This window comes from Neovison vison, chromosome 11 (assembly GCF_020171115.1).
Source record: "Neovison vison isolate M4711 chromosome 11, ASM_NN_V1, whole genome shotgun sequence".
In the NCBI taxonomy this organism is placed as follows: Eukaryota; Metazoa; Chordata; class Mammalia; order Carnivora; family Mustelidae; genus Neogale; species Neogale vison.
In genome coordinates this window covers 34,052,544-34,629,259 of record NC_058101.1, presented here as the reverse complement: position 1 = coordinate 34,629,259, position 576,716 = coordinate 34,052,544, and the positions used below count along the sequence as shown (strand labels likewise).

The window sequence follows — 576,716 nt, the reverse complement described above, 5'->3', positions numbered from 1 at the left end:
CCCTGCCAATATCTTTAAGGCTGGGCAGAGCAGGAGTAGTTATTTCTGTGGGCAGCTGGGAAACTGAAGCCCCTCGAGGTTTAAGTTACTTGCCTCAGGCGCTGGCACACACCAAGTCACAGAGTGGGATTCAAACCCAGACCTCCAGAGTCCTAATCCACACTCTTTATTTACTTTGTTCTTAAATTAAAAAAAAAAAAAAAAATAGTATTGGAGCTTTTGACCAGACTAAAAATTTCATATGACTGGTTCCTCCTTTAAAATCTCAAGACATAAAATGAAATAAAATAAAACAAAATCTTAAAACAGTAAATAGCTCACCTAGTGAATTTGACATAGATGACACCGCTATGTTACAACCAATGTAGGGACACTCATCCAGGGTACTGGCAGTCTATGCACTGAATGACTGGGATGGAGTATTTGGGGGACAGTTTTATGGTCAGGCACCAGCTGCCCTGTGCGCGTCCACTTGCCGCCCTGCAGTGGGGCGGCAGCCACCAAATGTGCCCCTCCCCCCAGTCGACCTCCTGCCTCCCTGCCATCTGGTCTGCTCCCTCATCCTCCAGCAGGGCACAAGAGCAGGGGACAAGGTAATCAGCACTGGAAAGAGTTGGTCCTAGGTGAAAGGTTTCCACAGCTCCTTGTAGTGGGGAAAGAGATAGAAGACAGGAGAGGGTGACCACCATCCTTGGAACTTTCCTCAAGGGAGGGTGACAGGAAGTTTTTGCACAAAGAGGCAGGACATGAAGCACTGGTCCTGGTTCCCCAGACTATAGTCAGTGAGCTAGGGAAGTAGTTACAGAGGCCATCAAGTCCACCCTTCATTCATTCATTCATTCATTCATTCAATTCATTCCACAAGTAATCATTGACCATCTGCAATGCTGAGGGCATAGAAGGGAAGACATCAAAGTCCCTGCCCTCATGGAGCTTACATTTTTGTGGGGAGTGAAACAGTAAACAAATAAATAGTACATCCACTGCTGATATGGGCTGTGAACAACAGGAAAACAGGGTAAGAGGAAAATGGACCCTTGGGCGGGGCGGGAGGGCGGGTTGGGGCAGGAGGTACTAACTTATGTATGTTGGTTAGGGATTGATAAGGACATTTGAACAGAAACCTGGTGAAAATGAGGGAAGAAGCCAGGGGGATATCTGATGGAAAGAAAATTCCAGGCAGAGGGGACAGCAAGTGCCAAGGCTCTGCTGCAGAGAATGATCGGCAAGTTTAAGGAACAGCTAGGACGCTAGTGGGTAGAGTGGTATGAGGGGGAAAATTGTAGGAGATGTGGTCAGAGAGATTGTGGGGCACAGACCACATGGGGTCTTGGAGGCCAGTGTTAAGCTTGAGTGAGACAGGGACCCTTGCGCAGGAAAATGATAGGATCTAACTTTTTAGAGTATCCTGGAGACTGTGTTGGAACCCATCTTGGCGCTAAGCCATGGTACATGATGAGAATCTATTCCATTCTTAAAAACCATGTACAGGGGCACCTGGGTGGCTCAGGTGTTTAAGTGTCTGCCTTCGGCTCAGGTTATGATCCCAGGGTCCTGGGATCGAGCCCCGCATCAGGCTCCTTGCTCAGCGGGAAGCTGGCTTCTCCCTCTCCCCCTTCCCCTGCTTGTGTTCCCTCTCTCACTGTCTCTCTCTGTCAAATAAATAAATAAAATCTTTATTTTAAAAAAAGAAGAAGAAGAAGGCCCTGTACATGACTCAATCGCTTTCATATTTTCCAGCTTGTTTTCTATGCTTCTCTTTAGCCAGGTTTTCATCATTTGTTTTCCTTTCAATCATCGGGTTCCTTAAAATCGTCTGATCTTGCCATCATCCCCTTCCAGCCCCCGGCTTAAAACTCTGCAAATGAAAAAAACAAAAACCTCTGCAAATGGTTTATGGGAAAGTTCAAACTCCATCCTCTGGGTGTCAAAGGTCCTGTAAGATTGAGTCCTTGCCCACGACTCTCCTCTGTCTTCCTCTTTCTCTGTAGCCACAGTAGTTCTCTTTCGGTTCCTTCTAGTTCAAGGCCTTCTCCCAGATCAGTTCTTCCTTTGAGTAATGTCTCCCCTACAGCCACGTGGTTCATTCTTGCCTGTCCTGGGCTCCGGCAATTAGTTGGATTAATTTATCAATCAAATGTGGTATCAAATAAAATGAAAGCACTTCTGAGTTCACTGTTTGCAGTTACTTCCATTTTGGAAGGAAGCTCAGGATTCACTATCACTGAAATTCCATTCAGTATTTTATAAAGTTTTTTTTTTTTTAAGATTTTAATTAATTTATTTACTTCATAGACAGAGATCACAAATAGACAGAGAGCTGAGCAGAGAGGCCCGATGTGGGGTTCCATCCCAGGATCCTGAGACCATGACCTGAGCTGAAGGCAGAGGCTTTAACCCACTGAGCCACCCAGGCGCCCCTATAAAGTTTTATTTATTCGAGTAATCTCTACACACTACACGGGGCTTGAACTCATAATCCCAAGGTCACGAGTTGCATGCTCCAGCGAGACACCCCGTTCAGTATTATTTCAGATTACGTGAATATATTTTGTGATACATGCGATATGAACAAATTATGTGCTCACATTCTGGAATAACTTCCCTAGACATCATCATTCTAATTCACCTTCCCACATCATTATAGCATGGTAAATTATATGAAATACCTTGTTAAATGAAATCTTGCTTGTTATAAATTGTAGTTTGGCTTTTGATTTGTTATGGACTTCCCCATTAGGGTATCTTATCAGTGATCTGAGAGGCTCATTCTCCCTTATCAGAACTGTAATATTTTGTGTAATTCTATGTTGATGTCTTTATTTTTTTTTAATTTTCCAAGAGATTTTATTTATTTATTTAAGAGAGAGAGCACGAGCAGGAGAGGAGAAGCAGATGGAGAGGGAGAAGAAGGTTCCCCACTGAGCAGAGAGCCTGTTGTGGGACTTGATCCCAGGACCCTGAAACATGGCCCGAGCCTAAGATGCCTAACTGACTGAGCCACCCAGGTGCCCTTGGTGATGTTTTTTAAAATTCTGGAGTTGTGCTGTTTATGATGTTACCCCACTCATACATGTGGTTTTAAATTTAAAACCTTTAAGTTAATTAAAATAAAAATGCTTTCCTCAGCTCCCATGTGGTTGGTGTCTACCACACTGAACAGTCCAGATACAGAACATTTCTATCATTGAAGAAAGTTCTGTTGGAAGCATTGTTCTAGAGCCTCCCTCTCACACCTCCCTAGTGTTTGATTTATCTTCTCTTTCTAAGGAGATATCTGTAACAGTAACTCTATCTTCTCTTTCTTTTTTTTTTTTAAGATCTTATTTATTTATGTATTTGACAGAGAGATCACAAGTAGGCAGAGAGGCAGGCAGAGAGAGAGGGAGAAGCAGGCTCCCCAACGAGCAGAGAGCCCGATGTGGGGTTCCATCCCACGACCTTGGGATCATGACCTGAGCTGAAGGCAGAGGCTTTTACCCACTGAGCCACCCAGACACCTTTCTATCTTGTCTTTCTTTCAGTGTCTACTTTGTGCCAAGTAGACACATTTTTTTTAATAAAGATTTCATTTAGGGGCGCCTGGGTGGCTCAGTGGGTTAAAGCCTCTGCCTTCGGCTCAGGTCATGATCCCAGGGTCTTGGGATCGAGCCCCGCATCGGGCTCTCTGCTCAGCAGGGAGTCTGCTTCCCTCTCTCTCTCTGCCTATTTGTGATCTCTCTCTACCAAATAAATAAATAAAATCTATAAAAAATTAAAAAAAAAAGATTTCATTTATTTGACAGAGAGAGAGAGAGAGAGGGAACACAAGCACAGGGGAGCTAGAGAGGGAGAAGCAGGCTCCCCACTGAGCTGAGAGCCCGATATGGGACTTGATCCCAGGATGCTGGGATCATGACCTGAGCCAAAGGCAGACACTTAACAACTGAGCCACCCAGGTGCCCAAGAGAGTACTTTATATATATATTTACATATAAAAAAGTATATATGTAAAAGTATATATAATAGTATATTACATTATTTATATGAGTACATCATATAGATAGATAGATAATCTTATTTACTCCGCGTAGGATTAAACCATGAGCCAGCTAAGGGGGGCCATTTTATAATATCACTGTAATAAACCAGAAATTTGATGCCGTCGACTCAGGTTTCCATACTCAACTCTTTCATCAACAGGCAAAATGTAAATTGGTCCTGATCCCATCAGATCATGGAGACCACTAGTACAAATAAAAGACAATTCATGCCTGTGTGTGGATCTATGTCTTTTCAGAATCTACAGGGCTTACAAGTTCAAGTACCACGGGGCATGAGCCCGAGAACTAGACAGTCAGGGGACATTCAAAACTGGAACCAAACAATACACGGGCATAGCGTTCTTTACTGAGAAAGATCAATTCATCCTTTAACATCTAAATCATAAAGCTTAGAATATGTCGCCCAGAAATAGTCAGCTTTTGAGAATTATATACACTATTGTGAGCACGCAGAAACGCAGACAGAAGGAAGAACAAGCTGGGAGATGTTTTGCAAGTAACGAAGACCTTTAAAATGTATTTTGAGTGACACTTGATAAATACATCCATGTAAATTAGCTGAATGCTTGGTAGCTGAGAGTAACCAACAGGATTTTAAGTGCTGAAAAAACTGCAAAGTGAAAGCCAATTCCAAATAGCTCGCTGTAAGAAATCCCTTGTTTTGAACATTGAAAAATGGTGAACGTTTCATTTTTTCAAGAGCAAATCAGTTTCTCTTCACTCCTGCTAACAGTTAGTAAACAAACATGTAACAAACATTGACTTGAAGCAAAGTCACCAAATTGATGCCTGCGGCGCCCTCATGTCTCAGCTTAGCGCTGGAGTTAAATATGCTTACTGCCATTTTACAGATGGGAAAAGTGAGGCCCAAAGAAGTTAAGTACTGCATTTCCTGGGTACTAAGTGGTGGAGCCATAGTTGAAACCTGAGTCTCCTCAACTCAGGAATTCACTCCCTCCCAGGTAGAATCGACTCAAACCCATCTTTTTCTTTGATTTTTGTGGTTAAATTCTGAATAAAACTGGAATAATAGAACATTATTTTTAAAAAACAAAAATAATACTGGGGACCCCGGGTGGCTCAGTCGATTGGGTGTCCGGCATCAGCTCAGGTCATGATCCCAAGGTCCTGGGATCGAGCTCCGTGTTGGGCTCCCTGCTCAGTGCGGATTCTGCTTCTCCCTCTCCCTCTGCCTACCGTTCCCCTGCTTGTGCTCTCTGTCAAATAAATAAATAAAAACTTTTAAAAACGACAACAACAATAACACTTTAAGGAAGCATCCAGGGACATTTTCGACCCAAGTTTGGCTTAGCTTTTGATTCAGATTATTCTTTGATCTTACCAAATTTATTTTGAAGATGATGCTTCAACCCAGGGGAAATATCTGGAATTGTTTTTCTTTATTAAAAGTCTATGTATATTTTAACTTTCCATACTTTAATTAAGTTCTTCATCCATTCAAAAACCTAAAGCAGGGGTCAAAACTTTTTCTGTGAAAGGCTAGTTAGTAAATATTTTAGGCTTTGAGACCCACATGGTCTCTGTCACAACTCAAGTCTTCCATGGCAGCGCAAAAGCAGTTCTAGAACGTACACAAATGACCCTGCCTATGTTCTAGTAAAACTTGGTTGGTGCACTCTGAAATGTAAATTTTGCTATATAATTTCTTATGCCATGAAATATTCTTCTTTTGATTTTCTTGAACTACTTGTGAATATACAAACTACTCTTAGCTCATGGGCTATGTAAAAATACACAGCAGGCTGGATTTGGCTTCTGGTTCATGATTTGCCAACCCCTCATCCAGATTGTGGGATCAAAGCCTGGAGAAAGGAAGAAATTTGTTCTAGAATAGAGAAGAACCGAGGACTGTGCTATATTTTTTCTGTTTACTCAGCTTAACGGGTTGTATCTTATCATAAAGAAATAAAAATGATGAAGGTCCCTAGAAGATAATTTAATTCTATGGGAGGAGGGGCCATATTAAGGCCATTAACTGCTCTGCAACACTTTTAATATAAGCAAAGTCAGAATGTTTGCCATTATTACTCCATATGCCTTATTTACAATGGCAAAAACACACTACCCTCTATTAGTAATGTTTCCTTCCTTCTGCCAAAAAACTGTATACTCTACTAAATGTAAACTGCAAATATTATGCTAAAAGGCAACAGGAGGAGAGAAATAGGTGAAATTTTTAAACTACAGTATTTGTTCTCCCAATTTGGAATTAGTGGGTTGAAAGGAAACATCTGCTTTAGTCTTCTCTAGTAATGGATAATTTATGTAAAATCCCTTATAATTAACATATCATTACTTTGTAGATTTTCTTACTGGGCTCTTCTCCTACATCACTCAATATTATTGAGGGTTTACTATGTACCAGACACTATTCAAAGATCTGAGTATATATATATGATGTGATCTGTGATCCTAAGGTTTTTTACATCGACAAATTTTAGTGATAGTCTGCTACTATAATGTTCTTTATATGACAGTCAACAAAATGAATAAAAACCATAGTAAGTTACCTGATTAGTTCATTTTTTATTACAATGTGCTTTGAAACCGAAGAGACCACTTTTTTTGTTCATCCATAAGACCAACTCCTCACTGGTTAGTTTATCATGAGATTGTAGTAATTTAATTACATCTTCAGGCTGCACTTCTAATTCTAGTTCTCTTCCTGTTTCCACCAAATCGGCAGTCACATCCTCCACAGAAGTCTTGAACTCCTCAAAGTCATCCATGAAGGCTGGAGTGAACTTCTTCCGAATTCCTATTAATGCTGATATTTACACTCCTTCCAAGAATCACAAGTGTTCTCACTGGCATCTAGATTGGTGAATCCTTTCCAGAAGGTTTTCAAATATACTTTGTGCAGATCTATCAGAGGACTCACCATCTAAGGCTGCTATAGACTTACAAAATGTATTTTTAAGTAGTAAGTCTTGAAAGTCCAAGATTCCTTGATCCACGGGCTGAAGAAGGGATATTGTGTTAGCAGGCATGAACACAACATTCATCTCGGCCATCTCCATCAGAGCTCTTGGCGGACCAGGTACACTGTCAGTGAGCAGTCATATTTTGAAAGGAATTTTTTTCCTGAGCATTCAGCCTCAAGAGTGGGCTTAAAATAGTCGGTAAACCATGCTCGAAACAGATGTGCTGTCATCTGGACTTTGTCGTTCCATTTATAGAGCACAGGCAGAATAGACATAGCTACCTCTTTTTTTTTTTTTTTAAGATTTTATTTATTTGACAGAGACAGATCACAAGTGGGCAGAGAGGCAGGCAGAGAGAGAGGAGGAAGCAGGCTCCCTGCTGAGCAGAGAGCCCGATGCGGGACTCGATCCCAGGACCCTGAGATCATGACCTGAGCCGAAGGCAGCGGCCTAACCCACTGAGCCACCCAGGCGCCCCTAGACACAGCTACCTCTTAAGGACCCCAGGATTCTCAGAATGGTAAAGGAACATTGGCTTCAACTTTAAGAGCTGGATTAGCTCTTTACATGAGAGTCAGCCTGCCCTTCAAAGCTTTGAAGCCAAGCATTGACTTCTCTCTAGTTATGAAAGTCCTAGATGGCATCTTCTTCCAATAGCAGGCTGTTTAGTCTAGACTGAAAATCTGTTGTTTAGTGCAGCCATCTTCATTCATTATCTTGGCTGGGTCTCCTAGATAACTTGCTGCGGCTTCTACATCAGAACTTGCTGCCTCACCTTACCCTTTCATGTTATAGCTCTGTCCTTAAATCTCATGAGCCAACCTCTGCTAGCTTCAGATTTTCTTTCTTTTTTTTTTTTTTAAAGAGTTTATTTATTTACTTGACACAGAGAGATCACAAGTAGGCAGAGAGGCATACAGAGGGAGAGAGGGAAGCAGGCTCCCTGCTGAGCAGAGAACCTGATGTGGGGCTCGATCCCAGGACCCTGAGATCATGACCTGAGCCGAAGGCAGCAGCTTAACCCACTGAGCCACTCAAGCACCCCTGCTAGCTTCAGATTTTCTTCAGCAACTTCCTCACCTCTCTCGACCTTCATAGAATCAAAGAGAGTTAGGGCCTTGCTCTGGGTCAGGAGAATGTTGTGGCTGGTTTGGTCTTCTACCCAGACCACTAAATTTTCTCCATATTAGCAATAAGGCTGTTTCACTTTCTTATCATTCGTGTGTTCGCTGGGGCAGCACTATTTTCCCTCAAGAACTTTTCATTTGTGTTCACAACGTGACGGACTAAGTGTGGACACAAGAGGTCTACCTTTCAGCCTATTGTGGCTTTCAACTTGCCTTCCTCACTAAACTGAATCATTTCTGGCTTTTGACTTAAAGTGAGAGACATGTGACTCATCCTTTCACTTGAACACTTAAAGGCCATTGTAGGGTTAGTAGCTGGCCCAATTTCCAATACGATTGTGTCTCCGGAAACCGGGAAGCCTGAGGAGAGGGAGAGAGACAAGGGAATGGTCAGACTGTGGAGCAGTCAAAACACACACATTTATCGATTAAGTTTGCCATTTTCTATGGGTACGGTTCATGGTGCCCCAAAACAATTCCAACAGTAACATCAAAGATCACAGATCACGGTTCACCATAATAAATACAGTAACAATGAAAAAGTTTGAAATGTGACACAGAGACCCAACGTCTCTCTGTGGGAAGATGGCACCCATAGACTTGCTTGATGCAAGGTTACCACAAAACTTCAGTTTGGAAAAAAAACAGTATCTGTGGAGCACAGTAAAGCAAAGCGCAATAAAATGAGATGTGCCTGTAGTAGAAATTTAAAAAACATTTTGCAACAGCCTATCTGGTCGCTCAGCTTTTTAATCCACTCAAAGAACTCCGCACCGACTTTCTCTCTCTCCCACCTCTGTCATTTCTTCCCACAATTTCTGTGTCAAACAGGTTGAGGAAATCTGAGCTCGGCAAAACACAGGGTCTTGTACACGTTGAAATAACCAGTTAAAACTGAGGAAGTATCAAGGTTAAAAGCCAGGGCTTCTATTTTTAAGAATCCTCCTTTACACATTAAAAATTTAAATAAACCATTAATCAGAAAGGTAGCCCCAGCTGTACGGCAAACCTGGTTAGTCACACACAGTATTTGCTTAAAGTGAGTGAAAACAAGGGAACTTTTTCTCCCCTTTTCATTCTCACAATACAAACATAAAAAACTAGAAATACCAGCTGGGCCTGGAGGTAATTAATGCACAGCAAGCTGAACTTTTTACCTGCAATCTCACTTCATATGTGCAAGAAACAGCTACAATTGAAATGTGATATAACCAGGATGATATAACCAGGCCACCGGGTTAGATGGTTGACGGCTTCTTGAATAAATGATCATTTCATCCTTCCATTTTGTCGGTTTCCCTTCTCCTGGTCCAACCACCGACGTGAACTTGTTTGTAAAACTCAGGTCTTTATCAGTGCGTTTTTTCTACTTCTGACTTATGGTTTGGGGTGGCCACTACTTGGATACATTTTCCAAAGCATTTCGTGGCAAATGAAGGGATAAACACGGGGGTGGCAATGGTGGTGGTTGGGGCAGGGGGACATTCAGCATGCCCGGGCTCAGCCAGCAACACCAGGACTTACCTCAGAGTGAAAATCTGAAATCAAGATGATCCGGGGCTGGCCGAGGGCCACCCTTTGAGTTCAAATCTGGCTTTGGCAGATGCCAAGAATCTGTTTTCATGTCAGTTTTCAGGTTGGTTACAGGTTGGCACAAGGAATTCTCTCATCAAGATCAGCTTCTGGACTGGGAGTAACCAGGACCTGACATGCTACTGGATATCGAAGCTGGTGTAGTTCCATTCAAACTCAGAGAGTAAAGAGATGGGGTGTGTTCAGTGACCACATGTGGGCAGCCCCCTCTTCTGAACACATTTCAAGTCCCACTGAACCTAAGCCCACGCTTGCCGGCTTCTTCATTTTTTTTTGTACCATTAATCTCTTTACTTGTCCGAAAGTAATACCTTTAGATAAATAAAATAAAATATACATGACTTATTTTTTTTTAAAGATTTTATTTATTTGACAGACAGAGATCACAAGTAGGCAGAGAGGCAGGCAGAGCGAGAGGAGGAAGCAGGCTCCCTGACAAGCAGAGAGCCTGAGGCAGGACTCCATCCCAGGACCCTGAGATCATGACCTGAGCCAAAGGCAGAGGCTTAACCCACTGAGCCACCCAGGCGCCCAATATATATGATTTAAAAGTAAACTACATTGAAGTACTGCTATCAAAAAAGAAAAAAAAATTTTTTTTTAAAGAAAGTAATGTATGGGGGCGCCTGGGTGGCTCGGATGGATAAGCATCTAACTTTGGCTCAGATCATGATCCCAGGGTCCTGGGTTCAAGCCCCACATCAGGTTCCCTGCTCCGTGGGAAGCCTGCCTTCCCTTTCCCACTCCCCCTGCTTGTGTTCCTGCTCTCCCGTTCTCTCTCTGTCTGTCTAAATAAATAAACAAAGTAATGTATGTGCTTCCCTGTTAACACATTAAATAACAAGATCTGGGTTCCAATAGCTACATAAATTTGAGGTAGCTTAAACCATATTTCCATGATATCTACAGCAACCATAATGGGATGAACATCTCTGTGATTTCTCTTACAAAAAAGGTCACAGGTATTGCTAATACTTGTGTAATGTACTGCCTACTTTCCTTATCAAAGGAAATGTTAACTTTAATTTAGAGGTCAGTGAAAACAAAAATTTAATTTTTTCATTCAAGATCACCCTGAATTCTTTTGGTCAACCTCAGACTAACAATCCCTGAAAGGTTTGAAAACAAATAAACACCCAGTTAACAGAGTTAAAGACCCAGCTGCTGCCTCATAAAAAATTTTCAAGTTGGGGATGCTCCTTCTTTTCCAACCATTTTATCTGCAAATCCCAGTCCTAGTTTCCAGTGAATGATTCTTGCTGCTGGTTTTGTCTTCCAGCACATTGCTGTGGGCTCTGGGCATTCCTGGTGTTTCTGAGCACTGAAGGCACTGTCACAGGAGACCCCTTTCTAAAGAGACATGCCACACTAAGACAATTATTCAGATGATTTACTGCCAAATCTCCCTGAAAATTTAGGAAAAATAGGACACTTATCTTACAGATTAACCTCGTAAATGATTCTGTTTTCAGCTCCTTTAATTGTGGGAAAATACCTCGGTTAAAAGCTCTTTGTACCACAGTCAAATGATCTTTTGATGAACCTATAATTAGAGGTCAACAGATGATGTTCTAGAAAAGCCTAGCTTGGAGGTGATTAAGATTAGACAAAAGGAAAAGTCCTGAGGATTACAATCTGGAGTTATCTTCAATATCACTTTTCTTTTTAAATTTATCTTATTAGCAGAAATGAAACAAAGTGCGGTCAAGACAACTGGTTGGTTTTTTTTTTTTTTTTTTAGAAGGCAGACTCTCAGCTGAGCAGGGAGCCTGATGTGGTGTGGGGCTGGGGCTCCATCCCAGGACCCCAGGATCATGACTTGAGCCAAAGGCAGATGCTTTGGCTGACTGAACCACCCAGACAACTGTTATTATTATTCCCAGAAATAATAGCAGCATCAAATAGTCCCAGAAATAATTATTCCCAGAAACTGTTATTATTCCCAGAAATAATAGCAGCATCAAAAACAATAACAATATCAACTAAGTCACCATCTCATACAATAAGAATATTATCTCAAAGATTAGTAAGAGGGACTTTTTAGTCCTAAACTTAAGCAGTGATTTTGGGCGGGGGGTGGGGGTGGGGGTGGCCATCAAGTAAGTTCAAAAACTTCAATTAGTGATCAGGAAACATAGTTTCATTCATATTCCTGATTTAAAAAGAGACACTAAAATATACTAGTCAAAAGAAGTAATTATGTAAAAGTATAATGTGTAAATACTTTTATAAACGATCAGTGCAGTTAGTGTTGCTAGAAGAATGACCTTTACATATGACTGAATAATGCCGCAAAGAATGTGTAAATGATTGTAATAGTTTTCAAGGACACACTGCTTAGGTAAACAAAGAGAGTACTGTGATTTATTCTAAAGCAAAGCACAAATCCAGAAAGTTAGTTCATATTAAAAAAAAAAAAAAGCTTTCACAATAATTATCACCCATGTAAATAAAGCTTTATTTTTTTTTTAAGGTACTGATGTAAACTGGGGCCTTGTTTTTTGAAAATAATATCTTGCTTAATTTGACAAGTTAAAGAAACTATGAAAAGTTGTGCTTGATATAAACCTTGACATTTAGACTGGGGTGATCTGAATTCTAGCTATAGCTGTCCAGAATCGTAAGCAAACAAGTTATCAGATATCTACAAGGTTCCTGACAAACCGAACCATTGAGAAACTGCTTATTTCATAAGTAATTTGTTAGTTAAGTGCAAAACTGTTCATTTCATTTAAAATTGTGACCAAGCTTTACAAATTGTATTTTGCATTTTAGTATTGTTCTGCACACTTGTTTGCTTTCAATTATTTGAAAAGCCAGTGAATTTCCCTGAAAACAGTAGCAGAAATTAAATTTGGTGTGAAAGACACAACTCATAAATAAAATGTGAAATTAATTCAACAGATTTAACACAAATCCTTATAAAAACCCCTTTGGGTTTCTTTCTTGAAATTAGTAAGTTTATCCTAAAACTCCTATGTAAATTCAGAGTACCTAGAATAGCTAAAACAATCTTGAGAAAAGATCAACAAAATTGGATTTCTCAATTTCAAAACTTACTACAAAGCAACAGTACTCAAGATTGTGTGGTACTCGCATAAGATACACATGTAGATCAATGAAATAGAACTAAAAGTCCAGAAATAAACTTGCATGTCTATTGTCAGTTGGTTTTTGACAAGGTCATCGAGACCAGAAAGGACAGTGTTTTTAAACAAATAGAGATGGACAACTAGGTATCGACATTCAAAAGAATGAAATTGGACTCCTACCTCAAAACATACATAATAACTAGCACAAATAGATCAAACCCTAAATGTAAGAGCTAAAACTATAAAACTCTTAGAAGAAACTAAAGAAGTAAATATGTGTGAACTTGGATTAGGTAAATGTCTTAGATATGACACCAAAAGCACAAGTAACAGAAGAAAAAAAGAGATAGATTTGACTTCATCTAATATTTACATATACATCATCAAAAACAAAACATTTAGTGATGCAAAGGACACTATCATGGGAGTGAAAAGACAACCCACAGAATGGGAGAAAATATTTTCAAATCATGTATCTAATAAGGGACTTGTATCTGGAATACATAAATAACTAATAGTAAGAAAGGAAAAAAATTAAAATGGGCAAAGGATCTGGACTTTCTCCAAATGGGTCTTTTTCCAAAGAAGACATATAGATGGCCAATAAGCCCATGAAAAGACGCTCAACATCATTAATCATGATGCAAATTAAAGTTATGATGAGATACCACTTCACACCCACTAGCATGTCTGGACTAAAAGTAAACAAAAATAAAACAAAAACTGAAAACAACAATTGTGGATGAGGTGTAGAGAAATGGGACCCATACACTGCTCGTGGGAATGCAGGATGGCACAGCCACTGTGGAAAAACAGTCTGGCAGCTCCTGGAAAAGCTAACCCTTACAGTTACCATTTGACCCATCTGTTCACTCACTTTTAGGTATATGCCCCAAACATATGTCCACACAAAACATATATGTGAGTGTTCATGGCAGCGTTATTCAACATAGCCAAAAAATAGAAACAACCCCACTCTCCCCTGACTAATGGATGGATAGACTAAATGTGACTTATCAATACAATGCAGTATTATTTGTCCAGAAAAAGGAATAAAGTTCTGATGACATATGCTACAGTATGGATAAACCTTGAAAACATGATGGTAGGTGAAAGAAGAAAATCACCAAAGATCACATAGAATAGGGTTCCATTCATGTGAAATGTGCATAAGGCAAATCTACAGACAGAAAGAAGGTTTGTGGTTGGTGTAGGGCTGCAGGAGAGGATGAGTCTGTAGGGGTAATAGGTGAAAAATAGAAGTTTTTGGAGGAAGGTGATGAAAATATTCCACAATTGATTATGGCAAAGATTGTACAATTTGGCGAATGAACTAAAAACCCTGAATTGTGTACTTTAAATGGGTGAATTAGACGGTAGGTGAATTACATATCAATAGAAGAGAAGCAAAAAACCATGACTCAAGTGACCCATTATCTTGATATCAGATTATTAGGTTCCTATGAAAAAGATCCAAGGTGCATTCATCTATTTCTTCGCAGTCGTAGAATAAGAAACAGGAGGAGGAGCAGGCCTGTGGTCAAAATCAGTTTGGGACACGTTGGGTTTGAAAAGCCAGCAGGCTACAATCCAGGAAGAGAAGCCCAGCAGGCGATCAGAGATATAAATCACAATGTCAAGGGGGGAATTTATATTGAAGTTATAGATCTGGGGCTCATGAACATATGTGCAAAATAGTTGAAATGACAAGTATGTAGAAAATACGTAAGGCAGGAATTTTTTTGGTGGCTGTAAAATACATGTAACATAAAATCTGCCATCTTAAAAAAATGGACCATTTAGTGGTGTTAATTATATTCACACTGTTGTGCAACCAATCTCCAGAATTTTGTCATCTTGCAACACTGAATCTCTAGATCCATTAAACAACTGCCCCCCATTTCCCCTTCTCCCCAGTTCTTGGAAACCACCATTCTACTTTCTGTTTCTGTGAGTTTGACTAATTGTAGTTATCTCATATGAACATTGTCCTTTTATGACTGACTTATTTCACTTGGCATAATGTCTTCAGGGTTTATTCACACTGTAGCATGTGTCAGAAGTTCCTGCCTTTTTAAGGCTATATAATATTGCACTAGATAGATAGATAGATAGATAGATATCACATTTTGTTTATCCATTCATCTGTTGAGGGACTCTTGGGTTGTTTCCACCACTTGGCTATAGTGAATAATACTATTATGAACATAGATGTACAAATATCTGTTTGCAATCCTCTTGGTATGTACCCTGAAGTGAAATTTCTGGATCATACGGTAAATCCATTTTCAATTTTTTTAAGAAACTGGCATACTGCTTTCCGTAGCAACTACACCATTCTGAATTCCCACCAATGGCACCCAAGAGTTCCAATTTTGCCATATCCTTGCTCACACTTATTATTTTCTGCTTGTGCATGTTTTGTTTTGTTTTTCTGTAGTAACCATCCTAACGGAGTTGAGGTGATATTTCACTGTAGTTTGAATTTGAATTTTCTTGATAATTAGTGATACTGAGCATTTTGTTTTATATGCCATTGGCCATATTTATATTTCCTTTGGAGAAATGTCTATCCAAGTTGTTTGTCCATTTGTAATGGAATTATTTGTTGTTGTCATTGAGGAATTCTTAATTTAGGGTGCATGGGCCACACTTGGTGTGAATGGATGGGCTTTAAATAGTCATGAAGACCCCCATACTAAAATTCTATGTGGGGATGCCTGGGTGGCTCAGTTGGTTGGACGACTGCCTTCGGCTCAGGTCATGATCCCGGAATTCCGGAATCGAGTCCCGCATCAGGCTTCCAGCTCCGTTGGGAGTCTGCTTCTCCCTCTGACCTTCTCCTTGCTCATGCTCTCTCTCACTCTCTCTCAAATAAATAAATAAAATCTTTAAAAAAAAAAAAATTCTATGTGTACATGGGTTGGTTTTCCTCAGAGATTCTCCAGCTTCTGATCAGATTTGTTTTCCACAGAGAAAGTAGCCATTTCTCTCCCAGAGTGTGTAAATAATGCATCTAGGAAAACCCCCAAAGAATAAGTGTGTGATTTCAGGTCTTCTGTTTGTTTATTGGTTTATTCGTATTTTCTGTCATACAGAGATTAGCATTGTTATATAGTCGAATATACCTATCTTTCCTTTGAGAGTTTTGGAGTTTTTCAGCCATGGTTAGAAAAGATGATATCCCCTCAGCCTTTAGACTGAACTGGGGCCAGCTCAGTCGTTGGAGTGTGTGACTCTTGATCTTGGGGTTGAGCCCCACATTGGATATAGAGATTACTTAAAAATAAAAAAAATATTTATATAGAGAGAGACTGAACACACATTAACCTAGATCTCTTTGTGTGATATCTTTATTGAGTTACATTTTAATCTTCCTGGAATTTATTTTATATTAGTGTAAACTGGGGGGTCTTTTAAATTTTTTGCTTAGATAGATGACAGCTATTTTAATTTGTCTGCCAAAACTTATAAGGCAATGTAAAGAATATGGGTGTTGGTAGCTATCCTATTTTTCATTAAAATGGTTTTTGTGATTTGCCATTGCATATTTGCTTACTGGGCTTTGTTAGTCTTAAAGACATTTAAATAGTTTCCTTCTAGTCTTATTTTTTTAAGGCATTTTATCAGGAATGGCTGATGAAATCTAACAAATAAATTTTTAGCGTTTATTGAAACACTTACATTTTTCTCCTTTATTGATGGAATAGATTACATAATAGATCATACAGCAATGAACCGTTCTTTAATTTCTGAAACAAATCCTGTTTGGTCATAATGTATTATTCTTTTGCTATGTGGATTTTGTTTGCTAATATTTTATTTTGAGTTTCTGAATATATATTCATAAGTAATTCATATTCTGTACTTTTCTTTATGTTGTTATACTCCATTTTCCAGTTTTCAGTAGTAGAGCTTGCTGTTTTATACAATGAATTAGGAGTCTTTCATCTGGAATGGTAAATAACCTTGTAATCGTCTCTTTTTTTAAAGTCAGATAAACTTAGCTGGGAAGCCATCCATATGGTTTTGGTGACTTTTTTTATAGTTTTTTTTAATCACCTTTTCAGTTTCTTCTCTAATGATTGATTTGTTCACATTTTCTACTTCTTTGGGGGGTCAATTCTACTTACAGGTTTTTTTTTTGTTTTTTTTTTTTTTACTTAGGAAATCATTCATTTCCTCTAAATTTTTCAAATTGCTGACACAGAATTGCAAGAAGTAATCTCTAACTATTCCTTTACTCTGTCCTGTATGTGGGCATATGACTTGTTTCTCCTTCCTCATTTTGCTTCTTCTGCTCCTTGCAGTGTATGTGAAGAAGGTGAGGTATCTATTTCACTGATTTTTTTTCTTTTAGGATTTTATTTATTTATTTGAGAGAGAGTGAAGAGAGGTGAGAAGATCAGAGGGAGAAGCAGACTCCCCACGGAGTTGGAAGCCCGATGCGAGACTCTATCCAGAGACTCTATCCAGAGACTCTGGGATCATGACCTGAGCAGAATGCAGTCACTTAACCAATTGAGCCATTGATCTTGTCAACTAGATTTTAGATTTAAGATACTTATCTCCTTTAATTAAATTTCTTTCTCTAATGATGGCTAAGTCTGTGTTAAACTTTTGTTATTTTCATTCCTATAAATAAATTTTAAATTTTGTAAATTTATTGACATAATTTTATGCCCTTGCTTGGTGTTCTTCATCTTGTTTGGTGCTTTCGCCTTAATTTCACTTGTCTGATACTAATACCGCCAACTCTATAATTTCTTTATCTTTGCATACCCTTTCTTTGCTACTTTGTGTAGGCATGTTCTTTGTGACTATCATACAGCTGAATTTTGCTTTTTATTTACTTATTTGTCGGAGAGAGAGAGCAGGCAGAGTGGTAGGCAGAGCCAGAGAGAGAAGCAGGCTCCCCACTGAGCAAGGAGCCCGATATGGGACTTGATCCTAGGACTCTGGGATCATGACCTGAGCTGAAGGCAGCAGCTTAACCAACTGAGTGACCCAGGCATTCCTGAATTTTTTTTTTTAACCAAATCTGGCAGTTTCTGTTTGTTAATGATACTTTCAGTTCATCACATCTAATGTTCTTATTTTATTCTCTATTGATCAAATTTAAAAAGATAGATGTATTTATTTATTTGAAAGAGAGAGAGAGAGCCTCTGCCTGCCTCTCTGCCTACTTGTGATCTCTCTCTGTCAATAAATAAAATCTCTGTGGGGGGGGGAAGACTTGTATAAAATAAAAAAGAAAGAAAGAGAGAGAGAGCAAACGAGAGCAGGGGGTGGGGCAGAGGGAGAAGCAGGCTCCCCACTGAGCAGGAAGTCCCAAACACAACAATGCCGGGCTCAGTCCCAGGACTCTGGCATCATGACCTTAGCTGAAGGACAGAGTCCCCCAGGTGCCCCTCTATTAATCAGTTTAATTTAGATTTTGGTTTCCTCTTTTTTTTCTCAATTTTTGCTCATTACAACTTAATATATGTTCCATTTTCCCCTTTGTTGATTTGGAGTGCCTTCTGTATTTTTTTCCTGTTCCATTAATGGTTGCTTCCCTTTCCCTGCCCTCTGTATCAGGATATATGTCTTTAGTATCTAAGTAAGTCACCGCTGGGATGCAGCGTATGCCCCACCCATGATGTTCTAATCCAATCTAAGGAAACGAAGATGTTTAGGACCTTCCTAGTCCCTTTTTCCCCACACTGTTCTGTACTTCCCTCTGATCATCTAGGACCACCCCCCACCCCACCCCCCCACCGCCGACTCCTCCACAGGCTTCATTTAAAAGTTGTATTGCCTCTTGGCTTCATTTAAAAAATCTTCCCTATAAAGCAACTCAGAAGTTCAACCTTATCTATTTCATGGAAGGTTGGAGGCTAAAATGAGCACATTGTGGAAGCACTGTGTGGACTGTGAAATGGTGTATGAACACCAGGGGGCGACTATTTATAGGGCGTACTTGGCCTGCGCTGATCTCTACGGACTGTTGTGGACAAGGTGGGATCATCCTCTCCCTGTTTCTGTGGCTACTGCGGCATGAAGGAAAAGTGCTGCAGCTTGGTTATTAGGCACAAAAGGGTCACTACTTGAGATGAACTTCTCTCAGCTAAGATATTTTATTACAGGATACATGCATTTAATGGAGGCATCTTAAAGGATGATACCCTAAGCTATCAGAATCTAGCAACATCTTAGAAAGTAGACTGCTTTGCAGGGAAGGGACTCTGCATGGAGGGTTCGTTTTGAAGTCAGGCAAACAGCCCATGAAGAGCTCCAAGGAAGGTGTCTGAAAGGAGGAATTCCAGACAGGGATCAGGCAGGATCTAAAAGAAAAGAAGGTGGAGGAAGAAGGAGAAGAAGAAGGAGCAGCCAGCATATTCTGGCTTTTTGACAGTGTGGTCTCCTATCTGCATGGGCTAAGACGTTTATGCCGTTCCCTAGACTCGAGCCCAGACGCTGTATCAGCACTGTTATACAGGAGTAGGAGAGCCACATGAATAATATTAAAAGTTCCTAGTAGCCACATTTTTAAAAGCTAAAAAGAAATATGAAATAAATCTTTAAAATATATTCTATTTAACCAAATATGTTTATATTATTGTTTCAACATGCCATCAGTATGAAATGTTTAATGAGAGAGATCTTTTACATCTCGTTTTCCTACGAAGTCTTCAAAATTCAATGTGTATTTGATATACTTTATACGGACTGGTCACAGTTCAAGTGCTCAGTAGCCACGTGTGGCCCATGACTATCCAAGGGGGGAGCAGTGCTCTTTGGTGATGTTGGTACATTCAGCACAGTCCTGGGTTCTCCCACACCTTCCCCTTGGTGAAAATCGACAGTCAGCAATGGTATTCTTTTTTAATGAGTACTGGTGTGGTCTCCCAATTCTTGTTACCAGAGCCTGGCAGATGGACCCTCTATGAGGGCTGGCATCCTGACAGAAGGAAAACCCCAGGAGAAGGTCAGTTTTGTGAGGACAGGGCTCTGGTCTGTTTTATTCACAGCTCTATCCCCACACCTGGAGCGGTGCCTCAAACATAAACAGATTGGACATCCACTCATTCAATCAACTACATCAGTTTGCCGTCCTAGCTAAAGAGCTAGTAAACACAGCTTATTTCTAGTACTTATTATTATCTGAGAATAATTTTAAATTAGGCCTAAACAGTATAAGGAGAATGTTTTAAAACTTGTGAATTAAAAGAAAATCCTAATTCAGTTTTAAAATTATGGGGCACCTGGGTGGCCCAGATGGTTAAACACCTGCCTTTGGGTCATGATCTCTGAGTCCTGGGATGGATCTTGGGCTCCCGACTCTAGGGAGATGGGGGGGGGGGACATCTGCTTCTCCCTCTCCCTCCACCCCTTCCCCCACTTGTACACTCTCTCTCTCTCCGTTTCTCTCTCTCAAATGAGTAAATAAAAGCTTTAAAAAAATTAAAAGAGCCAATCACTCTCTTGTTTCACACTCCTAGTGCTACTACTGAGTGAACTTTAACCTTTAAAGATTTTTCTAATAAGCATTACACGATGACAACAACAGAAAAATCAATCCATGACTGTATTTATCACCATGTCTGTAACCACATTTTTTGTTAAATATGTTACTGTAATATTATATAATAAATCTAAATATTTTGCAAAGCTCTTGTAATTTCAGCCTGTTTCATAATCCCCCGAAGGACAGGATCAGATGAGTAAGATACATTCATAACAATTGGTCACAACATTTCAGAGTGAAGTCATTGCCTTTTGGATTTTTTAAAAAAGCCCTAATAGAACTTTAATAATTAAGATCATTATCATGATTACCATAATAACTATTCTTTGTTGAATGCTTATTATATTCTGAGAATGAGGCTAAGGGTTCTGTGTACATTATTTCATTAAAGTCTTAAAGTATTGTTAATAGTCACTTGCTTAATGTCAACCAGCCACGACATGAGAGAGCCAGGATAAAACTCTGGTCTCTTGAGTCTGGAATTTGGTCCATTCAGTTAGTCCACACCCCCGCCCCCGCCCCCCAGTTCTGAAGTGAGAATACTTAAACCCCCACAAAATTAATGTGATTTATCCAAGGTCGTACGGCTCACAAGCGGCAGACTCAGATCTAAAATCCATGTCTCCTGTTCTTAGGGCCAGACTCTCTACTTTATGCTGCACAGGCTGTCCGGAAGCAAAGCATGGAGCACGTAATTTATTCAAAACATATCTCTTAAATCCCTGAAATTAAAACTTGATCTTCATGTGAAGAAAACCAGTGGTCACTGATTTTTTAGTCTATTTTGCCATTAACAGCAACATAATATGTTTAGCAGATAGGGTGGGAACTGGGACAGCAGGATCAAGATGCTAAGTAGGGTGGTATATAACCATCGATTCTAGTCCCAAACTAAGTGAATGAAGTGAATCAGTAACTGTGAAAGTGGTCAGTGATTGAATGTAGGAGAGGAACTCCACAGAGGACCATAGAAAACCTTGGTTGGAGTAAAGAATCACGAAATATGATTGAAAGGGGATGGAAGCAGTCCCTCCAGATTCCTCCTGAGGGCTCTTTCACACCTTCTGCCTATGTCTTTGAGTCTCCACCACCTGGATGGCTAGTGGCCAGAAGCTGGGGGAACGTTCTAGCCCTGGGTATTTGCAGGGCTGACCTGAGAACAGTCAGCTCTGGAAAGCAGCAGACGCTTTGTCAATCTCCGTAAGCCCAGGGAGAAGGCAGAACAATGGCCTTCTCAGTCTGGCGGTCCTGGCTGCTCTCCTCAAGGCCACCTCCCTTCCATTTAAGCCCCTTTTTATTGAAGCCAGTTGAAGGCTGTCTTATCCGCATTAAGGGGGCTTGGGCTGTTCCAGGGTACAATTAGATTTTTATGCCACCGGGACATAGAAGCTCACTTCATTTCCAATGTGCCACCATTCCAGTGGAGTTTTTACTTTGAAGTTCACAATTACAGTTGGGTCAGCAAACTACTAGATGAAAGGGAGACGGCGACACTGGTACGTAACAGTAAAATACTAGTTGGTTTACACAGATAGGCCAGTGCAGGAGACTTGGTGACAGACAGATCGTCCCCTGGGGGAGGTGTGCCCACAAGTGTCTCAGCTCAAACAACTGAAATTGTTCCTATAACTCCCCTTACTGCACAAAATGAAGTGACACAAGTGTGTGCGTGCACACAAACACAAACACACACACACAAACACACACCTGCATACTTCCGGCTTTCTCTGATTCCTCTCCCTCTTATTGCATATCCAAATACGTCAAGGCTAGAAAAAAAAATAGTAAGAAAAAAATCCAGTGTGAAGGAGCAAAAATCAATAGCTTTATTTGCTATGTTTTTGATGGATCAGCTATTCAAGTGGGAAATGCAACGAGGTCATTACTTCAATAGGTCCAGAACACCTTCTCCTCCTCCATCCTCTGTTTCAAATCAAGAGAGGTCTCTCTCGTTCTTCTACCTAAAGTGAAAGACTCCCTCCTGTCTTCTAGAAGACATATATTAAAATCCATCAAAAAAAATCCATCTCTCTTACATCTTCAACCTCCTCCTCTTTATTGGCTAATTTTTTGTCTTTTCGTCATTTAATTACCTAACTGTCTCCCACCCTTTTGGTTTCTTTTAAGAAAACTCCATTTGATTCCACATTTCTGTGCAGCTATGTCACAGACTCATTTCTTCAAAGAATTGTTCCCACCGTCTTATCTTCAGATCACTCATCTACTTACTGGAACCTGGGTTTCCTCTGAAATCTCAAAGTTCCTTGTCAGTGTATTCAACAGAGAATTCTCAGTCCTTATTCTATTGATTTGTCTTCAGCATTTGACACATCTGACCACTTCTTCCTCTCCTTGGCTTCTGGGACACAATGGTTCTCTGATTCTTCTCCTTCCTCTTGGCTTTGGTCTCCTATGCAGGCTCCTCCCTTCTGTCCTTTTCTTACTTGTGGGTGCTCCTCATGAGCTCCTCATGAGATCCTTCCCTTCTCATTCTGCTTTCCCAGGACCTCATCCTGCCGAGGCTTCAATTCCCATCTCAAGGTTGACAGTGACTCACAGGTGCATGACTCTAGGCTAGTCCTTCTCCTGACATTTAGATACGTACCACCCACTAGGCATGTTCATTCGGAGATCTTCAGAGACACGTCCAACTTAAAATCTCCCAATCTCCTCCCCTTCTGTGCTTTCGGCTCAGTAAAGAGTTGAAGTTGTCCATGCCAGAAACCTTGGAATAATCCTTGAATCCCTCTAATATCTCATTCCCACTAATCACAAAGTCCTGCTGATTCAACTTCCAAACTATCTCTTTCAACTCTCTACCTCTCATTGTCCACAGAGTTACCAGCCTAGTTCAGTCCCATTATCTCTCTACCAAGATTATCCCTCCTAACGAGTCTCCTGCCTCCAGGCTTGCCTCATCCTAATCGATTATTCCCCATTCGGCAGTGATCTCTCAAAAATGAATCAGATCCTGTCACTTGCCTCCTTAAAAACTTTTGATGGTTCTCCATCATTTCTGGGACAGAGACCAAACTCTAATGTGATCTGTGAGCCCCTGGGTGGTCTGACCCCCATTTCCGAGCCTCTCTTTTCTTCCCACTTTGTTCCCATTGATCTAAATTCTTTTCAGGTCCTATATATATGCCATGTGCTGTTTCATTTCTTTGAATATACTTTTTACTTTGTCAGGAATACCATAATTTACCTCCTACTGCTTCCTGTCTTTCTTCCTCTGACTCTTAATCATTCTTACAAGTTACTTCCTGCATAAGTGCCACGGACCCAGTTCCCTTCACTTCTGCAACCATTGCATTCACCACTGCACTTAACACAATGATTGTTTGGGGGCTCATCTCCTTCATAGATACAAATCTCCATGAGGACAGGAAGCATGTCTATGGTCTTCACCACCATATCCCCACTGATTTTAATCAAGAAACCCCATACTCATTAGTACCCACAGTCCCTGGCAATTGCTAATCTACTTTTTGTCTCTATGGAATTCACCCCTCAGCAAGCTGATGGCGAGGAATATTCAGCCCGGATCTACTACTGACTTCTACAGTATGAACATTAAGTTAGTGATTCATGGCAAATTATTAAACCCTCTTGTGCCTTGTTTTCCTTAGCTTTGAAAGGATGTCTACTCACTGAAGAGCAAAGACCACAAGATGACCTACAGTGTTTAATAAACTGCCTATACATCCCTTGACTTCCTATCAAATTGTCCCTCAGTTTCTTATCTCTTGTTTTGGCCAATTCACAGAATTTTCAATTTCATGAGTGTTGGTTTCTGTTACTAGAAGCAAAGCTTCTCATTATGCTTTTTTTTTTCATTATTATATATTTTTAAATTAAATTAATTTATTTATTTTCAGATAAACAGTATTCATTATTTTTTCACCACACCCAGTGCTCCATGCAATCCGTGCCCTCTATAATACCCACCACCTGGTAACCCGACCTCCCACCCCCACCCCTTCAAACCCCTCAGATTGTTTTTCAGAGTCCATAGTCTCTCATGATTCACCTCCCCTTCCAATTTACCCCAACTTCCTTCTCCTCTCCATCTCCCCTTGTCCTCCCCAGTCCCCTGACATTCATTATCAATAGGCCCTTTGCAAACAGGCAAAAACCATCCATATAAATCAGCCATTCAAAGACTCCTGCACTCAATGTAGCATAATAAAAATTAAATTAGTTGAGGGAAATTGGAAGGGGAGGCAAACCACGAGAGACTATGGACTCTTAAAAACAATCTGATTATGCTTTGAAGAAACTCCCATTCTGCCCTGGCAGGTTCCTCAGACCCCTGCCTTCTGCTTAGTGTCCCCTCTGCTCTCAGAACAGGAGTTTCTTCCACTCTGATCTCAAGGAATTTGGGTCCCGGCAAGTTAAAACTTTCAGACTTGTCTTACATACAATGTTGTATTGCTCTCATTCAAATCCTATCTTTCAATTAACACCTTTTTAGATCTTTAATTTTTGTTTTCCGAAATAGTTAATGAAAAATAACAGTGAAAAAATTAGAGACATGAAAAATAATGATAGGTATCATTTTAAGGGAAAAATATATCTACCATCTCCAAGAACCCCTTGGCTGCTTGTGAATTGTAACTGGAGAGAAAGGCTGATTCATTCACCTGTTCCCCAAGGATCATACTTAACATTAATCGAAGACTCTGATGTACCAGGGACAAAGCTAAAATTTATTTACATTACTTTATTTAAACTCAGGGCAACCCAACAAAATAGGAAATATTGCTACCGCTCTTTTACAGGTAAGGAAACTAAAACTGAGAGATTAAATGACTCATCCAAGGTCAGACAGCCAGTAATTGAAGATGAGGACCTTAGTCAGTCTCTGACCAGAATCCATTATGTTCCTTCTGGGGAAAAAATTAATTGTAAAGTTAAATGGTAATTTAATCTCAGCTGTCTGTCCTGAAAAATAGCATAAAGTTCTGATTTAAATGCTTACAGCATCCAATTTCAATATCTCTTTGATAATAGAAAAATATAATTTTTTTAAAAGATTCCATTTATTTATTTGTTTATTTATTTGACAGAGAGAGACACAGCGAGAGAGGGAACACAAGCAGGGGGAGCGAGAGAGGGAGAAGCAGGCTTTCTGCTGAGCAGGGAGCCCGATATGGAACTTGATCCCAGGACCCTGAGACCATCAGCTGAGTTGAAGGCAGCCGCTTAATGACTGAGCCACCCGGGCGCCCCTGTATGTATGTTTCAACATGGGCCCCTTGAGAAACACCGGTGCTTCCTAACCACCAATTTCATTACTTCTCCATTCAGAGTGTTCATATGATATCATAGGATAGGACTGAAATGAGGAGGTTCAATAGTGAAAAGACCAGCTATTAATCTTACTCCTCTTATTTCCTTCGCATACATAATGATAGAGGAACATAGCCAAACTGTGTCTTACTTTCATTTTTGTAATGATTTCCATTTTGATATCAAATATCCACTGATATTTAGATGCCTGGCACATAGTAAGCCCTCACTAAATATCCAGTGAATGAATTGATGTGTTTTCTCCCTTTTGGAACTCTAGGGTACTTACTTCCTAAAGTCCGAACCTACAAAAAGAGAAGTTTAAAATAAATGAGTCCTAAGGAACATTCAGCGTTGTTATTCCAGGAGTCTGTATGCTCCGTTCAGTCCTAAAATATTTGACACACTTGCTCCTTTACTGTTTCAGCTATGTTAGTCTTGTTTCCTTAAACAGATTTCGAGCAAGGACTGTCATTCAATTCTCATATAAGCCCCATGGAGCCTAGCACAGTGTTGCCGTATAGTAGATAATCTATCAAAATGCACATCACATTCTCTTACAAATGGCAAAGGCTCAAAAATATTTGTTAGTATGTTATGAAAATTATTTTCAAGTTGATGAATTTTGTTGGAACCACCAACAGCCTCTTTCTTTCTAATTTTCATAAATTGCAACTTCATTTTTCTCCCAGGTTAATGTGAGTGTAGTAAACGAATTACTATTTTATACTTAGATTTTTAAGCTAGGAAAAAAAATTTTAAGCCAGGTAAATATACACATAACAGCATTATAAAGAATTACTGTGCTGGGGTGCCTGGGTGGCTCAGCGGGTTAAGTGTCCGACTTGTGATTTCAGCTTAGGTCACTATCTCATGGGTCCTGGAATGGAGCCTCACTTCCAGCTTCGAGTCCATGCTTAGCAGAGAATCTGCTTGAGATTCTCCCCCACTGTCCCTCCCCCAACCCACATTTGGGTGAGCATGCTCTCTCAAATAAACAAATAAATCTTAAAAAAAAATAATAATTACTTGGCTGTCATTGTGATGTCTATAAACCAGACCAAGTTAATTTGATTGCATGGTCTATATGGGTTTGATCTCAATCGTATTCTACCAGTTTTTTTCAGACAGCTTTTTGATGGAGATATAATTGGAATGCTTAAATTTAACTGATTAGAAGTATACTACTCAATGGTTTTTAGTGTGTGCCCAAAGCTGTCCATATATTACCACTACCTTATTCCAGAACATTTTCATTACCCCAAAAAGAAATCCCATGTGCATTAGCGGTCATTCCTCCAGACTCTCCCCCTGCTCCGGCAACCAGTAATCTACTTTTTGTCTCTATGGATTTGCCTATTTTGGACATTTTGTATAAATAGAATTATACAATGGGTCACCTTTTAAGTTTGATTTCTTTCACTTGGTGTGATGTTTTCAAAGTCCATTATGTTGTATTACGTATCAGTTCTTTATTCTGATCAGCTGCGATCAGATAGGCCATCGTACAGATAAACCACATTTTGTTCATTTAACCATCAGCTGATGGATATTTGGGTTATTTCTACCTTTGGGCTATTGTGAATAGTACTACTATGGACATTCATGTACAAGTTTTCATGTGAACACCTTTTTTTCAGTTCTCTCGGGTAGGAAAGGAATTGCTGAGTAAAATGGTAATTTTATGTTTACATTTTTGAGGAACTACTAATCTGTTTTCCGAAGCAACTACACTGTCTTGCATTCACACCAGCAGTGTCAAAGGATTCCAGTTCCTCTGTGTCCTCACTAACACATTATTTTCTGTTTGTTTTTTTTTAATTCTGATCACCCTAGTAGTGTGAAATGATTTTTCATTATGATTTTGACTTGCATTTCCCTAAAGACTACTGACGCTGAGCATCTTTTTATGTGTTCATTGGCCATTTGTATATTTTCTTGGGAGAAAAGTCTTCAGCTCCTTTGCCTATTTTTTTAATTGGGTTATTTGTCATTCTTTAATTTTGAGTTATAAGAGTTCTTTATAACTGGATACAAGTCCCTTATCAGATATATAATTGTAAATATTTTTAGCCTGTTCTGTGGGTTATCTTTTCATTGTCTTGATAATTGGTGTCCTTTACATGACTAATGTTTGTATTGACTTTTTTTAAATTTTTACTCTAGATGTTGTATATTTAAACTTTTTTTTTTTTTAAAGATTTTATTTATTTATTTGAGAGAGAGAGACAGTGAGAGAGAGCATGAGCGAGGAGAAGGTCAGAGAGCAGAGCAGACTCCCCATGGAGCTGGGAGCCTGATGTGGGACTCGATCCCAGGACTCCAGGATCACGCCCTGAGCCGAAGGCAGTCGTCCAACCAACTGAGCCACCCAGGCGTCCCGTTTTTTTTTTTTTAAGATTTTTATTTATTTATTTATTTATTTGACAGAGAGAGATCACAAGTAGGCAGAGAGGCAAGCAGAGAGAGAGAGAGGAGGAAGCAGGCTCCCTGCTGAGCAGAGAGCCCCATGTGGGACTCGATCCCAGGACCCTGAGATCATGACCTGAGCCGAAGGCAGCGGCTTAACCCACTGAGCCACCCAGGCGCCCTGTATATTTAAACTTTTGATGGAATCCAATTTATCTATTTCTTCTTCTGCTGCTTGTGCTTTGGGTGTCATACCTATGAAATCATTAACTAAGACAAAGCCACCAATACTTAGTCATGTGTTTTCTTCTAAGTGTTTCATTGCTTTAGCTCTTGCATTTACGTTTTGGGGTTAATTTTTGCATATAACGCATGCCATAACATTTTAAATTTCCGTGTGTAATCATATGCGCTATAGAAGTTTATAGAGAAGTTGCACAAGGGTGCCTGGGTGGCTCAGTGGGTTAAGTCTCTGCCCAGGTCATGATCTCGGGGTCCTGGGATCAAGTCCTGTATCAGGCTCTCTGCTGGGCAAGAAGCCTGCTTCCTCCTCTCTCTCTGCCTGCCTTTCTGCCTACTTGTGATCTCTCTGTCAAATAAATAAATAAATTCTTAAAAAAAAAAAAAAGAAGTCGCACAAAAGATTATAGATTTCAGTAGTGGGAAATGACAGTTTTCAAGTAATCAGGCTTATTAAATAAGAATTCACAGCAAACACACTTAATTGTAACAAAAAAATTAATCAGAAATATTCCTGTCTTGAAAGTAAGAAGTACAAATATAATAACAGAACTCCTTTGTATATTACATTAAATTCAGTAACTTTTTCATAGCATTTGTTTAATCTTTATCAGCAGAAATTCCATCTCCAGCAGGTAAGAGAACTTTCAATAACCTTACACAGTATCTTGTGTTTTCAGAAAAATAGCTAAATTTAAGATGTTCTGTTCAAATGAAGTAGAAAGAAATAATGAGCAAGCTTAGAACCATTTCCTTACTCAGCAGTTGATTTTGGAATGTCAAGGTATCTATTCATCCTACCTCCTGAATACCTTTCCTGAACAGACATTTCAATTTGAAAGAATTTTACCAACAGTGTAAACTGCATGCCCAGAGAAATGGAACAGACGGCAGCAGGATTCAAGAACAGAACAAAGAGGCAAAGATCAAGCACGTTTGGCAAACAGTAGGTCCCTGTGTCTGAAACAACGTGAGGGCTTTGCAGCCATTCCATCTGAGAACTTTTCTGTCAGCCAGAGTTTGAAGTCCAAAGCACAAAACTCACTTTAGAGATGAAGTCACTGTTAAATTACTGGGGTTAAATGTATCACAGTTACAGATTCTCTATAATTAGCCTGGCTCATTTTCCAGAATCATACTTTATATTAATTCTCTACTAATGCAAGCTGTTGGAAAAAAATTGACAATGATTTTTAAAAAAAAAAAAAAGTACATTCTCCTAAAGGAGAGGGTTTTTTCTTCTTTTTTTTAATTAATTAAAAACTAGAGTTGGGGAGATTTTGCACAGAGATTGAAATATAAGTTATTTTTAGTTTTTAATAAAATGTGGAAGATCAGCTATGGGGCACTGGTAGGTCCTGAAATATCATTTATTTCATGTTATCAGTGCCCTTTCGGTAAGTGTACCTTCATGCTCCAAAGAAAGCCTCTTTCAGCAACTGCAGGTGAGAACATTTTGACCTGGGACATATACAAAATCACATGTGACCTTGAGATTGTTCTTTGGGGGCAGTGGTGCCCAATTTTTTTTCTCACTCTCATTCTGGTTGAAATTTAACATGTTTTGTTGGGGTGCCTGGGTGGCTCAGTGGGTTAGGCCTCTGCTTTCAGCTCAGGTCATGATCCCAGGGTCCTGGGATGGAGCCCTGTATTGGGCTCTCTGCTCGGCGGGGAGCCTGCTTTGTCCTCTCTCTCTCTGCCTGCCTCTCTGCCTACTTGTGATCTCTGTCTGTCAAATAAATAAATAAAGTATTTTTTAAAAATAAATAAATAAAATGTTTTGTTATCAGAAGGTTTTTGCACTTAAGATTGAGAGCAGGTTGACAAGGGTTGTGGAAGCAAGCCCGCCTTGCTAGGGAATGATCATTCCATGTTTTCTGTTTTCTGGAATCATGAAAGTTGGTGAGCATGTCTTTCCTTGGATTTTCTGAAACACTTTTTGGTACGGTCATTTGTTTTTTACTTGAAAACATACTATGGGTGTGCTTTTTAAGATTGGGGTACCAATGAAAGCTTTGTGGCAGAGATTATCTTTTTTTTTTTTTTAAGATTTTTATTTATTTATTTGACAGAGAGAGACAGAGTGAGAGAGGGGACACAAGCAGGAGGACTGGCAGAGGGAGAAGCAGGCTTCCCGCTGAGCAGGGAGCCTGATGCGGGGCTCGATCTCAGGACCCAGAGATCATGACCTAAGCCTAAGACAGATGCTTAATGCCTGAGCCACCCAGATGCCCCTGGCAGAGATTATCTTGTCAGCACTATAGCCCCAGTGTCTAGAATACTGTCTGGTATGGTGTTCGATTAATAATTACCAAATAAAAGAGAAGAGGAAGAAGGAGGAAGAAGGGAAAGAGGAGGGGGACAAAGAAGAAGGAAAGGAAGAGAAGGGAAAAGAATAAAAGGGAAGGTAAGGAGGAAAAAAAAAAGAAGCAGAAGTAGAAGAACTAGTAGGGGAAAGGGAATGAATGATACCACATTACAAGGAATATGTAAATGGTGGAGGGTTGTAAAGCTGAAGGACAAACATAGGGATATTTGGGGAGAATCAATTGTGCCGAAGGAAGTGAGATGGGGAGGAGAATAGTATGTTCAAGTAAATACAGATATGTAATGGAGGAAGATGCAAATTCTGCATTAGACAATAAACTTGCTCCCTGCCTTCACAGACTTATAGAATTACAAGTTGAAAAGGGATCAAAGAAGCCATTTTGTCAGCCATATCTGATGCTTTAATCCAAGGTTGGCAAATTTTTTCTGAGAAAGATAAGAAATTTTAGGCTTTGAAGGGCATGGCCTTCATGAAGGCTATGAAGGGCATAGTCTTATGCCATTTTATCAGGAAAGGATGATACACATACACAATAGGTATTAAAAAATGGGTATGGCTGTGTGCCAATAAAACTTTATTTAAAAAAACAGGAGGTGGGATTTGGCCTGTAGGCTGTAGCTGTTGACCATACCTGCATATTTTCTACACTATTCAGACAATGCTTATCACCTCTTGTCTATAACACTTCATGTCAGGGAACATACTTCTTTTCAGGGCAAAGCTATTCCATTTTTGTATAACTGGCTATAGAAAGGCATTCTTTATATGGAGTAATAAAATCTGCTTTTGGTATTATTATGGACTGAATGTTTGTCTCTCCCCAAAAATTATATGTTGAGGTCTAATCCCTAAAGTGTGATGGTATTTGGGGGAGAGACCTTCAGGAGAGGACTGGGTCATGAGGGAGGAGTCCTCATGAATGGAATCAGGGCTTGTGTGAGAAGAAGATGGAGAGCTAGCTCACTGTTACACAAGAAATTAGCAAGCAGTCTGCAACCCAGATGAGGGCTTTCAGAGGAGCCTGACCATGCTGGGCACCCTGATCTGGGACTTCCAACCTCCAGACTGTGAGAAAGAAATTTCAAAGCCACCCAGTCCATGATAATTTGTTACAGCAGCCGGAACCAAGACAAGTACTGTCCTAGTGTTTATTTGTTTGTTTGTTTTTGTTGAAGGCACTCTAACCTAATTCTAACCTAATGATTTAATATATGATGCTTTTTTTTTTTTTTTTAAAGACAGCTTCTGCTTCTAGTCAATATGGAATAGCAAGGATCTGATTTATCTCCCACCTGAAACAATTAAAAAAAACCGCACAAAATGTAGGAAACAGGAGCATTCAAGATACTGATCCTAGGCAACCAAGGACACTGATCTCTGAGATGGAAAGCAAGTGAGATAAAACTCGAGCTGCCTTCTGCTTACTGGCTATACTACATTTCCGGAACTCCAGGAACTGGGAGCACAAGCGGAGCCCCGCCATCTCTCTGGGTTGAGGAGACGGAATTGCACGACCAAGGGAGCCAAGGTCAACAGCATGTATACAGTAGAGCAGAGGATCAGAGGGACAAATCTGGAGATGTGCAGATGGGCCCCTTTAATATTCAGCTGAGTGCTCTCAGTGAATTCGTGTGAGGAAGTTACACAAGGCCAGGGAAAGAACCACCTGAAGAGATTATAGAAAGAAGTAAACACTTCTTGGAGCTCACCGAAGGCCAGAGATAGTCCCTGCTCCTAACAGCCAGGGTGGAAAACTTGAGAATTCACACATACTCTGTAGATTATTAAGGGGGTGCCTGAGTGGCTCAGTGGGTTAGCCTCTGCGTTCAAATCAGGTCATGGTCTCAGGGTCCTGGGATAGAGCCCGGCATCGGCATCGGGCTCTCTGTTCAGCAGGCCTGCTTCCCCCTCTCTCTCTGCCTGCCTCTCTGCCTCCCTGTGCTTTCTCTCTCTGTCAAATTAAAAAAAAAAAAAAATCTTTAGAAAACTAAGATTTGCCTCTGTAATGGGGGGAAATTACCTCTAGGTCAGATTCTCTTTTGGTCCCGGATAAATGAACTTTAAAGTTAGATCTGAGGGGCAGCTGGGTGGCTCAGATGGTTAAGTGACTGCCTTCAGCTCAGGTCATGATCTGAGGGTCCTGGAATTGGCATCAGACTACCTGCTCAGCCGGGAACCTGCTTCTCCCTCTCCCTCTTCCACTCCCCCTGCTTGCGCTCCCTCTCTGAAATGAATAATTAAATTCTTAAAAAAAAAAAAAAGTTAGATCTAAAGGGCTCTGTTTTCAATATGTTTTTCCCTATACAAACATAACCTATGATAAAGTTTAATTTATAAATTAGGCACAGTAAAAGATGAACAACAGCAATAATAAAAACAGAACAATTTTTTAAATGTACTGTAATAAGTTATTTGAATGTGGTCTCTCTTTCAAAATATCTTATTGAACTGCACTCACCTATCTTGTGATGCCGTGAGATGATAAAATGCCTGCATGATGAGAAGAAGCAAGGTGAATGGCATAGGCACCATGGATGTAGCGGTAGGCCACTCTTAACCTTCTGACAATGTGTCAGGAGCATCAGTTGCTTCTGAACCTTGGCTGACCAAAGGTAATGAAACTGCAGAAAGAGAAAATATGGAAAATAGGAAACCACTGTACAGAGATGGTGAGATACCCAACCATGGATGGTCCTTGCATTCTGACAGTGCTCAGTCCAGAGTGAACACTGCTTCCTTGGGCCTACCGCAAATCACCCAACCACAGCCACAATCTTATAATAGGTCCTTCCTAACACCCTCCTAATAACAGGCCCTTCTCCCCGTGGTGTGGTGTACGTTCTCCCTCACTGGTATGAGTGAAAATTCCAACTCTTTCAAATGTTGATGTGCTCTTGGTGGCTTTCGCTGGAGGGCTTTGCCAATTTGAATATGTTATTTAATGTAATCTTCACAACAAGACAACAAGGCTGAATTTATAGATGATCTTAAGGCTTCTAGAGGTTAATTTAATTCAGAATTACAGAGAGAAAGAGACAAATCAGGGATTTGAACACAGGCTCTTTGAATGTTCCTCACTACTTTGAATGACAGAAGACAGGGAGCAAGATAAAGAAGAAAATAAAGGTGTTTAAAAAGAGGCAAAAGGGGGCACCTCGGTGGCTCAGTGGGTTAAGGCCTTTGCCTTTGGCTCAGGTCATGATCCCAGCATCCTGGAATCGAGCCCTGCATTGGGCTCTCTGCTTGGCAGGGAGGCTGCTTCCCTTCCTCTCTCTCTGCCTGCCTCTCTGCCTACTTGTGATCTCTGCCTGTCAAATAAATAAATAAATAAAATAAAAAAAAAAAGAGAGAGAGACAAAAGATTTTTTTTTCCCTCATGCTCTTTAACTGTCACTTTCATGGAGCAACATCTCCATCTTGTGATATTTTATAATGCAGGTTTTTCATAATTGGATTTTACAACTACAGTCAATGATTCAGATGTAACCAAGATTTAAGAGAATACATTTTGCTATTATTTGCCCCATAGGTGAAATAAAATGAAGCCATTCAATTAAAACCCACAACTAATGAGGAAAGAAATGGTTTTCATTATCATCTGTGGTACTTTTTTTTCCTTGAGAGATGACCCCATTGTATGCTTTCACTTGAGAATAATGTCCTTAGGATGCCTGAAGATCACATAGAGTAGATTGGTTGCCTGTACATGAAGAAACTTTCAGGTTATTGGAGGATTAGTGTTGGAAAACTTTCACTGAATATTCTTCTGCAATTTGTATCAAATGTAAAACCATGTAAGTAAATCACCAGTTCAAAACATAAGTTAAAAATTTTAAGGGTCAAAAATAAAATATACAGATAGACCTCTTTAATTTTTCTAAAGATAAGTAGTATCTGCAACAAAGGTATCCCCCCAAAATAAAATGAATTATCTGGCTTTTCATTCATTAGTTGTAACTCAGATTACTTAAATATGAGAACGTACCATCAGGAAAGAAGAAGAACTCAGTTAAAAATGAGAAGGAGAGACACCCAGGTGGCTCAGGCAATTAAGCATCTGACTCTTGGTCTCAGCTCAGTTCTTGATCTCAGCGTTTTGAGTTCAAGCCTCATGTTGGGGTCCACTCTGGAAAAAATGATAAGGACACAGACGGAGAAGGGGAAGAGAGGGACGCCCGAGTGGCTCAGTTGGTTAAGCATCTGCCTTTGGCTCAGGTCCTGCATCGGGCTTCTTGCTCAGTGGGGAGCCTGCTTCTCCCTCTGCCTCTGCCTGCCACTCTGCCTGCTTGTGCTCTCTCTCTCTCTGACAAATAAATAAATAAATTCTTGAAAAGAAAAAAGAAGAGGGAAGAGAAACAGTTCATGCTGGAACCTGTGACTATAACAATGAGTATATTGCAAAATAATTATTCTATCTGAATTTCAAGAAAATATTTTCTAAGTCACTTGGAAGAGTATAATTGAAATTTTAAGACAAAATAGCATTGGCATATGGAGCAAGTATTGTACTGACATACTTACGCTAAAAATTATTTGTTGGGGGGACACCTGGGTGGCTCAGTTGGTTAAGCATCTGACTCTTGATTTCAGATCAAATCATGATCTCAGGGTCTGAGATCAAGCCCCATGGCAGGCTCTGTGCTCAGTGGGGAGTGTGCTGGAGAGTCTTTCTCTCCCTTTCCCTCTGCCCTTCCCCCAGCTAACACCATCACTTTCTCTCTCTAAAACAAACAAATAAATCTTTTTAAAAAAATTTGTTTAACTAGACATTTAACTAAACATCCTGTATATTATCCAGCAACCCTAACTGTACATCCATTAAACAAAAAACAAAAACAGAGACAACTCATTAATTTACCAGCAGATGGCTCCCTGAATCTAGTTGAGAATACGTATACTCAAACCTAGTGAGGAGTCCTTATTGTCTCAGAGTTTTTATTGTTTTGAGTGTCTGATTGGTCTGGAGTGATTAGGTTAGTTTTGTGGGGGAGTGGGAAGTTTTTGTTTAGTTATATCAAAGCATAAAATAACCTTTTTCACCATTTCATATGACTCTTCATGATCCTTAACTTTAGAACATGAAAAGGAAATAATAATTTAGTTTTTAATGTGTTTCTCTTATGTTTGCTCAAGCATTTCTTTTATTTGCTTAAGCATTTAAATTCTAAAGCAATATGTATAATTTCAGTGTAAGGTTACTCTGACATTTCACAAAGGAAATCCATGCCTCTTAGATTATGTATTCTGAGCAATAGGTCAGGGATCTCCATAAAAAACGTAGCTTTACCTCTTTGATGCAATCTGATTTGCTATGATATTCTAACATTGAGGCATGTTTTTTGTTTTGATCCAAAACACACATCCAGAACTCTCAATGAAATCATTCATTCAACAGAATTTTTAGACCTGCCACAATTTTACTACCCCTTTGCCAATGCTAAAATATCTTGATGTGTTCAAATCTAAGACTTATTTTCCAAGATGTTCAAAGACTTCTAGAACAATCGTTGTCTTGAAGTCTATTTTGTCTGATAACAGTATAGCCACTCAAGCTGTCTTTTGGTTCTAGTTTATTGCATGGCTATAGTTTCCCATCCTTTCACTTTCAACCTATTTGTATCTTTGAATCTAAAGTATGTCTCTTGCAGCCAGCATGTAGTTGGATTTTTAAATCCATTCTACTATAGTTGGATTTTTAAATCCATTCTCCCATCCAAGTACTAACCAGGCCCGACCCTGCTTAGCTTCAGAGATCAGACGAGATCGAGATCGGGTTTAAATCCATTCTAACCTCTGCTTTTTAATTGAATATTTAATCCATTTACATTTAATGCAATTGCAGATGAGGCAGGATTTATATTTATCATTTTTCTATTTTTTTCCCTATATGTCTTATGTCTTGGTCCTTTTATTCTTCCATTTATGCCTTCTATTGCTAAAATAAACTTTTGAATAGGAATTTTAAGTAGACATTGGTAAATAAATATTTAAATAGATATTTAAATATATTTCCCCTATTGACTGCCAATCTTTCTCAGTCTTTTCTCCACTTACTTTTTTCTTAGTAAATAAATCACAGACTTCAACATATCAAGAAACAAATATAAAAAACAAAGAGACTTGCCTGGGGTTATGCAAATCATTCATGACATTAGGACTATCTAGTTTCAAAGTTCCCACTACTACTGTGCCATGTACGTGGACTGAGTTCATCTGTGACACAAGATCCTTCTACACTTGGTCTTAGCCAAAAGGCTGAAAAGCAATGACACAAGATCCTTCTAATGTCTTTTTTGCCAGTTTTGAATTTCTTATATTTTCTCCCTCTTGTTTCAGAGGAAGCTTTTTTTCTCTAACTTTTGAATTCAAATCTCTTAACAGTGTTTTCCTAAATGCAGAGCCAGTACCATCAAAGGTATGAGAGATGATTTGATGTGATATACTGAATTAGTATTGAGTAACAAATACATACAGAGAAACCTGCTTTATCCAAGGCCCTTTTGATCCTTCTGACAAAGAGAAAGTCTAATTCTTGTACTGGTGTTTAACATCTCTCTAACATTCCTCATCTTCCTTTTTAACTGAGAGCAGTCAACATTAAGCCTGGAGCCCTGGTACACTGTCTCTAGTTAGAATTTAATAGTACTATTTTGCTTTTGTTGTGGTTATTTTCATATATGGCAAATGATGCTGACTTTCCTTACAGTTTTTTATGTATGTAAAACTGTGATCCTGATTTAAAATAAAATATTGAGTAAATAGTATAAGTGGTGGTATATGGATATGGAAAAATAATCCACAAAGGTGGTGCTTGAATGACCAACCCTGGGAAACTACTGTGTTGGTTCAATCTGTTACAATGGTTGTCTATTGTAACTTCTTTTCTCCTGGGCCACAAAAGACAGTCAAGGCTGGAATATTAAACCTCTTGAGGGGCGCCTGGGTGGCTCAGTATGTTGAGGCCTCCATGATCCCAGGGTCCTGGGATTGAGCCCCACATTGGGCTCTCTGCTCAGCAGGGAGCCTGCTTCCCCATCCCACTGCCCCCTGCCTGCCTTTCTGCCTACTTGTGATCTCTGTCAAATAAATAAATAAAATCTTTTAAAAAACAAAAAACGTCTTGAACCTCTTTCCCTGTTGCATCTCAAGTTACTCAAACCCCTCCTTAGTTGCTCTTGTCATATTTGGCTTCTAAATTTCAGAATGTTGTTTCTAAAGATGTTGTTTATGAACTGCAATGGTCTGGACTTTTGTTCCTCTCCACTTGGCTTCACCCTTGAGGACTTTGCTCCAGCCCAGTTGTCTGCTGTTTCCAAATTAAGACTTCTTGTTTCCCTCCTCTGCAAGTGGTTATGGCTCTTTTAGTTAATCTTTGACGGGCTTGTGTTAAGGAACCCACAGTTGTATTTTGATCTTCCCAAAAGGATCTTTGCATTATCATCTTACCATTTCCTTTTGGGACATCTTACATTTCCTTGTGGGTTTGGGACAAGGTTCCACAGAGCCTGGGAAAGAGGACACTTGAAAAATGCTACCCTCTTTGATATGCAAAGTACTCCTTTGCACCAACTCTCACCCAGCATCAGAGGATGATGTTAACCCACCTTAGAGTGAGTTCCCTGCCTCCTTGGGCATCTACCACCCTCTTCTCCTCTGGGATAGAATATTTCAGCACCTGACGATCAGTCTCAAGATGTAGCTTACCCATGAGTCCCTAACGATCTTCAGATAAAGAGGGTTTCTGATACCTGCCCTCGTGCCCCAAAGTTCCTAGTTAGAAATAGCTTAGGTCCACAATGGAACACTGGGTAACTTTATAAAATATAGAAGAATAAGGAAAAGAATTGTTGCAAAGAAAATAGACTATCATTTCTAAATGGCAATAATTATAAACGGAGCATTGGTGTTTAAAAACACAGTTAAAATTCTTTGTGTTTCGGGGCGCCTGGTGGCTCAGTGGGTTAAGGCCTCTGCCTTCGGCTCGAGTCATGGTCTCAGGGTCTCTGGAATCGAGCCCCGCATCGGGCTCTCTGCTCAGCAGGGAGCCTGCTTCCCTTCCTCTCTCTCTGGCTGCCTCTCTGCCTACCTGTGATCTCTGTCTGTCAAATAAATAAATAAAATCTTAAAAAAAATTCTTTGTAATTTACCATGCTAATGGACATCAGAAAAAAAGCAGGAGTGGCAATCCTTATATCAGATCAATTAGATTTTAAGCCAAAGACTATAACAAGAGATGAGGAAGGACACTATATCATACTCAAAGGGTCTGTCCAACAAGAAGATCTAACAATTTTAAATATCTATGCCCCCAACGTGGGCACAGCAAACTATATAAACCAATTAATAACAAAATCAAAGAAACACATCAACAATAATACAATAATAGTAGGGGACTTTAACACTCCCCTCACTGAAATGGACAGATCATCCAAGCAAAAGATCAACAAGGAAATAAAGGCCTTAAATGATACACTGGATGAGATGGACATCACAGATATATTCAGAACATTTCATCCCAAAGCAACAGAATACACATTCTTCTCTAGAGCACATGGAACATTCTTCAGAATAGATCACATCCTCGGTCCTAAATCAGGACTCAATCGGTATCAAAAGATTGGGATCATTCCCTGCATATTTTCAGACCACAATGCTCTGAAGCTAGAACTCAACCACAAGAGGAAGTTTGGAAAGAACCCAAATACATGGAGACTAAACAGCATCCTTCTAAAGAATGAATGGGTCAACCGGGAAATTAAAGAAGAATTGAAAAAAATCATGGAAACAAATGATAATGAAAATACAACGGTTCACAATCTGTGGGACACAACAAAGGCAGTCCTGAGAGGAAAATATATAGCGGTACAAGCTTTTCTCAAGAAACAAGAAAGGTCTCAGGTACACAACCTAACCCTACACCTAAAGGAGCTGGAGAAAGAACAAGAAAGAAACCCCTAAACCCAGCAAGAGAAGAGAAATCATAAAGATCAGAGCAGAAATCAATGAAATAGAAACCAAAAAAACAATAGAACAAATCAACGAAACTAGGAGCTGGTTCTTTGAAAGAATTAATAAAATTGATAAACCCCTGGCCAGACTTATAAAAAAGAAAAGAGAAAGGACCCAAATAAATAAAATCATGAATGAAAGAGGAGAGATCACAACTAACACCAAAGAAATACAAACTATTATAAGAACATACTATGAGCAACTCTACGCCAACAAATTTGACAATCTGGAAGAAATGGATGCATTCCTAGAAACATATAAACTACCAAAATTGAACCAGGAAGAAATAGAAGGCCTGAAAAGACCCATAACCAGTAAGGAGATTGAAACACTCATTAAAAATCTCCAAACAGGAGGAGGAGTCAAGATGGCGGAGAAGTAGCAGGCTGAGACTACTTCAGCTAGCAGGAGATCAGCTAGAGAGCTTATCTAAAGATTGCAAACACCTGCAAATCCATCGGCAGATCGAAGAGAAGAAGAACAGCAATTCTAGAAACAGAAAAACAACCACTTTCTGAAAGGTAGGACTGGCGGAGAAATGAATCCAAAGCGACAGTAAGATAGACCCCGGGGGGAGGGGCCGGCTCCCGACAAGCCACGGAGCAACGGAGCACAAAGTCAGGACTTTTAAAAGTCTGTTCCGCTGAGGGACATCGCTCTGGAGGCTAAACCGGGGCGAAGCCCACGCGGGGTTGGCGTGACCTCAGGTCCTGCGGGGTCACAGAAGGATCGGGGGTGTCTGAGTGTCGCAGAGCTTGCGGATATTGGAACGGGAAAGCCGGCTGCAGAGACAGAGCCAACAGTAAGCTCGCAGCTCGGAGTTGCCTTGAACAGGTCGCAGGCTCGGTGAGCTCGGAGCGCGGCCGGAGGTTAGGCAGACGCGAGTTACTAGGAGCTGTTCGCTGAGGGCGCACGGGGGAGCAGGGCCTTGGGCTCTCTGCTCCTCCGGGCCGGAGACCAGGAGGCCGCCATTTGTATTCCCGTCCTCTGGAACTCTACGGAAAGCGCTCAGGGAACAAAAGCTCCTGAAAGCAAAGCCGAGCAGATCACTCAGCCCGGCCCCTGGTAAGGGCGGTGTAATTCCGCCTGGGGCAAAGACACTTGAGAATCACTACACCAGGCCCCTCCCCCAGAAGATCAACAAGAAATCCAGGCAAGACCAAGTTCACCTACCAAGGAGTGCAGTTTCAATACCAAGGAGAGAGCAGCAGAATTCCAGAGGAGGAGAAAACAAACCACGGAACTCATGGCTTTCTGCCTGTGATTTTTTAGTCTTGCAGTTAATTTAATTTTTTTCTTTTTCATTTTTTTTCTCTTCTTCTGCTAAAATTTTTTATAACTTTTACCCTTTTCTTTTTTAACGTTTTTTAACTAGATTATCTAATATATATATATTTTTCTTTTTTATACTTTTCTTTATTCATTTTCTTTTTTTTAAATTCTTTTTTTCTTTTTTTCTTTCTTTTTTTTTGAACCTCTTTTTATCCCCAAATCAGAAGAGATCCTAATCTCTTCAATCTTTTTTTTTTCTTAATTCTTTTTTAAATTCTTGATTGAATTTTTAATTCAATCTCTTTTTTTAATTCTTTTTTTCTTTTTTTTCTTTCTTTCTTTTTGAACCTCTTTTTAGCCCCAAATCAGAAGAGATCCCAATCAGAAGAGATTGGGAGATCCCAATCAAAGGAGATCCCAATCAGAGGAGATCCCTCACCCAATCGAAAGGGGGGAAAAATCCCCCGTCACAATTTGGGATCTCTTCTGATTTGGTTAAAGCATATTTTCCTGGGATTATTGCCACCCTTTTAGTATTTTACTTGCTCCTTCATATACTCTTAGCTGGACAAAATGACAAGGCGGAAAAATTCACAACAAAAAAAAGAACAAGAGGCAGTACCGAAGGCTAGGGACCTAATCAATACAGACATTGGTAATATGTCAGATCTAGAGTTCAAAATGACAATTCTCAAGGTTATAGCCGGGCTTGAAAAAGGCATGGAAGATATTAGAGAAACCCTCTCGGGAGATATAAAAGCCCTTTCTGGAGAAATAAAAGAACTAAAATCTAACCAAGTTGAAATCAAAAAAGCTATTAATGAAGTTCAATCAAAAATGGAGGCTCTCACTGCTCGGATAAATGAGGCAGAAGAAAGAATTAGCGATATAGAAGACCAAATGACAGAGAATAAAGAAGTTGAGCAAAAGAGGGACAAACAGCTACTGGACCATGAGGGGAGAATTCGAGAGATAAGTGACACCATAAGACGAAACAACATTAGAATAATTGGGATTCCAGAAGAAGAAGAAAGAGAGAGGGGAGCAGAAGGTATACTGGAGAGAATTATTGGGGAGAATTTCCCCAATATGGCAAAGGGAACGAGCATCAAAATTCAGGAGGTTCAGAGAACGCCCCTCAAAATCAATAAGAATAGGCCCACACCCCGTCACCTAATAGTAAAATTTACAAGCCTTAGTGACAAAGAGAAAATCCTGAAAGCAGCCCGGGAAAAGAAGTCTGTAACATACAATGGTAAAAGTACTAGATTGGCAGCTGACTTATCCACAGAGACCTGGCAGGCCAGAAAGAGCTGGCATGACATTTTCAGAGCACTAAACGAGAAAAACATGCAGCCAAAAATACTATATCCAGCTAGGCTATCATTGAAAATAGAAGGAGAGATTAAAAGCTTCCAGGACAAACAAAAACTGAAAGAATTTGCAAACACCAAACCAGCTCTACAGGAAATACTGAAAGGGGTCCTCTAAGCAAAGAGAGAGCCTACAAGTGGTAGATCAGAAAGGAACAGAGACAATATACAGTAACAGTCACCTTACAGGCAATACAATGGCACTAAAATCATATCTCTCAATAGTTACCCTGAATGTTAATGGGCTAAATGCCCCAATCAAAAGACACAGGATATCAAAATGGATAAAAAAACAAAACCCATCTATATGTTGCCTCCAAGAAACTCATTTTAAACCCGAAGACACCTCCAGATTTAAAGTGAGGGGGTGGAAAAGAATTTACCATGCTAATGGACATCAGAAAAAAGCAGGAGTGGCAATCCTTATATCAGATCAATTAGATTTTAAGCCAAAGACTATAATAAGAGATGAGGAAGGACACTATATCATACTCAAAGGGTCTGTCCAACAAGAAGATCTAACAATTTTAAATATCTATGCCCCCAACGTGGGCACAGCAAACTATATAAACCAATTAATAACAAAATCAAAGAAACACATCAATAATAATACAATAATAGTAGGGGACTTTAACACTCCCCTCACTGAAATGGACAGATCATCCAAGCAAAAGATCAACAGGGAAATAAAGGCCTTAAATGATACACTGGATGAGATGGACATCACAGATATATTCAGAACATTTCATCCCAAAGCAACAGAATACACATTCTTCTCTAGTGCACATGGAACATTCTCCAGAATAGATCACATCCTCGATCCTAAATCAGGACTCAACCGGTATCAAAAGATTGGGATCATTCCCTGCATATTTTCAGACCACAATGCTCTGAAGCTAGAACTCAACCACAAGAGGAAGTTTGGAAAGAACCCAAATACATGGAGACTAAACAGCATCCTTCTAAAGAATGAATGGGTCAACCGGGAAATTAAAGAAGAATTGAAAAAAATCATGGAAACAAATGATAATGAAAATACAACGGTTCAAAATCTGTGGGACACAACAAAGGCAGTCCTGAGAGGAAAATATATAGCAGTACAAGCTTTTCTCAAGAAACAAGAAAGGTCTCAGGTACACAACCTAACCCTACACCTAAAGGAGCTGGAGAAAGAACAAGAAAGAAACCCTAAGCCCAGCAGGAGAAGAGAAATCATAAAGATCAGAGCAGAAATCAATGAAATAGAAACCAAAAAAACAATAGAACAAATCAACGAAACTAGGAGCTGGTTCTTTGAAAGAATTAATAAAATTGATAAACCCCTGGCCAGACTTATAAAAAAGAAAAGAGAAAGGACCCAAATAAATAAAATCATGAATGAAAGAGGAGAGATCACAACTAACACCAAAGAAATACAAACTATTATAAGAACATACTATGAGCAACTCTACGCCAACAAATTTGACAATCTGGAAGAAATGGATGCATTCCTAGAAACATATAAACTACCACAACTGAACCAGGAAGAAATAGAAAGCCTGGACAGACCCATAACCTGTAAGGAGATTGAAACAGTCATTAAAAATCTCCAAACAAACAAAAGCCCAGGGCCAGACGGCTTCCCAGGGGAATTGTACCAAACATTTAAAGAAGAATTAATTCCTATTCTCCTGAAACTGTTCCAAAAAATAGAAATGGAAGGAAAACTCCCAAACTCATCTTATGAGGCCAGCATCACCTTGATCCCCAAACCAGACAAGGATCCCATCAAAAAAGAGAGCTATAGACCAATATCCTTGATGAACACAGATGCGAAAATTCTCACCAAAATACTAGCCAATAGGATTCAACAGTACATTAAAAGGATTATTCACCACGACCAAGTGGGATTTACCCCAGGGCTGCAAGGTTGGTTCAACATCCGCAAATCAATCAATTGATACAACACATCAATAAAAGAAAGAACAAGAACCATATGATACTCTCAATAGATGCTGAAAAGGCATTTGACAAAGTACAGCATCCCTTCCTGATCAAAACTCTTCAAAGTGTAGGGATAGAGGGCCCATACCTCAATATCATCAAAGCCATCTATGAAAAACCCACCGCAAATATCATTCTCAATGGAGAAAAACTGAAAGCTTTTCTGCTAAGGTCAGGAACACGGCAAGGATGTCCATTATCACCACTGCTATTCAACATAGTACTAGAAGTCCTAGCCTCAGCAATCAGACAACAAAAGGAAATTAAAGGCATCCAAATCGGCAAAGAAGAAGTCAAATTATCACTCTTCGCAGATGATATGATACTCTATGTGGAAAACCCAAAAGACTCCACTCCAAAACTGCTAGAACTTGTACAGGAATTCAGTAAAGTGTCAGGATATAAGATCAATGCACAGAAATCAGTTGCATTTCTCTACACCAACAACAAGACAGAAGAAAGAGAAATTAAGGAGTCAATCCCATTTACAATTGCACCCCAAACCATAAAATACCTAGGAATAAACCTAACCAAAGAGGCACAGAATCTATACTCAGAAAACTATAAAGTACTCATGAAAGAAATTGAGGAAGACACAAAGAAATGGACAAATGTTCCATGCTCCTGGATTGGAAGAATAAATATTGTGAAAATGTCTATGCTACCTAAAGCAATCTACACATTTAATGCAATTCCTATCAAAGTACCATCCATCTTTTTCAAAGAAATGGAACAAATAATTTTAAAATTTATATGGAACCAGAAAAGACCTCGAATAGCCAAAGGAATATTGACAAAGAAAGCCAAAGTTGGTGGCATCACAATTCCGGACTTCAAGCTTTACTACAAAGCTGTCATCATCAAGACAGCATGGTACTGGCACAAAAACAGACACATAGACCAATGGAACAGAATAGAGAGCCCAGAAATAGACCCTCAACTCTATGGTCAACTAATCTTTGACAAAGCAGGAAAGAATGTCCAATGGAAAAAAGACAGCCTCTTTAATAAATGGTGTTGGGAAAATTGGACAGCCACATGCAGAAAAATGAAATTGGACCATTTCCTTACACCACACAAGAAAATAGACTCAAAATGGATGAAGGACCTCAATGTGAGAAAGGAATCCATCAAAATCCTTGAGGAGAACACAGGCAGCAACCTCTTTGACCTCAGCCGCAGCAACATCTTCCTAGGAACATCGCCAAAGGCAAGGGAAGCAAAGGCAAAAATGAACTATTGGGATTTCATCAAGATCAAAAGCTTTTGCACAGCAAAGGAAACAGTTAACAAAATCAAAAGACAACTGACAGAATGGGAGAAGATATTTGCAAATGACATATCAGATAAAGGACTAGTGTCCAAAATCTATAAAGAACTTAACAAACTCAAAACCCAAAGAACAAATCATCCAATCAAGAAATGGGCAGAGGACATGAACAGACGTTTCTGCAAAGAAGACATCCAGATGGCCAACAGACACATGAAAAACTTCTCCATATCACTCGGCATCAGGGAAATACAAATCAAAACCACAATGAGATATCACCTCACACCAGTCAGAATGGCTAAAATCAACAAGTCAGGAAATGACAGATGCTGGCGAGGATGCGGAGAAAGGGAAACCCTCCTACACTGTTGGTGGGAATGCAAGCTGGTGCAACCACTCTGGAAAACAGCATGGAGGTTCCTCAAAATGTTGAAAATAGAACTGCCCTATGACCCAGCAATTGCACTACTGGGTATTTACCCTAAAGATACAAACATAGTGATCCGAAGGGGCACGTGTACCCGAATGTTTATAGCAGCAATGTCCACAATAGCCAAACTATGGAAAGAACCTAGATGTCCATCAACAGATGAATGGATAAAGAAGATGTGGTATATATACACAATGGAATATTATGCAGCCATCAAAAGAAACGAAATCTTGCCATTTGCGACAACATGGATGGAACTAGAGCGTATCATGCTTAGCAAAATACGTCAAGCAGAGAAAGACAACTATCATATGCTCTCCCTGATATGAGGAAGTAGTGATGCAACATGGGGGCTTAAGTGGGTAGGAGAAGAATCCATGAAACAAGATGGGATAGGGAAGGAGACAAACCACAAGTGACTCTTAATCTCACGAAACAAACTGTGGGTTGCTGGGGGGAGGGGGGTTGGGAGAAGGGGGATAGGGTTATGGACATTGGGGAGGGTATGTGCTTTTGGGTAAATTGGAAGGGGTGGTGAACCATGAGAGACTATGGACTCTGAAAAACAATCTGAGGGGTTTGAAGTGGCGGAGGGGTGGGAGGTTGGGGTACCAGGTGGTGGTATTATAGAGGGCACGGCTTGCATGGAGCACTGGGTGTGGTGAAAAAATAATGAATACTGTTTTTCTGAAAATAAATAAATTGGAAAAAAATTCTTTGTGTTTCATATGCTTTTTACATTTCTATAACAAGTTCAGTGGAACTGAGCACTCAGTTTATACGTCCAGATTTTTGAAGCAATGAGAATATGTATCTTGAATACCTATTTTGCTAATATACAGTGGCTACTCTGAGTCAAATGCAAAGAATGTTAATTTACAAATATTTCAAATACTCTACCCCCCCAACCCCCCCCCGGGGAAAGAAAATCATTCCTTTGGGTTCTTTTAAGCTCCAGGTAACTAACTTTTAATTTTCTACCCTATCTCTGATTTAATATTCTGGTCATATTACAGAGAGTGACTTTAACAAATACCACATTTTTTTAGTGCCTTGCTTTCACAACAGTTGAATCCACACACCTATCTCTATGGCGACTTTTGTACTGTCTTCCCTGAGATTTAAGTCCACAATGAGACCATTAACCAGAAATGAGATGTAAGGAGGATTAGACACATGATTAGAGTAAATAGTAACCATGAATTCACTTGCCCACAACTGTTTGCTTAAGCTTTACTTTGGGGACCGAGGCTCCCATTAAATCTCATTTTCAATACAGTGAATTGTCACTTACATTGACCTATCACGGAAAAATAAAAAGCTCCTCAAATTATATTTCGAAAGACAATAGTATTTTAAAGTTTATAGCTAGCTATTGCCCCACATTTTCAGCAGATTGTGCTGTGTACTGTGCGATGCATAATAAAATGTATCATGATCCCTAAGGGATCCTCATATTTGTAATCTCCTGTGCATGTGTGTGTGTGGAAGATAGTAATATTTTACTAATATCTGGGGATAAAATGATATTACATATAATAAAAATAAAAAGAGATAATAAAACTTTTAAAGAGTGGTGTGTTTTATGGGCTACATGATAGCAAGATGGCAGAAAAAGGGGGAATACAGTATGTTCACAAATATTTATGTTAAAAATTGAACGGTGCCAAAGTACACATGTATCTACGCATTAATTTCTTGAGGGTAAGGTGCCTGATCATTTCCTTACATTCATGTTTACTTCTAGGGCTGAGCCTGGTGCCAGATACATGGTAATAATTTAATATTTCTTTATTAAACTTATGGATGGAACACATTCGTGCATGTAGAAAATGTTATGGGAGCATAGAAGAGGCAACACATGACATTCCAGGGAAAATGGAAGTGAGTGGATTAGTGGATAAAGCGGTGGGAGACAGAGGTTTGTAGCTGAGACTGGTAATTGTTCCCCAATATCCATTCTCTCCCCTTCTTCCGTAGCAATAGTTCCCTTGATTGCGAGTGGGACACATATGCCAACCCTCTTTGCTTTTAGGTATGCCACTAACTTCTGGCCAAGTGATGTGGGTACATTTCAGTTTACGCCCTTGAAAGGAGTGTCCCTTTCCTCAATTCCCCAAACCCCTGGCTGGCAATGGACCTGCTGGTAAGCCCCCCTGGACTAAATTGACAAGGTCAAAGTCCTTATATGCAGCATAAAATAGGAGTGTGGGTCCCTGATGACTTTGTGGAGGCGACCCCCTGTGCCAACAGGACTTTATGTGAGAAATAAACTTGCTCTGTTGAAGCCAATGGTCATTTTGCGTCTCTGTCACAGTGGCTACATTTATATCCTAATACAAGCATCAGGAAGGATTTATAGAGGCAATGTTTGCACTGAGTTTCAGAGATTGAGTAGGAGTAGTTCACCAGGTGGACTCAAAAATTTAGGTAGCCATAGTAAAACCCTTTGGGGAGGTTTATATTTGTCCGCAGCTGCACGCTATAATTGGGGGATGGAGGGAGGGGAATTGGATCGATTGTGGGTCCATTTCAGCCAAGTCTTTCTTTGCAGGCAATTCCTGGAAAGGAGGGACTTGGTCTTAAGTTGGCAAAGACCTTTACCCAACTTGCCCTGGAAGTCCGTCTAAAGTGACATCCACACTTCTAAAGAGTGAGGAAATAAAGTAGGCTCTTTTCCCTTCCCCCCCCCCCCTCCCCCCCTCCCAGTAGCTCTCTACATCCATCCGCTGTAACATTTCCTGCGCCCCGCTACAGGCGCCAAGGAGGGTGCTATCTGCGACACAAAATTCTCGCTTTCCAGGGGACCGTCCGGGGCGAGTGGGGAGAGAGGCTGCCCCTAGCGGTTCCGGGGAGGTCGACGACCGTGGGGACCGAGCGGTCCAACGGTGCAAGGGGGTCTTCGGTTTCAAGGAGAGTCTGGAACAGGAGTCACGGAACTCGGAAGGAAGAGCGCCCCGCCGGGGGAGAGGCGGCGGGCGCCAAATCCCGCGGGAACAGCCTTCCGGCGGCGTCCGGCCAGCTCGCGGTTGCCATGGAGACCCGGGTCCCGGCCGGCCCGCCGAGTCCCGCGGGTCCACCGGCGCCGCGCTCCACCCCGCTCCGCCGCCGCGTCCGCGGAGGGCCACCGTGCGTGACCCGGAGAGGCCGGGAGGCGCGCCCTGCTTTCGGGAACCAGAGCGAAGCGAGCGCCGGAGGTCGCGACCGCCCTGTCGCAAACCCGGCCGGTGGGAGAGGCTGCCTTGGAACCAGACTGCCGCTGCCGCCGCCCCGCCGTCCCCGGGCTCCCGAGGGCACTGTTCAGACGCCAGCCTCCGGGGCCCCGAGGACAGCGGCTGCCGCGTCGCCGTCCCCGAAGCCCCGGGAAACATCCGCCCTCTAGGGTAAGGGGCGCCCGTGGGGCCACAACAGCGGCTCGTGGGGAGCGCTACCCCCAAACGGGCCTCGGGAAAGGTCGCTTGGGAGACGAGTCCCCCCTCGCCCCTCCAGCCCCCGCCCCCGCCCCCGCCCCCCCAGCTTTCGGAAACTGGGGAAGTTTGGCCGGGTCCTCCGGCCCCTAGTGTGCGACGCTCGCATCCGCCGGCAGAGGCCGCCTCTTCGTCTTCAACGGGTGGGTCACCAGGGGGTCCGGCATCAAGAGAGATTTACCGAGGTAACCTGTTCTTTTCACAGAGACGATGCTGGACGTACGAGGAAAACCACTTCCTGGAAGCTCTGAGCTGTAGTTCAGCCTGGAGTTACCGGCCACGGTCCAGGCGCAAACATGCTCCAGGCCACCAGCGAGCCGGAGTTCTCGAGCGACAGAACTTCGGAGGGGATCTCCCACCTCGCTTCCCTGGCGCTGTTGGCGGACTCCTCGCCCAGCGACAAAAGCTCTCCTGGCTTACCCGAAAAAACGGGCTACCCCGACTCCGTTTACGTTATGGCCGCAAACATTTTCCAGGGAATTCGATTCGAAAAGTCCCCGGAACAAATCTTAATAAAGTACGGGAATGAACCCTTGCGGTCCTTGCCCGAGTCAGAGGATGAAGCCTTTCAGCGGTCGTCCTATGAGCTGGCTTTCAGTGCCCTGAAGTGTGAGTAGTAACAGCTTTAAAGATAAGCGCTGAAAGAAAACAATGAGACAATTTGTGGAGTGCAAACCTCCCCCACCCCCACTGCCCGCACCTGCCCCCGCCCGCTCCCCCTTCCACGCACCAGGTTTGGTTGTTATCCATTAGCCTATCTTGGGTCAGTTGCAGATGTGAAGGAATGAGGAGAGTTCCAGTAAAATAAGCTCTTTGAGGCCAGAACTGTTTCTTCACTGCAGATCTGCCGCGGCCTAGCACCGTGCCTGGGATTCGATAGGTGGGACGCACAGTCATGAAACTGATCAAGGGAACAGTTCCACTAAGGCGAAGAGTTAAGAATCCACCGAAGTATCCAAATACAGGTTCCCTCTCCTTGGGTTATCTCTCTGCATTTTCTGTGTTGACATCTTGTATATTATTAGTGTATGAACTTTCACAAATATAAAAACCAGTAAGAGGGTGGGGGAGAGGAACAGAGATGGTGTAAGAAGAAAGGGTGTGATATATTCAAAATGAGTATCAAAATTAAATCAGCCCCAATTAAGGTGATCCCATTCATAACCAGTAGCCTTAATTTTGGGAGCTGGCATATTTTTTCCTCCAAAGGTCTGTAGAATGCCCCTTTCTAATCTGCCTCCAGGGTTTGAGATGCAATGTTTCAGACTCCCTCGGTCATGGTTAACTTTTATTTTTCTTAAAGATTTTATTTACTTTTTTGACAGACAGAGATCACAAATAGGCAGAGAGGCAGGCAGAGAGGAAGGGGAAGCAGGCTCCCCACTGAGCAGAGAGCCCCACTGGGGGTAGGGGGTGGTATGGGGGGGTGTTGGCTGGAGGCTGGATCCCAGGACTCTGAGATCATGATCTGAGCCAAAGGCAGAAGCTTAACCCACTGAGACCCCCGGGTGTCCCCTGGTTGTGGTTAACTTCATCAGCTTCTGACTATGCAGCTGACTCTAAGACAGAACCAGATATTGTTACTGTGAGAGCAAGCAAAGGGTCTGGAGGTGTTCGTTTTTGTACTAGCTATGAACTTTATAGTTTATATTACAGTATATTGTACTATATGATATTAACATTTATATTAGTTTGTAAACTGACTGAATGTAGTTCCAAAAAAGAAGTTCCAGAAATATTTAAGTGTATTATATTAACAGCCTGGCTGAAATGATAAGCACGTGCCCTTCCTAAAGTGACAACTTGAAAGGGCAACATGAATTTTCATGTATTTCCTTAGTATTAGTACTTCCTGGGCCTTCTACCTCCTTGCACATAGGCAGTTAACAATTGTTGAGTCAAACTAAAATGTCCTATTAATTACTTAGATGTTGGGGGGGGGAATCTATCTATCTATCTATCTATCTATAGTTTGCAGACAGGATGCAGCTCAACTCTGAAGCCAGGAATTTGTCAAAATAGAGAGAAATTTGATGTTAAGAGGCAATTTCTCTTTAGTTTTCATTTGTATTCTCCTGCTTGAGGTTTTGGGGTATTTGTGGGTTTTTTTTTTTTTTTTCCTTTATAAATCTGTCTTAACCATTTTTTCTTTTCTAGTGTAATCTTTCAGGCTGTTCCAGCCATTGTTTCCATGCTTTAAAAAAAAATGTAGTTTTAAAGACCAAGCTGTTGCACTTTAAATAATGAGCCCAATGAAGGTTTTTACATTTTCTCTTTGCAACAGTGAAAGGCAGACTGGGCATCTATGTTAATTAGTTGGTATTTAATGTTAATGCCAAAATTCTACTATAGACAGTTTGTTTTCCTAATAGAATATTAAATCCTACCTTTAGAAATCAGTACTAAAACCCTGAAATTATTCTATGTAAAATCAACACATTAACTAGATGGTCATGCTATAGTGATATATGTACTACATTATCTTTTTCTTTTTCTTGGTCTTTATTTCTGTTTTGTGAAAGGGCCTTGTGACTATTTGATATTTTTTAGTGACCCAGAGAATCCCATTCAGATATTGTCATAGGCCTTTACAAACCTGCTTTTGCTTGAAATGTTTATTTTTAAAGTTCTAATTCTAATGTAGGTTCAAATACTAAAAGTCTTTGTTTACTTGGTACAAATATTATATTCTTATAATAATACTATCTTGCTAAAATTATTATCTCAATAATTTCTGAATATTCAAATAGAATAGAAACAGAATTTCTAAATGCATTAGATTTCCAAGATAATTAAGAGCCTGGCAGTTTGCTTTAAAATATGGGATGATCTGTGCATTTCACTTTTATCTTCTGTATTATCAGTGTTCTACCAATATTTTCACGTGATAGTTTATAAACTCATTTTTGGCTTGCACAGTGTAGGTTCAGGGACTCATAGTTCAGAAAAGAAAATTCTCAATTTTCTTCTCTCTGGTTTTATAGGAGCAATAATGCTAAAAAGGTTAATGTACAAATTAAAGAGAGCTTGGGTAATGGTCCATTTAATTGGTGAATTTGGTGAATAGGTAATTAGATCATATTACCTTTTTTTTTTTTTCATGTGGCAGTACAAGGAGAAGGAAATAAATGACAGAGAAAAGTCCTTAATTACATAAGTGTTAAGTATATTCCTTTGGTTGTGTTGTTTTTCAGTTTTATTGTTTGCTCCTTTGTTGATGTCCTTTGTGTATAAGCTCTTTCAAACCAGAGAGTGTATTTACCTGATTAGCTTTTAAAGATTTTATTTATTTATTTGTCAGAGAGAGGGAGAGAGAGCAAGCACAGGCAGACAGAATGGCAGGCAGAGGCAGAGGGAGAAGCAGGCTCCTCGACGAGCAAGGAGCCCGATGTGGGACTCGATCCCAGGACGCTGGGATCATGACCTGAGCCGAAGGCAGCTGCTTAACCAACTGAGCCACCCAGGCGTCCCTACCTGATTAGCTTTTAAAGGTTGAAAGAGTTCAGTATGCTTTTTATTTTTATTTTTTTATTATTTTTTTAAAGATGTTATTTATTTATTTGACAGAGAGAGATCACAAGGCAGAGAGAGAGAGAGGAGGAAGCAGGCTCCCTGCTGAGCAGACAGCCCGATGTGGGACTCGATCCCAGGATCCTGAGATCATGACCTGAGCCGAAGGCAGCGGCTTAACCCACTGAGCCACCCAGGCGCCCTCAGTATGCTTTTTAAAGATGAAGACCAACTTTACTCCTGCTTTACTAAATAGTCCCAAAGTCAATTTTCTGCTAAAGAAGGGAATAAAGAATAGCCTATTCCTTTTAAGTTTTATTTCTATCAAAGAATAGAATACTAGCAGCTAATTTGCTTTTTTAAAGAATCTCTGAATGTTTCAAGGAATTCTAAATACTAAAAAAAAAGAAAATCTGGAAAACAATTTCTTAAGAAATAAACTAATGAACGACAATTAAAGAAAAAAGAACGCTCGAAGAAAAGGATTTCCCTGAAATTGTTGACCTTATCGCTGGCTTAATTCTTTCTCCAGTCTCTCTGGGTATATACAGCAGTTGGTGAACTTTCAGTCCCAGGAACTGACTATGGCATTGACCAGCTCATTTCACAATCTTCTACATCTGTCAGTGAAAAATCTAAGAAATGCTCAATGTATGATTTGGTTATGGCTTTGGGAATAAGTAACCATAGACGGGGAGCCCAAGACCACCCTCGGGGTCAGTGATTCACTGGAAAGACTCACAGAACTCAGCAAAGCTCTACGTGTGGTTGTAGTTTATTACGGTGAAAGGTTATTTAAAATCAATACCAGAAAAAGGTGCGTAGGACGGGATCAGGAGAGACCTGGCACAAGATTCCTATTGTCCTTTTCCAGTGGAGTCCACGGGCAATGCTTAATTCTCTTAACAACAATGTATGTCAGCACGAATGAAGCACTGTAGCATGTAGAAGGCAGTATACAGGAAAGCTCACCCAAGCCTCGCTGTCCAGGGTATTTACTGGGTCAGTCGTGTAGACAGGAGTGCTCTTGTGGCTGACCTTACTCAGTCTTGAGCTCTTCCAGAGGCCACACTGATATCGTGTTGCCAATGCCCATGTAAACTAGGACACTTTGATCAGGCAAGCTATTCCAAAGGATTACAGAGGTTATCTCCCAGGAGCTTGCAGGGCCAGTTCTTTCCTTGAAATGTTCAGAGTTTGGCCACCCAGGCCTGCTGAATCAATTCTTTTTATTTTATATTTTTTTAAGATTTTACTTTATTCATTTGAGAGAGAGATAGCAAGCCTGTGTGCACATGTGCAAGTGGGGGAGGAGCAGAGGGGGAGAAGTACATTCCCTAGCGAGTGCGGAGCCTGATGCAGGGCTAAGGCTTGATCCCACAACCCTGAGATGAGGACCTGAAGTGAAATCAAGAGTCAGAGGCTTGGGACGCCTGAGTGGATCAGTTGGTTAAGCATCTGCCTTTGACTAGGTCATGATCCCAGAGTACTGGGATGGGGTCACACATCAGTCTTCCTACACGGGGAGCCTGCTTCTCCCTTTGCCTGCTACTCCCCCTGCTTGTGCACATTCTCTGACAAATAAATAAATAAAATCTTAAAAAAAAAATGAGTCAGAGGCTTGAGGACTGAGCCACCCAGGCTCCCCCAGACACCTGCTGGGTTATATCTTGACTGCATAGTGATTCATTAGGAAAATTGTCTAGATCAATAACCCCATAAGCTCTGGTTTCATGTAAGTTTTCTTGAATGACAATAATAATATATTTGCATGGGTCTTTGTAATTCAAAAAAGTTTATGTCATTTGATATACCAGTCCTTTGGGATGCAAGACTCTCATTTTGCAGATGAAAAATTGAGGGAAGCTCAAGAAGAGATTAAATGATCTGGTAAGGAACTTGCAGGAAGATGGTTAAAAAGAGGAAATATTTCTTCTGGTTGGAAGGGGTGGTAGAATAGCAACCCCATCCCTAATCCTAGTTTTTTATGGTCCCATGTTATTTTATTTTAATTGTATAATGATTTTATATTTGGTGATGCCAGCTTCCTTTCCCTGTTTTGCCAAAAAAGACTTAAACAATTTTGTTTACCTCCTTCCACATACACACAGACTGCATCTATCTGTATTGTAGAATTACATTTGATATTCTTGAAGTGAAGATTCTAGAGATCCCTCACATGAAGGAAACTCTATGAAAACATAATAAAAATAAAGAGGGAGAACCTAGAGGAGAGTCAAAAGAAGGAGTTTCTTCCACCTTTCTTCCAGAATGGGAGGGATGAAGGGTGGTCAGTGTGAATTTTAGGGGTCCAATAAATAGCCCTCCTCCTTTATACTTGATTTGGGAACCGACTGAGAGAGGGGAAAAAAATGTGTCTGGGGACATGGCTTTAGACCCCCAGTCAGGTGGCTTGCAGAAACTTTACTACTGACTTAGAGACTTCTCATCTAATCCATGACTCAGCTGAAGTGTAGACCTCTCTCCTGCATGTCCTGGAGACACACAAGCAGACGGAAGAGACCTCCATGTTGGAAACCTGAGCAATGGGGATGAAAAGTTCTCCTCAACAGACTAAAGAGAATAGCCATTAATTAGTGGGGAACAGGGAATAATAATTCAAGTTATCGTTCCCAACTAGATAGGATAGGCAAGGTTTACAATCTCCAAGTAAATCCTGATAACTCAAATTAGTTACTGGCAAAGTGTTTAATTTGGCCACTCCGGTTTGTTATTAAGAGGAAGACGAAGAAAGGCAGCATAATATTGTTGCGGTAAATAATGCGCACTTTGGTTCCAGACTGTCTGGGTTTGAATCCCTGATTTGCCACTTGCTGTGTGACTACAGACATGTAACTTAACCATTCTTTTCCTCATTTCCTAATCTATAAAATGGGGATCATAATGATATCTAGTTCACAGAGTTGTTATAAGAGTTCAAAGAATATATGGACCGCACTTAGAACAAGGTGTAGCACATAGAAAGCACTATCTAAAGTATACGGTTACTATTAATGTTGATATCACTTTGTGTGCATGTTATGTAAATTGTAGATACACAAAGGTAATGTGTTCCACACAGTATCAAAGGCAGCCCAGAGATGCTATCAGTTTTGACAAGAGCCCCCAAAGGAAAAACACAGTGTTGGCAAAATCATCATTCTCTCATTCTGCCTCTCCTCTATTTCTTAGGAGTTAAGCATCTCCATTGTTCAAAATTCTGTGACCTGGGTGGGTCTGCTTCCTTAGGATGCCTTCATTCCTATGATGACTATATTTTCTGTGATTAAAAATTGGGACCCATGCCGAAAACCTATGAAGTAGCTAGGAATTGCTTTGCAAGTATTTAGTTTATAAAACTAAAGCTTATTTTCCTAGTAAGTGAAATGAGGACATTGCCTTGGATAACGCAGCCATAATTGGTGGCTCAAATACGGATCATGATTTCCAAAAAGATTTGTTCTGGAAACTGGAGTCTGTGCTCCCATTAGTCACTTCTGTTTAGTTTTCCCACCTCCCAAATAAAAACAAATGCAGGGTGTGCTGTGCATACAGTAGGTTGAATGAATTGAAGCTAGCTAGCCTAGGTTTCTGCTCAACTGATTAAAGCATTTGTCACATGATGTGTGTATAGTTTAAGGAGTTGTAACTGCATTGTGTGGAGTTTTTTCAATGTATCCACTTGTTTCTACCTAGTACCTTTGCAATTCTCTCTCTGCCTGCAATGCTCTCTCCTCTCAGATCTTGCCATGGCTAACTCCTTGTCATTTGGGACTTAGATGAAATGTTATTAATGTCTTCACTGGTGAGTCCTACCAAATATTTCAGTAAGAAGTAATACTGATCTAACACGAACTCTTCAAAAGACTATAGGAAGACTTTACAAGGCCAGCATAACCCTGATCCCAACATTGACAGGGGTATTACGAAAAAAGAATATGACAGACCAATATGCCTCATGATCATAAACATAGGACAAAACTCCTAAATAAGATATTAGCAAATCTAATCCAGTGATACATTAAAAATGATAAGACATTTAAATTGTATCCTCTTTAATGTTTTTCAAAGGACATAAATTAATGGCTGGAATTCCTTTATTATTACTTTAGCTATTCTGATAATGTTCCTTTAACTAGGATTTCATGTGGAGCCTGGGTCCTAAGGGTCCAGAACTCATAAAGATGCCGAGTATTCATCATGTAATTGTAATTTTAGTCTTTGTCAAGAGTTGAGGTGAATTTTAGACAGGAAGGTAAAGGGGTTGTATTGTCTAAAGTGTATTTTGATTCTAAAGTTTTCATTTTCAGTTTTTATTTTCAGTAACAGACATTTTCCTTGTCTTACAGTTCAAGATATTTTGGAAACTATGTTAATAGACAGCTATATCTTCCCAAGTACCACAATAGTAAGTAGACAAGCTTTATATAATTAGCTGTCTCATGATTGTTATTTAGAAAGTACTAAAAAGCCTTTAGATTTAAATCAAAACTAGTTTGCTTCAAAACACATCCTGAACTCTTTCCTACCTCTAATTCTGATCCTAGTCCTTTCTTTGTGATGAACATAGCAAAAATTGTCTTTTAAAAAGGTTTATTTTTTTTATTGAATTTTTTTTTTCCATTTGGAAGTCCTTCTCTATTTCCCAGTACAACCAGACTATGTAAAAATTTATGTCATATTTCTGCTCTCTTATGAAAAAATAGTGGAATGGAAAATTGTATACGTTCCTTTATGTGTCTTTCCCCTTGGTAGCCAGATCATTTGAGCAGTCTTATTATTGTGATGCTGTATGATTTCCAAGATAGAAAATTTCAAGCTCGTCTTTTTTCTGATAATGAAGAGCCCATAGCAGAAGTTCAAGAAGTAGAGAACCTTCTTAACAGGTAATTGTTATAAAGTGCAAAGGATATTTTATATGAAATAATTAGTATTTTCACTGGTAAAATTGTATACCATATAATGTATAGATAAGTGTCAAACATTTATAGAGGAAAAAAATAAAAGTTCATGTTTCTCAAGTTCTTTTACAAACAGTCTTGAACAGGTTAAATATTGTTTAAAATCAAGTTATTTTGAAAGCTTGAATTGTAAGATCCAGCTTGTAAGTATTTAAAAATTCATGAAAAATTCCTAATAATGTTTTAGCATATACATAAGTTATACATCATTTGAAAGAGCTCTTATTTATTGACCTAGCTCTGTTTATAGCACTCCAACAGAAGAACCCACTACTTTGCCAAATTAAAAAAAAACCACACACACAAAAACACAACTTCTATGTAGTTAAGAACAAACTATTAAGTTTTAAGTTTGTTTTCTTTTTAGCTTAAATCTTGGCAGAAAGAAATCACCTACTATGGAGAAAATAATAGTACCTACCTAAAAAGGTGGTTGGGAAAATTAATTAAACTAATGGATATGAAATGCTTAGCTTAGAACTACGCACATAATAAATTGTCAATAAATGTTAAGTGTTACTTTTAGGGCTTTTGTTATCCTGTTGTTGAACCTTAATGGAAAGCAGAATATAGCAACAAAAACAAAAATCAATCTTGTAGGAAGAGTTTTCCCTAGTGTATAATCTGAAACAGTTACTAGTATGGTATTTGTTTTTATGTTGTTATGGGAAATTCAAGCAATTTCATTTAGATTATGAGGCCAGAGGACTAAAGTAATGGAGTGATAAAAATAACTGACAGTTACTGAACACTTAATATGCATCAATCACTTGTCAGGAGCCCTTTAATAAAACCCTCTGAGGAGAATACTGTTAGCAAGCTGTATTTTAATACGTGGAAAAACTGAGGCACACACAGGTCATGGGAACCTACCAAAGGCCATAGATCCAAGAAGGGAGTGGCCAGAATTAAAAGTCAGGAAGGCTGACACCGGAGTCCCAGTGTTAACCATTTCTAAGCTATTGCTCCTTCCACTTAGGACAGTGAGGTCTTGCTGAAGTCCTCTGGAAGACTGAAGTTAAGACATAGTCACATCTCCTGTTAGCTGTAGCCATAAGAAATTATAAGATGGAGAAGAGCAAAAACAATCAGAGGTGTCTCCCCTCTGTGTTAGATGGGTAAGATTCACCCTGTTTCCTGTGTGCGTTTCCAGGAAACCACCTGACTGCCCATTCCACTCCTGGGCAACCTGCCTCCCGGGACAGGCATCCAGATACATCAGAGAGAATTGGTGGGGCAATATGCTGTGGGACAGGCTTGGAGTTACAGCTTTGCTGAGCTTCCCTCAGTTTCTATTTGACTTAGTCAGGACTCAAGAGACACTGGTCGAAGTCCCAGCTAGTCTCCGTGAGCCTAAGGAGAATGGAGGTTAGCTTGAGTCAGCCAGGAAAGCCACGGGGCTCTAACCAAATAAGAAAGACCAGACTATGCTTTCATCATCAGCAGATTTTTAGCTGAACGCTAGCAAGGCAGTGAATAGGACAAGCAAGACCATGGCTCAGGAGGCCAAAGGAGCCAGAAGATACTACTGTCCGAGGATTCCTGATTCCCAGCTCCTGAGCTTACATGTTACAGTTGTGTTTAAGTTTCTTCATATAGACTAACTTGTTTTAATCATCTCCATACCCTAATTCCAAATTCTAGGTTTCCCAGGAATTTGGCTCCATAGGGTCTGGGTGCATTCCTTTGGGCCAATCCCTCATGGCCAATAGAGTAGGAATCTCTCAGTCAACCTCTGTAGATCTCCGGGGGCTTGGGGCTGGGTGCTGTTGTCTCCAAGGAAGCAGAGTCATTGCACACTTGAAGTATACCTTAGTATGTTTCTACTGAGAGGATAAAAACCAGTTTTAAGAGGTGATAGAAGTAATTATTTAGCAAGAAACCCAGTAAGAATGATTTCCTTCTTATGAAAATTCTGTTTGATCTTTGTTGTTGTTATTGTCTTTCCCAGAGATCCTTGTGTTTTATACGCTATCTACCAACTTGTGTCTTTTCCTTTTATTTGTTCATGGCTTTAGTGATCCAATCTAGGATGATACCTATTACCATTTTGAACATATGCAGGGTCCTTAAGAACTCATTCCTTGTATAAATCAATTATGTTTTTAATACTATGTGCATGGGCTCAATAAAAAGATACCATAGCCTTGTCCTCTTTCACTCCCCATGCCCTCACACTAGTCCAAACATCAGTTTGTACCAAATAATGTGTTGGAATTTTGTGACGCAGAATTGGAGATGAGCAGCGAAAGACTAGAGAGGGAGCAGGACGGGAAAGGGTTAGTAGTCCCTCCATCCACACCACCCAAAACTATTCCTCCTGAAGCCTTCCACATTAAATTATGGCACCAACGTCAACCTGGACATCAACTTTGATACTTCTTGTCTCCCCTTTCCTGTGCCCATACTATAGCTCGTGTGGTAACTCCACCTAGAAAACATGCTTCATCTGTCTACTTCCCATTTCCACCATTACCTTCCAGAGCCAAGCCGCCATCTTGCTACACCAGCTTCCTAGTTGATTTCCCTGCCTATAACTCATACTTTCCCACAATCTCTTCTACATGACAGGTAGAGCAGTATTTTAAAAATGTAATTATTTGGTCATAAGAGAGTGTCTTGAACTTATGTCTTGCTGTATCATCTAGAAAACTGGACAAAATATATGAGGCAAAGATTTGGGCATTAGACAAGACATAGCACAGAAACTTGATCCCTGAGAGAATGAAAACAAATGGGATGAGCGTTAGAATAATCCTGGCTTTATGTCTAGAGGTACTTTCCAACTGCAGTACAGGAAGCGGGGCAGCCCAAGAGGAAAATGGTAGTCTTACTAAGAAAACAGAGATCAGAATTTTGGAAGGCTGAATGATAATTTCTTTTCTTTTTTATTCTATTAAAGTGATAAGGTCATTTATATTGAATAATGTTTTAAAATGTTAAAACCAAGCAGGTACTTTACTGAAACAGGGATTCATTACATTTGTTCAGATATGTCTCTTTTCTCGTCTTCCCCAATTCTCTCATTCCCTATAATGTTCCAGTTTCTCATTTGCCAGAATGGTCCCTAAATACTTAGTCATGGGTTTTTATATCTCATATTCTTTCCACTTCTTCTTTGGAAGCTCTTAGACTATTTTGCTTAATTAGCGAATGTTCTGAAACATTCTGAAACAGTCTGATGTCTGATTTTATGTTTGTATGAGAAATTCAAGTAATTGACTGAAGATTTTCCTTTGGCATTGAGAAAATATTCTAGTTAGGGGTGCCTGGGGATCTCAGTTGGTTGAGTGTCTGACTCATGGGTTCTGCTGGGGTTGTGATCTTGGCACAGTGGGATGGAGCCCCCTGTTGGGCTCTGTGCTCAGCATGGAGTCTGTTTGGGATTCTCTCCCTCTCCCTCTGCCCCTCCCTTGACTCACATGTGTGCCATCCTTCTCTCTCTCTCTCAAATAAATAAATAAAATCTTAGAAAAAGAAAATATTCAATTTATGCTTAAAGAGAACCACATATATACAAGATACAAAAATAAATTTGAAATGGATTAAAGACTTGAATGTTAAGACTGGAAACCATAAATCTCCTAGAAAAAAACCTAGGCTGTAAGTCCTAGGCATCAGCATTATTCGTTTGCACCAGTCTCCTTAGGCAAGGGCAACAAAAGCTAAAATAAATTAACAAAAGCTAAAATAAATAAAACAATAAATAAAATAGCTTTTGCACAGAGAAAGAAATCCAATGAAACAAAGTGGCAACCTACTGAATGGGAGAAGATATTTGCATATCATCCATCCAATAAAGGGTTAATGTCCAAACTATATAAAAAACTTACACAACTTAATATTAAAAAACATAACCAATTTAAAAAAGGGGGAAAGGGGGGCACCTGGGTGGCTCAGTGGGTTAAGCCGCTGCCTTCGGCTCAGGTCATGATCTCAGGATCCTGGGATCGAGTCCCACATCGGGCTCTCTGCTCAGCAGGGAGCCTGCTTCCTCCTCTCTCTCTCTCTCTGCCCGCTTCTCTGCCTACTTGTGATCTCTCTCTGTCAAATAAATAAAAAAATAAAAATCTAAAAAAAAAAAAAAAAAGGGGGAAAGGACTTGAATAGACATTTTTCCAAAGAAGGCATATAGATGGCCAGCAGCACATGAAAAGATGCTCAACATCAATACTTATCAGGGAAATGTAATTCTCAATCATCATGAAATACCTGACACCTGTCAGATTGGCTATTATCAAAAAGATGAAAAATAACAAGTGTTGACAAGATGTGGAGAAGTAGAGAAAAGCAAATCCTTGTACGCTGTTGGTGGGAATATAAATTAGTGCAGCCACTGTGGAAGACAGTATGGAGGGTCCTCAGAGAGTAAAAGTAGAATTACTATAGGATCCAGCAATGTCACTGCTGGATATTTATCCAATGAAAATGAAAACACCAATTTGAAGAGATATATGCACCCCTATGCCCATGGCAGCATTATTTACAATAGCCAAGATACGGAAGCAATAGATAAATGAATGAAGATGGGATGTATACATAAAACTCAACTATAAAAAAGGAATGAAATCTTGCCATTCCAACTACATGAATGGACCTAGAGTGTGTTATGCTAAGTGAAATAAGTCAGAGAGACAAACAGCATATGATTTCACTTGTATGTGGGATCTAAAAAACAAATGAACAAATGAAACAGAAACAGTTTCATAGATCCAAGAAACAAACTGTGGGTTACCAGAGCACTGAGGGCTGAGGTGAGCAAAATGGGTGAAGGGGGTTAAGATGTACAGACTTCCAGTTATAAAATAAATAAGTCATGGGTATGCAATATATAATAGAGGGAATATAGTCAGTAATATTCTGATAACTTCAGTGACAGATGAACTAGAATTAACTTGGGGATCATTTCATAATGTCTAAAAATATTGACTCACTATGATATATACCTGAAACTAATAGGATATTGTATGTCAATTATACATCAATCAAAAAATAAGAAAATAAACTGAAGGAAAATGGTGTATTAGGGTTCTATTCTGGCAACTGACCATACCCCAACTAAACAAGAGTAGGCAAAAGAAAGAATTTATTTAAGATATTTCATGGAAGATTGAACATCAAGACGGCAGGAAGGGCAGTGATGTGGCTATGCTTCTACTAAGTCCTATGACTTAAATATCCTCAAGATTCTCTGACTCTAGTCTCTGCTTCTCTGTGTGCTTTGGTTTCTTTCTTTTCCTCCTTTGTTCCCAGAATGGGAAACTTGGCTGCTGACAACTAAGGAGCTTTACCTCTTACAGCACCAACACTAGAAAGACTGGCTTGATTCTCTCTTCCTACATCCAAAAATTGTCTGACCCTGCCTTGAGTCAAGTGCCCATTCACTACCAATCAGCAGTAGCCAAGGAGACCAAGAAAGTCATATGAATGGAGCGAGGAGAGGAACGTTTCTCAGGAGAGAGGGATTTCTATTCCTAGAAGGGAAGCCGTGCTTAGAATGCAAACCCGAGGTTTCTACTGTAGATGGAACATTGGTATGCTAAATATGTTGACCAAGAGCAAGAACTTCCCATTAACTAGGTACATGTTAACTGCCATGATCCGCTGCTAGTTAGAATAACATTCCCCAACTTAAGGAGAGCAACACAAAAATTTTAGGAAATAACGCCTTTTTTCACATGAGTGGTTGTGACGGAGCCATGATATTCTTTCTTTTTCTTTTTTTCAAAGATTTTATTTATTTATTTACTTGAGAGAGAGAGAGCATGAGCAGAGGGGAGGGGCAGAGGCAGAAACAGACTCCCCACTGAGCAGGGGGTCGGATGCAGGGCTTGATACCAGGACCCCAGGATCATGACCTAAAATGAAGGTAGACACTTAACTGACTGAGCCACCCAGGCACCCCAGAGCCATGATATTCTTAAAATATAGGTTTATATTTGTTATTTTATTCTTAGCAAATTGCATTTCTCCACTACATCATCAACCATCACTGACTTATCCAAAATAACCTTCATGGTTCCTTATGGAAAAAAGAGAATAAAACCTATCATAAGCAAGTGATTTGTATATTTTCTTTTGTATTTATGTATTATCCAATTACATTAAAACATATTTCTGTTTACCTTCTAACCACTTTTTCTCTCAATTACGTTTTTCCAATGCTCTGTAGGAATAAATATGAAGATTTTATTCCTTTTGTTCTGTAAAAGAACTGGAACTCCTTTATTGTATTTAGAAATCTAGTAAACTTCTAATTACATAAAATAACTAATGGAAACATTGGGAATAATTCTTTTTGCCATTATTTATAGATATAAAGTTTCTTGGGACATACTATATATTAGGTACAATTTTATATTATATATTAGTTTCTTTCATTTGAGGCCCAGGATATCATTATTGTCCTTTAGAGGCGGCATTTTCTTTGCTATTGGAAGCCCTCAGCTAGACCTGGGCACTAACACACCAGAGAGACTTAGTCTAATCTGGGGTTGAAATAATTGGAAGCTGTGCTTTAGTCCTCATGAAGGCCAGTTAGTCTTTTTTTTTTTTTTTTTTTTAGATTTTTATTTATTTATTTGTCAAAGAGAGAACAAGCAGGGGGGAGTAGCAGAGGGAGTGAGAGAAACAGGCTCCCCACTGAACAGGGAGCCCAATGTGGGGCTTGATCCCAGGACCCTGAGATCATGACCTGAGCCAAAGGCAGATGCTTAATCCACTGAGTCACCCAGGAATCCTGCCAGCTATTTCTTTTTACTTCATTCCTAGCATTGTCTTTTGGTGACCCCATTCAAAGCCTGGGGACTTTATCAAAACTCCCTTCCCATAAAGCTGTCATGCCCCAAATTTCCATTTTTGTTCCCCACGGCCCATGAAATCATCATAAACTCTGCATGGCTCTTATCATCTCAGGCACCTATTTTAGAATTGGCAGATAATTTCATATATGATGCTGCTTCTACTTGGAACACTGGATAGCTCTCTCACACCCCTCCCTGACTCCTGGCTCACTCCTACTTCTACCCTTATGACTTAGCCTAAATGTTACTCCTGAGAAACTTTCGACTCCCATAGCAGTATCCCTCCCTTGTGCCACCATAGTATCCTGCCTTCCGTTGTCACAAATACCTAAGTCATTTAAAAATAATTGCTTTGAAATGAGATTAATGACCACACAAAAAACCAAAATTGCTTTGTCTCCTTTTATTAGACTCTACAGTTTGTGATATCAGAAACAGTATCTTCCTTGTGTATCCCTTTGTTCCTATCACCTAAAACAGTGCTTGGAACACAATAAGAATGCAAATATTTGTTCATGAATAGATTGGTATTTCTCTATGCTAGGTGGCCTTCCATTTCCTGCAGAAAAATTTCCCACTTCCTATGCATGGTATATAAAATTTTTTTGTGACGTGAGACCTGGATCTCTCACCACCCCAAACTCTAAATATGCTTTGCTGTTTAACATCTCCGTATCTTCAGTGTCCTCTGTCCTCTGTCTGTGTGTCTTTTTTCCTGTGGGTCTGGAAAACTCATGCTGTCTGTGTCTTCTCTTGTGGTCTGGAAAATTCTTGCTTCTCTTTTAATAGTTTAAGTTTCTCCTCCTATTCGAAGTCCCTTTGGGCTGATTCTTGTTCTTTTTCTAATACATTTACTTTCTTCTTTGTGTATCTTACAGCATTCATCATGGGCTAAGATTGTTTATATACCTAATACACCACCAAATTATACATTACTTACAGGTGGAAGTTCTCTTTTAATCTCTATAGCCGAGATCTGATCACAGTTTGTAGTTAACAATATTTGAAAAAAAAAATAGGTATAATAGTTCTTATCACTCTTTTAAAAAATTTATTATCACTTCTCAAATAGCCTGCAAAAATATGTTTGCAACAGTTCTGTGAGTTAGATATTAGTTCCTAATTCCCGGAGTTTAGAAAAGCTCAATAACCGGTCTAATGTCATATAGCTAGTAACTGGTGGAAGCAGAATTTGAACCCATATAATCTGATTGCAGAGTCCAAGCCATATGGCTGGAGAGGCAGGGGGAGAGGAGGCAGAAGGAGGGGGCAATAAGGCATGATATCAGGAGGGGCAAAAATGGTTCCGTGTGTGGCAGGCATAGATTCATGGATGGGAGTGGTGGAAATTGAGAACCGAGGAGCTGGTTCAGGTTCAATTATTAATACCTAAGTGTATCATGATAAGGAGTTTCGATTATTTCCTGTAGCTAATGGGTTCATTTTAGATTTAAGCTTAGGAATTCCAGAACTACAATTTAGCATATACAGATCGCCAGGGCGACCTGTACATGTTAAATGTACAGTGTATCTGTATAGATACACTGGCTGTGTATACAGCAGGTGCTGGCAAACAGGGCATTGAGCAGCTCTCTGGTAGTGTTCAAATTATAGTGGGCGGTGGACTTCTGGATCAATGATCCTGAGGAAAGGCCATTTTTGCTTCCATTTTCATCATCGCGGTCCATCTTACAGCTATGGAAGAAGTTACTAGTATAGCCACGGGGTAATCCATTTACAGAAGAAATGTGTGCCTGGTTATCCTAATAACATTTGGATTTGGTCTTTATCCTCAATCTGATATTGCATATTTATACAAAAATCTTTATGACTGTATATATACTTTAAATTACTTTTGTGTGATTGAAAAATATTATAATTCACAGTATGAGATGTTCGCTATCTGGAAATTTGGAAAATTATTTCTCTGTTTACTTCTTCCCCCCACATATACAACACATACATTTTTCTAGGCTTCATAGTTCTAATTTTTATGTGTAATGATTGAATAATTCAGTTGATAGTCCTTATGGTAAATACCGTATAGGTATTTGGAATGACTATTTAATCAAAAGTGGTATGCACTCAGAAACATCTCACATGTATGATATAGAACAGTAACTCACCTCTTTCTATTAATTTATTTTTGATGCACATTAATGTATTATGTAGTTGTTTTTAATGTCCCTTGCTGTAGTTCTCTGACATTAGGAGATAGCACTACACAAATCTAATTTTATTATAGCCCTAGAAGTCCTAATGTTTGATAACCCTTCCTTCTTCTCCCCCAAATGCCCCATCTATGTTCTCCCTCTCTGTTTCCCTCTCTCTACCCGCCCCCCCAATCCCTTCCTTCCTCTAGCTCTCTCTTCCTCATGCAGGCTACATATTCATACACAAACACATTGTTGGTGAAAAGTTCTCATTCTACTGAGTAAATAATCTTTTTTTTTTTTTTTGAGAGAGAGAGAGAGCGAGAACAAGCAAGTGTGCGCACATGCGAGTGGGGAGCGGAGGGGCAAAGGGTGAGTTAGAGAGAGAATCTCAAGCAGGACTCCGCTCTCAGTATGGAGTCAGATGTGGGGCTCAAACTCTTGACCCTGAGATCATGACCTGAATCAAAATGAAGAATTGGATGCTTAACTGACTGAGCCACCCAGAAGCCCCTGAGCAAATAAGAATTTTGATCTTACAAGCTTTCTGTAGCAACGTACACCACTCTGGCTGCACTTGACTCTTCCTCTCCTATCTTTTCCCCATTTCTCATTCAAGGTTATCCTTGAGTTTTATTATTCACTTAGATTCCTACTGTGAAAATTTTGATTATAGGTCCTATATCCTCATTTATTAGCCATTTTCTATGAGATCTAGAGAAATCACTGGATCCTCATGGTAATGCTAATAACCTTTTCTTGTTTTTCTTTTCTGCTATGGGATAATCAGAACTGGTAAGGACTTGATATTGATTCATGAAAGTTCCTTAATCTTACCAAAACTAGACTATTGGCAACTATGATAATAACTAGCCTATAGTGAGTGTCTGCCATGTGCCAGGAATTGTGCTAAGTATTTTGCACACATGGTTGGTAATCACCGCATTAATAGCAAGTTAAGTCGACCACATTCTATAGATGAGAAAACTGGCTGAGAAAAGAGATTCATTAATATACTCGAGGTCACACAGCTAGTAAGTGACAGAAACTGAATTTAACTTCAAGTTTGTCTAACTAAATGCCACACCTCTTTCACTACATAAAATTTCTTTCAATCAGCAACTGATATAAATATCTGGAGAGACATGTATCTACACAGGGGCAGCAAAAACTGAAAAGAAGAAGCCACATTATTGGATTTCTATTTTCAAATAATTTATACTATGGAAATGTGAAGCAGAGTTATAGAAGTTTGTTAGAATTCTAAATCTAATTTGTGAATTTTTCTAGTAGAAAATTGGTAGTCTTGTCTTCAATGCAGTAGTCACCAAGAATGGATTTTCTGTCTCTAGTTTTAAGACGAAATTGGCTGCAGCTTTGGCAAGATGCCGAATCAAACATGATGCCCTTTCAATATACCATATTCTTCCAGAAACTGTTAGGAACCAGGAACTAAGGGCCTCTACTTTGCCACTTTATGCTTGGATAAATACTTGTAAAATCAGGTAAGAGTATTAATCAAATTGTTTATTCACCTTTCACTTTGCTAGCCTTTGAAAATAATGTGATAAGAAATATTATCTTTTTAATGGGTGGGTAGGGCACATCTAGGGGAGTGATCGGGGAACTGTAGTTAGTTCACAATCTTATCACCAAATTACCAAATGTAATTACATAAAAATGTTAACTTTTCTGTATTTAATTATCTTTTAACTTATTGTTGGCTGAAATTGTAAGTTCCATTAAATGCAATATATGCGTGATATTTATATTTATTTTATGAAAAAGTGCTAGTGTCAAATGCATTTTTAATATATTTTTAATTACAACTTACTATTGCATATTTACAGTCCTGAAGACGTTTATTATAGTTTGAAGAAAAAAGGCTATAACAAAGTCAACTCTGTATTGCATACTGATGAGAAAGTCTTTGCTGTGGACCAACATTGCTATGATGTCTTAATTTTTCCATCTCATCTCAAAAATGATCTTCTAAATATGGATCTTTTCAAAGATTATAAACTTATATTTCAGGTAAATGTTTACTTTCATTGTGGTTCTCAATAATCCTACTTACTCAAAGAATCCACTTAAAAATAAAACCTAACATTGGGAGAAGGAGAGAAGTGAGTTGGGGGAAATCAGAGGGGGGACAAACCATGAGAGATTGTGAACACTGAGAAACAAACTGAGGGTTTTGGGGGGTGTGGAGGGTCAGGTGAGCCTGGTGGTGGGTATTATGGAGGGCACATATTGCATGGAGCACTAGGTGTGGTGCATAAACAATGAATCTTGGAACACTGAAAAAATAAAATTAAAAAAAAAACTCAACAAACATTATATTTTTATAGATTATCAAGAAGATTTATAAACCTAATTCTTGGCTATTTTATTGAATAAAATTAATACCCTTACAAGCAGTGTTCCTATGTACTTCAGCATCTTTGTCCCATGTGCAGTTATAAAGAACATGTTCTCCTTCGTAGACTCTATAGATGGGGATACTTGTACTGCTGGAAGCTGAAAGGCTGTATTTTTCTCTTCCAATGGAGCATTGAAAAAAAAAAAAGTGCAATGGTACCTTTTCTACCTTCCGTTTCTGGGAAAGATGCTAGTACCATCCTGAATTTGAAAATGCAACATTTAATACTTTCCCATTACCTCCTTAATATGGTCTTACAGCATTGATTTTTAAGAGGTGTATAATGACTAACAATACAGGAAGAGAATGTGAGGTATAATGGGGTTTCAATAGAATGAAAAATAAATGGTCCAAAAAATTAGGTTTTATTAGTTTTTATGTCCTTAGATTCCAATTCTTGCCTCAGATTTACCTTGGTCCTCTAAGGTTTATTCCTTCACAGCTCTCATATTCTTGGGTAGAATCTCTTGGCCTTAACTTATAGTCATACCGTATTGAGCCCTGAGATCAACTGCAGAAACCCATTTGTCTAGACCCCTTTTATAAGCTTGCCAACCATCTAACTTTTATTATCTATGAGTTAGCAGTGATTTAAATGACCGTATAATGGGAAGAAATAATGGCAGTAACTGATGATTGAGTTTTTCATGAAGGGGTAAGAATGGATGCTATAGTAGGACATCACTAATGTATTAATCACATTTTGGGGATTTTTGACAGTGTCTTAACACTATATGAAAGTGAAATGATAACATTCATAATTTAGGTTAAGCAAAGTTAAGGTCTTTGTTTCCATCAGTTATTTTTGTTAATTTTGTCTTCTAACATATATTAAGATGTTTTAAACCCAAATGGATTAGGTATACTCAGGAGTTCTACCCAGTACCTTTTTTTTTTTTTTTTTTTTTACTTAAGCAAAAAAAAGTCAGTTCATGCTTCTAGTCAAACCATTTGAAATTCTAATCATGTTATTATCTTGTAGGACAAATCTCGAAGTCTCGCTGTCCATTCTGTAAGGGCTTTATTAAATATGGATGATGATATCTTAATGGTTAATACAGGTTCATGGTACACAGTTGCCCATATGTCAGTCTTAACAAATAATAACACCTCAAAAATATTTGTGTGTGGAGTAAAATCACAAGATAAGGATCCTGACCTGAAGAACCTTTTTACAAAAATGGGATGTAAAAGTATGTATAAATATTTATTTGTTTGGTGATTAAGGTTCTGCAAAATTTTGAAATGTCAAAAATGTTTGAATTTGTTATTTTTTGTATTACAAAAACTCTGTATATACTATGCTTTTCAAATATTCCCTACTTCATATTACACCAGGCACTTCTCTTTATTTAACATCGGTTATACAACTGTAGTTTAAATTAATGAATATATTGGCACTTGGTATATTGCTTGGCATTAGCTACCATATAATTTGAAATTCAAACAATAATTAAAGAAGGTAGTAGAAATTATCATACTTTAATAAATAAGAACACATCTAAAAGAGTGCTTGACAGTGTTAATATCTAGGACTAGAGGCTACGTCCCTTAGGCTTCTTATTTTCAAAATCTTCTTCATTGACTCATGTTGTGACTAAAGATAACATTTTATTAGAGATTCGTTGAGGCTGAAAAACTAAGCAAAACTTTCGACAGGTTCATAGGGAGACAAAAAGTAGAATTCAGAACTTGACCTGGAGAGGTAGCCAGGTAAATACCTAGGGTTTCACTTGGAGAGAGAAGTAGGCTGGATAGTGATCAGTTGTCTAACAGACTGAAGCCAAATTTCAGTCATCTCATTCCCAATTGGATTAAGGTGATCTGGGATTATTAGTGCCCAGATTTAGCTGCCTATCAGAAGCAAAAGTAAATTCTCTGGAAGAAAATAACATCATCCTAAATTTCATATTATCTCCTAAATTTTTTCAAATACAATGTCTGGCACTCAATTTAAAAACAACAACAACAACAATAACAAAAGGCGAACAAGAAGGAAAAATAAGACTGATATAAAGAGAAAAATGCTACAATAGGAGCAAACCCACGGATGATCCAGATACTGGAGATATCAGATGTGGACTTTAAAATAACTATGATTAGTATGCTGAAGAGACTAAATGTCAAGTTGTAGAATTTTTGTAGAGAACTGGAAACTATAATTCTTTTAAGTCAAAAGAAAATTCTATAACTAAAAAATACAACATGTAAAATTAAGAAGTAAAAAATTTAACAGTAGATTAGACAGAGCTAAAGAAAGAATAAGTGAACTGATAAGCCACAAGAAAATATCCAGACTGAAGCAAAGGGAGACAAAAGGATTAGTAATATGGAAAAGATCATAAAACACACATGAGACTCAGTGATCCAGTGCTCTTCCACATGCTGTGATTAAAAGCACAGAAAGAGAAGAGAAAAATAATTGAGAAGAAACAATATTTAAAATGAAGGCTGGGAATTTTTCAAAATTAGGTGAAATAAATTAAGCACCATAGATTCAAGAAGCTCTATAAACTCCAGTAAGAATAAATATATAGAAAAATATTAGGTACATTACGGCATAACTGCTGAAAACCAAAGACAAAGCAGCCTGGGTGGTAATATAGATTACCTTTAATGGAACAGCAACAAAACTAAAAACTAACTTTTCAACAGAAATAACTGAAACCAAAAAACTATTAATATCTGCATAGTGTAGAAAGAAACTACCAAGGAGATTTCTAAACTCAGCAGAAATTTCCTTTGAAAAAAGATATTCTTAGAGAAATGTAATCCGAGCTTGTCAACAGCAGACACAATGGAGGATATACTAAGGAATATTTTTTGAGTAGAAGGAATATTTTCTCATACAGAAAGTTGTAGATGCTGGAATAAATGAAAATCAATGGAAAAGGTAAGTAAACTAAATAATTATAATCTAATGTTTTGTGGGATTATAAACTAAGGTGGGGTTAAAATATATTACAAATAATTAAATTATAACCATGGTACATAACTTAGAGAGAAGGAAATGGAATTAATGCTTTTTATCATCTTTGTTTTGTCCAAGAAATGGTAAATGTAGTAAACTATTAAGTAGTGTCATGTGTTATAACTGGGGCAGTGAATAAACAAATAATAAAAGAATGTTTAACTAATATCTAGGAGGGGGTGGAAAATAGAATATAGCGTTGGAATACCATATTACCATAGAAAAGGTAAGACAAATAGAAAGCAAGTAGGTAGATTAAACTTTAAAAAATATGTATATAAATACATTACATATGCATGACTAATACTTGAAATAAAAGACAATGCCAATATTAGATTTTAAAGATTAACTATATGCTGTTTATAAGAGAGACCCTTACATAAAAGGATATTAAAAAAACTTGGAAGCACAGAAAAAGATATACATTATATATGCTAACAAAAGAGCTATTGACAAAGTAGATTTAAGTCAAGAAACATTACTAGAAATATGTTCATCAGGAAAATGAAAGAGTGTGAAAGAAGTATGTACTTAATAATATAATCTCAAATATAACTAAACTATAGATTTCACAGATGATTGTTGCAAGGTTGCTAGATACAAGGTGATATACAAACCAGTTTCTGCATACCAATATCAAAAGTTTGAAAATGAGTTTGAAAATTTACAATAGTATCCAAAACCATACTCATTTAGGAGTACTTCTCATAAAAGGCATGTAAGACCTCCTCATAGAGCTATGGACCATTACTGAAAGACAGAAGACCTAAGTAAAAAAAAAAAAGATCATGTTTATGAACTGAAAGATTCCATGTCATTGAGATGAACTTTCTAAGTTGATCTGTATGGGTTCGGTTCAATCCACATAGCACTGCAGAGTACTGAGATTTTTTTTTCAGTAAATGGTGCTAGAAAAAGTGAAACCCATACATACTTTACACACCATCAATACAAATCTAGAATCTCCTAGAATTTATTATAGGAAAAACACTTAATGACTGTGATTGGTAGAGATTTCTTAAACAGGATACACAAAGCACTAACCACAAAGGAAAAGATTGATAAGCCGGGCTATAGTAAACTTTTATTTTATTTTAATTTATTTTTTTAAAGATTTTATTTGACAGACAGAGATCACAGGTAGGCAGAGAGGCAGGCAGAGAGAGAGGAGGAAGCAGGCTTCCCGCGGAGCAGAGAGCCCGATGAGGGACTCGATCCCAGTCCTGGGATCATGACCTGAGCCAAAGGCAGCAGCTTTAACCCACTGAGCCACCCAGGCGCCCCTAAACTTTTAAAAAATTTAAAACTTGTGTACATGAAGAGAGTGCAAATGCGAACTGTAGAGAGGGAATATATAAACTGGTGAAGTTTCATCCACAGGGTATAAAGAGTATAACAATAAAAAGACAGCCCAATTGGAAAATGTGCAAGAGACGTGACCAGTCATTTCACAAAACAGGATGTCCAGATGCTAAAAAAACTTAGGTAAAAGTAGTCAATCCCATTACTAATGAGGGAAATGTAATTAAAATCACCACATGTCTACAGAATGATTAAAATTTAAAAGATTGGGAGGGTGCTTGGATGGCTCAGTTGGTTAAGCATCTGACTCTTGATCTCAGCTCAGGTCTTGACCTCAGGGTAGTGAGTTAAAGCCCTGTGTTGGGCTCTACACTGGGCATGGAGCCTACTTTAAAAAAAAAAAAGACTGTCGGTACCAGGTACTGGCGAGGTAAAGAGCATTGGTAATACTCAAATACAGCTGGTGGGATTGTAAACTTGTACAAACACTCTAGAAAACTAGCATTAATCACTAAAACTTGAATAGGTACATACCATGACCCAGCATTTTACTTCCAATCGCCCACCTGAATTTTTACCTAGTTAACAAGAGAGAATAGGAACCATTAGGTAACCACGCAGTAGAGGAAAGGAAGTTTCTCCTTTTAGAAGTCTTCCAACTAATAAGTGAAAAAAGGATGACAGACCTGAAATGTGACTATTTTGCAACCCCTTTGCTAGTGCTGAAAAGACAACTTAATGGATGAATATGATGTGACCTGTGAAGTAGTTTTGTCCCCTTTCTATCCTCCCCCCCGAAAAAGGGAAGAAAGAAAGAAAAAGAAAAAATGGAATCTAATTAAGCTTCTAGAGATCCAGCTACTAAGTCATAGGAAGCACAGAAGACAGGACCATGTTAAAAGTACACTCTAGGGAAGCAATTAGCGAAATCCAGACTATGGAAAACTCTTCGTAGTACAAATAACCATGTTTCATTAGGAAATAAATTGTAAGAAAAAACGGAAAGGGAACCTATCAAAATGAAATTTAAAATAAGGCTTAGCAGCTAATTGCAATGTATGTATCTTATTAAAATCCAGATTCAAACAAACTGTAAAACATTTTTGACATGTGTGAGACTATTGGGAAATTTAACACATAATTAGATGTTTTTATTATTCAATGATAATAAGGAATTATTATTTTTTAATTTGTGTGGTTGTATTTTTAAAGGAGTTCTTATCTTTTAGATATATATGGTGAAATATTTATAGATTCAAATCATGTGGGTGGGTGGAAGCGGGTACAGATCTAGATGAGACAGAAGTGGGCAGGAATGGTTCACTGTTGCATCTCCATGGTGCGTACTTGAGACTTTATTATAGTTTGTTGTCTGTTTTTGTATATGTTTTAATTTTTCTGACAGAAACTTAAAAACGGGAGAAAAGGAAAAGGTCCACTGATTAGAAAAACAACAACAATTTCAAAACAGACAGAATAGGAGGACAAACACGGTGATCAGACAAGAGAAAGGGGTTGGGTGAGCAGTTTCGGGGGTGACTCCCCAGCACGTGATGGGAGGGAGAGCCATTGCAGAAGTGGAGGGGTGGCCTAAAGATAGGGACACAGACCACTATACTCTGAGGGAGGGCAGACTTTCTTAAACCAAATTACCAAGTCCTTAAGGGACTTTAGACTCCCTCATAAATGCTACTGACACTCATTTTTCACTGGGGAGGATAACATATAAATGGAGATTACAAATGGCAAAGGGAAATAACCAATACTGAGCATTTACTATGTACCAGGCCCATACTAAACTGCTTTATCTCAGTCTTTACCACACTTAGATGAAGCAGGCATTATTATCCCGTTTTATGAATATAAGGAAATGGAGATTCAGAGAGATTAAGTCACACAGCTAGTAAACAGGGGAGTTGGGAGTCACACTTGGGTATTTCTGCCCCCAAAGCCCATTTCCCTCCACTACATCACACTATTTTGAAAGAGCCTGAAGTCCATAATGAAAAATGAAATGACATTTTATGTAGAAGGTATTTCAATCTCAAAATTGTTCCCTCAAGTGAAGGAGAAAGAGAATTCATGTTTTAACTTTAGGAAGTTATCAGAGAACAATAGCTCTCTTTTCTATGTTAAGATGATTTTTTTGTGATGTTGAGGATTTAAAAATGAACAATAATAAATCAATCTAGTTACATACTGTATTAAGATTTTTAATTAATGTTTTTACATTAATTTTTGGTTTTTTCCTCCAAGATATTGAAATACTTCATGAGACATTTCTTAACATTGAATCAAAGGATCATAGATTACAGAAAGTTAAAGTGATTCTGCTGCTACCTCGTTGTTCAGGACTGGGTGTTAGTAATCCAGTGGAATTTATACTAAATGAACATGAAGGTACTTGAAAATTTTTTAATTTATAAATTATTGAAACTTGTTGATAATTTCAAAAATAAAGTTATTTAAAATCATTAAAAGGGCACATTAAATATATCTGATTAATGAATAGCTATCATGTATAGAGCACTTACAATGTATAAAGTACTTGACAGGCCACCTAAGTAGATCAGTCGGTTAAGTGGCTGATTTTTTATTTTGGCTCAGGTCATGATCTCAGGGTCCTGGGATGGAGCCCAGCGTTGGGCTCTGCACTAGGGACGTAGTCTGCTTCTTTCCCTTTCTTTTTCCCTCTACTCCTCCCCCTGCTTGCACTCTCTCTCTCTCAAATAAATAAATAAATTAAATATTTTTAAAAATACAATACTTTACATTAATTGTCTCAGTTAATCCTTATAGTAATCCTTTGTGATATGCACAAGGGGAATATTAAAAATATCTAATAATTGGAATGATGTAGGCCATCAGAACAGATGTTGGCCACTATGCTATTCTGATATATACCAGAACTCAAGATAAAGGCATTAAAATTTATCAGCATTTTAGATTAAAAAACTGAGACTCACAAAGCTTAATTCATTTGTATAAGGTCACAGGTTCTAGTTAGTAACAGAGCTAGAATTCAAATGTAGATCAGCCAGACCCTACAGACTGTTCTAAAATGGTCCTAATTAAATCATTATCACATTATTTCAAACTCAAAAGACTTCTTTAACCCCCAGTATGTATGTTTTATGATATGAATACCTCAGATTAAATATTAATTCTAGGAATATTTTATTTGCTTATTTAATAAATCATAAAATATTATTTAACACTGCCATTTATTGAACACTTGTATATAAGACAGTGAACCAAGCATTTTGTTTTGACTATTTTATCAAGTCCTCACAAGAACTCTGTGAATCAGTTACAGTAGTCCCCCATTATCTATGAAAATTCATTCCAAGACCCCCAGTAGATGCCTAAAACCATATGCAGTACGGAACCCTATATGTACTGTGTTTTTCCCCATACCTTTGCACCAATGATAAAGTTCAATTTATAAATCGGGCACAGTAAGAGATGAATAATTATAAAATGGAGCAAGTATAACAATATTCTGAAATAAAAGTCATAGAAATATGGTTTCTCTTTCAAAATATCTTCTTGTACTGTACTCACCTTTCTTGGGGTGATGAGAGATGCCAAAATGTCCATGTGACGAGACGAAGCGAGCTGAGTGATGTAAGCACCGTGATGTAGCGTTAGGTTACCACTGACCTTCCGCAGATTCAGAGAAAAAGGATCTTCTGCTTCCGGGACCGAGGCTGGCCTTCAGTAACTGAAACTGCAGAAAGGAAAACCACAGATCCTGAACTCTGGTTTTCTACATTTTACGAGTCCGGACTCTGAGGCTCACAGGTTGAAGCTCCCCGGAGCCGTTCAACTAGTGTCAGAACCCAGATCCGAACACACCGGCTCTGACTCCGAGGCTGACACTGGGAGCCACTTTCTTAATCCGAGTATATTTGCTGTGCATTAACTGAAATGGATCCTTACTCTAATCCGTTCACACTGAAAGCTCTGGTTAGATAAGATTGCCTGGAATGTTAGATAACGAAGATGTTTCACCAACAATCAGCGTAGAGTGAGCACCTATTTTCTTTTTCTCTAAGGACAGAATAAAAAATGAGAAAACTGCAGGGACAGAAACTAATATTTATTGCACACAACTATGTGTCGGTCAATATTCTAGGTGGTACGCATGCGCTATCACTTAATATCTACAATCACTTTTGGAGGATAGTGTTCTTTGATTATCTCTATTTTGTAGGGGGAGGGGACAAGACTCAGAGAAATCTCACAAGCCGCCTAAGGTCATGTAGCTAGTCAACAGAGAAGCTGGGGTTAAATTCAGATGAGTTAGCGCATTCCTCGATACTGCACCACGTGTAACTGGGCTTACACTGTTGTGCATGGAATTTTGACATGTTATGGAAACTTTCTTCCCAGCGACAGTAAAACAGAAGAATAACCAACTCAGATGGGAGAATGGTGACCTGAGACTCTCCCTACATTAACTGGGAAATAAATAAGAATTAGTGGACACTGGAGAAGGAGGGGAAGAAACAGTTGTACCTATAATAAACCTCGCAGTCAAGAGATCTAGAGCTTCCAACTGAGAGACTGTGGCCTTACACTGGGCGGTCTTGAAGTGGGAATGCGGGGGGGGGGGGGGGGGGGGGGGGGGGTGGCAGGTGGCGGGTGGTAAACTAACCAAAGGTAAAAAGAAACTAAAGGCTGGTTGGAGCTGGGAGAGTGGGCTGGGTAGGCCCAAAAGGACCACCAGTGATGGAAAAGCAGAAAGTAAAAAGTTTCCTAAGTTTTAGCAACGTTCTAAAAACTTTGATCAAGAGACAACAGGATCAGCCAAGAAGCTGCCTTCCACAAACCTGGGAAAAAAGGAGGTTTCCTCTGAGGAGGTAATAAAGAGCTGCTGACCTAGTGCCCAAGGTAGAAATATTAGTAATAAACCTAGTGAGGATGAACCCAAAAGACTTAGATATGAGGTACAAGGGAGAAATTGTGGATTAGTTTGAAAGACATTTCAACATTGAAAAATATTTGAACCATTGAGGAGTATATGAAATTGTTCTTTGCTAACAACTTGGAATTACATTAAAATGGGGTGAAAGAGGTAAATTGATATGGTTTTATAGTACAATAATGTGTAAATGGTCCTCTAAGAAGTGGTGAATAGAGATAGAAAAATGTGAAGTGTAAAGCTAAATTGGGAAGAAATGGAGTTTAATTAACCTTTAGTGATAGTGCTGGAAAGGAGAACAGCCAATTATGGCATAAATAATTGATTCTCACTCCAGGAAGTTACTGAGAGGCAGAATAAACAGAAGTTAGAGGTTTGGACTCCCTGGTCAGATTTCTGAGAATCATGGTTCTACAGAACCGTAGTTCTGTAGAATGACTACATTCTGTAGGATGGATTCTGAACTACAGAATACATGGTTCTACAGTAGAATCATGGTTCTACACCTAGTGGTTATGTGACCTTAGATAAGTAGTTTAATAGATGTTTGAACAGTTTTCTTCATGTTTAAAGGGGTAATAAAGGGGGTGGTAGGGGCACCTGGGTGACTCAGTCCATGAAGGGAATCTGCTTCGCCCTCTCCCTCTGGCCCTCTCTCCCCACCACCCTAGCTCATGCTCATGCCCTCTCGCTCCCAGTCTCTTTCAAATAAATAAGTAAAAAGTATTTTTAAAAATGGGGGTTGATAAATAAAATAATGTATATAAAACAGTATTCAATATATCTTAGTTAATATCAAGGAACTCAGTTTAAAAAATTTCCTAAAGTTTTCTTTAAGAGTTTCTTGACTTCTTTCTTATTCTATGAAGACATATACTCACTTCTCTTAATTTTTTTCTTCCAAAATTTCTTTGCTAAGTTAATGTTGTTAACTGTATCCTTTTGTGTTTTTTCCTACTCAAATCTACTCAAATCTCATCACCTTTCTGCCTTGGAAATAAATCTCTTTTCTTTTCCTCTATTAGTTTCCAGAATTACAGCATTCTCTCTTCTGTACCTAAATGACTTAGTTGGCTAGTAGGATGACTGTCTCATAAGAACTTGGAGAAGAAAAACAATATTAAAACTAAGCAAAATTACCTTTATTTAGCTTTTTAATTTTAACTCAGCTTGTTTATAATACTATTTATGTAGTTTTAATAAATATTTTCCATGAAAACTCTAATAGGAAAAATGAGTTAAAAATTAAACTATGTGATTATAGCAATATATGAACAACACCCAATAGTGATGTATTTTTAAAAATTTATTTGCTTTTAGATACAGGTTTACTTAAAGATTTCTCTCAAGGAGGCACATCAGAAGATAAACTTCACATTCTTGCTCAACAGCAATACGAACAGCTCACACATGCAATGAAATGTAAGTTCATTATCAGTGCAATCTTAAAATATGTTATAAATCTTAGAAACATTAATACTTCATTTATCTATTACAGGCGGACAATGAGTTGTGAATCATATGTGAATTTTCCAAAAATTAGTGCCTTCTAATACCAGAATATTTATTTTTACCCAATTCAGTCTGTCTTTTATTTATTTTTTTAAAGAATTTATTTATTTGACAGAGATCACAAGTAGGCAGAGAGGCAGGCAGAGAGAGAGGAGGAAGTAGGCTCCCTGCCAGGCAGAGGGCCCGATGTGGGGCTTGATCCCAGGGCCCTGGGATCATGACCTGAGCTGAAGGCAGAGGCTTTAACCCACTGAGCCACCCAGGCACCCCTCAGTCTGCCTTTTAAAAGTAGGTTCTGTGCTATCATTTGTAGCATAGGTTAGCAAGCATAATAAACAGTTTCTTCATGCTGCAGTAAAATAATTACATACATCCATTATGGAACCATTTTGTTTTCTTTGGCTTCTTACTTGATGTGATTTTTCTGTTGTCATTGTGCCTGCCCATAATAACTATTCTACCATCCAAATTTTAATCAAACTCTTACATCTCTTAGTACTAAACAGAGAATAGAGAAATGCAATTACAAACAAAGCCTAGATTTTGAGGAGCATTGCCCTCAAATGGATATGGATATGGGAAATTGAGAGGCCTCTGAGAAATGACATAAACTATTATTAATTCAGGGCATGTTTATCAAGTGTGAACTCTGGGTTAGGCTGGATAATAGGGATATGAGTGGGAATAAATCCGATCTCCAAAGGCTCAAAGATAAATATACAGGTATAGATAATTCAGTACATGAAGGTAGAATGTAGATGAGGTAGAAATAAGACACATGGAAAGCCCAGAGCAGGTCTGCCCTTTTAGTTGATGCTACTAATAAACATTAATTTGAACATGAATATGAATATCTATGAAATAAGTTGGTTGGAAGATTAGAAGGTTGGTAAATAATTTTTTGATGCTTTCTCTAATTACTTTATTTAAATTACAGTATCATCTCCTGAAACTATCCTCCATCCCTACTTTTTCTCTACAGCACTTATCACCTCCTAAAGATACTATCTGATTTAACTATTTGTGTCTTATCATGTCAATAAAGCATGGAAAAGCAGCTCCCCAGGGGCAGCGATTTTTGTCTGTGTATCTTGGATGCCTAGAATAGTGCTTAACATGGAGTAGGTGCTTGATAATGTGTGAATAAATGAGTGAGTGTCAGTAGTAGTCTTATCTCATTTTACAGAAGAAGAATCTGAGAGTTTAACTAAATTTGCCAGATTCATACAGCAGTTAAGTAAAGAATTGGAATCCATACCGAGTATGGATATAGAGTCCTTTAAACTAGTTCTGTGATATGGCTTGTGGGAAAAAGCCAAGAGGATCAAGCTTATGGTGCTATGCAATGTTGCTTGTCTGTAACTGGCTTGGTCACATTGCTTGAGCTTCCAGTTTCCAGATAGATCGATGAAACCAGCAGCCTGTTCTTTGAAAACAATAAAATTGATAAACCCCTACTCAGACTTATCAAAAAGAAGGAAGAAAGGACCCAAATAAATAAAATCACAAATGAGAGAGGAGAAATAAAAACCAACACCACAGAAATACAGTTGTAAGAGAATATTATGAAAAACGTTATACCAACATATTGGACAACCTAGAAGAAATGGATAAATTCCTAGAAACATATAAACTACCAAAACTGAAACAGGAAGAAATAGAAAACTTGAACAGACTGATAACCAGCAAAGAAATGGAATCAGTAATCAAAAACCTCCCAACAGGGGTGCCTAGATGGCTCAGTTGGTTAAGCATCTGACTCTTGATTTTGACTTAGGTCATGATCTCAGTGTCCTGGGACTGAGCCAGGACTCAGCCAATCAGTGGAAAGTCTGCTTAAAAATTCTCTCCTTCTCCCTTTGCCTCCTTACACACACACACACACACACACTCTCTCTCTCTCTCTCTCTCTCTCAAATAAATAAAAAAAAAGTCTTTAAAAAACAAAACAAAACAAAAAACTCTCCCAGCAAACAAAATCCCAGAGCCAGATGGCCTCCCAAGAAATCTACCAAACATTAAAGATTAATACCTATTCTCCAACTATTACAAAAAATAGAAATGGAAAGAAGACTTTCAAACTCTTTCTACAAGGCTGTATTACCTTAATTCCAAAACCAGACAAAGGCCCCACAGGCCAATATTCCTAATGAACATGGATGCAAAAATTCTCAATAAAATATTAGCAAGCCAAACCCAACAATACATTAGAAGTATTATTCACGATCAAGTGAGATTTATTACTGGGTTGCAAGTGTGGTTCAACATCAGTAAATCAATCAACATGATATACCACATTAATAAAAGAAACAATAAGAACCACATGATCCTCTCAATAGATGCAAAAAAAAAGGATTTGACAAATACAACATGCATTCATGATTAAAAAGCCTCAACAGAGTAGGGATACAGGGAACATAACCTCAACATAATAAAAGCAATATAGATCGCCTGCCAGTGTGCCTGCCACACTGTTTGCTTGTGCTCGCTCTCTCTCTCCCTCTCTCTGACAAATAAATAAATAAAATCTTAAAAAAAAAAAGGCCATATATGAAAAACCCACAGCTAATATCCTTAGTGGGGAAAAAAATGAGAACTTTTCCTCTATAGTCAGTAACAAGACAGGGATGCCCACTCTCACTGCTGTTTCTTTTTTTTTCTTTTTTTTTTTTTTTCACTGCTGTTTCTTAACATGATACTGGAAGTCCTAGCCTAGCAATCGGATAACCAAAAAAATAAAAGGCACCCAAATTGGCAAGAAAAATGTCAAACTTTCACTATTTGCAGGGCACATGATACTCTATTTGGATAACACAAAAGACTCCACTAAAAAATTACTAGAACCAGTAACACAAATTCAGTAAAGTCACAGGATACAAAATCAACGGACAGAAATGTGTTGCATTTCTGTACACCAATAATGAAGCAGCAAAAAGAGAAATCAAGGAATTTATATCATATACAACTGTACCAAAAACCATAAGACACATAGGAATAAACCAACCAAAGAGGTGAAAGACCTGTTCTCTGAAAACTGTAAAACACTGGAGAATGAAATTGAAAATGATACAAAGAAGTGGGAAAACATTCCATGTTCATAGATCAGGAGAACAAATATTGTTTAAATGTTGCACTATGCAAAGCAATCTACACATTTAATGCAATTCCTGTCAAGATACCACCATCATTTTTCATAGAATTAGAACAAATAGTCCTAAAACTATACAGAACCACAAAAGACCCCAAATAACCAAAGCAATCTTAAAAAAGCAAAGCAAAGCTGGAGGCATCACAATTGGCACAGAAACAGACACATAGATCCATGGAACAGCATGAAAAACCCCAAAATGGACCCAGAACTAATCTTCAACAAAGCGGGAAAGAATATCCAATGGGAAAAAGACAGTCTCTCTTCAACAAATGGTATTGGGAAAACTGGACAGCAACATGCAAAAGAATGAAACTGGACCACTTTCTCATGCCATACACAAAAATAAATTCAAAATGGGTGAAAGACCTAAATATGAGATAAGAAACGATCAAAATCCTAGATGAGAACACAGGCAGTAACCTCTTTTACATTAGACATAGCAACTTCTTACTAGATAGGGCCCTTGAGTCAAGGGAAATAAAAGCAAAAATAAACTTTTGGGACTTCATCAAGATAAAAATCTTCTGTCCAGTGAAGTAAACAATCAAAAAAACTGAAAGGCAACCTCTGGAATGGGAGAAGATATTTACAAATATCCAAAAAGGGTTAGTATCCAAAATCTGTAAAGAACTTGTCAGATTCAACACCCCAAACCAAATAATCCAGTTAAGAAATGGCAGAAGACATGAATAACATTTTTCCAAAGAAGACATCCATATGGCCAACAGACACATGAAAAGATTCTCAACATTACTCATCAGCAGGGAAATGCAAATCAAAAGTACAATGAGGTATCACCTCACACCTGTCAGAATGGCTAAAATTAACAACACAAAAACAACAGATATTGGCAAGGATGCTGAGAAAGGGGAACCCTCTTAACTCTTGGTGGGAATGCAAACTGGTGCAGCCATTCTGGAAGACAGTACAAAGGCTCCTCGAGAAGTCAAAAACAGAACTACCCTATGATCCAGCAATTGTACTACTAGGTATTTACCCAAAGGATAGAAAAATACTGATATGAAGAGACACATGCACGCCAGTGTTCATAGTGTTCATTGCAGCATCATCAACAATAGCCAAATTATGGAAAGAGCCCTAATGTGAATTGACAGATGAATGGATAAAGACGATGGGGTGTGTATACACAATGGAATATTGCTCAGCCACAAAAAGGAATGAAATCTTGCCATTTGCAACAATGTGGATGGAGCTAGAGAGTATTATGCTAAGTGAAGTCATTCAAAAAAAGACAAATTCCATATGATTTCACTTATACATAGGATTTAAGTAAGACACAGAACAGATGAACATAGGAGAGAAAAAAAGAGGCAAACCAGAAAGTGGACTACAGAGAACAAACTGAGGGTTTCTAGAGGGGAGGTAAATGGCGGGGTGGATTAAATGGGTGATGGGGATTAAGGAGGGCACTTATTGTGATGAGTACTGGGTACTGGATGTAAGTGACGAATCACTAATTTCTACACAGGAAACTAATATCACACTGTATGTTAACTAACTAGAATTTAAATTAAAATTTGAAAAAAAGAAAAACGAAAAAAAAGAATTTTCAGTTTCTGTACAATCCAATTAGACTTCCTTTACTTCTCGGCCACAGTCTTACATTACTAATCTGTGCTTTAAAGGGGAGTCATGCAAGTGTTTATGGAAATCATTCCCATTACAGCCATGTGGTATTAGTATCAAGTAGATGTTTGGAAACATAAATCTGTTTAGAATTGTTAATGGAGTCATTATTATTATTAATTACACCTCCTTTATAGTTACTAAGGCTCAAGCAGTCGTTTATTGCACATGTTCAGTCTACCCAGAAGAAAATGAAGCTGTCGTGAAGAAAGCACTAGAATTTCAAGACCTTGGGATTAAAGTACAGCCTTACAGGTAAGAAAAGAAAGGATCACTTGGAACTCAATCAGATATTGCTGAGAGTAAATGGTTGTGATTTTCTAAGTTATATAAAGACATTCCACATTATACTTTAATATGACCAAATAACCCAACTTCTTACGACTATAATGCAGATTCTGTGGAACCTTTGCCAATGGCTGGGCATGAGTATTCCCTTGTAGTACTAACAGTTCTTTCTGTTGTTGTTATCGTTAGTCAAGCTAAAGGCATTTTGGCTTTGAGGTGGTTGGTTTTTGGATAAATTAGATTTAAATTTTATATCTTGAGTTTTATATACATTTATGCCTCAGTAAAGTATAAGAAAAATAAGTGTATAAAATAACCTTAGGAAGGAGAGAGAAAGTTATTTAATTGCACGTTTATTATCTGAAAACACATTTCTTAGCCTCTTGTAGCCTTTGTCCCTCAAAAGGATTGAGGTAAAAATAGCCTAAATAATTCAAGTAACTTCTGGGTACAATGCTTCAGTAAAATATGGATAGAGGGCAGAGCGAGAATATTCCATCTGAACCGTGGACGTCAAAATAAGGAGAGGATCTAAAAATACATGGCCCCAATTAGTTCTTTAAGACTGTACAGTAGGTATTTTAAAACATCTCTTCTATTTTTTACTTACTTCTCATGTTCTGAATTTTCCCATAATTCTTACAGAAGTTCCTTAATATGCATTTGCTCCCTCCTTTTGACTTGATGTTTTTTCCTTTGCCATTCACAAGTGGATATGTTAATTACACTTGTATTTCCCTTCTTCTTACTTGACTTCCTAATTAAGTAGCTCCTGTTGGTGGCCAATGGCCAATCTCCTGTTCTAAGAGCTTCTCAGCACAGCATTAGCTAAATCACCATCTAGTGGCAAAGAGAATTATTGCGGGTATATAACCAAATTCATCAACATGAATGATTTGACTTGTCTTCTCAGGGATGTTTCCTAAGATTGTAATGTGGCAAAAACGGAGAAACATTTTATTTCATTAGATTTTATTTCAGGTAAGCCATGGTAAATGATTAATCCATAATATGGTATAAAAGACACAAGTAATATTAAAAGACATGAAGACAGAATAATGTGGGATTTGGTCTAAAATTGGAGAGTATATTTTTTCAAGAGGTTTAACTACTTGCTAAGGATGCTGTTGAAAGAACTTATGAATTGATTAGGGAAGCCCAGTGTCTGGCTTCTAAGAATCATTTCTTAAGTCCCCAAATAGTAGAATTTACATTTGGAAGCAATATTAGATGCCATCCAATCTATTCACCTATCTGGTGTTTAAATTTCCTTCTGATATTCCAAACACAGCTCAGTTTTGGACTTTAGCCATCATGGTACTTACCTTAGGTTTACGCTGCTTTTTCTTCCTTGTTCTATACTGTAAAAACTTCAAACATTACAGAAATACTAACTTTTAAAAAAATGAATTTTTCCATGTTCCCATATTCCCTACCTCAGTGGGTCTTGGTGGGGACTGAATGTATTAACATATGAACATCACGTGACACCCAACTATTCAATGAATGTTCAATGAATGTTCATTGTAATGGTTATTGCTATTGATCTGTAAGCTGTCTGCCTGTGTTCTTTACCACTTTTTGAACTGCATTATTCATCTTTTTCTTTTTCTATGTCTCATTGTTTATTAGGGATATTAGCTGTTTTCATAAGAATTACAAATATTTTCTAGATTGTTCATGTTTTAAATATTTAAAAACTTTAAATTCCAGTATCATAAACATACGGTGCTATATTAGTTTCGGGTGTGCAATAGAGTGATTCAACGACTCTACCCATTCTCAGTGCTCCTCATGATAAGGGTACTCTTAAACCCCTTCACCTTTCCCCCCACACCCCACCACCTCCCCTCTAATAACCACCAGTTTGTTCTCTATAGTTAAGAGTCTGTTTCTTGGCTTGCCTCTCTCTCTTTTTCCCTTTGCTTGTTTGTTTCTTAAACTCTACATATAAGATTCATACGGTATTTGTCTTTCACTGACTTACTTCATTTGGCATTATACTTGCTAGCTCTATCCATTCATTGCAAATGGCGAGATTTCAGTCTTTTTAAGGCCAAGTAATATTCGTGTGTGTGTGTGTTTGTGTGTGTGTACCACAGCTTCTTTATTCCTCAAGCAAGGGACAATTGGGTTGTTTCCATACCTTGGCTATTATAAATAGTGCTGCTATAAAAAGACGGGTATATGTACCTCTTAGAATTAGTGTTTTTGTATTATTTGGGTAGTGCAATTGCTGGATCCTAGGAAAGTTCTATTTGTAGCTTTTTTTTAAATTTAATTTTTTTAAATTTTTTATTTTTTATAAACATATATTTTTATCCCCAGGGGTACAGGTCTGTGAATCACCAGGTTTACACACTTCACAGCACTCACCAAAGCACATACCCTCCCCAATGTCCATAACCCTATCCCCCTTCTCCCAACCCCCCTCCCCCCAGCAACCCTCAGTTTGTTTTGTGAGATTAAGAGTCACTTATGGTTTGTCTCCCTCCCAATCCCATCTTGTTTCATTTATTCTTCTCCTACCCCCTTAAGCCCCCATGTTACATCACCACTTCCTCATATCAGGGAGATCATATGATAGTTGTCTTTCTCCGCTTGACTTATTTCGCTAAGCATGATACGCTCTAGTTCCATCCACATTGTCGCAAATGGCAAATTTCATTTCTTTTCATGGCTGCATAGTATTCCATTGTGTATATATACCACATCTTCTTTATCCATTCATCTGTTGATGGACATCTAGGTTCTTTCCATAGTTTGGCTATTGTGGACATTGCTGCTATAAACATTCGTGTGCATGTGCCCCTTCGGATCACTACGTTTGTATCTTTAGGGTAAATACCCAGTAGTGCAATTGCTGGGTCATAGGGCAGTTCTATTTTCAACATTTTGAGGAACCTCCATGTTGTTTTCCAGAGAAGTTGCACCAGCTTGCATTCCCACCAACAGTGTAGGAGGGTTCCCCTTTCTCCGCATCCTCGCCAGCATCTGTCATTTCCTGACTTGTTAATTTTAGCCATTCTGACTGGTGTGAGGTGATATCTCATTGTGGTTTTGATTTGTATTTCCCTGATGCCGAGTGATATGGAGCACTTTTTCATGTGTCTGTTGGCCATCTGGATGTCTTCTTTGCAGAAAAGTCTGTTCATGTCCTCTGCCCATTTCTTGATTGGATTATTTGTTCTTTGGGTGTTGAGTTTGCTAAGTTCTTTATAGATTTTGGACACTAGCCCTTTATCTGATATGTCGTTTGCAAATATCTTCTCCCATTCTGTCAGTTGTCTTTTGGTTTTGTTAACTGTTTCCTTTGCTGTGCAAAAGCTTTTGATCTTGATAAAATCCCAATAGTTCATTTTTGCCCTTGCTTCCCTTGCCTTTGGTGATGTTCCTAGGAAGATGTTGCTGCGGTTGAGGTCAAAGAGGTTGCTGCCTGTGTTCTCCTCAAGGATTTTGATGGATTGCTTTCTCACATTGAGGTCCTTCATCCATTTTGAGTCTATTTTCTTGTGTGGTGTAAGGAAATGGTCCAATTTCATTTTTCTGCATGTGGCTTTCCAATTTTCCCAACACCATTTATTGAAGAAGCTGTCTCTTTTCCATTGGACATTCTTTCCTGCTTTGTTGAAGATTAGTTGACCATAGAGTTGAGGGTCTATTTCTGGGCTCTCTATTCTGTTCCATTGATCTATGTGTCTGTTTTTGTGCCAGTACCATGCTGTCTTGATGATGACAGCTTTGTAATAGAGCTTAAAGTCCAGAATTGTGATGCCACGAACTTTGGCTTTCTTTTTCAATATTCCTTTGGCTATTCGAGGTCTTTTCTGGTTCCATATAAATTTTAGGATTATTTGTTCCATTTCTTTGAAAAAGATGGATGGTACTTTGATAGGAATTGCATTAAATATGCAGATTGCTTTAGGTAGCATAGACATTTTCACAATATTTATTCTTCCAATTCAGGAGCATGGAACATTTTTCCATTTCTTTATGTCTTCCTCAATTTCTTTCATGAGTACTTTATAGTTTTCTGAGTATAGATTCTGTGCCTCTTTGGTTAGGTTTATTCCTAGGTATCTTATGGTTTGGGGTGCAATTGTAAATGGGATTGACTCCTTAATTTCTCTTTCTTCTGTCTTGTTGTTGGTGTAGAGAAATGCACTGATTTCTGTGCATTGATTTTGTATCCTGACACTTTACTGAATTCCTGTACAAGTTCTAGCAGTTTTGGAGTGGAGTCTTTTGGGTTTTCCACATGTAGTCTCATATCATCTGCGAAGAGTGATAGTTTGACTTCTTCTTTGCCGATTTGGGTGCCTTTAATTTCCTTTTGTTGTCTGATTGCTGAGGCTAGGACTTCTAGTACTATGTTGAATAGCAGTGGTGATAATGGACATCCCTGCCGTGTTCCTGACCTTAGCGGAAAAGCTTTCAGCTTTTCTCCATTGAGAATGATATTTGCGGTGGGTTTTTCATAAATGGCTTTGATAATATTGAGGTATGGGCCCTCTATCCCTACACTTTGAAGAGTTTTGATCAGGAAGGGATGCTGTACTTTGTCAAATGCTTTTTCAGCATCTATTGAGCGTATCATATGGTTCTCGTTCTTTCTTTTATTGATGTGTTGTATCACATTGATTTGCGGATGTTGAACCACCCTTGCAGCCCTGGAATAAATCCCACTTGGTCGTGGTGAATAATCCTTTTAATGTACTGTTGAATCCTGTTGGCTAGTATTTTGCTGAGAATTTTCGCATCTGTGTTCATCAAGGATATTGGTCTATAGCTCGCTTTTTTGATGGGATCCTTGTCTGGTTTTGGGATCAAGGTGATGCTGGCCTCATAAAATGAGTTTGGAAGTTATCCTTCCATTTCTATTTTTTGGAACAGTTTCAGGAGAATAGGAATTAGTTCTTCTTTAAATGTTTGGTACAATTCCCCTGGGAAGCCGTCTGGCCCTGGGCTTTTGTTTGTTTGGAGATTTTTAATGACTGTTTCAATCTCCTTACAGGTTATGGGTCTGTTCAGGCTTTCTATTTCTTCCTGGTTCAGTTGTGGTAGTTTATATGTTTCTAGGAATGCATCCATTTCTTCCAGATTGTCAAATTTGTTGGCGTAGAGTTGCTCATAGTATGTTCTTATAATAGTTTGTATTTCTTTGGTGTTAGTTGTGATCTCTCCTCTTTCATTCATGATTTTATTTATTTGGGTCCTTTCTCTTTTCTTCTTGATAAGTCTGGCCAGGGGTTTATCAATTTTATTAATTCTTTCAAAGAACCAGCTCCTAGTTTGGTTGATTTGTTCTATTGTTTTTTTGGTTTCTATTTCATTGATTTCTGCTCTGATCTTTATGATTTCTCTTCTCCTGCTGGGTTTAGGGGTTTCTTTCTTGTTCTTTCTCCAGCTCCTTTAGATGTAGGGTTAGGTTGTGTACCTGAGACCTTTCTTGTTTTTTGAGAAAGGCTTGTACCGCTATATATTTTCCTCTCAGGACTGCCTTTGTTGTGTCCACAGATTTTGAACCGTTGTGTTTTCATTATCATTTGTTTCCATGATTTTTTTCAATTCTTCTTTAATTTCCTGGTTGACCCATTCATTCTTTAGAAGGATGCTGTTTAGTCTCCATGTATTTGGGTTCTTTCCAAACTTCCTCTTGTAGTTGAGTTCTAGCTTCAGAGCATTGTGGTCTGAAAATATGCAGGGAATTTTTTGATACCAGTTTTTTGATACCAGTTGAGTCCTGATTTAGGATCGAGGATGTGATCTATTCTGGAGAATGTTCCATGTGCACTAGAGAAGAATGTGTATTCTGTTGCTTTGGGATGAAATGTTCTGAATATATCTGTGATGTCCATCTGGTCCAGTGTGTCGTTTAAGGCCTTTATTTCCTTGTTGATCTTTTGCTTGGATGATCTGTCCATTTCAGTGAGGGGAGTGTTAAAGTCCCCTACTATTATTGTATTATTGTTGATGTGTTTCTTTGATTTTGTTATTAATTGGTTTATATAGTTGGCTGCTCCCACGTTGGGGGCATAGACATTTAAAATTGTTAGATCTTCTTGTTGGACAGACCCTTTGAGTATGATATAGTGTCCTTCCTCATCTCTTGTTATAGTCTTTGGCTTAAAATCTAATTGATCTGATATAAGGATTGCCTGTCCTGCTTTCTTCTGATGTCCATTAGCATGGTAAATTGTTTTCCACCCCCTCACTTTAAATCTGGAGGTGTCTTTGGGCTTAAAATGTGTTTCTTGTAGGCAACATATAGATGGTTTTTGTTTTTTTATCCATTCTGATACCCTGTGTCTTTTGATTGGGGCATTTAGCCCATTAACATTCAGGATAACTATTGAGAGATATGAATTTAGTGCCATTGTATTGCCTGTAAGGTGGCTGTTACTGTATATTGTCTCTGTTCCTTTCTGATCTACCACTTGTAGGCTCTCTCTTTGCTTAGAGGACCCCTTTCAATATTTCCTGTAGAGCTGGTTTGGTGTTTGCAAATTCTTTCAGTTTTTGTTTGTCCTGGAAGATTTTAATCTCTCCTTCTATTTTCAATGATAGCCTAGCTGGATATAGTATTCTTGGCTGCATGTTTTTCTCATTTAGTGCTCTGAATATATCATGCCAGCTCTTTCTGGCCTGCCAGGTCTCTGTGGATAAGTCTGCTGCCAATCTAATATTTTTACCACAGACTTCTTTTCCCGGGCTGCTTTCAGGATTTTCTCTTTGTCACTAAGGCTTGTAAATTTTACTGTTAGGTGATGGGGTGTGGGCCTATTCTTATTGATTTTGAGGGGCGTTCTCTGAACCTCCTGAATTTTGATGCTTGTTCCCTTTGCCATATTGGGGAAATTCTCTCCAGTATACCTTCTGCTCCCCTGTTTCTTTTTTCTTCTTCTGGAATCTCAATTATTCTAATGTTGTCTCGTCTTATGGTGTCACTTATCTCTCGAATTCTCCCCTCGTGGTCCAGTAGCTGTTTGTCCCTCTTTTGCTCAGCTTCTTTATTCTCTGTCATTTGGTCTTCTATATTGCTAATTCTTTCTTCTGCCTCATTTATCCTAGCAGTGACAGCCTCCATTTTTTATTGCACCTCATTGATAGCTTTTTTGATTTCAACTTGGTTAGATTTTAGTTCTTTTATTTCTCCAGAAAGGGCTTTTATATCTCCCGAGAGGGTTTCTCTAATATCTTCCATGCCTTTTTTGAGCCCGGCTAGAACCTTGAGAATTGTCATTCTGAACTCTAGATCTGACATATTACCAATGTCTGTATTGATTAGATCCCTAGCCTTTGGTACTGCCTCTTGTTTTTGTTTTTGTTTTTGTTTTTCAGTGAATTTTTCTGCCTTGTCATTTTGTCCAGATAAGAGTATATGAAGGAGCAAGTAAAATACTAAAAGGGTGACAACAACCCCATGAAAGTATGCTTTAACCAAATCAGAAGAGATCCCAAATCATGAGGGGGGAGAAAGGGGAAAAAACGAGTTTTAGAAAGAAAGAAAAAAAAAAAAGGAAAGAAAGAAAAGAATTAAAAAAAGAAAACGAATAAAGAAAAGTATAAAAAAAGAAAAAATATATATTAGATAAACTAGTTAAAAAAACGTTAAAAAAGAAAAGGGTAAAGGTTAAAAAATTTTAGCAGAAGAAGAGAAAAAAATGAAAAAGAAAAAATAAATTAACTGGAAGACTAAAGACTCATAGGGAGAAAGCCATGAGTTCCGTGTTTTGCTTTCTCCTGGAATTCTGGAATTCTGGAATTCTGCTGCTCTCCTTGGTATTGAAACGGCATTCCTTGGTAGGTGAACCTGGTCTTGGCTAGATTTCTTGTTGATCTTCTGGGGGAGGGGCCTGTTGTAGTGATTCTCAAGTGTCTTTGCCCCAGGCAAAATTGCACAGCCCTTACCAGGGGGGCCTGGCTGAGTAATCCGCTTGGGTTTGCTTTCAGGAGCTTTTGTTCCCTGAGCGCTTTCCGTAGAGTTCTGGAGGACGGGAATACAAATGGCGGCCTCCTGGTCTCCGGCCCGGAGGAGCTGAGAGCCCGGGGCCCCGCTCCTCAGTGCGCCCTCAGAGAACAGCGCCCAGTTACTCCCGTCTGCCTGACCTCCGGCCGCGCTCCGAGCTCACCGAGTCTGCGACCGGTTCAAGGTACCCCCGAACTGCGAGCTTACTGTCTCTGTCTCTCTTACTGCAGAGACAGTAAGCTTCCCCCTTCTAATACCTGTAAGCTCTGCGACACCCCCGATCCTTCAGTGACCCTGCGGGACCTGAGGCCACGCTGACCCCGAGTGGGCTTCACCCCGGTTTAGCCTCCGGAGCGATGTCCCTCAGCGGAACAGACTTTTAAAAGTCCTGATTTTGTTCTCCGTTGCTCCGCCGCTTGCCGGGAGCCGGCCCCTCCCCCCTGGGTCTATCTTCCCATCACTTTGGATTCACTTCTCCGCCAGTCCTACCTTTCAGAAAGTGGTTGTTTTTCTGTTTCTAGAATTGCTGTTCTTCTTCTCTTCGATCTGCCGATGGATTTGCAGGTGTTTGCAATCTTTAGATAAGCTCTCTAGCTGATCTCCTGCAAGCTGAAGTAGTCTCAGCCTGCTACTTCTCCGCCATCTTGGCTCCTCCCACCTATTTGTAGCTTTTTGAGGACCTTCCATTCTGTTGTCCACTGGCTGCACCCATTTGCATTGCCACCGACAGTGCACAAGGGTTCTTTTTTCTCCACAGCCTCACCAATCCTTGTTTCCCGGGTTGTTGATTTTTAGCCATTCTGACCTCTGTGAGGTGATATCTCATTGTAGTTTCAATTTGCATCCCCCTGATGATGAGTGATGGTGAGCATTTTTTCATGTGTCTGGCCATCTGAATGCTTTCTTTGGAGAAGTGTCTGTTCATGTCTTCTGCTCATTTTTAAATTGGATTATTTGGATTCAGGGTGTTGAGTTTCATAAGTTCTTTGTGTAATCTTGGATGCTAACCCTTTACTGAATATGTCATTGGCATATATCTTCCCCCGTTCCTCAGGCTGCCCTTTAGTTTTGTTGATTGTCTCCTTTGCTGTGCAGAAGCTTTTATTTTGATGTAGTCCCAATAGTTTGTTTTTGCTTTTGTTTCCCTTGACTTAGGAGATCTATCTAGAAAAAACTTGCTACACCTGATGTCAGAGAAATTAATGCCTGTACTCTTTTCTAGAATTTTTATGGTTTCAAGGTCTCACAGTTAGGTCTTTAATCCATTTTGAATTTATTTTTGTGTCTGGCATAAGAAAGTGGTCGGTTTCATTCTTTTGCATGTTGCTGTCCAGTTTTCCCAACACCGTTTGTTGAAGAGACTGTCTTTTTCCCATTGGCTATTCTTTCCTGCTTTGTCAAAGAGAAATTGTCCATATAATTATGGGTTTATTTCTGGATTTACTATTCTGTTCTATTGATCTATGTGTCTGTTTTTATGCCAGTACCATACTGTTTTGATAACTACAGCTTTGTAATAGAGCTTGAAGTCTGGAATTGTGATGCCTCCAGCTTAGCTTTTTTTTTTTTTCTTTTCTTTTTCCTTTTCAAGATTTCTGTACCTGTTTGGGGTATTTTGTGGGTCCCTACAAATTTTGGGATTGTTTGTTCTAGTTCTCTGAAAAATGCTTTTGGTATTTTGATAGGAACTGCATTAAATGTGTAGATTGCTTTGGGTAGTACAGACATTTTAACAATATTTGTTCTCCCAACCCATGAGCACAGTATATCTTTCTGTTTCTTTGTATCATCTTCAATTTCTTTTATCAGTCAGTGTTCTGTAGTTTTCAGAGTACAGTTCTTTCACCTCTTTGGTTGGGTTTATTCTGAGGCATCATTATTTTTGGTGCAATTGTGAATGGGATCAATTCCTTGGTTTCTCTTTTTGCTGCTTCATTACTGGTGTATAGAAATGTAACAGGTTTCTGTATACTGATTTTGTATCCTGTGACTTGACTGAATTCATGTATCAGTTCTAGAAGTTTTTTGGTAGTCTTGTCAGTTTTCTATACATAATAGTATGTCATCTGTAAATAGTGAAGGTTTTACTTCTTCCTTGCTGATTTGGATGCTTTTTATGTTGTCATATTGCTGTGGCTAGGACTTCTAGTGCTATGTTGAATAGAAGTGGTAAGAGTGCACGTCCTTGTCTTGTTTCTGACTTTATGGGAAAAGATTCTCAGTTTTTATGGCCTTTATTATGTTGAGGTGTGTTCCTTCTAAACCTGCCATGTTGAGGGTTTTCATCATGAATGGATGTTGTATTTGGCAAATGCTTTTTCTTTTCTTTTCTTTTTCAGTGTGAGGCTTGAACTTATAACCCCGAGATCAAGACCTGAACTGAGACCAACAGTTTGATGCTTAACCAGCTGAACGACCCAGGGACCCCTCAAATGCTTTTTCTGCATCTATTGAAATGATCATATGGTTCTTATCTTTTCTTATCTTGATGTGACGTATCACATTGGTTGATCTGGGAACACTGAACCACTCTTACAACCCAGGCATAAATTCCACTTGATCATCATCAGTAATTTTTAAGATATATTATTGGATTTGATTTCCTGGTATTTTGTTGAGAATTTTTGCATCTATGCTCCTCAGCGATACTGGCCCCTAGGTCTCTCTTTCTGTGACATCTTTATCAGGGTAACACTGGCCTCATAGAATGAGTTTGGAAGTTTTCCTTCCTCTTGTATTTTTTGAAATAGATTAAGAAGAATAGGTATTAACTCTTCTTAGATGTTGGGTAGAATTCCTGTGGGAAGCTACTTGGTCCTGGACTTTGGTTTGATGGGAGCTTTTTGATTACTGATTCAATTTCTTTGCTGCCAATTGGTCTGTTCAAATTTTCTATTTCTTCCTGTTTCCATTTTGGTAGGTTATATGTTTCTAGGAATTTATCCATTTCTCCCACGTTGTCCAATTTGTTGGCATAAAATTTTCCATAATATTCTCTTGTAAGCATTTGTATTTCAGTGGTGTTGGTTACTATTTCTCCTCTCTCATTTGTGATTTTATTTATCTGGATCCTTTCTCTTTTTTTCTTGGTAAGTCTGGTTAGAGGTTTATTGATTTATTTGACTTTTTTTCCCAAAGAACCAGATCCTGGTTTCAATGATCTGTTCTATTGTATTTTTAAGTTTCTGTAGCATTTATTTCTGCTCTAATCCTTATTATTTCCTTCCTTCTGTTAGTTTTAGGTTTTGTTTGTTATTCTTTTTCTAGCTCCTTTGGGTGTAAGGTTGGTTGTTTATTTAATATTTTTCTTATTTTTTTGTTTTTTTAAGATTTTATTTGACAGAGAGAGAGAGAGCGAGCAAGCACAAGTAGGCAGAGGGGCAGGCGGCGGTGGGGGGTGGGGGAGCAGTCTTCCTGCTGAGCAAAGAGCCCGATGCAGGGCTCCATCTCAGGCCCTGAGATCATGACCTGAGCCAAAGGCAGAGGCTTAACTACTGAGCCACCCAGGCACCCCCAAGATTCTTCTGATTCTTGAGGCAGGCCTGTATTACTATTAACTTCCCTCTTAGAACTGCTTTTGCTGGGTCCTGAAGATTTTGAACAATTATGTTTTCATTTTTATTTCTTTTCATTTTTTAAAAAATTTTTTCTTTTATTTCTTAGATGAACCATCTATTATTTAATAGCATGTTATTTAACCTCCATGTATTTGTGGTTTTTCCAGATTTTTTCTTCTGGTTTACTTCTAAAAAGTTTCATAGCACTGTGTGTTGAGAAAAGATGCACAGTATTACTTCATTCTTTTTGAATTTGTTGAGGCCTGTTCTGTGGCCTAACAAGTGATCTCCGTTCTGGAGAACATTCCATGTGCACTTGAAAGGAATGTGTATTCTGCTGTTTTAGAGTGGACTGTTCCAAGTATTTCTGTTAGTCCATTTGGTCCATTGTGTCATTCAAAGCCATTGTTTCCTTGTTGACTTTCTGTTTAGATGATCTCTCCATTGATGTGAGTGGGGTGTTAAAGTTGCTACTATTATTGCATTATTATGAATTGGTTTCTTTAAGTTTGTTATTAACTGTTTTATGCATTTGGGTGCTCCCACGTTGGGTACATAAACATTTATAAATGTTACCTCTTACTGGATTGTCCCCTTTATAATTATATAGTGTCCTCCTTTGTTGTTACAGTCTTTTTTTAAAGTCTATATTGTTTGAGCTAAGTATTGCTACTCTACCTTTCTTTGACATCATTTACATGACAAATGTTTCTCTATCCCCTCACTCTCAGTCTTGCAGATGTGTTTAGGTCTGAAATGACTCTCTGATAGGCAGCATCCAGATGGGTTTTGTTTTTTTATCCATTCTGTCACCCTACTTCTTCTGATTGGTGCATTTAGTACATTTACATTCAAAGTAATTATTGATAGATATGTATTTATTGCCATTGTATTGCTTGTTTTGTGGTTGTTTCTGAAGATTTTCTCTGATCATTTTTTGTTGTTCTCTCTTTCATGGATTGCTGGTTTTCTTTAGTGATATATTTGGATTTCTTCCTCTTTATTCTTTGCCCATTTATTTGTGGTTACCATCAGGTTTGTACATAACATCTACATATGGCAGTCTCTATTAAGTTGATGGTTATCTAAGTTTGAACTCATTCTTTACTTTTCTCTTCGCCATGTTCTAGCTATATGGTGTCATACTTTACATCCTTCTATTTTCTGAGTTCCTTGACTGATTTTTTTTTTTTTTTTACAGAAGTATTCATTTTGGCTGCTCTTGTGTTTCCTACCTTCATACTGTCATTTTGGTCTTTCCTTTCCACTCAAAGAGTCCTCTTTATTTCTTGCAGGGCTGGCATAGTGGTCATGAACCCCTTTAGTTTTTGTTTGGGAAATTCATTATCTCTCCTATTTCAAATGATAGCCTTGCTGGATAGAGTATTCTTGCCTGCAGGTTTTTTCCACTTAGCACTTTGAATATATCATGCCACTTTTTTTCTGGCTTGGAAAGTTTCTAATGAAAAAAATCCACTGATAGTCTTATGGGGTTTCCATTGTATGTAACTGTCTTCTTTTGTCTTGTTGCTTTTAATATTTTTTCCTTATCACTATATTTTGCCATTTTAATTATAATATGTCTTGGTGGGGTACCTGGCTGGCTCAGGCATGAGACTCTTGATTTTAGGGTTGTGAGCTTGAGCCCAGTGTTGGGTATGGTGCCTACTTAAAATTAAAAAATCAAGTCTTGGTGTGGATCTGCTTTTGTTGATTTTGTTGGGGGTTCTCTGTGCCTCCTGGATCTGGATATCTTTTACCTTCCCCAGATGAGTGAAGTTTTTAGCTATTGCCTCTTCAATTTTCTGCCCCCTTATCTCTGTCTTCCTCTTCTGGGACCCCTATAATAAGAATGCTGTCACAGGGGGGTGCCTGGGTGGCTCAGTCATTAAGTGTCTGCCTTCAGCTCAGGTCATGATCCCAGGGTCCTGGGATGGAGCACTGCATCAGACTCCCTGCTCGGAAGGAAGCCTGCTTCTCCCACTCACACTCCCCTTGCTTGGTGTTCCCTTTCTTGCTGTGTCTCTCTCTGTTAAGTAAATAAATAAAATCTTAAAAAAAGGGGGGGGATGCTATTACATTTGATGGAGTCACTGAGTTCCCTAAGTCTATTCTTGTTTTGCATAATTCTTTTTTTCTCTCTTTTGTTCAGCTTGATTTCCTAGGTCATTAATTTATTCCTGTGCTTCTTCCAGCCTGCTGTCCGTTCCATCAAGCATGTATCTCGTTTCATTTATTAAGACCTTTATCTCTGCTATGTTATTATCTCTGTGTTAATAGTCTCACTGATGTCTTCCCCTCTTTTCACAAGTCTAGTATCTTTGTGATCATTGCGTTATTTTATTATTATTGTTTTATTTGGGGGGTTCCATTTGTTTATGGATCTCCTGATTATTCTGTAGAGGAGTTAAGATGGGAGGGAGCTTCAGCATCACTACCTTCCCAGACAGCAAGAGCTTCGAAGCGTGTGCAAGATAGTGCAGTCACTGCTTCCTGGGAAGGTGTGAACTGTGGGCTCTGAATCCTGGCCTTGGGCAGTCAGGATAATGGAGCAACAACCACTTTCCTAAGCCTGAGTGAGGCAAGATGTACCAGCACAGATTGTGAAACAGGGTTTGGGATTTCTCCTCTCATAACTGAGAGACCAGAGGTCTGTACCCTTAGCCCACTCCTCCAGTGGGTCAACGATCATCACCATTCTGGCTGCTTGGAAGGGTTTAACCAGAGTGACTCATGTAACGATTTATGCTGGAGCAGCTGGTGAGAGCTGTCTCCCTTTGCATTCTGTCTCCCAGCATAGCCTGGGGAAGATGGACCAAGCTTTGTGAGGGTGAGAGCCTGTCTCAGAACCCGTTCCCATGGGGTGACTTCATATGGGCAAGGAGGGAACAGTGGGCTGAGGAGAAGAGAAGGTGGGGATGCAACATCATTCCAAGACATTCTAGGCTTAACGGCCCACCTTAGTGAGACTCCCATATGAGCAAGAGGCTGAGGTAAGCCCACAGTTGGGCCCTCCACGTCCATCCTGGCAGCAGGGTGTGGGCCTTTGTAGCGAACCAGTGTTTTTCCCAAGAAGAACCTTGTAGAGCCACAAATTCCTGATTCTTCAATTAGCTCTCTCCCGTCTGAATGTCTGGGCCTCCAGTTCCACAGTGAGATGGTTGGAGTGTGGCCACAGGACAGAGTCCAGCCGGAACAGGTATGCACTGCTGCCTATGGCTCCTGAGAGGCAGAAGCTCGTTTGCATTTCCAGTTGAACTTCAGCATGTGGCTAAATATTCAGAAACAGGGCTTCCCTGACTTGGCGCCATCATTCAGGAACTTCTGTCCCAGCCCAAGGCTACACCTACCACAGGACACTTTTAGGGCTTTAGGTGTATTGTGCTCCTGACACTCAGCCACACGATCTTGTGCATGGTCTCAGTGAGAGTGGCCACACGTTCATACTTTCAGCAGCTAAAGAAAAGCTCACAGTCATACTTGGTGCTCACATAGACAAGTGGCTCGAAGTGGTTCTGGAAAACCTCGCCAACCAAAGAAGTTGCAGAATGACATGGAGCCAGCAGGACCACAGGGTGACCACTGACTCAGAGAGATCGAAGGCCTGTGGCTGACGAATGCCTGGCCTGTGCTGGGGGCCCCCAGCCCTCCTCTCAAGCATGATTAGTGCTTTAAATTCTCAGTCAGAAGTGTTACTTACATCTGTTTCACTTAGATGTCCAACTGTGACCTTGTCCTGTTCTTTCATTTGGAACAAATTCCTCTGTCTTCTCATTTTGTCTGTCTCTGTGTTAGGAAGGTCAGCTCTGTCTCCTGTTCTTGAGGGTAATGGCTTTATGAAGAAGAGGTCCTGTAGTGCCCTGCAGTGTAGTGTTCCCTGTTCTCCAGGGCCTGGCACTTCTTGGAGTGTCTCTAGTGTGTGCTCCGCTGTCATGGCCTGGCCACTTTGTCCTTCAGCCCAGTCATCTGCAGAGGCTCTCTTTTTCTGTTGTGGGCAGTGTTTGGACTCTGGACTGAATGTGGTACATTTTAACTAAGTGTGCTCTGACCTGCTTGTGAAATGAGACAGGTCTCCATTGTTACCAGAACCGAGGCCTCACTAAAACTCCTGAGTCAGGAGATATGGTGTTGGCAGGGATATGGGCCAGTTTTCTGGGAAAGCCCACACTGAGCCTGAGGCAAGGGTGACTGGAAAGGACGGTTCTTCCAGTGGGGGAGGAAGCAGGGTTTAGTCTAATCAAGTTAGGTTGTGAGTGTCACTCCTGTGCTTATGCTGAGGGGCAGGGGAGGGAAATGATGGCAGTCAATTCCTTTGAGCAAAGAACCTCCCCACTCTTGTGTTCCAGGCACTCTGCAGATTGCTGTTTCCACACTGTATGTCTGCAGGCTGTTTGCCTACCTTTCCTCCAAAAGCAGTCCCAATGTCCTCCAAGCTCTCCCAGATCCAAGCATGCTGACCTTTAAAACTCCAGGGTTTATGCCCTGCTGGTTAGAAGAACTCACAAAACTCCCCTCTCACTTTTTAAGTGCATTGCTATGGGGATTCATCTTTCCTATGTGTTCTATGTGGTAGTGTATCTCTTGCTGGGGACCATGGATCTCACCCCACTACAATTGCACAACCCATTTCTCTTCCAAGCTGAGTCTCCACACTTCCTACATTCTTCAGTGTGGCCTCTTCTCTACCTTGAGTTGTGGAGTTTTTCTGCCAGTCTTCAGATCAAGTTCTGGGGTATTTAGGATGATTTGATAGTTATTAAGTTGTATGCATGGGACATGGTGAGCCTAGGATCCTCCTACTCTGCCGCCATCTTCCAAAAACTTGCGTAGGTCTGGGTTTAAAGGGTTCATGTGATTAGGTCAGGTCCACCCTGAATATAGGCATAGCTTAAGGTTAACTAATTTGAGACCTTAATTACATCTGCAAAATTCCCTTTCCCAGGTGTCTTATTTTCCTGGGCTGCACGATAAATTATCCCAAACCTGGCAACTTGTAACAGGAGAAATTTATTTTCTCACAGTTTTGGAGACCAAAAGCCCAAATGTCAAGGTGTTGGCAGGTTGGTTGGCTTCTGGAGCCTCTGAGGGAGAATCTTCTTTATGCCTCTCTCCCAGCTTCTGATGTTGTTAGCCATCTTTGGTGTCCTTGGCTTATAGCTGTGTCACTCTTTGTCTCCATCTTCATATGGCCCTCTTCCCCTGTGTATCTCTGTATCTGCCCTACTTATAGGAACACCAATATTGAATTTAGGGTCTACTCCACTCCAGTATTACCTTATCTTAACTAATGATATCTGCAACGACCCCATTTCCCAAATAAGGTCACATTCTGGGTTTTGGGTCGACATAAAATTTTGGAGGAACACTATTTAACCCCTAACAGTCCACTGTGGCTCCCTAAAATTGATGTCTGTCTTATGCATGGAATACATCCAACTCCCCCCAATACCTTCAAGTCCTCAGCCATTCCAGGATCAACTCTAAATCCCAAATCTCATTTAAATATCAACTCCACAGATTCCAATTGTGATCATCTAAGTCAAGTATGTGTGAGACTAATATTATTTATTAATTTATTATTTGAAGAAATGGCCTATAAGCTAGGGTTTAGAAATAATTTTGTTATGTGGGGACAATTTCTATAAGGTAACTTGACCAATCTTAATTAGGATTATTATTACCATTAGGAAAGACAGCATATATAGCTAAGATATATCACGTGTATCAAATACTTACTGGATATTTATTATATACCAGTCACTCTTATAGGTGCTAGAAATATATTATAAATTAAAACTGACAAAATCCCAACCTTCATATTTATATTCTGGAACTAAATATGTTCTAAATTGGTAAGTAATCATTATTTTCAGAGAGCATTCTTTATCTTATGTGAATAAATTTTGTTTGATGATTTCTATTTGTGGAGAGCACATATATGAATAGGCCTCAGAAATGCAACTCGTAGGTTATAAGGTCAGTGAGAGGAATGACTGGCTCTCTTGCCTTTAGAACCTACATGGCTATTATATTTCAGTTTAGTTCAACATAAAAATTTATTAAGAACCACCATTTGCGTCACTCTTTGGCATGTCATTTGAGGTTATGTGTGTCTGCCTGTATCCTAAGTGACCCCTACATCCCCTTATTCAGCTTATGTCCCAGCCACCTAGAAATACTTGCTGTACCCTGAACACATTTTTTAAAATTATTTTTTAAATTTAATTTAAAATGTCATTTAAAATAGGTTTAAATTAAATTACATTAAATTACATACAGTGCAATACTGGTTTCTGGAGTAAAATTCAGCAATTCATCACTTACATACAAAACCCAGGGCCAATCTTAATAAGTGTCCTCCTTAATACCCATGGGCTAGATGAACACATCTAGCCCATCCCCCACCACCTCCCTCCATCAACCCTCAGTTTGTTCTCTATTGTTGAGTCACTTATTTTTTCTCTCCTTTTTTCCCCCTTCCTTCCCATATGTTCATCTATTTTCTTTCTTAAATCTCACATACGATTGAAATCATACAGTATTTGTCTTTCTCTGACTTATTTCACTTAGTATAATACCCTCTAGCTCTATCCATGTCCTTGCAAATGGCAAGACTTCATTCTTTTTGATGGCTGAGTAATATTCCATCATGTACATCAACCATTTTCTTTTCCCATTCATGTCAATGGACGTTCGGGCTCTCTCCATAGTCTGGCTGTTGCTGATAACGCTGTTATAAACATCAGGGTGCATGTATCCCTTTGAATTTGTACTTTTGTATCCTTTGGGTAAATATCTAGTAGTGCAATTGCTGGATTGGAGGGTGTGAACACACCTTTTTATGACACATTTGTGCTTTTGTTCATGTTCTTCTTTCTGCCTAGAAATACTTTATGTTGTTGGAAACTTCCTCATTTTTCAAGACACAGCACCAATGTTACTTCTGCACAGTCTTCATATCTGCTATCCCATGGCCAGAGTTAATTGTACCTTATTCTATATTCCTACATAATTTGGCTCAGCATTCTTATTGGGTGTTCTTTATGTTATCATAAACTGATTAGTTTCTCCAACTAAACTGTGAACTAGTTAAGAGAATTAATATTTTATGTACACATATTTGTACATAGTAGGCAAATAGTGAATAAATAAATATACATTTAAAATGGTTTTAAATCACTAAATTCTATACCCAAAACTAATATTACACTGTTAACTAACTGGAATTTAAATAAAGACTTGAAAAAAATGGTGCTAAATTTCAAAATACACAAAAATTATTAGCAAGACTTCCTGATACCTTAATTTATAAGGAAAAATGTTCATTGCTTTTATTAGTTATATTTTAATTACAAAAGCATGGGAATATAAGAATTATTTATTATTTATGAGTGAACCATTTACTATTGAATGAAATTAAATAGTAAGTAGTAAATATAAAAATACAAAACCAAAATGTTATTTTACACATAATAGTGATTAGAAATTATGTTTCTGGCACAAAATCTTTTCTTCATTATCCATTTTCTTGAGTACTGTGTAACAAATCCATTATACTCAAAAAGTGGTTGGGAAGAATAATATAGTTAAAACAGTAGGCCATTTTTATATTGTAATTGTGCCAAAAGTAATCAAAAGAAGAAAGTCATATTACTTGTATTTTGACAACATGTGAAAGTAAAGGATTTTTTTCTATTATACCTTTGTAATTACTATCCATGTTTACCTGTTTTGATAATGGAAGTCTTTTTGTTACCATATTAGCAACCTGGAAAGAAGTTTTTGATTTGCGGCAAGGTTGATATTCTTGGCAGCGCTGTTCAAAGACTGAAGCCTTGGGAAACAAAATAATGAGCTAACATGAAATATTAGAGCTTTTAATTTATAATATTGTTCTGCTTTGGCATTTTATTCTTATTTGGAATTTTTGTTTAAATGATTAGATTAGATTATGATTAGAAAACATAATATAAGAGAAGCTGTTGCAATTTATGGTCTCTCAATTGGCAGACAAGCCATTCTAACCATTTCCTGTTTGTTCACATCTATTGCAGGCTTAGTCCTCCTGTCCTTCCACTGTGCTCCTTAAAGGAAATACAACTGTCTACTGATAAATTTTTCAGAATGGAACCATCTGGAATTACCAACGGTTGTTTTCTTTCTGTTCTAACAAGGGAGGTAAGGGGGAAGAACTCCAGACCATGTCATATGTTGGAATTAAGAAACAATAAACCTTTATAAGGTTTGTTAAGAAACAACAAGCCTTATAAAGAGGAACCTAGGTACTTTGTGAACACTTTGTAATGGTGAGGCTTATGAATACCCACCATTTGCACCAATAGGGATGGGACTGTGAGGAGATTGTACTGAGTGAAATACGTCAAGCAGAGAAAGACATTTATCATATGGCTTCAGTCTAATGTGGAACATGAGGAATAGCACAGAGGACCACAGGGGGAGGGAGGGAAAACTGAATGGGAAGAAATCAGAGAGGGAGACAAACCATGAGAGACTCTGGACTCCGGGAAACAAACGAGGGTTACAGAGGGGATGGTGGGGGGGGGGATGGGGTAACCAGGTGATGGGCATTAAGGAGGGCAAGTGTTGTGATGAGCACTGGGTGTTATACGCACCTAATAAATCCTTGAACACGACATCAAAAACTAATGATGTACTATATGCTGGCTAACGAAAATAATAAAAAAATTAAATAGCTAAAAGACAGGAGAAAGAGTTACTACTATGTGGCACAAATCCCTATTTTTTAAAAAGTGTATTTATTTATTTATTTAGTAAACTCCACACCCAACATGGAGCTCGAACCCATGACCCTGAGAGCAAGAGTTGCCTACTCTTCTGACTGAGCTAGCCAGGCACCCCCAAATCCCTATTTTTATCTGTCTATTACTCCTGAGCTTTCCTCCCTTGCCTGCTCTCCACCCCCACTTTCTAGGCACTTTGCAACATCTAGTTCCTCTTAGCTCACATGGAAGAAATAAGTTCTAGAATTTCCTTTTTTCTATCAGATTTACAAATGGGGAATTTTACCAAAAAAAAGTCATTTGCTGAGGTTAATGGTATGTATTCAGGACTAAGGCCGGAAAACCATTTTTTTTAATAGTAATAAAGGTACTCGTTTATTTTTCCTGAAACTGAGAACATTTGTGGGGTACACAGCAACAGTTAACTCCGACATTGAGTAACTGCTTCTTTTAATTGCAGCGGGACCCATCTGAGACAGTGTCTGTGAAAGACGTTTTGGCCCGCGCTGCAGCAAAGGGTCTGCTGGATGGAATTGAGTTGGGTAAATCTTCAAAACGGGAGAAGAAGAAGAAAAAATCAAAACTATCACTGCCGAAAGCTCCCACTAATGACAATAACAGCCTCCAAATGAAAATCACTGAGTTCCTGAATCGAGAAACTAATGTTAATGCTAATCGGTCAGAGATATTAACAACAAAAACATCTCTTCCACAGAAAAACGCAACTACAGCTGCCTCCTCCCTGCGGGTCAGAAAGCCCAGCAAGCCTGCCACCAACCCCTTAGTGCCTACGTTTATGAGGAACCCAGCTCACCCCAGACCCCACGAACGGCATACAAACTTCCTAAGACCTCGAGGAGAAGACAGAGTGATTGCACTGAAACCCATAGAGATTGTTTTGCCTCCAGTAATGTTGCCATTTTCAAGTGCCCAGGGGATCAAATCTCAGATACCAACTCAACATTTTTACTATCATTGGGTTGCACCCAAGACTGGTTACTTTCCCTCACCAGCAATAACTAGAAGAGGGGAAAAGCCTAAAGAAAACTCACCTTCCTCCCTACTCAGGCATCCTCGACCATGGCTTTGACTGTCTGGATTTTTTTTCAGGGGTCAAGAGCAGTTGATTTTTTTTTTTTTTTTTTTTTGGAAGTCTGATATTTCTCTGAAGGTTAGATAACCCTACACAAGATACTCACCCTTTGGGTCACTTAGTGTCTTCTACATGTGATATTACCTTCAAGAGAATGAAGACAAGTGAGAAACAATAATGTAGGCGATTCAACAAAAAGTCAAAGTCCTGTATTTCAACAGCTCAGTGCTGATCTGTTCTAGAACGTCTGGCTGCAGACCCAGGACCAGCTGTTAGAACTTGTCTCCCTCTTGCTAACTTTCAGCTGGGACTCGGGACACCGTTTTAAGAGGAAGTGGCAACAATTTTTCCTGAAGGGAAACACGGCCTTATAACAGACTCAAGGTGGCTTGTGAAGAAAGCGCAGAGAGGGAAAAGACGCTGGCCCCTCGCACTGACTTTAGCTTGCTTTTCCGTATCTGTTCAGTGGTGGTTTGACATTTTCAATTACTATGGAGGTCGATTTTTTTCCTTAAGTATCAAAATATTCTTAAACACGGGATGGCACGAGTTTTTGTGATGTGGCTGAGACTGAGTGGGAGTGGGACGAGTGGGAGGTTCCGAAGTTCCTGGCGTGGGTAGTTCAGCTCCTTGCTTGTTATTACCAGAGCGAGAAGTTTCTTGTCGGGGGAGCTTCCAGGATCCCGAGCAGATGGAACATCGCCTGCTCTCCCTGCTGACCGCGCCAGATACGGTTGTAAAAAAGGGACCCTACACAGACTGCCATCTAAGTAGTAATAATTCTGAGGAAGAGGCAAATCTGCTGAATACAAGTGACACCGGTTACTGAAGAAATCCATAAAATGTCTGATTCTGTTCCAAGATCAGGTGAAATGGTAAAATCTACAAGTCATTCCGAATGGTACATGGTAATCAAATTTGGTAAATCATTTCTGATGCGCAATTAAAATACACTGTAGTTCTACGTTAACTATATTAAAAGTCAACTCATCTTGAATGTAGTATCAATTGCCTACCAAGAATTGGTATGATTATCATTTCTGGGTCTATTGATTCTTTTTTCATCATGGAAACAGAAATTGTCTGACATTGAATCAAATAAGTTACAAGTATGAAAACTATTGTTTAAAAATGTTCATAAACACATTAAGTTTGAATATAAAGTTCTATTTTCAGAATCCAGTTGTGTTGAACAGTGTTATGTAAATTCCTAAATGTTCAATTCAGGTGGCATGATTTCACGAGAACATTATCCTCTTCAAGATAGACTTTTAGGCCTATTTTCAATCTAATATTCGAGTCTTTCTCACTTGAAGTGAGGATAAACAAAATGGTGAATTTCATTTTGGTAGGAATAAAACTTTATTTTTGCTGGAAATTTACATTTATCAGAATGTGTCAGTGAAGAAAGGAAAGAAGCTTTTTTATCCTTGAACTTCTATTTTAAATCCCCCAAAGAATTCTCTAGCTAATTATGACTTTCAAAAAGTGCAGAAATGTTTTAAATACCCAGCTTAATTTACTGATTTTGAAAATTAAAAATGATAGAGCTCTTTGTTTCAAAAATAAGGTCTTTTGGCATACTCCCTGCTGTCTGGTTCTGAGCACTCCAGGCCTTGAGAGACTCGACAGACTAGCGCAGCTGAATTGAACTTCGTTGGGTCAACGGCTGGTATTTTATTCCTGGAATCGCTTATCCCTCCTGCCCTCTTCCTCTGCCCCAGGCTGAAAAGCATCCCATTGTCCAAAAGTAGCAGGTCTGAGATATTATCAAAACTCTCACTGTGGAGGAATAGTTCAGCATATTTTTCTGATAAGCTTGTGATTCATGTCATTATCACAACTTAAGCCCCTTATTTTCGGTATCTCATAGTACGCATCTTGTCACCGTACTTCTCGTTAGAAATATATGGAGATTTTGAAAGATTCATTAAGCCTGCAGTGTTCTTCTTCGAGGGTCTTCTAAGAAGGACGTGATCAATTAAGTACTTTTGTAGAATAAAAAAAGGAAAAAGACTTTGGACAAACGTGGAAGAAGGAGAATATTGATTACACTCACATTTCCCATTCTTGAACTTCTTAAGGTGCTGCAAAAATCTAAAATAATGAACTTACTGGTAGATTTCCAATAGCATATTTGATCTGAAATTACTTACCACTAATATAATACCCAAAACCAAAATGAAATTTTGTTCCTTCAAAAACTGCCTTTGATGAAATAATAAAAAACTGGGATGAAGCGGGGGGGGGCAGTGATGCAAGATGAATCCCCAAAATGGGTACACATTCTAAATTCCACTTATCTTCGTACGTCTGACAGTTAAACTAGCCCAGATCTAACTGGCTTTTCTGGTCACCTTGATTTTGGATTTAGTGCCTGTACAACTTTATTCTTTGTCCTCTTTAAAAAAAAAGATTTTATTAGAGCGAGCAAGTGTGTGCACAACCGGGGGGACGGGAGAGGGAGAAAGGGAGCCCAGTGCGGGGCTGAATCCCAGAACCCCAGAATCATGAGCTGAGCCAAAGGCAGTCACTTAACGACTGAGCCACCCAGATGCCCCTGTTTTTCATTCTTTGACATCAGGTTCTTAAAAGGAATGAAAGCCAGACTACCTTCTTAAGACTGCTTATACAAGTCTTGAGTTGGTGACTAAGGATGCCAGCTGTCCTTCCTGATCATCAGATAAGGGCAGTGTGATAAATTATCCAAAATTTAAAGCTGCTTTCTAGTTCATACCAGGTGACAAGGTGCAGTAACAATCTTCAGAGCAGAATCATTACCAAAATGATCTGTAATTTGAGGTAAGAATCATCTGAAAAGAAAATGACTAGCGTGGAGACACTACGCTTGCATTTCCACTCCTGGGGCTACAGGATTGAGAGGTCCGAGAAACGAGCCAGACATTTTGTGCAGCTAAGTTTATTCTCACAACATAGTACATTAAAATGTGTAAAAGTGGTCGACAGCAAACGGGGCAGAAAGCAAAAGCAAACGTTCTTTCGGGATAAACAAGCCGCTTTGGATGGCAGGGAGTGCTCTCACGGATAAACCGCGAGCGCAGTCTTCTCTCTGAAGCTGAAGTAAATTAAACTGCATTTTCCTGGCTGTGTAACACACATGTCAGCTGTGTATTAGGTTAAGGAAGCCTGGCAAACTAGAGAGCTAATGGTTTTACGAGTCAGATTGTGCTAGAATCGGTTGGGGATATGTTTTTCATGTTGTTTGTGAAATCTTGAATTTGTATTGCGATGCTTAAGGAAACGAGAGTGTCCTACAAGAAAAGGAGGAAAGATTTAGGGCTTTCTAGTAAGTGACCTTGTGTAGACTTGTCTTGCCAATCTCCGTCATAAAATCAGAGTGGATTTTAAAAAAAGTAGCTGTGCCAACAGTTTATCACGAAGAACTTACTTGAATGGAAATGGGTCTAATGTCCCTTCATGCAATCAGACAGACACAAACAGAAAACAAGGGTCCTAAGTAGCTAGGGGTGATCTTCTATCCAAGTGGAAACAAAGGGCTTGTGGACATGTGTCTTTCAGGCGAGATCACATGTGCTGTGAAGGATATAAAAACAAAGCACCAAGAAGTGCTTTTCGATTTGCAAAGTAAAGTTTTTGCCACAGGCGTGTAGGCTGTTCCCCTTGATGCCGCCAAGGAGCACAGAGATGAGATGGCAAGTCTGCGTCTATCTAGCTGCTTTTAAAAAATAAAAGGACCTTTAAGCATTTTTGCCATTTCTTCTACATATTCCAATAAAAATGTGACTACAAATCATTACAAAACCACCTTTGAGGCGATGTAGAGTTCACTGAGATTACTTAGGCCTGGATACGCTGGGAGAGAGTATCCAGTAAAGAGAATACATTAACACAATAATGCAGTATATTTCAGTAAAAATAGAATAAATAAAATAAAAATATTTCAAGCCGTATTTAACAGGTTAGTTTAAAACAATGGTAAGACGGACGGGGCCTAGTGGACACGGCCGCCGGTTTACCGTGTCGCAGGTCGACAGAAGATGCATAGATAACTCCCGTGTCACCACAGCGTCGGGGGTGGGGGTGGGGACACCGCGCCCTCTCACGGAGAAATACACGCACACCGTCACACTTACTTTTTGGCCATGGCAGAAAGTGTCTGAACGCTCTGGTTAACGTAATGAATTTCACAAAATTAACTGCATTTAGGACGCAAAGCTATTTTCAGAACCGAGTATCTGCAGGAAAGTTTTCAGTTATGTAAAGGCTATCGTTCCTCTTGACGCACCCTATGATTGCATATATCAAGCAGATTGCTACTTAAAGCTAGCTCAGTATTCTTGACCCTGAAGACAAACAAAGGTATGCCTTAAAAAATGAACAGAGGGCTCTGGTAGAGGTTTCCAATATAAAAGTGGGTGACTTATTCAGAATTTTTATCGCACTAAAACCTTTCCCTGTGGAGGTCGAGATGAAAGATCATCGTGATTCAATTTTGAACAGCTTTTCAAAGGGCACAGTAAGGACTTTCTTATGGCAATAATTTCTTATGATGGCACTGGTTACTTCAGATAGGATAGCATTAGGCTGGTGAGAAGTAGGATTATTTCGAGGGTGGCATCTTTTTTGTCATAACACTACAGCGCTAGCGAGCAGTTCCAGAATTCTGAGGGAACAGAGGCAGGAGGCCTCCGACGCCATCCAGTTCTCTGGTGGCGAAGTACCAACGGTTAGGACTATCTCTACCACAAGTAACACCACCTCAGGAAAATCTCGGAAGTTGAACAGGCTGTACGGCATTTAGGATCCTGTTCTCTACACATGATTGAGGCACACTGAAGGGAGAGAGGCCCAGACTGAGAGGATGATGGTTTTATGATTTAGATCGCTGTGTGAGGAACTTGGATGTACTCCCTTCCTTCTACAGGGAATTCTAAGGTTTCCTGACCGGGACTGGATAAGCCCAGAGTAGCTGTGGAGAGAACTCTCCTCACTGATGCAGAAGCAGCATGACTTAAACAGAGCGGGGAAGCACGGGTTCTCGTCCCGGCTCTCGCACAAACTTCTGAGGGATCTTAGGCTACATGACTGAGCCTCTTCGTACTTTATATATACATTTTTATTTCTCAAATGTGTTTAGTACCTTTCTCTACCTCCTAAGGCTCAAATGGGTTAAGACTGTGGAAACCGTTTTAACAAGTACATCATGGTGGATAAACAAAGTGTTACTTTTTATAACTGGATGTTTTAAAATGTTAATTTTGAAATTAAAAAGTAAATAAGACTAATATTTAGATTGGTCTCCTTAGCAACTTCCTTTTAAGACAACAATGTCAACAAGAGTCTAAATCTGTGCATCTTTATAGGTGAGAAAAAAGAAGCCAGAAAAAGCTATTTTGGGGAAACTCGTTAAGCAGTCCATTGTTGCTATGTATTTTTTGCTCGGATATGAAATTTCTAACTCTTGAAAAAAATATAAATTTAAAAATAGATCTAGTAAAGTTCAACAAATTCTAATATTAAATACAGAAATTCAGAAAGGTTCAATTTAATGTACTTTGTTGCCATGGACAATACATGATGGACAGACGGCTTTCTGGGCAAAAAGCATGAGGGTAAGACTGAGCAGGATACAGAGTCCTAGCAGACCATCTCGCTAGGACGACCAAACATAATAACGTGGTGGTGGAGATCCCAAATGTAAATGACATTTCCTCAACTCCAGATTGCATATTGGCTAATTATCAAACTAAGGGTGAAAGGCGTATGAGGAATATTTCGTTTTACTGTTGTTTATGTAGAGAATGGCTGTAGTGAACTATAATTCTCTAGCTGCATTGTACAATATAAGGCAGAAGTTTGAAATATGTCCCACCCGAAATGCATTATGATTTTCTTTCACCTTTCTTTTTTTTTTTTTTTTTTAATAATCGGTCTAAAAACCATCTAGAAAGAAAGGCTACTTTTTGTTCGATTTTAATTTCCCCAATTTGGTTTGTTTTTCAAGTGAAGTTTCACTTTTCCCCCAACATCCCGCAAACAGCTGTAGACATGAAATGGTGTCCGTGTGTCAAAGAGCTCGTCAAGGAAAGCTGCCAGTTGGTTTCTGTACTGATGCCAACAGCCGATGTTGTCAACCAAAAGGTTCGATTTCGTGAAAGACCAGAACAAAAACTCATCATCCTATTTTTACAGCAATTCAATGGTATCTGGTACGCAGCGGCTACTCCAATGTCGGAAACAGGGCAAAGTGCTGTAGGACTTAAACACTGCTCGTGACAGATCCAGTCAAGAAGACCGTGAAACTAACTCGGGTGTCGTTTGCTCCAAGGACCCAGCATTAGCTCACCAGGGGGGTGTGTGGCCACATTCTTCTCTGTGTCTGTGAAGTTAAGTAATGTTCACGGTATTTACAGTAAGAAAAAGACCTTCCACTGCTCGCGATGTATCTGACTGATAGCAAAAAAAATTAGTCATGCTTCTTTTCATATCACATGATGGTGGCAAGACGAAAGAACATGCTTGTCTAACACTGTTTGGTTAAGGGTAAATTCTCTGAAGACAAAGCATCGGCAACTGACTGGAAGGCCAGGTTTCGGTTCATCTTCTTGAGTGTAGCTATTCAACCTTCAGGTACGTATTCCAGAATCCTTTAACATATGCAGCTATGGTGTCTCTGTGACAGGGCGTTTCTGTTTCAAAGTGTCAATGAGGGATAAGACCCCCCGTTTTACATTGGTTGTGACTCTTCTGGTCACAGAGTCTGCTGGCGGAGGAGGTGGTCGAACTTTCTGGGAAGGCGGCCTGGCTACCAAGCACTTCTGATACCGTAGCTGAAATAAAACAAAAGTTCGTTTTATGGTTGTTAATGATGTGCCATCCCTTCTCTTTTAATTCACTAATACACTTGCTTCCAAAATGTAATGACCTAGCCCCTAAACATAAACCCAAGAGTTCATTTCTTACTGTGGGTATTTGAAATGTTCTTAAAAGATCATTAGGCCTGGGGCACGGGGGTGGCTCAGTCAGTCAAGCACCCGACTCTCGACCTCAGCTCAGGTCTCTATCTCAGGGCTGTGAGATCGAGCCCCACATCGGGCTCCATGCTGGGCTTGGAGCCTACTTGAAAAAACAGATCATTCGGCTCAACAAACGTGCTGTGGCTTTTGCCATCCACCTCCACCCTCGACTTGTTCTCTTTCTGGACTGGCTGTAGTTTATGTAACAGTCAAAGAGCTAATGAGAAGGAAAATGATGGGGAGAGAGAATGCTGGAGTTTTGTCGGAGACAGGTACAACTCTGTACGGTGACATAAGTGCTCACGGCTGACTGGGTGCCAGCACGGTAGGAAGGGACAGTCTGAATCTAGGCTCTGTCACTCCTGTCACCTGTATGACCCCAGCAAGGTATTCCGTCTCTCAGTCTTAGCTCCTTCCATGTGAGATGGCATAAAACTGGGACCTTTACAGAGGGTGTTACGATTAAGGAATCCTTGCAGAATGCTGAAAACAGGCCTAGCTGCACTGAAGGTCTTCATAAATGTTTGTTCCCCTTCCTGTTTTCTGCTTTAATAAAAATGATGTGTAAAGATTTCAGGAGACATTTTATCTGCGAGTCTAAATCCTAATGGGTTTTAAAATTTTAAGTAATCTCTATACCAAATGCAGGGCTCAAACTCACGACCCCAAGTTCAAGAGTTGCACGCTCCACCAACCGAGCCAGCCATAAGCTCCTAAATCCTAATGGATTTTAATGGATTTTAGCACTACTGGCACCACAGACAGTTTCTCTCCTTCAGAAATATAACACAACCCACCCGCTTTTATATTAATAGGTAAGTAATTCTTCAAAATTAGGTAAGAAGATTAAAATTTACCAAATACAGTTTTTCCTAATCCTAGCCCTTTAAAATAATTAATTCTATGGCTGATTTTTTAAAAAAGACTCTACTTACATATCAATAGGTTCTTTAGTGTAGTGTGAAACAGGCTGAGGCTTCCCCAGGGGAAGCAGACACAGACTATCTTCTGGAAGGACTCGGCCCCTTTCGACCCAGTCATCCAAGAAAGGATCGCTCAAGCCTTCTCCGTGTGAGCTGGCTTGCTAGTCTGCATCACAACCCAAACCACACACCTGCCAAGCACAGATCTGCACACGGGCAGGGGGGCCGTCACAAGGATGACAGCGTAGGTCATCATGGACTAGGAATCTCTACTGGGAGTTGTGTCCAGCGTGAGCCGACACCGCACGCGATGAATTTCATGAAGGCTCCCGCGCTCCTCCTGGATTTCACCAAAGTATCTTCAGCGGGGCCTATGCCACACAGCTGCAAAAGATGCCTAATGATTAAGGACAGCCCAGAACGCGTGTCAGCACCAAAGGCATTTCAGAGGGTGTGAGTTACTCATGCTCCACAGTTTGCAGAGATTCCTATGGATCTGACTCCGGAGGACAGCCACTGAGTCACAAATGCTGGGATCTGGGTGTAGGGGAGGGTGTGATGTTCTCAGTGCACCTTAAACTGGACCGGCTGGGCCGCTTCAGCTGGTCTCCCTATTATAACTAAAATCGTAAGCAAATGCGTAAAAATGGTTTCTCAGAAAGAAAATGAGTCTGGGAATCTGAAAACAAACTGTAACCAGTGATAAAGCTAATTATTTAATTGTCACCACATTTAAAATGTACAATTAAGACTGAAAGCCATTCATTTTACGACCAAAACCATCTGTTACGATCCTTGTTCAGTTTCAGGAAACACCTAAACAGCCACCCGCCATCTTTGCTTGACTGGATGCTTCCCTTTCCTACTGTCTTCCTTCCGTCTCCGTCTCCCATGCTGGCTCCGGGGGTTCCTCTGGACCCCTCTGCCTGCTCTGCCCCTGCCACCCCCACCATCCACACCCTGCCGTCACTGCAGGCAGGTCTGAGTTCTTGGCCTCCCAGCTCCAGAGCCCTTGACAGAGGTCTGCGGTCAGAGGACTCCGGCTCCTGAGCCCAGGGCACCAGCTCCTCCCCCTCTTCCTCCCTCCTCCCCTCTCCACTCACAGGTGTCCCTTGAGGGGAAAGTCAGTGGGCTCCCTTTCCCTGGGCCTCACCTTGGCCCTCTAGAGCCCACCTCATCCTCTGCTTTCATTCTTCACCCAGCAACTGTGTGTTCACGACACACACATGACAGAGAACTCCCGCAACCTCCCTCAACGCCACCCATTCCTCTTGGACTCTTAGCATCTGGCTAGTCTCGAGTCACCGTGACCCAATGAGGAGGCCAAACCCTAGCCCTAGGCTCTTAATCTACCACAAGACTTTGCCCCAACTATATATATGACCCCCATTTCTTTTTTTTTTTAAAGGATTTTATTTATTTGGGAGAGGGAGCAGACCCCCTGCTGAGCAGGGGAAACCCCCCCGACCGCGACGCAGGACCCTGGGATCATGACACAAACTGAAGAGTGACGCTTAACCGACTGAGCCCTTATGACCACCATTCCAATCCAGCTTGGCTAGCTCATTTCCCTCAGTCTAAGAAAATGTGTGAATCCGCCGCCCCAACCCATAAAACGAGAAACAAACCCCCTTACTGTTGTGCTTCAAGCTACTGCTTCCCTGTCAGACCATGGTCAGCTTTCAGGGTCTCGACCTCTTTTTCCTCCCAGCCACTCCTCGGTCCGGTGTGGTCTTACACTTCTACTCACAGCACCTCTGACACGACAACAGAAGTCTGGATTTGGGTTTATGGGTCTCCCCCTTGCATCTTAGTCCTATTCAATCTTCCCACAGTCCAGCCCCTAAACGGTGGGTTGAATTAAACAAACAGAATGGGTGCTTTAAATTCAGTATTGCTCATCCCTGACCGGACGATTCTCTACGACGTCCCAACTCATCTGCTCCTGCTGCCTCTGCTGCCACGATCTTGGTTTAGAACCTCGGAAACTCTCATGTGGACCAGTTCGATGGCTTCCTGCCCGAGCTCCCCACACCAGCCCTGCCCTTTCAAACCCATCCCCTCCTTTGGTTTCCTTTTTGGGGGGGAGTATGCTTCTAAAACCCAGCATCAACTCATCGGTCCTACTTACTAATGTCTGCTGGAGAAACGCCTTGGCCTCACTCCCCAGGCCCTTCACGATGGGGACCTCCCCTCCTGTACTCGGGTCCAGCTCCCCAGCCCGCTGCTGCTAGGGATGACCACCACCCCAGGTCTTGATGCCTACATTCATACTGTTTCCTCAATTTTTCTAGAACTTCTTTAGTGCCTGGCATCACAGGTGATCAAAGGATATTTTCAGAATGAAGGATGAGGTATTTTTGTTTGTTTGAAATCCTACATGTGGTACCAAGAGTACGACTGGGTCACCTGAAACAGTGGGGGTTGAATGCCGGCCTCGTTGCTGACCACCTCCATGTCCTGAGGCCCGTTCTTTCCTCTGAGCCTCTGTCTTATACATAAAATGGAACTAATAACTCCCTTACAAACAGTCATTGTAAGGACTGAGATCACGGGTACAAATTAAGTATTTAAGACCAATGTGCTGAAACCAACGATCTGAAATAAAAATTATTCAACTCACCGGATTTTTTAAGTACTAAGTTGGTTCTCAACAGCACCAACTCCTACATGCCCCACATTTCCTGGCCATACCCTGAAATTAATCAGGGATTGAGAATTAAGATGCTCAATCTGGGGCACCTGGGGGGCTCGGTCGGTTAATCATCTGCCATCACTCAGGTCATGATCCCTGTGTCCTGGGCTTGAGCCCCACATTGGGCTCCCTGCTCCAGCTGGGAGTCTGCTTCTCACTCTCCCTCTGCCCTTGGCTTGTATGCTCTCTCTCTCTCTCACTCACTCACTCTTTCTCAGATAAATAAATAAATAAATAAAATCTTAAAAAAAAAAAAAAAAAGAATCCTCAATCTGTAGATTTGAAGAGCCCCACTCTCAGGGGTTCCGGAGTCCCTACAGAACGTGGCTCCGTGGAGCGTGTCTTGCTGTGGGCGCCCTTGGCTGCTGAGACGGCAAACAGTGAGGATGGACAGCATCTGCAGGGCTGACAGCAGAATCCAGCAGAGTATCCCTTGAGAAAGGAGCCAGACCTTCCTGTAGGTGAGGAGCTCTGCCCTAGAGGCAGGGGTGTGGAGGCGCGGCAGCCCCCCGCGGGGACCACTCACCATGCAGGCAGCCTGCACCGCCTCTGACACGTTTCCCGCGTTTGGCTCGCACCAGAACACGTGGCACTCGAAGCGCTGGTTCCCGGTGTCCATGATGAAGGCAAACGTATGCACGTCCTTTCCGACGCCCATGAAGGACAGGAATCGCACGCGGCACTCCACCAGGACGTCCTCTTCACTCTGTAAGACACGCCACTCAGCAGCCCGCTCTCCTGGAGGCCGGTGGAGGCAGGAACCAGTTCGAGGCTTGAGCCACAGACTCAAGCCCAGAGTGGCCGCAGGGAGACGCTGGTGTTAGGAACAGAGAGCTCGCCTGGATTTAGAAAGGATGTACTTTCCTAGAAAGGCCAGCTTCTCAACGTGTCTGGAGAGGCCATCCCTGCTAGCTGGGGGGGTCTTACTGCCATCTAGGCCCACTCTGAACTTCACCCAGGTATGTGTGTTCTCTTGTCTGGCTACCATGCCCCAAGCCCGTGCATTCACGGTGGGCAGGAGTGGGGTCACGTAAACTTCTTAGGCTTTGCTCACACAGGGCACCTGGAGGCTCAAAGCCCATTTGGCCAGAGCCTGCTGGAAACCTCAGAGCACCAAGAGAAAAGGAGCCACAGGATCTCTTTATTCGGTTCTCCTTGCCGTGCTAACTAGTACAGTGAATCATATTTCTATCTGAAACCATGTAGAAAAGCTGCCAGATTACTTTTTTCTCTCCACAAACTGGTGTCCATATGGTGTCCATATGATGCAGGGTAAAGAAATGCTCGGAATTCATTCTTGGGAACACCACACCCTCTGTAGCGACCATATGCAATTTCTGAATTAGTAAACACATCCAGAATGTTGACTTTTGGATCATTAACATCTTGACTTACTAACTACTCACTCAGGTGTTAAGGAATCCTTTCCCAGGCCACTGAAAGGAGCCTGAGGCACCATGAAGTTTTCTAGGGAGAAAGGATATTTAGGCTGAGATCTGGTACCGGCCGGCTGGGCGAAGGGGCAGGGCAGAGAGGGGCCGCGCCTGCAGATGCTGAGGGAGCCAAGCAGGGTCAGTGAGCACCTGACTCCTGACTCTTTGGAGTCAGGACTGGGCTCGAAGGTGAGCTCCCAGCAGACAGAATCAAGAGCAGGCTGATGCCTCGGGGTCTCTCCGTGACAGGTGCCTCATGGAGGCAGAACTGAAAAGCGGCCGACAGTCTGCAGCCGACCGCTGGACCGAATCCTGAGCTTGCCGCTTCTAGCTGTTGTGGCCACAGGCGTTTACTCGCTCTCCTGTGCCTCAGTTTCCTAAGCCATACAACTGGGATAATTTGGTCTGAGGCGAATGCTGACCTCTCTCGATGACCATCGGTCCCTGCTCCTACAGACAGAACCCACCCCAGCACCTTTCCCGACCGAAGCACCTGTGGCCCAACTCTGGATAAACAGCCCAGACCACACCGAAGCCTGGAGAGCAGTCAGAAAACCAAACCCGTAAGGAGTGACTGCCGGCCTCATACAATGAACTCTAGCAAATGAGTTCATTCTCTGGGACACAGGAGGAAGAAAGAATTGGGAGCACCAGAACAGAAGCTCCTTAGTTCAAAGAAAAGCAAAGTGATACAGAGATCCAGGCACGAAGGACAGAAAAAAAAAAGGTTTTGTTTTTTTGTTTTAAATGCAGGCAACTTTAATCACAACTCACCATAACCGCCCCCCTCCCCCAAACCACACCCCCTAGAGGTGAAGCCTTGGCTGCATGTCCACCTTTCAAGGAAGGTCACCATATCAAAGTTTCACCATAACGCACACAGACCAACCTCATGTCTGGTCCTGCTCACCTTTTCACTGATGACGGTCACGGTAGCATCGGCCACATTCATGTTCACCGACGGCCAATCCTCCTTGCTGGATGAGGTCATAAGATTTTCTATGGCATTGTTCAGGGTATCCATTCCTGTGGATGGCACAGATCACTGAACAAGGTCCTAAAGCCACTTATCACCATCCAGTGTGGGCCCAAACCACCCAGCCAAACTGATCAGTTGCTGTTTGATTTATTTATTTTATTTTGTAGCCCCAAAAGACATTTCGTGGGAGCATTTCATCGCTTGAAAGAAAAAAACAAAATGCCAGCTTCTTCAACAAAAGAACGGTCATGAGAACCCCTGGAGAGATGGAGTGGGTGATGTCCTGTCTCACCGGACCACAGTACGACTTCCTTTCCAGAGAGTCCCTAGCCCCAAGTATGCAGAGAGTATGTGAGCAAACACTGCCTTTTCCTAAGCAAGGGGCCCTGGGGAAGGAACAGAAGCCAGCACTTGCCAGAAGACCCCACTCTCACCCCACCTTACTTTGCCACTTAAACGAGGCACTTAGACAAGGCATTGCAAGGGGGTTCCGGGACCGTGTGCCGGCCCAGACGGTTTCTGTGGCAGTGGGTGGGGGGAACCGTGACCCGGCTGAGGTGCAGTCACAATTTACCCATCTCAAGTGAACCATGCAAAAGTTTGTAGTGTAGGCACAGAGTGGGGCAACCACCACCGCAACCAATTTTAGAACATTGTCGTCACCCCAGAGAGAAGCCCTGTACACTCTGGGGGTCTCCATCTGGCTCTTCCCAGCCCCCGGCCCTAAGCAATGACTGATTTTATTTCTCTCTCCAGAGGGTTGTCTCTTCTGGATGTATTGTACACAGTGAGTCCCACAGTACGTGGCTCCCATCCTCCGGGCCGGTCCACGCTGCCACCCATGTCAGTCTGTGATGCCTCTTTACCACCAAATACAAGTACGTGGTCTGGCGGCATCAGTTTTATTTTTTATTTTTTTGATAGTATCACATTTTACTAATCAATTCGTTGGTTGACGGATTTTTGTTTCCACTTTCTGACTATGGTGAATAATGAGGCTGTGAATGTTTGTGGGGACAGAGGTTTCCATTTCGCCTGGGTACACGCCCGGGGGCAGAAATGCTGGGTCCGGAGGTGACTCTGTGTTTGACCTTCGGAGGAGCTGCCAGACTTTTTCCCAAAGCGGCTGCCCTATTTTCCCAAGCAGGGCACGAGGGTTCTGACCTCTCCTCAGCCTTTTCTACCCAGAGAAAGGCTCTGTCTCCCAGCCTGCTGTCAGCTTGGTGTGGCCGAGAGGCTAAGTTCTGCCCTGGGGATGGGAGCTGACTGCGGGGGGTGCTGCTTTGGGGTTACACCTGGAAAGGGGACAGAGGAGAGCTCCCTCAGCCCTTTCTCCCTGCGGTCAACAAAGGACTAGAGCAGGTTCCCCGGCTCTGGAGACAGACGCTCCCTCTGAGAAGGGCAGAACCCTCTGGAACCCTGGATCACATGTCTCCGAGCCACTGCGTGAATGACAGCGATGGGTCTGCCTTGTTCCCATCCCTCTATTCTGGGGACCATGTGACCAAGCATGTCCCCTGGGGCTCTTCTGATCAGGACCGTTTGTGCGCTATGGCTGGTGACAGGGCACGGGTCTCCTCCCACAGGCTCCCAAACACTCGCGCAGGGAAAGGATGCAGTCCCGCACGTACCGACCGGCTTGTCTACGGGTAACATGCCCAAGTACTGCACGTGGAACTTCTGCACCAGCTCAGTCTTTGGTGTTGGGAAATCTACTACAGGGAACAAAAGCAAGAGATCTTTCAGTGGTTCCAGGACACACACACAGACGCAGCCACCGCTCTATGTCTGGTCTGCGATGCCTGGAGCAGCACCCGTGCTGCTGCGTCGCGTTTCCAGAGGAAGGTGCAGCTCCCATTCTGGGAGGAGAGCCCCTATCCCAGCAGACACCAGGCCTCCGCCAACCAAAATCCCACTCCACTCTCATTTCTGGGCACGGAAGCAGTGAAAGCTGCCTCACATATGCTAAGGAACAGCTTCCGATGGCCTGTCTGTGAGGCACCTGCTGCCAGGAGAAGACTGAATCACACAGGACATGGAGACAGCAAAAGTAACTAAACAGAATCTCCCCAAATAGCTACATTTCTATTTTACTGAGCTGTAACTGACATGGAGCATTATGTCAGTTTTAGGTGTATAAGTGGTGACTTAGTCTTTGTTTCTACTGCAAAAATAATCACCACAATAAGTCTCTCTGCCTGCCTCTCTGCCTACTTGTGATTTCTGTCAAATAAATAAATAAAATCTTTAAAAAAAAATTCATCTTTATACTTAAGAAAAACTTTTTTTTCCACATCGAACAACCTATTTTTAAACTAGCTGGCTTTACCCTGGCTGTATCTGAGTTAGAAACCACGAAAGATAATACTCTTTCATCTTGTCCAATAACAGAACTCAACCTGGCCTTTTGCACCTCATCCCGACCGACACAAAATTAACTCCACGCCCAGGAGGACCCCTGGCGCTTGCTCGGCCAGCATCTGTGGGCTGAAACGTGGTTTCTCAGGAGCCAGGCAAGGGCCTCGGCTCTGGCTGGGACGGATAGTGCCAGCCTGAGGGGAGCGGCCACCGCTGACCTACCTTGCAAGGGCACGTCGAGGTTCACATTGGCTCTTTCCTGTAAGGAACTGCAGGCCAGGGCTTTGGCATTCTTCCGTTCGGCCATAATCTAAAGAAGAGAAAACACGCCCGTGGTCTGTGGCTATAGACCCCGTGTCTTCAGCTGTTCCTGCCAGTCAAGGGTCTGAGCTGACTTGACCTCCAAGTCAAACCCGCTTTGGTCCACGGCCTGACTTCCCACCCCTTATCGCTGAGCTGCTCTGAGAAGGTGCTCATTCTCCCCAGGGGTAACGAGTGAAGGACTACCCCTCCAAGCGGCAGTCTCCTGATTGCTCGGAAATACTCCTCCATTGACCGGGCTCCTGCCTCTAGTGAAACCACCCAGACAGCCTCTGCTGGACCACAGTGGCCAATGGGACCCACAGTAACAGACTTCTCCCATTGTTTCTGAAGGCTGACCTTTGAGCATTCTTTTCAGTGTTTTGGGGAAAGTGTTTGTGAGTTCAAATCCCACCTTCACTACTTACTAGCTGTATGACCTTGGGCAAGTCACCTGACCTCTTGTGCCTCGTTTCCTCTTTGAACACGGGAATCCTAGTATTTACAACCCCAGTGATGTTACGGCCGTTCTGAGGATTCAGTGTCAGCACTTGGAAATACGCGCTGCTATGGGGACTGGTCTTCTAAATCTGTCAGCGGCCTACTGAATTGGTGGTCTGCTGCGAGGGGCACAAGTGTCACTTCTCGCTCCGGTTCACAGAGCGCTGTTGGTTTGGGGACTGACAGAACCCCACCCTTCAGGGACCCCAGGAGTCACTCACATCTTCATTCCCAGGGCCCGCTTTGCGTTCCAGATGGGACGGAAGTCGCTTTCCCCCTCCCGCTTCCCAGTGCTCCCCGCCAGCCCTCTCCTGCGTGCCTGGGACGGTGGGCCAGGCGTCTACTGCCAGTAACAGCAGGACATTTCACGGAGCGCTTCCTCTGTGCTAGGCCATGTTCTGGGGGTTCACATGGGAACACAAGCTCCACAAAGACAAAGATTTTGTTTCTTTCTGTTTTAGTCCCTGCTGTGTTCTTAGAACTTAAAGGTGTTCCACGTGACTGAATGAAGGCAAGGACAAGGAGGAAGCGCTGCAAAGCCGCAGGCCGTGCCCAGACAGGCCGATGCGGGGCTGGGGCAGAGGGTGATGGCTGGGCCCAGAGCAGGGGACGCGTCTCCGTCCCTGCTCCTGCCCCTCCCTGAGGACACATGGCTGGCACCTGCTTTGCCTCTGCTGCTCAGACTCCAGGCCACAGCCCAGGCACGGCTAGCCGAGGCAGCATGGCAGTGAGGCCGGGCTTGACAGCTGCCTCCAACCAGAAAGGTGATGGCCAAGTCCCGTGTTTAGATTCCGTCTGCGGGGTGGGAAGGCCTGGCTACAGGACACTGGGGACAGCGCCCTGGGGAGCTGGCCAACCGCGATCTGAACACAAATTGGCAGGTGATATGGTAGCTAAAAACATCTGTCACCCCCGTACTATACTCCCTGGAGGTCAAGGGACAGAGTGGCCCGTGCTCTCTTCTCCACTGGCTCGCCCTTGGACCGCTGTGTTCCTTTAGGGGGAACCAGCTAGAGTATGCAGAAGAAGAGGGGGTAGGGGCCTGGTAACCTTGGGACCCAAAAGAGATGGGGGTGGGGATTCTGGAGGAAGGAGGAAGACAGGAGCAGGAAGACCGGACACCTGTCTAGCACCCCCAAACGTACAGATGTGGTCGCCAGCTTCACACGTCTTCAGACAGTAAAGGGCTGCCCAGCCGGAGAGACAGAATGGAGGAATCCCTCTCTGTCGCTCTAGATCACATATCTCAAGTAACCACATGGGGTTTCCAGAGAGGCTGATTTCAGGTCCACATAATCAAGAACCTCTAACAGCCAGAGCTGCTCTATAATAGAACAGTTTCCTGAGAGGAACAAGACCCTGTTGATGGGGGTCAACAGAGGTCCCAGGCAGAGGGTGAGGATGTTTCTATCAGGACTGCTCTACTGGAGGGAAGCAGGGGTAGAAGGGCTGGTCCAGCAAGGCCTAGCAGCCTGTCCTCACTCTGAGGCTCTGGCTAAAGCAGCGGACGTCACCAGCGGGAAACCCTGACCACACCCCTGTCCCTGCTCAGGCGGTGAGAAAAGACAGAGAGATGTACCACCGCGTCTGGACCGACCTTACCTTGGAACAGATTTCGTGGAGACTCGTGGCGATGGCTTTGGCTGGTGTGTCACATCGAAATACATGACATTTCAAAATTCTTGTGTCTTTGTCTCTTGCTACGTAAGCAAAATCTCTGTGCAAACAACATTTATCAGCACGTTAGAAAAGGTACCTCTGAGAGCGTGCGGTCTGGTTATGAGCGTTAGCTGAGCGAGTAGCCAGCAGGTCAGTGGGGAGCAGAGGATGTAGCAATGGGTAAAAACAAAACTCAAACTTCCACAGTTACCTAAAACAGAGCAATTCCATGGACTTAAGAATTCATTGCTAAGTAAAAGAACTACGGTGTTTCCCAAATTCAGGGTCCTGAGCTCCTGTAATCTCCTATGGCCCTGCATGAAAGCTGAATTTCTTACGAGCCTTCTATCTACAGTGACAACAAATACTATGGTTACAGAAGAGCATAACGACGGACGAGAGGCTCTGTCCCTGGCTGCTTTGGGAAGGCACAGGGATCTCCGCTGGAGGTCAGCCTGCCCTGTGTCACGCGCGGTGGGGCTCTCCGAGCCCGGCTGCAGGTCAGGGCACTGAGCCTCGGCCTGTCCACCCCTGCTTCAATACACGCTCCCCCAGCCTTCTCCCTCCTCGTCTTCTATCACAGTCGGTGTCCTCTAGGCTAGAACCCGGAGGCCTTCCTGTCTCCCCCAACTCCCCATGTGTGGCCTGTTCGACATCCTGAAAATGTCCCGAACCTGTCCTCCCTTGCCGGGACTACCTCCTCTCAGGTGTTCTCCCCACTGCGTGTTCACGCTCTCTGTGCCGCTGTCACCGTGCAGGACTCAGGGCCGGGCAGGCAGCCTCCCCAGCGCTGCCATGGCAACCCAGACACACGGCCCTTACGACCGGACATGGCCACGTGTGTTCATGGGTTTGCATTCCCCACAGTGCCCTGAAGCTCTGTGCAGATGAGCCCTGCCTGAGTTACCCCCCATACCCAGTCCAGGCCTGGCCATATAGGTACTAACCAAGTGCTCCTTCCTCCTTTAGGAATAGAGGCTGCATCCCAATTTCCCGCGGGTAAGCTGGCCCTCAGTCAGAGGTGTGAACAGCTTCAGGACCAGGGACTGAGGGGGTTGCGTCTGGGCGAGGAGCTGGCCCAGACTCAGGAGTGAGCACGGTCTTGCTCTACAGTATGTCCCTGAGGCCTTCCCAGTCTAGTCTCAACCACCATCAAGAAAACATGTTATCTAAAAAAGCAGTAGGAGAAGCCCTCCCTTGTAGAGACTACGCTCAGGGGGAGCCCTGTTTCTGGCCCCCAACTCTCTGGGCTCCTCTTTTTTGTGGATGGATCTTACAAGAACATATGCAGTGTCTCACCACACAGAACTGTCTTCCTTCAACATTCGCTGCTCCACTGCCATTTCTCTGAGGCCGAATCTCTTTGGGTCCATGAGCACACACACGAAGCCCAAAACCTGTCCGGATTTCTGGAGTTCCAGAACCTGTCCCACCTACTCTTCCAGGACCCTTCGTCCAACCTCACAGCTCTCCCCTCTGTTCCGGAAAAGGCGGGTCTCCACTCACGGAATCTTCTCTCGCTTGGTGACCCTGGCCTCCCTGTACTGTCTAGGGGACACTGCTCCATCCGCTCTGGTCGGTCCATCCAGCTCACAAGCCTGATTGGCCCTCTGGGCCCTAGGACCTTGCTTGTGTCTAAACACTTACAGCCTTTAAATTCTGTAGCAAAAGGATAGGTAAGAGCTTGTCGCATCCTCCTTTCGTACTTAGTGCACGGATCTCAACGCGTCTCTTCTCTCTGAGAGAGTGTCAGGAACAGCCAGAGAGCAATGATTTGGGATTGGGGCAACCCCAGTTCTAGTCTCATTCCTGAGTCCACTGAGCTACACAACCTGGGGCAATGGAGTCTAACCTCATCTTCAAGTGAGAGAGGTGAGAAACAGGATTTCCAAGGCTCCTGTCCGGCTCTGACATTTGGGGAGGGAGGCTTCCGAGACCCAGCCTGCTCCTCGGGACCGCCGGTCGGCCCACAAGCGCAGGACTGCAAGGTTATCCTCGAGGGAGATGGAACCAGCCCTGATCTAGAAGCCACGGGTCATTCTAGCAAACTGCGGCTCTGTGCCCTCTGTTCTTCCAGATGCCGCCCCCGAGGAGTAATTTTTTAAAAAAATTATTATTATTATTAATCTTCATTTTCTTTTGGCTCCAGAGAAAGCGATGAATGCCTGAGGCAACCATCTGGAACCCATATCTTCCCAAAGGAGCAGCTCAGGGGCCGCAGGCTTTGTCGGGAGGATTCTGACAGTTCTTTTTTACAGCTTTGTCTTTTCCCGTCCCCGCGTGGGCACCAGGCTCATAGATCAGGGAGGGAGGAATCTGTCAGCTCCTGACAGCGTGAGTCCCGCGACTAGCCCTCTGGGGCTTTCATGGGCTTCCCAGGAAAAAGCAGGGGTTCTCGCCTCCCTGTGGAGGTGAAGAGATTGGCCCGGCTCTCCTACGGAGCCACGCTCCGCACCCGCAGGCCCCACACCCACGGATCTGAAGAGGCAGTGAGTCCTTTCTCAGACCTGGGGCAGAGGCAAGTTGAACAACTTCCTTTGTGTGCAGTGAAATGCATGGCTGATCTGATTTCATCCTTATTCAGAATGAAACCCAAATGTCGCTTAACTGGGGGTTTCAAAACCTCGGCCCCTCATTTCTGAAAAAAGCTGCTCTAGCCGACAGAATAAGGACCTTTCTAAGATGTTCACAGCCCAATTCCCATAATCTCTGATTGGGTTACCTCGCATGGCAAAGGGGGTTACAGGAAAGGACTTGAGATGGGGGCTGTTCCCCTGAATTCTCCGGTTGGGCCCAGCACACGTGCAAGGGAAGAAGGACTTGACATCTCAGGGACAAAACGGGAGCTGGGGCCACCAGCCAAGGAAAGCAGGTGGCCTCTAAAAGCGGAAAAAGGCCAGGAAATGGATTTTCTCAGGGAGCCGTTAGCCCCACTGATGCTGTGATTACATCTGGAATGCTCATGTTAGATTTCTGATCTCCAGAACTGTGGGGGAATAAATCTGTGCTTGCTTTGAGCCACGTCTGTCATAATTTGTTAACGGACTAAGAGAGTTGCCAGTAGGCTTTACATTCTCACTAAATTAGAATATGATTTAAAACTTATGTTTTAAAAAAATACTCCCTTCCTTTCCCTTCCCTTCCACAAATGCCTTCTGAGCCACTATGATGTGCCTGGCAAACACAGACAAGGCTCAGCCTGGAAGTCCGCTGTCTACGGATACAGGTGTCCAGTGGGATTTGAGGAGCATCTGAAGTATCATAAGGACCTGACCAGGGTGAGAAGGGCATGGATGATTCCAGGGAGCATGAGTAAAGGCACGGAGGTCAGTCAGTCCACGGAGTGGCTGGAAGAAATACTGGTCCCTTGCAGACTCCTAGGCGCTGTGGTGTGTGTGGGGGGCAAGGCAGGACCATGGGGAGGGTGCACCTGCGTCCTGCCAGCAGCCTGGCCCTCGAGCCTTGTCATATGGCATGGGACCCCATAAAATATGTGTTTTAAAAGGTTTCTTTGGGTGGGATGACGGGGTTCAAGTGATACGCCCACCGGGGGCTGCTGTTCCATGCCCAGGTGAGAGAATGAGCACGAAGCAGGCTAAGTCAGCATCTGTGAGAACAGGGTAGAGGGGCGAGAGGGAAAGGAGGCCCTGGAAGGAAGGCTATAGCAGATGAGGCGGAGAACCCAGAATAATTCTTGGGTCCCTGCTGAGCCAACTAAGTGCTCTTGCAGTGGGGCCGGGCGGGGGGAGGATTTGGTGAGGAAGCTCACGAGCAGCAGGTAGGACAGTAAGTTGGAGGTACCTGAGGGCTACCAGGTGGCGGGGCCCACCAAGCAGGTGGATACTCAGTCCAGGGGCTCAGGCCTGAGGTCTGGGCTGGAGACATGGGCCTGAAGGGCAGCTGAAGTCAGGGCAGCAGATGAGAGCAGAGAATGAGAAAAGACAAAATGAGGCCTAGACTGGAAAAGAAAGGCATCTAAAGGCTTTGCTGGGGCAGAGGGCCCAATGAAAGGGTAGAGAAAGAGCACTGGGGACAGGCTGGTGCCAAAGGCATCAGAAAAAGAGGGTTTCAGGAGAAGTCCCCAGGGGTATGGAGGCCGGCCTTTGGTCTGAGCCACAGGAAGGGAGAGAGGTCTGTGGTGACCTGGCCTCCTGGGCCTCTTCCCTGGTCCGAGCTTTAGGAGATGAGAAGGGCAGGAGTTAAAAGAACACAGTTCATCTGCCATTCTTCCCCCCTTAAACTTCTCATTCTGGCACCTTTCAAACACACACAGAAGTAGAGAGGACAGTCCCCATGTCCCATCATCCAATTTCAACAACGATCAAGACGTTGCCCAACACGGCCTTTCAGAGAGACTTTTTCCAGTCAGTGTCAGGATTGGGAAAGACCTCAGGCTCACGTGTAAGTGCAATTTTTTCTGACCTTTTCTAGAGATCTTCGTGTATTCTGAGGGGGACAAGAAACCTCCACAGCTATGGTGTTCCCGACACACTGCAAACCTAAAAGGCTGCGACCAGCTTAGGGCCACACATGTGAATTTGGGAGGAAAACACCAGACGCCATGGGGTGTCCTCAGGCGGGGCCCACGGTGGCTCTGAAACTGTATGAGGGAGAAGGTCAGCCTTCTGCTGGGCATTTTAGGAACCTTCGCCTACAGAGCCCATCCTGGCTCTCTGGTCACCTGCCTCTCACAGCTCAGCAGGGATGGGCTTATGTGGGCTTCTATTTACCCCCCTCTGGCTGACCAGGCATCCCAATGGACAGCAACCTCCTGGGCTTCAGTATGCTCCTTCAAATCCACAAAGTGGGACCCAGTAATCTCTGAGGTCCAGTCAGAACACAGCTCCTATTTTTTCCAACAAATTCTTCTAGATGTCTGTCTGAGACATTCTGTCTAGCACTCAGCGGCAAGAACCACGTTTGTCCTTTGCTCTGGCTTGCTCCCTTTACAACGCTGGATGAGGAACCACGTGCTCAAAGAGGCTCTGGTCCAGTCCTCTCTGGACCCCCTACACGGAGCTGTGCCCCACTATTTCTCGCAGTCACCATGTTTCCTTTAAAAACCAGGATGCAACAGGTTTCTAGCTGTACCAATCTGTGCCCCTTCCTTAAACTCTCACAGAAACATGCACCAGGAATCAACTACCTTTCGCTATTCATTTACCCTTTCACTATTCATTTTACCCATGAGCCCTTGGGTTTCCCACTCTGTCTGTTCCTATCCTTTTGCTGTTCTCCCTGGTAATTACTCCCCCAGAGGACCAGCCTCCAGTTCTGTCAGGGAAAAATGTCAGTGCTAAGACATCTTACATGACAGCCTCAAATTTCTTAATGGCAAGGAGAAAGGACAAAAGAATGCTTTCATTGTTCTCGGCTGAACAGCATTTTAACCACCCTGCAGGGGCTTAATTCATTTTGAGGAAATGAATGAAGAAACGATTCTCTATTCAAATGGATTCTATTAAAAAAGAGCCAAGACAGAACTATTCACCCTTTCCCTAGTTCTCTTCCCTGTAACCCCCTTACATAAATGGAATCTGCTTTTGTTTCTCTCTCCCGGTAAGGAGCTTATGTGGCACCTACAGGCCTCCTAGTGGGGTAAGCCAGGCAAACTTTTCAAAGCCCTGTCTACAGGAGCCCCGAGAGGTGGTAGAATATTTCAGTGACATGAAATCTTATTTACTTAAAGAATCAGCCTGTTCCACTGCAGAAATGCTCCTGGTGAGCCAATATATATATATATATATTCTTTCTGAAGGAGGACCTGAAGCTCGCCTCCCTGCAACTTTGGCTCCTGGTATCGAGCTCCGCCTTCTGAAGCAGCCCAGAAGGAGCGGACGCTGTCAGCTGCAGGACAGCACAGGCCTGTCTGGGAGGAGCTCCGTCCCCTCTTTTCTAGGGGATTCCCTTCCATCCAGACTCTCACCACATCTCCTCTGCTAGCGCTCCTTACCCAGGCGCCACAAAAAGACAACATCTTCCACGTCATCCGTGTTTGCTCACGTCAAATCCATGCTGTTTGATGCTGAGAATCTGTGAAGGCTGCCACGTGACAGGCATTCGATTAATGGCAGTTGTCATTATAAATGAGGAGGAGGTCAAAGAAAAAGCCCCCTTTGAAATTCTGTCTCCTTATCCATGAGAGATGTTTTAGTAAATATTTGCCCTCATATGAATTATATTAAGACTCGCTGAAATGTACCTAAAGACCCTTTCCTCCTGGCTTCTCTTTCCTCCAGAAGCTGTCAGCCCCTGGAGTTGTCTTACTACAGAGGACAGGACCCACAAGCAAGTAAGGACAAACAGCCACAGACAGATCTGATGCAAACATTGTGCTTCCAGCCCTTTCTGACAAAGGGCTATATCTCCACCGTTTCACCCACACAGGGTCTGAAGGGAGAAGGAATCTTATTTTCAAGACTGTTTGCTCTTCTTTGCCTAACTGCTTGGACCTTCTGATTATACTCTGAAGATCTCATTTTTGGGGTGGGAGGAGGGAAAAGAAAGAAAGGAGATGAGAAAGTCATCTTCCTATATGGTCAATGCAGAACATGACACACACACGCCATTTTTTGTTCTGTTTTGCTTTTGTTTTCTCCATTTTACCCAGTGGCACATCAGCAGGCACTAATTTCACAAAGCTCATGCTCTCGAGCTTTGTCAACTCAACTCACTTTCTCCTCTGCAAGCTGAAGCAGATGCTAAGTGCCCCTTCAGAGGATGTCCCAGGAACTCATCACCTGGGTAAACACATATTCTCCACAGGGAATCCTGCGCCAGGCACTTCCGTGAGATACCTAAGCTGTGTAAACAGATTTAAATTCTGCAAATAATCCAGGTGGCCTTGGCAGACCAGAATCCGCAGCCCTCTCAAGAACACAGTCTTGCTGTTAATTTAATATTCAGAGCGACTTCTCCCCAGGGAGGAGATCGGAATAAATACAGAAAGGGAGGAATTGGCAAACATCTGAAAATATTCTCACCGTTGGCTCAGACAGGACCTCTCGTTATTTAGATGAGGGAGCTCACATTCCTCATCTTCTGGATGCTTCCAACACCTCCAGAGGCTAAAGCCTCCTGGAAGGTAATGAAAGAGCCAGTCAAGTTGGCAAATTCTCCTAACCATACCCTCCAGAAGACTGATCCTGGAAGTGTTACCCACCCAGTCGACACCGTCTCCCTTCCCCCTCCTCAGCTGTACAGAAACTGAGCAGGGAGATCAGCTCATCCTGAGGAGGGAAAATGGCCACCACCAGCAGAGACGGCTTGACCCCAGTGGAGCAGTTCACCCGAAATGGACCCCAACACAAACAGGAGACTGCCTCTCTCTCTTCACTTTGCCAAGCAGTAACCATTACCATTCTTTCAAAAAGAGGAGCTTCAAAATTTTCCTCTTCCATCAAAAATGGAGCTTAAGTTATAAAGCTGTGGAACAGTGGAGCCTAAACCCCCATCAACCAAATGGACAGGCTGACGGTCAGAGCACTGGAAACACACACTTCTGAGGTACAACTGCCTTCCTTTCGCTTCAGAGTCATAGCCCTTCCACAGCTATGTTCATCTAGTCAGAAAGGAGAATTCTTCATCTTTTAGCTAATAATTGAGACTGAAACGGAGACAGTCCTTCTGGCTGTTAGCCTACACAGAGAATACATAACTTAACCAGTCCTAATATGAACTCTTGAAGAAGTGGGAAAAGCCTTATACAACATGGGATGCAACGTTAGTATTTCTAGTCACGTTTCCTCCCCAGCATCTGGACTCAATGCTCCCAGCCATGAGTGAGTGGCCATGGTCCCACTACATCTGATCACTCTGCCCATCACCATCCCCAAACAGAGTCAAAAGCAATGCGGGGGCAGGGACCCAGATGCAATTCCACACTCTGTTTTAAGTGAGGACACATAAGAATGGTGATGATAAAAGGTTAAACAGAACCAAGTTCTGCCTCTCAAAGACAATGACGGCTGTGGCGGTGGTAATACGGCATGAAGAAAGCAAGTGAGTTTTGCCAGACATTTAAGACACCAACGAGGACGGAGAAGTAAAAATCGGTTGGTTACCTCTCTCTGAATCCGGGCAGGCATGAGGGAACAGAGCAGAAACAACACGTTAGCATTCACTCGGCATCCAGGAAATCAAACAGTCCCGTTAACGGCAACTCTGAGCACTGACATCCCATCTCATTCCCCAACTTTGCTGCGATGAGTAGCCTTTCAGTGCTTATTTTAGCTGAGCTCTGCCACACAGAAGTGTGTATTTTGAGCCACGTTACGATGAAGCCAAGAGATGCCAGCTGAGTTTAGAGGCAACATATCAACTGGGGGAGGTAATCAAGCTTAAAATATCACAGGCAAATACAGGAAACTGTTTGCAGTAAACACTGGCAAGGCCCGTGTCTGCGTTTTCCAGCTCCACCTGCTCCCAATAAAAACTGTACAGAAACAATGACTGGAAACAGTCTTACCTGTTTTTACTAATTTCTGACATTCTATTAATTGGGCTCCAACATTCACATCTCCTGCTTTCCCTCAAATGCATCATAAGAAGGCAACAGAGCAGGGGGGAGCAGAGGCAGAAGGTCAAGGGCAGGGGTGAGATGTGCGAAGGCCGGTAGGGTGAGGGTCAGATGTGCCAGGGAAGAGAGGAGCAGAGGTGGAGAGGGGTGCAGAGCCATATGGGGTTTGAGGGCCAAAGGCTTCGAGTTTCTCTCCCAGTGCTGCCCTGAGATGCCAGGGTGACCCTGATGAAGTCACTCAACCTCTGGACCCGGAGGGCTCCCCATCCCCTCTGGTCCCATCACAGCCCATGTGAAAGGGCTTGAGGACCACTGAGGGCCCGGGCTGGTCACACGCATGCAAGTGAACGGACAGCAAGTGGCCTGCAGAGGCGGGGAGCACAGGATAGCGAGAAGGGAACGAAGAAACCCAACCTTCACAGAAACCTGCTCCTGTTGGCGCCCTGCGGCCGGGGTCCTGGAGCACCAGCCGGGCCCCAAGGGGAGGGGAGCTAATCATGGGTTGAGACAGCAAGCGGGTCCCCTAAGAAACCCGAGTCCTGCAGCAGGAAGGCAGAGCTGGATGGCCTGATCCAGAATGATGACCACAGCCTGTTATTAAGGGGAGGGGGGCCGAACGAGCAAACAACCCAAACTGCAGATACAGCGACTCACCACAAACAAAACTTCAGGTATTTTGGTATCAGCAAAGCAAAAACTCTGGAACAATAGAACATCCAAACTGGCAGCCGTTATTGGGAGGGGGGCTTCCGGAGGATTTTATTTAGTACATTTGTTTGAATACTATACAATAAGCACGTGTGCTTTCTGTACTACAGATACGTAAACACGGACCTCGCCATTTCAGGGGCGCACTGTGATAAGCGCACCCCACCACAGGGGGCAGCACGCAACCATAACGACTACCACAGTGACACTCCCGACAGCCACCCTTTCCTGAGCTCTGGCTCCGTGTGGCCCAAAGAGCAAGCCTACGAGGTTCGGTTTTACTGTCCTCACTGATAAAGGAGAACCCAAGTTCAGGGAGGTTGAAGACCATGAAGGTCACACAGCTGTACACGGTGAGGTCAGGGTTTGACTGCAGGTCTGCACGACTCTCTACTCCTAGTCTTCTTACAACGTAGCCACGGCGGGTACCCCATACTCTTCACAGTCTGGCAGACTCACCTTGCGGTCTGTCTCCCAAATGACCCAGTCAGTTACGGTCAGTTACAATGCATGGGTGTTCAAGATGGGGGCAAAGGATTTGGCCAAGGACCTGGGGCTTCAGATGTAGAGGGGAACCCTCCATCCCTCTCCTTGGACTGTGGACTATCAGAGGGGGAGAAGGCAGATGACAATTTCCAAAAGAGGTCCTTCAGGCTGAGGATGTAGACAGAGCTATGTCCCAAGCCGTTGGCAGCCATGCTCCCTTGGGTGCGTTCCTCACTCTCTTGTTGTCCCGGGCCCCTCTATGTGCCAGGCACACTGTGTTATGTGGTGTGACCCTTCAAACCAGCTTCCTCATCAGCGAAAAAGGGATAAAAACACCTGGCTCAGGGTAAACATGAGAATTAAGTTAAATGAGATGGTGTGTGTAAAAGAGTACCAGCATGTAACACGGTGTGATAAACTGCCTTGTTCTAGTGATTGTCACTAAGTCAGCGGACAGCTTCAGGGCTCAGCTGTGTCATGCTGGGGGCACTGCAGGAGAAATGTCTCCGTGAAATGGGATGTCACCGGGGGAGATGCTGTGGCCCTCTCCTCAGATGTGCTGGCTGCTGTTGACCACAGGATGAGAGGAAGTCACCTCCTGCTCATGTCCTTCTGTCAGTCAGTCTATGAACGCAATTTTAAGTCATCACCAAGGGATCCAAAGACGTGGATCCTACTCCCACACTGAATGACCGTGAGGTAAGTCTCCTGACCTCTCAAGTCTTGGTTGCTCATTTCAGATTAGATGGTTTAGGAATCGCCTAGTGCTCAGATTTTTAACAGAAGGGGATTTGTTGAAACGCTTGGACTCTTACAATTAAAAAAAAAAAAAAAAAGAGCAGGTAGCATTTCGTTAGCTAGCTTTCCACATATACCAGATGTTTTTAATTTTTTATTCTTTTTTTTTAAAGATTTAATTTATTTATTTGACAGAGAGAAATCACAAGTAGGCAGAGAGGCAGGCAGAGAGAGAGAGAGAGAGGAGGAAGCAGGCTCCCTGCTGAGCAGAGAGCCCGATGCGGGACTTGATCCCAGGACCCTGAGATCATGACCTGAGCCGAAGGCAGCAGCTTAACCCACTGAGCCACCCAGGTGCCCCTTAATTTTTTATTCTTAACAAAAAGCCTCTACCTATGGTAAAAACTTTGCCTGATAATTTATCTTCAATCTAGAGACCGGAGAGTACAGTCTGCTTCTTTTGAGTATAATTATTATTGAAGCCTTAGAGACTGTAAATCAGATCCGTTACTAGCGATCCACTTAAAGAAAGAGCCTCGATATGGAGACACAGTGTTTTCCCTGACGGCAGAACAACTTTGAACATGGTTTGTTCTTTTGGGGTTACAGACGCTGCTTGACTTCCGTGTGGAAGTGAGAGCCAGCCGTAAATAGGGACTTAGAGCAATCAGAAAATGCAGAAGAGTCCAAGAGGCAGGTGCTTCGCTGATTTGACACCTTGTAAATTTGCCGGGAAGAAAACCTCTGGAGCCGGGCTTCTATGCCCTTCCAAGAGCGAGCGAGGCTAAGCGCAGCACCAGGAGCAAGCTTGCTGCCCTCTCACCGTACACGCAGGGGGAGGAACGAAACTGCAGGATTAATTCCACACGAGCCACACGTCCAAGACGGTCTCATCAGTATGCTCTCGGCGGCTATTTCTTGGGAAAATGAACGTGGGAGTAATTGGCAATGTTTTCATTAAAATAAGCCTGAAATAACAGAGCTACTTGCATGTGTAACTGGGTATCCAAATGAATAGGAAATTCCTCAAAATAAACTGCATGCCAGAACGACGACGTCTGTTGCAGCTCTCTGGAGGAGGACGCGTCCCTCTTCCCCGGCACGGCCACCTACTTCGTATGCGGCGCACGACCTTCTACTTTTCACAAACGGAGCACGTAGAGCCAGGACTTGCCAGTGGGCTTCTTGTTCCGTTTCTGCAGGGCTCTGTTTCACGCTCCTCTTTGATGCCTGTCTTTCATCACTGAGGGGTCTGCTGTGCCTCTGGAGCACCAGCACAGACCTGTGTTCTCCACACGACCATGAAGCAAAAACTATAAAACTTTATGTCACGAAGACTCTCATACCCATTCCTGAACCTCGCGGTCTGCTTTCCCCCTCGCTTCAAGGTTTTTTGCCTCTTACCCCTGACATGTCTTAGTTGTTTGCCCTTGGTCAAGGCCCTTAGCCTCTCTGCTCTTCAGTTTACTCATCTGTAAAGTGGGAATGATAGCGGCACTGACCCGCTAAGAGGGCCGCGGGGATTACACCCATTGATCTATAAGGTTCACGGTGTGATGGTGCGTAGTGTGGGCTCCACGTGTGTGCTCAGTGGGGCGCCAGCAAACGGTCAACAGCAAGGAGGTCTGCCGCGAGGAAGTTCCCTAACCTGTTTCAGATCATGGAACCTTTTGGAATCTGATGAAAATACCCCAGAAAGAAATGTGCATGAACTCACAATTTTAGGTACAACCTTAGCAGGATGGGGAGAAGGTTCAGTAAAGCCTGGAACTCATTCACAGAACCCCTTCGAATCCATACCCTGCAGGTAAAAGATCTCTGAACTGAACTGAATTCTGGATTTATGCAAATTTACCATCTGGTGAATGGAGTTTCAGAGAATTCAGCTCAGGAGAAGATTCTGTCCTTCCCAGGATCAAAGGGTGACAGAAGCACCTGTCTTTGATAGTGCGGCTTATTCTGCAAGCTAATTCTCTTCCTACCTCCTTGCTCCTACCCCCCCCCCTTACTACGCAAGCCTGTTAACTTGCCGACTCAGGGAGTCAGAGTTCCAATACGAGTGAGAGTGAGGATCTAAAGTGGTGTGAGGTTATTGAAATTCAAGGCACATTCTTCTAAACAAAGGACTTTCTCATGCCGCTGGAGGGAAGACACAATAGTTACCAGTCAGCTTACTAATGAGGGAAAAAGGGATATCTGAGAGCAACCAGGAAATGAGTTGTTTTCTTTTAAAGTCCATGTTTGAAGAGAGTAAGAATTAACAAGTGTCTGCTTTCATCTGGGTTGTATTACAGTAAAACAACAACAACAACAACAACAACAACAAAACAACCGAGCCTCTTTGAGTATCTGTGAAAAGAGAATACAGATACAAGTTATATTTAGGTCTTAAGTGAGACAAAACTCATGCCATGTTACATTTTCAAGTTATAAAATTTAGGGCATAATCAAAAGACAAAATTATGTAAATTATACCTGAATTGTGAAACCATGGGTTAGCTTCCTTCCTGAAAGCAGGCGTGGAAAAACAAAAAAACTACTTGAGACCCCGAAGGCTCCTCTCTGACTATGACACAGAAGAGGGAAGAAGGGTCTCCACTGGAAAAGTGGCTTTCATGCAGGAAGTACTACTGGGACACACAGCACCAGCAAGACATAGACAAGACTCCCACTGAAAACCATGGTGAGCCTGTGGGTGAAATCTCTTCCATTCCACGTCCCAGCCATGTGGAGGGCCTCTCTCAGGGAAGGCACATTCTTTAATCTGTTTCTAAATATTCTAGAGGACTTAGGGCAATCATCATACAGCCACTCTCCACTTCTTTGTGCAGACAGGAGGGCCAGTACATCTAGCACTAAGAGCCAAGACACTCGATCACCTGATTTTGGAAACTTCCATCTGGATACAAGTATTCCTGATACTCTGTAAACTCAGTAACACCTCCACAAAGACAAACATCAACACCAGCACGGCTGACTAAGAAGAAAATCAGCACGACGGCGCCCATTTCCTTGAATCTGCTCTCCACCCAGGCTCCGTTCTTGGCACACATTATGGTCAAGAAACCCAATAACCCGGCGGGGAGCATCACGACTCATTTTAAAAACAAGGAATCCAAGATGACAAGGAATTTAATTTGCTCAACACCCCCACCAAGAGAAAGTGGTCGATCTCCAGACGGACCCAGCGGGTCCGCTTGCCCGGTCTCTTCTCCTTGTACGGCTCTAGGGCACCCGGCACCAGACTGAGCCTGCCTCTCCTAGGATGCATCCCTCCGTGAAGAGAGGCGGGCTCAGCTCTCCGCTCCTGGCCTATTGGATTTCTGGTTCCACCACTGTGGGAGCTGGTAACAAAAAGTGCTCTGTTCAGTGGAAACAACTTTCCCAGGCAAAGGCTGAGGGTTTCATCCTTTACACAGTGGCCAATTACCCTGTTGCCGCCCCGCTCATGATGCCCTCCCAAACTCCCCGTGTGTCTCTCTCGGACCTCACTTTCTGCCGCACCCACAGCCTGCGGGGCTCCAGCCACACCCTCATCCTTCTATTCTCGAAACATGCCTGTTTCTACCTTGGAACCCTGGTGCTCCCTCTTCCCACTGCCTGGATCCCATCTGCCCTCAGGTCTCCAAGGGAAGATTTCTCCTTACTGTCATCACCTCCAGAAAACCCCTCTCGGCCACCCAGGCATTGCCAACCCCTGCAGCCACGTAAAGCTACTCTGGTTTTTAAATTGTTCTTCCTTCTACCCCACAAAAAAAGGGGAAATCTGTGGGAGCTGGAACTTTCCCTGCTGTGTTGGTTCACTACCTTAAGTATTTGCTTACCACCGCCTGGTGCATAGGGCCACGTAGTCCATACATATTTTTGAATGAATGAAAGAATAACTAAATAGAGTAAACAAAGGACTCCCCCCTCCCCACCCCACTCCTGGTCACGTCGGTGAGACTCTAAGGCAATGAACCTGGGAGTAATGCGGAGTTGGCTGGATTTCATTTTCTCCTACTGCTGTTTGCCCCAGACAGCACTTTAAAAATGACTTTAGCTCACATTCTGTTTTCATGTCATCTGAAACTATGTTAATAAAAGATATTTCATGTGAATGGGCAGGAGGAGAGTTCTGAAAAGATTATCAATCTCTTGTGACTCTATCTGAAGTGAAGCAAATCTATACTTTGATCATCTCCAGCAGAAACAATAATGTTTCCAGAGCCCGTAACTAGATTCCTTCTTCAGAACATTTGTCTAAATGAAAAACAGCTCCTTTGCTCCTGGAATCAATATATAAATTTCCATTGCACACTGATGTCTATCAGGACTTGTCAACTGCCCCAGTAATTTTCTTTATATTTGTACTCGAGAAGAAATAAACCTTTGCTTATCATTTAGGGAAAAGACCCCGGACCACACATTTCCATATACAGCGAGGCAGCGAAGTACGGATAGCTGAACCAAGCGTCATGGAGCACGCCGGAGGGCTGGGCTGTCTCAGCAGAATTCACTGCATGATACCACTTGAAAGAATACCCATCTTTGCTGTTCAGGAAGATAACTTTCTCTTTGTTCCAGCCTCTTTTTTCTTTTCCAACAAATATAGGAAATCTTGAAGAAACAAGAAACACAGTCCCAGGACGATAGCATTGTGTTTTCACACTGTCTGAATCTGCTTTCCTCTTATTGTCCATATGTGTTCAATATTTGACAAATGAAATAAAGATGCCACCTTGAAGAAGCTTAAGAGTGGGCTTGGGTTGTCTGAATAATGGCTTGTCATGGAAGTACCCCAAACAGCCTGATTGCCTCCAGGAATCCAGTTTGGAGATTGGTTTTCAGAATACTGCACAGCTGGCCAAAAGTGACTGAACCTTCTTCCTTTCAAAGGACAAGGTCCCTCTTTCAGTTGTCACTGTGGGTCCCACTTGGGTCCTTTAAACCAGGGTGAAAAACCATGGCCCTGGGATCAAAGACCATCCATCCCCATCTGTTTTGTTTGTTTTTTAAGATTTTATTTATTTATTTGACAGGGATAGCGATCACAAGTAGGCAAGGAGGCAGGCAGAGAGAGAGGGGTAAGCAGGCTCCCTACTGAGCAGACAGCCCGATGCAGGGCTTGATCCCAGGACCCTGAGGCTTAACCCATGAGACACCCAGGCACCCCCGTCTGTTTTTATAAAGTGTCACTGGGGGCACCTGAGTGGCTCAGTCATTAAGTGTCTGCCTTCAGCTCAGGTCATGATCCCAGGGTCCTGGAATCTAGTGCCACATCAGGCTCCTTGCTCAGTGGGGAGGCTGCTTCTCTCTCCCCCACTCCCCCTACTTGTGTTCCCTGTCTATGTCTTTCTCTGTCAAATAAACAAAATCTGAAAAAAAGAAAAAAAAAAAAAAAGGAAAGTGTCACTGGAACACAGCCATACCCACTGGGTTCCTATCATCTATAGTCGCTCTTGTGCTTGAAGAACAGGACTTGGAGAACAGTAGCTGCAACAAAGATGATATTTAATATCAGGCCTTTTGCAGAAAAAGTCCCAAAACCCTGTTTAGACGACACCCTGATTCAGGGGTGCAGCACAGAATGCAGACAGAGACTCGTCGCAGCTAAATAACAGGTGATGCCCAGTGCAAGATGAAAACGGGGGGCTCCGTATGAAGGAATGACGACCTACAAGACGGTAAGAGCGGAGCATCCAACCGAGCCTAAACGGCAGTCTGAGCTGCTGGAATAATCCCTGTGACGGGTGACAGACTCCGGAGCCAGCCTGAAACGGCTCCATCCAGATGCGGGAATAAGAGTGCTTCTCATTTGTAGCTTCTTCAGAACCAAAAACACCTTTTGCTCAACTGCAATCTTTCATGCGTGGCTGACATAAGAGTCGGAATCAATACGGAACTCTGCCTCACCGTTTTATTTCCAGAAGGTCGCATGTAGGCTAGGAATGTTATTCTTGGGGGTAGGGGGAGGGTGGTTGGGGGCCGAGGTCACGCTAGATTTCTAGCAAACAGCATTTTCATGTAACCTGGCAAACAGAGGCATGACACGACATGACAGAATCAGGCCAAATCAGGCCCGATTGTCAACTGGGCTCTCTGCAGCGGCTTTTCCTGGGTCATAATTATTTCAACTGTCATAATTTATTCATCCCCAGACAAGCTTCCATATTCCGGGGTAATTAGTCCAGGGACCCAGGTCACAAGGGCTGGGAGGCCCATCACTTCCGTCCCTCCTTGAGCCTAAAATTCTGACTAGGAAAGGAATATCTTCTGCAACAGTATTTTTTTGGGCAAAACCAAAACAAAGTTCGTTTCAAAACCAAAGTTAACTGGTGAAGACACTGTCGGTTTTCAAGTTCATAAATCTGAAGGTGGGAGGGTACAAAAATATCCCATCAGAAACCAGACTTCATTTCTACACTGTACAAGGCAATGGCCTTTTTAGCTCACAGAGTGCTCAGAGATGTTCCCGCAAGGTTACCAAGGAATTTTACTCTTTCTGCTTTCAGATAAATACAGAACAAATTGTGTTTGTGACAATATATCAGTTGTGGAGACTCTGAAGACTGTTGTATGTGAAATAAACAATGTCCCATGCAATTATCAATGGTTTCTTCAAAGCAGGAGCAAAGGTAGAGTAATTCTATATGGATTAAAGCTTAAACCTGTCTTCTTTCTTATGTTGATCCTTTATTTTTATGACAGAGCAGAGAAAATGCTCAAAGGTCTGTTACCAGCTTAGAAGGCTAGTCAGGGGGCACCTGGGTGGCTCAGTGGGTTAAGCCTCTGCCTTCGGCTCGGGTCATGATCCCGGGGTCCTGGGATTGAGCCCCACATCAGGCTCCCTCTCTGCTCAGCGGGGAGCCTGCTTCCTCCTCTTTCTCTGTCTGCCTCTCTGCCTGCTTGTGATCTCTGTCTGTCAAATAAATTAAAAAAAAAAAAAAAAAGAAAGAAGGCTAGTCAGGGCAATGAAGGGTGAAAATGGCCTGGAAAGACGGCCATATGCACAGCACTTCACAGGACAGCTCTGCCCATCCTCAGTGGAGAATCAAATGAAATTAAGTCGAGGTCTTGCTACAACATAATTTGAAACTGAGTTACTCTATTGTTTAAAACTTTGTCCTTAAACAGGCATTATTTCTTTTTATCTGTATTTCAAACAGAAATAAACAATGAATCTAAACATTCAGGGCAGTCTGAGAACACAACTCCACTTCCTACAACTACCACAGTCAGTCTTGCTCATTCAATCTCCACAGTCCACTTCCTTCACCCCCTCTGCCACAGCTTTGATCTTTCCTGGCCTGGGACTTGCTAGCGGGTCCCTCAGCTTCTACTTCTGCTCCTGACATCCATTCCCCTCACAACATTCCCTGAGATCTTTTTTTTATGAAATAAACTAGATCACGGCATTCTCCTGGTTACCACCCTTCAAAGGCTTCTCATTGCATTAAAAAGAAAACTCAAGCCTTCCACCACAGCCGAAAAGCCCACAGAATCTTGTCCCCACCTGGCTCTCCCACCCCAGTACACACCACTGGCTCTCTTGCTCCTGGCTCCAAGCTCCTGTACGTGCCAAGTGCCCTCTGGTCAGAGCTTCCTACTTGCTCCCCACGTGCCTGACTTCTCGGCCTTCTGGTTCGGCTCAGATGTGACCACCTCTTGGTGGCCCCTTTCCCCACGGAACTACTCCACTATATTCTCCACGCCACTGACCATTTTCGTGACACTTATACTCTATATCATTGTGCTCCCTAAATTGTTCTTCTGGCTTCTGTCCTGCCTCTCTGCACCTAGTCTGTCTCATTCCAGCACGTCCCTCACAAGACACCTGACATGCAGATGTTCCATCTGTGCTGAACAGCAAGATAATCTATAGATGATAAATATTGAGAACAGAAAATAAAGCATTTTCATCTATATTAATTCAGCTGCCCAGTCAACAAATTCAATCATTTATGGAGAGCATCCTATGCCAGATACTCTATTAGGGCCAGAAGAACCCAAAGGTCTTAGAATTTCTCAAAAATGTTATCGTCTGTGTTTAAAATAGGCATTTAGAAAAGAATAAGTTACACCACTGTTTAGTATGTTTTCATGTAACCCTAGAGATTTGTGGAAAAGTCTGGAAACCCAGATGAATAAGAAGTTATATATTATCAATACACTCTTTAAAAAAAAAAAAAAAGAAGCAAAAACCAAACCCACCCCCCTGCCACAAAAACCCACCACACCACGAGAAGTACAGGAAGAGTAAATTGGGGTTTTTTCAACTATGTTCCAGGTCTTTAAATCTAGGCGTCACCTCTTCATACTTGGGGGCTGTGGACAGATGGAAAGCTTTGCTTAGTCAATGGTCCAGAATGGAATCCATTTCCCTGGGGGGTCGTTCAAGAGGAAAGCTGTTGAGCTGAGACCAAGAGACGGCATGACGGATAGTTTTTGAAACAGACTGGAGTGACCACATCCAAATAAACAGTGCCCCTGTTCAAACACTTTTAGAACTCAGCTTTTGGCCCTCCTTGCAGGCCCTGACCCCTCTGAGAGGTATCCATGACCCAGGAAAGCAGGTGCAAAAAGCCTGACCCAACGGTCTGATGGCTACCTCCACCCTTAGAGAGGAGGTGACCTTGGCCCAACCTGTGTGCACCTACAGTCTTGGGCTCAGGGGACCTCCAAGGCAGCGGGAGCAGCAACACCCTCTTGCCTCACCTCACTGCTATCCATACTATTTCTCAGGTGTGCTCAAGTTCAAAGGATCTCAAATGGATCCTCGGACAGCATTATGTGAGCACCAAGAAAGCAAGTGGGTACTTGTTGCATTTTCCATTTTAATCACCAGTGCCAATGCCCTGCACATAGCAGGTGTTCAATAAACACTTATTAAATAAATTATCCCCATTGCTCAAAAGCTAGGATTTGCTGCAATGATAGAGGAGCTCATTCATGCACCAAGTGTCAGAAAGGTGAGGTTCATGACCCACCTAGCATAGAGCCCGTGCCCTCACTCTGAGCCTCACTCCCTGCTGAGCCGAGAACCACTGGCACCTTCTTCGACGATAACGGCTGAGGCTTTGTGGAAAGTCTTTCCCCCATTCAGCTTTTTACTCACATTTCATTCTGGACAACACAGCCACCATAACTTTTACAAAATGATGGACAAAATAGGGATTTAAGGCTATTTTCCTCACAATACATTATTCTAAGTTCCTGGGAAAGGCTTCAGGGCACCAAATGATTCGTTCACAAAAGCAGCACCAACTGAAAGGCAGTGGCAAAGATCTGAACTTTAGGGAGAAAACTTGCAAACTGCTTTTGTGGCAGAGTAAGGCCCGAGGAGAGACTCCCCCATCCGTGGTCTTAGGAAACCAAAACGAGAACGCGAGGAAAGCAGGCACAACCCACCATTCAGGATTCAAGTCAAAGCCAGGCAGCGGCTGCAGTTATAAAAAGAAAGAAAAAGACTAATGGGATTGCCTGCTCCTCCGTGTTCTCCTACCCAGGGCAGTAGGCAGTAATGAAGATTCACAGCCACACATTAATTAGGGAATCAATAGTCGTGTCTGGTTACGATACTGGTACAGGGAAACAGATAATGGAGAGAGAAGGCACACATTCCCTGAGAATCCAATCGAATATTGTATACAGTATTTCCATCACGTTTCTCTTCTTCATAAAACTCCTTTTGCCAAGAGCAAGGAGGTGAGGGGTTGGCTGACTTTCTACATTTTGGGGAACCTGAAACATTTTCTCACATGTAAGTCACACAGATATTCTAAATCCTATGGCTACGATTATTTGTAAATGCGCTCTCTACACCAAAGAACACTGCTTTTAATCCAAAAATCGGATTACCAAGATCCTGCGATTGTTTTTCACTCCTAATAGACAAGAAGGCAAATGTGGATTCACCAGAGGGCATGGGAGATGAATGCACTCATTTACTCAATCATAACCCTGGCCGCAAGAGAAATGCTCAGCGCACAGCCCGCGAACAGCCCACCCCGGAACAGCTTCCTGCCGCGCTGGTCAACTCGGATCCAAAGACTCCCGCATCCCACCCCACCCCTCCAATCCCTCCCATCTCCACCCTTCTCTCCCGCGAGGCAGAAAGACTCCTCCTCAGCCTTAGCAGCCGCCCACGACCCCGCACTTCGCTAAGCGCCGACTCGGGGAAAGGCAGGGCGCAGCCTTTGTCCCGCGGGTCTCCCGGGCCCGCCTCGCCGTCCCCGCGAGCCAGCTCGGGCTCGGACCCCGCTCGTCCCCTCCGCACGCACCTGCAGACAAAGGCCCGCCGCCCCTCCCCACGTCTCTCACCTTGGCCTCCGCCCCGGCGCTGGGACGAAGACAGCGGTGACCACGCCAGCCGGCCCTCCGCGGCGCTCTACCGCACCAGCAGCCACGCGGCCCTTCCGTCTCAAGTTGAAGCGAGAGGCGTCCGCGCCTCCCAGCGTCCGAGCCGGCCCGCGGGCGCTCTTCGCCCGCCCCCGCCGCCGCCGCCGCCGCCGCCCATTGGCTGCTGGGGAGGAGCCGCCCGCCCGCCCCGCCCCCCGCCAGGTGTGCCCCTCAGGTGCACCCGCCAGGTGCTCCCGGCGGCCAGAGACCCGGCCCGGTGACGAGCGAGAGCCGGATAGAATCCCTTCATACCACCCCCCCAACCCCCAATTCTAGGGCGAAGAGCTCCCATTTGGGACTCTCCGCGCTTGGAAAGTTCATTCTAATCCCGCTGAACCGCTTTAGAAAACTGACGCCCTGGGCTTGGGATTCTGGTTCCTCACAGACCCAGCTTGCCGGGGAGGGTGCGGGGGAGGGGGCAAGAGCAGGTGGCAGGGGTGGGAGGGGAGGGGCACTGCAAACCATAGCCAGAAAGCCTGTGCAGTGTCAAGACAAAGCAGGAGCCAACTGCAGTCTGATAAATCAGGCAGCAAGTTTTGAACAGAGCTGAAAGCTCTATTTCTCGGATTTCCTGCCAATTTACAAGAAACACTTAACAGCAAGTAGTTCACCCCTACACACCTTTCCAATCCTGGCCTCTCTTAAGGCACCTTTTGTTTAATGCTGACTTGGAGCCAAATGACACCAGCGTTCCAACACTGTCATCTATAGTTGAGAAACCCCCATACATAGAAGCAGGAAAGTGTCCAGTTGGCTAAGTGACAGCATTTTAAATAAGTGCTGGCCAGCCATTGACTAAAACAGGATTTTTTTTTTTTTAAGATTTTATTTATTTATTTGACAGAGAGAAATCACAAGTAGATGGAGAGGCAGGCAGAGAGAGAGAGGGCAGCAGGCTCCCTGCTGAGCAGAGAGCCCGACGCGGGACTCGATCCCAGGACCCTGAGATCATGACCTGAGCCGAAGGCAGCGGCTTAACCACTGAGCCACCCAGGCGCCCTAAAACAGGATTTGAAAGGAAAATCCAAGGTCTCCTACTGTCTTTGTTCTGTGTGTAAGGAAAGTACTTCCTCTACTAATTGTTTCTGAGCAAGATGTTTGATTGGACAATTCAACAAGTGAAACAGACAGGGGACATCGGCCGTGTTTTCTGCTATCTTCAAAGTACCATGCACAGAACTGACAAAATGTACAGAGAAAATCAAGGGAATATGCAACTAGGTGGTCTTGTTTCAGTTTATTATTATTATTTTTAAAAGATTGTATATTTTTATTTGAGAAAGGGAGACAGCATGAAAAAGAGAGAGAGAGTTCGAGCATTGAGGGGGAAGAGCAGAGGGAGAAGTGGACTCCCCACTGAGCAGAGAGCCCAATGTGGGGCTTGATCCCAGGACCCCGGGATCATGACCTGAGCCGAAGGCAGACCCTTAACTGACTGAGCCACCCAGGCGTCCCCTTGTCTGAGTTTAGTAAAACACACCACAGGTGTACAGGAAACTCTTAATGTTCATGTCTTAAAAGCAGATTAACCATCTACTTGTTTGTTCAACATTTACTCAGCTCTTCCTAAAGGCCGGGCTCTGTGCTGACAACTCTGTATGGGGCTTTTCAGGCCATCAGTTGTTTTTCAAGGGGGGATATGTTTTCACTTACAGTATAACTGAATCTAAGACCAGTAATACCTCAGCCGTTTAGAAAAGTTGCTTATAGTTAACTGCTTAGCAACCACCACCTTTTGGCACACAGCCTGAGCTGGGGATGGGGGTGAGTTTGGGGTTTGGGGTCCAGCAGTCAGAAGACGCATCACGTGAACTGATTTCACAGAATCCCACCCGTCAGCCCTTCAGAGGCTGCTGTTCCTTCCTTACACATAATTCTAGTGAGTTCGGTTCCTTGCCTACAGCACGGTGGAAATGACAAATCAGAGCTGCCTGATGCTGGAAGGTGACAACACCGTGGGACAGCTGAGCCTGACGTCAGGCTCCTGGCACAAGTCCTGCCAAGCCTTACCTGCCGCTGTTCTCTCCAACTCAGCACCCCCTCACCACTCCCCTGCCTCCACCCTAGGTCCCGCCGCCACCTTCTCTCAGTCTCCCAACAGCCTCCCTGGCCCCACTCTCATTCCCGACTGGCTGTTCTCATGTCGGTCACACATGCGTCCCAAATCACCAACCTGAGCATCCACGCTCAGCCTTTAAAATCCTACAGTGACTTCCTGTTGCCTGGAGATACAGTCCATAACCATTTCCAGGGTCTCTGAGGCCACCTGGGATCTGGTCCTTATTCTCTCTCTAACCAACATGGCAGTCCAATTCCTTCTTCCTTCCAGCCTTACCTTCTGGAACATGCCCAGCGACTTCCCGCTTCAGCCTTAGCACCATCTGTTTCCTTCTTCTGAAATGCTCTACACTGCCCTGCTCACCTGGCTAATCCCCTTCATCCTTTGTATCTCAGTCCACTTCCTCGAGAAGAATCTTCCTGCCTGGCAGTTCTACACCCTCACCCCCTCCATTCCCCGCTATCCTGCATTGTTTCTTTATCGTCCTCTTCTCTTTCATTTTATATTGAATTTTATATACTTGGTTTTGTGCCTGTATAGTAAAGAATTCAAACTTGGCCAAAGAGAGGTCTGGCCTTTTCCCCTTGGCTCCTGGAGGTGATCTTGAAGACGATGGAAGGTCATGCCTAACACCTGTGTTTTTGTTTGCCAGCAGGTCTTGAGTCACGCTAGATAGTCTGATGATGTGATTAGGGTAAGGACTTTGGGGTATCTGGCATCAATTCTACCCCTGGAGGGGCTGGAGACTGAGGTCAACCACGCGACTCACCAACCATGCCTATGTGATGGAGCCCCAGTAAAAATTCTGGACACCCAGGCTCAGAGGAACCTCTCTGGCTGGCAGTACTGTGTGTGTATCCTTGCACATCGATCCTGGAAAAGTTACTCTGTCCATGACTCCACAAGGAGAGGATAACGGAAGCTCCAGGTCTGGAAATTTCCTGGAAATCTGCCCCGGGTGTCTCTTCTCTTGGCTGACTTTCACCTGTATCTTTTCGCTGTGATAAACCGTAACTGTGCGTGCAATAGCTTGGAGTGGGTTCTGTCTTTCCAGTGAATTAGTGGATGGAAAACTGCTCCTGTGGACCGCTCTCCATTGTATTTTCAGCATCACCCACATTTCCTGATACACAATTAGTGCTTGATATGTCAAATAAAGATCAAATGTAATAAATTTTAAAATTTATAATAAATAACATAAATAAATAATAAATAATATTTTTTCTATATGTAATATTTTTTTCTATATTTTTTCAAATGTAATAAATGAGCATTTTTTTCTATTTTTTTAAATGAGCACATAATAAATATGCAAAGCTTTTACAACTTAAAGAATATATTTTCATTTTATCAACTCCTACTTCTGAGCCAAGGCCCAGATCAAAAGTCACCTCTTCCAGGAAGCCTTTTCCTGCTCGCCAGGTATCGTCATTGTGTTCTCTGGCCTATCGCTCTGCTTTCCCAGGTAGTCAGTGGCATCAAAATGTTTTTGTGAACGACCCATATCAGAAAAACTCTGAAATCCCTAGTGTGGGGGGTGGTCCTTACACAGAGCAAGTACAAAAAAGGCATTTACAGAATGATGGCAATTTAAAAAAAAAGGCTTTGTTTATAGAAAGACAGGTTCAAGGGTGTTGGGGTGGCTCAGTTGGTTGAGCATCTGCCTTCAGCTCAGGTCGGGACCCCAGGTCCTGGGATGGAGCCCCGTGTCCCTGCATCCCTGAGTCAGGCCTTCTGCTCTGCAGGGGAATCTGCTTTTCCCTCTCCCTCAGCTCCCCGGCCCCCACTCACATTTTCACTTTCTCTCAAAATAAATAAATAAAAATCTTAAAAAAAAAAGTAGACAGCTTCAGCCACCTATGAAAATCTGATTCCCTGAAAAATAAGGTAGCTGTTTCTGTAGTAACTATTATAATGGTGTACAACTTGATTATTTTCTTTTTAAAAATAAAAATGTTCCTCAAAATTATTATCCACTTTAAAAACCTGACACACTTTAAATAAAAGTGTGGAAGCAGATCGCCAAACTTTTAAAAGTCATCTGACTCCCTAATTAGGATGAAATATTACAGTTTATTTACATAATACATTAAGAAAATAAAATAAAAAACACAACCACTAATCTTTCTCTCCTCCATACAAACCTAATTGAAAATTCAACCAGCACACTAATAACCTATGATGTCCCCAAGTAGCATAGAAAAATCAATTTTATTTCCTTTAGACCTGCATTTAAACTGGATAATAACTGCTATGATGTGCAACAGCCGTAATCCAATTTCAATTTGTTTGATTAGATGAGTATGAACATTAAACAAGAAAGTCACAGGATTGTCATAACAATGTTCATGCTGTTAACTCATTACAGAACAAAGCATTTTCATTTGCTCCTAGAAAACATGTCACCAGAAAATATATAAATATGAATTCAACAATCCTTGAATGCCATCCACAAAGATCTTCACTTTGTCTCACCCAGAGATAAAAGCAGCTTTATACTTCGAGGCCACAAGAAACTCTGATTGAATTTAGAATGAGAAAAACTCCAAATGTTTCTTTCTTTCTTTCTTTTTTTAAGATTTTATTTATTTATTTGACAGACAGAGATCACAAGTAGGCAGAGAGCAGGCAGAGAGAGAGAAGGAAGCAGGGAGCCTGATGCGGGGCTCGATCCCAGGACCCTGGGATCATGACCTGAGCTGAAGGCAGAGGCTTTAACCCACTGAGCCACCCAGGCACCCCTCCAAATGTGTCTTTAAATATAGGAAGTTGTACTTAAACATTCTGTTGTACCACCTTGTATAATCACTAAGGCTATCCAGGCAGCACCCAGGTCAGGGGTTCTCAAATTATAATGTGCATAAAATAATCATTAAAATGAAGATCTCAGGGCTCACTCCAGGAGTATGATTTGGTGGGTCTGGGGTGACCTCTGACCCACCCTACCCCACTCTTTTCATATATGCACTGGAAGGATTCGGAGAAAGATGGCCAGTGGACTATACATCGAGAAATGTTTCCAGGGAAGGGACTGGACCTGGATGGATGAGGGCAGTCAAACGACACAGATAGAGACAACGGACAATGCAATGTTGTGCCTTCTTCTGTGTGCCCGGGGACTCAAGCATGCCTTATTTGGTTTTGGTATCTTCGGTGCCCTGCTCGGTAGGGAGCACCGACCAAATTAATCTCACTGTAGTTAGGTGGCACGCCCCCACACTCCCATTGACCTGCACCTCAGAATTCACCCAAGATGCACTTCTGGGTGTCACACATGATCCTGACAAGGTTATCAATAGAGCAGGCGGGATGTTTGGGTAGGCCCTTGACCTAGATCAGGGCCTTTCCAACTTCAGTGCGCAAATGCCAGCTCTGAATCAGTAGCTTTGGGGTGGGACCTGCGTTTCTAAAACGCTCCCAGGTAATGTGCAAACTCTAGCCCAAGACTCCACTTTGACAGCCAAGAACCCGGATGTCAGTTAGCCCAACAACGGCCACAAGGACCAATAAATAGTGAAAAATGCAAACTCAGACCTACAACAAACTTGAACGACAAAAGCTATGGAGTTGAGCACCGAAAGTAATATTTTCTCTTATTTTAAGGACTGGGTACCCTGGATGGCTACTCTTAAGAGCAAGACCTAACATGATTTTTTTTTTTTTAAAAAGATTTATTTATTTATTTATTTATTTGACAGACAGAGATCACAAGTAGGCAGAGAGGCAGGCAGAGGGGGAGAGGAAGGAGGCTCCCTAACGAGCAGAGAGCCCGATGCAGGGCTCCATACTAGGACCCTGGGATGATGACCCCAGCCGAAGGCAGAGGCTTTAACCCACCAAGCCACCTAGGCGACACTAACATGACTTTTTAAAAGAACCTCTACCGCCCCCACAAAACACCAGATACAGCAGAAACTTTGCTTGCACTCACATAAGGATGGAACCTTTATTCTAAATCCCCTCCAGGTTTTGGTTCCTGCACAGCTCAGGTCATGATCTCAGGGTCCTGGGATTGAGGCAGGAAGTCTGCTTCTCCCTCTCACTCTCCCTCTGTGCTTTCTCTCTCTCTCTCTCTCTCAAATAAATAAATAAAATCTTTAAATAAATAAATAAATAAACCCACCAGGTTTAACTACAGTATGCTGTAATGAAACTTTTGAAAAGAAAAAAAAAATTCTCCTGTCTGATGGTCTGAAGACTTCATGTTCTGCCCCATGAAATGCAAGGGCTTTTTATAATAAATATGTACAACAAACATTTTTTGTAAGTGGAAGACATTTCCAAGTCCTAGTCAAGAAGCTGAGTTCATTTCCTGCATGCAATATTCAGCAGATACCACCTCCCACTAGACCAGGACAGCGGGCACTTCCCTAGCATTCACTGTACTATGAAGAAATTGAGTTGCCCCTCTTCCCCCTCACCTCACCCACTAGTTTTCCTGTTCCTAACTGCTGGGTGGTGGAGCACACATCGCTACCCTCTATGATTCAGAATCCCAGTTCAGCCCTCAGCTCTTAAAATGCGTCTGCTCAACCATCTCCCTGTATAACTCGCAGGTAGGCAGAATTGAGAATGGATGAAGAGAGCCAGGCTACCTCCATGTCCATGGGGGAATGAAAACGGAGGGCCACGCAACATGCGTCCTGTCTGGCGATTTTCACGATTAAAATTAGCGAAAAATCATGTTTGTGTTTCGGCATTAGAAACTCAAGCTTACACCAATATTAAACCCATGGCTGGGAGAGTGGGGGCAGAGGTCAGAGGGCAGGGACCGGCAGGGTGAAGCAAAAAAAAGTTCCTGGAATCAACTGTATTTTCCCTGGTGTCTGTGCCTATCGTTTTGCCTCTCTGCAAATGTCCTACATAGAATCACACCATTTTTACCTTTGGGATCTTGCTTCTCTCACTTAGCACAAACGTTCTGTGTATCAGGGGTTCCATTCTTTTCATTGCTGAGAATTTCGTGGCAGGGATGTACCTCAGTGTGTTTACCCATTGACTAGTGATGGATATGTGTGTTGTTGCCAGCTTGGGGCAATTATGGATAAATACAATAATAAGAAAAAAAAAACCCAATTTTTTAAACAGGCAAAAATTTCAAAAGATAGGTCACCAAAGAAGATAGATGGTTTTCATAAGCACATAAAAGATGCTCAATATCATTATTCACTAGGGAGATGCAGATTCCAAGTGCAACGAGTTACCATGGCACACATTTTAGAATGCTAAAATAACAGCAACAAAACCCCACAAAAACTTGGCCGCACCAAGTGCCAAGTGTGCTGGGAAAGCAAAATGGTAGTTTCTTCAAAGAGTGCTTGGGCAGGGGCTTATGAAGTGAAACATACCACTCCCAAACAACTCAGCAATTCCACTCCTAGGTATTTGCCCAAAAGAAGTGGAAACTTATGTTCACACAAAAACCTACATGTGAATGCTTATAGAAATTGTATTCATGGCTCATGATTACCTTCGCTTTTAAGAATTTATTTATTTATTTATTTATTTTAGAGAGAGAGAGAGAGAGCACAAGCAGGAGGAGTGGCAGAGGGACAAGCAGACTGCCCATTGAGTAGGGAGTCCAATGCGGGGCTCGATCCCAGGACCCTGGGATCACAACCTGAGCTGAAGGCAGATGCTTAACCAACTGAGCCAGTCAGAAGCCTCTTAGCTTCCCTTTTAAGATAAACAGGAACTGTCTTTGGATGGGTTTCCTAAAACTCCGAAGATTTACTTCAGATCTCCAATGTTCAGACCCCAGCACACCAGTGATCTTTACAAAAATAACTAAGAGATCATAAAAGAGAACCACTTAATTTCTTGGTGGTCACAAAACTCTGCTCCTAGGGGCTTGCTGTTGAGGCAAAATCCCAGGGGAGAGTTTAAACAGGGGTCTATCCTGTTATCACCCCTTCCAATGCTAGGAAGCATGTCCTGACCCTTAATTATACTTAACCTTGAATCCCTCCTTGTCTGCACTTTGCCTTCCCTTTTCCACTTACATGCCCTCGTCCCCCAAAGAGAGGTCAGCGATGTCAGGGAACTATGGAAAGCAGAGCAGATGAGATTTGCCAGCATTCTGATCTTTTGGTGTTAAGTTTAAATAAAAACATCATTCATAACTGCTAGTGTTATGTTTTATCTTCATGCTCAGCAGGAGTTCCTAGTAGTGAAGGAAAATGGCATTTTGGAGGCATTTTGTTTCATTATCTAGCTTAGCCTTGCTTGTTTTCATAAATAAAACCTTTTTGGAACATGACCACAGCCAATCATTTAGATCTTGCCTAGGGGCTGCTTTGGCCTAACAGTGGCACAGATGAGTAGTAAAGACACAGACAGAATGACCCGCAAAACCTGAAATATTTACAGTCTGGCCTTTTACAAGAAAATTTTGCCAGATCCTTGATCTAGCAGAATGGCCCTTTGGTCAAGCAATTAATATGAACTGTTCGTGTCATGTTTGTGCAGACTGATATAATTACTAATTACTATCATTTCTGCATTACTTTATATCTTCGTGTATGAACAGTTCCATATTCAGATGGGAACAAATGTCTGTTCATAGCCATCATTTCATTATCCTCTGAGCTGTCTTAAGTTGGCGAATTACTACCGTTTCCTTTTCAACAGACAAAACAGAACAGGCTCAGAGAGAATGAGTGAATTTATTTGTAAGAAGTGAACCCAGAACTTGAGTCCAATTCATTCTCCAAAATCTTCTGCTCTTGTCACAAAGGAATAAAATAAAACCAATAAATAGAAAACAAAGCACAGAGCATGTACAACAAGCTAATCATCTAGTGAGCCAGCTAAGATCAGCTTGGATTTTCATCTGTCTAAATGCCCCGCTGAGCTCATTCAATTAAATTCAGGGCCAGACAGTGTTGACACGTGAGGCTCATGTCCTCTGAGATGGCGTCCTCTTTTATCCCCATTTCTGGCACTTAGAGATCGCTTAACCTGCAAAAACTTCTCTTTCTTACAAATTATAGTCTTTTCATATATATGAGTTAATTATATTAATTGTCAGAGAGCTGATTCAGGCTCTATGGAAGGTAAAACTCAGATAATTTCTAGGGTTCCGTTTAAGAAATAAAAAATACAGAAATACTTTCCTTTTGCATATTTTACAAAAACCATGTGAACTCATTGCTAAATTTCCTCCCAGGGCTTTGAAAAGGGCCTCAAAAGTTAAACTTCATGATCCTAAGAGTAAACCCTCCTCTGTGCATTATCCTTCCCCCTTGCTGAAAGGGAACTCATGTATTCTAACTAGAGCTCCTAGTAAGAAGTGTTGCCCTCTGACTAGACAGACTGATTATTTAAATCTGCCTTCCTCATCGCTTCCTCTTAAAGGCGCAAGACGGAAATCATTCACACCTAATCTCAGCCTAGAGCGATGGTTTTCAAAGTGTGGGCTGTAGATAAAATGAGCCTCACTTGGAAATTCGTTAGAAATGCAGTTCTCAGGCCCTACCCCAGCCATTCTGGATCAGAAACGCCGAGGACTGGGTCTCAGCGGTGGTGCTTTCTGAAGACCTACCACTGTGCCATGGCTCAAGTTTGAGCACCACTGGTCCTCTAGATCATGAATTCCACTCTCTCCACTCATGCAGAAAAAAATACTGAGTGAAGAGGGGGAAACTACATCATTTAAGCAAGTTCTTTCATTTCTTGTTAGGAACACAAGAATCCAATGGCTAATGTGAACAGTCAACAATCCCATTTTTAAGAACGTTAGGAAAATACGACATGGGAGAAATTCACTTTGCCTCCCAAGACTCAGTTTCCTGCTGAGTTTCCTCTTAAGTATATGAGACAGTGACAGGAGCCCCAACAACCACAACCATAGTCACCAGGAGTCACCAGAAGGAGACAAGTCGATATTCACGGCTCAAAGTCTACTTTGATGATTCCTGAGTGCCCTGATGACAAATTAAAAGAATTCATGACTTATTAATGGAGTGGAAAGTGTGTATTTCAATACTCATGATATAGTCAGACTGAATCAGTAATTCCAAACTTGAATCATCTCACAGGTTGAAGGAACTTCTCACAAAGAACCTAAATTATCACTCCAAGTAAAATTCCTTATTTTCAAAGGTTGGGGGCTGGACCAATTCAGTCCTTTTAACCTTCAAAGGGCCATTTTACTATTTTTAGCCACCAGGGACCTCTTATTTTAAAATGCATTTCTCACAGAAAAATTAAACTACTTTAATTTGTACCCACACTGCTTTTCCTGTCAATCAGAGGCGTACGTAGCCACTAATCACAACTTCTGATCAGCATTAGCTAAGTTGATCTATTTTAATTCCCACCAGAAGCAAAGACCCTTAGCGTTTTGGTTGGCCTGTGCAGCTTTGTATTTTACAAATGCATAACTTCCCCTTTGGCCTCTCCTCATCTCTAAAGGGAATATAAAACCCGCCTCTAAACTGTTGTAAGGATTAAAGTAAAACAAGCAAAACCAGATATAATGCATTTAGCACCTTATTTGGCAAATGGTAGGCACCCAAACATGGACATCGCTATGCCCCTGACGATTAAGCTGTCTGAAATCCTACAATGAGCTCTATGGGGGGCACTTGTTAGCTGATGCCTCCTGGCCCCCCTTTCTGGTAAATACCACAGCAGGCAAATCCAGGCCAATGGCAGGTTTCTGGCTGACATCTTGCATGAAATGAACCTGGTTGGTTAATTTAGACTAGGGTAGGCTCTTGGTCTGAGGGAGCATCTCTTCCCTCAGGAATTTGGAATTGAGAGTCTACACTCTCAGATTGGCTAGAAAAGAAATGATTTTGTTTTTGTTTTTGTTTTTGTTTTTGTTTTTGTTACCATATGAAGCAGAGAAAAGAATGAAGCCAAGAAGAGAGTGAAAAACAGAAGCACATCCCGACATTACACAGACTCTGGGTCCCAAAAGACAACTAAATCGTCCTTTGCTTAAGATCACTCAGCTGTCTCTATTCGTTAATTCACTTTGCCTCTCGAATCACAGTTTCCTGCCCAGTTTCCTCTTAAGTATATGAGACAGCGACAGGAGCCGCAACAACCACAATAATAGTAATGACGGTGAAGGCGTACCTAGTCCTCAGTCAGGGCACAACCAGGAAAACAAAAACTCCTCCAAATACTTGAAAACGGGGAATTTAATAGAATTGGTGACATGACTAATGGAAGAGCTGGAAAGCAATGGGAGACAGGCACTCTGAGAGGAGCAACCACAGGAAGCAACGCCCTCGCTCAAGCTGAAGGGCCCAGGGGTCAAGGCTACCCAGAAGAGCCACTACATGGTGGGTGCAGAGGTGGCCAGAGCCATGAGGAGACCCAGAGAGGGCTGAGGAAACTGGGCTGGCTCTTCCTTCCTTCAGCGCCCCCCAGTGGCCAACTCAGGCACAGCCCGCACTGGGCCTAGGGCACTCATTCTGTACGTGCCAGATACTGTGCTCAACTCAGCAAGAGTGACCCATTCACTCCCAGAAGGTAGCAATGAGGAGCCTGCGTTACAGGGAGGGTGATGTAGCTTGTCCAAAAACACAGACATAGTCAGTGGCAGGGCTGGGATTCAAATCTTGAAAATCCCTCTGATTTCTTCCACAGGAGTGGCAAACAAAAACAAAAGGCCACATTGTTGCAAGAGCTATGTGTCTGTTGTTAGACAGTCAGTGCTTTCCACACTTAATATTCCAACACTGCAGCGGTGCTGTTTGTCCACAAACAAATGTACGGGGTGTTCTTGGTGGTTCTGAACACTGTAGACCGCTCTGTGCCGGGAGCCGTGGAGACTCAGTGCCCTTTGATTCACAATCACATCCTAAAAACAATTCTCCTTCAATACGTATTTATCAATAAACTACTAAATTTCAGATATGATGGTAAGTATTGAGAGTATCCAATATCTGACACCCCCTCCCCGCATTTTTACTTTGCCTGTATAAAAGTTACTGGTTGATTTTTCTCTTTCGTTTTTTTCTTTCTTTTTTTTTGAGAGAGAGAAGTGGGTGGAGAGAGAGAGACAAGGAAAGACGCGGGGGGGGGGGGCGGGGAGCGGGGAGAGAGAAAGTTTAGCAGATTCCATGCTCAAGGCAGAGTCTGACCCAGGACCTGGGGCTCGATCTCATGACCCTGAGATCGTGACCTGAGCCCAAATCAACAGTCCGTCTGCTTAACCTACTGAACCACCCAGGTGACCCTCTAATTTTTTAAAAATTTGAGCACATTTGACACACAATGTAACATTAGTTTCAGGTGTACACCATAGTGATTCAACAAGTTCAAGCTAATACATTATGCACTCTGCTCACCACAAGTGTAGCTGCCGTCTGTCCCCCACACAGCACCATTATAATACCATTGACTGTACTGTATTGCATTGTGTTGTATTGAAAGCCTGCATCTCCTACTCTCCTTCAACACCCCCCCTTCCTCTAGCAACCATCAGTTTGTTTTCTGTACTTATAGCTCTGATTCTGCCTAAAAGTTACTGTTATTGTTCACAGGGAGGCTCACTCGGTTAAACGTCTGCCTCTGGTTCAGGTCATGATCCCAGGGTCCTGGGATCGAGCTCCTCATCGGGCTCCCTGCTCAGTGGGGAGTCTGCTTCTTCCTCTGCCCCTCCACCTGTTCATGTGCTCTCACTCTCTCAAATAAATAAATAAATAAATAAATAAATAAAATCTTAAAAAAAAAAAGTTATTGTTATAGGAGGACTCGGGATGATCTGACTTGGTAAGGCCTAGATGAAATACATTCCAAAAATTAGTTACTGATCCCACAGTTACGTGGTGTCATGTCTCCGCCCTCCTGTTCCAAGTCCTTGGCAGGTGTGACCAACAGATGGCAGCCTCCTCAGCCAGCTGGTATTGGTCTCCTGGCTCTTCTCACTCGAGGAGTTCAGGTCCCTAACATCATTAGGTCAAAGGTGGCAAGTAAGCCCTACTTATTATCCTGCCATTAGGACAAACGTTTCCTAAAAATAAGGCAAGTGTCTGAAGGCACTACTTTCTCAAAAAAGCAGGCCAGACTTTTAGATTCTGAAGGCAAATGACGAACTTATATGAAACCATAAAGGCTTCTGAGAAACAAAAATGGCTTTGACATTTTTTGGTTTATATCATGGTATTAGTTTTCTTGCCAATGATATAAGCTTCATGCTGTAAAGGTTTATCATCTGTGGAAGTTTTACTGAAACAGTAAATACTAAAACTTACTGGGATTTATACGCATTGGCCTATCAGGTTCTACAGACTACTCTAGAAATGGAAAAACAGGTGGTCACTCCACAATGCACACGCATCTCTCAAAATGAACGAAGTACAAATGAATACGTACTACACTACCTTCAAGTTTAAATGGCAGAGAGAAAAAACATTCTAATGTCTCAAAACATAGCCACCAAATCATGTTATACATCATTCTGGAGGAAGACATAGCTGTCTGGCAATAAACTACTCATCCATGAAATGAAATAACCCTTCTAGGAAGGGATGATTAATTATTTAATAAACACGGTGGGTTTTTTGACTTCACTGTGAAAAATAAATGGGGGGAGGTGCTCTAGGAATCTCAGTGGGACGCACTGTCTGCCCCCAGCCTCCCAAGGCCCACACTGCAGGTGCAGAGGAGGTGGAGTTGGGGTGAGGGGAGGCATGGAGCAGGGGAAGGGCGGCATGGAGCAGGGGAGGGGCTTCTCTGCCCGGGCCCAGGGCAGGCCCTCTCATGATGCTGCATGGAGGGCCCTAAGCCCCCATCTCTACACAGGAGGACACCAAGGCTTCACGTGAGTTACTTACCCAGAGACATACAACCAAGAGGCAGATTCAGGAATCTGCTGGGGTGTGTTGAACTCCAAAGGTCCTTCCAAGATTATCAGATAGATAGGGCATCATATAATCTGGACCACCCGGAGGAGGGAAGAGCTGAAGGAGGGGGATGTAGGAGCACAGGAGGGGAGAAAACAGCTGGGCCCACAGAGGGGAGCGGGTTCCCACCATCCTGACTGTGGTAGGTTGAAAAATGGTCCCCAAAGTATCAGGTCCTCATCCCTGAAACCTGTAGCTATTACCTTACAAGGAAGAAGAATATTTGCAGAGATGAAGATTTGGAGGTGGGGGCATTATCCTGGATTGCCTGCGTGGGTTCTAAATCCAGCCACAAATGTCCCCACAAGGGCAGGGCAGAGAGATCGCACACACAGAAGAGAAGGCTATGCGAAGAGGACGCAGGGACTGGACGGATGGCCATAGGCAAAGAATGCCAGAGCAAGCAGATGCTGGGAGAGGCAAGGGACGGAGTCTTCCCAGGGCCTCAAGAGTGAGTGGGGTCTTGCCAACACCTGCATTGAGATGAATGTTGAACATCTGGCCTCCAGACACCGAGAAGATTCATTTCTGTAAGTTGGCAAGCTTTTGGCAATAGACTATGACAGTCGCAGGGAACGGACACAGTGACCTGCTGAAGTCAAGCTGAGTTGTTGCTGCGTGCTCCTCAGCCTGGCTGGTGTCCGAAAGTCGGGACATATACCCCTACTCATTCTCCGCAGCTCCCTCCTCCCTTCCCCGTGTGATCTGCCGCACAAGAAGACTGGGGTGTTCCAGTTAACAGCTAAAAGGAGTAGCAAAGAGCACTGGTCCAGGATTTAGAGTTCATGGTTTCAGACACAGCTCTGTCACTTTTTTGGGGGGTGCAACACTGAGCAACTCATGTGAGAGTTCTAGATCTCCCTTTCCTCATCTGTAAAAAAGCATCATGGTATGTTCTTTAGTCTCTGGAAAGATCGGAGGAGGGCACGTGTTCAGACCCATGGTAAACTATAAAGCATTATATTAAAACATGGGACGAGTTCTGATTATTCCCCCTTCATTCTCTTCTTTGTACATGCAAAAGCATCCTTAAGCACCTAGTATAAGGGCAGCATTGCATTGAGTCACCTACAGGGAAGGGGAAGACACAATGCTTGCTGTCAAGGACTTCTTGTAATCGTCCCACATCTATACTGTGAAGTAACAATCCAAGGTTGAAGAGATTAGGTGCCAATAACATCTACATGTCTCCGGAAAGAAAACAGATCACAGAGTGCTACAGGCGTGAATATCTGGTCCCCTTCAGAGGGCGGGAGAGTACTTCGCGAGGGCCCGTGAAGTCACGTGACTTGCTTTGGCCAATGAAATGCAAGCAAAAGTGTTAAGCGCTGTTTCCAGGCAGAAGTTTCAAGAGTCGGTGCATCTTCTCTTTTCACAACCAGGGCTGGCAAGCTCTAGTCTAATAGTGACTGTATCATCAGGCTGGGACGCAGCCTGAGGCGTGGACTATCAGAAGCAGTGCCTCCAGACAATGTCCCTCGGACTCAGTATCCCTCCGACACTGAGCAGAATAAGAGTTGTTGGAAGCCACTGAGCCCTTTGGTAGTTAGTGCAGCATAACCTAGCCAGTGCGGACTGGTGAGGAAAGGTAACAGAGAGGCTAACAGAAGAGGTGGGACCCAGCATAGGCTAAGAGGGCAGGTGTACTACAAAGGGATTCATGGAACTCAAGGATTCACGTAATGACTTACGGTTCTACTTAACACACCTGATGAGGATAGCGACCGTGAAGTTCTTGTTCATGGCTATATCCCTGGTGCCAAACACAATGACTGACACACAGTGGGGATAATAAATGAGCATCTAATAAATCCCCAGAGAGGTAGATGGGACCGTGCAAAACGGGAAGGAAGAAGAAAAGAAATTACATAAGCTTGACACCTCAAGGTAGGAATAAGGATGCTGTAGCCTTGGGCATGAAGAAAACCAACACAGACCACTTAAAAATATGCAGGCACTATTATGGTTAAATTATAATTGTACATATAAAAAAAAAAAGATGGTGCTCCTTCTGGATGAGGACAGCCATTTCTATTCTCCTCCTGTCCTGATTAACATACTTCTTTGGTATAAGCTGTTCTAATAGCCTTGTTCCAAGGTCTAAGAGGATGATTAACAACATTACGATTAAAAGTGACCCAAGATTTAAAGACTTAAGATATATACCATCTTACTTTCTTTTAAATAAAAGAATCACTCTACTTTCTACAGCATAGACATACTAAAACCTTGTATTTCAAAAAAATTTTTCCCTCCTTTTTATTTGCAATCCTTGACTTAGTGAATTTAATGAATACAATTAGGTTTTATCTTCCTTAATAAATATCCTCTACAGTTTCTCTTATGTCAATAAAAAAGAAAAAACAAGTCTTTAGCTAGAAGCCACATAGAGATAAACCAAGACATTTCCTTTTGGCAAGAAAAGGGGCACCATTACTCTAGGCTACCAAATTAGCAGGGAAAATATATTAAGAAATTCCACACCATCCATTAGATGTAACTCTTTTAGTAATCATCGCTTATCTTTGTAATGAGATCCTTGGTGGTAGGAAAACGAAGTCTGGCAAGCGAGTACCTTTAGGGCTGAGGTGGTTTCTGTGACACCATTCTTCTCTAATGCATGTCGAAAGCCACAAATGTCATTTGGATTGGCCAATAAATTTTAAGTAACTGTAGAGATATATATTTTAACTTTGCTGTTTGTTTAGCTGCTCTCAGATTTTACATAGGGGGGAAAAAACCCTCAAAATTCTCCTTTGCAGAATGCACAGCATTTGCCAATTACTGAAAAATGGGGAAGCCAAGGGGGGAAAAATCTGTATTTTAAACACCCTGTTGGTTAAAGGAGCACTTCAATTGGACTCTGTAATTATTAAAATTTATATCCCATGTGCTTCAGGAAAAAATTAAGCGGTTTATAATAAAAGGCAAGCATTTTATCAGGCTCTTAATTAGAAAAGTGAAATTTAAAACCAAATAAAAGGAAGAAGGAATTCTGTAAATCAATTAGGTTAAATATTAACTTGAACCACATTCAACCATTTCTGATCCACAAAAAAAACAGCAGTCATACGGTTCCGTCTAATATTATTACTGCAGGTAAGGATTTAATTTAACTTGCAACTCTGGCAAAAGAGCAGATACGACAAACTATGCAATTTCCCCCATTAACCAAATTCTTTAAGACAAACAACATTGACTGACTGCGATGAAACCTACGCTCATAAGAATATAACACTTTTCAGGGATGTCCTGGGGGGTGGCGTGCTAAGCAAAGTGTTAGAATACAGCTTTTTTATAATTGATAGACAGTTATCACTCAGAATCCCTAGATCAGGGTACTTCTAATGTCGCAGGCCCCAGAAATGCTGATCCTCTTCAAGTTCATGGGTATGAAGCCAATAATGCATTTTATGCTCACAAAGGGTTAAGTTCCAGAGAGCCCAAAGCCTTCAATAGCTAAGCAGTGTATCTGGGCCTCTCTGTGAGAGTAGGACATTGCAAATACTATCTCCCAAAATGATTTGTCCATAGAATATTTTTTAAAAAAATATTTTATTTATTTGTTTGACAGAGATCACAGGTAGGCAGAGAGTCAGGCAGAGAGAGAGGAAGGGAAGCAGGCTCCCTGCTGAGCAGAGAGCCCGATGCAGGGCTCGATCCCAGGACCCTGGGATCATGACCTGAGCTGAAGGCAGAGGCTTTAACCCACTGAGCCACCCAGGCGCCCCTGTCCATGGAATTTTTAAAAAATTAAATGATAGGGACGCCTGGGTGGCTCAGTTGGTTGGACGACTGCCTTCGGCTCAGGGCGTGATCCTGGAGTCCCGGGATCGAGTCCCGCATCGGGCTCCCAGCTCCATGGGGAGTCCGCTTCGCTCTCTGACCTTCTCCTCGCTCGTGCTCTCTCTCACTGTCTCTCTCTCGAATAAATAAATAAAATCTTTAAAAAAAAAAAAATTAAATGACAGGGGCGCCTGGGTGGCTCAGCAGATTAAAGCCTCTGCCTTCGGCTCAGTTCATGATCCCAGGGTCCTGAGATGGAGCCCCACATCAGGCTCTCTGCTCAGCAGGGAGCCTGCTTTCTCCTCTCTCTCTCTGCCTTCTACTCTGTCTACTTGTGATCTCTGTCTGTCAAATAAATAAATAAATAAAATCTTAAAAAAAAAAATTAAATGACAGTTACTAGACTGGTAGAGTGTTGTTCAGATACTTTTTGGAAAAGTTAACCAAGATCAGTGTTATTCAAACTGGGATTAGTTTAGGCAACAGATAACATTTGAAAAGTTAAATAAATAGGGGTGGTCGGGAGGGGGTTAGCCAGGCGGAGGCCAGGGGAGGGGTTACCCTCTCTCACCTCCTCCTCCTCCAGGAGAAGGAGCAGCTCTGTGCCCCAGAATCTTGGAGTCTGTCTGGGCTGGGGTAGAGGGTTCTGGAGAAATGGAAGAAGCAAAGGTGGGGAGGGGGGAGAGAGTGAGAGCTGGAGACAGAGGTTCTGGGAACCTGAGACTTGAAAGGGACAGATGGGAGGGTGAGCCAAGAGGGATGTAAGGCTGAGGCAGGGAGGGAGAGGCTGAGACAGAAGACAGAGGAGCGCCCCCCGCCCCCCCACGTTAAATAAGTAGAGTAGCAAAGAAAAAAAAAAATCAAAGAACCAAACACACAGTGAAGATAAGTATTATGTGAAATTTCTGTTAGTTAAATGTGAATGAATAAAGGAGACAGGGGGAATGAGGTCATGCCATAAGCTACATTTCTTATGGGTTACAACAAATACTTTGAAAGCCAGTGATCGAGAAAAACCGATGCCTGTAAAAAATGTGAGGGTTCACGCAATCATTTTTAAAAATTTAATAACTGTACTTGCAAAATTTATTTTCCTGTGGGTAAATTAAATAAAGCTTTCTTCAGAGTGCTGGGCGTAAGGCTCCAATGGTTCTGTTGGGTCCCAGAGGAGGGAATGGCTTGGTTCAACAGAAGGGAGCATAAAGGTTTCATGAAGAGGCTTTAGAAAGTAAACAAGCAGGCCCGGACAGCCCAGGGCAGGGGAGCCCCAAGGCTGAGGATGGGTATGTGCTCTCGCTCCCCATGCTGGAGGAGAGGCTGGGGGAGCCTGGAGCAAAGCTGGAGCAGCAGGTGGGGGTGAGACCACAGGTGCCCCCACGGAGTCCGGATTCCATTGTGTAAGCGGTAGGGAACAACATGTCTCCACCTGCGGAAAGATGACTCGGGGTGCAGCCGGCAGGATCTTTGGAGGGGAGTACCAGGCCACACGGAGAGAAAGATGCGGGTCAGGGAGAGGGGTAGAGTGACAGGTGCAAAAAGTGGTAAGAAAAATTAGCCCAAACTTAGAAATAAAGGAAAAGGAAGGCTGTGTGCCTTTTCAGCATCACAGTGGGGCAACATTTCATGGGTTCGCCTCGGGGTTTCTCCTTTCTCTAGGGCTATGCTGTCCACGAGGGCTGTAAGGTGGGCCACGCATGTAATTTTAGCTGAAGCCACATTTTTTAAGAAAAGGAAAAAGAAGTGAAATTAATTTTAATAATATATTTTAGTTGATTTCATATGTCCAAAGAATTATCCTGCAACATGTAATCAACATAAAATGTTGTTGCGAAATATTGTCCATTCTTTTTTGCAAAATCCTGGTGTGTGTTTTCCACTTGACAGCGCATGTCCATTCAGACTAGTGGTGTTTCAAGGGTTCAAGAACCACCTGTGACTAGTAGCTACCATCTTGGGCAGCCCAGCTCCAGGGAAATGTTATCTTTGTCCTACTTCCTTTTTGCTAGTGACTAGGGTTCAGATTCTCTATAAGGTTAGCTGTTAATTTATAGATTAATAAACTGCAATTAATTTCTGTAACTTTGTGCCAAAAAAAAATCCAGATGATCCCAAAGGTGATGATTTTATTGCCAATAGGACATGAATCAATTTTGTATCTAACTTGGCCATCTATTTTAACCTTATCTCATGTCTTCTGGCCACTGTTTGACTAAGACGTGCCTAGGGAGAATGAAGTGAGCGAGTGTGTGTATTTAATTCACCCTGCTTGAGGTTCTTTGTGACTCTTAAAAGCATCTCTGCTTCCTGGTGGCTTAATGAGCAGTTTTGAAGATTCTCAGCATTTCCCACATTCCTTTGAGCCAGCTTTGGTGTCCTACTGGTTCGCTCAATCCTGAGTTAAATAAATCTTTGACAGGCTACTCACTGTATATTTTTATAATTATATTTAAAATAGACTTATTGAGGTATAAGTACCATACAATAAACTGCACGTATTTAAAATATGTAATTTAATAGGTTCTGACATAAAGATACACTAGTAAACATCACTATGATCAAGATAGGGAACAGATCGATGAATCCCAAAGATTCCTCTTGTCTCTTCATAATCCCTTGCCTTCTGTCCCTCTCTGGGTGACTATCTACCTGCTATCTCTCACTGTGGGTAAGCTAACCTTACATTTTTTAAGAATTTTATATAAAGGAAATCATATGGTATATACTCTTTTTAGGGTCTAGCTTCTTTTGGACTCCCCACAATTCTCCTGAGATTCAGCCATATAGTTATGCATATTAATAGTTCCTTTGTGTGTGTGTGTGTGTGTGCGCACGCGTGCACCAATGAAATGATTTACGGACTTCGTGGGCCTACAAAAATAATCTCAAATGGCTGGTATCTCACTGTGGCTTTGGTTTGTATTTCCCTGATGCCAAGTGACATTGAACATTTTTTTCACATGTCTCTGTTGGCTGTCTGTCTCCTTTGGAGAAATGTCTGTTCATATCTTCTGCCCATTTCTTAAGTGCATTTTTTTGTTTTGTTTTGTTTTTCTGGGTGTTCAGTTTGAGAAGTTCTTTATAGACAGATTTTGCACATTAGCCCTGTATCTGATAAGACTTTGCAAATATCTTCTCCCATTCTGTCAGCTATCTTTTAGTTAGTTCACTTGACTGTTTCCTTTGCTGGGCAAAAGCTTTCTACTTTGATGAGGTCACAATAGTTCGCTTTTGCTTTTTGCATTCCCTTCCTGGAGTTGATTCTTTCCTATTGCTGAGGGGATATCTGTTGTATGTATATACGATAATCTGTTACCTATTCACCTCCTGCTGGGTATCTGAATTGTTCCAGCTTCAATTACTACCTACCGCACAGGCAAGAGCCTGATTTGAACTTCCTACAAATTAGACTTGGATCTCCGTACTAAGGAGATAGAATCATTAGGCCTCTTCCTGCAGGTGGGGAAGGTAAGAGGACCTCAAGTCGTTGACTCACGCAGCCGATGGCAGCATCAATGACCAGAGTGGACTCAGCAAGAGCTGAGTGAACCAAGGCACGCATGCATACACACGGAAACAAGGGAATGAGTGCGTGAACCCAGAAAACAGAGGAGTCTGAATAACTTTGAAAATGGGGCTCGGTGTGTGGATGACACTCTCAGTTCTGGCCACGTTGAGTTTAACAGATCTGGTTAAATTTGTTTTTAAGAGATCCACGGCAGCTGCTCGGAACTAAGTAAGAACAAGGGTGACCCAGTCCTAGGTTAGCTAAGTCGGGGCCAAGCACACTACCTAGGACCTTGTGGTATGTACACAGTTAGGAGAGAAGCTTCTTTCAAAGGGAGTTGAAATGGACTGCTCAACTTTTGAGTTCGGACAACTGTTTATAGATTTAGGAATGACTTGAGCCTTCCTATTCTTCCCCTGATCCCCATTTCAGTTACATCCAAAGCAAGACAGTGGCAGAGGAGGGAAGGCTGAGGGGCCAGAGCCAGAGGGGAGGGGATACTTTTGATGTGAACTAAATATCTATTTGAGAGATCTGGTAATCAAAGAGGGGGTAACTCTTTTTACAAAATGGTATCCATACCTGGTATCCATACCTCTGCTGGGGCTCTAGGTAAAATTCCTATACAACTTCCCCCTCACAGTCATTCCCTAGTTACTTCACATCCTGGGACAGACCTGGTCTCAGCAGCCACAAAGAAATGTTGGGGTCTACTGAGTTTAAGATGGAGACTTAGATTTTTCTGGCTTTGTTTCCCACAAATCCGTACTTGGGAGTTCTCCCTTAGGGGGGTGGCAAGAAAGGATTAAGGGATCAGGAAGCAAGAGCCCTGAATGATTTTCCAATAAACAGAGGGACTCTCAACTGTATCACGACCCACTCCAGCCTGGGCAGTGCAGCTCAGCGTACCGAGCAAGGGCCCGTGAGCTCTGCTGAAGAATGAGCTCCAACAGGCCAGGGTGCTCTGTGCAGAAACAATGAGCCTTTGCCAATGCAGCTGGGGCCATTCACCTAAAGGGACGGGCGGGGCGACACGGTGTAGTGACAAGGCCTAGAGAAGCAATCTCCTGTGGGGAGAGAGGCAGCCCGTGCCCAGCTGGCAGCCATCCGCCCCAGCCCTCCACCAGTCTGTTCTCCATGCCTTCAAGCCCCCTACTCGGCTCTCCCCCCAACCCCAGTTTCCTTAGAACCTATAATTATGGGTGCATCCCCACCCGAACCTCCCCACCCCAGGACTTTCAAATACCTCTTCCCCTCTGACATCTTTTTGGTGTAAAACATCGGACCGAATGACAACGTTTTCTAGGCTTTATTTTTCCTATTCCCTCTCCGCCGCCAGTTCCTCCAGATACACGAGCGGCCCTCTACCCAGTCTGTCACCCACGCCGCGTTCTTTTATTTATAGTCAAAACGACTGTTCCCACGTTCAGAGAGATTGAGCCTTTCTGTTCTGAACAAACTATCTGGCTCACTTATTTATACGTGGCCTGAAGTCTGATCTAGTACTTCCGCTCTCTGGCCGCCGTGTCCATGCCAGCCCGAGTCTCTTTCCAGGACATTCTACCCCCGGAAGCTGGGTCCTTGCTCAAGGGCCCTGAGTTTAATCTCCCCCACCCTTTTAAAAGATTTTATTTATTTATTTGACAGAAAGCGGGAGAGAAAGCACAAGCAAGGGGAGCAGCAAAGGGAGAGGGAGCTGAGCAGGGAGCCCGATGCAGGGCTTGATCCCAGGACCCGGGGATCATGTCCTGAACCAAAGGCAGACATTTAACCCACAGCTACCCAGGCGTCCCTCCTGAGTTTAAATGTTAATTCCTGGTTTGGATTCCCTTTCTTGTGTTCTCTTTTTTAAAGAGCAGCTCCCTGGGATACTCTTTGGGGAACAGCTTAGAGGGAAAGAATTTCCAGCTGAAGTTATGTGACAGCAGCAGGAAGTCTCCAAACCCATGATTTCCTACAGGGCAATTTTCATCCATTCTTACTTTTCTCCATTAAGAAATCACTCCACTAAACATAATTCATTCCCAGGATTTACTTCAAAGCTATGGTATTTCAACACCAACTCTGGCTTAACAAGAGAGCCAGAAGACCAGAAAGCCATGGGTGGGGGCTGCCTAAACATCAATGTTAGCCTTTCAGGGGGCTTCAGCTCATCAGTCCAGACTCCTAGGAAACCAACATGGGACAAATTTTAGATATTTAAAGACAAAATGATGCTAACATCCCATGTACTTAAATTTCTCCTAATTTTTAAAGAAAAGATTTATTTGATGGAAGGGAGGGGCAAAGGGAGAGGGAGAAGAGAATCTCAAGCAGGCTCTGCACTGAGCTTGGTGCCTGATGTGGAGCTCGATCTCAGGATCCTGAGATCACGATGTGAGCCAAAAGCAACAGCTGGACGCTCAACCGACTGAGCCACCCAAGTGCCCCTCTCTTAATTTTTTATAATCGGTTAAAGTTGGCCCAGGTGATATTTTAAGGAAATATTACTATCTCAATAAAAACAGTACCACTAGGAACAATGCAAGATGCTTCCTTGAGAACACCTCTATACCCCTGCCTCCTGACAATGACCTCTACTCCAGGTGGAGAATTGGGGACACTAAGACTCCCCCAACACCAGTGCAAGGGAAGACCCATGGTTAAATTGCAAATGGCAGGATTCCCACCCCAGTACTCTTCCTCTTGACTGACTCTAGTTCACAAAACCTTGACATTACTGTAGGAGGTGAGAATGCTTGAGCCCCACCTAACGTTTCCTAAATCTTCTCGGTCACTCACTGTGCTACTGTGATATTGTAACAGATGAAGGAAGAGATATTTTGTCTTCGTCCTGGTTCCTGGCACAAAACTCCTAAGACCCATGTAATTTCCCGAATGATAGGAGCATCTTTTGCTATGATACCTGGCCTCAGTCCTTGGTTCCCAACACAAGAACTCTGAAAACCTTCCTAACCTCCAGAGTGCACAGTTTTGTACACTCATGTTATGCCTACCTTCCCCCGCCCCCCAAGGTAGCTTGGTGTCAGAGCTGAATTCAACCGTAGGACACCCAGAACTGGTATCTGTGGAGAACTGGAGAATGGCTGGGTGTGAAAAACCACATGTCTGGCATCAGAAGTGTTCCGTGAGTAGTAACAGATCATGGGCACTACAGTACATTCTCAGTCACTGGATTGACCCCAGAGCCAAAAGTCTCTGATGGGTACATTTGCGTCAAAGGGTTCCGTTCAGTGTGATGACTGGTGTATGAGAAGCAGTGCCTGCCTGTTCATCTGCAGTAGTGCTAGTCTTTTCCACATTTACCAACCACCTCATCATGCTGGAGCATATACAACATACTAGAAACCAAGCTAGGCTCTGGGTCATGATAGTTACAACAACTCTGCTCTACAAGACACGAATTCATCTTTATGTGGGTTGATAGGCTGTTTCTGCACTAAAACGACTCTTCCTTCTGTTCTTGGAATGCTCCAAGTAGTCCAAGAAGATCACGGAGCTTGGAGGACCGACACAGAGAATCGGTGGGGCCAAGCATGGTTGATCACCCTCATGCCGCATCCAGAAAGGCTCCTTCCTCATCCGGCTTGGGACTTGGGGAAAACGTGAGATGAAAGTTGTTCAGGGATCATCACCAGAATTTTCCACGCTCTTTTCACATGACAACCTCAAGCCCCCACCTCACTGGCTAGTGTCGAAATATGCATATGAGGAATGCTGGGTTAGACACCAAACCAGTCAGCAAAATGGATGACGCGTTCCTGAGGAGAAACCGTTGTCTTCATAGTCACCAACAGGGGCAAGGCCGCCATGACAGATCTGCTTGAAAATGCCCTCACACATTCCCTGTGGGACTCTTTTCTTGGATAGTCACTTACAATGTCTCTTCTTAAAGGTTATTCTAAGCTGAAAGTATTAGCAAGCATCCCTGAGTGATGAATAGAAGCAAAGGAAGCCACTTCTAAAGAAATAAAATATAGCTTCAGTGTAAGTCAGCAGAATGGTCAAGTAAATCCCGATGTCTCTGCTTGTCACAGGGCTGTATTAAAAAGAAATTAACTCTAGAGGTCAAGATAATACTATGGCATCGGGAGAGAATTATTGCTCTCCCTGAACACTTTTCTCCCCGAGGCAAGATAGCACATACCCTAGATTACACTTCCATCAGCAGATCTTGGAATTCCATCATCTTTCATTACACTCTGGCTCAGAGAACCCTCTGATCGGATGTCATTGGGAAGTTCTCCATCCTCCCTATGGACATCCTCCAATGACTCCCAGGGAGAGAAAGAACGGCAAAGGGAAAAGAGAGAGAATGTTCCGATTAGCTCAAAAAACCAAGAGCTCCACTCTTTCTAAATCCCTGTCACCTAGAACTGAATGACCCTTTATCACTGACAACTACTACCAATCGAGGAAGGAAGCTTCCTCGGCCCCAGTGCTGCTGTCGCCCACAGGGTGAGGGAGCCGAACAGAGGCAACAGCTCCCACACTCACCCGTGGGCTCACAGAGACTCTCTAGAACCTTCTCCCTGGGGCAGACGTGTGAGGAAGGGGCTGCCTCCTGTAGCAGGCACTAATTCAGTTTAAGGGTTGACAAGGGAGGGTGTAGACAGAAAGCACCCAGAGAGCCGAACAAGGAGAACATCGTATCGAGAATTGGAAGCAGGTAACTAACAAGGCAGTAAGGAGAGACAGAAACAGGGAAGCGGTGATGATGCAGCCAACACTGCAATGGCCGGGGGCGGCGGGGGTGGTGGTGGTGGTGGCTGTAGGGTTGGCAGAACAAAGCCCTGAGGCTGAAGCTATGGCAGCCTGGAACCTGGAGGGGCCCCTCGGAGCAGGATGTCTGGGCCCAGGCCAGTGGCACCGCCGGGCTAGGCAGGCGTCTCCAGGCTTGAAGGAGGGACCCGGACCTTAAACGAGGGTCTCCAGCCAGTTACGCCAGTGGCTCTGAAAAGGGGGCACGATGAAGCACGATCTGCATGTCCGTGAACATTAGAAACACTGCCAGGTGGAGCCAGTGCTGATGCGATACAAGGGAGCAGCTTTCCTAGGGCGCTGCTCGCAGAAATGGGGCGCAAGGTAAGGAGCACGTCTCTTCTTCCTCCTCCAGTGGCAGCCTCCTCCTAGTCAGAGCTGAACAGGCAGCGAGCTAGACAAGCACAGATGTGTGCTGCAGAGTCCGGGCCTCCCTGGGTGGCATGGGTGCAGAAGGACAGCACAGCTGGCCCGGGAAGCAGCAGGTGGTGGGCTCGGAAGGCCGAGGTGATTCCTTATCAGACCCGACCCCAATGCTGCTGCTGTCACCTCTTCCGTTTCAGGAGTCGTCAGTTTTCACTTGGCCAACACTGGCCCAGCTCCATTTCCCAGAGTCCCTTGCAGCAGTGTGTGGCCAATGGGATGTGAATGGAACATGAACCCAGGTGAGGTGTGCAAGTTCCAGGTCGCCTTTCAACTTAGAAACAAGTCCTCTGGCCTGGTCCGAGAAGGATGACCCTGGAGGGGTGGTGCAGCAACAACCTAGAAGGAGCCTGAGGCGGCATGGCACAGGGCTACACCGGGAGATGGGACCACTCGTTGCAGACTGCTACAGGAGACTGCGTCTCTAGCGTAAACTTCATTGTAATAAAATGAGAGAAAAACTTACGCCTTTTTATTCATAACCCAGCTGTGGACCACTGCCTGAAAGGTTTGTACAGATGCATGCCACAGTAGATGTCCACATAATAAAATTCATAGTTACCAATGCAAAAAAAAAAAAAAAAATTCGGACATGAGAACCCCTGGTGCAGTAATCCGGCCATAGCCTATCTGGTACACAGAGGTTTAGCTCTAGGAACAGTATCAGGCCTGGGCAATGCGGGTACCCCGAGGAATGCTGGCAGAACAGGGGGACAGGAAGGGAGGGAGAGCCAGTCAGCAAGGACTTCTTACAAGGACCTCCTATGGGAGCCACGAAGATCCCAATTCTGCTCTGCGTGTATTACCACTCCACTACTCTTTCTCTAGAGAGGAGGATGGCCTCCTGGGTCCCTTAAAGCTGGGTGTCTATTCTTTTTCTATAAAACACATCCTTAGCTCCAAGCCGTACCAAAAGGGGTCTCAGGCCCATAGTTTGTTTTTGGTTCACAATTGTGGTCATATCTCCTCAATTAAAGAGCCAGAACTCTAAGGCCAGGGACCAGGCCATAGAGTTCAAGGGAGACCCTTGAACTCTAGAGTTCAAGGTGCCCTTAAGCAGTGTTTTGGAAAGAAATCAAAAGGTAACAACGCAGGAGAACAAGAGCAAGAACTATGGGTAACAGTAGTTCTCTGAAACAACTTAAACCAGGGTGTTGGTGATCAAGTCCTGGTGGAACTATCCTAAGAGACGAGACTAGGGGGAAAAATCAGCATACTTGAGATTCACTAGAGTTCAAGGGTCTCCCTGCTGAACCCCCGGTTATTTGAGACCATCTGTCGTCTCTGGTCAGGATTAACAGAGGAGCCTCCTATTTGGACAGATGAGAGTCTGAGGAGACTGGCCTTTGCCCTGTCAGGACCAGAAGGCTGTTCTAAGGTAAGTCCCACCCTCTGTCCTTAGTTTCCTCTAAATAAAGAGGTTGCAAGATATTGGTATTAAACTGCTTTTTCTTTTCTTTTTTTAAGATTTTATTTATTTGTGAGAGAGAGCACACAAGGTGGGGAGGGGGGACAGAGACTCCCCACTGAGCAGGGAGCCTGACACGGGACTCTATTACAGGACCCTGGGATCATGATCTGAGCCGAAGGCAGGTGCTTAACCAACTGAGCCACCCAGGTGCCCCTAAGCAGTGTTTTGGAAAGAAATCAAAAGGTAACAACAGCAGGAGAACAAGAGCAAGAACTATGCGTTAACAGTAGTTCTCTAAAACAACTTAAACCAGGGTCTTGGTGACCAAGTCCAGGTGGGGATATCCTAAGAGACGAGACTAGGGGAAAAAAATTCAGCATACTTGAGACTCACTATATTCTTCAGATAAAGGTCCCCCAAAATCTTGACCAGATAAAACAATTATGTCAAAGATAAACTGATTTGTAAATTTATGAATAACCTATCATACCATTTTTATTAGAAATTTTCATCAAAAGTAGAAAAGAGATGTATAGAACATTCTCTACAAAGAGTGGTTTTGTGATAACTATAATACAGTAATAACATTTAGCCTGAGAAAGTACTTTTTATTTTATTTTTTATCATTTTTTAAGAGATTTAATTTACTTATTTGATAGAGATCAAGAGAGAGGGCACAAGCAGGAGCCCCCAACGCAGGGCTCAATCCCAAGACCCTGAGATTATGACCTAAGCCGAAGGCAGTCACTTAACCAACTGAGCCATCCGGGCACTCGAGAAAGTACTATTTATTTGTTTGTTTGTTTATTTAAGATTTTATTTATTTGACAGAGAGAGAGAGCGAGAGAGGGAATACAAGTAGGGGGAGTGGGAGAAGAAGAAGCAGGCTTCCCGCTGAGCAGGGAGCCTGATGTGGGGCTCGATCCCAGGACCCTGGGATCATGATCTGAGCCAAAGGCAGATGCTTAATGACTGAGCCAGCTAGGCGCCCCAGAAAGTACTTTTTAAAAAGCACTTGTGCCCGACGGTGGTAGCTGCTATTAATTATGAAGGGATTTTATCCTCATTCTAGCAGGCTCCATAGGTCTCCATTTGTTAATAGTTACTTACTAAAAGTAATTCCAATTTTTCTTAAAGACAAAGACAGTAATCTAGCGTTACCACTCACTTCAATGAAGGTGTTTACTGACCAGAGCCGTGGTTTCCAGAATGTGCTCCTGTGACTGTATCTGCATGAAGCATAGGGCCCCAGGGAACATCGGCACATGAAAACCTCTCTGAGGATCCAGAGGAAAGAGCCTGTTGCACTCTGTTTAACCCGGTTTTCCAACTGACCCCAGAATTTTTTCTTTCCTCTTGAGGAAAGCATATGAACATCTTACTTCATCAGTGCCCCATGGAACACTGCTATGGAAGCCACTTGGGAAAATGCCACGTATGGGGTCTGAAACCCTCTGAGTATACCACCCGCCTGCTTTGCTTCCTCACAGGAAACAGATGGAATGGGCAGATACTACTGCATGTTGGCAACACACACGTCCCTGTGTGCCCAGATCCCTCCCAGCAGACGGCCCCATACCCACCACAAGAGGAGAGGGGAGTCCCTGTTAAAAGTACCCTATGTTCACAAATTACATTTGCTCGCTCTGGATACCTCTAGAAAAGAGTAGGGAGAAAGCGGTTTCCCCGGGTCTGAATGAGTTAGAAGAGAGCTGTGGCCAGCAGTCAGCATGGACTCCCAAAACGGGCTCAGGAAATCCTTCCAGCCGTCCGTGGGATGACCTCCTGGCAGGCTCACAGAGACCAGAGGGTGGCGCTTCGGTTGTCTGCCCCAGTCACTGGGGGCAAAATGGCAGCTCGAAGGCCCAGAGCCGTCGGGACCTGTGAGGATGCCCTCAGCAGAGGTCAATTTCGGTGCTCCCCAGGGCTGCCTTAGGTTGGAAACATGAGGCTTATGGAACTCCTTTCACCAGTCACCGTGTCTGGGAACCTTGACCATTCTCTCAGTGATCCAAAGGAACCCAGATACAGAAGAGCCGAGAGAGACAAGGTAGCTGTTCTCTCTTCTGGGCAACAAGGCCAAGGCGTTCTAAGAAACCATAATTGTAAGGGCCTGCCCCTCCCAGAGGAACTTGCTTGTGGACCCCGGATTTAGGGGTGGGGCAGGCCAGGTGGAGATGTCCAATCGGTGCGGCATGTGTGTATCCACTAGGGTGAATTGAGATCCGATTGGCCACCTGTATAGGGGTGGGGCTCAACCAACCGCATAAAGGTTGCTGTGAGAGGCTAGCAGGAGAGAAGAGAGCTGTGTAACAGAAGGAAGCAGAAGGAAGAAGAAGGAAGAGTCCGCGGAGTGGAGGAGCTGTAACAGCTCTTGTAAGAGCTATAACCGCCTCTGGCGGTCCCGCCTCCAGCCACCCCGAGCCGCTGCCTGTAGCTTCCAGTCTCCGGGGCCCCGAGCCACCGCCTGCAGCCTCCAGCCTCCGGCGGTCCCGCCTCCGGCGACCTCGAGCCCCCGCCTGCAGCTTCCAGCCTCCCGCGGCCCCAATCCGCCGCCTGCACCCGGCAGCTACCCGCGGCCCTGCCTTCAGCAGCCCCGAGCTGCCGAGACACCAGCGGTCCAGCAGTCAGCGGTCCTGACGCCTGCAGCCCCTAGACTCCAGCGGTCAGCGGTCAGCAGTCCCGACGCCTGCAGCCCCTAGACGCCAGCGGTCCAGCGGTGAGCGGTCCCGCGCACCAGCAGCCCTGAGATGCCAACGGCCCCTAGACGCCAGCAGCCTCGCCGCAAAATGCCTTGCCACCCCGAGCCACGAGCGGCCTTGTCCGCAGCAGTGGCTTCCTCTGGGTGACAGCCTTGTCAGAGGGGCATCGTGGGGAGCAGAGTCTGTGTCATCCGGGTTGTCCTCCTTGTCATCGCCGCTGTCATTGTTGCCTCTTCGTCGTTGGGAGCGGCCTCGTCCGGGAAGTGGTCTTGTCCAGAATGGCCTCTTCTTGGGAGCGGCCTTGTCCGGGGAGCAACCTCATCGAGCAGTGGCCTTGTCTTGGGAGTGGCCTCTTCTTGGGAGCGGCTCCAATCATGGAGCGGCCTCATCTGCGGAGCAGCGTCATCTAGAGCGGCCTCGTCCGGAGCGGCCTTCTTGGAAGTGACCTTGTCGGGATCATCGTCACCGCCTTTTCATAAGAGGTAGCTCTGACCGGTCAGTTTGATTCTTAACCGACCGAGCCACTCAGGCGCCCCCCGTCAGTTTGATTCTTGATACTTGGCGTGAAATAAAGTTTTGCTTTACCTTCGCTTTGTATCAGTCTCGTTCCTTTGATCACGGACCCTAACAATAATAAAGGCAAGTACAACCCTCAAGAACCAGGCAGAACTTCAGCCCAGTCCGGCAACAGCCAACACCCCACAGAGGACCAGTATCTCATGTGACTGTAACCCCTTACGCCATCCATAAGAGGCTTCTTGAAACCCATCTTGGAGATCCATGCGAAGCATTACAGCCAGACCCCCTCCTCACCCAAAGTAAACTCTCCCAAAGTAAATTCTCCCCATAATTTATTTACTAATTTATTCACAGCACATCGAAACCACTCGAATGTCTTCAGATCGTGTTAACCCCAAAATAACTATAAATTCTGAAATTACTTCGAGCCTCCAGTATACATAATTTCCTCCTTTGTGCGAACCACATCAAGACATCCCCTAAGAGCCCCGGCAAACTAATACACTGCCCTGGTTTGATTTTCTTTGTGCACCTGACACCATTAACTGACAAGCGGATTATTACAGGGTTAGAGAAGAAAGAAAATGGAATCTCAGGTGCATCTGCTTGCAAAGCACCCAGCAAAAGGTGGGGTACGTGGTAATGAAAGGGACTGTTACTAGCATTATCGTGAATGTTGTTCTCTCCATATTCACCAGAGGAGAACACACAGCCTGAGTTCCAAGAACTGGGCCTCCTGAGTTATAAATCAACTTTGCTGGGCACCCACAATAAGTCTTGGGCTGGGCATGTCACACTGTCTTCTCAGATTTCATTAAACATATCTTTTTAGAATTCGGGGGGGGGCGCGGAGAAAAAAAGAAACCTCCTAACAGATTAAGGAAAGTTACAAAGGAATGCAAAATGGGCTCATTTTTGCAAGCAAAATGAAACACTTATATGTTTTATTCATGCAAAGTGAAAAGCCCTTTCCTTTGCAGCATTACAAATTGAATTTGCTCTTGTAAATTGCTGTTAAAAAAGAAAACCAAAAGCAAAAGAAAGTTAAAAAAAAAAAAAAAAAGCAGGCACACAAAGGCCCCTTCTTTAAGGGAAGGAAAACTCAGGGGACCAATGGGGAAAAATAGTACCTTTCACTGGCAAACACACTTTTTAAAAAAATTTGTGGCAGGGGGCGGGGGTGCTCTTCTTGCCTTGTAGGATAACTGAACTCAAGACGAACAGCCCCTCATCTCCTGTATCAGATGGTGAACAGTCCCTGAAACCTCGCCAAGATCTGACCACTCCTGTATTCACCATGTGTTTGAAAGGAAGTCGCGTAATCAGTGGTACCTGCTGGTGTCTGTTCCCTTCACGAATCAGGAGCGAACGTTCCTTTGGCGGTTGGCACGTCTCCATCACTGTGCCAGTTACAATATGTACACAAAGGCGCATATACACACATGCTTTGTGGTCCCTCTTATGATCCCCATGTCACAGATGAGAGAAACTGAGGCTCAGACCTTGAATAATTTGTCAGCTGGAGTTTGACTCTTCTTCTCTGAACTTGCGGCATTTGGCCTTACGTTAAAAAACTGGGTAGGCTGAAAACGTCAGCATGAAATCTGCTCCCAGCCTAACCTTAAGAAAACACAACTGCACTTGGTTTGCACATGTGCATTCTGATCCTTGCCATGGCTCCTGTCTTAAAAATAACCCTGGGGGATACGCACCAGGGAAGGATTGAGCATCCTACACCCTTCCATTAACACTAAATGTTTTTAATGAGCAAACATCATCATTGGGTATTTTCCTTGCAAAATTCATCAATTCATGTCAACTCATCACCTGCAGTGTTACAGTTTTGCCAGTCGTGTGAATGACAGGTGTATACGCATAAATTATCCACTCATACCCGCCCCCCCACCCCCGTGCACCTGGCCCAGCTGTCACAGTTCACTCTGTGAACAAAAGCTCAAAGACACAATCGTGCTTCTAGGAAGGTTTATGCAATCAGTGACTTCTCTTTCGCAGACTGTTCTGTGAGTCTGGTTATAGCAAAAATGCTTGTTCTGAGACTGAGGAGTGCGTAACCATTTTTCTTTCTGGCATAGGACTTGGAACTGCGTCCAAAGACTACCAAACCCACAAATGCCCAGCCCCCTGTAGCCAAAGGCTGGGTGGGATAAGCCAAGGCAGAGCCCCTAAAAGAGGACAGAAGGCCCAATCAACCAGAATGTGCAGGAATGGAACCCCAAGTCCAACAGGGTCATCTTTCTGTCATCTGGGATTTTCACCTGCTTCTGTCCATTTTCAACAAACCAATAACTAACCAACCTATACCTGAATCCCTAAGTGCCAGGAGATCCTCAGGTCCTTTGAGCATTGCCAAAAATGAACTATAATTTAAGAGCTAAAAGCATTCGGTGTAGCCCAATTATTCAATGACAGTATCACACACAGATGAGTGTGACATCTGCAATAACCGCCACTTTGTTATTTAGAATATATGCATATCTGAACTTCCTTATTTCCAGTCATCCCAGAGAACAGACAATTCACCACACATCTAAGAAGCACTCGCTGTAAACAACAGATAGTCGGTAGAATTTTAGAAAAACACACACTGAACGGAATTTTGACATGACCGGGCATTTCAGATGGTAACCAAGTTCAGCCAACCCCACCCCCTAGAAAGTTCCTGCTCACCGTGACTTAAGGATCTAAAGCTTGCGGCACAACCTCTCCCTTTGAGCAAGCCCTCTGGCAAGGAAGCACCACCAGGAGGGCCTCTGAAATGGCCAAGATGAACCCAGACTGCAGGGAAGAGGCAAAAAGAGGGGTAGGGCTCCACAGAGCCTGTGTGAGTTGGCAACTAACTTAGAAGAGGAGCAGGAACAGGAGGAGAAATAACGCAGAACTCGAAGACAGGATCCAGAGTGGACGACGGGTCTGAGTTTCAGAAAACCAGAAAAGGAGGTCTTAGGAGGCAAGGAGAGAGATGTGCTGTCATTTTTTACATTCCCAAGGACAGTCTACTGTCCCCTTTGATGTTCAGTGACGGGCAACAGCAGTGAGACCAAGCCTCGGTGCTGAGGTGATGGGTGATGGGTGACATCAGGTTCCCTGGTACTCACCGGCCGTTGTCCCGGCCCACGCCCCACACGCGGATGCTGGCGATGGGCTGAGAGTGGAGCACGGAGCGGTCCATGGGGTCCACCAGGCTGAGCGTGTCGTTCTCCAGGATCAGGTACATGTCTTTCCCCTGGGATTCAAGGAGAAAACATGGTCTCTTCCTCAGGAAGCTATGCTTGGTGACACAGCTATCTAGGGATGTCATTGCAATGATCCAAGGAAGCCGCTGTCTGGGTCCGTGATTTGTTTTCCTAAGAGAGCGACATCCCCTCCTGACTAAAATAGCATCGATCTTTCGTATGCCTCGCACATACCCAACTGCTCTCTCCCTCCTCACGTCCTCTGAAACGTGTTCCTAGCCCGCCTTCTAGCTGGCTCTTGTTTTTAATTATTTACAATTCTGAATCTTGACTCTGAGAAAAAAGGCTAATGGGAGTTCCCTGGAGAACCCAGTCTTCCGCTAATGCCTGGCCTGTCACTCTCCTAACCTGTCTCTTCATCCCTTGCTCTCCGGTCAGAGCCTACCAGCCATGTCCTTGATAGCCTTCCCACAGCCATGACCATCCTGCTCCTCCTCGGCGTTTACAGCACTTCGCTTCTATGGGATTTGGCTGGCCAATCACAGGTGCATTTGTGACTCACTTGGGACTACAATAGCTAACATTTCTAGAACTTCCCAGATATTATGCCATGGGCTTGGGGCACACTGGTTCGTGATCTTTCCAACTTGCCCTGAGAGCCTGGTGCATTATGATCTCCGATTAGCAGAGAGGGAAGCTGAATCTTCAAGGTCAGGCTACTTGCTCCAGGTCTGATCCGGAAGCTGGGAGGCCTTTCGTGGCACAGGCACTACTGTAATACCCATGCGGGGGAGGCCGAGGCTTCTCATTGCTTGCATTGTTCCTGTCCCCAACATAGGCTGGCTCTTTGGGGGCAAGGATGCTAGACTATTCAACTTTATTCTCCTTGTAATTCCTCAGGCATAGTTTGAGAAATTATTAAACATCTGCTGTTCACTAAAGGACACTGTGTCCTCTCCTTCAGCCTTAGTTGAGGCCAACCATGTGACAGTCTTTAGGAGATGCCTGATCACGGAGCCCTGGAGAGCTGGGAATGGGGGAGGGGGAAGGTCCCACCGGTGCCAAGCAGGTGACACGCTTTGGGGTAACTGATGGCTGCTTGGGAGAAGTGATAGATGTCTGGTGCCTTCTCCCCCTCTACGCTTCCCCCAGGAAAGAGGCACTGACTGCAGCCTAAGGGATCTTCCTCCAGCCCTGCTAGTGAGTGGCCAACCTTCAGGACGAGTCCCTCCTGGTCACCGCCACCCCATCTCCATGCAGCTGCTCTATGGCAAACACCTTGCAGACACTAACAGACCCCGAAAGCCTCTGTTTTCATGCCTTATGGGATGCCCCCCACAGGGAGGCCTATTCCCATGACTGAGTGGGGTGATGTGTTTCCTTGGGGCTAACTCTGCTTAGAAACTCTGATCTGTCCCCCCAAAGGTCACAGAGACTGTCTTCATGGGTTAACTTGACTGACCCTGCCTGCATTGTTGGGGAGAACCAATGACGACACCCAGTGGGTAGTCTAACGTGGGCTGGTTGAGTATGGAGCGTCCCTGAATGAAAATATGGGGTGTCATACAGCACACACGTGTCTTTCCAGGTATATCCTGTCGCTTTTCTCATCAACAGAGAGCAGTTTCTGGCTGACCACTGCAAAGTCTTGCTAACTGGTTTTTGTAACCAAAATAGCAACATTTACGCAGCTTTCGTCTGCAGAGGAGACCCTCATCTGATAGTTGTGACTTCATTTCTGTCAGCCACTCAACAGATGTTTGAGGAGTTGTGCTATATGTGGTGAGGCATGGCAAAAAGGCAGAGCTCGTCACCCTCAGTGATGAGCTCTATTTTATACATGATGAACCTGAAGAATTCACTGTTCAGAAGGAGGATGAACTGAGGAAAAAAAGGAATGGCTTAGCGGGGCTAACCAGATGGGAAGACAAAGTGGATTTTCGGGCATGGCTGCCCCTTTGCCCCATACCCCACAGAAAGTTCTCTCTCCTATAGGTATCCTGCCAACTGGAGATTCCTTTAGAATCTTACTAAGCTCTTCTAAGCACCTGGTGGCAAGTACTTGGTGGTATTTATCAGCCATTCACATGTTAGTATGAATTAGGCCAAATTTTCTTCTAAATCCTAGTTGAGATTTGTTCTTTCAGTGGAAGAGCATTTTGACTGAAGGAGAGAGAAGGCAGCTAGATAATCTGGTGGGAAAGACTTATCTGGGTATTTGGGTGGGAGGTGGGAAGTAATGCAGTGAAATCATAGTAAAGGCAAATACCAAACAAACTCTTCCTTCTTTCTCCCCGTGCTTGAGATCTAAAAGTCTGAATGGTAATGCAGCTCTGGCCCATTCTAAGGTACCTAGACTCTTCCATGGGAAGCCTTGGGAATCTCTCTCCCCTTAGAACAGTGCTGCTCGGGGCTCCAAAGAGCTGTCAAGGAGCCCCTATGACTGGGCAAGGTTTGAGAGCAGGTGGCGTACAGAGCATGCACTATATATCGAGATGCTCTCAATATACCTGTTCTATAGGTCCCAGGGCATGGCAGGCTTTTCCTCTTTGCCGTGATTTTTATACGAACTTGGCATTTTTACTTATTACTTTCCTTTCTGCAATGATGTCAAACTAACATTTCAAAGCAGAATTACTTTGTTCAAAGTGAGAAAGAACATACAGTTAGCAACTCTAAAAATTCAGGTATCATATTGATTGTCCGATTATACATAAAGCTGAATGTGTTATAGAAGGAAAACAGGTCAACTTTTAGAGTGTGAATAATGGTCACATTTCTGTGTGTACGGACAACGGCCACATTCCCCTTTGAGAACATACTTCCAGCAAACAGCTCCCTTCCTTCTTATATAATGGTGTATCCAGTTTTGTGTGCAAGCTTTGGGGTTTCTGGGCCCGAGTACCCATCCATACATCCCTCGGACTTGGGGATACCTGGTCAGCCCCTGGCATGTGGAACGGGTAAACGTTCTCCCCCAGGGCACAGTCCTTACTGGGATCTGGCAGAGCAAACTAATAAACGGAAGGGTTGGTACACCACGCCCACCCTACCTGTCTTCCTGGCAAAACACGCCTGGTAAGTATCCCTCAGTATCACACCACGCAGAGCTCCGGGGGTTCACAAAGCACGGTGGAGTGTGAGCAAGCCCGCCGTTAATTCCTTCCACGTGTCACTCACCTCTCCCCAGATGCCGACTGTGTCCCGGATGTCGTTTTTGCAGTAAGAAAGCTGCCTGATGCAGTTGTTGACGGCGACGCTACTTTTGCCAGGGGCGAGGTCCTCCTCTGCCATTTCCACCCATCCCAGGGAGCGTACCGCGAAACACTGCAAGACAGAGCATGGGGGCGTGAAGGTAGGCACTGACCACAGCTGGTTGCCGCCAGCTGCAGGGTTTGCCCAGTGCGGCTCCCATCACTACATAACGTCCGGTCATTGAATTCAGTAAACGAGTCCTCTATTGCTAGAAAATTAAATTGGGGCTACCTTTTGCTGTTAAAACAAAAAAAAATGTAGTGACGGGGCACCTGGGTGGCTCAGTTACGTATCTACCTTTGGCTCAGGTCCTGTGATCGAGCCCCACATTGGGCACCCTGCTCAGCACAGAGCCTGCTTCTCCCTCTCCCTCAGCCGCTCCCCCTGCCTGTGCTCTCTCTCTCTGTTGAACAAATAACATCTTAAAAAAATGTAGTGATAAATATCTTCTTGCCTACTTTTCTGTATACGTGTGTGTGTTCAGATTATTTTCTTGGAGGGGATTACTAGAATTAGAATTATAGGGCTAATGAGAATGAGGATTTTTAAGCTCCTTTATATATGAAAAGTCAGGGTTTTTTGTTTTGTTTTGTATTTTTGAACAGTAAGAAATGCAACACCCACGAGATCTACTACTTGTTAAACAACCCAGAAAAAAGACAGTGGGAGAGAGGAAGAATTAAATACATGTTTGGCACTTGTTTCTAGTACTGATGAAGCAAAATGTATTGTTTAGTACCCAGAAATGAGGGAAGATGGGGGGAAAATGTGCCTTCATGATAATTGGTCTCAGGTCCCATAGCATCTGTAATTAAGCACCAAATCCTGAAAGGCCACACAATGCACCAGCTCACGAGAAACCCTACAGCGCAAGTTCCTTTTATTCTTTTATCCTTTCAAGATATTTTGAGATTATGCTCCTTATCTTCCTTTCTAAAGTTCACTTGGTTGTTTCAAAACATAAAAAAGTATTATGTGCACGTTGCAATGAGAAAATTCAAAGATGTATAAGAAAAAGGAAACTCATGGGACATGCGAGGGCTCATTCGGTGACAGACCTGTTTGCTGTCCGTTGCCAGGGATGCCGGGTGGCCGGAATGGGGCTCCCTCCCCAAGTGCACCCCAGCTGAAGAGGCTGCATACCTCCCCAGCATAGGGGGACTGGGGAGGGGCCACATGTCTGCGGGAGACAGCAAGCTGGCTCTCAGGGTACTTTATGAGGTTTCCAGCGTGAATGTCATCAGCAGATGGACAGAGGAGGCAGCTGGCCAGAAAGGAGCACTGAACAGGACTGCCCGACTGTCGAAAAAGGCAGAAATGGGGGACGCCTGGGTGGCTCAGTGGGATAAGCCTCTGCCTTCGGCTCAGGTCATGATCTCAGGGTCCAGGGATCGAGCCCCGCATCAGGCTCTCTGCTCAGTGGGGAGCCTGCTTCCTCCTCTCTCTCTCTCTGCCTGCCTCTCTGTCTACTTGTGATCTCTGTCTCTCAAATAAATAAATAAAATCTTAAAAAAAAAAAAAGGCAGAAATGGCCAACCACCCCCGAATGCAGACAGTGGGACAAAACCCCAGGAACGGGCATCATTCTTTCCTGTAGCTGATGTCCTCCGGTAACCTCTAGCTTCATTATACTACATTTACATTGAAGTGCTGACCCACCCCCCACCCCCCATGCAGGGCAGGGCTGCCGAGGCAGTTCCAACAAGGACCAGACACAACTGAAACCTCCCCTTCCCCACGGGTGGGAGGAGTTCCTTAGCTGACAGGAGGCCATCTCGGTCCAAGACAGTCGTCGCTCTGACCACGCAACTCAGGGAAGTCTATAAACCAAGACGACCCTGCCGCCGACGCTGTAGCCACTTCTGGGCCAGCCTGCTCTCCCACCCAGAATGCACTTCCCCTTTGAACACTATCAAACGCTTGCTTGCGCGCGTTTAGCTCGGAATGCTTTCTTGGCTGGACTCAAGAACCAAGGCTGGGAAACAGGGCTCGCTCGAACAAAAGGAAGAAATGCTACACACTGTCCCCAAGTGACCACATTCAGTTCCGTTCTACTTTCCTTGTTTGACAGCCATGCCCTAACTGGCCCCCTCCTGCCTGAGTGGCTAACCACACTTTTGAGGGAAAAAAGCCCCACTAAAACACCAAAGACAATCTGTTTAAGGAAACAGCACACAGATCCTCCTGTGCTAGAGAGGGAACACAGGCCACCCGGAACAGAACAGCAGCCCCGAGCGGACAGAGGATGCGATGCCTTCTACACAGACACCAAAAATGGTGGGTATGCATCCTTTCTGATGGCTGAGTAATATTCCATTGTATATATGGACCACATCTTCTTTATCCATATGTCTGTTGAAGGGCATCTCAGCTCTTTCCACAGTTTGGCTATATGCTGCTAGGAACATTCGGGTGCATATGCCCCTTCTTTTAACCAAATCTCTAACTGTTGGGTAAATACCCAGCAGTGAGATCGCTGGGTCCCGGGGTAGTTCTATTTTTAACATCTTGAGGAGCCTCCGCTGTTTTCCAGAGTGGCTGCATCAGCTTGCGTTCCCACCAACAGTGGAGGAGGGCTCCCCTTTCTCTGCATCCTCGCCAACATTTGTTGTTTGCTGTTTTGTTAATTTTTGCCATTCTAACTGGTGTGAGGTGGAAGCTCACTGTGGTTTTTGCTAAGCGAAGTAAGTCAAGCAGCAAAAGACAATTATATGGTTTTGCTCATATGCGGAACACAGGCAATAGCATGGGGACCACAGGGGAAGGAAGGGAAATCTGAAGGGGGAAAATCAGAGAGGGAGGAGAACCATGAGAGAATATGGCTTTCCAACCTTTGCCAAAAAAGTATGTGGAAGTTTGTCCACACACCAACAGGCAGTCCTCCGACTGGAGTCCTACAGTTCAACTCAATTCTGACACTACCCGCTGATAGCATCAGATCCCACAGGCTAAGGGGCCAGTTCTACAAGACTGTACCCACCTCCAACCCTCCCTTGCCCTCCACCCAAACTTTGATGCCAGTCACAAGGCTAGGTTATAAACTGGAGGTTCCAACAACTTGCTCCCCGGGTTCCATTAATTTGCTAGAGCAGTTCACCCAACTCAGAAACATTTTCCTTACTAGCTTCCACACCCTCTCCGGGCAACCCTACTCTCCCCCATCTGCATGTGTTCACTATCTTCTGGGGTTTGGATGGAGGCTTCATTACAAGGGCATGACTGATCAAATCACTGGTCATTGGTGATGAAACTCCATCTCCAACCTTCCCGTGCATCCTCAGGGGTCTGGCGCTGGAACTGGAAGTTCAAAGGTCTAACACCTGGTGGCCTCCATGCTTGGCCAGCCTCCAGCCTTGGCTGCTCTCCAAACATCCCATCATTCACATAACAAAAGACCCTTACTCACTCTTAGCACTTGGGAAATTCCAAGGGTTTTGGGAGCTGTGAGCCAGGAACCCAAGAGCAAACACATGAGAAACAGATCTCAACAACCAAATACATATTCTTTTTTTTTCCCCCAAATACATATTCTTATAAGTCACAATATCACACACCTCTAGTGCTCTCCTCCAGCATCAAGAAAAAAATGGAAACTCTCCCAGTTTGGAGAACATGTATATCATCCCAGTCTACTTTAAACTTTAACAGCAGAAAATAAGCACACAACGAAGAAGACATTGTTCAAATGTCAAAGGTATTAATTCACTTACTCCTTACTTCAACACTTTGAGGCCAATACTAAGTTAACTGTACTCATTTTACAGGTGAGGAAAGAGAAAGAAGCACAAGGCTAGTAAGTGGAGAACCCAGGGTTCTGGGTTTTTAACCACACTCTATATGCTTGAGAGCTTACTGGAAGGGCTGTGTCCACAGAAAGGCCCAAGATTGGTCAGAAACATCAGTACAATTTTGAGTGTATATAGCCCAGAGCAGGGACAGCTTGAATTAAAATCTTATCTCTGATTTACAGGTTCTGTGATCTTGCCAAGTGATTTATAAAACCCCGAACTTTTTTTCATTTATAAAAATGGAAAGAACATTCGGCGAACATTCGTTGAATGGGAAAAGCAAATGAACAGAGTGCTACAGTGAACCTTAGCTCGAGTCATCACAGGGAGAAAATGAAAGGATATGACGTGTAGTCCTTGTGACCACACGTTCCAGTGGTCCCCAGGACATTCTGGTTTGTGTTTGTTGATCTAGCAAAGTTACTGAGTGGCTCCTTTTACTCTCGAAAGGGTCTCAGTTTGGATAATAAATTACGGTGGTCACTCTGGTCAAATTCCAGTGAATCCAGCCTCTGGTATGGAAAATGGAGGTTCAGATGGGCCACTGTGCTGTGCCCAAGTAGAAACAGGGTTCGAGATCAACCGAAGTTATCAGTTGAACATCTGGTGATCCCGGCAGAGGTGAACAATAAAATACTGTGTGGTCACACTGTGTGGTCATCATGACCTTAAAACTAGAAGCCAGGAACACATTTTCCCACTCTCTTAAACTGCCTGCTACAAAATCCTACAGCCTGTAAATAGTCCAAAGAAATTATTAACAACAAGGAAGGTAAAAGAGAATACTGGCTGCTTTGTGTCCCTTGAGTTCAAGAATACATGGACTTCAATTTCAACAAGCTCACTAAAATTCTAGGGTATTTTCCTTGGCTAAGAAATGCAAATGGTCCATGAAATATATTGTTTGTCAGGCTGATAAATAGAAAACAAGAGCCCTAACTATATTATTACAAGGAATTTCAGTAATTTTCCTTGTGCAGTTTTGCCGCTGTTGTAATTTGGTTTCTGATCTATAAAGCCTGGCCACTGGTCCCTGAGGCTTTAGTAAGAGGAAACAGGTGTAATGGGGGAATAACCTAGCTCCGCCAGGGAGCGACTTCGCCCTCCCAAAGAACCAAGCCCCAGAGAGCGACCTGCGCTGTTTGGTGCTGCCCCCGTGTGGCGAGGAAGGTTTACAACCACCACCACTTTCCCTTAAACTTGGAGATTGATGATGCCCCAGCGCAGTCAGCCCTGGGAATAAACATCTGTTTCAGAGTAAAGGAAGAGCCCAGAATATTCAATCAAAAAAATCAGAATTGGGTTCTCTGCTCAACGGGGAGTGAGCTTCCCTCTCTCTGCCTGCCTCTCTGCCTACTTGTGATCTCTGTCAAATAAATAAATAAAATCTTAAAAAAAAAATCAGGTACTTAATCAACCTCACTTTTAAGATACTCTTTTTCAAAAATTTTAAAAAAGCCTCCCAACATTTACACTTCGATTGATGTTCATTTTTCTTTTCAAGATTTTGTTCTTAATCTCTACATTCAATGTGGGGCTCAAACTCACAACCCCAAGATCACAAGTCACATGCTCTACCGACCAAGCCAGTCAGGCAGGCGCCCCAGTGTTCATTTTTCAATAGCTCTTTACCGAAAGCGCAACAAATGAGTATTGATTCAGGGAACGAACAATGTCATTAAATGAACAAGTCAAGACTTTGGGGAGGTCACTTCCAGTCTCTAAGACCCCCTTCCTCACTCAAAGTCATGCTATCTCTAAGACTGGTCCTAAAAGCAAAATGTGGGTGGAAATCCCAAGACTGCCACTTAGTACTGAGATCTTGAGCACGTAGGTTAAAATCTCTGTGCCTCAGTTTCCTCATCTGATACTAAAAATCCCCGTCTCCCAATCACCTGTCACATGTTGTGAGGGTTAACTGGGAGAGCTCGCTGCTGCTCCCATTAACCATCACTGGCATTAGGGGAACGAGCATGGTGGCTGAATTAGAAGGGACGCAGCTCTTGGCCCGAGGCGTCCTTCTCTCCCATCTGTTCTTATTCTCTGCACTGGAATCAAGTTGTCATATCCTGGTTGGAAACACACGTTGTGTTTCCACTTCATTCTCTCAAGTCCTATATTAAGAGACATACCCCTGGGGAGAACCTCTTGCAAACACACGTGTGGAAGACAGAACGCAGCACAAAGCCTTGATTTCTACAGACCAAACAGTCCTGGGTTTGAATTCCTACAGCCCCACCAGTGCTTCTAAGTGTTCTCAGGTGCAGAATGGTGGCAAGAGAGGCTCCCAGAGTTTTCAGGAGATCCGAAGTGCAAGTGGCTGGCACACGGGAGGCCCGCAGCAAATGATTGCTTGCTTCTCCCTCTGGATCAGGAGACCCTCTCATTTCATTCTTTGTACTCCCAGAGGTGGTCTGCATTTCCTTCCCTGGAGCTTTAATGAGGACAAGCAAGAGGAGAACATTCGGGCAAGGGATGGGGAGGGAAAGACAAAGGAACTGGAGGGGCCAGCCTTGCTCCCTCCAGGCGAGCCAGCCTCAGTGCCCAGCCCCAGGGAACATGGTGTTTCCATGAGCCCATGTCCACACGGCGGCACCTTCAATGTCTGGGTCAAGGTCACTGTTCTGTGACAACCAAGGAGCAAAGACAAAGAGGGAACTGATATTTGAATCCACAGCAACACTAAATCATAGATATTAAAAAACTAAAAAAGTTCATAGAGGAAAGCTACAATTGCATTTAGCATTACACACGTAATCCTAATTAACACTCATTTATGGGATTAACTTAACCATTGAAGCCTAATTACCCTGCAGCACAATAACAACTGTGTATTCAAGTCAATAAACATTTATTGAGTGCCTATTAGTTCCTGGAGATGAGAGAAATGAGTCAGACACAGTTCCACTCTTGAAAGCCTATAAAGGAGCAGACACCAAGTGCAAATCCATAACGCGGTGACGAGAAATCAGGGGACACAGAGACACACACGTGTGCTGTTGCTCATGGAAGGGCAGTTTTTTTTCTAATTCAGAGAGAGGGCATTTTGGATAGCTGTTTAAAAAAAAGAAACATTTTATTGATTTGAGAGAGAGCATGTGCACACATGAGTCAGGGGAGGGGCAGAGGAATTGGGAGAAGGAGAGAGGGAGAAGCAGACTCCTCACAGGGCCTGACATGGGACTCGATCCCAGGACCTTGAGATCATGACCTGAGCTGAAGGCAGATGATTAACCAATGCAGCCACCCAGGCACCCCAGACAGCTACTTGAGGGATGTGGTATTGAGTGGAGCTTTGTAGAATGGATGGCTCATTCAATTAACACTTACTGACATCTCCAATAAGCCAGGCACTAGAGACACATCAAGGAACCTACGAGACCAAAGGCTCTGCTCTGCGTAGTAGTTTAAAAACCAGAAGGGGGCCCCTGGGTGGTTCGGGTGGGGGAAGTGTCCAACTCTTGATTTTGGCTCAGGTCACGGTCTCGGGGTTGTGGGATCAAGCCCCACATCAGGCTCTGTGCTCAGCAGGGGATCTGTGGGTGACTCTTTCTCCCCACTCTCACTCAAAAACATGAATAAAGGGGCGCCTGGGTGGCTCAGTTGGTTAAAGCCTCTGCCTTCGGCTCGGTCATGATCCCAGGGTCCTGGGATCAAGTCCAGCATCAGACTCTCTGCTCTGCGGAGAGCCTGCTTCCTCCTCTCTCTCTGCCTGCCTCTCTGCCTACTTGTGATCTCTGTCAAATAAATAAAATCTTAAAAAAAAAAAAAAAAGAATGAGCATATTTAAGAAAAAACATGAATAAATCTTAAAAAAAATTTAAAAACTGTGGGGCTCCTGGGTGGCTCAGTGGGTTAGAGCCTCTGCCTTTGGCTCAGGTCATGATCCCAGAGTCCTGGGATCGAGCCCCGCATTGGGCTCTCTGCTCAGTCCGGAGGCTGCTTCCTCCTCCCTCTCTCTCTGCCTGCCTCTCTGCCTACTTGTGATCTCTATCTCTCAAATAAAGTAAATAAAATCTTTAAAAAAAAAATTTAAAAACTGGAGGGATGAATTCATTTGGCTATGACACCAAAGATCATACAGCTCAAGGATATGTCCCTGGTGGTCTAGTGGTGAGGATTCGGCGCTCTCAGCTCAAGAATATGAACAAGAGATGAGTTAGGTGCAGGGTACGGAGGGGAAGGGCATGAGCATAGCGGTTTTCAGGTTTTCAGGCCCCAGGTTTTCAAGGGATGAATCCCAAGTTGGATGATCTGAGCCAAGTTATGTAATCTCTTTGGTGAGCCTCAGTTTCCACGTCTGCTGCAGTAAGGACAATGGTACGGTCCTCCTGGGGGTAACTGCGTGATGAAACGGGATGGCCTGTGCTAAGTACCTTTAAGATCTGGTCTGAGAAAAGGTGAGCACTACTTCCTCAAGGTCTTCGGTCCTTGTCAAATGGGTTGGGATTGAGGAATGCCACCAAGAGCCAGCCAGTCAATCCTGTTTTGTTTTCCAACTCATGATACAAGCAGGACTAAGGACGCACCTCAGTGGCTGGGGGTGGGGAGAGACAGCAGGGCCCAGGGAGGGGCGGGGGAGGCTCCATCCTCTTCAGGAGGACACACTCCATCTCCTCAGCTGACCTCAGTGGGGTTGACCAGGAGTCCACGGCTCTGGGTGGAGGGGATGGGCGTCTAAATCTCCTGAAAATATGCCCCCAATTATTTGTGTTTCCATATTATGGAAAAGAGTCCAAAGCTTTCACTAACTTTCCAAAGGCTCTGAGAAAATGAAATACTTGACAAGAATTCCAAGGGAGTTAGAAACCAGAGCATCAAGACACCCACGAAGACACACGCATGGGGGCAGGAAGAGCTTACCGGGTGGCAGCAGAGCTCTTTTTTGAGAAGTGGAGGAGGCGGAGAATGGTTCAACGGCTCTACAGAAGAAACGAGCAGGCATTTAGGGGAGAGCAGAAGAAATGGGCATGAAGGGAAGTGGGGGTAGGGAGAAAGGGCTGTCCCTCTAGGGAAGGAAGCAGTCTCTGGGTGGGCGGCCTGTGGAGAGGAAGCCCGATGCCCTGTGTTTGATGCGCTGGGAGCCCCTTGATTATCCTCAGGGTTCCAGCAAAAGCCTGCTACAAAGCGTGGACGGACGTGCAGGGGGGATTAAAAGAGAAGGGTGTCCCCTCCCCGGGGGAGATGCTTGGCAGAGGAAGAATGATAAGCAGAGGCCTCAGAGTGGAGACCGGGAAGTCAAGCCAAGCCCCGGGGAGTGGGCGGCCTCTGGGAAGGGCACCTAGACTTCCTGAGGGTGTGTGACTGGCACTCTCCCCGGGAGCCCACACGGGGCGACCCGGGCCGCTGCCTGCGTACCGCAGAGCTGTTCTGCGGGGCCCCCTCCCTCCGAGCGGCGGGAGCTGGTGGAAGGGACTCGTGTTCTTACTACACGTGACTATGAAGAACCATTTTTAAAAAAAATTTTTAAGATTTTATTTATTGATTCGAGAGACAGCGAGCATAAGCAGGGGGAGAGGGAGATGCAGGCTCCCCCCTGGGCAGGGAGCCCGATGTGGGACTCGATCCTGGAACTCCAAGATCAGGACCTGAGTTGAAGGCAGACACTTAACTGACTGGGCCACCCGGGTGCCCCAAGAAGAACTTTTTAAATAATCATATAGCTCACCTATGAACAGTGAGAGTATTCTCTTTTCCCGTCCTGGTGGCCAGGATAACATGGCCATTCAGGGCACACTACGTCTGATGTCCTGTGTTCCGGGATGTTTCTCTAAGAGTTGAGAACAGCCCTCCACCCTTTCATTTCCCAGGCACCGCAAGCCATGGAGACAGCGCGAGCCTGATTCTGCCCTGGGGCCAGGCTTCTGAACATCCAGGTCTCGCTGAAAAATAAAGCAGCAAGGAAGCAAAGGGCTGTGACTTCAGATGACTGTCACAGAGTCTGATCTGAGAAAGCGCAGGCCTGGGGCGCCTGGGGGGCTCGGTCCGTTGAGCATCCAACTCCTGATTTCGACGTGGGTCATGATCTCAGGGTAGTGAGACTGAGCCCCGTGTCGGGCTCTGTGCTCAGTGCAGAGTCTCCTTGAGCTTCTCCCCCGGCCACCCCTCCCCCTGCTTGCACACGCATACATGCTCTCTCGCTCTAAAATAAGTAAAGTCTTAAAAAAAAGAAGAGGGGTGCCTGGATGGCTCCGTGGGTTAAGCCTCTGCCTTCAACTCAGGTCATGATCCTAGGGTCTTAGGATCAAGCCCTGCATTGGGCTCTCTGCTCAGCAGGGAGCCTGCTTCCCCCCCAGCCCCCCCACCCCCGCCTACTTGTGATCTCTCTGTCAGATAAATGAATAAAATCTTAAAAAAAGAAGAGGAAAAAAAAAAGCACAGGCTTTTCAAGATTCAACACACCTTCCTTGGACACTGCCTCCATAATAGGGAAGTCCTGACGGAGTTGGTGTTTGTGGTCATTATATGGAGGAATGTAAATCATCATCATCCTGGACACTGTTTTCAATATAATGAGGCTTTATGCGCTCTTGCTTCTCTCTGCAACGCTGAAATGCTTTCCAAGTCCAGCATCCGGGGGCGTTTTGCTTGAGAGGTGCCCGGGTACTCCAGAGTGGAGGCTGACCCACTTCTCCGTCGGGCGGAAGCGAGGAATCAGCCTGATTCATTATTCAGCGTGACCCCGGCGGCCAAGGAGGGGCAGAGAGCATTTCTACACTGACCCCAGTGAGCACTGCGGCTGTGTCTGCTGCTTCCCCCAGCTGTGGACAGCGTGATGAACAAGGGGGCACAAAACAAGATGCCTGGCCCTTGGGGACCCCCTAAGCCCACTAGGGCCATTTACTTAATTTTTCCCCTTCCCACCTTTCACAACAAGACAACCCTACTGGAAAAGCACATCCTTTGTTAACATCTGACAGGGCCATCTACAAAGAGGACAGTCCTAGTACTAGATGCCACCCATAATAATAGATGGCATGCATGCAGTGCTTACGATGTACCAGGCATCCATCCTCCGATGGGGCTGTAATTGAACTATTGTCTATGATATCCATCTCCATGCCCATTTGCGGGCTCGCTCCTGGCTAGTGGGGTCACCTCTGCCACCGGCAAATAAGAGGCTCTGTCCCTACTAAATGTTCTGGAAACACGCAAGGTCAGGGTGTGGGAATAGCATGCGCAGTCTCTGTATTTGGGAAAGGCCTCAGAGTGCGCACCATGATAGGGTACCAAAGCCAAGTTATTTAACGTAATTAGAGGAAAGGTGTGTTACGAAGTAAGGGGCAGAGTTTCCAACTCGCCCTCAATGCACGACGTGGAGCCGCGCGGGTTCCCAAGATTTCGGGCTTTGGTGATTTGACAATCCTGCAATGAATACAAAAGGATGCTTCCCCAGCAGGTGTGTCTGTCTTTCTCCTGCTCTGTGCCGTTCCCAAGGCGGGGGACTCTTCCTCAGCTGTTCTGTAGGAAGCACTTGCTGACTTGCCACCAGACAACGATGAGAAACACCATCATTTGGAGATTTACAGAAACCAGGGTTTGGACCACTGATGTACTGGAAAGAAGGCGCAAGGGCAGTCACGCGGGAGTGGACAGAGAAGTGATTCCGCATGTCCTTTAAATATTTAACTGTCGCTGGGGAGTCCTTGCTGCCGCGAGGTCACTCAGAGGAAATAAGCACTCCCCACTCCTCACTGAGTGATCTCTTTGGTAAGGATGAGATAATCCAGCTGCGCAGAACGGGAGCCTGGGCTCCTTCCTATCCCCTCATGTGGCCGGGCGGCGGGGGACATGGTCTGAGGCCGTGCTGGAGAGCGGGACAGGCCACTGCCCTGGATTTTGACACACGCTGGTGCAGCACTGAAATCATGACCCCAATGTGTCTTGCTTTTCATATAAGACACAAGATACATATTTCTGTGTGGCAAGGAAATCCTAACGTCAGTATGTCATAAACATATTTCTAAGCAATATTCTCACTCATACTTAGGTGAGGGGATTCCAGAAGTCTAATGAAGAGGGAGGGAGTTTCCATTTACTGAGCTCCTATGGTAGAGGTGTGTTTATTAGTTTTCCCGATTAATTCGGTAGAATTCTCAGGACAGATTCTCCCCACCGACCCCCATGTTTGGAAGCAGAAAACAGACTCCGTAAAGGAAATCTGGCCAGTTCAGGACTTCAGAAAACATTCTGAAAGGTGTGACCTGGGGTACCACAGTAGCCATACTTAACCCTGCCACTCGTGCCTGTGGTGTGAGGAGGAGGCGGGAGGTGGGGGAAGGCTGAGATGGAGACAGGAGACAGCAGTATCACTCACACGTGTTCATCGGGAGTGTGTGTGTCTGGACACAACATGCGGAGTAGAAAAGCTCATTTCTCCTGTGTTTCTCCTTCAGGAGAAATTTCTGGTCACCCAATATGTGGGTTTTTTTTTTTTTTTTTTTTCCTCACACCAAGCAATTCTCTGTAATACCACTGGGTGTCCCACAATTTAACTCAGTTCTGACCCTGTGTAGCTGGTGACAGCATCAGATCCCACAGGTGAAGGGCTCAGTCCCACGAGACTGCCCCTTCCCCCACCTCAGATGCCAACGGCAAACCTGGGGTTGTCCCCAGAGCTTCGGATTCCCTGGCTGTAAACTGGGCCTTCCCACAACCTCCTCTATGGGTTTAACTTGCTAGAGCAGCTCACGGAACTCAGGAAACCAGTTTCCTCACCAGAAAACCAGTTCATCGTAAAAGGATGTAGCTTGGAAACAGTGAGATGGGACAGGTGCAGAGCACGAAGCATGGGGATGGCACCGAGCGACCATGCCACTCCCCAGCCCTGCATGTATTCACCACCTCCGAAGCTGCATGACCCCCATATTTGGGGGATTTTTAGGGAGACTTCATCACATAGGCACAATCTACCATTCATTCCATGTCTAGCCCTCTTCCCTCTCTGGAGAATGAGGGGCGGCGTAGGGCTGAAAATACTAAGCTTTTCATCATGGCTTAGTCTTTCTGAGACCAGTTTCCCACCCAGGAGCCCAACAAGAGTTGCCTCATCAGAACAAAAGACACCTGCTGTCACCCAAGAAAGTCCAATGGGTTTCAGGAACCAGGATCAAAGACTAAACTTTAGAATGAAAGATGCTTCTAGTGCTCTAACCACGTAGGAAATCCTGAGGGTTTTAGGATCTCTGTGCAGCAGGGGCAGATGCCAGATACCGTCCTTACATACGTAAGCAACTTCATCTGTATGACAACACATGAGAAAGCTGTTATTATTACGCCTATTTTACAGATGAGGAAACTGAGGCAGAGGGTGGTTGTTAGACTGAATTGTGCCCCCTGCTGAATTCGTATGTTGAAGCTGTAATCCCCAGTGTGGTTGTATTTGCAGGTGGGGCCTCTAAGGAAGTAATTAAGACTAAAGGAGGTCATCAGAGTGTCCCTGAATTGAGTAGGACTGATGTCCTTAGAGAAGAGAGAGAGACACCAGGAATGTGTGCAGCGAGAGAAGAGACCAAGCGAGGACACAACAGGGAGATGCCATTGGCAAGCCAGGGAAAAAGGCTATGGGAGAAACCAAACCTGCCAGCACCCTGATCTTGGACTTCCAGCCTCCAGATCGGAGAAAATTCCTGCTGTCTCAACCACACACCCTGTGCTCCGTGGTCTGGCGGCCGGAGTCCACTAACACAGAGGCGGATACAAGCTGAAGGTAACCCGGCTAGCGCACAGCGGCACTGGCCTCAAGCGCAGCTTGCCAGGCTGCCTCCCAGGCACAACAGCAAGGCTGGCTTTCCTGGCGGGGGTGGGGAGGGTGGCAGGCATACCCTGATCTATACCTGGGGGACCCCAGAGAAAACCGACAACCCCTCACCCAACACACAACGCCCTCATCCTAACTACTCCACAGCTAGAGCGCGCTGATACCAGAGGTCGGGGAGACCAGCTTCCCTTCTGAAGAGGCCCCAGAGAATTCAGATCCAGACATACACTGAGAAGGAAATACCAACCCCGCCCCCCCCCCAACAGGGAATGAATGGGTACTTTCAAGTACTCACAGTACTTGCTAGCCCCGAGGCGGTCTTGGTGCCCTTGCACAGACTGTCCACCGGAGGGCGCCCTTACCCATCCTTCTTTCCTCCCTTTCCTCCACCCTCTCTCCCTGCCACCTTCCCTAGCCCCCACCTCCTGGTAACAGATCACTGGATGCTAGGAGTTTCTGAGGAGGCAAAGGAAAGACAAGTGCCATCAGCTGTCTGCCACCTGTGCTCATCCCCGCAGGTCAGAACACTGCTGAGGTGTAGGAAGGCCCAGGGTCGTCAGGCTCAGGGACAACCCTGGGGCGGGAGGGGGGTGGAATTCCTGTTAATCCACAGGGTAGGGTGAATCCAAACCATGTTAGAAACCACTTATATGCGTTTAAAAATAAAAACCAGAATGCCAATTTACTAATTTGCAGAAAGAAAGGGGAAGTCTAACCGGATCCTCCGTTTGGCGAACAAGAGGATTCGTTCTCTGGAGGAAACCCAGGCTGGAGCTTAACCCCCAGCCTACTGCAGGCTCACATGCAAAGATGCCAGCCAGGAGCCCACTTGCCCCTCCCAATGGCTGCAATCCTCAGAGAGTCATCGCTGATGCCCCATACAGGCCCCCCGGGGTTGTGACCTAGAGCACACTCAGTTCATTGTATGAGTCTCCTCTGGCCCAGGAACCAGGCTAGCATTATGAGGCCCATTTTTATCAATGAAGAAGTTGAGCACAGGTGGATTCAAACAAGAGATGGAGCCTCGTGTTTCCAGAATGTCCAGGAACAAATTACACACATGTGCATATTTAAACATCAACCTGCAGGTCGATCACACCAGACATCTTGACATACAGTCACCATCGTCTTCCTTCCTTGACCATTTATCAAGGGCTTGCTCTGTGCTATGTGACACACAAAACTGAGAGTCTGGACTTGTGCAGAAGCACGAAGGCGACCACGGACATCCGCAGGTCACGTTCTAAATGCTGCCCGCTCTACCGCACGTACAGCCACGCCAGGGACTCACGGCCCTGCAAGGCAGAAGCCACCTTTCTTGTTTTCCAGGTGAGAGACTCAGGTTTGGAATGTGTCGCTGAACTGTGCAAGGTCACACAGGAAATAAGCACCTGCTAGAATCTGATCAAGGTGGACGAGTCTCCTGATTTTACAGGCGAGGAGACCAGCTCTGCAAAGTTCAGCAGTGTGACAGAGCTGTGGAGTGGAGGGATCCCGAGCCTAGTCTTTGTTCTGCCTTAGCTGTTCTAGAAACACAGACACTCATGCTGGAGACAGGCTGAGGTAATAGCAAGAGCAGACCAGATCTGATCGGGAATCCGGGACCACTGGATGGCTCCAGCCTGCTGCAGCCCAAGGCCGAGGACAACTCATGAGTCCCCACAAGGTGTCTCCAAGAATCATGATCTGATGGTAACCACAGAAAACTTCTCCTGGTGGGACACAGACCATGTTGGACAGAAGGGAACTTTTGCTGGAGACATTCGAGTGCCAACAGAAGCCGAGTCTGTGGCAGTAAATACAAGCTTCCCAGCCCACACCGCCTGAGGAAGAGCCCATGCAAGTCCAGACCAAGGAGCTAGGCGGGCAGGATCCCGCTTCTATTACTGCTGAAAAGCAGCAGATGTCTGTACTCTTGGGAAAACACTCTAACTCCCTGCAAGTGTGAATGGTATTTTAATTTTCCCCTACAGGAGTCTTGGAAAAGACTTGGAGGCAAGTTCTATGATCCACATGGCTGATTTACACTATGGATTATATTTCTGCTGCTGTAAAGTCGAGAAATGTTATTTGCAGAGTAAGCACAGAGTAAAACCCTAACGAATATCCAAGTTCTGCACATAAAGTAGGCCACTTTATTTTGCTAAGGAAAGCAGGCTGGCCGTGTGAACTTCAGAGGAGATGCTGATCCAACGAAAGGAACAGTGAGAGGCTGAAGTCAGGAGACAGGCTGCTCCCTCCAGGCTGGAGGCTGGAGACGGGGGGAAACAGGGAGTAGTCAGAGCTGGGACACTGGGGACATGGGGAAGTTACATATACAGTCTCGACTAATAACAAGTCTACTTGCAATATGGAAATGCAATCCTCGAATAAACAGAGTATCAGTCTTAAAAATAGCCGAAAGCATGCTTGACAGGCAGTATCTGACGCCATACCGAAGTGATTTGACCCTCTACTCTAAAACATGCCCAATGGACGACTCCACAAAGAATGATGCCACTTGGTCTTGGATAAAGTCCTTCCCTGGAATGACTCAAGTCCAAATACAGTCCATCTTCACTATTTGCGGATTCCATATTTGCAAATTCACCTACTCACTGAATTTTATCTGTGACACCCAAATCAATTCTCATCGCACTTCTGTGGTCACGCACGGATGTGTAAGAGTGACAAAATATTAGGGTCCCTTGATGTGCCCATTCCCAGTTGAGGCTGACTAAGGCAACCTCGACCTTCTAGTTTTAGCTCTTGTACTGTCAACAAGTGTTCTTTATGTGATTAGGTAGTGTCTCATTTTTTGCATTTTTGTGCTTTCTCTCAATGATTTCACTGGTTCATATGGCCCTGAAGCAAAGTGCTAAAGGGCTGTCCAAGATTCCCAAGCACAAGAAGGCTGTGTGGTGCTTTCTGGAGAAAACAGGTGTGCTAGATAAGCTCTATTCAGGCACGAGTTACAGTGCTATTGGTGTAAATTCAGGGTTAACGAATCAACAATATACATTAAATAAGGTGTCTCTAAAACAGACATAAAACAAGGTTGTGTACTGAAAGGCTGATGAAAGTGTTGTGACCAGAGACTCCCAGGAACCTAGCTCTGTATTTCTCCTAGGAGCAAGGCTTCCATATTTCCCAATTTAGTGTTAGCGGTGCTTTTACAGGATTTTAGGAGAATTGCTGCAAATAATGGTCCATCATTCAAGCACCAACAGTGTCTGCCCTTCAACCCAGAACAAGGATGGAGGAGCCCAGGCTAGTGAAAGGATCTTAATTCCTCATATGCTTTCTGGAACTTGTGGTAGTCGGGTGTAGGCGGGATTAACAGCCATGAAAAACCATGGGTTCCTGCCCTGGTGCTGTTAGCAGCTGTGACCTTCAGGATGTCCCCTGATTTTGTAGGCTTCACTTTCCTCATTGGACAAGAGAGGAGAAGGGAAGCCAAGGAGGGAAAAGGGTTTGGGCTAAAAGATCTCTCACGACCTTTCCAGCTGGGAGATACCTCTCAAACGTCTTACCCCACTGCTGTCCCCATGGGTTGTTCACTCGGCTCCAGTGACACTGGCCTCCAGGTCGATCCCTCCTATCCAGGCACGTGCTCACCTTGGCCTCTCCAACCCCCCTCCATCTACCTGGTGTCCTCCCTCACGTCTGACTCAGTGTCCCATTCTCAGGAGGCCTTCCCTCATTATGCAGGACTGTGAATACCACCCGCCCACCCCCAGCATGATCTAGCACTATCTTCCCTACTTTATATTTCTCTATAGCAAGTATTTTCCCCTAATGCACGTATATCCTGCTTCTGTATTGTGCTCTTTATCCCTCTCCTCACACCGGAAGGTAAATCACACGAAGCAGGGAGTCGGTCTGTAGTATCCCCCTGACCCCCCAAACATAGGACCTGGCTGCTATAAGAGTCAATTCAGTAAGTTCATGTATGTAAAGCAGGCTTTGGGCAGTACCCGAAACCTGGTAAAAGTGAGCTATAATTATCATCACCATGAGGACCGAGTGCCTTTTTGCTGTTGGTTTATAAGAAAGGTTTTATTGAATGACTCACCAAGAAACAAAAAATCTGCACTTTCTACAAAGCGCCTGAGATAGAACTCAGTGAGCTCATAAAGTACAAAGACCTACAAAAACCTTAATTATAAGTACTTCTATTACCAACCCTAAAGAGACCATTTATGATGTTTTACTTCTCGAAGCTGACTCCCCGACATCTGTAAGAACTCATACAGGAAAAGCACTTAACCACGACGCAGAGACCCAGAACACAAGGGCTCTGGGGACCTGGAACCCAACCACCTCATTTCACAAATGAGTAAACCCAAGTACCGAGAGCACCACCGGCTAACAAGAATGAGAATCTGCCTTGCAGGGAGCGCGGCGGGCACGGAAGGCTGTCTTCCAGGGCTTTCCTCAGGAACTACCACTCACAGAAACAGGCCCTGACCAACTGGCACTTACTTGTAAGTGCAAAGATGGAGCGAACGTGAAGACAGGCTCTTCCCAGACATTTATGGTAATTTGAGAAGAAGAATTGTAAGCAGTCATTTCAAAGAATTTGCTTTAAATTAGATATAGTGCATTTTCAGAGTACGGATATGAAAAAGGAGGGCAGGGACGCCTGGGTGACTCAGTGAGTTAAGCCTCTGCCTTCAGCTCAGGTCATGATCTCAGGGTCCTGGGATCGAGCCCTGCATTGGGGTCTCTGCTAAGCAGGGAGCCTGCTTCTCCCTCTCTCTCTGCCTGCCTCTTTGCCTACTTGTGATCTCTGTCAAATAAATGAATAAATAAAAATCTTAAAAAAAAAAAAAAGAAGAATGCTCAGCAGCTCTAGGAACTAAAAACTGTTCTAAGAGTAAGCATGATTAGGGCCAATTTTGGTGGATCACACAAAATCACCAAGAAGAGGAGGGACCTGGAGAGTGTTGCAAAGCACTAGCTTCCCAAAAGTCCAAGAGGCGATGTGACTTAGAGACTGGGTCCTGTCCCAAAGCCTTGGGATGGTAATGAGGCACACAGGAGTAAGCAGTTAGTGAGCTAATTCTGGAGAACGACAGGGTGCAGAGAACTTGGTGTGAAGGGCCAGAGGGAAGGAGGGTGAACTTCGTATTCTGACTTCTGCAGGCTCCCTCACCAGGTCAGGGCTCCCAGACAGGGTCCAAGTCAGCTGGGGGACAACTGGGCTCCTATGCCCAGAATAGAACTGGGGTGGGGCTAGTGATCTGGGCCCGAGACAGCTGGCTCAAGTTCAAGGAGAGCCTTATTCCTAAACTCTTCTTTTCCTAAACTCCTAAGGTAGACGGTCAATAGCTCGTCTTGTAATGCTCTATTCTTTGAATTAATTCCAGCTCCCCAATTAGCCTCTGAGCCTTGTCAGGGCTGAACTCAAAAAGCTTTTCTTGTCCTCTTCTTGATCGATGAGGCCCATCAAAAGAAAGTGACTTGCCCCAGGTCGCCTAGCCTGTGAGTGGTGGATATAGATGAGGGGTGTGGGTGTGTGTAGGAGGGGGAAGGCCTCTTGAATCTCAACACAGTACCCCTTCCTCTGTCCCCTGCAGGTTCCCCCAAGAGCCACTTGAGGTCAGAGAACCACTGAGTATTTTTTTTTTCTATCCTACAATGCCTAGATCCGTGCCAAGCACATCATCGACATTTAATATCTGTTGATTAATATTTTCTTCTAAGAAAAAGCAGTGTATCTAGAGAAAAATCAGCAAAACTAATCAAGACCACATGAGCCCTGTGAATTATAAAGAACAGTGGAGGGAGCCCAGATCAATTTTCTCAGAGAAGAAGGAAAAGGGTATTTTGATGTATCTGAGCATGGGGGAAGTGCCAAACCAATGCAGTCCTTCCACACAATGTATAGAGCAAGATGTAGGCGCTCTGGGATTGCAAGGAGAATTTGGACAGCAGTAATACTGAGCTTCTCAAGAAAAAGATAGCAAGATCTACCCAAAGGGCTGTGGGGTCTTATCTCTGGGGCAAAGTTTTAAAGACAGTAATGCTGAGTGACTCTCCCCTGACAAGCATTGGCACGTTGACCACACCACTGTTAAAAATGCTTCGGGAAGAGCCTTCACACCTGGCAGGAGAGAACGGCAGTTCACACCTGGGTGTAACAGGACAAAATATTTCTTTTCACGTCTGCAGAATATCTTCTTGTGTTAGCTATGGGATATGCTCAGGGCTGCCCAGACTGCATTATCTTGATTCGACACAGTTTCCTCTAGTGGGACAGAGACTAGCTTCAACCAGCACGTCATCAGCCCTGCTAACATTCGGGGACCCAGCGCCCGCACAACAACACGCTCCTCTGGGCAGGAGGAGCCCAGCCTCCGTCCTTAACCAAGAGAGATCCTCAGTGAAGTCGGGAGGAACGGGAAGGCGTTTTACTTCTAAGGGAAGGCCCAAAGGTGCCGGGGGGCCACGGGAAATCTCTCAGCTTCCTGTGTCAATTCTCCTCCTCTGTGTTAACTTTATAATAAGCTAAAAAAAAAAAAAAAAAAAAAAGATTTGGGGAAAAGTGTTTTATAGGTGCTACATTATTTATCTCTGCGACGGAAAGAATGCTTTAATGCTGCTCAAGGCAACGGGCCAGGTAATGCTGTAGTCCTTCGTTCTTGGGTGATGCTTGTAAGTCCCTGACCCCTGAAAGGGGAGGAGGAGGCGGTAGGGGGGGCAGAGAGCAGCAGGCCAAGGAGCAAGCAAACCACCCAGTTCCCTGCAAGAGGGGGGCAAATCTGAGGTCAATTAATATTTACATGCAACTCTGCAATAAGTTTGTTCATTGGTTTTTTTTTTTAAAGCTAGCATAAAATCTCTCTGGCTGAGGGGCGCCTGGGTGGCTCAGTGGGTTAAAGCCTCTGCCTTCGAGCCTCACATTAGGCTCTCTGCTCAGCAGGGAGCCTGCTTCCCCGCCACCCCCCGCCTGCCTCTCTGCCTACGTGTGATCTCTGTCTGTCAAATAAATAAATAAAATCTTTTAAAAAAAAAAAAACCTCTCTGGCTGAAGCTCCTATCTTTTCAGCAGGGCTCCGGAGTTGCTAAGCCCAGCCCTTCAGCCAGGGCACCAGGAAAGGAAGGCTTGTATGGCCAGACTCAGCAGCCTTCGCTCCCATTCTGGCTGAACCAGTAAGGGATTCTGGACTGAGGAATGCTTACCATAACTGTACTCTAACCTAAAGGAAAAGGGCAGAGCGATTTGTTCCATGTAAAGTGAAAAATTCACAAAACGCACACACAGACACACACGGAACTGTGTGAGAACTGTTCAAGGCTTTTGTCGATCAGACGACACAATCATCAATCCCACTGACATAGAGGAAATTCTCTATACATATTGTCACTGTCTCCTTTCTGGAAATTAGACTGAAACTCCTCACATACAGAAGCTGGTACTATCTACGTTTCCGTTCACAACCATTGGGTTCCCAGACATTTCCCACTTTAATTTTTTTCCCTAAGGCCTGGAAAACAAACTTCTGCTGCTTGTGTGAAGCTAGGACACATTGTCAAGCTCCAGTTGCTACAATGATGGCCAAGCTCAGGGTTGAGAGAGAGAGAGAGAGGGCAGTTGCTTTCCAGTGAGCGCGCCTGGGACTGGCCTCCAGCTGATGTCGTCCACACCACAGCAGAAACCCGTAACTTACCACGGCTGACACGGGGCTGTGGGAACCCCCCTACAGCACAATCTGGTGAAGAAACTACTAGAAGACCAAAATGAGACATCACGTTTAGCTCGAGCTGCAGGTTATCAAGGCATTCCTTCTTCTTCTTTTTTTTTTTTTAAGATTTATTGTAGAGAGAGCGAGCACGTGTACGTGCACGGGGCTGGGGGGGTGGGCAGAGGGAGGAGGAGGAGAGCGAGAGAGTCCTCAAGCAAACTCCCTGCTGAGCTCAGGGCCTGACCCAGGGCTCGATCTCATGACCCTGAGATCCTGACCTAAGCCGAAATCACAAGTCGGACCCTTCGCCGACTGAGCCATCGGGGCGTTCCTCTAACATCCTCTAGGACATCTCCTTGGTCATTTCTGTAACAGCTTCTTTGGTCCTCACAGTAACAAGGTGAGGTCCCCTGCGCAGGCATTAGCATCACCCCATCCTACCAATAAGATAAGCCAAGTCCAGAGAGGTTAAGAGACTTATTCAAAGTCACACAGCTCATCACCCGCAGAACTGGAGCTAGAACGCAGGTATGTCATCTCCTGCTTGATCATCTCTCCACCTGGAGCATGGCGCGCAGGGAGGATGGAGCCCGTGGCTGGATTTTCCTCTTTTGTCATTTCCCAGTGCCTGGGATCGCCACCACGGAAACCAAAAACAAGACATGCGCCAAAAATTACATTTTGTATTTCCTCCCAATCTTCGAAAGAGTCGCACATCGTCAGGTTAACCTGAGCTTGTGGTAGAGAATTCCCACAACAGTCACACAGGAAACCAGAGAAACCAGCCAGACGTGCTCGTGGGGCTGAGGGAAGGCCCAGCGACATTACCGGCCCAACAGTCCGCAGATGAAAATCTTGGAGCTTGGAAGCCGGGCCGCCTGGGTGCAAATCACAGCTCTGCCCTCCACCAGCTGTGGAACCGTGGGCCGGTCCTCTAAGAGTCTGTCCCTTGGCATCAACCAGAAATAGGAGAAACAAACGAACACACCTCACAGGGCTTGTGAGAGAACGAAACGGGGGAGCGCCGTGTGGGTGTCTGTCATTGGCATTTATGGAGGGGCTAGAGGAGGCTCAAAGACAGAAAACTAAGTGTGCCCAGTACAGCTCCAAACCACCTCGGTATGTCTGTGCCTCACAAATATGAAACGCTCAACGGACCTCAGTGGTCATCATGATTGTCCGACTATGAGACAGAGTGTGGACCTGGCAGGCTATCTCAGGTTCCAGTCTTAGTTTGTCTACATAATAGATCTGTGACTTTAGGAAAGTGACTTAGATTCTGTAAATCTCAATTTCCTGACCTGTAAAACAGAGTAATGGTATAGCCTTCCTGGAAGGGTTGTGCGGAAAATCAGATGGCCCACGGCAAGTCACACACCCAGTAGGGCGCTCAGCCCGCGGATGGAATCAGAGTCATGTGCAGCCCCCCAACCATCCCCAAATGATGGCAGTCTACACTGTGTGCCATTCACGTTGTTGCTTCTAGATCTCAACTAAAATATAGCACAGATGTATGAGAACAGCCGAAGTAGAGAGACGAACTTCATCTAGCATTTTACATTACTTATGGAGTAATGCTGGTCTACAGTGTCAGTTTCAAAGAAACAAAACTGAGCCCCGTCTATAAATAAGCTCTATTCAGACATGAATAGTTCAGACATGATCTGAACTCACAGTTCTAAAATAAAATATGATAAAATAAATCATGGCTATCAGGGGAAGGGCTTTTTGAGAAATCATATGCTCTTGGCTCTAGGTTCCATGTATCATTTACATGGGCCAACTTCCAAGCCTTGCTACAGATGGAGGTCACTGCTGCTTAAGCCAACCGCTGTAATGTGGCTGGAGTAGAAAAGTGGGACCCAGGTAGGAACCTGTCTGCCCCTTTCTAAGCAGCAAATCTGCTAAGAGAATGAGAGACCATAACGGAATCCAAAGGGACACCTCGCTGCTGTGTGCCAACGGGAGGTGAACTAAAGTGCCATCTGACTAGAGATCTGGGTTAAGAATAGGTCAGTTCAAGAGCTAACCATAGAATTAGTGATGTTGTTTTTGGTCTGAGGGTCTCAAGATCATTTGAAATTATCTTTTACACTATTTTTAAAGATATAATTGACATATAACATTGTGTAAGTTTAAGGTATACGATACGTTAGCTTGATGCATTTATATATTGTAACATGAATACTATCATAACATTAATTAACACCTGGATCATGTCACCTATTTTGTGTGTGTGTGTGTGTGTGTGAACAATTAAGATCCACTCTCTTACCAACTCTCAAGTTTATGATACCGTATTGCTGACTATGATCACCATTTTGTAGATCAGCTCCCCAGAACTTCTATCTTATAGCTGGAAGTTTGTACCCTTTGACTAACGTCTCCCCCATTTCCCCCACCCCTGAATGCCTTCCTTGTACCCACTCTGTTTCTCCGAGCTTGGCTTTTTTTAGATTCCACATATAAGTGAGAGCATACAGTATCTATCTTTCTCTGTGTGACTTATCTTACCAAGATGATGCCCTCAAGGTCCATCCACATTGTTGCAAATGGCAGGATTTCCTTCTTTCTCATGACTGAATATATATGTATATATACACGCGCACGCACACGCACATGTATCTGTACCACATATTCTTTATCTGTTCATCTACTGACAGACGCTTACATTGTCAATTAAAATTATTCGTGTGTTATTGCTTAGTGAGCTGATTTCAAATGTTGCCTTCAACTTGAAGCGACTGAAATCCCACAGCTGTCCCTTCCGGCAACATCGTCACCGTCGTTCTTCAATGGGACCACCATTTTCTCTGCTGTATTGTTTTCTTTTCCTCCCCTCCCCAGTCTGACGGACCTCATCCCAGCTGCTACGTAACAGCTGTTGAGTAAATATATGCCAAACAAAGGGACGGATGAACCCACGGCAGACAGCTGTTGAGAGCTGTTTCTCTCAGCCCCAGAGACTGAAAATAAGGAAGCCTGACTCTAAGCTTTCCTGATAAGCAGCAGGGCCAGGAGAGGAGGAAGAACTCACACTCTGATCTCTGTGGCTCACACCTGGGAGTCCCGGGAGTGAGGGTACCATACGGCTCAGCTAACCTGACTCACATCTGAATAATTCTGACTGTCCTGGAGGAGGAACCAGCATGTCTCTATAAATTTTCCTGAACTGACAATAAGTGAGAAATGTTTGTGTTACTGCCTCAAGACTGGGGCTGGTATGAATTCCCAGTGCACAGCGCGCAGAGACCAAGGTCTTCCTTAATTAGCCTTCCCAGGCATCCGCCACTACGAGGCGCAGCGGCCAACAACGGATAACAACGCGTCTCATTTCCACAGCACCCTTCAAAACTTGGGGGCTCCCGTGGCTGCCAATTCCCCAACTGCTCATTCGGGCAAGCGTGGTGACCAGAAGTTAATAAGGGAAAGGCAGCCGAGGTTCTGCCAGAAACAGCATTGTGTTCGGCTGTGTTGGCAAATTAAGGGAGGAAAACAGTTTTAGAAACACAAAAGCTGTCCTCTGGGCTAGGAGACAAAATGAACATCCAAGGCCAATGGCTCAACGTCCGAGAATGAGTGTCAGCTCTACTCCACAGAACGGGCTATGTGAGGGTCAGGAAGACCGGCTTTGAGCTCTGCTCTTCCCCGATGAGCCACACACTCTTGGGAAGACCCCATTGCCTCTCTCTGCTCCTCCCGCCCCCCCGTCAGGCTTGAATGAAATAGGCTGTATTTTCTCTTTGTGAATGTCAACCTAAAAGCCACACACGAGAGGAAGAATCTCATTTTGCCAAGACTTGATATGTTCATCATTGGCTCTGCGCCTTGGTTTCTTGATTCAACTGTGTTGATAATGCCCTTCACTAAAGACATTTTTGTTGAACGACTGAAATGTGGGAATGACATTTACCACAGCTCGTCTGTGCCAAGATGGCGGCAACAAAGCCTCCCATCTGCGTACTCTTGCAATGTGACCTTGCTGCTCTCCCTCAAGAGGCAGGATCCACGTCTCCACCTTTGGTCTGGGCCGGGACTGCCCTGATCAACAGAATATGGCACAGTGTGGGGTCAGTTCGAAGAATAGCCTTGTCACCCCTGGTGGCTTTAGCTGATTGCTTCTTGGAAGCCAGACACCACATGAGAAGTACACCCGCCCACCAGAGACCACGCCTGTGAGAGACCCAGCCATGGGGAGGGGCCCTGGAGATGCCAGGTGAAGGGAGAGAGAAACCTGAGAGCACAGAGCCGCCAAGCATGTGAGTAAGAGGCCATCTGGGAGTGGACCCTCCAGCCCCAGCTGCCTCCATGTGGATCAGAAAGGAACTGCACTGCTGAACCTTGCCCAGAATCCACAAAAGCAAGAGCAAAATAAATGGTGGTTTTAAGCTCCCAGGAGGAGACTAAGAGGCTCCTGGTGCAGAGCCCAACAAGGGGCTCGATCTCACAATCCTGAGACCATGACCCAAGCCCAAATCAAGAGTCTGACGCGGCTTAACCGACTGGGCCACTCGCATGCCCCGATGATGAATTTCATAGAAATAGATCTGTTCCTAAAAGCATTTGCTGAAAATGAACACAAATTGACATATACAATTATTTTCAAATCTTCTGCATTTACATTTACTGAATGGGGAAGAATCACTCAGTCCCATGGCAACGCAAGTACCCTCAGGCTTAGCGTCAGCCTAAGTACCCTCTCCTTCTGGAAAACCACGTGAGCCACGCAGGGTAGGACTTAGTCAGCCAGGGTAGGACTTAGCAATGCATTGAATTGGCCTGTTTGTGGTCTACCTCTTGAAACAGGGAACATATCTATTCCTCTTTGTGTAGGAATAGTAAAAAATGGCTAATGCATAAAGAATGCTTCTTAAGTGCCAGGGATGGTTCTAGGTACTTGACACATATCCTACGTCAACCCAATGTTTACCCCACTTGGTGCGAGGTGGCCACTAGTATAATCCTCACTCTACAGAAGAGGAAACCGAGGTACAGAGAGGTAGAGCATCGTTCCCAAGTTCGCCCAGCTAGTCAACAGAGAGTCCGGTTTTAGAGCCACGAAGTCTGGGTCCAAAATCCCAGATGTTCTTAATCACGTCTCATACAGCTGCTCCTTTAGCCTTGTGTTCTCAGTGAACGTGTTTGATGCAATGAAGGCATCGACAGCAGAAATCCAATCCAACCTTTTCATACAGATCAGGATTTCTGGAAGAAAAACTTGTACCACATGAATAAAAGTCAATTAGGAGAACTATACACAGACACAGAATCCTGCACTAACGCTAAGTAATGATCACGAATTTGCTGCACAGACCAGAAATAAATCTGAAAGGGTAGATACTCCCTACCTCTTCCTGTTTATCTATTCGTGCTAATCTAGTCAGTAGCCGCTAATATAATTACTTCATGAAAATCTATGCTCCTAGAAAGCAAGGGAAGGCACAGATAAATAGAACTCACAGAGGAATACTGGAATTTCACGTTCATTCATCACCCGCTTCAGAAAGCTCTTCCACCAGACCCACGATCGGACTGATCTACACCATCTCCATCCCCCCCATCTCCCCCGTTTGGGGGCAGGTTGTAATGCAAGAGTAAGCAGACAAGCAGGGTTTACAGAAAATCCAGCACCTGGTTAAAAAAATCCCCCAGCAGCTGACAACTGCTTGCACATGGGCCCTAACAGAGCAGGCAAGAGCCGTGCATCAAGGCCAAGGCCACGGCCCTGTAGAGGATGTGTGGCAAGGATGCTTTGGTCAGGTTTCAAACTTTTTAGTGTTACCCCTCGAAGTGCTGTCGGTACGCCAGCCGCAGCAGCATCTGGGAGCCTAACAGGAACACAGTCCCTTGCCTCTTAACACCTACATCTGAAGCTGCTAACCCGGGCCGGGAAGTTTGAAAGCAGTGCAAAGTGTGGACCACATGAGTCTGGAGGGCGGTGAAAAGAAAGGGAGTGGGGGTCCGTCCTCAAGCTACGACCTTGCAGTGCCCTCCCCCAAACTCATCTCTGGCATCTCTGATCCCTCCGCCCAGAACTCCTGGGCAGACTCAAGGTTACCCTTATAGCTTAGGGAGCCAGTAATAAACAGTGGGTGGGCTGACACTTTCTTGGACTTTCAGCTCAAAAGCATCTGAGTTGAGTCCTTCCGCCAGTTACTAGCTGTGTGATAAATTCTATGACCTGTTTGAAGCATTGGTTTCTTATCTATAATCTCGGGAAATAAACAGCAGGGAAACAGCCTAGAGTGCCCATGCACCTAGCAGAGGCCGAGCGTGTGTTTGGAGAAGGGGGCCCCGCAGCCTGTCTCCAGCCCCGGAGAGTACTCAGGGGCCAGTTCCGCTTTCTTGCCTTCTCCAGCTCTGAAGATCGATCAGATGGCACTAGCCCGTTTGCAGATGCCAGAGGTCAGAACCGCTTCGTTTCATCTTAAAATTTCTCTGAACCAGAGTGACTTCTGAGAGGATCCCACATTCATTTCCCAGAGGAGGAAGCTGAAAGGGGGTGAATTAAGTGCCTGGAATAAAATCGTCTTTCTTACCCAGGTCCATTACATTGGATTTCAGGGCAGAAGGTTCTAGAGGCAGTTCTAAATATCCTGGAAATAATTTGTTATCATTTGGGGGAATCCAAGGCCCAGGAGACCCCTTGAGTGCCATCTCTACCACGAGCTTATTGTGTGACCCCAGGGAAGTTATTTATTCAACTTTTCTGAGACCGACTTTTTTTCGCCTATAAAGTAGGTCCTCTGGATCATCTCCAGGGCCAGTCACTTCCAGCCATAAGCAGTTCAATTTTAGTATATGTGCTGCCGAAGCGAGCACCAGCCATAAGCAGTTCCATGATTCCAACTGAAAGGTGGTCTCTGCCTATTTCTTTAAGATGTAATTTTTGGTATTGTCCACAAGGTGGCAGCACCCCTCCTTTACAGAAGTCCAGGCACAGCAACACAAAGGATGAGAAAGAACTCTAAAGAAAGTAGCACCCATTTTTCAAAGGATTAAGTTTTCTACAGTTTAACTAAGACATTTCATTTAATGTTGATCACTATCATCAAGAGTTTGGTTGGCAATGTGCTACATACCATTAGGAAAGGACAGTTTTATGGGGCTAAGTTTGGATTTTAAGGTATTATAGTAGGATGAGCGAAGGTCAGACAGGAAATTAATGGGAATTTAGAAATGCAAGGTACCTGATGGCTCAAACAGCACAAGGGGTTGCCTTCTTGAAAAATGAAGCACAAGAGGCAATTATCTACCAAACGTTCGTGTGCACATAAATTTTAAAGGGTGCCTGGGTGGCTCAGGTCATAGTCCTGGAGTCTCGGGATGGAGTCCCACATGGGTCTCCCTGCTCATCTGCTTCTCCCTCTGCCCCCGCCCCTGCTTGTGCTCATTCTCTCTCAAATAAATAAATAAAATCTTAAAAATAAAACATTTTCACATGGAAGAGTAACACAAAAGAAACAAAGAAATGATTAGAGAAAAAATATGAGATTACAATAATGAATAAAATTTGGAATTTAAAACGCACAGAAATGAAACAATGTGGGTGGTACCCTGAACTAGATGTGGAACAGAAAAAGGACATTTGAAGACAAACTAGTAACATCAGAACGAAGTGTTTAGTTAATTGTTTTGTGCTCCTATTAACTTCTCAGTTTAGACAAATACACTATGGTTGCGTAAGACAGGCCACTAGGGGAAGTGGGGTGAGGGAGATCTGGGAACACTCTGTACTACCTCTGCAACTGTTCTGTATTTTTAAAATTATTCCTAAATATAAATTTTTTTCTAAAACTTTCAGAGTGGGCACCTGGATGGCTCAGTCGTTAAGCAGGTGCCTTCGGCTCAGGTCATGATCCCAGGGTCCTGGCATCAAGCCCCGCATCGGGCTCCCTTCGTGGCAGGAAGCCTGCTTCTCCCTTTCCCATTCACCCTGCTTGTATTCCCCCTCTCTCTCTGTTTCTCTCTGTCAAATAAATAAATAAACTCTTTAAAAAAGATAAATAAAACCTTTACAGAATAAAACTGTTCCACAGAAAACAGCCAAGAATGAAAAGAAACAGAGTTTCATAAAGCAACGTCTCATCTTGATAATTTCAGAAGGAGACATTTAGAGGAGGACACAGCTCAGGTGCCATGAAACTAGGCTGAATACATTAAAATGACAAAGCCTAGAATAAAGCGGGTGGTGAACAAAGAGGTGTATCCTAGGACATTACTGGGGGAATTATACGCAGTGGGATCTTTTCTGTAAGCACTTACTGCCATAAGCTGACAGCCTCTGACCCGAGAGTACCTGTTTCAGCGACCTATACCAAAGCAATAATTTGGAAGGAAAACATCACCTAGTCTTATGAAGTTGTAGCTCTGCTCTGTAGCACTAGAAGTTGCTCCTACAGCGGCTGTGTGCCGAGACGGGTTATGGCGCTATTCATTAAATGTGATATTATATCAGCGGAGTTAAGAACGGTAAATCTGAGAACTGCAGAAAGGAAGATATGAAATGTTTTTTAAAGATTTTATTTATTTAGTTATTTGAGAGAGAGAGAGCGAGTGTGCACACGAGTATAAATGGGGGAAGGAACAGAGGGAGAGGGACGAACAGACCCCGCTAAGCCTGGAGTCCGGGAGTGGGGGCTTGATTATCATGACCTGAGCCGAAATCATGAGTCAGACACTCAGCCTAATAAGCCAGCCAGGTGTGCCCCTGAAATAATTTTTAAAGAGTTCATGACATGTAGTATCCTGGATTGGGTCCAGCAACCCCCCCAAAAAAACAAAACAAAACAAAACAAAAAAACGGCATTAGTGAGAAAAAAAAAAAAAAGAAAAACTGAATGAGGTCTATAGTTATAGGTGAAGGAGGTACCTGGGAAGTTGAACTCTGTGCCTCTTATGTAAATCTAGAATCATTTTAAAATTAAAAAAAAAATGAACACCTCAGAATTATACACAAATGCACATCCATTACCATCAACTAAAATAATAATTATTGGACAAATAATTAGGTAGGCTCAAAAAACATTTCCAGAGTTTTAAAAATACTTTGCTCTTTGAGACGGGGGCGGGGGGTGCTTGTGTGTGCGTGTGTGTGCATGTGTGCATTGTGGTCATTTTATGTTGCCATTGTTTATTTAGAGGTTCCACTGAACAACTTGATTGTCAAGGTGCCCAGACTCACAGTGGCTGGAGAGGGTTTGCAACACGCACATCCTGATAGCCTGAAAATGATTTTGATTTTTTTTTTTTAGCATGTAAATTTCACTTAGGAAGAAAGACGTTTAGGAAGTAATCCGTCCTTAGGGACTATAATTCCGTGGCACATGAAATTATTTTTTTTCCCTAAAGAAAAGATACTTTCTGCTTATCTGGGGGTGGGCACTCCGTTTTCTAGTTTTTGGCTGGTTGAACGCATGAGCAGGGTTATCTAAAGCAATAACGACTTCTACAAAAGAACTTCAACATCTAGAAAATCTAGGTCTTTGCCACTTCTATCTTCTCAGGTGCCCTAGGTAACCTTAAACAGGCATGAAGGGGACAGGTGGCAAAGAACAGAGTGTATGTCTGTCTTGTGGGGGGACTCCTCCAAAGTGACTTCAGTGAAGTCAGTACCAAACTCATACGCTTTTTCAAAATTGGTAAAGAATAACTTCGTTTAGGGCCACCGGATTTTTTTTTTTAAACGATTTTATTTATCTATCGGGCCGAGAGGGAGAAGCAGGCCCCCTGCTGAGCAGAGAGCCCGATGTGGGGCTCGATCCCAGGACCCTGGGATCATGACCTGAGCCAAAGGCAGAGGCTTTAACCCACTGAGCCACCCAGGTGCCCCAGGGCCACCAGATTTTAAATAGTCATAGTTCGGAAAGAACAGCTTGGCGTTCCCCATAAGGCTTCTTGTGCCCATTTCCAAGTGGGACCTTGCATCCATCATAGAAGCCCAGACTCCTCAAGGGAACATCAATCCTGCTGTGTCCGTGGCGAGTGAAAGCGCGTAGATCTGCCGATCACCAGCGATGCTGTGTTATCTCCACGCCAGCCCCCCTGGCTTCCTCCTGTTCTAGGTCCGACCTTGACCATAAGCCTTGTTGAAAGTGTACAACTAAGGGAGGGGTTTAAAAGCCCTGCAGCCCATCCCTTCCACTTTTGGAGTCTAGTTCATCACAGCCTCAAGTGAGACCAGCAAGCGAGGACACACTGTCGTAACTTTCCATCAATTTGCTTGAAATGACTTTGGCTTGGCTGTTTGTCCTTTGCTTTCAATGAGTAATGCTATGAAAAACCAACCGGCGAAACCCAAATTTCTATATATCTCTGTATAGTTCAATATTATTAAGGACACATCATTTGGTGGTTGCCTCTAAGTAAAGCTCCAAGGGAGAATTTTCCTTTTCTTTTAATTGAGGTGTAATTGACATGTAACATTATATTAGTTTCAAATGTATGACACCATGATTCAATATTTGCATATATTGCGAAATGATCACCGGAGTAAGTCTAGTTAACATCCATCACCATACACAGTCCCAAATTTTTTTTCTTCTTGTGATAAAGAATTTTTAAAAAGATCTATTCTCTTAGCAACTTTCAAATTGGCAATGTGTAAGGAATTTTTTTTGTCCAAATCTAGTGAGCATAGCCTCTGTAGCTACATGGCCTGGATTCAGATCCTGACGCTGTTTACTGACTAGCTGTTTAACCTTCTATGACTCAGTTTTCTCATCTGCAACACAGAGATAATGATAGGCCACTGAATTTTTGTAAGGATGAGAGCCAGCAGAAATACTGTTTTAAGGACAATGTCTGGCAAAGGGTTAGCAATAAATATTAATTATTATGGTGACTTTATAAAGGAGCGCTAGGAAAACGGTTACATGCCATCAGGACCGCGAGGCTTCTGCCTCACGGACTGTGGGATTCATATAACGTACAGTCCCAAACCCTCTGCCTTCCCACTGTGCTGGGCGTCTTTAACAATGATAAGGACAGCATGGGGACCTTCAGAATCCAGGGTGGGCAGGGTTGGCAAGAAGCGTGTGTAGTTTGCCAACATCTTTTAAGGATTCTGAGTTGTCCTAGGGATTTGTGCTCGTCGCCCTAAGAATCCTCAATGTAAATAATCACCCACAGGCACAAAAACGAATCTACAGATCCATTTCCATAACTGGGCAGAGGCTTCTCCCTAGTCTGATCTTTTCTTTTCTTTTTTTTTTTTTTTTAACATTTTCCGAAAGATTTCATTTGTTTGTCAGAGAAAGAGAGAGAGCATGCACAAGCAGGGGAAGCGACGGGCTCCCTCTGAGCAAGAAGCCTGACGTGGGACTTGATCCCAGGACCCTGGGATCATGACCTGAGCTGAAGGCAGCTGCATAACCCGCTGAGCCACCCAGGCGCCCCGCTAATCTGATCTTTTCTGACTTTTGTCTGTTGTCCCAGTAGAGACAGATGCACTGATTATTCCTTTACATTCTCTGTGCCTTAAAAAAAAAAAACCAGGGACGCCTGGGTGGCTCAGCTGGTTAAGCAGCTGCCTTCAGCTCAGGTCATGATCCCAGCGTCCTGGGATTGAGTCCCACATCGGGCTCCTTACTCGGCAGGGAGCCTGCTCCTCCCTCTGACTCAGCCTGCCATTCTGTCTGCCTGTGCTCGCTCTCTCTCCCTCTCTCTCTCTGATGAATAAATAAAATCTTAAAAAAAAAACAAAAAAAAAACCCAACACATTTGTTCTTATAAGTTTTCAAAGACCTTACCTAAAACAGGGTAGGATATAAGATAAATAATACAATACATGTCCTTTCTTATTTAGAACTCGGTCCAGCTCCAGTAACTTATGGCAACACGGAAAACCTCCTTACCAACACAAACAAATTCAAAGTGTTGGAACAGACACATGGGCACTAGCAAGGGGCAGAAAGAGAATTCTGTGAACAGGACCACTGGGAGGTAAAAAGAGGACGCACAACTCAGGTCATATTTCAACCAGGTCTCCTGTTCCAGGTACCAATTCCACCTCCCTTCCTGCCTGGCCCTCCCCGACCACTTGTCAGTGTCAAGACCCCCCTCACTCCCTAGCCCTTCTCCCCTCTGCCTCCAGCCTCTGCTGATCACCCTTGTAAAACACCTGGGCACAAACCAAATGATTCCCAGCCCACCTTCCTATTCTACTGCATCTGCTCCCTGCCTTAAAACTTGTCTTTAAAGGCCAGTATGTTAGCGGCAGCCCAAGGACCTGCTCAGAACGCCCCTGGCTTGGAGGTGGCCTTCATCGTATGAAGCTGTGCTGACCTGTAGCTGAGCGAGCGGACTAGGAGCGGCTGAAGTTCCCCTGCGAGCCCGGATGCTCACAGCCCTGATGGCCGCATGGCTGTTTCTAGCCAAGGAGTCAAGGTTTTGAAACTGCACAGTTTCCCCACTGAACTACTACTAAGGGAGCTTACTGGCTGTTTTATTCACAGACACAGATCTGCTTTAGGAATGAGAAAATATATCGAGGACCGGCTACATAATTGGCAAATGGAAATGTAATACGCAGAACAAAAATGCAGAGCCCCTGATCAAAGGCAGGGGGGAAAATGCCAGAAAAAGGGCTGAAACAAAATTGCTGCCTTTCCTGCTTTCTCTCTCTTCACTCATTATGGTGTGTTTTCCTTGGTATTTAAAGTCATGCTCTCTCGGGCACGGGACACCTGCAGGATAAGTGCAGACTCTCACAAGTGCCCACCCCACAGACCAACACCTTCTGGGTTCCCCATGCTGCGAGTTGCTGGACCGATGCACCCGCACCCTGGCCAGGAATGGGGAAACGGAGTCAGGCATCCCCCTTTCCCATGGAACCATCTCCCCTACCCCGAGGCACAGCAGATAGGTGACCCTCCAGTATACCCCAACTTCTGTGCCAGAACACACCATGTACCCAGACTGGGGGTGGGCAGGGCTTCACCCCCACTGAACTGCCCCCCTCCCCGCGGGGAACACATTGCTTGCTATCAGCCTGGGCTGGGTAGGCCACCACTTTGCCCTTTTCAAGATGTCACGAGAGCACGTGTGCCCAGAGCCAACTCCCCCCGTGCTCCCAGTGAGGTCCCTACTGGGGTGGAAGGTGGTAGCGACTGCTGGGTGGAGGCAGCGATGAGGCTGTGTGGCAGGGCCTGAGGAGCTGAGGAGAAGGGGAACAAGCAGTCAAGGACCTCAGGGAGGTAGGAATGTGGCAGAACTATTCCCAAACCAAGGGTCCAAGTCCCTGGTGCATCGCCCCATTGGACGTCACTTACAAAAACAGGAATCCAAAGATGAGAGAATTTAGAACTTCAAGATGGCGACCACACCACATGAAAGCCCGGGCCTAGGACCCTGTGCGAGGACAGTGGCCACATGCCCGTGTTGGCCTTGCTGGCCCCCCCGCCAGGAGTCCATTTTCCATCATAAATCAAGCCTGGGTTTAGGAGAGAGACGGTGCGAATGTGAGGCTGTTCTGGAACAGGTGGGCCTGAGGAGCCTTGAACCACCTGCCGACCGCCCCTCCCCGGGCTCTGCAAGGCTTCCGAAGCCCACTCTCTTGAACAGTAATTCTGACTTATTACATGGTGCAAAGAACTGGCATAGTGTGATACAGGCACCGTCTTGATGATCATGGAAATCCTCCCAAACCTCACTTGGCCTAGGAATGTATTTCAGGTGTTGAGAAGCTTAGGAATGAGAGCGGATCGAGGACTCATTGCTTCATCCGTGGCTCTGGGTTGACAGTTTATGAAAACCAAGCCATTTCCAAAGTCATTACTTCAACACAAGAGCATAACCTGGCCACTAAAAACACGTTTCTTACAAACCTTGGCTTCTGGGTCGCTATTGATGCTGCAAGAATCATCCTCCTCAGCATGGGGGGCATGTCTGGAAAGAAGAACAGAAAGCCGGACTGAGAATTCTACCAGAAACTCCAGCCGCACGAAGCCAGCCCCGCAAAGGCGGGGTCCTTTGCACGCCCTACCTGAGTTTCAAAGATGCATAGCGGAGTGTTGCTCCTTCAAACTCTTTTAAACTGGGGTCCGGGTTAACTGTGGCCGCGTGCAAATCCTAGGGGGAAAACAGATGCCCTGTTAATGGAGAAAAGGGGGAAGGGCTCCCGACGGGGGCATCAAATATCAAAGGGGAGTAAAGTTCTCTGGGCAAGAGGCAGAGAGTAGGTGTGAGCTTAGGCAGATAAAGGGCATGCAAGGGCTGCTGGATACTGGCTCGGTGCAAGCCCCAGGTTCTTACAAGACAGGGAACCCGGGGCAGTCAGCTTGAAGTCATTCGCAACGGGACACATAAAAATAAATAAATAAATAAATAAAGGCAACATGTGTGTGAGCTGGGCGTCCCTCCTAGCAAGCCCCATCACTGCGTCCCTGCAGAAGGGATGATATTCATGAGGAAGAAAAAGATACAGCCACAGCCATGCAGAAAGGACAAAATATTGAATGATCTAGAATCTGACAATATACTTGCCTTCCAAATGTCACTATTAATCTTTCCCCCATTCAGAACAGCAAAATCACTCCATGGCTGTTTCTAGACATATAATTATTCACATAGGAAAAAGCACATTGATTTAAAAGAAAAAAAAAAAAGTAAAGAAAAAAAAGGAAAAAAAAAAAACACAAGACACTGTTGTTAGCATTGATATCCACAGGACAGGTTAGGGAACAAATTCACTCTACCAGCAACTGGTTAGCTCACTCTAGATCTAGGTTATCACCTGAGGCCTAGGGCGGGGAGGAGAGTGATGGAGCTCACGTTACTTACCACGGAAATGACTGACCATTGCTAGCGGTCAGTGTTAGATCCTCTAAACGTGGCCTTAAGCACACAATATGTTTTCTGGGATTAAATGCCTTGTGGACCTAATACTACGGGAAACTTCTCCTCTCCCGGTAACCCCACAGAACCATCTTCTGGAGATGGGGGTGGAATCCGGGATGGTAACTGTCCCTGGGAGGATCTGAACACTGGGGACTGTCCCCAGTCAAGGGCATAAAAACCGGGGGCTCACATTATTTTCATGTAGAAGAAAAAAGGACAAGGACGGGGCAGGAGAGCTGGTAAGGAACACAGCTTGAGGTCAGCACCTGCTGAGATTCAACTGACCCGAAACAGCTCACCACAGTCTAATGTAAATTCTTCCAATTCGTAAGAAGCTCTGCTTCCTTGTTACACACAAGCTTCCACACAAATTGGTGCTTGATCACGAATGATTCTGTCCACAGAATCCCAGAACAAAGCGCGGAGTCTCGCCTTGTTGGGAGACAGCTCCGAATAGATCTTTGCATTTCAACAGCCTCTCTATTGCCCTCAGATAACAGGCAATGTGGTTGGGTTTGTTTGTTTTGTTTTGTTTTTTTCTTTCCCTTTCTACCGCAGTGAGTGAATATCCAAATATTTTTCATGTAACAATTGGGGAAATAAATGAAGCGAACAAAACCCAGGGACATCGTTATGAATGCGTTCCACTGATGTGTCAGGCCAATCACCTCTTTTCTCGGCTAATAAATCACCAACGGAGACCTTGCTCAAGTCGCTTTTCAGCTAAAACGCTTTGAGAATGAGACGGCAATAGTGACCCATGATTCCTGCTCACGACATTACTGTAATTTGGAAACCCACTCAGAACAGGGCAGCGAAGTTTAAATGTGCCAACTGCTGAAAGATGTGATCGTTTAACTGGACGGGACGCGAGGAACGCGGAGCCCCTTGTCACTGGCACCACCGCCCGGCGGGCGTCACTGTCACTTTCTTTTTTCGAGTAAACACCTGAACTGCAGTTTTCTGAAATAAAGTGGAACTTACACCACTGTATCTACTTTTTAAGAAATAATCTCTTTTATTGAGCAAAAGGAGCAGGAAAGCTGCCTAGCCTGTCACCTCTATCTTTACTCCATCCCCCAAAGTGGTGCTCAGATTTCACCGAGGGGAAAATTCATCACATAGGAGAGTCTTATTAGCCCAGGAGACCTGTGAGCCCCATGAAATCGGGGTGGGGTTTTGCACATGTGCGTTTTCCTGGGGAGAAGATCCCCCACTTTTCTGTTTCCAGAGGGGCGGGTGACCAAGGAAGGTTCAGAATCCCCCTTGTAGGGGGTCTCATGATAAGGGCCTGAAATCGCAAGAATTTTAAGGTAGAATTTCTTTCTTTCTTTCTTCCTTTTTTTTAAAGGACAATAAGCCTGTTTGATCCCAAATCATCATCACAGTGTACATGTGAGCAGTATTTGTTTTTTCATTGAAGCTGAATGTTGAAAAAGGTTACCGGGTGATGAATTAGTAAGACTCCAGGTAATTATGTTCTTGAAGAGAAATTAAAAAAAAAAAAAAAAAAAAGAGTGGGTGTTTGACAAGAGGAATCTGAAATCAAATTATCCTCAATAGACACTGTGTGGGGACAGAAAGAGTATTTTTCAAAACAAGTATTCAGGAAAGCTTTCAGCATTTAATTAAAATAGTTCTCTGTATGCATGTATAGTTTAAAAAAATTTTTTTTTAATGTATTTACTCTTTGGATGTTGGGTCCCTGTAATGTAAAAGTTGATTATAATTCTAAAATTCTATGAATCCAGCTCTTATGCTACGGAGACATGAGTCAGCTGGCAAACTTCCAACAATCACCTCTTACAGATTTAAATAAAATAAAAGGTCACATACGCCAATTATTCAAAAGCTAAAATAACATGGGGGCTCTTAAAGAAACCCTTTAGTACAAAACTCAAGTAAGGACTAACAGAACCTATGTTATGATTAGGACAAAAGACCCTTTCCCCTCCTATATCTACAAGCACTCATTTTTCGAAATTTTCTCCCCTATAGAAGTGACCATAATTTTTCTTTTCTTTTTTTAAATTAAGGGCAACAAAAGACAAAAACAATCTGTCTTGAGTTTTAAGAACCACACATTCTATACATCTAATTTTTTTTTAAAGAAAAGAGAATACAACATTTTAGCTAATCTTTTTTTTTAAAGACACTCCAAAGAGATTGGTTCCACAGAAAGTCTGTAGTCTGCATGGCAGAAGTGAGAGATGAATGAAGAGATGAGAAAAAGAGAAAGACAGTGACAGAGGGAAAGGCGGGTGGGCACTGTGCCTCTGGAAGGACAAGGATGTCAGAGAGGGACAAAGCTAGTCAAGGAAGAACAGAGACCGTGTTCCATTAGCAGTAAGTTTCCAACTGATAATCTCTGAGGCAATGCAGCCAAATCTTTGCACCCTGGAATGTTCTTGAGCCAGAGTTACAGGTAGGGACATAGTCTCCTGGTGCTTTTCTTGACCTTGACCAGGTAAAGCACCCCTCCTCCTGACCAAAGTGATCACACTGAGTTCTAGGAAAGCCTTGAAGCCTTAGCAACTCAGAGGTGGTGGTGTCCCTGGGGACTGACCTATCTCCTGGGGCATGGTGTTTATCATGACCCTTCATGACCTTTCAGCATGGTGACTTTCATGACCTCACAGTGAATCTGTGTGACGGTGGACCCACTAAGGGAATCCAATTGTATAACCTTGACTTTTCTTCATCCTTATTTCTCTCCTGGGATCTCAGAAAGCAATTCTTCAATCATAGGAAAATGATGTATTGTCATTCTACTGGAAGAAAGAGAACACTGGGGTGGACAACGTCAACACCATAGTCTTGAGGATGCGATCCAAGGGGATGAGAAAGGTTCTAAGAAGCAGTATCAGAATGTAACCTGGGGAACAAGCATGGAGGGTGAACGTGCTGTGAACCAGGCAGAGAGGAAAGCAAAAGAACATTCCCTAGTGACTTTGACGGAAGCTGCAATCATCACCTCCACGTGCGTGGGCTTCAGAAGTTCTGCTGCAAAGCCCGGATTCAGATCCTGCCTCTGCTCTCATCTGCTCTGTGACCTCAGTTCCTTGTCTAGGAAACAGCACTACGGAGACCTCACCATCAGAATGTGGACAAACAGATCGACAGCATGAGCCCTTAACATAGGGACCGCCTGCCCGGAGTCCAAGACATGGCCGTTCCCCTATCTGCTCTCTCTTTCCAGGGAGGGAAAAAAAAAGGCGGCCATTGGTAAGAATAAAAAACAGGTACCTACAGACTATAAAGTGTTATGAATCATGCTTCTTGATCGCCTTCTTGAGACCTAAGTCTCAGTACGTGTGGCCTTGATGATAAATGGCAGAGCCTGGAACGTTGGAATGTTAAGGAACAGGCCAAGCGATGTGAATGAGCATTGACCATAGATGTGTCCACCTTTTCAGACTTCTTAAAATGCTTTCTGTGTTTTGTTGGATGCAGCACTATCAGAAGAACAGAGCTGTGGTATGTCATGCAAACATAACCCAGATAAGTTTAAAAAAAAAAATCAAACTAGTAAACAGATTGACAAATACGTGTGCAATTAAATTCATCTTTGTGGGCGCTTGGGTGGCTCAGTGGGTTAAAGCCTCTGCCTTCGGCTCAGGTCATGATCCCAAGGTCCTGGGTTCGAGCCCCATATGGGTTCTCTGCTCAGCAGGGAGCCTGCTTCCTCTTCTCTCTCTCTCTGCCTGCTTCTCTGCCTACTTGTGATCTCTGTCTGTCAAATAAATAAAAATTTTAAAAATCTTAAAAAAAAAAATTCATCTTTGTGAGCCAAAGGATGGTCAGGAGAGGACCTGGGGCTCCAGTGCTGGCTTTGCTGCTACAGCAAGTCAACTAAGAACTTGTCCAGCCATGAACCTGGTTTATTCCTTCATTCAGCTTCACCAGGTACTGGACACGGTGCCAGGTGTGGGGGACACAAGATGAGGGGGGACAGGCCCTCTCATCCACTCCAAGGAGGGAGACTGACATGCTACAAGTAATAATACTATAAAAAGACATCATGTTCACAGACCTGTACCCCTAGGGCTAATAATACATTATATGTTAATAAAAAAATAAAAAATTAAAAAAAAAAAGACATCATCAAATAAAGGGCTTTCTAAGCGGAGGAATGGGAGCAGTAATTCCCAGGAGAAGCTGGGCTGAGTCGGAAGGGGCAGTGACATACAAACAAAGACGAGGAGCTTAGATTCATTAGAGGACCAGCTCTTGCACTCGCTTTATGTAGAATCACCTGGAAAGTTTATGATAAATGCAGATTTCCAGGTCCCATGCCTAGAAAGTCCAGCTCAGTGGCCTCAGGGAGGGACCAAGGAATCAAAATATTCTATAAGCCTCAGAGGTCACCTTGGCCACCGTCCTTGGCTCACAGGCTGAGAATTGCTGCCACAGCATTCACTAGGCCCTTCTAGAAGGTTCTCTGCAGTCATGATTGAGTCAAGAGTTTAGTAAAAAGATGACAGAATAGCTCCTTTATGTTTTCATTTTATTTCTAAATTTATATGAAATTCCACAGGTTCTAACATAATATATGGAATTTTCCCTCCTAGGGAGTTAGTGGCTCAGGGTCCTGACAGACCCCGGGAATGTCGCAGCGAGAATGGAGTGAATGAGGATCAAGATCCCAGTTCTGAGAAACAATCCCACCTCCGCTCACTTCAGACGCACTTTCTCCTCCATACTTCTCTTCTTTAGGAACCAGGAATCCCTTCAGTTGGAAACACTATAAGGCAAGACTTGCCTATAGGCCAACAGTGATTCATAAAAATACTTTGTATGGCTCCTTTCTTCTAAAATTCGACATCCAAGTAATTTGGAACAAGTCAATTGACTGGGGGCACGGGGGGGCGGGGAGATCACTGTGGGCCCAATTTCAATAGCAAATGCTTCCTGGCCAGTTTATAACCTTTAGAAAACACTCCTGGCATACACAGAGGAGACATTACCCATTATTAGCACTTCCCCAGTGAACTCTGGAATGTGAAATGTAAAAATCTTAAACTGTAAGGAAGCTTTCAAGACTAAACTTTTGTGAAGCAGAATCAACAGATTTGGCACTTACTTGAGTTCCCCCCACCCAACAAAAAAGCTTGGGGCGGGGGTGGGGGAAGCTAAAGAAAATATGGATTTCTAACCTGACATATTACAAGTTTCTTCTCGTCCTTAACATTTTGCTTTCTCTCACGGTTCCAAATTAGTATGAAATAGATTCCATTAAGGGATCAAAGAAACGGGGTCAGAGAAATCATCATTTCTCTTCTATTGTCATTAGCACCTGAGACAATGTTATTAAGAGAAGTCGTTTTCTAGAAGGCTCTGCATAGGACACTGCCAACCCTAGGGTTGAGATGAAAAGCTGTGACTCTCACCAGTCCCTCCCCGCCCACCCCCCCCAAAGAACTGTGAAGCCTGGGGCAGGGGCCAAGTCTGTAGACCTTCACTAAAGCTTCATTCCACCAACAGTAGGTGTGTGACCTAGGGCAAGCTTCGCCTCTCAGTCTTGGTGCGGTCAAATTCACAAAGCAAATGACAAGGGCAGTACCAGAAGCACAGGGTTCTACTGGGAGTTGTGAGATGAGGCATGAGCTTGGCACCATCAACACTTCATTACCCTTGGTGCCTTTGGCTTAATATCCAGTCAGCGTCTACACATCCTGGGTATACAGCAGGCTGGGTCTTTCCCCTGCTCTCCCTCCTCTTCTACCTACTCACACCTTTGCTTCTAGGATTTTAACATACTGCCTTATAAATGTGCACGGTTCTTGGACGTAATGGCCTTATGTATGGGGGAAAATAGTGTATGAAGTGAAAAATCAAAAAAGCTGATGGGAAGCATATTCCATTGGTCTACTGGATAGGAGCGGCGCATGCGTTCTCTCTCTGAAGCTTAAAACGACACATGCTTTCACAAAGTTCCTTGGAGGGGGAAGGTCAACACGATGACATGGTCAAGAGCAGAAGAGAGGCATGAGACGGGCAGCAAGGTAGAAACTCACATAGAACCGGGACACAGCATCCCAGGCCAAGAACTAGACCCACGCCCCCTCCTACCCCAGCTGCACGGTTACAGCACTCAGAGCTTTAGTTAACTCTTTCCTTAAATAAGGAACATATTAGCTGTCCTCTCTGTCTTGAAGGGAACAAGTGAGAGGGCATTTGTGAAAATACACTGAAAGCCACAACAGGGACGCTGAGCGCTGTGGATACTTCAAGGGAACGCTGAACTCTAAGAGAGGAAGCAAGAAGCGAGGGCCGTGGGACAAAGTCTGAGTCTGGGAAGGGGCCCTGAGAGGCTGCCAGGATGGGAATGGGAAGTGGGTGTAGAGAAGGGGAAAGAACAGGCCCGTGTGGGATCAGAAGGAAGCACAGGGATTAGCGGCGGACTGTGCTACCTGACCATCCTTCCCCAGGGCCAGCTGCCCACCTGTGATGCACACTTCCCAAAATTTTCTGCAGAAAACATGGCAGCAAAACCCTGCCACATTTAATAAAGAAATAAAAATCCAGAGTCCCTTAAACCTTGGACTGCCCTCCCTGGACTTGACCACACCCATGCCTTGGCCTCAGGAGACAGGCTTTAAGAAGAACTTCATTTCTTCTACCTGCAGAGGACAGAAGTTGCTGGGACAAAAGTGACATCTCAAAGAAAGCCTGATCTCACTTCTGGGACACCGAGAAAGCACAGTGGGCCAGAACAAGGGAACAAGTGAGAGAGCGAAGCTCAGGGAGAACAACTCTGGCCTAGGATCCGGGAGCATTTGGAATCTCTGAGTTCTGGACCCAGTGGTATATCACTGGTCACCGACCTGTCTGCACCTCAGTTTCTCTGTAATGTATGGATACTGGGGATCAGCTGGCCCTTTCCTGTCCTCGTATGGCCGTAGGGCTCTCAGGTGAAGATGGATAGAGGTCATAACAGGGGAACAAAGCCCTGGAACAGAGAAAGAAAATCTGATGCCAAGAGAAAAGATGTATAGGTGAGAGAGACGGTATCTGCTCCTTAGGGAGAACAGAGGTTGTATCCTGGCTGGCTCGGCTTCTGGGAGGCCGGAGAGAAATGCCAGGACACAATTAGGCTGGGATGGGAAGAGGACTACATCTCATGCAAGCGCCTTGAGGTTTATCTTAGTCCCCAGGACACCTAACGCAAGGTGAATAACTGATGGAATTTGCTTGGCAAAGAGCAACATGAGACTTCAATAAAAAGTTACCAGGGCCCCCCAGTGATAAGCAACAAAGTCCCACGTGGTTCAGTAGCGTGGAAGCATGTGCCTGATGATCTCGCTCAAGGGCCAACCAACTGAGGCCCTTGTCTTGCATGGAGGGAATAGCTCACCCCAACCTGTCACTCGAAAGACCGAGAATCTGAGGCCCAGACTGGGGAAGGGAGATGCTGAAGCCCGTACTAGCAGGAACGCACTTGGAATGTGGGTCTTACTACCTCCCAGAGGAGAGCAAGTCTGTAAGCCCAGATGTGAGAAACAAGATACCATCTACTTCCAAAGCCAGGAAGCGTAAGAATGGTCATGAGGACACGGAGGCGCTCTGCTGGGGAGGGACTGGTTCGGATCCCCTCCAAGGCCTCAAGGTCAAAGAACACGGGTTGTTGAAAGAACGAAAGGCTGTGGTCAGACAGGCTGTGTGTTAGGGCTCCAACTGCTTTTCTGGAAAAAGCCATTGCTTAACTGTAACCTTTTCCAAAGGCCACGCTCTTGAATATTTTGTCACCAGGATTCACCAAGGTTCACCCCAAGAATCTCTGTATTAGGAAATACCACAGTGCAATTATTTTTTTCATGCCTCAATTCTTCGTTTAAACATCACGTTTCCTCCTTGGGGACAGCAGAAATTTATGTTGCTATTTATGTCTAAAATCATGTCACTTCTGCTAAATAAACAGATCCTTAAAAAAAAATTAGAAATTATGCATGGAAGGGCTCTCCAGGGTTATTCTTATAGACATCGCTTCCATGTAGTCAAATGGACCCAAGGCTAATAAGATATGCAGTAATTATAACACGTCTGGCCAAGGGACGTTCTTCCGTGTGTAAATATTTTATTGAAGCAGCAGCCAGCAAAGGCACCTGCAGAGCAAAGTGTCGGTTCAGTGAGCTCCAGGGAATCTTAACCACTTCTCATTAATCAGCCTCCCTTACTTTCTCGACCTACAATGCTGTTTTCCAGAGCCCAAAAGCCACGAAAAAAATGAAGACATCCCTGAGCGATGGTCATTACCGCTATTTACGCTAAGAGGAAGCATTTTGGGGTCTCAAATGCAGGATGTATGATAATCAAAAAACTTACCTCGATGGCCTGCTAGGGTAGAAGCAACAAGTCTAAAGAGAAATCACACAAGTCACAGCCACCCTACTAAGCTGTTAAAAAGATAGTCCATTTTACCTCGTGCTCTGGGGTGGGAGATGACGTTACAGAACTAAGTGACCCTTTCCTAGAACCGTGACGGTCGCCTGGGATGGAGACGGGGCGTTCCCACTGAGTCGTCCCTGTTGGTATGTGCCAATAGTAGGTCCCAGCGATGTCGTTGATTCTCTTCCAGCCGGGCGGCAAATCTGGATCGGTCTGAAAGGAGTGATCACTCCATATATCTGCTGGGAAATGGAAAGCAAGAGGGTTTTCTTAAAAGAGGAAACAATGACAGTGTTGCATTTTCGGCACTAGTAGTCTAGAGAGTTCCACAGGCAGGTATGCCCATAGCATTAATGAGAACTGAAGCCATCCTGCGGACCCGAAGTATGGTAAAGGGAACCATATGGAAAGAAATAAGGGAACTGGAAATGAAGACTGATCCTTGAGAATACAGACATAAAGAACCCATGACCTCATCATCTTCCAGCTTCAAGAACCCTGTGGGGCACCTGGGTAGCTCAGTGGGTTAAACTTCTGCCTACAGCTCAAGTCATGATCTCAGGGTCCTGGGATCGAGCCCCCATTGGGCTCTCTGCTCAGCAGGGAGCCTGCTTCCCCCTCTCCCTTTGCCTCCCTCTCTGCCTACTTGTGATTTCTCTCCCTGTGTATCAAATAAATAAATTCTTAAAAAAAAAAAAAAAAAGAACCCTATGAACCAGCTAAAGCTCCATTAGCCAAAATCAACTACCCAAGCAAAATTTGCAAGGTTACACACAAAATCCCCTGACTCCTCTATAAATCAGTAAGACTTACCGGTTGGCATCTTACACCATTCTCAGCAATGAGCATAACTTTCATTTTTTTTTTTAAAACTGCTTTCTATAAACGAGTACTGTATTTATATCTTCCCTTGGCTTCCACAACTCCTCCCATTTGACGGTAAACATCTACAAAGCAGCAATGTCTTTTGTAATGCTCTAGAATTCTAAATTGCACCCAGAAGATTCCTAAGGAAGGCAGACGGAGAAGCCTTGGAATTCAAGACTAGTAACATAAATACAGGAAGGAGGGTAGGTATGGACGACAATAGAGAAGGGTGGGGATTGTGGCAAACTGGAAAGCAGGTGCAAATTCCAAGGTGTTCAAATTCAAAAAAATAATGTTTTAAACCCTGTGGAGGCTTAGTTGGGGGTGGGTGGGAATAAAATACAGGTGCTGGGCAATCCCTGGCCTGTTTCAATATTTTATCAGTTTACTAAATACTTATGTGCTTTTCGGAATCTCATTTTGGCCTTTTTGAGTTGAATATGAGATGAATTGAAGAGAAAAGAGGAGAAAAGAGAAGAGGCAAAGAAGTAGAGGAGGAGGGGTGCCTGGGTGGCTCAGTGGTTTAAGCTACTGCCTTTGGCTCAGGTCATAGTCTCAGGGTCCTTCAATGGAGCCCCACATCAGGCTCTCTGCATAGTGGGGAGCCTGCTTCCCCCGCTCTGTCTCTGCCTGCCTCTCTGCCTACTTGTGATCTCTGTCTGTCATATAAATAAACACAATCTTTAAAAAAAAAAAAAAAAGAAGAAGCAGAGGAAACCCACAGTGACAGAGGCATGGTGGGGAAATCACAGGCAGCTGTATCAACCTATGCACGTAGGGAGGAAAACTTAAGAAACCTGTGTTTCAATCTGGGGATCACTTTTTTCTATGGATCGGGCCCTTTTCCGGTGGGGCCGTGGGCAAGAGCCAGGGGCTGGTCTCAGTAATTCAAGAGAGAAGCACGTGGGCCTCGCTCTGTGCAAAGCTCCCTGCATCACGTGGGCAGCGCAAGGAGGGGAGAAGGAACCAAACAAAGAGGCTGATTAAGACTAAGGGCACAGATGTGCATTCATGCGCGTGTCTGGCATCCCAGTGTTCACGTTTCTCATTTAAATCTGCCGGAGGCCAATCTGCCACTTGTCTCAAATTATGATGGAAATTTCCCCTCCCCCGACAGGAAATTAAGCATAATTAAATAATTTCAACTTACCCCAAATTTTCAGAAACCACTTGAAACAAACATGCATACACAACTTTGTCCTGTCTCCTTTTTAGGGGGTTGTTTTGGCTTTTCGCATCTCAACGGGGGCAGGAAAAATAAAATACATGGGTGTCCGGATTAAGAGGGGGAAAATTCTACCAAGGGTATTTCCTTGTCCCATTCTAGTGGCTTATGGAGCCAAGCTGTGGGACTTGAACGGACATAAAGAGGATACTAGGTATCATTTCCATGGTTTTTGAGATCCAAGGGCCTGAGTTTTATACATTTATCCCAGTTGTCTCTACAGCTGGGATATGAGCATGTATCAGAATACGAAATCATGTCAGACCAAGGACAGAAACCAAAATCTCTGCTGAGATTTTGTTGGAATAAAAATTAAAAGGGGATTTATTCTGTTGCTAAAAACTGATTAATAGTAACATGATTATGATGGAGAAAGTGAGGTCGGCACATCTACAATATTATTAACAGTCTCAGAAACATTTACAGAACCCCTTCTGCATCACCCCACATTGGGTTTTAAGGGATATAAGCCCTGTGAGGGCAAAGAGACATTGTATCTGTCTGTACATCATCATATTCCCAATACCTAGCATGGCAAGTGTTCAGTGAGTTGGATGGATGGTGGACGGATGGAAGAATAAACAAGGAAGGAGGAATGAATGAATGAATGAATGAATGAATGAAATCTTTGAATGATGGGACCTGGATCTTAGCAAAAGCAGAATTCTGAAGAAATCAGTTCTGTGCGGTTCCACAAAACAGAGCAATTTCACCACCCCCAGGAATAGCAATGTCTACTTCTCCTTGATGGTGTATGTGAATTTCTTATGGATAAAAGGAAACGTAATATGAAAAACTGGAAAGAGTCCTGGGCTGGTGGCCAAGAGACTTTGAGTTGAGGCTCTGGTTTATTTTTTTTTAATTGATAGGTTCCACAGGGAATAGTAAGAATATGCCTTCAGTCTCATTACAGTTCATTCTGTTTAACCTAAATACCCGCCCTGTTTCCTTTGTTTCCCTACATTAAATTATGTACAGATTTAAATAAGTACGTTGGACCTTACTCAACAGGTTCGTGGTTTTCAACTGTTATCATCAAATTGGGAGTAAGACCGTGGTGCAGGCAGGCAGGATTCCAGGCCCTTCCAGACCCTTCTGACCACAACAGCATGATTTCTATTTGTTTCCAATACTGGTCTTATACGTACAATTTTCCTTGAAAACAGGGATGAGGTTTATTATTACTGTTATTGTTTAAAATAAAGTTTGAAACCATAGCTAAAGCAAAAGTACGGTGAGACCAAGACAGCTAAATCTTAAGAAGCCACTTCTCTCAAAAGATAATTCAAAATATTGCAAAGCCGCTTAAAACAGCTGTCCTCATACAAGTACCACAGTGCTTACGGCATGAAGAAGGGCCTGCAGACTCAATCGAGGAAAAATCTATAAACACCAGGTGGTAAAAGGAGAAAGTTCCAACCCCTTTTGATTCTCAGAAAACTACTTAGTGAAGCTTTGCTGACGGCCAAGGAGCTGAGGTTGCAGAAAGGAAATGATGTCTGATGGTCTCATTGCCCTTCTGATTCTCAGAAGTTTCCTCAAACTGTGTTGTATGTCATGCCCTGCTTCCTGACAGGTCTGCCCGGAGTTCTGAAGTCACGGTATTCTTAGTTTTCCGTGGGAATATCCTAAAAGACTTCCAGCCTAGAGAACTCTTCTTTTCGGGTGAGCCACCGTGGAACAAGATCCAGTCAGCATTGGACGCAAATCATGGGATTTCACCCCACTCACCCAACCTCAGGACTAGAACGCAGACCGATTCTGTTGGTGCAGAAGGGGGTTACTTAAGGAAAGACTATAGGAGAGTTAAAACGGAGAGCTCTCTAGAAAGCCTGGAGAGTATTTTTAAATACTCCGGTAAAACTAGACATGAGGGGACTCAGCAAAGACTCTGAATATAGTGTTGTGCCGTTGGCACAGCAGCCGAGTGTGAACTCAGTATGGGGCCTCGGTATTTCAGCTCTGCCGCTGGTTGTCTGAAAGATCTCCACCAAGTTACTCAATCTCTCTGGGCTTCAGAGCTTATCTGGAAAATGGGGGTCAAAACGGTATCTACCACATCACTGGGTATTGTGTAAAACACTCAGAATAAAGGTTGACGTAGAATAGGCATATTTACCGCATAAATGTTCACCATTAGGGGTGCCTGGGAGGCTCAGGTATTTAAGTGTCCAACTCTTGGTTTTGGCTCAGGTCACGATCTTGGGGGCGTGGGATCGAGCCCCATACTGGGCTCTGTGATCAGTGAGGAGTCTGCCCGAGATTCTCTCTTCCTCTCTCTCTCTGGCCTTCTCCCCCCCCAGCTCTTTCTCTCTCAAATAAGTATTTTTTAAAAATGTTCACTGTTATTGCTATTATTTTTCTTTAAAGATTATTTACTTATTTGACAGAGAGAGAGAACACGAGCAGCGGGAGTGGGAGAGGAAGAAGCAGGCTTCCCACCCAGAAGGGAGCCCGATGTGGGACTCAATCCCAGGACCCTGGGATCATGACCTGAGCTGAAGGCAGACACCTAAGGAATGAGCCACCCAGCTGCCTCTATTATTGCTATTATTATTAGATATCATCATAGGTCTCTGAAACCAACAATGTAATATATTAAGTTCATTAAACCCACCATAAAAACTATTTTCTATGTCCAAAGGAAAATACTCACGATGGAATTTATGGGATTATGTGATTATCATGATTCAAAGAATAAAGATAAAAGAAGATAATCTGAAGGTGACTCTTTCTCTGGAGAAGAAGGTCCACCAGACTCCCTTAGGAGGACTGGGCTCTAAGGACCCGAGGAAGTCAGGTAAGACCAGGTTCTAGATTCTACCCACTCTACCTTGCTGGGCTTCTCCCCTGACTGGCCGTGGCTCTGCCAACACCTTCCTTTCTTCAAATGTCTGTCTGTCTCTCAATTAATGTGTAAGGAAAAAAACAAATATTTCATAATTTAAAAAGTAAAGACTCATGTCCCCTGTCATCTCCTTTAAAGCAGATTTGTGGGACACCCGCGTGGCTCAGTCAGTTAAGCTTCTGCCTTCGGCTAAGGTCATGATTTCGGGATTCTGGAACTGAGCCCAGAATCTGGCTCCCTGCTTAGCAGGGAGTCCGTTTCTCTCCTTCTGCTCCTCTCTCCTGCTTATGCTCCCCCTCTCTCTCTCATCGAAATAAATGAATAAAATCAATCAATCTATCTATCTATCTATCTATCTATATAAAGCAGATGTGCTCAACTTTTCCTAGGTTTCTCACAAATACAAACCAACCCCAGAAGAATAAAGTTGCCTTGTTTTAGTCTGATTCCTGAATATTTTCTCCCACTGTGGGTCTAGGGCCTTCATCAAAAAAAAAAAAAGTAGTAAAGCACACTTTCGCCTACACTACCACAGGGAGTGGAGGCCAGGGAGGGAATATTAGCAAGCCAGAACAAGAATCCAGACCCAAGGGCTATCAGCATTGCCAGAAGGTTCTAAGAGAGGGTAACAATACTGCCATTAACGAAAAAGGTAACAAGGGTCCTGACACTGACTGCAGGCCAAAGCACCCGGATCCTTTATTCCTTCTTTACCAGCAGGAGCTCGTGGAGGGCCCACAGCTACCCTCTGAAGAACACAGTGATGTCGTCTCCTTTCTAAGGCTCCGGGACAACAGGTGTTTGGTTTAAAGCCAAGGGGAGAGACTATGTCCCCATGTTTACATGGATGTTACTTCTTCAGACACCTGACGGCTTGGGGGAATTGAGAACATGAATAAATAGTGGTGAAAACCAAAGAACACAATGGCTGGAAGTCTGGGGCTCTGAGACCAGCCTGAGGACCTGACCAACATCAGATACTAAAACAAGAGCACAGGGGACTGGCTCTGAGCCCTGAACCACCCCCGTGTCTAGGTCAGTCCATAGAAGGCCACTGCCAGTGTCGGTTTTCCATAGGATCCTCCTTTCTGGGACTCCCTCTGGCATTCTGCTTTCTGTCATCTGGGCAACTGCAGATCGGCAGCCCAACCCCATCAGGAGCCTGGGGATCAAATTCCAACCTCAGGCACACTGCAGACACTAGGATCCCAACTAGTTGTCCCGCTTGCCCTCCCTACAGGATCTTGCGCCTACCAGGGGCTCCGATCTGTCATCATTGCCTCTGACCGAAGGCACTGTCCCAGGCTGACCAGATGGTTCAGCAGAAGGGACTAAAAGCGATGGGTGCCCTTTCAAAGTGGCTCTGTGGCCCTTTGTTGTTTGTGGTGTCGTTCTGGAAGCAGGGCTTGGAAGTCAGAGTATAAAAATAGCAGGGCTGAGAGCCCCAGAAAGTCCCTCTTGTGCTAAGAGCCTCCTGGGCCAATACTTGGCGTGGGAACAAGGAGCCCATCTGTGAGCCACAAAGACCCGCCCCTTCCAGCCACCTCAGGTGCCAGAGCTGTGGGCCTGGCTGCACCTGGCCTCGTCTTCGACTTCATCTTCACAGGAACCCACTCCCCAATCCCCTTCCCCCTCCCCAGTGGAGCTGCATGAGAGGTAAGCCCACCTCCAATTATACTCTCCCCTGTGCTAACTTTCAGGAACCCAAGGGTCAGATGAGAACAAATTAGCATCTAGCAGTAGCTGGAAATTTCCTCTGCTGCTCCAGAGGCCACAGGAAGGAGGAATGGATGAGCTGAGATTCTAAATTTGGCAAGGTCTGCAGTGCAGAACACAAAAGGCTTCCCTGGGGTCTTCAGAATGGCGCTCACTCCCTTCCCTCCACATTTGCATACCCAGCACTTTCAGTGTGCAAGGCATGGGGTGAGGAAAGAGGAGACAGAGTAATTCATCCAGCAAGTATGTCCTGTCTACTCTGTGCCAGGCATTGTTTTAGGGCAGGGGATACAGGGGGCATCAGATGGACCCATTCCTGCACCAGTGACCTGGGGCAGTGGTTCTCAAGCATCAAAGTCACTTGGAGAACCTTCTAGAAGCCATCACTGAGTACCACCACAGAGTTTCTGGCTCAACGGGCCTGGGGTAGGGCCTAAAAATCTGCATTTCCAACAATTCCCAGCTGAGTCCATGCTGCTGGTTTGGGGACCATGTTTTTAAGAACCACTGGCTTAAGAACCAAAAGATAGTGACTCTTTCCCATAAGACTCCATCTAACTACTGGCTCCACAAAATAAAAAGTGTGAATGTCTATTTATTTGGTCATTCACTCATCCACATATTCACTCACTTTTCAGATAGAGGGCCTCCTATAAATGCCAAGTACTATTCTAGAAGCTGGGCATATGGTCATGAATTGATGTGTCTGGGGAGGGGGTGGGCTCTCTGAACAAGGTGGTCTGGGAAGGTCTCTGAGGAGCCATGCATCCCTACACTACAAGGGGCCAGGCCTGTGAAGAGATGAGAGAACAGCATTCCCGGCAGCAGAAATGAAACTGTCACGTCATTACAACCTAAACGTCACTCGAGCAAGGGCTGGATCGTCTAGGGAAGATTCGAGGCTGCTAGAGCTAGGGATTTACCCCCCCATACAAAGGAACTCTTGAAGGTCTTGTGTGATCCGTGTTTTTAAAACCAAAAGGGGGCACCTGGTTGGCTCAGTAAGTTAAGCGTCTCACTCGTGGTTTCGGCTCAGGTCATGATCTCAGGGTTGTGAGATCAAGCCCCACATCAGGCTCCATGCCCAGTGCTGAGTCTTAAGATTCTCTCTGTGATCCCCCTCAACCTCTCTCTTAAAAAAAGAATACTCAAATCAAATCAAAAGAGTATACTGCACATTGCTGCCATTCTTGGAAAAGAAAAACTGTTCCAAAGTTGTTGCTCCTAACTCATCTCCTGAATAATATTATTCCTAAAGGAGCCACATGCTTTAATATAAACAACAGGTTTCCCTTGCTATCTCAAAGTAGATGAAACCTTTCATCAGCCAAAATGGCATAAAGCTAAGAAACAATGACCATTAATTTTTTTTGAAGATTTTTATTCATTTATTTGAGAGAGAGAGTACACAAGTGGGGGTCAGAGAGAGAGGGAGAGGGGGAAGCAAGCTCCCCACTGAGCAGAGAGTCCCATACGGGACTCGATCCCAGGACCCTGAAGTGATGACCCGAGCTGAAGGCAGCTGCTTAACCGACTGAGCCACCCAGGCACCCCTACCATTAATTTATATGGAAACATTTTTGAGGGTTCCTACACCCCAAAAAACCACCTCTCTTAGGCTTTGCTGATACGTCAGGGCACATCTTGCTAACAGAGGCACAAAATAAATCTAGACAAAGCACAGACACAGTTCCAAGCTATGGCCAGTTGATACTGAAATGCTGAGCGTAGGTCCCCGGAAGGAGCTTAGTGGGGCAGCTCTCGCTGCTAGGGCTGCACGTTGTCCCTGTAACAGCTCAGTACAAAACAAAGACTGAACACTTCTCCCCTTTTTAAATAAAAGTGAAAATCCTCCTTCTTTGGCTTAGCGCCGACAGGTACTAATGTAGGTGTTTTTGAAAAAGCAACGTGGCATAGCACAAACTTTGAAAAAATGGGTCTGCCTGTATTTGACCTTGACTTTAAAACTCTTTTTGATGACCTCCTTTTTTTGGTGGTCGGCTTCCTTTGGCTCTCTTCTTTCTCTCTCAACTCCTGAGTCCCTCTATTTTTTTTCTGGACCCAGAACTTCCTTGTCAGGATAGAACAAGCAAGACTCTTGATTCTCTCCAGCTGCATCCACAAATTCCGGAGACAACAGCACAGAGCCAGGACCCTAGGCCTAGATCATTTATTACAGATTTGCTGGGGGTTCCCAGGAGCGTATGGAGGCTGTCTTGGAATATGGTGTGAAACTGTCCTCAGCCAAAGAACCTGGAAAACAATGACTGTGGGAACAAGGGAACGAACACTTCGTGTCCCAAATCCGTGAGCTCTCACAAGTCTGACCCACATGTCTGCCAGACTAGGAGGTGGGCAGGGGAGAGAAAGCTCGCCCCCAAATTTCAGGGCCTCTTCTACTTCTTGACACTGATTAGCAAGGCATATTTGGGACCCTGGAATGAAAACTATACATGGTACTCAGTTTGCACTTTTCCATGTGGCATTCTTTTAACAGTTACAATAAAATTTTTAACAATTTTAGGAGCATTAGCTTCCTTGTACTTTTTCTCTTATTTTTCCTTTAAAATATTAACATGAAACTTTGGGTGTGTCCTTGAAATAGGAAGCTATTCGTAGCTGAGGATTTTTCTGTGAAAGATTCTTGAGTAAATATTCCAAGAACTCACTATTCAAACAGTCCTTAAATTTGGGCCTTGTAACATCACACGCTTTGTATATTTTTATCAGGTATTCTGATATAAGATCAACATGAAATTTCTTCATTTAAATTCCACGGAGACAGGGTCTTTGCTAAGTTTAGTCGACTAAAATTGGTTCAGGGCCAGGTTCCTATCACAGAGAGGTGCTCTGGAGTCAGCCAGCAGCCGTGACCCTGGGCTTCCACGCTGGCTCCCTGTGTGACTTGTGACAAAGGGCTTCATTACTAAGGGCCTTGTCTGCTCCCCGTATAAAAGAGCCGAGGCCAGCTCCTACCCCACAGGGCTGATGGGGAACAAAGTACCTAGCACAGAGTTGGGCACATAGCAATCACTCAGTGAATGCTGGTTCATAGCTCTTCGTGGCTTCATTCAAACATGGCTTTGGAGCATCAACGACAGTTCATTTAAAAATGAACTAAGATCTCCAAGTTTACAGCGGCCAATAGATCAAGACAACTAGATGATTGTACCTGCCACCAACACGTCAATTCAGAAGCAGCGTATGGAAGACACACTGGTTTGAGCACGTGGCACTGCTTTAATTAGAACGTGGCTGTTTTACGTCATGTAGGGAACCATTAAAGAAGCAGAAATGAAATCGGACCTAAAGAGCTTGAAGTGTGTCTTATTAGTGAGGATGACCTTCTTTGGGGACTGCTTCTACTCTACCTCACGTCCTCAGGAAAGGATGTATATAGGAATGGTGGGGTGGCGAAGATAAAGGAAATTCTGCTTCTCTGTTCACAGACCATTACCCCACAACCCAAACACAATACATGAGTCAGGGACTGTGCAAAGACAAACTTAAGGGGCGCCTGGGTGGCTCAGTTGTTAAGTGTCTGCCTTTGGCTCACGTCATGACCCCTGGGTCTTGGGATGGAGCCCCACATCAGGGTCCCTGTTCAGTGGAGAGCCTGCTTCTCCCTCTCCCTCTGCCGCTCCCTCTGCTCGAGCGCGCACTCACACTCACTCTCTCTCAAATAAAGAAAATCTTTAAAAAAAAAAAATTTAAAGAAAAATTTAAAGACCAAAAGGCATAAGATGCAAGTGGCTGCAAGTTTTCTGGAAGAAAAACTGGTATTTGTAAATATCCACTCATCTGTACAAACCTACATATAACGAAGGTTAATCGCAGGACTTGGCTAAAAATTATTTTAAATAGCATCATCAAAAAAGGCGGGGGCACACCTGAGTAGCTCAGTCTTAAGCATCTGCCTTCGGCTTAGGTCATGATTCCAGGGTCCTGGGACTGAATCGGGCTCCCTGCTCAGCAGGAAGCCTGCTTCTACCTCTCCCACTCTCCCTGCCTGTGTTCTCTCTCTCGCTGAGTCTCTCTCTGTCAAATAAATAAATAAACTCTTTAAAAAATAAAAAACATAAATAAATATCATCATCAGATCTCATTCTAAATACCCAAATGTACAATAAAACATGTACTTCCCTACCAGTTATGGAATCAGATATTAAAATCTTAAGGTGATATGGAATATAACCGAAGAACACGATTTCCTCTTAATGTGTGTGCAAAGTACAAAGTAGCACAATTTTACAAACAACTCTGAGAAAGCACAGGCTTAATGGGCCCACGAAAAAAAGACCTTAGAAATAAAAACTTAAGACTTGAGTGGAGGCTCATATTTTCTTCATATTTTACTTTACTATAGAAAGCTATAAACCATTTCAGTAACCTCAATTTTACTTTTCTAAGGAGAGCTGGGAAAAATGTGTATTGAAACAACAAATCTCCAAAATCCAAAAGTCTACTCATAATAATGAATGGAGAATGAATGCAAGAGGCATGCTTTTTAAATCAGCATTTTTAAAAATAATTTTATTTATTTTTTAATTTCTAAAAGCTTTTCTTTTTTTTAAAGTAATCTCTAGACCCAACGTGGGGCTCAAACCCACGACCCTGACATCAAGAGTCACATGCTCTTCCAACTAGGCCAGCCAGGTGCCCCAATTTTTTGATAATTTTAAAAAGTAAAGATTACAACATAGTTCTATAAAATCACCAATAGAGAGCTATTGGTCCTCTCTCCAGTTGTCTGAGTGTACCACTCACTGACTAAATAGCAGGAATATATCTTATTCAATACCAGATGGGATTAGTGCCTTTGGCCAGATCAACAAATCAGACCTGATGCCCTTTGCTTTGATGTTTGGGTATTCAGTGCCTAATTCTAAACACAGTGTTCTAGAAAGATCTATGATTATATGGAAATTAAGCAAAGGGTAACTGCACAACATTATTCAGAGAATGTGTCCAGCCGCCATAGCCTCGGTCAACCCAACCACATAACTTCCTTCCTTATTTGATTATTATTTCACAGTGAGCATTGGGAGAAAGGAAGACAAAATGCCACAGCAGGCATGAATCTTTCTTTGGCTTCCAAACAATCAGACGGACAGAATTACTACTGGCACCATACTCTTTCAAGGTAGACAACTTCGAAACTGTATTAAATAGAGCCAATTTTTCTCCCCTTATTTTGTCAGGGTCTTCAAAGAACCTCCTCAAGCAGACACACAGTAGCAAGAGGACAATGTGGAAATGATTCCAGAGGTCGCCTTACCAACTTCAAGGTCATTATTACTCTAAATGATGGTATACTAGGACTTGACTTCTCATCTGTGTTACCTATTAGAACAAAGGATGATTACTGAGAAGCTAGGAAATAGAGTATTCTCCAACAAACTACAATGTGATCTTTTATTAGCACATTAAAAGTGAATGCATGCTAGTTTTTCCAAAATCAGTCTATCTGTGGGAGACACAGAACAGTATTCCCATAGATTAAATGTATATATTTTGTTTCTGATACACAAACAAAAAATTTATTTCTAGAGCATTACAGGACTTTTGAAGTGCTGTAACTTTTCCACACTCATTCGATACCACCGAATTCTGCAACACAGGTAGAAGAGATCTTATTCCTATGTTACAGGTGAAGAAAGATATTTCAGCCATGTGAGCTAACTTGATGATGGTGGGAAACTTCACTGACTGTGGAGAAGTCTCTGTGTAATTCTGTTTGGGAACCATCCTATTTGTTAAGTGCATTTTTAAAGGTTAAGTACCCTTAAAAATAACAGCATGTGGTGCCTAGGTGGTTTGTTCAGTTAAGTGTCCAACTTTTGATGTCACTTCACATCATTATCTCAGAGTCATGAGTTCAAGTCCCATGTCGGGTACTAGGCATGAAGCCTGCTTAAGATTCTCTCTTTCTCCCTCCCTCTACCCCTCATAGAAAAAATATATTAGCACAGCTGAACTAATCTGCTCCATCTGCCAGAGTGGTTATTGGACAAACTTTAATATTTGATAGAAAATAGGATTTCTAGACTACAGATGGGGTAGAAGAATTCAGAGATGTTTTCCTGAGATTACCTTTTAAAAACACAATTAAAAGGATCAGGGTAAAAGCTATTTTTTATTACTCCTTGAGATACTTATTTTCAACCTAAACCAAAAAAGAATTTAAAGCAGTTTTGTGTATAAAGGATATAAATACATTTCAACCAACAAAATAACATGAGAGAGAGGGAGCCATGGAGTTAAGAAGAAATTTAATATCTTGCCCCCCAAATTTACAAAGTTTTAGTTATCTAATAAATGTAGTTTATCAAAAAGAAACTTTTTCCTAAGCATCAAATCTTAGCAAGCTGGAAAAAGCACTGGAAGTAAAAAGGCAATAAACTGATAATAAAGGTTTTACATTGCATCTCAGTGGTCTTATTTTGTAATTTTTGTTCTAAATTGTAATTATGTTGTACAGTAGGTTATTAAATGTAAACATTTAAAAAAATAATAAAGTTAACTGGGCAAACCATTCTGTACAATTCTTTTTGCCTATGAGAAGCGTGGTGTTGGGGAGGGGGGGTCTCATATATGAGACACCTGCAGGAGACACTGAAAGTTCTTCATCAATATCCAGTGTCTTCTTCCAAGCAAAAGAAACTTATGACTGGACACCTGGCCCCTCAGAATGCAGAATACATTTCCCAGCCTCCCCTGTAGCTCCCTGTGACCAGAGAGATAACATTCTAATCACTGGGGAGGAAGTACAAGAACTATATGGCAGTTTTCAAGAACATTCCTTATAGAATGGCTGGCAGGCACTTGTCTTCTCGCTGTCTGGAAGAGATACAGTGCCTTGAACCACAGGGAAGCAGGTTACACCCTTGGGATAGTGCAGCAGCACAGCCAAGGAATTTGGGTTCCTGGGGTCGGTGAATTGCTACTGCCAGGCTTCTACATGAAAGGAAAATCAATTTCTTTTGTAATAAGACACTGTTATTTTAGAGTCTTGAATTACTAGCAGGTGAAATTGATCTTGACTCGTTTATACAATGGTGGGAAACTGAATTAGCGCCTAGGAAAGAAACAGCCTCTAATGGGTTAGCTTTGGAATCTCATATTCAAACCAAAACCTACAAGCATCTTAATGGTAGGATTAAGAAACCGAGGTTCCTAACTCCTAAGCTCCCAAATTCTTTCTAAAACAGCATATTGTTAAAACGTAACTTCATCTGTTATCACTCATTCATTTTCTATCACCCGCCAAGCCAAGCATCTTAATCTCATCTCTCTTTTTTTAAAGATTTTATTTATTTATTTGAGAGAGAGGCAGTGAGACAGAGCATGAGTGAGGAGAAGGTCAGAGAGAGAAGCAGACTCCCCGTGGAGCTGAGAGCCCGATGCAGAACTCAATCTCGGGACTCCGGGATCATGACCTGAGCCAAAGGCAGTCGTCCAACCAATTGAGCCACCCAGGCGTTCCTCATCTCTGACTCTTGTCAAAGACACCAAATGCTGGGGTGCCTGGGTGGCTCAGTAGGTTAAGCGTCTGACTCTTGATTTCGGCTCAGGTCATGATCTCAGGGTCCTGGGATTGAGCCCTGCGTCAGGCTCTGCACTCAGTGGGGAATCTGCTTGAGGATTCTCCTTCTCCTTCTGCCCCTCTCCCTGCTGATGCTTGCTCGCTCTCTCTCTCTCTCTCTCTCTCAAAAAAAAAAAAAAAAAAAGGCACAAATTGTGTTGGGCCTAGTTTTTTGCAAACCTCAAAAAATATCTACCAGGATGCAATCAACCACAAGCAACATGAAGCCATTTGTTCAATTCAAGGCTTGAATTCTTTGATCTATACCGTGTTCCTCCCCCAATCCCTCCAAATCTAGGTCAGGAGAGAAAAGCAAAGATTGTCCAGTGGAAAACAAAATGACAAAACTAATCAGTGGCTCCACACCTGTGTGACAGCTTCGTTCTTCTTTTCTGGCAATGAAAGAGTGGTGACATACCGAGCTCTGGGTTTTTCAGAGATGCTGAGGATACCGAAAAGAGGCAGGGCTATTTGTGTGATCCCATCTGCCAAGGATGCACGTGTAGAAAGTGTTATTTGTTTATGTGTTTCAAAATAGAACCTAACATAAGACAATATTAGGTAATCGAGCCAAAATCCCAGGAAAGGACAAGTAAATGGAATGATTATTCTTGAAAATCTCAAACAATCAAGAAGGGCTCAAAGTTTAGAAGCACTTCCCATCTGTAAAGATTAGGATAAAGAACTATTTGGTATTTAAATTGTGGGCTCCCAAAAGCAAGAAATTGCAGAAACAGTGTCCTAGAGATGCTGTCAGTGACAGATTAAGCAGATCAAAGTGACTTAAAGCAAAGGTCAGTCCTGTTCCTCTTCTGATTTTAATCAACCAAGGTACCACGAGTATGTCTCTCACACAGTAGGTGTGCAATGTAAGTTTCCTGGAGGTAACTGAATGTGGTTGGGAGTGGCTCCCTTTTTGCATAGCTCATCCTGTGAAACTTAGAAGCTACCTGGGATGCCTGGGTGGCTCAGTCAGTTAAGCACATCTGCCTTGTGGTGAAATCATGATCTCAGGGTCCCAGGCTCAAGCCCTGCTTCAGGCTTTCCTGCTCAGGAGGGAGTCTGCTTCTCCCTCTCCCTCTCCCCCTCTCCTCGTGCTCTCTCTCAAATGAATAAATAAAGCCTTCTTTTTTTAAAAAAGAAGCTACCTAGATAATATCCATATGAATGACAACTACAGGAAAGAGGAGGACAAAGGAGAGGAAGGAAAAAAGGGAGGGAGGGAGGGACGGAGGGTAGGGAGAAGGAAAGAAGGAGGGTGGGAGCCTATGTACCACTAAGCATCCTGTCTGCTGAGTCTCAATCAGGTTCTACTTTGTATGATCCAAAAAAGAACAGAATAACTGTTAGCTAGTTTTTATTCACTCACAAAGGCACCAGTTAACCCACTAGGCCTCAAGGTTTAGCCAACAGGTTAAAATTATTTTCCTCCCAGAAAAATGTTCTTGAAGCATTAAAAGTTCTCATCTGCAGGTTGTCCGGGAAGGATTCCAAATTTATATGCAACAGAAATAGGATTTTTTTTTTTCTTTTTTGTCTCAAATTCTAAGCTCTCACTTGGGAAACTCTGATCTTTTGTCCTGGGTTAGCTCCATTCCTAGGTCTGTTGGTAGTGTCCATTTGTAAAGGTCTATCCGGTCTCGAATTCTGGTATGTTCTATGCATCTTCCCCCTCAGCTTTCCCCACTACTTTCCCTCTGCAAAAAATGACAGAACCTAAAGGCTATTAAGGGCACACAGATGATGCTTAGATCTCAGAAGTGGGTAGAGAAGAACATTCTTTGCAAGCAGATGAATCCAATGCTGTGTCGAAGTCTTCCTTGTTGCAAAACAGGCAGATGTCACTGGGGTAAGTGTCGGACTCTGTGGAGATCTTCAGCCTGGAGAGCTGTTTGTGCTTCCCTCCTTGTAGAAACAAACTCTGTGAACTTTCCTTTGTTGCAGACATGCTTGGATAAATGAACTGAGAGCACTATAATGTTTAGACAACATTATAGTGGGAAGTTCCTAACCACAGAGCCAGGAGCCCAGAAAAGGTGAACGAAAGATAATGCCGGTGTTTTGGGTTTGTTTGTTTTTTGTTTTTTTGAAATTCACTTTGGAGAAACAAACAGTATAAATTACTTTTAAAAGTAAAAGCACACTTTCTGCATAAATTTCTGATGGGGTTTTTCTTTCAGGGTAATAACTTTTATCCTTCCACTTTGTGTGTCAAGGACTAATTCATTTAAAAAATAGATTATACTCTATTGATGGAGCAAGACTTGCAAATAAAGATTATACTTGGACTTGGCCCTGATTTCAAACCAGTCACCCTAGGAAGACTTGGCCTCTTTCACAGATACCGGGTCTGTTTGAGAAACACATGTGTGACAGTTGACTTGGTTAGCTACCCCTAAAAAAAAAAATAATAAGCCACAACCTGATCCACTCTACTGGTCAAAAGGATCTGATTCAACAAGTAACTGTAATCCTCTATTTTTCACTGGACAAAATTATAAAAAACTATATCCATCAATAAAAATACTTTTTTTCACAAGTAAATAATATATACCCTATGAGCCAGCAATATTAAGAGTTTTGTCCCACATTCTCTCTCACACAGTCCCACCGGAAGATGTGTGTGAGGATATTCCCTGTGGGACTAACTGTAGTGCTCGGGACACAGAGGCAAGCTAGGAGCTTATATCTCTATGAGGGGCGAGGGGAGATGTGTTGGGAGTCACACCACAGGCCATGTGGCACCATGTGGCAGTTAGAAACTAGGCATTAGCTGTACACACAGTCCTATGGATAGATCTTTTAAAACACAGTGCATGAAAAAAATACCCTTTAAAAATTACAAACACACACACAAAACAAGGTCACAAATATATTTTTGAACAAAGAGTTACCCATTAAATGCATTAGATGATTGCCCACGGGTGGAGAAGGGGAGGGAGGTAAGGGAATAAGAGGGAGTAAATAAGGGAGCACATAAAACAAGAGCGACATTTTGTATGCACCAGTGATGAAAGTACATTGTGAAGCAGGGCATACGATTAGTTCAACTATCTGCAACCGAGATCCAAAATAAACTCATGTTTTTACATTTACATATTTTTTCTAAAGGATAAAAATACTAATGAAAAATTACCAAAGAGACAGACATCGCTTTGGTAGCTACAGAGGTGATGTAGGGCTCTGAAAAGCCCAAAGTTATAGAGCCAAGCTGGTCCAATATGGCAGCCACTGGCCCCATGGGCAACTGAGCACGTGCAGTGCAGCTTGTCTTAAGGGAGGTGTGACGCTAGTGAGAAACACACACTGGGTGTGGACAACTTAGTATAATAATAGAAAAAAATATATATATTTTTAAAAGACTTTACCTATTTGAGAGAGAGAGAAAGGGGAGAGAGAGAGAGGGAGGGTGTAAGTAGGGGAAAGAGGCAGAGGGAGAGGGAGAAGCAGGCTCTCTGTTGAGCAGGGAGCTTGATATGGGGCTCAAACCCAGGACCCCGGGGATTATGACCTGAGCAGAAGGCAGATGCTTCCCAACTAAGCCACCTAGGTGCCCCTAGAAAAGATTTAATTGTAATTTTTATATGGGTTCTATGTTGAAATGAGAGTACCTGAGATATATTGGGTTAAATAAAATCACAATTAAAATTAATTTCACTTGTTTCTTTTTACCGATTGTGGCTATTAGAATATTTAATATCACATATCTGCCTCACACTGTATTTCTGATGGACACACTGGTCTAGAGGTTTCCAGTGAGTGAGGGGGTCAAGAGGGATCCTTTTTGTAAAAATTCCTTTGGAACCTCCATTTGGGAGGTCCTGAAAAACAAAACCCACAAACATAAATGTGGCTCCCTGCCTGGAAGGATAGAAGAATGGTTCAGAATTAAATATTACAATTCTAGATCTGGAATTGCCAACCATCAGAAGCACCTACCACCTTCCATTGTTCGTGCCTTAAAACTTCCCTCAGATAAATGGTGCTCTTCAGGAATTCAAGTCTGGCCCTTGCAACCTGACTAAAGGAAAATTTCTACTGTAGCTCATTGTGAAGTAATTTAAAATAAAATAATTGGGAAAATATGATATAATTTATCAACAGAGATACACAAATATATGATTTCCGTATCCACTACGGAGAGGTACTTCCAAAATCAAAATGGCACTAACAATTTAGGGGTTATGTATTCACTGTAATTACCCCTTTTTTGCTTATTCTCTGTCACATGTGGTCCTTTGTCACAGGTAGACTATCTTTCCTACACTCTTTTGTATGGACCAGCTGCCCCTATTGAAGCCCCTTTATGATGAGACTTCAAATGTCCGTTTTTCTGCCGCGAGCACCGAGGAGAGGGCCTCGCGCATATGGATGGGCAACCGCGGTGCGTCGAGAGGAGGACTGAGGTGTCTGGGGAGGAACGCAGTCAGCTAAGTCACTCTCTCATGACTGTCGAAGACAATTTTTGTTAAGGACCAAAGGCTCAGCCGTGTTCCCACGTTCCACCCCCAGCAGCACCCGCGTGAATACGTCACTGCGCCGCTAACCCCCCGCCGGCCGCTCTTGGAATCACTCTGCGCCTCGGTTCATTTCCTCCTTCCAAGAACCCCACAAGGTTGGGTTCTCTTACTCCTGTCCGTAGATGATGCAGAGAGACAGAAGCAACGGGCTCCTGGTCCCGACAAGTAACGGCAGAACTGAGCGTCCCAGGAGGCAGGCGCCACCCCAGAATCCGTGCCCCCACGCACGTGTCAGTCAGTCAACAGAACTACCCATTTCAGGACTGGATCCAGAACCGTCCGAGGCGCTCAGGCTCATGGCCTGCTTTTCCACCTCCACAGCGCTGCCTCCAGCTAAGCTCTCAAGAGCCTCACCCGGATTTGAAAGGGGCTCACGATCAGTGACTAGGCCTACAGCGCTCCCTCTGATCCTACCACAGCTAGTAATTTCCCAGAGACACCAATCCAGCCACTCCCTGCCCAAAGTAAGGAGACTTCCCTCAGCTGTGCACCCAAACCCCTCTTCAATGGCGCCTGCCCCTTTACCACCTCTCTCCCTTATGGCCCTTCTAGTCCAGGCCAACCACACACTCACACCACCCAGTCCTGCAACCCCCTGCCTCGCTTATGCTGTTTCCCTGGACCAGAAACTCCTCCTTCTCTCTTGCCCTCAAGCTAAAACTTCAAAGGTTGCTCCCTCCATGAAATTCTCCCTAATCGCCCATTTTAAAAAAATTAACCTGTTCTTCCCTGTACTACCTCCTTTTAGATACAAATTAGTTAGGGCATTTTTTTTTCCCCCTTTTAGTATAACTGTTTCCAATATGAGGTATCCATCTCCCTCAGCTCCTCACGACCAGGGTCAAGGATTGCTGCGTATGTGTTGGGAGCCATAATGGATGCCGTTGAGAGACGAAGATGAATGGGAGGGAGGAAGCCACATTCCACAAGGCCCACTAAGTACCACCATACTCCTAAGTTCCAAATTTCTTACACAGGCAACAAAATACAATCAAAAGTTCTGAGCAGGGACTCTGTGTGTTTGGGGAATATTATTACTGACAAGATAGAAAACAGATGAAATGAACTGCATTAGGGTAAAAATTGTGTATCTTAACACATGTTCAAAAATGACATGTCAGTAATAGAAGTGAAACTATCAAGCCAAAATAACACATAATTACAAATTCTCCATCCCGATTCCATGTTGCTATCAACATAAATCAGTGATTAAAAACCCAGTCACTGGCCATTTGAAAGGCTCCTCCCTCCCAGCGTGTAACTGTTGTCATGACAACTGACTTCCGGCCATATCTCTGTGCACAAGCTTACGTCTAAAAGGAGAGGATGAGGATCAGTCAGGTTAAATAAAGGATACACTGGCCAGTTTCGAAATATAAGAAAACATCTTTCAACCCAAGGTTACCCAATATAATCTCCTGAAATCCCCATTAAGTATTAGAAGCAGGCTGAGCTTTTTTTAATCAATAAGATTGTGCTTTAGCATCTCTATTCTGTGCATAACATGACAACAGGTACTGAAGTTCAACACACCAGCCTCGTAATTAGTGAGGGATTTTTCAAAACATATTCTGCCCTTACAATTACTGACATCATCCTAAATCTTCTTAGGTTAGAAGCTGCCCATCTTTCTCCGGTGTCATCCTTTCTGAAGGACGGACTCTCATTAGGAACTGATCCTTTGCTACCAAGGAGGTGGGAAGGGGGGGTGCGGTGAGGTGGCAGTCCATTCCCTCTTCCGTCCTTATGAATTACAAAAATGATGAACATCTCAGATGACTATACAGATGCATTTGAAAATTCTGTGAGAATCGTAATTCTTTGTAAATAAGAGCCACAAATGATTGAACACTGAAAGTTTAGAAACTGCCACCCATCCCCACTTTTTTTTTTTTTTTCTTGTGCCAAAGGCATTTAAATTAACTGCATTTGGGTTTTTGTTTATTTGCTTCTTTGGAGACTGAAGATCACCTCCTGCATCCATTCACCTTGTTTCAGGACCGGTCCCGTCAGTGGGACCTGCGTGCCTCAAGACCAAAGGCTAGACTCAAGTGGTTCACACCAGGGACAGTTCTTACCCCTAGGGGCATTTGGAAATATCTGGGAGTGTCTGGGGCTCTGAGGATGGCTACAGGGCACCACCGGGCCAGGAGCCATGGATGCTAAACGCCATGTCATGTGTAAGGCTAGAGCCAGAATGAAGCATCTTGATTTTCCTGGGACCCTGCTGGCTTTACCACTCCTAGTGCCAGGCCAGCTGTCACCTTAAGTCTGGCACAAATGAAAGATCGTTTCTGCCAAACACTGAAGAGTTTTTTTTCTCATGGACAGGACAAATACATTTGCCCCTCTGTCATCTAAAAATTCCCTGTGGTTCCATAACTCTTTAGTCCCTTCTGACTGTGCTGTTTATTTATGGCTGTGACCTCAAGAGGGAAAGCAATTTTCCGCATACGTACTTGGAACTTCCTAGCATGAGGGACCCTCCAGCCGGGTTTTGCAAGAATAACTCCTAAGTCAAGGCTAGGAAATGTCTTCTTGTTGTTCGATATATTTGTATTGACTGAGGAACTCCCACAAAATCTAGAAATGAGGGTCTATTAACACTATTCTTCCTTCTGAGATTCAAATTCCGGGAGGAAGGCCACATTTTAAATCTAAAATTCACACCACATTTTGAGAAACAGACCAGTGGCTTTTTGAACCTGCCTTCTTTCTTTGGTTTCCAACCCCAGTTTTTTTTTTTTTTTTTACAAGTGATTTTACTCAATTTCTCTAAAGCTAAGAAAGCATTTTATACCACCAACGAGTATAAAAACTAGATTCTCTACTTACTCGTTCAGATAGAGGCAATAACTGGAGTGAGACTCTCTAAGGATCACATCATACATCTTTATGCAGAAATAGCAGGAACTTTCGGGGGGAAAATGGTTAAGTCAGCTGTTTTCATTCTCTTTAAATCTCCCCATCCTGAGGCTATTAGACAACACAGCCGCTCATGGATTCTGTGACATTTTTCCTAGAAATACTTTCCTTATATGGTCATCAAAGGAGTTGCTGGTTTGTTTAGTAATGGTATTTTGGAGGCCTAAAGAACCTAATACCCCTAATTTAATACTAGCCAACGTTTTAAGAGCAAGGGAAGAAAGTTTATCACATAACCAACCACTCCCTCTGACACGTTTTGGTTCTTAACCGGACACCAAGTGGCAGATGTTTTGCTTTAACATTAAACTAATAAAACTATTTCCCCAAATTCTTGGTCTAGATTTAAATCATTGACTTAGATGTGAAAAGGGTAGAGCGCATAGCAAATCCAGTCATATTCCCATACAGGCTTTTAACTTCAGTGCATCTTCTTAGGGGCCGAGCAGTTTAGGGGAACAATGACCAACAACAAACAAAAAGATAATACCTGGTTTCAATCTCTAAAGCTGAACAAAACTCCCCAAAATTAAATTTAGAATTACAAAGCAGATAAATCGTAGACTATTTTAACATGCTTGCTTTGTAAAGGACTCACTCAAATAATCCTTTCAAATGTTTTCTCATGTAGTGACTTTGTCCAATTTTAAATATTTCTAAGCCTCTAATTTTCAGAAACTCCTAAATAGTAAAACAAAAGGGTCTAGAATAAGCCTGTGGTAGAATAATTCTGTGGTACAGAAATTATCTTGAGCTGAAGGTGTCTGAGTTCCTGAAATCCCTTACCTGCCTAAAAGGAGACCCTCCCAAAAGAACTCAGTTGTCATAAATCACCTCCTCCAGGGAGCAACTCTAATCTATTCTGGGAAATGAGCAGTCAATGCCCAAACACAAGTCACCAAACTATCACATCTCCTATCCTCTTAACAGCTCACTTAGTTTAAAAAAAAAAAAATCATCTGCTTTTTCATAGTGACTTTCTTCCCACAACCCTCTAAAAAGTCATGTGCTCTCCTAGAAGTGCCCTCTGCTCCTCCCATCTCTTATTAATAGTGAATATAAGTCCTAAATTCTAACAGCCTCCCTGAGTCACATTTCCTCAAGAACTCTCATGCCTAAGTACATAATTAAATCTGGGTTTCTTCCTCTTGCTAATCTGGCTTAGGTCAGTTTAATTTGCAGTCCTCCATCACGGAACCTGAAAGAATATAAGAAAAGCTTTTCCTCTCTGGAAATCAAGGCACTCTGTCATTTATTCATTCTTTCATTCATCTATTCTTTCAGTGAACATCTGCCAGGAGCCAGGCATTGGGCTAGGAGTTGGGACCTGGCGATAAATACGAGAGGCCCCTTCACTGGCTGCGTGAAGCCTGCAGTCCATTGGCGGGGGTGGCGGAAGAGTGGCATTTAGTTTTTAAATTAAAATTACACTGAGTAATATGAGAGTGTGGAGTCCTGTGGGAGTTTTAACCCTTGTTCACATAGTTGGTGCCAGCTAGACTAAGTTCTAGGAGTAGAACTCTGAGTTCTAGGAGTTAAGTTCTGTGAGAATAAGGACAGTCTGTTTTACTTGGAGCTTATCCCTAGGGGCTATCTGGTATCTGGCACCATAGTAAGTGCTTAATAAGAATTTGTTGAATGAATTCCACTGCCTTGAATCTTGGACTCCAAAATAAGCAATTCTGGGTGGCCTGTGTTGGCAATCTCAGTATTTGTTGAGAACCAATGGTATGAACAATACTGTCTTGGACATTAGATTCTTTCCTTCTCAGAGAGAAAACACCTTTGAGTGACATAAACTCCTTGCCCCAAATGTGTGGGATAGTCTCCAGTTTCCCTTTTCAATCTACTTTCCACCCTTTCTAATCCAGAGTCTAAAAAACCCTTGGCAGGTTTCACCAATGAGAGGCTAAGGCTAAGAGGTCAGGCTGTGAATTCCCCTGCTCCCTCTAGCCCACCCCTTTCCTGTACTCATAGCTGCAAATCTAGCTCCACCTCAGTTCCAGGAACCTCCCCTCTTCTTGGCCCTTCGGGGTTGGATGTGCCAGTGGGAACTTGTGGCCGTCAACCCCAGAAGGCTTCCCCACCCCCTGGAAATTCTCAATCTGGCCCAAGCTCCTATACACAGAGCCTTCTTTAAACTCTCCTCAGTGACCCCATTGGAGAGATCACCTATTTCCTCCCAGAATCCTGATTCAGAAAGAAATGGACTACAGCTGTGCTCCTTTTCTTGGGCTGCCATAACAGAGTACCACAAACTGGATGGCTTATAATAAAATAAGAAATTTATTGTCTCCCAGTACTAGAGCCTAGCAATATAAAATCTAAGGTGTTGGCAGGCCCCTGCTCCCTCCAAAGCCACCAGGAGAGGGTCCTTCCCTGCCTCTTCCAGCTGCTGGAGACCCCGGGCATCCCTTGGTTTGTAGCAATATCACTCCAGGCTGCCCCCACCCTCTTCATATGGCCCCTTCCTTCCTCCTCTGAATGCCTCCGTCATCCCAGGGCTTTCTCCCTTTGGTCTGTGTCCAGCTTTCCCTCTTCTCAAGGTCACCAGTCATAATGGATGAAGGGCTGCCTGCTCTGGTGACTTTCCTCACCTTCACTCGATCACTTCAGCGAGGATCCCATTCCTACATAAGATCCTTACATCCACCACTGCTACCTGGCATGTTCTCTGGGCCCTTACGTTTGGTCTGGGTCCTCTGCCCCGCTACCCTGGCACAGGTACCAGGTACAGGTACCAGGAGCTGGGACTTCAACATATCTTTCTGGGGGACACAGTTCAACCCATACAATAGTTAGTACCTTTAGAGACCGTCTATCTGCAGAATTATGGAAGGGCAGGGAGAAATCTATACCAATTTGCAACCATGGGATCTGGCCCAAGGTCAAGCACACAGAAGCTGCTCAGACCCACACAACGAACCAGTAAATCATTAAGTGGATGGTACATAGGTTAGTTTTAAAAAAGGATTTGTGGCTTTTTTATAGTTAAAAATATATCAGTAGAGGGCTGCCTGGGTGGCTCAATCATTAAGCATCTGCCTTCAGCAGGTCATGAGCCCACGGTCCTGGGATCGAGCCCCACATCTGGCTCCCTGCTCAGTGGGAAGCCCGCTTCTCCCTCTCCCACTCCCCCTGATTGTGTTTCCTCTCTCACTGTGTCTCTCTCTGTCAAATAAATAAATAAGAAATCTAAAAAAAAAAAAAATCAGTAGAGACTAAAAAGACAGAAGCTGCCTAACCACTTCCCTGTTACGGAATTGTACATAGGGATGCCGAACGTACAGTTTGCCTGCACGTCTAGTTTCAGGCATATCTAATTCTAATATCTCCATGGAGATTCGTCTAGAGAATAATCCTCTTTAAACTAACACCATCAGAGAACATCTACTGAACAACTCACTGCTTTAGACTACACTCAGCTACATTCCCGGGGTTGCAGATAGGAATGAAATACAGTTCCCTGCAGCACCTGGGTGGCTCAGTCGTTAAGTGTCCACATTTGGCTCAGGTCCTGATCCCAGGGTCCTGGGATGGAGCCCTGCATCAGGCTCTTTGCTCAGCGGGGAGCCTGTTTCTCCCTCTCTCTCTCCTCCTGCTTGTGTTTCCTCTCTGGCTCGCTCTCTCTGTCAAATAAATAAAATATTTAGAAGAAGAAGAAGAAAAAAAAAGAAATACAGTTCCTGCCTTCAAAGAACTCACATTCCAGTAGGGCCAACACCTTTAGACAAAGCTGAGGGCCCTATGCCTGCTGCTCCCATCTCTGTTTTATTAAAGTGCCCAAAGCATAATTTTACTTTTTTCTGGTTACTTAAAACCATTATTCCAAATGTCAACGGCTATCAACTGTCAGTGAGACACATGTAAATTCCTTACATCCACCACTGCTACCTGGCATGTTCTCTGGGCCCTTATGTTTGGTCTGGGTCCTCTGCCCCCCTACCCTGCCGGTGTTAAGCTGTCCCCTTGCTGATATTGGAAGGCTTGGCTCTATCAGCTTCTATTCTCTCCTGACCCAGCTTCTCCTTGCATCCAGCTCTCTTCTAACTCACTAAATCTCATCCCTTATCTGCTCGCAGCTGGCTTAGGAACAGGTCTATAGTGGAGTCAAGCAGGCTCTGAGCAAGGGCCCGCAGGCCCTTTAGTAACTGAAGTCCAAGCGGGTGGTACAGAGACAACGAGGCATCTCTGTTGGGCTCCTCAAAAGGCATTTGCCCTTACTTCAACTTCTCTGCTCAGATCTAGTTCCACCCTACCCAGCCTCCTACACCAGGGTACTTTCCTATGTCGACCAGTAGGTAATCACATCTAATCTTGTCTAACTATGTGTTGAATTATTATCTGACTGCTGCAGGAGAAGTTCAGCTCCTTGGAGCTATAGATGGAATGGCGGGACATCACGGCGGACCTCTGGCATCTCGACACCAGAGGCTACATGCAGTTAATAAACAGATCCATCTTCCAATATTTAAGACTCCCTGCTACTCCTGGAATGGGACACTTTGTCTCCTATCATCTTATTGTTGGTCTAGAAGGCAGGACCTTATGCCATAAGGTCTCCTGCACATTGCAAATGAACAGACTTCAGGTAAGGAAGGGATGTGAATGCAGTAAGGAGAAAAAGAACTTTCCTCTACTTAAATCTCAGTCTTTTTTTTTTTTTAAAGATTTTATTTATTTATTTGACAGAGAGACACAGGGAGAGAGGGAACACAAGCAGGAGGAGTGGCAGAGGGAGAAGCCGGCTTCCCGCCGAGCAGGGAGCCCGACACGGGGCTCGATCCCAGGACCCTGGGATCATGACCTGAGCCAAAGGCAGACCCTTAACTGACTAAGCCACCCAGGCGCCCCAAAGCTCAATCTTTACAAAACGCATTCTTTCCTTACCTCTTATTTCTCAACCCCGGACTGGGATTGACTCTAAGTCTAGGGAACCTGCATTCTCATTTAATCCAAACCAGTCAATGTAAGCTACTCAAAGGTTTGCTAAAAATGAATTTTTATCCTTCCTTCTGGCCAAAACGACTAGAAAAACTATCAGCAGTAATAAGCTTTATACATACTCATAAAATACTGATAATGTTTAAGGCTATTTTTGTTTCACAGAAAAGTTATTACTTCTCTCCTCTGTAAAACTGGATGCTACAGAGTCAGCAGTACAGAGAAAATTCACTAAAATTAGACTTTAATTCCAAATTGGTTTTTAGACTGGGGGAAAACCCAACAATGTTAAATACAAATCCATAAGAAGCAAGACAGAAGTGATTTCAGAACGGCGCTTATTATTATTTTATGTGAAATGTGTAATTTACTTGAACAACCACATAATAAAATCAATAAGATTCACTCAGTGTTGAGAATTAGCTGAGATGCTAATTCCTCGTCTGACACCAGGTGGCAGACATTTGGCTTCAACATTAAAAATGAGCTAAGGTATTCCTCTACAATCTTCTGATTTGGAGACGGGAGACCTTTGGGGAATCCTGTTATTTGATATGATTAAGAATTAAGAATCCCCAACTTTTAAAAAACAGAAACGTGGCTGGATATTAAAGAGTGGGTACTGAAAGCACGCTGAGCTATGATCCAGAGCATCTGACCGCACACATGGGTTCAGAACCTACCAGGGGAGGTCATTCTGTTGGGCAGTAGGGCACAGACAGGCACAGTCCTGGCAATCAGTAGCCTTCAGTCTAGGGGTGCAGGTAGAATTAAAGAACCAAGATGGTTATCAGTGCTACAAAGGGGAAACACTGTCCACGTTCTTTGCATACCTCACAGAAGAAACGGGGGGCCAGAACGTCAGAGACAGGGCAATACCCCCATAATCTCACAATGCAAAGCACTTCCTATATGCAGAAGGGCAGTGACTCGCAACACACACACCGAAGGCACCTTTTAATGAACTCTTCGTGAGTACAGACTGAGAAAAGACCCACGTGATAACGAAGCGAGGGCACCCCTCAGGAGACTTATGTATTACTCAACCCAAGAGAATCCACGTATATTTGAAAAAGAGTCGCCTGCAAGTAAAATGCTGGTACCCATTCAGATACCCAGCCTCTGAAATATCTTCTTCTTCCCAGAGGTGTGAGGCCCGCTGATGAGGAATAAAGATGACCTCCAAGGACACATTAGGGATGCTGTCCCTGACCTCAAGGAACTTAGGTTCTAATGGAGATTTAACAAATCTCCAAATGAGTGTACAAAGAGTTTCTTTTCTTTTTTATTTTTAAGATTTTATTTATTTATTTGAGAGAGTTAGTGACAGAGCGCATGAGCCAGGGGAGGGGCAGAGAAGCAGACTCCCCACTGAGCAGGGAGCCCAACATGGGACTCGATCCCAAGACTCTGGAATCACGACCTGAGCCAAAGGCAGACACTTAACCGACAGAGCTTCATAGAGAGTAGAGTGTCAGATACAAACGGCATGTTCCGGGGAGCAAGAGGGTGTGATGCGGTGGCGAGGCAGGGAATATGGGGCTTCCTAGCAGAGGCAGTGGTCAGATGGTCAGGCTGCTCTCCTGAGAATGTGAGAGACGCCCTCGTCTGTGCCTGTAAAAAGCACTGATACTTAAGAAGGTGCAAGAGACGGGACCCTGGGATAGCCCATGGCTGCAATGTTTTCTCCATCTCAAGGAAGCGGGCCACGAAACACCTGGTCAACTGCCAAAGATGCCGGCCAGATCCTAGCCTGCAAGGAGTCCATCGTTCTACCCCAGATCAAGGGGCACTCAGGCTAGGCTAAGTCATGCATTACTTCAGCCATGCATGCTAAGGACTTCCTGCTCCTACTTAACATATCTGCTGTCTCCGTGCTGGGGTCACAGCTAGTTTCATCCTTGGCAGCAGTCCCTTTTCAAGCTAAGGGTAAGTCTGTCTACCTGTGAGGTCAGTAGTAGGTGGTCTGGAGCAGAAGCTTTAATACACACCACTGTGGAAAACACCGTCTTGTCAATGGCAAGATTCTACTCCAAAAGAAGACATAGAAAAAACAATCACATTTCTACTTGAATAGAAATTAAAAAAAAAAAAAAAAAGCTACCCGTATCACTGAATATAGGAAAAAAAGCATGGAAAATTACTTGATGAATGTCAATTCAACTGTCAATTACAAAAAAGGGCTTTTTGGTGAGGCAGCGGGATCCAAGAGCTTTCCCTGATCACTATCTTCACCCTCAGCTCTACAATTCCTTGATGGTATGAGTCATCCTAAAACTTATAAAGACTATACAAATACAAATAAACAATAAAGCTCACTTTATTAAGATTCCATTTCATTTAGTAACTAATTCACAAACACATTATAAGAAAAATGTTCTAATTCAGGACAATAATGGGAAACAAAGAACACTGTTCATTAACGTCAATGAGCTCCAGGTTAATAAGAGTACTTGGAGCTCATCTCTATTTTTTTTTTTTTAAGATTTTATTTACTTATTTGCTAGAGAGAGAGATCACAAGTAGGCAGAGAGGCAGGCAGAGAGAAAAGAAGAGAAGCAGGCTCCCTGCTGAGCACAGAGCCCAATGCAGGGCTCAATCCCAGGACCCTGGGATCATGACCTGAGCTGAAGGCAGAGGCTTTAACCCACTGAGCCACCCAGGTGCCCCTGGAGCTCATCTTTAAAGAAAACTAAGAGAAACATAGGAAAAGCAAGGCTGGAAAGGGCCAGCCGACTCCAAACCTTGCTCCGTGACCTTGCAAAGTCTTTTCTACTGAGACTGTTTTCTCTTCTGTACAGGGAGTAAGGTGACTGGATGAGCTCTGGGGTTTTCCAGCACTCTGTGATTTCATATTCTGGAAGGAAAAGCTGGATACTTTATTCTGCTTAACAATATTTCCCAAAAAAGCTGCAGATTAGAACCTATATAATTAGAGATTCCTAGAAATTAGTATTAATATTTTTGTAGAGTGTCTAACAAGTTAGCAGTTAAGATTTGGTGCCCAACATACAATAATCTCTGACAGGTGGTAGGCAGAATTCTTAGATGGTCCTGAGGGTCCTGCCTCCTGATATACACGCTCTGAACAGTTCCTCTTCTGAGTAGGGGCAAGACTTAGGACACGATGGCCTATCACTAGGGCAATTCTATCACATTATAAGGTGAAGTGATTCTGCAGATTAATGAAGGCCCTTAACCAGTTAACTTTGGGTTAATTAAAAGGAAGTTTCTTTTGGGTGGGCCTTACCTAATCAGGTGAGCCCATAAAGGAGATAAGCAGCTGCAGAAGCTGGCCTTGGGGGAAGTACGCTGCCACGTGTAAAATGAAGAGACACAAGGCAAGGACCCAACGATAGTCTACAGAGCTGAAAATGGTCCTGGTCAAAAGCAAGCAAGAAAATGAGGACACTGGTCACACGACCACAAGGAAATGAACTCTGCCAGTAACCAGTGAGCTTCAGAGAGAGCCCTGAGCCTCAGGTGAGACGGCAGCCCCGGCTGACACCTTGCCTTTGGCCAGTGAGGCTGTTAGCAGAGGACCAAGCTAACCCACACTCAGAAGCCAGATCTACAGTAACTATGGGTGCTGTTTTAAACCACTACCTTTGTGGCCATTTGTTACTCAGCCAAAGAAGACTAATATAGGGCACTGAGATTTTCTGGAACAAAAGAAGGGCCTGTCTCCCCCTTTTGGCACTAGCTAGACCTTTTTCTGCCTTTTCCACTCCACAATATCCTGGCAAGCACTCTGCCTCCTGGTGATTTTTTTTTTCCTTCTGCATTCATTAGGGACCCATTTACTCTTCTACAGTCCAGGCCTAAGAAAGTAGTGGTCATTTCATCATAGGCATGAGATCAACGGCAGAATGTCCACCTATGATTCATGAAAGGAGACAGCAGAGCCAATACATGTCCAATAAAGGCATGATCGTTTAGCTCAAAGACATGTGAGTGGAAAGTTTGGGAGAGTATCAAAGACAGTAGGAATTACGACCCTGAAGTCAGATCCCTTAACCATTTTGTGCAACCTATGTTTACGGTCTCACAGCTTAAAAGCTGCATGGGGGCATCAAATCACACTTAAAATTGTGTAGCTTTGGGAACAAGGACAAAAAAGGCAGTAAGAGGTATCTGAAACTGGCCATTTCTCAAATTCGGGCTTGTTCTCAAGTCTGTTCGCTCCCAATCTCTTTTTCTGACGGGCAGCGCTCTCGGGCCAGGTCCCCAAAGTGGGATGAGAGAATTCCCAGAGGGAACTTAGGGATGTCACTTAGGGATACTGACTAACAGTGGAGATTCCTGGGTCTCATGTGAACGCCGTACCAGATTGGAATCTTGATGGGGAAGTGCTCAGGGAATGTACACGTGTTAACACATTGAGTCTTTTGCACACTGAGTCTGCAAACCAAGAATCCAACTTGGCCGACGTAGTCCTCTCCCAGGTGAGGAATGTGAGCTTCAGCAGCTTGCATACAGAGTCGGGGCAAGGAGGGAAGAGAGCTAGCACTAGAATCCAGAATTTAAAATCTACCGACCCAGACCGGAAAGCTGGAAACGAAATCAGTCTTTGTGCTTTCCACACTAACAAGCTCCCCCATTAGTACAGATAATTAAGCGCGGAAGATAAGATGACTTTGTAGTGACAGAAATATGTAAACACATTAGGGGGAAAAAATGACATTTCACCAAGGTCTGTGACTAGTTGGCATTTTCTGGTTAGTGCAAAATTTGACGGTACGCAAAGTTATCAGTGGGCTGGCTTGCAGGGAAGGTCCCTCATTGAACATCCCCCCACTTTCCCCAACCCACTGGCTGCAAACGATGGGTGTCCATTTGGCTGCGGGTGCGGGCTCTGCTCCCTGCGGACCAAGAGTCCACCATGATGATGTGCGTCGCCTGTCCCCTTGCCTCCAGCCGCAGCCCCGGTAATTCTCACACTGCAACACTTCCATTCTTGTTTGGGACTCTGCTTCTCCTGTCCGGAGCATGCCGTAAAGTAGAATCTGACTTAAAATAACCCCTCAGCTTCACTCAACTTCCAACAAACTTCTGTGGTTGTAGATTAAAACATGTCTTTTTTTTTTTTTTTAATTTTTTTAAGATTTTATTTATTTATTTGACAGAGAGAGATCACAAGCAGACAGAGAGGCAGGCAGAGAGAGAGGAGGAAGCAGGCTCCCTGCTGAGCAGAGAGTCCGATGCGGGGTTCGATCCCAGGACGCTGAGATCATGACCTGAGCCGAAGGCAGCGGCTTAACCCACTGAGCCACCCAGGTGCCCCAAAACATGTCTTTTCACATATATTCCCAACTGAGTGACCCCCAGTTCCTTGGCACGTGACTGTATTTGGAGACATGGCATTTACAGAGGTAACTACGGTTATGGGAGGGCTTCAAGGTGGGCCCGGATCTAGCAGGACTGGTGTCCTTATGAGGAAGTACATGAGGTATGTATGCGCTGGGGAAGACCTAAGTGCAAGCCACGGAGAGAGGCCCCAGAAGTAACGAATCCTGCTGGCACCTTGATCTTGGACTTCCAGTGTCCAGAACTATGAGAAAATAAATTTCTACTCTTGAAGCCACCCAGTCTATGGTCCTTTGTTCTGGCAAACCTAGCAAACTAATATAACTACTTACATTAATAATTCTCACAAAATACAAAATCCCTTACATGATAACCAGTTAATAAATTATATTTGGAGGCTGCATTCTGACCATCCTTCTCTCCAGACAAGGCTGACGGTGCTTCTGATTTTAAGCTACCCTCCCCGCCTTTTTTTCAAGGTTAGAAAATATTCATTTAGGGGTGCCTGGGTGGCTCAGTCAGTTTAAGCATCTGGCTTTGGCTCAGGTCACAATCCCAGAGTGCCGGGATCGAGCCTCTCCACATTGGGCTCCCTGCTCAGCAGGGAGTCTGCTTCTCCCTCTGCACCTCACCCCCCATTTGTTTTCTCTCTCTCTCTCTCACTCTATCTCAAATAGATAAATAAATAAAATCTTTAAAAAAAAGAAAATATTCATTTTTCAATGAATTAAATCATATTTTCCCTGCAAATATTCAAATGTGGGCATTTCTTTGGTCATGAAGTAACAAAGAATCAACAAAAATAATACATACTGGTCACTTCTGCTCATCCCTTAAATTATTTTTTATTTTTTAATTTTTTTTTTTAGTAAGCTCCATACCAAGCATGGAGTCCAATGTGGGGCTTGAACTCATGACCCTGAGATGAAGACCCGAGCCGAGATGCCTAATCAACTGAGCCATCCAGGTGCCCCTACATGAATCTTAATTTTAAACAATTAAATCTAAATATATACAGGAGATTGATTCCATGGAGAAAAAAAGTAAAACTATGCTCCCTCTTCCCCAGAATGGTCTTCAGTAAGCCATGTGAACAAAGAATGGGGCAAAACCATGTGCACAGACTTCCTTCCACCTGGACCCCACGAGGACCCTGGTCATCAGGGTTATCCTCCTCCTCTCCCTCAGCGATGAAACCTCAAAGTTCCAGAAGTCCCCCCACTTATTCAAATGCAGCAGGTATAAAAGTAGCAAACTGCTCCCCTTTTGGAACCAACAGGTGACAGATCCCCAACAAGTATGTGGGCTTTATCCTCCCTAGGGACCTGGAACCAACCCTTGCCATGCCTTTCTAGCTGGACTCATCATACAGGCTGGGGAAGAGAAGGATCAAGCCAACATGGGAGACACATTACCAGTACTTGGGGTTGCAAAAATAACAAGAATGGGTGACATTTCCCAAGCATTCACCATGAGCCAGACACTGTACTAAGCGCTTTTTGTGTATTACTCATTTAATTCTCAGACCAGGAAAACAAGGAACAGAGAGGTTAAGTGGCTTGCCTTAGGTCACACAGTTAGTAAGTGGTGGTGCTAGAGACACAACCCCAGGCAACCTTGTGTTCCATAGCCTGTGCTCTTAGCCATTAATTACACTATTTGCTTTCTCCTAAGAACTAAAGCAAAGACGATTTAAAAACCATTCTTTCGGTTATCTACCTACCCAGCCACATCTTGAAAGAATGAAACACACATTTCTATAATTAAAATGTAAAACTTCTGGGAACTAGCAGACAGTTCACACAATCTCTTCCCTATCATTCTAGGAGGTAGGTAAACATTTCTTTTGGTAATGGACAAGGGACAAAGCTGACTTGGTGCCATGTCACAGCAAGTCTACGCCCTTAAATCCAGAGTCTTGTTTACTATGATTTTTTGACTCCTGAATCATGAAGTCTTTTGTGGGAGAAGAAAAAAAAGTAATACATTCTTATTTGCAACACTGCTGGTGAGTTCACTGGTTAACTAAATGGTCCAAAGAAAGTCCTGGGTCAGCAATCATCTGGTTAAAAATGCTCGGAGATGGACTACTCCACAGGTTCACCAGTTGATTTTGACCCTGGGAGGCTAAAAAGGCAACAGTGCACAACTACCAGAGTAAGGGGTGCCTGGGTAAGGTTGAAAAACTGATGGTTCATCGGTCTCCAGAAATCACAGACACAGGAAGCCTTTCTCAGTAGCGCTAGGACGGAAGTCACGCATGAAATCCAGAGTTAGCCAACCTCCTGCGAGGCTGGCCCATCTCCAGATCGTCAGCATTTGTGCTGCCTTATAAAAGTTCATGTAGGGACGCCTGGGTGGCTCAGTTGGTTAAGCATCTGCCTTCAGCTCAGATCATGATCCCAGGGTCCTGGGATCGAGTCCCACATCGGGCTCCTTGCTCAGCAGAGACCCTGCTTCTCCCTCTGCCTCTGCTGCTGCTCTGCCTGCTTGTGATCTCTCTCTGTCAAATAAATAAATTCTTAAGAAAAAAAAAAGTTCATGTAAACAAGCCTAGAATTGGCTATTTTTGCACGAGTTCAGAGCTGCCCTCCTTCCTTTCAGGGATTCATTCCTGAGACAATGAAGGACAAAGGCTGATTAGATAAAATAAGCATGGATTTGGGGATTTTGAAATAGAGTGGTCACTGGCTACATGAATTCTTCCACCAAGGAAGCTAAGGGCTGAGCCACAGGTGGGAGTCAAAGAGGCAGAGTTTCCTCCCATTGCCACTCAACAGCACCTTTCTCTAAAAACAGTCCAGCCCAGAAACAGTCATTTGGTTAACTGTGACTGTGTTCTAGCATCATCTAGGCCCCTGGCATCCTACAAGGGGGAAGGACATCTAACAAGCAGCAAAGAGGCAGAGAAAATCTGCCCAGAGAAAGCTGGGAATTCTGTGTATTACTTATTTTATTGACTTATTTTGGGGGGCAAAGAATAGTTTTTTTGGAAAGATGTTGACATAATGCAGTATTCATATTATGGGGATATATGAAATAATACAGTACATTTTACTAGATATAAAAAAAAACTATACACTTTTGGTGAGTACCATATTTAATATTCTTGCCGGGACCCTCACACAAGGAAACAGACGTTCACAAGCCCACGGTTCATCACAGCTTTGATTACAATCATAAACTTTCTTGGCAGAGGTATCTGTCAAAAATTCTTTATCTCCGTAATTACTCTAGAAAGATACTGGGACATATTCATGAGCTATAGATGAATGTTCACAGAAGACTAGTTTGTTATGAGAAAAAGAAGAGACAGCCTAAAGGCCCAGCCATGAGGACAGCCATGAGGACTTTATTTTATTGTAAAATAAAGACAATATTGCTGTGTTCTATATTATTATGCAGCAGAACGAAGAGGTCTTGAACCAGACTTCCTGTCTCCTAATCCCAGCTGTAGTAATATTTGACAGATGCCCCTTCCGAGGTTTGCTGCTATAAACAAGGCTGTGACAGTGGTTCCTGGATGGCTGTTTCCCTGTTTAAGGGTCTGGCTATAATGACCGGAAGAAATCTTTGTAACCTCTGTAAAATGCAGGTAGGAACGGTAGTCTTATGGGGTTCATGTGAGGTTTATAAGTGCTTAGAACGCTGCCTGGTATGGGGTAACGGCCCTAGAAATGTCAGCTATTAGTAGGTACTACTGTCTCCAAAACATGTCTCATGTGTGTATAAAACAATAATATATGTAGCTTATCCCATTTATATAAAATAAAACCAGCAAACCACAACCACATCTTTCCTCCTCCCCCATCAAGATTTTCTCCATGGGGGAGAGGCAAGGTGAAGCAGGTAATGGGCAGGAGAGGAAACTGTGACTTATAAGCTCATGCTTCGGAACCGTGTGCATCCTTCCGGACCACAGTCATCTACACTGGCTTTCTCCAAGTTCTTCCCTCCGACTCACTCCTATCGCTACATCAGACTGCATTCCGCTCATATCACCTTTCCAAAATCACTCTCTTCTAGTCATGCATAACCTCTTGACAATAAATTCAAGATATGTTTTTCAATTCTCATTTTATTTAACCTCTGAATGTCTTTCAACATCATTGAGAACACTCGCCTTAAAATGGCTTCCAGGTAACCACCCCTCCTGGCTACTCTGCTACGACTCCCATACTCCTCCTCCATGTCTTCAGCCGTCTCCTGCCCTCCCCCTGGGCCATCGGTGTTGAAGGCTGATTCCTGGGCTCTTTCTCCACTCACTTGATTCAACTTCTGGGCACCCTCGTCAATGTCCAGGGTTGCAGCCACAAGCTCTAGGAACATGCCCCTCACACTTGGATGGGTCCAGATCATTCCTCTGAGTTCCCGGCATCAGCTGCCTGCCCGGCAATGCCACTGGGATGCTTTAAACTCACCACTGAAGGTCTGGCTTCCTGCTCCTTCCCTTCCCTTCTTCCATCTCCACTGCTGCCTTCTTCCAGTTAACCCAATCTCTCACCTACAACTGCCTCCTAATCTGCTTCTGGCTTTTACTCATCTTCCCCTCAGAGGTTCTTAGCCCAGGGTCCACGGACTCCCGAGGAGTCTTGTGGATAGAATTTAGGGGGCCCATGAACTCGGGTGGGGGGAAACAGTACACCCTTATTTTCATTAATCTCAAAGTGAAATTTACCATTTCACTCAATCATGAATGTTAGCAACAAACATACTACTATTAGGAGAGTACTAGTACTCCAAATACTACTGGGTCATTGCCACCAAGAGAAATCAGGTATTTTCTTTTCTTTTTTCTTTTTTTTTTTTTAAAGATTTTATTTATTTGACAGAGAAAGATCACAAGTAGACAGAGAGGCAGGCAGAGAGAGAGGGAAGCAGGCTCCCCGCCGAGCAGAGAGCCCGATGCAGGACTCGATCCCAGGACCCCGAGATCATGACCTGAGCGGAAGGCAGCGGCTTAACCCACTGAGCCACCCAGGCACCCGAAATCAGGTATTTTCAAGTCACATGACAGTCGTCAGATGTATTGCTTACTTCAGTCACTCCTTTGAAATTACAGGAGCTAGCAGACTCCCCATTAAATCTTATTATTTGATATATTGATAAAGAAGCACACATACCACTACAATCACATAGATGAGTTTAATATTTTGGCACCTGTATTTCAATATAATTGGTCTCCTTTGTTATCCTCTGTGCTTTATTTTACAGATTCAAAAACAGTTTTCGTAGAAGGTGTCCCCTAGGCTTCAGCAGACAGCTGGAGATGTCAACGCCACATTAAAGGTCAAGAATTCCTGCTAGCTAGGGGTGGCCGGGTGGCTCAGTCAGTTAAGTGTCCGCCTTGGGCTCAGGTCATGATCCCAGAATCCTGGGTTCGAGTCCCGTATCCTCCGGCTCTCTGCTGAGCGGGGAGTCTGCTTCTTTCTCTCACTCTTCCTCTGTGTTCACTCTCTCTCAAATAAATAAATAAATAAAATCTTAAAAAAAAATAATTTCTGCTACCTGATTCTTCACACCACTGTCCCAGTTATTTTCTCAAAGCACACCACCGATGTCGCCCTCACATGGCTGCTCACCGTTCTGCTAATTAGGACCAAAGTACTTAATCATCTGGTCCCTGCCTGTCTCTCCAGCTTCACCTGGCAACCTCAACCCCTTGTTCCCTAGGTAGTACCTACACCAACCATCTCTCAGCAATCTAAGCTTTTCACCCCCCGCCCCGGCACGTCTGGGACTTTGTTCGTATTCAGCTCTGCCCACTCATCCCTACCTCTATGTGTTGACACAGCTAAAGCTTTTCTAATCTTCACACCTTCTTGTAAACATCTCCTCAGGGAGGCCCTTCCAGGACCCCAAGGCCATCCCTTATCTTGGCTCTTCACTCACTACTTCTAGAACTTTGTCCCCATAGCACTTTTCACCACTGAGAATCAACTTTCTTCTGTGGATCTACCAGCTCCATGAGGCAGGAACCTTAAGTGCTTTGGATCTGTTCTACTGCTGACTCATGCTAGGAAATCAGCTAACATAGTTCCAATTACTGAGTTGAAGAAAAAAACAATCTAAATGCCCAACCATGGAACTGAAATAAATAACGGTAATATACACCTACGTTACGAACAACCATTAAAAACCATGTAATAGGGGCGCCTGGGTGGCTCAGTGGGTTAAAGCCTCTGCCTTTGGCTCGGGTCATGATCCCAGGGTCCTGGGATCGAGCCCCACATTGGGCTCTCTGCTCAGCAGGGAGCCTGCTTCCTCCTCTCTCTCTGCCTGCTTCTCTGCCTACTTGTGATCTCTCTAAAAAAAGAAAAGAAAAACCCATGTAATAAAAGTATATCTGTTGGTACAAAAATGTATCAGAATCTCATATTTAAAGTAATACTGAGTGAAAAGGGCAAGTTAACCGTCTACATGTTCAGCAATTCCATTTTTAGTAAGAAAAAAAAAAAACCAGATATATAAACCCATGAAGAGAGACAGTGCCACAGAACAAGGTCTAAAAGGATACTCATAAAATATGTAACAGTTCTCACCTCTGGGCATCAGAGTGAGAGAGAATTTAGAATTGTGTATCTGCCTACGCTGCCTCACCTTGACTTCAATGAATATGCCGCGACTTATGCAATTAATAAATTAATAACATTGCAAACTACCCACTTAAGTTAATTATTTTCAGAACTAATTAAACAACCCCTAGGAGGGAAGCTATGTTTAACTGAGTTAACTCAGGTCCATGCCAGCAGGATTAATCCTAGAAGAGGAAGCAGAAATTTTCAGAGGCTACCCAAAAATGTAGAACCAAGTATACACACCTAAGCTAAGCACGATGTCAACTGTGAGGTAATGACGACCAGGACAGGTCCTCTCAGGTGAGTACTGATTTCATTGCCTCATAAAATCCCCTTCGGTTACACTGAAGTTCATGTTCAATACATTGACTAATCCACAAACCACAATACAGGAAAAGATAAAAAACCATGGCAAGTGTAGTCACTATTAAAGGCAGATTTCTCACCAGGCAGGCTGAAATTAAAGTAATGTGTTTTCCTTTGGTTGCAGTTTAACCACATTACATCTCAAAGTATTAAAATGATAAAAAGATAATACTCTGAAATTAATTAGTTTGAGTTAGGGTGAAGTTGGGGAACGAGATGAACATCAGAAATTTCTGGGAAGTTGAGCAGAGCAGCATTTCTCCGTAGAAGTCGAGCTGTGTGAGGAAGGCACGGCTGGTAAGAATTCCAAGTCTTCAGACCCAGTTTTTATTTCATTAGAGTGAAAAGTTCCTTTGCCCTGCACTGAAGCATTTGCCTGGGATGAAATAATTTGCTGATTCATATTCTCTTGAGTATAGACTTTTCCACTTGAATAACTTAATAGGTTGTCCCAGAGTAGAAATTAGTGACACATGAAGGAGACAAAACAGAAGTTTTATAACGGATTCTATCTAGTTCTCTTCGAAAATCTTCAAAGGTCCACGGATCGTAATTTCCAAATTTCACCACTTGGGCCACAAGAAAGCCAACAACTTTAATTGGAGAGGACTCTTTCCAAGACCCCATCAATTCAAAATTGTTCATTTCCTCTTTTTATGACACCCACGCCCCCCAACTTCCCACCAGCCTAACAAAATAAGCGAGTAAGAAAATAAAGTCCCAAAGAAATCCAGAAGGGATTTATTGTAAGTTGTTTAGCTAAACATGGAGGGGTTGAAAAGGGCAAATAATGAAAAATTAAAAGACAAATTTAGGAGACACAGATTCTCCCCAAGGTTGCTAACCTCCAGCACTTGGCAGGAGCAAAGCAGAAATGGGAGAAATTGATTTTGTGAAAGGCTATTAAAGAAAGTGCTGTTCTCATCAGAAAGTCCCTCCCTTTTTAACCATAATCGATAATTTAAAGCAGTGCCAAAAATCACTTCAGTCAAAATGACCAAGAAAACTTTTGTATTTTTTGCACAGGATAGGAAGAAAATTAAATCCATGTCTGTTAAGAAATTGTCACTCTTAAGAGATGAGGTGAAAACTAACAGCTTTTCCACAGCTTGCCAACATACTCACTTGGGAAGAGAAAGCTCAGTGTTAAACAACATAATACCAAGCATATGTAACAAAAGAATAATACATTTATCCTTTTTATCACTCAGATATTTGATTTGCTGTCAAAGTTTAAAGGACTGATTTAAAAACTGACAGGCACAAAACATCTTCAGAACTTGACAATATAATTATAAAAAGTTGTTTTTTTCCTCAGCTCAGCAAACTTCTTAATCTCAACTTACAAAACAATCAGCAGGAAGCTTTGATGGTTTGATTATAAATTATACTGAACCAGTTCCCTATTTTCATGTACCTTGTTCTCTTTAAGTAATGATTTGCTCCCTAAGGGATAAGAAGGTCTATTTAATATTTCATAAGACATTTTTTTTTAAGATTTGACATTTTAATCCAATGACTAATTCTTTGAAATGTCTTTAAAATTAGATAGTCATCCTTTCTCAAAATGAAGGACTGAACAGAGTCTCCGTGTGTATAATTTATGACTAGGGTGTGAAAATTCCCATGAGGGTTCTGGGTGGTGATCACAAAACAGAAAGAGAAGAACCACCATGTTTGTGACTGCCCTGTTTCTGGAACTCTTGATAAAGAATGATTCTGTGAGCCATCAAGCCTTTCCCCAAGAACCTAGTGCAGTCATCCTAAACCTGTGCTGAATGACAACTCTTTAGGATGTAATAGAAGGGAACTAGAAGGGAACCAGAGTAGACACATCTAAGGTCCCTTCATGTTCCAAGATCCTGTGGTCTTCTGTTAAAGTGAAATGAGATTTTACATTCGGACATTAGCATCCATCAGACAAAATCAGTCTCTCCAAACCTGAGTTTCCAAGGCTGAAAGGCATGAATAATTCCACCCAGGAATATTTTATGAGCTAAATGAGATGATGAATGTGAACAATTGTTCAGGCAGTGGGCAAGAAACAAACAGTCACCATGACTAAGGGACTGTGCCCCAAGGATGACTCAAAGCCACTTCTGACACAAGAATTTCAAAGCCATATTATACCAGTCACACAATCCCAACAGCTACACAATTGGACCAGCCCCAAAATATGTTATTTCCATTGCCCTTGCACCGAAAGCCCTAATTTCAAAACACACTGTACTTGCATGCATGTGATTCAAGTTTAATTCTTATCAACAATCCACCCTTTTGTTGTAAGATGCCAGGGGCTAGGAGAGGGTACATATGCAATTAATATTCCTGTAATGAACGCTAAATATATGAAGGAGCTTTCTCCTGCTGGCCAAAGTCCTTTTCTGGACTTTTAGTGTCCATAGAGTGGGTGAGAAGCAAGCGGATTTTTCAGTGAGAAGATAGAGGGGGCTGAAAAATTCAGAAGATGTACTCTTCTACATCGTTTATTAATGTGTAATATTAAGAGTCGGGTGACCATTACTACTTGCTTGGACTCTCAAGCGAGACAGCTACCCCATGATGCCTTGCCTCTCCTGGTATATTTCAAGGGCCTGAGGCCAAAGGAGAGCCAAGCCCAGCTCAGACAGGATGCTTTCCCCCTCGATCGTCCACTAATGCACGCCAGACTGGACATGAAGAATGTTTTTCAGAGATGAACACTTCTCTGCACATAGGGTTCACTTCCTGGAAACAAAACCAAAAATCTCTGCATCTGAACACCACGCTTCCAAAAATTACTGCCTTTCTTTCATCGCTTAGCTTTTACGTAAACAATGTGCATATGAGCTTAGAGGAAATCAATAAAACACAAGAGTTTTTTTTAATTTCCCTTGAGTAGACTAGAAAGTACATTTTTTTCCCAAAGCTATCCTAAATGTGTTGGTTTTTCAAAATAGCTATACATTTACTTGGTTTCTTAATTTGCTTGTTTGCTTATTTTTTCTCTAATTACAGTCATAAACAATTTATAGTGACTTACAGAAGCACAGGCATCACACCAACTGTCAGAAAACCTCCTACTGAGTTTTGGTCTCTGTTCAGCCGAGTTTTAGAGCGATCACTGTGTCCTAAGAGCTGCATCCGAAGGGGAATGTGTTTGCTCCAGGGGGTGGTGTCACAGGACACCACATTCACTGATTAAACATCACACCACCAGACTCTCAAATCCAATGGCAACAGAGATAACAATCACTGGGTATTCATGAAGATCAAACCCTGGCCTCAAAGGGATCTTCAGTGGACTGTCTGTTCAAGTGGGAAAGAAAAGAGGAAATGAAAGAACACATACAAAATGCTAAAACCATGTCATCGAAGAAGACGTCCAACCTTATTTAGTGCTCTGGAAACAGATTCCTTCCCATTTGTTGTTTTGTCTTCACCCATCAGACTTTCTTTCACCTTTTCAGGAAAAGAAAGAAAGAGAGAGAAAGGAGGGGAAGGAGGGCGGAGGGGAGGGGAGGAGAAGGAAAGGATAGGGATAGGGGCAGGGAAAGAAGGAAGGAAGGGAGGGAGGGAGGGAGGGGAAAGGAGGAAGGGAGGGGAAGGAGGGAGGAAAGAGGGAAAAAGAGAAAGAAAGAATGACCGCACAAAAGAACATGGACTCTGAAATGAGACAGACCTTGGGTGTGAATCCTGACTTTGGGTTGCTAAGCTATGTAACTTGAGTCTTACAGCTTGCTGAACCTCAGCAAACTTATCTCTTTAAAAAAAAGAAAGGAAGAAAATGATAGCATCTACTCTGCAGGACGGTGGTAAAGACTAACTCCCTCTTGCTTGCAGAGAGCCTAACACGCAGTAGAGATTCAGAAAGGGTGACGATCATCAGTCCCATAAAGCAAGTATGCTCTGCTGAGCAGAGAGCCCGATGTGTGGCTCTATCCCAGGACCCTGGGATCATGACCTGAGCCAAAGGCAGAGGCTTTAACCCACTGAGCCACCCAGGCTCCCATAAATACTTCTTCTTACCACAGAGCAGTCAGATCAGTGTCCGTGGGGGGAATACCTCAATGTAGATCACTTTTTAAAGTGCTCTAGGAAATTGTAATGTACAGCCCTAGGCTTGAACGCTTAGCCAAGGACAACGCTGCCTTTTTTCTTATGACCCATCGTATGCTTATCTACCACAGTTCTTTGGTCCAACCTGCTTCACCAGTAGTCCTAAAAGAGGGAGCAGTGTAACACGGAAGTAACCCGAGCATCCATCGACAGATGTATGGATAAGCAAGACGAGGCACACACTCACACACATTGGCTTATTACTCAGACTTAGAGAAGAAGGAAATTCTGACACGTGCATCAACAGGGATGAACCTTGAGGACATTATGCCAAGTGAAAAGAGCCCGGTGTAAGGAGATACATGCTGTATGATTCCACTGACAGGAGGGAGCTAGAGTAGTCTAAGTCAGAGACCAAAGGGAAAATAGTGGTTAACGGGGGCTGTCGGGAAGGGAGATTGGGGCGTTACTGTCTAATCCCTAAGGAGTTTCAGTTTTACAACATGAAAAGAATTTTAAGAATGGGTGGTAGTAATAGTCACACAACAATTTCAATGTACTTAATATAACTGAATTGTACACCTTAAAATGGCTAAACTATCAACAATAGCCAAATTATGGATGAAGCCCTAATCTCCATTGACTAATGAAATAGATAAAGAAAATGCAGTATATCTACATACTATACATAATTTTCCTATATATGTAAAATATACAAAATATATATTCCTATATATATATTAGAATATCTCTCAGCCATCAAAAAGAATGAAATCTCGCCATTTGCAACAACATGGATGGACCTCTCTAGGTATTATGTATTATGCCAAGTGAAATAAGTCAGAGAAAAATTAATATCATGATTTCACTCATATGTGGAATTTAAGAAACAGATGAATATGGAAGGGAGGGAAAAATAAAATAAGATAAACACAGAGAAGGAGGCAAACCATAAGAGACTCTGTTTTGTTTTGTTGTTTAAGATTTTATTTATTTATTTGACAGAGACAGACACAGCAAGAGAGGGGAACACAAGCAGGGGCAGTGGGAGAGGGAGAAGCAGGCCCCCTGCTGAGCAGGGAACCCGATGCGGAACTCGATCTCAGAACCCTGGGACCATGACCTAAGTCGAAGGCAGACACTTAACAATTGAACCACCCAGGTGCCCCCATAAGAGACTCTGAACTATGAGAACAAGCTGAGGGTTGCCGGAGGGGAGGTGGGGGGGGTGCTAAATGGGTGATGGGCACTAAAGAGGGCACTTGTTGGGATGAGCACTGGGCCATGGGTCAGTGATGAATCACTAAATTCTACGTCTGAATCCAATACTATACTATGTGAACTAATTAAATTTTAAATTTAAAAAAAATGGCCAAGGTGGTATTTTTGTGTGTTGGGTGTATTTTACATTTTTTAAAAAAATGGGAGTAGTACAAATGGTCCAGTGGGATATGAAGAAAGTGTATCTTCTACTTAACACTTTTATTGTTATTTTGTCCATTTATGTCTTTTTAAAAATAATTAATTTAACTAATTTGAGAGAGTGAGAGAGCACAAGAGCATGAGAGCAAGTGCAGTCAGGGAGGAGCGAGAGGGAGAGACTCAAGCAGACTCTGCCCTGAACACAGAGCCCGATGCGGGACTCAGTCTCCCGACCCTGAGGTCACTACCTGAGCCAAAACCAAGAGTTGGGACTCTCATCCGACCCCCACGTCACCCAGGCGCCCCTTATCCATTTATTTCTACTTTTATACGTTGTATCTATGCACAGAATATACTAGTATGATGCAAATGTGTATGCTTTATAAACAAATCTACATAAGGCCAGGATGTTTACTCGAAGAGCAGAATGAATGGGAAGAGTTCGCACGACACTACATTTGCTAGAAAGAAATGTGGATCCTAAGGCCGACCTCAGAAGGTGGACTTGAAACGCGGGTCATCGCAGAACAGAATAACTTTTACGGACTGGGACAGGGGAGGACAGAGGAAGGAGATGCTGTGATGCACAGCCAATGTGCCCGGAGTAACACATTCATTTGGCCAAGGAGGCGCTCGGATCGGGACCTACAAAATCTACTTTAGTCTCTGGAAACAAACCAAGGGTTGCTGGAGGGAAGGTGGGAGGGAGGGACAGGATGGCTGGGGGAGGGTATGTGCTGTGCTGAGCACTGTGAATTGTTTAAGACTGACAATTCACAGACCTGTACCTTGAAACATAATACATTAAATGTTAATTTAAAAAAAAAAAAGAAGAAAAGAAAAAAAAAAAACCTGTGAAATCCAAATTCAAAAAAAAAAAAAAAAATCTACTTTGGTGCAAGTTCCATTCTCCTGGCTCTGAACTAGTCATTTAGATCAATGTTAACACCAAATCAAAGGAACCACCACCAAGAATCACTAGATTTTTTTTTTAGGAAACTAGATAAAATGAAAGTAGGGAAAGAAAGACTCGTTATTGATTCCTGCCACGTGCCAGGAACAGACTTGACATACATACATATCCACACACTTTGAACATATCTTGGCACACATACTTTCCATATATTATTAGCTCATTCAATCACCTCCCAAATCTTATGAGGAAGGGGATAGGAGCGCGTTTGATAAATGATGAAACGGAGGCTTAGGGCTACTTAGCACCTTGCCCAAGGACACAGAGCACTAAAGCAGATTGTGGATTCGAAACCTAGGCATGTCTGCCTCCAAACACCACTCTTTTCCCACTGTGTACTGGAATGCAATGTGTGCAAGAAATACATTTTCTCATCACGATCCAGTAAACACACATGTATTTATCCAACTGTAAAAACTGTTTCATAAAATAATACTTAACCTAAAACTGACAGACTATGCCTCGTTTGTTGCCCAACATCACGGGAACGTTCCAGCTGTAGCAGGTGCCTAACCTGAGAAATAGGGTTCTTTCCTACAAAAGCGCCAAAAGCTAGGTGAGATTCGGAGGCTGAGCATTGCTCGTGAAAGCACCCGTGCCATAAGCACTTTTTATCCAAAAAAAAAAGAGAAGAACTCTGCAAAAGGCTTAGCATTTCATTAGCCTACCATTCCAAAGCTTTCAGACTTCCAGAAGGCTCTTGACAGAACTATGGCAAGCTCCTGGGGGAATGCTTCACCATCATGCAGGAAGTTCGTGGTGGGTCCAAGTGTACCCATATGGGCAAAGTAATACAGATCAAACACTGATATATTTCATCCCAAACTAGATCTACCGTTTTAAAACTATGTTTCACCGTGCTACTCCAAACTGTATATGGCATCTTCTCTTCCGCCTCTGCCAAGAAAAGCAAAGACTCTGGGATTCAGCTCCTGAAGGTTTAAATTGGGTTTGTGTGCTCTGTGGAGGCAAGTGGAGGAAAAGAGAAGCCAGGAGAACTCAGAATAGTGAGGGGAGGGCGGAAGGTTTAGTCTGCTTGGGTACACAGGCTTCTGGTCATTTTCGATTGGGTTTCAGTTGTTAAATTTCTTATTTTGCTTCTTGGTATTGATAAAAGGTCCATCGGAAGACTGCCACGCATTTTGAAACTTTCACACCCCCTACTGCCGTTAACCTATCCTATCCTTCAAACTGAGAATATAACATACAACATACTTCAGATGAAATACGGTAAATACCAAGTGACTCTGTTTACATTTTGAAAACATATGCAAAGAACACACACACACACAAATACAGACGGAGTTCTAACTAGAGCAATTTCCACCTGCTTCTTGGTCCTGAGCTTGAAGTGAGGGGATTTTGACACACTTTTTAATTTGAAAATTTTTAATTTGAAAATTCCCCTAATTCAGCTTATCCTTTGGTTTTCTGGATTTCTCTTAAAATCTGCAGAACACCAAAGGATATTTTAGCTGAGGATGCTGAGAATGTTCAGAATGGTCTGAAACTACAAAGTGCTGCAAATCCTACCATGCACAGCCTCTACAATCAAGACACTCAATCTTATCCTGTCTCTTGCTCTCTCTCTGCCCGCCCGCCCCAAACTCATATTGAGTGAAGATTGTCCATTAAGGCTAAAAATACTAAGGGGAAAAGCATCTTTGCTAACATGTTCTGGAGTTAAGGCTCAGAACTTGCTGAGAATGGAAACAGATAATGCAGCAGACTGGTTTAGCTTACTTTAACAGCTATAGAGTCATTTTCTGATGTCATTAAACAGCATTTTATTTATTTATTTATTTGGTTAGTTAGTTATTTTTAAAAGATTTTATTTATTTAACAGAAAGAGAGAGATCACAAGTAGGCAGAAAGGCAGGCAGACAGGGGAGGGAAGCAGGCTCCCCTGCTGAGCAGAGAACCCAATGTGGGGCTCGATCCCAAGACCCTAAGATCACGACCTGAGCCAGAGGCAGAGGCTTTAACCTACCCAGCCACCCAGACGCCCTAAACAGCATTTTAGATATATTCCTGGATGGTATTCGGGGGTGCCTCGTCAGTGTGGTGTGGGGAAGAGAAGAATCGGCCACCTGCAAAGTGTGCTGGCCGCGGTGTGGCTGCCTGAAGTCTGGGGACTCTGCAGGTCAGCCTGTCGTGAGGCCCGCAGGTCAGAGTCCCACGAGCAGAACCCAGACCTCACGGTGTCCAGACCCAGGGGACTGCGCAGCCCTGGGGACCAACCCTCCTCTTCTCCGTCCTTTCAGTTAAGGCTGATCTGACCTACTAACCGATCTCCATGGGGTGGATGGAAAAACAGGGCAGCCTTCCATCTGCAAGGTCTCTGTTCTCTTGGCTCCGTGTCTACACATTCTATTCTGCCACTTATCTGAAAGTATTTTGTTTACACAATCATAGTCTCTCTCTTACTCTTTCTGTGCCTGTCCTTTAGTGGGAGAGTTAATTTCCCCTTGGGAAATGTTTGTAAAATCAAACCTCTGCGGATCCCTCGCTGCGTGCCCCTCCCGCTACTGAGTGTTCCCCATTCCTTCCTTCATTTCAGCCTCCCAACCACCCCATGAGGCAGCTACTATCATTAGCCCCATTTCACGGAGGGGGAAACGTATGATAGTCAGTGACTCAGCCACAGGTAAAACATTCAGTAACACCAGAGCTGGGATTTCAAATATTTGATCTTTTGCTGCCTCAAAGTTCATGCCACGGATCTTATTTTGGGGTTAGAAACCAGAGAAAAGACACTCAGTGGTTTAATTTCTGGAGCCTCAAATCACGAAAAACTCTTCTTGCCCCTAATAAAACCAAAACAAAGCACTCCTTTTGTTTGGTTTTTAAAGAAAATGAATGTTTTCCACGTGTTTTTTCATCATGACTATAATTCCTGTTAAACCCTGGCCGGATCATTATGGACTTTAACAAGAACACCGTACTTTCCTTGAAAACGAAGGAGGTAAGACTTGTTCTTGGGAGTTATCTAGCAACGACTGAGTCAGCCGATGGTTCAAAGCCCAGAAATGGGACAAGGGGGAGGTCAGACAGCTCCCAAACATGGTGTAACTATCCTTTTGTGATAGAATAAAAAATATATATTTGGTCTCAAATATATATTTGAAAAGGTCCTAAAACCTCTGTATTTTACTGAGTGATGTAGGTCAGAGAGCATCTTCTGTTACTCACAACAAACCCCCATCCCCCAGAGCTGAGTTTACAGTAAAGAATAGTCGAGATGGGATTCGAGAGTCTGCTTCAGCATGCGGCTGGTTGCCAGAGAGGGAAATCAGAGGGTTGGAACTCTCCATTTTGTCCTTCAGTGAGAGAGGCTGTAAACTCAATCCCCATTAGCCAGTGATTTCCTCAGTCATGCCCACGTGATGGACCCTCCATAAAAACCCTAAATGAAATGGTCTGGAGCATTTCTGGGCAGGTGAACACACACAGGGGTCAACTCCATGGGGGAGACACTCCCACACTCAAGATTCTTTTGGATCTTGCACTATATCCCTCGCCTTCATCCATCCATCTGTATCCTTTATAATAGAATTTATATTAAGCCAGTGAGTATAAAGTGTTCTCCCGAGTTCTATGAACCACAACAGTAAATTATCATCCTGAGGAGAGGGTACCGAAAACTCCTGATGGGCAGTCGAGTTGGACAGAACTGTGGGGAACCTGGTGACCCACTACTTGTGACGGGCATCTGAAGTGGAGGAGGGGGGGCAGTCTCACAACCCACAGACCTTAACCTCTGGGATACACGCTAACTCTGGATAGTTGGCATCAGGACTGATGTCCAGCTGATGTCTGTAGAGAACTGGAGAATTGCTTGGTGTGGTAAACCCGGACATTTAGCGTCAGAAGTGTTTGCATAGGTAAAACAGATCAGAGTGATAGCAATGACTTATCTTTCATGCAAGAGAAAATACTACTTTATCTTAAGAAAGAGCGTGTCAAGCAGAAAACTAAGTAGCTTAGAGAAAGCAACCCGTAGATTCAAATTCCAAAGAAGAGGGAATCTTGGCCAATGTCCTTCAAGGCTTCTAGGTTCCCAATAGCATCATCCCAAGGGGAAAAATACAGGATGCATCAGGCTATCCAGCCCGATGCCATTTAAATATTGGACTTCTGGGGTGCCTGGGTGGCTCAAGCGGTTTGGTATCTGCCTTCAGCTCGGGTCATGATCCCGGGGTCCTGGAATGGAGCTCCGCATCGGTCTTCCTGCTCAGTGGAGAGTCTGATTCTCCCTCTCCCTCTGCCTGCCACTCCCCCTGCCTGTGCTCTCTCTCTGTGTCAAATAAATACATAAAATCTTTAAACAACAAACAACAGACATTTGATTTCTGACTCCCCTCTGGTAGAACCACGTTCTCTAAGCATCCTCCTGTGTGAGCTTGGGTTTCCTGTGTGACTGTCCAGAGGAGGGAATCCCTAGTCATGCAATTTAGGGTAAATCGGGCCATGTGATGATGACTTCTGGCTGGGAATAAACACTAGTCCTGAGAGTGTGCACCCACTGGCTCGTGTCCACAAATCCATTACCTGGGACCGTGATCATTCTCATTACAAGTTATAAGCTGATATACCGTCTGTAGTATTTTAGTCTCATGAACTTGAAGAATGAGTCTATCTCTAAGAAGCAGATCTGCTTTTAAAGCCTGGTTTGGACTCTATCAGGGACACCCTAGGCTAAGGTCACACATGTCACCAGGTAAAGTCTGTCGGCCATCGCCCATGGCAGAGGTAAGTGAAAGTCAATGTCAACATCAGCTTGTGAATAGAAGAGCATGCCTGTCTTTTTAAACGTGGCCCTTTCACTTTACTGCAAATAAGTAGAAATTTGAGAAATGCCATGCAAGTTTAATATTTCAAATGGAGAAAAGGAACTGACTGATTCAAACCACCATAACTATGCCATGAGTGTTTTTCAGTGATCCTCTAATACTACCCCACGTGGGTAAGCCACCGAGGGTCCCACTCCATCCTTATCCCATCACCCGTGGAAAGTGAAGCGTGCTTAAAACCACGATGCACCAGAAATTCACCCAACAGTCCCCGACACAGCAGACAAATTTGGTGTTGGAGCAAAGCCACAATTCTATCTTTAGGACAACACCCCATTCCCCAGGGCTGTTCCCCATTATCTCAAACTCCCCCATCTAAAATCAAAAACCTCCTCCTCCTCCTCCAAAAACTAGTTCCTCCTCCTAACCCCGTGATTTCTGAAGACCAGCATGTTGTTAGTCTTCACCCTGAAACTCTCACATCTTTGGTTCAACCCTCTCCCTCACCAGCCATATCCCATCAATCACTAAATCCTAGAGATGCCTTTCCTCTACAACTGTACTATTTTTTTTAAAAGATTTTATTTATTTATTTGACAGAGATCACAAGTAGGCAGAGAGGCAGGCGGGGGGGGCGGTGTGGAGCAGGCTCCCTGCTGAGCAGAGAGCATGATGTGGGGCTCAATCCCAGGACCCTGGGATCAGGACCTGAGCCGAAGGCAGAAGCTTTAACCCACTGAGCCACCCAGGCACCCCATCTGTGCTATTTTTAAATCCACAGTCTCCTCTGACCGTAATCATCTCCAATCAACGGGTATGAGACACTCAGAACAGCCTACCTCCTTTGCCCCTGCCATGTGCTCTAGGCACCGAGGTCAGATGTATTTTCTTCAAACTCCAACTTACTAATGACACTCTTCTCTTGTAACTGTCAACTGTCTGTCACTCACAAAATCAAGTTCACGCGGAAGCATTAGCTTTACTCCAATCTGGCCTCCATCGACCTACCTGACTCCTCTCACAGTTACCCCTCATGGCCTCTTCTTTCCAACCACAGTGCTTGGAAGCAAGGATCCTCACACGGACAGCAAAACTCCTAGAGAGCATTTCAGGGGGTCTCTGAGGTCGAAAGGACTACCATAATTCTAAGCTGTAATTTACAGCCTTTTCCACTGTGTTAACACTTAACTGATAGGGCACACAAAAAAATAAAGGCTAAAACTGCTGGCTATTTCTGCACAGGGCAAGACAAGGACACAAAATACACTAGTAATCACTGTACTCCCCAATACTATGTATACACACTCCCATCGCACCTAAGAATTCCTAGTTGGACCAGTAAAAAAATGATTCACTTCATTAAACCTCAGTCTTCAAGTACACCTTTTTAATGTAATCATGCATAAAGTACTCCTTCTGTAGATGCAGGCATGATGGTTTGAAGGAAAAGGCACGTGGGGGCATCCTTTCTTCTTAAAGATTGGCTGACAAACAAATCATAGCTATTCAAATTCAGGTAGAGGCAGACATTTTCCCAGAAATGAACGAGGCAAGCCTGTCACTTCAAGGAAAACAACTGACCGTATTTGTTGCCGACGATAAAAGGCAAGCTTTCAAGCAAAAATTAGAATTTGGGAAAACTTGAATCTGCCACTGAGAACCTGACAGCTTCCCAATAACTACTGACTTTTCTGAGGAGATAGGGTGAGATTAACAAAGGCAATGTTTCCTACTGAATAATGAAACGTGTCCACATTTGGAAGAACTTCAAACTCACCGAACCAATATTTTCCAGATATACAAGTCCATGATGGTACACAATTACGTACGGGTGAAGCAGCCATTCAAAATGCCTGACATGCCAATGGGTTTTAATACAACAAAGTTCACTATTGTGGCTTCAGATCCTGTGGTGTAACTAACCATTAAGAAACTCTCAATTACCCAGTTCTGGTGGAACATCAAAAAAGAATATCCACAATTCCCTGAAAAAGCTATTAAAATACTTGTCTCTTTTCCACCTTCATGTCTTTATGGGACTGGCACTATTCTCTTCATCTACTTCAACCAAAACAATTTATGAAGACACAGTAAAGGGAGAATCAGATAAGAGAATCCAGCTGCCTTCAATTAAGCCACAAAGGAGATTTTCTTTTTTTTTTTTAATTTATTTTTATTTCACAGATAGAGATCACAAGTAGGCAGAGAGGCAGGCAGAGAGAGAGGGAGGAGGGAGGAGGAAGCAGGCTCCCCGCCGAGCAGAGAGCCCGATGTGGGGCTCGATCCCAGGACCCTAGGATCATGACCTGAGCCGAAGGCAGAGGCCTTAACCCACTGAGTCACCCAGGCGCCCTACAAAGGAGATTTTCAAACAAATAAAACAATTTCACTCTTCTCACTAAATTGTTGTTGGCTTTGAAAAACACGTTTTTGTTTCACAAAACATGTCCTATTTTGTTAACATTACTGAGTTTCTTACTCTTTTTTTTTTTTAAAGATTTTATTTATTTATCAGAGAGAGAGAGGGAGAGAGCGAGCACAGGCAGACAGAGTGGCAGGCAGAGGCAGAGGCAGAGGGAGAAGCAGGCTCCCCGCCGAGCAAGGAGCCTGATGTGGGACTCGATCCCAGAACACTGAGATCATGACCTGAGCCGAAGGCAGCTGCTTAACCAACTGAGCCACCCAGGCGTCCCTCTTACTCTTTTTTAAATGGATAACTTCACAAAATAATCTCCAATTTTAATTTTTATTACAATAAATACTGATTGAAAAAAAAAAAAGATCTTTGGGTCTCTCAATAAGACCTGAAGGGGTCCCCAAGACCAAAAAGTTTGAGGTCAGTGCCTTAGAGTAATCTTTTGTTTTCTTCCAGTTTCTCTCTCTCTCTCTCTCTCTTTTTTTTCCTGTGTGCCCACCACTTCTTTACTTCTCTAAACCCCATTTATTTTTCAATTCTATCCTTTTCTCCCAGTCAAGCAATGCCTTATCTGGATATTTATGACGCTTATTTTGTTCTACATACTTGGCAAATATCTATCTGGTATCCCCTTCCTCCTGCAGCCTACAATCCAGTGTTCCCACTCCAACTGTGGTCAAGCACAGAAGTCCGCATCAGTATCACTTGCAAAGACCCCTAACAAACGTAGAATCTCCACAATTAAAAAATTTTCTTAAAAAGAAATGCAGAATCTCAGGCCCCAGTCCCACTAAGAATCTGCATTTCAACAAGATTCCCAGGAGATTTTCCTGTATGTTCACATTGGAGAAGCAGGGGATTTATGCCTCTCCCTAATTGTTGTGACTTTCTTAGAAGGAATCTAGTACCTTTAATTTGTTGAGCTGCTCAAAAGGAGGGCACGGGTGATGAGCCCTGGATGTTGTACAAAGTGTTGAATCACTATATTAAACGCCGGCAACTAATATTATACTGTATGTGAACTAACTAGAATTCAAATAAAACTTAAAAATAATTTACTTTGTATAATAATCATTCACTGAAACATGCTTACCCATTGTATGAACTAGTTTCTGGGGATTAGCAAAACAGCCTATATCCCGAAGAAACTTTTCCACCTCACAGCAAAGATAGTTAAGACCCGTAATAACAACAGTAGCTAACATTTCAAAACATTCTTTCTGTGGGCCCAGCCCTGGGCTGAGGACTTCATGTAACAATCTTATAAGGCAGGACCTACTATATTACTACTTCCACGTTAGAGATAAGACATCTGGGGCTCAGAGGTTAAGAGCATGTAAGCCAGCATGAGCGCCGCTTATACCCAGGAAGGGACAAATGCCACGAGATGGGTAAAGAGATTTAAACAATCTTGAGGAAGAAGTGTGTGAGTTCTCAGAGGGAAAGATTACATCTCAATCTGGGTTTCACCCAGAGCACTAGTTCAGTCCCTTACACACTGAGGAACTCAGCAGGCATTCATCAGACTGAAACCATGTTGAGTGGAGTCAGGGTGACCTATCAACCTTACCAAGAGTATCTTAAAAATAAATGTTTATTTACAACTAAAATAATTTAATTTTTACTCTAGATTTTACCAATCCAATAGTCCTGAACTCCATTAGAGAGATAATAGACCTGAGTTAAAAATGCTTCTCTCTGATGTTCTATCCATGGAGTCTGTTCTCTGACCCAGGGCTCTTGTCCCATAGCACACAGACGAAAGGTCATCAGGATGCAGAGGGACAGGACATGAACTAAAATGGTGAAAGCCACTTGGAAATCCTCAAAGAAGCTGATGCTTGCTCTGGGTAAAGAAAGGAAGTCATGGAATGTCTCCCTCGCCACAACGAGCAAGGGATGAAAGGAAATGCTGGTTAGCGGTTCCCCCGACAGGACACACCTGGAGCAGACAGAGAAAAGCAAAGCAGGAACTGGAGAGTCAGCCCGTTACCGAGCAGTGCATCTGCTGGCGTCCACCACCAGGTGTCTTGCCCACCCCAGTCCTTGAACTTCCCCAGCTGCACCTGAAATCAGTCCTTTCCCAACGATTTGGAGTTGGGGTCCTCACCATCCTCTCATTTTCTGACAATTGCACATGGAGCTATGAGCACATTTTCTTCTAGAACATTTCATGAAAAAGTTCTGTGGTTCTATTAACACTACTCTCCATGCCTAACAGAGATTAAATATGTTCTCATGCGCCAGCCATCTTGTAGACTTTGTATATCCCTCACATGTAATATTTATATGAGAAAAAAGCGTCCTAGTTAACAAAAAAACAACAGACTAAAACCAGTTTCCCAAACAAGCCATTTACAGGATGGAGATCTACCTTTACTGTATTTCAGATGTATATTCAGTTTTATATGAAGACTTCTTCAAATAACACTGAAGGAGAAAAATATTCATCTAACCATGTTCCTCGTGATACTGAGCAAGAGTCCTTTTGAGGATTAAATTCGATCATATTCAAGAGGAAATCTATGGAAAGCTAAACAAAAAGAAAAAAAAAAAAAACGAAAGTTCACACACAGTAAACACCACCTCCCCTCTTAGGTATCAAGAGGAATATTTTGGAGTTGGAGTTATCTTGTTCTCTTACTTTCTGACCATTCTGCATGGAACACTGACCATGTGTGATTTTTTTTTTTTTTTTAAAGTAGGCTCCATGCCCAGTGTAGAGCCCAACATGGGGCTTGAACCGAGGACCCTGAGATGAAGACTTGAGCTAAGATCAAGAATCAGATGCTTGGGGCGCCTGGGTGGCTCAGTGGGTTAAAGCCTCTGCCTTTGGCTCAGGTCATGATCCCAGGGTCCTGGGATCGAGCCCCGCATCGGGCTCTCTGCTCCGTGGAGAGCCTGCTTCCTCCTGTCTCTCTGCCTGTCTCTCTCTGCCTCTCTGCCTGCCTCTCTGCCTACTTGTCATCTCTGTCTATCAAATAAATAAATAAAATCTTAAAAAAAAAAAAAAAAGAATCAGATGCTTAACTGACTGAGCCAATCAGGTGCCCCAAACATGTGTGATTTTCTAACAGTCAAAAGATTCGATTTTTCCAATGAAGTGTTTGAACATGAAGCTTTTATTTCACTGTTTGGCATCTAAGGTTTTTTTGTTGTTGTTGTTTGTTTTTTGTTTGTTGTTTTTTAAAAGATTTTATTTATTTATTTGACGAGAGGGATCACAAGCAGGTGGGGGTGGGGGGGAAGCAGGCTCTCTGCTCTCTGTTTGGCAGGGAGCCTGATGGGGGGCTTGATCCCAGGACCCTGAGATCATGACCTGAGCCAAAGGAAGAGGCTTAACCCACTGAGCCACCCAGGTGCCCCTAGCATCTAAGGTTTTTAACAGGGAAATGCAATATATAAATTATAAGGACCGCTATTGACTACCTTCACATTTATGAAAGCTAATTGAGTACATACCTGCATCGGACCCAAGACACAAAATTTATGAACCACTCATGTTCTAGCTTTTGAAAAGCTAATGTTTCTCCTCCTCTCACCAGATTAACAGATGGAGAACACTGAGAAGTCATCTAAAGACATTCTGGAAAATTTCAAGCACGTTTTGCTTAACAGTTCATATCATACTTGGTAATTCTAGTGGAAGGGCTGGGACTGGCACGGGAATGGCTATGGCCCCGGCATGCTGGTCTCCCATGAGGCTGTAACAGGCAAGACCAACATTACATGAGTTACTTCTGCCATAATCGTTTCATGTGAATATGGTGGCTGAGTCCACTGACACACAGAGCAGGAGTATACATATCTCTCTATGTATTTATTAATTTCAGATTTTTCTGTGAGGATAATGAATTTGGGCAGACAGTTCGTGATGAAATCTGACAACAATGCTTCAAGTCGCCAGTCGTCCTTTTGTCTCTGTGGGCTCACTGAGTCACAGTCCCAGCAGCTACGTGCCCTCCGTCGAGGGCAGGAGAGGATCTACTGGCACCTCGGGGAGCACCTCACTCAGGACAACTACAGGACACCATGCCACCCCTTCTCTTTCTAAGTCACCACTCTGCTCACACGACTCCTTCCCAGAAACTTACCAAAACTAGAAAACAAAATTTTTCTTTCCTTTTCTTTTCTTTTTTTTTTTAAGATTTATTTATTTGATAGAGAGCATGAGCAGAGGGAGAGGGAGAGGAAATCTCAAACAGACTCCACGCTGAGCATGGAGCCTGATGTGGTGCTCGATCACAACCTGGGCTGAAACCAACATCGGATGCTTAACTGACCACAACACCCAGGTGCCCCAGTTTTTATTTTCAAAATGCCAATAAAGCAGAGAAAAGAGTGTGGGGGTGGGGGGGAATACAAATTAAACTTCTTTGGCAATTAATTGAAAAGCAAAGAAGAAAAAAAGAGATTCTTTACTTTTTGACACCTCTAGGGGCAATGGCTTCCTCGGCTCTCCATCTGATGTCTATTTAGCCCCCAGCACAAGTAACCAAGTACCTGACTGTCCACATCCCTATCAACTGAAGTACCCTCCTCTGAGCATCCTCTGTCCCACAGCCCTTTGGCTCCTCAGAGTCCCTTCCGGGTCCATTAGAATGGATCTGTTACCTTGTGCTCACTATCACACTGTTAAGACTTTTGCTACCATCCATTTCATTGCATTTACCTTTTTGTTTCCTAAAGCACAATACTTTACTTTTTTTTTAAAGGTTTTATTTATTTATTTGACAGAGATCACAAGCAGGCAGAGAGGCAGGCAGAGAGAGAGAGGAGGAAGCAGGCTCCCCACTGAGCAGAGAGCCCGATGTGGGGCTCGATCCCAAAACCCTGGGATCATGACCTGAGCCGAAGGCAGAGGCTTTAACCCACTGAGCCACCCAGGCGCCCCTAAAATATAATACTTAAAAGAGCAACCAAGAGCCATTGTGAAGATTTAAGGGAATACTTTTTTTGGGGGGGGGTCTAGAACTTTCCAAAACACTTTATTGAGCAAAATCATTTTCTTCCCTAAGTTCATGAGGTGAGATAAGAATTATTTTTACATCTCTTTGGAAATCATACATCTAATTTGGAAATCATATCCTCTACCCCAGAACACAGTGTGTCCGAGCTATTCTGGAAACATCTCACATCTGTCTTCTTGAATTCCTCCTGTCACATCATGGAACTCAGCTGAGAAGACAGGAAGGCTAGTGAATCACCAAAGGGTATTTAAGAGATTAAAATTAATTCAGCAGGGCAAACCAGCTGAAAATGAGGCCTTTCCTATATACTGGAATTATTTTTTTAGGGGATCAGAGCTTCTGAAAAGCAATTTAAAAATCATTTGTAGTTGAAATTACCAGAAAACAACTGACAAAGAATGAACATTTAAATGAAGTTTCTGGAAGAGTTAATAGTATAAACTTATGCAACGTTCTAGCACTCTTTAGTTAGCCAAAGCCAGAAACAAGAAGAGCTGCCAATTATGTCAACATAATTAGGTTAGTGCCTTGGCTTTTTCCCTCACCAACTAGCCAGCTTGCCGAAGAGGTCCACTTTGCTGGCCTTGGTACTGGAAACCAATCAACGCATAACATCAAAGGAGTCAACTCTCAAGCAACACGGCCAAGGTGAAGTGTAAAGGCCAATGTAATCGAAACGGTCCTTTTTTTTGGCACTGGCCTTTCTGACTTGCAGACCTATAAACTCAAATATGAGGAATGTTTGTGGTGGACTGAACAACCAGCCCCCATTCTCCATCGCTCCTAGGAACCTGGAATAGAAATTGTCTTATCCAGTGCTCTTCACAATTATGGTTTACAACCCGTGCTTACTTTTTCTGTTTCTACAGAAAGAGGTCAAGGAGTGGCTTGACGGAGCAATCCTCAGAGACCATGCATGTTTCTCATCCAGCTCCAGCCACCCAACTAGCAGTGAGGTGACATTTACGCAGACTTTTACTATGCACTACATACTCTCCGAAGAGGTTCGTATCCACACATAATGATGACTTGGTTCCTGCTTTCATGGAGCTCTATGCCTCAATGGATGGTTTCAAGTAAGGCTGAGGTGAACATGATAAAAGAATTCTGAAAACATTTCTTTAGGATACAGAGAGAGGACGTTCAATAACTCCAAGGGTCTTGAAAGGTTTCACAAAGGAGATGACATTTGAGCAGGATCTCAATTGTTTATAAGCACAGAAAGATCCTCTAAAATACAGTTTTCCATTTTCCAAACTCTCAAGGTAACTACCACACACACCAAGTTGAAGATTAAATCTCACATAGTCAGACTCTGGAGGTCACAGATATACGTCTCGAGGCAATGGTGCGGCAGGAAAACACTGGATGCTGTTTCTGAATACACTGATTCAAGTTCCACTGTGGCCACCTGAGTAGGAGAAAGTAGCACGAACAAGATTCCATGGACACACAGTAGGTCCACAGAATTTCACCGTACCTTTCCTAGTAACCATTTTTTCCAGTCTCACCTATTACGAGGCAACTATGTCAATTAAGTTATAAAATACAAACCCAACATCAAAATCAGACATTGAATGCACTGGAACATCAAAGGACTGACTGAGTACATCAGGGCTGCCGTTTGTAGATGGCCTCCAGTTTTATTCAGTCAATCATTTATTGACTAAGTTCACCTGCTGTATTTCAGGCGTTGACAACCCAAATACAAAGATAAAGACAGACTGATCCCTGCTCTTAGGATGCAGAAGGTCCTAACTAAAATCAGAGTCCAAAATAGAGGCAACCCATCATTAAGGAAGAAGCAAGCTTTTCCATCCCACTGCTGCAGCGATAATGGTGACCACTAATTATAAAAAGCACTAATACTTATTAAACTCGTGCTTTATGCCAACCACCGTTCTAAGAGCCCTCTGAAAATGCTCTCACTTACTCCTCACAGCTGATCTATGCCAGACCCTATCATTACGCCCACGTTACACAGGAGAGGCTCTGTGGACGGCCTGCCTCTAACTGAGCTGAGATTCGAACTCAGGAAGTTGACTCTAGAACCCACGCTCTCAAAGATTAAGTTCATGAAGCATTAAGGCCCAAAGCCACATCACCTAGATTTTGTTTTCTCTCTGTATATCCTGCCTTTGTGAACCTAATGTTGAACCTAATGTTGGCGTGGCTAGTCCCCAAGATCCACCCGGTTTCACACTCTGTATCTTTGATTCTATGAAGCCCCCAGTTAAACCTGAGTTACAGGTTGGTACCAACGAGGCACTGAAACCTGTAGCCCAGTAGCATCAACATGTTGTATCTTTCAAAAGTTTTCATGCAACCAGCATAAACCAGCAGGAGACTACCAGAGAGAAGACATACAATCTGACCAACTCATACTTCTCTGAGTCACCGTGCTCCCCTGGGGCCATGGAGGGAACCGTATTTCAAGCAAAATGCTAACAGATCACAAGTTCTCACCTTTAAGCACCAAAATGGGATGTGACCCTTTCTTTTAGAATCGGGGTCAAGGCTTTTTTTTTCTTTTTTTTTTTTTTTAAACTCTGGTAAACCCCTATGAAACTCAGTGATTTCACAGATGTTTTTCTTTTTCCTAACAGGCTCTTGTTTTCTCAGAGGGCAGACGACACAGGAGGAAAAGAGGGGCAACATATTGTACAGATGATTGATTGGGGCGGGGGTTGGGGGGAGCTACCAAAATGCTGGAGGGAGCAATTCAGAAAGAAAGAGAAATAGAAAGTAGTCAATCTCTGGGTTAGCCTGGGCATTTTATTTTATAGATAGCAGTCTAACTTGGAAAGGATGCCCCGAAGGTAGAATGAGTCTGTTCTATTTTTCTCCGCTCCCCAAAGCACAGTCTGCAATCCAAAGAAAAGTGAGCGGTGATTTGGTCATAAAACACATGCCACTGTGTGTGATGAGTATTTACTTAAGACAAAGCAGATAAGCAAATATACACACTCAGCAATACAGACTGGTATGCATGTATTAGGTGTTCTGGCGATACATACCAGGATCTTACAAAAATTTGCCTTATTTCTTCTTTTCTTTCAACAGTTAGTGCTTGTGTTTTTTATAGATATAAACGTGTGTATTACATGAAACGTATAATAAACACTGACTTTACCATCGTTAAGTGAAACATACACATTTTATTTGAACTGCTTGTGATTAATGTAAACATTAACCGTAGATTTCACTGGACAGACAAAATCAAAAGAAACACAAATGCTGTAAATTCATTGATTTTATTTTACTCACTAATTTATGGAGTGGGTACTACCTGAAACTCGGAAGTGTGATCATGAAGTAAAGTGGTTTCGTTTCAGTAGGAGTTCACAACTGGCTATGAGGAAATTCCCAGAGAATTCCCCAGAACTACTGATACTAATATTTTGAGACCTTGAGCATGCTTTAGTAAGTGCAGAGATCCCAAAGTGACCATATGGCGAACAACAGCAAAAGTCTGGGGGTACCCGGGCGGCTCAGTTGGTTAAGCATCTGACTCTTGATTTCAGCTCAGGTCATGGTCTCAAGGTCGTGGGATCGAGCCCCATGTCTGGCTCCACGTTTGGCGAGGAGTCTGCTTGGGATTCTCCTTTTCCATCTTCCTTTCCCCCCACCCACATGCTTTATCTCTCACTCTTTCTAAAATAAATAAATCTTTAAAAAAAAAAAAAATCCACAGGCTTGGTTCTTGAGCATGTTTTCAAAAAACTCAGTCTGGCTGCTTTAGAGTCACATTTAACACATTCTTTTGGGAATATTTGATTCAAAATGTCTATCCTTAGCCACCTATGAAAGGACAGCACCATATTGTCAATCTTCCTTTAAAATGTGAAGGCCTTTATAACTGACTTTAAGAGAGGAGAATGAGCGTATTGTCTCCTTGCTTCAAGAAAGCTCTAGCTCAGTTCACATGATGAGCCAAGCACCAGAGAAACTAACGGAAAGTGATGCCAGGACACTGAGCGAAGGAGTGCTGAGCAGAGGAGACCCCAGGACAGAGTCCTGGAGAGACTCAGAGTGGACCAAGCAGAGTGCACACGTTCAGCCTGAATTCCGGGCTCTCCACAGGCCCTTATGGATGCCCACACTCAACAAGAAAAGGGCCGGGGACAGAAATAATGCAAACAGTCAGCAGTGAGGGAATCAGTAAATAAAACACAGGGCTTGAAAAGCGTGGACTAGCATGGCTATTGTTGAGGTAGAGAAACAGCATGTCCTTGTACGTGCTGCCCTACAAAACACATCCTTAAGAGGAAAAAGCCAACCAGTTGTAAAACCATCTGATGTAATATTTTCTTGTTTTAACTTTTAATTGTGGAGTATTTTAAAGATATAAAATTAGAGATAACAGAATAATTAACCCTAGGGACCCATCTTTAATAATTATCAGCTTTGGGGCAATTTGGTTTCTTTTCTTTTTTTTTATCACCACCTCAGTTATTTTGGAGAAAATCCCATACATGATATTATTTATATTAGTATATATTATATTACATTATATCTATTATTATATATGAGTATATAGCTCTAAAAGATAGGGGCTCTTTAAAAAATAGCATCATCATAAAATGTGGGTAAATCTTAAAATTTATTATAAATGTGGGTATAGGCCTAAAATGTTTTCTGAAAGGAAATTAAAAAAAAAAAAAAAGACGACGACGACAGTGGTCATCACTGGGGAAAGGGGCTAGCAGGAGGAACAGAGGAGACTTTACTGTACATTTAATAGCATGTGGTGAAATTTGAAATTTGCCTACAATGGCCAGCGCCATGCCTGGGAGAGCAACAGGAAGGCTGTCAGGACAGGAGGGAGACAAGGAGGTCCTGGTGGTGCTGCTGAAAACACAGAGGAGTTTGGCTGGGAGACACTCAAAGAGTCCTTGATGTGAATCCAACACTGGTAGGTGACAGCGTCCATCAGCGATAGGATATGATATTTCCCAGTGCGTAAAAGGTAATAGCTATGAACTCAGGAATATTACTAAACATAATTGTGCTTCCAGCAGCGTGCAGCTCTAGACATTTAGGAGACGAAATGGACTCATCTTAACCTCCCTACTGCCATATCCGGCTACAGTGGGCTGATGATGAAATCCATCATCTGAAGAACCGCAATTTTAAAGGGCACTTCAAAAACACTAAAAAAAAAAAAAAAAGTCAGTGTCTTCACTTTCTCCTTCTCTTTTCCTTATCTAGAGTCCTTGTCATTTCTCTGCCTTGTAGGTTGCAGAAAGGTTCTTTCCTTCCCTGGTGGTATGATCTGTTACAACGACAGCCCATGAACAGAGCCTTGGAACCTACAGGGTAGGTGCCAGGTTACTGGGTTACGTTAGAGAACTAAGCCTTGGTGAGTGCTTGTTTACGCTGAATTTAGATACGACAAAGTACACTACGTGTTTTAATCTATCAGCAGTACACTGGGGGAGCAGAGAAAAGAGGCAACTGAAAGGAGCTGGCTGTTAGAATCTGTCCGTTTCTGTCCCAGCTGTGACTCCTCCGACAAACCCAAAGATGTTACAGACACAGACAAAGGTCAAGAAAGTCTGGTCTCTATTAGACTCATTAAAATCCTGAGCTTCTGAATATATTAAAGAGAAGAAACGCCACTTTCTTACTTTCAAATATCACATGAACAAGGCTAATGAAATGTTCCCCCATAAATGTCAAAGGGAAACACCTATAATGAGCAGAAATTTAAATTTTGTAAACTTCTAACTTTTCATTAGTGTGAGCATAAATACGTTCCGAGAACTTTAAAATAGTTGGTTCTTTTAATAAAGATATATGTGTCCCCTGCAACTGTATCTCTTCTATTACTTAGCTTAACAAAACCCAGGATTTCTAGATAGTATACTAAAGAAGTTCACCTAAACACTGGTGGTGTCATTTCCAATCAGGTGACATTCTACTATACTTAACGCCACGTTGACATTTCTTTTCACAAAAATGCTTACCAGGACAAGCAACCAATGTAGGAACCAAAAAGAAACAACTGAGAAATGTAACAGTATTTTCCACACAAGCTGCCTAATTTTACCCCAACAGGCTTGAGTTCTCTGCCCCCAAAAGGGGGGCTTTCTTTTTTGGTCGGACTAGAGATTAACCCCATCCATAATAGAACACACCAAAAGGAAGTGCCACTGTGAGTCTACTCCCTTTCCCGGGGTAGGGGGGAAGGGCAGGGGGTGGGTACCTGTTTCATCCGGGGAACTGGGGGAGGCGCTGTCTTGGGACAGTGTTGTCCAGCTGGACTCCTCATCACTTGGTGCCAGGTTCTGGATCCGGTGTAGGGCACAATCGGTCTTGGCCCCCGTTTTCGGATGATCCTTCTTGGTCTCTGGGCTGGAGGACACTGTGGCCACTGGACCATCTTCAGGGCTGAACTGGGCCTTGTTTGGTTTCTGCGGCAGCGCCTCGCCATTCCCAATGATGGTGGAGGCCGGGCCCTGGCCCAGCTGCGACTTCTCTTCCACAGCCCCGTGCTGGTTGCCCACGCTCTGCTCTAGGTCTCTGGTTGAGGTTTCCAGGTCTGCATAGTAATTTAGGAAGCTCTTGGTTCTCCTGGGTTGCGAGGGTAAAATTTCACAGCCTGAGGAATCACGCGGGTGGGGCTCTTTGCCCTCTAACTTCTCAGAAGTTATGTTGATGACTGCAGTGGGGCTGACGTTTTTGTTGGGGTCCTGCTGTCCTTGTTCTGCGGCCTTCCGGAGCTGGTTCTCCCCATTTTTCACCAGCTTGATGTTGGCGGAGCCATTTCCCAGCAGGGGCTGTGCGGCCGGATCGGAGAGGCCCATCGCCACCTGGATATTAGTTAGTGCATATTTTTTCCTGCATTTGGGGGGCGTGCTGTTCTTGGTTTCGGTGTGTTTTATCTCGGCATTCAACAGTTCATTGTGGGAGGAACGGAGATGAAGGGTATTTGGTGGTGTGGCCGGGCTGTTGCGATTCGTGATGTCCGTGGCTCCGCTGCTGGCCATAAACACAGCCACAGTGTCTACACCTGAGTCAGCTGGAAAGAAAAAGAAACTCGTCAGTAGCTGCCTGACATGACTGAACTGAACTGCTTAGCATACGGTGAGCCAACATTTTTATACAAAAAACTGAAAGAGTTAATGCTTCCGTTGTATACATTCTTATAGAATTGACCCATTTCCCTCTTTGTTTTCCCTGCTCACTCATAAATTAAATAGGAACAAATAAAAGGCTTAATGTGGGTACACAAAAGCCAATTTTTAGAAAAGCTAAAAGGTCTTCTAAGGGTCCAAAGTTTATTTAGACTCTCCCTTTTGTAGTCATATAAAAGCATTTTCTTCTGGTCATTGTTCACAGCCTTGAAAATCACCCCCTTTCTAAACATTCACATCACATTTCTATTCTGTAGTTCCTTTGGGCAACAAAAAAGTTGCTCAAAAATCGGCTGGGGCTCCAGCTTTCTTAGTTAACCTGAAAGGTCACTGTTCACTGATGCACCATACAGCCAAGGTAATTATTCTCAACCACGTTTAGAAATTGTGTTCCGAATGCCTGGAAAAGTCAAATCTCCACTGGAGTTTGCTAATATCTTTGTGAGCATTTTTGACCTGGGCTTACTTACTATTTGTACGAAAGAGACTTTCTGGAGAAATGGCTCAGTTACTGGAGAACGTACACACACACAAAACTATTCCTAATAATGCAGCCTTGAGCCCTAGGCTACTGCTGGGTTAGAGCCCCCAAAGGAGTCTGAACATGTTCCACTGAGTTACAATACTGACTCAGCTGTTCGCAGTCCCCATGTGCCCTTGCAGGACTCCGAGGAAACCACCTGACAATTGCATTTATCTCAAATATTGCTCATACCATCAGTGATTTATTCCATATGTCTCTTGCTCGGAAGAAAGAAAGGTTTTTCAGACTAGAAGGGAATAAAATTCATCAACAAGAATTCCTAAGGTTTCACATTTCTCAGTCTGTGAAGAATGACCCCTTTCTTATCTGATCCTCGGCCTTCCACAGAGGCCTCAGTGAGTTTACACCGGCAAATGAACCAAAGCACAGCTCCCAACATTCCTAAAATTGTATTGTGACAACTCCCTCTTCCACTCCCTAGGCAAAACAGAGACCTCCCCAGGAGAGAAAGATAAGAGTATTCCTCCATTTGAGAGCTTAGAGGTACTCCTTTCTAGTATCAAATACTCAGGATTGCCTACTTTAGGAAAGAGTCACCCACTCATCTGGGAGTCCATGTACTTCTAGAAAGGTAGGCAACATAATGCTGTAAGCAGGGCCCACATTCATAAATGCAATGACGGTGTGGCCCACAGAGACAGTTAAGGGCTGTAAACCAAGTGGTTAAACTTCAGACCCCATTTATTTATCAGGATTCCTGCTTACCCAGCAATGTAACTAACCACCTGGGATTCATTTTATAGGAAGCCTTGAGCCCTATAAAAAACTGAGTTTAGTTTGTTGCTCCCTTTCAAATAATGCTCTGATAACTACATATTTTCCAAATTACATTGTTTTAACTATTACTACCACTTCTGTGTATTACAGATTAGAATTCACCCTCAATCAACAGCAGCACTTGATAGGAAAGGGCTCACTTTGAACCCACAGAATTTTCCCCGAGACACGTATCTGTAACATGGGCACACAAGAGAAAACTCCTGGGTATTCAGAATGACATTACTATAAGAAAGTAGAAAATCTTTGGCTTTTTTAAAGACCTGGCGCAAAAAAACCCAAAAACAAACAAACAAAAAAAAACAACTTCTATCAGTCTATTTTAGGATGTTAGGTACTATATTCTAGCACTTTTATTAGAGAGAAAGTTTTATTTACTTTGCTCATAACTATAAACATTTTCAGAAAGAATACCATCAAAATTTCTAGGTGATTAAATAGCTTTTATATCCAGGATGTGACAGATTATAAAAACTTTTAGCCATGTTCTTCTAGATCCCACTGTCCTCCCTATGCCCTTTGTCACTCTCCTGTGCGCTAGAAATCACAAAGGGGAGGTTTGGGCGGGTTACATTAGAACAACAGGACCATCCTGTACAAAACAGCTCTGTCTGTGCTGTTTTTGTAGATCAAAGCCTGAACACAGTTTGAGTGTGTTTTCGATATTAAATGATGATATCACCTGGGAGCTAAATCAAAGGTTCACATCTAGAACTAAGGCAGCCAAGTTAACGCTATGAAGTATACAGTTGTCTCTGGGAGTTAACTATCAGCTAAGCGGTCATCTGGGGTCAAAAGAAGTAGGCAAAAGTTAGCAAATTCCTAGAAAGATGAAGGTTTCAAAGGAGGAGGCCCCTGAAAGTGGGAGGTAGTGCCCACGAACAAAGAACTCAGGGTCAGGGAGACAGGCTAGTTACTAGATGAGTGATCTAGGACACCTGACCTTCAGTGTCCTTGTCTGAAAAATGGGGCATTTTTGTTGCCAGGATTGTTCTGAGGATTAAAATGAGAAATGCGGGCCCGAGGATTTAGTATAGTAATAACCATAATGTGTCAACAAACCGCACCCCTTTACATCCAAGGGACAGAGCACAGGGCTGCCTGCCAGGGGCCCCAAATTTACCACCTGATTAGCTCCAAGTGATAGAAACAGTCCTGTCGTACCGACACAGAGAAAGCAAACAGACCAACAGGATGGGATAAAGATGTTGGGTCCAGAAGAGTTAAATAATAGGAAAAAAAATTCCTCAGTGTCGAGGTAGGTGGTTTTTTGTTTCTTTTTTAATGCAAAGAGAATCTTACAATGTCTCTTTAAATCTTCCATTGAGCTGTTTTCTTTGGAGACCAAAAGCTTAAGAATAAGTCCAAATTCCTTGTTATAACAGATAAGTTAGTTAAACTGTCCATTTCTTTCCTGTAAAATCAGGATAGTAACGGTATCTTCACCTCACTGAGTTTTGTTGAAAACTAAGAGAGATGGCTGTCAGCATTTAACCCAGGGCCTGGCATACTGTTAGGGATTCATATTATTTTATGGTTCCCTCCTTCCTCACGCGCTTCCGTCTCTGCTCGCCATACTGCAGGCCACCATATCTACTGAGCACTTTCTTCTTGCCAGGCACCATGCTGGGAGTAGGGAAACCGAGACACACAAGATCCCATCTGCTAAGTGCTTTCAGCTTTGCTAAAGACACACACACAATAATGTGATGAAAATCAACCAGGATGGGAGCTAGGGAGGTACAAGGGAGTGAGTGGTCTTCTCACCTCAGTCTGGAGAGGATCTGAAGGTAAGAGAGGCGGGATCCGCATTTGGGGAGTCTTCGCAAATCAAAACACAAAAGGAGATGCGGTAAAGGGGAGGAAGAGTCAGGCAGAGTTCTGCAAGACATGCTCCAAGGGACTGGACTTGACCCTGAGGCAGAGAAGATCAAGTACTTCAACAGAATGAAGAATGAAGGAGGCTGAAGAGAAAGAAACAGAGAGAGAAGGTGAGGGAGAAAGAGAAAGAGAGCGAGGGAGAGGATACGTGTGTGGGCGTGCACGCACGCGTGTGTGCTGTCTTCCTTTATGTAGCAGAGGGAAAGGGCATCTTTCCTCCAGCATGTTCTCCAAGATGACTCTGGTGAAAAGGTATTAAAGAAGCAATGGAAATGAGGCCATTAAAACACCAGAGGTAATCAGGGAGAGAGGAGAATGATGTAGACAGAGGGTGCCTCCCTAACCAAACAGGCAGGCTAGCCCCATCTTCATGGTCTCCCATTTGGCACTAGGGTCTGACCCTGACATTTATCAAAGGGAAGCCAAACACACGCAAGGAGACCATCTGGAAAGCTACGGTCAATAGTCCTATCAAGACAGTAGGGAAGGAACAAGGTGGGCATGGGAGACTTAAGTACGGGGAACAGGGCGGGGGGGAGTCCTTCCCTCTCACTGCCATCATACTGAGTCTAGGCATTCACCTCTTGACCAGGGCAAGAAGACCAGGCCTCCATGAAGCAGCACTGGCTGATGATAAGAACATGGGCGGCTTCCGCCCCTCACAGCTTCAGGAGAAGGGCAGAGATGGGCAGAGTGACCTTCACTAAAGAACAAAGGGGCAGGGGAGAGCAGCCCATGATTGGGGGTTATAGGAAGGCATTTTTGTTTTTTTAAAGATTAAGAGTCTTTGTGATGTGTTATTGCTTATAAGGCAGAAACACAGAGAACAACAGAGAAGGGATAAACGGAAACACGAAAGAGGGACAGATGAAGAAGGGAGAATCCAGGTGATGAGATGAGGGACCACAGCAGGTACGAGAGAGCCAGCCTTGTCCAAGACAAGGGACACTTCTTCAGGAGGGAAGGAAGGAGAGGGAGGAAGGGTGGAGAGAGTGACACCAACTCTAGGAAAAGCAGAACTGACAGCCTTCATTTTCTCTGTGAAAGGAAAGTCTTGCCCCAAGGGAAGCAGGCTAGGGGAACAGGAGGAGAAGAACAAAAGTCCAGAAATAGTCACATGGGAGAAACAAAGAGTTGGAAACTTCTTCTAAAAGAAATGTGAAGTTTGATGGCATAAGAACAGACACACAGATGAATGGAACGGACCAGAGAGCCCAGAAATAAACTCATGCATGTATGTCCAATTAACTTATGACAAAGGAGCCAAGAGTATACAACTGAGAAAGGACAGTCTCTTCACTAAAGGGTGCTGGGAAAACGGGACAGCCACATGCAAAAGAACAAAAGTGGGCCTGGCCCTTAACCCCCACACAAACATTAACTCAAAATGGATGAAAGACTTGAACATAAGACTTGAAACCGTTAAGTTTCTAGAAGAAAACGCAGGCAGTAAACCCCTTGACATGGGTTTTGGCAATAGTTTTTTTGATTTGACACCAAAAGGAAAGGCAACAAAAGCAAAAATAAACAAACGGGACTGCATCCACCCAAAAAATCTGCACAGCAAAGGAAACCATCCACACAATGAAAAGGCAACCTACTGAATGGGAGGGGGAAACACATAGTCACAGAGGCAGACATGATTACGGTGGCAGGTGGGGGGACAGACGAGGCATACATTCTGGGTATGGCCTGGAGAGGGCAGGGAATGGAGCCGGGAAGGGATGGAGAGCTGGGAAGAAAAGGCCAGGGGATCTGAGGACTCCACAAGGTCAAGAAACAGGTGTCATAGGAACAAGGATAGGTTTTCAACCCCAGCAGCATGCATCCCTTGGGGAGCTTTTTTTAAAAGCACAGAAGGCTAAGGCCCACTCCTAAAGACACCCTAATTCAATCAGTCTGGGGCTGGGGCCCATCAGGGTGATTCCAATGTGTGGCCAAGGTCAAAAACCACTAAAACCAGATAATGATTTCAGAAGCACTTGGAACGCTCTGATCATGCGTGTCCCCTTCCTTGTCTTTGCACACCTTCTCAGCATCCTCCCTCCTATCTGGCAAGTTTCTATTTCACCCTTAAGATTCAAGGTAGGTATCACCTAGTTGTGAACTGTCTTCTTACCCCTCCAGGCAGATTCCAGGGCTCCTTCTTCTATATTCCTAAACCTTCCTACACTCATCTCTATGACAGCAACATCCCCATTTTGTTATTTTTGCCCTGCTGGAGTTTCCCATTAGACTCTGACCTCCAGTGACCAGAACAGGAGCACAGCATACAGTAGGTACTCCATGCATGTCTGTAGAATAAATCATTGAATACAATGGGACCAAAAAAAAGTGTTTCGTTAACATCTCAAGAAATGTTTATATTAAAAGTCTAGCTTTTCTCAAGCTTTTATCCCATGTAGCATCTGAGCAAGAGTTAAAATAAAATCTTTCAAGATACTATCCAGACTGATTTCTTTTGCTCCTTGGTCTTGGCTCAAGAACATTCTTGTTCCATTCTGCCATAACTCCCTGAAGAAGAAAAGGCTATTTCGAGTCAAAAGTACATGTGCTGTGACCCAGAACAGACTGGTATACTTCTCTACCAGGCCTGATTTCTCATCAGCTGTCATCCTACCAGCTTCAAGTTTTCCAAGCTCTGCCATGAACAGCTCTGGTGCACACGGCACAAGGCTCCTGTTACCGCCGTGCTCCCCAACACCCAATCCCAGGCCTTCCTCTGTTCCCCTCCTTCCTCGTATTTACCCCCAGCATCGTTAGTAACAATGAACAGAAGAGAATCATATATGATGGGAAAGAGCGATACAACAATAATATAACAACTAACAATTCTGGAGAAAAACTAATTCTCTGTGGCTACAAAAATGAAAGGATGACTATCGTCCTCTTCTGCCCGAGGACCAGTCCCCCTCACCCAACTTTTGCTTTCACTCTTCTCCATGGAAGACAGTTTGGCCTGCTTTTCCCAATACTAGTACTATATGGAGGCCCAGAAGTTGGGGCATTCAAGCCACTTCCACTTATCTTTGCCTCCCATGATCTTACTATCGATTTGAGATCAAAGACCACTTGGTCTAATACTCCCTATAAATTAGGGGGATGGAGTTAAATCCACTGACACGTGGGCAAGACCCGAAGCAAGAACTCATGGAATTGCCACCCTACGCTTCCCAGACCAGAAACATAGGGATAGCCCTTCATAAGTTTCTTATCATACTGAATACTCTCAGTTTTCTTTGAAGTGTTCCTCTAGCAAATTGCATTTCCCCCTCCCACCTCCTCCCTGCCTGCTTTCAGGCCTGCATCACTTATCAGTTTCTTTCTAAATCCGCAAGCATAACAGCTCTGTGGCCTAGCCTATCACATGTTGCCCTGTATCATTCTGAAAACTGATCATGGAGCTCTCCTGCTTAAAACCATCTACTGGTCAACCATCTACTCGTTCAAAAGCTCACAATACAACCACTTCAAATTCCCCTATGCTAGTCTCAGTCGACCCTCTAGTCACATCTCCCATCACTGCACCCCGCTCCACCCCGCAACCCCGACCCTGTTCTCTACAAGGCAGCCACAATCAACCTACCTGACAATGCCAAGCCCCTTCTCAACTCTTTCCTCTTGCACAAGGAGTTTGTTTCTTCTGCCTAGGAATGTCCTTTGCCCTCATCTCCCCTACCCCCCCAACCCTATATACCCCAACTGAAAACGCCTATGAATCCTTCAAAACCCCATTCCTTTGGCCTTCCTCTGATTCCTCTACACAACGATGGCTGCCACCTGTTCCATGCTAGGTATGTAGCAGGCTGTTCCCATCAGCACTTCCAGACAATGAGTTATCGATCTCCCCTTCTAAACTGTAAGTTCCTTGAGGGCAGTGACTGTTCTATTCATTTTTTAGGACAGTTTTATCAAGATATAATTTACATATCATACAGCTCACTTTTAAAAGGGTACGGTTTGGGGGTGTTTAGCATATTCTCAGAATTGTCCATCCATTACTAGGGTCTAATGGCAGAGTGCAATTATCACCCCAAAAAGAAACCCCCAGCTCATCAGCAGTCACCCTCTGTTCCTCCCACGCCAAAGCTCCTGGCAACCACTAACCTACTTTCTGTCCTTACAGAGTGCCCATTCTAGACATTTCACGTAAATACAACCACCACAGGACATGTGATCTTTTATGACTGGTTTCCCTCACTTAGTGGATCATCAGGGTTCATCCTTTTTGTCGTATGTATCAGTACTTCATTCCTTTCTGTGGCCCAAATCATTTTCCATGGTATCAACAGACCACATTTTATTTAAGTGTTCATCAGTTAATGAACATTTGTAATGTTTCCATGTTTTAGCTATTATAAACCATGCTGCTATGAACATTCACATACAAGGCTTTGTATGAATGTACGTTTTCAATTCTCATGGGTGTAACCTAGGAGTGGAATTGCTAATTATATATGTAATTAATATATAATAATATATATCATATGTATATAATATATTTGGTTATATAATGAAATACATACAGTTATATGTATTTATATGGTTACATAATATTATACATAAGGTTATATAATTAAATACATATGACCTTTCAAGGACCTGCAAGTGGTTTTACAAGGCAGGGCACCATTTTATGTTCCCACCAGCAATGGATGAAGGTTCTAATTTCTCCACATCCTCCCCAACACTTGTTGTGTCTTTTTTATGCTAGCCATCCAAGGAGGTATGAAGTGACATCTTGTTGTCATTTCAATTTGCATTTCCCTTTCATTTTTATATTCCCAGAGTTCTATGCCTGGCATAGAAGAGTACTCAATAAATGTTTGATTCATTAATCCATCCACTCATTCATTAACTAAATAGCCATCGAGTATCTGCTATGTGCTAGCTGCTCTTCTCAAGGCCAAGAATATGACAGTACACAAAATAAGCAAAATGAATGAGGAATGGGTAAGCAAATGCTGGTGACCCCGAGAGTCTTTAGTACAGAGGGGGTTCTGCTCTTGGATTTCTGGTGGTGAGATGGGCCCTCAAGACTTGGCCATTACCTCTACAGCTGCTTGTCATGCTGTTATCAAGCCCCAACATCAATGCAGGAAGACCGATATCTACTGCAGAGATGGATATAAGTTGAAAGTGTCACAAGAGCTAGTATTACTACAACCATCGCTCTCCTGCACGCCCATAGGGAAACATCTGTTATAGCCCGGCATGCATTTCCTCTTTAACCAGTAATAGCCCCACAATTTTTGAGGAATCAACCTTTCTACACTCTCATTCCTTCATTCAACAGATTCTCTAGTGTGCATGGGCATGCAAAAGCCTTCTAGCTGCCTTCTAACTGCTAAGGTTATAGCAGTGGGCAAAACTGACAAAAGAAAAACACCTACTCGTGTGCAGCTTACATTCTAGGGGTTCAGCCCATATGTTTCAGGTGGCGATGACACTGCCCCTTATTTTGTGGAGGACAGGGCCCAGGCCCAGCCAGTCAGAACAACAAATCCCCATGGCTGTGGTGACCGGCTCAAGGAAAAGCAGGTGACTCACACAAAGCCAGTCCTAAGACTGTTGGTGGAACGATCAGAAAAGGGGTGCTCTCTTTTCTCTTGTTCTTGAACTAGATGATCCTAAAACTTTGAAGGGTCACCAAGAAGAGGCAACTAGCATTAGCAAGGACCAATGAGCAAGTAGATCTATGAGATAGAAAGGGAGGAAGAAACTCTAATGACATTGTTGGAATCCCTAAAACAAGCCACGCTTAAAACGGGATACCCCTAGGCTTCTTGGCTGTTAAAGTCAACTGATTTTTTGTGGGGGCTTAAACTACTTTAAACTGAGTCTTCTCCTTCCAGCAACTGAAAAAAAAGGGCTTTGTTAATAAATGGAATATTTTTGTGAGGCCTAAACAAAATGAAGTAAGCCAGGGTTAAAGTCCATGACTAACCAGGCTTTCCAGACACCTAGAGTTGCAAAGATCCCAGCACGGAGACAGAATCCCGTAATTCGAATGACATCCTAATAGAAACCCATGCTGGAACCTGTAGTTAAACCTGCCCCCTCGGTTTCTCTTTTCTGAGACCTCTAGGCATCTGTCAAAGGAAAATTTTTGTCATGAACGACAGGAAACTCCTCTCTCTATACCCTGCTGCTCTCCATGTGCTCCAGGGACACGTTGACAAAATTGGAAATTGACAAATGGCCCAGGGAAGCTCCACGTTTGCCCTGCTCGTCGGTGAAACTTGACATTTCTTCATTTTCAGTTCTCTGCTACACAGTTTTATTTCCACTGAGGAGTTAACAGCCCAGCTTCTACTCTGAGGAATGCTGCCTTTTGAACTAGACCTCAAAGTATGAAGGAAATGAAATAACTCAGATTTTTTTTTTCTTTTAGGAAGGAGAGGCAAAAGAAGGCTGGTTTCCTGAAATGACTCATGAAAGTAAACTCTCAATGTGACAAAAATGATAAGAACTTCTCTCTGAACAAAAGAGGCAAAGGTTATGGGTCATTGAGGCAGAGAGATCACAGCATTAGAACCTTGGAAGTTTCTTTCTTTCTTTTTTTTTTTTTAAAGATTTATTTATTTATTTTGGAGAGAGAGAAAGTGATAAAGAGAGAGCGTGCTTGTGACGGGGGTGGCAGGGGGTGTAGAGGCAGAGGGAGAGACAGGGAAGAATCCTCAAACACACTTGCTACTGAGCGCAGAGCTCGCCATGGGGCATGATCCCAGGACCCTGAGATCATGACCTGAGCCAAAACCAAGAACTAGACACTCATCCAACTGAGCCACCCTGGCGCCCCTAACCTTGGTTAGTTTCTAAAGCCAAAGGAGCAGCTTCACACAACTGAGTCACAGGGCAACTTCTCCAGGCTTTAGGGGACCAGGGTGATTTCAACAGCTAGGTGTCATCCACCTAAGGGTTTCCCATGCCCACTGAACTTAACTGCCTGAGGACTGGCTTTTTAATCATCCCAAGGGGAGATGAGGAGACACGACAGAGATGTACCAGATACTTTTCTTCAAGATACTCAGTCAGAGGGGCAGCTGGGTGGCTCAGTCAGAAAAGCGTCTACCTTCAGCTAGGATCAAGCCCCACATCAGGGTGCTGGGATCGAGCCCCACATCAGGCTCCTTGCCCAGGAGAAGCAGAAGCCTGCTTCCCCCTCTCCCTCTGAGACACCCCCTGCTTGTGCTCACTTGCTCTCTGTCTCTCTCTCTGTGTCAAATAAATAAATAAAATCTTTAAAACAAAAAACAAAAAAAAAAAAGAAGAAGAAAGGAACAGTCAGAGTGGGCAATGAGAAGGAACAGTTATTAAACTCGCCATGGTTCAAGTAGGCAGAATCTTAAGAGAAAACGGCATTTGGGATGAGGAAAGAGGCACTCTGAAAAAGCACAGCTGAGCTGGGTCTTGAAGGGTAGGCTGGAGTCCACCGGTGGGCCAGGATGAGAAAGACACGCCGGGTGAGGAAGCCTGGCGTCCCCAAATCCCCTGTGGCAAATGGGAAGATAAGCTGTTTTGGAAACTGAAGTCGGGATTTGTATATCCAAATAAGAATAAAGACCTTCAAAGATTGGGACAGTATATGCTTATTCCAAGGATGTTTTCTGTGCTCAATTTCTAAGCCATTTTCATTGTTTGGAAGAGCTTTAATGTCTTTGGAAGATTAATGTATGTTTTAAAGATAGCTTTAGACTTTTATGAACAAGTCTGACAAATACAGTCAAATGATCAAGCTTGAGAATACCGGTTTAGGTGAGAAAAAGCAGGTGAGCAATCAAGTGATGACACAGGTTGTCTTGAGTGACTGAGAAGTGGGCCTCACATCAATTCCAACAGGGAATCTAAAACAATGACAGAATCCTTGAAACAGGGTGACTGCCAGACTATGCCACGGGCTGAGAGACCTGCTTGGAAGGGACTCGTGAGTTGAACCTGAAAGGTTCAAGAGGCATCTTACAGGCGGATAATGGTATATGTTCTGGGGTATGTTTGCTTTTTAAAAGGCTCCCTCTAGTCACAGCTCCCAGGAGTCGAGAAGGGGTACGGAGGCTACCTGACCTTAGTTATTGGTTCCGATTCTGCTGCACTAGCTGTCACCTGAATTTTCAAGTAAAAAATGATTGGAATATACACTCCACTGAATTAAGAATACTGCTTTCCTTGGTAAATGTGTCACATCCTAGACTTATATATGATAGTAGTAACCGTCATTGGAAAACCCTGCTGGGTAAGAGTGTCATTATCTCTCATACACCTACCAGCAAATAAAAGCAACTTGAGTACCATTAGGAAGAAGGAATACATTAGCATAATACAATATAAGTGACAGTAAGAAATTCCTAGAAGCTATTTGATCAGTTCACTTCCATGGAGAGGAAAACACATTTTACACACTTGCCAGCTTTGTTCTTACAGTTTCTATACAGAGCCAATCTTGCCATGTATTAAAAAATTTTAAATGCTAAAGAGTTCCTAAAAGGAATCATTTGCAACAATTTAAACTGTCCTTTTTTAAAAGGACACACATCTTTGCCTTGATTTACCAAAATTAATATGCCTGTTCAAATATGTATTTACAAAGAAAATCTATTGCCTGCCCCTAAATTATCACAGGGTGATGACAGGCCTTTGAGAATCAGCTCTAAGTTCCTAATTTTCCTGTGTGAATTTAGGTTTGTCACATGCTATTGGCTGTTTTGAATAAAAAACGTATTACCTGTGGTTCATATATCTCTACTGAGCTTAGTGTTTATTCTATTATGTTTTATTTAGTTTTCTGTTGAAACAGAACATGAAGTATTACATAAAGGAGAAAACAGCTTGGACATACTTCCAGAGTTTAAAGACAGAACTAAGAGACTTTAATACCTATTTGTCCGTGGCTTAAATCTACTTACGTAAAAACTCAGAATTTGCTTCGTGGTTTGTACCCTAACAAAATATGGATTCCCCCAGATTCCTCTTTGATTTGCAGTCCTACCCTGTGTTTAATTCAAAATGTTACTGCAATTACTTCTTCCTCGTTATATTACTGTGAGGCAAAGAAGTAAATCCCACACCACATTGTGTATGGTCTAGCATCCAACCTGACACAAATAGAGGGATGTACAATAAAATTAAGGTGGTTTCCTTCAGGCCTCAACTTAATCAGCACTAGATCCGGGAGAATACCGACCTGAGGAGTTCGACTCTAGACAAACCCAACAATGGCGAAGATGCTGTTTATGGAGACTCACCACCACCAACACCTCATTGTCCATACGTAAGTATTTACAGGCTACCATAGGCAATACCCGAAGGCAAAATCTGACATAGCTTTAGTTTCCTGTTATAATCAACTAAAATATTTTTACATTATGTTATTACTAGAGTTATGCAATTATTACACAAATACACGTAAGTCCAATGGATTTTTCGATCTTATTTTAACAATCTCCTTTTTAATACATTAATGAACAAGCAAAAACATGTCATTTTAGCAAACCATGTTTAACATCTGAACAATCATCCATCATATCTATTTGTTCAAGTTTTAATATTCAACTGCTTCTCTGCATTGAAATATGCGGAAGTGGGTCTGACCTGGAAGTACTTCTGACATGGGTCACGGGACTCCAGCTGTGGTGCAGGAACTAGGTTATAATTTGAAATCTGAAAAGAGGGATCATTGGAGAAATTAAAATCCCAAATAACAAAGCATACAAGAAAAAAAAAAAGCATAGTATTGACAATTCTTCCAAAAGCTGTCAAAAACGTGAAACAATTTTTGGCAGATAATATCCAAATTTTTGTTTATTTATAGTTGGTAAAAACACATATGACTGAAACTTGAATTTCTGCTTAACCACATTTCCCACAAACATTTCTTTGAGATTTTTTTTTCCCCCATGCCAGGCTGCAGTTATCTGTCTGTCTTTGTCTTGTTATTTATCTATGTGTCTCAACTTTCCAATGCTTTTTCTCATTAAAAGCACAATTCAGAAGGCAGTGAGGAAAAAACTGGTACATTTCACCACATAGAAAAGCAAACATTCTGTTTGGGAATACAAAATGACTATAAACACAGTAAAGACAAAAAAACAAACTGAAAAAAAATTAACATTACAAAGACATAAAGTGGCTAATTTCATTTATATAGAAAGAGCTCCTTGAAGTTATGAAGAATTTCCTTGAAGTTATTAAGAAAAATATGAACAAGCCCGTAGGAAAATGAGCAAAGTGCAGGACAAGTCCCAAGAGAAACACAAATGTCCAACAAACATAGAAATAACTAACCTTAGTCAAAACTACAGAAAACGCAAATTTAAATAACAACAACTTGCTGATTTCCTTTACCAGACTGCAGAGATTAACAAGCTTAATAGCACATAACTGAAAGCAACAACACTGGAAATAGGAATTTACAAAACTTGCTAATGGGAGTAAAAGCTGGCAAAACTTTTTCAAGAGCCATTTAGAAATATCTGAGCAAATTTAAAATGCATAGACCCCCACTACTCAGCAATTCCCTTTTTTTTTTTATTAAGACCTTATTTATTTATTTGACAGAGAGCGCACACATACAGAAAGAGGGGCAGGTAGAGGGAGAAGTAGGCTCCCCACTGAGCACAGAGCCTGATATGGGACTCAATCCCAAGGTCCTGGGATCATGACCTGAACCAAAGGCAGACAGATGCTTAATGGGCTGAGCCACTAGGCATCCCAGCAATTCCATTTCTGAGAATTTATTTTAGAGCTAAACATACATGGACTCTTGTTCTAAAAGCAAAAGATCAGTAACTAACTGTTCCTCAGTGGACAGCTAGTTCATTAAATTATGATACCTCCATACAATGGAGTATTGTGCATTATTAGGAAAAACATAGTGGATCTACATGAGCTGATATGAAAAGGGCTTTACGACATATCACTAAGTGTTGAGTAACATGGACAGCAGGGCAAAATCAAATTTGAGTACAATTTTTAAAAGCATGCACGTGACTGCATACACACACACAAATGCACAGAGAATTTATTTTTTTAAAGATTTTATTTATTCATCAAGTGGTACCCTCACGCGCATAATTCTGTGTGTTTATTATAGTTATAGAAGTTTTTTTATTTTTAAAAAAATTTTATTATTTTTTTAAGATTTTATTTATTTATTTGACAGACAGAGAGATCACAAGTAGGCAGAGAGGCAGACAGAGAGAGAGAGAGGAGGAAGCAGGCTCCCTGCAGAGCAGAGAGCCGGATGAGGGGCTCGATCCCAGGACCCTGGGATCATGACCTGAGCTGAAGGCAGAGGTTTTAACCCACTGAGCCACCTTGGCACCCCAGAATTTTTTTTTTTTAAGTCAAATGTTGGCAGTTTGCTAAAGCATTATTCAAATTGCTTAGCTTTATATTTGTGGAGATTAAATTCTTTTCTAATCTTTCCAAACTAGTACCTTTAATGGGCATTACTCCCAACTTTACGATTCCGATAATGACCCAACAACTTGGTCTACTGACCCACAATACATTTTTAATTATATTTCCACATATTGTGGGTAAGGCTCATTACTCTGCTATAATTAAAAGGGTGGGTTTATTTTAAATTGCCCTGAAACAGCAAAAGATGCTTCCTCTATTCACCTTTGTCTTTTTCCTACTCCCTCCTCAGCTCCTGAAAAGTATTTTAAAATTCAGGTTTTTTTTTTAAGTTTTTGTCTTCAGCATACCTTAAGTTATAAGCAGAGCTAGATGTGATGTAATAGCTATTTCGAGGCAATGAATATTAATAAACAGAGAGAGAGCTAAGAGGCATACTTATAGGAGTAAAAAGACTTGAACAAACACTAAGAATCTAATTTTTCAGAGCATCTAATCTTAAAAAAAAAAAAAAAAATTCCTTCTCCCCAGCATGAAAGAAACTCCAACTTCTATGAAGTTATGAATTGACATTCTGGCTAATTGCTTCCTATTCTAAATGGCTCTGTGCTATTATTATCTGACCAATACTTATTCCACACACACCATGTGTGATGCTAGGGAGCAGGGGACACTTTAGTGAACCAAACACATTCCCCCTTCTCATGGAACTTATAGACAGGCTACCAGGAAGATGGACATTAATCACAAAATTATTCATCTCAGTGTATATGGGGCTATGACCTGGAGGAAAAGAACTCAGTTTTCTGAGAAAATGGAATGAAGCAACACGGGATAGACAAGAGAGTCAGGAGACACTTATTTCCTGGAGAAAGTGCAATTTAAGTTGCAATTTGAGGACTAAACAGGATTTAGCGACATTTATTAAACACCTACTCTGTGCAAGACGGCTCCAGGAATAAAGCACAAGCATGCAGAGCTATTTTTCCCTAGGCATTTATCTCCTTTGATGAAGAAGCCTAATCTGATAAAAAGTTTCTAAGGACTTTGAGGCATGGACTACTTCTACATAAAAAGTAACCTGAAGGGCGCCTGGGTGACCCATGCATTAAGCCTCTGCCTTCAGCTCAGGTCATGATCCCAGGGTCCTGGGATCGAGCCCCCACACTGGGCTCTCTGCTCAGTGGGGAGCCTGCTTTTTCCTCTCCCACTCTTCCTGCTTGTGTTTTCTCTCTTGCTTGCTTTCTCTCTCTCTGTGTCAAGTAAATAAATAGGATGCTTTAAAAAAAAAAAAAAAAAAAAGTAACCTGAGAAATACAAAAGCAATATATGGTTTTAAGAATAATCCGTGGCTGAGGCACCTGGGTGGCTCGGTCAGGTAAGCATGGGACTCTAGATTTTGGCTCAGGTCATGATCTCAGGGTTGTGGTATCGAGCCCCAAGTTGGGCTCTCCACTCTGTGGAGAATCTACTAGACATTCCCTCTCTTCTTCTCCCTCTGGCCCTCCCCGCCACACACCCATGCTCCTTTTCTTTCTCTCAAATAAATCAGTAAAGCTTAAAAAAATAATAAAATAAAATAATAATAATAATAAAATCATCTGTAGCCATGCAGTCCAATATGGCAGCCACGAGGAGCAACTGGAGCTAACGAACACCTGAGTGACTAGTACAACTAAGGAACAGAATTTCTCATTTTATTTCATTATAATTAATTTAAACCTAAATTTATATAAAAAGTAAATCTAAATTTATAAACTGATACTTGATTATTAAAGGGAACTTCTTGGGTAGGTGAAGCTACTTTTTCAATAACACATTTTATGAAATCTAAATAGAGATCCAGTATTTCTATTGAAAATTCTGCATCTACATTGAGTGCTAGAAGCATAAAACACACGGATTTTAAATACTTTGCATGAAAAAAAGTAAAATCTCTCATTAATAATTTTAAAACATTGATTACATGTTGAAATGATACTATTTTGGATATACAGAGTTAGATAAAACATACTGTTGAATTCATTTCACTTTTTTTTTGATAATGTGGTTACTAAAAAATTTCAGATAACATCGGTGTCTCATTACTTTTCTGTTGGAGAACCGCTGATCAAGGGAATGCAGACAGACTCTGAAACTTTACCCTCATCAAAATATTATCCACCTTTTCCATAAAAGCAAAGACAGGCAGAGACGCTCCCCCAGCTGTAAAGCTGGAAAAGGTCGGTCAGTATCAGAACAGGTACGTTTCCATGAAACCACATACTGAGTTCAAAGACGCCAGAGACTCACACAGGCCACTACAGGCTCCATGTTAAGAATACAGCTGTGAGGGGCGCCTGGGTGGCTCAGTGGGTTAAGCCGCTGCCTTCGGCTCAGGTCATGATCTCAGAGTCCTGGGATCGAGCCCCGCATCGGGCTCTCTGCTCAGCAGGGAGCCTGCTTCCCTCTCTCTCTCTCTGCCTGCCTCTCTGCCTACTTGTGATTTCTCTCTGTCAAATAAATAAATAAAATCTTTAAAAAAAAAAAAAAGAATACAGCTGTGATTTTATTTTCTTTAAGATTTTATTTATTTTTGAGAGAGAGAGAATGTAAGTGGGGGAAAAGCAGGGGGAGGGGAGAAAGCATCTTCAGCAAACTCCCCACTGAGCGCAGAGCCCAACTGGGGCTCGATCCCATAACCCTGAGGTCATGACCTGAGCTGAAATCAAGAGTCAGATGCTTAACCAACTGAGCCAACCAGATGCCCTGAGACTAGAGTTGTGATTTTGTTTTATTTTTTTTATAAAGATATTATTTATTTATTTATTTGAGAGATTGAGAGAGCATACGAGGGAAGGAGAGAATCTCAAGCAGACCCTGCACTGAGCACGGAGCCCACACGGGGCTTGATCTCAGGACCCTGAGATCATGACCTAACAGCTGATTTTAAAACAAAGCATAAAAACTGTGTCAATGAAATAATCTAGTAACAATAGTTTCCTTCCAGCAGCATTTTCCTGTGTCCCATTAATGAAAATTAATGCTTCTATGCCTTGTGGTAATGCCATTAAAGCTCATTAAATGTTGAGCAGGACCACAGAAGAGCATCTCCAAGCAGAAATCACGTGCGCACTCCTAAACAAATGAATAAGCGCATAAATAAATTAAATTCCCACTTGCATCTGGTTCGGTATAAGAACCTTTGTGCCTTTTTTCCCCGTTAGATATAAATATGTAAATACAAAATTTTCAACATTATCAATTCAATTTTTTCTATTTTAACCATCAAAACCTCAATGGCTTTATTTCTCTCAATATGATATGTCCCTGACCAAGAATGCTACATCTCACTATAATAATTCTTTTTATTTGTGATATTATATTTCTAATTTGGAATAAAGACACTTTCTTCTTATTGTTATTGTGTGTTTTGCCATTTTCTCAGTATGCAATTACACACTGTACCCATAAGGTTTCAAGTAGGAAACAGATGACACAATCAAATTAAGGTGGGTTTAATTAGGGACTATTAAAAAAAAAAAAAAAGGTTGGCAGTAGGAAATCCACAAGGGATAATGCAGACTCCAGCAGTGGCAGGAGCAAGTTACCATCCCTGGTCTGAGGGATGAGAAAGTTCTACGCAGAGAGGACACTGCCCTACTTGGTCACCATCTGCAATGGAGGGCATAGCGGGCTTTCAGCAACCCTGCACAAAACTGGAATCTTCTCCCACTCTTACTGCCTGATCTTTTGACTGTAAGGTTGAGAAACTAGTCCCGAGTAAGCTACAGTTGTGTGTAATTCTTCTTTTTCCAAGAAATAGATGAAAACTCACATGCGTTCACCCATTTAGATACAGCTCAAGTACTGTGCCCTTGATAAGATTTTCTTTGAATTACCGAATTATTTTTTTAAAGATTTTATTTAGGGGCACCTGGGTGGCTCGGTGGGTTAAAGCCCCTGCCTTCAGCTCAGGTCATGATCCCAGGGTCCTGGGATCGAGCCCCATGTCGGGCTCTCTACTCAGTGGGGAGCCTGCTCCCCCCCCCCCGCCTGCCTCTCTGCCTACTTGTGATCTCTGTCAAATAAATAAATAAAATATTTTTTTTTAAAAAGATTTTATTTACTTATTGGAGAAAGAGAGTGCAAGAAAAAAGAGAGAGCGCGTGAACACATGTGTGGGGTGCGGGGGCAGAGGGAGAGAGAGAAGCAGACTCCCAACTGAGCAGAGAGCCCAACAAGGTGGGACTCCATCCTAGGACTCTGGGATCAAGACCTGAGCTGAAGGTTTAACCGACTGAGCCACCCAGCCACTTTTACCTAATTATTTCAATCACATTATCCCACACTAAACTCTGAACGTATTTCTATTATTATACTTAACACATTAAATTAAGTTTTTATTTTTATCTTTTTTCCTAACAGAGGGCAAATTCCTTGAAGAAAGAGCTGCTTCAATTATTTTTACTTTATTATTTTTCATTGAGGTAATAATTCACATAAAATTATATTAGTTTCAGTTGTACAATGTCATGAATCAAAATATGTCTTATTACAAAATGATCCCCACAATAAGTCCATTTAACATCTATCAACAGACACAGTCACAAAATTTTTGTTCCTGTGATGAGAACTTACTGGGCACTTTTAAGTGATACCAAAGAGGGACAAGGGAAATAATTAAAAATCAAGGAATTTAACTTCACCTGTCTTTCTTGAATAGTCCCCCAAAAGTCTAACCAATTCTCCTCAGTTTGCCTCACTCTCTGTTCTGTCCACTCCCTCTTTAGATCTTTAGTTATACAACCTTCTCGCAGTTCCACAACTCCTGGATCTGCCTTGGCCTTATTCCTCCTGACACCTCCTCTCAGAGGTATCCTAGTTTCCTAACAGCAGATAAATGCTGCTGCGTTACAATCACTCCTTTATCCCAAAACCTCCAAAATAAAATGCTTTCAGCACGGACACTCTAATACCCAATTAATTAGAATCCAGAATCACTCATTTACTTAAAACCTTCATTGCCTTCAAATAGTTACTTTCCCAAAAAATCGAATCTAGGGTAATCCTATCAGAAACAACACTCCCTTGCTATAACAAGTATTTTATAACCTCTCCTTACTATTTTGAGTGAAATTCAGAGATAAACAACTTATCTATACAGGTGAATTTCAGAAAAGGAGAAATAAAAGGAGAGATACATTTCAATAAGCAAATCTTTGGACAGATCTACACTGTTTGTCACAACAAACAGTCCACAGACGCCTGCATCTACGGGGAGATTCACTGAGAAGGCAACAACCATAAATGCAAAGTCACCCAGGCACGTGTTGTGTTGTTAAGCCAGAAATTGTGATTTGCACTGCTGTCAAGAACGGCAATTTCGGGCGCCTGGGTGGCTCAGTGGGTTAAGCCGCTGCCTTCGGCTCAGGTCATCATCTCAGGGTCCTGGGATCGAGTCCCGCATTGGGCTCTCTGCTCAGCAGGGAGCCTGCTTCCTCCTCTCTCTCTCTGCCTGCCTCTCTGCCTACTTGTGGTCTCTCTCTGTCAAATAAATAAATAAAATCTTAAAAAAAAAAAGAACAGCAATTTCAAAACGCTGAACAACGTTAAGAAAATTCCCCCAAAATGTTAAATACACATTATCTTAAAATTAGAGAAGTTTTCCACTTCTGAAAGAAATAGTGTATATTAAAGCCATAAAAAATACTTCATGTTTAGGGCTTGTGGGCTCGGATGATTTCAAACATGCTGTTTGCCTACATGAATATCTGGTAGGGTGTTTACAAGCTTCGCAGAAGAAGACATTCTTCGTTATATAGGGTTGTCCTGGGTATTGCAGGACACCTATCATCCCTGGTCTCCACCCAGAAAGCCCAAGTAGGCCAGTAGTGGGTCCCCTTCCACACTCCCTAAGGGGTGTTCTAGAGGCTTCCAAGCCCCCTGCTTTGAAAGTTGTGACATCGGCCCCAAATGCTCTCTCCACTTCGTAATTCATAAGACACTGAGGTCCTGTAGAATCTTGAACCAATACTTAATGTCTGAGGCACATTTTATCAACTGCAAATCATGATTACCAGCCATCTGACACTTACGAGGATCAAATGAGATACAATAGGCTTGCTTGCTTTGCTTACAGCCTGGCACATACTATTTTCTCCATTTTCTCCAACACATAGGACCTGTTTTCTCGAGGTTGTAAGCTTTCTCAAGGAAAGTGAGGGGTCCTAGAGATTGCTGCATACCCATCAGAAGTACTCTATAAAGTCCGGTGAAGCACATCTTCCTTCTTTTTCTCCTGTCCCGTTCTGCGCCCCGAAAATGTTCACAAATAATAAACTAAGTCCAAGAATGGAACAAAGAACTAAATTACAATGGGATCTTTCTTCCTGCCATTCCTGAAATCATTATTATAACCTGCCATGCATAGGAAGGGCTGTCAAAAAGCTGTCGCCTTACCCTCTTAAGAATCTACAGGGTTGTTGTTAGTTCATAAGTACTTTTAAAGTAGACATCGCATTCCAGGATGAGACCTAGCTTCCAATTCCTACTGATCTGTTCATCCTTTAAGGTTTTAGCTATTTTCCCCTAAAGAATTTAATCTGTATTTTCAGATCTATAATTTGGAGCAGTCACATGAGATGACTCCACAACAGTCAAACTTACTTTGAAAAGTCCTTTGAATTGCCTACTTGGTACAATACAAAGTTTCCGTTAAACAACTGAAGTGCTTAAAATTTTATGATGCATAGGTAATGAAAAGTATTTAATTAAGTATATGCATATGCAAATTTTATTTCAGCAGAGAAGAAAGTAGAGGTGTGGCATATAATATCTCACTCTAAGGAAATAAACCTGATTTTTTTTTAAGTTTTTTTGAGATATAATTACTAGTAATAATTTCTTGCCATCCACAAACCTGGGTGCTACATGTCTGCTGTTGAGAACCATTGTTCTGGAAAAGCCTAATTTGTCACTTATATAACTTAAAATAGAAGAAAGTTCCAGCAACAAAAGCGCAGGGACGAATCCTATCTCTAATGTCCATATCTTATGTAAAAACACTTAAGGATGTTGATTTGTGATTCTAGCTCTTTATCTTACTTGATTCAGTGTTTTCAGAGCCAGATTTTAAAACCAATTCCAAGAACACTATCAAACAAAGGCAAATATGCACAGACAGGGAAAATTCTATTTCCTGAAATGTATCCCAAGGGGGAAATACCAGAATTGGAAAAGAAATATTTTTAAGACAGAATAAAGGTAGACTTTTCCATTTACGAATTACCTTTATAATTATTAACCAGAATTTCTTTAAGTGAAGCAAAAGCTTGATGATTCTCCCACAAATGTATTTGATCCCCATTTTCCATACTTCAAAGGCACGATGCCTGCCGTTAAGAAATAATGGCAATGTTTAATGCTTCTAAGAAGTGTCAGTTTAAAATATGCTCTCGGGTGGCTTTGGAGGGTGGGCTGCATTAATGGCTTCAATCAACCCCTCTCTGTGTCTTCGCCCTCTGCTCCATAAAGTTGTCGTCCCTTCCCACTGCCTTTGACATGTCACTGTGGGGCTTCCTTTGGTCATTTAGAGGTTAGCCAATGGGATGACACAGAAGCTGGAAAAGCGTGGCCCATTTCCAGCCCCTGAAAAAGATTATGATCTGGACACACAAAGACACATGCAGGCTGGCCTCTTGGAAGGATGCTGGAGACTTGGGTAGCTGAATCCTCTTGGCCAAGGCCCTCTTTGACAGGGCTCAGCCAGTCTACGGCCATACCACCCTGAACGCGCCCGATCTCGTCTGATCTCGGAAGCTAAGCAGGGTCGGGCCTGGTTAGCACTTGGATGGGAGACAGGGCTCAGCCAGCTGGCCATCAAACACGTGGGAGACTACTGCAAAGGGCTGCACACTGTACCCGCAGCTGACCCGAGGCTCATAAGAGAACCCAGCAGAGTCCGTAAGCACCCAAGCACCCCTCGGCTGTCCTGTAGATAGGAACGGCTCTTGCTGAAGTTCCTGAACTCTGGGGCAGTTCTTATGCAACATTATTGGGGCAACAGGTAAACGATACACTAACTATAGCCACAATAACCAAAATGAGATAACAGGAGAAGCACCGGGATTTAGCCTGAATCTTGAGGCAGGGGAGGCAGGATGCCATGTGACGGTACCACCATGGGAAATCTAGTTGTTCCTTGGACACTAATGCTCTCCCGAGGTTACACAGGGATGTTGGGACCGATATGGGCTGCATCCTTCATTTCTGCCATTGTTCATTCACAGCATACAACCACTGACACTCTGCATGTTAGAACAGAGCATGGGCAAATCTTCGGAATGTGTTGTAGGACATACTGGCAGTGTTATTTCTAGTAGGAACAAAATCAGAAACAAGTTAAATGCTCATCAGTAGGAAACTGATTAAATAAAGCATCCCATCTTTACAATGGAACATCATGCATTATTTAAAAGTGACAATGTTCCACAGTTACATAGGCAGATCTCTACTAAATATTATTGAACAAAAAAATGAACTATAAACAGTGTTACATACACAGGGCGTTCAACTTTTCTGTATGTCTGAAAGTTATAATGAAAAGTTAAAATAGGGGCACCTGGGTGGCTCAGTGAGTTAAAGCATCTGCCTTCAGCTCAGGTCCTGATCCCAGTGTCCTGGGATCGAGCCTCTTATCCGGCTCTCTGCTCAGCGGGGAGCCTGCTTCCTCCTCTCTCTCTGCCTGCCTCTGCCTACTTGTGATCTCTGCCTGTCAAATAAATAAATAAAATCTTAAAAAAAAAAAAGAAAGAAAGAAAGAAAAAGAAAAGTAACGTTAAAGTAAAGGTAGCATGTAGAGAGACGCCTGGGTGGCTCAGTTGGTTAAGCAGCTGCCTTCGGCTCAGGTCATGATCCCAGCGTCCTGGGTATCGAGTCCCACATCGGGCTCCTTGCTCGGCAGGGAGCCGGCTTCTCTTATTGCCTCTGCTTGCCACTCTGCCTGCTTGTGTGTACGCTCTCTCTCTCTGACAAATAAATAAATAAAATCTTTAAAAAAAAAAAAGGTAACATGTAGAGCGTCACTCTTACATTAATTTCTTTAAAAAAATCTGTGGTAACATAAAACACAGATTTAGAAAATTATACAAAACAAGCAACTTACTAGTTGTTATAAACAAAACACTCTGATAACTACTGCCCAGATCAAGAAACAGACTTTTCTACCACCGCTCCCCCCACTAGAACCCTAAATTTATGGTAATTACTTCCTTGATTTTCTTTATGATTTCATTACCTCACTGTACAACCTTGGTCAATATAGTTAAATCTTGTCTATTTTTTTTATAATTTCTAATATAAAATTTCTAATATTTTATAATTTATAATATCTGTTTTTCACTGGTTTCTAATGTTTGCAGCCATTGTCACTCACAGTCTGGTTCCATTAAATCAATGGGGATAGCAAAGTGACAATACTCCGATTCTCCCATCGTCTACTATGTGGTTCCCTAGTGGTCAGTTCATATAAGAAAGGCAGGATAAATATGTGATTCTTTCCTGACTACTTTCAAGATAACGAACTAGTGTCCCATTAACCCTAGGCGGTAATCAATTTTTTTTTTTTTTGTATCATCAGACATCATGGATTTAAACATACTTGCAACTCTTATTTTTTAATCTCAGACTGTCCCATCTGGGGGCATCCAGGTTGGCTCCTAAGTCCTTCTCACATGGCCCTCATCTTTGACACCATTATCTAGAGATGTTCCAAACTCATCTCTATTATCTAGAGATTACTCTGTTCCTTCTTTTTATGTTTGTATGAGATGTAATCTTGCTAGTGTTCTGTACTTATATGAAATCTTATAAAAGTACAGAATACTAACTATATCATATCCCTTAAGCTTACTATGAAAAGAGAAAATATGGAACAGAGTGATATCCTTACAATGAAAACATGCCCAAAACACATGCTTAAAAAAAAGTTAAAATATGATCTACTATTTCAAAAGAGGGTAAAAGATTATTTTCAAAATTATAGAAGACATGAAAGAACAGTACGCATCTCAATTAGAAAATTTACATATAATTTACATAGTCTCTTTACTACCTTTCTCTCCCTTATTTGGAAAGCTCTGTGAGAGCCGGGGTCCCATCGATCTCATTCATCAGTATAGTCCCAGTGTCTGGTGTGTGGCAGACATTCAAGAAATAGCCCATCAAGGAATGTAGAGAAATCTTCACTAAAATGTTAACAGCAGTAATCTCTGGGTGGCAGGATTTTGAAAAATGTCTTCCAATGCTTTATACGCTGCTGACTCGTGTAAATTCTTTTATAATGAGTATGAAGTATTTTCATATTCAGAGCAAAGAGTTATTTTCAACGTGGAAAAAAGTTTGTACATGAAACTATCTACATACATACTATGTTTCTAGAAGAAAGAAAGTAAGAAAGAAGTGTGCCCCATCTCCCTGTCCCCCAACCCTCACCATGTACATCTTCTCTTCATAAAAAAAGCCTCTGGGGTAATAGGTGATAAGGCTGAGTTTTCCTAAGGAAGACTAGGTTTAGAGTTTGTGAAAAGGAAGACAGCAACCACCCATCTGCCTCCCATGCTATATTTGACAGATTTTACTCTGTCGCTCCGAAAACATGTTAATAGGACTTCTCGCGGTGAGAGGAAGGGATTAAAAAAGCAAAGAACCTTGTTGCGATAGTTTGGCACTGTATCGAAAATGGCTCACAGGACCTGCAATTCATGGAACAAAGATAACATCTTTTCATAAAATCTGCACTCCAAGACGTCCCAAATATACAACTGGGAAATGCCGACGGCAGTGACGCAAACGCACCAAACAGAACAATCCCAAACAAGAACAAGAGGAAGCCTTAATTTGCTTCACTGGGCCTTCATAGATCTATTAGAGAAAACATACGAGATGAACTGCCTCATAAAACAGATGGTCTTCTCCAGTTCCCTTTTTTTTTTTTTTTTTTTAAAAAACAAGATAATTAAGGGAAACGAAAGAGTAAGGATCTTGTTAAATTGGCTAAGGAAAATGATTTCATTTGAAGTAGAATGCCTGAGTTTCTGGAGAAAGGATTTCAAGTTTCCCCTCAAAGCTGATGCAGGTCATTTGGCGAAGCCTATACCAGTTAGGGAAGCCAGCCCTAGGGCAAGAGCCTTCTAGATAGCAAAGAACATCCTGTCAGACCCTTTTAACAGAGGCTGTGGGGTAACATGGACTTGTTGAAAGAGCACTGGACAGGGAGTCAGGACAGAGGATACTGGACTTCTTGATTAGTGAGTCTAACAAACCTATTTCACTTGTCACCTTTTAATTTTCCTAGAGAAAGCCATTCTTCATTCCCCTATCCTATCTTGGTAATAACGACAAATGTGATAATGAGAAAAAGCTCTATAGCAAAGACTGCAAGTACAAAATTGTTAGTTTAGAATGGAATTTTGTTTCATTGCCACATATAAAAGTCCCACTGTGCAGTACTGATGCGAATCAAAAGTCGGAGGGAAGGAAGAGGAGGGTCCGGGTGTTCTGAACCTAAGAGAAGAAGACTATGTCCATGTCTGTTCTCTAAGCTCTAAAACACTTTCTTGAGGAAAAGGAGAAACAGATAAAAGTATACCACAAAAGCAACTAAAAATTCCATGCCAGATTTTTGATTGAGACGATAGGAGCCAGGAATCTTTTATGGTCTTGACTGGGATTCAGCCAAGAAAGGACACCGCCCCCAAATGTCACCTCGTCAGCCATAATGCCTACTGCGCCTGAATTTTCAACCAAAAGCCAGGGGATAATATTTAGCCCTGGATTGCATTAAGTAACTATTGTTGAGGGTTTCCTCTGAGCTAAATAAACATAAATAGTGTGCACAACGTCTCTTGGGTCTGAGAAGCCCTAAGAGACAGGCACTACTATTCTCCTTTTACAACCAAGTTAAGAAACTTGCAGAACATCAGACAGCTAATAAGCAGCTACGACTCCAGAATCTTCACGTTCACATTCTACTCTACTGCCTCTCCCAGAAAGCAGAAAGAGGGATGGGACTGGCGGAACAGAGCCTCCAAAGATCCCATTTGCAGAGATGACCAGTCCGTCACCTACTGGTTCCAGGAGGTGAGTGTCACAACCCATTCCATTAGGGAATGGCTTCTCTTCAGTCACATCACCATAAGCCAACACTGAACTTCCCTTCTGACCTGCCTCATTACCTCTTCTCCCTGCATTCTTGAAATCCTTCCTCTTCTCTCATTGGGACTTTTCCTGATGCTTCTCATACCACTTCCCTAATCCTTCTTCATGAAAACCAAATCCACTCTAGTCTTCAAAAATTACAGTGGAATCTCATTTCAACACAATGCATATGAATCAATCCTGATTTGGCCATGTAGTGGCTTGGAGTCACTGGGCAATTTTCTCAATAATAATCTCTAACATTTATATCACACTGACTACTTACCAGACATTGTCTTAAGACCTCATACATATTTAAAAAAAAAAGAAAAGAAAAGAAAGACTTCATGCATATTAACCATTCCAATCCTTATAACCACACGGTGAGTTATGGAACTATTACTGTCCTCATAACACAGAAGTAACAGGCAGCAAGGTACTGAGTAAGTGCCCACAGCTACACACCAGGCAGGTGGTGATGAAGCTACTCTGTTTTTGGTTTCTCTGAACTTCAGTTCTCTCCTCTCTGACATAAAAATAATATTTATTTCACGTGGTCCTGAGGCAGAAATGGAATAAACATAGCTAGAGTGGTTTCAGATAATTCTTAGATTCCCCCTTCTTCCTCTAGGATTTTTGGGATCATCCTGAGGTACAATCCAGAAACTATCAATTAGATGAGAACAGGGAGATAAGGGAAGCAAGTGCTCGGTGTCTCCCGGACATGCTGTCTCATGTGTGAGTTAACACCCTTCTGAGGCAAATCCTACCATCCCTGTTTTTACGAAGGAGCGATTCGAGAACTCGTGTGTGGACGTCCTGCTAGTGACTTGAACCAGAACCAGAATCCACATCTGCATATTTTCTCTCATATGTGTTTTAAGGGGCTTGAGGGGACAGCCAAGCCTGCTAGTTCCCCATCTTCCTCATGTAGCCTTACCCCCAAGAGGACGGCTATATAAATGCCACAAGCAACCAGTGTTTCCGGGATTGCCGGTGTTACCTTCCCCAGAGAAATCAAGATGGAAAAGCATCATCAATGATAAAAGTAGGGGGGAAAAAAGATAAAAATAGGTGTAGTCACATTTACTGACCCTGTATGATTCCCAACTCCTCTGATAAGAAAAATAGGAAGGAGAGCGGGTGGGCAAAGCAACGATGAAAGGAAGGAGGGCCAGAGGAAGGAAGGAGAAAAACAGGAAACCGTCCCAGGCCACAGATGATAATGAACATAATCCCGAAGTACAATCTCTGTGTTCTCTCCTCTGCTTTAGGACTTTTTTTTTCCCACAAGAGGGTCAGTGACTGATCTTATTGGGACAACCTTCCTTCTCAGCCCTTTGGCCCAGGGCCTCCAGTGAGAGGCATCAGGGAAGACGGGCCGCCCAGAAACATTCTCCTCAGAAAGGCAGCAAGAGGAAAGAAAAGGGCTCAGCCCTGACCCGCAGGCCAAGGCCGCGGAGGAACAGGGCGTTCCTCTCCACACAGGATGCCCATTCACACACACACATCAAGGCCTCTATCTCTGGCCACCATCAGCCCTCCTGGTCAGAACGCAAGGACTGCCGGGAAAGCGGAAGGCCATGTGACTGCCAGGGAAGCTGGAACAAAGGCGGCCCAGAAGCCAGAACCACACCCATCACCTCGCCTGCGCTCCCGCCTGCTATTCTCAAGCTGGGAAAAGGACACGCCGCTTCAGAACTGTCTTAAAAACCTGTTTAGACCTACCATGGGCCCAATATCACGCTGACAGAGGAGCTTGCGAGGGTCCATAAACTGAGAAATATTTTGGACACACTTACATGGCTCTTTCTTGAAGACAGTTTTTCCAGGTTAAGAACCGCTACCCTAGTTGGTCACACTCAGAAAACTGGGCTATGGAAAAAGAAATCCTCACCCTCCCACAAAGTCTCCTTCTCAGGCACCCTGGTTCAGTGAGGCAGACATCAAGCAAGATCCTGGCCACTTCTGACGTCGTCCTGCCCCAGCCCTTGTGTCCATTTGGGGATCTGGCACCGGCATCAGGAGCTACAGGCATCTGAATTCTCCTCCCTTCATTGCCACTGGCAGTGCCCAAGCCACGGTTCTACAAATTCTCATGGAGGCCTGCAGCCTACCTCCCTCTGATCACCCGTCTGCCCTCACTCCAGCCTCCTGCACGCTTCTACAGATATGTCCTTCCAAGAGAATCCACCACCTTTCTCGCCACCATGCCATGTCCCAGACCATTAAAAGTGGGACCCTAGGGCCAGAGTACCTGGGTTTGAATTCCGTCTCCATCATCTCCTTTGAGTGTCTCTGGGTAAGTCACCTAACCTCTGTGTCTCAGTTTTGTCAACTGTAAAACGGGCATAATGAGGGTACCCATGTCAAAGGCTTGCTGCAGGGATTAGGTGAATACGGTGTGATATAAGTCTAAGCTGTCATCATCATCAAAGTGACTCTTTTAAGAGCTCCCCACTGGCTAACAAATAAAAACCCCCCATTCCATCAATATGCTCTCAAGATACTCCATGTGCAAGTCCAAACTAGGCCCAACTTGCCTCTAGTCTCTATGGACATAAGCCCTTTCTGTACCACCTGACCCCCACAGGCACACCAGACTGGGCTCCACACTCCTTACTGAACCTACTGAAAGCTTCCCATTCATACGCCTCAGTTATTCCCTCTGCCTGAGATGTCCCATCAGGGCCTGTTGAACCCTTACTCTCTCCTGGATGAGCCCAAACACTGATCCTACCCAAGTCACCATGATCGAGACTTCCAGTGGACAGCACTAAAGGTGTTAATACAACTGGCAGGTTTTGTGGCCCTGACCCTACCTGCCCAATAGCCATGTTTCTGATCTACCTCAAAGAACTGACCTTTATCCTCTTATGACTCCAGTAGTCAGAACAAAAGGCTTTTGCGGCCTTCTCCTGAGGGGTCCTTGGGGTCACACATTGCTTCCTGGTTCCTTTGGAATAATAATCTTTCATTAACGAAGAAGAGGATGCACAGGTCAACCATATATATTTTTATTTTATACACGGATGACTGAAATTGTTTTAGGTCTGAGCTCCAAGGTTACAAAGAAAGTGTCATTTTACTGGATGATGTCTACAATCTCTCTTTATTATTGTGACAGCGCTGGGACTTATAATTCCTTTTTTCCTAACAGCTTAGAAGACAATTTTGCTTTTCTACCTTAAAGTATCTCATAATACACATGATAGCACCACCTGTTTTGTTTTGTGTTTTAAGATTTATTTATTACTTGAGAGAGAGGGGGGAACAAGAAGGGGGAGAGAGAATCTCAAGCAGACTCCCGAGTGTGGAGCCTGATGTAGGGCTCGATCCCACAACCCCAAGATCGTGACTTGAGCAGAAACCAAGAGTCGGATGCTCAACCCACTGAGCCACCCAGGTGGTCCCCTAACACTCCTTCTACCTTCCACATGGAAAACGATGCACTGAGTATTTGCACGACAGTGAAAAAGAAAACCCTAACTTGGGTTATTATTTCCAACCCCCCCCTATTTTCAGCAATGCAGAATCCCATGATAAATTATTTTCTATAAAAGTACAGAACTAGCCCCCAGATTTCTTGAAATCCCCAGGGTGGAACTTAGCTGTAAAAAGTTTGAAAAGAAGTAGAAAATTTAATAATCCCATTACCCTGAAATCCAATAAAGCCTGTTGGAGCTTCACATTTTTAAGAAATCAGACTATTTGTGCTATTACCTCAAGTACTGCTATAGCTTCCTACGAAGCCATAAATATATACAATGTAGTTCCCCAGAACACGGACTGAGACGGTCATAAAAAAGGCCATAAGGAAGATACCGGCCATGAAGCATGGCTCCACGGTACTTGCTACAGCAGGTTTGTGCAGGCGAGTTCATTTATTTTGAAAATTACATTTCTAAGTCCACAACTCATTGCTTTCAACTGTGAACAACTTTTAATAAAAGTTAGAATGTCCTTCTCAGAGTCGGTTTTCACACGAGCTAAAGGTCATACTGAATATCAAGGAACAGTTAGGAGGCAATCACAGCATATGGGGAAAAGCTCGTAACATCTGTATCTTCACGTTTGCTTCAGCTAGCATTGCATTCAGCTGCAAGCATCAGAAAACCTAACTAACCGGAGAGTCAATAAACAGGAAGTCATCGGGAGGTTCAAGGCTGCTGGTGTCAGTGCAACAGGAACAATGTCAGAGCAGGTATCCTGGTGATGCTCTCGGCTTTTCCTTCACACTTGTAACCTCATGGTGACATAAGGGCTGCTGTGCGTTCAGAAAGTATCGGTAGTCACGGCAGAATGTAGAGGAAAGCAAGTGAGGGCATGGACAGGCTCATGGGTCAGGTTTTATCAGGACCTTAAATGCTTTCCTGGAAACTCCACCCCACACCCCAGTGGACTTAGTCTCAGGTGTGTCCCTCCCCCACCAACCAGAACCAGGTCATATGACTGCACTAGCTGCGAAGAATCCTGGGAAGTCAACGGTCAGGACTGACAGGCTGGCTGGGAGCATCACAACTACTGTCTAAGGCTGATCACCACGCTGCTCTTTAGTAAATGCTGAGTCTGTTAGCAAAAATGGAGCAGGACAGAGGGCCTGGGTGGGCAATTATTCGTCTCTCTTTTGAGTCGCTGTCTTGAGAATAAGAAAGTCATCCAATAAGCAGACAAGATAATTACAGTATTTCCAAAGTGTTTTTTGCTCCCCCAACTCAAAAGCATCTACTACATAGAAAGTAATGTGTTACAAATTCCAATACCTACAAAACAAAACAAAAACTAGTTAATCTTCAGGTTTGTATACCCTGGTCTTTCCCCTCTGCATCTGAACAGATAAAAATTGACAGTCAGGTAGGGAAAAGGTGGTGTGAAGTCTTGGTGCTGTGAATCCCCGTCACAACTTGAATGGATTCTACAAAGTTCTACCTGAGGTGAGTTTCACCTTTCGCTAGGAAGGCAGGCCACGTCAGCTGTGATATAAATGTTAAAGATGGGGGTGAAGCATCCGGCCTGTATTTTCCCCATTCCGTTTTCCCTCTTCCCTCATCCACCTCCCCTGAGACTGCATGACCAAACAGGTGCATCTCTTCAGCACCCAGGATCTCCCATGGGATCACCCTCCCTACTTAACATTCAATGGCTTCCCACTGCTATTCAGAAACTATCAAAATCCCCTACCAAGACTCCAAGTCTGTGCAGCCCAGCCTCCTTCCCCAACCCCAACCCCATTTCTCACCAAGCCTTACCATGCCTGGTACGCTCTGGACATTCTGGTGTCCTTTCCATTCCTTGAACTGTCCCTATTACCACAGACTGCAATGAATGAGCTTTCCTCAGTTCTACAGGGCTGGGCTTTTCCCAGGCTTCCCATCACAGATCAAACAGCACTTCCTCAAGGACATTCTCCCTGTGCCACTGATGTCATGGGGGCCCTGCCCGGTACCTCTCCATCATCCTGCTGAGTCCTCCACAGCCCGGCCCACAATCCGTGATTATCTCCTCTGTCTCGGTGGCTTTCTTCTTGTCTCCCTCCATCACTCAAACAAAGCAAAGCTCCAGGGAAGCAGGCCCCTTACTTACCTTAGCCCACTTATCTGTCCCCACAGCCCAGCACACAGAAAGGCTCTGGACCATTCTGCCATCTGCTTCTGGGACCCTGTAGTCAATAACTCCTCGAAGTAGCCACCACAGAGATGCTTTAACCCCCCAGAACCTGCACACCCGCAATCCCTGACCTGGGACTCTCCTCTCTCTCCCAGCAGCTTCTCTTGCTTGTAACCCCTTCCTACTCCTCTCAGGGCTGCTGATGCGGGCGGCCAAGTGGTCTGGAGCACAGAGCCTGCAGTCACACAGTGTGGGCTCAAATCCCGACTACACCGCTTATAGGGTAGCCTGAAAAAAGTTGCTCATCTCCTCTGTGCCTCAGTATCCTCATCTGTAACAGAGTGATACCAGAAGCTCCTATGTCACAGACAGCCGCCAGGAGGATTGGGAGAATACACGCTAAGTGCTCAGAATAACGTCTAGCTTGAAAGAGTTCCATTATTAACAACACCGTAGTTAGTAATGTCAATAGCTTATCAGCATGAACAGGCTCTTCGTTTTCGCTCGGATATATTTTTCCCATGCAGCCCTGTTTCCACAGGTCCCTCCACAACAGCCACCCCCCCCCCACTAGGTGAGCCTCGAGTACTACCCACGACACCTGCAACCCTAGAGGGGCTCTTTTAGCTCTGCAATCTGAATGAATCCCATCGACTCCCAGACCCTTGTCCTACTGGAGGATGGAGCTCTCAACATTTGGGTTTAAGCCCTTGAACTTCACTGATGACACAGATCTTTACCGGCCTTCCCCTCCTTTGAGCTGCTACACCAACATGATTTGATTCTGATCATTGTTGCCACCTTTGGTCCTGTCTACATATGAAAACATCAGCTCTTTGAGGACAAGATGTAACTCTTTTCGGTCCTCCAGAGGAGCGAGCACAACATTAAAAGTACAGTAGATAAGGTATCAATCTGTCTACTCTGATCACTCCTCCAGCCTTAACACCACCTTGTCCCTCAACCAGAGAAAGGGGAAGCATTATTTTAAGCCTTGATTAAACCGGACCCTCAGTGGAAGAGACATGGGTTTTTCTATCTCCTGACATTCAAAAACACCAGGAAATCCTCTTTACCCCTAGGTGAGCCCAGTCGCAAGGCTAGAATGGTAGCAGGTACGCACGACTTAGCCAAGTCATGTTGGATTTATTGGTATTGAGTTCCAAGTAAGCAATATGCAACTTATGCTATTTGGGGAATTTTCTTGTACCCTTGGAGATGGGGATCAACACTTCCCATGATTGGATACTCCTGAGAGAGAATTCTAAGGAAAAGACAAATGTAATTCCACAGGCTTATGTATTTTCCGTAAAACTGAAAGGAAGAAAATGACTTAAAAGTCTAGATATGGTTCAACAAAGCATTCTCTAGAATATGCATGCTTGCTTTTTTCTGTTTCTATCCCTCTCTCCATAAACACACACATGTGTATGTGCTCATTCAAGAAAAGCTTATAAGGTATGGAAGTTAACAATGAACTAACCTACCTGGCGACTCTGAAATATGCCAAGTCATTCCTTTCATTCTTTCAATTCTATGGGTTCCATTCCTTCAATTCTATGGGTTCCATCTCACAAGGATTTTTGTGGCCTTCATTCAGGTCATCAGAGGTCACTTCCCCCGAGAACAGTACTAGGTTTGCATAAATGAACAAGTGTCCAGAAAACCTGGAAAAATAACTTTAGCTGCCTTCTTGTTTTCAAAACTGCCTCACAAAGTTGCATATTTCTCTTTTTCCCTTTCCAGAGGCTGCTCCCAGAAGATGGTCTCCAGCCCCTGAAATCTGGCTGGAACATTTCTTCTCAATTACTCCCTTGGCAGGAAGTCCTGTGGCCACTTCCCCGGAAGACAACACACTTTTCTCATTTCTCTCCAAGTCAACACCTACCTACATACACAGAAGGCTAATCCATCCCACCATCCGAACCTTCTTATGAGATGTAGGACAAATTGGTTTGGAAGCCCCTAGAACTGTCATCCCAAAAAAGCCGGACATGAGGTTTACAGATACCCACCGCTTTACAAAGAGGTTCCCCGGGTACAAGAAAGCTGGTCTATGGAAAATAAAAAGGGAAGCCACACTTTGTTCCCTCCAAGGACTGTTCTCGAAGGCTCATTCCACAGCAAAAGCAGACATCAAACAGGCTTCATTCCCGGATGTCCCTTCCTGTGACTGAAGACTTGACTTAGGGCCTCTTAGTTCTGCTTTTCCTTTTCCTTTTCTTTTCTTTTCTTTTTTTTTTTAAGATTTTATTCATTTATTTGACAGAGAGAGAGAGATCACAAGTAGGCAGAGAGGTAGGCAGAGAAAGAGAGGGGGAAGCAGGCTCCCTGCTGAGCAGAGAGCCCGATGAGGGGCTCAATCCCAGGTCCCTGAGATCATGACCTGAGCCAAAGGCAGAGGCTTAATCCACTGGGCCACCCAGGCGCCCTTGCTTTCTCTTTTGTTCTTGAAGGGAGAAGCTGGACCCAGAGCATCCATGGGAAGAGGAAATTTTTTTATGACCATGATGAAATACATTTTGCTGTAACACTTCAACTCCCTACCGGAGAAGAAGCAGACCACTGAGAGAATTTTTAAAAAAAAATTTTTTAATTAAAAATTTAAAATTGTTTAAGTAAAAATTTACAGAGAAGGGATTTTAATTTGGACAGTTGAACCTTGATTTCTCTCTCCAGAGAGACAGAAACATCACCTTTCTTTATGACTGTCACCATCAAGATCAAACCCTATTTACCAGACATGAAAACAAGCTCTGTTTGATGAGGACTGAAAAACAGAGACAGTCGATAGGCCTCCAATTAACAATTTCAGAGCTTTGGTTCACATGGTGCGTAAAATCTCGAACCTAGCTCACCGATGCCGAGACATGTCCAGGAAGTGGTGCTCTGCAAGGGGTCTGCTGGTTCACTGAATTAATATTTACTTAACACTCAGTTATGCTTAAGGTTTTCTGGAAATCAGAGATTGCAACCTGGTGATTCCAAGGTCTTAAAATCCTGTAATCAGTCTGTGCTAGTCCATATGGGGAGTCAAGATGACAAAGATGAAAGATGACAACGATGGACTCTGCCTGTTTCAAACATACAGAACACCTGAATAAGATAGAAGAGCTTTTTTTTTTTTTTTTTTTTTTTTTTTAAAAAAAAAACGAAGAAAAGTCAAAATCATGAGAAGGAAATCCCTGGGCTAAAACTGAAGACAGAATTCAAAGTCAGTAAAGACAGTTAAAGCTTGAAGACACAGAAGGATATCAGAGCACAGTAGGGCCTTAATGTCAGAGATTCTGATGACCTACGGAGAAGAAAGGGACACACAGTCCAGAGGCCCATAAAACTGGCTAGCCGGAGCTGAGTTATCTGTCTATGCTGGCCGTCACAAGGGGCTGCCCTCAGTAAAACCAAGTCCAAAAAATATCCATTCTCCATCCCCTAGGCTTTGCAAGGAAGCTTTTGCTTAGGGATGAGGAAGGAAGGAAGGAACGAAGGACAGAAGGGAGAAAGGAGAGGGAAGGGAAAGGAGGAGGGAAGGGGAGGGGAGGAAAGGGAGAAGGGAGGGAGGGAGGGAGGGAATAGACAAAATTTTAAAAGCCTCACCAATATAAAATCAAAATCTCAAGATGACTCTCACATGGAGGTATGGTATCTAAATTAGTAACATCCATGTAGTATCAGATTTCCTGGCCCAGAAAATAATACAAAAACTGGTCTGGAAGCAATGATACACACGGAGCACTAACTGAGGAAATGAGAAAATGCTCTGGCTTTCCACATTCCTACTCACACTGAATTCCCACAGCAAACAACCCCCATTAATGAGCCCTCAGTGTCAAAGTTTAGGACGAAACAAGGAAAAAAGAGATGGCCAGTGTAAATGGCAAAATCTGCATCCAAGAGCTAAAAATAGTAGACAATCTGAAAGAGGCTTTATATTTAAGCAATTGAAGAAAGCAAAAACAGGAGAGCAAAAGAGGACAGCAGGTGAATTTAAAGAAATCTACTAGAAATTCCAAGAGTACAGGAAGGAAAGAAAACACACACACACACACACAAAGTATATTATGTACAGAGCGTACACGCACACATACCTACATGTACACAAATCAATTCTATTTCCACATACTAGCAAAGAATAATCTGAAAATGAAATTAAGGAAACAACTGTTTATAATAACATCAAAAAGAATACTTAAAAATAAAATTTAGGAAGTGTTAAGACTTGTATACTAAAAGCTACAACACATCACTGAAAGAAATTAAAGGAGACCTAAGGAAATGAAAAGATATCCATGTATATGGATTTGGAAGGTAATGCTATTAAGATGGCAATACATCCCAAAATTAAACATAATGCCTATCAAAACCCATCTGGCTTCTCTGCAGAAAATGAAAAACATATTCTAGGAAGGGGAAGAAGATTCTTTCAACAAACAGTACTAGGACAAGGAGATACACAGATGCAAAAGAACGAAGCAAACCACTGCTTCAAACATACTGACTCAGTGACTCAAACACCTAAAGGCAAGCACTGAAATTATAAATTGATTGGGTGTTGGTTCCTTAGATACGACGTCAAAAGTACAAACAACAACAACAACAACAAAAACAGATAAACTGAACTGCATCAAAATGCAAAACTTTCATGCTTCAAAGGACACTATCAATAACGTAAAAATACAGCCCACAGTAGGGCACCTGGGTGGCTTAGTGGGTTAAAGCCTCTGCCTTCAGCTCAGGTCATGATCCCAGGGTCCTGGGATCGAGCCCCACATCGGGCTCTCTGCTCAGTGGGGAGCCTGCTTCCTCCGCTCTCTCTCTGCCTGCCTCTCTGCCTACTTGTGATCTGTCGAATAAATAAAAATCATATATATATATATATATATATATATATATAGCCCACAGGAGAAAATTTTTATAAATTATTTAAGGGTAAAGAATAAATAACCCAAGTTAAAAATGAACAAAGATTTCAAAGATGCTCGCCATCATAAATCACTAGGAAAAGGCAAATCAAACCCAGATTGAGATACCACCTCACACTCACTAGGACAGCTAGAATCAAAAAGACAGATAAAAAATGTGGTAAGGGTGTCAAAAAAGTGGAACCCCCATTCATTATTAGTGGGTCTGTAAAAGTGTCTAGCTACTTTGTAAAACAGTTTGGTTTGGCAGTTCCTCACAAAGTTAAAATAGAGTTACCATATGACCCAGCAATTCTGCTCCCGTATATTATCCCAAAGGAAGGAAAACATTTGTGCACTCAAAAATTTGTACATCGGGGGAGCCTGGGTGGCTCAGTGGGTTAAAGCCTCTGCCTTCAGCTCAGGTCCTGATCCCAGGGTCCGGGGATCAAGCCCCGCATCAGGCTCTCTCCTCAGTGGGAAGCCTGCTTCCTCCTCTCTCTCTACTTGTGATTTCTGTCTGTCAAATAAATAAAATCTTTAAAAAAAAAAATTTGTACATCAGGCACCTGGGTGGCTTAGTCAGCTGAGCAACTGCCTTTGGCTCAGGACACGATCCTGGAGTCCCAGGATCAAGTCCAGCATTGGGCTCTCTGCTCACTGGGGAGTCTGCTTCTCTCTCTGACCATCCCCCCTTTTGTGCCCTTTCTCTCTCTCAAATAAATAATATCTTAAAAAAAAAAACAAACTTTGTACAGGAATGCTCATAGCAACAGTATTCATGATACCAAAAAGTAAAAACAACTTAAATGTCCATACATGAATGAACAGAAAAACCAGATGTGTACATCTGGTTTATCTGTACAATGGAAAATGGAATATGATTCAACAACAAAAAAAACAAAGTAGCGATAAGCACCACAACATGAATGAACCTTGAAAATGTTACACGAGAGACACAAAGTAGATTCACAGTTTCCGAGAGACGGATACACATGTGTGGTGAAAATGTTCTGGAATCAGGCAGTGGCGACATTATGTATCTTTGTGAATATACAAAACGCTACTGAATTTTATAAAGTGTGAATTATACCTCATTTAGGGGGCAAAACTCAATGGGAAAATTCAATAATAAGGTTAGAAACAGCCCAAGAACGAATTCATGCATCAGAAGGTAGTCTGGGTAGTTAACAAGCAGGTTTTACTCCAACAGAATTAAGAGATCTGCCAACAGAACAGTGTCCTGGAATTTGGCATCTGATTACATCCCCCTTCACACTAAACCTTGCCTCTTACTCTTATCAGGTTAACAGGAGTCTTACCCTTTGCCTAAAGTACTTGGCATAACAATTCAAAGATTAGTTGTTTGAGAGGAAACTAATAATTCTCTAAGTAGATAAAGTAACTTTGTGTGTGTGTGTGTGTGTGTGTGTGTGTGTGTGTGTGTGTGAAAGTTCATATAAGAGCAAATAGTTGACAGTAACTAGAAAAGGGAAAAGTCCGGGATAGGAAGAGAGAAGGACAGTGTGGTAAAATGAATAATGTTGATCCCTCCCCACCCCTCCAGAGATACTCATATCCTGATCCCTGGAACCTTGGAAATTACCTTATGTGGGCAGAATGGACTCTGCAGATGGGAGAAAGACTAAAGTCTCCACCAGGAGGAGATCTGGATATCCTGGGCACATAACTGTAAGTACAGTGGTTTTTCTAAGAGGAAGGGGTACCAGGTTTTACTACAGAAGAGATGAAGGTACTGTGAGCAGAGCCTGGTGCACTCCACTCTGGAGACAGAGAAAGGGGCCCAAGACCAAGGAATACAGGAAATTCCAGAAGCTGAGACAGTCCTAGATAGTGATTCTCCCCTAGAGCCTGCATGCCAACCCAGCCCAGCAGACACCTGTGTGGCCCAGGAAGTCCCCTTTCAGACTCCGGGTCTCCAAAATGGTAAAACAATATATCAGTTGTTTTAAGTCACTATTTTTGCAGTAGTTTGTTACAGCAGGAAAAGAAAATTAATACAGGAGGTTAAGTGGAAGGCCAGGAAGATGTAATTCAGCCTTGAGGGGAAATAAAGGAAACTGACCCTGAAACATACCAGGGCATTCAGAGCGGCTTCCCTGCCGGCAGAGGAGGAAACAAAGGAGTTATGGGTAAGAAGGATGCATCAGGAGGGTGCAAACAATAGGGGACACCATGTGCAGAAAGAAGCTACCCAAACACAACCAAAGCTAGAGAGCCAAGTGTGTTCAAAAACAGGATTTGGAAAGACTTGTAATGTGCAAGTAATTCCCCAACCCCCATAAATGCTAAGTAAGTTTCAAGTAAGTTATTTGTTCATTCATTCAATACTCATTTATTGAGCATTTACTATGTTTCAGGCCCTCTACTTCATTACATTCATAACGCTTCCTCAAAATTTTTCCTATGCAAAGCACTCATACAATTACTCGAGAAAGTGGCTGCTAGCACACGGTTTAAGCTAACTAGATAAACCGAAACATTATCCTGTAAAAGCACTTTTATTTCTAATACTGCTATTATAAAGTGGAATTACCTTTACTTATTTGGATGTGATCACTCTTCTTCAAAAGCTGTGGCATGGCCTATCTGCAGGTATTTTCAGCAGTTAAAATCCAAGCTTAAATAATACCTCACTACCCATAGATTTTCCGAGTGCTAGGCTTTGAATATATTTGTTCTGACTCGGACTTGGTTCTCCTTACAGCCAAGGCTCGTTTGCCATTTTCTCTTTGGAAAACAAATACCACAGAATTTTTAACCTAGAGATTGTCTAATTATCACCCAGTCCAATTCCTCAATTTGCAGCTGTCAGAAATGAGATGCAACTGGTTCTAATAACTTGTGCATGTCTTTAGCCCTCGTTGGCAAGGCCAGGACCGGAGCTCATGCCTCTTGTCTCCCCATCACGGCTCTGCAGCAGCCATAGGCTGCCTGCTCTTCAACCCAGACTTCTAGGTGCAGGGACTCGGTTCCAGATCTTACTTAAAATCGTCTGGCCACTGCCATCTGAAAAGCTTAAAACCAAGACAAACCACAAAGGATGAAAACAAGCCACATTATCTGCACAAAAACAAACTGAGTTTTTGCACATTTGCATCCCACATATTTCATGGAGCTGATTTTTGGCCAATGAACAGATTAAAAAAAAAAAAAGTTAAGCCTCGATATTAGGAAAACATAAGGAACCCACTTATAACAATGAGGATAGCATATTTCACCTATCGTACCAGAAAGTGCTTTTTTGACTCCTTCTGTTTCCAGAGTAGGAAGAAATGTGCAGTCCTCGCACAAGGGTGATGGAATGGAAAGAGATAAAACTTCTCCAGAGGGCAGTTGTCTGTATATAGCAATGTCTGTAAAACCTGCAAGCAACACTTTACCTCAACAGTCTCACTTCTGGACATTTCTTAAGAGAAAAAAGAGTAATGAGGGATGATTAATCCAGAGGACATCAAAAAACTGGAAACATCCTGAATGCCCAACAGTGGGTGACTGTTTTTTGGTTTTGGGTGGGCTTTAAAATATTTTATTTGAGAGAAAGACAGAGAACGGGGCCCGATCCCAGGACCCTGAGATCATGACCTGAGCTGAAGGCAGCTGCTTAACCGAATGAGCCACCCAGGCGCCCAACAGTGGATGATGGTTAATCACAATATATCTGTGCAACGCAACAATATGTAAGATTGTTACAAATCACACCCTAGAAGAAGATTTACTAATATCAGAAGTTTCCATGATGAATTAAGTGACAAAAAGCATGTCACAAAATAAGACATACAGTATGATCCCGAGATTGTTTCATATAAAGGGGTAGACGCACACACGTACACATACAATGACTAAATGCATGCAAAATGTTACGGTTGGGGTTTTTTTGTGTGTATGTGCCTTTCAGTGTTTACACATTTTCTAAAATAAATGGATTGGTTTTTTTTCCCCGTGGACCAAGGAAAAATCTCATCAGCAGTATTTTTAAAATCTTGTTTCTTTCACCTACCCCAACTCCAACAAGCACTCCTCATTCAGAGAATCTTATTACTAAAGCTGTGAGACTCCCCAAGGACTCCTCAGCTGTGATCACCAGCATCTGGACAGTCCTGCAGGACTTCCTCCCACACCAGGAAAACCAATTAAAACCAGAGCAGAAAGCCCCTCTCTTGGGATCCTGCATCATATCCTGCCTGTCCTGGGCAACGAGACCCACTTGGCTGTTAATGACCTTGAGCACTGCTCTCAGGCTCCTGGTTGGAGCTCAAAGTCCAAGTGTTTCTGCACATCCCAGCTGAGCTGAGAAATCCTGCTCCTCCCCACTCCCCAAAAACTGAGTCTGTCCAAGTATGTTTTCCAGTATTATGTGATCTACAGGCTACTGCCTCTCAAACTGGGAGTGGAGAACCATGAATGATCACTGAAAATCAATTTTTTTTGAAAGATTTATTTATCTGACAGAGAGAGCACATAAGCAGAGGGAGTGGCAGGCAGAGAGGGAGAGGGAGAAGCAGGCTCCTGGCTAAGCAGGGAGCCTAGTATGGGGCTCAATCCTGGGACCCTGGGATCATGACCTGAGCCGAAGGCAGGTGCTTAACTGACTGAGCCACCCAGGCACCCCTGAAATCAATTTAAGGAGTCCTACCAGGTTTGTTTGACCACAGTGGAAGTTCTTCATATCCAGGTAAAGGAGCATCGCTGCATTCAACTGTTTTTACTGGTTCCCTCTGGAGCACCGCACAGATAAGCCTACCATGGGGCCTGGCAACTTTTGAGTTGCCAGGAAAGTAAATGTACTAGTCTAGAAAGATACTTATGATACCCTATTGAGTAAGCACCACATGCAACGCTACCCCATTTCTGTGAGTAACAGAAAAGAAATATACTGAGAGGGAATACTTGACATTCAGAAGGGTCTTCCACAAAACACGTAAAGTGGCCATCTCGTGGTATATAGGGCTGTGAGAGCTGGTTTTCCCTTTTATTTTAAAATTTTTCTTAATCACGCATGCATACCCATATGATTTTAAAAGCATTATTACCCTAAAAATAAAAATAAAAATAAAAGCATTATTACCCTTACTGTATTTATTACTCTTACTCTTTGTATATGAAGTACTCCTTCTTAGGGCCTCTATGTTATTTGTTTTTTTTACTGAATTGAATTGGATAAGAGAGGAGCTAGAGACAGATGTCAGCATCCTTTGATGTGGGCAGAATCCTTTAAGTCTAAAAGCTCCAGTGGGGAGAACAGGGGAGGGGACACCACCTGAATAAGCGGTCCCCAGGTCACTCGACAACCCAAGTGCAGGAAAGAAAACAGATGGGAGCTGGGGAGCAGAGAAACTAGGCTCAAATTGCAGCTCTGCTCTGACAAGTCACTTTGCTGTTTTGAGCCTCATTTTCCTTATCTGTGAAATGGGGATAATAAAATGAACCTTTAAAATTTGATCCAGTTCAAACTGAGATACTTCTAGTAACTTTAGGACACAGTGCGTGGCATGTAATAGTGCCTGAAACAAAACCAATGCCTTTCATTAGCGACAGCAAGGAAGTCAAGTGGGGGGCAGGGGGCCGGGGGGAAGAGGCCCAAAGAAACAACCCTATGTGCCTATTACTATTTAAACTTTTAATATTTTATTTACTTTTTTAAAAAAATTTTTTAAGAAGGCCCAACATGGGACTTGAACTCATGACCCCCAGATTAAGACCTGAGCTGAGATCAAGAGTCTTAGCCAACTAAGCCACCTGGGTGCCCCTGCTTAAACTTTTTAAAGGGCAATTTCTTAAGTACAGAAAAGTGGGAAACCCCCACCTCTGGGAGAGGGAAAGGCAGGTGAAGGAAGGCCAGGGGTGGGGGAGCAGCACAGGGCACAGCACCTGGGCTGCCCTCGAGGCCCTGATTACAGCCATGTGGCCCTGGCCTGCGCCAGTTCTGCCAAGAGCCCTGGAACATGCCTTCCAGGGGCCTCCTGAAGAAATGACCAGATCCTACCTCGAGCCCAAGGGGACGCCACAAATATTAGAGGATCTACCACAGATAAAGCCCTGTCCTCACACGCTGAGAGGAAAAGGGAAGTGAAACAGAATTTAGTGTCAAAGTCCAAAGTATCCACATACTCCACAATTCGGAGAGTAGTTTGGGCCACAAGCTGCAGGGGGGAGATCTGAGAGCTCCAGCGGTGCCTGCTTCTATTTGGGAACCCGGGGCAGCCTCCTGCGAAAGAGGGCAATACTGCTGTGCCCTTGAGCAGAGTCGAGTTTTAGCAGGCACTCAGGAGACAGGCCTGCATCGCAGAGAGGGACCAGCAGGAGCAATGACGCAGAGACCCAAAGACCACAGTGTGGGTCCTGGCAGGAGCAGCCCACTTAGGCTCATGTAAGAAAATGACCGAAAAGTAATACCACCACCACCAACTATTATTAACCACGAGTAACAGGTACTAAAATAAGGGGGAGCGAAAGACAATGCGGAAGACTCAAATGTCAAGCTGACCTTTTGGACCAGAGGGGACCGCACCACACATTCTCGGCAGGGATGGAAGCGATGCTTCCGTCAGATGAATCTGGCTAAACGCGCAAGTCAAATTTGCAGGGTGAGAGACTCCTGACTGCAGAGGTCGGGACACTAGCGCCACAGTCCAGACCCCGACCGCTGGAGTTAGAGCAGTTCAGTGCAAACACAAACAAACAAGGATGCCATCTTCTTAGTAACTCCCGGGATAATTTCCAAACACCAGTCTTAACACAAGCACAAATACCAGCCTAAAATATCATCCACTCTAGCTACTGACTTCTTCCTTCCGTGTTCAGCGGCTGTCGTTCCATATTCCGCCAAGGAACAGCCTCCTGTCCTGAAAGAGAATTGCCCTGAATGGGAAAATAAGGATCCCAAGAGAGAAAAAAGAAAAAAGCTCAAGGTTCCCATTTGCCACATGAGCCTCAAAAATGGTTCAGAGCGCGGCACGGTGTACCAACAACCCTCGACTGATGCTTCTGACCACACTTGAGGACGAAATTAGAAACTCTGGAGAATTTTTTTTTTCCCCCTGAAATGTTTCCTCTTCTCCAGGAACAGTGGGGTCCTGTTCAGACCTAGTCCTGGCCAAGAGGCTCCAGGTCGTCTTGACTTCCTTTTGCCTCAGGTGACAGAAGACAAGGCAGCTGAGGGGAATGCTTCCTACCGCTACGAGCGGCCACTAAAGAACATCAGAATGTCGGCTGGAGGCTTCAACAGCAAATCTTATCGAATAATGAGGAGGAGGGAGGTACAAGGGGGAGGAAGGGGAGAACAGAAAACACACCCCCATAAAATAAATGATGGTCTGAACTTACTGCAGCAAGGGATCAACTCTGTAGAAAGGAGATGAAAAGCACAAAAGGGTGAGAAGCACGTTCTAATGTCCTGGGAAGGATGTTTTAAGCAAGGCGTTCTGCAAACACGCTAAAGGCCAAGGGACCATCGTGTGTGCCCACTGCAGAACACAGCCGCACCCCCTCCTTCCCGCCAGGAAAAATGCACCAGTGACATGCAAAGCAGAGGCCTCTGGGAATGGCTAGCGTGTTCCTGGCACCCAGGAAGGGTAAAAGCAGGACAGTTTACTCCTCGAGAGCTCTGAACAAGAAGTTGAGTGAAGAAGAAAGGCGCCTTTCAACTCCTCGACAGCCCGGACTCTGAAGCTCAGGGCCCCCTTGGAAAACTACAAAGAGGTTCGATGAATCACTCCCGAAGATGGTGAATGATGACCAGGTCCACAGGCATGAATTTTCCAAGTCACTGCCCTTCCTCCATCCTAAGAACCCAAACTTTCACATGTCAACCCTTTGGAAAGAAGAATGTTCTTCCAAATGCAGTAGACTGAACCACACACGATTAGCATTTTTGCAGGTCGAAACTGGTCAAAAAATAACAACATTCCATGTTTCAATCACAGTACGTGGCTTCCAACTTCTTCCACAGCCGGAAGAGGCAAATTGTTTCTTAACAGGACAGACCGTAGGTATTTTCAGCTCTGAGGGCCAAGAGGCAAAGTAGATTCTGTAGGTACTTACATAACCATTTAAAAATATGAAAACCATTGTTAGCTCCTACAAAAACGGGCGTGGGCTGGATTTGGCCCGGCCCGGGCGGGGGGAGGAGGGGCGCGAGGGGGAGCAGTTGGCTGACCTCTATTTTACAGTCTATAAGGGTAAATTTTTTCTGTTGTTCACTATGAAAATTGCTAATTTTAGGCTAAAGTCATGCCGCCGGAGGATGCTAAAGGATCCGGATAGAAGCTGTTTATCCCACCCGTGCGGGCGGCATCACTGGAGGTTGGTCTGAATCTCCACTCTCTTGTCAGCTCTCCCTTTCCCGGCTGCTTCTAACCACCGGGCTTATTTTAGAAGCAATTGTCTGGGGGAGGGTTTGAGGGCAGTTCTAACTTTCCTATGAAGTAAAAAATGGAGATGGACCAGGAAATGAGACTTAAAGGTGAGTGTGAATAAACATAATGATGAAAGGAATATGGGAGCAAAGGGACACTGGGGAATTGCCCCAAGCATGTCCCTGATCTGAAGCCAAAATTCCAAGGGTCCAGAGGAAGCAACAAAAGCAAATAAATATCACAGCAGAGGGCCCAAAGCTAAAAGACTAACCTGAACAAAAAGATAAGTTGATGACGAACTGTCCTTTATAGAAACAGGGGAGATGATTAAAAGGGCGATAATACTTTTCCTCCTAAGTCAGTCGGGGGTAGGCCATACTGTAGCCATTCCCAGAAGACTATCACCAGAAAAACTTAAGTTTTGGGGGCCACCCAGTGGCTCAGTGGGTTAAGCCACTGCCTTCGGCTCAGGTCATGGTCTCAGGGTCTTGGGATCAAGCTCCGCATCCGGTTCTCTGCGCAGCAGGGAGCCTGCTTCCCCCTTCTCTCTGCCTGCCTCTCTGCCTACTTGTGATCTCTGTCTGTCTGAATAAAATCTTTAAAAAAAAAGAGAGAGAGAGAAAGAAAGAAAAGAAAAACTTAAGTTTTGTGAGACAATGAAAGACATCACTAGGGAATGAGGTGTTTCCTCCTTTGGAGAATGCTGACAAGCGTCCAGGACTCTTCCCCTAATGCATGTTCGACAACGACATATCCAGGAAGACCTCTCTTCTGAGTCCAGGAATTCTTTTATTTAAAAGAATTGTAAAAATCAGTAGGAAATGATCTTCCTTTATGGCATCACTATTGTTTCAAATGTTATAGACCGTGATGCAAAAGAGGAAAGCTTTAAAACAAAAGAAAAAAAAAAACCCACGAATCCTGACTATGAACAGATGCATTGAAAGAGAAAATGGAGATCGCTCATATATGCTTCTGGCCTTCTCTGGCCACTGGATTAGAAAAAACCAAACTTCAGGAACATTTCTCATCCTTCGATATTAAACATGTCCCCTAGAGCAATCCATCCTCCCTCGTTTCTAAACGCTCTCGCTTCAATCTTACAGACCTTCACCCGTTGAGCGTTCTGCAATATTCTACAATGAAAGTTAAAAGGGGGAAGAAAGGGAGATCCAATCCCATACGTACATGAGCTGCCTGGGTGACAGGGAGCCTCCGGGTACCGTCTGCCCATAGTGACCGGTCAGGACATTAGCAGGGCCCTTGGCGGTTTCCAAGTACTCAGGAAAGATGGAGACGGTTTGCTGGGGTGGGGGAGAGGGGAGAAGACCAAAAAAGGGGAAAAAAAAAAAAAAAGTAGAAACAAAGCAGAGATTTAGGATAATGACTACATTTTTTTTCATTAAAATGCTAATGCTGACCACAAATTTCCAGATAACCACATTTATGAATTATTCATAGTCCCATGCGAGGCGAAGTCACCGTGTCACTGTGGGCAGGCACAGAGCTTGCTGATGATTAGCATGTGGCCCATGTAGCAAGTGTGAGGGAAACACAGGTCCCTGCAAGCCTATCCGTGGGGGTCGGCCCACACTGGCCCTCTTCAGAAGACCCAGCAATCCCAACCATGTTTTTGTTGGTGCTCATCTCACTCCTCCCTAAGGTCTAGGAGCAGCTCCAGCTTGGCTCTTTGCTGTGACGTCTGAACTAATAGCCTGTAAAAACTGTAAAAGCTTGAAAGAAAAAAAAAAAAAGAAAATTTCTGTATTAGGTAGATAAGACATCGGATTATTAAAAAATAAGTAAGTGGCGCGTGGGTGGCTCAGTTTAAAGCCTCTGCCTTCAGCTCAGATCATGATCTCAGGGTCCTGGGATGGAGCCCCTCATCGGGCTCTCTGCTCAGCAGGGAACCTGCTTCCTCCTCTTTCTCTCTCTGCCTGTCTCTCTGCCTGCTTGTGATCTCTGTCAAATAAATAAATAAAATCTTTTTTAAAAATAAATAAATAAAACAACTTTCCATCAACATGTAACATTAATATAGAGAAGTACACATACCCTAAGGGACGAGCTCAATGAATTTTCCTAAACTGAATGCACCAGATCAAAACTGGAACGTTATCAGATCCCCAGAAGTCCCCCCCACTTCATGCCCCCTCCTCAAGGCAACAATTACGCGTAGCTTACTTCTGATCATTTTTGCAGACATCACATCTATTTGCTGTCATTATTAGTTTCTCATTTAAAAAACAGACACTGGGGGCACCTGGGTGGCTCAGTTGGTTGACGGTCTGCCTTCAGCTCAGGTCATGATTCTGGAGCTCTGATAGAGTCCGCACGGGCTCTCTGCTCAGCGGGGTGTCTGCTTTTCCCTGTGACCTTCCCCCTCTCATGCTCACTCTCATTCTCTCTCTCCTCTCAAATAAATAAATAAAAATCCTTTTAAATAAATAAATAAAAATAAAAAACAGACACTGAACACCTCCTAGACGCCAAGCCCTGTGCCAGGCACGGGAGTTTCAGACAGGAATGAGATGCTGCCTTCATCGTTAAGCAAAGTGAAGTCCAGTGGGGCCAAGAGATACCCACAACCCATCCCCAAGGACAGAGGGATGGATGCAATGAGATGGGTGGGGCACCCAGCCCAGAAATGGAGAAGGTAGGGAAAGCTTCCAAGTAAACGGATTGCCTCGTGGGTCCTCAGACGGGGTGGCACTTAGCCAGGCTGGGAATGGGAGACATGACAATGGAAAAGGCAGAGGTAAGAAACTGCACAGCGTAAGTCAGTGGTGCTGGCCTCTCTAGGGTGAGGCCAGGAAAGAAGCCTGGAGCCAGATCCTCTCCTGTCCACACGCTCAAGGACTCTTGACTTTATTCTGGGGTCAGACAGCCACTGATGGGGCAGAACTGGGTTTCAGATGCATTCCTCTCTTTCGATGGTGGATTCAAAGAGGGCAGGGTGGAGGCCAGGAGTTCAGCTAAGCCAGTTTGCTTGTTTAGTATGAAAAGCAGGGTGGACATTGGCAAACCGGGGAAGAGGGGGAGAAGAGAATTACTACTTGGCAAACATCCAGACACTAAGAGCAGAATAACTTGGTAATTAACTACACATAGGCAGTGGGAGTGAAGACTGAGCATAGAATACAGAAGGACGAACAAGTTTCATAAGGAAGACAAGGGGTTCCATTTGAGGCATTACAGACTGAGGTGTAGAACATTCGGGTGGGACACCCACATATTCTTGAGTGTGAAGCTTGGAGAAGAAACCTGAGCAAAATGTAAAGGCATCTACGTGATTGTTATGCAGAGAGAGCAGAAATTAGGTTAGTGGGTGACAGCCCCAAAGGAAAGTGGGTAGATCAAGCAGGATGAGGGCTGAGAAGCAGGCCCCTCGAGAATGGGAACAAGGATAGAATGGGCAAAGGAAGAAGACCGAAGAAGAAAGGCAGAGAGGTACCACGGGATACAATGAGATGAATAAAGACAAGAAATGAAAAACATACCTTTGGATTTGCCACATAAGCAGTCAACGGTCACCCTGGTTGAGCGTAGTTTCAGTGACATGGTGGTGGCCGAGACGACAGTGAGCGGAAGAGAAGAGGAGAGAGAACGGACGGTTGCTGGAAGGGGTAAGGGGCCGAGGGAAGTCTGTATCCATGAGCTGAAGGAGTCGGTAGAGAGAGAAAGGCTGGGAGTACAGAGGGAGGGGGGAAAGACAGAGTAAGATCCCTATGGGGGTGGGGGAGAGGGTCGGGAGTACAGATGAAGGGGCTGAACCGGAGCCAGAAGGGCAATCCACACCCCTCTGGTATTAGAGGAACACCAGAATTAGCAGAACAGAGACAAATCCAGCCAGAGCCAGTCTGTAGGTAAGAGCATTGGGATGTTGGAGGTCACGGGCGCAAAAAACAATGATATAGTAGATAAAAGAGCAGGCAAGGCTCTTCACGAGTGGGGGCTGACTGGTATGTGGTCTGACAACCTAGATCTTGAAAACCCTGGTCTCTCACATCTGCTTCCCTCCCAAACTGAAACAGACCAACTCTGTTTTAAAGTAAGTAAACACAGACACCAGTGCCTATCAAGGGGGTGAGGGGGGCTTGGGAGGTGATCTCCCCCATAGCAGAACTTTGTAGTATCAGAAAACATCTTGTAAGTAAAACATTCATTAGAACGCTCTTCTTAAAGTGATCTTTGGTTTGTGGTGCCAACCGTTCCAAAGGTTTATGTAAGTTCTATTTTATTAAGTGAAACCACTCCCCATCTCACAGGGCTTCTTAAGATGTTTCAACTCAAAGACCCCTTGCAGCATGACGAACTTAATGAAAAGGAAGAGTCCAAAAGCTGAAAGTAAAGTCCAGGAGAGGGGAGTGGAGCCGGCAGAGCCCCCTGCCCTGGGATGACCCAGCATCATGCCTTTCAGACAGCAGCACTTCCATCCCCCTTGGGATCCTGCCCCTTCTTCCACCTTGGGTTCTGGCAAATCCACAAGTGAGTGAAGTGACTTAGTTCTTGGAAAGCATTCCAATAAGGACAAAACAGCAAGGTTCATTAGAAAGTCTACTGCAAAGGAAAACACCTCGGGAAGGAGATTTTCTGTTCTCCAGGCAGATTTGGTGATCTCAAAAGTTGTGAGGTTACTCCACAGTCTGTCTGTCCTGTTACCATGAACGTGCCCGGGCCATCTTGGGGACACGGGAGAATTTCAGAACTCTAGATAGACATATCACCATCGTTGATGGCGGCCAAGAGGGAGATGTTTCCAAAGCCATGGGAAAACCACCTACCCACTGGGCCATCCCTCCTTGCATCCGTGGCGCACAGGGGCACAGCAAGCAGTCAATAAATACAGAATCAATCAACAAACCAATACCAAAGGGAAGAGTCTTCACAACCACAAGGTAAGGAGGCCAATTAAATGGCGAGAATACAAATAATCTATTCCTTCCTTTCCCAACCTAACTGACTCAAAGCCAAGCTGCAAATCACACTCAACTGCATTTACTTTCCGCCTCACAAAGGAAAATCTTTATGAACTCAATAAGTATATATTGTGTGTTAAGTAAGAGGATTCAGAATTAATGGAATTATGAAAACCAGGATGCCTCCTACATGGGAAAATAGGTGAGGGCGAACATTCGGGGCATACAACAGAATAGAAATTGCCCACTTTACATCTGTCTGCCTTCTCTATTCTCCTTCTCTGTGAAGGACAGGGCGTCATTACCCTCACAGCATGGCGCCCCTCCTCCCAGATGCTCATTTACACAGCAACCTGCTCAGCTTCAACCCACCGGGCCACAGAGAGGGAGGAGATAATCAGGTCTGGCTTCCTCGGAAATTCAGAAAATTCACTCGTTAGGGGTTTCTGTTTTTGTCCTAATATATATTTATATTATTCGTCATTTCACTTCTTTTCCGGCACATAAGCTGCGAGGTATCACCGATCCTACTGAACACATTTTTACACATTACCCAGCAGCACACTGCGGTACTGTCTGGAAATAACTTTAATGATAAAATTTCCCCAAAGTGAGGACGAGTGGGTTGTTGCCATTTTCTGTTTTGGTTTTTTGGGGGTTTGTTTGTTTGTTTGTTTGTTTAGTAGGTATTAGGTGACACTTGTCTGTACAGTTAAAAAATAAAAACTGTCCTGAAAACATCAGATCTGTTTCTGCCCATCTGATCAGTAATACCCCAAGAGAGAAAGAAATCTCCAAGACTACCATACTTTTTCCTATGTTCGATTAAGAACACTAAGATACCAAGACGAACAATGCAATAGTCCCTTGAAGGCAGGCCGTGAAGGGGAACGAAAGGGATATTTATGCCAGTCCACAAAATGTTTAGTGTGCAACTTTTTAATGACTATATTTATGGTAACCTCCATAACATATTCACCAACACAAACACTCTATAAGGACATTAATCCTCAACAAATACACTAATGCTTCCCTCCTCTCCAACAAATTCTTATTATGCTGATGTGAGGCAAAAATGCCAAGAATTCTCTCCAAGATAAACATTTCATGGCAACACCCACTTGCTCTACTAGCTCCCTTTTGAACTATTTTATGATATCTCAATATCTCTATGTAGGTATTTGCTGCTTTCGACCTAAAAGACAAATCTGTAAACAAAACACTAAGAAAAAAAAAGAAAGAAAGAAAGACTTTGCTTAATGAACCATTTTTTGATATGAAAGCTGGTACAAGCCACTAAAAAACTGGTTATGCTCTTCAAAAATAATTTATTCTATAATTTGCTCAATTATAATTCTCTGCCTCACTATGCCATTGTAATTTAATATTATGTAATTTCTGCTTTTTGGAAACCTCAAGGAGTAAGAAGATACGGAGAGTGATCAAGATTTTCTAAGAGTTGAAGGAATACCCATCTAAGTAATAAAACGGATTTAATTTCAACCATCCTGGATTAAATTTTCTTTTTCTTTCTAAAATGTAATGCCTTCTCACAGCGTTCAGAATATAATCTTGGGTGACATGGGATCATCAATATGACTACCAGTTATCTTGCTGTGTTGGAAGGGGGACCACAGAGGTAAAGGAGCTGGTCTGGCAGAAAGTAGGCAGAAGTTGAGTTTCTACCCCCGTGACCAGAGGTGGAGTCCCTACCAAAGCAACAGAACACTCCGAGATTGCTGAGGTTCAAACAGCAGGAAAGCACGGGTATAAAAACACTCTGAAGAGCTTAGGTGAACTCCAAGTTACGGATCTGGGTCTAGAGCCAAGCCAAGTCAGGATCCTAGTGGAAGAGAAATCAATGGAGCAGAGGGACCGGATGGAAGGTAGGCTTTAAGTGCGCAGGGCTGGGAACCGAACTAGACCTGCCTATAAGGGCCGATGGCAAGACAAGCTTTCAAGGCGCAGAGGGCTGTTTGCTCTTCCACTCAGGGGCCGCTGACTACGCTACTTAAGGAGATCTTTTCTCTACTTTTCACAGTTTGATTATCTCCTTGCCTTTGCCTCAAGAGTCAAGTCTCACTGCGGTCAGAGTACAAACCTTTCCCTGTCCCAAGTCCGCTATACTTTTGGAAACCAAATAAAATGTAAAAGTATAAGAGAACTAAAGTTAAAGATGCCAAAGTCCAGATAAGGTCTGAAGGGCACAGTGCACAGACTCTGAACCCATATGTGGGCAACTGAGATGTCTTTTTTGTTTATGCCTTGATTCTTCCAGAATTCAAATAGGAGGGCTCATTTGAAGTCATCTGGTACAAATATAGCCAGGCCTAAAACGTGCCTCGAGGGTGATAATCTGTAAGTTGACTACTGTTATTTAACAAGGATTTCCTTTAGAGAAAGCCAATAAGCCAAATGTACAGAAACAGCATGGAGTCAATTGCTATGATGGGAAGTATGTGAAGATGTGGGAATAAAATCAAAACTTAGATGAGTGAACACTTTGCCATTGAGGAGGTAGGTGGTTGGGGGTAAGGCAATTAGACTTCCATGCTTCATCTGTAAAATGGGTTAACGATAGCTACACCATGCGAAGGCGTGAATGAGAACAAATGTATGGCTCAGATGATATCAACAAATGTCAGTTAAACCTTAATTAAGTAGGAACACCGCACATAGCCCCTATGACACAAGGATCTTTATTTAGAGCTGAGAAAGCCATCTACCTTGTGCTTTTCACCCAAATCTTGCCAACTCACATGATAAGATTCCTTCCCCAAATTATTTTCAACAGAACTTTCCTTTTGCTTTATAAAATGTTTTTAACTTAATGGCTTAAATAAGAAGCATAAGTACTACTGAATTTTCAGATTAAAAGCAAACAAACAAACAAAAAAAAACAACTAGAAAGTAAAACTTCCCCATTATGACCTCAATTTGTTTCTTCCTTAACTTTTTCTTATTCAAGTTAGTTCTTCTCTTTTCCTCATTTTTCTTTTTTCAATCTTTGTGGATCTTTTTTTACACTTTAAGTTGAGGTCTGCAACAACGGTGACATGTTATGTAGAAGTTTACAAAGCACTTTCATTTACATTACCTTATTTCCCTTCAATTACTTCTACTTGCCTCTCCTTCGTTTTCCTTGCCCCACTTTCCAAAACACAGGCAGAACTTTCTAAAATCAGCAAAGAAGCAATTTTTATCCTCCCAACTGCCAACATATTAATACACAATACTTTGTCGAGTTCTCTAATGCAACGTAGACTATCTACGCCTCCAATTCTCCTTGCAAATAATTTTTTTTTCCCTCCCCCGGTGAAGATCTTTTGAAGTGATAATACAGTGAGGAATGCATAAATGTACCAACATCTTAAAATAAGACAGGTGAATCCCTTTAGGAGTCATCGAAAATAATAAATGAAAAATAAAAGAAAGAGGTGAAAAAAACTACAGAAATAGAAAGAACAAAGTTCTTGTTTCAGCTTTCAGTAAAATTTCCATCATCTACCTTATCAGAGCTATTTGTTCTCCAAGTGCCACATGAAGTAACCGGATCCTTAAATCTGTGCAAACCACAATGGATGCACCCATCTCATTAAAAAAGATGATCCTGGCACCTGGGTGGCTCAGTTGGTTAAACAACTGCCTTCAGCTCAGGTCATGATCCTGGAGTCCCTGGATCAAGTCCCACAGCCGGCTTCCCTGCTTAGCAGGGTGTCTGCTTCTGACTCTGACCCTCTCCCTTCTCATGTGTGTAAGTGCACACGCACTCTCTCTCAAATAAATAAATAAATATTTTTAAAAAAATATGATCTTTTGAGTTATGATAATGAGAAAGAGCATCTATTTTTGGTTTTAAGGGCAGAAGCATTTCCAGCCTTAGAAGCAGTGACACTTCTAGTAAACTTTAGCACAAAACAGATGCCTGGCGCTCTTTTGCTATCATGATGAAAACAAGAACATTCCAATAGACATGTTTCCTCTCTGATCCTCTACATACTCATAATCTTGATTTACCAACAAAGAACATGAGGTGTCTGAAACAGAAAAATATTAATTCTACCATGGGAAGATAAACAATATTTTTCTAAAAACAGATTCTAGATTAGGAATTCGATCAGATTTCCTCTATATTCATTCAAATCCTGCAGACACAAAACCTTTAAAATGGGAACTGGCTTTCTCTTTGTTTTATAATGGTTAACTAAGACCCATAATAATTTTATAGTAATCCTTGCTATACCTTAATAATAGTTAAATACTGTAAAAAAAAAAAATCAGCTTACTGTTGGGGCGCCTGAGTGGCTCAGTGGGTTAAAGCCTCTGCCTTCGGCTCAGGTCATGATCCCAGGGTCCTGGGATCAAGCCCTGCATCGGGCTCTCTGCTCTGCAGGGAGCCTGCTTCCTCCTCTCTCTCTGCCTGCCTCTCTGCCTACTTGTGATCTCTGTCAGATAAATAAAGAAAAAATCTTAAAAAAAAAAAAATCAGCTTACTGTTAAAATCGGAGTACTAAAAAATATTTAAGGAAAAGGTTGAAAGAGAAATCATATATGGTCCTGATCATGCTATGGGTAGTTACATGTTCAATAATGTAAGTTTTGGCACGTTATAGACCTTTCCACATTTTACATGAGATACTCTGAGTGATTTTATCCTAGAAGTGGAGAAGATATCACGTTCTAATATTGTTCTATAGAATTTATAGAGATAACTCATAGAAACTCAGTATCCCATACAATGCAACTGGGTCCACACAGAAAAGAAAGTTTTTCTACCTTGGATACAACTCAAGTCAAACTAGTAGGAAATCTAAGAAAGATTGACCCAAGGGGGATTAAAGCCATGAAAAATCCTAGAGGATGGAGGTCATTTCTTTGTAATGTTGGAAACAGTATGCTCTTCTTGCTACTGGGTTTAAGGTCACACTTGGAATCTATACCTTAGAGATAATCAACCTTTTTTCCTATTATGTACTCAAATCAGGAAAGGGTGACACCCACTTCATTTTGACAGTGTCAGTAATAATTTTTGAATGACACTGGAAAGCACCGTAAATGGAATCCATTCTGGAGTAACCAAATAAACATTTCTTCAATGGACCAGACAACCCTGAATCCGAATTGAAAGGCCCAATCTCAAAAGTCCATTAATAAGGATTTTCATTGTATGTGGTAGATTACAATCACATGCTTACCTCCATTCCCTCCGAAACCCACAAAAGAACTAGGCCAGGCGCAGAGATAAACTCACAAAGGGAAAAGAGAATGGAAGAGGAGAAAATTAATGGAAAAATAATTGGAAAATAGAAATCTGGCCAATAATGAGGAAATTTTCAATGCAGGGACAGACAAAACTTAAACGCCTACAGACTGAACGAACTATCAGAAGCAAGCAAACCAATGTGGGGCACTGAATGTCAGGAAAGTATAAATTCAAGCACAGTGAGCTCAATAGTGCAGGCTGGAAGGAGAGGGCAGTGTGGGGGTGCCACTGAAAACCAGAGGACTGCTTGCAAGATGTTTAAAGGAGTAAACTTCCAGGTCCTTCCTCAGCCATGAAACGTGCCAGCTGTCTCTCCTTCCCCCTGAGGCTTGTGGCCTACTGAGGTTACACTTGAGAAGCTGGCCCCGGGGACACAAGGAACAGCGACACAGGTGGAGGCATCACCTGGAAAGAGAGGACTAGTGGAAAGAGTACACTCTGAACGGAGAGACTCAGAGCCCATTCTTTTGCTGGGCTCCTAGAGCAGTGGCCACATAGGCGATGAGAAGAATTTTCTGAAGAAACTAACCAGCCCAAGAAAAGGGATCTACAGTTAAACTATGGAGAGAGGGAGTTTCTGAAAGAAAGAGCCACCCCATAGTAAGGCCTCCAGCTGACAAGAGAGAGAGCTTGTCAACCTGCTCACGCAGAGTTTCCAATCAGTTTTCAGGGTCTCCACATACATCACATGGACAGCAAACCACCACCAGACACATGATGAAGAGCCTAATGTGACATGAGCAACTTTAAAAGGAAACAGAGTGAATGCTGGAAGCAGAAGAAAAAACTTCATTTATACATTATGAACTACAAGGTGTAAAAGATATTACATCCATAAAGCAAAAAAGAATAGGATGCTATAAAAACAGAAAATACTGAAAGAGCAAGAAGGAATTCTTAAAAATTAATATTATGATCACAGGCATAAAAAATCCATAGAATAGTTAAAAGATAATAAACGTAAATGTTTCCTAAGAGTAAAAGAAAAAGATATAAGAACAGAGGCCAGAAAGATTTTTTTAACAATAAACTGAAGGAAAAATACAAAAGTTCCAGCCTTTGACAAAGAAGAGTTCCAGAAAAGAAAGAATACAAAAACCAAAGGGAAGAAAATTGTCCTCCAGCCCCTCAACACACAAAAATCTTCACAGTGAATGAAAAAAGTTATAGAGCAAGGAACATTATCATGGAATTGCAGAACATTCAAAGATTAAAAAAAAAATTTAAAAAGACTCTAGAAACTCCCCCTCAGTCTCTCAAAAAAGTCACATATAAAGTAACCAGAATCAAAAAAAGTATCCAACAATTCAATAATAAAATTGGAAGTGGAAGAAAATGGAACGAGGCCTCCAAAACTCTCAGGGAAAATAATTTCCAACTTTGAAGTTCTATATCAATCATATGTGAGGAGAGACTAAGTGATATTTTCACACATGCCAGATCTCAAAAAAAAAGAAAAAATATACACACTCTTTCTCAAGAAGCAACTGGACGATGTGTCTCCTCAGAAGAGAGAGAAAACCAAGAGGGATGCCACCCATCCAGGTCAATCAAGAATTGCCAACATGATAGTGAAGGAAAATTCCAGGTCAACAGCTGTGCGTAAGGCCTCAAGAGTAAATAGTTCAGAATGGAGCAGGCAAGCAGAAGGCTCTGAAAAAATGTCATGTATGCAAGCACACACACACACACACACACCAGATCCAAGAGACGAACCATTATGTTTGACCTTATTTGAGAATTTGGGGATGGGGCATCTGGGTCGCTCAGTGGGTTAACTATCTGACTCCGGCTCAGGTGATGATCTCAGGGTCCTGGGATTGAGCCCCACAGTAGGCTCCTTGCTTAGTGGGGGAGCCTGCCTCCCCTTCTGCCTGCCCCTCCCCCCCCACTCATTTACGCGCGCGTACGCTCTCTCTCTCTCTCTAATAAATAAGTAAAATCTTGAAAGAAAGAGAAAAAGAGAATTTGGTGATGAATAAGTGAATGAAAAAAAAGAGAGGCGCCTGGGTGGCTCAGTGGGTTAAGCCTCTGCCTTCAGCTCAGGTCATGATCTCAGGGTCCTGGGATTGAGTCCCGCATCAGACTTTCTGCAAGGCAGGGACCCTGCTTCCTCCTCTCTCTCTCTCTCTCTGCCTGCCTCTCTGCCTACTTGTGATCTCTCTGTCAAATAAATAAAAATCTTTAAAAAAAAAAAAAGAGAGAAATTTTAGTATGCTGCACAAGGAAGGAAATAAAATCATAGTACACTGCATAACTTAGCTGTGAAAAATATTTACAGTGAAAACAAATTGAGATACAGCTGTCTTGGAGCGTGAAAGGGCAGGTATTTCAGGGAGAGAAAATAAAACAGAGCTAACTCCTTAACTTCCTTCATAGGAATTCAATGTTTAATGTGTAAACCTGGGAAAAAAAATTTAAGAAATACTAATATAAACATTTTAATTAGCCATATGGAAGTAAAGAAAAAGAGCTAGTTGAATGTAAAGTAATTGCCTCTCAGAGGTAGAAAATGACACTCCAAATAAGCAAGCAGGAATTTATAAGCTATATACATATTACTGCATATAAAAAATATATTTTTAAAATGGTAGAAATTTTTTTTTAAAGATTTTATTTATTTATTTGACAGAGAGAAATCACAAGTAGACGGAGAGGCAGGCAGAGAGAGAGAGAGGGAAGCAGGCTTCCTGCTGAGCAGAGAGCCCGATGCGGGACTCGATCCCAGGATCCTGAGATCATGACCTGAGCCGAAGGCAGCGGCTTAACCCAGAAATTAATCAATAAATATGTAAACCACCCAACCACATAAGCCAACTGATAATGGGAAATTTCATTCTATATATGTTAACAGATAAATCTACATCTATTTCTCCTAGTTAATCAAATTGTTAAAATTCACAATTTTTTTTTAAAGATTTTATTTATTTATTTGACAGAGAGAAATCACAAGTAGATGGAGAGGCAGGTAGAGAGAGAGAGAGGGAAGCAGGCTCCCCGCCGAGCAGAGAGCCCAATGCGGAACTCGATCCCAGGACCCTGAGATCATGATCTGAGCCGAAGACAGCGGCCTAACCCACTGAGCCACCGAGGCGCCCCTAAAATTCACAATTTAATGCATTTTATTTTTAAGTAGAAAGAAATGTGCTGAGAGGGGTGCCTGGGTGGCTCGGTGAGTGAAAAGCCTCTGCCTTGAGCTCAGGTCATGATCTCAGGGTCCTGGGATCAAGCCCCAAATCGGGCTCTCTACTCAGCGGGGAGCCTCCTTCCTTCTCTCTCTCTCTGCCTGCCTCTCTGCCTACTTGTGATCTCTGGCAAATAAATAAATAAAAACTTAAAAAAAAAAAGAAAAAAGAAAAAGAAATGCACTGAGAAAGGTCAAATATGCCTAACTCATTAAGCTTTAATTAGCACATAATGAAAGGGTCCCAGGACACCAGGGCACAAGGAAGAATCAGCCATCTTCGTCATCACCTAGTTCATTAACTGCAGCTGCAAATGTGTTGACCACTCCCCTTCTTCCAGAGCTCCTACTATGGCTTCTTACAGTGAAGATTTGTCTTTATTGAGGGGTTCAGGATGGAGAATATCCAGCATCTGTACCCCCTCCCTATATCTGGGGATTTCCTCAACATGTGAGCACTTATGAGAGCCATACTTTTCAACATAAAGGCAAAAATGGCTGGACACTCACCTTCCCAGACCCCCTTGCACCTAAGGCATGGATACACGACTTAGCCTTGGCCAACCCTGGATCTAGAGCTGGAGACCCAAAGAGGCAGTAGCAGAAGGAAATCACAGTAGGTAGGGAAAACCGCAACAATATCCAGTACCCCAAGTAGCAAAGGCTGAGATAACAGCATTGGTAGCAAGAGTCTGATCCCATTCGTTGTGGTCAGTGTGAACCAGAATAGTCTTGTGTCCAGTGATAGGGTCCATCCAACCCTGCATAGAACTAATCATATCATATGACCTTGGCGATGAATCTGGATGTATAGTCTCTATTTGCTCCTGTCTTTTTTCCCCAACTTCCGGCAGTTCCAGAAACTACCCAATATCCTCTCAATAAATTCCTTCTCTGCTGAAATCATTCAGCCAGTCTCCATCACTTCTAAGAAACCCTGCCTGATCTCCTGACCTAGGAGAACCAGGAAGAGATAGTTGTCTACTGAAGGTAAGAATGAAATGTTTATGCTCCCTCCACAAGATATGAAAGCCGAACCAAGGACATTTTTCCATGGGGAAACATGGGGGAAGGTTAGGTTGTAAGGTACAAAAAGAACAATGCTGCTGGAATGTTGTGAGTTAGAGAAGTTTCAACAGGTTCATCCATTCTTTTTTTTTTTTTTTTAAGATTTTATTTATTTATTTGTCAGAGAGAGAACACAAACAGAGGGAACAGCAGAAGAAGCAGCTTCCCAATGAGCAAGGAGTCCAACACGGGACTTGATCCCAGGACCCTGGGATAATGACCTGAGCCGCACGCAGATGCCCAACCAACTGAGCCACCCAGGTGACCCAGGCTCATCAATCCTTCGAATTGTTTTCTCACTTTAGAAAAGACATTCCTAGTTCAAAACCATGAACCGACTTTATAACCAGCCATGAGAATGTAATCCACTTGTGCACTGGGAGTTGCCACTATTTACATCCGGTGAAAGACTCACACTCACCATTCTTATTGTTGTGAGTGGGCAGAAGAGCAGTGGGTGAGGAAGAACAATTTTCTGTTCCTTTCTGCTTGAAACAGAGCTCTCTGAGAGATGAGGCTGTTTGAAAAGTAGTGGTCAAGAACTGCACGTGAATATGAAAATGCAAACCGAGGCACCCAAAGGTTTATGTTCAACTGTGGAACCATCAATATTGGGGAAAAGTCACATCCATCAGCTGAGCGTACAGTAGCATTTTTAGTTCCGAATCGCAGAGAGCTGAACTCTAAGCAATTTATCTGCATATGTCTCGGGCTAACCACACAAATTTTGCAGACGAAGCTAGAAGTTAAGATAGATAGCTTAGAACAAACTGTTGATGTGACCAAAAGGGCCCCATAAAAGAGTCAAAAGCAGTCACGACATTAATAGAAACAGGCATGGCAAAGAAAGCAAGCTTCACTCAGTGGTAGCTATTGTTTCTGGAAACTGAGGAAGTCTTTCATGACCAAGGAGAGCAACAGTTGAAGTCCAGATACAGCACAACTATGGTTTTTGTTAGTTGTCCAGAACACGGTTATACGCACCCTGAGAAGAAGGCTTATGAAATAAACACAAAGCCTGACGTGTGCATATAATTTCCCTGCCTGGGGCCTTATTTCATAAAGACTTGCCAAGGGATCCATCCCTCAGTCACAGAAGTCAGGCTATAAATCGTCTTGGGAGAAATTAATTGTATTTCAGTGGTGATATAAATGCTACCTCCAACTCTATCTTGTGCCAAACCATCTTTACCATATACCTCTGTGCAGTCAGTTTCCATGAAATATCTAATGGCCTCTAAAACAAGAGTTTCATTCCACAGTTGTCCAAGTGAATTATACTGTGCTCACACAGTGTTTTGAAAAGCTGAGATAAATTTATCTCTGTCAGTCCCAGATCCACAGCCACCCCGCCTTGTTTCATCTGGGGATCACAATGGACAGTGATTCCACACAGCAGTATTGTGTATCAAAGTAAATATGCAATCTAATCACCACGGCTCTGTAGAGAACAAGGCACAATTCGGCTATTTAGGTTTCAGAAATGAAAAGAGAAAAAGGGAGGAAAAAAAAACCCAAGAAATCAGTCTCAAGAGCTGTTTCCAAGACTACCTTTTTAAGAAATTTAAAAATAAGGGCCAGGTTTTTTTTTAAAGATTTTATTCATTTATTTGACAGATAGAGATCACAAGTAGGCAGAGAGGCAGGCAGAGAGAGAGAGAGGGAAGCAGGCTCCCCACTGAGCAGACAGCCCGATGCGGGACTCGATCCCAGGACCCCGAGATCATGACCTGAGCCGAAGGCAGCGGCTTAATCCACTGAGCCACCCAGGCGCCCCATAAGGGCCAGTTTTTTTATGCACAAGTGTAAAGGAGGCAAATTCATAGCTAGCTAATGAACCTCAAAATGGTGGAATCATAAAAGGTTATTTCTAAGACAGATTCATTGTATCTAAAGCCTGATCTACCGCTTAGGTATATAGAAAGATCTCTTTGTTTTTCCTCCCTCTGCAATGGCTTAAGAGATCGTCCAGAAATTCACACAGAAGGGATTTATTCTGATTTGTGTAGGTTCTAGTTCCAACCATTGTAAGTAACAAGTTTTATACGTTTACACTAAGATTCTCTATTGGATTATATAATCTCACAAATATCTTCTTACTCTGGATTTTTTTTTAATAAGCAAATACAACAACATGTAATTAAAATAGCACTGATTTCACCAATATCATAGAATGGACACTGATAACTAATGAAGTTCTATGGCAAGGATCCAGTGGTGGAAAAAAGTAACTGAAAGCATGTCAAATGAACCACCGACACTTCAACACTTACTGCAAACACAGCAATGTGCAGCAGGTGTGGAAACACGTGAGACACGGGCCACTGGGGGCTTTGCATATTCGAGCAACACAGCACATGGAGCTGTGAACATACACTGACACTGACTGAATCAGAGTCCTCCCAGAAAGATTTAGACTTCAAGGAAGAGAGGTTGGATAATATGGGGCCATATTCTGCCAGATCATTAAGCCTATTAGACACATTTTTTTTTTAAATCTTATGTGACACGGAAATGTCCACACCTCTTCTACCATAAAGGATACCAGTCAACAATGCCGTCAAAGTCAATTTCATGTAGTTAAGGGATTTTGCCGTATCTTGCCAAGATTACTTGGCAGTATTTAATTTTGACTAGTCTGAGTCTCCTACTGGACTCTGAAATATCAGAGGTTAGAGGGGTAGCCCTACTGAACTTCTCACGCTTTGCTCTTGGCACCTACTGAACACGTAACAATCCACTGTATTGTTGAGGATGAATAACGATAAATGAACGGTGCTACAGGAGGAGCTATTTGGTGATTTATCTGAATACCGAGATTGATTCTTGTCAACAAAATGGTTGAGGAGGCTTCCAAAAAGTTACATCTCATTAAGACAATCATAGAAATTAATATTTTAAAATATGCAAAAGAGGTATTCATTGAAGCATTACTCATAATAGGGAAAATGACATTCTGAATTTTCAAAAAATTGGGTAATGTGCTGTTCTAGCATGGCCAGCCACTTGACAGATTATGGAACTATTAAAAATGACAAATATGAAGGCCTACAACGGAGGAAAATTAAAATCCAATGCTAATAAAATAAATCATTTTAATCATAGAAGGCTGAAAGATTTTCCCTTAAGATCACAAGGATGCCTGCTCTTGTCACTTCTGTTCAACAGGGTACTGGCAGTCCTAACCAGAGCAATTAGGCAAGAAAAAGAAATAAAAAGCATCCAAATTGAAAAGGAATTAATAAAAATATCTCCATTCGCAGATGACCTGAAAATCCATCACAGATGTAGAAGACCCTTTAGATTCTACAAGAAATAATTCAAACTAATAAACAAATTCAGCAAAGGTATAAAATCAACATGCAAAAACCATTTGTGTTTCTATACATTAACAATAAACAACCAAAATGGAAATCAAGACAACAATTCTATTTAGAGGGGGCGCCTGGGTGGCTTAGTGGGTTAAAGCCTCTGCCTTCGGCTCAGGTTATGATCTCAGGGTCCTGGGATCAAGCCCTGCATTGGGCTCTCCGCTCAGCGGGGAGCCTGCTTCCTCCTCTTTCTCTCTCTGCCTGCCTCTCTGCCTGCCTCTCTGCCTACTTGTGATCTCTGTCAAATAAATAAAAAAACAAAAAGCAAACAACAACAACAACAACAAAAAATGTTTCTATTTAGAATAGCGTCAAAAAGAATAAAATACTTAGGAATAAACTTACCAAGGCAAAAGCTCTACCCACTGAGAACTACGAAATGTAGTTAAAAGAAATTAAAGAACAGCCAAATTGAAAGACATCCTGTGATCATGGACTAGAAGACCTGAAATTGTCAAGATGTCAATACGACCCAGAGTAAATACACAAATTCAAAGCAATCCTTATCAAAACCTCAGCAACATTTTTGCAGCAATAGAAAATCTGCACATCTTCTCTCTTTTAATAAACTTTAAGGGTAAATCACTCCAAGTTACCCACAAACACTTATAATTAAACTATAAAGTAATATATTGAAGACTGCAAACTGGAAGCTACTGTTTAGACACAGAGAGGATCCAACATTTAAAACAGAGTGGCATTGGGTTACTAGACAGGGAGGGGGGTCAGGAGGGTGGGTTTATATAGGTGGTGGGTATTAAGGAGGGCACTTGTGATTAGCACTGGGTGTTGTAGGTAAGTGATGAATCACTAAATTCTACACCTGAAACTAATATTACACTGTATGTTAACTAAATGGTACTCAAGTAAAAACTTGGGGGAGGGGCGCCTGCGTGGCTCAGTCGGTTAAGCCTCTGCCTTCGGCTGGGGTCATGATCTCAGGGTCCTAGGATCAAGCCCCGCATCAGGCTCTTTGCTCAGCAGGGAGCCTGCTTCCCCCTCTCTCTGCCTGCCTCTCTCTGCCTACTTGTGATTTCTCTCTCTGTCAAATAAATAAATAAATTAAAACTTAAAAAAAAAAAACTTGGGGGGAGGGGTAAGTACGTGTTTTAAAATGAAAAAAATAAAACAGGATGGCATCATCCCCAATATACAGGCTGACAATGGACCAAAGTCATGACTGTTTGAATGAGGCAATCACAGGGGAGACTTGGGAAGCCTGTCCTACCAGAAAACAAACCAGCCACTCACTGCACTTAAAAGCACACCAAGAGAGGCGCCTGGGTGGCTCAGGTGGTTGAGCAGCTAACTCTTGACCAGGGCTCAGGTCATGATCTCAGGATCCTGGAATCCAGTCCCAAGTGTGGCTTCATGCTCAGCAGGGAGTCTGCTTAAAGAACTCTCTCTCTTCCCCTCCTGTTTGTTGCTTTTCCACCCACAGGTGCCTGCTCTCTCTCTCCCAAATAATCTCTCTCAAATAAATAAATAAATCTTTAAAACAACAACAACAACAACAACAACAAAAGCACATCAAGCAGATAGTATAATGTCAAAATGATGGGAGGAATGGCCTTCTCCAGCAAACAGATGCCTGGGCTTCCAGGAAACAGCTATAGTCACAAACCAGAGCAGTGGTGAGAATGGAACTACCATCATCAGACACTGACAGTTTGAATCTGCTCAAAAGCCATACTCCATATTTTAAGGAGTTATTATAGATTCAGAGAATGTCTGGTTGACAAGGACCTTAAAAATCATATGAAAATTATTGTATGGATAAGAAAAGGAGTACCCGGGGCGCCTGGGTGGCTCAGTGGGTTAAGCCTCTGCCTTCAGCTCAGGTCATGATCTCAGGGTCCTGGGATCGAGTCCCGCATCGGGCTCTCTGCTCAGCGGGGGGCCTGCTTCCCTTCCTCTCTCCGCCTGCCTCTCTGCCTACTTGTGATCTCTCTATGTCAAATAAATAAATAAAATCTTTAAAAAAAAAAAAAAGAAAGAAAGAAAAGGAATACCCCAGGAAGAGATGGCTATGTACCTCAAGGTCACATAACCAGCAGGTGCCAAAACCAGGACTGGAATGCACGTTTCCAGTGTTTCTCCATTTTCCCTAATGAAACTCCTGTGTTTGAGTGGAAGTACACCTTAGTCTGCTGGCAGAAAAGGTTTCTATGCAAAACAATCCCTCCGTCATTTCATTGAGATATAATTGACATATAACTTGGTATTAGTCTAAGATGAACAATGTAATGATTTGATACATCCAAAATGTATCAAACTTTGATATTACATTTTGATATCACACTTTGATATTCCAAAATGATCACCACAGTAAGTTTAGTTATCCATCCACCCACCCATCCATCCACCACACAGTTACACATTTTTTTCTTGCGATGGGAACTTGTAAGATCTATTACCTTAACAACTTTCGAACATAATATACAGTACTGCTGGGTACAGTCCTCCAACCGTACATTACATCCCCGGAACTTACTTGTCTCATAGCTGGAAGTACCAACTTTGACCACCTTTCCCCACTTTCCCCATCCTCATCTCAGGCAATCATCATATCTGACCTCTGCTTCTGTAAGTTTTGGGAGGGGTTAGATTCCAAACAGAAGTAACATCATATAGTATTTGCCTTTCTCTGCCTGACTTACTTCACTTAGCATAATGTCCTCAAGGTCCACCCATAATGCCCTCAAGGGAAATTGCCGTAAATGGCAGAATTTCCTTCTTTCTTACAGCTTAATAATATCTCATCGGGTATATATGCCATGGTTTCTCTATGTATCTGACAGGCACCTGGGTTGCTTCTCTGTCTTGGCTACTGTAAATAATACACTGAACATGGGGGTGCAGATATCTCTTCTAGATAGTGATTTCATTTCCCTTGAATACAGACCCACAAATGGAATTACTTGATCATGTGGTATTTCTATTTTTAATTTTTGGAGGGACCTCCATACTGTTCTCCACAATGGCTGCACCCCTACATTTACAGCAATTGACATTCCCACCGACGATGCAAAAGGACCCGATTTCTACATAACCTCCCCAATACCTGTTATCTCTTTTCAGAAAAGCCATTCTAACACCTATGAGGGAAGCACAAAACAATTTCTTGACAGCTCTTAACTAAATCAGTATGTGGAAATCAACTCATCCCTACTCTGGGAAGGGAGCCTCCCAGGAAACATGGAAGCGTCTAAACGATGCTGGACTTCCAGATAGCTGGCTATTACCGTTCCATCCCTTGGGAAAGGGGTTTATGTCTGCACTGTGCAAAGGAGACTTCCCAAAGTCGATTATCCGGCGAAGGGGCAGAACCCGAGATGAGAAATGGGAATGAGCAAGAAAGACTTGGGAGAAAGAAAATGACAGCGCTCCCTCTTCCAGAGCCTCATTCTCTCAGACGCCCAGACCACGCATTCCGATGTGCTGACAGTCATTTCTGGGAGTGAGAAGTGGTGGTCTCCAAAGAAAGGTGGCCTGGTAGGAAGCTGGGAAGGCTGCGTCTAGACCTGCTCTATCCGGTTGCCAATTTTATGGGACACTCCGGGTTTTGTGTCATAAATGCAACTTTCATCTGCTATGGATAATTCTAGTAGACAAGGAAGGGAGTGGAAGATGGGAAAGCAGAGTCTCCAAAGAGTTGCCACAGTGCTGGCAGCCATGATTAGCAAGGTCCTCAACGTAAACCAGAAACCTTTGAGACAGGAATCCAGGCATGAATGCTAGGCTCACCATCCAGTGAGGATGGTATCCTTTCTTGATCACGGGAACTCAGAGAAGGGGGAGATAACTTATAACTAGAAGACACAATTGGGTTTGCTTGCAAATCATCACAGATTAAACACAGATTTCTCAATACCAACAATAAAGGCTAATACTCATTCAATGGCTGAGCACTATGACAACCGTCCAGAATCCATTCTGATTGGCCAGAAGCTGGACGCTAACTAGTCTGAGTCTCACCCTTCCGACAGTTAACACCTGTCTCCCCGTCCTCAGTATCTGCTATTGCTTCCTCAGCCTGGGAGAAAATTACCTTTGTGTTACATGCTTAAAGTTTATCTCAGATTCAGGAATGAATAAACATCCTGTTAATAAATTTTAAGCAATAAATATCATTATTCCCATTTTACAGGGCTAGAAAACTGAGGCTCAGAGAAAGAACGTACCCACAGATAGTCAGTGGCAGAGTCTGAATTTTATTCAGAAACAACAGAGTTTTAGAATCACAGAGGAATAATCCTCTACTTGGGGAATCTACCCCCTACAAAAGATAACAATACAGGGCGGCGCCTGGGTGGCTCAGTGGGTTGAGCCTCTGCCTTTGGCTCTGGTCATGATCCCAGGATCCTGGGATTGAGCCCCACATCGGGTTCTCTGCTCCCCAGGGAGCCTGCTTCTCCCTCTCTCTTTGCCTGTCTCTCTGACTACTTCTGCGTATTTGTGATTTCTCTGACAAATAAATAAATAATGTTTAAAAAAAAAAAAAGATAACACTATAGGGAACAAAAAACTATGGCCCTTGAAGGCAAATACATCACTGCCCCATAAAATATTAATATGGGAAAGAATGGTCACAGTATGATTTCAATCCCCCCCCAACTCTCATCTTACAATCACCGTCCAGCGCTACCTGAACCCCTAAAACTTTTACATATATCCGTGTGACAAGGAGTTAGTCTGTTTCTTCAAAGCCATGTACATGAACTATAAAACCAATGTAGCCCTATTTATCAAGAGAAAAACCCCAACATATGTTCTATTAAAGCTTTGGGAGTCCCTAGGTAAATGTCTCATTGGACTAAAATATTACTACCATTTTCAACAAATGACACAATTTAACAGTAGATTTAAGGGGGGAAAAATCTGAATTTAACAATTTCCCCTCCAGCCATTTCTTTAAACTTCCGACAAAAACCTCTGTTCTCAGAAATTATTTCTTTTGCTTTCTACTCAGAGAACAAATGAAAATGCATCAGAATTAAATTGCACTGCCGTGGAAACAGTGAGACACTAAATCAAAGCCAGTGATGATGCCATGATTCTCTCCAATGATGCCGGATTCCCCACACACTACCCATCATCATGATAACCTTTAAATGCCCTTTCTCTTATGACTACACCAGCCATTAGTTGTAATTAAAGTTCATTTTGTCAAAATCAGCTTATTTTTGCTCAACATCTGATTCTTTTCAGTTACCACTCACTGGATGTCCTTTCTATTTGGAGATCAGACACTAGACCAACAGGTCATTTTATTGGTACTACATCCACATTAGGTGAATTCATCAAGGTAGTCTGGATGCTATAAGATTTCTGTTTAAAGAAAGAGAATGTCACCAAATTCCCTTAGTAGGGTGGCCATTTAACCACTCACCCACACCAGGACACCTGACAGGGAAAGGGGGCATTCTCGAAAATGGTAAAGAGGAAACAGGCAAAATCAGGGCTGCCCAGCAAACGGACACATATGGTCACCCAATTTATTAAAGAACCAAATACCAGACTTAAAGTCTTAGAGCTCCTGGGTGGTTCAGTCAGTTGAGCATCTGCTTTTGGCTCAGGTGATGATCCAAGGGTCCTGGGATCGAGTCCTGCATCGGGCCCCCTGCTTGGTGGGGAATCTGCTTTTCCCTCTCCTTCTGGCCCTCTCCCTGCTCTTGCCCTTTGCACTCACACTCTCTCTCCCACATAAATTTTAAAAATCTTAAACAACAACAACAATAAAACCCTAAAGTCTTTTTTTTTTTTTAAAGATTTTATTTATTTGTCAGAGAGAGAGAGAGCACAAGCAGGGGGAGCAGCAGGCAGAGGGAGAAGCAGGCTTCCCTGAGCAAGGAGCCCGATGTGGGACTCGATCCCAGGACCCTGGGACCATGACCTGAGCCGAAGGCAGCCACTTAACCGACTGAGCCACCCAGGCATCCCCAAACCCTAAAGTCTTAAAAACTGAAATCCACATCATGGTGGGAAAGGGGGCATAGAGGAGAGGGATGCACTTTCTCAAGCATCCAAACCCAATGGCGTTTCCAGATTCCCTAAACATAGCTCCTCCCACCTTGACTCTTCAAACAGTTTGTACATGTGGCTTAAGTCCAGAACAAGTCATGTGCTCTCTTGACCTACTTAGTGGATTATTTTATTGTCACCCTTGATATCACCTTAACTCATCCCCCTTCCTGTGAGACTCCCATCCCTTCACCTCCTTATTTTACTTTGCATCACTGAGCCCATCAACCAGAATGACCGGGTACTCCCTACATCCCAGGTACTGAGCTAAGTACCTCCTACCTAAAACGGGGACTCCAAAGCCGGATTAGACAGAGTCCTTGCCAGGTAACTGTTCCCATTTTTGTTTGCAACACTTCGTTGAAAACCCAATAACTATTTCTCCAACCTCCACTTCTGCACATCTTAAGCAGCTCAAGCAAGGAGTACAATTGCAGAGTAGTCTCGTGAAGCCCCCTGTTCATGTGTAGGTAATTTAGTATACATACTGATGGAAAAGAATAATAAACTATTTTTATTAGGTGCCAAAATTTCTACATCTTAAGAAACCTCACCAAACCTCTCCCAGCCAAGACACTGCTTTTGAGGGAGCGAACACTACCACATCCCTATTCCTCCATCAGGCTGGTGACAATCAGATTTTGTCTTGCCTCCCAGTCAATTTCGAGCACCCTGCAGAGTGTCTAGCACAAAACAAGCACTCGATAAATATCTCCTGAGTAAATGAGGAGGGGCTCGTGGTTAACTAGATTTTTCCTGATTTCAGCTCAACATTTTTGCTCCACAGATGATCTCTCTCCTCTTAAGAAACAGCGTCTCTGGGGTAACAGCTTTGAGCTCAGCCCTAATCCCCAGGTCAAACTCCCAGCCACTTAACAGCAGTACGACCCTGCGAGAGATTTCTAATCATTCCCTGGGCTTTATTTTTCTTACACAGACAATAGTCCTAATCATTCTATAAGCCTTATTTTTCTTATCTATTCAACAGAGAGAGAGCACCATCGAGTTGGCAAGGTTTCTGTGGCATTTGTGAAATCTGGAAAACAATTTGCGTCAGGGGGCCCAGCCGGAACCTGAGAAATGTGTACTGAACGCAAGAATAAATTGCCCTTCCGTTCCGTGGCTCCAGATCAAAATGTAACCATCAAAATCTAATTTGCCAAAGCTGATCTTCATTCAAACAACAGACATGCATCAAGAGCTCTCATACACAACCGGAGTCTGTCTGCTGGTGAACATCAAAGGAGGAGTTTAACATCTGCTTTTAAATGCAGGAAAACAACAATTAGTTCACCAGGAAAAGGGAAAGGTGTGCAATCCAATTTTATTTTCCCTACCAAGACATCCAAGTCTTAAGGGCTTACCAGCTTACAGCAGGCTGAAGCTTTTTTTGTTTTGGTTTTGGTTTTGGTTTTTTTGCAGGAGCCCTAGAGTGGGGGACAGGTAACCCCGGAAAGGGATTTTCAATCTGGCATTTACTGATAACCCAAGCTTCTCCCTGGCAAGAATGGACAGGCCAAGTTAACTTCACTTTAAAGTGCAAAGCTAAGCAGGCAAAAACCACAAGGTCAAGACTGGGTCTAAAGGGTATTTTTATCCAACTTGCTTGCTCTTCCAGCTGTCTCAAATAGAAAACCTCAAAGGAGAATAACGTCCCAAGTCTTGGTGCCGCTTCACGTGGATGAAAGAATGTAAACTCTGGGACAGAGACCCGCGCCTGCCTGCCTTCCCGGCCAGCAATGTTTGCGACCCATGCTGCCATTTCTCTTCCCCTCAGGGGAAGCAGTGGCCCCTGGGAATAAGAAGATAAGAAGCTACCGAGGGCTCAATTTCCAGCACACCTGAACTCACAGCCCACGGAGGCCAAGACCTCTTGTTACAGACCCTGACTTCCTCTTTTCCCTTAATGGGCAGAGGCAAGCTAGGAAATGTCCCTGGGGTTTGGTTTCCTTTCTCCCGGCTCACGTATGCTACTCTCCTGGAAGATGAGAGAAACTCCAGAGCTTTTCAAAGCCCAGAGGCAATGCTTATCTCAAATAACATTTTCCTGTCTTGTTTTGTTTTGTTTTTAAGATTTTATTTAATTATTTGACAGAGAGAGAGAGAGAGAGGACATGAGTAGGGGGAGCAGGAGGCAGAGGGAGAAGTAAAAGGAGGCTCCCGGGACATGGGGCTCTATTCCAGGACCCTGGGATCATGACCTGAGCGGAAGGCAGATACCCAACCGACTGAGCCAGCCAGGCGCCATTTTCCTTCTTTTGAAAAAGCCATCATTTCTTACTCTCCTCAGGCATACAGGACAAGCAGCACTTAAACTCCCCTCCTTAGAGTTCAAAAAAGCAGATGTAGTCCTTACAGCAAAGGGTCATCCGGGGGCAAACATGGCCGATAATATTGAAATGTCCAGTTCCATCCCATAAGCTCACAATTTTGCCCTTCTTTAAAGAATATCTGAGCAGGGCGCCTGGGTGGCTCAATGGGTTAAGCCTCTGCCTTTGGCTCAGGTCATGATCTCAAGGTCCTGGGATCGAGTCCCGCATTGGGCTCCCTGCTCAGCAGGGAGCCTGCTTCCCTTCCTCTCTCTCTCTGCCTCCTTCTCTGCCTACTTGTGATCTCTGTCTGTCAAATAAATAAATAAAATCTTTTAAAAAAATTAAAATTAAAATTAAATTAAAAAAAAAAAAAGAATATCTGAGCAAAAGCGGCTCTCATCTGAATGCAGATTTTTTTCCCACTAGATTTCCATGAACCAGGCCCATGGACCTATCACTTAGCCATCTTCATTTATAGATGCTTTCTTGCCAAGGGCCATGAAGTTCATAAACCAGAAAAGCAGGATTTGAACCTAGGTAGTGTGACCCCATGGCCTCCGATCATTGGCCCTGAACTAGGAAAGCCCTTCTCTTGGTTATCTGCATCCAGCTGGGACCAAGTAAGAATGACCATCAGCACCACAGTTTCATGGGTTTTTGCAAAAGGAGGTACTTACCTGCATGAATGGCAGCATAACATTTTTTATGAGCTCATAAATACCAGTTAAGACATTTGAGTGTTCGAGCAGCCACAGCTGTGAAGCGGAGAGCACAGCTTTAAGCTTCCAAACAGGACTCGAGAGAAGTGCAATTTTAGTCTTGGCCTCAGTCTTTGACAGCAAGTCACAAATTATTTTTCAGATAAAAATGGCAATTAGGAATTTCCTGAAACTTTAGCAATCAATCTAGATATCAAATTAAAATCCAATGACTCCTTTTTAAGCACTACTTAGTTATAACTGCAACTGAAGCTTTACATATATAATAAAAATTATTGAATTTTAGGAGACAGAAAAATCTTGAGAGTATTCATCTTTTTTTTTTTTTTAAAGTAGGCTCCAAGCTCAGTGCAGAGCCCAACACAGGGCTTGAACTGAGGAACCTGAGATTAAGACTTGAGCTAAGATCAAGAGTCAGACACCCAACCGAGTCACCCAAGCTTCCCAAAAGATTATTCATCTTATCAATGCATATTTTATTGAGCAAAGAGTTATGAAAAACAAAACAAAACAAAACAAAAAAATGAATGAGACTAGATCCCAGTCCTTAGAATCTTCCTATCTAGTAAATTAAGCAAAACACTTTGTATATCACTATGACCCAACTTAAGTTAAAAACAATAAAAGACAAAATCAGAAAATGTTATCAGAGAGATTCAAGTAGGGTATTAAGGGAGTTGCACATACAGAAGAGATTACTTCCAAGCATAAAACGGTCATTAAGAGCATAAACATAAGAGTCACATAGACCCAGGTTCAAGTCTTACCCATACCACTTCCTAGCTGCATGACATCCGACAAGTTATTTAACTTCCCTGAGCCTCACTTACAAAATCTTTAAAATGGGACAATAACATCTACCTCTCAGAATTGTTACAGGATTAAGGAAACCAAAACCTTAAAACTCTTACAACAGCTCCTAGGATACTCTTAGGCTACCTCCTGGCAGGGCATCCAGTCCCAGACCTTCTAGTTCTCCGTCCTGTGTCTAGTTCCTTCTCTTACCAATGCCCCTCGGTCTATCCAACACCCTGCCAGATCCTATTTATTTATTTATTTATCAAATCTTATTTATTTATTTATTGAGAGAGAGAGAGAGAGAGAGAGGAGGGAGGAAGAGAATCCCAAGCAGACTCCATGCCCAGCATGGAGCCTGACATGGGGCCCGAGATCATGACCTGAGCCAAAATCAAGAGCCAGACTCTTAGCTGCCTGGGCCACCAGGCACCTCTATCAACTCTCTTTTAACGATGAGGAAATAGATTTTGAGAATGGGGAACATGCTCAATGTCATATAGTTAATAAACAGATCACCATGTCCACCTCCACATTCCTAGGTCTTAGGGCACATGGTATTTTGTCTAATTTCTCCTATTATTTTATAAGCAATTAAAAGGCAAGTAGAACATTTTATTATGCAAATTTTAAAAGGTATTCTCTCTAGGCAGGCCCAGACTCAAGAGCACAGAGTCTGGTGAGTAATGTGGCAGATGGTTATGGGTCCCCCCCACCACTCACTGTTCTCACATTCCCTTGTGCAGTGAACAATCTGCACAACCTCACATGGTGGCCCTAGGTCCCAGTCTTGTTTTCCCTTTTTCAATCTATATTCCACACTGCCACCCAGGTGATATTTTTGTAAAACTCCTACCTAATTATGAACTTTCTTCTACCTTAAAATTTTTATGTCTATATATATTTTAGAAACCCCAAGCCTCAAGCATGCCATACACATGGCCCTCCTCACTCTGGCACCGAGGTTCTTCAAATCTTAGAGCCAACTGTGCTCCCCACCATGTTCCACGCCCCAGCCACAGTAGAGTTCTAGCGACTTCTGGAACATGCCAAGAACTTCCATTCCTCTGTACCATGGCACATGCTTTTCCTACTACAAGTTCCAATAATTTTTCCACTTCCCCCCTATATTTTAATTCTGCCCACAAAACTTATCTCAGGGACAGTTCTTCCATGCAATAAAGACATTTCCTGATCCCTTCACTGAAATGAACACTCCTTCCTCAGCAACCCCTGGGAGTCCAACCTCCCCACCACCTTGAATGAGTCAGGAGGATATTGCATGGGCTTTGAAGTTAGATGGGTCACAGAATCCTAACTCAAACATTTTTCCAGCTGAGTGAGTGTGGGCTAGTTACTTTCCTACCTAAATTTCAATAATCCCTAACCCAAGAATCACTGGGAAAATCAAAATGGCTCCACACTATGTCTTTCATACTTGCTCAGACACCAAAGTCACTCTGAGGGCAGAATGCATGAAATCTCAGTACATTTAATTTTATCATGTAAACTAAGAACTACTCCAGGAGGAGAAACTATGACATTCTAGGTACACAGGTTTTCAAATATACAAAATATCTATATTTTTACAATTATTGCTTGAAGTTTATCAACTACGGCTTCCAACCTCTTCCCCCCCCACCCAATCTGTTAATTTAACTTGGTAGTTGCAGGTACCAAAAGTTTAAGAAAATATAATGGAAGAAAGATTAGAAAATTCTATTTATAATTTATTTTGGAAGTAATCGGTCAGTATCATTACTGAATTTTCATAATCCAAGACCTCGCCTAAGAGTATCCCCCACCCACTGATGGCTCATCACCTGGTATAGGCTGAATAAATGTTATTGGAATCTGAATTTGAAACTCAAATTAAGTTCCTTGAAAGCAAAGGCATATCTCAGTCCTCTCTGAATAAGGAGTTCCCGGCACAGGAGCTGGCACATAGTAGTTGCACGCCAAATGTTGATTTAAGAACTGAACTTAAAATTGAGAAATTATGCAAAGGTCTAGGAAACATTCTGCATCTCCAATTAATTTGGATTATAATTTACTCCCATAAATTCTAGTCCAGAGTCTGTGAATTGTTATTCCCTTTGTAGCCATCCCCTCCTCTGAGAAATTGAGAATTTCTTGGGAGGGAGAAATATGTAGGTAGAATCCTTCCTTCAGCACAGAAATATTGATGAAGAGAGCAAAGCGGGAGCAATGTATCACCTGCACTCTCATAATGGAACAAAGGGACCAAAGAAGACACAGTGCTTTCTACACCGTACCTGTCAGACAATGGCACTTAAGAGTTTTGAATACCCATTTAGTCCCACAAGTCTCCTATTCAGAGCATGTCTGGTTACAGTAAACACTATAGAAATAATAGAAGGGGAATCCTAGTCTATTCTCTGTTTGCAAATGGAAAACCCACACTCTGTATTTCAGGTACAGATTCTCCTTTGTAACGCAAAGCCAAGATGGCCTCACAGTAAACAAAGAGTGAAGATCCAATTGTTTTACTTTCACTAAAAACGATTGTAGATAAATATTTATTAGCATGGGTATTCATTATTTATAGTTAAGTGGAAAAAGACAGGACACCAAATAGTTTGAAGAATAGAATCCTCTTTCAGTACTGACATAAAAAGAAACGTATGCACATGTTAGGTAGAAGAGTGAAATAGAAGCTATTTTTTACTTCTTTTAAAATAATCCATCGCCAATTTTTCAAAAAGTGCATCTATATAAACATTACAGACTCAAGCGTCCAGAAATCTACCTTAAATAATTAAATAAAATGCAAATGCAATCGAGCGAAAATAAAATTAGAGGATGCCAAGACGCTGAAAAGAAGTGTGGAGGTTGTTTTGGGTTCTGGATTTTTCCTACAACTGTGCTTGCCTTGCCCCAAAAGAAATCACTGATGCATTTAAGTCCCCCTTCTAGTTTTCAAAGTACGGTCAGAAACACTTCCCTATGGCTTTTGTCACTGTCAAAAAGGACCTCCTTCCTTCTCCCCTGCCCTGCCTCTTCCTTTCCTTATTTGCCTTCCACCTAACGGGTTCCTTCAGGACTGGATTTATACAGAGTGTATTTGTTGGGCCGGTGGGGTCAGGGGACCCAGGGGACAACAAAATGGCAGCTGACCCTCCATCCTGCCGCCTTCACCCTGGGACCTCCCCCGGGGACTTTGCGTCACAAACGGTTCCTGTGTCCAGGGACCGCGGAAGGACACGTCATCTCGAGGAAAACAACTTCCGCAGGAAATAGAAACCGAACCATCCCTAACCCCACACCATATAAGGTCATGTCCTGCCACCCCACCCTCACCCTATAAAAACCTGCTTGTGTCTATCCCAGGAGCGACTTCCCCAGCTCAATTCCTCACGAGTGAGGAACCTCGCCCGAGGACGCTTCCAGTAAAGCTTGTCTCAAGCCTATTTGCCAGGCTCCTTGCTTTCCTCTTCTCACCGCTGAATCAAACCTGACATTTGGTGCGGAAACCCGGGAGCAGATGGAGGCCCCACTCCAGTGGGAGGCCTCCCTCCTCTCGCCACCAGGACCTCTCCCAAGCCCAGTGCCTTGACACTGTGGGTAAGTTCCCCCCATTCCGCACCCTCGATCTGGGTGGTCCTGTCTGAAATCGCAGCTGCGTTGGGGCAACTCCACTGAGTCACCAGGTGACTCCCAAGTGGCGCCTGGGGATCAGGAGACGATGTCCCATCTCCACAGTAGCCTTCTCTGTCAGTCCCTAGTCCAAGGCTGAAAGCAGGGATGCCTGCCTCCAACCTTCAGACCACCCAGCAGGAATCCTGGGAACTGCCCAATCCTAAATCCCCGTGGGCTGTTTACTAACTGACCTTAACACTCTCTGGGCCTCTCCCAGGACTTACAGAGGGGACGCCTCATCCATTATTACACGATGGCCTAAATACTACTGGATAATCAGTCTCAATGGCCTCCCGAGGGCACCTTTAATTTCTTGATCTTAACTGATCTGGAACAATCTCTACCGCCATAAAGGCAAATAAATGGCCCAAGGTTCCATACATGCAGGCTTTCTGGAGTCTGCGCCCTCCTCCCTCCCTCTGTTCCCAAAGCTCCACCTCTCAAGTCCTCTTGGCAGGTATACCCCCTCCCTCCCTTCCACCTGCTCCTATGGCTCCAAAAACCCCTGAATCCTTTCCCCCTTCCCCTCTCTCAGAAACCCCTGAGAGTTTGTCCTGTCCACCGGCTTGGGGGCCGCTGCCCCCCCCAACACTCTGGGCCTCCTACCACCTCTTCTCCACCCTCTGCTCCTCCGTTACCAACTCCTGACCCCCACCCGTCACCTCCTTCCACCAACCCCTTCCCTTCTGTCTCCACTCGTACAGGATCCCGAAGGACCTTTCCCTCTCCTGATCTGGTCTGCCCTCTAAGGGAGGTTGCAGGGGCCCCGGGGGTCATTCGAGTCCATGCACCCTTCTCGCTCCAGGACCTTTCCCAAATTGAAAAACCATTAGGCTCTTACTCTGCCAACCTGGGAAACTATATCAAAGAATTCCAATATCTAGCCCAAGCATATGACCTATCCTGGCACGATCTTCATGTTGTCCAAACCTCTACCCTCACAGCCGAGGAAGGGGAACGTATCCAGGCCGCTGCCCGAGAACACGCAGACCAGGTCTGTCTGACCGATGCCACCATGCCGGTCGGTGCTAGGCTGTTCCTCCAGCAGACCCAGGGTGCGCCGCTGACGCCAAGACCTCATGATCCAATCAGAATGGCCAAGGTGGTCGCTGACGCCAAGGTGGCCAAGGTGACCGCTGACGCCAAGACCACATGATCCAAAGCCTTATCGCTGGCATGGGGGCGGCTTCCAACAAGGCAGTTAATTACAATAAACTAAGATTATTCAAGGCCCAGACGAAAACCCTACTGTTTTCCTTAACAGGCTTACCGAAGCCTTAACTCAATATTCCCGACTTGCCCTGACCCTACCTCTCTGGCGGGGCCACCGCCTTGTCCGCTCATTTCATCTCTCACTCTGCACCAGATATCTGCAAAAAAATTTTAAAAAGACTGAGGAGGGCCCTCAAACTCCCATCTCCAACCTGGTGAGAATGGCCTTTAAAGTCTTCAATCCCCGAGAGGAGGCAGCCGAACTTAAATGGCAAGCCAGGCTTCAACAGAAGGTCCAGCTCCAAACCCAAGGCTTGGTGGCAGTCCTGCGGCCGGCTGGCTCTGGGAGCCAACAGAAAGGGGGAACTAATGATGATGAGCATTTTTTCATGCACTTTTCAGCACTCAGGGAGATTCAAATTAAAACCACATTGAGATATCACCTTACACCAGTTAGAATGGCCAAAATTAACAAAACAGGAAACAACATGTGTTGGAGAGGATGTGGAGAAAGGGGAACCCTCTTACACCGTTGGTGGGAATGCAAGTTGGTGCAGCCTCTTTGGAGAACAGTGTGGAGATTCCTCAAGAAATTAAAAATAGAGCTTCCCTATGACCCTGCAATTGCACTCCTGGGTATTTACCCCAAAGATACAGATGTCGTGAAAAGAAGGGCCATCTGTACCCCAATGTTTATAGCAGCAATGGCCACAGTCGCCAAACTATGGAAAGAACCAAGATGCCCTTCAACGGATGAATGGATAAGGAAGATGTGGTCCATATACACTATGGAGTATTATGCCTCCATCAGAAAGGATGAATACCCAACTTTTGTAGCAACATGGACGGGACTGGAAGAGATTATGCTGAGTGAAGTAAGTCAAGCAGAGAGAGTCAATTATCATATGATTTCACTTATTTGTGGAGCATAACAAATAGCATGGAGGACAAGGGGCGTTAGAGAGGAGTAAGGAATTTGGGTAAATTGGAAGGGGAGGTGAACCATGAGAGACTATGGACTCTGAAAAACAGTCTGAGGGGTTTGAAGTGGTGGGGGAGTGGGAGGTTGGGGTACGAGGTGGTGGGTATTATAGAGGGCACGGCTTGCATGGAGCACTGGGTGTGGTGAAAAAATAATGAATACTGTTTTTCTGAAAATAAATAAATTGGAAAAAAAAAAGGGGGGGGAACTAATCGCACCCCTCCGAGGGCCTGCTTCAAATGCAGAGCCAAGGGACACTGGGCCCCGTCAATGCCCTAATCCAAAGTAACCAACCCAACCCTGCCCTCAATTGCCGAGTGATGGGCCACTGGAAATCTGACTGCCCCAGCCTCAGAGGCTCCCCAGCACCTCCACGCAGGGGAAACCCTGAACCAGTAAGTCCTGCTTTCCAACTACTTGGATTGGACGACGACTGATGGGGCCCAGACTCGGATCCCCCTTCACCCATGCTGAGCCCAGGGTCATGCTCTAGGTAGTGGCTAATTCCATCTCCTTCCTGTTGGATGCGGGGGCCACCTACTCTGTTCTGCCTTCCTACAGAGTACTAGCTTCCCCTCTCCAGTGGCGGTAATGGGAATTGACAGTACCTCCTCCAATCCACGAGCCACCCCACCCCTCTTGTGCAGCCTGGATGGGTTTCCCTTTTCACACTCCCTTCTGATAATCCCCTTGGCCAGGACATCCTTCATAAGCTCCAGACCACCATACACCTCTCCCCCTCACCTACCGCTTCTGCTCACCTCATTCTGTCCTACAGCAAGAGCGAGGATTCCTTACAACCAAGGGAACCCTAGTCAATGGACCCCTCATCTCAAAATTATTTAAGGCTCTCAGCCTCCCAATGAAGATGGCCATCATTCATTGCCACAGATACCAGATATCTAAAAATCCTATATCCCGAGGTAACAACAAGGCCAACTCTGTAGCCAGGACTACGGCTCTAGGCTCCTCCCAGGCTCACCTCCTACACCAGTCTGGCGAGGACTGGCAACTTGATTTCCCCGACATGCCACACTACAAATCTTTTCATTACCTACTAATCCTGGTAAATACCTTTACAGGATGAATTGAGGCCTTCCCTACAGCTCCAAAAAAAACCACAGCAGACGTGGTGGCCACTACACTCATTAAACACATCATCCCCAAATTTGGACTTCCACAGACCTTTCAGTCAGGCAACAGGCCGGCTTCCACTTCCAGCATCACCTAACAGGTCTCAGGGAGTCTGAACGTGTCACCTGAAAACTTCACATCCCCTACCATCCCCAATCATTGGGTAAGGTTGAGCGGGCCAACGGCCTTGTCAAAAAACATCTTACATACTTCAAGATTAAAGTGAACTCCCTCCCAGGATGTCTGGACAGCACGTGCCCTGGGACCCACCAAAGTACGCCTATCACGCCTTCCTCCTTCTCTTGACCCTACCCCAACAACCCCTCAATCTCCTAACCCCTTCCGATGGCGCTTTTACTTACAAGAAACCTGGTCCCAGCAAGGTGCTACAATTACCCAACTCCTTTCTCAGGTGGATTGCCAACCCCAAGGCTGTCAGGCCAGAATTTCCATGCCATTTTCTAACTTTAACTCATTATCTCGCGGGTGGTCAGATCCAACCATCTGTTTTATTTATGATCAGGTTCATCCCACATGCCGCACTACATGGGTAGACTAGTGGGGGGTGCCCCTATCACTGGTATGTTACACACCACACAGTAACCGAATGGGAGAACTCCAAACAAGATTATTACCGTAACAGATGGTGCCTTACCGATAATTGCCGATCATATTACCTAAACATCCCTGATCCCTGGGATAACAGATGGGCTAAGGGGGTAGAAGCAAAACTATACCCATATGCTACTAGTTCCTATCCCACAGCTATCCTTAAAATTTTCCGAAACTATACTCATATAACTACACATCTCCAAGACCAATCTAAAATAATACAATACCAGGAACAGGCCCTCCAAAACCACCTACAATACCCCTCTCTTACATGAATAGACCCTTTTTCCTGGCTTGCCTTAATTCGCTGGGGAACTCACTTAGCCAATATTACTGGTATAACAAACCTCTCCAGCTGCTTCATGTGTGTGGCTTTAAATCGCCCCCCACCTTAGTAGTGGCCCCCTACCCCTGCCCTTCAATTATACCCTATCAATACCTGCCTCTATACCACCTCAGACTAACCTCCAGAACATCCCCTTACTTCAGGACCCCCTAAACCCACAGTTTCCTGTCTGCTACTCAACCCCTAACCCGGTCCTCTGTAATACCACTCTCACCAACCCTACCCCCCAATATGCTTCTACCAGCGCGTTCTTGTGGTGTAATGGCGCCCTTTCCAAAACTCTCAACTCAACCCAGACTCTCCTATGAATTCCTGTCTTCCGATGGGACTAGGCCTCATCTCCTAGTCCCCCAGCTGACCATCTACAGTCAGGCAGAGGTATCCCTTCTCGCCAATCCCCCGATAAAACAAAAACGTGCAGTCTTCCTCTCTCTCATTATCAGAGTCTCCTTGGCCTCATCCCTGGTGGCCACAGGGTTAGGTGGGGAGGGGGGCCTTAACCCATTCCATAGATCCCACCAGAGGCCTATCTGAAAGACTCCAGAAAGGTGTCGAGGCCTCAGCGAAATCCCTGGCATCCCTACAACGTCAGATCACTTCAGTAGCCCAGGTGGCCCTACAAAATCGGCGTGCCCTGGACCTCCTCACCACGGAAAAAGGCAGCACCTGCATGTTCCTCAATGAAGAATGCTGTTACTACATCAATGAGACAGGTGTAGTTGAAACCAACACCCACACCTTGGCCAAAGTCCGGGAGTCTCTTCAAAACTGTTTTCCCCCTGGCAGCTCCGCCCCATCCCAATGGTGGCAATCCCCCTTAACTACCTGGCTTCTCCCAATCCTAAGCCCATTTACCGTGCTCTGCATACTACTAATGGTGGCCCCTTTGCATTCTCCGGGTCATTCAGGAAAGGGTCCATGAAATGTCTGGAGTGACCGTCAATCAACTCCTACACCCCTGCTCCGGTTTGCCCACTTCCGAAACCCCTACAACGTCCCTTATTCAGTAGAAAGTAGCCAGATTTGAGTCATCGCCCTATAATGACAAAAGGATCGGAATGTTGGGCCAGTGGGGTAAGGGGACCCAGGGGACAAAAAAATGGCAGCCGATCCTCCATCTTGCCGCCTTCACCCCGGGACCTCCCCCAGAGACTTTCCTTCACAAGCGGTTCCTGCATCCAGGGACCGCCCAAGGACACGTCATCTCGGGGGGAAAACAGAGCTTCCGCAGGAAACAGAAACCGAACCATACCTAACCCCACACCATATAAGATCATGTCCTGCCACCCCACCCTCACACTATAAAAACCTGCTTGTGTCTACCCCGGGTGCCACTTCCCCAGCTCACTTCCTCACGAGCAGCGGAACCTTGCCCGAGGACGCTTCCAGGAAAGCTTGTCTTGAACCTATTTGCCTGCCTCCTTATTTTCATTTTCTCGCTCCCAAATCAAACCTGACGGTATTTATGCATTATAACCTTCTTCTTTTCCTTTTTGTTTTTTTTAACCTAAAGGTAAATTACTCACAGCCTTCTGTGCGTATAAATATTCACTTAATATACTATCAATTTTAGGAAGCCAGGATCTTTTTGCCCTGGTTCCTCTGGTAACACAGGGCTGTCTTTAGCTTATTATTGTGACCAGAATTCCTACAGATAACCTTGCATCTACAAAATGGAAATAAAACTTGGACAACAGTGGCACAAAGGGAGATTTTGGTACAATGGAAGGAAAATACCCCATCAGACACTGTATTATATTTTAAAGAGATGGTACGTTATTTGAAAGGCAGTTTCAGTAGCTTACCTTCTGGGGGGCTAAGTTATATTTCCAATCTACACATCGAATATCTGGATTCTGAAGCCCACAGAACTAATCTTTCACCCTTTTCATTCCACTTCTGTGGACAGAATGATGACTTCCAACATAATCCTCTTTCAAACACCTTCCCAAGGAGGAATAATAACTGTACCACATAGGCTTTTCCTTTATGTTAAGGTTAATATGTGAATATAAAATTCAACTAAATAAATCGCTATGATTTTTCAAAATGCCACTGGCGGAAGTATTTCACAGCTGCAGATATTTCACTGTAACATTAAAAAACTCTTCGGGGAAAATTTTCAAAGTCCTTGCTTTCAATGAATTTATATCGACAGCCCTTAGAAATTATATTCGTGGTGTTATATAGTCTGTGTATGTGCATGTGTGTGTGTGTAATATTCTTTCAGTACAATCATCTTTTTTAACCTAAAAAGGCTTCATAATTTATGACCCTCACCTTATTGTAATTATTATATAGTAATACATAACTTGATTAAAAGCAAATTTAGAGTGTGTACAATATAACAATGAAATCTGATCTTACTATTTATACTTCTATGGAACTTCTAGAGCAGAGTTCTCTCCTGCCTTGTTTTGTTTTAGACACATTTTTACTTATTTGTACAGTCAGAAATGTAGATGAAGCCTAAGCCACAAGGCATACAAAGTTTAGGAAACTACCTAGGAATTTTATAGACTAACGGTTCCTATGCTCAATGATACTGTTTCCAGAACATGCCAGAAAAAAGATGTGTGTGTGTGTGTGTGTGTGTGTGTGTGCGCGCGCACGTGTACGTGTGTATGTTTTGTTCTGCTTACATTCTTACGGGCCATTCATACTTCCGTGTAAATTCTACAACAAAGCAGACTGACTTTATTATCTTCAAGGCCCATTTTACCTTTTCAAAAAGATCAGGGAATAAAACAACTTTACAGACCCACGCAATTTTTTCAAAAAGACAGCAAAACCATTCACACAATGTCTTAATTAGAATATCTCAGAGTACCAACAAAAAGCTATAAAACAGTAAAACTGACAGGCACATCAATTCTTCCAAGACCAAGCTACATGAGAGACTTATTGAAGAAACGATTACATATTTTATTTTCTTTTCCAGACAAGAAAAGAGCCAAATGGATTTAATTCTTATTCTAAAACTTCAGAACCAAAGAACCTATCTAAAAGTCTAAAACACCTGAGGCTCAGAAAACTGGATTCGCTTTCCTGGCAGCCCCAGTAAAATACTTCACCTTTATAATTTAATTTGTTTACTTCACACCTGATAAAAGGTTTATCACAATCTTGAAGACTTGAAGTTTATGAAGCCCAAAGATGTGCTACAATACAGACTGTCATCTTAATCTCTTAGAAGGCTTTTTTTTTTTTTTAAAGTCTCTCAAGGGGCACCTGGGTGACTCAGTGGGTTAAGCCTCTGCCTTCAGCTCAGCTGTCATGGTCTCAGAGTCCTGGGATCAAGCCCCACATCGGGCTCTCTGCTCAGCGGGGAACCTGCTTCCCCCGCCCCCTCTGCCTGCCTCTCTGCCTACTTGTGATCTTTCCCTCTCTGTGTCAAATAAATAAATAAAATCTAAAAAAAAAAAGTCTCTCAAGTTCTTCTCCATGTTTCAAATCTGTAAGAGCATATAAAACTTACAAAGCCTGGGAAGAATGAAAGTAGAAAAGCTATAACCCTACACTGTTAACTTTCTGAGAGAAGTATAAATAACAAGAATTTTTTTCTTTTTTAAAGCAAGTTAAAAAATTACTTACTTTTTCCCCAGGTCTTTGGTACAGAGCTCAGAAGGCAAATTCCCTTTTTCCCACAAAGTCTTGTTAATTAATAGCAATCACTCAGTGAGGTCAAGCAGCACAAATATCTAAAAATTGTACAGAGACAAAAAGTTAAAATCCAAAGTCATATCCGAAATTAAAAATCAAGACACTCCTCCTTGCTATTCAGGGTCTCTCTGCATAATTAAGATACAGATTTCATTGGAATATCTAAATGATCAACCCATGTTAGCTACTTTTCTTTCAGAACAATACTAACAAGGCCTGCTAAATCAAGATGGTATTTTGATCCATCGTCTTATTAAAATCCCTAAAGGAGGATCCAGCAAAGGCTTCTTGGCAACAATTTACGGTAAAAATGTCCTTCTCGGGGAGCCATAAAAAAATAACTGAGGGAGGATCTGGGCTTCTAATTATATTGCGACTTGGGAGGGAAGGTCTCCTAAAGTCACACTTGCCTGCTCCACCTTCCAAAGATGAGCTCATCTCACAAGCAAAGAAATGGTTGTAAATAGAAATGAACCAGTAACAACCTAAAGAGAATCACCTACAACTTGTAAGCACCCTTCTCATGGATTCATTTAAGCACACTTCAGTTTTGCAGGTGGGAATGAGAAGTGAGCTGTTTTCTCTAATCAAAAAGAAAAATCCAAAAATTCCGTATGATAATATCCTTACTTGAAACCGAAGTTTTTTCCCAACAATCTCGCAAATGAATACATAGGTAATAACTCATGAGATGACAAAGTTTGAGTAGGTAAAACAGGCGCCAAAGGTAAACCATAACGGAAAGTTGACATGCCCCCTCCACCCCCAGGTTCTCCCATGCTGGGCCTTAGACTAGATGTAATTCTAAGCCTGATAAACTCATTTAAAAGCCAGAAGAGCTTGAGAAATAGGTCAGTTAGAGGGAGCCAAGAAGCCCTGTTACAGGAGATGGTCATAACTGACAAACAGAATCCCACAAACATCGAGAGGCATCACTCATTATTATTACTGTCATCGTGGTTGCCTATGTTTACACGATGCTCACTTGTATGCCAGATTCTTCTCGGAAGTGTTCTACACGTATTCACTGTTAGGGATGGAGATCAGAAGAACATCCCCTCGACATCACTGTCTTACCACTCGGTACACTCAGTTCTGCTCTAACGTTTGTGTTTGTTCCAAGATTGCTATACGAGTGAACAATCCGAGCGTCACTCGAATTTCACGTTTGCTGATGCACGATTTCATTGCAGGAAACCCGAGGTAATAGCAGAAGATTGCACCCAGAGAGAACGCAGCTGCGTTAAGACACGTGGGATGCTCAAAGCCCATGCCTCCCACATCTACAGGCGACCCCAGTGTCCACCAGGGCTAAGAGCTAACCCATTCACAATAGGGTGTCCCAACTTCCCTTCTGATTTCAGGGAACCCGCCTTCCACCATTGCAAATAACTCACAGCCTGCAACTTTTGGAAGGCCTCAGTCTGCAGGAAAACATCAGGATTTTGTCAAGGTAAAGTGTCATACTGATTGTACTATTTATTTCTTAACCACCTAATATGTGTAAATATGTGTTACAATTTTATTCAGTTCCTACCTTACTTTTTTAATGTGTCACTGATAAAGCTTTCTGAGCTTTATTTTTCCCATAAGTGCTGTGGGTTTTCCTGCATGATTTTGCATAGCATGGTGGGTCTTAGAAACACCTGTCTCACATTTTAGCAGAACTGACTATATGATAACTATCGTTTATAAAGATGCTGTGATTTGAACCAGAAGGGTGTAAATTGTGATTTTAATTGCTTTTCATTATGTCAAAGAGGACAGCAACATACATAATACAAATTGAGAAAGATTCTCCTTCACACGTTTATAATGCTCAAGTGTAGACACTTAAGGGACATTTCGAATGACATGAAACTTGCTTTGTGAGAAGTTCCCTAATGGTGTTCAATAAATAAGCTTTCACCACCCCATTCTGTGCAGATCAAGATGATAGCAGTATAAAGACAGATCCTAGCAGGCAAGAAGGCTTAACTCTAATTACTGGAAATGACAAACTGAACTGAATTAGTTTTCACTCCTTGAAACCAGTGAATTAAAAAAGACTGAATTTATCGAAGACCCACCATGCTATGCAAAATCATGCAGGAAAACCCACAGCACTTATGGGAAAAATAAAGCTCAGAAAGCTTTATCAGTGACACATTAAAAAAGTAAGGTAGGAAACGGAATAAAAATTGTAACACAGTTTTACACATATTAGGTGGTTAAGAAATAAATAGTACAATCAGTATTTGATTGTAAATCAGACTTTGAATTTGAATTTTAAAAGTCCAAAATACGCATAAAAAGTATGGATGTATATGTACAAAGAAGTTTTCCTATGATAAGTAATAATGATTTTAAACAATTTTAAAAATATAAATGCCCAACAATGAGTAACAGTTTTTTCTAAATCCATAAATCACTTAATAAAATGGGAAAATGTGGACTCCTGGGTGGTTCAGTGGGTTAAGCCTCTGCCTTCAGCTCGGGTCATGGTCTCAGGGTCCTGGGATCGAGCCCCGCATCAGGCTCTCTGCTCAGCAGGGAGCCTGCTTTCCCCCCACCCCTGGCTGCCTCTCTGCCTAGTTGTGATTTCTTTCTGCCAAATAAATAAATAAAATCTTTTTTTAAAAAATGGGAAAATATTTCTAAGCAGTGTTCATTTGCAATGCAGACTATAAACCAATATGTTCTGTATAGTCCCAATTTTGTTTAAAAGTATCTGTAGCTAGAAAAAAAGGTGGGGGAGTCAACATTTGTATATCTGCTAATTGCAGAAAATGAAATTAGAGTAGAATAATCTTTAGTTTCTTTGCATTTTCTTGTGATATCCAGATTTCTCACAATAACCACACTTCTTTTACAATTGCAAATAACAATAGATTAAGAAATGTCTGGGTGGCTCAGTCATTAAGCCTCTGCCTTTGGCTCAGGCCATGATCTCGGGGTCCAGGGATCCAGCCCAGTTGCAGGCCCCACACTCAGTGGGGAGTCTGCTTGTCCCTCTCCCTCTCCTTCTGTTTCTCCCCCTGCTTGTGCTTTCTCTCGATCAAATAAATAAAATCTTTTTTTTAGTCTTTTTTTTCCATTTTATTTTCCTTCAGTGTTCCAAAATTCATTGTTTACGCACCACACCCAGAAAAAATAAAATAAACAAAATCTCTAAAAACACACACACACAAATAACAATATGCTACACAAAAACAGAACTAAAGAATTTGATGGGAAGAGCCTCTTTTTATCCCCACTTTAAGTTCATGCATGAATCCAGCCAATAAAGTCTAGCGCAAGAACAAGGACACCAGAGGCTTCTTTCACACGCATTAACAGATCCAGTGTCATGACCAAACCCTTCCAAGTATTTTCTGTCTGACAACTCAAGGCAAATACAGTCCCAAAAGGGACATTCAAAGTATATAAATCCATTACATCAGCCAAAATACAATTTGCTTTTACTGGCTAAAACTGTCATGGATTTAGTAAAATCCAGATGAAAGAGGATTTTTTAAAAATTATATAATTGTATACAAGCTGTCTTAATGTCTGAAAGAAATTTCATTCTGAATGAAGAAATTGTGTTCCGTATAAAGCGCCTTTCAAACAAGATCAAGATTAAAGAAATTCAAGGGAGAATGGATTTGGGCATAGGAATAAACACTCCACTTGGTGAGTTTTAAATAGAAAGTACAAAGAGAGGCTGATCTTGATGGCTTCCAAAAGATATGAGTTATATCAAAATCTTCCCAATAACCACGAAACTTGACTTTAAAAATTGTCCGTTGGCCAAAAAATGGTTGACTCCTTTGTTGTGAGGGCACTTAGTTTGATCATACACACAGACGTCACAAAAGAAATGAATGGAGAGGGTACTCAGGAGTCAAAGGACAATGTGGGACAATGCGGCCACAACACACCTGGGTTCACTCACCTATGCTCGGTTTGCCGCCCATTTAAATAATGTGTGCCTTTCCATTTTCAGTTTAACCTTCCTGGCAGAACGCATACCCAGGAACTAGCGAGAACAGTTGCCTTCATATGACTCTCCATTCTCAGGAACAGACCGAGAATTAAGTCAGTGTTTGTGGGAGTGTGTGCGCTTCGGTATTATAAAACCACAAAGCATCTGTAATGTTCAGCGTATACACATTGGAATAAAAACCATATTCCTGCTGCACAAAGTATACACATAGTAGGCGTTATATTTTTGATTTGTGTTTTTTTTCCACTTCCACCAATGTTGACTTTGATGGAAACCAGACAAAAACAAAACCCTCATGTTTTAAATTTGCTTCCACATTTTCAAGCATATTCAACAGGTTCCCTATCGAATGGAAACGAAAGCTACTGGCTTCAATTTTGCTTTGAAGACTAGAAAAGGCAAGGCAACATGAACATTTAGATTATGCTATTAGGTATAAAAAGAGAGCACAGAGGACATACTGAGCTCCCCAAAAAATCAGTTGATTCAAGATACCTCTCAGAAGCTTCATCATCTTATCAAATGCATGCTGATTACTTGGGAAAATAATGGAAATTCTTGGCCTCTGAATCTCACAGGTTGCTGCCTAAAATGCTGCACATATGCACCCCAATAATTTGCAACCAAATATTATATAATCAGCTGCCAAGTTAGGTATTATACTTAATTGCGAGTATTCAAAATACAAAAAGTATGAATTTTAACTGTTAAAGGCCATGCTGAAATATACATCCATCTCTGTATAACATATGCTGACCCTGAAAATACAGAGCACTTAGGAACTCGCAGGATGGAAACTATAATTTTTAAATTGCTCTAAGAATTAGCATATGTATAGCTCAGGGGAATATACTCTCTTAGCATTACCGGATAGAGAAAAAGGGGCAACCAATTTTCAGAATCTACCTAGAACACAAGCAGGAATTATTTCCTGGGGCTCTCTAGCCACTCCTTGGGCAGAATTCCAACAGAATTTAAATCGGTCTTTGGCACCACCACCTCACTTCCCCTTTCGCCTCCTGTGCCACCTCCAGTCCAAAGCCAGAAGACCTTCACTTAACTTTCGATGGCCTCTTCCTTTCAACTGGTTCTTTCCTTCCAACTTCTAAACACCCCAATGGTTCCATGCGAATATTTTAGCAGACACTGGAGGATGGGAGAGCTTAAACAAATGACTGTAGATGTTTAACTTCCTCTAGATCATAAGCATTTTCAAAGAAAAGCCTGAGCACCCAGCTCTTGGCTTCTAGATACCTTCGTTCATTCCAGAAACAGTTGGGTCCAGGCCTGGAGCAAGGACAGCACAAAATTGCTGAGAATATCTTACTATGCCAGAAACTAAGGAAATGCTCACATAATAATGCAGACATGACAAAGGGACACGGGAGCCGCCTCAAAGGGGCTCCCACTGGCCAAACGGGACAGCTGGAACAAAAGCAAAAAAAACAAAAACAAAAACAAAAAAACAAGAATGATGTGAATGAATTAGAATATACATTTTTAAAAAAGGAACCAGAAATCCACAGACATTCATGAAATAGGGGACAGCAGGAAGCTCTTCTTTACAAAGAATGCCAGCTAATAAAACACCTGAAAGGTGAAACAGCAGAAAGAGAAAATCTCACTTTGCAACCACCACGGCAATAATTGATTCAGTCAAGGATCATTAATGGATGCTCAAACCCATTAGGGAAAGGGTTTTGTGGATCAGGATACTCACACAGTCTCAGAGTATTACCCCACAGATGACTTATCACTTGCGAAGGGGAAAGGGTGTCTTTATAATGGAAAATTCTGGAAGATCACTCTGCCCAAGCAATAGCATAATCAATTAATCAATTATGGAACAATTGAATGTCATGTGTCTCCACAATGACTGTGTCATATGTCTGTCAAAATGCTTAATCTGTATCTCATCATAAAGTAACAAACAAATCTAGATTATGGTACTTTCTGCTAGACAACTGCCTTGAAATCTTCCAAAATACTAATGCCATGAATGATAATTAAAAAACAAAAAACAAAAAACGGGGCACCTGAGTGGCTCAGTGGGTTAAGCCTCTGCTTCGGCTCAGGTCATGATTCCAGGGTCCTGGGATCAAGCCCCGCATCGGGCTCTCTGCTCAGCAGGGAGCCTGCTTCCTCCTCTCTCTCTCTGCCTGTCTCTCTGCCTACTTGTGATCTGTCTGGCAAATAAATAAAAAAAATCTTAAAAAAAAAAAAAAACGGGGACACTGTTCTAGATTAAAGGAACCTAAAGAGACAAAATTCAATGAATGATTGTTGATTCTTAGACAAGGAAAGGAATAGGTATGAAAGACGTTATTGGAATAACTGGGGAAAGTTAAGGAAGTATTCAAATATTATCTATGCATTAGATACTATTTTGTGGTGATAAGGATAAAATTGGTCATGTGGAAGAGTATTCTGGTCCTTGGTAGATATGTGTTAAAGTACTTAGAACAAGAAGGCTATGATCTCTACAACTAACTCATATTGTTCAGTAAAAATTATTTAAAATATGTGGATGTGTAGAGAGCCAGACAGACACAGAGACAGAGATAAAGAAAATCTGGCAAAATGCCAGCATTTTATATGACAGGCTAGCCGTGACCTGTAAGAACCGGTAACCCCGATTACTTGTGGGCTGCATCTTCTCTGTATAATGAGAGATCATAAATGAGTTGAAAGGAAACAGACACAGACAGGTATCTAGTCCTCCGGTGTCAGAGCTGTTAGCCTACCTTCCAATTCATTGCTCTTCTGTAGCAATTAAGTGAGGGTCACTAGTTGGGAGGAAAAAGATTAAAAATGAAAAAGAAACCCAAGGAAGAGGATGACAGTGGGTAAACATGAGCAACAGCAAAGATTCAGTCTCCTCTACTCATTGGATAGAAGAGGTAGGTCAAGGTTTCCAAATTCTGCCTTGCTTCCCATTCTGGTGAGAAAGCCAGTGTGGGTGCGGCCATTTCCGCTGAGCCAGAAAGAGTCCCTCTGCAAGCTTCCTACTGACCAGACCCTGAAAAGGGAAGGCTGAGCACTTCAGGTCATCTCCAGCCCTGGTCAAGCCTAGAACAGGGCGTATCTGAGCCACTAGCCAGGGAAGCAAACAAACGTGCATTCCAGAACCACAGCTCTCGGCAGCTACCCCAAGTTTAATGGGTTTGAAACAGAATTTTCCCCACCAAACTTGATCCCTCATTTCTGTAACCCCTTTTCTTCATCCACCCAGTCTCAAAACAGCAGCTTCGTCTTTCACTTGGGTTCCTGTGGCAATGTTGGCCACAGTCTCTCATATTCCAGGCAAATGGCCTCTCTGTCCTCTGTTCTTCCTCACAATTCCTGTCTATCGTACTCACCTGGCACTTTCTTAATATCTTTCTCACACAGTATCAATTCCACACCCACTGTAGGCAAGCGCTTTGCTACTCTCTCTCATTTAAAAATCATTGTGAGGGACGCCTGGGTAGCTCAGTGGGTTAAAGCCTCTGCCTTCAGCTCAGGTCATGATCCCAGGGTTCTGGAATCGAGCCCTGAATCAGGCTCTCTGCATAGCACGGAGCCTGCTTCCTTCTCTCTTTCTGCCTGTCTCTCTGCCTACTTGTGAGCTCTGTCTGTCAAATAAATAAATAAAATCTTTAAAAAAAATAAAAATCATTGTGAGTCTGTGAAATATTCTTTTATCCCGACATTACAGAAGAGATGGATGTTCAGGTGAGACAATCAGTCCAAGGTCACGGTGGTAAGGCTGACATTCAGACCTGGTCTTCTGGTTTACCTTAACACCAAGGGGCTTTGTATTGTTAGTTACAACACCATTCATTCCCTTGCCATAAATCAAGTGGATGATTCTCAAAGGAAAGGACCCATTTCATCCAACTCTGTGTTCTCATGAGAGCCTAGCAGTACTCATAACTCATGTTCATGGATTCAAGCCTCAGCTCAGAGACCATTTTTCTTGACAGCGTCTACCCCTGTGGAAGCAACCACTCACTCCTCCTTGCCCTCCGTATGCTTCTCCTGCAGGATACGCAAGCCCTACCCGCGGGGGCTGTGACTGCCACGTGCGGACCCAGAACACAGGAAGCCCTTCGCGAATGTCCACTGAATGAAATGTTTATGTGTTAGTGCGGTTTCTCGACAGGGTTGCTAGGCCTTACTAAAAGAAAAGAACAGGACCTCATTTTCAGCTTTAGCACATACTGAGGCAAATTATTTTTAAGGAAGCGTGACAGAGGGGAAATGGAGAACAGAGAGGTCTCGGCTCTCTGAGCCATATCCACTTCACTTGCTGCCCTGGGTATAGTGTTCTAGAGCTTCCAAATCATTCAATACAAATTATGATTCTGGGGTAGAGCCCAAGATTCTGCATTAGCAAGTTCCCAAGAAATGTCAAGGACGCTGAGTCTCCAGACCACACATCTGAGTAGCAAAAAGTTCTAGACAGTTACGGTGAAAGTCTGCCCGTTTAGAGAGACGTAACACACAGATTAAAATAGTGAGACATAAATTCAGAGAGTGTTAACGCTAGTTATCTCTGGGTTTCTCCTTTCCACTTTTCTATAATTTCCCAGAATTTTATCATGATTCTTGCTGATGGAAATAAAATTTTAAATCCTATATATACAATTGCACTTAAAAACTGTACATTTGGACATTTCCACTCTGCGCGGCTACATCTTTATTTAAGCCACAAATATACTTAAAAGGACTAGCTAGACTGGGGAGAGAACAGGTTGGTGAATTAGCAATTCCCCATCTCCTCATTTTAACACTTAGATTAACATAAAACAGCAATGATCCTTAAAAAACAGTCACCACCTCGAGCATTGTTTTTCTCAGGTCCCTTTCCCCTAAAAAGAAAGAGAAAGAATCCATTCAGCTGGAAGACAATAAAAGGCAACTCAAATTAAGGACAGAAGGAGAAACTAGCAAGCAGGACATACTCAATCTTTCCAAGTGGGTCAATGGAACAGCATCAAAGTCCAAACAGAGGTGGAAATAGGGTTCCCCCAGAAGAGGCAGGGCGGGCTGGGTTCCACTACGAGGCTCAGAGGAATCATTTAAAGTAGCACTCACTGTGCACCTGCCAATGAGGTGGAAAGAAATGGTCCCCAAAGGAGCCCCAGTTCCACAGTGTAACAAGGCAGTGTCATCAGGAAAAGGCAATGAGAGGGTGCCCCTTTGGAGGAAAACTTTCCCCAATACCCATCTCCTTCTCTTGTCTAAGAGTCTCAGTGCTGGCCAGGGTATATTCTGTGAGTCGTAGAAGTGCAGCCAGGGGCAAGGGGTGCATTTTACACACCTACCCCAAGACTTACAACAATTCAGATACTTGCCCAGTCATAGGTGTCTGTGACTCGGGGTGAGGCCAAAACTGAAGGAGAAGACCCAGCGCCCCAGCACCTACAAGGTTCTGCCTCCTCTGCTTTCCAATTTCTTCCAACTTTCAGGGAGGACTATCCCATCGCAAGCATCAGGTATTAGTACCACAATTCCACCCATGGCCCTGACAGACTTTGTGCCTTCCAGAAATACTGTGAAATTCACTGTGACATTACCCATAGGGATGGGAACCGAATGTCCAAAAGGCTCATCAAGACAGAGGGACCAAAAATCACTTCTCCGTGTCTACACAGAACAATTCAAGAGGTCTTTTCACACGGAGGAAGTTTCGACTCTGGGCTCAACTGAAAACAGCAGGTCACAGTATCTCTACTGAATTCTGTGAGTCCAGTGCTGGTCTACCCAGGGCAAGTAGGCAGACAGAGAGTGATTTAAAACTGCAATCACCTGAGATTCCAAAACTGACATCAGAGTCATCATCTTGATAGGGGAAATCTGAATTTATCTAAACTTACATTTATTTATTAATATTCAGTAAGGCAGCTTCCTTATTTCTTAGCGATGCATGCTGAAGTATTTCAGGGTAAAATGTCATGATATCTAGAACTTATTTTTAAATGGTTCAGCGGAAGACAACCTATGAAAATTCATACAGATGAAGTACATAGGGAAGAATGTTAGAAATTATTAAAGTTAGGGACGCCTCGGTGGCTCAGCTGGGTTAAGCGTCTGCCTTCAGCTCAGGATCCTGGGACTGAGCCCCACGTTGGGCCCTCTGCTCAGGAGGACGCCTGCTTCTCCCTCTCCTCCCGATCTGTGCACTGTCACTGTCTCTGTCTCAAATAAATAAAATCTTTTAAAAATTATTATTAATTATTATTATTAATAAAATTAGATGGAGTTTCCATGGATGTTCATTGTGGTATCTGTTCTAATTTTTTCTATATTTGAAAACTTAAAAGTTTAAATTTATGTCAGTCCATAAAGAGCACTGGGTACTGTATAAGGCTGATGAACTGCTGACCTCTACCTCTAAAACCAATAATATGTTATATGCTAATCAACTGAAATTAAATTTTAAAAATGAAAAATAAAAATTAATAAATTTATATATCCGTCAAAAATATTTACAACCTTACAGTTTTATCTCCCTTGTCCAATTATTGTCCTATCACCTTACGCTATGGTCCATCTACAGTAAATAATTTTCTTGAGAAGACATTTCCTCAAGCCTTCCCACTCTCTGTACCTTTGTGTACTATAGTCTCTCAACCTGGCATTTTCTTTCACAGGTCACTAGTGCCTCTGGTCAGAGTAGATTTAATCCTTTTACGTCAATCTCAAATGCTGCCTTTCCCAGGAAAATGTTCCTAACCACCACCAACAACAACAACCCCCATGCCCCGCACCTTTACACATCACCGTTTCCTGACTCCTCACCACATTTGGCGCAGTCTATCCCGCGTGGTCGAACTTGAAGCTGACATTGACCGACAGCTCCCTATGTGGGAGGCCCTGCTCTCCACACACCCACATACATTCTTTCATCTACTCACTTTATACCTACCAGAGCGAGGCAGGAACTGCTACTACCCTTTTCTCACAGGTGCCAACACGGGGGTCTGAGAGGCTGCATGACTTGTACAAGTCACAAGGGTAGTAACGGGCAGCGGCAGGCTTCATTCAGACGTAGGCCTCTCTGCTTCCAAACTCTCAAACACTATGGCGTGTGTCATTTGCCCAGTGGCAGGATCCATTGTAGCCACATTCTCACAACTTAACGGCAGGAAAAGCATCTGATTTGTTTATTCACTCAACAGACAAAACTAGTGGAAAGCCACTGCCGTCTGCAACAGTGATGGGACACAGCAGGGAGCAAAAAACGGCAGTTTTTGATCCAGGTACAAACTAGGAAAATCTGAACACACTATAGACTTTGATCTCATTGCTACCTGCTGATTCATTGTAACAAATGTCCTGCAGTAATATAAGATGTTAACAATGGGGAAATGGGGTAAGAGGGTACTGAGCTGGGTACTATCTTCTTCATTTTTCTGTAAAACTAAAAATATTCTAAAAAATGAGGTCTATTTTAGGGGCACCTGGGTGGCTCAGTGGGTTAAGCCTCTGCCTTCGGCTCAGATCATGATCTCAGCATCCTGGGATCGAGCCCTCCATCAGGCTCTCTGCTCAGCGGGGAGCCCGCTTCCCCCTCTCCCTCTGCCTGCCTCTCTGCCTGCTTGTGATCTCTCTAGCTCTGTCAAATAAATAAATAAACCTTTAAATAATAATAATAATAATATGATCTATTTTAAAAATGAAAAAAAGAGGATGACCATGAGGTTGGTTTTCTGGATTGGCACATAAACTGCCAAAGAGTGGTCCAGCCCTCTTCGGCAAAGGGAAGGCATGCATGGGGTCTATTGGAGGAGTGACGTGGAACTAGAATGTCTGACTAAGTGTGTGGCATGAATCTCATGCATTCATATCCCTCTTCTCATACGACCCCAACATGTTTCAGGCTCCAAGTTCTCCAGCTTAATCCACGACATTTTATTCATTCCCAGGAAGAGATTCACCACATCTCTTCCTTCTCTAAATCAATTCAAAGTTCTTCAAGTCTCAGAAAGACTCTAAGAAGTTTAAAAAAAAATTTTTTTTAAAGCATTGATATTGGGGCGCCTGAGTGGCTGAGTGGGTTGGAGCCTCTGCCTTCAGCTTGGGTCATGATCCCAGGGTCCTGGGATCGAGTCCCGCATCGGGCTCTCTGCTGAGCTGGGAGCCTGCTTCCTCCTCTCTCTCTCTGCCTGCCTTTCAGCCTGCTTGTGATCTCTGTCCATCAAATGAATAAATAAAAAATAAAATAAAATAAAATAAATAAAAATAAAGCACTGATACTTATTTTCTTTTAAAAAAAAACACTGAGTCCTAATTCCCAAGTTCAAACCCAGGACTTCAAACATCTATCTGCGCATTAACACACTCAACCATCCCATGCATGGTTCTTCCCTAAAGATGGGAAGTCTGCCTTTCTCCGTCCAGGCACCTCTCCCCACTCTGAGAGCTGACTCTCTCCACTGCATTTATGAGATCTGCTGGATTCGCACACAGAAAGACCTTCCTGAGTAGAGCCAGCCTAATAAGTCACCATGAGTAACAGTAACTCTTTGTGAGATCACCCTCCTGGAAAACTACAGAAGAGCGTCTCAGATATGCAAATATTGAACAGACACTGTCCGACACACTACTAAGCACAATGGTAAGTAACAGCGTTAAGAGTATTTTACTATTTGTGGTGCATTTTATAATTTAGCCTCATAAAAGTACTGTGATATGGGTGGGGAAAGACAGCACCGTTTTATAGATGAGGAAAATCGAAGCTTATAATTGAAGTCAGAACTCCTTCAAGTCCACCACTGATCTGTTCCACTCGGGATCCTTCCAGGCCTGGCTCAGTGCCATCTGTGTTTTTGCTCACTGCAGCCAGAAAGACAGGACCTCTCCTGCCTTGTAATTTTCCACAGTACTCTCCGCATCCTGTAGGCAGTCTGTCTTTCTCTGCAGGCCATTATCTACTCATGCATCCAAACTTCTAGCAGAATTATATAATCCAACTCAGGATGAGGGCACTGCCTCCCTCATGCCTCTCCCTCCCAAGTGCTAACACAATGCCTCACACAGTGGGGGCTCCCCAAATCCAGTGGCCCATGACCACATGAGTGATTCTCCGCTGCACAGCTTACCCATGGGCAAAAGCCATGAAACAAAAACATATGCTGTTCTGGTTCTTGAAAACTAATGGGCAAGTTCAAGATGACTTTTTTCCCCTTGACCTTAAAGCACAAGAAATTACATTTATGTTTTACAACATGGCCAATAACCATAAACAGAAAATAGAGTTTTGTTTTCCCCATGGGTCCTCAGCTGGGCCTCCAACTCGGGGCCCAGAACATTCAGGAATGCGCCACAGGTCTCAGTTTTCATTGAGATTCCAGAAAAGGGGAAGAAGAAAAATTCATTTTACCATCCATATAGCTTGAATTCCTCTTACAGGAACTACACTCAAGAAAATAACACCTAAAACTGACTAGTGCATATTTTTTTTCCCCACAGACTTCTTGGCCATGTTGACCATTTTTATTAGAGCATAAGACTCTCAGAACCTAAATCAAATGAAAAGTCAAATATTTACAAAAGGTTAAATCACGAAAAAAGAATCCTTCTCTGCCCCCTGTATGAAATAAAAAGCCCCTGACCTTGCACAGAGAGTGACTAATTCAGAGTTAACTGTTCCTGCCTCAAAGGAAACCCAGGCTTCTAGAGCACCCAGACATCACAGAAGTTGCTGAAAGAAGCAGTTTACTGAATGGTACTTCTGTGTCTTCAAAGTTTTAATATGTCCAACGGTGGAAAACTAAAACCATCTGGATTAAAGAAGCTAAAATTCAATGCCTGCTTTGTTTTTAACCAGAATAACCAAAATTGAAATATAGCTCACCAAGGTTTTCAATTTCTGCCTCGGTATTTTTCCTTCTGTGTCCAGCTATAAAAGAGACTTTTAAAATATATATAAAATAAAATGTTTAGTTCTATCATCAGTAACACATGTGCTTTTGAGTTGTTGTTTTTTTTAATCAGGAATGAAAGATGGGATGTACAGTTATCCAAACCCTTCCCTGTACATCCTAAGGCATATGCTATACACCCAAACAACACAGAAACAGAATGTCCTCAGACTTCAGTTAATAAATTGCGTCTCTGCCCTCCCAGAAAAGTGATCACAAAATACCAGAGGGGGTTTAGGATGTGTGTGTGTGTGTGTGTGTGTGTGTGTGTACACATTTGCATGTGCTCCTCTGTGGTGTGTCTGGGTGGGGTTAGGGTGGGGAAGGGCAAGCAAGAGAGAGACAGAACTCATAAAAAGTATCTTAGGGTATCTCCTAAAACCCAACGTTCTACTCCTTCTTTTGTTTTCCACTCTGATCTTTTCTTAGGACATTGACCCACTTAGTAACAGGCTCCCCTGTCCCCTGGCTCCTGGTTGGCTCTGCCCAGTGGAGAGGTTCCCACAGGTGGGTGGGCACCCACAGGAGAACAGAAGGAAAAAGAATGATTCCCTCCCCGCAGGGTCCCGTCAGGTCACAGGTCCTGTCCGGTGAACCCCTGCACAGAGCTCTTGGTCTCCCTATAATTGCTCCCTCTCTTAACCCCTCAGGTTCCAAGTGGAAGGAGTTTGGCTGCTTCTACCCTCAGAGCCCCACACTATCCTAGTGTTTCCCCTAGACCCTCCCCAAGTTCCCAATCTGAATGTGCCACCTGTTTCCTGATGGGACCCAGACTGACACGGAGACCTAAAACATTTGAATCCTCACCTAAGAAGACAGTGTCGGTCACTACTACGGCTCTGATCCCACTTTTAAAACAGCCTTATACCATGATGTCAAAGAGGAGTCACTCCACAATTTTTTGGGGTCTTTTATAGCTAATCATTTTGGCTGCTATACTGACATGTTCCTTTGTTTGTTGTAATCCCCAAATTGCATCATAAGCCATAAATTACACAGTAGAGGAAACACCCTTGTACTTAAGTGATCCCTTTGGTCAGCCTTATCGAGGTATGACTGACACACAGAACTGTAAGATATTTAAAGTGTACAGGGACGCCTGGGTGGCGCAGTTGGTTGGACGACTGCCTTCGGCTCAGGGCGTGATCCTGGAGTCCCGGGATCGAGTCCCACATCGGGCTCCCAGCTCAGAGCTGCTAGAGCTGCTTCGCTCTCTGACCTTCTCCTCGCTCATGCTCTCTCTCACTGTCTCTCTCTCTCAAATAAATAAATAAAATCTTTAAAGTGTACATCGTGCTGATGCGGTGTACGTATTCACAGTGAAGGATTTCCCCCATCTAGTTAATCACCCCATTCCGTCACCTCGTATTTATTTCTTTAACCCCTCCCCCCTTTTTTGGTGAGAACATTTCAGTTCTACTCTCTCCACGAATGTCAAATATACAGTACAGTATTATCAACTATAGTCCCCGTGTTTTACCCAGATCCTCAGACTTTATACACCTTATGGCTGCAGGTGGGACCGTTTTACCAACTTCTCCCTCGCTCCCTCACTTCCTGCCCCCCCCACCGTGACCCCATCCCCGCTCTGAGTCTGACTTAAAAAAAACAGATTCCACATGAGTGATACTCTATAATCCATGTCTTTCTCTGTCTCGCTGCCCTCAAGGGCCATCCACGTTAATGCAAATGACAGGATTTCCTTCTTTCTCGCCGCTGACAAATACCCCATTATGGATACTGACACCACATCTTCTTTATCCATCCACCCTTCGACGGCCATTGGGCTGCTTCCGGGTCTAGGCTGCCGTGAGGAACAGAGCGGCATACGGATCCCTTCAAGATCCTGCTGTCCTTTAGATAGGAATCCAGAGGTGGGGCTGCAGGGTCACGTGATGGTATTTTTATTTCTATTTTTAGTTTTTTGAGGAACCTCCATGTTGCTGTCCATAGGGGCTACACCAATTACGTTCCCACCAACAGTGCCCCAAAGTTCTCTTTACTATCTTGTTGGCCTTTATTACCCCTAGTCTTTTTGATAAAAGTCATCCTAACAGGTACGCTATCTCATTTTGCTTTTGCTTTGCATTTCCCTGATTCCCAGTGATGTGGAGCATCTTTTCACGTACTTATTGGCCATCTGTGTGTCCTCTTTGGGAAAACATCTATGTGGTTCCTCTGCCCGTTTTTTAGTTGGATTGTTTGGTTTGGGGCTACTGAGTCATAGGAGTTCTTTGTATGTTTTGGATAGGAACCTTTTTATCTGAGACATGATTTGCAAAGATTTTCTCCCACTCAGTAGGTTGCCTTTTCGTTTTGTGGACTGCTTCCTTTGCTGCGCAGAAGCTTTTTCGTTCACTGTGGTTCCCCTCGTTTAAGGGATCATTTTAAAAACATAAGTCGGATCAAGTCAGGTCTCTGCTCAAAACCCTGCCATCTCTCTTAGAACTGACTATTTTTAAGTCTCCTTTTGCCCCGCAGCACCCTTCCTGACCAACCACTCACTCCACCCCCATATTTGTTTTGCCGTGTCTCTGTAACACTCTTTCCTTTGTTCATTTTGCTCCTGCCCGGAGGGCAGCCTTACTGTTTCTGGAACGCGCCAAGTCGGCTCTCGCCCTTGCCCTTGCAGTTGCCTGCACCTAGAATGCCACCTCCTGGGTCTCCAAGTCGCTGCATGTCACGGATTCCTGCTCACCTGTCACTGCCCCCAGAGGGCTGTGCTCATCACCACTGCTCAAGCAGCCCTCTCTTGCCTCCAACTCTCTCTCTCCCCTTGATTCTTCTTCACTGGGCTTATCACCCTGATAGATTGCATATTTATTTGTCTATGGTCCATCTCCTCCCACGAGAACGCCTGGTCCCAGAGAGAGGCCCTGTCAGTAAGGATTACTGCTCACGCCAACTGCCTCCCACAGCGGGGGACGTACAGTCCGCACTCCCTGAATACCGGCTGTATATTTCGGGGATGCCACAGAAGGAATTCTGTATAAATTAAAGGTGAGTTGATGGGAAAACCTGCCATCCTGTTTGAGGTTTCCATACTGTACATCAAAACCCACCAGATACACAGTAAACAAACAAACAAAAAAGGAATAAATTTGAATGACTGTTTATACCAGGGCAGCACAGATTTTCGATAAAGGAGTAGACAGTAAATAACTTACACTTTGCAGGCCACAGAATCTCGGTCACATGTCCTCAGCCCTGTCGCAGCATGGTGGCGGCCAGATACAATACATACATGAATCAGCAGAGCTCTGGTCTAGCAATCCTTTACTTATGGCACTGAAAGATGGATTTTATATCCTTTTCAGGTTTCAAAGAATATGCTTCTTTTGATTTTTTTTTTTCATTGAAACATGTGAAAAATATTCTAGGCTCACAAGCCACATAAAAACAGGCAGGAGGGCAGATCTGGCCTCCGAGCTGTAGTTTGCTGACCCCTGATTTAAATCATTCCTAAGGGTGGCTTTTTTCTACAGATAAAATACATTCCGCTCCATGAATCTGTTGGATATTCGACAATTAATTAAGCATGGAACAATCACATTTGTTAAAGAACAATAAGCCGGATGGAGTTTTTTGGGTGAGTAAACATTACTAAATCCCTCTTCTACTTGACTGTTTTCCTACCCAGATTTGGGTCATCTTGAAGCACAAGCTGTGGTAAGCATTTTTTTCCTCGACTAAGTATCTTCATTTTCCATCCTCATGAAGAAATCTTCTTCCTTTACAGGAAGGGGAACTGTCACAAAATGTTAGGATAAAAAGAAGAGGGTGGTTTCCCAGGCTGTGGGGCAAGGCATCGAGAGTCCACACCATGTTTTACGATTAAGTGTAAATGTGTTGCTTACACTTTGCTTTCAAATACTTTCAAACACACCCCATTGTGTGGGCCGTGGAATGAGAACTATTTGGGTTGCAGGTACTGCTAGGATCTAGGGTCCTCTGTCCCCACGAGCCACAAACTTGCTGAAAAGGCCAGGCCAGAAGATGGCATGACAAAAACACGTTATTTCAACTTCTAAAACTTATAATAACACTGTATGTTAGCTCACTGGAATTAAAATAAAAACTTAAAAGGAAAAAAAGGAAACACACACACAAATATAGTCAATTGAGCATTTTTTAAGAGAAAAAAATTTTAAAAAATAAACATTTTTAAAGAGATAAAGTAGGTAAAAACAAGCTATGTCATGACTGGAAGCAGAAATTTTAAATTTCACTCAATTATCAGGACAATCTCATCTCTCTCACATAACAGCAACATATGAAAATGAGGAATTTGAAGAAGCACTCTTCATACTATCATTTATAAGAGTCGACCTAACATGGGGAAGAGGCGTAATTTTAACATCAAACATGTCTCTTTGACCCTAGATACACAGGAGAGAACAGGAACACTTCACTTCAGGTGTCTGGATGTTTTAAATATCCTGATGTCAGGTGTCCCAGAAATCTGATCAAGACAGAATTCAAAAGGAAAGTTCTCCACATTTATGCCCCTCATCTTCTCCAAGTCTAGGAGACGTGGAACAAAACCAAACAAAACTCATTATCACCTAATTAGTTGCAGGCTCCGCTTGCCCTGCCCCTTTGGAAAACAGATCTACCAAAACATGAAGAGAAAAATTCTAAAGTTCTTTGAAAGACCTCTTGGGCTCTGCTTCTTCAAGAATTTGTTTTCTAGCTCCTTTTGTAACAGCAGACTTCAGACTGACGGTGAAAACCAGGGATGAAACTGGGCTTCAGTTAAATTCCAAGCTGCCAGGGACAGTCTCCCCAGGAAGCGGATGTGGCTGGAGACCCGGGAATCTCACATCCATGGTCCAGTTCCCACCAGAGATGGCCCTCCACAGAGCCATCCTATCTCAGAAGGACATTCCGCGGAGCTGGGACCTAACTTCCTCAATGAAAGCTGATGCATCACGTCGCAGGAAGAGGTAAGAGAAGCGCCTCTCCTTCATCTCACTCTTCGCTCAGTTTCTGAGGGAGATGAAAATGCTGACAAGGCACGCAGCTTCCAACAAAAATGGCCCCAGCAAAGAATGATTGTGCCAAGGAATCACCACTGTCATTGCCTGGCAAGCCGGCGAACATTCAGACAGACAATCTTTTGGGAATACCCGGGGTGCCACAAGATCACCCTCTCCCAAACCTCCAGGGAGAGGGGGATGCAGACACTGGGTGAGAGACGAGCTCTCCTGGAACAGTCTTGGCTTCTGCTTCTGTTTGTTTGCTAAAGCTGCCGTGACCAACGCCCACGGGCTGTGTGGCTTACACACGGAGACTTCGAAGTCCAAGATGCTGCCTTCTCTCTGTGTCTTCACAACGTTTGGCAAAGTTGTTTTTCTCTCTCTCCTTGGCTTATAGATGTTGCCTTCTCTCTGTCTTCACATGGTCTTTCTGCTGTCTGAATGAGTCCAAATTTCCTCGTCCTATTAGTTCAACTGGCTAAGATCCACCTAAGTGACCTCATTTTAACTTCACTGCCTTTTTCAAGATTCTATCTTCAAATACAGAGCCACATTCTAAGGTCCTGCGGGTTAGGACTTGAACCTGAGATTTAGGAGAGGACAAAATCGACCCCTTGACTCTGTCAGAACAATGGCCAAGGCAAAGCTCTATTTCTGTTTGTTCTTTTCTTTTTAAACATTTTTCTTAAACACTTTATTTAGAGAGGGAACACAGGCAGAGGGAGAGGACGAAGCAGGGTCCCACTGAGCAGAGAGCTTGATGCAGGGCTCGATCCCAGAACCCTGGGATCATGACCTGAGCCGAAGGTAGATGTGTAATGACTAAGCCACCGAGGCGCCACTATTTCTGTTTGTTCTTACTAGTGCCAGAGACTAGACTTAATAGACAGGAAATTCTCACTTTTTTTTCAAAATTAACTACCTTTCCTCATGAAAAAATATTGCATTCAACAATGTCCCAACACCATTCTGATTTTGATGATCAAAAAGAGCAGCACATAATTTTTAATCCTTTATGAAATACTTCATTACCTACCAAATCCAGTCATAAAGTAGGGGTAGGGGCATATCCAAAAGATTTCTAAGCACCAGCTGCCAGTCCACATTTAATAAGCAATTTGTATTGCAACAAAGATCCAAACATGGAAAAAATCAGGACATTCCCTTGACATTCATCATAATGAAAGGCAAGTGTAAAAAAAAAAAAAATACACATTTTCACTCATTTCACGTGTGCCTTTTCACATAGGCATTCTCATCTTTGCATGAAGAATTACCTATTGCTGTGTTCATCTGTACAGCCTGCTCCTGATATCGAAACTGGTTTAAAAAATAACACTGAGATCAAGACTTCTTTTCAAACCAGGTGCATAGTCAGGAATATCGTTAGCTACATGTAATATTGTAAAGTCCTATATCTAAAGGATTGCCAAAGCCCTTTTTAAAAGAAATACCAAAATAATATCATTTATATGATTTTAATCTCAATTTAAGCCTTTTTATTTTTTTGAAAAACATTTTTTAAAGATTTTATTTATTTATTTGAGAGAGAATGAGTGAGAGAGAGCATGAGAGAGGAGAAGGTCAGAGGGAGAAGCAGACTCCCCAAGGAGCTGGGAACCCCATGTGGGACTCGATCCTGGAAGTCCAGGACCATGACCTGAGCTGAAGGAAGTCGCTCAACCAACTGAGCCACCCAGGCGCCCTCAATTTAAGCCTTCTAACAATTTATGACCTTATAACCTACTTTTATTGTTCAAGTTTGACTATGTTACTCCTTAAATCCATAAATATTTACTGAGATTGTATTATGTAGCAGGAAGCATTCTAGGTGCTGGAGACAGATCATTAAATAAACAAAATTCATGTTGGCAAGGATGTGGAGAAAGGGGAACCCTCCTACACTGCTGGGAATGCAAGCTGGTGCAACCACTCTGGAAAACAGTATGGAAGTTCCTCAAAAAGTTAAAAATCGAGAGACCCTACGACCCAGTAATCGTACTACTAGGTATTTACTCCAAAGATATAAATATAGTGATTTGAAGGGACACATGCACCTCAATGGTTATAGCAGCAATGTCCACAGTAGTCAAAATATGGCAAGAGTGCAGATGTCCACAGACAGATGAATGGATAAAGAAGATGTGATGTATACAGACAACAAAATACTACTCAGCCATCAAAAAGAATGAGATCTTACCATTTGCAATGACATGGATGGAACTAGAGGGTATTTTACCAAGCAAAATACATCAGTCAGATAAAGACAAATACCATATATTTCACTTGTATGTGGAATTTAAGAAACGAAACAGATGAACATAGGGGCAGGGAAGGAAAAATAAAATAAGATGAAAATTGGGAGTACAGAGAGGCAAGAAAGGAAAGAATTAAGGAAAGCAGCTAGGAGTCCCTGGAATAATCCAGACAAGACAGAATGATGGCCTGGGTCAAGATGGCAACAACGGATACATTCTGAAGGTCAAGTCAAGATGATTTTCCGATGGACTGCAAAACATGTCTCCATTTCTTCCTTTTCATTGATAATAACTAAGCGCAGCCCAGACTCTCTCCTCATTCCTAGATGGCTGGGAAAGTTTAGAATGGGCTCCCCCTGTCTTCAATGCTCCCTCTCCTTTCTCTCTCTTTTTCCTACAAACTGCAGCAGGACTGGAGTTCAGAACACTCTCCCATCACTGCATCACTTGCTCCCTGTGGGTCTCTTTCCAGAGCACAGACCTGCTCCAAAGCCCTCCTCCTTGTGTGCCTATGCCTGCCCAAGACCTCACGCCCTCCCACAGCTCCACCTCGGCTCTCCAATGCTCTAAATCTCAAGACACAGGCCCTTCAAGGTTCACTGCAGATGCTAGCTCCTTTAAGAAGTCTTCCTGAGACAGTCAAGCTCATTCAGACTTCTACCCACCTCGGGGGTCCTGAGGCATTGACCACCTGTGCCAACTGTTCCCCCATCACACTGGCCCAGCTAGACAGTGCGTCCCTAGAAAACAGGAGCCACGCCACACACTTTTTAGCCCCATGCCACCGACTATATAAAAAGCAGCTGTAATACTTACTGAAAAGAACATCATAGCAAAGAACGAAAGAATAGCTTTTAATTATCATAAATGTATTGCCGACATACTTAAAAACCGAAGCAGTCACATAAAAATCCACATTTCTGCCTTCTCTTGAAATAGTGAAACATCAGGCAAGACTGGACCCTCATTCTTGAATAGCCCCCCCCCCAACTTTACACTCCAGTTCACTTGTTTACTTTTCTGTCAGGTCCTGGCAGGTATCTGAGTTTGTAATCCCCATATTAGACACTAGTTACCATGAGTTCTTAAAGTATCAGGTTCTTGTGGGAACTAAGTATTTATTGAAGGTAATATCAGTTTCTCTCATGATATCCAGTGTCATTTGTACTGTTTCAGACTTTTCTATATTATAAACATAATCAATTGCATACAGATAAACACACTATTTCAGAAACTGTCTCCTTAATTTCTCTAAAGATTAGAATTCCTACACTATGATTCAAGTACCTTAAAACATGGGAATTACATTTCCTGACATGACTCAGTATAAGAGGGACAGATATCAGTACACAAACTACACAAAAAGGAAGACAAGACAAAAATAAATATTACTGATCCTGATGAGCTACTCATCAAACCATTTTTAAGAAAAAGAAGAAGTTAGTAAAATTCTTCTGAATCTAGCAAAAATACAAGGCTTTGCTGATTTTTTAAAAATGAAACATCAGGTATTAGAGACTAAAATACATACAGATAAGTGGTATTACCATGGGCCTATTCTCCAGAGCGCCATTGTCTACATTCTTTAAAAAAAAAAAAGGGGGGGGGCGGTGCTAGGGCGCCTAGGTGGCTCAATGGGTTAAGTCTCTGCCTTCAGCTCAGGTAATGGTCTCAGAGTCCTGGGATGGAGCCCCACATTGAGCTCTCTGCTCAGCAGGGAGCCTTCCCCCCAACCCCGTCTCTCTGCCTGCTTCTCTGCCTATTTGTGATCTCTGTCAAATAATACATAAAACCTTTTTTTTTTTTTTTCTTTTAATGGTGCGCTTGGGTGGCTCAGTCAGTTAAGCAACTGCCTTTGGCTCAGATCAGGAGCTCAAGGTCCTGGGATCAAGCCTAGAGTAAGGCCCCCTGCTCAGCAGGGAGTCTGCTTCTCCCTCTTCCTCTGCCCCTCCTCCCTGCTGGTATGCTCTTGCTTTCTCTCAAATAAATAAATAAAAATCTTCATTTTAAAAAAAACAAAACTTAAGGAGTAATTATTATTGGGAGAGTTTAAAGGACTTATCTCCTTTGACCTATGGCCTGTGTCTAGGGGTTTTAATTAAGAGAAAAGCAAATCGAGACACGAAGTCCAAAGATACTTAAAAGGCACCCTGGCTTTATCTGTGCATCAGTCATTACTTCTACTCCAAGCAGGCCTGCCTTTCTTAGCAAACAGCTTTCCTGATTAGCAATCAGATTTGAGAGACTTTCATGACCACCTCTAGCCTTGTGGGCTGAAAAGCAAACATAGTTCAGTTCAAAGCCCATATTTAAAGCAAACAAACTGAGCATAAAGGTACACTTTCAGACACACTACAGCAAGATGGGATTCTTTGTCCTTCGAATCACATTTGGTAAATATCTTTCTTTCTCTTGCTCAATTCAATGCTTTAACTAATAAACTTTCAAGGGAATGTCTGCTGGCTTAGCACATACTTGACCACTTTTCCCACAAAGATCATCCCCTTCCTCAGCATACAAAGAGGACAAGAAAGTCTGACAAATGAGTATTAGAGAAAAATGTGCTGTGTTTTTAAAAACGTTTAATAGGATTTTATAAACTACATTCAAACGCAATGAAGGAAAATGGTCCGTGACCATACTACCTGGTTAGCTCCTGATTCTTTTTTAAAAGGAAAGAAGAAGAAGAAATGAACCTGATTAGAAAACTCAAATACAGAAAAGAAAGAAAAAAGAAAAATCTTCCAGCATATTAACATTCATATCTTTTTAGAGAAAAAGTATATATATCAGCATATATATCTTTTTAAAAAGATTTAGACGAAAGAGAATGGTATTCATATGATTCTGTAAAATGTTTTTCTCATTGTAAATAGATACGCGAACACATATAAGTATGCGTAAGTATATACCATTATTACATTATATATTGTATTTTAGATACAAGATAATTTCAAATCAGCACACAGACTCCATTCTATAAACATGTTATATTGTAACTTGTACAAATATCTTGGCATAATTTTAAGTGAGCCTATTTATGAAATTGCTGGTGATTTTAAATTTTGAAATATATTGCCAAATTGCTCTTCACTGGTAGCTATTTTAGAAGATAATTTAATCTCAAACAGTAGTCCCCTTTCTGTATGGTTACGGGTACCAAAACTGACCTTCTTTGTTTCAAACTGTATCACAGGTCAGACAACCTACCCATCGCAGACTAAGCCAAGCTCTTCCAGACGACAGAGATTACAAGAACCAAGCTGGAAACATCTTATAGCACAGATGAAGGTTGGGGATCACAGCTTTGTAAAGGTTTTACATGCCTGACCTTTTACTTCCTTCTACATTCTTTGTCTAAGACACAACCTCAGGAAAAGAAACGGGCTACAGGTGGGGATTAACGTCTCATAGGTTGTCTTACTCCCTTTGGGCTGCCAAAACCAATTACCACAGACTGGATGGCTTATAAGCAACAGAAATTTATTTCTCACAGTTCTGGAGGCTGGGAAGTCCCAGAATATGGTGTCAGCACAGTTGCCTTTTAGTTAGGGCCCTCTTCCTGGTTCACAGCTGGCCCTCTCAACGCATCTTCGCGTGGCAGAGAAGGATTTCTCTGGAACCTTTTTTGTAAGGCACTAATTCCATTCATGAAGGCTCGACCCTTATGACGTGTACCTCCCAAAGTCAACACCTCTTCACACCATCATCTTTGGAAGTCAGGATTTCAACATATGAATTGTGGGAGGCCATTTAGACCATAGCAGTACTTAACTATGAATACTAGCAGTTGAAAATACCAAGGAAGCAACAGAGAGACTGGAGTCTCAAACCATCAGAAAGTTGAACATTTTTGTTGGTCCCTCACCACTGTCCACTTCTAGGGAGCTCCCATGATAGCTCAAAGAAGCTGGAAGTTCTCAAACAATGAGTGCAGAGTGGGGATGTGGAATAGTTAGGAACGTCCACAGTTTTCCCTAATTACTTCCTTCTCTGAGAAACTGGTGTCTGATCCCCCTCACAACCAGATCCCTCTGGGTAACTCACAGCAAGTTCAGAGTGTGTTGGTGGGCCACATCCCTTAGCTATAAAACCTAGGATTTCCCAAAACATGCCCTGAAGAAACAAGGAAGGTCTCAAACACACAACCTAACCCTACACCTAAAGGAGCTAGAGAATGAACAACAAAGAAAGTCTAAACCCATCAGGAGAAGAGAAATAATAAAGATCAGAGCAGAAATCAATGAAATAGAACCCAAAACATGCCCTGAATTTTTATTTCTGCCTCTGAGAGTCTGATTAGATATTTTCCTCAGGTAAAATGGCTTGAAAACACCCATCCATGGATAACTTCCTACCTCCTAATTCATCAAAAATAACAAAATGATATTTCTCCAAATTAATCTGCATCCATATCCATCCCTAGCTCCTTGGAAATTCCAAAGCATTCTACTCATCTGGTTCCCTGGGCCTTTATTATATCATTAATTATAAAAATAATGAAAGATACATGAAGAAAGAGATACATATATAAAGAGAGTTTCCATAGGTCAATCACTTTTTATAGGCAATGCTTTCATTTATACCTGTACACAATGGTGCCTAAGGAAAAAAAAAATCATATTCAAATTTAAATGAGGAGATGTGAGACTTCAATAAGACCATTTGATCTCACTGATCCTAAGCTTCTTTATCTATAAGATAGATACAGAATGCCTCTCCGCCATCGGACTGCTGAGAGGCTCAAAAGAAGCCTTCCACCCCACCCCATCAAAAGCTCTGAAAGCACTTAAGTACTTAGCATACTGGACACACTAAAAAAAAAAAAAAGTTAGCTCTCCCAAAAGGGCTTCCATTCTGACTGTCTCTCCCCCAGGATATTTCATTTTATTCCCTCCAGCAACTACCAAAGTAACATTGCACATAGGTCCCATTCACTGGAATTTAACTGAATCGTTCTGACCTAAGTAGAAGTAATTCAGCATTTCTTATTACTCATAAATTCATGCCCGCTCAAGAGCACCAGTCATTTTGGATCCAATTTTAGAAACACTGAGGGCCCAGCGTCATGGTTTGACGCTCCACTTTTTATTTCTGAGGTGAGCCTTTTGTAAAAATCGTTAATATCCTCTTACTTTCTTCGCTACTGTCATTCTTTGCCCAGACACCAGAAGTGAACTATGGCATTAACAAACCATCTGCAAACTTACATCTTCAAGAGAATCACCCTTATGAAACCAAACACAGAATAGTTACTAAGATTCTAAAATCTGTCCTCAAAGGGCCTCAGCTGCATGACGATTGCAGGAAAAACCATTTTCTTCAATTCTTAAAATGGATACACTAGCAAATTACACAGAGCAATTTCTTAATGATAGCTAGACGCATGTTGATACTCATGTTTCAAATAAATTACTGGCTTGGATACTGTCTATATATAAAAACACCCAGCAGACTATTTCTGTTAATGAATGAAGTGGAAGATCAATTCTTATTGGAGCAGATAATAATCAATCTGGCAGATAATAGCAGATAATAATCAATCCGAACTTATGAACAGTTACCGTGTCATGAATATAGATCTTATTCAGACCATGTCATCAAATAAAATGTTTTATTCATTACAGGTCAATATAGGACTGAGAAACCACTGCTTGTTCTTATAGTAGTAATTACATTAAAATAAATAACAATTGATTATAGGTCACTCAAGTACGGTATCTTTGAAGGCTTCTCAAGGAAACTTGATAATTCAGATTATTTCACATAAAAACTAGAAAGACAAGCAAAAAAATCAAAAAAGATGTGAGATGCCAAACTCCATTAATATATTTGTCATAAACATCTCCACTATACATTGACACAAAAATGTCGTTTCTCCTAACAAAAGCAAGTTCCGGACACTCTTTTCATTACTAGCTCACTGAATGTGATGAAATTGATCTGATTTTGCTTCATCGGCAACCAAACGATAATAAAAGACCAGAGCCTTCGCAGAGGTCTCTGTACCATGACTCAAATTTCGGAGATTCAATCACTGTGAACCCCGAACATCGTCCAGCATAAGGCTCTCCATAAAGTTAAGAAGTTACTATTACCCATCCATATTTCATTTTAGCTCTCTATGAAAAACAAGACCGAAAACATATTTTCCTAGAACATTTTTACATACTACTGGCCTCACAGGGTCCATTCATCATTCTGCAAATAGGTCACGAAGACTTTGAAAAGGCATCAAAGAGAAAGAAAAGATTTAAAGGAATGGCAGGGTTAAAAGAGCCATGATGCCCACCTCCTGAGTCCTAGAGTTGTAAGTGGAAGCTGACCTATGGCTTTCCCTTTTATGTTTTTATAAAGATTTTATTTATTTATTTATTTGAGAGAGAGAGAGAGAGTTGTGGCCGGGGTGGGGGGTGTCGTGTAGAAGCAGAGGGAGAGGAACAAGCAGACTCCATGCTAAGCACAGAGCCTGAGGCAGGGACTCTATCCCACAACCCTGAGATCATGACTTGAGCCAAAATCAAGAGTCGGATGCTTACCCAACTGAGCCACCCAGGTGCAACTGGCTTTTTCTTTTAAATGAACAATGAAAAGAATAATCCCGCGTTGCTCTATGGATGCATTTTTATGCGGTGACATTATCAGCCAAAGGACAGCCAAAGAAAGCAAAGGGGCAGGTGACACGCATGTCTGCTCCCATCATGGTAGTCTACCCAGGCAGAAACAAGAAGCTTGCCAAGAAAGAGCAAGAAGCAGAGAAGCCATCCTGAACTGAGCCCTTTGGAAATGGGGAAGCGTGGCTTGACCATAAACTGTTCCTAACGGAACTGCAAGAAAACATATTCTAGATCTAATTTTGATTTTAATACTCAATTAAAGCCCAGCGGCAGAAGTTAGCTTCCAGCAGTACATGAGAGAAAAGAACTGTCTCTGATTTTTACAGAGACCAAAAGTTTATGATTTTTCAAATTAAAAATAAGTCATCCCCAGACAAAATTATAACTTAATGACAAAACAAAATGGCCAACTAGAATCCAAATGTCACCAAAGAAAGCACTGATTTTTTTTTCCTTCTAAATCACACCTATTCATGATTTTTAGAGTTGTAATTAAGGAAGAAATAAAAATTTGCAGTCTTCTTACTTCCGATCCAATTATTTTAATGTCTGCATAGTTGCTTATTGAGAACTATACTAACTCAAAGACAAAAAGAGCCCAGGTAAATATAAAAAAAAATGCAGGTGGCATTTTAATTGAACTATGAAAAATGCTCAGTTTCTATGAAACATAAAATCGTACTCTGTTACCAAAACCCAAAACATTTTATTTCATAGATTTTCCACTTAATAAAATGTTTTTGTGAAATGTATCACTTTACGTAAAACTAGACCCAATTCATATAATCACTAATGAAAATTCTTGAAATTCTTGAGATAATATACCAAACTTGCAAATCCTTCAGTCAGTAGTTATTGGTAATGATTAAGACAGAAGTAATGGAAAATTTTAAAGTTTTATTCCAATGGATAACGGGCATTAGAATGCTTACCATCTTTATGAAAAACAGAGCATTTTTTAATTTAAAGTAATGCATACAGTAATCTAGAAAATCCATCTAAATTGGTTTGCATTCTCTTCTCCCATTTCAGATTTCCACATTTATCCAAAAGAAAAATAGCCAAAGACTAGTACTTCTAAGAGAGTGACTCAAATAGGAATGGAGAGGAAAAGAAGCAAAGATATGATAGTAAAAATAAAGAGAGACATATTGCGACTTAACCCCATTTCTTAGGCAAAACTTTTTCACAAAAAAAAACCTGCATTGCAAACCTAAGTAAAGTATAATATGGAACAAGTGTAAGGACAGGCACAAATAATCAACGAAACAGAACTGAGGGTTCTGAGAGAAATTCTTACATTTATGGTCAAGTGATTTCCTACAAAGGTGCTAAAATATATCAAAAGGTAAAAGACAGTCTTCTCTGCAAATAGTTTTGAAACAATTGGATAGCTGCGGGAGGGAAAAAAATGAACATATACTTGAACCTCACACAATACCCAAAACTTAACCCCAAACGGACCAAAGCCCTAAGTCTAAGGACTAAGATGACAAAAGTTCTAGAGAGAAACACAAGGAGAAAAACTTCAGTGACCTTTAGTTAGGTAGAGAATACTTAGAAACATCAAAATCATGAACTTTAAAAAAGATTGAAGAACGGAACTTCATTACAATTAAAAACTTTTAAAACTCAACATTCAAAAAATTAATAATCTAATTAAAAAATGGGCAGAAGACCTGGAAATGGCCAACAGACACATAAAAGACACTCAATATCACTGATCATCAGATAAATACAAATCAAAACTACAGTAAGATATCACCTCACACCGGTCAGAATGGCTAAAATCAACAACACAAGAAACCAAAGGGGTTGACAAGGATGTGGAGAAAGAGGAACCCTCTTACACTGTTGGTAGGAAAGCAAACTGATGCATCTACTCTGGAAAACAGAATGGAGGTTCCTCAAAAAGTTAAAAATAGAGCTACCCTACGACCCCGCGATTGCACTACCAGATACTCACCCAAAGAATACAAAAATACTAACTCAAAAGAAATACATGTACCCTGATATTTACTGCAGCAATAGCTACAGAAGCCAAATTGTGGAAATAGCCCGTGTCCATTGACTGATGAATGAATAAGATGTGATATGCAGAGACGATGGAATATTCCTCAGCCATAAAAAAAAGACTGAGATCTTGACGTTTGCGATGTCATGGATGGAGCTGGAGAGTATAATGCTAACTGAAGTTAAGTCGGTCAGAGAAAGACCAATACCATATGAATTCACTCGCGTGGAATTTAAGAAACAAATGAGCAAAAGAAAAAGAGAGAGAGGTAAGCCACGAAACGGACTTTTAACTACAGAGAACAAACTGATGGTCATCAAAGGGGAGGTGGTTGGAGGGATGGGTCAAGCAGGTGATGAGCCCTGGGTGTTGTAGGCAAGCGCCGAATTACTTTATGGTACGCCTTAAACTAGTATCACACTGTATGTTAACTGGAATTTAAATATATTCTTTTGAGCTTCAAGGACAGTACTAGGAAAATAAGAAGAGAAGCCACAGACTGGGAGAAAATATGTGCAAATGATGTATCTGATAAGGGACTTAGAGACAAATAACTCAATATGAAAATAAGTGAAGAATTTGAACAGGTATTTCCCTAAAGAAGATACAGGAGTAGCGAAGAAGCTCACCAACTGTGTAACTAACTTGATGATAAGGAGATAAGTTTCATAATTATCATCTTTTGTTCTTTTCAAAAGCTACATAATAGGATGATTTCATTAGTAACTCCAAAGCTCGTTACTTTGTATTTCTCGTATCAGAGCCAAGTTTTCAAATCCCTGTAAAATATAATGGTAATAACATCCAGACTGAACAAGAAATGAAACTATCTCTATTTCCAGATGACATAATCTGGTATACAGAAAATCCTAAGGAAGTCGCAACACAATAAAAAACTGTCCGTACTGATAAACAAGTTCAAGGCTTAAGGAAACAAGATCAATTTATAAAAATCAACTGTATTTCTATATTCTGGCAATGAACACTCTGAAAATGAAATTTTAAAAATGATTCCATTTATGAAAGTAACAAAAAGAAAAAAATACTTAGGAATAAATTTAATAGCAAAGTGCAAGATTTGTTGCCTAAAAACAACAAAACACTGTTGAAGAAATTTTAAAAGATCTAGGGGCACCAGGGTGACTCAGTCCGATGAGTGTCTGACTCTTGGTTTTAGCTCAGGTCATGATCTTGGGGTCGTGGGATCGAGCCCCACATCAGGTTCCCTGCTCAGTGGGGACTCTGCTTAGGATTACCTTGCTCCCTCTCTCTTTGCCCCTCCCTTTATCGCTCTCTCTAAATAAATAAATCTTAAAAAAGAAAAGGATCTAAATCAATGGAAATATATCCCATGTTAATGAATCAGAGCTATTTTGTTTTTTTCCAGTTTTTTTTTTTTTTTTGAGAGAGAGAGAGCGCGCGCACGCGCGCACACACACACACACACACACACACAGGCATGCGGTGGGGGGAGGAACAGAGAGAGAATCTTAAGCAGGCTCCATGCAGGCCTCACTCTCACAACCTTGAAATCATAACCTGAGGCAAAATCAAAAGGTGACACTTAACCCACTGAGCCACCCAGGCACTCTGGATCAGAGCTCTTAACATTGGCAAAATGGCATTACTCCTCAAATTGATCTAGAGTTTCAACACAATCCCCATCAAAAGGCTGGTGTAACATTCAAAAATCAATTAATATAAGCCCTCATATCAATAAGCTAAAAAAGAAAAAAAATCATCTGATCCTATTAATAGATGTAGAAAAAGTATCTGATAAAAATCCAATACCCATTCACGAAAAATACTCTCAGCAAACCAGGATTAGAGGGGGAAACTTCTTCAACTTGATAAAGAACATCTGCAAAAAATCCTATAGCTAAAATTATACTTAAATGGTGAGAAACATCTTCTCATGAAGATGAAGAACAAAGCAAGATACTTCTCACCACTCCCACTCAACATCATACTAGTAGTCCTCACTAGTAAGGTGAGACAAGAAAATAAAAGAAACAGGGGTGCCTGGGTGGCTCAGTTGTTAAACATCTGCCCTCCCCTCAGGTCATGATCCTGGGGTCCTGGGATCAAGCCCCACAACGGGCTCCCTGCTCAGCGAGGAGCCTGCTTCTCCCTCTCCCACTCCCCCTGCCTGTGTTCCCTCTCTCGCTGTGTATCTCTGTCCAATAAATAAAATCTCTAAAAAAGAAAAGGAATAGATTGAGAAGGAAGAAATAAATCAGTCTTTGTGTTCACAGATGACATGACTGTGTATGCAGAAAATCCCAAAGAATCAATAAAAATACTCCTGGATCAAATAAGCAATCAGAGCAAGTCTGCAGAATTCAAAGTTAATATAAAAAAAGTCATTTGCTTTCTTACACACCATCAATAAACACTGGTATTTGAAATATAATACTATTTATTCTAGCATCAAAATAAATGAAATACTTAGATACGTATCTAATACTTAGATATAAATACAAGATCTATATAAGGAAAACCATAAAACTGATGAAAGAAATCAAGAAGTTCTAAATAAAGGGAGAGTGCCACATTAATGGATTGGAAGCCTCAATACTGTCAAGATATCAGTTCTTCTCAACCTGACCTATAGAGTCAATACAATCTCAATCAAAATCTTGGCAAATTACTTTGTGGATATTGATAAACTGATCTAAAGTTTACAAGGAGAAGCAAGTCCAGAATAGCCAATACGATACAGAGGGAGAAGAACAAAGTCAGAGGACTAACACTATCTGAATTGAAGATTTACTGTAAGCTGTAGTAATTAAGACAGTGTGGCACTGTTCAAAGAATAAACAAATAGATCAATGGAACAGAACAGAGAGCCCAGAAATAGGCCCATGCAACCATTGTCAACTGATCTTTGACAAAGGAGCCAATACCTTTCAATAAATAAAGGATTGTCTTTTCAACAAATGGTGTTAGAATAACTATAATTTCACACATGAACTATAAATCTAGACAAAGACAAAGACCTCAACAGCTTTCACAAAAATTAATTCAAAATACCTGGAGACCATAGGGCTAAATGTAAAAAAATTATAAAACTCTAGAAAATAAGGAGAAAATCTGGATGACCTTGGGGTGGCAGTGACTTTTAGATACAATCACAACAATCCACAAAAGAACTAATAATTGATAAGCTGGACTTCATTAAAATTAAAAACTTCAGTTATGAGAAAGACAATGTCAAAAGAGTGAAAAAAAATTAGCCACAGAACAGGGAGAACATTTCCACAAAAGACTTATCTGATAAAGGACTGGTATCCAAAACATACAAAAAACTCTTAGAGCTCAACAATAAGAAAATGAACAATCTGATTTAAAAATGGGCAAAGATCTGAACAGGTACCTCACCGAAGAAGATAAACAGGTGGAAAACAAGCACATGTAAAGAGGCTCAATGTCATACATCATTAGGGTACTGCAAATAAAATAACAATGAAATGCCACATATACCTATTAAAATGGTTAAAATCTAAAACACTGACAACATTAAATGCTGGCAGAGATGGAGCAAAACAAAGTCTCATTCATTGCTGGTGGGAATGCAAAATAGTACAGTCACTTTAGAAGACAGTTTGGCAGTTTCTTACAAAATTAAACATAATTCTACCATACAATCCAGAAATCATGCTCCTTGGTATTTTCTCAAAGGAACTAAAACTTTATGTCCACGTAAAAGCCACATGAATGTTCACAGCAGCTTTATTCACAACTACCGAACTTTGGGGAGTACCCAAGATATCCTTCAATCAGTGAATGGATAAATGAACTGTGGCACGTCCAGACAATTGAATATTATCCAGCACTGAAGAGGAATGAGCTATCAAGCCACAAAAAAACATGGGGGAATCTTAAAAGCTTATTTCTAAGTGAAAGAAGCCAATCTGAAAAGGTTACATGATGTGTGACTCCAAACATGACATTCTGGAAAAGGCAAAACTACAGAGACAAGATAACGATCAATAGTTGCCAGGAATTCAGAGAGAAGGGAAAATGGATGAATAATCAGAACATGGAATTTTTAGGACACTGAAACCATCCTGTGTGACTCTATAATGATACATACGTATCATTTATTTGTCAAAGGCCACATAATGTACAACACAAAGAGTGAACCCTAGTGTAAACTATGAACTTTAATTAATAATCATGTATCAATATTGGCTAATCCACTGTAACAAGTGTACGAAACTGATGCAAGATATTAAAAGGGAAAACTCTGAGTGGTAGCTGGGGTATGTGGGAACATTCTATACTCTCTGCTCAATTTTTCTGTAACCTAAAACTCCCCTCCCAAAATAAAATCTGTTAATTTGAAAAAGCAAACAGGGGCACCTAGGCAGCCCAGCTGGTTAAGCATCCTAGTCTTGATTTCCGCTCAGGTCATGATCTCAGGGCCGTGAGATAGAGCCCTATGCTGGGTTCCATGCAGGGCGTGGAGCCTGCCTAAGATTCTCTCTCTCTCCCTCTATTTCTACTCCTCCCAGCCCACCCCCTCTCTGTCTCTCTCTCAAAAACAAACAAATAAACAAATAACAAATATATATATGATAAATATAAAAAATATTTTTAATTAATTAAATAAATAAAAATTAAAAGTAAAAAGGCACAGTCAATTATTTTAAAAATGACTAATAATAAAGCCTAACATTAAGAAGAAGAAATAAATTTTAAAATTCATGATGTGCTTAGAATTCTGCTTGAACAGAAAGCCAACTGAGGTTTTAGTGAGAAGAGGAGTCGGCAGCCTGCGCTGTTTAAATAAACTCTGGACAGCTTTCTGATAACCTCTCATTTGGCTGCTCCCAACACAATTGTGTTTACAGTAAACACTAGGATTCTACTACTAGTGGAGCTCTGAAATTATCTTCCTTATCTGCTTTTTACTTTAACTGCAAGCTCTAGAAAGCCTCTCTTTCTTCCAGACTCAAAAAGCAAGTAATTGAATTAAATGTATTTCGTTAAATGTTACCAAGGACTAAATTCTACTTCTCCCTTTGTTAAATAACAGCGCTCTGCCAGTCTCTCCAAAACCCAGCAGAATTCATAATTGTACCCCTACTCCCAGAGAACTTAGCTCTCACCGCTAGTGAAACATTTTTCACACTGTGTGTCAGAGTACGGATCCGGCCCATCCCCTCTGCTGGGAGCCCCTGAAGACAGGGAGCGCCAATCATCTCCCCATTCAGGCCTCACAACTAGAAGGAGGCCTTCCCAACAGGACCTGTCTAGATCTAAGTGATGGGGATCTATTTCAAACGAACCCCCTAACCTGCCCAGAAAGTGAAGCCAGGGTTGCTGGCTTTAGGTGGTGCTGCCTCTGGGGTCATGGGTGTGTGTGTGTGTGTGTGTGTGTGTGTGTGTTGCCTCTGGGGTCATAGGTGTGTGTGTGTGTGTGTGTGTGTGTGTGTGTGTGCCCCTGGGGTCATGGGTATGTGTGCGTGTGTGTGCGTGTGTCTGTGTCTCCCCCCTCCTTCATCTCACTTCCTGCATCTCCCTGCACTAATCTTCTCTGTGTTAACTTTATTCTCAGAAAGGCTTTCCTTAAAGGATGGCAAAGCGGGGAAACTAGCCACTCCAGCTTAACAAACCTACGAAAAGGAAAATGGTCTTTTCAACAGTGGTCAGTTTTCACAATGGTCAGTGAAAATACGGAGTCCTCCATAAACCCATCCTTGTGACCCTGACTAACCACACTTATGTCACATGCCCTTGACAGAGCCAGTGAGGTCACCTCCCCTTACCATACAGGCTGACAACAAAGGAAGGGTGACTAACTGCCCAGGGAAAATCTGAAAGGGGTAAAGGGATGGTGGGCGGGTGAGGTCAACAGACGGTCACTATTTGACGGGGTCTCAAGACTGCTGACGCGCTCCTGTCTGGTGAGTTTCATGGACTGTTCATGATGTCTAATGCTGAGTTACCCCCTGAAGACCCAACAGCTTGTGTTCTGTGCCTCTACTGTGGGGAGAGCACACGTTCTCAGAAGGAATTATCCCCACCTTCCTGCATCAGTTCATTCTGCTGGTCTACCGTCAGGCCATTCTGCATTACTCTATACTCCTATTATTTTCAGGACACTTCTTTTCTCCTGTGCTACGGGAGTATCTTCATGCCAAATGCTTGCACTGCCAAAAATGAACATGTTGCTAGCTTTTGTCTAAGGGGAGATAAGAGTAAGTAAAATCTTGCCACGCAAACCAGGGCCGAAGCGCCCCCACCAGAAATGGCAGGTCTCCGTGACTCCCCGCTTCCCAGTGTGAAGACAAGAAGGAGGGAAAGTCTGAAGGCACCAGCGTGAGCCCATGCTTTCTCAAGAAGAGGGTTTCTCTCCAAAGTCAAGCCAAGATCACCGTGGTTGTTATGGGGAGCCTCTGGCTGGGGCCTCTTTCATACACGGTGCTAAAGACTTGCTCTTCTCTGAAAGAGGAGAGGAAGATGGGCAAGGGGACGGGGCAGAGGACGAAGAAGAAAGATGACGATTCACCGCGCACGGAGATACGTCAGGATCTACCAGCCTTGTCTGCAATGCTAGGACTCTCTAATAACTGGGAAGGGCTATCTGGGGCTGTTCCAGAAACATGTTCTGGAATAAACCAAACAGCCTTTCCCCAGCTGACCCGATCCGCTTCATTCAGCCTCTCTGATACTAACCTGATTTTACTTAGTTAGCGTCTGTCTCCGGCTTTCACAGGAGCTTTCTTTTATGGATTTTCCATCCAGCAAATGTTTCTGTTCCACGGCTGGCCAGATCCGGCCACAGCAGCATGCTTGGCCACAGACCACAGCAGCTCACCCACAGCAGCTCCGACCTGCAGGGGAAAAGCCAGAGCCATTGGACGGATTCATCAACTCTCTCTCTCTCTCTCTCTCATTTGTCTGTGTTTGGCAGGATAACCCCAAATGTTTTCCAACTGTTTAAAGTCATTAATGAACAGAGACAACAGCAAGTAAGGTGTCCAAAGGACAAGTCCGGGCTATCCTAAAGGACTGAGGCATTTAATCATTATTGAAAAGGTTCGGCCAAACGATTAGACTCTGTTTGTGGAAAATGCAAAAGCCAGATGTTTTAATTAACCACAGAAAACACAAGCTACAACTAAAATTTCATGAACACAGTGATCTGCCCTGTGGAAAACCACAGGAATGTTCTGGCAAGGCTCAGTCTGAATTCTTGGGACACAGAGGGCTAGAATCATTCCCCTTAGGAACTCGAACAGAAAATTAACTTGCTCAATATGTTTTAAAAAGTAAAATGAAACCCAGATTTAATCTCAATCAAATATAAAAACATTTCAGGACTTCAAAGGGCACCACGGAAAGACACATAAGGGAAGGTCATAAAGAATTCCAATGTGGTTCGGGATTTAGAATGCATTTTCGATGCAAAGCAAATGGTGTAACAGAAAATTTTATAGGCTAAATAATCCAAAAGGGGAAACTAATCATCTTTCATTTCCCAATGGAAAAAAATGACATATTAAACCAATATTCAACAAGTAAATTATAAATATTATCAAATGCATCATATATTTGGGCAAAAGGAATTTAACCATCCTCCTTCGTGCCAAAGCTGTGGCCTAGCCCACGCCAGCAACCATGCTTCAGCTTGAGGAATGAAGGCGTCTAGAAAAACAGTGTTAAAATAACTTCTGCTCACTGATATTACAGCTAGCAATTCTGGTACAGAAAGCCAAAGTGAGGAAACCTTAGAAAAGCAATCAGTGAACTATTAAAACAAATAAATTAGGAAGTCCTCATTTGTTCATTATACTATTCAATATGACAACATCTATATATGCTAACTATTGAAAAGTCTGTTCAAGAGGGAACAGGACAAATGTTATTTTCAGATACTAGGACTACAATTCTATTTCTGTAAGGCAAAACAGACCCTGTCACAAGAGTGCCAAGCATAATATTACATTAATCTCCACCTTCTCTTGAAAGCTCGGGCCCAAAAATCATCTTGAAAGGAGCACAGGAAAGTTATATATGTATGGTATGATCCCAATTTTTTTCTACAAACTAAGTATATAATTAAAGACACAAAAGTACGATGAAAGAACTATTTCTGGGTCATGGAATTAGAAGCTTATTTGTCTTTCCTTCTTGGTGTTTTCCAAATTTTCCACAACTCCTATGTATCATTTACAGAACCAGAATATTTTTCAATAAGATTTTTATTAAACATGATGGGGACACAAATCAGCAACTGGTGCCCCTCTTATATTGGCCTGATCTGTGGGTTTCTTCTCATTTGAACAATAAGAGCTAATAAATTAAGAAGTCTTCATTTATCTGAGCTCAATAATTCCTAATTTAGACGTTCAAAACCCAAGTGTCCAAATAACATTTCCAGGGCCAAAGAACACTAGTTTCCTAGAAGTAAGAAACGTGTGTTTGTTTACTGCAAACTTGCCACAAAGAGACAAGAAAACCATAGGTATTTTCCTCCTTTAACTGATTGCATCCAAACCTCTCTATCACTGACCATACCCTATTAATTTTTGCTTAATTAAAAAGAGCGCCTCCTGGTGTTACTTACTGTCTCACAGGAGCCCAACCCTCGTGAACACTTGACCCCCTCCATTTTTGACACTCTCGGCATCCCAGAAAACACAAAACACAGTGGTGGAATTGTAACACTAGAGGACGTGGCAAGCCATCATTCCTAGAACCCCAAAACTCCCTCAGATTACAAATGAAGACCCTGGATGCCCTAAGAGTCTCAATGGCTTTCCTGAGGCCACGCAGCAGGGACGAGAGGATCAGGGATCAAAGCCCAGATCACCTGCCTTCACTCTGACCCAGGCCTCTTCCCACGGCAACGTGGCTCAGCAGGCACACTTCAAAATACAAGTTGGTAGGAAACACGCACACATTAAATTCATACCCGCAAAACCAGAAGAACAAGACAGACATTTGTTCCACCAAAAATGAAATGCATGCAGGGGGAAAAAATAAAAAAAAAAAAACAAAGACTCAAGTGCAGACTAAAAAAGATGTGGTGGCTGTGCCCGGAGCATGCTCAATCAGAGAAACAATGGTCGCACTGTGCTCAGGCAGCAGGTGTCCTGACCAGAAACTGCCGATCACACTGAAAGCTCGCTGGTCCTACTACTTGCCCTGTGGACAACAGCGCATGTCCACAGCTCAAAGCAGGACAAAAGGTTTTCAACAAGGGAACGCAATCCTTGCCCTGAGCCCACCTGCAAGAGGTAAGAAGGATGGGTGCTCACCCCACCCACTGGAAACAAGTGACGCATGATGGCATTGGGTCACAGCCTCTTCTCGACCAAATGACCCAAATCATAGTGCGGAGACATGAGTGGTTTCAAAAATCAACTAAGTAAGAGTCGCTGAGAAATAACCCAACAAAATCCTAATACTTCCTGTCTTCTGTCTGATACAAACCTCAGAGAGGGAGCAAGATTTCCCTCTTTTCTCTGAAGTTATTTGAAATGCTGCTCACCCCTACATCTTTCTTTTTTTTTTTTTTTAATTTTATTTATTTTTTTATTTTTTTATGTGGATTTTAATTTTTTTTCGAATTTATTTATTTTCAGAAAAACAGTATTCATTATTTTTTCATCACACCCAGTGCTCCATGCAAGCCGTGCCCTCTATAATACCCACCACCTGGTACCCCAACCTCCCACCCCCCCGCCACTTCAAACCCCTCAGATTGTTTTTCAGAGTCCATAGTCTCTCATGGTTCACCTCCCCTTCCAATTTACCCAAAAACCCCTACATCTTTCTTAACAGCCACCTGCAGCATCCCCGCCGCCCCAATCAGAAACCCGAGAGTCCCACACGATGTGCATAGTCTGAAAAGCTGGGGGAGAGAAGAGGACGGATGTCAAACGCTCCCTGGAAAACCTGCACGGAGCGCTTTGCTCGAGAGCCTGTCCTACTGTGCAGCCGGACAACAAAGGCATGGGCTGTGAGGCTGCTAATAAAAAAAAAAAGCCCCGTCGAGGGAGAATGTGATCTCGCTTTGTAAGAGCCAGAACAAACATGACAGCTCGTCTCGCCTCATTTGAGAAGCCAGGCACCCGGAGAAAAAAGAAAATGCAGGGTTTTGTTTTGGTTTGGTTTTTTGTTTTTTCATCCACGCAAAATTGCTCCTCGAGTCCCTACCGTCCATTCCCATGGCTGGATCCTGGAGGAAACACAATACTGGCAATTTATTTATTCCCCTCGATGTCTCTGTTCTAATATTCAAGGTCAATGTCCACAGCGGGCAAAGGGAATTAGATTCGTGTTGCTGTGTCGCAGTGAAATCAAAGCTTTGGGGTATTGTTTGAGTAACTCTCTAAAGTTATTTGTAAGGTAATGATGGTTACGTCCAGATGCAGTGGTCTGAGAGGATTAAATCTCACCCACTAATCCAATCGGACAGAATCTTGCTGGAGCTACCAAATGATCTTTCCCAACAGAAAAGAAACATAAATTAGGATTAGATCAGATTTCACAGATTTGGAAATTCTTTCTTGAAACCTCGGCTGCGTGTTACTCCGTCTTTAGCTTCAGTAGAATGCCTTTGGCAAAATGTGCACCCAGACGTTTGCCACAATTTGAGACTCTTCAGTGTTTGGCCGGCGTTGTATTTTTGCTATTCTAATATCACCGGGAAGGTTTCTCCTTCTTGAGCTCGAGTCCAGAAATACCAGCCAAGCCAATTCAACACTTCAGAAATTTCTATCTCAAAATGACCCGCAGGACCAGGCAAAAATACACTGGAGAACATTCCTCTCACCACCTTGGAAATTTTATTTTAAAGACTGATTGATTTGAGAGAAAGAGAGAGAGGAACAGAGGGAAAGAGACAAGCAGAACCTGCACTGAGCTCAGAGCCCGATGCGAGGCTCGATCCCACGACCCCGAGATCATGACCTGAGCCAAAACCAAGAGTCAGGTGCTTAAGTGACTAAGCCACCCAAGCTCTCCTGGAAATTTGACTTTAAAAACGTAGATTCACAGTATTAATCAATTTACACCTTAAAATGTTTGGGAGAAAAGAAGATTGCATTAAAATTTTTTGTTTGGTTGGTTTTTTCCCCCAAAAAGAATGCATAACAGGCACCCATCACAGGCAAGTTAGAAAGATCTATTATGAATAATCCAACAGGCACCCAACAAAAATTGTCACTGATGGGGAGGCCATTAGGTAATTTGGAAAGGTTTCATATGGTAACTTCCCCTCTCATGCTCTCAAGGACATAGGGTTTCCACTCCAGGAGCAAAGAGCGGGAATTTAGGCTTATTAAGGTTTTAAAGGCTGTTCTGGAAAGAACAGGGGATGAAGAAATGAGCAGATTAAGAGCTTGTAGTCCTAGCTCTGCTACTTAGGACCTGCGGCTTTGTGGAATAACTAATTTAACCTTTTTAACCTTTGTTTCCTCATTTGTGAAACTGGGGTGGTACTCTCAGCCAAGTCCCCGGGATTGCCAACTGATAAAACCAAAGAAGAAAACATTATAGAAACTTAACACTATATGTTCATTCAACAAATATTTACTAAGAAACGGCAATGCTGTCAGATAAGGCACTGAGGACCCAACCATGGAGAGGAGACCCAGTCCCTTCCTACAAGGACTTTTAAACGAAGATTTTACTTAATTGAGAGAGAAAGAAAGCAGGGGTAGAAGTAGAGGGAGAAGGACAAGCAGACTCAAGCTGAGCTTGGAGCCCAACTGGGGGCTCGATCCCAGGACACTGAGATCGTGACCCGAGTCGAAGGCAGAGCTTAACCGACTGAGCCACCAAGCCAGCGCCCCACTTTACATGGTTCTTGAGGAAGTTTCGCAGCACAAAGTGGTAGATGTCATTTTTAGTCTGGGTTGTCCAATTGGTTTTGTTTTTTTTAAGATTTTTTATTTATTTATTTGACAGAGACAGACACGGCGAGAGAGGGAATGCAAGCATGGGGAGTAGGAGAGAGAGAAGCAGGCTCCCCACTGAGCAGAGAGCCTGATGTGGGGCTCGATCCCAGGACCCTGGGAGCATGACCTGAGCCGAAGGCAGCCGCTTAACCCACTGAGTCACCCAGGAGCCCTGGGCTGTCTAATCGTTGTTAGTCCATTCCTTTATATACTTTTCTTGAGCACTTACTATGTGCCAGGCACTATCTAAGTGCTGGGAATTAAAAGCACTGACCAAAATTTCCACCCTGATAAAGTTGACATTTCAGTCATTCCTCATTCGTATGAAATGTAAAATCTATGAACTAAATAGAGGAAGCAGCCAGGCTGTTTCTGCAGCAACCCCTCAATTCCTTCCACCAAAAGACCTCCACACCAAAGTTAAAAGGAATATTCTAGCTGATCTAGATACAGTAAACATTTTCCTTCTTAATTTCCAGACCACATTTTACAATATTCCAAATAATCTACTGCCATTATATGAACTACTTGGTGTGCTCTACTTGGTGTGAGGGACTACAATCTGTGTGTGTTGGCCTGGAGTAATGCACTCTCTCTACACTGTCCCTGTCCTCCCCCCTGCCCACCCCCACCCCAGGAAAAAGAACACTTGCTGGAATCCATCCAGTAACAACCCTGGTTTTAACAAGGGGAATATCAGTTATTTTAGAAGCATTTCCTGGAGCAGTCATTTTTTTTTAAAGAATAAAAGAAGTGGAATTATTTATTTTAGAAACGAAACTGAAGTTCAATTTTAACATGCCAAATGTCTGCCTTAGCAAAGTTTCTTTTTTAAATCTGTTTCATTACAAAAATAAATAAAAAGGGCCTGAGAACTAGGCTGTCCAGGACACTGTCAACCCAACTGTCTAAAAATTCGGTATGGGACAGAGCAGAAGGGGACGATGAGAGAGGGGAAGACAAGTAAGAAGGGAGGCCATCAAGATCCACACATGGACCCGGATTTATAACCGGAAAGCTCACGTAATCGACAAACAGCAAGAGCCAATGTTCAAAATAAGGTTTAGCATGAAAAAAGCAAATATCCAAATATAAATGACCAAAATAATACACAACCTCAGGGGAAGGCTTCTGAAACCTGGAGTTCTTACCAAAAATACGAAGTCCAAAGCCCAAGTACCCTGACATACATACCAGGTCTGGGGGAGTGTCTGGGAAATCTTTGTTTTTTTTTTTAATCTGTCCCTACATGATGGTAAATGCAGAGCCATGATTGGGAACCATTGGTTTTACTCTATTGCCCTATAGAAAAAAGTATGGATTACTTCTTTTTTTTAAGATTTTATTTATTTATTGTACAGAGAGAGAGAGAGAAAGAGAACGTGCATGTGGTGGGGAGGGGCAGAAGGAGAAGAGAATCTTAAGCAGATGCCACAGTGAGCACGGAGACCAATGCAGGGCTCGATCCCAGGATGCCGAGATCATGACCTGAGCTGAAATCAAGACTCTGGTGCTTAACCTACTGCACTACCAGGCATCCCTGAAATACTTTTATCATAATAATGGGTAACTGTCTTGCGAAGAGCTTTCCATGAATCCTCACATTCATCCTGAAGTGGGAACTATTATTATATGCCTATTTTTAAACAGGGAAATTTGAGGCATAAAGAAGTTCAAGGAACTTGACTAATGTTACCTGGCTTTAAAATCAAAGGCCTGGGATTGTTCACTCAGGTCAGCCCCATATTTTCTTAGCATCTGGTGAACACTAGCATGCCAAGTCTCTTCCGCTCTGTAGTCTTAGGATGGCCTATGGCTACCTCATCTGTAACGTAATGTAGGCATTACAGTTTTTCACACAGAGCTTAAAACCCAAAATTCAGTCAAATTCTGCATTTAAGATACTGTTCTAGAAATCAGGTACGAAGTATGATCTGTTTAGAGCATTGGGAGGTATCTGGTCAGGTCTGCAGAGTTATCTTAATGACCTTCCAACTGGAGATTAGTAAAGGGTACACTTCTGATCTTAGGAGATGGATGCTCCTTCATCAACACGAGATTTACCTAGAAAGAAGATGGACACAACAAAGTCCAGCTCATTAGGAATTACTGTCAAGGCCTTCACACAACACCTTCTAACAACTTCAGGATTTTGTTTGCATTACTGCATCTTCCCAGACTGCCCTGCCCTCCCACTCAGAGGTGCCAAGCGTTCGTCCTCTGAAGCCCAGCCCTGATACGACCTCCTTCTGGAAGTCTCCTTGGATGCCCTGGCAGAAATAATTATTAATGCCTTGGTGATTGTCAGTGCTTCCCCTATCACACAGAGCAGGCTGACACTTACTTCAGGAATACATAAGCCTTATCTTGAAAGGGTCTTTGCAACATCTCACCTCCTCACCCTTATTCTCAGGTGGCCCCATGTCTTCCCGGTTCTTCCTCACCTCTCTCAAGGCTCTTCCTCGGGCTCCTCCTGAGGCTCCCTTCTGTATGACCACTAGAATACCAACGGGGTTCATGAAGGCTTCATTCTGATTCTCCTCATACTTCATACAAATCTTTTGGTGACTTCAACCACATTGCCAGGCCCAGCTACAGGGTACTCTGATGACTCCCATATACCCATGAAGTACATCCCCCAGTCATTCAGCAAACATTCATTGAGACGTACAGTAGGTCAAGTACACACCATGCTTTGTCTCCAGGCCAGACCTTTCCCTTGACTGCTCTATGCCCAACCTACATGAATCACCACTCCTGGACACCCAGGCCATTAATATTCTAACCCCAAATGGCCACCAGCCTAAGAGGCACATTTCTTCACATGTTCACATAGGTAATATTGAGATGTGTCTTCTAAGAAGGGCATCTTGAAAAATTCTGGCAATAGGGGTAGGTGCCTGACTAGCTCAGTCCGTGGAGCATGCAACTCTTGATCTCAGGGTGGTTAAGTTTAAGCCCCACCTTGGGTGTTAGAGATTGCTTAAAAATAAACTCTTAAAAAAAAAAGTCAGGCAATGTTTTCCTTAAAATTTTTTACGCATAGTATAATGGTGGCTCTTACAAACAATGGCATCTTAAAATGAACAGCAAAGATTATCTTAATGTATTTCCCTTCCATTGTTCTACAACAGTGCTGTTCACCAGAATTTTCTTCAATGGTGGAATTGTTACTCAATACAATAGTAGCCTCTAGCCACATGTGCACTGAAATGCGGCTAGTATGACTGAGGACAATTTTCATTTTTTATTTTTAAATTAAAAAACAACTTCAAAAAACTTTAATTTTAATCTACATGTTTATCAATTTATCACTCCTTTTTGCATCTCAGCTCTTTCTCCTAGAACCACTTTCTTCTTCCTGAAGTTTTAGAAGTTTCTTAATAAAGGTCTGCTGTGACAAGTTTTAGGTTTTTGGAAAGTCTATTTTGCCTTTTTCTTGAATGGCAGTTTTGCTGATATACAATCAGGAGTATTTTCTTTTATGTTGAGAAGTCAGTGTATTATTCCCTTGATGAACAATCAGCCTTTTCTTTTTGGGTATTCTTAAGATCATCTTTATTATTTTGGTGTATTTAAGTTTTCCTATACGTAGACATGGATTTCTTTTTATTTATCCTAATTAGGTTATTTTGTACTTCCCTTATCTGTCCATTAATTACTTGAATTTAAGGAACACTGGTCATTTATGTCCTTCATAAACCCTCTCTGGATGTTATACACCAGATCTTCAAATTACCAAATTATTTCTAATTACCAAATTATTATTTCAACAGTTACAATTTTTTCCTTAGGTGTTGTTTTTGTTTGTTTATATTTTTCCAAATCTGCCTGGTCAATTTTCTTTTCAGCAACAACAAAAACACCTAGATAGATACTGCTCTTGGATACACTCTTCCCCCCTCATCCCCCCATTTTATTGAAATATAATTGACATATAACATTGTTATCAGTTTAAGGTGTTTAAGGTACAACATAATGATTTGATATTTATATATATTGCAAAATGATTACTAAAGTAAGTTTCATTAACGTCAATCACCTCACAGAGTTACCAATTTTTTTCTTCTGATAAGTATTTTTTTTAATATTTCATTTATTTGGGGGCCACACATGGAAAGGAAGGGGAGGGGCAGAGAGAGAAGCAGACTCCCCGCTGAGCAGGGAGCCAGATGTGGGGCTTTGATTCCAGGACTCTGGAATCATGACCTAAACCTAAGGTAGAAGGCAGACACTGAGCCGACTGAGTCACCCAGGTAACTCCTCAATGAGAACTTCTAAGATCTATTCTCTTAGCAACTTTCAAATATAAAAAAACAGTATTGTGAACTCTAGTCACCATGCTATGTATTATAGCCCAGAACTTATTTATAACTAGAAGTCTGTACCTTGACCACCTTCCCCATTTCCCCCACCCCTCTCCTCTAGCAATCACCAATCTGTTCTCTGTTTCTATGAATTTGGGGTTTTTTAGTTCCACATATAAGGGAGAACATACAATATTTGTCTTTCTCTGATTTCTTACACTTAACATAAAGCCCTCATGGCCCATCCAAGAGGTCACAAATGGCAACATCTCCTTCTTTTTATGGCTACATAATATCCCTGGTTAATTTTTATTTCATGATTTGTGATTAACTATTCTCTTTCTTAAAACATTTCAAACATTATTATTTTATATTCTATATCATAATTTTTTTTAAACGATTTTATTTATTTATTTGAGAGAGAGAGACAGTGAGAGAGAGCATGAGCGAGGAGAAGGTCAGAGAGCGAAGCAGACTCCCCATGGAGCTGGGAGCCCGATGTGGGACTCGATCCCGGGACTCCAGGATCACGCCCTGAGCCGAAGGCAGTCGTCCAACCAACTGCGCCACCCAGGCGTCCCTATATCATAATTTTAATATCTAAAGTTCTCAGGGTTCTAAATGTTCTGGTATTTTTGTTTATTTCTGGTGACTCTCACTCTTGGTGGTTTGTTTTCTAGAAGAACTAGAGATGTTTTATTCTGAACTCATGTTTGGTTGATCTGAGGAGAATCCTAAGGTCCAAAGAAGGGATACCTTCCTCCAGAAAGGAACTGCATTTGCTTCTGCCAAAAGCCAACAGGCATGACCTACCTGGGTCACCTTGGGTTTTTTCCAAGGTCCTCATGGAATGCAGGTTGTTCCACTTGCCACACACCAAAGGCTTAGTCTCCAACCACAGTTGTGATAACAGCATTTGCCTCTGTGGCCACCTATCTTTTGTGGTTGTTTATACACAAAGCTCTCAGCTTGGGTTGGATTTTCCCTTTGGTGGTTGATCTAACTGAGGTAGGAGATTTTGGAAATGTCTTAGCTTCTGGATGCCCATAAGTATATTAAAAAAATATTTTAATCCAGATAACAATGGGGAAGTGTGCTAGAGTATCCAAAACCAGTATACTGCTGGAAACCTAAGTCCCCTAGTACTGATCTTCCCCCCAAACCTACTTTTTGTCCTTTGTTCTACATTTTGCTCAATGGCACCATTCAAGTTCATCCAAATCTGAAACCCAATATGGCAGATACCAATGACCCCTCTCTTCCCTTCACTGTCCCATGCACTAATAGTTACCAAGTTCCAAATCTTGCATGATCAAAAATGAGCTTGCATTTTATCTTTCTGATTGGCATGGCCCCTAGTAGTATAATTTTAATCATCAAACGACAAGTAAAAAAATAAATGAAACTAAATTAAAACCCAAATCACGCATTCCTGCCAAAAGATGGTGCTTTATGTGAAGGAAGCTTCGAACACAGGGAAGCGGAAGGAGAACTGAGTTTCATACAGATCCCAAAAGAACTAGAACTTTGGCATCAGAACCATAGTCACATTTCCAAGGGGAGGTTTAATTTTAGCCAAACAAAATTATGTCACAATAAATTAATGTTAATTTGCATTTTACTGGCTTTGTAGTTGTGCTTAAATTTACTCTATAAATTTGTCATTGTTTTATAGTTATGTAAGAGCTGAAGCGTAAGGAGTTTATACCTACTTTTATGTTCGAGTCTATTTCAACTACTTCACAATAAGAATATTTATGTCAGTACTGGGGATTTGTGAGAAATTTTTTCCTGTAAATAAAGAGGTCCATAAATTATTGAAATTTAAGGACTGCTGGTCTTTATATTCTTGACACCTTTGATAGTCGTCATTCTCTCCATAAATGAATACAGAAAAATGGAATATAACAGCACAATCAAGACATCATTTACTAAACTCCAATTTCTCCCCCAATTCTCCAGCTGTTGGAATTAGCTTCAAACGGATGAATCTTTTAAGGCAGGAGGCTTTGTTTCTTTCCTCCAATAGTGGCAGTTTTTAGGATTTAAGACAAATGCTCTCCCCAGGTCCTATAATCACCCACTTCTACTCGAATCCATAAAATGGCACAAATGTACTGGCAACAGCGAATGAAATGTGTCAAACAAACGACGGTCCTCGCCTTAAGGAAATCCATTTCCTGATTACGTTTCAATGACCGGGAATTTAGGTGAGTACAGCATTGTTGTTCTGAATGAGTACAAGAAATTCCCAATCATTTCTTTTTAACTTCAGTACTCTTATTCTGTATGGGCTGATGGGCTCTAGTTCCTTCAACCTTCATGTATTTCATTTTTAAAAGTCTCTCCCACCAAGATAAAACTTTCTCTTCAACAGACTGGCCTATGTGTCAACATCTTCTATTTCTCCTCCTACAGGGTCCGACTCCATCAGAACCAGAAGGGAAGTCATGGCCTACCCGGGCCATCTGTTACTGGGTAGAGAACTCTGGAGCCCAGGATGTTGAAAAGGCTCTGATGGGCACAGCCCAGAATCTGGTTCGACCCAGTCTCGCCCACCCAGTCCCACTCTGTAACTCCTCTGACTCATTTGAAACCACAAGTAGCTTGAACTAGGACTTCAATTTTATGACTTTGGTCATCATTAAACTTTTGTTGTTTTTAACAATCCAAAGAATTGGGTCATTTGCTAATAATAGTAACTTGAGGATATCCACGGTATATGAAGAAACAACTTGAGTTTCAGTAAAAAAGTTTCTCAAATTCTGAAACCTCATTCCAGGAGTCTTTTTGGAAGTGTTTTGTTTTTTTTCAATGTTTTCATCTTTGTTTTTTAATCAGAGCACATTTACTCTAGGAGAAAATGAGATTGCCTGATTATTCAAAGAGAGAAATAGAACATTTTACTGAGAATTTAAAAACAACACTGTGACTACATGTAACTCTAATTCAGTAGCTCTCACATTCAGATCTAGGTCGGGGCAAGAATATGCATTTTTTAACTGAATTATAGTTAACACACAATGTTACCTTAGTTTCATGTGTACAACGCAGTGATTGGAGAGCTCTGTACTCCATGCTCTGCTCACCACGAATGTGGCTACCATCTGTCACCACACAACATTCTTACAACAACACTGACTGTATTCCCTAAGCTGTGCCTTTTATTCCTGTGACTGCTTCATTCCATAACTGGAAGCCTATACTTCCCACCCCTTCACCATTTTGCCCATTCTCCCACCACCCCCTCCCCTCTGGGAACCTTCTGTTTGTTCTTTGTATTTTGGGGGTCTGCTTCTGCTTTTTGTTTATTCATTTGTTTTGATTTTTAGATTCCACATACAAGTGAAATCATATGGTATTTGTCTTTCTCTGACTTAATCCACTTAGCCTAGCACCTTCTAGGTTCATCTATGTTGTTGCTAGAATATACATTTTCTTTGAAGAATCTATTTATTGATTTGGGGGTGAGGGGCAGAGGGAGGGGGGAGAGAGAGAGTCTTAAGCGGACTCCACACTAAACGCAGAGCCCCGCTCAAAGCTGTCTCACAACACTAAGATCACAACCTGAGCCAAAATTGAGAGACAGTTGCTCACCTGACTGCAAGACTATACATTTTTAACAAGCATGAGCGATGATAATGCTGGTGGTCTGCAGGCCACTTGAGGGCAAACACGGATCTATACAATTTAAGTTAATTTCGGTATTGCTACCTTATCAAGAAAGGAAGGCAAGGAAACGAAAGAGGAGAGAGTAGTAGAGTAAGAGAAAACCCGAAAGACACGGTACGCACACACACACACACACACACACACACACACACACAGACGTGGTGTTACCTTCCAAGCACGTGGAAAAATGGCTTTCATGGAATAACATTCCTAAACTCTGACCTAATAAATTATGCTGAGAGCCGCTGCAAAGAATTCTTAAAACCAACTCAGAGCAGAAATGGTGTTCTCACCCAACAAACAGGTGAAATCAAAGGCCAGTATGGCGTTTAGCAGACTGCAAGGCCCTCGCGAAATATTTAATTAAGAAGCAATGCTGGCTCTAGCTGGAAGTCTCTTTAACCACAGAAGTGAAATCATAATTAATAGGATCACATCTTATTTTCCCCCTGTGTCTGTTTCCTCAGGGCATCTATAAAGTCTGAATTGAAAATGGAATGTTAAGTATTATAATAACATTTGTTGGAAAGCTCATCCTAATATTTGTAGTTCATAAGTGGATGGATATGCCTTTATTCTTTTCAAATTTTTTCCCAAAAAATCTGAATTTTTTTTTCAAGATTTTATTTATTTATTGAACAGAGAGAGAGAACACAAGCAGGCAGAGAAGCAGGCAGAGAGAGGGGGGGATGCAGGCTCCCTGCTGAGCAGAGAGCCCCATGTGGGGCCCGAACCCAGGACCCTGGGATCATGACCTCAGCCAAAGGCAGAGGTTCAACCCACTGAGCCATCCAAGTGCCCCGAAATCTGAACTTTTAAAATTACATGTGTTATCCATTTTTAACCAAATAATCCTGGCAAGCAAAACCTTCTGCTGGAAAGGATAGTTGAGAAAAAAGAAGGTGGGGGGAACAGTTAATTAACTAACAGTTAACTAATTAACAGTTAATTAACAGTTAATTCCCCCTTCAATTAATTGAAGGGAAAGAAATCAAGAGTAAAGAAGTCAGGATTTAAATGTGTCTAAAAATGCTTCAAGGTGCAGATATTATATATTTTTAATTTAATTTAATTTTTTTGTTTTTTTTTTTCAATTTATTTATTTTCAGAAAAACAGTATTCATTATTTTTTCACCACACCCAGTGCTCCATGCAAGCCGTGCCCTCTATAATACCCACCACCTGGTACCCCAACCTCCCACCCTTTTGGTTTTTTAATTAACATATAGTACACTATTTGTTTCAGGGGTACAGGTCTGTGATTCATCAGTCTTACACAATTCACAGTGCTCACCATAGCACATACCCTCCCCAATTCATTTTTAACTGATTTTATATCATTTTTTAACTGGGGGAAGCCCAACAGACTTGTTTAAAAGAAGATGATCAGAGCTCCTGAGTATCCAGGGGGCAGGGTCCCCCGAGCTCTACACACCCACCACCAGCCCAGCTCATTCACTCACTCATTCATTCATTCAATCATTCATTAAGTCCTTTTTACTTCCTTTACTTCAGGACAACATTTGGCCGTGTTTATTTTATTTCTTACAGTCAAAAGAAAACCCTGATATTAAATCAAGAAAGAAAACTTTTATTTACAAACTAATGTCTGCTGTGAGGCTGAGTGCACCGTCTTCTTTCACAGACGTGGGGTGAAGCATGGCAGAAAGTTCACAGGCTTGGGACCCTGGGAGAAACGGGTTCAAATCCTGACCGCATCACTTAGCTGGGTGACCCTGAGACTCAACATCTAACTTTCGGAGTTCATTTCCTCCTCCATAAAATGGGAACTGTACCCTCTACCTTCTGGGTGGAGTGAGAATCGGGGACAAGGTGTCCTAAGGGATCTAGCCCCGTGCCCGGCACACAGCAATGACTGGCTGACTGTTACTTCGCACTGGCATCCCTTGCACAAGGGCCCCACGATTTTCTGTCCAGGCAGGTGAGTCTAAAGCAAGTCTTCTGCAGGCGATTTGTATCCTGTTCCCGGTTGCGAAGATGCTCCCACACGAACCCGCTCCTCAAACGACTGTTCAACACCAGGCCCTGGGGAACTGGGTTTTATTGTCTCGCAAGGACAGAGGAAAGGAAAGTCACTGTCCACAGGCTTCACAAAGGGACCTTCAATAAGCAATTATTCTTTTGTTTTTGCTACCATAAAAGAAGCCAAAGAAGTGACTCCCAGATTGTCACTTGTAGAGCAAGCTGATCCCAAACACTTGACTAAGAAGGGGGACGGTGGAGGGTGTAGACAGGAGAGGCAGGGCTGTCGGTGGGCTCTACCCACCGCGCCCACAGCACCTCTGATGCAGGATTCCTTCAGAAATCGGGACCCCGCCAGGACATGCCACGAAACAAGTCAGTGAAGAGGCTATGGGTTCTTACCAAACTTCACCAGCCCTTGGGTAACAGTTGCATGTTCCAAAGCCCTCTTCCACGGCAGTCCTATCTGTGGTTGAGGGAGAGGAAGAACATGAGGACATGAGGGACAAGGCCACTGACTCCAGAGCCAGGCTGCCTGGGTTCAATACCGGGCTCTGTCCCAGCCTAGCTGTGTCACTTTGGCCAAGTCATGCCAAAGGGGCATAAGGACAGCCCTAACTCACAGGGCTGCAGCAAGAACGGAATGGGTTAACGCATGTAAAGCACCTGCCTTAGCTATTGTCATTACTATGAAAGCACTACCCCCCCATTACCAAGTACACTCTCTTCTCAGAAAAGGACAGCTGTATTTCCTCAGAAAGCTACACCCAACTCAAGTTCTCTAAATTGAAATGTATTTTAGATACATTCGAAAGTCATTCTGGTTTGCCTATAGCAGTGGCTCTAAGCCAGAGTGGCAACGGGAGCACCTGGAAAGCTCGTCCAGAAGGTGCGTGTCCGGGCAGTGGGTCTGGTTTGGAGCCCAGAATGTGTATTCTGACAAAGCAATGTCACTCGAATGCCCACCTGGCGGTGAGAAACGTTGGCTGAAAACAAGTTCAAACTCTCCAAACCCAGCCTTTCTTGGCAGAAGGGTAGGGGAGTGGTTTTAGGGGGGTTCCAAGGGTAGTACTGCCTACAAAAATGTCCCTGGAACCCACTGGCTGCCGCTCGAAATTTCTTTAGCCAGAGTTGCCCACTGCATGATCAGAAATGTATTTTCAGCTAGAAAAGGGACCAACGTGGGTTAAGCATCTATAGCATGGCCGGCCTTAATGTATGGCCCCTTCCTCAAGATCACCTTGTGGCCCTCACTGTACAAAGAAAGAAATCAAGGAGCGGGGAGGTTCTATAGCAGAGCTGAGTTTCAAGCCTGAGTGGGTCAGACCGCTACACCACCCCGCCAGCTGGCCTATCAGCTACACTTGGGAAGCCCGGACACGGTTCTAAATCAAGGACAATGAAATGGGACTGGAGAAGGAGCTTCAGGTACATCCCAACACACACACCCCCAACCCCACCCCCACTCTTGTCAGGTCGTACTGAACCGGGAATAAGATGAACTTAAAGATCAAGGAAGGAGTCCCCCACTCACCCCTGGCCTCTTCTTCCAAGAGAAGATTTTAAGGCAAATCTCAAATTTACCAAGTCTTAAAGCTACGTAGGTACAACTGAAAGGTGTTCACTTTATTTTTTTTTTAAGATTTTTATTTATTTGACAGACAGATCACAAATAGGCAGAGAGGCAGGCAGAGAGAGAGAGGAGGAGGAGGCAGGCTCCCTGCTGAGCAGAGAGCCCGATGTGAGGCTCGATCCCAGGACCCTGGGATCATGACCCAAGCCGAAGGCAGAGGCTTTAACCACTGAGCCACCCAGGCGCCCCAAGGTGTTCGCTTTAAATCTCTTTTTCCTTCATAGGCAAAAGGAAAGAAATAGAGCAATCACGGGAAATAGATAAAAATGGGGGACATCGTCCCATATACCTCAAAAAAGCTACCATGAAGCTCAAATAAGATCCCAATATCCACATAACATGAGTTAGAACTTACTGAACTTAACCAATGCTGAGAATACATCACCTTCCAACAATCCCTAGAGATTCCCATTTTTCAGATGAGAAAACTGAAGTAGAAGAAGGTTAAAAAAAAAAAATTATCTGAAATGTTGGTTTGTAAATGGAAATTAAAACCCAGGCTAAAATCAAGCCTTTTCAACTCTTGAGTCTAGTACATTATTTTGTCTATAAGATCACTATGTAATCTGTCAAGTATTATAAAGATATTACTTTCTGCCTTATTAGGGAATTTGCATGAGCCATCAAGTGCCTCGAAGCTGCAGAAAAAGCAGAGGGAGCAGATAATCTCTAAATTGGAATCTCATCCCTGGAGTAAACAAGAGAAGTTTATAAACCTATTTTCAGCTTAATGAATAGAAAATAAATAGAAGCATCCACAGAAAATGAAGGCAATCAAGAAATAACACTGAGAAAAACAACAGGCCTAAGGAGAAACAATGCTATTTACTGGGAAACATTAAGGATGAGAAACAGGAAAGTGATTCAGACAACTATAAGCCTAAGATTCAGGGCCCAAGGCAAGCTAGTTGTAAGGAAGAGGGGTGGGGGGAGGCAGGACAGGCAGGAGACAAGGCTCACAGGTGCTGCCTTCCTGAACAGGAAGGACAAGGGCAGAAGTCACCAAGCCACAGAAAGGAAATGACGGGAGCCCTGCTGCCTAAGTGATTAGTCAGAGTATGAGGAACACCACATTTCCTTCCATTTCCCCTCCCTGCAAATGCTAGAGAAATTACCAGCCATTCCTTCTCAACAGAGGGGATAGTTTTTTTTAATACCAGATAGAGCACACAGAGAATTTTTCTCTCCACATTGCATCCCAGTCAGCAATTAGGAGGCCAAAGGAGACTTCGGGAAGCTGCACATGGCCGCAGAAAGAACCAGCAGTCCGAAGATGGGATTCCAAATGCGGTCCCACCAATGCCCTGGACTAAGCCACCTCAGGCAAACCCCTCAGCAACCATGACATCAACATGCAAGTGAACAGTAGACCAGGTGATCTCCAAGAGGCAAATTCCGGTCACTAACTCCCTTCCCAGATTTCCTTGGTGTCCCTCTTGACTGCCACGGACTACGGTGGGCTCTCCAATGTGCTTCTAACCTGAAGAGAGGGAGGGAGGAAGGAAGAAACTGAAAATGACAAATGCGTTTGAGCTTCAAAAAGTCTGTAAGAACTGGAAATCCAAAATACAAACAAGATTAAAGGACCTGGTAAAAATGATATCTACCATTTATTGAGCCATTACTATGTGCCAGGTATGTACTGGCTGATTTAATCCTCATCACAACCCTCTAAGGCAGGCAGGTGAAGTAACCAGTCCAGGTGACAAAGTCTGTAGTTAAGCTGGGATTTGAACCTGGCCTCCAGAGCCTGAGGTCTTCATCACTAGGCACACAGAAATAACTCAGGAGTAAGAAAACCCAGCTAATTATACAACATCTCTTTGCTCTGTGGCTGAAATCCTCTCAACTGTATTACAGAATGCTGTATTACAGAGTTACAACCAGCATTACAGAATGCTGCCAGTTTCCGGAGGGGAAAGCAGGTGACTGGTTTGGAACCAGGACCTGACAAACACACAGCTTGAGTGAAACCAAGCTCTTCATGGACATTGCTCCTTGATGCTAGAATCTTTCTCCCAGAGACCACATCCACAAAATTTCTTTCAAAAGTGTAGCATTCCAGGTCCACTGGCATTCCAGCCACTGACAAGGAGGATACCATCCATAAACCCATTTACTTGGAGAGTCTGTGGAACCCAGAAATGTTAAATGGGTGACTCCAGGTCATTCAGGTCACTGGAGGACCAGGGCTAGAATCTGGGCGTCCCAGATCCCAGTTTCATGTTCTTTCAACTCTTTGAAACCAAGACCCATGTCTTGGCCCTTATTTAATTCTATACCATTTATCAAAGAAACTTTCAAACACATAAAAAAGTAGAAAGTGTCAAATATACTTCAATTAAAAAAAAAAGAAAAAACTTAAAATATCAACAACATACCAATTTTAAAACATTTTTTTTAACTTAAAAGTGGAAAGAATGAATGAATCCCCACATAGCCAACCACCAGCTTCAACAATTACCAACTCAAAGCCAGTCTTGTTTTATCTCCATACCCACCTCCGTCCCATCCCCTCCACCACCACACCCAACACCAGGCTGTTTGGAGGTAAATCCGAGCCCTCACAGCCTTTCACCGCAGATATTTCAGTACGGACCTCTTAAAAATAAGGATATTTTAAAGCATAAACACATTAACTTTATCACACCTATCAAAATGAATCATAATTTCTTAACATCAGTTATCCAATCAATCAGTGCTCACATTTCCCGAGTTATCCTGTATCCTTTACAGTTTGTTCACATCAGAATCCATATAAAGTCTACACATTGCAACTGAGTGATGCATTTCTTAATCTCTAGGTCCTCTACCCATCTCTGTCTGTTTCCTAACAATGTAGTCACTGAAGAAACCAGGCCCAGTGCCCTCTAGGGTCTCCCACAGTCTGGATTTTGCAGAGTTTTCTTTTGATCTCCCCACAGTGCTCTGCCCTGTACCTGACATAAAGGGAAATATGCTTGGACTCACCCATGTGTGTTTCCTCTCTGTCCCTCTCTTTTCCTCCCTCCTTCCTTCTGTTTTAAAAGAATAAATTCCATTTAATTGTTGATTCAATCCAACAACTACCTTTGGAATGTCAATAAGGGCAAGGCTGATGGCATACCAAGGAGAATAAGACATGATCCTTATCTTGGGGAAGACACACAATCCAACAAGAGTGATAAACATCAGCTGAGAACTACCTGAGAAGGCTCTAGAAGAATTTCAAGGATGAGGTGGGACCTAACCTAGACTTTAAAAAATTCTGATTTGGGCCCATACGAAGCAAAGGGCAACAGGACATAGAGGTAGTTCCGGCAACATTAGCAAGGTGGGAATGTCTCTGACGTATTTTAAATTGACAGCAGTGCTGGCGGGGAAATCATCTCACGGGAGAAGAGTTTGGTAATAAAAGATCCTGGATATATGCTGGGGGTCTGAGAATCATCAAGTATGTTTGAATAGCAGAGGAGCATTCCACCTGCATTACAGAACACTACCAACAGCACTGAGAATGTATTAGAGGTGGGGAATTCAGTCTGGATTTCAATAATCCAGTTAGCAGGGCCCCGAACAGGGCTAATGGGGATGACCAAAGAGAAAAGAATAGCGTGGTCTGTCAACTGAACACAGGGGGACTGAAGGCAAAAAGAGCAGAAGATACGAAAAGCAGATCTGCAGCTTTGAGAGAAAGGAAAGGATTTTATTGAAGAAAAAATACTATTTCTCCAGTACGTCAAGTAACATACTTTCATAGCCAGGGACTAAGAGCCATATCAAATATAAAACATTCTGTAATGTTTCAGCAACAAGGCTTGCAGGAGGAAGAAAATTCATGGTAAAGAAAAGATAAGTCCTAAAGGGTTTTATATTTATTTAGGGATAAAATGTAAGTAAGCGTTTAAGTCGCAAATTCAATCTCTGATTCACAACCCATATTGGACGTGCACACAAATTATAATCAGTAGTCTAAAGCTCAAAATTGCTAACACAGTGACACAGGGCACAAGGGAAGGCTCCTGTGTTTGAGAGAAGATCTCAAGACACATAATTTCCTTTTATCTAATTAAGAGGATACAATAGTTTCTGTTTGTACCAGACAGCATAAACCCAATTAAGTTCTTAATAGATACTTTCTTTGATGATAAATCCCTTTAAAAAGACAAAACAATAAAAACCAAAAACCTGGGAACAATATCAACCTCTCCTTAAATGTTAACCTTTAAAGAAATGAAACAACTATTTTATCCTCTGGATTCCAAATCCTGTATCACACTAGATTGAACATAAGCCTTACAAAGAATAAATCCTAGATGTTTTTAGAACCAGCAGGAAGCTATGACTTAGAAGTTGATTCTTTTCACATAGGAATATTCCTAAGTGATCCCTAAAGACATGACAATTTTTTTTTAGAGGACTAGCTGACATCTGGGTGTTTAAGTACATACCAGGGTTAACAGACTTCATTTTCATTCTTAAGTCTTATTTTACAAAGGATTTTAAGAGGGTGTATTTTCCCTTTAGCCCCATCTGCAGAAAGTTTGCACCATCCGAGCCATAAGCTGTCTCCCTTGAACCTCTAATGCTTCCCTCACAAAAATATCAATTGTTTAATATTTTATTTGATCGTTTGATAAGTCTGCAACATACCCGTGCAGAGGAAGGAAGTCTGAGATTTCAAATCCAAGGAACTCTAACTGTGCGACTATTAGCCGTTCAATGTGTAAGTCGCTTATCTGTTTTCTCACTTGTACCTAGGGTCATGTTGGTACCCGTCCCTCAGGAATGCCATGAGAACCAACTCTCCTCCAGTCCTCCAACACTAGCTGGACGTCCTTCGTTCAATCTGAATTTGACGTGAACAACCCAGAGGAAGCATCAGACTCCACCGGTTTAAGAGCTCAGTCCTACAAGACCGTACTCATTTGAGATGCCAGTTACAAGCACCAGGTCCCCAGGTTACCTCCTTGTCTGACCTGGCTATACGTATGGGGGTTCCCGCAACTTCCACCCCTCAGGTTTACCAGAACAGCTCACAGAAGTCCGGAAAACATTTTATTTATGTCTCATGGTTTATCATAAAGTATAAAATTCAGGACCAGCCAAACGGAAGAGCTACCCAGGGCCAGGCAGAGCTCCCATGCTATCTCCAGACACGTCAACTGTCCAACACCTTGATGCATTCGCCAACCCGGAAGCTCTCTAGACACAGGCCTTTAGGGGTTTTTAGGAAGCAAGACTGATTAGATCATTGGCCAATGGGGACTGAACTCAGTCTCCAGGCCCTCACCTCTGTCCTGGAATCCAGGGTGGGGCTGAATGTCCCAAACCTCTAACCACGGCTGGGTCATTCTGGTGACGAACCCCCGGCCTGAAACTATCTAACAGAGCTGTCATCCTCTATCCGGAAGTCAGCTCATAAACATACAAAAGACATTCATCACTCAGGAGATTCTGACGGTTTTTAGGAGCTCTGTGCCAGTAACCCAAGGCAAAGACCAAATATCTATTTTTTTTCTCTGCCACAGATTAGATGAAAAATGTCAAGTACAATACAAGTGGTGGTTACCGATATTTTTATTAACATAAAGCAGCCAGTATTGCAGTACCTCCCCAGGACTGTAGGGGCAGACATTTGGTTAAATGAGACCGCCCCCCCATCCCTATTTCCTACATTCCTTCTAATGTTTAGTGGCTCAAGAACAAACAAAAAATATAAACAATATTTTGTTTTATGGCATTCCCCTGATCACAGCAAAGTGTTTGGAGTTGGTTCAAATAGTATGAGGCACAAGACTTCTGAGAAACAGTTGAGAAAACTCTTTCCCTAGATGTGAACAAAGATACACATCATTCTGGAAGCTACTGGCAGCCATTTTGTCACCCTGAGGCGAACCACAAAAAAAGGGGGCAGAAGAGGCCAGTACCAAATCAGAGCTTCTCAATAGCCTGAGATGGTCTATAAAAAGGGTCAGGACAGAAACTGAGAATATGCCTGTTTAGAAACACTTCTTAGAAATAAGAATAAATTTATATATTTTGAATTTAATAATTAAAATCTAGGGTTTTTACATGTCTTTTATCATTTCATTTTTCTAGTAATTCATTTGTGTTTTATTAAAGTATTGGTCTATATTGGTTTAGAAACTTTTTTTAAGTTCCTTTTTTCAAATAGCTTGAGAAGCACTGTGTGGTCTGAGGAGAAGTGGACCACAGCCCTGATCAGACCATACCTAAAACTGATGTTTAACCTCCACTTTTCAGTAACGTGAGTCAATAGATATCCTTTGTTGCTTAAACCTGTTTGAGTTGAATTTTCTACCATTTACAATCAAAACCATTCTACCTGATACTGGAAACTAACTATCAGCCCAAAGTAAAGTGAGAAAAAGAACAAAGATGGAAGTAAGATACAGGGCAGACAAAGGTATTGAGAATTCTAATCATTACATAAAACCCTACATGAAACCAAAGAAGAAAATATCCATTCAAAGATGTATAATCAGATGAAGGCTCTTCTCATCCCTGCAAGTAAACAGCCACCTTGATGGATTTCTTTCCCTCAAACAATGAACCCGTGCAAACATGTCACTGTTTCACTCATTTCACCGACTGCCAATTTTGAGCCCCATGAATTATCTTCAAGCAAATGTCACACACAGTGGGTAGTGATTTCATTTTCCTGAACTATTGTCAAAGCTTTGCATACTGAAGCTTCCAAAAAGGAGAATTGGAAAAATGACAATTTAGAGTTGGGAAAGAACACGAATTACTTCAAAACCACAGCCGGCGAAACGCTGGAATCTTTCTTTTAACATGCCTCTATCTAACATTTTGCAAATTGCAATCATTTCAACTGCTGGCTTTCACTGTATTTATGCTGAAATTTAGCTGATTTATTTTTATAGTATTTTACCAGGATAAAAAGCCAAAAATGAATAGAGAGGGGGAAAAAACGGGAAATAGTACTGTAATAGTACTGATTTTTTTTTTAAAGGAAAGATGAAAAACCATAAATTGGAGAAATCAAGAAAGAATAAAGAATAAACTTTGAGAAAAATGTTGGGTTAGTTTTATTACTGTTTTGTTAATCAGAAATAAGGTAAAGTTACTCTGAGCTTAAGACCATGTATAACAGATGTATAAATAGGTCAGTGGTATGTGTGTTGGGGGGTGGGGGTGGCCGAGATAGCAGTTCAAGGCCAGGGAATGCCCAAACCCCTTAACTAGATGGTACAATCTGTACTGTGTGAAGCACTTAGGAAGGGTAAAGCCATAGCCAAATTTCCCTAACTGTGAGGTCCAGGGACATTTTCCCAGGAGTCTGAGATTCAGAAACTTGCTATTTTCTTTTTCTATTTTTATGATGAATTTTTTAATTAATACACCATAATATAAGCATATCGTAGGCCTTCCAGATGCCAACCTTCTCACAGCCAAGTAATCTCGTTCCTACACTTGCATTTACAAAGCACACTGATCACTTAAAATGACAGCATTTAATTCCAGTGTTTCTCAAGCTGTGGTGCCCCACACATGGTCTCAGAGGTCAATGTCATCTCAATTTTAAGAAACCTGAGCCTAGTTAACTGCATCATATCCATTGGAAGGAAGAACAAGTAAAGCGTCTTATGATTAAAAACAGAGAAGACTGCCCAGAAGCATACAACACCACTTCCATGATACTCCGAACAAAAATGCATAATCGTTATTCAGCCCTGAGAAAAACCACCTCCCCAAATCCAGGGACATTTTACAAAATAACCAAGGGACATTTTACAAAATAACCAACAAATACTCTTCAGCAGTGACAAAGTTATGAAAGGCAAATAAAGGTTAAGACTGTTTCATATTAGTGAGTGTGAAAATTAATAAAAGGAAGTTTCATTTAAAACAGAGTTGGGTGGGGAGCCTGGGTGGCTCAGTCAGTTAAGCACAGGACTCATGAGATCATGACTTGAGCTGAAACCAAGAGTTGTGGGATCGAGCCCCACATGGGGCTCCATGGGCAGCGGGGAGTATTGAAGATTCTCTCCCTCTCATCCTCTCCCCACTGGCTCACTCTCCCCCACCCCACCAAAATGAATAAATAAATCTTTTAAAAATAAATAATAAAAAATAAATAAATAAAAGGGAGTTGGGGGGAGACCAGCAGGGGGGAACTCTTTCAGCCCCCACATTGGTTGTCAATGGTGGACCCATCAGGAAGAGACATACCTTACCATTCAATACACCTTACCTAGTACTTTACTATCCCAACAGGAGGAAGAAAGATTCTTCTCCCCTGGCAACAACCCAGCCAATAAGAAGCCACCATACATCGAGCTCCCAGTTTACTCCAATGGACTTTCTGTTTATAACAGTCCTTCCCACCCCCCTCTCCTTTCCTCTATAAAAAAGCATTTCTCTTCTTTGTTCTCTGGATTTGCCTCTGGTTTTGCCAGGGCTCCCTTGTCCCTGAGTGCAATCTCTGGTATTCCCAAATAAACCCAATTTTGCTGATAAAATAACCATTAGTTTTATCATGAAGGTTAACAGGTTAAGGCACTATGACAACTCAACATAACATGTAATCCTGGATTGAATCCTAGACCAGAAAAAGAACATGAATGGGATGTTCACTGGCAAAATTTGAACAATGTCTCCAGATAACAGTATTAAATCAGTATTTGCTTCCCAGTTTTGGTACTGTACAGTGATTACATAAGATAATAGCATTTAGAAAATCTGGGAGAAGAATGTAAGGGAATTCTTTGCACTCCTTTTGCCGCTTTATTGAAAACCTGAAATTATTTCAAAATAAAAGGTTAAAATCAGTAAAAATTTTAATATAGACAGATAAAAAGGAAACCCAAACAGCAAGAATCCTGTACAACGTCTATTGATGTCGGTAGACTAGTGTCTAGTCCCCCTCTACTGACCCAGCTCTCCTGGAGATCTAACCAACTTGTTACTTCACCTTCTCGTCCAGCCTCTCACACAGGTTTCCCTCCAGCACTCAAGTCTAGCCCCAGCTCCAGCCTTCACTCTGACATTGACCATCATGTATTTTACGTTACCTGAACGTCTTGTGATTTGGGCTACCAAGATTTGGGCTGGCAAGAACCCGACCCACCCCACCCCCCCATGCCCAATCACCCAATCACGGGTGCACTGAGAAGAGATCTGATTTCTCCAATTATCAAAGTTGAGAGTCAGACCCAGGACTATGGTGGTAAAGAGCTATTTGCCCAACAGGCCTTGCCCAAGAGCAGTCCTGCAAGCCTGTAACACCCAGACTGTTAGTGTTCCACAGGTTCTTGCAAACATAACAGGCAGCTCCATTGAAAGGAATGTTCTCTAGGTACAGTCACCTTGTAAAGCAAGGAAAGGTGTCAACAGCAAACTTTGAATCCTGCAAAGCAAACAGGATCGTGGAGGATAATATAGCCAAAGGTCAAGAGCCAAACTCATGCGCAGCTCGCAAAGGTTTAATGGAAGGAGTTGAGCAACGTTGTTATAAGGCTCCATGAGGAGCAGCGATCACAAGTGACCTGGAATGATTCTTATAAAACATGTATCTATCCATGTCTTTCCCCAACCTAAAGCCCTTAAATAGTTTGCTACTGCATATAAAATAAAGATCCAAATCCTCATGGTGGCCCAGTGTTCTGGCCTCTGCCTACTGGGCCAGCCTCTCAGCAGTGTCCCTCTCTCCCTGACACACTACAGTCCCTGGGTCGGCCTTGATCATCACCCCAAAGATTTAGTGCAAACTGTCCTCTTTGTCTGGACTGCCTTCCCACCTTCCCCCGCCCCCCAAACAACACATACACACCAGCTTAGCAACATACGCCCATCAATATTTGTTCAGGTTTCTGCTTAAACATCACTTATCCGGGAACACCTTCCCTGCCTGGGGAGTAGATGAGCACCCTGTTTTACATTCCCATAGCACTCCATAATTTCTCTTCCTAGAACCCACCACCATTTCTTTATATTTGTAAGGCTCTTCATCTCCCCCATTAGACTGGAAACATCCAAGAGCCCAGGCATGAAGGCTGGTTTGCAAAACATCCCAATGCCTGGTACAGTACTTTGCACTTTGGACACTGGGGGTCTAAAGTGGAGGGATAATCCCACTCAAGGCCTCAGCTTATATGGAGGATTAAACGAAATAAAACATGTCCAATGAACGGATACCATAAGCACTCAATAAGCGTGAGCCGTTAACGTCATCATCAAAATGAGATCACTCTAAATATGCTTGAAATTACCACTGCTTTTCTTTCACCTCACTGGGGGAGTAGAGTTTAGCAAAAGATGCCAAGTTGTCATTTTTCTCAATAATACTTTGCCACATCAGCTCATTTTAGGATACTGAAAACTTCTAATTACAAGGTACACCATCAAGAAAGTAAACATTTCTAAAATTAGCACACTACTTTTAAACTCTGAGATAAATCTATACTCATCAGTACATGTTCACTTCCCCCTGCAGCCTTCACTGTCACCTGCTCTTTCAAAATCCTGGTTATTACCACCCCAAGGACAACTGCTCCCTTTTCAAATACCAAAGACTCTAGTAGTAACTTTCTTGAAAACGAGTTTCAGCTCTGGCTAAAATTTCATTTGCTCCGAAAATGACAAAAAAATGCTTTTATCTCAACAATGACCTAATAAAGGCAGGATAAATCACAGCTATCCCAAGTAGTCCTTGTTCATAAGGGGATTTGAAGCTATTTAAATTGCAATTTACTGGGGCGCCTGGGTGGCTCAGTGGGTTAAGCCTCTGCCTTCGGCTCAGGTCATGATCTCAGGGTCCTGGGATTGAGCCCCACATCGGGCTCTCTGCTCAGCAGGCAGCCTCCTTCCCTCTCTCGCTGCCTGCTGCTCTACCTACTTGTGATCTCTCTCTCTGTCAAATAAATAAATAAAATCTTTAAAAAATAAAATTTTTAAAAACCCACATTGATTTTTTTTTAATTTTATTTATTTATTTGTCAGAGAGAGCGAGCACAGGCAGACAGAGTGGCAGGCAGAGGCAGAGGGAGAAGCAGGCTCCCTGCTGAGCAGGGAGCCCGATGTGGGACTTATCCCAGGATGCTGGGATCATGACCTGAGCCGAAGGCAGCCGTTTAACCCTGAGCCACCCAGGCGTCCCCTCACATTGATTCTTTTTTCAGGTTATGTTTCACTGTAACAGAAACTAATGCCTGCTATGCCCAGGCAATATATTCAAGGAAAAGAAACAGGAACAAAATACTGAGATTTCTTAAAGGATAACTAGGCGGATTCCTACGGAACAGAGAAGAAATGAGAATTTAAGAGTGTGTTGTCTCCTTAGAAAAAAACACTTTAGAGAACTTGGCTCTAGACCACTAAAATGGCTACATTCCAGAAATACGTATTATATAAAGCAATACCTAGCAGTTACGTGCAAAGCCCTGTGAGTAATTCAAAGCTGGACATGTAGGAGAGGAAAGACTTTCCTTCTATCCTCCTAGATCAGAGAGCTGAGTCTATGAAATAAACTAGCAATAGGCAGATGAACAGGAGAAGAAATATACAAACTTATTAATTTTTAGTATTGCATGCAGAGGGACATTTAATACATGTAAGAGGACATGAAATATACAAACTTATTAATTTTTAGCATTACATGCAGAGGGACATGTAATACATGTAATTGGACACAGGGGGGGAAATGAATATCCAAAAAAGGAGTGAGATTTGAGAGCTTATAAACCACCTTAATACAGAAAATGGAGGGGGCCGTGTAACCTCTCAGGGGAGAGTAAATGGCTTTTAGGAAAGACAAATGGGCCCTCGGAAAACAGATGGGAGATATGATAGTTTGTTATAAAGTCTGTCTGGGTATGGTGTTTGATAAGAGTCCATTTTTCCTGGTTGATGAAATTCCCAGGGAGGGCATTTATGACAACAGGGTTCCTTTCAGAGGATCTGTTTTTAGGGAGATAAGAGGAGTTCAGACAAAGCACCTCATTGCATTTGCTGTTTCTTCAAGGGTCTACAGTTTAAAATAATCAATAAAAATCAATATAATGTAATCAATTACATTATAATCAATATAATAAAGCAACATAGTTTGGGGAAGCATCTCCTGAACTCCTTCAGATAAAAGCACGATCCCTACCCTCACAATCATGGAATAAACAGATAACATAATATATACAAATATGGACACATGTCTCTGATACTTTGAATCTCATGAAAGCTATGAACCTTCTCCCTAGGGAGGAAAAAAGTGTTTATGCAAAAGAGGATCTCTCAACTGATCTGCTTAAACATGCTGCCAAATTAACCAGCACACCGCACTCCCTCTGTAGAGAATAAATGACTCATGTTTGAGCATAAGACTCATTGGGGACGCTACTTGACCACAGGACTTCTCAAAGGATGGTCCAGAGAGGGATGCCAGTCTACAAGCTGTTAGTTACCAGCCGCTCAGGAAATGGAGAATGAGCAGTTAGAAATAGGCGTAGCCATTAGGTATGACTGCAACATCCAAATACATGAATAGGTAACCTGTCTCACTGATGGGTTCCCATGTTGTTGACCTTACAAGGTGAGTTGGTATCACCTGTCTACTAATTAACACAGGAGAACCACAGAATAACTTAATAAGGTTATCTTGTAACCTTAATTTTGTAATTTTTTTTAACAAGTATGAGTATTAAAATCCAGAAATCCGGAAATCATTTCTTTTGGCCAAAAGATCATTCAAATTGACCATAAATTTAAAGGAAAAAGTGTTGGAATTGGCTACCAAGGCAAGATTGAAGATGAATTTTGACACAGCAGCAACACTCACTGCATTTTGAAGAAAAGTAGAAAATGAAGATCTTGAGCTTGCTGAATTGTTTTAAGATGTCTTTTTTTCATTTTCGTCAACATCTCTTTGTAAGACTAGTTCCTCCACCATGAGTATTATTAAAACAAAACCATAAATAACTTAGATATATATTTACATATTAGCTCTGAGATAAGCTGTCACTAACCTAAATAGATTAATAAGCAAGAGGTACTTGTGACATTAAAAAAAAAAAACCTTAAATACTGTCATAGCAACATTTTCCTAGATATGTCTCCTGAGGCAAGGTAAATAAAAGCAAAAACACACTACTGGGACTTCAGCAAAATAAAAAGCTTCTGCACAGTGAGGGAAACAATCAACAAAACTAAAAAGCAACCTACTGAATGGGAGAAGATACTTGCAAATGACATATCTGATAAGGGATGAGTATCCAAAATATATAAAGAATGGATACAACTCAATACCCCCCAAAAATAAGTAATTCAATTTAAAAAAATGGGCATTAGATATTAACAGACATTTCTCTAAAGATACACAGGTGGCCAGCAGACATACAAAAAGATGGTCAACATTGTTCTTCATCAGGAAAATGCAAATCAAAACTATAATATCACTTCACACTACTCAGAATGGCTAAAATCAAAAACACAAGAAACAACAAGTTTTGGCAAGAATGTGGAGAAAAAAAAGAACCCTCTTGCACTGTTAGTAGGAATGCAAACTGGTACAGCCACTGTGGAAAACAGTATGGAGGCTCTTCAACTAGTTTGAAGGGATAACATGCATTGCTATGTTTATAGCAGCATTATTTATAATAGCCAAATTACAGAAGCAGACCAAGTGTCCATCAATAGATGAATGGATAAAGAAGATGTGATACACACACACACACACACACACACAGTGGAATATGACTTATCCATTAAAAAAGAAGAAGAAGAAAAAGAAAGCTTGCCATTTGCAACAACATGGAGAGAGCCAGAGAATAAAATGCTATGTGAAATAAGTCAGCTGGAGAAAGACAAATACTCTATGATTCCACTCACATGTGGAATTAAAGAAACAAAATAAACAAGCAAAGAGAAAGAAAGACAAACCAAGAAGCAGACTCTTAACTACAGAGAACAAACTGATGGTTTCCAGAGGGGAGGTGAATGAGGGGATGGATGAAAAAGGTGATGGGCATTATCATGATGAACACTAAGAAATGTATAGAATTCCTGAGTCATTATACTGTACACCTGAAACTAATATGTTAACTATACTATAATTAAACTTAATTTTAAAAATTGAGAGATATATATAGATATAGGGAATTTTTTCAAAGCATAGACAGAAGTATTTAATATGGGGAAGAACCATTCACTCATAACTTAAGTTATGACTAGAATAACAAATTAACAAGAGTAATAGTGACTCTATGTGAACTGTCTATACACACCCTTCTGAAGACCATACAGATTTTATAATTTTTCCCTACATTATGTTGTTCTGATTATATTTACTGACAGGCAATTTTAGTTCTGTTTTTTCTAAAACATTTAAAAAAATAAGGCTTGTATTTTCCATTGTCTTTCGTATTTATTTTTTTCATGAATAAAAGTACAAGTCTACAGCAGACTAAAAAGTTCTACACCTTCAATACACATGAGTTGAGAAGCAGTGATCTACACCTATCAATCATGCTATACCCTTCCCTAGGATCAGATGTGTTCATTTTTAACCTATTTATACCAGTAGTTCTTATCATTAAATTATATATAAATCATAGTAAATTTTATGTAAACATATAAAATGTGAGTTCAGAAAAATGAATGTTTCTATGAAAATGCAGTTGGACATCTGAATAATGTGGAATAATTCAATAAAAGTGAAATACTAAAATGGCCATTATTTAGGTGAGAGGCAAAGGACTGGGAGGCAAAAATCTGGAGGGATTTTGCACTCAGAAGGTTCACAAGTATCTTAAAGATTTTGTAATGATATAGAGCAACCCAAACAGAAAACCAAGTAGACCATGTATCACGGGTACAGTTCTATGTGCAAAAAATCACGGAAACCACCCATCAGAAATGAGCAAATGGATGTACATTTATGTGTCTGAGTTTAAAATAAGATGTTTAAGATAGGTATTTAACATTTTTTCACATTTCTCCACTTTAACTGACTAGCTGCTGGTCATAATCCCAGATAAGAGAGCTTATTTTGTAAACACAAAATTCTGTACAAAATATACAAGAGATTCCAGTCTCAGGCTCTATTACTGAGACATAACTGCTGGGTGATAACACCAATCACAAAATGCATAAGGAATACAAAAAGAGATTTCAACCAAATAAAATGAAACAATTTGTGAAACTGAAAAGCATATGTATCTTACTTAGTAAGATTATATCCACACCCAATTCCCGCAAAGCATGTACTTTTTAGCAGTTAACAGCATTAACAAAATTAAACCAGCGCTTTTAGGGGACAAACAGGATTATGCGAGGCAGAAAGAGTCATTTTTCCCTGGCAGAGCCTAAAAGTCAAGAAACAAAGCAGAATTAAAAACAGTATATAAGAACTCCTTTAGGAAATATTGCAAAAGATTTTCTCTCACTATCACTGCAAAAAATATCAGTGATTCTGAGCCATAAACCAAACTAAATCCAAAGGTTTAGTTTGATTCTGAATTCAGAATTTTTGTAGCTTATCTACACTGACCCATAGTTCAGGATTAATTTTAATACAGTATGAGGAAAAACACCACAAATAAAAGGTAGAATAGTGTGATGAGAGAAATTAACATTGGAAAGCTCGTTTAATAAGGCATTCTAGGTTGACAAAAAATAACATTCCAGGGCCAATTTTTAAAGATTTTTTTAATATTCAAAATGAAATTATCTAAATAAAATCTTTAAAAAAAAAATGAAATTATCTGAACACGAACTCACTGTTCGTGTTATCAGGATGTGTCACCCCAAAGTGTGCTGTCAATTATAGTCAATTTCATGTCAATTATAGTATACAAATGAAACAGAATAGAAACAAATGCCAAAAAAAAAAAAAAAAGGCATAGAAACACATGTAGGGGAGGAAAATAATTATCCCTCTAGCCTTCTAAGTTCTTAGTTGAGACCTCTGTAATAAAAGACAAACTAACAAAAGAAAAACAAACAAAGTTTATTAACCTGTAACCTAATTTAACATGGAAAATACCCAGGGGAAAATGAGTAACTCAAAGAGGTGGCTTAGAATTCAGGCTTAATTACCATCACACTAGGGAAAGGGGGAGGGGATGTGAGCCTCTCAGGGGAGAGTAAATGTTTTTTAGGAAAGGGAGAGTGGGTACTGAAAAAGAACAGATGGCAGGTATGACACTCTGTAACAAAGTCAGAGCATGGTGTCACTTCCAGTCTCCTTTCCTATGCTAACAGTCACTCTCTCCTGGTTGATGAAACTCCAGGGAGGGTATCTCTGACAAATCAGTTCCCATCCACCTAAAGAAAAAGAAGGGGAGTTTAGAGAAAGCTGCTCCTAGCACTTGCTGTTTTTCAATTGCCTACAGCTTGAAGTAATCAATATACCAAAGCAGCACACTTTGGGGTGACACATCCTGAGCTCCTGCAGTCCTATACTGGGGTCGCATATTCTGTTACCCTTCACATGCAAGGATTATTGAGGGAACAATGGGCTGATGTTCTGGGTCCTGCTCTCTGGCCGGCTCTGTCCATAATTAGCTCCAAGGCCCTATGGGAGTGATTTACCTTGATTTTGGAGTCCCCCTCTGTGAACTCAGTCTGCTATATACACCCCAGGGGTGTTATCTATGCTATGATTCTACTGCCCTACAGCTAAATACACACCTGACACTGAACTGGGCTTTTCCAGGCAATGTAAGATGGGAAGCAAACATCAGATCACTGGCAGATGTGGACACTCAGTGACATGGCTAATAGTTACCCTGGCTATGAACAAAGTGAAAATGGGGATATATGTAGTGCACAAAGAAACATCAAAGACTATTACACTTTGGGGGCGCCTGGGTGACTCAGTCATTAAACATCTGTCTTCAGTTCAGGTCATGATCCCGGGGTCCTGGGATCGAGCTCTGCATCGGGTTCCTTGCTCAGCAGGAAGCCTGCTTCTCCCTCTCCCATGCCCACTGCTTGTGTTCCCTGTCTCGCTGTCCCTCTCTCTTTGTCAAATAAATAAATAAAATCTTCTAAGGAAAAAAAGGGACTATTACACTTTTATAATACTTCATGACAAAAAGACATAAAACCACAAAAAAAAACTTTAAAAAATGTTTGCCTTTTAATGGGTTTTCTTCCTAATTTTATAATTAACAAAAAATTTATTTTTAGGGGTGCCTGGGTGGCTCAGCGGGTTAAGCCTCTGCCTTTGGCTCGGGTCATGATCTCAGGGTCCTGGGATTGAGCCCCACATCGGGCTTTCTGCTCAGTGGAGAGCCTGCTTCCCCCTCTCTCTCTGCCTGCCTCTCTGCCTACTTGTGATCTCTATCTCCCTCTCTCTCTCTCTCTCTCTGACAAATAAATAAATAAATAAATCTTTTAAAAATTATATTTAAAAAACAGGAAGGAAATTATTGAGAGGAAGGGATTCACAACAGTTATTTAAAGATTGTTTTACTAGCATCTTTATCTTCTCTCACAGAACATTAAATTCTTTTTTAAGTGAAAAGATGATAATGAAGTGATTAAGAACGTACACTTGAAACTAGATGGCCTGGGTCCAAGTCCCACTACCCAGCTGTATAGCCTTGGACAGGTTTCAGTTTCCTCACCTGTAAAATGAGGATAATACGCATGGATACCTGGTTGTTGAGCATAAACAGGGGATAATATACATAAAGACTAAGCACACTGCCTCTGACCCACAGAAGAACCCATCAAAGTGTTTGCTAATATTTTATGTCGACTTCAGGTCTAACTAAAAATAGAAGTTCACTAATGTACCAAAGGAAAACCATACAAACATCAAGTCCCCAGAAAACCCCACATAAAAATACCAACATTAAACACTTAAAACACTACAACAATTCTAAGAATATATATGACATATACATGTCATAGGACAGATATGGGATACGTAGGACAGTAGCTTCATTTAACTTCATTTAATTGTTCTCCCAGACCCCAATCCCCCCTCAGTCTAGTCTACATGTAGCCACTAGATTCAACTTCTAAAAGCAATGCTGGGTGTAGGTCACTCCTTGTAAGAACTATTTTTTTTAAGGAAACCTATTTATTTATTTATTTATTTATTTATTAAATATTTTATTTATTTATTTGACAGAGATCACAAGTAGGCAGTCAGGCAAGCAGAGAGAGAGAAGGGGAAACAGGCTTCCCACTGAGCAGACAGCCCGATGTGGGGCCCAATCCCAGGACCCTGGGACAATGACCCGAGTCGAAGGCAGAGGCTTTAACCCACTGAGCCACCCAGGCTCCCCCAAAGTGAACATTTTTTAAAACATGTTTTAAATCAGGTCTTCCAACATAATTAAGTTTCCCACCATTGTGCTTTGCCTCTTTTATCAGCTATTAACTATTTACAAACCAAAAGATCTTCTGACCTGTCAACTCTATTTCAACATTTTGAATTTTCATATTCTAGGGCAGACCTGCACTCTTTTAACTATTACAATCTGTAATAGTTAATCCCTTCTAATTTTACATTTCTTTTCAATATTTTCTTTTTTTAATTTATTTTTTTAATTTATTTTCAGTGTACCAGAATTCATTGTTTATGCACCACACCCAGTGCTCCATGCAACACGTGCCCTCCATAATACCCACCAGCAGGCTCACCCAACTTCCCACCCCGCCCCCCGCCCCTTCAAAACCCTCAGATAGTTTTTCAGAGTCCATAGTCTCTCATGGTTCGTCTCCCCTTCCAATTTCCCTCAACTCCCTTCTCCTCTCCATCTCCCCATGTTCTCCGTGTTATTTTTTATGCTCCACAAATAAGTGAAACCGTATGATAACTGACTCTCGTAAGAACTTTTAAAGACTCCGCACAGTACAGGATAAACTCAAAACCCAGACGACGGTCTATGCCCAGCCCAAGCCAGAGTGAGCTTCTAGCATGCTGTACTTCACAGTACCTTTTTTCTTTTTTTTGAAAGATTTTATTTATTTATTTGACAGAAAGAGAGATCACAAGCAGGCAGAGAGACAGGCAAAGAGAGAGGGGAAAGCAGGCTCCCTGCTGAGCAGAGAGCCCAATGCGGGTCTCGATTCCAGGACTCCAGGATCATGACCTGAGTCGAAGGCAGAGGCTCAACCCACTGAGCCACCCAGTTGGTATCGAGAGCCCAGGGGGGCAGGAATTACGGCCTGTGCTTTACCCACCGCTGCCTATCACAGACCATGGCCTGCTGCAGGTGCTCAGGAAATATTTGAGGGATAAAGGAACCTCATCATCCATAAGGCTCCAAAACCACCTACAACTAAATATACACCTGACCCTGAACTGGGCTTTTACAGGCAATGTAGGATGGGAAGCAAACGTCAGATCTACCACAGTGAATGACTAACATGAATGACCCTTCACAGCTCACAAAACAGTCTCCTCTGAATTTTCTCACCTAAGCCTCAGACTAAGGCTTTGGGGAAGGCAGGACTGATAAGAAAACCAAGGCCCAGAGAAGTTCAGAGTCACTCAAGGTCTCATTCTTAGTAAGTGTCAAAGAACCAGAGTGTATTAACTCCTACTCTGGAGCTCCTTCCAGAACACTCAGCTGCCTGTGTTAAATCCGATACAACACACTCAAGCCTTGGCCTTGCCTCACACTTCCAGCTTTTGTAGTTTTCACTCATCCTTTCTACGCACCAAGAACTGCCTCCTACCCTTCTCCTGTTTTTCATCCATTAAGCTAATATTTATGAAAGACTTTGATGGAGAGGCAAAGCCTCTTTCCTTCGGGACACACCACTCTGCCACACTGAGCCATTTTTATGGCGTGGACCACCATGTATTCTCTAAACAAAAAGTTTTCCGTCGTACACGTATTTGTTCTTTGAATACAACAACAAGCACCTGATAAGTGTCATATGATGCTAGGATCTGAAGAGAACCGTGCAGCCTCACGCAATTCCCAATTAAAACACTGTTGTCCGAGTGCTCTGAAAAACTACCGAAGTTTCTAGAAGAAAATGACAACATAAAGCAAACTGCTTTAAGAAGCAATACCACTGCTGCCATTGACAGAGGCTGAAATGTCCCACGTACCTTAATAGAGAAGTAAAGCAAACACTAATACCCATTACATAATATAAAGCATATCAGTGAAAAACAAAATATAAGTTTACTACTATCTTAAAAAGAAAAAAAAAAAAAAACAGACTAATACAACGACATCCTCAAGCAAAGTAGCCTGGGGTCTACTTCACTGAAATGGTCTCTATCCATCAGGTCAGTTAAAGAGTTAACAGCCCTTCTTAAGCTTGTCAGCTCCAAAGTACACACAATTAAAATGGAAACAACAAATTCAAGGATCCTATTTCTCTGAATTACTTGCACAGAACCACAACTCTAAATACAACGGCAATAAACCTGCAATAATCCTTGTGAAATATAGTATCAATTAAATGCTGGTGCAAGAAATGTAATGCAGAATTACTGCCGTATTAACACTCCCTGAAGATAAATCACCAAAGGCTTTAAACAAGTGAAAATCGATTCTATGAATATTTAACACAGCTGGCTTTATTTAAAACTCCCCCCAGCAGACATATATGGGCATGAAGAGGAGATACAAAGGGTTAATAATGCTAGATTACATATGGATTCAGAAGGAATGATAACTGCAGTCTGGGACTCTTCCTTATCTTGGAAATGACAATATTTTACAACCTGGGGGTGGGGGGAAAGGGAAGCATACGAAACAGTATTCAGGAAGATGCTAACTCACTACCAGATTTAATAGAAACAATGCCCAACTAATCCTCCTTTCTTTCCTATCTAAATTTCAATGCTGAATTTAAGAGGCCAACCTCAGATAAGACAAGAAGGAAACTGCAGGAACAAAACAACAAATTTGAGAAGTCATTTGTCTCCAGGGGCAGAAGTTTGGGTCCCTGAAGAACCTCCATCAGGATAAGGCAGCATATCTGTCTCCCACCTCACTCTGCGGGCAAGTGACGACACATGGCTTGCAAACTTTGTGGTCCCGTGATGCTTGCATGAGCCTAAGAAAACCTACAGGATGGTGGGGTTGTGTTCATTTGCTTGCTCATGGTCTTTAAAAGTAGCATTAAATTTGCCCAGATGTTTTCTTGCAACATAAATGGGTGTCCCTGCTCCCCCTTAAAGGTCTCCTGATCACTCTGCCTTTCCCACACCTGGATCATCTAGGAGGGAGTGATTTACAAATCCCACAGGGAAGCCAGGACCGGCCTCAAGGAGACTCACTAGGAAAAGCTTCCCTTTTATTAAATCTAAAGCTCTTCTTGTTGTACAGTTTAATTCTACTTCCTTTTCTTTCTTTCTTTTTTTTTTTTTTCCTACGTGAACTTGGTGGAAGGCAACACACCCTTGAAAGAAAAAGTCCCCTTCCTCTAACAGAAATAATCACATTGGGTCAGACGAATTCTGTGAATCAAAAAAAACAGGTGCACTCTGAACTAGGTGTCCTCCTCAAAGCAGGAAGAGCATCTAGGATCAAATGTCATTCTATCATTTATGTTAAAAAAAAAAAAATTCCAGACCTAATACAGCCTCATAAAAACTACGTTTAATAACTCCTTTGATTCTGAAATTGTATATGTCTCCTTGATAGTTGAACCTCACACCTTCACCCACATTCAATTCCAGGCACAGACAACCTTGTCTAAATGGTTGTCTTTGGGTGGAGTGAAAAGAAGCCCTTTTGGGTCTTCTGCTCCCTTACCCTGGCAGAAGGAAAACTCAAGTCTTTTAATTACACTTCGCTCATAACTCTTGATTTTAAGATATGGGAAGGGGGAAATTGAAATGTGGCTAAAATTGTTTTGGGATGTAAATTACCCTGAGAGTTAATTATGTATAATTCCTTCATTTTCTTTATTCAAGCAAGTGAAGCCCCGATACACTTCCTTTTAGGTCAAATATTTCTTCCCTTAGGACTTCATGACTAATCCTCTATAATCCTAACACTGCCTTACTCACCCCTCAAGAACTCACTATTACCATGCACCCTGTTGGGAGGAAGGAGATAAAACTTGTCGGAGAGGGGCTAACATGACATACTTGGGCAAGAAGTTATCATTAGTGGGCAGAGTTAAAGTTAAATACCCCTGCAAAAGAAGAGGGGAGAGAGTCGGGGAAGAAGAATGACCTCCATTCTAAGCCAGTCAGAGAGGTTTCCCAAAGTTTGTCTATCTCTAGGATCCTAGTTACTCTGCATCTCTGGAGTGAACAGAAGTCCTCAGCAAGCTAGTCATCGCTAGCCATAAAATCAACAGCTGTCTGTATTTACAGCCCTCACTTTCTCTTTCCTCCTGTTGAGTTGACTCCAACCAGATAGGGCTTTCATCCCTATCTTTCGAGCAAAACTCTTATCAATGTCACCAATGACCACCATGCTGCCCATGTCAATGGTCAGTCCAATACTCATCCTACTGGATAATTACCCGATCTTGAAACGCATTCACTGGGATGCCTGGGTGGCTCAGTTGGTTAAGTGTCTGTCTTCAGCTCGGGTCGTGATCCCTGGGTCCTGGGATCGAGTCCCACATCGGGCTCCTTGCTCAGCAGGGAGGCTGCTTCCAAGAAGCCCACTTCTCCCCCTGCCTATGTCTCCTCCTGCTTGTGTTCTCTCTCTCTCAAGTAAATAAATAAAATCTTTAAAAGAAAAAAGAAAGAAAGAAAGATAGAAACACACTCATTTCATGCCTTCTGAAACCCTTCCTTCATCTTGGGTTCTCTTGCTGTCTCACTAACTCTCCTTTGCAAAGATCTTCTTTGCCAGTCCCTTCTCATCTCTGAACTCCAGATACCAGAATCTCTCATATGCCCTGCTGCCTACTCAAGATCTCTATGTGAACATCTAACAGGCATCACAAACTTAAGGCCTAAGTCAAATGAATAATGGTACCCCCAAACTCTTCCCAAATCCTTGGCCATCTCAGTTAACAGTACCTCTATTCTTCAAGCTGCTCCTTGCCTCTGCTCACTCCACATCAAATCCAACAGGAAATCAGCTCTACCTTGTACTAGAATCTGACCACTCACTGCTACCATCTCCTGCCCAGATTACTGTAATGGCTGCTCCCTCCCTCTATTCAAGTCTCCACAAAATAGACTGATCCTTTCTAGAACATAAATCAAGTTATATTATTAATCTGTTCAATTCTGTTCCTTCTATTGGCTTCCCACCAGTTTGGACTGAACTGTGTCCCCTAAGAATTCATATATTGAAGTCCTAGTCCCCCAGTACCTCAGAATGTTACTGTATTGGAAAGAGGGTCACTGCAGATGTAATTAGTTAAGATGAAATCATTAGATTCGGGTGGACTCTGATCCAATACGACCAATGTCCTCATAAAAAGGGGAACTTGGACATGGAGATGCACTTTGGGAAAACACCATGTAAAGATGAAGTCTAAGATCTACAAGCCCAGAAATGTCAAATATTGCTAGCAAACCACCAAAAGCTAAATGAAGGGGCAGACCAGATTCTCTCTCACAGGCACAAGAACCAACCCTACGAATACCTTGACCATGGACTTTTAACACCCAGAATGCCGAAATAATACATTTCTACTATTTAAGCCAAGTTGGTGGCACTCTGTTAAGACAGTCCTACAAATTTATACACCACCTCACAAAAAATAAAAAGTGAACCCGTCGTAGGAGCCAAAAGGCCTCCCCCAAGTGTCCCTGGCTTGCACACTGGAATCCTTGTTGTTCTCCTGATTACTAGGCACACTCCTCAGCAGGGTCTTGGCTCTGGACAGCCCTGCCCCCAACACCCTCAATTCCTATAGATCTCCATTCAAATACCCCCATGAGGCCTTCTCTTCCCTTTCTATCCTCCTCATCCAGCTTTCTTTTTTTCAACACAAGTCACCATCAGATACTTCAAACACTTATTGTGGTAGACAGGGAGAGGCTCTGCCAAGACTCACGGGCAAAGTGGCCTTAGCCATAGAGAGCAGCCTCATATGCCCTAGGGGACGCAGTTCTAGGGACAAGCCATAGCTGATGTAACACGCCCAGTGAAGGACTCAGCTCAGTGCGGGACACTCTGACAGGTAACACTCACTCCGGAGTTTTCTGGAGGACTGGTGAAGGCTTTGTTAAATGTGCAGCATCGAGCAGCTTCTTCCGGGGCCCAATCCTGCTCTTGCCCCTTCTTGTTCACTGTACTGATCCCCAATAAAACATCTTGCTTCCCAAACTACATCTCAGCATCTGCTTCTAGAGAACCCTACCAACCCTGATACACTTACCTGCCTTCTCCAACTACAATAGAATCTTACTGAGGGCAGGGACTTTGTTTCGATGTATTCTCAAATCCTAAAATAATGGAGCGCCTGGGTGGCTCCGTGGGTTAAGCATCTGCCTTCAGCTCAGGTCAGGGTCCCAGGGTCCTGGGATAGAGCCCCGCCCTGGGCTCCCTGTTCAGCAGGAAGCCTGCTTCTCCCTCTCCCACTCCACCTGCCTGCGTTCTCTCTCTCGCTGTGTCTCTCTCTGTGAAATAAATAAAATCTTTTTTTAAAAAAAGTGTACAAAGTTCCTAAGATTCATTTATTATCTTGATACCCCGGACTCTTTCCCTCCTCCCAGGATTCAAAATTTTGCAACCTCAAGTTCTACCACCAAGAGGGTTTCAGGACCCTACTCTTTAAGGTGGGAAGATATTGTATAATGTATAATTACTGTTGTGACAGTTTGTGACATCTTACATGGTAATTAACTCCCACTAAAAGACTCTCCCCTGCATTTTACCAAAATAAGTAGTTTATTATAGCTTTTTCTCTTTATTGACTGTGTCTTATTTCCAGCCTTACTCAAAATATTGCTTTTTCAGAGACTTGTCTTCCACTTTATTGCAAGACTAATTGCATTCGGCTCTGGCAAATTGTTTTAAAATATATTTTCCATGCTCTAGAGTTGGCTACTCATGCAGATCCAAATAAAGCTGATTTCTACCTGGTCACAAACCCTCACACCACTTCAATCAGGAATATGCGAGGTCTCTGCCTGTAAAATAATAAAGCTGGAGGGGGAGGTGTTTGTGTTGGGTTTGTACAATCACTTTCATCTTTTTTTACGTATGATTGCATGATGAGATTTTTAAGGGAAAAATGAAAAGACATGGTTAACACCAACACCAACAAAAACCACGCCCACACCATTGCTGGACGGGTCTGAACCACTCTAAGACAGATGGACTCCAAACACTGTGTGTTTACAGCGCAGGAATGTCACACATAGATAGACCTGGAATATTCTATGACCATAAATATGAATAACAGAGCCTCCCCAGTCAGACCTATCTAATTTCATCAAGCCTCTGAAATTACATCTTTCACGGAAGCAGCCTCGGGGCACAAATGCAATAAGATAACATTAATTAAAATACATAAAACCATCCAGGAGGAGCAAGGAGTATCCTATACTTCTTGAAAGGGTGGAGACTGAACTAAAAATAGTAATCACTATTTTGCAAGCTTAAAAGGCTCGGTCTTACAAAGTGCCTGAAGCTACAATCCTAGCCGACTTTCTCCAAGGTAGGATAATAATTAGTACGTTATGCACTCGTCTGGTATGCACCCTAATTTTGCAGGGCTGTGTACGCACGCTCGCTCTGCAACTGCGACCTTCGGTTCTCTGTGCCCTGTTTGTCCCTAAGCAGAATCCGAGAGGTTCCAAAGCGCCATGCACCATCCCCTACCACAACGCCAACTACTGTACCACACAAAAGAAGGAATATTCTGTGCAACCCTAATGAGACATTATTATCATTAGTGCTGACCAAAACCAGCATCCTATTATTTAAAAGAACCATAACTGCCTTGGTGCTGACATGATCCCACTGGGTCTTCAGAGCAACCCTATCGGGGGCTATTATTCCAATTATCCGAATGAGAACACTGAGGCTCAACGTGACAGAGAAGCTTACTTAAGGACATACAACTAGGCAGTAGAGAAGACAGCACCGGAACCCAGGCCTGGCAGGACCGCTACATTGTACGTGCCTTCGGAAATTACTGCAACTATGAACAAGTATTTTAAGCGCATAGAAACAAAGAACCTAATTTTATCACTAAAATTCATGGCTTCTGCACATGCAGGAGAACCATCAATGACAGTGCTATTTTGTATCTTTTCATTTAAGATCATTTCAAGTATTAACATCCAAATTACTGCAACACAGAAGGTCAGGGATGAGCTTCAGAAAGAATTTGGTTTCCTGGTGATATGAAGACACAAGGACACAAACTAGGCTCTCAGATAATTGAGGTCAAGGGTCCTTTGCTTTCCGTGTTATTACTAAAGAATCACTCAACACTGGGGCACCTGGGTGGCTCAGTCATTAAGAGTCTGCCTTTGGATTGGGAATGGTCCCAGGGACCTGGGATCGGAGCCCTGTGTCGGGCTCCCTGCTTGGCAAGAAGCCGACTTCTCCCTCTCCCCCTCCTGCTTATGTTCCCTCTCTCGCTGTGTCTCTGCCAAATGAACAAATAAAATATTTTAAAAAATATATTTTAAAAAAAGGAACCGCTCAACACTACATCAAAAACTTATGATGTACTATATGTGGGCTAATGGACCATAATAATAAAAATAATTAATTTTTTTTAAAGATTTTTATTTGTCAGAAAGAGAGACAGAGAAAGCACACAAGCAGGCAGAGAGGCAGGCAGAGGCGGAGAGAGAGGCAGGCTACCTGCTGAGCAAGGAGCCCGATGCGGGACTCAATCCCAGGACCCTGAGATCATGACCTGAGCCGAAGGCAGCGGCTTAACCCACTGAGCCACCCAGGCATCCCAAAATAATTAATTTTTTTAAAAAGGAAAACCTATGTAACTGGTGGAATGTCAGATGGTTTTTTAAATGTCTTTTGTACTCTGTTATCTACTGTGTTTTCTACTAAACTTTTACTACTTTGATAACATGAGAAAAGATAATAAGCATATTTTGATTTAAGAAAAAGACTAACAACACACATTGGTGCCAATGGGCTAATATTTAATATAAAACACGTGAGTCTTAAGTTCCTATCTTGTCTACAGTAGCCCCATACAGAAAAGATGAAAGTGAATTTTTATTTATGACCATATGCTATAAAGTCAGGAAACCTTGACTGTATGGACCAAACTATCAAGTACCATCCATTTTCCCCTGGGCGAGTCATTCAGCTCCTCAAAGATCCCCTTCCATCTCTTGCAAAAAGAGGACACTGTAATAATACCGATTTAATATGGTTGTAAGAATTAAATGAGAGACACATGCCATTTAAGTATACACATACACATTCGTACAGGGCAGAGTGCCGTCAAGATTTAAATCATCTAATCTGAGAGATCCTTAAACAGACAGTACTCTCATTTCCGTGAAATGAATTTATCCATGCCTATTTTAGCTTCTTTTATAGACAAATCTTACTGCAGAAAGGGCAAAAGTCTTTCTCTTTCTTTCTTTTCTCTATGCATGTGTGCTTCCCAAATGACATCCCCAGTAGGTTGAAAATTCATCAGTTCTTTAGCTCTTTCCAATATATGTTTATGCAAAGGAGTTGGGACTTTACATTTTAGCCAGTTTTAAATCAGAGTTCCATTCAATTCACATTAAAGAGCCTATGAATTATCATAAATGTTTCTGCTTATGTATCTTTATATTCTACGGGGACATTTGGAAATTACCTGTAGAAAGGTAAATCTAGAGACAGAACAACCAATGAGCAGCTTTACCGTCTTCAAGGTGGAAAAAAAAAAAAAGAAAAGAAAAGAAAAGAAAAAAGAAAACATTTGGGAACTGAAAAAGATCAAGCACATTCCAGGGACATTTTGGAAGACTGACCATTCCTGTTGGTGGCCTGCTTGGATGAGGCAAAAGAGATGAATCTCAAAGAGGCAGAAGTTTCCAGCTTTGGTATCTGTAGGGATGGGGGTCCTGTTAACTACAGCAGGAGACACAGAACCGGATTTTCACCGGGTGGCGGGATAACCTGTCAGGCAGGGATATAAACCTGAACAACCATTTCGAAAGACTTCACTAAAGCTGAACAACGTATGTCTGCCTTACAACCCAGCAATCCTGCACCTTCAAATATACCTAACAGAAATAGTAAATGTCCACCAAAAGGCATATACAAAAATGTGTGCGGCACCATTATTCTCAGTCAGTGAAAACTGGGAAACCCCATGCTGGCCAACGGTCATGTGGATAGGCTGACGCATATTCATACAACGGAATACCACACACAATGGCCGAGAATGAACCCATGTTACAACGACACAGATGGCTGAGCAAAAGAAAGGCCACGGAAGAGACCACATATTGTATGACTCCATTTACATGAAGACCGAAACAGGGGAACCTCACCCAGTGACTGAGGTATCCCCTGGAAAAGGACAGGAGGGGAGCTGGAGGACAGATGGAGATATCTTCTATCTTGATCTGGGTAATGGCTTCACAGGTGCATACATATGGAAAAACTCAAATCCCACATATGCTGGCTTTTGTGGGGTTTTTTCCATTAAAAAGTTGACTTGTGGGGCACCTGGGTGGCTCAGCGGGTTAAGCCTCTGCCTTTGGCTTACGTCATGATCTCGGGGTCTTGGGATCAAGCCCCATATCAGGCTCTCTGCTCAGCGGAAAGTCTGCTTCCCCCCTCTCTCTGCCTGCCTATCTATGTACTTGTGATCTCTGCCTGTCAAATAAATAAATAAAATCTTAAAAAAAAATAGTTGACTTAATTCCGTAGTATTACCACCGCTGAAGAAATAAAAATGATCCTCAGCTTCGCATTCTGCTTAGTCTGATTTCACGGCAGTACATTTGCTTCCTAAAATTTACCATATCAAAAGAATTCGCTACCCATGCTATTTCTTAAAGTTCTGTCTGTGATGATCTCATCAGAAGTGAGAAAAGAAGAGCAGCTATGAGTCTTGAAAAAAGGGGGGCTACAAGTCCTTCTCCATATAATTAGGTCTGGCTACTGAGTGCGTTTCAGTGTCCCATGTTTTGCCATACAGGTTCTGCATCAGAGACAACTTCATACCAATCTCATACAAAATACGGTTTGATTCCTGGCATTCAGTAAACTTTACCTCCTAAGTAAGAGAAAGCAGTTGAAGCAAAAAAAGTAAGACTCTCTTCTACAAAGATCTGAGAAGAAGATCTGAGAAGAAAAAGGCCAAGGAAAGCTAATCCCCTACTCGTGATAAAGGAGGTTTGGGGAAACAGACTAGTGAGAAGCTGGTGGTCTCCTTCTGATGGCCAAGAGCAGCAAAAGGCTGGGGGAAGGGGAACTCGGGCCACTGGGAGACAGTAGCGGGCCCACCTTTTCTCATACAGATGATGCTTTGAGATCCAACTGGACCAATTCAACTCTCCTTAGGGAGGAGCTCAGCAGAGACCCAATGGAATAATGTCATGTCCTAGAGGTCACCAACATCACCAGGAAAGAAAATGCTGAAACCATGAAATATGCCCCTCATGGGAATCAAGAACCAGAGGATGGAAAACCTGCACCAGGTATATTTTCCTTTGTCCACATAGCCAATACACAGCTTTCTCTCCTCCTTATTAATGCCTGTGTGCTTAACATGATCAAATCATGGGCATGAATAATCAACAATGACCTATTTAATTACTAACCTACTGGATTCCCCAAGACAATAGTCAATAGCTATTAAATTCCCTTTAAAGTTTATTCTATGCCTTCATTTATTTTTATTTTCCCCCCAACCCTCCCCAGAAAACCCAAGTGTCAAAGAAGATGGCTTTTCCTACTGTGAGTCACTCACCGAGTGGGGTGGCCAGTCTGAGAGCCATGGGTGGGAACGCCATTTGATTATGCCTCTGGTGTGCTGGGCGGTCCTGATCCAGTCACATCCCCCAGTGCGGTGACCAAGGAACCATAGCAAATTTTGGGCCAACGCTAAACATCTGCAGGACTCATTATTTGTTAGCAATGAAAAACTATTTGAAGTCGTTTTTCTTGATCGTTTTCCAACCCCTTCATTTCACCACTGCGAGGAAGGACCTGTTTTCACAAACCACAGCTGATGACGTGTAACCAGATGATGTTTGTCCAACGGAGACGCACCAGCTGATGCTAGGACGGTTCTTATTCTCTCCTGAGGCAGGAAAATGGCACAGGTAGGGAACACCAGTAGTTAGAGAGGACAGATTGTTAGCTACTCTTTTCCGGAAGACCACCAAACCTCTGGCAGTGAACTTGACAACGAACCTGTTCACAGTGAAACAAAGGCGTACGGGCTAAGGAATTGGACTTGAAAAGTAAAAAACAAAAAGTGACAGAGCACGGATCTGGGGTCGGCTACTTTTTGCACTAAGGTTCTTTTATCTCAACATTGCTTTCTAGATAACCGAAGTGTAATATACCTCCAAGCCTTTCTCATCCACCAGTCAGTTTAACAGCAAGACAGGAAAAAAATGAGATGAGAAGGAACGTAAGTCACTGGTCCTGAGTACATGATAAGCTCTCAGAGGCACTTTGCTTATCTAAGTTACCTCCCACAAGCCTCCCTACCTTTTTAAGGTGGGAATTGGTGTCTACTGTCTGTGGATGAAGAAAAGGGAGACATGACCTGTCCATGCTCATGGTCAGTGACAGAGCTAAGATTCCAAGCAAGGACTGAAGGACCCCAAAGCCTCAGACCTCAGACCTTCCCCTAGAGCCTGATCCCCGCCCTGGCATTCCTGAGCTCTCAAACAGAACCCTGGGACGCCTCAAGGCTACTCTCGTTCCTTGTGGAGGCTGACGTTTTGTGCATCATTACTTCTCTGGCTCTCCCAGGACCCAGCTGGGTACAGGAGCGCTGTGGCGGCTGTTAGAGCAGCTGCCTGAAAAATCTAGCACAGCTCAGGCTGAGCGAAAGAGCCTGGGAGGGTTGGGGGTGGGGGAGAGACAAAGAACACACACATGCAGGCACACAAGTGGGAAGACGTTTATGTGTGTATAAAAATAGAAAGAGTAGAACCCAAATAAAAAATAGTAGAACTTACTGCAATAATAAGGAAGTAAAGACACATTTTAAGATATCAGGAACAATGGTCACGTTCCTTTAATATGGGTAGTAGGCATATGTGCAATTTAAGAAACAAAACAATCCAAGAAAGGCAAAAAAAAAAAAAATTAAAAAGAGAGAGAAACCAAGAAAGACTCTTGTTTATTTTTTAATAAAATTTATTATTTTTATTTTTTAATAAAATTTATTTATTTAAGAGAGGGCAAGAGAGTAAGTGGGGGCTGGAGAGAGGTGTAGACGGAGAGGGAGAGAAAGAATCCTGAAGCAGACTCCAATCCCCAAGATCATGACCTGAGCTGAAATCAAGAATCGGTGGTTTAATGGACTGAACCACGCAGGCACCTCAAGAAACGGACTCTTAACTACTGAGAACAAACAGATGGTCACCTGCAGCTCCAGCTCAGACCCCTCCCCTAAGCTCCGGACTCCTAGGTCCACCTGCCAGGTCCATAGGTCCAACTGGACACCTATCACACACCTTAAAATATATGTGCAGCTGAACTCCTAATCTGTCCTGCCTTTGTCCACTTGGGCTGTTATAACAAAACAACATAGAGTGGGCAGCTTAAAAACACAAATTTCTCACGGTTCTGGAGGCTGGGAAGTCCAAGACCAGGACGCTGGCAGATCGGGTATCTAGTAAGCACCGTCTTCCAGGTTGCAGACTGCCAGCATCTTGTATGTTCACGCAGAAAAGAGCAGAGAGCACTATCGGGCTCTCTCGTACCCCTGGAAGGGCACTAAACCCATTTGTGAGGCCTCTACCCTCATGACCTCATCTAACCCTAATGGCCTCCCATAGGGCCCATCGCCTAAAAATCAGCACATTGCCAGGAGGGGTTCAGCACAGGAATCTGCAGGGGACACAAACATTCGCTCCACGACACTCTCCTACCAGAACTTGCTCCCCGGGACCAGCCTTCTGCATCTCCATTCAGAACAGCCTCACACCAATGGCCTAACCAGCCCTGCAGGGAGTTTGACTGCCTTCACCCCCATCTTTTTATCCGAGCCCATCTACTCCTCCCCACACTCACCTGAGTCCAGCCCCGAAGCTATCCTCCATTCCTCAGACACCGCTGCCTGGAACACCTCTTCCCCCAAAATGCACAGCACACCCCCTTTAAGTCTCTCCCCTGGGAAGTCTTCCCTGGGGAGAAGTCACCCCCGATAGCATTTAAAAATTACATCCCCTCCTCCTAAGCCCCCCTTTTCTCTAGCCTCCTAGCCTGATACAATTGTCTCCATAGCACTTATACCTTAAAATGTCAATTATTTATTTTATTTAGTTACTGTCTACAATCCTGACAATAGTGGAAGTCCCACAAAAGCTCCCAGGTTTTTTTGGGGGGGAGGGGGTTAAAAGATTTTATTGGGGGTTTTTTAAAAAGATTTTATTTGACAGAAAGAGACATAGGAAGAGAGGGAACACAAGCAGGAGGAGTGGGAGAGAGAGAGAAGCAGGAAGCCCGATGCGGGGCTCAATCCCAGGACTCTGAGATCATGACCTGAGCCGAAGGCAGACGCTTAAGGCCTGAACCACCCAGGCATCCCAGAAGCTCAGAGTTTTGTCTGCTGTGTTCATGCTGTATCCTAAGCACTACCAGGTGCCCAATACATACATGTTGGATGAATAAACTTTGCCCAGCCACTTATTACCACCAACACCCTAAACTAATTTAGTGTAAAACAATTTCATTACTATTACTAGGCGGTTTCTGCCCTGAATTTTCCAGAACGATTTCTAACTAAGCAACTCTCCTAAAGCCTCCCTCATCTGCCTGCCCCTGGCTCAACACTGGCCTTAGTTGCCCTTATGGTTGAGAAAGGCCTTATTTTTATTTTCATTTCATTTCAAGACTCAGAGAAGAGTCTTGAAGGTCTCTGTCCTAAGTGTTAATAATAATCTCCAAACATTAATGTTTACTTTTAATTTTCTTTTGGTCTGAGCCTTGTCCTAACAAGCACGTTTTGCTTTCAAAATCAAAGAAAAAACACAATTAGAAATGACTCCCCCACTCCAAAAAATAAAAATAAAAGCGGGTGGGACTATGGCTGAAATCATGCAATGGCCATCACCGATCTGAGAAGGCAGCTGAAGAAATCCAAAGCCACATGCAGCCTTTCACCTCTGCACACACGTGTGCCTTTCTGGGGGGCACCAGGGACCGACTGCTCTCCTTCTGGTGGTGGCTTTTTTCAAAGTACAGTGGTTCAGAACGTTGACTGATGTCACCAAATAATCCGGAGACAATTAGCAATAAACCAAAGCCATCTTGAAATTAATCACTTAGATACAGGTGGTTCACCAGACTTAAAAACAAAATGATGTTGGCTCAACACGCTGGTTTATTTTTCTTATTTTGCCTAATCAGCGATCTGCACAGGGTTCTGTGCCAATGTCTAGCCTACCTGAATCATATTCCCTCTATAAACAAAGTACATTGTGTTTTCTTCACCTCCTAATCCCAATGTCAAATGGTAAAAAAGTTGTTTTCAGGAATGTCTATGGACTCAAGGGTGAAGCATTACACAGGCCCATGGGAATCCATGAACTAAACTGAAAAAGTAAGTAAGACTCCTAACCCTTGTCTTTCAATAGTAAATACAAGGGTAATAATGTTAATTAAAGCCAATACTTTTTGAGCACTTACTTTGGCACTTTTTTTTTTTTATTTTTTATTTATTTGTCAGAGAGAGAGGGAGAGAGAGCGAGCACAGGCAGACGAATGGCAGGCAGAGACAGAGGGAGAAGCAGGCTCCCCGCCGAGCAAGGAGCCTGATGTGGGACTCGATCCCAGGACGCTGGGATCATGACCTGAGCCGAAGGCAGCCGCTTAACCAACTGAGCCACCCAGGCGTCCCTACTTTGGCACTTTAAATTAATATGTTCATTTATTCGCCCCAGAGCCTGTTATCACTAAAAGATGAAAATACCCAGGCAGAGAGACATCAAGAAAGTAGCTTAAGGTCACACAGCAGTAAATGGCAGAATCTGAACCCTGGTCCCAGGATCTATCTACACTCTCATACCATGCGAGTGACCCCTGGGTGTCTCCTGCACCTGTCATGGCATTAAGACCCCATGCATTTGGATCTACTACTCTCATTTCCCCTAATGTTCTTTCTTTCCTTTGCTGCCTGGCAAACTCCTATTCAACCTCCAAAACTCATCTTTGGGAAACCCTCCCTGGTACCCCAAGGAGAATCAGTCATGCTCCTTCTACTTTCTACCATCATTTTTTGTTCATATGCTATTTCACGACCATGTAAAAAATGACACCCCCACCCCGCCACAACTTGACCATGAGTCTATGTGGAAAGGAGCTACGTCTGATCCATACTTAATACATCTGATCGCCACACTTAATAATTATCACAAAAATTAATTTACAAATTTAAGATCTCTCAGAGGGATCATTTCATAATATAATAACATTTATCGGGTGCCTACTCGTCTAGGTACTTTATGTATTTTAACTCATTTAATCCTCACCATAACCTCATTAGGGAGGATTCCAGTATGTCCCCATTTTGCAGATGTGGAAACAGAGAAAGTTAAAAATTCTATCATGGCCCAAGGTGAGAGCTAGCAAGCACCGGAATTTGACGCCAGGCAATGTGGCTCCCAAGTTCACTGCCAGCCCAGTAGGCAGGTTCTGCGCTAGACTCTCTGAGGTCCCAGTTCTTGCCCATAAAGATGCCACATGAAACTCGCTTTCCTTTCTTCTTCACGTTAAGAGAGGGAAGGATCACCTGAAGGATCTGGAAGGGCGGAGACCCCATCTGCTTGGCTCATCCTCACTGTCTAGCTCGGGGCCTGCTGTGACAAAGGAAGCTCAGCGGATATTTGCTGAATGGTCCAAAACCACTTATGGCTTTGAACTGACTGTATTCTTTACATATTCTTTACATATAATAGCATTATTTAAAGAATCATACCAGTGTTATCTTCAAAACAACTACATGAGGAGGGTACTCTTTTTAGTCCTGTTGCACAGATGAGGAAACCAAGGCACTGAAAGCGCCAATAACTTGCCTAAGATCAACCAGAGCATTAGAATGTGAAGCCCGGATTCAAACTCGGGAGGTCTGATCCTCCTGCAGCTTCTTGTGGCTGGAACAACCACAAACTGGGAAGCTGAACACAACAGGAATTAACTGTCTCAACAGTACTAGAGGCTAGAATTCCGCTATCATGGTGTTGGCTGGCCCCCGCTCCCTCCAAAGGAGAGGGTCCTTCCCTGCGTCTTCCAGCTGCTGGAGGCCTCGGGCATCCCTTGGTCTGTAGCAACATCACTCCAGGCTGCCCCCACCTTCACATGGCCCCTTCCTTCCACCTCTCTGTACCTCCATCATCACACGGCTTTCTCCCTTTGGTCTGTGTCCAAATTTCCCTCTTCTCAAGGTCACCAGTCATAATGGATTATGGGCCTGCCATACTCCTGTATGACCTCATCTTAACAGGATGAGGTCTTCAAAGTCCCTTTTCCATGTGAGGTCAAACTCACAGGTACCAGGGGTTAGGACTTCAATAAACCCTGGGGTGGGAGCAAAGGTAGGGGGGTAGGGAGGTAGGAGCGAAGGCAGGGGCCAGGGGGAGAATGACACAATTCAACCCGTAACAGCCTGTATAGGACTGATTCCAAAGATGTACAGAAATGACCCCGTTTCTCTAACCAGTTACCCTCTTTGCTGATGCAAGATTGGCTAGTTCCCAAATCACTCCTCTGAACAAGGAGCAGTGGGAGGTTTGAGATTCAGGGGTTTTTTTTCCATACGAAGTAAAGGGGGCACAACCAAAAATGTAAGCACACTTTAAGTACATGAGAAATTTTATCATGAAAAAGCAAGTATTTCCCTAGAGTGGAAGCCAGTTAATAGGCGAGAAAAACTTCAAGTACTTACATAATCTGCTTCCCTACCACTCAAGTAATTTATTACATACCTCCATTTTATCCATTTAAGGCAATACCTTGGGAGTTTTGACCAATGAAAAATAATTAAACAATACTGTACAACAGTGACCTGTTTGATATTTATTTTCTTTTTAACACTCTAACAGATGTGCCCACTTCTTTTGAAAGCTAATGATTCCCTGGGGTCTATAATTAACAGTTTAAGATTACATGCAACCTTCACATTTTGATTAATCAAAATTAGCCTTCAAGGAAAACATAAACAAAGTACACAATTCTTCAAGTAAATGGGAGTTTCTAGTTTCTCCCATTGATAGCCTCTCTTATTCCAAAGTCTAGTGTCAAACTTGCACATTCATTCTGTATCAACTATATTTTGCTCCTCTATTAATCATGAGAAATATGTCCACCACACAGTGGCAGCCTGATTTTCTCTGTGTGCTAGGGAAGCAACAAGAAACCTCCCATACAGGTTAATTCAGAATTCGGATCTTGAAATAAACATGATAAAAAATCTCTGGCACACATAACTGTCAACCAACCCACTACTCAGAAATTACTTTTGCAATGGTTTTATTGGAAGGCGTCATTGTTAACTAATGAATACCTTTTGCTAGCATCACCTAGATTATGATGAAGACCATGTAAGCTGCCATAACTCATTTTCATATTAAAATATAGCATCTAAGTCAGGATGTACTGTGAGCCAAAGCTAGTCAAAGCACACTGTTGAAAAAATGACATTTCCTAAAATCAAAGTCTTGACCTGAAATTCCATCTGCTTTCTTGTATTCCATCAGTTTTCCAGACTCAAATAGAAGTGGAAATACTAACAGGTTATCCCAAAGGACAGTTCACTTATTTTGGAAGATATCAATGACCCATTTATTTTTTTTTTAAAGATTTTATTTATTTGACAGAAAGATTACAAGTAAGCAGAGAGGCAGGCAGAGAGAAGAGGGGGAAGCAGGCTCCCCACTGAGCAGAAAGCCCGATGCGGGGCTCGATCCAGGACCCTGATATCATGACCTGAGCTGAAGGCAAAGACCCAACCCACTGAGCCACCCAGGTGCCCCATCAATGACCCCATTTAAAACAAAAAAAGTAACAGCCTTCCTTAGAAAAAGATCATTATTAACATGGAATAATTCAGCAAGTCAAATTCTATTTTACTAGTATACCACATTAAAATGCAATTTTCAGACTAATATATTTACAGAACATTTCAAGACCGCCAGTTGCTCACCCCCGGTGGCTGGAGCTTATCCTCTGTAATTATTCTCAGGACAGGATGCTTAATGATTAGAGAAATAACTGATTTTTCCCAAAAGAAAAACAGTAAAATCCCAATTACATCCTTTAAAAGTGTATGTCAACCTTACAGGGAATATAGAAATTTTCTTGGTTTAAAAAGGCAATGAGGGTGCCTAGGTGGCTCAGTCGGTTAAGCTGCTGCCTCAGGTCATGATCCCAGGGCTCCTTGCTCAGCGGGTAGCCTGCTTCTCCCTCTCCCTCTGCCTGCTTGTGCTCGCTCTCTTTCTCTCTCTCTCTCTCTGACAAATAAAAATAAAAAATTTTTAAAAAGGCAACAAGAAAAAATAAATGCAAAGCAGCTACAATCACAACCAAACACAATTTGTGCTTCTGACATGAGCTTTCTCACACCAAATGGTCCTTAGATACTCTCTACCCTCCTAGGGAATTCCAAATTTCATAATCCAATAGCTCTTGCATCTTAGGGAAATACTAATTTAAGGGCGCACGGTGTCTATGAGTGTGTGCACACACGTGCACGTAGCATTCACATATACCCAGTGCCTTCCCCAGTGCTAAGTTCTCGCCTCAGAATCTACATTCAGCTCAGTCCTATCACCTGCTCTAGCTGTGTGCCCTCGGACACTGGTGAGCCTCAGCTTCCCCACTCACACTGGAGAATAATTACAGCAGCTTCCTCCTAGAGGTGTGGAACCAAATGATGCCCTCCACATAACCCATCTACCGCAGTGACCACTGTCTCCCAGTAAGTGCTCAATTGAACATCAACCCTCATAATTTCTATGGGCTCCTCCCACAGGTGAGGAAAAAGAGGTAACTTGTTCAGGGTCACTGTGCTGACAGAGACAGAGCCAGGATCAAAGCCCAATCCAAGGGCTTTCCAAGACTATCAAACTGTAAGAGGTCTCAAACACACGGAGGGACTATCATTCACATTCTCTGAGGAGAATACAAACACGGCATGAGGTACCAATAAAAACCAAGAATATGTAGTTGAATATAAAGCATTAAAAACTTGCTACCAATTATAACCATCTTTCCATTTGCCTTTTCTAAAAGAACTATCCTTTCAAATATTTTAGGGGTGCCTGGGTGACTCAGTTGGTCAAGTGTCTGACTTCGTCATGATCTCAAGGTCTGGGGATCGAGGCCCACTCAGCAGAGGGTCTGCTTGTTCCTCTCCTTCTGCACCCCGCCCCGCTTGTGCACATACTCTCTAATAAGTAAATCTTTTTTTAAAAAATAAATAAATATTTTAATTCTGAAAAGTCTGTCAATTTGATCATCAAGGACCATCTTCTATAAAACAATGTGGGGTTGATCTAGGACATCTGGTCAACCTACTGACCGTTTCAACCACCAGTAATCAAGAGAGTGGCAGGCATTTTCACAAGTTATCCCAGTAAATTCTCTTAACCAGGGAGGTATCGTTCTAGACATTTTACAGATGGAGAAACTGTGGCCCAGGCAGAGCACCCACCTACACCACCTGCCCAGGGCAGGGCCCAAACTGAAACTTGGTCCTGTCCAGACCTAAAGTCTATGATCTCTTTAGAACAACATGGATGCAACAAAAGAAAAGTTAGGCGACGCAGGCACTTTGCTTTGAGAAAACACTCAACAAAATCAATGGGGAAAGTGCCACCGTTTTGGAGGACATTCAAATGAACCTTAATTTTTACCAAACTGTTTCATTTCCAAAGTAGAAGTCAGTAACAAATATGGCCAAAACTTTGCCCTACATAAAGCACACCCAATTCACAATTTCAAACTTGTCTTGCATCAGTGTTCATCTCTCATAAATGAAACCTTTTGGAAAGGCAAGAGCTTGGTATCAAGTTCAGGTTGAGTGACACCTATACTCACCCCCCCCCAAGCTCTTGGGGTCTGTGCCCTCAGCACCCCTCAGAGCTTCAGCCCCTGTGGCAGGTGCCACGCCCAGAGCAGCTTCAGTCTCATGAGAGGACATGGTCTTCTCTCATAGCAGTTCTCTCTCTCTCTCTCTTTTTTTGGTTAAGCTTTTTTTTTTCTTTTTACTGTGGTAAAATACACATATAATTCGCCATTTTAACCACGTTTAGCTTGATAGTTTGGTGGCATTAAGTACATTCACACTGTGGTACGGCCCTCACCACCCTGCATGTTAACTTTTTCATCTTCCCCAAATCATACTCTGGATCCATGAAACACTAAATTCCCATTCCCAGGTGCCTGGATGGCTCAGTCCATTGGGCACCTGGGTGGCTCAGTCAGTTGGGCATCTGATTCCTGGTTTCAGCTCAGGTCATGGTCTCAGGGTTGTGGGATCCAGCCTCGTGTAGTGCTCTGTGCTCAGTGTGGAGTCTGCTGGTCCCTCTCTCTCTGTTCCTCCCCCGCTCATGCTCTCCTCCATCTCTGTCTTTTTCTCTCAAATAAAAAAAAAAGTCTTTAAAAAATAAATAAATAATAAAATGAAATAAATCCCCTCTTCCCCTTCCCCCCAGTCCCTGGAAACCACCTTTCTACTTTCCGTCTCTACAAATTACACCATTCTGGGTATCATAAACATGCTCATACGACACCTGTCCCCTTGTAATTGGCTGATTTTACTAAGCATAATGCCAGTTCTTTTTTGTTCCCAGTTAGTCTCCTTGAAGAAACACCCTGAAATGCACAACCTCTAGAGGACATAAAAATGAACGTGTGAGAAATTCTTCTTTCCCTTTTACTACTTGCTAGAAGAATATAAAAACCCTAGTGACGGTTAGGAAGAAGAATGAGAAAGCCAACAAAATCATCCACAACCCCACAGCAGAGGCACTCCGTTTTCCCTTCTACTCATTCTCTCGTCATCGTTTGCTTTATGTAAATGAAATCTGCATAATTACATAGTATTGAGTATCCTTTAACTTAACCATCCATCAAAATGATACACCTTCAAGCTTTTCAAAAATTAACTCCCAAGGTCAACACCAAGGAAAAATAAACGTGCTTTCATGAAAACCTGGATCTACCAAGCTCTCCCATGGTAGAAAGAAGACACAAATACAAACACCATTTAAATGTTAAGCAAAAATGTGGCCATCCATCCCACTGTTATCTCTCTCAATGGAAAACAGCATAACGACATCTAATGAAAATCCTGTTTTCTTCCCAGGAAATAAAAATAATAATGCCACAAATCAACATCTTCCCCAGTTTTTTTTTTTTTTAATATTGATTTTTCTTGCAATACACATGGTCTCAGAACTATGGGGGGAAACATATAAAATTTAATAAAACTCCACATCTTATTTTTGTTTCTCGTTTCTACTTGTGGCTTGTAAAATATATATATAATATATAAAACAGCAGGATCTAGTAACAGTAGAGGAAAATGATTTCAGATGAAATAAAACTCAAGTCAGGAGGGGATGACTTTGATCGGGAGACAATTATACCTCAGTTGATGGGATGCCAGACTTCCTGTATTTGTTTTAGTAGAAATAACCTCAAGTCCTAGAAAAAAGACATTTTTAGAAAATGACACTGACCCAATTGCTAGATCCCATGAATAAGAGCAGGGAGTGTTACCTTCATTCCACCACTCCTCACACATTTTCTGCTCAAATCACTGGAATACATTCAACTTGAATGGGGGCTTTCGGGATACTACATCACTGCAGAAACAGACAGCCCCTCCACAGTAATAGTATTCAGCATACCCACCACTCATACTGAATTTCCTGTTTCACGTAGGGAGAACGGAACCCATGGAAACAGAGAACCCCAATACGGAGGACCCAAAAGGACTAGTCATTCCAAATTCTTAGATCCAGCTTCTTTAACCTATTCTCAGTTAGGCCTTGATGCATCTTTCTAGAAACTGCCCCAAGCACAAAAAAAAAAATTCAGTAGCCCATGATGGGGCCTCCTTCCAACCCTGGTAACCGACCCAAATGCGTTTACTCTGAATTATTTTATGAAGACTCATCCCATGATTTCCCTTAAATGAAACTCTCAGGGAGCTTGCCCCACCTTGAACCTTTCCTGGCTGGCTTTGTCAAACTAGACCCATAAAGACTAACAAAGAATACAATTTCAAAATTAACAGACACTAAAACATCCACTCTGACTTCAGGAAGGGCCAAAACTTAACACGGGTCAACTGAAAGGAAATCTAAATGCCAGTATTTTTTAGGTTGAGATTAAGATTGCACAACATCAGCAAAAACTCAGTATATAGTGTCCAACCCAAGTTAATCATTCCTACATAAGGCTTGCCCTTAGGAACCCCAAACAGGTCAGTCCTCTCCCCTTCCTTAACTTAGGGTCAGCTGACACCCAAAGCAATGTTTACACACCAAAAGAAGATAGAACAAAGTCAGAATATGAACACTTCAAACAGAAACCATTCTCTGTTAGAGGAACTGAGGCTTAAGGCCTGTGCAGAAACAGCTTGCGTCCCATGTGAGCCTCTAGCCAGCTCCTCCTTGAAGACAGCAAATGAGCGATGGTCTCTCAGGCTCTAAATGCCACCTGTCTTTGCACCCAAGTCAACGGGACTGACAACGGAGCACAAGGCCTGTGGAGAACCAATACAAGAAATCCTGCCTCTGCCTTCTCTTCAACACCCGAAGTCCCCGGAGGTTAAGAGTGGGACATGAAGAGGAGAGAAAAGTCTGCATCACGTGAAACGTTCTTTTCAGCACCTTTAGAGCTGGTCATCCAAGGTGTCCAAATGGGAACACCAGCTCATGGGAGACTCTGAAAAATATGCTCCCCCACTGCCCCACCCCGGGCAAATGCTGCATTAAATGAAGTTTCTTTCCAGTCGGACTTCCTGGATATGTTGATGTAAAGAGAAAGTACGTGCAGTTTTCTGAACTTGTCAGAAGAAGCCTTTATTCCCAACATATTTCCAGTCACTTGGGATTCAGTGAACCCCTGTTGTGAAGTTCTGCTTCGGATGCTAGGGAGGCCAGCTTAGAGCCCAGATCTGGGTACGCAGGTGCAATGATAAGGCATCATCTATCCAGTCTTCAAAACGAGAGGGGCATTAGGACTCCTCCAAGAGGTGTTTTAAAGTTAGGTCCTTGGTACCATTCTTGTGGCCTTAAATTGCTCCTCTCCATGTCATGATCTGGACACAGCCATCACTTCCTGCCACTTGGGACTCAGCTTAAGAATCACTTACTCACTTGATCTGAAGGAACCCAGTGGGCGCATTGCAGGACATCACACATCTCTGACTTCTTCGTGGTACCTCCCACCAGGAAAGTTGAAGTGTTTGACTCACTGCCATACCCTAGGGCCAGCGGCACGTGCTAGGTGCTCAATAAACAGATGGTGTTAGTACAGGCAAGTGGTCTAGCTATCCCTCCCTCTGACTTGGAGAAACAATGACTTAAACATCTGGTTACATTTCCTATCAGTTCAATAAGATTTATTATTTCAAATAAAAAGGCCATGGTTATGCTATGCTGCTAAATTATATGACAACTGCATTTCTCTTGGACACATATTTTCATAGCAAGCCACTATTTAAAAACCGATGTATTTTTGAGTCATTCCAGAAACTGTAATGAGTTTAATATGAGCTCCTCCCCTGCCTTTCTAGAATTTGGACACAAAACCACACAGCTAACTGGCTCTTATATTAACCAAACTCATGCGGATCTCACCAACATCATGTCATAAGCCTAGATACACCTAGCTATACCATCACAACTGGGGATAAACTATCAGAAAAACTAGCTGCGAAAAACATTCTCGTGCACATTTATTACGGCCTCTGATGGGGGCGCCTGGGTAGCTCAGTCGGTTAAGCATCTGCCTTGGGCTCAGGTCAAGATCTCCAGGTCCTGGGATCGAGATGCGTTGGGCTCCCTGCCCAGAGGGAATTCTGCTTCTCCCTCTCCCTCTGCCCTTCCCTCCCACTCGTGCACTTTCTCTCTCTCTCTCAAACAAATAAAAAAAAATTTTTAAAGCCTCCAACAATAGTTATTTTTCATTCATATATTCATTCTTTGATAAACGTTTATTGAACATCCAGGATCTGTAAGCACTGGGAGCATAAAGATGAAGACGTAAAAGTGTCATTCCTCAAGGGGCTTACAGACTAGAAGAGAAGCCCGAGAAGTAAGTGGGACAGCAAGGGTCCGATGGAAGAGGGATGTGAGCTGCTCCCCTTGGAGGCTAGAAAGTCACCCTGCTCTGGGTAACCAGGTACCCAGTGGTCTTCCAAGTGTGCTCCCCAGACCCACAGCATCAGCATCCCACAGGACACTGTTAGACGTGCAAACTTTGATCGCGCCACACAGTCCTGCGAATCAGAAATTCTGGGGGTGAGGCCAGCAATGCACATGTTGTAGCAAGCCCTCAGGTCATTCAGACACACACTGAGGAGCATGACAACGAAGCTACTTCCTGAAGGAGGAAAAAAGTCAAGCAAGTGACGAATACACAGACAGTAAGGATGGCTGCAGGCAATGCGACAGGAGGATAAAGCCTGAAGGCCAGAGAAAGCCAGGCGTGTTGTCAGAACAGCATGGCTGAGCTCAAAGCACGACATGGAGAGCAACATAGATCATGAAGGTACCGGGGCGAAGCCAAGAGGCGGGCGCTTCATCTCGAGGGCAGCGAGGAGCCCCTGGAGGCTGGGATGGGCATGCCCAGACCTGCAGAGGATTCCAGAAGATCACCTCCGAGGCAGTGCAGAGAATAAACAGAGAGGCCACAGAGAAGATAACCTGATGAGAGGTGATAGTGGGGGGAAGGCAGGGAGGCTGGCTAGCAGCAACAGCGGGGCTCCAAGAGGGAGCTTACCTACCCCCTGCACAGATGGAGGTGCCAGGCACGCTGTGGGACACACCGAGCATCCCTTCTCCCTGGACGCCTTGCCTGACACTGCCCCACACACACCCCCAGCCAAGGCAGATGCTGATCAGGGAGGGCTGAGTACTTCCCGCCTCCCTGCCTGGTAGCACACGGCACCTTTTATCTCAGCGGCCAGTGCTTCCCTACAGACAGACAGACAGCTTCAGGCAGGCAGAAACCAGGGCTATCCTGGTCAGTTTCCGCCCTAGTCCGTTTCCACAGGCCGCAGCTGGAACGGCGCCCAGTGCTTCGGAAGCCAGACTGAATGAATGGAGCCGGCCAGGCCAGGAGGCCACTGAGAGGCCACCACTCTCATTCAGGGACGAGATGACCGTGTCATGGGGAAGGAACCAGAGAGCTTAGGACAGACTGAATGTCTTCATTTTTCTCTAGTCTGTTGATACCATTCAAAACACAGAAGGAAAATCTTCACGAGTCAATTCTGTTGGGAAAATGTTGGGGCGCCTGGGTGGCTCAGTGGGTTAAAGCCTCTGCCTTCGGCTCGGGTCATGATCCCAGGGTCCTGGGATGGAGCCCCGCATTGGGCTCTCTGCTCAGCAGGGAGCCCACTTCCCTTCCTCTCTCTCTGCCTGCCTCTTTGCCTACTTGTGATCTCTGTCTGTCAAATAAATAAATAAAATCTTTAAAAAAAGAAAATGTGACAGTAAATGTGATCTGCTGAGTGGAGGCCACCAGCCCACCTTCCCAGGGAAAGCTGGCCAGGAGCATGGTTTGAGCACTTTTGCAAGCAAAAAGGAAGACCCAGTTCTAGGCCACAAAGACAGTGCCACCTAACTAAGATAACAAGTTTGCTCTCCTTTTTGTTGTCAGAACAGCCCTAGAACCTTGAAGGAGAGGAGAGGACCAGGACGTTTTAAATCCCACTGACACAAGCCTGCCTCTCTGCTTTGGTTTTTAGAAATGATTTCAAGTAGGCAGATGTTGTGACCCAATTACAGGGTATTTTGGAAGGAGTAGGCACCTAACTTGGGGCTGGAGCTGGTGGGCGTAGAGGGAAGAGTCAGTTACTAAGCAGGCAGTACCACCTGCCTCTCAATCTTGCAAGGAATTTTATAGAGAAGGGAGCTGTGACAATCAGGAAGGAAGGCAGCTCTCCCCTGACCTGCTTCCTGTTTTCTCACCATTCCCAAAATAGACAGAGCTAAGGAAAATCATAAATATATTTCTCAGCCCTCCAGGGAAAGGTTCATTAAGGGCATGAATTTGGGTCCCTGGGAAAAAGGGATGAAAGACAAAGCTATCGAAGGCCCTAGAATCAAGAGAAGGAAACAGTGCAAAATAAAACCCATAGATGAAAAGGAACTAGAGAAACAAAAACAGTAGCCAATGCTTACACCAAAGCCTCCTGAGAGCCACAGCCACAAACTCAAGTCCCCTGGATTCTCTGAACTCATGCTCTCTGGAGTCAAAAGTTAAAGTTTTTGCTTAAAATAAAAAATAGTAACAGTTAAGATCTAACTTTATGCCACGTATTACTCATTATTATGTTCAGAAATTAATACATGAAATCCTCTTAACAACCACTTCATATATAGTATCTCTACTTATGGATAAGGAAACTAAAGCACTGTCATTTCTGTTCCCCACCTGGAATTCTGTACTTCTGCTGTCCCCAGTCATATGGCTATTAAATTGCAGAGCAATACTGGAACCCTGAGAGTCTGGCTCTTAACCACCAAATCCTACTCCTTCCCCACAGGACTGTCTTGTGCCTACATTTACTGTAGGATATTTACAAGCATCCTTGGCCTCTACCCACTAGATGCCAGCGGGACTCCTTCCACAGTCATGAAATCAGAAATGTCTCCAAAATTGACAAAAGTCCCTGGGCAGAACAACTGCCCCCCCCTTCCTCTTCGAAAACCACAGCTAGAGAGATCTGAAAGGCCAAATCTCTAGGTCCCCTTTGGAAGGAGTGGCAAATCCCCAGGGCTGGATAGAAAAAATGGGCTATAGCAGCTCTATGGAGGGAAGGAAAAATGGAAAAGGAGTCAGCCAAAGGGTATACTGTAGTGGGGTTGTACAGGAGTCCTTTGCCACATCTCCTGTTCTGTGAGGCCTCTCAACTCCCACGGAGCGAGAACAGCCTTCCTTCTCTCCACTCGCTCAGACCTCACACGCATCTACCGCCATACCTTATCATCAGTGCTCTGGTACATTCCTCTCTGCCTGAACTTTGCAAAGTATGTGCTCAACAAACATTTGCTAGACAAGGGCAGGAACAAATGAAGCTAAGGTTTCTTGTTGTCACCAAAACGTCTATCTGTCTTCACTCACGATCTGAAAAATGCGTAAATAAATAAAGCTTGGGTATTGGAGAGAAGAAGAGATTCTGGTGAGATATTAGAAGAATCTGAGGTTGAACCATTGCTTCTCAAATTATCTGTACCCCTGGGGCACCTGAGTGGCTCAGTCAGTTAAGAATCTACCTTTGGCTCAGGTCATGATCCCAGGGTTCTGGGATCAAGCCCCATGGTGGGCTCCCTGCTCAGTGGGAAGCCTGCTTCTCCCTCTGCCTTCCCCCACATTGTGCTCATGCTGTCATTCTCCCTTTTTCTCAAATAAATGAATAAATAAATAAATAAGTGTCTATACTCCTGTGAGTCCAGACCAATCTTCAGTTAGGTTCAGAAATTTCATATTAGTTCACTTAGGAAAAAACCAACTCAAGAAATCGAACTCACGCTAAAAAAATGCTATTTTATTCCTTCCCACTGACAAACAGTACTGCCTTGAGTAAATCAGCAGAGCCACTGACTCTCTGGCCTAGGACAGAAGTCCACTTGGGAAATCAAATGCAGATCAGAAGGAAAGAAGAGAACCAGCCCCCAGGAGCCAGCCGGATGCTCCCAAGGAGACGCACCATCAGCCGGAGTGCTGAGGCTCGCCCTCCAGACCCATCACTCTGGCAGTCAGAAGCCTCCAGTCAGCCACAGGCAAGCTGAGAAGCCTGGGAACCCTCACTTCACCTTTTTCCAGTCATCGGAAGCCTCTGTCATCCTTGCATTGCCTCATGGTTGGCACATGACAACAAATCAGATCCTGGGGTATTTTATTTACAACAGGAACATTCTAGACTGCAATCTGTCCAGAGAGGTTACACAGCAACGCCTAGTTTCAGACATATTTAGAAATGATATTTGGACTTTCTGCTACTCGATGTGTGTTCGCATGCAAAGAAATGCACACTGGAGCCATAATATGAAGGAAGTAATTCAATCACTAAGTATGTGGATTTCGTTAACGTCCATTTTGAAATGGATGAAGGGTGAAATTTTCACCTTTTCCCCAAATAGTGAATTTAGGAAAGTTCCTCACTCATAAGAGAGGAGATAGGGAGGAAGTGAAATGTTTCTTGTTTACGAGGCATACAGTTGACCCTTAATTACTAAGTGTTATTTCTGTCTCCTATCGGTCCCTCAGCAACCCATGGGCACCTCCATACTGAGTACAGTTACCAAGGAAGCATCACAGTTTACTGTAAAGGCTTTAGTGAAAGGGACCTCAGTTTCCTTGTCTCTAAAATGGGAACCGCATCAGAGCGTTCTGTAACAATTAAATAGGGCAATAGCAATAAAAAAGCTCTTAGCACAAAGTAAGAGCCCCATAATTACGTTAATAATATATTATCATCATGATCCCCAATATCCAGATATCATTAAGCATAGATTTTTAAAATATTACCTGAAAATATATTATTCTCTAAACCTACTATTTATAACACAGAAATACTTTGGGTTTGCAATTGCATGATCAAATTATTCTCAAGCTTCCTCCAGCGATTTATCAAGGCTTCCTCTGGAAGACATGATACTGCAAGGGTCCAAACCAAGCTGTGGTTCTATGGCCTTGACTCCATCAGTATCTCCTAGAATCACCAACCCCAAATTGCTAAAGCGTGCTGACTTGGCAGAAAGAGGCCTGCATGCAAAGAAACCAACACCAAGATCTGTCAATTTGCAGCCTTGCCTGCTGAAATTCACATTTCAATCAGTTGTCCTTTCTGCTCTCTCCGACCCTCATCTTTCATTTTGGCACTTGCACTGACATTCTTGGGCTATAATTCAAAAATATCGGCCGGTTCCCAGAGTGCTTTCAGAATTAGCTTCTCCTAAGCTCCTCAGACCCTGAGTCTATACCAGTGACCCTACATTCCTGGAAGGCCCAGAGGCCCCATCAGCCCACCCGTAATCTCCGGTTTGGCCTGGTCTCCACCACTCACTCTATCCCAAGGGCACGGCTCTCAACATCTCAGGCCTGGCTTCCCAGACTTATCAATTTCATGGACCATTAACCTGCCAAATAAAAATATTCCCACCAATTCATAAAAGAAATCTTACCCCAGATCGGAAGAGTATAGTCTCAGAGGAAAAAGGATACATCTACTTTGGACACACTTACAAAATATTCACTACATCACCATCATTATTATTTTGATAAGAACAGCAAGCACACCACCAACGGACAATGGCCCATGGGCCTAATATTGTGCTTTGCACTTTTAAATTGTGTAGAAACTAAAATCTGATGTATAGGGCAGCAATTTGGGAAAGGTTCCATCCTATAGCACTGGGATGCCAACCAAGACTTCCTTCTTCAAAAATAGCATTAATTAAAGATACGTAAATTTTTTAAAAAAGAAAAAAAAAAAATAGCATTTCCCTTCACTCTCCAGAGCTGTCTACAAGTCCTCTCCAACCTCATCCTCCAAAGTGCGCACTTCTAGCTCAGCTACAGAACTGCATTCTTTTTAGTCCACTTTAAAAGAAAAACACAAACAAAACTACTTGTCCTCCCACTCTCCGCATTCCTAAAGCATACTTTCCAGTAGAGTTACACTTTAAAAACCGCAGCTATCACCTAGCAGACAAAATTCTGCAAGATTTCCACAGGGGCCAGAGGAAAGAATGGGTCCCCTTATCTATAACCACTGTGAAATCATTAAGAAATGAAGACACACCTTAATCCATAGTCCCGCACCCCTTATCTTTCCCACGGTCTCTTCCCATCTTTGTCCGTATAAGTCTGTACATTTTACGTACCAATAAATTATACACGGAGACTCTCCTCCTGACAACAAAAGTCATGCCTGTCCTGGCATCTATTCAACACTGAGAAGACCAGGTTAAGACTCAACCGTTATGGAAATAAGGTTATGCAGAAAGGAAGTGTTTCCAGCGAGTCTACACTCTAAGGCCTCTAATACTTTTAAACTTCTACAGGCTTCTTACTTATTGCCAACTTGGGGTTGACTGTCGTCTACCGTCTGTGTCCTGCTTCTCTTTCGCTCTCCCTTCATGTTGGGAGTTACTGCCCCCCCCGCCCCCCGCAGCAGACGCCCAGCAACCCTGCAGCCTGGTTAATATCAGCAGCGCTAGATTCACTGCCTGTTTATTACCAATTATTAAAATGTGGGTAACGACTCGCGTCTGCTCACCTGCCTCACTTAAAGGTTCATGACGCTGAGTTTTGTGAGCATCGTGAAAGCAAAGTGCACTCCAAACCCCAAGTGGATGGGTTTCCTTTGCTCTCTGCCCCATCATCGTCACTTGCCAAAGTGGGGAGGGGGGGAGTTCACAATCTGTTGGAAGATGAGTGGGTGTGTTCCACCAGCCACCACTCCGGCTACTGCGGGAGCTCACCCTGGACACCTGCACAGCACAGGAGGATGCTAACATGATACGATGAGGAGAATTTTATTCCAGAGACCAAGGGCTTCATTTTTAATCAAGGGCTGAGGAGAGAGGACAGGGACATGGAAAAGACTTGCCAAAATTTCACAGCAATGGGCCCGGCACCCAAGACACCTTCCTCTGCAGCTCCTGTGGTGACTTCTCTCTCAACTTATCTGCCTGCCCAAGCGCAGACACTCCCCTCAGAAGATGCTATATGACAGTTCCGAATATCCACTGTGCTTCATTCAGATCTAATCCTCACCTTGTCTCCTACATAGACAACCATTCTTTAACAGAAACTAAAAGGGAGTACAGATTTGGCCAAAACAAAACAAAACAAAAACAAAAAATGAAACCAAGACATTCCTCAAATCGGGACATGCCACACTCAGTGAAACACAAAATCAGCTTCCTCTACTGCTCTGAATGAAGGTTTCCCCTCCCCCCCGCCCCGCTCCAATGGCTGCATCACAGACCCCTGGAATAAGACAAGAGAAGCCCATTCTACTGCAACTCTCTCATTATACAGATGGAAAAACTGAGGCCCAGAAAAGTACACTGACTTTCCCAAGATTATACAGGTTAAAGTAGCAGGAGAACCTGGCCCAGAAGGCAAGTCTTGGGAGTTACTGGTTGATGGTCTTTCCACCAAATCCCACCAGACTATTTATAATGGAGAATCTGTCACTCTGACTCTGAAAAACCATTTCAACTGAGAGAAAGGCCATCAGCCTACAGAATATGCATTAATAACACATTCAACATAAAATGGGTAATCTGGGCTTATCTTCCTCACACTTAAGCGTACTTTGTTGGTAGCACAACACTGTTGAAAATAAATGAGCACGAAAACAGTTTTTAAATCCAAACAGAAGATTCTTTAAAACATTCAAATTATTTTGAAAACATGCTGTTCCAATCAAATCTAATTCCAAATAACAAATCAAAAATGTTTCACAAGAGAATGCTTAGTTAGTAACAATGAAGCCCTCTGAAAATATTCTCTTATCAGATAAGATATTCAAGTTATATTGCTACGCAATCAAAGGACTGTCCACCACCCCAGAGGGGTTTTCTGGGGAAGCTGACATTCATGTGAAAGAAGCTGACGCATAATATATGTAAGAAGCTTAATATCGGATTGACACAGAGACCAAACATTGAACAAACACTAGTTTCCTTAACCTGGGGAAGGAAAATAAGTATCGCCCACGTAACTAGTAATACCTTCTTACAATACTTTCCTAAAAGTCCTACAGTCATGAACAACATTATGACATCAGAGTATTGTCCATTTTAAAAGTTTAACTGGGGTGCCCGGGTGGTTCAGTCAGTTAAGCGCCAACTCTTGAGCTCAGCTCAGATCGTGATCTCAAAGGTCGTGAGTTCAAGCCCCACATTGGGTGTGAAGCCTACTTAAAATTAAAAAAAAAATTTTAAGGTGTAACTAAGAAGGAGATAGAGAAACGACATTCCATTTTTCTTTTTTTTTTAAAGATTTTATTTATTTACATGACAGACAGAGATCACAAGTAGGCAGAGAGGCAGGCAGGGAGAGGAAGGGAAGCAGGTTCCCTGCTGAGCAGAGAGCCCGATGTGGGGCTCGATCCCAGGACGCTGGGAGGCAGAGGCTTTAACCCACTGAGCCACCCAGGCAACCCTTCCATTTTTCTTAAAAGACAAATTAGATATCCTGGAATCAGAGTAATCAGCATAACCCTGTACTAATATTATGGCAAGCCTTTCAGTATTAATTTCTGTTGTAACAGGAAAAAAAAAAAAAAGAATTCAATGTTTGTTGTTTTCCTTGTGGCAGGAAAAGAAAACAGTCATGAAAAAGCTGAAACGTGACATAAAAAGAGTAACAGTTTTAAAATATGTTATCATTGCACACGTGGATTCTTGCAATACTTAGTACTCTTATTTTTTAAAGATTTTATTTGTTTATTTGATAGAGAGAGATTGCAAGTAGGCAGAGAGAGAGAGGAGGAAGCAGGCTCCCTGCTAAGCAGAGAGCCCAACTCGGGGCTCGATCCCAGGACCCTGGGATCACGACCTGAGCCAAAGGCAGAGGCTTTAACCAACTGAGCCACCCAGGTGCCCCTTAGTAATCTTTTCTTAAATAATTTTGTAGTCTCTTATTCATATTACTCCAGTTAAATGTAAAGCACCAGTCTTTTACACTTCAGTTCATTGAGTTTTCCACTACTGCTTTATACAAGTTTCAGAAAGTGCTGAATAGTGCGCTGCCTCCTTGGGAGTGAATTATCTAGTTAGAAGTATTCTTTGGAAAAGAGAATAAAAGTTCAAGAAACTCCTTCCCTAAAAAAGGTCTGGAGTCCTTTTTCAAAGGCTCTGAGCAAATATCTAGGAACATCCCTAGATTAGGAAGATCCCAAGTCATTTGGGAGGTGGGGGGGGCCACACAGTGATGATGACAAAAGGACAGCAACATAAGTCTTGAATCTGCTTCTCCCCTGGAGTTCTGACTACTAGCCCATTGTACTCTACTGCCACCTGTGTTCTCCCAGCATCTCCCCCAACCACGAGGTTCCTCGGCCATTTCATCAATGCCAACCCCTCAAATCAGTGCATTCCTGATTCTGCAAGTTAGGATAAACAACTGATTAACAATCACTGTTTTCAAGCTACAGACAGAAAACACAACTAAGCTGCCACTTAAGTTCATAAAGAAATCCCCCTTCAAAGATTATGTTCCTGAAAGGCCAGCTATCCTAAATGATCAGATATCCTTCATTATCAGATATCCTTAATTATCCTGGCCATTTGAGGGCAAGATTTGAAATACAAGTCCATGACTAGGAAGAAAGAAAAAAATAAATTAAGAGACCCAAAGACCGAACAGATCAGGATGCCACTGTGTGCTGGTTTAAATCACTTAAATATTACAACAAATGACAAACCAATGCCAACCTCGCAAAGTTTCCGCATTTCTTGGAACTGAAACAGCACCGCTGGCATCATTTAACGATAATCCTTCAGGTATTTCACCTAAGTCATCAGGCGCGATGGAAAGCCCGTGACTGAGGACTTCTTAAAAAGCCCAGCCTCGCCGGAGCTGCCGACACTGTGTCTTACTCTCTTCTCAATCTGGGTTCTCCCAACCACTCCATCCATCCAAAAACGTTTGTGACAGTCGTGTCTCTCAGGTGCGCAGAACTTGACTACAAAACCGCTACAACTCTCAATCTGATTTCTCCCATTTATTTGCGTTTAGTTCAAGTCCCACACTCCCTCCGCCCTTCGCCCCCTGCCCCCTCGGTTCTAGATAGCTTCAGCGCGTTCTAGACCACCTCGCATTGTTTCTTGGGGACTCCGCATCCCTGCCTCCCACCAGCACTGTTTTCACCGCACAAATGTCATTTCCATCGTCACCCCCTCCATTCCGCCCGGCGGGTAGCCCAGGAGCCTTCAGGACCAAGGGCCGGCTTCCCCCATTCGGTCCCCCTCGCACAGCCATTTTCTAGTTAAAACGCTCTCTGCCTCCGAGGGGGAAATGAACTTTTCCCCCTTTGATCTCCCGGTTGCTAGCGTCTGAACCCCCAAGAAGCCAGCGCCGTCTCCAACTCCCCGGCAGGAGCGCGCTGCCGCCCCGGGAGGGAGAGCCCAACCGCACAGCCGAGGCCGGTGCCAGGGAAGGGGGTGTGCGCTCTTCCCCGCCGGCGCCCGCCCTCACTTTTCCCCTCCGCAGCCCCCGCCCGGGCGCACCCCCTCCAACCCCGTCTCCCCCGCCCCAGGCCCTGCCAAACCCGGGCTGCCGAGGGAAAGAGAGCGCCGGGAAGCAAGAGGGATGGAAGTCAAGGAGTGAGCCCGCAGTCGCCGTGCCACCCGGCCGGCCCTGCGACGCGAGCGCAGGGCGCACGGGACTCGGGAACGGGCGCCCGCTGCAGATGCGGTGGCAGCTGCTGCAGCTGTGGCTGCGGCGGGGCGGGCGGCCGGGGCCGCGCAGCCCCAGGGGCCGGCAGGAGAGGAGCAGCCGCCGGGGCTGCGCGCAGCCACTCGTCGCACGCCGCTGCCGCTGCCCGGGTCTCTCGCCGGCACTCCCGGGCCGCCCCGGGGTCCAGGGCAAAAGCAAGGAAAAAAGCGAGGCTCACCGGCGGTGCGCGCCGCGCTCGCCCTGGCACCGGCGCCCGGCGGCTCTGCTCCGTCTCGCCTTCCCCGGAGCGCCCGGATCAGCTGCGGGTGCAGCGCACGAGCTTCCTACTTGAGACCAGGACGGGCTCCGGCGACTGAGCATGCCCAGTGCCGCTCCGCGAGTCCCGCGCAGGCAGCGGCGCCGGCGAGATTCCACTTCTCCAGGCTTTGGCGGCGGCTGCGCGAGGAGAGGCTGGAGGGGCCCGGCCAGGCGGGGGCCGAACGCGAGAAAGGCGGGGCCGGGGGCGGGGGCCGAGGAGGAGGGGGCGGGACGCGCTCCGACTGCGACCCCTGCAGGCAGAGGCTGCGAGCCCTGTGGGACCTACCGGAAGATGGCAGGGAGGCTGCGGGGGGCCTGGGTGTCGAGATGCAGCCCGGTATCCCCTCCATGTGGCCTGGCGTCTGTCTGCACCAAAAGGCAGTTGGGTAACCTCATCCCTGGCTAGTCTTTTCTCCCACATGTCTGCAGTCCTTTATAATGGGAAAATGTACCCAGATGAGAACTGCCCACACCCACCCAGCTGCAACTTGTAGGCGAGAACTCCTTCTGCCTCCTTATCGGGAACCCCAGGCATATGCCCCCTTCCGCCCCCCCCCCCCACACCATTCCTTGATGTGAAAGTCACAGCGAGATGACCTCAAGGGAGAAACATACCTGCGGGCGGGGAAAAGCACAATTTCCTTTTCACTGGGAATATTACCTATAACTGGAATTGTACGCAGACAAGCAGAGTTCTGCTAAGAATGGACACTCAGTAAGCGGTAATCAGTGCTCTGCCCTGGACACTGTAAACGACACCCCCAAAGCGCGCTTAGCGTTGTTCTTCTCCAGTGCAGTGGTTGTCAAAGGTCAGGATCACCCCGAGGCTTTATAGGAATAAAATGCTGGGTCCCACCCCCAGAGTCTCTGCAAGAGTAATGGGCGTGCAGAGGGGCCCAAGGCTCCGTATACCCGACAAGTTCCCAGGTAATTCTCGTGCCGCCGCTCCGAGGACCACACTTTGAGAACCATTATTATACATTCATATACACACAGCCTTACGTATGATCTGTGTCAAGGGGATTGTGCTAAAAGTAAATTAATAGTAACTGAAGTTGCGGCTTCTCGCTCATTCTCCTCCCCAAACTTCCGGAAAGCACTGCTTCCTCAAATAACAGACTCACACCTAACTGGTCTTTATTCTTCATGTGAGCATTCTGTGTGGTTGCGGTGGGCAGTACTATATTGCTTCAAATACCATGTATTTATTGAGGATCCTTAAGGTTCACAGTAAGCCTAGGAATACCGGTAAATAAAAAATCCCAGACCCTTGCCTTCATGGAGCTTGCAGTCCAACAAGCTGGACAGACACCCACCAAATAATCACTCACAAATGTCATATAAAACGTGGAAGTGTTAGGAGGGAGATCTACTACACGTGGAGAAAAGAGTCTATAATGGGACCCTGATGCTGACTCACAGTAGGGTTGCAAGGAATGAGCGGTGGAGGGAAGCTACCTTGCGGAAGGCCGGTTTCCGACGTTTGCACCCCTAAAACCTCTCCCACGAACAATTTTCCTCGGACCCACCTGAAGGCCAACAGCCACGTTGCTCCTTACTGTAACAGAAAAGCAATATTGCGACTGAGAAATCCCTGTAAATCCATGAAAGTGCTCACCCTTAGGGCTGAGTCCCCACACCTCAAGACCCGCCTATTGAGTCTGAAACCCTGGACAGACGCAGGCCATACTTTTAACCCAATCTGGGAAAATGCAGACTCTGAACTGGAAAGCCTTCTAGTTCTGGTCTATGTCCTTCAGGTTCAGAGAAGCGAAGAAATTAGCCAACCCAAGACCACCCGGCCCTTCAGTAGCGGGACCAGTCTCCACCCTTCCTGTAGGTTCTCTTTCTGTGGCACTCCATTCCCACGGACCCCGCAGCTCCCCGCGGCCCTCCAGGAGTCCCACCCTGCTGTCCCCTCTCCCGGGGGGTCCAAGGGCGACCCACGGCGCCCGCCCCTCCCGGTTCGGTCTCCTCCAGACCGGGAGGAAAACCCGCGGTGGAGTCCTCGGCGGCGGGGCGGGGCGATGCGCGCAGGCGCAGTGGCCGCCAGGTTGGGCCGAGGAGGCGCCCAGCTCCACACCTGATGCAATCAGCCTTCCGGAAACGGGCCCGGCCACCGCGCTCACCCAGGAAACGCTTCTGCGCCCTCCTCTGGCCACCGGGCCCCCCGCCCGGGTTCGAGCCACCTCGCCGCCCGACTTTGCCCCCGCACAGAGGGCGAAGTTCGGCGTCCCCCGGAGGACCCGCAGGAGTCGCCAAGTCACCGCCTGCGAAAGCAAAATTTCTGGCTGCCCTAATAGTGACGTGGAAACGGCCACCGAAGGTTCCGTGGAAATTCCCTTAATTATGTATTTGCAGAGGAGACCGGCGGAGGCGGGGAAGGCTTTTAACCTGCTTTGCTGCGATCCTTCCCTTCGTCCGCCACACATCGTCCTTCCTCCCTTGGAGGAGCGTTTCTATAACAGCGTTAAGGCAGAATGGACGGGACTCCCTGCTACCCTCTCGGTCTTGCTGAATATGGAACAGCGCGTTGTCTCTGCTACATAAAGCCTTCCGCCGCATACTCATTTTATAAATAAGTAATTGGTTCCTCTGTACCTCATCATTTTAGTTTACAAAGAAAATCACTTCTCCTTTCACCGCCTCATGCAATTTTGATATCTATTGTGAGTGGGTTTTGTCCTTCATGCTGACTCACCCATGAAGTGTTTTCTAAGGAAATGAAATATTCTAAGAACATTTCAAGAGCATGTTTATAAAAGAATGGAAGTAAAAAATTACCTAAGCCCTTTAGGGCTAAAACGGAAAAGAAAAGACAAATTCAAGGAATTTTATTTGTAAGGATACTTAGGAGATCATTCTAGAATGAAGCCTGGATCAACGCGGGTTTTACAGATGTTTACCTAAATGTTTAGATGTGGTCTAAAGAGGTCAATGACTTTTCCTTCCTTAAGCAAAACTGCACTTGAAAACAGATTTCTTAACACCCTAACCTAATGAAAAAATATATTTGTATTTTGCACAAACACTATACAGAGTGCAAGACTATATTACAATGCTGTTTTTTCAATCTAAAGATTACAAAGTACAAAATTGGCCACAAAAGGGATCCTATTACTTGTCCGTAGCCCTGAAGTCCTTAGTCTTTAAATAGTCCTTGATCTCTCTGACACTATACAACTTAGCCAGACATTGTTGGGATAACCAGAGACTAGGCTTTAAATATTTCCAATATGGTATGAAATTCTTCCATGCTTCAAGACATCAAGGAATCTTTTGAATTAAAATTAAGAGTCTCTAGTATTTTTGCTTGACAGTGGTATATGAACTGTTTGAGGTTAAACCAAGGGAATTTTAATGATCACAACAAAATATCAGGGCTATGATTTGCCACTGTCGTGATTCAAAATACTTTTTAAAAAATGGAAAATGAAGGTGAAACATAAAAGTTACTGCAAAACTCCTGCCTACAATAAAACTTTTCAAAACCCTAACTACCTTTTTATCTTGATTAATGTATATTTCTTTTCAGAATGTTCTGACATTGAGATATGAAAGAATACCTTTACTTATGCATAGAGTCAAGTAAATGTCAAAATACAGAGGAGCAAAGTACAAACTCATCACAAGAAGGTACTAGTTACAGAATAACAAAACTTCACCCAGTGCTTAGCTTGTGCTGGATCCTGGCCATCAGTATTAAACTTAATCTTCACAACCATCCCATGAGTAATGTACTATTTGCTATCTTTACATTACAGGTAGTGAAACTAAAGTTTGAAAATGTAAAATAACTAATGTAAATACAGAGAAAGTGATTGTGATTTTTGTTTTATATAAGAAAGGAAGTAGAGTACTATACTTACTCTCCTCCCAAAGATAACACTTGGTGAAATTAGTGTTTTCCACACATTCGTAATTGGTGAATCATAGTCCCCAAACTTAGGACCAATCTTACCCACAGATATGAAGCAGATGATTGAATATCTAGTGACTTTTCGGGGGTACCAGCAAGGCCTGCCCTCTGATGGGCTTTCCATCTCCAGTTGGTTCCTCTAACCCTAAATTATCCAATTCAGTAGTTGCTCACTAGTCACTTATAGTTACTTAGTTTTAAATTAACTAATTAACATTATAATTAAATTTTCAGTTCCTTGGTCATATTAGCCACATTTCAAATGTTCTATAGCTAAGCTAATGGCTACTATATTGGATGGTGCAAGTATAAAACATTTCCAACTCTGCAGAAAATTTTATTGGACAGTGTTGCTCTAGTCCATCCTAATACTATGAGGCTTTAATCTTTCTCCATTCTGTATTAGCCCTCCTCTGAAAGGGCCATGTTTCTAGCTTTACCTTTCCCATGAGTTTCAGTGCTGTTAGTCCAAATTAATATTACTGTCAGTATAGAATACCATCATTGAAAGATACAGGCTTTAGAGCAAGACTTTATTTCCCATCCCAGCTCTTTGATTTACCATCTGTGTAACCTTGGACAAATTATTTTACCTCAGTTAACCTTGATCTTCTTATCTGTAAAATGGGCACTTTAATCTTTTCCTCATGGGTTTAATTGAATGAAGATAACACACGTACAGTTTCTGGTGGGCCTCACACAGATTCCTTCCTTCCACTCCAGTTTCAGTAAATGACATCACCGATTACTCAGATTTTCAGACTAGAAATCTCAGTCATCTTCATTTCTTCCTTCCTCCTCAACAGCCCGCTTTTAATTAGTCATCAAGCCTGTTGCTCCCCTCTCAGGGATGCTTCTCAAATCTGGGTGCTCCTCTCTGCCCCCACTCCCACTGTCCTCATTGGCGTCTCATGAGCTATTTCAGTATCCTGCCAACTGCCCTTGGTGGCACCCATCACTTCCAATCCAAGCCCTTCCTCCATGCTGCTGCCAGAGTGATCTTTCCAAAAAGAGACGCTGATGATTTCACTTCCCTACTTAAAAACCAGTGGTGGCTTCTGGTTGCTTAAAGATAAAAATTTAACTATTAAACCTAAGGACTCATGAGACCAACCCCCCATTCCATTTCAAACCTACATTTGGCTCCTCTACTACCAACCTCCCTTTTAAGCCACCCCTCCCTCAGCTCATTACTCTCCCTATATCACCCCTTCCCACCCCCACCCAGCACCCTCTGCACCACCAACCAGTGCCCTAAGAGGCATTTCTACAACACATAATGGCCTTTCCTGTCTCTGTCCTTGCACACACCCTTCTCAAGCTGAAATGACCTTTTTACATCTCCTTTACCAGCCAAACTCCACTTATTCTTCAAGGTCCAGCTCAGCGATGATCAATTCTATAAAAAACTTAGTCACCTTTTCTGAGGGAAAAGTGGTGACCAGCTCATCTGTGATGTCATAGGTTTAAGAGTATAGATGCTATATTCAGGCTACCCTGGTTTAAAACCCGCCTACACCACAGTCCCACTGGTAGTTTTGAGAAAGTGACTTACCCTCTCCTAATCTCAATTTCCTTGTCTGAAAATGTTGATAATCACATTATGTACAATTTAGGGTTGTTGAAAGTATATAAGATAATGCACACAAAATTCAAAACAACATGCCCAGCTCATAGGTAAGCATTCAATATACATTATCTTTAAATTATTACTATTATTACTACCCATTTTATTATTTTGCCTCTATGTGGACCTCCTTTTTTACATTTTACTTTTTTATTTGTTTTAAAAGATTTTTATTTATCTACTCTTTTTTTTTTTGTTTGAGACAGAGTAAAAGCAAGAGAGATCGTGGAGGGAAAGGGAAAAGCAGACTCACTGCTGAGCCCGAAGCCCTATGTGGGGCTGAGTCCCAGATCCTTGAGATCATGACCTGAGCCAAAGGCAGACACTTAACCAACTGAGCCACCCCAGGACCCCTTTTTTTACATTTTAAATACATCTTTTACTTTCAAAAAAATTTTTTATTTCACATTTACATCGATTTTACATTATATAAAAAGTTTTATCACAGAAATACTTGGTATTTATTACAGAAATACTTAGTGTTTAGGAAACACTAGTAACAAGCCAAAAAGATTAAATCTTCTATTATTTGAGACCCATTTTAGTTGCAAATAGAAGGAATTCTAGTTAACTTCCCCAGGACACAAAATGAGAGAAGGCACTGTCAGGTTGCCCACTGCATCAACGCAAAGATGGAGAACTGTTTTCGCAAAAGGTCAGGCTCTATGGAGGACTGGCAGCAGACAATACAGAGCAGACTATGGTGCAGCCTGGTAAGATGGTACCATCTCACTGGCCTCTTACTATGGCCACTGTTCCTAAACTTTGGCAACTTAGCAACGCTTTCTCCCTATTCACGCTGACAACCTATACCTTAGCAGCCAGAAGGCAGAGAGAGGAAAACTTTGCCTTCCCACAACCCAAACTCATACAGTAGAGGATTCACTAAAAATAGAAAAAGCGTCTCCCTGCCCTCACTCCCCTACCTCATGGAGATAAAGTATGGGTCAACTTATCACTCATTTGCAAGCATCATGTACCTCTGTGCTTTCAAGCCTTTGCTTATGCCATTCCCTTTGCCTGGAATATACTTTGCTTCACACACTGATCCACTCACTCCTGCTTCCTTCACCTTGTCCACTTTTTAATATCGTGCTCATTCTACAAAGGCCAAGCTTTTTCCCTAATCGAGCACAAAGGTTAATGCTCACTCCTTGGTTCCAGACAACATCGTATGGTTTTGCATCACATCATATGTACAGTTAGATGTTTGTCAGTCTTTGTGGTTATACCATGAGCTCCTATATCTGGTTTTATCCCATAGAAGACACTCGATAAAAACCTGTTTAATGAATGAAAGAGAAAAGGGAAATTAGCTTTTATTAAGACACTGTGCCAAGCACTTTACAATATTAAACTCTATTTATTCTCAATTTAGAACTCTTTTTTTTTCCTCCAATAGGCTGTCACCATTTTATAACAGAGGAAACTGAGGCATTGGAGGAGCTAAGTTAATTTCCCAAGATCACACAGCTATTAAAGTACAGAGGCAGAATATGAGCAGAGAGGAGAAAGCTAATTAAATTAATCTGTAAAATTTTCCTAAGTATTGAAAATATATTTATTAAATTTTATAAGCTCTTATTCCACTGTTCTTTTTTTTTTAAGATTTTTACTTATTTATTTGACAGACAGAGATCACAAGTAGGCAAAGAGGCAGGCAGAGAGAGAGGGGGAAGCAAGCTCCCCGCTGAGCAGAGAGCCTGATGTCAGGGCTCAATCCCAGGATCCTGGGATCATGCCCTGAGACAAAGACAGAGGCTTTAACCCACTTAGCCACCCAGGTGCCCCTTATTCCACTGTTCTTGAAAGATGATGATAGATGGGCTCTATACAGGAAATCATAGAAATTTAATTTATGAGCATAAAAGCACACAATAAAATTCATCACACTCTTTGTCTTTGCCCTTCCCCCAGGCGACCAAGAATTGTTATTGCAGACACTGGCATTTTATTGAACTGGTTCTGCCTACAAAGAATTTATGTTCTTATGCTTAGGGCAAACTCTTTCCCTGGCTATATGATATCCTTCATCCCTCCAGAAAATCCTTGTTTTGCTTATTTTCAGACAACAGAAATTTGAGTCCAGACTGCCAGTATGCATGGTGTCTCACAATTAATCATCTGCATAGATAAAGGCAAGAATTTAAATCTTGTAAATGGAGAAAAACCATCACCTTCATGTTCAAAGGGTACAAAATAAATAATACCATGCAACTTAGAGAAATACTCAATTTTAAATACAAATAAACATAATGAAATAGAAAGGAGAAAATCTGAAATGAAGAATACTGTAAGACAGAAGATGTTATAAAAGAATGAGAAATCATCTACAAGAGGAAAATGCTTCACTCATACCTAGAGGTAGACAGGAAATATATTGCTAATTTGCAGAAGAATTGATTCTCCTTGATCAAACAAAAAATTTATGATCTCCTTTCTCTACTTGTTCCTGCCAAGTACCTTTCACTTTTAAGCACTTCATTACAAAATCTGCAAAAAGAAAATAAGAAGGGAGGGGAAGGGGAGGTGGAGGGAAGTAAAGAGGGAGGAAAGAAAGAGAGGCAGACAGGAAAATGTAAAAAAAAAAAAAAAAAAATGACGTAAAGATCTCTTCAAGAGACTATTATCATAAGTAAATACCTGTCTTTAGATTAAATGAAGCCTAACTCCTTATAAATATCTGAGAGTACAAAAAATGAATTTGGGAGTGAAGGGGCAATCATATAGGGGGAAAAATGTAATAAAAAGTAATAGCACCAAATTAATCCCCAATATGGAGGTTAGATATTAGGGGAAAAAAGATTATTGGGAAGTTCAATTAGATAAAGGAAAGACTTCAAAGGAATGTAGCAAGCACTCCATCCCTTGAGACATTTAAAATTAACCTGGACAAAGAACTAGAATATATTTTGTAAAAAGCAATCCTTTCTGACAAGCTGGTAGATTAGTTTTAATTGATTTTTCCACCTCTAATTTCTTTAAATCTCTGAAATGCTATTCTTAGAAGACAAATGAGTTTTCTTTGAGAATGAATTTTGTCTTTATTTTAATGAAATGAGATATGATTTCTTACGGAAATAGTTTCCAAGCCAATGACTTTGCAAGTAATAACTCTAACTGCTATTTAGATTATAAAAGTTAACAAAGTTACATCATTAGTAAACATGATAAATTACAATATATTTTCTTTCATTGTGCACTAGTAATTGTCTTGAAATAAAATTCCCCCAAACTGAAGGAATACGATGCAGTTCAAAAACAGGAAAATTGGGATTCCTGGGTGACTCAGTCATTGAGCATCTGCCTTTATCTCAGGTCATGGTCCCAGGGTCCTGGGCTTCAGTCCCACATGGGGCTCCCTGCTCAGCAGGAAGCCTGCTTCTCTCTCTCCCACTCTCCCTGTTGTGTTCCCTCTCTTGCTGTGTCTTTCTCAGTCAAATAAATAAATAAAGTCTTTAAAAAAAAAAAAACAGGAAAATGGAGCAGGCATACATTCTGACAGTTTTAACCTTTTTGTTCTAGGTTCATATCCTATCTAGAAAGTTATCACTAAAAAAAAAGAAAGAAGGAAGAAAGAAAGGAAGGAAAGAAAGAAAGAGAAAAAGAAAAAGTTCCATTGAAATTATGTCAAGTTTTGTATTATTGAATCAGATAACAGTTTTGAGGAGATAAGGGACAATATCAGTATATACATTGTTTATTGTAAGAAAAGAACTAAATTAGAAGTGTACTAGAAAAAAACTTTGCCTGTTGTCTTTGAATTTTCTTAGAGATCACTTGGCTTAGGAAAAGAAGTGGAAACACTAAATGAAGCAGGAGGTATATCTGTTTCTCCATATATATATATGAGAATATATATATATATATAAGAATATATATATATTCTTTAATTTTATTTATTTATTTGTCAGAGAGAGAGAGCACAAGCAGGGGGAGCAGGAGGCAGAGGGAGAAGCAGGTTCCTTGCTGAGCAAGGAGCCCGATGTGGGGACTCAATCCCAGGACCCTGGGATTATGACCTGAGCTGAAAGCAGAAACTTAACTGACTGAGCCACCCAGGCATACCTTTCCTTAAACATATTGATTTTTTTAATATTATTTTATTTATTTATTTGACAGAGATCACAAGCTGGCGAGAGGCAGGCAGAGAGAGAGGAGGAAGCAGGCTCCCCACAGAGCAGAGAGCCAGGACCCTGGGATCATGACCTGAGCTGAAGGCAGCGGCTTAATCCACTGAGCCACCCAGGTGCCCCAACATATTGATTTTTAAAGCAGTTCTACATTCTTTGATACATTCTTTGATAAACTATGAATGAATGGCAATATGGATGGAAAAAATATTCTTCTAAAAGATTTTTATTCATTTATTTGAAAGACAAAGATTGAGAGCAGGAGCAGGAAGGAGGGGCAGAGGGAGAGAGAGAAGCAGACTCCCCTTTAAGCAGAGAGCCCTACACAGGACTTGATCCCAGGACCCCGGGATCATGACTTGAGCAGAAGGCAGATGTTTAACCAAATGAGCCACCCAGGTGTCCCGGAAAAAATATTTTTGATTAGGATTTTTTTATTCCTAGGTCATAAAGGTATTCTTCCCTATTACATTCTGATAAGTTTAAACTTTTGTGTCCTTAAATTTTTTAAGAGTTGATTTATTTTATTTGAGGGAGAGAGAGAGAACATCCGTAGGTAGGGGTGGGGGCAAAGGGAAAGAGAGAGAGATAGGCAGACTCCCCACTGAGCACAGAGCCAGACACAGAGGTTGATCTCAAGACCCTAAGAACATGACCTGAGCTGGGAACCAAGAGTCTGCCACTTAACCCACTGATCCACCCAGGCGCCTTCTTCTTCTTTTTTTTTTTTTTCCCCCAATTTATTTATTTTTTTATTGGACAGAGAGAGGGAAATCACAAGTAGGCAGAGAGGCAGGCAGAGAGAGGGGGAAGAAGGCTTCCCGCTGAGCAGAGAGCCGGATGCGGGTCTCCATCCCAGGACCCTGAGATCATGACCTGAGCTGAAGGCAGAGGCTCAACCTACTGAGCTACCCAGGTGCCCCACCCAGGCGCCTTCTTAATTCAGTTTTTTACATAACAATCTTTAATTCATTTTCTATTATGCTGTGAGATACAGATATAATTTTACAAGTAGAAAGCTGCTATTCTAATGTAAGGTATCAAACAATCCTCCTCATTCATAATGCCACTTCTGTGACATACCAAGTTCTCATTGCTCTGTTCCTAGGCTCTCTACTTCCTTTCACTGATTAATATTTTTACTGTTATGCTAATACTGCACTACTTTAATTTCTATGCCTTTGTAATATATTTTGACATCTGGCCAAGGAGCTGTTTCTTCTTTCTCCTGCTTTATCAAGACAGCCTTAACCCTTCTTTCACAATAATTTTCCTTATAATTTATAATAGATATATCATTTCTGATGAAAGATGTTTAGAATTTTGATTGGTATCACATTTAATATAAATTAAGTTAAGGAGAACTTACATTTTTATTCTACTGAATAATCTCATACATAAATGTATTATATTTTTCATTTATTTAAGACTTTAACAAATAGTCTCTACATCTACTAAACTTGAAGCCCATAAAAGCCCATATAACTTTTCAAGTTTGAGAGTGATAGTAAGAAGAAGATTTGAGTTTTTTTATTATCCTAAAATCTGCTATTACTTTAGCTGAGACAAACTCTTGGATTTAATTCTATTGTTCTCACTTTATTTTTACTGGATTTGATCTTGGAAAAAGTCAGTGAGATGATGGAAGTCAGTCAAGCACATTGCCTTTGTCCAAGTGAATGGTGAGTATATAAATCCAGTGTGGTTTGAAATATCAGCCTCAATTTTAATGAGGTTAAGATGACAGTGCCTCATTTAAATTAATCTCCTCAAGTTTTCAAGAAAATTGACAAAAAAATAAGCAAATTTCCTTCTTTTAACTGGTGCACAGACCAGTGGCATATAATAATCCTTACAGTAACCACTAAAAGAAAAATAGCTAAAAAAATACATAGAGTTAAATAGAATACTGAAAGTATTTAAATAATTGAAATGACTATGGGAAAGGGAAAAGAAAAGAACAAAATCAGGGGAAACAATCAGTAAGATAATAAAATTGTGCACCTAAATCCAATCACATTAATAATTACATTAAAACTAAGTGGTCTATACCCTCTAATTAAAAAACAGAGATTCTCAGATTGGCTTTAAAAATAGAAGATCTAATTATGTGCAATCTATAAGAAAGCTAGTTTAAATATAATTATATAGATAAAAGGGTAAAAAAGATATATAATGAAAACACTAATCAAATGTTATTTTACTAGGGCTGCCATAACAAAATACCACAGACTACATGGCTTGAACAACAGAAATTAATTTTTTCACAGTTCTGAAAACTAGAAATCCAAGATCAAATTCTCAACAGGATTGGTTTCTTCTGAGGCTTCTCTTCCTAGCTTGCAGATTATTTCCTTCTCTCTGTGTCTTCATATGGCCTTTCCTCTGTGCTCTGGAAAGTACCTCCCTCCCTGGTGTCTCTTCCTCTACTTATAAGGACACCAGATATTAGATTAGAGCCAAATCATAGGAACCCCATTTAACCTAAGTTACCTCATTAAAGGGCCTATCTCCAAATATAGTCACATTTTGGGTGCTGGGATTAGGGCTTCAACATATGAATTTTGGAGCAGGGACACAATTTTGTTCATAACATCAAAAGAAAGCTGAACTAGCTATATTATTATTAGGTGAAATAGACTTTAGAACAAGAGAAATTACGAGGATTAAAGACAGACATTACATATTGAGAAATGGGTTGATTCATCAGTAATATACAACAATCTTAACATGTATGCACCTATAACTTAGAGATCAAAAATACACAAGCAAAAACTGATGGAAGTGAAAAGAGAAATATACAAATCCACAATTACACATGGAGATTTCAACAAATCCACAATTACATGTGGAGATTTCAACAGTTCTCTCTCAGTAATCATAGAACAAAAAATCAGCATGGATATAGATCTGACTACTCTATCAACCAATTCAACCTAATTGACAGTTATAGGACATTCTGGCCGACAAGAGCAAAATACACAATCCAATCATAATAGAGTTAAACAAGAAGTTAATAAAGAATAATATCTGAGGATGCCTGGGTGGTACAGTTGTTTAAAGCAGCCGACACCTGACTTCAGATCAGGTGGTGATCTCAGGGTTGAGAGATCGGGCCCTGCATCACAGACTGTGTGCTCGGCACAGTGTCTGCTTCAGAGTCTCTCTTCCACTGACCCTCCCACTTGTGCACTCTCTCTCTCTCTCAAATAAATAAAAAAATCTTAAAAGGAAAAAAAAAAAGAAGAATATGGGAAAAATCCCCCAAAATTTGAAAATTAAACAATGCACCCTTAAATAATTTATGGGCCAAAGGGGAAATCTCAGGGAAAATTAAGAAATAGTTTGAATGAAATGAAAATGAAAATACAAAATATCAAAACTTGTGGGATGCCCCAAGAGTTTAAAGGAATATTTACAATATTTACTTAAAAAAAAAAAAAAAAAAGGAAGGGATGCCTGGGTGGCTCAGTCAGTTGAGTGTCTGCCTTCAGCTTAGATCATGACCCCAGGGTTCTGGGATCAAGTCCTACATCGGGTTCCTTGTTCGGTGGGGAGCCTGCTTCTCCCTCTGTCTGCCGCTCCCCCCTGCTTGTGCTATCCCTCTCTTCCTTACAAATAAATAAACAAAACCTGTATTTAAAAATAATAATAAAAGTTTTTAAAAAGGAAAGGACTTAAATCAATAAACTTTCATGCTTAAAAGAAAACAAAAAAGCAATTTAAATCTGAAGTAAATAGAGAAAGGAAATAAGAGTATTAATGAAATAAAAATTTTTTAAAAATAGAGAAAGTCAAAAAAGTAAATGCTGGTTCCTTGAAACAAATCAGTAAAATTGGCAAGTCTCTAGTTAGACTGGTCAAGGAAAAATAAAGTTTATAAATTAACAATATCAGATTAATAGAAAAATATTATTAGCAACTTTATGCTAAGAAATTTGATGTCCTTGGGAAAACGGACAAATTTCTTAAAAGACAAAAATTGTCAAAACACACCCAAGACGAAAAAGAAAACTTGAAAAGTCCTACATACTTTAAAGAGATTGAAAACTTCAAGCCACTGGTGAATTTTATGAATTTAAAAAAAAATTTTATAAAATTTTAAAGGAAGAAATAATAAAACTTCTACATAAACTCATTAAAATAGAAAAGGAGGAAAAACTCCCTAACTTATTTTAGGAGACCAGAATCACTTGATACCAAGCCAAATAAGCATAGACAAGAAAACAGAAGTACAGAGAATATATGTATAAAATCTTTTAACAAAATTTTAGCAAATTATCTCCAACTATATATACACAAGTTGTATTTTGTCTATGTGTGTATATGTGTGTGCATGTGTTTATTAGACATATTAAAGGAAATCAGATTAGAAAAGAAGATATAAAACTGTCTTCATTTGTAAATGACATAATGGTGTATATGGACAATCCAGTGCAATCTAAAATAAGACTGCTAGGGGGCGCCTGGGTGGCTCAGTCAGTTAAGCATCTGCCTTCTGCTCAGGTCATCATCTCAGGGTCCTGGAATAGAGCACCTCCTTAGGCTCCCTGCTGGTCGGGGAGTCTGCTTCCCCCTCTCCCTCTGCCTTTTCCCCCAGTTTGTGCACACTCTCTGTCTCTCAAATAAATTCAATCTTTAAAAAAAACAGAATAGAAGAGAAGAGGATAAAAGAAAATAAGGTTGCTAGAACCAAAGAGTAAACTTTAAAAAGCCACAAGATATAAGGCCCAAATTAAAAGACCAAACCAAAACAAACGTTAAAATTCACTGAATTTCAAGAAATGAATAATTGAAAAGTGTTTTAAGATTATGGTAGCATCAAAAAATTGTAGTTCCAGTTACTAGAAAAATTTTTAAACATTCATGACAGCATCAAAATATCAGGAATAAAAATAATGAAAGACATGTGAAAAATGTAAAATACCGAAAAATACAAAACATTGCTAAGCAAAGTTAAAGAAAACCTAATTAAATGAAGAACTATCCTGTGTTTGTGAATTGGAAGAAGCAATACTGTGAAGTAGCAATGGTCCTCATGTTGTTCTATAGATTCAATGGCATCTCAACCAAAATCCTAGCGTATTTCTGTAAGGAAATTGGCAGGCTACTTTTTTAGATTTATATAGAATGGCCAAGAACTTTGTTTATTAAAAAAAAAAGGGGGGGGGGCGCCTGGGTGGCTCAGTGGGTTAAGCCGCTGCCTTCGGCTCAGGTCATGATCTCAGGGTCCTGGGATCAAGTCCCGTGTCAGGCTCTCTGCTCAGCAGGGGGGGCCTGCTTCCCTTCCCCTCTCTCTGCCTGCCTCTCTGCCTACTGTGATCTCTCTCTGTCAAATAAATAAAATCTTTAAAAAAAAAAAAAAAAGCCTTTTCCACATTTTAGTTTTTTGTTATAGCAGCATCCTACTTCATGGTGCTGACACCTGTTTTAGCTATGTGTTACCCTGTAACAAATTACCCCTTGCAGCTGAAAAGCACATTTATTATCCCAACTTTTCTGGGAGGTCGGGGAGGGACAGGCATCTGGGAACATTGTAGCTGAGTCTCCCAGGGTCTTTCATGTGATAACAGTTGAGCTGTTAGTTGAGACCACAATCCCCTGAGGGCTGGACGGGTGGGGGGGGGCTGGGATTCCACACTTGCTCACATAATTTTGGTAGTTCTCAGTTTCTAACTGACTATTAGTCAGAGACCTCAGTTTCTCCCCCAAGTGAGGAACCTGAGAATCTTGACAATAAGGCAGCTGCATTCCCCTACAGCAAGCGATCCAAGAGAAAGCTGGAAAGGAGGGAGAGAGAAGAAGTAAGGCAGACCAGAACAGACCAAGACAGAAGCCATGGCGTCTCTTGGAGTTTATCTTTCATTTCTTTGTAAATAATGTTAAAAGAATTGATGTGGTTTTTACTTTTTAAAAAAGATTTTATTTCTTTATTTTGAGAGAGAGGGAGAGAGAGGGAGCGAGCAAGCATTAGTAGAGACAGAGGGAGAGAGAATCTCAAGCAGAAGGCCCACTGAGCACCAAGCCCGACATGGGGCTGCTCTCACGACCCTGAGATCACAACATGAGGTGAAATAAAGAGTTAGATGCTTAACTGACTGAGCCACCCAGGCGCCCCAGAATTCAGGCATTTTTATAAAATACCACGTTGTTAATGAAAGAAGAGGGTTTAACTTTTTCCATAAGAAAACTATAGAGCTTCATTTTAAACAAGTGATAATAAAAATATCCATAATAAAAATAAACAAACTATTTTGAGCATTTACTATGTTCTGCACACTCCACTGAACACAGAAATTAAGAGCATGGTCTTTGGCACAGACTGCTTGTTATTCTACCATTTCTGTTCTACCATTTATTGGTTATGTGCCTCTGGGCAAGTTATTAAACCTCTCTGTGCTCCTGTGTCCTTATCTATAAAATGAGGGTAATGATGCTAGTTACCATATAGAGTTTTGGGGAAAATTAAATGGGTCTTACGATATAGATCACTTAGAAAGGGCTGCCATCTAACAAGCGTAGTGTAAGATTTAGCTAATATCTGTATTAGGTAGTGTTTACAAACATCACCTCTTTAAATACCCAAAATACCCTAAAAAGTAAGGGTGATTATTATTTTACTTCATACACAGGACAGTTGAGCTTGGAGATGTTGGTTAAGCAATTTACCTAAATGTACATGACTGAGTTCTATGCAGTTCTCTGGGAAAAAAAATTGTAGATGTAGAAATTAGATTAGAGAACTCACTAGCTACTGTGATTTTTCAGATGTAATGTTAAAAGAATATGGAAATAGAAGACGTTTTAGAGTGCCTGGCTATAGAAATCAGCCCATAGGTCTCACAGAAAAAGTGAATATACGATATCAGATAATGGAAAATCTGGTCAGAATATAGTGAAGTAGAAGAAAGACATTTGAGAAGCTACCACACATCTCCAAAGTCTGACCTAACATTGAGGTCTTTTTCTGTGGTATTGTTGGAACATTTCCAACAACCAGAATTGCTTCTGCTTTTAGATATCTATCTGTCATCCAGGGCATGGTAGAGGTTAGGCCTGTCCAAAAATATTCCAGTTCTCCTCTTCCTGGAAATGTGGTAGAACTGCATTTCTCATTCCCTTTTAATTCAAGCATGACTATATGGCTTGCATTGTCCAATGAATTATGAGTGGAAATGATGTGTATCATTGCCAAGTGGAAACTTTAAGAGCTAGTACACTCTTTGCGTGTCCAGGTCATATCAGTCTGGATCCCGTGGGGGACTACCACAAGCAGAGTCTTCCTCTTGACCCTCTTTGGACACGTAGCGTGAGCAGCTAGTAAACCACTGCTGTTCTAAGCCACTGACATTGGGGGGTTGATTGTTTGCTATTCTGTAGAAACCCATCTACTCTGGGATGATTATGCATGGTCTTAAAATTTTTCTTTTTAAGAATTGGACCTCTATGACACCTTAGTGCCGAAAACATTTTGTTGAATCCTATTACTAGCTCATAATGTATTTCCAAAAGCTAACAGTTTATAAACTGGCTTTAGCATCCTTAGAACTGAAGCTTTCCAAATTCATAAAGGGGAGGTTATTAGCTTTTAAGTTTCTTCCCTAGTGTATCAGTTGACCTGAAACAGAAACCAGCAGAAGTCGGCAGAGCTCGCAGTAAAGAAAACCAACACTAAACATTAAATATGTTAGAGCAGTGAAGTTCCTGCTGAATTAGGATCATCAGAAAACAAACACATTGGGTCCTGTTTTCACCATTTAAAAAACAACAAAATAGAAAACAAATACACACAGAAAACCAAGTGGAAGTCAAAGACATAGGCAATGAGATACAAAGCTGAGATGTTCATAAAGATCATCTTTAATAGGAAACACCTCATACTGAGCGATGATTATTTTGTCTGTGGCTTTTTTAGTGTTCATTATAGACAATTAAAAAAATTTTATTTTAATTCCAGTTAGTTAATACAGTGTTACCTTAAATTTCTCAGCAAAGAAATTTAAAGTAGAGCGGGTAGGAATATCACACATTTCACATATGTGTATAGCACAATATACATGTAAGTTAAAGTGGTGGTCTAGGAAGTAGGCAATAAAGAAACAGGAAAAGTAAGAATATATAATAATAATTAAAAAAAACAAAACAAAGAAAAGTAGTCTTAAACAGAAGGTGAGCCAGAGGATACTCTTTCAAAAGCAAACACATACGAGGTAAATGTAATACAAATATCAATTAATACAGGGAATTTGTTAATTTGGGAACATACTAAAACCTGATAATGTGTATCATCACCATTTTGAAATCTGTGTTGCTTTCCTCACAAAGTTGCTTTCCTCTCAATTGCTTGTCCTAAAAGCCAAACAAAAGTATAAAACATGATTTCACCTGAAATGAAACTTGAAGGATAAACATTTCCTTTTTGAAACTTTTCGGTAAAATAAAAATAATTTTTGCCCAATGGCCCCCATGCATTCCCTCCTGTATTACCTATGGTGTAGGTAGGCCCTAAACCATGATGGTTGATGTCCTTAAAAAGACAGCTGTGTAGGGACTCCTGGGTGGCTCAGTTGGTTAAGCCACTGCCTTCGGCTAGGTCATGATCTTAGGGTTCTTGGATCAAGTCCCACGTTGGGCTCCTGGCTCAGTGGGGAGCCTGCGTTTCTCTCTGACTCTGCCTGCTTGTGCTCGCTCGCTCTCTCTCTCTCTCTGACAAATAAATTTTAAAAATCTTAAAAAAAAAAAAAAAAAAGAAGACAGCTGTGTAAAAACACAGAGACATGGGGAGAATGCCACGGGCAGATGAGGCGAAGACGGAACAGATGTATTTACAAGACAAAAACCCCAAGAATTGCTGTCTGTCAGCCGAAGCTAGAGAAGAGACAGAACAGAGTCTCCTACGAAGTCCTCAGAAGGAATCAACTCTACTGACATCTTGAATTTGGATTTTCAGCTACCAGAACTTTGAGGGAATAAATTTCTGACGTTTCTACCAGTTTGCAGTATTTTATTACCTCAGCCCGAGGAAACCAACACACCCATCCACTCCAAACAAACAGCTTTGTGTCTAGATAAACACTGTGCAGTAAAAATTTTCGTACCATAAGCTAGTATCTCAAAAGTTTCAAGATGGTCAAAGGTATCAAAGACAAAGTCAGAAAAGAACTTGCAAAATGTTATTGTCCTTTTCTGTGGTGACATTGATGATACACTAAAACAACCCTCCCTAGACTCAGAGTTAATTTACCTCCATTTCATTTCAGTAAACAAAATGATGTGTCATTATTAAAAGGGGAATGAATGCTGAGTAGGCAGAAACCACAGATACCCACTCTGTGAGCCAATCCGATGTCCTCTACAATTAATATGAAATCATTGCTCTTGTTAAAATGTAGAAAACAGCCTCTATGCCCTCCAGCTACTAAACGTCTCACTATTTGGTGACACTTACCTATAGATCTGCTTAATTCTCTTAGACCAGAGAAAACACGGACAGAAATTAGAAGAAATCAACTCAAAAACAAAAAAGAAAGAAAAGAACTAAAGTGGGTAAATTCTTCTAACCAGGTTCCAGACCTCAAAGCAGGAGCTCTACGATGAGCAGACTCTGGGGTCCTCACCGTCTTTCTGAAAGGGGGAAACTCTTTCCTAAAAGACTGCCCCAAACATGTGTGCCTCATGGTCTATCTACCTATCTATCTACCTCATGGTTCAATCTACCGCCCGTGGTCTTGAGGCAGCTGAAGACTTTGGAGACTCGACCGTCTTACAAGTCCTGTCATTCCAGTTCTTTGCAACTAACGAAACTGGAGTGGAAGGAACGAAGTTGTCAGCTAATAGATGGCGGAACCTAATTTTTGTGTTTTTGTCATATACGGAGTGCAAAAAAAAATATAGTGATGTTGCTATAAGAAATTCTTTCCATTCCCATCTTTTGTTTTGCTCTGATATGAACAAAGTTTCTCAGAGCTATATCTGTAACCCTGGGAAACAGAAATAATGGAACTGATGTTAAGCCCTGTCTCAACAGTGGGAGAAGGAAGTTTACTGTTCTTATTATTATTACCGTTCTATACCTTCTAGCAGTAGTAGTGCCTTCATTTGTCCACAAATACATAAACTCGTTTTTTTTTGTTTTTTTTTTATAAACTCGTTTTTTAAATGCAGACTTATTTATCTTAAGATATGCACTTCCACGGGCACCCCGTTGGCTCAGTTGGTTAAGCGGCTGCCTTTGGCTGGGGTCATGACCCAGGGTCCTGGGATCAACCCCCACATCGGCCTCCCTGTTCCGCAGAGAGCCTGCTTCTCCCTCTCCCTCTGCCTTCTGCTCTGCCTACTTGTGATCTATCTCTCTGTCAAATAAATAAATAAAATCTTAAAAAAATATATGCATTTCCAAAAAAATTTGCTTTTAATCTTTAATAATTCTCCATAAGATTTATAACATATTTATGATATTTTGATGAATAATATGCTAGTAATAACAGTAGCTCAAACTGGAAGGTATTTTTAAATTTAAAGACTTAGGTCTCAAGAAATAAAATTGAATTTCAACATTGCAGAGAATTATGTTTAGGATGATAAATAAAAGACTTTAAGGCTTTAAAATACATTATATTAGGATGAAATTTTCTGAGAGAAATGGAATTAAAATATGAGATAAAGAGCAAAAAGGAACAATGTAAAATGTTAATGAACAGTTGGCTTAAGTATTTAAAAAATACATGATCGTATCAAATAGTGATAGTACTTATTTCCACTGGATACATTTAAAAGAGTAAAACTTTATCAATATGTCTAATGCACCAAAAATTATATTCTTTGCACTGATTTAAGCTGATGATAAAAAATGTTGTATGTCAATTAAAAAAATGTATGGAGGGGAGCGCCTGAGTGGCTCAGTGGGTTAAGCCTCTGCCTTTAGCTCAGGTCATGATATCAAGGTCCAGGGATGGAGCCCCAGCTCTCTGCTCAGCAGGGAGCCTTCTTACTGCCCCCACTCCTGCCTGCTTCTCTGCCTACTTGTGATCTCTCTCTCTCTCTCTCTGTCAAATAAATAAATAAAATCTTTAAAAAAAGATGTATGGGGGGGGTACATTGTTAATGGTCCATGCTAGCCAAAAATGTTTGAAGAACACCCATCCAAAGGAGAGACAAGATGGGTATTTTTTTTATTTTTTAAGATTTATTTATTTATCTGAGAGAGAGAGCACACCCATGAATGCAAGAGCAGGGGGAAGGGCAGAGAGAAAGGGAGAGAATCTCAGGCAGACTCCCCACTGAGCACAGAGTTCGACACGCAGGGCTCAATCTCATGACAAGGAGATCATGACCTGGAGCAGAATGATCTGCGGTTCTGACAGCCTGCCGCCCCCATGTGATGGTGACAGGGTCCACCGGAGGATGCCCACTGAGGGGTCCTGGGTGGGGCTGGGAAGGATCCTCCCAGCCTCTGGCTCTTGGAACTTCCTTGTCAATGCTAGGTTGTGGTTTCTTGCACCCATTATTGAGGATACTAGGATCATTTTGATCATAATCAAATTCCAATCCTGTCTCCTTCATTTGACCTTCTGGAGGCCTAAACTGAACTTTTGGACAAACCCATTCCTCAGTCCACATTTACAGACAATATCTTGGCCTTCCTCCTACATAAGATGAATTATATCTACTATACATGGCTTTATTTTTCTTATTTAACTATCAGGTAAATTTTTATTTCCAAATTTTGATGGCAATAGGTATATGGGGGTCTCATTCCCATGTATCACCTATAAAACATGTAATAAATGCAATTATAAAAGTAGCACTGGAGAAGGAGAAAATTTAGCGTATTAATTATTCAAAATAACGACTTGTAAAGATAGCTCAGCCCTGTACTGAGCATAGCCACTTTGAAGACAGTCAACTAGGAAGGAAGTTTAATTAATTCAGGGCACATTTACAGAGCTCCAACCAATGCGCAGAAGCGCACCGAGATCAGAGGATGGGAAGAGAAGTAGGGCAGACCCTGCTGTGGAGCCTTTACCTGGCAGCAGGTAATTCTCATATGACACGATCGGTACAAATCAAGGGGGAAGAAAAGTGGTTTATAGGAGCACGGTGGAGAGGAATGAGGGATAGGCTTCACAGAGGAGATATTTAGTTCTATCTTAAGGAAGAGCAGAAATTTACTAGAGGAGTCAGGAAAGAGCCATCCAGTATGGAGAGCACAATCAATATCCAGAGACCTGCAAGGGCATGGCATCTTTAGAGAATGATAAGAAGTTCAGTGTTTCTGGAACTTAGGGTTTTGTGGGGGAGGGAGCAGAAAGTGGAGGAGGAGGTTTGGACTTGACCAATCTGCACTGGAAGGGTATGAGTATGACTTCACATAGACTGAATGTGTGGGTGAGCAGAGAAACAGCCACCACCCTAGACACCTTGGGTAGACACAAGGGGCCAGATGGTGGGATACAAAACACAAAACTTTGGGAACCTACCCCTTTAATGAAATTCCTAGGAGTCCAGATGCATGGGCCACATCAAGATATCCCTTCGAGGGACGCCTGGGTGGCTCAGTTGGTTGGACGACTGCCTTCGGCTCAGGGCGTGATCCTGGAGTCCCGGGATCGAGTCCCACATCGGGCTCCCAGCTCCATGGGGAGTCTGCTTCGCTCTCTGACCTTCTCCTCGCTCATGCTCTTTCTCACTGTCTCTCTCTCTCTCAAATAAATAAATAAAAAATCTTTAAAAAAAAAAAAAAAAGATATCCCTTCGAAGGATAAGGACAAGTTGCTGCCTATGGTCCCCTCATCAATAGGAAAAAGCAGAACACCTTGGGTTGTTAGGGTGTTTGGGAGGCAATGTACACATTTAAGACTGCTGCTTTGACCCATTTACCCAACAACCCAAAGGATTCCCCATTTTGGTTGGAGTACAGAGAAATAGGTGACTTTCCACTGGGTCCAGGCTACCAGAAAAGCTGCATGGCCATCTGGGCTGTCTGGCCCAGTATATCCCATGGTGATCAAAGTATCGATGACTGGTAGGGATGCTGTATGGAGCCACTGGCCAGCTCCTCAGTTCAGACTGTTAGGGTTTTGAGCAAATGCCACTCTCTGCACAGAACTATCCTCCTTTTTAAGAAACAGCTTCTACCTTGTTGTTGGGCTCTAGCAAAGATTAAACTATTCAAACTAAAGCGCCCATAATGCTCTGAGTGTTGGCTAGCCATAGAGCCAGATGTGTCCAGCGGCATTCCATCTTTAAATGGAAGTGGTCAAGACTGGCCTCGGGCAGATCCCAAAGGCATACGTAAGTCATGTGAGCAAGTGACTCACCTCCATAGCTTCCATTCTTGCTATAGTGACTTCATGCATCTTAATCCGTGCTGACAGTGAAGAAGGCCTATGGGAATAGAAGAAGGAAGTCATAAATATGAATGATGATCAAATGACCAGTTGTGAAAACAAGGGCTATCGTGGTTATGAACATTTCTTTCTCACATTGATAGGAATATATTTGTGCATACATTTTCTTTTTCTCTGTCCCATTTTCCCACTATCTAACATAATGTGCTAATAGCAGTCAATTTTAAATTTTAGGATTTATAGTATGAAATATCAAAGAGGGGCTCAACTCAGCTAGAAAATGAATATATATCCATAACTCGAATATTGACAAGCTGGAATTTTGCATGATCAACTGCTTGAGAAATAGTTGCGTATGTTAAGTAGAAGAAGTAGGTCTTTGCTCTTGACTTTATTTGAAAATTAAATACGTTTAGAAGAGCAGCTAAGAGTGGCCCCAGGCCCACCAGAAGATACTTGGCTCCTAACTCACCGAGGCTGTAACTATACAGGCAGAGGATACAGCAAGTGCAAAGGCCCTGGCCATGAACCTGAATGAGGGAGTAGTATGACTGAGTGGAGTTAGTGAAGGAGAGACTGGGAGGAGATGAGATACAGAGGTAAGGGGAGAGAGACAAGGTCGTGTATGGCCTCACAGAATACTACAGGAGTTTCCATTTTTCCTCTGCTTAAGATAGAAAGCCTTGGGAGGGTTATAAGCAGAGTGACATAATCTGACATTTTAAGTGAATCCACTCTTGCTGCTATGTTAAGAATAGACTGTAGGAGGCAGATAAGGGAGAAGTAGGAAGATGAATTAAAAGGCCAATGTGATAATCCAGATGAGAGATGTGATTGACTCAACCCCAGCTGTTAGCACTGAATCAGGTGGTGACAAGCTGTTAGAATCTGAATATATTTTGTGGCACCTCTGTGACTCAGATGGTTGGGTGTCTGTCTTTGGCTTGGGTCATGGTCCTGGGATCCTGTGATAGAGACCCACATTGGGCTCCCTACTCAGTGGGGAGCCTGCTTCTCCCTCTCCTGCTTCCCCAGCTTGGGTTCTCCCTCTCTCTCTAATAAATAGGTAGGATCTTTTTTAAAAAGGGCGGGGGAAAGAATCTGGATATATTTTGAGTGTAGAGATTTTAGGATTTGCTATCGAGCAGAATGTAGGATGTGAGAGAAAAAGAGGAGTCACAGATAACTATAAGATTCTTGACTTGAACAATGAAGAACAGGATTGCCATTTAATGACACAGATGGCTAGGAGTAGAAAAAATTTTGAGAAAAATACTGGAAGTTAATCCCTTAGCTTTGGGATGTCTATTAGATATACAAGGGAATACATCAACTGGGCATTTGTATAGACAAGTCTGGCATGTGGGGGAGGGTAGATAGAGATACACATTTTGTGATCATCTGTTTACAGATGGATAAGACTGTTAGGAGAATGAATGTCATTAGAAAAGGGAAGGGTTCAGGATTGGGCTTAGGGGTGGCTGGAAAGTTTGGAGAGACGAGTGGCCAGAGGACTGAAGAAAAGCAGGAGCTGATCCCGGTGTCTCAATTCTGTGCTTCTCCACCTTTCCTGCAGGTGGAAAACATGTCTTAATTGATCTGTAAGCTCCTGTTATCAGTCGTCTATCAGGTATTCGGTAAGCAGATGTTGAAATGAGGGTCCTGCTAGATGACCTCATGGAGAAACACTTTCTCCCATTCCGGGAGAAATCATACATCTGATGATGGATTTCTGTCTAGAATATACAAAGAATGCTTACAACTCAATAATAAAAAGACGAGTAACTCAAATTTTAAATGGGCAAAAGATCCAAATAGATACATCTTCACAGAAGATCTACAAATGGCCAAATCACACTTGAAAGATGAGTAACGCCATTAGCCTTTACAGAAATGCAAATCACAGATACCTACTAGGATGGCTAGAATCAAAAGGAGAAAAACCCGTGATGGTGAGGATGGGGAGAAATTGGAATCTTCATCCCCTGCTGGTGGGAATGTAAAATGATGCAGCCACTTTGGAAAACAGTCTGGCAGACTCTCAGAAAGTTAAACATAGAATTACCATTTAGTTCAGCAATTTTCCTCCTACATAGATAGCCAGGGGTTGCAATTATAATAATCAACAAGGTCAGGGGTGCATGGGTGGCTCAGTGGGTTAAAGCCTCTGCCTTCAGCTCAGGTCATGATCTCAGGGTCCTGGGATCAAGCCCCACATCAGGCTCTCTGCTCAGCAGTGAGCCTGCTTCCCCTCCCCCCCGCCTGACTCTCCACCTGCTTGTGACCTCTGTCTGTCAAATAAATAAACAAAATCTTAAAAAAATAAAAATCAACAAGGTCAGGTTGGTGGAACAGACAACAGACCACAAGTGTAGCCTTACCGTATCAGCCTGTCAGGAGTGGTGACCTTGTTATAACCAATTAATATGGCCTCAGTTACATGGTATGCAGCCACCGATTTGAAGCTTTTGCCCCTTTTCCATTCCAATCCAAAAGGAAGGGCGGAAACACTTTGTTATCCCATGGCATTGACAAGAGTATACAATCATGGTCCTGCCTCAGCGCTGTGCTTCCGTTCTCACATTCTGTCCTAGTGTAGGGCTAAGAGACCTTCGTTTTCTGGACATCCTACAGAGCATCACACAGATCCCTTGCAGTGATAATATTGTGTTGATCAGGCCAGATGACCATGAGGTAGCTAGCACCTTGAAGGCCTTGGGGAGCCCTTGATATGGCACCAGATGTGTGTTGAGCTCAAGAGCGAGGGATCCACTGACTAGATCTCCGGCCACCCCACCTGGAAGGTGCTGGCCTGATGGAGCATTCAAACAGTCCACCAAGACAGCACAGCCAAGGAACGGACTCTGGGGTACAGAGGCTGCTTCCTTGTTTCGAAGGAAGGACAATTTTGCAGGGAGGTTCATGCTCCAGAGTGTTCTCCGGTTGATCAGGCCAAGGTCAGACTTGGCCTAAGACCACACCCACGCTTCGGTCTTTCCCCTCCTTTATTTTGCTTCTTTCCCTCCTTTTAAGGGTTTTCCTGGATGTAAGGCTTTACCATCAATAAATCACAGTGCACTGAATCCCTCTCTCTGGCTCTGCTTCTTTAAAACCAGACAGGAGACAATCAGCAACAAGGAAATGCCTGTGAGAGAGGGGGCAGTTCCAGAAAAGTGAAAACCACACTAGTTACAGGTCCTCAGGGACAAATACCTGCTTGGAACAAAGGATCTGCTTTCCCTGATTCTTCCGAACTTAACAGATCCTAAAGGCTGGGAACCAGTCTGTTTCTCGAACTGGGTTTTTCATACTGTGGGAATATGCGACCACATTTCAGGAGTACTTAGAAATCCTCCTGGAGTGACAATGTGCTAGAATACATGGGAGAAATATCTTACTTTATTATTTTGTGTTATTTGAGAGGGTGTGGGGAGCGAGAGCACAGGAAGGTGGAAAAGCAGAGGAGGAGGGAGAGGGAGGGGGAATGAATCTCAAGCAGACTCAGCGCTGACCATGGAGCCCAACATGGGGCTCGATCTCACAGGCTTGAGATCATGACCGGTGCCAAAGCCAAGAGTCGGAAACTTAACCCACTGCATCACCCAGGCACCCCAGGGAAATATTTCATATTAGAACAAACACACCTCTATTATGAAGTAAAGTACAAAATGAACAAAAACCACTTTTTTGGTGAAACGTATCATCTCAAAAGGCACATTTCTCCCGAGGAAGGCAACTAAGGGCCCCCAGAGTTAAAAATTCTTCTGCTGGAAGGGGTATTTGAGTCAAGTTTGATGTGCAGTGGCAGTTAGTGATGGTTACTTTGAAAGAGAGATAAAAACAGGCTCCATCCCATAGACTAATGAGAAAAGGAGAGGACTCCATGAAACCATTTTATGTTTTTAGTCCTTCCCCATGGTAATAACTAGCGTGTCTAAGGGCTTTCTATTTGCTAAGCACTTAATAGATAAACGCAATGTCATCCTGTGAGCAGCCTCGTTTACATACGGGAGAAGTTCAGAGAGGTGAGGTAACTCTGCCGAAGTAGTTGGAAAATATGTGGGTATCCTCATCTTGGCACATTCTGTGTCTTCTCCACTCTCTGTGCTCCTAGAATGTAGGGCATATAAAAATAGAGAGATCCAGGTATCTTGGAATAAAATGCCGCTGAAGTCAAAAGAGTTGGAATCTGGCCCGAATTAGAATGTTCCATTTCCCACCTTTTATCCTAATGCTCATTTTATGCTTTTGTCCTTTTGATTTCATGTTTTTAGTTGGATTTTTTGGACAGAAAACCTTGACCTTTTAACCATGCTATGTTTAGTTCTCTCTCATCACCTACATCCATTTTGCCCGATATACAACCTCTTAGGTCTGGCCTGTAAAAATGAATACAAGGTAAGTTTGAGAATATCAGATGTGAGAACAATCAGGTTTCACAAGCACAGAAGTCATGAAGAATTTTTTCATAGAGGTTACATTTCGTTTATTTCTTTATTCAAAATTTGCCAGGTTCCATGTATACAGTCGGTCTACCTCTAAAGAAATAGACTTAAATGCTATTTCAGGGTCTCATAAAGAGAAACTCAAATCTACAAGTGTAATTTTTTAAAAAGATTTTATTTCTTTGTTTTGAGAGAGAGAGAACGAGTGGGGAGAGGGTCAAGCAGACTCCCCATGGAGCAGGGAGCCCAGTGCGGGACTCGATCCCAGGACCCCAGGATCATGATCTGAACCAAAGGCAGACGCTTACCGACTGAGCCACCCAGCCGTCTCCAACCTGGAATGTTTTAGGAGAAAGGAATGGATGTTAACTTGTTCCTCCTTTACCAATAGCATCGTTTAAAGAATTGTTTCGTACCGTCTTCTTGTTCCACTGAGTTGCTGGGATACATCCAAGGTTATGAGGCTTGTATGGCCAGGCTCTAAAGATGATTTCGATTCCTTTCCAGTGTGCTGTTCTATAAGTCAGTCTCATGTATCAGATAATGTTCATATTGACATGCGGTCCCCAGAGGATTTCAGCTTGCATCTGTGATATGGGAGCTGCTGTCACAGTTCCTGGTATTTCCTTAAAAATTTTGCCCCAGTGGACAGAGAACATTATTTTTCCTAGGTTTGCTAGCTGAGAACTCACTTCAGAAATTTTTTTGAAACATATGGTTTCTGACATTGAACTTCAGGCACATAAAATACAATAGTTGCACAAAATTAAAACCATTTTTAAATAGATGATTTAAAAGACTATAAAGGTTTTTCCCCCACTTTCTGACAAGCGTTCAATAATTTTAGTACTTTTTTCAGGGTATCGTTTACTGCTTATAAACTGTTTCTATCTTTTTAAACTTGTTTTTTCAATATGGAAACAATTCCACAGGCACTAATTAATCTTGGCAGATCCTGAAAAGGTACTCGAGGTAAAACTCACATGATCTCTGAGATAGAAAGGCATCAGATAAGCCTAGTAAGTGTATTAATTGGAAATCAATCTGTAACAATGTGGCAGTTTTGGAAATCTCAAGCCAAGCTTTTTGCTCCGATGCCATGCCTTCTTCTGGAAGTCTAGGCAGCCTAGATGGTAAAGCAGTGGTAAAAAATGCGACAATGAGGATAAACCGCAAATGAGTCTTTAAAAGAGAAAACTGAAGGGGGGAAAGGAAAGGAAGGAAGGAAGGAAGCTCCGAGGGGAGAAGAAGCAGAGAACGGAAGAACGGAGGAACTCTACCTACCGGCATTTCTCCTTAACCATAGTACAGGTGTTTTTCTGAAGAGGACAATGAGGGTCACCTGGGTGACTCAGTTGGTTAATTGTCTGCCTTCAGCTCAGGTCACGATTCTGGGTCCCAGGAGTCTCAGGGTCGAGCCCCGAATCCGGCTCCCTGCTCATGGGGGAGTCTGTTTCTCCTGCCTCTCCCCCATCTTGTGCTCTCTCTCTTGCTGTCTCTCTCTCTCTTTCTCAAATAAATAAATAAAATCTTAAAAAAATAAAGGGGTGCAGTCACCCAAGGGGAATCAAAAGGTGGTTCCTAAAGAGGTAGATTTCTCTTTTCTGATAAGTTGAAAGAAACTGTGTTGAAGGAAATTTTGTCAGAATATACCACAGAATATACCACAATATAACAAGGCCACCATCAAAGTCAAGTTCATGGCTGGGACTTTGTGGTCTAACTGAAATCTAGGGATGCCTGGTTGGCTCAGACAGTTAAGCATCTGCCTTCTATTCAGGTCAGGATCATGGGGTGCTGAGATTGAGTCCCATATCAGGCTCCTTGCTCAGCAGGGAGCCCACTTCTCCTACTGCTGGTCCCTCCCCCTGCTGATTCTCGCTCTCTCTCTCTCTCTGACAAATAAATAAATAATATTTTTAAAAAAATGAAATCTCAGGACACCTGGGTGGCTCAGGTGGTTGGGTGTCTGCCTTCGGCTCAGGCCATGACTCCAAGGTCCTGTGATTGAGCCCTGTATTAGGCTCCCTGCTTAGCAAGGATCCTGCTTCTCCCTCCCTCTGCCTGCCACTCTGCCTACTTCTGCTCATTCTCGCTATCAAATAAATAAGTAAAATCTTAAAAAAAAATCTAAAAGTTGTCATGATGCTCATCTCAATAGCCACATAAATAACTGAGACACATGTGGCATAGTGGGTTTTTGTCCTACCTTGGCCACTTACTGGTATCATAATTTTTGACAATTAATTGAATGATGTGGGGCTTTACTTTCAGCACACTGAGGCAACAGGCAGAAATGGATGGGAAACCCGTGGCTATCTCTTATTGCTGCATGATTTTAGGAAAGTTTCATAACTTCTGTGAATCGATTTTTTCAACCATAAGATGTGAAAAGGACCTAAAAAGATTGTTTGGAAGAAGCCAGACAAGGATACATAATTTTATAAATCTACATAAAACTCTAAAAAAGGCAAACTAACCTATAGTGACAGAAAATAGGTCAGTGGTTGCTGGGAGAGTCAAGAAGGGGGAGAGGCAGGAGGAAAGAATTACAAAGGTGTGCGAAAAAACTGGTGAGGTGGTGGATATGCCCACAGCCTTCATCTGGTGATGATTTCACAAATATATACATATGTCAAAACTTATCAAATTACATATTAGACATTTTAAACACTTATTTTATGTCAATTATGCCATAATAAAGCTGTGTTTTTAAAAGGGTCAGAGGGCACTCGGGTGGCTCAGTTGGTTGGGCATCTGACTCTTGGCTTCGGCTCAGGTCATGATCTCAGTTTTGTGGGACTGAGTCCCATATTAGGCTCTATGCTTGGGATCCTCTCCATGCCTTTCCCTCCACCCCTCTCCCCTCTCTCTCTAGTAAATATTTTTTTTTTTAAATAGAAGCATCAGAGAATTAAATGAGACAGTACACTGCCAAATAATTTGCAAAATATATGGTACAAATAGGTCTCCAAAAATGACTTTCCTACTTATGTCATAGAACTATTTAAAATGTTACCGTACTCTACAAACATCTGTCAGTATTATACATTGTTAAAGATTTTATTTATTTGAGAGAGAGAGAGAGAGAATGAGACAGAACATAAGCAGGAGGATTGGCAAAGGGAAGGGGAGAAGCAGACTCTCTGCTGAGCAAGAAAGCCAATGTGGGACTTGATCCCACCACCCTGAGATCATGACCTGAGCTGAAAGTAGATGCTTAATCGTCTGAGCCACCCAGGCACTCGTAGATTTCAATAAAACCACAAAGTCCGAGCCATGAACTTGACTTTGATGGTGGCGTTGGACAGAAGATCCAATGTGGTATGTTCTGAAAAAGCTTCCTTCAACACAGTTTCTTTCAACTTGTCAGAAAAGAGAAATCTACCTTTTTAGGAACTGCCTTTTGATTCCCCTTGGGTGAACATTCTCTTTATTTTTTTAAAAGATTGTATTTATTTTTTTGAGAGAGAGAGAGAGCATAAGCAGGGGGAGGGGCAGAGAGAGAGAGAAAGAGAAGCAGACTCCCCACTGAGCAGGGAGCCTGATGTGGGACTCAATCCCAGAACCCTGGGATCATGATCTGAGCTTACAGCAGTTGCTAAACCGACTGAACCACCTAGATATATTGACAGATATACCCTGTCGATACCATAAACACTGAAATCTTCCCAGCAGTTTTATAGCTGGATAAATATTTTCAAAGAAAAATATGGGACAATATGAAAATACCTCTTTTTTAAGATAATAGTTCTGTGACTTTCACATCTTTATTTGAAGTATATTTTACATCACTAGAATCATAGTACACATGGGATTTGCATGCTATCTTTTCATTCTACATTTTATTTTATTTTATTTTTTAAAGATTTTATTTATTTATTTGACAGAGAGAGATCACAAGTAGGCGGAGAGGCAAGCAGAGAGAGAGAGAGGAGGAAGCAGGCTCCCTGCTGAGCAGAGAGCCCTATGCGGGACTCGATCCCAGGACCCTGAGATCACGACCCGAGCCGAAGGCAGCGGCCCAACCCACTGAGCCACCCAGGCGCCTTCATTCTACATTTTAATCATTAAAATGTCTGCATGTTATTTTTAATGACTGCTCTATAATTTTCTCAGTGGTAAAAATCCGGGATATGTTTTGAAGACAGAGCTGCCAGGATTTGCTGATGGATTTTGGGGTATGAAAGAGAGGACCCAGGGTGTGACGCTGAAATTTTTTGCCTGAGCAATTAGAAGTTCAGTGACGTGTACTTTGTCTGGATGGGGAAGAGGGTGGAAGGGCAGGTCTGGAGAGAGGATGAGGAATTCAGTTGTGGAGTAGGCACTGGACAGGAGATCAGAGGGGAGGTCTGGCTGGAGATACAAATTTGGGAGTCCCCAGCATAAAAAAAGGATTTAAGACCATAACTTGATTCAACCACTGAGTGATGGGGACCACCTAATGTCTAGAGATGACAACAGTGACAGAAAAGGAGTGCCAGTGAGGAGAGAGGAAATCCCAGAAGAGTTGTCTCTCCTGAATGCTGAGAGAAGAAAGCATCTATGGACAGAATGCTGCCTGGCATCCCAGGAAGAAGAGGACAAAAAAGTATTCTTGAAGTAAAACGTGACTACATCAAAGAAGATTTGGTTGGAGTGCTGTGAGCAAAACTATTACTGGAGTGGATTCAAAAGGTTAGAGTAAATAGAAATTTCTCCAAACAAGATATACATATGGCCAATAAACAGATGAAAAGAAGCTCAACATTATTAGCCATCACAGAAAGACACATCAAAATGACCATGAGAGGGGCGCCTGGGTGGCTCAGTCCTTGAGTGTCCACCTTCAGCTCAGGTCATGGTCCCAGAGTCCTGGGATTGAGCCTGGCACTGGGCTCCCTGTTCAGCGGGAAGCCTGCTTTTTCCCTCCCACTCCCCCTACTTGTGCTCCCTCTCCTGTTGTGTCTCTCTCTGTCAACTAAATAAAAAAACCTTTAAAAAATTTGCATTAAAAAAATGACCATGAGATACCATCTTACATTCACAAAGGAGGCTACAACCAAAGGAAAATAACAAGTGTTGTTGGAGGATGTGGAGAAATGCTTTCACACAGGGGGACATTTTTAAAAGCCCTCATGACGCCATTTTCCCTGATGTCAGCCAACATTCCCTTCTTCACCTTCTCAGGAATATTGGATACAGGAATGGAATGATCTGTTTCTTGGATGTCTGGCAAGCATATAAGGCCGAGTGTTTTTTCTTTGAAAGAGTTTTAATTACTTTATTACACAAAGCAGGCTTTCTATTTTTTCTAGGTATTTGCATTTTCAAGTTTTCAAATTGATTGACATAAAATTATTCATAACATTCTCTTATTGTCTTTTAAATCTATAATGTATATAAGACTATGTTCTCACTTTATATTCTTATATTTATATTATTTGTATAATAATATCTTTTTCCCAATAAATCCTGCCTGGTGATCATCTAGTTTATTTATCTTTATTTGTTTTTGTTTGTTTGTTTGTTTCCCTCCCTTATTAATCTTCTTTAAAAATTTTTTAATCATTTCTATTTTCCTCCATTACTAATCTTTTAAAAACACTTTTTAGTCATCTCTACTGTGTTTTACTATATCATCTATTTCCACTGATTATTATCTACTTTTTTCTACTTTTATCTACTTTTTTCTACTCACCTCAAGTTTATTTTTCTAATTTCTTCAGTTGGATCCTGCACTCACTAATTTTCCACATTTCTTCTTTTCTAATATAAGCATTTAATGTTACGAATGTCCCTCAAATAATACTCTCATTGCATCTCATAAATTTTGATATTTCCACTTTTAATATTGTTCAGTTTTAAATATTTCTAGATTTCAATTAATGACTTACTTTGAGCAATGATTTACCAAAAAGCATATTTTAATACCCAAAATTAGCTTCATAGGTCTCCTTTGTCATTTTATTGCTGGTATCTGAATTCATTGCATTGCCATTAGAAAACATTGTCTGCATAGTACTGATTCTACAAAAAATTTGTTGAGTCATGCTTTATGACAAGGCATTTAACCAACGTTTTTAAAAGCTCCATGAACACTTGAGAACAATGACCGTTTTAAAATGGTTGGGAACAGTGTTTTGTATATATCCATTAGATTAAGACTGTTAGCTGTAGGGTTCAAAAAGAATTTATTTATTCTTTTACATGTCAGAAGCTCTGCCAGCAGAGACCGGGGAGAGAGAGCTAGAGAGCAAGCTGCTAGGTTTCAGAGGAACTGATTAAAGCAATGTGCCAAAAATGAAAGAACTAAGCCCCTTTTCACTTAATGCCAAGGTACAAGCAAAAGGCTAAAGTAGAAAGAGTGCAGACTCGTCCCTTCCATTTTCCCCGCGTGGAACAGCACCCTGATCCAAGTTGCTGGATCGGTGTAGATGTGGGGGTCAGCCCACTATTGAGGGAGCCCCGGAACAAGACTTGAACAGTTTGATTGATTCTGTAGTCCCAGTGAGGACAAGGGGGAAGGGCTAGGAAGAGAAAAATTCTGAGTCAGCCTGGGTGGAGGTGCCTTCAGGGTTTCTCCCTCTGCTCCCTAGAAGGAGGTCTCTGAAGGGGGACCTGGAAGACTGTGTCCCTGGCTCAGTATATCATTATATCATCCTGGTGAATTAAGTAATCATAACAATGGCCTCCATCTTTAATAATGCCTTTGCTTAACAATGTGTTTGCTGATGTTGATATTAATATGGTCGTACTAAGTTTCTTTGTTTAATGTTTCTCCTGGGAAACTTTTTCCCTTCCTTTTAATTTCAATCTTGGCATATCCTTATACTTTCGGCATGTCTCTCAAAAATAGGACATATCTAGGGGCGCCTGGGTGGCTCAGTTGGTTAAGTGTCTGCCTTCAGCTCAGGTCAAGGTCCCAGGGCCCTGGGATTGAGCCCCATGTCAGGTTCCCTGATCAGTGGGGAGTCTGCTTTCCCTTCTACCCTTCCCACCCTGCCCAACCAATGCCCTCTTCTCTCTCTACTAAAGAAATAAAATCACTTTTAAAAAAAATAGCACATTATCTAGATTTTTAAAATCTAATTTGATAAAACATTTAAGTTTAGTCATTTATATTTAGTATGATTTATTTGGACTTTTTCCTATCTTGTAACAAGTAACCCTGTTACTCCTATTTGTCCTGGATTTTCTGGGTTTTCTCTTATCTTGCCTTTTTGGGAATTTGATTATATATTTTTTTCTATATTCTATTTCTCTCTAATCATTTGGATTTATATATCTTTCTTTATTGATTTCCCTTGGGATGTTACCACAACTATTTCACTCAACAGAGTCTAAAGTTAATTTTTAACTTCAGTCAGGATAATAAAAGGACCTCAGAATGCTTTATTCTCGTCTCACTTTCTCCCTTCATGTATATTATTATGAAGAAGAGTATTTTACTGCTATTCTTTTCACTAATATTATACACTAGATATTATTATACATAAATCTATTTGGGTTTCCATACATGCCTTCCCTGAATATTATTTTAATTAATTTAATATTATTTTAACTATTTATTTAGCTAATTTTTCTCAGACCATCTACTGAATCTTTTTTTTTTTTAAGATTTTATTTATTTGACACAGAGAGAGAGAGCAGAAGCAGGCAAAGCAGCAGGCAGAGGGGGAGAGAGAAGCAGGATCCCTGCCGAGCAAGGAGCCTAATGCGGGACTTGATCCCAGGACCCTGGGACCATGACCTGAGCTGAAGGCAGCCACCCAACTGACTGAGCCACCCAGGCATCCCTAATGGATCATTTTTTAAAAATTATATCCTTTAAAAGTTCCTTTTATATAGTTCTCTAGGTAGTCAACTCAGCTTCTGTTTGTATGTAATTTTTTCACCTTTGTTTTGAAAAAACAGTTTTGCTGAATGTGAAATTCAAGGGTGATGGTTATTTTCACTCAAAATTTTAAAGGTTTATTATTCCACTCTCTTTTGGCTTCCTGGGTTGCTGTGGAGGAGACTGATGCCATCTTCATTTATGGTTTCTTTACAGCTGATTCTAAAATCCTTCTTTGTTCATGGTTTTCTGCAGTTTCATTGCCTATATTTAAGCGCAGATTTCTTTCTCTATTTTCTTTCAGAGATAAATGTCCTTTTTTGAGAGAGAGAGACAGAGACAGAGAGGAGAGAGCATGCTATGGGGGTGGGGTGGGGGAAAGGGGCAGAGAGAGAGAGTGAGAATCCTAAGTAGGCGCCACACCCAGCTGGATTCAGATGCAGGACTGGATCCCACAACCCTGAGCCGAAATCAAGATCAGCTACTTAACAAACGGAGCTACCCAGGTGCCTCACAATTTGTCCTTTTTGAGATACAATGTGGATTTCTTTGCCTTTTTTTTTTTTTTAAGATTTTATTTATTTGACAGAGACAGTGAGAGCAGAAACACAAGCAGGGGAAGTGGGAGAGGGAGAAGCAGACTCCTTACTGAGCAGGGAGCCTGATGTGGGACTCGATCCCAGAACCCTGGGATCATGACCTGAGCCGAAGGCAGACGCCTAACCAACTGAGCCACCCAGACGTCCCACAACGTGGATTTCTTTTCTCCTTCCTATGATGTTCCTATGATGTGCTTCCCACTCTCTTTAGGCGATCAGAGTCCCCTTACTGAGGTAGGCCTAAGGCTCAGTTCTGGTCAGTTTTCATAAGAGCAGTTTTCAAGGAGTAGGGGCTTCTGGGGAAAGTTTCACAGCTGAGAAAAAGAAACAAACAGGATATCTGCCTCTGGCATTATGGCTGACTTAGTGCTCTGAGGCACTCTTGCACTGAAGGTCTACTGATACACTGTGTAGAACACATTTTTGAAATACTGCTGGTCTGCCAAGAGGCAACAAAGATCCTCAAGGACAGTCCTCCCTTCTCCTCCTCTCCTATCAATCTCCCGCAAAGGAAAATAGATTTGGGCTGGGGTCTGAGAAAGCAGAGTGGAGCTGGGGTTAGAACAGTGGGCAGCCCATTAGTTAGGAAGGAGGAAGAGAATAAATTCCGGCTGGGAACCCGGTGGAGTTGGTTACATAAGTGACTAAGTACTGGGAGGAATATGTGGAGAAATGAAACTTTAAATTTCTTAGGGTGGTGGATTTATGGCTTGAGGGTTTTTTTTTAACTTTTAAAAATTAATTAACATATAATGTATTATTGGTTTCAGAGGTACAGTTCTGTGATTCATCAGTCTTTTTTTTTTTTTGATGTTCTGTATCTTTTTTTTTTTAAAGATTTTATTTATTTATTTGACAGACAGATATCACAAGTAGGCAGAGAGGCAGGCAGACAGAGAGAGGACGAAGCAGGCTCCCCGCTGAGCAGAGAGCCCGAAGTGGGGCTGGATCCCAAGACCCTGGGACCACCACCTGAGCTGAAGGCAGAGGCTTTAACCCACTGAGCCACCCAGGCGCCCCCCATCAGTCTTATGTAACACCCAGTGTTCATTACATCATGTGCCCTCCTCAATGTCCGTCACCCAGTTACCCCATTGCCCCACCCCTTTCCCCTCTGGCAACCCTCAGTTTGGTTCCTATGATGAAGAGTGTCTTATGGTTTGGGGTTGAGGGTTTTTGGTTATTTCTCCAATTTGATTTGTTCAGATGTTCTTTTTTTATTGCTTCATATGCTTAGGCCATGGAAGCTCAGTGTCCAAGTAAGACTAAGACACTAAGCATCTATATATTGATTGGTTCATGCTCCTTTCTGGGGGGAAAAAATGCTTGGTAGGTTAAGACTCAGCAGTGTTCTCAAGAAAACATCTCTTCCTGGTATATTTATAGACTTAAATTTTTCTGCTTATCATATTCTTCATATAATAATCTCCTGGTAAAAAGAAACAGATAACAAATGGGTCTGAAGGGCACTTCAGAAGCTGATTTTAACTGATCAATCTTGTTTATTGTATTCTAGTGACATTAAAAAGGTCTAACAGCTAAGGAACTAGAGATGAAGGGAGACATAATCCAAACTTTTATATGATTTGCTCTATGTATCTTTTATTTTCTGCTGCTCAAGGTCCTTAATATGCTGGGGTAAAGAAATCTGAGTTCATGAAATCTTCACTTTACTGTCAAGGAGACTGAGTGCAAACTGACCACAGATTGGATGCGAAGAGCTTAATACAAAAGACCATGTCCCTGCTTCTAAGATGCACATGTTTTTCATGTTTAAACATTTTTAAAAGGAAAATGCCTTATAATCGATGAATATATTTGGTGTACTGGGCCCCCCTCCTACTCTCTTGAGAAGCAGCTTTAAACTGATGATTTATCTTAAAAAGCTAGGAAACATGGCTCACACCTTGTGTCTATTACCTGCTAAAACCACTCTCAACCCAGGTAAGCCTAGTGTAGTGTCAGCACATAGTATACACTCAAAAAAATAAGTTGAGTGAATGCATGTACACCTGGAAGGTGTAAGTCAATGAGAACATGTACTCTCCTCCTTCACATTTATCTTTCTTCCTTCCGATAACCCAATAAATGAACTGCTTTTAGGGAAACAGGAATGAAATTGACTTTGCCATGGGAAATAAGTGGGAAAGTTTCTTTGCATTATACATCACCTTTTTGGGTGTTTTTCTCTTTTTTTAAGATTTTACTTATTTATTTGACAGAGAGCTCACAAGTAGGCGGAGAGTGATGGGGAAGCAGACTCCCCTGCTGAGCAGAGAGCCCGATGCAGAACTCGATCCCAGGACCCTGAGATCATAAGCTGAACTGAAGGCAGAGGCTTAACCCACTGAGCCACCCAGGCACCCCTTTTGGTGTTATTCTTAACTTAAAAATCTCTGGATGTCAGAATCTTACTTCTGGGGACATATTATTGGCAGGGGAACTGTCAAGTAAGTTTAAAAATGTTGAGGAAGTACTCTGTCAATTATTAATGTCATGCTAATTATAAATTCAAGCTAGATCCGTAGACCTATAAGCAAAGCTTATAGGAATGACTTTATCAGGTGACCTGCTCTGGCCCTGGACATCGCAGAAATCATTTCAGCTCTTCTCAGTGCCTGAGCCTCATCCTTATTTCTGGCGGTCATGACCAAGGTCCTAGGGCTGGTCCCTAGATGGAGTCAGGCAGAAGAGTTGAACACGTGCAAGTTCAACGAAATCAAATGAAGTTGGATTGAAACCCAGACTCAGACACTCAGTAGCTGTGTGAACTTAAGCAGGTAACAGCTTCTCTGAGGCCTCAGTTTACTTATCTGTAAAATCAACAAGGACAGCAGAGGACTGGTATGAGGAGTCGATGAGGATGACCAACACAATGTTCTCTGTATAACAAACAAGGCTAGTTTTCCTTCCTTCCTCACCTCCCTCCTTGGGTAACTTCTGCAGAATATAGAGAATATTCTCAAAGTATTTGGGAAGTACTGCTTCCATGTTTGAGTATCCTGCCTTCATAAACACATGGTGTACGCTACCCCTTCAACTAGCAAGACTCTTTTGTCCAGCAGAGGTTTTCTATTGTTGAGATTTGTGAATGACTCCTGTGATTTTTGCCAGATCCTTATAGACCAATGGTACGACTTGCTTATGTTGTATGTTAGACTTGCCCAAAGATTTCACATGGGTAAAACCACAAACTTGATATTCTAATTATATACACATATAAAAACACATAGCTTCTCTGATGGGTATTAAAAAAAATAACTATTACATTTTTGATTCACCTAAAATATAGAAGTATGCTAATATAGGAGCCCCAAAGTACTCTAGATATTTTATTTTTTGAAGATTTTTTATTTATTCATTTGAGAGAGAGAGAGAGAGTGGACAAGCAGGGAGCAGGGTCAGAGGGAGAGGGAGAAGCAGACTCCCCACAGAGCAGGGAGCCCAACATGGGACTCAATCCCAGGACCCAGGGATCATGACCTGAGCTGACGGCAGATGCTTAATGACTGAGCCACCCAGGAAACACTTCTCTAGGTATTTTAAATAGAAAGGGATTTAATACGGGGAATTTGGTACTTACCAAACCACTGGAAGGGCTGGAGGACTAAACTTGGGCTGAGCCTTCAGGACTGACTGCCACAACATTGCAGAACTGACCTGCCAAGGATATTTGAGTTTCTGTTTTATTAGTCATCAGAATTATTAGAAGGTAGTTTTTTTTTTTTTTAAGATTTTATTTATTTATTTGACAGACAGAGATCACAAGCAGGCAGAGAAACAGGCAGAGAGAGAGGAGGAAGCAGGCTCCCTGCTGAGCAGAGAGCCCGACTTGACTTCGGGGCTCGATCCCAGGACCCTGGGATCATGACCTGAGCTGAAGGCAGAGGCTTTAACCCACTGAGCCACCCAGGCACTCCTAGAAGGTAGTTTTTAAAGGGTCCATCCCAAATCTTCATTATTGCCAGAAAAATAATACTTATGATTTAAGAAAAAAAAAGAAAAAAAAAAGCCTACTGCTGGTGAACCAGAAATGGCATCTTCATTTATGAAGGCTGACTTATTCATTCATTGATTCTGTTTCTCCATCTATAACAGGTCTACTCCATGTTTACCCTATGTGTTTAACTGCTTTTTTAAAATGGATTTCTGGGGGCACCTGGGTGGCTCAGTGGGTTAAGCCGCTGCCTTCGGCTCGGGTCATGATCTCAGGGTCCTGGGATCGAGTCCCGCATCAGGCTCTCTGCTCAGCGGGGAGCCTGCTTCCCTCTCTCTCTCTCTGCCTGCCTCTCCATCTACTTGTGATTTCTCTCTGTCAAATAAATAAATAAAATCTTAAAAAAAAATGGATTTCTGTCACCAAAGGGGGGAAAAAATGTTTTTCTGATTTTGTACATTCATTTTTGAGTGAGTTTAATTAAAAGGCTGACTTTTGAATTGATATTTTTCCATATTATTACATACTTTTGTAACCATAGACTCTGGTAAATAAAAAAAGGAAAAAATGAATATAAAGATCAATTGTACCATGAAAACTGGCACGCAGAGCTGCACATACATCTCTACTGAGTTTTTTTTTGAGATATAGTCACCCATTTAAAGTTTTTTGGTGTATTCATAGGAACGTACCATCTTCACCAAAATCTCTATTAAGTGTCATTGTTTATTTTTAACTGTTTTTCTAAATCTCATAATTCTGCCTTTTAGATTGTTTATATTTACTTACATGCACACACTTTGTCTCTGCTGCAAAAGGGTTAAAATGTTGCCAGGTGGCTGCAGGTAGAAATGACTCCATTCAGCAGCACTTTTTTCCCAGGTAGAATAACTAAGTTACAAAACCCCTCCAACTATGATATCAATTGTTGCCAACTCAGGCAGCATGAAGAATACAATGGGGAATGTTTTGCCTGTTCTAGTCAGTGACTCCAAAAGGAGAGAAGTGCTGGTTGGCATAACTTGTTCTAAATGCAATCATTCTATTTCTCCTAAGACCCCTAGAATTTTACTGAAGACTGACATCAAATCTCCCGGCCTGCAGTTTCAGCAATACACTCCCCCTCTTTTATTAAAGATCAGGATAAGGTTTGTTTTTGTCTTCTCTCTGGCATCTCCTTATTTGTTGTATTTATTGCTCTGATGCTTCCTGGCAAAGAGTAGGCCCTTGATATCTATATATATCTCTATACAAATAAATATAATATATAAACATATATATAATATATATTTTATATATAAAATATAAATAAATATAATACATTTCTCATGTAATATATAAATAAAAATTAATATATTATATATATATATATGGTATGATTGAATAAGTGCCTTTCACAGAGATTTCTCTAGTGTTTTCATGACCATTTTTACTATTTACTTTGGTAATAACTGTCACATGCTAAATTCTCTGAGTCCATCAGCCCTTATCTTAAACATCACTTACTTTGGGAAGCCTTCCTGATTCTCCACACGAGGTGAGGGGCTCCTGAGTTCTGATTGTTTTCACATCACTCGTATAAAATCTCCATATTGGAAGTTTTGAGTTTATTTACCGTGTTCACCTTTCTATCCCCAATTCTAAGCTCAGTGCTCATCACATAGTAGATACTTAATCAGCATTTGCTGAATAAATAAAGTTAACTGAGATGTAATTCATCTCTGTCTAAAGGCAAGAACTCATTCAGCATAGCCAGGTGGACTATTCACCTGTCCTGGCTTTCAAGTCGTCTCCTCTTTAAAAACAAAAACAAACCAACAACAACAACAAAACCTTGTTGAGGCCTAATTTATAAATCATAAAATTCACCCATTAGATTCTTCTTCCTAATGTTTCTCTCTCATTTTTCTGGGTGAAGATCATATTTCTGATGGTAAAAATGGGAGAAGATAGAAGTGGAAAGGAATGTTAACTTGGAGAGAGAATGGACTCTTAGTGCCCAACTTACTAGGCTTTACTTTTTTTTTTCATTTTTCTTTGTGATCAGAAACAAATTGACTTCTCTAAGCCACAAATTCTAATTTGTAAAGTTGGACTAGGAAGAATTTTTTCATTGGATCCTCTAAGCATTATGAGAGAGGACATGCAATAGATCTGTCCACGGAGACACTGTAGAGGTAATAACTCAAAAAAAAAAAAAAAAAAAAAAAAAAAAAAGTAGACTCCCTCTCTTATCCCTGCCATTAACCGGGACTCCACTAAACAGTAGGTCTGTTCTTCCTCCATATCATCATTTTGTTATGAGCATTTTAAAACAACCTTCTTGCTTCCTTAGCGTTTCTGCAAGCCCCATCTCATTCTGAGTTTTAGCTCTCCTGACACTATTCTTTCAGATCTTTGTCCCTCTTCTTATCCATTCTTCTGCATATGCTTTTTCTCTCCATCTTTTGCACATGCTGTAGGAAAAACAAGCTCCACCTGCGCTCATTACAGAACAGCCTTTCCTTCAGCTGCCATTCTCTTTCTCCTTCGCTGTGAATATTCCATTGTGGGCTCAGAATCTTATTTTTCAAAGCCTCCCACTCTTTTAAAAATACGTTTTCTTTTACACCCTCTCGTCTCGAAATCATACCTTTCTTTTCCCTGGATCTGCGTCCTAAAGTCTCCGACCGCCTGCCTCCTCTCTGTCTTATATTACGGTCACACACACCAGGTTTCTATAGCTTCCCCATGACCAACCAATTCTCCCCGGGAGCTACATTACATCAGCATTACTAATGCAATACCGTTTATCCTCCACATTGTTTTAAGCTAGGCAGTCAATTAAAAACGCACCTCGGTACCGATCTGATCTAACATGGAGGATGAATTGTCTGAGGTCAAATGCAAACTGCTGCAAGATTTGGGAGACGGATATTTACATTCATACTAAATCTATACCTGTTGAATTGGCTTCAGAAACCCTGAGCCCTCCGGTAATTGGGATGGTGAGAATGGTAGGTTTCCAGAAAGTTCGCAAGAAATTAGACTCCATCTAAATGACTGCTCCATAGGCTCAAGGAACACCCACCCACAAAACCCATCTCCACAACCACCAGATTATCTCACCAGCAAGTGAGACTGCAAGGTTTGGGGGTCCGACCGTACCACTCGGCGCGGCGCATGGGGGGGGTTCGTGCCCATTTGGCTGCGATTGACCGTTTCCCCGTCGCTTGGTTTTGCCCCTGCTCCCCCTGCGCAGGCACCTACAGTGCGTCAGGCCGGAGCTTTATAGCGGCCGCCTGGGCGGTTCCGCTCGCTGTTTTTCCTCTTCTCCTGGTCGTCACTCCTCCCGCGGCTCGCGAAGATGCAGCTCAAACCGATGGAGATTAACCCCGAGGTGAGCGTCAGGTGCATCGCTGCTCGGGGACCGCGTTGCTGAGAGTCAGCCCAGGCCAGGTAGCTGCCTCGATGACCGGCTTTATTTTTGTATTTTTTTCTGTGCATTTGCCTTTCAGATGCTGAACAAAGTGAGTGGCGTCTCGCACTGCCTCTGTCCCCTTCCCCCCGGGAGCGCCGAGGCGGAGGCGCGCATCAGCTCCGGCTGTCTCTGTCTCGCAGGGACCCAGCGGCGTCCCGCGCGCTCCTAGATGCCCTCCGTCTGCCCCAGCATAGGGGTCGCGGGGTGGGGGTGACTCTGCGGAACCGTCCGAGGTGGGAGGGAGGAGGGGACTGGGCCCAGATGCGAGTGAGGGCCAGGCTCCCGAGGGCGTGGCGCGGGCCGCGCGGACTCGGGTGCCCGGGCTTCGCGCGAGCCACGTGTGGGCCGCGCTTTGTGCTGTGTCACTGCGCGGGCGGGGATGGGGAAAGAGGCTGGGGGGCGGGGCAGGCCGCGACTCCTCCCAGGCTGGGATGGGGGCACCGAGGGCACCGGCTCGGCCCCGCCCTCCAGCAGGTGCCCGCCCCTCGCGGGTCTCGGAGCCCCTGGCCGCGCTCTTTCCTCTCCGCAGGTGCTGGCCCGGCTGGGGGTCGCCGGCCAGTGGCGCTTCGCGGACGTGCTGGGGCTGGAGGAGGAGGCTCTGGGCTCGGTGCCAGCGCCAGCCTGCGCGCTGCTGCTGCTGTTTCCCCTCACGGCCCAGGTAGGGCGTGGGGCCCGGGGTGTGCGGGCCCGGGATGGTGCGGTGCGCGCGGCTTCCAGACCCGAGTAAGGCGTGGAGGACCGTGTAGACTCCCGGCTCCCTCCCCTCCCGGACTGGGCGCCCACACCTGCAGAACTGCCCCTTTCCTGCGGGATGTGGGGGGAGATACCGTGGTACCTACTCTTTGGTGGTTAGAGAATTTACTGGCTCTTCGCTCGTCCATCCAGCGTGGCCTTGAATTTCAAAGAGAAGAAGCAGCATCTCTGTTCCGTCATCTCAATTACAAAGAAAAGAATTCATCTTAAGTTCACTGGAACCTACGCTTTTCAGAGCCTTCCACTTCAAGGAATGGCTGGCTGGTTGTTTCCCTTTAAGGGCTGAGAACTGTCAGTTTCTGGTTTGGTTCTCAGACTCCCACCTTGCATTAAAAAGGGGGGGGTGGCCAGCGGGCTTGCCTAAGCCACAGGGAAACAATAGGTTTTTTAATGCTCCCTCTCCACTCGGGTCTTTGGTGGCCTTGGGTTTCTTCCCTGCACACTCGGTTTTTAGCCTCTTCGATGTGTGTGTGGTTTTTTAATTTGTTTTTAAAGCGTAGTCATTTGTGTGTGGGGATCTCCGTTCACTTCCTGTCTTTCCTCTCTGACCCTGTAGCTAAGTGAAACAGGTGGACATTAAAGCAGTTTTAGAAACACCTTTTCATTTCCCTTTAGATGGTCTTCCTCCTACAAATGTGCATGGATGTATGTACCTCAAAGACTGAGCGTCAGATATAAAAAGGTAGCTGGGATGATTGTTGTCTTGCAACGTATGAAATCCCACTAACTGGCCTGGGATTGTCTATCTCCTGTTGCTGTCCCTGATTTGGGAGTGGTGAAATCTGCATTAACAAAACCCCGGGGCAGTAGCTTTTGGGGCTACATTCCAAACACTGTAAGCTTTAATTGAAGCACCACCATGCTAGGGCTGGGCGTTCTAGAAGCATCCTCAGCATAAATTATTAAGCCCTATGGGAAGTTGCATTCCTCTTAGTAAATGGGCTATTGTGAATTTAAAAACCCTTATTAAAGGCTACTAGGATAATCTCCCTGTCCTGTTTTTTTTTTATTGCAAAGCCTTTATCTGGGTAAACTGGAGTGGCCAAATAATTGCAAGTCAAATTAGCTTCCCTGTTGACCCAATCAAATACCATCTCCTCTCCTTTGAGCCTCTCCCTGAGCTCGTTCTTTAGAGGCTCCATGATGACTCAGAGATTTTGAGGGGCACTCACGGGCAAGGCCTCTGGGAGGCAGTGGTGCATCCTGTTTGTCTTTCAGAGGCTTACTGCTTGCTTTTTACAGGATGAGGCTGCACTTGTTCTGGTTTGAATCATCTGGGTACTTAGTCCTTTAGTTCTAGTTGGGGAAGTCAGAGTTATTGAGCACCCAGTCTGTGACACAGAACACCAATTAGGCTAAACACTGAAGCAAACTCAAAAGTGGAGGTTTGTATGTTGACTTCTGAATAAGCTGATGTTAATTTAGAAAGCATCTGATTTTGTTTGAGAGTGTTCTGAAATCCTAACTGGACCAGTTCTTTTTTTTAAAGATTTTATTATTTGAGAGAGGCAGACTGAGCACAAGTCGGGGGAGGGGCAGAGGGAGAAGCAGACTCTCTGCTGAGCAAGGAGCCCAACGCAGGACTGGATCCCAGCAGAAGGCAGGCGCTTAACTGACTGAGCCACCCACCTGCCAACTAACTGGACCAGTTCTGAAATAGTAGTTTTAAGTGATAATGAAATATTTGCAAAAGTATCTCCATGCCAAAAGCTCAAACATAATAGAGAATGGTGCTATCCTGTTAAAAAGCAAAAACAAGTGAAAATCCTTAACAGCCTATGAGTAGTAACTCATTTCAGAGATGTGATAGATCTTGGATGTTAGAATTTCCTATGAGCTGGCCTTGCGGAATGGGAGGTCTTCTTTTTTGTCTGATGGTGTTCCAGACAAGGCTTAAACTTCAGTTATGTGTACAGTAATGCAGAGCGACTGGAATTGCAAATATACTTCAGGGGCACCTGTCTGGCTCAGTGGGTGGAGTATGCAACTCTTGATCTCAGGGGTTGTAAGTCTGAGCCTCACGTTGGGTGTAGAGATTACTTAAAATCTTAAAAAAAAAAAAAAAAAAGGAAACATGCTTTTGATGTTCTGTCCAATTATACTGGTTATGAGACATTAGTGTTTCTATGGCATTGGCGCCATGCTTTTTTTTTTTTTTTTTTTTTTGTTTAAAGATTTTATTTATTTGACAGATCAAGAGGAAGCAGAGAGGCAGGCAGAGAGGGGGAAGCAGGCTCCCTGCTGAGTGGAGAGCCCAGTGCGGGGCTCGATCCCAGGACCCTGGGATCATGACCTCAGCTGAAGGCAGAGGCTTTAACCCACTGAGCCACCCAGGTGCCCTGCCACCATGCTTTTAACTGAGAAGTCCTACCTTTAAGGTCTAAAATTTATTTATTTATTTTATTTTTATTTTTTTTAAGGTCTAAAATTTATTAATGAAAGGTCCAGACAAGCCCAGTAAATTACTGTACAAAGAGCAGATGGATTCTTTGAGGAAAACTATTCTCTAGTCTCATTTACTGATCTCTTCTGACACCCCCCCCCATTGTTAATCTGTTCTCAAAATGTATCGTTGACAAGGACAAACAAGTGTCAGGTCTACTCTTGTAGGATGAGAAGATTTCATGAAATCCCAGCCCAGCACCCTAAGTCAGTTGTCGTTCCTCCCCTCCCCACCCCCAAAAAAGTGGGAACAATTTCTTTAAATTGCTCCTTTCAGCAGTTAAGTCTTGTTTTGTATTTGTTATTGAAAAGAAGCGTACATGGCCGCAGTAGAAGTAGGTCTTCCAAGAATGCTGGGATAGAGACAAAGCTTGATTGGGGTCCTGTGTGAAGTACAATGGGTGGTGTTTAAGGACAACAACAAAAAAAATAAACCTGCCTGTTCTTCTGACTTCAGGAGACATGCATTTTCGAGCTAAAAGTTTGCAGTGGCGTCTAGACCAATCCTTGGGCAACATCCAAGGCCATGACCGCGCTGCAGCATCAGGGTGGAGTCTCAGAACCTCTCAGAACCCTATAGGCTGGCGTGGGTGTGGGAGGCAGACGGGCGAGTCTCTGGGCGCTGGCCAACACCTAGAACCAGGGCTCCTGGTCACACATCCCACTTGTGTTTCCATTTAGGTGGCAGAACTCGCTCTGTCTCCGTCTGTTAGTGCTTTGCATTTTCATTTGAGATAGAAAGATGTTTTCTATTCCCAGCATGAGAACTTCAGGAAAAAACAGATCGAAGAGCTGAAGGGACAAGCGGTCAGTCCTAAGGTGTATTTCATGAAGCAGACCATTGGCAACTCCTGTGGGACCATCGGGCTCATCCATGCTGTGGCCAATAACCAAGACAAACTGGAGTTTGGTAAGTGCATTTTGAGGGCAGTCTTCTCGTTGATCTCTAGTTAACTATAACTTGTCATCCCCCCAACCCCCAGCAGTCTGTTGAGCAAAGTCACTGCCTTTCATTTTTCGGAAACCTCCTAATCCGGATGGAACCAGTAGGCAGATTAATGATTGATTCTCTTCTGAGGGAAGGAAACGCCTTTTCCAAGAAATATTGTCTAGCTTCTCTTCCACCCAGAGGGGAAGAGGGAGTGAGGGGCAGTTCTGGGCTCCTTCTCCACACAGGCTCTACCACTGGCACACTGCAAGTTGGGGTGATTGTTATGTGCTTCTGTTCCATTCTCGATGACTCAGAAGAAGAAGTGGAGATGAGGTTAAACCATCAAACATGAACCCTCAGGATTTGTCTCTTGGTTCTGGGTCTCTTAAGCAACAGGAGAACCAAAGTAGTATAGGGCAGCTGGACGAGGATACTGTGAAAATTGCTGCGGGAAAACGTGGTGGCAGCTTGCTACATTGCAAGGATCCGGCCAGGAGCCTAGTCAGGTGTGGGGTCTTAGCTCACTTCCCATGAACATTCTGGAGGAAAGGGAAGAAAGGATTGTCAGAAGCACAACGAGCAGCACTAAAATATATGAAAAGACACGGCATAATGTGTGCTAACGGCCAAGGGTCCGTGAACTTTCTTAAAAGGTGAGAGTAAATCTTCTAGGGGTTTGAGGGCCGTTAGGTCTCTGTGTTTGTAGTGCAAAGGCAGCCCCAGGCAAGATCTAAACAGTGGACGTGGTTGTGTTCCAATAATACAAAAATAGGCACAGTACTTTGCCAACTCCCGACTTGGGTGGTGGATGGAGGTAGCTAAGAATGGAATAATTTCAGGGGCGCCTGGGTGGCTCAGTGGGTTAAGCCTCTGCCTTTGGCTCAGGCAGGATCCTGGGATCTCAGGGTCCTGGGATCGAGCCCCGTGTCAGGCTCTCTGCTGGTGGGGAGCCTGCTTCCCCCTCTCTCTGCCTGCCTCTCTGCCTACTTGTGAGCTCTGCCTGTCAAATAAATAAATAAAATCTTAAAAAAAAAAAAAAAAAAGAATGGAATAATTTCAGCGAATAGTCCATGGTGTTACTTGGAGCAGGTCGGATACTTTGTTTATTATTTTTTTTAAGCAAGGTAAGTGTGGCCAAAACTACTGCCGGTATATTTCCCAAATCCAAAAAAAAAAAAAAAAAAGTCTGGCCATAAAGATCCAATTTTTCTAGAACTCAATTTTTTATATTAAACAATCTTTCGTATTTCAATTTTTCATATTAACTTGCCATATTAAGGAGGTAGAGCTTGAACCTTTACTTCTGCAGTAAGTCTCACGTTAGAGTCCTGCGTTCGGAAGGTCAGCAGAGCTTGTGGAACTCTTGTAGCTGTAGTCATGATCGTACTGCAGAGAAGTTACTGGAGTCCCAGCCCTCTCCGTAAAGTGAAAAGGATTCCTTCCAAATTTTAAGTGGTCTTTACTTAACTAATTTTTTGAGTTTAGAGCTGAAAGTTTGAATGTGGTCTTTGAAATACAAATCGTTCTTGCTCTAGCCACGTTGTCTCCTAGACTCAGCTGCATTGAGCAGTGACAAAATGCTTAGGCCAAACTGTCAGCTGGTCCTTTGTCCCTGTGCCCGACTAGTAGGCGCTTTACGTTTGTTAAGATCCATGGGTTAACGTCTATCTGGGTAACCGTACTACTAAGACTGCATTTTCTAAGTAAAAAAATCTTGGTTTGAGAACCATTATTAGACTAGAATGTCATTGTGCCACATGGGATCATGTAGATAACAGCAATTAGAAAAGTGCCTTGCTGGGCTCGCTCAGTGCGTAGAGCGTCCGACTCCTAATCTCTGGCTTGTGAGTTCGAGTCCCCTGTCAAGCATAGAGATTCCTTAAGTAAATCAATCTTTAAAATAAACAAAAACAAAAAACAACCAGCGTTCGACAAGATAGTTCCTGCCTTTACATTAAGACAGATCTCACAAATAACATGTTCCAAGGGCATCAGCACCTTAACGAGGGTGATGAGGGAATTTGAGAAGGGAGCAGCATGAAGCGGGAGGGCAACAAGGGCCAGGAGGGCAGGGGAGAGAGGCAGGAGAGGGCTTGGCCCTGGAGGAGCAGAGATTTCGTCGGCTTGAATGCAGGGAGAAGGGACTGCTTGGAGAGAGGCTGAGGCAGAAAGGGACAGCTCATCCACCTCGTCTGGCACCATGGGAAAGACTTAAGTCGCCAAACATGGCTGCGTAACAGTAGAAGTGTATTGTAAGTGTGCACCCATTTACGCTATTCTAGCTATAATAATAAGCTTTTGGTTGTTTTTTTTTTTTTTTTTAAAGAGGATGGGTCCGTCCTGAAACAGTTTCTTTCGGAAACGGAGAAGCTGTCCCCTGAAGACCGAGCAAAATGCTTTGAAAAGAACGAGGTAGGAAGAGAACTTGTGGAGCATCAGCTTTAAGGGACTACAGAGGATCTTGTGCTAATTATTCCCTCTCGTCTGCAGGCCATTCAGGCAGCCCATGACGCCGTGGCACAGGAAGGCCAATGTCGGGTAAATGCAATTACAGATCGGGGCCGGGCTGCCTGGGTGCCATCTGTGTTGCCCCTGAACCACATACAGTGAACCTCTCACTGAACACAGCAGACCTCTCCACCCAAGGCTAATTAAGCCCAAGGAAGCCCAGAAAATTCTACCAGAATCATGCTTTGACCAGACCCATTCATTAAAATGGCTCTTCGGGAATCTGATTGGCAGTAAACATGGTCTTGAGTAAATTCAAACAGTACTTTGTTCAGATCCAAATGATTCTAACAGAGGAAGCAATTGAGCATTTCACATACTCTTCCCGTAGACTGTTGGAGGGGTTAAGATTACCAGCAGGGACTGATGGTCTCTAGAAGGCTTCAGTATGTCGTGAATCTGAACACCGTCCCGCAGTCAGCTGTTAATTTAGATTTAAGTCTGTATCAGTGCCTTTAAAACTACTGTTGGCCCGGCCACTTTCTAGTCTTGACCTTGGGTGAGATACTTAATCCTCCCTACGCCTGAATTTCCTCCTCAGTAAAAAGTTCTAGCTTTCTAGTAGTTACTATATTTATCTTGATAGATTAGGGTTTTATGACAGTCTTATAACATTGTCTAGTATATAAAAAAGGGGTACATGTTAGCTATACTAATTTAAAATAATACATAAGCAAGTCTGAGTATATTACACTTAAAGAGGGACAGAATTTATTAACAAATTAAGTTCTCTTAAAATCATTGCAAAATAGGTGTATTAAATCAATACATTATATATTTTGAAGTAATACAATATTATGTCAATTATCTCAGTAAAGCTAAAGACAAGTTTTTATTACAATATATAGTACAATCAAAACTCATCAAAAATATTTCTTGACTCTTCAGGTAGACGACAAAGTGAATTTTCATTTTATTCTGTTTAACAACGTGGATGGCCATCTCTATGAACTTGGTAGGTTTCACTCCATTTTTGGAGCCCCCTACGGTTTTAGGCAATCCTTCCAATGAAATTATTCTTACAGTTTTGGTGCGTAACTTTGTGGCACGTAGTGTATCTTTGTTCACAAAGCCAGCACACCATACTCTCATTGGGGCCCTTAACCCTTTTTCTCCCACTTCTGCCACCCATCAGGCAATGACCTGCGGAAGGAGTGGTTTTAGTCACAGACGGGTAAGGAGATCTGTGCAGCTGAAGGCCTCTGTGTTCCGCTTTCCTCTTCCCACCTTCCACTACACACAACCAGTGCAGGCTCTCCAGCAGCGTCCTGACAAGGAATACTTTTGGGAAAAGATCAATGCCTCAATGTGAAAGCATTTGGACATGCTGGGGGCTGCTTTCTCTTAGCTGGTATTTGCTAACAGGAAAGATGGGCCTCCTGGTACAATTCTCCCCTTTGTGTTAACAGAGGAAGAGAATTACCTATACGCAGACCAGAGCAAAGGATACTTGGGGCCAGTCAGCAGTCGCTGAGGGGCCGTGAAGTCCGAAGGATCCCTTCTTGGCTCCACCTTCCTGACACCTCAGAGGCTGCATCTGCCTTTTACTCTGGGCTCCTTCCCAGGAGATGTGGCCCAAGCCTTTCTGTTAGGGTGGCCACTTTGGGCTTGTATGGTCCTGTTGCTTGAGGATTAGAATTGCCCTGGGTGGACCCTAGGAACACTTGAAGCTCCTTTCCAGAGACTGCTTCTGACCAGCCCCTCTCCGTGGGAGTGGCAGTGGGAGACGGAAAACTTCTCTTGAGGCTGGGTAAGCACAGCAGTCCAAGCATCTGCAGAGAAAGCTGAGCTGCCTGGCTTCTGTGTTCCAGATGGACGAATGCCTTTCCCGGTAAACCACGGCACCAGTTCAGAGGACTCCTTGCTGCAGGTAATCTTTGGAAGCCTTCTTTCCCTGAGGCCCACCTTTCTTTGGCCATACTGTCTCAGGGGCTAATACTTTTTCTGGGCAGCAGGCACCCATTGTCTGGGTGAATAGTCTTCAGGGCTTAAAGCGTATATTGGTAATTCGGTCTACCGTATTTTCTAGCAAATGGTCTTAAACAGGATCCCCCCGAGCAGCCGTGACTAATCTGTATTGTGTGCTGACTTCAGTCCAGGGTTGGAATTAGCCAGAAAGCCATGGCTTTACTTCCTTGTGGGATTAAGGTAACCATTGTCCTCTTGTCAGATCACATCACAGCTAAGGACTTAAGGGACAGAAACCCAAGCCTTTCCTAATCCCTCTCACGCTGCTGGATTCAGGTCGGTCTCACAGGTGGTATACTATGGGTTCCGGTTAGGCCGTCAACTTCAGTTTTTTCTTCTCTCTTGGGCCACTGTTATGGGGGCGAGAGGAGCAGATTCAAAACCTGCCTCGATATAAGATCCAGGATCGCTGTCCTTACTGTAAATGACTCCAGAAACCCCTTAATTCTGGACAAGGGCTGATAGACTACCTGAGGTGCCTCCCCGCTAAAAACAAGTCTTCTAGAATTGAATCAATTTACTGTAATGAAGGGAAGTTGTTTAATTGTGATTTTTTAAAAAATGCTGTTAAGGTCTTAAGTACTTCATCTGTAGTCAGAACTACTCTTTTTTGAGTGCTTGCTGTATACAGATGAAGGGCTGGAAGACTCTCCGTAAAGAGCCAGGTAGAAAGTATTTTGAAAATGGGCTTTGTGTGGCACTGGGCTCTGTTGCCAAGCCAGGCATACCTCAGGGATATTGTGGGTTCGGGTCCAGACCATTGCAATAAAGCGAATGTTGCAGTGAAGCGAGTTATAAATGAGATGTTTAGTTCCCAGTTCTGTTGGAACAATACTATAGCCTGTTGATTGTATACTGGCATATTGTCTAAAGGAACAGCATACATATTTTAATGAAAAACACCTCATTTCTGAAAAAACCGCCTGCCATCATCTGAGCTTTCCAGGTTGCGAAGTTTTTGCTGGTGGAGGTCTTGCCTTCTGCCTTGCTGTGGACGGCTGCTCAAGGCAGGGGAGGCTGTGGCAAGTTCTTTAAATAAGACCGCAGTGAAGCTGGCTGCCTCTGTCGATTTTCCTTTTGTGAATGTTTTCTCTGTAGTGGGTGGTGCTTTGATAGTGGGCGGTGCTTTTGATAGAGAATTTTACCTGCAGTGGAACGGCTTTTAAAATTGGAGCTGATCCTCTGAGACCCCCACTGCTGCTGTAACAACTTAGTTTATGATGTCTTCTAGCCCTTAAAGCCTCTTCCGTTGTCATTTCAACAGTCTTCACAGCTTCTTCGCCAGGAGTAGATCCCACCTCTAGAAACTACTTTCTTTGTTCACCATGAGATGTACCTTATCTGTTCAGATTTTCTCCTGAGGCTGCAGCAGTCCATCCTGCCTTCTCGCTCTGCTTCTCACTCCAGTTCTCTTGCTCTTCTGGCTCTTTCCACCATATCTGCTCTTCCTCTGAGTCTTGAGACTGCAAAGTCCTCCATGAGGGGTGGAATCCTCTTCTCCCAGACTCCTGTTAATGTTCAGATTTGATCTCTTTCCACGAATCCAGAATGTTCTCAGTGACATCTAGAATGGTGAATTGTTTCCAGAAGGGTTTTGATTTACCCAGCACCATCAGAGGAATCACTCTCTATGGCAGTGATAGTGTTACAAAATGTGTTTCTTAAATAATAAGACTTGCAAGTTGAAATGACTTGCTGATTCCTAGGACTCTGGAATGGATGGTACTTAGTAGGCATGGAAATAGCCTTAACCTTGTCCAGCTCCATCAGAACTGGGGTGACAGGGGGCACTGTCCATGACCGATCATATTTTGAAAGAAATCCTTTTTTTCTGAGCCGTAGGTCTCAAGAGTGGGCTCAAAATATTCAGTAAACCATGTTGTAAACAGATAGAATGCCATCCAGGCTTTGTTTTTCCACTGATAGAGCCCAGGCAGAGTAGACGTAGCCTACTTCTAAGGGCCCTAGGGTTTTCAGAATGGTCAGTGAGCATTGGCCTCAACTTAAAATCCCCCGCTGCATTAGCCCCTAGCAGGAGAGCCTGTCCTTACAAGCTTTGAACCCAGCCATTGACTTCTCTGCTTTAGCTTCAAAAGTCCTAAGTGGCATCCTCTTCCAGTAGAAGTGTGGGTCATTCATGTGGGAAGTCTGTTGCTAAGTGGAGCTGCCTGTGTTAATGACCTTGGCTAATCTTGTGGATAGCCAAGCTTCTCCATGTAGCTTCTCCATCAGCCCTTGCTGCTTCCCCCTAGTTTTTTGATGTTACAGAGATGGCTTCTTTCCTTAAACTTGGACCGACCTCTGCCAGCCTCATACTTCTCTGCAGCTTCGTCACCTCTCTTAGCCTCCACAGAACAGAGAGTTAGGGCCTCCCTCTGGATTAGACTTCGGCTGAAGGGAATGTTGTGGCTGGTTTCATCTTCTATCTGGACCACTCACACTTTCTCCATATGAGCAGTAAGGCTGTTCTGCTTTCTTATCATTCATGTGGTCTCTGGAATAGCTTTTTTAATTTTCTTTCTTTCTTTCTTTTCTTTTTTTTTTTTAAAGATTTATTTATTTGACAGACCACAAGTAGGCAGAGAGAGAGAGAAGGAAGCAGGCTCCCTGCTGAGCAGAGAGCGCGATGTGGGGCTCCATCCCAGGACCCTGGGATCATGACCTGAGCCGAAGGCAGAGGCTTTTAACCCACTGAGCCACCCAGGTGCCCCATCCCTTTTAATTTTCTTTAAGAACTTTTCCTTTGCTTTCATAACTTGGCTAACTGCTGGGCACACAAGTCCTAGCTGTTGGCCTGTCTTCACTTTCAACATGCCTTCCTTCCCAAGCATAACCCTTCCTAGCTCTGGATTTAAATTGAGAGATGTGGGACTTTTCCTTTCGTATGAACACATTAGAGACCACCGTAGGGTTATGAACTAGCCTAATTTCAATATTGTCTTGGAACAGGGAGACCTAGGGGAGAGAGACACGGGGGGAAAGCTGGTTCCCGGAGCCACGGGAATGCACACGTGTATTGACGAAGGTTGCCGTCTTGTGCGGATGTGGTTTGTAGCACCCTCAAACGAAGACGGTGACATCAAAGGTCACTAATCATAGATCAGAACAAATACAATATAAAAGTTTAAAATACCGCAAGAATCACCACAATGTGACACGGAAACCCAAAGCAAGAAAATGCCATTGAGAAAAGGCACCGATAGACTTGCTTGATGGAGACTGCTGCAGACTTTACGTTTGTAAAAACTCAACCTGTGAGAAGGGCGGGAAGATTAAGTGCGATAAAATAAGGTCTGCTGTGTCGTGTTCGGCTGTCAGAGCCATGGCACAGCCTGTGGACCATGTCTAGGTGAATGTGTAGCTCGTTAAACTTGATCTGTAACAACAGGCAGCAGGCTGCAGTTTGACCCTGGTGCTAGAGGCAGTTCTCAGTGTCTTCTCTCTTCCAGAGCATGCATTTGATGAGGCTCTGAGGTAGTGATTATATCCCACATTTTACAGGTGAGGAAACTTGAGGTACAGGGTTAAGTGATGTTCAGGGTCAGTGGCTTAAATGGCAAAACCGTGGTGCAAATCTGGGCAGTCCTCACACCACTGTTCAGTACTGCCTTTTTGGGTAATAGACCTGGCCTGGGAAGGTCTAAACCTCGTGACCTCAAGGTGGACCACTAATGTGAACCAAGTTATGCCACAGAAGGAGGGAAGGTCACTTTCTGTAGCCTGCTGTCAGTTACACCTGAGTTAAGTTAGAGCCAATTCTTGGGTATATGAGGGGGCATTTGGGAGTAGGAATATGGAATGAGAAACAGATCTGGAAAAGCAGGATCGAGTTGGGTTTGGGAAGCAGAATTCACTTAGGAGAGAGAGGAAGAGGCAGATCTTCTGGAGATGACCCATTTGGGGAAAAGACTGGTCCTTCAAATAAAGCTCTAAAATACTTTACTATGAAACATTGCTAATACCATAAAAAATGTGCCCCACACAGGATGCTGAAACTGTTGCTTGAGTAGGATTTACAAGGTGTGGGGAAAGTAAAACAGTTTAAAAAATAATAAAAATTAGTTAGAATTTCATTTAAAGTTAAATGGAATATAAACCAGCATCTTAGTGAAAATTCTTGTCCTGAGTTAGGCTGGTTGTACGTGGTTAAAGCTGTTCTAGGTTGTCTGAACTCTATGGTTTATTATTGCTAAACTGGTAAGAAATTACATGAACTGGGGAGCCTGGGTGGCTCAGTCGTTAAGCGTCTGCTTCTGCTCAGGTAATGATCCCAGGGTTCTGGGATCGAGCCCGGCATCTGGCTCCCTGCTCAGCAGGAAGCCTGCTTCTCCCTCTCCCACTCGCTTGTGTTCCTTCTTTCCCCTGCCCCTGTCAAATAAATTAATAAAATCTTAAAAAAAAAAAAAAGAAATTGCATAAACTTAACCCATGAATTCAGAGGCCACGTCACTGCTTTATAAACACAACTTTAATGGCGACCATCCCTGTGGGTACTACAGGAAAGGTCTGGAATGCCAATATATTAAAAATTCTGATAGAGAATGAGATATGTAAATGTCAATCTAGAATTTCCCTCTAGTTTTTACAGGTGGTTCTAAAGCTGGAGCAAAATTCTGGGTGTGGCTGATGCTTTTTAAGGGCCAGACTTCTGGGTTTGATGGTTTTTAGAGCTTGGAGCTGATGTGTCAAGACTGTCCTGTCCTCTTAAAGGTCTTAATATTTCATATGGTTTGTGGAGCGGTCTTTCCACTGGACTTTTTACAAATGAAACTGATTGATATTCACTCTGCCAAGGCATTTAACCCCTAGAATTTGGGATCATTTTTTTTCTATTACCAATCTTTGTAATCTGGGTCTTGGAACTAGTAACACATGTCATTCCACCATCAATGACCCATTAATACCTGGAACACCAGGTATTTAAAGCTGTTCTGTGAAATCTTTACTTGAAAGAAATTCATGTTTACTTGAAATTTCCTGAGGCCTAAGAGAACTCTTAGGCCTTATGGGAGAGAGGATCTATTTTTTTTTTCCACCTTTTTGCAATCTGAGGAAAAGTGCACTCCTAGTGTATGTAGTTTTGTTGTCAAAACCAGGCATGAGGTGAGGGAGGCCCAGGGCACTTGGTGGAAGTCATACAAAAGTCAGAGCTTCCAAAGTCAAGTCTGTGTCATGGGTTCTTGTCTTGCCCATCACCTGATTTTTTAGTTTTTTAAAAATTTTTTGTTATTATTATTATTTTTGGTCTGAAGCCAGTCCTGGTTTATAAGTTTAATGGGGGGTTTGAAGTTGATCAGGGTGACCTCTGAGCCATACCGTTTAACTTTTCTGATGAAACTTCCTTTTGAGCCGCTGCTGTTTGGATATGAATGACCTTTCTCCTTTCAGGATGCCGCCAAGGTCTGCAGAGAATTCACGGAGCGTGAGCAAGGGGAGGTCCGCTTTTCTGCGGTGGCACTCTGCAAGGCGGCCTAATGCCCTGGGCGGGGGACGTAGCCTTTTCCCCCCTCTTCCCCTTTGTGTGAAACCAACCCTCCACCAACGCAGTCCAAAATGCTTCTGTACTTGTGGAACACAGCTGTTCTCCTTTGGTTCTGCAGATAAGCTCTCCCCCGACCCCCCTCACCCCCGCCACACCCGAACTCTAGCAGAGCCCAGCTGTCGAGCGAGCAAGGTTTGGTATGAACCTCAGATGGCGAAGCATCCCCCCCTCCCCCCATGTATGTATTGTACCTCAATAGCTAATGCTTTAAATGGCCACTTTGGTTTGCGTCTGTAAATTAAGGCGTTGGATGTGGTTTAATTGTTTGTCCTTAAAAGAAATAAAACTTTTCTGCTGAGTAAGAGATGAGCTTCAACTGGTTTCCACTTTCTCTTTGACCTTCCCCTCCAAGGCTATATGATTGTCTTCCATGGAAGCAACTCCTAGGGCACAAGTAGGAGAATTACCATAAAAACCATATTGGTTCAGTGTCTCCAGACTTCTATTCAGTCATTCATTCCATTTATTTTAAAGATTTTCGGTAATCTCCACACCCAGGCTGGGGCTTGAACTCACAACCCGGAGATCAAGAGTCACATGCTCTATGGACTAAGGCAGCCAGGTTGCCTCTTTCTATACATTTATATTGCTATGTATACCTGTGGACTAAAAAAAAAAATAGACTTCATTTTAGATGAATTTTAGACTTGCAGAAGATTGAGAAGCTCTTATAGAGTTCCCATTTATTCCTCCTCCATTTTGCCTCTTAACATCTCACTTTAGTATAAAACATTTGTTATAATGAATCCATCTTTGTCTTTCTGTGAACTCCGGTCCACAGCTTCTTCAGATTCCCTCAAGTCTTGACCCAGTGCCCTTTTTCTGTTCCAGGAGCCCATCCAGGACACTATTTTACATTTTGTCATCATGTCTCGTTGGGTTCCTCTTAGGTGTGATCAGTTCTCAGATTTTGTTTTTGAGGACTTGACAGTTTTGAGGGGGACAAGTGTTTTTACATGATGGCCCTCTGCTGGCCTGTGTCCAGTGTTCTTAAAATTAGACTAAGGCTGTCAATCCAGCTTCCAAGTGAAGGATGTTTTGGTTCCTGGGAGGAAAATGATCCTACTATTGACATTCTTTTAATGTAAAGAAACAAAATGTCCAGTGACTCAGATGATTCTAATGACTCAGAGCTGAAGCCAGAGGGATGTATTTTCTATTCTAACTTGGTGTGTGACCTCTATATGACATTTTGAAGAAGGACTTAGGGGAAAGGAAACAAAGCCAGGCTCTTTCGTACTTAATAGGAGCTGGTAAAAAATATATATGTGTGTGTGTGTGTGTGTATTTGGCCTCAGAAATACAAATTCTACCACTCACTATAGCTCTAAGCCTTTATTCTTCATGTATGAGAACATATGTATTAAAATGCTCCCCCAAAACATGGCTTAGCACGCAACAGCATGAAAGGTTATGCAATAGCTAATATTTGTGGGTGATCGCGCACCCCTGGAGATAGAGATATTTCAGTTTTACGCCAGCATGGAGGTTAGGTTACATGCCCAAGGCCTCTCACTGCTATTCATGAGGGAAGAGGTTTAGACTACTCACCACCTAAAGGTAGCTAGACTAGGTTGGGGTCCATATGAAGAGGCTTCAGGGTTATCACACTTGTCTTTGACCTCCACTTTTGCCTCAATAATTTTGGGCAAAGGAATTACCCTCTTCCACATCTTCATTTTGTTTCATGTTAAACTAGACCTAAGAGTGAAGGTGTCAGGAGTGGGCCTCTAGAAGTTTCCATCTGGTATCCACATCTTCCCCACTGCTCTCTCTGAAGCCTCAGCCATGTACAACTCCTAAGGGTACCACTGACTTTGTATTCTATGTGAAGGCAGTATGTACCTGTTTCCCCAACAAGCCCTCTTAATTGTGTCCTGGATTTGTCAAAGATCTACGTCCAGTTGGCTTTTTCATTAAAATGTTTTCAGTCTTTGGCCTTGAAGATGACTCTAGTGCTTCCAGCAGGCAAAGCTGCCTGATGTTAAGCATCTCCCCTGCTTTTTTTTTTTTTTTTTTTTTTTTTTAAGTAGGCTCCATGCCTGGAACGAAGCCCAAAAGCAGGGCTTGAACTCACAACCCTGAAATCAAGACCTGAGCTGAAATCAAGAGTCAGACGCTTAATGGACTGAGCCACCCAGGTGCCCCTAAGCATCTCCCTTATTTTTATTTTTATTATTTTTTAAAAGATTCCATCCATTTATTTGACAGAGAGAGGCACAGCTAGAGAGGGAACACAAGCACGCAGAGTGGGAGAGGGAGAAGCAGGCTTCCCGCAGAGCAGGAAGCCTGATGTAGGGCTTGATCCCAGGACCCTGGGATCATGACCTGAGCCAAAGGCAGACACTTAACTACTGAGCCGCCCAGGCACCCAGCATTTCCCTTTTTAAACTAACACCCAAAATGTCCAATTGAGGAGTCTTTACACATTAAGTATAATACTTGGTTTGTCTGAAAGACCCCAAAACATGGAAAAATATTTGTGCATCAAATGAGCGAGATAGTTTTATAAACGTGTATATGTATGTGTTTAGAAAAGACCATAATAGCTAAATTTTTTACTATATTCTATTTAAAAAATTTTTTTTAATTAAAAAAAATTTTTAAGCTATATTCTAAATTAAACTTTGTCACATCTGGGATTGGTATTATCCCCATATTGCAAATAAAAAACTAAAGCACAGCAAAACTTAAGCAGGCTTGCTGAAGGTTATTTGGTAGGAAATGATGTTGCCCAGATCAGACCTGAGCAGACTGGCTTTAAAAGCCCACACACTGGTGGTTGCTGGGCATAGATGGACCCAAGTTTAAGTAAATGAAGTTTAAGCATTAGGGTCCCACACTTCCATGACCCTTTACAATACCCTGGCTGTGTGTCCTTGTGAAATCTGCAATTTCTCAAAGACATGGGTCTGCCCCTCTCTCTAGGTATTGAGACTATGAGTGATTTTAACTTTATTTTCTCATTTTCCAAGCTTTCCAAAATTACCACGTTATTCATAATAAAAAAGTGTGAATTTTCCCCCCCTAGGACTTGGAACTCTGCAGTGTGCTTCTGGTTAATTCCAGCTTACTTTCTAGTTTCTTTCATTTATCATTGAAGTCGGTGGAACTCATCAACTTGGTCTTTTGTCTTCTGCTGGCTCTATTATAAGGCTATTTTATTTTATTTCTGTGTTTTTAAGTAAGCTCTATGCCCAGTGTGGGGCTTGAAGTCATCACCCTGAGATCGAGAGTCACATGTTTGATGCACTGAGCCAAACAGGCACCCCCATTACAAGGCTATTTTAGAACTTAAAATCATCATCTTTATGCTTTCCTAAACCTCAAATTACTTGGACCATGTTCAGTTTCCTACACACCCCGTCATGTTCAATAATGACTTGACATGCTCATTTGGCATTTACTTCTTTGTCCCTTGAATGATGTGATCTTAGCTCATTGGTGCAATAGCATTAAGTTGTTCACCTGCTTGATATGTTGCCTTGGCATTGGCTGAGGAGCAAAGCATGGTTTGGCACAGCCCTGCAGAGTGTGCCGCTGTGAACTGCCTGTGGTGGGGGCTGTCCCATGCAGTCCTGTAGGATGGGAAGGACAGGACCTCTCCCGCAGGATTTAGAGGATCAAGCTGAGATAGGCCACAAAGAGCTCAGTACATGCAGAACTTGCCTTGAGTAATTGTACTTATTAACATAAATGTTAATACAGAGTTGAGTGCGTGTGAATCTTCATGAACAAAGGAGAGAAGTAGAGAAATTTCAGCAAAACAAATAGTACAGACGATCTCTTCTCCTACTGCAAAATATCTGGATTTGAGCGATTTGAATCATTTGATGGTTTCCTTTTTCTTCTTATGTCCGCAATTTTTAAAAATTTTTATTTTATTTTATTTTTGGTCTAAAACAAACTCTTTGAACCGCAAATTTGCGTCTCTGGTTCATCTGTGCGGTGCAAAACATCCTCACTCCCAATCCCAGCTCCAGGGGCACACTCCGACGTCACGGTCCAGCTGTCGGTGCGGGGGTGAAGGTGGGTGTGGGGCTGGCCCATGGATCTGCGCGAGTCTGCACCTGTCTCTTCCGGGCAGGGAGCTCAGACCGTGGTTGTCCTTGCCCTGCTTCAGAGCCTCCCTCAAGCCCTCCCACGGGGACAGGTCACTCTGAGTGGTGGAGCAGGCTGGAAACTGCTGAATCTTACTGGCGCAGGGCTCCATCTGTAGGGGTCAGCCCCACCTGTGCCGTGGGGACAGGCTGGCGGGATGCAGCGGGGGCAGGTGCAGCGCCAAAGGGCGGCGTGGGCACCAGTGGGTGAACAGAGGGCGAAGCGCTGAGGCTGCCTGTGCACCCCCCGCCCCCGGGATGGTGGGGGCAGTGAGACTCAGCCAAGCGCAGTCAGAGACGGCGTCCGTGACAGTGGCCACTGTTCTCTGCCATCAGTATTCATAAACCGTTCAAAATCAGATTTTATACTAACGTGTCTCCGAATTCTTAGGAATCAGATGTTTTCTATAGTGTTAATCATTCTCTAAAAAACAGGCTTAAAAAACATCTTAACCTCAGTATGATACATTTGCCCCAGTGAATGAACCCATATTGATGAATTATTAACTAAAGCCCGTCCTTGATTCATATTTGTTTCCTTTTCACTTAATGCGCTTTTTAGGTTCCAGAATCCCGTCCAGGATACTGCGGATCATACGGTTGTCATAGCTCCTCAGGCTCCTTTTGGCTGTGACTCTTTTTTTTTAAATTTTATTATTTTTTTTCACTGAAATCAATGACATTGACCAGGGGGGCTGCCTTGGCTTTGTCTCCAGGCCGCAGAGCTTTGTGCATCCTGGCCATTGCAGGCAGACTGCCTCCAAAGCCTGACTTCCCCTCTGCAAGATAAATTCAGCCTCTGCCTCCTCCATGATGTGAGAATCCCAGGACGGTACTTGTGCTGTTCTTGGGGATGTGCCTGGAATATAGTGGATGCTATTCTTTTTATTTTTATCACTAGCTAGTTTCTTTCTAGTCTTCTCTCTTTTTTATCCACGCTAAACCCCAAGGTAGCACGGGCCCTTTCCTGCTTACTGCCAAGTCACGCCTCATTTTCTGGGATAAGGCCCATTTCCAGAACAACTTTTGCCAAAAGTTATCCTAAACCATGGCTCCTAGACCATCAGTGCCTCGTTCTTTGCAGTGAGGGGGGTACGTTCTCTTTTGCATCAAGATGTGAACCACAGCAATGTATTTACCCTTTTGTAGGTAGGGTAGGGATTTACCCTCTTGTAGGGTAGGGATTTTGAAGAAGGGAATAATGATTTATACTTAGGACAGAAGAGGTGTTTTGAAAAGGGAGATTCGTAGGTTTGTTGGCTTTGGATGGCATTAAGGTCTCTCTAGTGGCTAGAAGAAACAACCTTTAGATATTCAGGGTTTGATAATTAAGATTAACTAAGTTCTGTATTTCACATCCAAGCACATTGAGTAATAGAAGACAAAGCGTACTCTAAATTGTATTTGGGGAGCCTGGGTGGCTCAGTCATTAAGCATCTGCCTTTGCCTCCGGTCATGATTCCAGGGTCCTGGGATTGAGCTAGGCACCGGGCTCCCTGCTCAACGGGAAGCCAGATTCCCCCCCCTCCCACTCCCCCTGCTTTTGTTCCTGCTCTCAGGGTCTCAAATAAGTAAAATCTTCAAAACTATACTTACTATGTCCAGTAGGTGGCAGCATAGTAAAGCTTATGGCAATTTTATAGCTTAGTAAGTTTGAACAAAATTGAGTCAGGAAGGAAAAACCAATTGTTATTGGTGACAGTGGCTCTTCTGGGCAAATGGGAAAGAGTGATAGTACTTGGACCTTCATTTCAGCCCAGTGTTTTGGACAGGACTAAGAAGTCTTGGTATAGATTGGCCAAAGTCAACCTTCTGATTTGCTCTTGGGGCTATTCATAATTTTATCCAGGTTCTATTTATTTTATCATAAATAGAAATAGAAATAAGCAGTAGTAAGTTCAAACAAGTTCATTAAACAAATACTTTGTCTGCCAATGCTGAGTTTGATATTATATGAAGTACAATCGATGTGATATAACCAATTCCTTTTTTTCAAAGATTATTTATTTGAGAGTGAGAGAGAGAAGGAGAGAGAGAACTTGAGCATGAGTGGGGGTGGGGCAGGGCCAGAGGGAGAAGTAGATCCCCTGCTGAGTGGTGAGCCCAGCGTGGGGCTTGATCCCAGGACCCCAAGATCATGACCTGAGCCAAAGTCAGACACTTAACCCACTGAGCCACCCAGGTACCCCAATATAACCAATTCTACAGTTGATTCTACATCTAGTAAAACCTTTCCTCCAAATCCATCTTAACATTAGAAAATAATGGAGCTTATTGTATAATATTAAATTGTTAGATCTTTAGAAAAACATTTTCCTTAGCCCTCCAGTTAAACAATGTTACTTTAATTTTCAAGTAGTTTCATATAGACTCATTTGACCCTTTCATTAGGAGTACGGGGTCTGGTCCTGACATTGACATTAGTCAGTTAGGTGACATTAATCAATTCCCTTTTCCTTTTTTGGTTTTAGTTTTTTTCATTTTTTAAAAAATAAAAGAATTAGACCCAAAACTCACAAAAGTCCCTTTAATCCCTACGAGTTTATATATCATAAGCTCCACTATGGCCCCCTATTATAGTCTCTATGTTGTAACATCCCCTTCACTATTCTGAGAGTTCATAGCTAATATAACTGATCCACACATGGCATTGTAAAAAGTCCACTTAAAGAACGAAGATATGGTAAAAGCTACCACATAGAGAACATAGTCAATGATACTATAACAGCATTATATGGTGACCGACGGTCACTATCATTGTTGGGAGCACAGCTTAACACATAGGCTTGTTGAATCACTATGTGTGCACCTGAAACTCATGTAACAGTGTGTGTCAACTAGACTGTAATAAAGAAAAAGGAAAGAAAATAGGCATTTTCTAATGGTAAGCACTTAGGTGTTACTACTATATTAGAAGACAGAAAGGAGGGTGAGGCATGTATTTATCGTAACGTCTCCAGGACAAGGACAGCTGCCACTGCAGACAGAAGGTGGGGCATTGCACATTGACAAGTCTGATTCCAGGAGCCACCTTGGTACTGGTCATGTGATTTTTCCAAAATGGCTGACAATCTTGGTAAAGTCCCCAGCAAAATAACTATGTTATTTCTCTTGATTTACCCACTAAGTGCATTTCTGGAAACTTCAATGCAAACACTGAGAAAAAAAAAAAAGCAAATATGGTACAGATTTGTCCTTAACATGAATGCCTAGAGGGACGCCCCAAACTGGGTAGATGCTGCCTACTTCCTTCTTGTGGGAGGCCGTCTTCTTGCAACCCAGCCCTGGATACTAAATGGTGGCGGAAACTACCCCCCATCGTTCCACCAATAACACCCCTAACACCCCTGAGGATGAGTGGAGAGTCTTTCCCAAGTAACTCACCACAGGCAGAATTCCAAAATGGCCCTCGAGATTCCCGGCCCCATCTCCCAGGTATTCAATCAAACACTACGCTAGATGTGGCTTTGAAGGGATTTTGCAACTGTAATTAAGGTTCCAAATAACTGGCATTAAGATAGAGAGATTATTCCTGTTTGGCCTGACCTGGTCTTTAAAAAGGATTTGGCGCTTCCTGGCAAAGAATTGTGGTAGCATTTAGGAGCCCGGAGTGACCCCCAACTGACGGTCAGCAAGGAAATGGACTTCTGAGGTCTACAACTGTAAGGAACCGAGTGTGGACAACAGCCTGAAGACACTTGGGAGCAGAATCTTCCCCGGAGCCTCCAGGAAGAAGCACAGCCCACATCTTAACTTTGGCATTAAGACAATACCTTGTTAAGGTGACAGCCCAGGTACGCCATGCTTGACTTCTGACCCACAGATCTCTGTGCTGTGAAACGGGACTCAATTTAAGTCTCTACGTTTGTGGTAAATTGTTATGCAGCAATAAAAGTCTCACACATAATTTAATAAAGCGATACAACCTACTCACGGAGTCACCGGATTTCTGTGTTTGTCCTCTAAAAAACCACCCATGCTCAGTGCCCACCGCAGAACCCCCCCTCCCCGTGGCTGCACTGGGAAGCAATCACCTTGATTCTTCTCAGCTCCTTGCCCTCCCCGCCATCTCTGAGTACGAGGGTGTGAAGAATACATGGAAATTTTGGGAACCTTATTCTGTATCCTCCCTGGGGACGTTTAAGGTCACTCAGTTCCCCGGTCCAGCCCACAGCCCAGCGTTGCCTTAGAAACACGTTCTTAACCCTGCTTATGGTTTTCATCATGAGGCACCAGGTTGCGGAAATATAAACAGGAAAAATGATGTGTAACCTTAATCACGGATTGAAATTTGATCTACACGTTTTACTCATTGCTGCAGAAAGTCACGTAAATCCAATCTGCTTGAATATAATTTAAAAGAGAATGTTCTTAAAATGTGTGGTACAGAACAGTCTCATTGTATGTGCAGTAAAGCATTCCAGCCTTCTGGGATGTCCTGTCGCCTCCTTCTCTCTTCTTTATGGGACTCTCTTTTTCTGCAGCTGCCCCCCTCATCCCCACCCCATGTCGCCACCCCGTCATGCTCAGAAATGCCACCAACTGAGCCACTTCACTCTAGAAGTTTCCCCTTTCCATTCCTTTTGGAAACATAGAAGCCACAGTAGAGAGCCTTATAATAATTATTATTTTAACATTTTAAAACCCACAAAAATCTTTAAAAACAATTGGCCCAGGGACCAAGCCTGGTTTTTTTCTACCTTTGCTTGCTTCTGTGGGATGCTACGGTCCCCTGTTCCTCCTTTACAGACACATGGTGGCAGTATAGAGGCCGTAATTCATTATCATCCATGCAAAGGTGACACATTTCATGAATTTCATGAACCCCATTGGGGTGTCTTCTGATAGTCTCAAGCCATCACAAAAGGTGCCCTCAAATATATATATTACTTCCTTCCTTCCTTTCATCTTTCTTGCTTTATCTCAACATTTCTTTAACTTGTAAGTAAGTAATTTTTAGAAAGAGTTTTATTTTATTTATTTGAGAAGAGAGAGAAAGAGAATGAGTCGGGAGGATGGGGAGGGCCAGAGGGAGAGGGAGAAGCGGGTTTCCCTTTGAGCAGGGAGCCCAATGCAGGGCTTGATCCCAGGACCCAGGGATTATAACCTGAGCCAAAGGCAGTCACTTAACCAACTGAGCCATCTAGGCGCCCCATTTCTCAAACTTCTAAAATTATAGCATGCATTTTATATTAATTTTCTTCCTAATCTTTCCTCCTGATTACATTTCTTCTGCATTTCTTTAATAGCTTTATTAAAGTAAATTTACATACCATGAAATTCACCCATTGTAAATATGCAATTTAATTATTTTAGTAAATAGAATTGTAAAACCATCCCCATAAATCCAGTTTTAGAACATTTCCATTGTCCCTAACAATTTGTCCTATTTACAGTTAATCCCTGCTCCCACTCTCAGCCTTAGGTAACCACTGATTTGATTTCTGTCTCTATAAATTTTACTTTTCTGGATATTTCACATAAATGGAATGTTACAAACACAGTCTTCTGCACCTTCTTTCACTTACCATAAGTCCTTTCACATTGTAGTATGTCCCAATAGTTGTTTTTTATTCCTGAATAGCATCCTACTGTATGAAAATACCTCAGTTGATGGACAACTAGGCTGTTTCCTGCTTGGGGCCATTATGAAGAGTGCTACTTTGATCATTCATACACATGTGCTTGTGTGGATGGGTTTTCATTTCTCATGGGTAGACTCTTAGGAGTGGAATTGCTGGGGGGACATAATAAATATAAATTTATAAATGGCCCCCAAACAGAGTAACATTCCTTCTCAACAAGTGCCTACTATTCAAAAAGTGTGATAGGCAATCAATTTTGTGATATCTATAAAAAAATCTTATACACCATCTGATCAGGTAACTCCAAAACTTAGAAGTAATGAAAGATCTATGTGAATTATAATTATAATAAGGGGACAGGATTCACAAACAGCTATGTAACCACAGAACAGATAAAACCCTCTGCTCTTGATCGATACAGGGGGATGGGCAGGAGACAATAAATAATAAACATGCAAGTAAGGGATCTAGTGTGATAAAAAGTAAAGAAAGCTATGGGAAAAAAGTCAGCAGACCAAGGCAAGGAGGTGGGGCGAGGGCATGTGGGAGTGTTGAACGGGGCAATCAGGATCGATCTCACTGAGAAAATGACATCTGATCAAACGGATGCATCTGGGAAAGCAGATTTCCTGCAGAGGGAGGAGCTGGGGCCAGGAGGCCAGTGGGGCAGGAGCAAAAAAAGGCCACAGGCAAGGAGCAAGTCAGAGGGGACTCTGGTGGCTGCCATAAGGACTTTGGCTGTATTCTGTGTGAGATGATGAACAGGAAGCCATCACAGAGTTTCAAGGAAAATGATATAATCTTTTTTAAAAAATGATCCCTCTAGCTGCTGGGTGGGAAATAGACTGCAGGGAAATGAGCGAGGAGCAGAGAGAACAGGTAGAGGAGGTTCATAATGACCAGGTCTGAATGACGGACAGAACCTGTAACTTCACACTATTGGACTTGTCCACCTTCCCTCTCAACATCTGCTGTGTTTCCTCTTCTTCCAAACACACACACACACACACACACACACACACATATACACACATACACACACACACCAATATGCAAACCATCAGATGTGATTGGTAATGTAGCTGGGGTTGTGATGGGGATTCAATCTTTCTAGCTCTTTCTCATCTCCAGCAAAACCATGTGTGGACATGGTGCAGGTTCTGGAGGCACAGAAATAGGAGAGCACAATCCTAACCCCTGAGAAAGAGAGAGAGACAGAGACAGACATACAAACACATGGCGGGGTCGAGGGAGGGAAGGGTGTGTGGAGAGAGACAAGCAAAAGACAACAGGACCCAGTTGCTCATCTGGTCTCTGGCAGGATCGGTTTGGGGGAGGGGAGAAGTGAGATCTCTAACTGTGGGGTTGGGGAACGGAGGGGGCAGCTGGAGCTTCACAGGTGGCTGGGGGCTGAATTAAGCCTGGAGGAAAAGCAGATTATCCTGCGAACATGGTTAGCGAGAAAGTGGGGTGACCTGCCAGGCAGAGTGAAGTCCAAGGCACAAGGGAAAACGTGCCTTTCTGGTTCGAAACCCGCGGACGACTGAGGATGGGGTTGACATAAGGGAGAGTAAGGCCTTTTGGGGGGCCGACGGGGTGTGCTTGGAATACAGGCAGGAACCAGATTAGGAGGGTCTGGGAGCCCCAGCTCAGGAATTTGGATGCTCTCTCTCAGGCAGAGGGGAACGGTTGTGGGTGGGGTTCAAAGCAGGGGAGGCGCTCCAAGGACTTTCGATGTAACCTCGGGAATCCTGGCAGAGGTGGCGGCCCCGGCCCCTCCCCATCTGGGGAACTTGGAATCGGAGTTGTTTAATGGGAGCCCGCACCACTGCCCATAACCATGACCGCAAGCATTTACAGCCGGTGGTGATTCTAGTGATGCAAACCAGGCTCGGCCAGGCAGGAAGGAGGTAAATCTCCTTTGAGCAGTAACAGCGGAGGCTATATTGTTCTCGAACAGGCAGGGCTAAGATCTTCCACCATTTGTCTGCCAGATTCCCTGCCACGAAACAGGGGGTGTAGCTGTATTTATACTGATCTTCTCTGGAGCTTAGTAGACAGTCGAGTCATGTGGGGTTTTTGTTGTTGTTGTTGTTGTTTTTTAATGTTAAAGGAGGGTAGAAGGGCCAAAGCCATGTTACCGGGAGGAACCCCCTTTCCCCGAGTCGAGGGTGTCTCACATCAGCTGTGTCACGTTGAGGTGCGCTCGCTTCTCAGCCTGTGAAGAGCCATCTCTCCCCCTCTCCGGTGGGAAGGCTGGATAGAACATTTGTGTCCAACCTCATAGGACTGGAAGCACGCCCAGCCCAGCGCGGACCCTGAGCATAAGGACCTCAGGGTCCTCAGCCTGTAGTAGGTGCTCAGGAAATACTTATTTGCTGACTAGGCAGAGGAGGCTCCTAACGAACATCCCGTTGAAGTCAAAGCGTTGCTCGGGTTTGCAAAATGCAAACTCTTGAAACTCTTCTTTTCCTGAGTGGAGGGATTGGGTTTCCTGATTGGGGCAGCCGGGGGAAGGGATCTGAGATGTGGCTCAGGGAGTAGGAAGCAGCTTTGGGAAAGGAGAAGGTATTTCCGGAGACTTGTCCTGGGGGAAGAGGCAGTAGAAGGAAAGGACAGAGTTAGAATTCCAACGTTCGTCCTCTCAGTCTTGACTGACATTCTGGGGCCCGCCGACCTGACTGTTCGTGGAGGGCCTTTGGGTAGGTAAAGGCCTGGTTTTGGTGTAATGGTGTCCTTTTAGGAAGGCAGCGTGGGGAGAGGATGGGTCTCCTTCTCCACCACCTTCTTGGTGAGTGACTGCACAGAAGGGAGTGGAAGAGACAAGTGAGTCTTGTAACGGCTTTTTGGCTGAGCTGCCACGTGTGACAGTGGCCTTCTCGAGGCTCCAGAGTCCCTAAAGTTGAATTCCCTGATGTCCCCCACGGGTTCTCAAGGAGCATATTTCAAGACCTCCTTGTAAAATGTGCTCTATTACTATTCTGAACGCACAGTGAGAGGCAGCATAATTCAGTAAGAACTTTGGGTTCAGAACACCTGGATTAGAATCTTGCTTCTCTTATGAACTATACCTCTCCTTGGGCCAGCAACTTAAATGTCTCCTAATCATTTTTTTTAAAAAAGATTTTATTTATTTGACAGACAGAGATCACTAGTAGGCAGAGAAGGGGGCAGAGAGAGAGAGAGAGGAGGAAGCAGGCTTCCTGCTGAGCCGAAAGCCCAATGTGGGGCTCAATCCTAGGACCCCAGGATCATGACCTGAGCCAAAGGCAGAGGCTTTAACCCGCGGAGCCACCCAGGTGCCCTCTCCTAATCATTGTTAAAGCAGGAGGAGAATTTCTACTTCGCAGGGCTGTCATGAGCACTGAAAGGAAGAGTGCTTGTAATGCACTTTTAAAAACCGGAATGAATATACTTTATTGTTTGAACTGTGTTTCTTATAATAGATGGCACATACAGAACGACCATATGGGACAGTCATTCAACTTAGTGAATAACTTAAAAAGATTTTTTTTTATTTGACAGAGAGACAGCGAGAGAGGGAACACAAGCAGGGGGCGTGGGAGAGGAAGAAGCAGGCTCCCGCTGAGCAGGGAACACTATGTGGGGCTCAATCCCAGAACCCTGGGATCATGACATGAGGGAAGGCAGATGCCTAATGACTGAGCCACCCAGATACCCCCACTTAGTGAATTATTATAAAGCACACACCCTTGGAGCCACCATCCAGACGAAACAGAACTTCACTAGCTGTCCGAGTCCTCTGTGCACCCTGTCTCTGTCACAACTCCCTGCCTCCCCCAAAAGTAACCTTGCCCTGACTTAACATAGTCACTTTCTTGTTTGTCATCCTTCAACAGTGTCTCCCTAGATGCTGTGATTTTCTCTTCTTCACAAAATCTCTCTCTTAAATCCCTTATTATTACAGAGCTTTTAGAAAAACTGCTTCTTAAAAAATTGGCTTTATTTTTTAGAGTAGTTTCTAGGTCCACGGTAAAATCGAGGGGTGGGGGAGGGGAAGCACAGAGATTTCCCATGTATCCCTGCTCCCACTCATGCATCTCCAACATCCCCCACCAGAGAGGAACATTGGTTGCACTCCATAAACCTACCATGTGACATTGTCACCACCCGGAGACCAAAGTTTACACTGGGGTTCCTTCTGTGTTGTACACTCTGTGGGGTTGGACAAATGGAAAATGGCCTATACCCATCATTGCCCTAAAAATCATCTGTGCTCTACTTACTCATCCCCGCACCCTTGTGATGCATTTTTTAATACAGTGCCTGCAATGGCCCACTGACATCAATTGAGAATGAATTCTAACACAAATGGCTAATCCATGCCTCAAACATACCAAGTCCAAGAGTACAGCCACATTGGCCTTTTTAATTGTTTCCTGTTCCTAAAACCTACTGAGACCATCCTTGCCTCGTGCCCTTTGCGGGGGAGGTTGCCTCTATCTGAAATACTCTTTCTCCCTATCTTTGAAAGACAGGCTCCATGTCATTAGTTAGGGAACAACTCAGTTATCACCTTGGCAGAGATGTCGCCATCACTGGCACGTCGCCCTCTTTGAGTTGGCTCTTACCTCTAGCTCGCTGATCCTCTCTTGGAAGTTGCCTCCCCCCACCCCCATTAAAATCTTCTTGAGGCCACGGACTTTGCCCATCTCTCCTCCACTTACCTCAGTGCCTCCGACAGTGGTGGAAAGATTGGAGGACTCAACAGACAGTTGTTTGGTTCAGAATATCCTTTCATAAGTTTCCTTCTGGAAGGTATTCCATTATTTTTCTTTTATTCAACTCTGTGGACTCTACCACCTTCTAGTCATTTCAGAATTCACGGAAACCAAAAATCCTAATCGGTTTTCTTGGAGGATCTCACATCACAGCTTCTAAGGAATCAGCCAATTTTAGAATAAAGAGTTTCTGGCCACAAGCTGGAAGATTTTTGGTGAGTCTTTATGGGCCTCCATTTTGTCACCTTACTGTGAGGTGTGGCTAAAACCATGTGTTCTTTCTAGCTGACTTACCTCCCACGACTGAGACCTGGAGTCCCTCCCTCATCGCCATACTCACTCTTCTTCTATTACTTTCCTCTCAGACGTATTCAGAATCTGGCTCTTCCCCTCCATCTCCACTGCCCCCATCTCCATTCAAACTCAGCATTTGTTATGTGGATTACACCAACAACCTTTAAAAAAGATTTAATTGTGGTAAAATATACGTACTATAAAATTTACTACCTGAACCATTTTGAAGTGTACAGCTCAGTGGTGTTAAGTACATGTACATTGTGGGACAATCATCACCATCACCCATCTTCAGAGCTCTTCATCTTACAAAACTGAAACTCTGTACCCATTAAATAATATCTTTCCATTTGCTCTTCCCCCAGTCCCCAAAACCATTCTACTTTCTGTCTCTATGGATTTGAATTCTAGGTATGTTCTATAAGTGGCATCACAGCATTTGTCTTTTCGTGACTGACTTATTTTACTTAACATAATGTCCTCAAGGTTTATCTGTATTGTAGCACATTGTCAGAAGTCCCTTCCTTTTTAAGGTTGAATACTGTTCCATTGTATGTATGTTTATCTTCTCACTCATTGATGGATACTTGAATTGCCTCCATGTTTGACTGTAAATAATGCTGCTATGAACATGGTGGTACAAATATCTCTTTGAGACCCTGCTCTCAATTCTTTTGGGTATAGACCCAGGAGCAGAATTTCTGTAGCATATTGTAATTTTATTTTTATTTTTAGTTTTTTGTTTTTTTTTTAAGGAACTGCCATACTGTTTTCCATGTAGCTGCACCATTTCATATTCCCACCAGCAATATACAAGGGATCAATTTCTCCCCCTTCTCAACAACCTTGTTATTTTCTGTTTGGTTGGTTGGTTGGTGTGAGGTGGTATATCTCAGCGTGGTTTTGATTGCATTTTCCTAATGACTAGTGATGTTGAACATCTTTCATGTACTTACTTGTCATTTGTTTGGAGAAATATCTATTCAAGTCCTTTCCCTATTTTGAAAATTAGGTTGTTTTTGTTGTTGAGTTGTAGGAGGTTTTTATATAGTCTGGATATTAACCCTTCCTCAAACATTTGGTTTGAAAATACTTTCTTCCTTTGCATCAGTTGCCTTTTTGTTTGGTTGATTGTGTCTTTTTATACACAAAATTAAAATTTTTTGATGTTGCCCAATTTATTTTTCTTTTGTTACCTGTGACTTTGGTGTCATATCCAAGAAATCATTGCCAAATCCAATGTCATGAAGCTTTTCCCCTGTGTTTTCTTCTTCTTCTTTTTTAAGATTTTATTTATTTATTTATTTAGTTGAGAGAAAGAATGTGCATGAGCAAGGAAGGGCAAAAGGAGAGAGAGAATCTCAAGCAGACTCAATATGGAGCCTTGATTCTCTGAAGCTGAGATCTTGACCTGAGCCAAAATCAAGAGTTAGACGCTTAACCAACTGAGCCATCTGGGCAACCCTGCCCTATGTTTTCTTCTAAGAGTTTTAGCTCTTAGAAGAGCTTTTAGGACTTTGATCCACTGTGAGTTAATTTTTGTATCTGGTGTTAAGTAAGAGTCCAGCTTTATTCTTTTGCATGTGGATATCCAGTTTTCCTGGCAACACAACGTTTTAACTAATAGGCTTGCCTTACCTTGGCCCACCCAGTCCATCCTCATTCATTGGCCAGGGAGACCTTTCATAAATGTTGAAACCTCATTTATTGCTTCTGTATACAATGTACACATAGCCCTAATGACCTGGCTCCTGCCTTTTCTAGGTTCATCCCTTCCCACTTTTTTACAAGACTCCCAGGCTCTAGCCACAATGAATTGAAAATTTGGCAAGATATTCTCTCTCTGCCTGGAATCTTTCTTCTCCATTTTTGCTGGTAAATTTCCAAGAGTGTTTTGACTCTTTTGATATGATTTTCCTGAGAAACTTTCTTCCTTTCCAATACATTTTAGATCAGGAGATGGCATACATTGGCTCTCAAGACAAATGCAGTGAAAAATTTTTTTTATAGATAAAGTTTTACTGGAACATTTTCATGTCCATTTGCATACGGATTGTCAATGGCTGCTCTGATATTACAGTGGCCATGGCAGAGTTGCATAAGTGTAACAGTTACGTGTATTCCACAAAATTGAAGACCTACTCTGTGGTCCTTCATGAAAAGTTTGTGGACCCTAGTTTGGATGCCTCTCTTTATGTATTCCCACTCTCAACCAGCTGATGGACTATACTGAGATATGTCGCAGTATAGTCCATCTTGTCATTTATCTGTCTTCTTGATTCCCACCATCAGAGAATGGCGCATGTTAACACAATGCGTTGCTTCCTAAAATATCATTATGAGGTTCCTCTAAGGAAACTCATTCAACTAAATGAGAATTTTGAAAGCATAACTATGACTTGGCTCACAAAAGACACACAAAAGCAATAGGAAACTTGCTCATCATTTCTGAGAAGGACGTAAGAATTTAAGGGTCCTTGATGGGGCATAAGAATCAAATTAGGCAGCACCTCAAAAAGAGAATGGCAAAGAGCAAAATGCTGGTGTACTTAGGGAAAGTAGAGTAGCAGCATGAGAAACCCTGGTGGGATTCATTAACAAAAGCTTTCTAGAGCGTAAGCATTCCAAGTCTTCTGAACTTCACTGCAAATGGGAATCACCTGGGATGCTTTAAATAGTCCTGATGCATTGGTCCCACCTCAGGGATTCACATTTATTTGGCTGGGGTAGAGACTAGGCATCTGGACATTTTAAAAAACCCCAGATAAATGATGGAAATATTCTGGAACTAGATAGTAGTGATGATTGCACAACACTGTGAAGGTCCTGAATGTCACTAATATGACACTTATGTATAAACTTTATATTTAAGTATTGTAACACACACACACACACATACAGAGTTCCCAGATGATTCTAATGAGAAGCCAAAGTTGAGAATAAATGAGCCTTTATTACCATTTCCCAGATAATAAAATCAAGTGGAGGTCTTTATTAAATCAAGAGACTGCCAGATATCTGAGCCAGACATTCTGATTCTGTTGTTCTGGATGAAGGCAAAGGAATTTGCTTTCTAGCTACAGATCATTCTTATCACAAGAGAAGTTTGGGAAATCCGGCTTAGTTCAAGGCTTCCCAAGCTTGCTCAATATTAAAAATCACTGGGGACTCTCTTCAACTTTCAGATTCTGGGGCCCCACCCCAGACCCATTACTTAAGGATCTGCAGAAGAGAAGGGGGACTCGGTGGGTGTAACAAGCTATCTAGCTCATTCTTTGGATGAAGCAAATCTGAGAAACACCATCTAGTCCAGTCCTCAATGTTGGCTCTTCTACAAAAACTGTAAGCTTAAAAAGAGTCAAAATTCCTTCTTTTGGGGATGCTGATTCTGGGGAAAGGCTGACATATCCCCAGTTTTATTGTTGTTGTTATTGTTGTATTTGTATTTTAAGGCACCACCTCTGATTTTGAGGAATTATGTTATGGTAGGCTTTTTTTTTTTTTTGCTTTCTACTTCCCTGATTCTCACCACCAGCTTTGTTAAGGTACAATTGAAAAATAAAAGTGTAAGCTATTTTTAAGTGTCCAGTGTAGTGATTTGATTTACATACACATTATGAAAGGAGTTCCCCATTGGGTTAAACACATCCCTCACCCCACATGGTCATTTTAATTCATAGTGTATGAAAGCATTCGAGTTCTACTTTCTTATCAAATCTCAGTTGTACAGTAGTGTTATCACATACAGTCTCCATATTATACATTACATCCTTAGACCTTATTCATCTTGCAACTGAAAATTTGTACCATTTTTTTCTGACCTTTCCCTATATTCCTCACACAACAGCCTCTGTTTCTATGAGTTCAACTTTTTAATTTTATTCCATGCATAAGGGATACCATGTGGTTTGTTTTTGTCTGACTTATTTCAGTTAACATAAGTAATAATGCTAATAAAACTAATAATGCTAATAACAATAATAATAATGGTATAAACATGGAAATACAGATAACTCTTCGAGATACTGATTTTATTTCCTTTGGATCTATACCCAAAAGTGGAATTGCTGGATCTTAGGGTAGTTCTGTGTTTCATTTCTTGAGAAACCTCCATACTGCTTTCTCACAATAGCACGCACGTTTTCCTTCTCTCCATGACCTCACCAGCATTTGTTAGCTCTTGTTTTTCTAATAAGAGACATCCTAACAGGCGTAAGAAGCTACCTCATTGTGGTTTTGATTTTTGTTTTTTTGATCATTAGTGATGGTGAGCCCGTTTCTGTGACCCTGTTGGTCATTTGTATGTATGTCTTCTTCGGAAAAATGTCCTTTGCCCATTTTTAATTTTTTTTTCACTGCTATTTAGATGTCTCTTTTGCCCATTTGAAAATTGGGTTATTTGTTTTGTTGCTATTGAGTTGCATGAGCGCCTTGAATGTTTTGGATATTAACCCCTTACTGGATATTGTAGTCTTTCGTTATGAAAACAAACTGTCCTCATCTCCAAGGTTACACACGATTCACTAAGTACACGCAGTTCTACACAACACTGTATCCAGATGCTGAGAATTACGAGGTGAGGAACCAGGACCCGTCTGCTCAAGGCACTAAGTCACAGAAGAAGAAGGAGAGGGATTAAGATATACCCAAACTAAAGAAATAGAATCCCCCATGGCAACTTGGTGTCGTGTCGGGGGAAGTAGAGATCCTGGGCAAGCTTTGACATCTCTAAGGGGTATGGTTGTCAGTGTCCAAGGCTGGATCTTGGGAAATGGTTCTACAGGCTGTGTCCATCCTCTCGCCTGCTCCCTAATTAAGAAGTTAGTTAGTTCAGTGATTACTGCTGACAAGGATAGAGTTCTACCTTGGGCAGAAAACCCACAAGAAGATGATTCTTTTCTAGCATCTTTTTAGGCTTGTCAAGAATAATATGGCTCTGGTTGTCAATTAGAATGAATGAACTGAAATTCTTTTATCTCAGTAATCTTTTTTTTTTTCTCATTTTGTTTTTTTGTAAGCTCTATGTCCAATGTGGAGCTTGAACTCACGACCCTGAGATGAAGACTCATATCTTTATTGCTTCAGCCAGCCAGGCGCCCCCTATTTCAGAAATCTTTGTATCTACACAAGGAAATCACCTATTTTACTCTGCCTGTCCAGGTTAGAGTTTTAAATAGTCTTCTTCAGTCATCATAAATCTTCTGTCTTGCCACATCCCTCTACTCTTTTCTTAGGTTGAGAATATGGAGGGAAATAGACACAGGCATGGCCTATTGTCTCACAGCACCTTGAACAGTCATTTGTTAGATCAGATGCATTACAAATCCAGAGAGAAGTCCATCCAAAGCCATGACCCATCAGGATTGTGCTTATGTAGCTTTGCCTCTACTGACGTCGAGAATCTTGACAGTCATGGTCAGGTAGAGTTCAACAATCCATTGCTTCTTCCAGACGTGAAGGAGACAAATTATAAATATAATGTATCTCATTCTAAATTACTTATTTACATGTCTGTCTCCTGGCTGGATGGAGAACTTCCTGAGAAGAGGAGCCCGTCTTTATTTATTGCGTATCTCCAGCTGTTATTTCAGGGGTTGGCACAGAATGGAGAGTTATAATTGTTGGTAAAGTTAATGAACGAGATAGACTCTGTCTCTTTGGAAATAATGATGGTAAGTCTAAATTTAGAAGAGGAGTAGAAACAGTTGCATAGATAATAATCCATGTACTTTGATATGGACATATCTGTACTCTGCAAGTAACATCTCAGGGGTCAAGCATCCCTTAAATAAATACTTTCTCCTTGGACTTCTGTTTTTACTCACAACTGCTTCACATGGCTTACTGCACCTTTGTTTTGTGTTCTACTCTCAAGTGTGCAATTTGAAGAAAATGTTCGTGCTTTCATCGTTGCTGTATTTTCAGTTGTCCTCCCCCGACCCCATTTTCAGTGGTCCACTTATATTAATTCATGGCTTGATTTCTTATCAAGTCAATACATTTGGAACTCTCCTTGCTGAATTGTCCACCTCCAGCAATAATTGAGCTTTAAGATGGAGCACACCAAAAAGCAAACATTAGATTTCAGTCTAAAAACACAAAACAGAAAACCCCAGCAATCTTCTCCTGAATGCCTGCCATCCGCAGAGGGAAATGGCCACAAGAATCCCAGCTGCAACTGTTAGTGTCCAGTAGAATCAGCACTGGGGACCGAGCTTGGCAGAGGCAAACCATTGTGTGACCGCATCCCCCCCACCTTCACCCCCCAGCATAGCAGCTGAGTCTGCATTTTGGGGAAAAAAACACTCATTTTCAAAATAAGCTTGGACTTGGACAACTTGAGTTTCACTGATGTGTTAAACAGGAGCACAATAGTGTTTGCTACAGCTTAACTTTCTTTCTGAAAAATCTATGTCCCTAGGCTTTCATCTAAACTAAAACTGACATTATTATACTTAAAATACCAAACATTCAGAACCAACGGAGAATAGAAATAATGGGCTGATTTTCATAGACGCCTAAAAGACCGTGGAACCCTTGGAGGTAGGGGGTAGTGGGGGAATGGGGTAACTGGGTGATGGGGATTAAGGAAGGCACTTGAAGTAATGGGTACCTGAAGTGTTGTATGCAACTGATGAATCACTAAATTTCATCTCTGAAACTCATCATACAGTAGTAAATTAAATTTAAATGAAAAAATTTTTAAAAAGACAATGAAGAGCATTGATCGTCAATTTATTTGGGACTCTGTCTCACATGCTAGGATTTTTCAACCTAAAAAAAAAACCAACTCAAGTTTAAGTTAGCCAAAGGCAGAGGAAACATTTGGTTCCTAACTTTGGGTCCATGTGAAGATGGAACAGAAAAACCTTCTCTTGCAAAGATCTAGAAGAGCTGTGATGATGACCATGAGAACACCATTTGCTGGTGATAGAGAGGGTCTGATAGAGCCATCATTTGAGGGGATGGTTAAAGAAGCACCCAAACTGTGGCAACCTATTTGTAGTTTGAAGTATTTCTCAAGTACACCCTAAACTCCAGGCTGGTCTTTCCTCTTGGTTGGAGGCTTTGGCTTCTTTCCAGTGGCCTGCTGGCCCCACGGTTGTTACATTGTTCAGTACAGAAAATGGAGAAGGATATTTGCTAAGGGAGATGTAGCATTCTCCCCCTCAGGTTTTCATGGGCGCAAGACATCAGTGGCTGACATCTGTAATCCCCACTTCTGTGAGATCCGTGCCCCTCCTCACCCATGTGGCCACTGTGGGAGAGACGCCATTTTCTTATGTGACCTCACCCCCTCGTCCTCGCCGGCTGAGTCTGTCCTCAAATTTATTGTAGTATGGAAACAGCCAGAGTACAGAGATGGATGATGACGCCTAAACGGAGGGAGAGGTTGAGAAGAGCGATCTAAAGCAGAGCGCTGGAGCGCCTGGGTGGCTCAGTGGGTTAAAGCCTCTGCCTTCAGCTCAGGTCATGATCTCAGGGTCTGGGGATCCAGGGATCGAGCCCCGCAGAGCCCGGCATCAGGCTCTCTGCTCAGCGGGAAGCCTGCTTCCCCTCCCCTCCCTCTGTCTGCCTACTGGTGATCTCTGTCTGTTAAATAAATAAATAAAGTATTTTAAATAAATAAATAAAGTGGAGCACTGGCTGGCTTTTGGACCCTGATTTCCATCATTCCCAGCAACACCCCTGCTGGGTTCATGCAAACCAAAAAATTCTGCTTTCTATCTAGCTGCTCCAAGAAGTGTTTCTGTCCCTGGAAACCAAACACACACAATAGTAAGAGCAGTAAATGGTCACCTCCAGGCTTTTTTTTTTTTTAAGGGAATTTACTTGAATGATTTGTATTTCTAGATTCTGTTCATTGCTAGGTACAGTGTTATCTGAGTTGCTATCTTCATTTGAATTTGCTGGAGGAGATAAACATGGAAGAACTAAGCTCCGTAAAGGTGCTTTTTTCCCTTTAATACAAAAACATGTTATTGTGGATATATGATAGAATGCCTTTTGAATAACTTTTCTAACAATGATGATTAATGTTAATGCAATTCAATTTTTTTTAAAAGCATATACTGAATGCCCACTATATAGAGGCTTTGAGCATACAGAGATAAAATAAAAGGCCAGTCCCCTACTGTGTAAGAAGTTTATGGTCAAGGGCATGGTGCTTAAAGTGGTGTTTCCGAAGCAGCCACAGCATCACCTGGGAACCTTGTTAGAAATGCAAATGAATCAGGGGTGCCTGGGTGGCTCAGGCATTACGATAAACGTTTTGCCTTAGGCTCAGGTCATGATCTCAGGGTCTTGGGATCTAGCCTTACATCGGTCTCCCTGCTCAGTGGGAAGTCTGCTTCTCCCTCTCCCACTGTCCCTGCTTGTTTCCTCTCTTGGTCAAATAAATAAATAAAATCTTACGAAAGAAAGAAAGAGAGAAAGAAAGAAAGAAAGAAAGAAAGAAAGAAAGAAAGAAAGAAAGAAAGAAAGAGGGGTGCCTGGGTGGTTCAGTGGGTTAAAGCCTCTGCCTTCAGCTCAGGTCATGATCCCAGGGTCCTGGGATCGAGCCCCACATCGGGCTCCCCGCTTTGCAGGGAGCCTGCTTCCTCCTCTATCTCTGCCTGCTTCTCTGCCTACTTGTGATGTCTGTCAAATAAATAAATATTTAAAAAAGAAAGAAAGGAAGGAAGGAAGGATGGAAGGAAGGAAGAAAGAAATGCAAATGAATCAGAAATTCTGGAGGTGGGCACAGTCATCTTGTTTAAGAATACCCCCAGGTGATTCTGATGTAGCTGAAGTTTGAGAACAACGGGTCTAGGAATTTATTACAGATACCTGCTCACCCAGTCTTCCTTTTTACTCACTAAGGGCACCATCTGTGACTCACCTCAGCTGCAACACCAACCTGTGCCCTGTCCCGCCCTCTCATTTTAATGATTTAAAATGGAAGCTCTTTGGAGCTTTCTGAAGAACAAAACCAAGGGTAAGAATCCTGGGAAAATCTCTCAGCTCTTTGCCCCAGGGCCAACAAGAAAGGAAGGTGTATGCTCCAGGCTTGTCTGAAGTGGCTCCAATTTATCTCTGCAGATAAGACGGGGTGTGGAAACGATGGGGAGGGGCTCGGCCCTGCAGGCCTGGACTCCATCTTGGCACTGCCTCACTCGAACCCAATCTCTGAGCAGGGAGCCTGTGCCAGGGCTTCTGTGGGAAGGTGTTTGACGAAAGCCAGTGCTTTCAGCCCTCAAACCACATCAGAGCCCCCACCTTCCTCTATTAAAACTCAGCACTTGGTGCGAAAAGAGAGGTTGAGGGATACAGTGAGAACTGAGTCAAATCAAAGGGTTTGGAGAACGAGGCTTTCTTGCACCCTGAGGAGTTCTGACTGGCATTGTCTTTCTGAAGACTCTTGCCTGCTGGTTGCCTTCTCTCACAGAACTTCCTAATTTGTTCTTTTCTGTCTTTTTGCTTCCTTACTTCTTAACTTTCTATTTTCTATCACCCAAGTCAATTACATATTCATCGAATACCTCTCAGGGGCCAGCTTCCAACACCAGCACAACAGGTTGGATAAGATTTAGGGCTTGGCCTCAAGAAGCATGTGGTTTGCAGTACCCCAGCCAGCCATCATCTGATGGCCCAGTTACAGGCCAGGCGTCGAGCTGGGTTCTGGGTGTCAGACAATGAAGGCAATGTGGCCCCTTGTACTCAAGGAATCTGTTGTCTGTCAGAGGAGATTGGCACAAGCTACGTACCACGAGGGCCGTCATGAAGGTGAGGAGGCATCCAGAGACCAGAGCGATGGACTCTGCCTCATGGGCCTGAGGAATGCTGGAAGGAGAATTGGCCCCTGGAGCTGGGCTGGCCATGTAAAGAGTGGTGACCAGGGGATGGCATGTGACAGCGCGGTGTGTCCAGAGAAAGAGAAGCTCATGGCGGCTAGAGTTCCGGTTTCGTGGTTGAAGACTAGACCATGAAGGGTGCCATATGCCCAGGGAAGGAGTTGAGAGCTGATTCTGTAATGAGTAGAAGTCCATCGGGGCTTTCTTTTCTTCTAAGACTTGATTTATTTGCGTGAAAGAGACAGAGAGAGCGAGCATAAGCAAGGGGAAGGGCAGAGGGAGAAGGCAGACTCCACGCTGAGTGGGGAGCCCTGCTCGGGGCTTGAACCTAGGACCCCGGGATCATAACCTGAGCCACAGGCAGATGCTTAACCCATTGAGCCACCCTGGTGTCCCTCATCAGGGTTTTCTTAAGCAGGGAGGAATATGGCCCAATTTCAGGCTTTGGAGAGAACTAGGAAGGAGCTTGGAGGATGGATTTGGGAGATAAAAGCAAGAAGTTAGCGTTTTAGTTATCTGTTGCTGCGTAAAAATGACCCCACACTTCATGACTTAAAGCAATGACAAGGTATTATTTCTCATAATTTTATGAATTAGTTGGGTGGCCCTACTGTTCTCACCTGGGCCCATTCCCAGGGCCAGGCAGGTGCTGGGTCAGCTGAGGCCTGACTAGGACTCTTTCTCCCTGTGGTCTCTCTCCGTGGTTGCTCATCAGTGTCTATCTAGACCCTGTTTTCTCACATCGTGGTGACAGCGTTCTGATGTCCCCCACTCCAGTGACTGGACTGGCTGGCTCTGTGTGCAAGAGGCTGGCCCCTTGCTTCAGGCCAGGATTTCCTGTGGGATCAGCCTTCAGGTGGGATGGCCTCTTGCTCAGCTGCTCTGCCCTGCACTGCTTCCTTCACTTCCTTCACTCCCTGGGAGCCTTCCTCGGCTCTGCTTTGAGGGACCCCAACCTGAGAACGCAGGAGAGTAAATATTTGAAGAGGTGCTGGAATTTCCGATGGCGTTGCTCCTCTGTGCTTTCAGATTAGTACCGTCTCTCCATCTATTTTCTTTTCTTTTCTTTCTTTCTTTCTTTCTTTTTTTTTAAGGATTTTATTTATTTATTTGACAGAGATCACAAGTAGGCAGAGAGGCAGGCAAGGTGGGGCGGGTGGTGGGAAGCAGACTCCCTGCTGAGCAGAGAGCCCAGGCAGGCTCGATCCCAGGACCCTGAGATTATGACCTGAGCCGAAGGCAGAGGCTTAACCCACTGAGCCACCCAAGCGCCCCGTCCATCTATTTTCACTTCACAGTTCTCTCTTCTCTACTTTCTGTCTTCTTCCTGATAGCTTAGTCTCCCTTCTTCTCAGTTACAGATTTTTCTGTGCCACTGGGCAGGTTTATTTAAGAATGCTTAAAGGATTCTTTCTGTGGGCCTGGATAGATAGATCTATCTGTCAAAGATACAGCCTTCACAGAAGTGAAGCCAAAACGGTAGAGTTAACTAAAAAAATAAGGGCCTTAATCTTATAAAGTAAGCAGGGTCCTATGGACAAAGAACGTGGTCTATGGGTTTGAAGTCCTGGCACAGTAGACATCTGGTGTGTTTTGTTCTTGGGCATTTTTTCACCCTCTGGCATAGAGCCCGATGCCTTCCCTAGCCCTCTCCTCAACCCTGAGCCCACGTTCCTCAGGTGGGGCTGCATTTCTGATTCAGGGGAGAGCATGTAACCGAGATTTAAAGCAATTAGAACATAATACCCTGGAGTTCACAGATCTATACCTCAAGCTGCGCCAGTTAGGGGTGATCAGATATGAGCTGGGACTCTTCCTTGAGCTCTCAGAGAAGGAGTTTCCTGCTTCTTTTCCTGTGCTTGTGAATCAGGAAGTACGTCACTCCAGGAGCTATGGCAGCCATTGTTGGTTGGTGAGGGGAGACTCGAAGCCGGAGGGAGTCCACACAGAGGAAACAGAACTTAGAAGTAGACAAGCTGGTCCTGATTTAATCGTGGGAGCTTCTGTCTCTAGCTGTGCCTGTTACTCTTGGACTCTGCTATTAACATGAGCCACTACACAATTTCTTTGGTTTGTTTTCCCTTAAGCTGGTTTGATTTGGGTCCTGACACTTGCAACCGGAAAAGACCCAACTAGAACACAAGGAATTTTTTCTTTAATGAAGCACTCAGTCGATTACCCTCAGACATGCCCTCTCTGTTTGTCAAACGTCGGCAGTGGATATGAAGAGTTTATAAGGACATTCAAGCCGGGCTCCAGCTTAATTAGAAAGACCTTAAATAAAAAGGAGACAAGTGTCTGAAACAAAGGAAGATTGGCTGGTAGGGGAGGAAAACCTGGCTTCCCATCCCGATCCTGCCACAAATCACTCTAGGACTCCTGGTCCGGCATCCATTTTGCCACATGGCCACTCAGTTCCAAAGTGCCTGTTTCTGCTCCACATTTTCTCCTATTCTCTCTGGCCCTTGGATATTTTTCTTTCCCTCTTTTCCTTTTTATCTCTATTAAGGGCATGGAGTTACAAAGTTGAGGCATCCCATCAAACGATTAGAGCCCTTTGCAAGTATAAAATCCTTGGCTCCCATGTCCCTGAACTTGTTTGAGCTCTTTAACCTCAGGGCTCCCTGATTTTACCAGAACACAGCCAGGCACACAGACAACCTCACGACTAGTTTCTGAGGCTCACAGAAGTGACCGTCAATCTTCATATGTTAATGCCTTCAGTTCTCAGAGGAACCATGTCGAGTAGGAATTTCTGTATTCATCTTATAGGTGAGAATATTTAAGTTCAGAGTAAGAAATTTGCCCAGGAACAAACAAACAAACGAAAAACCCCTAAAAGTTTGTAGGTGAGAATCAGGATTGAAAGAGTTCTGACTCTGGGGTACCTGGGTGGCTCAGTGGGTTAAGCCTCTGCCTTCGGCTCAGGTCATGATCTCAGGGTCCTGGGATCGAGCCTTTCATTGGGCTCTCTGCTCAGCAGGGAGCCGCCTCTCTTTCTGCCTGCCTCTCTGTCTATTTGTGATCTCTCTCTCTCTCTGTCAAATAAATAAAGTCTTTAAAAAAAAAAAAAAAGAAAGAAAGAAAGGAAAGAAAGAAAGAGTTCTGACTCCATACGCCATGTTCTTTCTACTCTCCTGCAGGAAAATACATGGAATTCTATAGCTTTGTCGTGGAAGACAGAAACTTTTGCACACCCTTCCCTGACCCTGAATCCCTTTGAAGGCCGTCTGTGAGAATGAAAGCTGCGTAGTGATTCCCTCAGTAATTTAGGAGAAAATTACTGAGTGCCTTTCAGGTGCTGAGCACGTTCCAAATGCTGAGACTACAACAGTGAACAGGAGAGAAAACGTCCCAGGTCCTCAGAGAGCACTTACAGCCAGTAAAAAGGACAGATAGCAAGCATTCAAATAGATGACAGGTATCATGTCAAGTGATAATAAGTCCCATGAAGAAATAATGAAGCAGGATAAGGGTGTTAGAGAGTGATGAGGTGCTCTTTGAGATGGAATGGTCGAGGAAGACATCTTGGAGGAAGGACATTTGAACAGACACCCCCATAGAGTGACAAAGTGAGGTGTGCAGTTTTCTGGAAGAGGAGTGTTTTGTGCAGACACCTTTTTACCATCATAGGATATCATCAGCTGTCTCTTCTTCTCTGACCACCATCCCTTCACTAGATAAACTCTCTGAATGTGCGGATGCCCCACGGAAGAGCAGAAGCACCACTGGTCCTGGGAGTGACCGGAAGTAAAGCCACCCCAACAAACAGATGCTGACAGGAACTCACTTCCTAAAACAGGCTGGCCACGCAGTAGCCTGAACTGGATCCTGGAATAGAGAAGAAACATTAGAGGGACACCTGCTAGGAATCTGAACACGGTCCATAGTTTAAATTACAAATATTTCTCAATGTTAATTTTCTCAATTTTGATAAGTGTACCATGATGTTAACACCAGGCAAGAGTGAGTGATGGATACGTGGGATCCCTGTACTAACTTTATTACTCTTTTGTAAATATAAAATGATTTTACAACAAAAAGTAAAAAAAAATAACAAAATGTAAGAAAATACTGAAAACTATAAACTATTACTAAAACAAATTAAACAAGACCAAAATAAATGCAGAAATATGCCATGTTCATGAATTGATAGACTTCATATTGTCAGTTTTCCTCAAAATTATCTATGGATTTGGTGTCATCCCCCCTAAAACCACAGTAGGTTTTCTGTATGTGGGTTAAATTATTGATTTTCGTTTATATGAAAGTGCAAAGGACCACGATAGCCAAGACAGTCTTGAAGAAGAACATTCTAGATATCAAGAATTATATAATTAAGACAATGATGATGCAAAGAAACTGGAACAGAATTGACAGTCCAGAAACAGACCATATATGGTAACTGGATTTATGACAAAGGAACATGAAAGTTCTAGGAAAAGAATGGTTTTTAATAAATAGCACTGAATCAATTGGATATCCACATAGGAAGAAATGAATTATAAACTCCATCTCACATAATACACAAAAATCAATTTCTTAAGTATTATAGGAAAATAAAGCTTCTAAAAGAAAACAAGGAGAATATTTTCATGATCTCGGTGGAAGCATTTATTTCTCAAAACACAAAAAACATAAGCAACAAAGAAAATAATAAATTGGACTACCTAAAACTAAGAACTTTCTTCCTTAAAAGAGCTCATTAAGAAATTTAAAAAACCATAATGGAGGAGAAGATATTCATAGTTTATGTATCTGACAAAGGACCAGTATCCAGAAGATATAACTAAGTCCTACAAATCTGTGACATAATTTCACAAATACTTCCAATACACAAAGCAATACGGATGAATCTCACCAACATGGTGAGTTCAAAAAGCCAGATACAAAAGGACTCCTGTGCAAGTCCATTTATATCAAGTTCAAAAAGCCGACTATCCTATGACCGTGTTGGTTGCAAAGTTAGCTTGACACAACAAATATTATCGCTGACAGTTTCTGAGAGTCAAGAATCTGGGAGTGGATTAGCTGAGTCGTTTAGGCTCTGCTTTTCATGAGGTTGCAAGTCTGAAAGATTGATGTGCTGAAGGATCCACTTCCCAGCCCACTCACCTTGTTGGCTGGGGTTAGTTTCTTGCTAGCTGCTGCTGGGTCCCCAGTTTCTCATTCCGTGGCCCTTTTCATGGGCTGGGTGAGTGTCCTATCAACATGACAGCTAGCTTCCCATGGAGTGAGAGAGCTGAGGGAGAAGAGATTCCAAGATGAAGACCACAGTGTTTTTTACAACCTAATTATGGAAATGACATGCCGTCACTGCTGCTGTATGACCTTGGACACACAGACCCATCCTAGTGTAGTGAAAGGAGACTACCCAAGGGCATGCATACCAGGAGGTCGGCATTGGGAGCCATCTTGCTGGCTGGCTTCCAGACCCATCTTCCTCACCACCCCTTCCTAGAATATTTGTAGAAATCCTAAGATTCCCAGAATTAATTTCTTCTTCTTTCTTTCCTTTTTTTTTTTTTTTTTTTGCTACGATTTCATCAATATGCATGAAGATTTCCAGATGCTTTTAAACTGGTGACTCTGTTGGAAGAACTTGCTGGTAGGAAGGAGGAGAAACTTGGGAAGAGGGACAAATTCTCCCATTGCTCTCTCACAGCACACCTGTTCTATGAAGACGGCTGTGCAGGCCTATGGTTACAGAAATTCTAGCAGGCTTCTCAGTCCTATTACCTCAACCTAAATTCTTCCTTTGATCTCTGATGCCTCAAATACCACCAGTTGAGACCCATACCATTAGCAAAAGCTATTTTTTTTCCTGGTCACATGCAAGCACATTAATCAGAACACGACAGCCTGGTTTCCTCACTCGACCGCTCATTGGAATCTTTTGGGAGCCATTAAAAATACCAATTCCCAAGTCCATCTAGGTCCATTGGTCCAAAACCTTCTGAGGTGGCCTTCCAGATTCCCTACTTTGAGAAACCTCTCGCCAGCTCTGAGAGAGTTGGCCAAACATCTCCCAGCCGATCCTGCAGAGGTATGTGGAAAGCACTGTTACATACCATTAATGGATGAGGATTTCAGAACCTTTCTGGAGAGTGAGTTTCAATGAGGGCAAATCATTTGTTCACAAAGAGCTCATTTTCCTTTCCACCTCTATCTGTCCAATGTGCTGAGTGAGATAATGCTTCCTGGCCTCTTTGAACGCCCTCTTGTTCCCCTGCTGCACTTTGGTTCCCATCACGTCAGCCTTGAGGTGGAGTGGCCTGTCAGCACCGCTGGCTTCTGACCCAAGACACAGAATCAACTTTCTCTTCTCAGCTGCAGACTCTGTGTGAACCCATGCCAGGAGGGGGCTAGGGACTTACATTTAAGAGAACACATGGCCATCTCTTGACACAGATGGGAGATGTTTCCTTTTTGGCAATAAAAGGACGCAATGCCTTCTAGAGTTGCCACTTAACGTAGATGAGATTATAGTTTGTGGACTGGGGGAAGCTATAGACTCTTCTCACTTATGGGAAAATATACAAATCCTGGGAAAATTCTTTTTTCTTTTAAGAATTTTATTTATTTATTTGACAGAGAGAGCGAGTGAGCAAAAGCAGGCAGAGTAGCAGGTAGAGAGAGAAGCAGGCTCCCTGCTATGCAAAGAACCCGATGTGAGGCTTGATCCCATGATTGTGGGAACATGACCCAAGCCGAAGGCAGTTGCCCCCCTAAAATTTTAGGGGCGCCTTGGTGGCTCAGTCGTGGTTAAGCATCTGCCTTCGGCTCAGGTAATGATCCCAGTGTCCTGGGATCCAACCGCACATCGGGCTCCTTGCTCAGAGGGGAGCCTGCTCCTCCCCCTGCCTGCCACTCCTCCTGCTTGTGTGCTCTCTCTCTGACAAGTAAGTAAATAAATAAAATCTTAAAAAAAAAAAAAGTGAATTGTAAAAATAAGCATTTGTTTTTGCATTCATTCCCTTGACAAATACTGACTGAGCGTTTCTGACCAATATCCTGCTCTCTTGCTTACCCTACCCCAGCTACACTGACCCAACTTCAGTTCCTCCAAAAAGCCACACCCTCTCCTGACTCAGAGAATCTGCCAGACCTGCTCCCTTAGCCCAGAAATCTCTTCCCCGAGTATCTGTTTGGCTAATTTCCTTACTTCCGCCAAGTCTTTGTTCAAATCCTACCTTTTCACTGAAGCCGAACCTGACTACCCTATTTAACACTGAAACCAACTTCCCTTTCTTTCTTTCCTTCTTTTTTTAAAAAAATTATGTTATGTTGGTCACCATACAGTACATCATTAGTTTTTGATGCGGTGTTCCATGATTCCTTGTTAGCGTATAACACCCAGTGCTCCATGCAATCCATGCCCTCCTAAATGCCCATCACTGGGCTCACCCTTACCCACCCTCTCTCCCTTCTAAAACCCTCAGTTTGTTTCCTGGAGTCCATAGTCTCTCATGGTTTTTCTCCCCTTCCGATTTCCCCTTCTTCATTTTTCCCTTCCTTCTCCTAATGTCCTCCATGCTATTCCCTATGTTCCACAAGAAGTGAAACCATATGGTAATTGACTTTCTCTACTTGACTTATTTCACTTTCAGCTTCCCTTTCTAACCTGGCTCTACCTTTCTGCTTTTTCCATGGCATTTTTTGACTTTTAACATGCCATATACTCTAGTAGGTTGATCATTTATTTTTTGAGGTCTTGCTCAGGGCAGGAATCTTTTTTTTGTTCACCAGGCATTGCAAGTACTTAAGGCAGGGCCTGGCACATGGTAGACATTTGGGAATATAGGCATGCCTCAGAGATATTGTGGGTTTGGTCCCAGACCACTGCAATAAAGCAAATATCACAATAAGTGAGTCAAATAAATTTTTGGTTCCCCAGTGCATATAAAAGTTATATTTACACTATAGTCTACGAAGTGTGCTGTAGCATTATGCCTAAAAAACCAGTGTATGTACCTTAATTAAAAAATACACTATTACTCAATAATGCTAACCATCATGTGACCTTCCAGTGAGTTGTAATCCCTGATCAAAGGTCATCATAATGAATATAATAATAATACTGAAAAAAATGGAAATATTGCAAGAGGTACCAAAATGTGGCACAGAGACACAAAGTGAGCAAATATTGGAAAAATGGCACTGGTAGACTCGAGACGGGGTTGCCAGAAAGTTTCAGTTCCTAAAAAAAGGCAGTTATCTGTGAAGTGCAATAAAATGAGGTCTTCCCTCATTCGTTGAACTGATTAATTGGGACTGGAATAGTGGCAAGCAAGACAAGTATGATCATTATTGTCACAGAGATTCTGATTAACTGGAGGAGATCATTAACACAGAAATCATTATCAAAATGTGTATTAGTGGGCGCCTGGGTGGCTCAGTGGGTTGAGCCTCTGCCTTCAGCTCAGGTCATGATCTCAGGGTCCTGGGATCCAGCCCCACATCGGGCTCTCTGCTCAGCAGGGAGCCTGCTTCCCCCACCCCTCTCTCTGCCTGTCTCTCTGCCTACTTGTGATCTCTCTCTCTCTGTCAAATAAATAAATAAAATCTTTTAAAAATGCATATTAGTGATAATTGTGATGGCTAGGATGGACATATGTGGAATTCTGTAGGAGAGTGTATGTTAAGGAGGGTTTGCTGAGGGAGCAACATTTACCTTGAGGTTGGGAAGTTGGGTGGAGTAACCCAGTTGGAGGGAAGGAAGGCAGAAGAATAATCTACATTTTGATTAGTTTCTAGTAGTCCAGTCCACTTATAACAATTAGTATGCCTACATATTATTTGGGGTGACTTTCTTTCTCTCAAAGTATCTATTCAAATTAAGTTTCTAAAAATCTGTATACCACTTGCCCCATTTCTTGGGAGTATCAAAATCTGAACATCACTTTAAAATTTCTCCTTCTATGGGGATAGTCTTTGATGATATTCTCTATCTTTTGGGCTTCTTAATCAGATGGAAACACAATGAATAAGTTTTCAAACCTCATGAACCACTGAATAAGTAAAGTTTAAATATACTTGGCAATGAATCAAGAGTCTTAGAGATGTTGTCTCAGAAACAAAACCAAAAGAAAAAGTGCCTTACACTGAGATGAAAGCCTTAGGTGATGAGATGAGTAATTCTCTAGGTATTCTTCCAAGAATTTGAAATAAGGTACTTTGCAAAAGGCAACACAAGAATATGTCTGTGGGGATTTGAAGGTCAAAGTTATAACTTAATCACCTGTTAGAGATCACCTGACTGCATTAGGCAGTTTTTCTTTCCATTTCTTAGAAGAACAAACACATTTGTAAGAAAACCCATAGGTATGGAATAATGAGCAAGTAGCCAATACTGTGAAAAAGATTGGAAAACTCATAAGCACTAACAGAACTTAAACATTCACTTGTTGGCCAGGAGGTTAAGAAGAAAAGAACACTAGTGCCCTGTTGGCAGGAACGTTAATCAGTACAGCCACTGCGAACGGTATGGAGGTTTCTCAAAATGTTAAAAATAGAGGGATGCCTGGGTGGCTCAGTCAGAAAGCATCTGCCTTCGGCTCAGGTCATGATCTTGGAGTCCTGGGACAGTGGGGAGCCTGCTTCTCTCTCTCCCTCTGCAGCTCCCCCTACTTGTGCTCTCTGTCTCTCAAATAAACAAATAAAATCTTCAAAAATATATTAAAAATAGAACTATCATATGATCCAGAAATTCTACTTCTAGGTGTTCATCGGAAGGAAATGAACACACTAACTTAAAAAGACATCTGTACCCTCATGTTCACTGTGGCGGTACTTACAACAACCAAGACATGGAAACAACTTATGTGTCCACTGATGAATGAAAGGATGAAGAAGATGTCACACACACACACACACACACACATACACAGTGATTCCAGATTGACCGGCTGAAGATCAGTTCCCGAGCGAGGGTGAAGCTACTCTAAGGTTGGGTATTTAGCCTTGGTTTGCTGACCTGGGGCTTAGCACAAGTGACTCCATTTTAGGCCCATTTCTTTTCTCTTTTTGATCATGGACCAGGGAGCAGGGGTTGTGGGGGCTGGTGGTGGATGTTCTTACCGCCAAGCAATTCACTGACGCCTGCTCAGAGTCCTACAATTCAGCTCAATTCTCACACTGTCTACTCTGAGAAAGCATCAGATTTCACCGATTTCACCCACAAAGCTGCTATCTACTTCAGATGTCACAAGCCCCTCCTCTGATTAAATTAATTTGCTAGAGAGGCTCACAGAATTCAGGAAAACATTTTACTTCCCAAATTATAACTCAGAGATAGCCAGATGGAAGAGACACATGAGGCAGATCTGAGGGACGGGGGCAGGGCTTCCAAGATCTCTCCTAACACGTCACTTTCCCAGAGGCTCCACATGTTCACCAATCCAGAAGCTCTCCAAACCCTGTCCTTTAGGGTTTTATGGAGGTGTCAGTACCTAGACATGATTAATTAAATCATTGGCCCTTGACAACTGCTTCAACCTCCGGCTCCTTCCACCCCCCTGAACTCAGTTCTAAGCCTCCAGTCACATGGCAGCCATCTTGAGGTGCTTTCCAAAAGTAACCTCATTACTGTACACTCAGGGGTGGTTGAAAGGTGTTGGTATGAATGTTAAGACACCTTTATTACTTTCATCACTTAGGAAATTCCAAACGTTTAGGAGCTCTGGCCAGAAAGAGGAATGAAAACCAAATACATATCTCTCATTACAAATCACATTATCGCACATGCTTAAATTTCCATTTGAACAAGAAATTTTTTGAAAACAGTATTTATGTCCAGATGGGTGATTTCTATTTTCTTCTGAATATTTTTGTATTAAAAAAAAATTTTTTTTTATAATGACCACAGATTGTTTATAGGATCTAAAAATCTCTTCTAAAATAATAATTGAATTTGGGTGTGGATGAACTAAGTATGTTTTCACATAAAGCATCACACTAATTGCCAGAATTATTGCTTTCTAACGGCTCACTCCAAACTCCCACC

General features: G+C 42.9%; 3 protein-coding genes and 1 long non-coding RNA gene across 16 annotated transcripts; 2 read left to right on the top strand and 2 right to left on the bottom strand.

Moving 5' to 3' along the window:
• Positions 1 to 49,062: 49,062 nt before the first annotated feature.
• Positions 49,063 to 107,316, top strand: NSUN7 (NOP2/Sun RNA methyltransferase family member 7). 3 transcript variants are annotated; one of them, XM_044224334.1, is made up of 12 exons: positions 49,063 to 49,300; positions 49,590 to 49,993; positions 57,244 to 57,302; positions 57,650 to 57,780; positions 68,164 to 68,316; positions 68,662 to 68,845; positions 70,216 to 70,426; positions 75,763 to 75,906; positions 79,754 to 79,855; positions 84,881 to 84,998; positions 104,612 to 104,735; positions 105,780 to 107,316. In XM_044224334.1, the coding sequence occupies exons 2-12, from the start codon at positions 49,681 to 49,683 to the stop codon at positions 106,407 to 106,409; spliced, it is 2,169 nt and encodes a 722-aa protein (XP_044080269.1). In that variant the 5' UTR covers positions 49,063 to 49,300; positions 49,590 to 49,680; the 3' UTR covers positions 106,410 to 107,316. The 3 variants fall into 3 exon arrangements, with proteins under 3 accessions (XP_044080269.1, XP_044080272.1, XP_044080270.1); XM_044224337.1 differs by lacking the exon at positions 75,763 to 75,906; XM_044224335.1 differs by lacking the exon at positions 79,754 to 79,855.
• A 2,000-nt stretch (positions 107,317 to 109,316) lies between these two features.
• Positions 109,317 to 483,819, bottom strand: APBB2 (amyloid beta precursor protein binding family B member 2). Of its 11 annotated transcripts, none has more exons than XM_044224322.1 (19): positions 483,649 to 483,819; positions 412,961 to 413,118; positions 376,462 to 376,568; positions 338,455 to 338,570; positions 304,434 to 304,502; positions 290,713 to 291,528; positions 227,045 to 227,253; positions 218,270 to 218,332; positions 217,770 to 217,855; positions 217,612 to 217,672; positions 182,493 to 182,639; positions 179,235 to 179,362; positions 132,322 to 132,327; positions 124,202 to 124,316; positions 122,021 to 122,108; positions 121,072 to 121,155; positions 119,372 to 119,487; positions 117,555 to 117,734; positions 109,317 to 113,224 (listed from the first exon to the last, which is right to left on the bottom strand). In XM_044224322.1, the coding sequence occupies exons 5-19, from the start codon at positions 304,450 to 304,452 to the stop codon at positions 113,057 to 113,059; spliced, it is 2,286 nt and encodes a 761-aa protein (XP_044080257.1). In that variant the 5' UTR covers positions 304,453 to 304,502; positions 338,455 to 338,570; positions 376,462 to 376,568; positions 412,961 to 413,118; positions 483,649 to 483,819; the 3' UTR covers positions 109,317 to 113,056. The 11 variants fall into 11 exon arrangements, with proteins under 11 accessions (XP_044080257.1, XP_044080263.1, XP_044080258.1 ...); XM_044224328.1 differs by having other exon boundaries at positions 227,045 to 227,250; XM_044224323.1 differs by lacking the exon at positions 483,649 to 483,819 and adding an exon at positions 432,760 to 432,781.
• Positions 483,820 to 501,741: 17,922 nt separating this feature from the next.
• Positions 501,742 to 523,218, bottom strand: LOC122889534. Its single transcript, XR_006380935.1, has 3 exons — positions 523,200 to 523,218; positions 506,727 to 506,793; positions 501,742 to 501,756 (listed from the first exon to the last, which is right to left on the bottom strand). It is a non-coding gene; the product is annotated as an uncharacterized LOC122889534 (long non-coding RNA).
• A 4,174-nt stretch (positions 523,219 to 527,392) lies between these two features.
• UCHL1 (ubiquitin C-terminal hydrolase L1) lies at positions 527,393 to 541,473 on the top strand. The gene is made up of 7 exons (XM_044225934.1): positions 527,393 to 527,671; positions 530,968 to 531,118; positions 533,466 to 533,551; positions 533,630 to 533,677; positions 534,536 to 534,602; positions 535,459 to 535,517; positions 541,004 to 541,473. Exons 1-7 carry the CDS (start codon positions 527,393 to 527,395, stop codon positions 541,088 to 541,090), a joined length of 777 nt encoding a protein of 258 aa, XP_044081869.1. The 3' UTR covers positions 541,091 to 541,473.
• Positions 541,474 to 576,716: the final 35,243 nt, after the last annotated feature.

What these genes read in the sequence shown, in the direction of transcription:
- UCHL1 (XM_044225934.1), top strand. Translation starts at nt 527,393, where the DNA reads ATGGGGAAAGAGGCTGGGGGGCGGGGCAGGCCGCGACTCCTCCCAGGC. An exon ending in AATGCTTTGAAAAGAACGAG is followed by an intron (nt 533,552 to 533,629) that starts GTAGGAAGAGAA and finishes TCTCGTCTGCAG; the next exon opens with GCCATTCAGGCAGCCCATGA. An exon ending in CACAGGAAGGCCAATGTCGG is followed by an intron (nt 533,678 to 534,535) that starts GTAAATGCAATT and finishes TTGACTCTTCAG; the next exon opens with GTAGACGACAAAGTGAATTT.
- NSUN7 (XM_044224334.1), top strand. Translation starts at nt 49,681, where the DNA reads ATGCTCCAGGCCACCAGCGAGCCGGAGTTCTCGAGCGACAGAACTTCG. An exon ending in TACAAAAATGGGATGTAAAA is followed by an intron (nt 70,427 to 75,762) that starts GTATGTATAAAT and finishes TTTTCCTCCAAG; the next exon opens with ATATTGAAATACTTCATGAG. An exon ending in TTTCTGTTCTAACAAGGGAG is followed by an intron (nt 104,736 to 105,779) that starts GTAAGGGGGAAG and finishes TTTTAATTGCAG; the next exon opens with CGGGACCCATCTGAGACAGT.
- APBB2 (XM_044224322.1), bottom strand. An exon ending in TATGCATCTTTGAAACTCAG is followed by an intron (nt 217,673 to 217,769) that starts GTAGGGCGTGCA and finishes TCTTCTTTCCAG; the next exon opens with ACATGCCCCCCATGCTGAGG. An exon ending in ATAGCGACCCAGAAGCCAAG is followed by an intron (nt 182,640 to 217,611) that starts GTTTGTAAGAAA and finishes TCTGTCTTGCAG; the next exon opens with TGTTTCGCGGTACGCTCCCT.